The sequence below is a fragment of the Syngnathus acus genome, chromosome 9 (genome assembly GCF_901709675.1).
Source record: "Syngnathus acus chromosome 9, fSynAcu1.2, whole genome shotgun sequence".
NCBI lineage: Eukaryota > Metazoa > Chordata > Actinopteri > Syngnathiformes > Syngnathidae > Syngnathus > Syngnathus acus.
The window spans coordinates 8,324,087-8,794,794 of NC_051094.1; the positions used below are offsets into that span (position 1 = coordinate 8,324,087).

General features: G+C 41.8%; 39 protein-coding genes and 1 non-coding gene across 72 annotated transcripts; 15 read left to right on the forward strand and 25 right to left on the reverse strand.

Annotated features, from left to right (window-relative positions):
- The first annotated feature begins 350 nt into the window (after positions 1 to 350).
- pcsk5b (proprotein convertase subtilisin/kexin type 5b) lies at positions 351 to 45,826 on the forward strand. 3 transcript variants are annotated; one of them, XM_037259689.1, is made up of 37 exons: positions 351 to 906; positions 5,374 to 5,478; positions 9,925 to 10,080; positions 11,041 to 11,184; positions 12,123 to 12,199; positions 15,143 to 15,231; positions 15,806 to 15,978; positions 18,120 to 18,332; positions 19,758 to 19,858; positions 22,754 to 22,857; positions 23,925 to 24,057; positions 27,715 to 27,903; positions 28,130 to 28,266; positions 28,421 to 28,558; positions 28,622 to 28,724; positions 29,692 to 29,885; positions 31,020 to 31,104; positions 32,607 to 32,710; positions 32,779 to 32,917; positions 33,056 to 33,171; positions 37,695 to 37,797; positions 38,204 to 38,340; positions 38,988 to 39,188; positions 39,338 to 39,400; positions 40,296 to 40,356; positions 40,441 to 40,586; positions 40,656 to 40,862; positions 40,975 to 41,058; positions 41,277 to 41,463; positions 41,658 to 41,872; positions 42,204 to 42,446; positions 42,552 to 42,788; positions 42,858 to 43,038; positions 43,637 to 43,854; positions 44,492 to 44,595; positions 44,658 to 44,868; positions 44,982 to 45,826. In XM_037259689.1, the coding sequence occupies exons 1-37, from the start codon at positions 742 to 744 to the stop codon at positions 45,425 to 45,427; spliced, it is 5,709 nt and encodes a 1,902-aa protein (XP_037115584.1). In that variant the 5' UTR covers positions 351 to 741; the 3' UTR covers positions 45,428 to 45,826. The 3 variants fall into 3 exon arrangements, with proteins under 3 accessions (XP_037115584.1, XP_037115585.1, XP_037115586.1); XM_037259690.1 differs by lacking the exons at positions 37,695 to 37,797; positions 38,204 to 38,340; positions 38,988 to 39,188; ... (12 more) ...; positions 44,658 to 44,868; positions 44,982 to 45,826 and adding an exon at positions 34,887 to 36,635 and having other exon boundaries at positions 360 to 906; XM_037259691.1 differs by lacking the exons at positions 37,695 to 37,797; positions 38,204 to 38,340; positions 38,988 to 39,188; ... (12 more) ...; positions 44,658 to 44,868; positions 44,982 to 45,826 and adding an exon at positions 34,896 to 36,635 and having other exon boundaries at positions 360 to 906.
- Positions 45,827 to 46,085: 259 nt separating this feature from the next.
- On the reverse strand, positions 46,086 to 49,620 carry rfk (riboflavin kinase). Its single transcript, XM_037259696.1, has 5 exons — positions 49,399 to 49,620; positions 49,117 to 49,320; positions 48,014 to 48,165; positions 47,412 to 47,514; positions 46,086 to 47,274 (listed from the first exon to the last, which is right to left on the reverse strand). Exons 1-5 carry the CDS (start codon positions 49,424 to 49,426, stop codon positions 47,111 to 47,113), a joined length of 651 nt encoding a protein of 216 aa, XP_037115591.1. The 5' UTR covers positions 49,427 to 49,620; the 3' UTR covers positions 46,086 to 47,110.
- A 13,613-nt stretch (positions 49,621 to 63,233) lies between these two features.
- LOC119127673 lies at positions 63,234 to 67,207 on the forward strand. 4 transcript variants are annotated; one of them, XM_037259693.1, is made up of 6 exons: positions 63,234 to 63,499; positions 63,795 to 63,935; positions 65,479 to 65,573; positions 65,670 to 65,766; positions 65,897 to 66,153; positions 66,229 to 67,207. In XM_037259693.1, the coding sequence occupies exons 2-6, from the start codon at positions 63,905 to 63,907 to the stop codon at positions 66,439 to 66,441; spliced, it is 693 nt and encodes a 230-aa protein (XP_037115588.1). In that variant the 5' UTR covers positions 63,234 to 63,499; positions 63,795 to 63,904; the 3' UTR covers positions 66,442 to 67,207. The 4 variants fall into 4 exon arrangements, with proteins under 4 accessions (XP_037115588.1, XP_037115590.1, XP_037115587.1 ...); XM_037259695.1 differs by lacking the exon at positions 63,234 to 63,499 and adding an exon at positions 65,329 to 65,365 and having other exon boundaries at positions 63,705 to 63,893; XM_037259694.1 differs by lacking the exon at positions 63,234 to 63,499 and adding an exon at positions 65,230 to 65,365 and having other exon boundaries at positions 63,706 to 63,935.
- Positions 67,208 to 69,179: 1,972 nt separating this feature from the next.
- LOC119127806 (arrestin domain-containing protein 3-like) lies at positions 69,180 to 71,591 on the reverse strand. The gene is made up of 6 exons (XM_037259966.1): positions 70,924 to 71,591; positions 70,771 to 70,831; positions 70,394 to 70,565; positions 70,229 to 70,316; positions 69,902 to 70,158; positions 69,180 to 69,477 (listed from the first exon to the last, which is right to left on the reverse strand). Exons 1-6 carry the CDS (start codon positions 71,240 to 71,242, stop codon positions 69,397 to 69,399), a joined length of 978 nt encoding a protein of 325 aa, XP_037115861.1. The 5' UTR covers positions 71,243 to 71,591; the 3' UTR covers positions 69,180 to 69,396.
- Positions 71,592 to 72,590: 999 nt separating this feature from the next.
- LOC119127802 (arrestin domain-containing protein 3-like) lies at positions 72,591 to 74,623 on the reverse strand. Its single transcript, XM_037259961.1, has 6 exons — positions 74,263 to 74,623; positions 74,114 to 74,174; positions 73,891 to 74,038; positions 73,697 to 73,793; positions 73,205 to 73,461; positions 72,591 to 73,072 (listed from the first exon to the last, which is right to left on the reverse strand). Exons 1-6 carry the CDS (start codon positions 74,504 to 74,506, stop codon positions 72,830 to 72,832), a joined length of 1,050 nt encoding a protein of 349 aa, XP_037115856.1. The 5' UTR covers positions 74,507 to 74,623; the 3' UTR covers positions 72,591 to 72,829.
- A 1,563-nt stretch (positions 74,624 to 76,186) lies between these two features.
- On the reverse strand, positions 76,187 to 79,683 carry LOC119127803 (arrestin domain-containing protein 3-like). Its single transcript, XM_037259962.1, has 6 exons — positions 77,739 to 79,683; positions 77,598 to 77,658; positions 77,348 to 77,495; positions 77,177 to 77,273; positions 76,510 to 76,766; positions 76,187 to 76,430 (listed from the first exon to the last, which is right to left on the reverse strand). Exons 1-6 carry the CDS (start codon positions 77,983 to 77,985, stop codon positions 76,191 to 76,193), a joined length of 1,050 nt encoding a protein of 349 aa, XP_037115857.1. The 5' UTR covers positions 77,986 to 79,683; the 3' UTR covers positions 76,187 to 76,190.
- Positions 79,684 to 81,535: 1,852 nt separating this feature from the next.
- On the forward strand, positions 81,536 to 93,595 carry LOC119127814 (struthiocalcin-2-like). 3 transcript variants are annotated; one of them, XM_037259978.1, is made up of 7 exons: positions 81,536 to 81,669; positions 81,803 to 81,865; positions 81,965 to 81,998; positions 82,115 to 82,200; positions 82,403 to 82,540; positions 82,801 to 82,976; positions 93,575 to 93,595. In XM_037259978.1, exons 2-6 carry the CDS (start codon positions 81,803 to 81,805, stop codon positions 82,930 to 82,932), a joined length of 453 nt encoding a protein of 150 aa, XP_037115873.1. In that variant the 5' UTR covers positions 81,536 to 81,669; the 3' UTR covers positions 82,933 to 82,976; positions 93,575 to 93,595. The 3 variants fall into 3 exon arrangements, with proteins under 3 accessions (XP_037115873.1, XP_037115871.1, XP_037115872.1); XM_037259976.1 differs by lacking the exon at positions 93,575 to 93,595 and adding an exon at positions 83,053 to 83,319 and having other exon boundaries at positions 82,801 to 82,897; XM_037259977.1 differs by lacking the exon at positions 93,575 to 93,595 and adding an exon at positions 83,053 to 83,319 and having other exon boundaries at positions 81,968 to 81,998; positions 82,801 to 82,897.
- LOC119127805 (arrestin domain-containing protein 3-like) lies at positions 83,206 to 86,178 on the reverse strand. 2 transcript variants are annotated; one of them, XM_037259964.1, is made up of 6 exons: positions 85,840 to 86,176; positions 85,674 to 85,749; positions 85,443 to 85,590; positions 85,254 to 85,350; positions 84,414 to 84,670; positions 83,206 to 83,875 (listed from the first exon to the last, which is right to left on the reverse strand). In XM_037259964.1, exons 1-6 carry the CDS (start codon positions 86,081 to 86,083, stop codon positions 83,702 to 83,704), a joined length of 996 nt encoding a protein of 331 aa, XP_037115859.1. In that variant the 5' UTR covers positions 86,084 to 86,176; the 3' UTR covers positions 83,206 to 83,701. The 2 variants fall into 2 exon arrangements, with proteins under 2 accessions (XP_037115859.1, XP_037115860.1); XM_037259965.1 differs by lacking the exon at positions 85,254 to 85,350 and having other exon boundaries at positions 84,414 to 84,536; positions 85,840 to 86,178.
- LOC119127800 (arrestin domain-containing protein 3-like) lies at positions 86,914 to 89,847 on the reverse strand. Its single transcript, XM_037259958.1, has 7 exons — positions 89,521 to 89,847; positions 88,939 to 88,980; positions 88,805 to 88,865; positions 88,515 to 88,665; positions 87,813 to 87,909; positions 87,482 to 87,738; positions 86,914 to 87,326 (listed from the first exon to the last, which is right to left on the reverse strand). The coding sequence occupies exons 1-7, from the start codon at positions 89,780 to 89,782 to the stop codon at positions 87,081 to 87,083; spliced, it is 1,116 nt and encodes a 371-aa protein (XP_037115853.1). The 5' UTR covers positions 89,783 to 89,847; the 3' UTR covers positions 86,914 to 87,080.
- Positions 90,302 to 93,767, reverse strand: LOC119127807 (arrestin domain-containing protein 3-like). Its single transcript, XM_037259967.1, has 6 exons — positions 93,360 to 93,767; positions 92,600 to 92,669; positions 92,159 to 92,306; positions 91,918 to 92,020; positions 91,576 to 91,841; positions 90,302 to 91,506 (listed from the first exon to the last, which is right to left on the reverse strand). The coding sequence occupies exons 1-6, from the start codon at positions 93,613 to 93,615 to the stop codon at positions 91,414 to 91,416; spliced, it is 936 nt and encodes a 311-aa protein (XP_037115862.1). The 5' UTR covers positions 93,616 to 93,767; the 3' UTR covers positions 90,302 to 91,413.
- A 9,814-nt stretch (positions 93,768 to 103,581) lies between these two features.
- si:ch211-130m23.3 (uncharacterized protein LOC558547 homolog) lies at positions 103,582 to 134,021 on the forward strand. Its single transcript, XM_037259959.1, has 17 exons — positions 103,582 to 103,637; positions 118,061 to 118,133; positions 120,172 to 120,233; positions 120,328 to 120,412; positions 130,037 to 130,126; positions 131,332 to 131,391; positions 131,484 to 131,538; positions 131,601 to 131,671; positions 131,745 to 131,812; positions 131,956 to 132,004; positions 132,075 to 132,110; positions 132,207 to 132,261; positions 132,330 to 132,400; positions 132,469 to 132,547; positions 132,628 to 132,656; positions 132,721 to 132,819; positions 133,542 to 134,021. The coding sequence occupies exons 1-17, from the start codon at positions 103,582 to 103,584 to the stop codon at positions 133,569 to 133,571; spliced, it is 1,068 nt and encodes a 355-aa protein (XP_037115854.1). The 3' UTR covers positions 133,572 to 134,021.
- A 6,164-nt stretch (positions 134,022 to 140,185) lies between these two features.
- On the forward strand, positions 140,186 to 142,643 carry LOC119127813. The gene is made up of 6 exons (XM_037259975.1): positions 140,186 to 140,386; positions 140,916 to 141,058; positions 141,143 to 141,210; positions 141,499 to 141,627; positions 142,228 to 142,323; positions 142,399 to 142,643. The coding sequence occupies exons 1-6, from the start codon at positions 140,276 to 140,278 to the stop codon at positions 142,458 to 142,460; spliced, it is 609 nt and encodes a 202-aa protein (XP_037115870.1). The 5' UTR covers positions 140,186 to 140,275; the 3' UTR covers positions 142,461 to 142,643.
- Positions 142,644 to 144,898: 2,255 nt separating this feature from the next.
- Positions 144,899 to 146,809, reverse strand: f2r (coagulation factor II (thrombin) receptor). Of its 2 annotated transcripts, none has more exons than XM_037259951.1 (2): positions 146,687 to 146,809; positions 144,899 to 146,183 (listed from the first exon to the last, which is right to left on the reverse strand). In XM_037259951.1, the coding sequence occupies exons 1-2, from the start codon at positions 146,775 to 146,777 to the stop codon at positions 144,970 to 144,972; spliced, it is 1,305 nt and encodes a 434-aa protein (XP_037115846.1). In that variant the 5' UTR covers positions 146,778 to 146,809; the 3' UTR covers positions 144,899 to 144,969. The 2 variants fall into 2 exon arrangements, with proteins under 2 accessions (XP_037115846.1, XP_037115847.1); XM_037259952.1 differs by having other exon boundaries at positions 144,899 to 146,177; positions 146,687 to 146,796.
- Positions 146,810 to 147,071: 262 nt separating this feature from the next.
- Positions 147,072 to 166,456, reverse strand: iqgap2 (IQ motif containing GTPase activating protein 2). 2 transcript variants are annotated; one of them, XM_037259912.1, is made up of 38 exons: positions 166,130 to 166,456; positions 163,628 to 163,727; positions 161,425 to 161,581; positions 161,228 to 161,305; positions 160,657 to 160,733; positions 159,541 to 159,608; positions 159,321 to 159,434; positions 159,040 to 159,218; positions 158,587 to 158,674; positions 158,341 to 158,504; positions 158,089 to 158,176; positions 157,835 to 157,998; positions 157,584 to 157,744; positions 157,309 to 157,433; positions 157,007 to 157,170; positions 154,037 to 154,127; positions 153,599 to 153,766; positions 153,398 to 153,540; positions 153,153 to 153,323; positions 152,989 to 153,072; positions 152,833 to 152,904; positions 152,696 to 152,765; positions 152,321 to 152,529; positions 152,084 to 152,236; positions 151,827 to 151,990; positions 151,509 to 151,733; positions 151,095 to 151,235; positions 150,598 to 150,682; positions 150,298 to 150,530; positions 150,044 to 150,176; positions 149,868 to 149,970; positions 149,642 to 149,783; positions 148,742 to 148,829; positions 148,417 to 148,629; positions 148,182 to 148,342; positions 147,963 to 148,100; positions 147,668 to 147,776; positions 147,072 to 147,540 (listed from the first exon to the last, which is right to left on the reverse strand). In XM_037259912.1, the coding sequence occupies exons 1-38, from the start codon at positions 166,173 to 166,175 to the stop codon at positions 147,427 to 147,429; spliced, it is 4,983 nt and encodes a 1,660-aa protein (XP_037115807.1). In that variant the 5' UTR covers positions 166,176 to 166,456; the 3' UTR covers positions 147,072 to 147,426. The 2 variants fall into 2 exon arrangements, with proteins under 2 accessions (XP_037115807.1, XP_037115809.1); XM_037259914.1 differs by lacking the exons at positions 163,628 to 163,727; positions 166,130 to 166,456 and adding an exon at positions 161,693 to 161,806.
- Positions 154,723 to 156,611, forward strand: f2rl2 (coagulation factor II (thrombin) receptor-like 2). Of its 2 annotated transcripts, none has more exons than XM_037259957.1 (2): positions 154,723 to 155,109; positions 155,362 to 156,611. In XM_037259957.1, the coding sequence occupies exons 1-2, from the start codon at positions 155,107 to 155,109 to the stop codon at positions 156,373 to 156,375; spliced, it is 1,017 nt and encodes a 338-aa protein (XP_037115852.1). In that variant the 5' UTR covers positions 154,723 to 155,106; the 3' UTR covers positions 156,376 to 156,611. The 2 variants fall into 2 exon arrangements, with proteins under 2 accessions (XP_037115852.1, XP_037115851.1); XM_037259956.1 differs by having other exon boundaries at positions 154,726 to 155,109; positions 155,303 to 156,611.
- A 605-nt stretch (positions 166,457 to 167,061) lies between the features above and the next one.
- On the reverse strand, positions 167,062 to 186,125 carry sv2ca (synaptic vesicle glycoprotein 2Ca). The gene is made up of 13 exons (XM_037259929.1): positions 185,953 to 186,125; positions 180,414 to 181,086; positions 175,193 to 175,373; positions 174,086 to 174,237; positions 172,071 to 172,204; positions 171,785 to 171,874; positions 171,258 to 171,368; positions 171,082 to 171,170; positions 170,719 to 170,883; positions 170,395 to 170,528; positions 170,108 to 170,314; positions 169,815 to 169,974; positions 167,062 to 169,591 (listed from the first exon to the last, which is right to left on the reverse strand). The coding sequence occupies exons 2-13, from the start codon at positions 181,012 to 181,014 to the stop codon at positions 169,408 to 169,410; spliced, it is 2,208 nt and encodes a 735-aa protein (XP_037115824.1). The 5' UTR covers positions 181,015 to 181,086; positions 185,953 to 186,125; the 3' UTR covers positions 167,062 to 169,407.
- Positions 186,126 to 190,500: 4,375 nt separating this feature from the next.
- Positions 190,501 to 195,190, forward strand: poc5 (POC5 centriolar protein homolog (Chlamydomonas)). Of its 3 annotated transcripts, XM_037259937.1 has the most exons (15): positions 190,526 to 190,589; positions 190,866 to 190,886; positions 190,979 to 191,089; positions 191,179 to 191,360; positions 191,889 to 192,065; positions 192,153 to 192,257; positions 192,405 to 192,584; positions 192,817 to 193,003; positions 193,151 to 193,224; positions 193,309 to 193,476; positions 193,605 to 193,701; positions 193,898 to 194,013; positions 194,108 to 194,200; positions 194,360 to 194,530; positions 194,603 to 195,190. In XM_037259937.1, the coding sequence occupies exons 3-15, from the start codon at positions 190,996 to 190,998 to the stop codon at positions 194,726 to 194,728; spliced, it is 1,770 nt and encodes a 589-aa protein (XP_037115832.1). In that variant the 5' UTR covers positions 190,526 to 190,589; positions 190,866 to 190,886; positions 190,979 to 190,995; the 3' UTR covers positions 194,729 to 195,190. The 3 variants fall into 3 exon arrangements, with proteins under 3 accessions (XP_037115831.1, XP_037115833.1, XP_037115832.1); XM_037259936.1 differs by lacking the exon at positions 190,866 to 190,886 and having other exon boundaries at positions 190,501 to 190,589; XM_037259938.1 differs by lacking the exons at positions 190,866 to 190,886; positions 192,153 to 192,257 and having other exon boundaries at positions 190,501 to 190,589.
- On the reverse strand, positions 194,940 to 200,106 carry ankdd1b (ankyrin repeat and death domain containing 1B). 2 transcript variants are annotated; one of them, XM_037259933.1, is made up of 15 exons: positions 199,644 to 199,956; positions 198,893 to 198,993; positions 198,725 to 198,823; positions 198,549 to 198,647; positions 198,319 to 198,423; positions 197,967 to 198,071; positions 197,749 to 197,847; positions 196,926 to 197,024; positions 196,723 to 196,821; positions 196,556 to 196,654; positions 196,385 to 196,483; positions 196,177 to 196,272; positions 195,768 to 195,966; positions 195,290 to 195,421; positions 194,940 to 195,179 (listed from the first exon to the last, which is right to left on the reverse strand). In XM_037259933.1, the coding sequence occupies exons 1-15, from the start codon at positions 199,939 to 199,941 to the stop codon at positions 195,124 to 195,126; spliced, it is 1,785 nt and encodes a 594-aa protein (XP_037115828.1). In that variant the 5' UTR covers positions 199,942 to 199,956; the 3' UTR covers positions 194,940 to 195,123. The 2 variants fall into 2 exon arrangements, with proteins under 2 accessions (XP_037115828.1, XP_037115830.1); XM_037259935.1 differs by lacking the exons at positions 194,940 to 195,179; positions 195,290 to 195,421 and having other exon boundaries at positions 195,818 to 195,985; positions 199,644 to 200,106.
- A 479-nt stretch (positions 200,107 to 200,585) lies between these two features.
- Positions 200,586 to 206,503, reverse strand: polk (polymerase (DNA directed) kappa). 2 transcript variants are annotated; one of them, XM_037259940.1, is made up of 14 exons: positions 206,117 to 206,503; positions 205,760 to 205,879; positions 205,548 to 205,700; positions 204,947 to 205,078; positions 204,719 to 204,869; positions 204,436 to 204,645; positions 204,007 to 204,131; positions 203,725 to 203,891; positions 203,619 to 203,651; positions 203,435 to 203,531; positions 203,149 to 203,320; positions 201,488 to 202,396; positions 200,929 to 200,971; positions 200,586 to 200,699 (listed from the first exon to the last, which is right to left on the reverse strand). In XM_037259940.1, the coding sequence occupies exons 1-12, from the start codon at positions 206,243 to 206,245 to the stop codon at positions 202,287 to 202,289; spliced, it is 1,599 nt and encodes a 532-aa protein (XP_037115835.1). In that variant the 5' UTR covers positions 206,246 to 206,503; the 3' UTR covers positions 200,586 to 200,699; positions 200,929 to 200,971; positions 201,488 to 202,286. The 2 variants fall into 2 exon arrangements, with proteins under 2 accessions (XP_037115835.1, XP_037115834.1); XM_037259939.1 differs by having other exon boundaries at positions 204,436 to 204,651.
- A 585-nt stretch (positions 206,504 to 207,088) lies between these two features.
- Positions 207,089 to 222,305, forward strand: LOC119127786 (ceramide transfer protein-like). 3 transcript variants are annotated; one of them, XM_037259930.1, is made up of 18 exons: positions 207,089 to 207,769; positions 207,872 to 208,006; positions 210,461 to 210,577; positions 214,558 to 214,665; positions 214,733 to 214,871; positions 214,969 to 215,052; positions 215,156 to 215,313; positions 217,076 to 217,168; positions 217,270 to 217,356; positions 217,465 to 217,557; positions 217,769 to 217,846; positions 218,584 to 218,679; positions 219,815 to 219,947; positions 220,024 to 220,094; positions 220,179 to 220,307; positions 220,571 to 220,700; positions 220,776 to 220,906; positions 221,028 to 222,305. In XM_037259930.1, exons 1-17 carry the CDS (start codon positions 207,680 to 207,682, stop codon positions 220,901 to 220,903), a joined length of 1,869 nt encoding a protein of 622 aa, XP_037115825.1. In that variant the 5' UTR covers positions 207,089 to 207,679; the 3' UTR covers positions 220,904 to 220,906; positions 221,028 to 222,305. The 3 variants fall into 3 exon arrangements, with proteins under 3 accessions (XP_037115825.1, XP_037115826.1, XP_037115827.1); XM_037259931.1 differs by lacking the exon at positions 217,769 to 217,846 and having other exon boundaries at positions 207,091 to 207,769; XM_037259932.1 differs by lacking the exons at positions 207,089 to 207,769; positions 207,872 to 208,006; positions 210,461 to 210,577 and adding an exon at positions 212,679 to 212,798.
- An 85-nt stretch (positions 222,306 to 222,390) lies between these two features.
- On the reverse strand, positions 222,391 to 245,332 carry pip5k1bb (phosphatidylinositol-4-phosphate 5-kinase, type I, beta b). Its single transcript, XM_037259941.1, has 15 exons — positions 245,111 to 245,332; positions 236,985 to 237,085; positions 236,534 to 236,602; positions 235,307 to 235,437; positions 233,302 to 233,419; positions 232,719 to 232,871; positions 232,290 to 232,586; positions 228,573 to 228,775; positions 228,322 to 228,405; positions 227,473 to 227,521; positions 227,286 to 227,370; positions 226,283 to 226,444; positions 225,626 to 225,725; positions 223,735 to 223,858; positions 222,391 to 223,216 (listed from the first exon to the last, which is right to left on the reverse strand). The coding sequence occupies exons 3-15, from the start codon at positions 236,600 to 236,602 to the stop codon at positions 223,214 to 223,216; spliced, it is 1,578 nt and encodes a 525-aa protein (XP_037115836.1). The 5' UTR covers positions 236,985 to 237,085; positions 245,111 to 245,332; the 3' UTR covers positions 222,391 to 223,213.
- Positions 245,333 to 245,679: 347 nt separating this feature from the next.
- unc45b (unc-45 myosin chaperone B) lies at positions 245,680 to 251,235 on the reverse strand. 2 transcript variants are annotated; one of them, XM_037259924.1, is made up of 20 exons: positions 251,036 to 251,235; positions 250,500 to 250,661; positions 250,393 to 250,429; positions 250,137 to 250,312; positions 249,866 to 249,955; positions 249,583 to 249,750; positions 249,326 to 249,491; positions 249,060 to 249,230; positions 248,817 to 248,988; positions 248,426 to 248,726; positions 248,151 to 248,245; positions 247,892 to 248,033; positions 247,687 to 247,827; positions 247,491 to 247,618; positions 247,260 to 247,326; positions 247,056 to 247,169; positions 246,856 to 246,971; positions 246,638 to 246,755; positions 246,404 to 246,559; positions 245,680 to 246,310 (listed from the first exon to the last, which is right to left on the reverse strand). In XM_037259924.1, the coding sequence occupies exons 2-20, from the start codon at positions 250,659 to 250,661 to the stop codon at positions 246,038 to 246,040; spliced, it is 2,793 nt and encodes a 930-aa protein (XP_037115819.1). In that variant the 5' UTR covers positions 251,036 to 251,235; the 3' UTR covers positions 245,680 to 246,037. The 2 variants fall into 2 exon arrangements, with proteins under 2 accessions (XP_037115819.1, XP_037115818.1); XM_037259923.1 differs by lacking the exon at positions 251,036 to 251,235 and adding an exon at positions 250,799 to 250,976.
- A 1,366-nt stretch (positions 251,236 to 252,601) lies between these two features.
- LOC119127783 (kinesin-like protein KIF2A) lies at positions 252,602 to 264,500 on the forward strand. 3 transcript variants are annotated; one of them, XM_037259926.1, is made up of 22 exons: positions 252,602 to 252,815; positions 255,466 to 255,560; positions 255,782 to 255,898; positions 256,402 to 256,456; positions 256,901 to 257,014; positions 257,184 to 257,228; positions 258,217 to 258,317; positions 258,396 to 258,491; positions 258,591 to 258,645; positions 258,710 to 258,872; positions 258,969 to 259,059; positions 259,148 to 259,211; positions 259,290 to 259,381; positions 259,470 to 259,612; positions 259,695 to 259,899; positions 259,983 to 260,093; positions 260,180 to 260,247; positions 260,448 to 260,573; positions 261,563 to 261,710; positions 261,933 to 262,034; positions 262,119 to 262,254; positions 262,338 to 264,500. In XM_037259926.1, the coding sequence occupies exons 1-22, from the start codon at positions 252,755 to 252,757 to the stop codon at positions 262,421 to 262,423; spliced, it is 2,274 nt and encodes a 757-aa protein (XP_037115821.1). In that variant the 5' UTR covers positions 252,602 to 252,754; the 3' UTR covers positions 262,424 to 264,500. The 3 variants fall into 3 exon arrangements, with proteins under 3 accessions (XP_037115821.1, XP_037115822.1, XP_037115823.1); XM_037259927.1 differs by lacking the exon at positions 257,184 to 257,228; XM_037259928.1 differs by lacking the exon at positions 260,448 to 260,573 and having other exon boundaries at positions 252,603 to 252,815.
- On the reverse strand, positions 263,151 to 266,467 carry dimt1l (DIM1 dimethyladenosine transferase 1-like (S. cerevisiae)). The gene is made up of 12 exons (XM_037259971.1): positions 266,302 to 266,467; positions 265,857 to 265,930; positions 265,526 to 265,612; positions 265,360 to 265,421; positions 265,192 to 265,285; positions 265,073 to 265,122; positions 264,879 to 265,002; positions 264,718 to 264,810; positions 264,241 to 264,305; positions 264,034 to 264,097; positions 263,834 to 263,940; positions 263,151 to 263,317 (listed from the first exon to the last, which is right to left on the reverse strand). The coding sequence occupies exons 1-12, from the start codon at positions 266,357 to 266,359 to the stop codon at positions 263,275 to 263,277; spliced, it is 921 nt and encodes a 306-aa protein (XP_037115866.1). The 5' UTR covers positions 266,360 to 266,467; the 3' UTR covers positions 263,151 to 263,274.
- Positions 266,468 to 266,539: 72 nt separating this feature from the next.
- On the reverse strand, positions 266,540 to 268,713 carry cenph (centromere protein H). Its single transcript, XM_037259973.1, has 10 exons — positions 268,494 to 268,713; positions 268,142 to 268,246; positions 268,015 to 268,070; positions 267,897 to 267,942; positions 267,766 to 267,834; positions 267,351 to 267,407; positions 267,202 to 267,265; positions 267,021 to 267,072; positions 266,788 to 266,948; positions 266,540 to 266,704 (listed from the first exon to the last, which is right to left on the reverse strand). Exons 2-10 carry the CDS (start codon positions 268,234 to 268,236, stop codon positions 266,612 to 266,614), a joined length of 693 nt encoding a protein of 230 aa, XP_037115868.1. The 5' UTR covers positions 268,237 to 268,246; positions 268,494 to 268,713; the 3' UTR covers positions 266,540 to 266,611.
- A 393-nt stretch (positions 268,714 to 269,106) lies between these two features.
- Positions 269,107 to 276,309, forward strand: LOC119127782 (junction-mediating and -regulatory protein-like). The gene is made up of 10 exons (XM_037259925.1): positions 269,107 to 270,359; positions 270,900 to 271,073; positions 271,777 to 271,927; positions 272,643 to 272,812; positions 272,878 to 273,043; positions 273,205 to 273,374; positions 273,474 to 273,557; positions 273,638 to 273,730; positions 273,794 to 274,307; positions 274,407 to 276,309. The coding sequence occupies exons 1-10, from the start codon at positions 269,520 to 269,522 to the stop codon at positions 274,715 to 274,717; spliced, it is 2,673 nt and encodes an 890-aa protein (XP_037115820.1). The 5' UTR covers positions 269,107 to 269,519; the 3' UTR covers positions 274,718 to 276,309.
- A 121-nt stretch (positions 276,310 to 276,430) lies between these two features.
- On the reverse strand, positions 276,431 to 296,154 carry homer1b (homer scaffold protein 1b). Of its 3 annotated transcripts, XM_037259954.1 has the most exons (9): positions 295,745 to 296,154; positions 289,710 to 289,866; positions 288,004 to 288,135; positions 286,908 to 287,000; positions 284,620 to 284,768; positions 280,213 to 280,369; positions 279,928 to 280,038; positions 279,775 to 279,855; positions 276,435 to 279,697 (listed from the first exon to the last, which is right to left on the reverse strand). In XM_037259954.1, the coding sequence occupies exons 1-9, from the start codon at positions 295,747 to 295,749 to the stop codon at positions 279,506 to 279,508; spliced, it is 1,077 nt and encodes a 358-aa protein (XP_037115849.1). In that variant the 5' UTR covers positions 295,750 to 296,154; the 3' UTR covers positions 276,435 to 279,505. The 3 variants fall into 3 exon arrangements, with proteins under 3 accessions (XP_037115848.1, XP_037115849.1, XP_037115850.1); XM_037259953.1 differs by lacking the exon at positions 295,745 to 296,154 and having other exon boundaries at positions 276,431 to 279,697; positions 289,710 to 290,240; XM_037259955.1 differs by lacking the exons at positions 276,435 to 279,697; positions 279,775 to 279,855; positions 279,928 to 280,038; positions 280,213 to 280,369; positions 295,745 to 296,154 and adding an exon at positions 283,679 to 284,401 and having other exon boundaries at positions 289,710 to 290,245.
- A 510-nt stretch (positions 296,155 to 296,664) lies between these two features.
- LOC119127812 lies at positions 296,665 to 301,998 on the reverse strand. Of its 2 annotated transcripts, XM_037259974.1 has the most exons (6): positions 301,793 to 301,998; positions 301,584 to 301,678; positions 301,401 to 301,497; positions 300,955 to 301,211; positions 300,736 to 300,879; positions 296,665 to 297,182 (listed from the first exon to the last, which is right to left on the reverse strand). In XM_037259974.1, exons 2-6 carry the CDS (start codon positions 301,656 to 301,658, stop codon positions 297,114 to 297,116), a joined length of 642 nt encoding a protein of 213 aa, XP_037115869.1. In that variant the 5' UTR covers positions 301,659 to 301,678; positions 301,793 to 301,998; the 3' UTR covers positions 296,665 to 297,113. The 2 variants fall into 2 exon arrangements, 1 of the variants encoding a protein (XP_037115869.1); XR_005098910.1 differs by lacking the exons at positions 296,665 to 297,182; positions 300,736 to 300,879; positions 300,955 to 301,211 and adding an exon at positions 297,504 to 297,626.
- A 1,565-nt stretch (positions 301,999 to 303,563) lies between these two features.
- On the forward strand, positions 303,564 to 308,920 carry tent2 (terminal nucleotidyltransferase 2). Of its 5 annotated transcripts, none has more exons than XM_037259945.1 (15): positions 303,564 to 303,649; positions 303,936 to 304,050; positions 304,725 to 304,823; positions 304,899 to 305,139; positions 305,211 to 305,322; positions 305,388 to 305,476; positions 305,555 to 305,612; positions 305,970 to 306,036; positions 306,122 to 306,198; positions 306,280 to 306,408; positions 306,498 to 306,541; positions 306,812 to 306,948; positions 307,381 to 307,472; positions 307,756 to 307,835; positions 307,946 to 308,920. In XM_037259945.1, the coding sequence occupies exons 2-15, from the start codon at positions 303,953 to 303,955 to the stop codon at positions 308,030 to 308,032; spliced, it is 1,410 nt and encodes a 469-aa protein (XP_037115840.1). In that variant the 5' UTR covers positions 303,564 to 303,649; positions 303,936 to 303,952; the 3' UTR covers positions 308,033 to 308,920. The 5 variants fall into 5 exon arrangements, 4 of the variants coding, with proteins under 4 accessions (XP_037115840.1, XP_037115839.1, XP_037115837.1 ...); XM_037259944.1 differs by having other exon boundaries at positions 303,565 to 303,649; positions 304,710 to 304,823; XM_037259942.1 differs by having other exon boundaries at positions 303,632 to 303,659; positions 304,710 to 304,823.
- Positions 308,921 to 309,134: 214 nt separating this feature from the next.
- cmya5 (cardiomyopathy associated 5) lies at positions 309,135 to 317,693 on the forward strand. Its single transcript, XM_037259915.1, has 14 exons — positions 309,135 to 309,284; positions 309,692 to 310,331; positions 310,426 to 312,924; positions 313,673 to 313,768; positions 313,900 to 314,118; positions 314,205 to 314,227; positions 314,385 to 314,509; positions 314,576 to 314,710; positions 315,223 to 315,369; positions 315,440 to 315,587; positions 315,746 to 315,879; positions 315,985 to 316,102; positions 316,458 to 316,634; positions 316,714 to 317,693. The coding sequence occupies exons 1-14, from the start codon at positions 309,169 to 309,171 to the stop codon at positions 316,961 to 316,963; spliced, it is 4,827 nt and encodes a 1,608-aa protein (XP_037115810.1). The 5' UTR covers positions 309,135 to 309,168; the 3' UTR covers positions 316,964 to 317,693.
- A 1,201-nt stretch (positions 317,694 to 318,894) lies between these two features.
- On the reverse strand, positions 318,895 to 321,732 carry mtx3 (metaxin 3). Of its 3 annotated transcripts, none has more exons than XM_037259968.1 (9): positions 321,609 to 321,732; positions 320,665 to 320,734; positions 320,514 to 320,590; positions 320,347 to 320,439; positions 320,102 to 320,284; positions 319,948 to 320,024; positions 319,681 to 319,838; positions 319,383 to 319,471; positions 318,895 to 319,224 (listed from the first exon to the last, which is right to left on the reverse strand). In XM_037259968.1, exons 1-9 carry the CDS (start codon positions 321,687 to 321,689, stop codon positions 319,129 to 319,131), a joined length of 924 nt encoding a protein of 307 aa, XP_037115863.1. In that variant the 5' UTR covers positions 321,690 to 321,732; the 3' UTR covers positions 318,895 to 319,128. The 3 variants fall into 3 exon arrangements, with proteins under 3 accessions (XP_037115863.1, XP_037115864.1, XP_037115865.1); XM_037259969.1 differs by lacking the exon at positions 321,609 to 321,732 and adding an exon at positions 320,825 to 320,882; XM_037259970.1 differs by lacking the exon at positions 319,383 to 319,471.
- A 1,604-nt stretch (positions 321,733 to 323,336) lies between these two features.
- On the forward strand, positions 323,337 to 332,013 carry thbs4a (thrombospondin 4a). Its single transcript, XM_037259922.1, has 23 exons — positions 323,337 to 323,551; positions 325,218 to 325,415; positions 325,491 to 325,726; positions 325,806 to 325,908; positions 326,222 to 326,313; positions 326,871 to 326,922; positions 326,997 to 327,187; positions 327,256 to 327,393; positions 327,493 to 327,573; positions 327,652 to 327,804; positions 327,892 to 327,996; positions 328,178 to 328,285; positions 328,383 to 328,542; positions 329,846 to 329,964; positions 330,041 to 330,093; positions 330,214 to 330,298; positions 330,436 to 330,532; positions 330,610 to 330,788; positions 330,941 to 330,989; positions 331,064 to 331,260; positions 331,329 to 331,501; positions 331,563 to 331,702; positions 331,768 to 332,013. The coding sequence occupies exons 1-23, from the start codon at positions 323,473 to 323,475 to the stop codon at positions 331,815 to 331,817; spliced, it is 2,838 nt and encodes a 945-aa protein (XP_037115817.1). The 5' UTR covers positions 323,337 to 323,472; the 3' UTR covers positions 331,818 to 332,013.
- A 309-nt stretch (positions 332,014 to 332,322) lies between these two features.
- Positions 332,323 to 345,301, reverse strand: serinc5 (serine incorporator 5). The gene is made up of 12 exons (XM_037259950.1): positions 345,070 to 345,301; positions 340,366 to 340,530; positions 336,760 to 336,938; positions 336,573 to 336,655; positions 336,234 to 336,327; positions 335,682 to 335,893; positions 335,453 to 335,545; positions 334,896 to 335,022; positions 334,685 to 334,754; positions 334,503 to 334,539; positions 333,740 to 333,884; positions 332,323 to 333,630 (listed from the first exon to the last, which is right to left on the reverse strand). Exons 1-12 carry the CDS (start codon positions 345,094 to 345,096, stop codon positions 333,486 to 333,488), a joined length of 1,377 nt encoding a protein of 458 aa, XP_037115845.1. The 5' UTR covers positions 345,097 to 345,301; the 3' UTR covers positions 332,323 to 333,485.
- A 758-nt stretch (positions 345,302 to 346,059) lies between these two features.
- cdk7 (cyclin-dependent kinase 7) lies at positions 346,060 to 350,491 on the reverse strand. Its single transcript, XM_037259963.1, has 12 exons — positions 350,348 to 350,491; positions 349,713 to 349,772; positions 349,591 to 349,624; positions 349,438 to 349,505; positions 349,294 to 349,362; positions 348,525 to 348,635; positions 348,227 to 348,345; positions 347,871 to 347,970; positions 347,704 to 347,790; positions 347,478 to 347,627; positions 347,224 to 347,362; positions 346,060 to 346,703 (listed from the first exon to the last, which is right to left on the reverse strand). Exons 1-12 carry the CDS (start codon positions 350,411 to 350,413, stop codon positions 346,678 to 346,680), a joined length of 1,029 nt encoding a protein of 342 aa, XP_037115858.1. The 5' UTR covers positions 350,414 to 350,491; the 3' UTR covers positions 346,060 to 346,677.
- Positions 350,492 to 357,530: 7,039 nt separating this feature from the next.
- setbp1 (SET binding protein 1) lies at positions 357,531 to 392,182 on the forward strand. Of its 2 annotated transcripts, none has more exons than XM_037259916.1 (7): positions 357,531 to 358,324; positions 364,511 to 365,090; positions 379,903 to 380,324; positions 380,691 to 382,628; positions 382,708 to 382,912; positions 383,012 to 384,068; positions 387,121 to 392,182. In XM_037259916.1, exons 2-7 carry the CDS (start codon positions 364,668 to 364,670, stop codon positions 387,612 to 387,614), a joined length of 4,539 nt encoding a protein of 1,512 aa, XP_037115811.1. In that variant the 5' UTR covers positions 357,531 to 358,324; positions 364,511 to 364,667; the 3' UTR covers positions 387,615 to 392,182. The 2 variants fall into 2 exon arrangements, with proteins under 2 accessions (XP_037115811.1, XP_037115812.1); XM_037259917.1 differs by lacking the exon at positions 357,531 to 358,324 and adding an exon at positions 361,576 to 361,817.
- An 8,166-nt stretch (positions 392,183 to 400,348) lies between these two features.
- On the reverse strand, positions 400,349 to 400,420 carry trnae-cuc. Its single transcript has one exon. It is a non-coding gene; the product is annotated as a tRNA-Glu (tRNA).
- A 7,254-nt stretch (positions 400,421 to 407,674) lies between these two features.
- Positions 407,675 to 412,722, forward strand: slc14a2 (solute carrier family 14 member 2). Of its 2 annotated transcripts, XM_037259948.1 has the most exons (10): positions 407,676 to 407,810; positions 408,246 to 408,280; positions 408,335 to 408,411; positions 408,795 to 408,984; positions 409,137 to 409,265; positions 410,520 to 410,712; positions 410,881 to 411,028; positions 411,148 to 411,282; positions 411,360 to 411,409; positions 411,498 to 412,722. In XM_037259948.1, exons 1-10 carry the CDS (start codon positions 407,787 to 407,789, stop codon positions 411,888 to 411,890), a joined length of 1,374 nt encoding a protein of 457 aa, XP_037115843.1. In that variant the 5' UTR covers positions 407,676 to 407,786; the 3' UTR covers positions 411,891 to 412,722. The 2 variants fall into 2 exon arrangements, with proteins under 2 accessions (XP_037115841.1, XP_037115843.1); XM_037259946.1 differs by having other exon boundaries at positions 407,675 to 407,810; positions 408,246 to 408,411.
- A 2,185-nt stretch (positions 412,723 to 414,907) lies between these two features.
- On the reverse strand, positions 414,908 to 425,453 carry LOC119127778 (leucyl/cystinyl aminopeptidase). Of its 2 annotated transcripts, none has more exons than XM_037259919.1 (22): positions 425,064 to 425,453; positions 422,932 to 423,026; positions 421,818 to 422,020; positions 421,620 to 421,731; positions 421,252 to 421,491; positions 420,646 to 420,836; positions 420,395 to 420,533; positions 420,079 to 420,213; positions 419,854 to 419,974; positions 419,630 to 419,781; positions 419,435 to 419,548; positions 419,157 to 419,288; positions 418,927 to 419,061; positions 418,683 to 418,843; positions 418,478 to 418,566; positions 418,199 to 418,382; positions 417,962 to 418,118; positions 417,612 to 417,796; positions 417,360 to 417,521; positions 417,142 to 417,282; positions 416,981 to 417,062; positions 414,908 to 416,904 (listed from the first exon to the last, which is right to left on the reverse strand). In XM_037259919.1, exons 1-22 carry the CDS (start codon positions 425,089 to 425,091, stop codon positions 416,776 to 416,778), a joined length of 3,087 nt encoding a protein of 1,028 aa, XP_037115814.1. In that variant the 5' UTR covers positions 425,092 to 425,453; the 3' UTR covers positions 414,908 to 416,775. The 2 variants fall into 2 exon arrangements, with proteins under 2 accessions (XP_037115814.1, XP_037115813.1); XM_037259918.1 differs by having other exon boundaries at positions 422,911 to 423,026.
- A 630-nt stretch (positions 425,454 to 426,083) lies between these two features.
- On the reverse strand, positions 426,084 to 432,413 carry erap2 (endoplasmic reticulum aminopeptidase 2). Its single transcript, XM_037259920.1, has 21 exons — positions 432,265 to 432,413; positions 431,077 to 431,403; positions 430,816 to 431,002; positions 430,571 to 430,740; positions 430,363 to 430,501; positions 430,153 to 430,287; positions 429,951 to 430,071; positions 429,720 to 429,874; positions 429,506 to 429,619; positions 429,294 to 429,425; positions 429,012 to 429,143; positions 428,827 to 428,895; positions 428,574 to 428,749; positions 428,420 to 428,499; positions 427,936 to 428,116; positions 427,636 to 427,792; positions 427,379 to 427,563; positions 427,122 to 427,283; positions 426,789 to 426,929; positions 426,625 to 426,706; positions 426,084 to 426,476 (listed from the first exon to the last, which is right to left on the reverse strand). Exons 2-21 carry the CDS (start codon positions 431,244 to 431,246, stop codon positions 426,315 to 426,317), a joined length of 2,850 nt encoding a protein of 949 aa, XP_037115815.1. The 5' UTR covers positions 431,247 to 431,403; positions 432,265 to 432,413; the 3' UTR covers positions 426,084 to 426,314.
- Positions 432,414 to 434,132: 1,719 nt separating this feature from the next.
- rgmb (repulsive guidance molecule BMP co-receptor b) lies at positions 434,133 to 443,262 on the reverse strand. Its single transcript, XM_037259949.1, has 3 exons — positions 442,718 to 443,262; positions 438,371 to 438,906; positions 434,133 to 436,064 (listed from the first exon to the last, which is right to left on the reverse strand). The coding sequence occupies exons 1-3, from the start codon at positions 442,833 to 442,835 to the stop codon at positions 435,321 to 435,323; spliced, it is 1,398 nt and encodes a 465-aa protein (XP_037115844.1). The 5' UTR covers positions 442,836 to 443,262; the 3' UTR covers positions 434,133 to 435,320.
- Between the last annotated feature and the right edge of the window lie 27,446 nt (positions 443,263 to 470,708).

The following is a 470,708-nucleotide window of genomic DNA, read 5'->3' on the forward strand; positions in this document are numbered from 1 at the left end:
TGGGTATTGTACAAACCACAATTCCAGTTGGGTTGCGATGTGTAAAACAAAAACAGAATACAATGCTTTAAAAATCCTTTTCAACCTAAGCTCATTGTCTCCGTACTGTAGTTTTTTTTACCTAAGTATTTTTTACACATCTGCTTCTCAAGTACAGAGTACTTAGGTGACTTTTTAAAAATTATTATTATTATTATTATTATTATTATTATTAAAGACCTTCCAATACAAGTGTCCAGGGTGACGGATGACTCCCAATCCCGCATGTGTCTTTCTTTAACCCAACTCTCTTTAAGACCCAGCGTCGCCGTGGTAGGGATACCCCCCTCCCCACATACACACGCATCTCCACCCCCCCAGTTGGCTTGGACTGTCCTCTCCAGTCTGGTGTTCCGCCGACCAGGCTGCTCCAGCTAGTGAGTGAGTCGTTACGTGAGTGAGGAGTCGTAGTGTGGACACTTTTCTCCGTGGAGTGCTCGCTTGGCCAACCGCTTCGGAGGAGCCTCCGTGAACTTCCAACTCTCCCATGTGGACATTATTAGAGCTTTGAGGTGAAAGGGGAACTTCCCACTACCATCACTACCCTCCGTCCCTTCCTCGGTCCTCCTCATTCGTTCTCCAGCTTCGGGCGTCCATGAGATCCGTGCTCGACCGAAGTTAGCTGATTTTGGGGGGGCGGGGGGGTGAAAAAGAAGAGGAGGCTGAGGAGGAGAAGAAAAGAAAAAAGTTAGCGGGGGGAAGATGGTCCGCCTGCTGTGCGTCCTGGCGGTCAGCCTCGGCTTCTTCACGCCGCCACCGCCGTGCCACGCTCGGATTTACACCAACCACTGGGCGGTCAGGATAGCCGGCGGGGCCGCGGTGGCGGAGCGGATAGCGGAGAAGTATGGTTACAGGAACATGGGACAGGTAGGCGACATTCCTCTTCATTTCTTCTGTCGTACCAAGTTTGGCAAGGGTCGCCGACATTAAGCCGAGCCGAAACTATTTCCAATGTTATTGAAAGTCCGCGTTACGACGAGGAAAGCCACGGCAGGACTGAGCCGGACCACACAACAGGTGCTTCAGCCTCGGGCCGGCAGAATTCTCAAGTGCTTGGCCCTTTTCACAAACTAGTGAAGACGCTCATATTGGCCAAAACTTCATGAATCACATCAAAGGAAAACACAAACATTATATTCCTAAACATTGGATATCGCACACGTATCAGTGCTTGAAACAGAGAGCAGAATATTCCATTTCAGTTGGCAATTTGAGGCTTTATGGGTCCACTAGCTGGCTGTGACCTGCAGAGGCGCTGCTGAGTCACTCACAACAGATGATGAAGAAGAACAACATAAGGCAATTGAGCAATGGGCGTCATAAAATAACCCAGGACACATTTGGTAATTCACTCAGACACCTGTGCATTAGTCTAAGTGTGGGTGTTTTTGGTGCATTCCATTTTTGGTGCACTCTGAGTAATCAAGCGGGAAATTTGAGCAACGCTCCGAGTTCCCGAAAAAGTTGGAGTGATGCAATGCATCTTCAGAGCACATTTTGTGCTTCTCCTTACATTCTGGAGACATTGTTAAAGGCAGGCGTAATCTTGCCAAAGATGAACTAATTTCTCCTCCAAGAGAACCTCTGAAATGCACTGACAGGGCGCCGCCATATTTGGTGTATGATGAGTACATGCACGGTGGATAATAAAATGATGAATAAAATAAAATGCGAGTAAAATTGAGTTCCGTCATGGAAAAGGAAATAATCCAAAGTTTGAGCCTCCTTCATAGTTTGGTTTTAGACAAGGACAAACCTTAGCCGGGTGTTGACTGCACATCTGTTTTTCCCACAGATGACATCTCAATTTTCTTCTTTATACAGGAAACTATTTGATATTGGATGTTTACAGCTGTGCAGTGCTTTTCATTTTGCTTCAATCTCTTCAACAACCAAGTGATGCAACCGACCGATAACAAATGATAGCTTCGGTGAATTTGTTTGCCAGCCTCAATTTTGGCCTTTGTGAGCTTTTGCGACATGCAGACTGTTAGTTTCCTCAATTGGCTTCAAAATGTGGGCTAAAAAGTCTCAAATGTGAATTCTTTCACCCTGTTTGAGCTGGCCTCAAATGCAGAGTTTGCTCTCATTCCCAAGTGGGTCATTATTACCAAAGAGATGGTCACGTTCACACTTTTCAAGGTTAATTTAGAAAGAGTCCTGCAGTGCACTCCCTCCTCTATGTCGACTATAAAGACCACAATGAGGCATACATCCATAAACAAGAGCCTGGCATCGACAGTGGAGGCGGTGTTGAGTTGGGGTGGGGTGACGTGTTTGGACACAGTTAAAGAGCCTTTCGTTGGGGGTGGGGAAAAGGATACATGCCCCTCCAGCGTGGACCTCACACGTATTCCTCACACCAAAATATAGTTCAAGCCCGCACTTGCCGGCACGGGGGTGCGGGGCATTCTGACAGGTTGTTGTGGGGTAGCCTAGTCAACAGCTATTGAACCCCCACTCATTGCCTCCCTCCGCTCTTCCTCAATCCCCGCCCACCCACTCCACTCCCCAGAGAGAAGAGCCTTAATGGCCTCGTTTATCCTCTCTCTTTGATGGGAACTAAAACGTGTGGAGCCCCCACCGCCACTTACTCACCCATACCCTCGTTCATTTTCTATCCCAACACACCATAGAAATTCCCCTGTGGAGTGTACCGCCACCCCCCAATCCATTCACCCTCATTTCCATGTCAATAAGGTGTGTTCATAGGACGTTGACGCCTCTTAGATGAGCGTTTTACTTCACTTCCTGGTGTGGGACTCTGTGGGGGTGGGGGTGCTCTAAGGGCTCTAACTCCAAGTTGTGTTTTGACTCCCATCCGCAGGGAATCCTCCACTGTTGGGGGCGCTACTAATGGATCACAACTTTAGATGAATCAATCAAGGTTGTCAGCCATGCTTTTTTTTTGGGGTGACGTTCAAGTGGGGAACTTTCTTCTTGCCAGCAGTTTGGAATGTAGCATTAAGAGGCCCTGCCACAAAAAGTGTAAAAAAAATTGACAGGTTACAGAGGAACGACAGTAAATGCTGTAAAGAAAAGAAATATCCCATGACAATTGTTTTTTTTTTTTTTTAACATACAAGACTACATTTACAGTTTTTCCAAGGTAAAGTTTTTTTAATTTCAAGATAAACACATATGTAATGTTTTCTATAAAGTTTTTTTAAAGATTTTTTTAAAGGAAAATCTGTAATCTTACATGAATTGAATTTTTTTATGTTTAAAAACAACTCTTTTTTTTTTTTTACAATAAAAATGTACAAGTATTTAAGAAGTTTTTCAAGAATAATCATATTTTCTCAAGTGTAATAAAGAATCATTTTATGAGGATCATAGTACGTCATATTGTCCTACAAGTAGTTTTGGGAGAGACGTGTATCAGCCATGTACATATCTACCAATCTCTATAATGTTACTAGTACATTAAAAAGTTTTGTTTTGTCCAGAAAAAAGCCCAAAATTGTTCTAACAAAAAAGAAATTGAGTCAAACCTAATCTGTGAAAACTGTAATCCTCCACCCATTGTCCATGTCACTGTTCTGTAGAAACAGCCCTAACACGGAACAGTAGTCATCTTGCAAATATTCTGCCTTTGGAGGCAGTATGAAAAAGCTGCAGTAGGTGCGGGAATTGCTCATTGGGCTGTAAGATTTATCACTCGGTAGTCACTACAGTTAACTGAAGTCTCGATGAATAGTCCTTGAAGTTGTGTCGGGAAGCAAGGTGGTGCTTGCTCGTATGGTCTGGATGGGAAATGGTGACAGAAGGACAATATGGCCTCCATGACAGGACTGTAAGGGAGGCAGCACACAACAATCTGGCGGCTAAAGAATAAGGGATGACTGCTAGATGCATGGACGGATGGATGATGGATGAAAGGAGTTGGCATCTAGAGAGTGAGCACCTTGTTGGGGAATTCTGGGTAATCCTCTTAAGCGTGGAACCCCCTTCCCAGACTAAGACAGTGGCTCAGTCTGAATCAGCTGACAAGGTCACAGGCACAAATGTCTCTTCAAAGTGCCTGGAGGGTAGGTTGGGGGTTTTGGAGAATGGTGGATTGAGGGTTCACAGACAACTAAACCACGCTAGCTGTTGTTCCAAACCTTTTTAACGATTCGATTTGGTGTTTTGTCATGCCTGTTTTCCATTACTTTGTTACTGTTAGTATAATATTGCGAGCATTCCAGATGAAAGGACCTCTGAAAGTTCCTTCAGAACATGGTTCGCTCGGTGGGCAGTCCCGATCAATCATCCAATCCAGTGAGTGAGGGCATAGGAGTCGGTAACTATCGTCCCATCGGTGAGAGTCAATGTTTTAAAATGAGATTTACCATCAATTGTTCACTCAAATGACTGTTTTTCACGTCCATGTCGTATGCACACAATATAGACAATGTAGCTGTGAGTTTTTTGAAATCCACACACATCGGCATGTAAAGGCAGCGTGTTCAAAGCATCAGCGCACCAGTTCAGGCAAATCCCCAACTTGTTGCTCATTCAAATACACCCAGCAGGAGGTAAGACAAAAACGAGGGATCTTTTTTTTTTTTTGCAATTATGGGATGATGATCAGAGTGACGCATAATCCAGTATCAGCACGACAGCACGTGATTGACTTCACAGCGGTGATAGTTGCGACACGGTTCCAAGTAAGCAAAAAGTCAGGCTTTGCCTCGTTGGCTCAGTGCAAAAACACTGGAGAGATATACTGCTCCAAACAGCTTCAACTTGAAACTATTCTTAGAGAACTTGAAGAAGACTTTTTTTAGTTTGGGATCCACGAGTTCCTTGAACACGAATTACGACAACATTAGTAATTCCAAGGTTTGTTTCGGCGCCTATTTGATTGAAAAACTCATGTGTAGCATGACCCGAAAGCTGCTCAAATGGACTGTGTGGGGTTGGCCATAGATCAGTGACACACCACGGGACACTTGGCAGCCATGACGTTCTGATCATGTGAGGGATTGTATGGTCTTTATCAATTATTAAAACTAATCGCCTTTTGAGCAGCTGGCCTTCTCTTCATGACCTCCTACTTGCTCTCACTTAGTATTATTAGTGATGAGCTAAAACATTGTCTAAGCAAGAGTCTGTTTAGTAAAAGGCTCAAGATGATATTTTAAATAGGTACAGGGATGAAGGTACAGATTGGTTGCACAGTAAATATCATAGTGTGTGTCTGTGTGTTACCAAAAGTACACAACAGTGTGCATCTGTGCGCACACGTGTCCATGTTGGTATTGCAGGACTTGTTCTTGTTCTTGCTGATCTCAGCATTTCTCTAAAACAGTATTTTTTTATTTTAAGCGTTATTTTCTGCTTTTACAGATTGGGGACTTGAAAGACCACTACCACTTCTTCCACAGTCGGACCATTAAGAGGTCCACTTTGTCAAGTCGCGGTCGCCACAGTTTCATCTCAATGGAGCCCAAGGTAAGCACGTCGTCTCTCTCCGAAGGCGCTCACTGGCTTTTTCCACACCTGTGTGGTGTTGATGCAGGTGAGGGTTTTGCCGTGGCGCGTTTGCTGTACCTTACTTGATCTTTCCATGGCTACTTTCGACTTAGGGACTGTCAAGTGATGGCTTCGATTTGGTCTGAAGAATTGAATAATTGCCAATCAATTAATCCATTACAATGTCTGTCTCTTGCAAAGATTGCACACACATTTGTAAGTTAGCTGTATCAACAATATTGACCTCGAAAGTGAGTTATGTAGGGTTGACATTTTAATAACAAAATGTAGACAAAAATACAACAGTTGGAAAATAGATGGTTTTGGAAAAAATACAGAACTACCAACACCCCCCCAAATATTATTTAAAAAAAAAAAAAAATTATAAACAAAACTATTTGGAAAAAAGATGTTCAGGTCTTTTAAACATCTCAACAAAGCAAGTCCCAAGTCCTAAAGTTGGTGAGTTTAAGAGTGACTCAAGAGAAGCCATATGACTTGAGTTCATCACCACCTCCATAAATCCTTTAAAAGTTTCAATTGAGATAAACCCTCAGAGTGTGCTGCAGCGGGTCATGCGGCAGGCCATGACTTCATTATTGGCGGAGCCCGAATGGCGTACTGCTCCCGTGCCCAGCGCCTTTGTCAACGACAATGCATTCTACAAGGCTGATTAACCAGAGAGTCCACTATTGACTTCATTGAAATGCACAGTGACCACCTAAAAGTGTTTCAGGAGACCGCTAAACTTTTTATTTTTGTCCCAACGTCCTCTGTATCCAGAAATGCTATCGTCATGAGTGTGGCTGTTATTTTATTTAGCTTCTGTGGATTATTTATTGGAGAATACATATGTAGAAACCATTCTTCATTTATTTGCACTTTTCTGACTTCCCTATCTGAAATAGTTCGATTTATTTCCACTATACCAAATAATCTTCAATAATTGGCATGGGAAATGATCAAAGTATTACCTAAGATTTCTATCTTGAATGTCTTAATCGTGCACATGTTCAGCATTTCACAACGACACATTACCATGAATTTCTTGAGATAATGGCTGATTTCAAGTTGTTGAAGAAAGTGGTTGCCGAAATTGGCGAGACGAATAACAGCTTAGTGATCAAAACCGCATGCATTACCGCAGCTTTGTGGCTCATTTCCAGCTATTCTGTTCATTTTCATTGGGGCAAGGTGGTGGCTGCGAGGGCTGGAGTAATCCAAATAAAGGGAAGGTGGCGTGCCGAGGGGTTAGCCGGGTGATGTCTGGCTAATCTGCAGGATCAGGGCGAGGGCTAGTCTGCCGCCCTGTCACTCTGTGTGTGAATGAGTCAGATGGGGCGTAGCGCCGCCATCAACTTGTTGCAGCACATATAAAGCGGTGTTCCCCGGTTACTTTGACAACGTGACACTTTATGACACGGGCCTACTGCCGACGTTACCTGCCGCTGTCGGGTCAAAGAGCATTTTTTTTGCGATTTGTGGAGATTGTTACCTTTGTTTATTGACACTGAGGAATTTATGGTTGGGATAAATAACACAATGTGACATGCAGTAGGCTCTTAACCCCCCATGTTATTTGTAATGGTACCAATACAAAATACGTAAATTGATTGAAGTTGACCTCGCTATCCACACCATTTGTTTTCCTTGTCGTGGCTACAGGTCGACTGTCCAATGCGCAAGCGAACCTAACTTGTGCATTTGACAAAACAAGTTAAAGCCCTTCCTTCCGGCAAGTGTAAATAGCAGAACCCTATAGAGGAGAACTGGGACAAAGAACCCGTAGGAATTTGAAATGTCTGGACTGCCTTTTGTTTTACACAGCATGTAATCAAGAACTACAAAAGATGATCAAATTCCAATCTAGATTTTGTTTTTTGTGAATGCATTTTTTTTTTTCAACAAGCAGGAGCAATTCACATTTATTACAATAAACAGTTTTGGATCCATACATATATTACATATATTACATTTTGGTTTGTTTAATCACATTTCTTGAAGTTACAATGTATCATCAGATGAATTTTTGTTGGGGTCATTACGTCTTGGTGGCACTACCCCCATTTTAGGCTCCATGCACATTCAGGTTTGTGGAGGGTAAAATAAAAATCCATGGTGTTTGTTTGTTGCTGGAGGACAAATGCATCTCAGAGGGTTTGACTCGATGAGACAGAAAGCCATGTCTCACCGCACTACGTGGTCTGCACTTGAATCCCCACCGCCCCCTTCCGTCTTAACGCAAGCACCGAATGCAAACTACTTTGAATTCATTTTTAATCAAACTAAATGCAATGATCAAATGTGAAAAGATTGCTCATTAGGAATCATGAGCAGACGAATGACAGGCAACCGAAAGATTGTAGTGGCTAAAATAATCAAAACTCCATTTTATCCTTATTTGCTCTACTCAAGTGAACTCTTCCCCACTTTCCCCCCTGGTTATTGACCCAGGCGAACCACCTGCAATTGTATAGTCAGAGCGGTAGATTGTGGTACTATGTGTGTGTGTGTGTGTGTGTGTGTGTGTGTTTGTGTGTGAGAGGGTCCTTTGAGACTACACAGACAAGCTTCCAAACAAATTAAAGATGAGAAAATTGGAGGGAATGTGAGCTGGCCCAGCACAAAGTCATAGCTGGACTAAAACTAAAACAAAATGGAGTGTGTCCAAAGCCTGTGGCTCGCATTCTGGCGAGCCATCAAAGAGGTGCTGATACCCGGGTAGAAGCGAAGCATGCTATTTTCTTTGCCTTTGAGTATGGATTGGGTAACGCGGCGTATCCAAAGTACTGGACGTGCCGACTCTTATCGGGGGGGAACGAAGCGTGTCATCGCCATCCCTATACTTTAGGGAAACAGCAGAAGTTTTTTTTTGTCTGCGACAGGTCACCCCGAAAATGGATTCAACTTTGCTTGGGTCTAAAAGTGCCCAGAGAGCAGCAATGCAAGTGAGCAACACGAGTAAGTCTTATTGATGTGGATTGATCATCCTAAAATAGGGAATCTGCAGTTTTCAAGAACACACTTTTTGTCGTGCTTGTTTTTATGACCTGACAGCAAAATACGGTGGAACCTCGATTTAACTAATTAGAGGTAGGGGTTGTCTGCTCTAGTCTTGTCAACTATAAATCTGTTTATCTATGATGAGAGCAACACGTGACCAGTTTCTGACCAGTTGATGGCGGATTTCTGACCCTACCTTGTACCAAAACATAACAGAGATTGTAGAGAGGGAAAGTATGACCGAGGGGTGTCAGTCAATCATGCGTTATCTTGCCACCATTTGTAACGGCACTGGGTAGCTGATCTTTGCCTTCAAAGGATTTCGAGCCCAAAACAAATTGTTGTACTCACGGTTGTGTGTGTGTATACAAGTTAATGTGTCTTTGCCAAGTCTCAGGAGGCACTGCAAAGTAAACAAACACGACAGTATTCGCTCAAATAAAAACTACTGGCTATAGACTTGAGGGGCTGTCGAGTCACTTTGTGGAAGTCGCAGCTGACTTCACTGCGCTGAAAAGCAGCGATGCCTTCACCGTCTCCTCAGATTTATGGTACGGATGGAATTGAAATGCTAATGTATGCAAATTGCAATCATACACCAGTGGTTTTAATAGACAAGCGGATTTCAATGAACACCATTGTGTTTTTCAAGCCGATGTAGTGAAGCAGCATTAGGCTAATACGAGTCGTTATTTAACTCTTGTTGTCTCCCAGGTGGCTTCGTCTCCATCTTTACCCCACATAGAGGAAAGCTGAACACTCTAAAGAGATACCCAATCGAGTTATTGTTCAGTCGCCATTATGTATGAAATCAATTCTCTTTCTCCAGCTATTTTGTTTTCACTCCAATGGAGACTTTTCACTTCTTCTCTTGGACTCTCCAGGGAGTCATTCTCCTCAACCCTCCTCTTTTCCCAGCTTTATCTCATCTCGCCACCTCCCAACCCTCCAGAGAAGCCGGCAAATTGTTTCTGCGCATGAAAGCGGATAATCACGCCGCAGTAATTATGTCAGTCTCGCTCTCAAGTCATATCGACGCGTTGAAAAACGCTCCCGCACGTGGACATTGCTTGGCAAGAAGAAAATTGCTTGTGCTGCCTGGAAATTATTCTCTTTGTTGTCTAAAGTTTTTTGTCAGCTTCATCATTAGATGTGGCATAGTTCCAGAGTGAGAATAGAGATGTAGAAAAATTTAAGAAAGAAAGAAAGAAAGAAAGAAAGAAAGAAAGACCAAGACCAAGATTTCTTTCCGAGTCTGTTGTTATGACGGGTTTCTATTTTTGATCAAGTTTTCCCATCGGAAATAATGAATGTCTGTTGCCGTCAGTGAAACTAGCCTTGAGTAACATTTTAGATACCCAAACAGATTAATTTCTTGAACTGAGTTCTATTCAATGATGTTGTCCAAATGGAATGTTTCAGGTGGAGTGGATCCAGCAGCAGGTGGTGAAGAGGAGGATCAAGAGGGATTACAAGCAGGCTCCGCCCCTTTCTCTGTCTAGCCACACCCACAGCATCCCAGCCTTCCTCAGCAACATCTTCTACAATGATGCCAAATGGAGCAGTATGTGGTACATTGTGAGTACGCCACGCCAACCAAATGTTTTTTTCCCTTTGTCAGCCGTCAAGCTAGTTTGTAGGTCAAAGTTCATCCGAGGTCATTTCTCTGTCTCTGATTAGTGCCGGGTCGGAGGAGCTGAGGGATTTATTTGTTTTTTTTTGTGAATGAAAGACAAGTAAAGCCAAAGTATGACGACAGTGGAACGGATGGTGGCGGTGGACCTTCTCCTAGGCCCCACTAAAACTGAAAAAAATAAATAAACATACAAAAATATTAGAAGAAAAAATGGAATAAAATAGATAAAAAGCAGACCATTATTCAAAATACATGAAAAGCACTATGCTGTAGTCTTTTCTTCTTTAAACAGATATTTGAGCGGCTTATCGCAAGTTGTTTGCGCACCCCTTCTGATCATTACTCTTTCTCTGCTGGTCGTAGTCTCAGCTCTGTCAATGGTTAATGTTGTGTAGATAAGTGCGAATACTTTGACCACCAGTTGTAATATTTTTCTGGCTTTTGAACGGAACTCTCTGAATTGAGTTGTGCGGGGGTAGGAAAAGTTTCATACACATTTTGATGCTGATTTTGAAGGGGGTGGTTTATGTTTGAGGGTCATTCAAAATGATTTTTTCTTTCACTATGTGTCACTAAAAAACTACAAAATACAAAAATTTTAAATCCAATGACCTTGTAAATATGTGGAATTTCTTGCATTTATCTTCTAAATCCATACCTTCATTGCATTGCGTCTGTGCATACATTTAAAACAGAAATACGTAAGCATCTCCCCTATCGCTTCACTATAGTTGTTTTATCTTTGAATCACGGGCTTGCTTCACACACAACCTGGTGCATTCAGGGTGCTTTCACAACGTCGGGATCTTGCAAACACACTGCCCCGTTCAGCACATTAATCGTTTCTCTTGGATTATAGACATGAACAGGGAATAATCTTTGATGTATTTTGGCCGCGACAGCACTGCAGTGATGATGTTCACAACTGCCAGTCGGACATGAACATCATGGGAGCGTGGAAGCGGGGTTATACGGGAAAAGGCGTGGTTGTGACCATCCTGGACGACGGCATCGAGCGCAACCACCCGGACCTCGCTCAGAACTACGTGAGTGTGTATGTGTGCCATTGTGTGCGTGTGAGTGTGTGTCTTTTTGTGTGTGTGAGTTCTTACAGAAAGTGAGCAAGTGTGCTTCACTCCTTTTACGTCATCCATTTCAGAAGAATAAATATACTATACGCAAACATATGAGTTTTTCCAAGTTATGAGTTGTCAATTTTGTTTTATACTCTGCCTCTCAGTTTGAAGTTTGCTTTATTTTGTTAGCACGCCCGCCTCACAGTTCAGAGGTGCAGGGTTTGATTCCGGCTCCGGCCATGTTTTCTCCATACCTGCGCAGGTTTCCTCCTGGTACTCCGGTTTCCTCTCACATTCCAAAAACATGCATGGTGGGCCGATTGAACACTTCAAATTTTCCACAGGCGTGAGTGTGAATGGTCTATGTGTGCCCTGTGATTGGCTGGCGACCAGTTCAGGGTGTCCCCCGCCTACTGGTATAGGAACCCCTCCGACCCTCATGAGGATGAGCGGTTCATAAGATGAATGAATGAATGAATGAATTACAGTGAGTGCCAGCTTACATTGCATTCCTCATACTTGTGGGTGTGCAGGTACTATGTGGCATGTGCCTCCTCGTGTGCGTCTGCAATTAAACTGTACGTGCATGTTGAGGTATGTCTAGTACACTCACATCCTAACAATGGATTGAAAGTTGTTAGCCTGAGGCTGCAGGTGAGGCTAAAATGACTCACACTCTCCCTTTGCGTCATCTGTTGATGCAAAAGGTTGAGCTTTAGTTTGATGCTGACGTAAGCACATCTTTCTTCTCCGACAGCACACATGCAAATGATTGTCAAAGGGAGGCACAGTTATATCTCATCTCTTCTTTTTTATTTTTATTCCTGCTCTCCTTCTTCTCCTATTCCTTCTCATTCCTGTTTTTCTTTTCCTCCTGCTCATTCTTACCACTGTATGTCCTTCTCCAGGACCACCAAGCCAGCTTTGACGTGAACGGCAATGACCTGGATCCTATGCCACGCTATGACGCAACCAACGAGAACAAGTAAGAAAAGGGAAAAAAAAAAAAATTCTATCCCAATTTGAAATCAATATGTATTCTATATTCCACTCACATAATTCCACTTGTGTATTACTCGCCTGCAAAAAGTGAGTTATTGGCTTGCCTCCCGAGTACCGTAATTTTCGGACTATAAGTCGCGGTTTTTTTTCATAGTTTGGTGGGGGGGGCGACTTATACTCAGGAGCGATTTATATACATATATATGGGTTTTTTTCACTTTTTTGGGCATTTTATGGCTGGTGCGACTTATACTCCGGTGCGATTTATAGTCTGAAAATTACGGTAATCTAGTAGTGCCTAGATAAATACCATAATTTCTCGAGAATAACACACAGTTTTGCAAAAAAAATCATCCAAAATCAAAAAGGAGTGTTTTTCGAGTACACGCAAAATTACGAAAAGCTGCAACATTGAAGACGTTTAGCGGTATCCAGGGGTTTTGAGAAAGGTGTATTTTCATTTCAATATGATATGAACTGTTTCAATTCTCAAATCCATATATTATAACATAATTGTCACTGCTCACTAAGAATCATGACGGCTCGCGGGTGGATTTGATTTTCACCCATAACTGGTTGGGACGAAGAGCAAGAAAATGGCAGTTACTGTCTTTACTTGATGTCGTGTTATGTGTAAGTTAGTTCCCCACACAGCAAAAAGTTTTTCTCCCCCAAAAAAAGAAAGTCTTTTTCGCCACATCACAACACTCATCTTCAGAGACACTCGGCACATATCCGTTTTTTTTTCTTCTTCGTTTTTGTGACGTCATGCCAGAGGGCTTCGTCCCACACCAGGAAAGGGTGACAGCTCCGAGGAAGACTCGAGTGTTGACAGTCGATACTGTTAGCAAGGTAAGAGAACTTCTCTTTACACAAAAAATACATGAACACAAGAAATCCCAATTTAACAAATTACGACATGGAAAAACAGCCTTGGAATGGCGATATTGGGTGGACGTATAATAGTGCGATTGTGTTATTCTCGAGTAATTACCGTAATGAAAACTAGATCAGGATTTTTTTGGGCCAATCATCGATCACCGATCATTGAGTTTAAAATAAATAAATAAATAAATAAATAACTGACCTCTGATTACAAGATGGAGCAATACAACTGTATAGTGTGTGTGTATACTATTTACTGTATATGTGTGTGTGTATGTGTGTGTGTGTCTATTTGTGTATTTTATATGTTCCTGCCAATAACAAGGCAGGTTTCATCCAACCTAGTGCAAGACCAGATATTGTTTTTAATGATGCCAAAGGTTTTAAAATTGGATGCGGCCAGCAATTAGGCCGGCGCTTCCAAATTTCATAGGTGGGTAAAAAAAAAAAAAAACTGTAGTATATAGCAAGCCAGTCGTTGGCCAACATGAGAAGTTAACCCAGCAGTCTAAAGCTCTACTGTGCATAAACTTGTTTTTAGAGACATGCATCATGTAGCTGTGGTGATAAATGTGCCTGGACAAGAAAAAAAAACTTTTTTACTGTGGTCGTCGAATGTGGCCCCCCCCCCCACACACACACTCACACACACGCCATCTCTTTTACGCGCTCAAGACACTGTAAGATGAAACAGCAAAGTATGGTAGCCTGGTGCAAAGGGAGCGTGCCTGTTGTTCCACTAACTGCAAATATATTGCAGCCCCAACTCCACTCTGGCCTCATCCCTCGAAACAAGTGAGACGCAGATGTGTGGAAAATGGAAAATACGAGCAAAGTACAAAGAGCGGAACGACGGCCAGACTGAAGATTTTATGGATTAGTAAAGTGAAACGAAGTGAGGGAAGACGACTGAAGCCAGTTTGGCTCATTAAGAACCGCCAAGGGGACTGCGAGTGATTTAAATTTGTTACAAATCTGCTAAACCTTCATTCAGAATAGGCCTTGTGTTCATTTTTCCCTACACGGACACGAGTGAGTCAACGCGAGGCTTCCCAGCGCGATCAAAGCGACGTCTGCTCGGCGAGCGTCATCCTCGCTTGGGTGCAGCGTCACGTCGTCCATCCCAGATGCTCAGATGGGAAAAAATCAGTGCAGACATGGGGAAAGCCTTAAATATTGAGGCCACACATGCAGAAAAGATGGAGGACAGTGTTTTTCAGGGTCAGTGGTTTCTTTCTTAAAAACAAGTATGGTAACTCCGGTCAGTGTGTGTGTGGATATGTGACTGAACATTTACTTTACAAGGCGATTTTCAGTGTGCACCCCTGAAGGTTGTGCTTGCGCCCCAAAACTTTTAACTTGGGGGTAAAAAATAAGCCGTGATACAGGTAAGAAAATAAAAAGGTAGTTAAGTATCATTGTAAAATACAATATACATCATTTGTGTACTATACTGTGTTTGGTACTACTTGACGGCAGCCGACTGGATCTCAATTGGTACCTGGAAATGTAATTTTTGTTAAGGATCTTGTGATATACTTTGCACTGTGATACACTGTATGCCCAAACTGCAAATCTAGTAGCTGATGGTCAGCCAATGATGAAAACTAGTTGCAGCACACCGCAAACCAATTGAATGGTGTTTAGCCGTGTTGCTCTATGTTCCATGGACTTTACAGTCATTTTGCCAAAATGTTTGTCAAAGTCATAGATTTACACATTAAGGAACTTTGCTTTAAGAGACCTTTGCTGAAAAGAACTTCCATTTAATGACCTTTGAGGTGGTAGTGTAAAAACACACAGTTCCGCAATATTTCCCCGACCCTTGAAGCACCCTGGTCTATTATTCCCTAAAGCCTGTGGGGAATAGACAGGGGGGGATGCAGATGTTCTCTGCGTGTGTGCGTGCACTTGTGTCTGCGTGTGTGTTGACATGTTGGTGTGTAAGTGTCTCTAGGAGTGTATTTGCGTACACACAGTTGCCCTCGTGTGACTTGCTGTGTTAGATGGTGTAATAACTTGTATGTGGTCTCTTCCTCAGACACGGGACGCGGTGTGCAGGAGAAGTGGCTGCGTCCGCAAACAACTCACACTGCATTGTGGGAATTGCCTACAACGCCAGAATAGGAGGTGGGCTTATCAGGTTTTTGTCTATTTATATCTCATATTTTGTTTATTCAGCAGAAGTATGTCAGCAGTTTAATTTGAGATAGGATGAATGTTTCATATCACGGTTTGAGTGAGCAAAATGAGGATTTTGTTATCATTAGAAGGTTGCGTCGGTCGTATAATGTAGTACAGGCATGCGTAAGCCTCAAATCTTAACTTTCAAGTTTCAAGCAAGTCGCAAGTTACTTTGGCAGCTTGCAATGTGCAAACATGAAAAGGTTTTACAAAAAAATGTCAAACAAATCTAGAAATTAAAGATAAGAATATATAAAGAAAAATAGTATTCAGAAATATGAGGAAATTGCATAAATGTAAAAAATGAACGAAATATTTACACGCACGCATGCACACACACAAATTTGATGTAAAATAGACAATCAAGAAAAATATATAATATAAAATCAAATAACTTACACCAGGTAGGAGAAGGTAAAAGGAAAATCAAAAATTGTAAAACGTAATACAAACGGTCTAGAATGTTCTGGTTTATCGATAACCCGTTTCATCCCTTGCAATGTGTTCTTTTGTGCCTCAGGCGTGCGCATGCTGGACGGGGATGTGACTGACATGGTGGAGGCCAAGTCTCTGAGCTTGCAGCCTCAACATATTGACATCTACAGCGCCAGCTGGGGACCCGACGATGATGGCAAGACGGTGGATGGACCAGCGGCTCTGGCCAGGCAGGCCTTTGAGAATGGCATTCGCATGGTGAGGAGCTTTTTTTCCCCTTTCCAAACATAAAAAATATTATAGAAAAAGACAAAAAGTGGACCGATATTAAAAAAAAGTTTTTAACCACATGTAAGTTGTTTTTATCAAGCTGTTGCTTTAATAAAAGTGCTAAAATAATTACAACTACTGTGTTAAATCGACAAACTAAATTATATTGATCTCTGCGTGTCAAATAGCTAACTGCAAAATGACCAAAGTGGCGTATGTAAATGGAAGAATGAAATAGATCACGTCACATGTAAGCAAGTGATCAGTTGGAATGATTTCATTTGGAATGAGAAAAAAAGTCTCCATGTAGTAACGTTTTCTACAGCGCTTTTCTGTAGACAGTCTTCTAGTGGAGAATTTGGTGAGCGAGTGACAAAGTTGGCGAGTGGAAGTTTGAGATTGGAAGAATGTGTCAAAGGTCATTGTTGGATGTCTTAGGCCTTTATGTCTTGCTGTTAACTTGACTCTAAGCGGACATGGCTTTTTGAGCCTAGCATGGACCCGTGTGACACTTTACTGGACAAAGCTGTCGTGTCATTTGAGACGTGCCTGACAAGGGCCACGGCCTTTGGACTTTGCAGCTGCACGTGTGACTCAAACAGAAGTTTCAGTTGTCTGATTGTCAAAGCCATAAAAGGCAGCAACTCTTCACCTTTATCTTGCGCCAGTACAGCTAAGATGTTGACAGACAAAAACAAAAAAGTTGAAAATGTCAAAAATGTTGGATGCAAAAAAACAAACATAATACAAAATAGTCACTGTACAACAAAACAGCAACCTGAAAAAAGAAAATGGAAGAAAAATGCCAGCAATGTAAAAGGACTACATTTCATACTTTCATAAAGATTTTCTGTGGCAATTTTGCAGCTTTGTTGATAATACTAGAGCCGTGTGTCCAGTTATCCGATTGAAGGATTCACTGTGTGAATCCAACACTCGCTGTGCAAAACAAAAAAAAAGTATTTAGAAATGCCAGATCTTCTTCCATGGCTCTGAGGCAGCTTTGGTAAATCCCTTGAGTAAAAGTTGAAAAGAGAATTTCCAATGAATCATGGAGACGATCTTGAATATTGTTTGCATTATAAATAATGCAAAAGATTGTCGTTAGGATTCATGTATTATTCACAGGGAAATTAAGGAGAATGTTGAAAATGGCCCGCAGTGTTAACAAAAGTGTGTGTGGGGTGTCATTAGTCAAGTATTTCTTGCCAAATTCTACAAACAATCCTTAAAGGGGAGATATTAGCTCTGTGGTTGAGAGTTGGAGCCTGGGATCTGGCCTTTCCGCATGGAGTTTGCATGTTCTCCCCATGCTTTCGTGGGTTTTGTACAGATTTACAAATCAGCACATTGGTTATAGAGGGTGCTTCCTCCATATGTGAAAGTAAATCCTTGCGTTTACTTTCGTTTTCACACTGGAGAGGCTTAAAAAAAATCCTTATCATAAAACAATTCTCTGTTTTGACAGACAAGTGATGTTATCCAAGAAATAATCCAAGCAGCACAGATTGCACAGAATAGATACTTGCGCACAGAATGACTGGTAAAAGTAGAGGCACTCATTTATAACGTATGTAAGCAAAAAGGTAAACTCTCTGGAATTCCATCTCTTGATGCTACTTTCGTGTCTGTTTTTCTTCTTTATAGAACATAAAAATCTCATTCAATCAAGATATCCACCATGGTTGACTTTACCATCGCAATGTACGTTTTTTTGTTGCGTCATGTCAAAAAGTAAAGAGCCAGTTTTCAAAAAGTAAGGAGTGCAAAGATACAGTACCCGTTTTCAAATGGAGGATGTAAAAATAAAGTTGTCAGAAAATCAAACACTCAAGTAAGATTCCTGAAGATTTTACACAAGCACTGTAACCGGGTATTGATTTGTTACTTCCCACCACTGCACACTCATTTTGTCATGTAAAAACTTAATCTGAGCAGCAGTTCTTCCAGAGTGACTCAATGAAATGATTTGTTGAGTCTTAAGTTTCTATTTGTTAAAGCTACAATACGTCTTGCCAGTGGCAGTTGTGGACCACATGAAAAATGCAACTCAAAAGAATCCCTTGAAAGCAAATGATGACTAAGGAAGCAATTATCTTGTGTGTTTTTTTTCTCCTCCCCCTTCACAGGGGAGGAAGGGTCGGGGCTCAATCTTTGTGTGGGCTTCGGGCAACGGCGGCAGAAGCCGCGACCACTGTTCCTGCGATGGCTACACCAACTCCATCTACACCATCTCCATTTCTAGCACGGCCGAGAGTGGGCGCAAACCCTGGTACCTGGAGGAGTGCTCATCCACGCTCACTACCACCTACAGCAGCGGCGAGAACTACGACCGGAAAATTGTAAGTCGGAGCTGAGAGCTTTTATGTATAAAATGGAATGGTGGGCGGACCCGCAAATTTTGGTTAAATGTGAAAATCTTTTCGTCTTTTGTGTGGTAAAAAAATACATCAACACTAAAACTTCACTGACAAAAATTCAGCTTGGGCATTATTACACTAGGAATCGTACTGAATTCCCCGCCCTACTCGCTATTGAAGTAGCGCAATGATGGTGGCTCGGGCATCTCATCAGGATGCCTCCTGGATGCCTCCCTGGGGAGGTGTTTCGGGCATGCCCCACCGGTAGGAGGCCCCGGGGACGACCCAGGACGCGCTGGAGAGACTATGTCTCTCAGCTGGCCTGGGAACGCCTTGGGATCCCCCGGGATGAACTGGATGAAGTGGCTGGGGAGAGGGAAGTCTGGGAGTCCCTCCTAAAGCTGCTGCCCCTGCGACCCGACCCTGGATAAGCGGAAGAAGATGGATGGATGGATGGATGGATGGATGGATGGATGGATGGATGGATGGATGGATGGATGGATGGATGGATGGATGGATGGATGGATGGATGGATGGATGGATGGATGGATGGAATTCCCTGAATTGCAGCTAAAAGTTTTGGACAGAAAAGCTTTGGACCAAATATTTCTTTTGTAGCCATCTTGGTTTGACCCACTTCCACCGCATCGTAACCACGGTCCACTGGGATGAAAAGTACCAGTTAGCCAATGTTAGCTACCTTGTCTGGCACCATCTCGCTACATTCCTCAGACCGACGTTAGCAGTGGACACGCATAGTAACCCGGTTGCTTTGTACAAATGAGCCATTTTTACGTGTCACTCTAATCTACTTGAACACATTCTGTGCTGCAGCACATTTTTTACTGCTTGTGTGTTTGTGTTGGATAATCCCTCCAACTTTTCAGTCCAGCAAAGGTCTTTTGATGGGGGCTCAGACGAGGAGCTAGCCAAACTATCTCTTGGCTCGCAGACTGCCATACTCTAGAAGCCCATATGATTTAGCCAAAGCACGGCATGAGCCGACTACAATGCACCCTCACTTTTTGCAGGCGTTAGGGAGCAAGACCTGACATGAATTGTAACATCCCCACACAGCACTGTGCAGACAAGAAAAAAAAACTACAAAATGAAGAGTTGCCTGCTTGGTATACAGGATGACTCAAAATGATTGCAACCTACATATAGTTCTACACCTGATGATGAAATTGCTTTGTTTGTTGAACCAATTCATTTGATTTAATCTAGATTTGATTGCTTTTCCAAAGTATGCTCCAAATGTACAACTTGGCGCCTGAGACAATGAATGTTTGAATTCTTTGGAGGATTTTGGTTTACTCTGAGTCTGTCTCTGATTCTGACTCGCTGTATCAAGGATGAAATAAGCCAGTTCAGGTGCATCACTTTTGTTTGTCCCTCACCACGCAGATTACAACAGACCTGAGGCACCGCTGCACGGACAGTCATACCGGGACATCGGCCTCAGCTCCCATGGCTGCCGCCATTATCGCTCTGGCTTTGGAGGCAAAGTAAGATCCACTAAACTGCATCCCTTCCCCTTCATTCCTTTCGCTCAAGGCTTATGCGATGGAGTTAGGGAGTTCACACGCAAACGTTTGATAACGGCAACAAGGTATTCCAACCATGCTTGGTCCAATTGACACCTAAAGTCTTGGCTAACCTGATCGCTCAAGCTCGCACAATTCAACGAAGGGCAGCGAGTTTTTCTTAGCAGGCTATGTTCCTCAAGAAATTCGCCTCCATTGTTGCTGTTTGTGTTTCTTGTTCCGATTTATGCATTTCACATATTAATAATTGACAGAAACCGATCATAGAATGCGACTTTCGCCCGTCGTCACGTGCCTATTTGCTCAATTAGCTTGAGGTCATTTCGTTTTAACACGGATAATCCAGTTTAAATCTCCAACGGTAGAAAATACTCCGGCTTTTCCTAGCATGGCCAGCGAGGCACGTAAGCTTGTTTCCTCAATAAGATTGTTTACACGCCAACTCTATGCTCGCCTGCCTTTCTGCTTCCTCTTCTTTTCTCATAATCCACGTGGATAAACTTGCGTGCACATGCAGACAAGGAAGCCTCAATCGCTTTTTGACAGTTTCTCTGATGCTATCAGTCTGAATCAATGCCAGTGAGGTGAACCAGCTGTTGTGTGGTTTTCTTTTGTTGTAGTGTGAAAGACCTTTGCAAAGTTTTAGGTAACAGGAAACGGCCTCGGGCAAAGAGATGAGCTGATTACAAGGTGGAAGTGACCTCACAAAAAATGTGGCTTTGAACGTTAATGGTATACGTCATAGGTGTCAAACTCCAGGCTCGGGAACCAAATCTGGCCCGCCATGTCATTCTATATGGCCCGCGAGATCAAATCATGTCAACTCCATGATTCTAGCTAAAATCTGTACCGTAATTTTTTATTTTAATGTTAAGATTTTGTATTCATTTTTTTTAAAACCTTTTTACAGTAATTTGAACAATAACTGAAGAAAATATTTAACATAAAATACGGCCCTCTGAGGGATACTGTAACGACGAAGTGGCTCGTGATAAAAATGAGTTTGACACCCCTGGTATACGTAGGTTTGAAAGTCTGTTTTTTGTAAACAGAACAGTGGTGCGGTGCAACGTCTACATAATGACCTACAGTGTCAAGACTTTAATTGAGTTAGCTTCAGAGGAAGGTAGTAAGAAAAAACTACAACAATGGAGGAAGACGAAGAAACCGACGACACCAAGTACCGCAAGCTGACAAACTTGAGTTTTCTCCAAATTTATCCACATTGCTGTACCGATGAGACCTAACTTCAGGTAGCATCAGAAGGAGATTCCTTTTTTTGCTACAACTAGAATGCAAGTAGGCAACTATGATGATGATGAAGAAGAAGTTTTTTTTTTTCAAGCTTAATTACTCGTCGCTGGAGCTTTGAGGAAGCTGCTTTAAGACCTTCAGATTTGCTGCAGCTGCCACACGCCGCCAGTGGTTTTGTGCAAGTTGATGCGCTTGCTTCGTTAATTAGTATTGGGTTGTTTATGAGAGGAAGGCTGTTGTGACCTAGATAACGATGCCATTCCACTCTTAATTAATGACCATAAAACATTTATGGGGCCATGATTTCTCATTGCCAGCTACTCCGCCCCCATTACCCCATTAACATTGATCTTTCGCGCCCAAATTTATTTGGCTTTCATGACATGTATTTGTGTTTAGGTATTTAGTTGGAGTATTTAAAATCAAATTTATGAAAAGTACATTCAGAACTATTTGGAACTGTTCCATGAATGACATCATATCGTAAATCTATTTACTCGACACTCGAAAGGAAAACCGGTTCAGAAAATGGATAGACTTTCAAGTTATTTGAGTGACGGTCGTGTTTATTATTATTTTTTTAAATTATGATTTTGCCTATTTATGTATGTACTACAGGAAGACTCCTTTGGTGTAGTTTTGTCTTGTCATGATAGTTGGGGATTTGATGTCTAAACACTATCGCATCTTTTATTTTGCCAGGTTTCTTTTTCTACTCCTTTTTTTCCATTCCTGTTCCAGTTGACTTGATAGGACTCTCAGCTGGAGCCTATTGTGAACAAAGGAGTTGATTTGGACCTTCTGATCCCAGTCCCCCCATCCCCACCATTTGTGAATGGTCTACTTTGTAATCCTGTCCAAGTGCTGTATTATGAGGTCCAATGTCCTCAGGTGTCAGCCCTTTTGTCTCAACTGTCACGCAATTACGCTTCATCCTCATGAAACACAATGGTTGGCAGATAATTGCACACTCTCGGATGGCGTGGAAGCATCTGGCTGACATACGGACATGGAAGGGAATCCCAGGAAACACGGTGACCCACTTCCCGGCCCCCCTCACTCTTTAATGTAGCGTTGGGGACATGAAAGGAGCTGTGACACATGGTTGCCTGTCCTGTAATGGATCTCACGTGAGAACAGAGAGGCTGGCGGGTGGGTGGGGGTGGCGCAGATGAATGAGCCTCAACAAGCTCCAGCCAACTCTGCCTGTAATTTCCACCTCCATTTTGCGGTTACAACGTTTCCATTTCATCCTCTTTTCTCATTCATATCAACCATCTTTCTTTCCAGTGCTTTGCGAGTCTTGTTTTTCTGGCACCCGTAAGGCTGAATTTATGCTGAAGTTTGAAAAGAGAGAGAACATTCTGAAATAAAAGCTGCTAAATATTTGGAAATTGACTCCAAAAAGACTTGTGGTGTAGTGTATTTTACGGCGTTTCATTAACTGGCAGATATTCACCACCTAAATTTCAATCGTGTCATGTGGAGATGGTAACTTATACAAAGAAATTAAATCAGACCTGGCCACCGGTCGCTCCACAATGTTGTGTCTGTTTCCATTTTATGTTCACAGTTCATGTGTCTGTGTTTACTTTCTTCTAGTCCTCTTCTAACTTGGCGAGATGTTCAGCACATCATCGTGAAGACGTCCCGAGCTGGACACCTCAGCGCTCCCGACTGGAAGACCAATGCAGCTGGTTATAACGGTATGTTCAAAGTCTATTATACACTTCAATGTCCACTTTTTGTTGCCGCGTCCCTCATATAACAATATGGGGACGTATGTAGTCTCCACTTTGCTGCACTGGAGCACAACCTCATCTTTGAACAAAATTAGTCTCCATAGAGTGCAGAAATAATGGAATGGCTCAATTTGTTTTTTTTTGTTACACCTTTCGCATTAGCATCTGCGCTAACCTTGACACATGGAGTTGTCCACCGCGCTTCTAGTAACGCACCAAAATGATCATACAATCGTGGAATAAACTTCTTATAACCTGCTGACACTTATGTCTGCTTTATGTCAGTGAAAAATAGACGCAAGTATATTTCATTTGAAAAGAAGTACACAATGTTAGGATATGCCGTATGGTATTTATATACAATACCTTGTGTGAGAGACGCCAGGGTCAGTCTAAGTGGGCCAAGTGACTGGGAGAACTATGGAAAGAATTCATATTTGAGACATTACGTGCCTGAAGTGTTTTTCATATTGCGCTGGCGCTCATATCCTCAGTATGATCCGAACTTTGAACATTTTGTCTTTTATGAACATTTCTTGGCACTCAGCCCTCGTTCCAACTTGTTTCTGGATCAAGTGTGCATCAGCAATGACAGTCTGCATGGAAAAGTGGTCATTAATCTAAGCAGGCCACATAATGCACTTGATAGGAATTAAACAAGGGTTCATGGAACAGATTCTGCTTCAACGGTTTTGTCACTACACAAGTTACTCAATAAAGCCTCGTTTCCACCGACAAATCTGCTCTGCTCTACTCTACTCTACTCTACTCTACTCTACTCTACATTTAATTATTTAACCACAAACAAAAAAAGTAAGTGTATATGTAAGTAGTTAACTGCAAACCTGTGGGGATTACTACCTAGTTGTATAATTTTACACTTGATGGGTTGGAGAAACAGCTACGTATTTACTATATACAAACCATAAAAAGTACTGTTTCTATAATGACTCCCTTTTGAATGCAACTTTAATGACACACAAATGGTGCGTGCGTGTGTTTGTGTGCTTGTGTGTGTCTCTCGATTGCAGTCAGCCACCTGTACGGCTTTGGCCTGATGGATGCAGAGGCCATGGTGAAGGAGGCAGAGCGATGGAAGCAGCTCCCCTCGCAGCATGTTCCACCTCAACACATCTGTGTGGAAAGTGCCGACCGACAAATCAGGTACATGGTCAAAGATGGACAAAAGGTTGCTTTTTTGGAAGTGTAGGAATGGATTTACTTGTTTTGAGGATTTTTTTTGGGTGCACTTATTATATGGGAATAGCCAAACCTCAAAGAGGGCAGTTAAGAGAGGGATAGTGTATAGTATAGTATAGTATAGTATAGTATAGTATAGTATAGTATAGTATAGTATAGTATAGTATAGTATAGTATAGTATAGTATAGTATAGTATAGTGGTACTTTGACTTAGGAGTGCTTCTTCTTGCAAGTGCTTCTGATTATTAGCTGCCATCTGGTCTTTTATTTGTTGTGAAACAAACTGAGCTACGGCCGAGCTTCAGTTATGCTGTCTCTTGAGTGAAAACACCTTTTTATTTCTTTACATTTTCTCTTGCTATATTTTATTGCGTTAATGTACAACACGGTGCTATTTTTCTCTATTAAAAACACATAAGACATCTTGCCATTTGGTCTGGAACAGATTAATGCCATTTTAATTGATCTATTAGTCATGTAAAGTGAGTTACGAAATTGACCACAGAACATATTATTGTATACAACAGCTTAAAACTTTTCTATTCAGAAAAGTACAACATTGAAAATGTGTCTTCTTTTGGGGAAAGTGAAGGGCACAGACAATCATAACAGTATGAATTGTCATCGCTCCATGTGTACTGCAGTGGTTTACAAAGTAAGAGTACAAAGGTTGTACTACACTTTGTATGCAGCGGTGGCTCCTTCAAAGTGCTCAATAAATGCCGTTGAGTTGAGTAAATGTGTGACTGGAGCCTGGCGACGCTGTTCCACTTCCTCTACTTTAACTTGTAATTTACGTGTCGACTCTGTACATGCCGTGTCATACCCAAAAATCTGAATTTGGAAAATCTCCGATTTACAATGGCTCGGATGGAAGCTAAAAATGTTCAAATGTTGCTTCTGTTGTAATTTGAGTTCCTTTCTTTTCTTTCGGAGTTCCTTTCTTCTCTCTCTTTTTCTTTCTCTCTCTCTCTCTTTCTCGCTCTCAATACGATTGTGCAAGCTAGTACATTGATAGGGGCCAAGCATTAGTTATGGCGGGGTGGTTCTCACATAAGAACACACACACACACACACACACATGCGGGCACATGTACACCCACACGGGCGCACGCACGCACACAATGCAAGGCAAGGCAGGGCAGGGCAGGGCTTCAAAGCTTGTTATCCTTGATGCAGCTGGAAGCCCGAGCACTGTTCGGTGCAAGGCTCAACTCGAGCCAAGCGCTAGATTGTGAGGGGCTTGCTGGTCAGCTCCCTCCTCCTCCTCCTCCTCCTCCTCCTCCTCCTCCTCCTCCTCCTCCTCATCATTTCCTGGGATCAAATTATAATGTGCCCTATAACACCAATAAAACCTAAACCTGTGTATCCCTGAATGCTATATGAATTCAACAACAGTCTATTTTAATTTTCACATTTTTGAGGAAAACTACATTTGTAATATTATTAGAATAAAGTTGAATTTTATTTTTATATGAAATGAAAAGCAAAGATGGATTTCGGCATAAAAAGTCATTAATTTATGGAAATAACACGTTTCCATGACTGTTGTATTACGATACTAAAGTCAAAGTTCAAAGTTAAAGAGGATAAGGTGGTACTGTGTTTTGTCAGCACCATGTTCGCTCATAGCCTCTTGGACTGCATTTGCTAACGTCTGTCTGCCGCCATACTAGCAAAATGGAGCTTATGTACACGTTTGTATACACAAACGCACTTAACGTTTTTGTCCAGTCAGGCTGCCAGTAATCAGCTGTGTGTCCGCTGGGGGTTCTGTTGTCTGTGTTCCGTCACGGCCCAGCCAGCCAGCCAGCCAGCCAGCCAGCAGCATTGCGATATCAGCACGAGACTCCACCGGCTAGCCGCCGCTTACGCAACCCTCATTGTTTTCCACACACTTTTTTTTTTACTCACATCAACACATTTAATTTTTTTAACTGGCTCTCCTCTTGCTGCTTCATTAATTACCTCTATTAACTTGTTTATCCCCTTCTCTGGAAGCAGCCCAGCCTGCTGTCGCCATTAACTGTACAGACAATTCTTGTCTCAATTTTAGTGGCAGGCAATGAATGTATTTTGTACCCGGCGATTTACCTGACTTAATCCACCTTTTAACACCACCACTTTTTCTTCACAACCCGTCAATACTGCATAGGCAATATGCAAGAAATGAATGAAAAGGATTGATTAGTGGTGATTGATGAGACTGGAGGAGCTTTAGAATGAAAATTCACTCCTCTGGCTGTTTTACACTTCAGTCCCCAAAGGTAGTTTCACTTAGTAACAAGAAATGTAGTAGGCTAGTCCTATTATGTATATAACCCCAATAAGGGCTCAAGAACCAAAGTCGGCCATTTTCGGGTAATTCTTCTTGATTTTATTTTTTTCAAAGACATACTTGAGTTGTTCAAACGATTTTGTCTGATTGCTACAACAAACAACATGATTATGATTGTTTAAATAAAAACATAATGTTGGGCATTCGTTTGAACCAAGCATGTCCTCTTACGACAGAAACTTTGAAGGAAGCAGGAAATCACATTGGAAATTGAGTCTTGCGAGCCAATCTGGAGGCTGAGAATCCGGCAATCGAGGACTACCAGTACATGTGTTAAAGTCATTAATCGCAACAATCATATGAACATCTGGTATTGTAATGCAATATGTATGTGACAAGCAAAACAGAGCAGGTTCACCCCTTTTTTCTCCCAGACTCTTCCGATGCAAAAGAATTATTTGGTCTTATACTCAGCTAAAATCTTCCTTGGAATCGCCCTTAGCATTTTTCCCTTCAATGGTAAACATCTGCATTGGCTCGAGTTCCTCAAAAGGAGCTGGTGCTTTCATGGAGGCGGGGAAAAATGGGTTACGATAAAGCACATCAGACCATAAGTTTCTTTTTTCCAATAGCCCTGACGCACGCACGCACGCACACACGCACACACGCACACACACACCCCAAGTATTTTCCAGCAAGTGTAACTCAGCGGCTTTTCTGTGAAGATATGCTAAATTGGCTCAGCTGTTACTCCGACGCCGACAAGATGGTCTTGATTATCGCAGCCTTCCATGAGCGGGTGGACGCCCGCCAAACAGACGTTGGCTTCATGGCCTCTTCTCTGACAGCTTCGCCTCTGACGCTGTTTGACGTGCGATGGAACTGCGCGCCTGCCCAACGTCACATGTTGCAATTAAAATGCGCTCACGCTTCCAAGACACACTTGCAAAAACTGATAGGCATATGAATTGCCCAACTTAAAATTTTATCGGGTTGTTACCTTGAAATTTTGAGTTCAACCATTTTTTTCCCCATTTAAATTTTAGTCATTCTAACTATGAAATTAATTTCATACAGTGAGCTAAAGTACTGAAATTGTATTAATTGATGACAACAAAGCAAGTTTAGTTATAAATATGTCAAGGCCCCACTCAATGCTGGTCAAAATTAGTCGGTCGCTCTGCACAAGCAGAGGTAATCCTTTATTGCAGACTGAAATGAGTCTACCGAGGTGCGCTGACATTCTTCATTATGACATTTCTATAGTTTCTGAAGTCTGTGCCACATTTATTTCCTTTGTACATCAGTATAATCTAACAAGCTAATGATCCTTGTCTTCCAGGACAATTCGCCCGGAGCATGTGGTGCGTTCAGTGTACAAGGCGACAGGCTGCACTGACAACTCCAACCATCACGTAATTTACCTCGAGCATGTGGTGGTACGCATCACCATCACTCACCCTCGCCGGGGAGATCTGTCAATCAACCTGACATCACCATCAGGGACCAAATCTCAGTTGCTGGCCAACAGGTACAGAAGGATGTTTTGAAGAAAATATCCAGTTCATGAGAATTATTTGTATCAGTATTTAAATGACAAATAACACATTTTATATCTTTTCATTTGTATGCTCCCCGCTCTTTTTGCATCATATGCATGTGAAAACAACAGGTGGCACGATGAGATAGGGGACAATTTAGCCAATCACAAAACTGAAGAAAGTAATTTACTACCTTTGTGTGTTGTTGACATTCAGGTTGTTTGATCACTCAATGGAGGGCTTCAAAAACTGGGAGTTCATGACCACCCACTGCTGGGGAGAGAAGGCAGCGGGCGACTGGGTGCTGGAGATTTATGATTCGCCGTCCCAGCTGCGCAGCCAAAAAGTGCCTGGTATGGAAACACCGTTGTAGAGGAGACAGGAGAATATTTTACTGTATATTATTAATGCATATGCTTGTGGATCTTGCTCATATGTTCCAAATTATTTTAGACTTTTCTAGCTTTCTTATCAGCAACATTAAGAAGATTTTTTTTGTGTTGTCAGGCAAGCTAAAGGAGTGGTCCCTGGTTCTGTACGGGACCTCGGTGCACCCGTACTCCTCCCTGCGCAGCATGTCTGTCGAGACCAGATCCACCGACGCCGTGGCCCCCACCGATGAAGAGTTCACCGAGGAGTACAGCGGTAGGTTAACTGTGAATATTCATCATCTTGCATTGCGTTACAATTGGCTGTGTTTCTCGGCAGGTCCTTGTGATTCCGAATGCAATGAGCATGGCTGCGAAGGGCCTGGCCCACATCACTGCATCAACTGCCTGCACTACTTCCTCAAGTTCAAGAACAACACCAGGTCTGAAAACGTACTCGCCTCACTATTACCCCCCCAAAAATGGTTGCCTTGTTAAGATGGAAATAACAGAGCAACCCGCAACAGCATACTGTCATGTTGTGGCACTATGCAACGAATGCCTGATAATTCAGGAAACTATGCAAAAATGAGCAATTATGTTAGTTTGGAGAGCCACAGTTGATGATGCACTTTTAACTGTTTATTGCATTGCACAAAGAGTCCAACCCCAAATGCAAAATGAGAACACTCAGAAGGAGCAGCTGTAGGCTGCAAATCAGACTAACTGGCCAACTCAATGCCACCTTCAGATGCAGTCAAACTTTATTTCTTTACATTGTCTTTTATTGTTTTAGGTTTTTATAATAATTGTATTTACCATGATTAAAATCATGTTACAAAACCATTTTGGTGGGCAGAATGTATTAATGGCATTCCGGTTGATTTCAATGGGAACATTGATTTGATATAAATAATTGAGGTACGACCTAGGTCACAGAACAAATTCAACTCAGGGCACCACTACAAGTGTGAGGGTACATTCGTGTCACTTTTGTCCAGTGTGCATATTTCGGCTTTTTTAACCTCCGTTCTGGATGAAAATGTGAACTAATTGCCATTGCGTCAGCTGGGCTCTGCTCTCATAAAAGACAGCTAAGCGGGAATGTGGGGGATGGCGCGCCGCCCCGTCGTCAGCCTGCTCTAGGGGGGCGCTGCCCTTTTGCACCGCCGCAGGGAGCGCTTGATGAGCGCTGATTAGTCGAGGTGTATGTCAGAGAGTGAGTTTGTATAATGTATTTTTTTCTCCGCCTGAATGGAAAATTAATCTCTACTCGCTATCATGGACTAGATAAGCGGTGGTCCATTTTAGGGAAAAACTACAATTTAAAAAAGAAGAATGTGTGAAAAAGGCTGCTGTCATACTAGTTCTAGTATGAACAAATGTTTCTGTAATGTGACTTTTTTTCAGGATGTGCGTGTCGGAGTGTCCTAGCGGCTTCTTTCGTGATGATAGGAAGCGTTGCAAGAAGTGTTCGTCATTGTGTGAAAGCTGCATGGGCAGCCGTAGCGACCAGTGCACTACCTGTAGACCCGGATTCCACCTCAATGAGGGCTCCCACACGTGCGTGGCTACCTGCGGCGACGCCTTCTACCTCGACCAAGGTAACCTTCGGTTTGATTTTGTCGTGTATAAATTGGCCGGATTTGCCCATATCGAGACAAAACGAGATGCCGAGATAAAAGTGGGGCATCGAGATCCAAAGAGGATCACGTAATCATTTGATCCATTTTTTGGTCTGCTGCCGATCCAGCATCCTGGCAACAGATGGGCCAATTTCCTCATCCAACTTCAATCATAACATTTCTTTGGGCCAAAGATGTTGTCAATACTTTCCCCCCTTTTTCCTTTTGAAACGCTGGCAATGCCGTATGTTGTGTTGCGGTAAATGATTTGCTTTGTCAAGCTGACAACAACCTGAAAGAAATCTTACTGGACCCACATAGTTAGACAAGACCTTGCTTGACGAAGGCTGTTCAAACAGATGTGGCGTTCATTTCAAATATCCACTGCTGAAATTAATCGTTATTTTGTATTTTCTTCGTGGACACACTTCTTATGCCAGCCAATCATTTTCTGCTCAGCATATCTACAATGAAGTCATACGGCAGAAACTCAGAGGTGTCCTCCAAGTGGACTCCTTAAAATTATGATGATTGTTCAAGCTGTGCCACTTGCCCTAAAACCTTGATGGAAATTGCACAAATGATACATTATTAGTGAAAACAGCAGTGTGGGCTGTAGAATAGATTGTGGGCTTGAGTCAACTATTGTTTATCCCTGAATATAGTATTATGGTGCATTCTAGAGGCATTTGAAGTGCTTGTTCCATCATTTGTATGAATTTTTTTGCCATATTTTATAACTCAAAAAGTTTGGATGAACTTTCAGGGCAGTTTAATATTCTTGCCCCCACTGTTGGGTTAGCAGAGCAGCTGTAATGTTTTATGAAGGTGTCTTGGAGGAGAGTGAGCGGGAGTCCATGTGTAGTATGACAAAGTACGTCCATGCCGTTTTATTCTTTCCTCGGCTGCGTTCCCATCTCCCCAATGCTGCAGTGGTCGTCTTTGTTCCCCAGCTGTTGAGTCTCTTCGCTTTCCACCCCCCAAATCCCGACCCTTCCTGCTGTTTTGCTCATTTGCTGCTTCCTTCACTCCGCTCCTGTCATATTATTTATTTGTGAGTGTGCGTGTGTGTCTGTGTGTATCTGTGTGACCTTCTTATCTGGTGTCTTGTAGATTCCAACATTTGCAGGAGATGTCCAGAGAACTGCAAGAAATGCACCACCTCCAATTTCTGCACAGAGTGTAAACAGGGAACCAGGTGAGTACACTAGCTTAACTATAAAGGAATCAATCCGACAAATTACAATTCCAGCAAAGTTGGGACATTGTGTAATACATAAATATAAAGAGAATACAATTATAAACTTGCACGTTCCGAAAAGAGAGAAAGCTGGCAACAGACGTTCATTTAGCAAGAATCATCTTTCCGTTTGTTTTGACAAGCAGCGTTTTGTTTTCGTTTAGTTTGCAAGAAAAAAACAAAAATTCCTCTTATCTCTGTGGAGGTTAATGCTTGTGAAAACTGTTCAAATGTATTCTTATTCATTTGAAGGCCATGTCGCCCAGCCCCGTGTTATTAGGACACCAGGGAGCTGTTTAAAATTGGGAAAAAGAAAGCAGCAGCTGGGGTGTCTTTCACCCTATGACCCAGGGCGTATTAAAAGCCACAACAACCCCGGCCGGACCCACACATGAAGCTGAAGCATTTTGTGTTTTGCTCACTTCTTTTGAAAAAGCTCTCATCTCCTAAGCGGTTTAACTACGCGGACTCAGGAACCGTCATTTGTTCAGTCCACATGCATGCACACTGACGGAAAGTAGCGGTGAAGGGGGCGAAGAGGGGTCCAGACGATTTCTTGGAATTCCCGGCTAATGCAGAGCAGCTGTTTTTCAGCTCAGCACTGCGCTGAAAGATGTCCTCACTGTAAACTCACACAGGGCAACGTTTGCTGGACCTGCCTCCAAAGGCAGACCCACGTGATGATCCATTTGAAGCAAATTTAAAGTGGGAAACAGAGCTGTAATTGCAAAGTTAAATGTCACCCGGGCCAGCACAAGCTGTTTTACAAGTTCTCTTAACCTTCCGGGGTTTTTTTTTTTTTTTTTTTGGTACACTGCAAATGTTCGTGGGTCAACATGACCTGCTTGTTCAAAAAAATAAATAGATAAATAACATTGACCACATGAAATTACTCTCATTAATGTATCAAGACAGTACATGCAGGGTAGGCCAGAATTCATGACTCACTTGTTAAGAGTCCTATTTCAAGATATTGTATAGCTGCAGTGTCCCTAAGTCTCCTCTTGAATCCAACTAAACACACACACATTAGGCGACACACCCGCGTTCAAGGACCACAGCTCCCAGATTGTTCGACCTTCCGTCCTGTGGCGAACAGCTGTGCGCTAGTATCGAAATAAATACATTTAAAATCATCCCCACAAGTTCATGTACAAAAGAAAAGAAAGACAAAAACAGACAATTGTAGTTTTCGTTAGTTCTGTAAAAATAAAATGTAATTTAGGTTAGGTATCGTTTTTAAAATCACTCATTTTATTTTGGTAGCAAAAATGATCTTTGTGGTGCTCTGCACTTTGCAGCAGGCTCTGTCCTGGAACTTTTCTCATACCTCGCAAATACCGGTAACATGATTTAGAATGCTAACTAAAATGCATTTTGTCCAAAAAACCTGCAGTTAACGAAAAAGCCCAGAGACGCACCCAATTATGAATGAGCATCCCCTTCTGTTTTGTGTCCAGTTTACAAGGCAACAAATGTCAGATGACGTGTGAGGCGGGTTCCTACTACAATGGCCACCGGAGGACTTGTGAGCCTTGCCACCGTGCTTGTGCCACCTGCGCAGGTAAGGCTCCAAGAGGTGCACCTCAGTGGAAGTTGTAAAAAAAAAAACATCCTGATTTGTTTTTGCAGGCACGGGTATCGAGGCATGCACAAAGTGCGCTGACGACTACCTGCTGGAGGAATGGCGCTGCGTATCCACGTGCAGCAGCGGCTATTACCTGTCCGAGCAGACGGCCGATGGAAACCAGGTGCAGCGGTCCTGTAAGAAGTGAGTTGGAATCTATAATAGGACTTTGCCCTGGATGCTGCAGTATTACACTCTTTGAAGTCAATTAGAGTTGGAGTCCTGGAGCGAAAAGTTTAAAGATGCTATGGTGTCAAATGAGCACGTGTTGGCTGTGGACAGGTGTGACCATAGCTGCTACGAGTGCCTGGGGCCTGGTGAGAGGAACTGCAGCAGCTGCGTCAGCGGTTACAATCTGGAGGTGGGAGCCTGTGTGGTCAGCACCATTTGCAAAGATGGTGAGTTTTCAGCTCTTTTTCCTATGCAAAGCTTCTGCTTGCGCCGTCCAACGGTGCTTAACAAACTCGCTCAAGTGCATGCTTCGAACAGTAAACAGTGGACCCTTGAAACTCCAAGACTCATTTCTAAGATTTTTTTGTACAATTCAAATAGTTTCTACGTTTTTCATTTGGAGCAAACATCATGTAAATTAGGCCCCCAGAGTTCCGATCATAATCGGGTGAAATTCTGAATGGTGTTTGGAGACACATTTTGGGAAATTGACAGTTTGCAAGCGGTTTTCTTAATTTTGTCAATTGTTAGTGGACAAAAAGTCACTTTTACATATCAAAATATTAGTTATTTGATTAACGTATGTCCTAATGAATATTCTTTTCTTTTCTTTTTAAAGTATTAATAATTAATATACAGATTTACTCATTAAAATGTGTCAATATTTTAATTGCCCAGGGTCTTTGGTTTGTAAGTGCTATAGTGATAATGTTTGAATTAGACTTTTTACTTGGTTAGAATGAAGCGAACAGAAACATTTCAAACGATAAAATTTGCACATCTTACCGTTGCGATTCCCTTTTCAGTTTGCTAGCATCGGAGGTTGAGTTTTTTTCCCCTTTTTTTTGTAGTTGTAGTTCCGAGGGTCTTCAACTCACAAAACGCTAACATTTAGTTGAAGTGCTAACAGCCATTTTCTGTGGGCAGGGGTATACTAACATCTTGCGTTCCAGTGGCTGGCTATCTAGCATCTCCTACAGTGCTTGCGTGCTGACCAATGTAGCCTGCGTCACTGACACGTGTTGTGTATTTATTATTTCAAACACATCATGGTGTGCTCTGTGATGGTGTCAAGACTCATTTTGCATCCCTCAAATATTCTTCATCTATTTATTTCTGCTTCGGACTTCCTTAGTATTCACAGTTCCACCAAGTAGTTCAGTTTTTCTGTGAGTTGTCATTATCAAAAGACACTTTTGGGATGGAAACACAAAGCAAAACTGGTTAGCTTTACCAAATCGAGGCAAAGTACTTTGTACTGTACCGTTTGGTGGAAGCATGTCTTCACTTTCTCTTGCATGGTGTTTCTTTTAGGCTGTTAACACTCTCCCCTTGCTTTTTTCTTTCTTTTTTAGTTCAAATCAATCTAAGGCTGGTTTTACACAACACTCTCATTTAAAGGATGCTAAATTTGCACCCTTAGGCTCCAATGGCTTGTCACATAAATGATAATGATGGGTGACTTTATGGTGGAGAATAGTTACTGTATATTTTCCCCAGCATACATACAGTACACTCGGCTGCAACAATTGTTGAAATGTTTAGCTTGTTGGGGCCCTCAATATAAAACAAGTGAAAAGCTGACTGAACGGGAGCCTTAAATGGAAACGTAAGATGTGTCAATCCAGCCTCAGGTCTTGTGTGACTTCTCTTTTGATGATCTTTAAAGTATTTGATGCCCAAAGTTGTCAATTTTCTAATTGTGTGACTTTCTTGTTTGTTTGTTTGTTTGTTTGTTCTCTCCCTCTCTCAAATCTTTTTCTCTTTTCCTCCTCCTGGCATGGATCCAATCACCCCACTGGACCTCAACTTCCCATCTCCTGACCAATCACACTTGGCGTGTTTTATTTCTGTGTATTTGTGCACGTGTGCGTGTGTGTGTGTGTGCAAATGTGTCCTTTCTATTTTTTCTTCTTCTCTCTCCTTCCTGGTCTGTGGAAAGCAAATGAAGAATCTTGGGCGGAAGGCAGTTTCTGCGTGCTGGTTAAAAAGAACAATCTCTGTCAGAGGAAAGTTCTGCAGCAACTGTGCTGCAGAACATGTTCTCAGAAGGGCTGACGGGCCCACCAGCCAACACCCCCTCGCTCATGCCCCCCCCAACTCATTCACAGTCACATAATTTATAAAGGAGTCTGTGCCTCTTAAAGGGATTGCATGGGAGGAGGTGCAAAGACGGGACTACAACACACCTACCTTTTTTTTTTTTTTGTTGCTCTGTACTCGGATGGTCGGGGTGTACAATGACTGGGAATTTCCTCAACAACAAAAAAGTGCAAACAAAACAAAAAGTGTCAGTATTTTGTGACCAAAGCATCAATGCCAAAATAATTGAACATTTTTTTTTGTTGTAGTAGTTTTTTTGTTGCCAGTGTACCGTACATCGCTAAAACCTGTGAATCTCTGAATGCGTCTGTGTGCATTGTTTCCTCTCCTTTTTTCCAGTGTTAATAATAATAATAATGATAATGAACAGATGGAACTAGGAGAGCTTCTGTAAATACAGTGTAATACGTCAAAGAAAACAAATGATAAACATAACATAACAAAGTGAAAATCTTGTCCGTCTGGGCCCACGAGGGAACATATACAAGCAACATACACGCACACTTAAAGAAATGAAGTCGACATGGCGATTATTATTATTATATTTTTTACTTTCAGCAAAATTAACTTCAAAGCTCTGCTTTCACTAGGGCTGGGCATTAAACTGCATTCAATGAAAAAAAGCAATATAAAATGTTGAATGTTCTAAGGTCCAGGCTCCAAGCCAGCGTGTGGAAGTAGCTCAACTTCCAACGTCTGTCGTCACATTTGTAAGTAGCTTAATCCCGAACGCACTTGTGCTCTGTTTTGCCTCCGTCGCTTCCAAGACAATAATTAAGAAATTTATGTAACATTCCAAAAAACACGTTGCAAAACAAATCCACCAAGTGACGGCATATTCCAACGTATATTTACCCTAAAAATATTTAAATTCCTTGTATTTCTTTCTTCCCTGTGTTCCTCATACATTTTTGTTAATTTCCATGGAAAGTTTACAACTTAAAAAATTTGACAACCCCACAACAATCAGTCCAAATTGATTAGGCCCATCCCTAACTTGATCTAAAGGCGATATATTCTTTATGTCAAGCCAGGCAGTATTCAAGTCCTCGTCCAATCGTCTTGCGGGATTGATTGCTTTCCCTGTTCAGCAAAGAATGTGGAATCTGTTACAATTCCCCAAAATGTTTGTGAAAAATATTTCCCTCTGCTGCCAAGCAGTGGTTGATTCTTCCACCTGCGTCCCTTCCAGTGACACAAATGCAGATGAGAATCCCATTTTAATGAGCACACAATTTGTATTAGTGGTCACAAGATTCCATCTTCTCGTTGCGCAATGGCCGGCGGACGTTCCTGATTGTGGTGCTGGCGTCTAACAAAGAACAGTGTGTGTGTATGAGTGTGTGTGCGTGTGTCTGTTTACAGTATTAGATTGTTGTCCTGGTTCTTGTTGATTTGTAATAAAGACTGATAAATTCCCCTTTGGTTCTGCTTCACATAAAGTTGTCATTGTTTATGATGACTTTAGGCACACAAAACATGCACGCACACACAACCCTGGTATGAAAGCTGTTTCTTTTGTGTACCTGTGACATCTGCAACAATGCATTATTGGTATTCAGAGTCCTCGAATTATTATTTTTTTTTTACATAAACGTTCTTATTAAAATGTTTACTCGACTCCATTTTTTTTGTTTTCTGATCATTTTTATGTTGATTTAGTTTGTGTTTGGTGGTAAATAAACACTGTTGACATCTGCATGCTTTAAAAAGGCTAGAGTAGAGGACAAATGTATGGCTCTTCCTAAAAACAGCCACTCAGTATCTCAGTTTTTATTTGCTTGTTGTCAATCATGGATAAGTCAGCAAAAGTGGCCAAATCTAAATGAGATGTCTTTGAAGGACATTTAAAATGGCAGACTTCCTGTTGTCTTTTTTGCCAGCCATGAGTTCTTGAGACTTTTTTGTGGGTCTATTTATGGTACACATTTCACATCACAAACAATGTGAGTTTTTTGGGGAAAGGGTTGGGTGGGTTGACTTAAAAAAAAAAAAGAAAGTGGACAAAGACAGTTAAAGTTTCTCTTCCCAAAATTGTTTCCTCTTTTTTTTTTTGTGCTTATTTTACTTCCTCCGTCTGCCTGGCTGTAGGTCCAAAATGTCTGTATGTATATATACACACATGCACGCACACATGCACGCACACATTACTCCATGCATATACAACACACAAGTGAACCAAATGTGTTGTAGAAGTATACGACATTCATAGGTCAACTGTAAGATGTAACGAGGAGGAAATGTTTATTTACTTAATAGGGCTAAACCCACATTTAAATGAATTTCTTAGTCTCACATTGTTTTAGCGTGTAATTTTTTTGTCTCCAAATTTCAAAAATTACTTTTTTATTTGAGCCAAGGCATTTCTCTGTCACCTCCCTCTTGACTTCTGTTTAGATGTTATAGAATGCAGAACAGTGCGCGTGTATGTGTGTGGTTTTGGTACTTTGGAATGTTCAAGCAAAGGTCTTGGGGTAGGCAAAAAAGGAGGAAACAGTTGTCATTGAGAATAATGCCGTGGTCTTAGTGAGGAATGTCAACAGCGCAGCATCGAGGGACCTGACTGGTGGACAATGAGGCGTAAACCTGTGTGAGTGATGAAATCTCTGTAAGGCTCTTTTTATGCGCTGTGGTGTTCACGTTGCAGGTCAGTACATGGGCGGACATGGCAAGTGTCACCTGTGTGATGCCACTTGTCAGGAGTGCACGGGGCCTGAGAGGGAGGACTGCACCAGCTGCCCCTCCACGCGGTGAGAGACCCCCCCGATACAAGCAATACAAGAATTTGTTTTAGCTTTTCTTGAAGGATCTTTCCAATATTTTTCGAATCACATCTTACAGCCCAAGCCATAGTCTGCAGAGAACTTCCACAGCATCATTGTTCAAAGGTGTCTGTCAGGAGAAGGGTATAAAAGAATTCCCAAAGGATTTTATATATACTATGGAAACCAGAGACGTGCTGGTCAAGGTGGATAGAATTATGAACAGTTCCAAATACCAGTCAGTGTTTATATAAAACTGTCAGAAAAAGCCCAATAGAACAGCTGAACTTGAGTTTGAATGTGATCGGTTAATTCCTAGCCATGTTAGAGTCTGTCTTCATTGAAATAAATGCTCTTGTCATTGTTGAGTTTCAATTTGCATTGTTCCACACAGGCTTTTCGATGAGGGCGCTTGTGTGATCCGCTGCCAAAGGGGGCGCTACGCTACGGGCAGAGAGTGTCACAGGTGCCACTACACCTGCCACGAGTGCACTGGCGGGGGCCCTCACAACTGCACCAGCTGTGACACAGGTACAAACTCAGCCCTCAAAAAAACTGTTATTACCTTATTTAGACATTGTTTGATGACTTATGAGCTGTATGATAAAGTCCTTCATTCATTTAGTGCTAAACCACTTTTTTTTTTTTTAAGTGTTATCTGACCTTGAATAAGAATGGGGGGGCGGGGGTCATTAGGGACAGGCAGTCGCAGTCCTAGCTGTGCAAGATCGCAGAGATCTTCAAACAATGAAGATGTCACACTTCCTTGACACTGATAACATCTCAGGTCAACATTTTGCAACAAAATCCTTAAAATAACCACACAAAGAGGTGAAAATTCCTCAAACACCTGCCCAGTTTTACATGTCGTGACGCCAGTAGAAAACCTTTTCATTAAGCATTTTTTGGGAGGGCGTGTTGCCCCCAAACAACATCTTGGACCGGAGTTGACAAATCCAGGTCCAGAAAGTAAAAATCCTTTAGCCACTGGTGCTTCTACTCAACCGGCAGGTAAAGAGCTACCGGAAACTAGTTAATTTGTTTACCTGCCGGCTCATTTACTTGCAACACACAGAAACACTTGTCTATTCAATGCTGCAGTTTTATGCTCCACTCTTAGCTTTTCCACAAATTTGTGCAGTCTCAACTTAGTTGCTTCCTTGTCTCACCCCCTCCAGATATGTTCGATGTGTCCCGCTACCTGTTTGAGAAGGAATGTCGAGACGTCTGCCCTGAGGGCTTCTTCCATTCTGAGCGCAAACGCTGCGAGCCGTGTGCATCCGACTGTCTTGTGTGCACGTCGGCCAGCCGCTGCCTCGGCTGCAGCCCAGGACACAAACTAAAACAGGGACAATGTTTTCCGCTGGAGTGCAGCACAGGTGAATTTAGGCCCCTCATGAAGGATGGTGTCTGCGATTATATTTTTAGAGCCTTATATGTGTTGTCATGTAAATCAAATGAGTAAATCAGTCACTGTGCAACAAACATCCTTTCATGTATCAAGTGTTTTTCATCTTGTGCTCTTTAGGTGAGCTTGCAGAGGGCGAAGCCTGTCTATCCTGCGACGACGGCTGCAAACAGTGTGAGCACAGTGAGTTCATCAAAAAACAACACACACATGCAAACACACACGAACCAAGACACAACCTGAAGGCAGGATTTACGGCTTGTGAGTGCCCCTCTTCCTTTTTCGTCCACGTGTGTGAATGACTGTTTGGCTTGCACACGTAGCAACATGTCTTTGCATTCATTTTTCACTTTGTGTGTAAGGGGGTAGGATCGAACAATCGCTCTATACGGGCTGCATATTGCCCAAACCACCTTTAAAGACACGCCATTTGATGAATTTAAATTCGTTTAAAAATTGTCCCTTGGAAAATTTTGTTTTTGTTTTGGTCACTTGAACTGCCGTTTTATGTTGTCTTCTACTACCCCCACTTGGTGACAAACAGCATAACAATCTGTGAGCCGGGCTTAGAAATCTAGCATGGGAAAAATAAAAATAAAATACATACTGTTTGCTGTGACAAATTTGCGGCATGCAACATTTTCCAGTTAAATCTGGTTATTTTTTTATTCATGCTGTACATTTTTTTATTTATTTTTTAGGTTTGTTGGATCTCTTTTAGTTTAAAATTAGTTACATTTTTATTTGTATTCATTTTTCAATTTTAATGTTTTTATTTCAATTTTCTGTTCAGCATTTTTTTATTCCATGCATTTTTAATATAATGACAAACAATTGTCTACGCATTTTTTTTTGACAATATGACATGATGACAGCCCCAACATAAGTGGGCGTGCACACAATGAGCAACCACATTATCTAATTAGTTTGTTTCTACTTAGCATTAGCAGTTCTTTTTCCGTAGAGTTTATAGGTCACAATATTGGATAAGGTTTATCTTGGTCTCATTTTTTCACAGAACAAAAAAACTTTTTTTCTAGCCACTATACAAACATGCTAACCATGGTATTACTCACAGAGGACTCCGGACACCCGGACCAGGGAACAATCTGCCTCAAATGTGAAGATGATTTCTATCAGTAAGTTAAGGAACTTGCTTTGTGTACATTTGATTATGTTACGGTGTAATATGTTTTAATTGTGTGCGTGCGTGCGTGTGGCAGGCTTGTTTCTGACTGCTACAAGTCTTGCCCTGATGGCACTATTGGTGTCCCCGAAAATATGACATGCGTCCCGTGTGAAGACCGGCGCTGTTCCATTTGCGATGAATCACAGTGCTACTGGTGCCAGCGGGGATTCTACTTATTTGGTAGCACTCCCCACCATTTTCAGAGGCCACTTTCAAAGAAAGGTGTGACAAGTGTGTTTGTGCGTATAGATGGTAGCTGTGTGGAAAAGTGCCAGGTGGGCTTCTTTGTGGATGTGGAGAATCAGGAGTGCGAGGCGTGTCACAGAGCGTGCAAGACGTGCGGCGGGCCGAAGTTTGACGACTGCGACTCGTGCCAGGATGAGCTGGTACTGAAAGACGGCGAGTGTATGCAGGGAACTCAGCTGGGCGTCTGCCCTAGCGGACGCTTCAGGAACGGTAGGACAAACATACGCTGTTATCTGGCACCTTGACTTCTGTGCGCTCCAACAAGTTTTTCAACCCGGTGCTTAGTCGATGTTATTGTCTTGTTTTGTTGTGTCTGTTTCAGAACAAGGAGAGTGTGAGCTTTGTCATCGTTCTTGTGAGACCTGCTTTGGTGCACGTAAAGATGACTGCATCACTTGTCACAAAGGTCTGGCTATATGTTTTGTAGGACTCGATGCGTGCTGTGTGATGTGAATTTTTGTGTGCCCAAGCACATTATGACATTTCTCTCATACAGTAGACTGCTGAAAGTTTCTCACACATCCTACTGAGGACATTACATGTCATGGTTGTCATTAAAATTCCATGATTAGCATTAACACCAAGGTGTCCATTTAAGTAGTTATTGTTATTCTTTTTTTGTAGGAGCCTTCCTGACGTCCGATCAGACGTGCGTTATTCGCTGCCCCGTGTCCACATTTGTCAACGTCACGTCCGGGCGCTGCGACGCCTGTGCGGAGGGTTGCGTCGCATGTCGCGATGCCGACGCGTGCCAGCGGTGTCAGACCGGACTCTATCTGCAACAGGGAGCCTGTGTGCAACAGTGTGACAGGTCAGCTCGCTCATCAACTGCAGTTCATATTGTTTTACTTTTTAACTTTGTGTTACAAGCCAATATTTGAGCTGAGGTTTGAGTGAGCTCAAGTGACATGCAATAAAAATGGACTTTTATTCCAATTCATTTCATTGTGGAAAACTGATTTGAGTATATGTGTCGTTTCCCCTCATACTTATTTTCATTTGCAGAGGTTTCCCCGAGGGTGGTACATGCCGCCCTTGTGCTCCCGAGTGCACGTCCTGCCACAACAACACTTCCTTTTGTCTTGGCTGTAAGGCCGACCACCTCCTGCTGGAGCACGTGTGCGTGCGTAGCTGTCCATCTGGCTACTACAGTAAAGATGCGCAGTGTCTCCGCTGTCCTCCCAACTGTAAACACTGCAACCAGGACGGACTCTGTCACAGTAAGTACACTGGTGGCGGGAGGTAACATTTAGAATAAGGGAAATTAGTTAGCCTTTATTTGTCCCACACCAGGACATTTGTAAAATAAGAGCAATAAATGGATCCAAATATTTACGAAAGGAGGCCCACCAAATCTGTTTTTTGTACTTGACACAACAAATAAAATGTGGCGGTAAAACTAAAAAATGAAAAAACACACAAACATCAAAACAATAACATTTAGTGCTTTTCAACACTCCAACATGAATCAATTGTGATAGCAGTGTCTCAACCATTTTCCAAGATAATTCAGCCCTACTCTTACGTGTTTCTTTGTGTTTTCTTTCCCAGAATGTGCAGATTCCTTCTTCCTCCACGCCGACAACTGTGCGGCCGATTGTCCTACCGGCTATTTCCCGAGCGAACAGCAGCGTGAGTGTGTTCGTTGCCACGCTGACTGCGCCTCGTGCGACGGGCCGGACCACGACGACTGCAACACGTGCCGCAACGCCAAAGCGCGCCGCTACAATGGAGAGTGTCTGCCCCAATGTCCCAGCGACACCTACTACGAGACGACTGATGACGAGTGCAGAGGTATCCGTACAATGCATTTGTTTTTTTATGTTGTACTTGGAGAGCCACAAATTATCATTTGAGCAAGCCTGCTTAATGTTGATTATGTTTGCCGTGTGCGTCCAGACTGCGACCGCTCCTGTCTGACGTGTTCGGGCAACAAGCCATCGGCGTGCCTCAGCTGCGGGTCGGAGCACCGCCTGGACGCAAAAGGCCACTGCGTGTGGTACAGCCAGTGTTCCCCGCACACCTACAAAGACGACAAGGGGCAGTGCCGGCCGTGCCACGCCTCCTGCCGCAGCTGCTCCGGTGGCCCCGGCCCGGACCGCTGCCTGGGCTGCGAGCCTCCACGTTTCCTGCTCAGTGAGCGCACCGGACGGCCTCCCTCCTCGTAAGGATTTTTGAGTTGATTTTTTTCTTTTTGTTTGTCAGATTCTACCTGCGTGCGTGAGTGTCCAGCCGGTTACTATGGCGATGACAAGGAAGAGCGTACTTGCGAGCGCTGCCACTTGAGTTGCGCCTCGTGTGCCGGACGCCACAGCGTGCAGTGCTTTGCTTGTGGGGCGACTTTCTTCAGGCAGGGCAGCAGCTGTGTGCAAACTTGCTCGGAGAGGTCAGTAAAATGTTCCCTTGTTATATCAACTTTCCTTTTTTGCGCTTTTTTGTTTTTGCGGAAGTTGGCTTCTTCTACTTAGGCCAAAGCATAAAAGACTCTGGTGCCATCTTGATTCGGTTTACTTCATTGCCGTTTTCCTTCTGTGTTTTATTTCTTGTTTTTGTTGTCACTTCTTGAACACCTTGAGTGGTGAAAGTGTAAGGATGTTTTTACTTCTTTCCCAATGCAGCTACTAATCGACAAGATCATCATTATTTCAGTTTTCATCAATTCTCTGGCATTTTTGTTTGGTCACGTGCCGTGTAAATTTTCTCATGTAGAAAGAGTGCTGTCGCTTATTAAATGTCGGAATGCGCTGTTAGCTAATAGTAATTGTTCTAATGTGAGAGTGGTCTGTTTGAATAGTGTTGAATAACCCTGTTGAATAGTCGACTTACTAATTATCAATGTTTATGTAACTGTAGATTGTATGACTTGATTTCTTACTTGCTTAATCCAAGTGATGACTTGATCACTTGATTCTTGCCAGAGTAATTTTGGATTTACCTTGAAAGTTAAAAGTTGAGACTTACGAATGTCATTTCTCCTTTTCCAGTCATTTTGGGAACAGCAGCAGCATGGCGTGCGAGCGCTGTGACCCCGCCTGCAGTCAGTGTCGGGGGCCCGCCGACACCGACTGCCTGAGCTGTCGGGACGGCTTCGTCTACATGAGGCAGCAAAGCCGCTGCCTGAAGAATTGCCCGCCGGGCTACTATCATCACCGCTGGACCCACACCTGCCTCAAGTGCCACCCCACGTGCAAGACGTGTACAGGTTTGCGATCTGCTCTTGTGACGATGACTCATCGCAAAAGTTGTTTTCCCTCTCCTACCCAGCGGGTATTTCCAGAGCTCAGTGCGGTTATGCTTATCAATAGGGATTGAAAGACCTCAACAAATTAGTGTGACAGCCATCATTAAATGAATCTCATTGATTCGTCACAAAAAATCAAATTTAGTCTTTTCCATGCAAAAGCTGTCCTAGATTTAGCTCTTGTAAAGATAATAATGCTCTCTCTTCATTGACATTGCCAGAGAGCTAGTCATTAATAGTTCTGCATATTACGACATAATAATTCATACTTATAACTTTGGGTAATATTGTAAATCATTTATCATAGAGGTATATATTTGGGACATACTGTAAGAAGTCAAAAAAAAATAAAAATGCCTGATATCGTTTGATCATTTGACATTAGGAGGCCATTAAGTCCAGTCCTAACCCATATTCCATTCTGTGATAATGAGGAGCCATAAATCATTCCCCCTTTTTTGGTGGAGGCGTCATTAATCAGTCACCACACTGACAATACATATGACGTATTAGTCTTCATTTTAGTGATTTATGTGTGAGTCTATCTAATTGATGACTGTGTGTGTGTGTGTGTGTGTGTGTGTGTCTGTGTGTCCAGGCGCTGGCGCTACCTCCTGCCAGTCTTGTTACCATGGGTACCAGCTAATTGGCTCCAGCATTTGTGAATCCCAGTGTCTGATTGGCTCCTATTTAGGCTCCCAGGTATTTGTCTTCTTCATATAATGCGACCTGCATCTTCATCTGAGCACTATTCTCTGTTCCAGGAGCGGTCATCGGACGTCAATGCGCTCGACTGCCGGCCTTGCGACCGGTCCTGCCTGGGTTGTCGCGGCGCGGGTGCTTGGAACTGCACCGAGTGTCCCGCCTCTCAGATCCTGAGCGACGACGGACGCTGCCTGAGCTGCTGCCACGACCGGATGCTGCCTGCCGATCGGCCCATAGACTGGCAGTGCTGCAACTGCCACGCCTCACTGGGTAAGACAAGCGGACTTTTTATTAAGTACACATGTGAAAATAGAAGAATTTGTTTAGGGTGATGCGCCATGACTGTACTAAGCATTGCGGGGTAAAGCAACTTTTCTTTCCAGTCGAGTGCATCCTCGACGTCAACTTTGTGCAGAGAGATGCTGGCGACTTGGACAGAGAAGGCGGAGGTAGGGCCAAACCGGTTACGACTATTTGCGCCCTCCTGATCCTGTCGGTCGGCGCTGGGGTTTTCGTCTTCCTCAGCGCTCGCTCCAAGTCGCTCGCCAAGGCTGCCGCCAGCAAACCCAAAACTACAAGTGGCGGCTACCAGAAGCTGGACACCAACGAAGACGCTAAAGACACGACGCAAGTTGTTGCATCCGCCTTTGGGGATTACAGTGACAGAATTGTCAGTGCGGAAGACGAAGATGATGAAGATGATGAAGACGACATCGTGTACATGGGAAAAGATGGTACCGTCTACAAGAAGTTCAAGTACGGCTTTTTGGGCGAGCAGGACGAAGACGTTGAGCTGGAGTATGATGATGAGAGCTACACCTACACGTGAGCATGCACACGCCAGTGGACATACCACACACATCAGATCTTACACAAAGGAAATTTTAGCTGCGTGTGGGGGGATGAAATTTTACGAGAAAGTATTGTATAAATGGTCGTAGTAATTTATGTGAAGTTACAATTTATGTGAAAAGGTAAATCAATATGATTAATTGGTTACATCTTTATGACTAAATGAAATTACCTTGAAGGCACAATGATCAAAAAATGTAAGTGATCTCACAATCAGTTTTATTACTGGGTACCAATGTGCAAATGTCTAATCATCATGTATTCTCGAAGCTTTGAAACAATGTGCACTGTACTGGAGGGGGGTAGTTATACTCACTGGCAATGTTTATGAAGAAAACTTTTGACCCCCCCTCTAAAAAATAAGTTATGTGAACATGTATTTCTCGTGATAAAAATTGCCTTCACAAAAAAAGAGAAAAGGTTTGTGGAAAATATTCTTCCCCCAAAAGGAATATGTACTTGAATATATTTTATAAATGTTACAAAAAGTTTAATGTCATTGAAATTAAAATTCCATATACATAATTTTAATGAATTTCCACTTTACAGGCCAGATAAATATATTTTCTTTAACATAAATTTTTATCTCAACTTTCTAAAGAAAGTTTAACACAAAGAATACACTTTTACACAAGTATAGTATAGCTGTGGATTTATTGGATGAAATGATCTGAAAGAAATGGACAGCATTTTAAGTTGAACATTTAATGCGGATGTCATAAGTATAAGAGTGAGCTTTTCCTTTCAGTTGTCTTTTATATACAAAATGAATCAAAAACAAAAACACAAGACAGCAAAAGCACAGAATCTGATCATTTTAGCGTCTGATCACAAGATGAATAACATTACATTCACAGGTCATTTACACATATAGATCTTTCATATATATTTGACTTCAGAGCAGTATTTAGACAAGAATGAGTTGAGTGCCAATGCTGAGTAAGTGGACTTTTGAGTTTCCAGCAATGTTTCACAATTATGTGCAAAGAAGGAAAGGCTAAACTTGAACTCTGCACTTTTACTTCAACTTATGTAATCGTGATCTTGGTAAGAGCTGTTATTTTTGCCCCAAATGGTTGAAATGAATAATTATACATAATAATAATTTTATGCTGATTTTAAAAAATGCGAAGAAAATAAAATTATTACATTTTTCTTTGCATTAAGCCATATCCCACTGAGAGGCAAACGTAAGGGAGTGTGTGTGAGGTTACAGAACATTGATTTTTTTTTGTCAATGTTTGTTCAAGTTCGCAAAGATGTTCACCAGACATTTTAATTGGTAAGCAACAGCTTTCCTTGTCAAGAAAAACATTCAAATGTTTGGTGAATGTCTGCGACAGTAAGCAAACTCTGACGAAAAATCAACATTTGTTACCTTCGCAAGCACTCGAAAAAGTTTGTCTTTCAGTGGGACAAGGGCTTAAGTTCATTATTCTGCATAGCATCACCTGACACACACACTAATGCCCCTACCCTGGCTCACTGAATGTGTGTGAGCATGTGCCCATGTATGTACGTACAGTATTTACGCATGTGTGTGTGTCTGTGTCCGTCTGTCGGAGACAGAAAGAGAGAAAGTAACGAGAGTCAATACGAAACAATTCAAATTATGAGGTTTCACCCAGGCCTCACCACGGCAACAGTTGTACCAACTCTGTCAGTGTCCGTTGATGAAAGTCTGTGAAGAGGAAGAGGAGGCTGCTGAAGTGGAAGTGGAATGGCTGGTGAAGAAATTGTCCTCCCGCAGCTTGACGTGTTCTGGCCTCTCTAGCTGGACCTTGGCCTCCAAGATGTCGCCGTTAATGGCAGCGATGAGCGCCTCTGACAACACACACACACATTGACATGTTTACATACATGTGCAAGTAGGCATGGGTTGTACAGCTACCATTTTAAAAACTGTTTTTGTTATTTTTTTGTTTATGCTCTTTGTGTGTCTGTGTGTGTGCTGGCTTTACCGAGTGAGTCGTAGCTTCTCTCCGGACGGATGTAACCCACCATGACGACACTGAGAGTCTCGCCGTAGAAATCCTCTTTGAACTGGTGGATCACATGAGTTTCCTGGGGTAAAAGAAGCACACACACACACACGCACACAGCTCTCAACACATTCCACTCTATCGCCGTGCTAATCGGCTATCTTAGCTCCAGGCCAAGCGTTACGTTAAAATTGATTCCAGCTAACGTTGATGCTTTATTCTACACCCAGAATGTCTTAAATAGAAAAAAAGCAAACATTTTCACAAAGCAGTTGTACAGGTTGTAATTTTAAGATAAGACACCTTAATTTTATATTTTTTTGTAACCTAACTAATTTTGGATGAAAATAAAATAGAGCAGTGATTGTTTTTATCGGATGCGAAGTTGCAACAAGCACACCAGCGTCCTGGCACTTCTGCTGCATTAGTTTTTTCAATTGGTAATTTTTTTAGGGAGTGACATCCGCTATTGGCAAATGTATGCTAATCATGGCAGGTCTTGGTCCTGAAGCTTCATTAGACAAACGGTGGTCATTAGGCTAACGATATGGGCAGCTAGTGTCCATTAATTTAGTACCCACCATGGACTTTTTGGTGTTCTTGTAATACGGGTTCCAGCCGATGCTCATCACCATCTTGTGCACGTCGCCGTTGCCCACGCAGGCCCAGCCGTAGTAGATGCCCGTGCCGATGTCAGCGGGCAGATGCTCCACCACACAGTCGGGGAAGTTAGCTAAAATTAACATTGGAGAAAGTCCGATGAGAAAACCACAAGGCCGGAAATTGAACAAATCGAATGTGCTGAGAACGATATGAGCAACACACCTAATGGAATAGGAATGTAAGAAATTGCTCAAATAAATGAATAATGAGGTACCAAAAGCGCTGTAAAATACATTCTGGTCGTGTTCCCTCCGAGTTACGTGTCTGTCAAAACGTTACAGAAAAGATTAAAGGACAGAATGGATATAAAGATAGCTAAGCCAGACAAACACATATACAAATGTGCACTTTGCTCAGAAAACGTTGTGGGTAGTTGTAGTCGTGATAATCATCCAGTAGGAATAGTGCCTACAGCCAAACCAAAGATGTACTGCACCTATCTAAGCCAAGACATACAGTACCGGTTTAGCGTGCCCAACCATGAAAGCCATATCTACACAAGCCAGACAAACAGCCAAAGTGGTGCTCGTGGGCTAAAGGTCGCCAGGAAGGCTTGCTGGCCTGTCAAAAACAGCTCACCGATAATGACATTGTGATTTCCGAGGAAGGCTGCAGAAGCGATTTGAAAATGGAAACACCTCCCAACATTGATAAACATATTTGGTTTTTTTCCCATCAATCACACTGATTGCGTAAATCATGATCATGTTCAGTGTCCTCACCAACACTATCAGTCTGAAGTACGGACACACAAACAAAAACAAACAATTTAAACCTTTGACTTCTTGTTTATTATTTAGTATCACACTGATTATTAATAACGTGATTAATAGTCATTTGAGCAATTTGCTTATTTCGGAAGTGTGTTTCAACCCTAACCCTAACCCAAGAAGTATCTGTCAGTTTCATAAAGGTTGGTGACCCCTGCCACAGAAGTCGTGACAGCGAAACCATACAAGCCCAAAACAAAAACATAACAATCGAGCGTGGCCAGTCAAAACCAAAAGATAAGGAGGCGTACCAGTCGGAATTCCCAGTTCTTTGCTTCCTCTCCCGAAGCCTCGAACGACCTCTCCCCGGCAGAAGTACGGCAGGCTCTTCATTCTTTGCGTGGGCTTTGATAAAGAGCTGGACTGCGCGGATGACCTCGAACGCCACGAGCCAGGTACAAGTCCAGACGAAGCCCCGACACGGCAAAAACTAGCCGAGGTCGAGCGAATGGCCACTAAAAGAGTTCAAATGTAGTTTGTTATCAAAAGATGGCGAGAATTAATTTGGTTACAGCCGAATGGGACAAGTTCACCTGCTATGCTAGCTAGGGTGGTTAGCATTAGCGCGTAAACACTCAAATAAGAAAAATATAAAATATAATTTCAACCGAAAGTTCCAGTCAGTTCCCGGAGTTAAGACGGTTCTGTTGAGTTAATTCAGCGAGGTCCACTCTGACGGCACCACTGCGATTTGAGCGGAGAACCCCGGAACATGTTCACGTCAAACGTTGGTCCGATTTCTTTTTTTTTTTGTCTTGCGTGTGACGTAACGAATCCCGTGCCCTAGGAAGGTGTCACATGGTGCCTTCATGTGATGTAGGAAAAATGATAATCGACCACAACGACAAAAAATTTGCGATGAGTCACAAAAAATTTGCGATGAGTCACAAAAAAATTGCGATGAGTCAGAGAACCAACTAATTTAACAGTAGATGTTAATAGCCGTAAAACGTTGCCTGGGGGGCATATCTACAACAAATACGTCACACATACAGCTTTCACAAACCATTCATAGTCCATTGTGGTGCCCAAAGACACAAAAAGTTGACCATGTTGCACTTCTCCAATAGCACCGCAAGAGGCCGCTGCCTGCAAAGATTGTGCAAACCGTTTTATGACCGACCAACCGTCCGTCCGTCCATCCATCCATCCATCCATTTTATGAATTATGCATGAATCCAAATAATATAATGACAGCAATTTTGGGATATAACGATAGCAATACATAGACAGCCGTTGAGACGACCTTTCCACACCATTAAGGTAACATTTATTCAATTTAATGCTGACTTTTATTGTAAGGGAATATTCAAAGATTTGGCTTGAATGTTAAATGATTCAATTATTTTTTTTTCTTCACCTTTCTATAGTTCAAATCACATGAGGGAGGAAATCAGTGCTGGAAGAAAAGACCAGCTAGAAAAAAAGTCCTACACACAATATATTCATGGAAGTGACAGAAGGAAGGGCTGGTCCATCTTGTGGGCTGTACACACACACACGCATGCACACACACACACACACACGCGTGCACACACACACACACACACACATGCACTGAATTCATCCATGAGGGAGCAGAGTTAGTTGCAGCAACACACACATCAACACGCTAAGAGAAAGTCTGAGCCCCAATTGGTCAGCATCTCTCCACCCCACCGTGGGACTCTCTGTGGGGTCTGCTGCAGCACTCTGCTCCAGGGGCCTGGAAATGCTGGGAGCGAGCCTTTTCCCCCTTATTTCTATTTTTGGCCCAAACATTGGAGGACTTTAGCCTCTCACGTTTCCCACTGTTTTCAAACACACTGGATCACAGTGCAGTGAAGCGCTCATGTCCACTGTGTGCAGATACAAACAAGATGAGGGCCTGTAGGTCACAGGGGCAATTTGATCCTAATACTCGACAAGAATCTTGTGATAAGCGAGTGAGCAAGGATGCAGAAAGGTTGCCTGCTTTCTCTGCTAGGCCCGGTGCTTAGCCAGCCATGTAGACGCAGGCCACGGCTAAAGGAATTTGGACCGACTCTTCCGGCAGCCCATCCCCCACTCCCCAAACAGGAAGACATGATTTAACTGGTCAACTCCCAAGTGAGCAAGAAATGCACATCCAGAGTTTTGCTGTTTTTGGTCAAATCCAAAGACAGTGACGCGACAAAATTAGCTTGGAAGGGAACATTTGACATTCAAGCTCCTCATAATACTGTTGTGAAAATAATCTAGTTTTGCTTTTGTTATGGCTGTTGTATCTTACACTTGTATGACATTGGCAACGATTAATATAAAAAAAGAAGAGTTGTGTGAGTCCCATCTATGACATTATACACTCTTAATCACCGTGGCATTACATTGCATGTTTTTATTCTTTATACATCTTAATATCAACAGCGTGAAACTTAAGTGATAAACTACATTTGGTGACACACTCTCACATCAAGCGATTGAAGACTGCAATGATTGTTGACGGAATCCAAATTTGCGCACGTTGTCAAGCCAAATTAAAATATCATATTAGTTATGTTTTTGGCATGTCATTTCAAAGCAAAATGTCCTGCTCAACTTATAATATAAAGTGCTGATGGTAGCCTATTGAGAAACGTTGATGTTCTCTTTGTTTAAATCAATACAATGATTAAGAGTCAGCCCAGGTTCACTAGATACATATTACATATTTGTATTATTCACATATTATTGCTCATTTCAGACCAGTGTAAATGCCGTGCAGATAAATAACCTTGTTAATTTGGTGTAGTGAGAAACAAAAATGAATAAAAAAGTGAATAAATACGCCTTAGCTATCAATGTTATACCCAGATGAAAATTGATATTTTTTGAACTGGTACTATTAAGGATGCCAAGAACCATTCATGAAACCATTGACAATCAACTCTCTTAAATTAGGCCATGGATGTGGAATATTTGACTTCTCCTAATCTGTCGCCATAGTTGTAAATGCGCCCCTGGTTTGTGATTCTCCAGGTTGCTGCAGCATTGTCCCTGTTTTTCTGCCCGATGAGACCACAAGATCACAATCGATAAAGCTCTCGAGCGGTTGACCTTTATTTGCCTTTCTTACAGTGTTGTCATCCACGAATGTTATAAAAAGTATCCATTCTATTTTGATGCATTAGAAGCTAGGGACAATTATTCTCGAATGTGGAGAGTAAAAATGGACAAAAACTGAAAAATACATTTTCAAGATTTGTTAAGCCAGTGCTGCAGTGTGTGTAGAACCAGATGTTTGGCGCAGAGCAAAAAGGTCATGTGATTATTGCTCTTTTATTATTTATCTAATTTCACAGAGTATAAACATGCCAGTGTGCGATTTTGCGTCGTGTACCTTGTGAGTAACTTGGAGGGGAGCTCTCAATCTCATCAGGGGGAGCTGTTCACCCTCAACCCGAGAGTAAAACACACGAGTGTATCTGCCCACATTCATAAATGCGAGGGAGGTCCCTAATTCCACAATAGCCTATAGGGCTTCAGGTTCATGTAGGAACCTGTCAGAGGGAAGACACATGTTTATGAATGAACACGCTGCCTCACTGCTCACTCCATTGACGACCACTCCACGCTGCTGTTTGATGTGCATCACTGCATTGTTGTCGGGATGCATACGTGTGTGGATGCATCTCCCCAAACTGGAAACGTGTCCTTATCTTTGAATCGTATTTATTCATCTTTGTGTGCTGTCTGTCGACGAGCCCGCTTGTTGTGACTATGACAAAAGTGTGTCCCGTGAGACTGCTCCGTGTGAATGTAATGTTTTGGTGCAAACTGCTCCGAGATGACGGCTCCGCCGAATGCCAGCGGGCATTAGAAGAGCGAGCGGCCATCTGCCAGCCTTGCGAACTCGCAACCCCACCAGCTGCAGTCGCAAAACGCCCTAGCAAGCAGGACATGCATGCAGCTTCTGACGTCTGCGGCCACACTGCGTTGCGAAGCCCACAAAGAACCGGGAGCGGAAACAATGCGAATGGAGCCCACAAACGCCGCATAGGCTCAACGTTTGCCCGAGACGCTGCTTTCCACAGCACATCGACTCACTTCGGATGACTGCTTTGTGCGTCTATTTCCCTACCGCGTGGAAAAAAACACGCCGAAAAGGGACTCATGCAGGGGCACTTTAATACCCCGACATGGCGACGGAAAGAAACGGAAGGGAGCTTTTTACCATTTTGGAAACGAGCGCGGATACAGAAAGTAGTGCGGCGAGCGACGGGCAAGAGTACCCACTAAATCTTTCTGCCGATGTGAAGTGGTTTGAAATTCCGTACAAAAAGCCAGACTCGGACGAGGAAGACGGAGCGCGGGAGGAGGAGGAGGACGACGAAGACGAGGAGGAAGAGGAGGACGGTGTCAGCGGCGGCGTGGGGGAGAATGGCTCCGCGAATGCGGCGGCGGCGGCTAGCAGCCTTGTGGCCGGGGCAGGCTGCAACATCATTTTAGTGACTGGGAGCAATGGACTCAAGCATGACGAGGAGGACAACTCGGAGGAGTGCTACTATTCCACCTCCACTAACTGCTCCGATGCCGCCTCGAACGACTCTGACCTCGATTTCTCCGATTTGGAGGAAGAGGAGGAGGAGCGAGCGAGCTTTCTCGGCTACGATGAAGACTTGTTCGAGGAGTGCACGTCTCCAGACTTCTGGGGCGAACCGGACCAGGTGATTTCTACCGAGACTTTCAGTGCTTCCAGCGGCCCTCAGCACTCGCTGGGGGACGACGCCGAGCCCCGTGACTATTTCCGGATACTCTTCCCAGATTCGCTTTTTGAACACATGGTGGAACAAACAAACAACTACGCCCTCTATCGGCAAAGAAGGAGCGGCAAAACAGACCCACACTGGCACCCGACCCACGCCAGGGAGATGAGAGCCTACGTGGGCCTCAACATCCTCATGGGCATCAATTGGCTGCCAGAAAGTGGCATGTACTGGGCCAGTGACATTTTCATAGGCAACGCTGGCTTTAAAAAAACCATGACCGCGAGGCGCTTCGAGAAGCTCACCCAGTACCTCCAGCTTTGCGACAGGGAGGCCGAGCCCGTGCGAGGCGAGCGTGGCTACGACGGCCTTTTCAAAATCCGGCCTCTCCTGGATGTGCTGGACAACACCATGTGGGATGCGTACACGCCCAACCGCTGTCTGACCATAGACAAGAGCACCCTTGTCACCAAGGGGCGTTCTTCGCCCACGCACTCCATGCCCTCTAAGCCTTTGCGGAAAGGCTTGAGCGTGTGGATGCTGTGTGACTCACGCTCGGGCTACTGCCACCGGGCCAAGATTCACGTCGGCCGGCCCAGTGAGGACCGTGCGCTGGTGCTGCAGGGCTACCGGGTGGTCACCTCCCTCGTGCGTGGTCTGGAGGGTCAATACCACCACCTCTTCTTGGACAGCTTGTTCAACTCGGTGCCCCTCCTCCAGAGACTGCTGAAGGACGGACTGTACGCCTGCGGGCCCACCCATTCGGAGCGCAAAGGATTCCCTGAGGTCCTCCGCCCTCAAAATGTGGGCAAGCTGTCACAGGGGGAGTTCTATCAGTGCCAGCGTGGCAACCTGGTTGCGACGGTGACACGAGACGTCAAAGTCGTCAGCTGCTTGTCCACAAACTCCGCGCCAGGGATTGTGGGTATCAGCCCAGGGGAGCAGCGTGACGGCGAGATGGACGGTGAGGGGGACAGCGACAGCATGGAGAGCTCAGGTTTGTCTTTCGGCCTCCCAAGGCCACTCCCCTTGTTGCTGTACCAGGAGAACATGAGGGGAGTGGACTTGTGCGACCAGCTGAGGGAGTGCTACCAGGTGGGCCGGCCGTGCTGGAAGTGGTGGCGCTACTTCCTGTGGTTCTACGTCAACGTGTGCATCGTCAACGCCTACGTCCTCCTGAGAGAAAGCAGAGGGGCCACGCCGCCGGCCGGCCTCAACGGGAAGCAGCACACCCAGCGCCACTTCCGGGTGCGGCTGGCCCAGCAGCTCATCGGAGACTACCAGGGTGCGAGGGGCATGGAGCGGGCGGCCCGCAAGAGGCACGCTGACTCGCCCATCGAGTACGGACACCGCCTGGAGCGCATGTCGGAACGCTCACGGCGCTGCAGGAACTGCACCAACAAGGGACTACGGCATGAGAGCGTGTTTGGATGCAAGATATGCAATGTCCATCTATGCAGAGGAGGCTGCTTCTCTGAGTTTCATAAATGAACTATTTTGGAAAAGATCTTTTCTCTATAATCATCTCATGTCAAGGGATTTTTTTCATAATCAACCCATTTTTAATTCCAAAGGCCACCACTACAAGTCATTCACTTTTGAGGTAGTTAGAAGTATTATTGCACGCATAACTAGAGACAATAAACAAAGTACTGTATTTGAATTAGTGTAGAATGTTTGGGGGCATTGCCTTCTTGTAACACTGACTGAATTGCCTTGTCACCCTTTTTATATGTTTAAGGATTTTATATGAAAAAGTAGAACTTTTTTCTGCACCTACATTAGCTCAATGAGCGTTAACATGGAACGCTTAACTCTCGTTTTACAATAAATGCTCATTATGATGTACACCTGATTGAACTAGTGTCTTTTGTGTGCCACACTTTTTAATGCCTGCTTAAGAAGTCAATGAATCCTTGCTCTTTCCAGTATGGAGCTGATGTGTTGTCACACTCACATCTTGGAGCAATTAATGACTGAAAAAAAAGCCTCAAGCATCTCCTGCCAGAGGATCGAGTAAGGCCATTTCTTACACACAAGGTCCAAAAGTGTTTCGTAGTGGCAATGACTGTGAGAACAGCAAATACATAATAGAGTTTAAGTCGAGAGTTTGTGTGTGAAATAGGGCATGAATGAGATCAGCATTTACATTTAGTTGAGATTCTTTTGAGTGACACATTTTTATTGTGCTTGTAGTTTGCATTGGTTTAAAACAGCTCTGCACCATACTGAAAGCTGTTTGATGTTTTATTCCACGAGGGTCATGTGTATATTATAAGTGTCATTCAAATCAAATAGATGATGTAATGCAGTTTTACGCCACTCGATGTCATTAAAGAGGTGATAATGTTGTAGCTGGTAGTGCAAGACTTTGAGAAGTTAGATTTATTGCACCAAATAATGATTGACCTGGAGAATGGTATATTCGTCAAAAAATTATAATTAAAGCAGCAAGATGTCTGATATTTTATGTTAATATCACACTGTTAATACAATGTTTTGCAATTTCTTTCCATCATTGTTTTTTTTCTTCCAACTAAACATACCCATTCAACAACTATTTGCCAGACCAGAATTTGTATTACTGCATCTGAGCCACGTTGCCAGAAATACAAATTTTAACTATGAGAAATGCATTCAACGCATCAGATATGTCATATATTACTCTTTTACTTCAAGTGTAACTCCTCCTTTTACTAAATGATTTCAAAGAGGGCAAACGTTTAAGCCCTAACCCTAACCCACTCTTGCTTTTGAGCTCTTTCAGACAAAAGCAGACTTTAAATGCTACAAGCAGGAAAAGATGGGCACTGCGAGGTCCTGTTGCACACAACCTCGACTGCGCGACGCCCTCTCCTTCCTCCCTTGGCTATTATAAGGCCGGGAGAGCGTTAGTCAACTGGACGCCCATCCCGCTGATCTGCGGGAGCCCCATGGGGAGTTACCATGGCAACGGCGGCTGGTGAAGACAGGGAGACGCCAGCAGGCCCACATGGTTGTCATGGTACTAACTCTGGATGTGGGAGGTGCCAGAAGCTGCACCGCCTTCCCTATTTTCCCAAAGTAGCCGCTGTGTGCGTCCCTGCGTGTGCGCAAAAGAGAGCGAAGGAGCCAGAGAAGGAGCCAGAGTTACCGGGCAGGCTCTACATACTGCTGCCCACGCAATACTCCCTCCCATCGTACTTCCAAAGACGTTATCATGCATTTGTAGAATTTAGGGATGTAGTATTAGTAAGATGTCACATTACCCAAGATGCTGCTATGGAAACAAAAGTCAAGGGTTACCCAAATTTATGAATATTAACGAAGACAATGAGGCGTGTCGGAGGTTTCCCAAAGTATTTGTTTGTTTGGGGCGGAGGGCTCTGGCATGATGACCAATTTAAACTAGAGCCTGACCGATTATACCGATTAAATCGGCCAAATAAAGATCTTTTCAAATTGATCAACACTGGCCCAAATTAGGCCGATTATTCTATCGGTCTCTCGTAAAACGGTATATTCATGGTGCAGTACTTACACTGTTTGTCCGCTAGGTAGAGCTGTTACTTCATTTAAGCCTCAATTCCTCTCAGTAACCCAACCAGTTTGTCCGGCTTTTGTTTCCGCCGCATTGCTAAGGTTCTAAAGCGGTTCAACCTGAACGGCGTGTCCAATCTTAAGTACAAGATCAGCGGTGTTTCTAAACTCATTTATAAACGGATTCATTTTATTGAATTAATTAATATCCCAAGGTTTAAGGCTTATTTCTTTGTTATTTCTGGATGTTTTTGTCCCTAAATTTTTCTCAGTTTCAAAATTCAAAAGAATATTAAAGGCCAAAAGTATTGTAAAACAAAATGAAAACAAAAGACTCTCTTCTGATTAATTCCCTCCCTGCTTGTCTTGCATGAGCCGCTTTTTCAAAAAAAAAAAAAAAAAAAAAAATGCAGCAAATTGTGTTACGGCAGAGATTTTTTTTTTTTGTCAGAGAGGTAGCTTGGGGGGGAAAACCCAATTGCAACAATCATTACAATTTTGTATTTTGAAGTATACCAAACCCAAATTTTACAGCTCAATGTGGCCACCACCTCACTAGGACTGATTTCCAATCTAACCGTTTATGTATGATAGTAGGTCAACCAAACATGCCTGTTTTTATTATTTATTACGTTTTGTTTTTAGTCAACAAAACATTGCATTCATACAAACATCCTCAGAATAACTTCCTAAAGTGATTCGTTCTTTTTTCAGTTCATATAACTTCAACCAGTAGGTGTCGGTGATGCGCATTGAAGCTGGTGCCACCTCGCCGTAAAACAAAACGAAGAAGAACATGACGTAACTTCCTGTTCACGAACGAGTCTTGAATTGTATTTCCCGTTCACCGACTGAACGGATTTGTGAGTGAACGAGTCAGTGAGTGAGTGATTTGCATTTCCAGTTCATCGCGAGAACGGATCAGTGAGGCAACGAATCCTCACTTTCCCGTTCGCGAACGAGTTAATGGGTGAACTTTCTTCCCGTGCATCAACGGATCAGTCAGTGAACGTGTTGCGTCTCCTGGCGTGAACTATGTAAACCAGAATGTAGATTTACGATTTGCCAAGAAAGAAAGAACCATTCACTGAATCACCACTTCTTTTATGCACGTTTTCTCCAAGCTAACGGATAACTTTATTGCATGAAGGGATGCGCCGTTATGCAAAAACGGGGAGATTATGCTTCTCTTTGGGTAATCTTGATTTTATAACACTTGTAGTAGTTTTTAAATAACGTGTATGCATATATACGCCTAAATATTGTTATCCAATATAATCTACTGCAATTTCACATTAGATTGCTGGTTTGAAATTTACTTTTATTATTATTTTCAAATAAATATTTGTTAAAACTTGTCTGGTGTTTTATTCCTTGTTTTATTTTATTTATTATATTTTATTGTTTTTTTATTTTATTTTTTATTTGTTTTTTATTTTATTTTTTATACACCTCATGGACACTTCAATAGGTACACTACACAAGGTAAAAAAAAAAAAGAGTAAATAAATAAAGGGTTAATTGCACAATAAAAACACATTTACACCTGGGATCGAACCAAGGTCTTACCGAGCTAGAGCCCGTGTCATTATCCAGTCAGCTATTTCGGCCGAGAAGCCTGTGGTCGACTGCACTGTTTTATACTAGTGATGTGCATTCCCGTTCTCGAACTGAGGTGGCCTGTTATTAGGTACACTTGAAAATGGCGGTGTACCTATTGGAGTGTCCGTGTGATTTCCTCGTTAAGTGCACCTGCGTGAAAAGGTTTAGCTCCTGCGGAACGTGAAAGTGACCAAAAACTTTTCACGCAGGTGCGCTTAACGAGGGTCACTTGGAAAACATGTTGGAACGCAGCCCCAAGGACTAGAGCTTGACACCTGTGACCTTTGACCATGATATTTCCCTAATAAAGTGGCCTGTTATTAGGTACACTTGAAAATGGCGGTGTACCTAATGGAGTGTCCGTGTGATTCCCTCGTTAAGCGCACCTGCGTGAAAACTTTTAGCTCCTGCGGAACGTGAAAGTGACCAAAAACTTTTCACGCAGGTGCGCTTAACGAGGGTCACTTGGAAAACATGTTGGAACGCGGCCCCAAGGACTAGAGCTTGACACTGTGACCTTTGACCATGATATTTCCCTAATAAAGTGGCCTGTTATTAGGTACACTTGAAGATGGCGGTGTACCTAATGGAGTGTCCGTGTGATTCCCTCGTTAAGCGCACCTGCGTGAAAACTTTTAGCTCCTGCGGAATGTGAAAGTGACCAAAAACTTTTCACGCAGGTGCGCTTAACGAGGGTCACTTGGAAAACATGTTGGAACGCGGCCCGAGGACTCGAGCTTGACACCTGTGACCTTTGGCCATGATATTTCCCTAATAAAGTGGCCTGTTATTAGGTACACTTGAAAATGGCGGTGTACCTAATGGAGTGTCCGTGTGATTCCCTCGTTAAGCGCACCTGCGTGAAAACTTTTAGCTCCTGCGGAACGTGAAAGTGACCAAAACTTTTCACGCAGGTGCGCTTAACGAGGGTCACTTGGAAAACATGTTGGAACGCGGCCCCAAGGACTAGAGCTTGACACCTGTGACCTTTGACCATGATATTTCCCGAATAAAGTGGCCTGTTATTAGGTACACTTGAAAATGATGGTGTACCTAATGGAGTGTCCGTGTGATTCCCTCGTTAAGCGCACCTGCGTGAAAACTTTTAGCTCCTGCGGAACGTGAAAGTGACCAAAAACTTTTCACGCAGGTGCGCTTAACGAGGGTCACTTGGAAAACATGTTGGAACGCGGCCCCAAGGACTAGAGCTTGACACCTGTGACCTTTGACCATGATATTTCCCTAATAAAGTGGCCTGTTATTAGGTACACTTGAAAATGGCGGTGTACCTAATGGAGTGTCCGTGTGATTCCCTCGTTAAGCGCACCTGCGTGAAAACTTTTAGCTCCTGCGGAACGTGAAAGTGACCAAAACTTTTCACGCAGGTGCGCTTAACGAGGGTCACTTGGAAAACATGTTGGAACGCGGCCCCAAGGACTAGAGCTTGACACCTGTGACCTTTGACCATGATATTTCCCTAATAAAGTGGCCTGTTATTAGGTACACTTGAAAATGGCGGTGTACCTAATGGAGTGTCCGTGTGATTCCCTCGTTAAGCGCACCTGCGTGAAAACTTTTAGCTCCTGCGGAACGTGAAAGTGACCAAAACTTTTCACGCAGGTGCGCTTAACGAGGGTCACTTGGAAAACATGTTGGAACGCGGCCCCAAGGACTAGAGCTTGACACCTGTGACCTTTGACCATGATATTTCCCTAATAAAGTGGCCTGTTATTAGGTACACTTGAAAATGGCGGTGTACCTAATGGAGTGTCCGTGTGATTCCCTCGTTAAGCGCACCTGCGTGAAAACTTTCAGCTCCTGCGGAACGTGAAAGTGACCAAAAACTTTTCACGCAGGTGCGCTTAACGAGGGTCACTTGGAAAACATGTTGGAACGCGGCCCGAGGACTCGAGCTTGACACCTGTGACCTTTGACCATGATATTTCCCTAATAAAGTGGCCTGTTATTAGGTACACTTGAAAATGGCGGTGTACCTAATGGAGTGTCCGTGTGATTCCCTCGTTAAGCGCACCTGTGTGAAAACTTTTAGCTCCTGCGGAACGTGAAAGTGACCAAAACTTTTCACGCAGGTGCGCTTAACGAGGGTCACTTGGAAAACATGTTGGAACGCGGCCCGAGGACTCGAGCTTGACACCTGTGACCTTTGACCATGATATTTCCCTAATAAAGTGGCCTGTTATTAGGTACACTTGAAAATGGCGGTGTACCTAATGGAGTGTCCGTGTGATTCCCTCGTTAAGCGCACCTGCGTGAAAACTTTTAGCTCCTGCGGAACGTGAAAGTGACCAAAACTTTTCACGCAGGTGCGCTTAACGAGGGTCACTTGGAAAACATGTTGGAACGCGGCCCGAGGACTCGAGCTTGACACCTGTGACCTTTGACCATGATATTTCCCTAATAAAGTGGCCTGGTATTAGGTACACTTGAAAATGGCGGTGTACCTAATGGAGTGTCCAAGTGACGTCACAGCTCAACCAGCCAATCACAAAGTGGGGGTGAGGGCGGGTGTGGCACTTTTCACTTTCACTTAAGCTTTTTCCTTAATGAAGTGGCCTGTGATTAGGTTCACCTCATGCACACTTCAATAGGTACACTACACGTGGTAAAAAAAAAAAAAGAATAAATAATTCGGTGAACGATTCTTTTGAACAAATCTTTTGAGTGAACCAATTCTAAGGATTCAGTTAACTGGAATGCACATCACTAGTACAAATCAGTGCAGACGGGCCATGGAATGCCAGGTCGAAATAGCCGACTGGTTAGTGACACTGGCTCTTGCTCGGAAGAAACTTGGTTCGATCCCAGGTTTGATCGCAATGTGCGGACATTGGTGCTTTAATTTTGTAGTTGTTGGACTGTAGATGGTGTTATACCGAATGTGTTTGAATAAAAGGTTGGAAAAAAAAAATCATTATGCCGACATTTGTTATTTTGGGGGACACCAACTCATATAACGTAAAACACATCATATACAGCAGTTAACATGTCAGATTTTTATATTTTAATTGGCGAATATAAAAACAAGGAATAAAACACCAGACAAGTTTTAACATAATGTTTATTTAAAAAAAAAAAAAAAGTAAATTTCAAACCAGCAATCTAATGTGAAATAACAGTAGATATATTGGCTAACAACATTTAGGCGTATCTATGCATACACGTTATTGAAAAACTACTACAAGTGTCATAAAATCAAGATGACCCAAAGAGTAGCATAATCTCCCCGTTGTTGCACAACAGCGCATCCCTTCATCCTTAAAGTTAGCCGTTAGCTTGGCGAAAACGTGCATAAAAGAAGTGGTGCTTCAGTGAGTGGTTCTTTCTTTCCTTGGCAAATCGTAAATCGACATTCTGGCTTCCATAGTTCACGCCAGGAGGGAGACGCAACACGTTCACTGACTGATCCGTTGAGGCACGGGAAGGCAGTTCACCCGTTAACTCGTTCGCGAACGGGAAAGTCAGGATTCCTTCCCTCACTGATCCGTTCTTGCGATGAACTGGAAATGCAAATCACACACTCACTGACACGTTCACTCACAGATCCGTTCTTTGGTGAACGGGAAATGCAATTCAAGACTCGTACGTGACCAGGAAATTACGTCATTTTCTTCTTCGTTTTGTATTACGGCGAGGTGGCACCAGCTTCAATGCGCATTACCGACACCTACTGGTTGAAGTTATGTGAACTGAAAAAAGGACGAATCACTTTAGGAAGTGATTCGTTCACTCTCATTCACTGAAAAAAATCGTTCTTTCGAAGTAACAAAAGTTGCTTTTTTTTTTTTTTTTTTTTACAGGTCTGTCTGAAAGCTTACAGAAGCCACTTCACAAAGCAGAGAATAGTTGTTCTAAATGACAATTCACTTTCTGTCACACAGATGCAATTACAAATGACAAATGTAATCCGTAGGTATGCAAATACGTATTAATGGCGGTGTTTGTCCGTAGATGTGAGTGTGAGTGCGAACGATTGCAGGTCTGTGTGGTCTGCAACTGGCTGGTGATCCCTTCAGGGTTTCCCGCCTACTGCTGGGAGTCAGTTGGGATATGTGTTAGGGTTGACAATTTATTTTGATCATGATTATCTCGAAATGTTAATCAGAATCTCCGGTCTTTTTTTTTTTAAACGTTTTTGTTTTTCTTTTAATTGTGTATGCTATTTTATGTTTGTACGGCGACCTTGAGTGCCTTGAAAGGCGCCTGATAAATAAAATGTATTATTATTATTAGAATCGTTTAACTTTCCACTATCCCCTGACTCGTTGAAACTTTCCACATTCCCTTGAGTTGTTAAAACTTTGTGCAAACGTTCTTGCTTGGCTCATTGTCTAAAGATGCTCCACCAATTATCTGTTTACACAACTTTGTACAACAAAGAGATAAAACACTCTGCATTGACTAAACCAGTTTGGACCCCAAAACCTGTTCACCCTCACCACTACCCTGTTTTTTTTCTCAATAAATAGTCTCTTGCAAGAGGCGAAAGTCACACTGCTTTCAGTTGCTCTTGTGTGATGGCTTTCTCCGCTTGCAAGCGTAAAATAGGCAAATTGTCTCACGTGTGGTTCTTGCTGAAAAGGTAGCGTGAGGAAACCTTTATCAATCGGTTCCCACATGCCCGTGACCCTCGTGAGGTTAAGCGATTCAGATAATTGACGTATGGATTTGTTCTTTCTCTTCTGTATTGTACGTATAAGCCTAACCAGGGAGATTTTGACCTTTCCAACTTCCTAAAATGTTTACCGAGTAGAGAAATACTTTGGATGCGAATGGCACACATGATGAAAAGGTCAGTGGAATTTTCCCGGTAAGACCTATATCACATCCTAAATAATTACATCGTTCATTCGCTAACAGTTTTACTTTTCCTTCGTTTTTAAATGAGTGTTTTGTTGACTTTTCCAAATTGCCAAAATGACATTCCTTGATGTTTTTACTTTGAACAAACAAAGTTAATGGAAATGTACCTGAGACTTGTGGGACTTGTTCTATGAACTTGAATTGGAGACTCCACCCTCTACAAAATTTTCCACTCCAAATAGACTCTCATGAAAAGTGAGCTTCAGTCATTTCCCGTTTGACAGGTTTAGGTCCTGCTCCAGCTCTGTAGGGACACATTGTGCTTTTGCCTCACAATTGGAAGCACGCTCAGCGGTGCATTTTTGAGAAAAAATATTAAGGAGATGTTTTTTAGATGACCAACGAAGATTTCTTTGCAAAAAAAGGTAATGCATTTTCATCTACTCTAAGATTTGAAAGTTTTCCAACATTATTTCTTCTTGTGATTTTTAGGGCACACAGACATACATGACTAAAAAAAAAAAAAAGGTGATGCATTTTCATCTATTCTAAGATTTGGAAGTTTTCCAAAAAGTGCATCTGGACTGAATGCTACAATTAACAAAACAGCTCAGAGTAAATCAAAATTCCAAAGTCTTTCTTTTGTGTTACTGTAAGATGCTGAAGCCGCAAAGCAGTGTGGGCTTTATAACATGGAAGTGAAATGTGAATTGTTAGCTGTGAAATATCAGCCGTCTGTCATGTGAGGCACTGTGAATAAAAAAAAAAAAGAAATACAGATCAGCTTTGTGTTGTGCTATGATCGCGAGTCTACTTCGACGTTAGATGTTTGTCCAATGCCTTTCTTTCACTTTAAGTTAGCCAAAACAGTCCACCATTTATTTAGCTGTGAGGGTGTGGTTGCAAAGTAATTTGCTTAACCTCATAGAATGAGTGAAATGCAGAACAGCTTGTCTATATAACTTCGAAACAACCAAGTCCTTGTAGGTGAACGTCATTTTTAAATAATACCTTCTCACCTCGTGACGTGTGTAAAAGAATTGTTACGAATGGGTCATGAACATTTTCATCTGGTTTTACAAGTGCATTTAAAAGGAAAATGGAAGACACTGCTTGCATCAAATGGGAACATGGAGCATTGCTCGCATTTGACTGGATCATGCATCCAGTCCAGTGACTACCTCAAGAACAAATTTGCATTGGCTCTAATAAGACTCTCTTAAATCATAGATATTATTGAGAAAATTACTGCAGATGCAAACACAGTCAGAGGAATTTTTCAGATGAAACCCATATCACATCCTGATAATTACACTGATAGAATAGAATAGAATAGAATAGAATAGATCTTTATTGTCATTGTCACATGTACAACGAAATTGAAAAAGTCTGATGATTCTTCGACAATTTTACTTTTCCTTAGTCTTTAAATGAGTGTTTTGTTGAGTTTTCCAAATTGCCAAAATGACATTCCTGGATGTTTCTACTTTGAATAAAGAAAATTCATGGAAATGCACCTGAGAATTCGGGGACATGTTCTCTAAGCTTTAATGGGACAAAATCCTTTGCATAGGTGCTGCTATTTTTAAAACACATTCATGGAATTGTACAAGAGTGCTAATCTTACAATCCCCAAATTTTGACTCCACCCTCTACAGAATATTCCACTCAAAATAGACTCTCATAAAAAGTAAGCTTCAGTCATTTCCCGTTTGACAGGTTTAGGTTCTGCTCCAGCTCTGTAGGGACACGTTGTGCTTTTGCCTCACAATTGGAAACACGCTCAACGGTGCATTTTTGAGAGAAAATACCAAGAACACCTTTTAGATGACCAATGAAGATATTCTGCATAAAGGTAATGCATTTCTATCTATTCTAAGATTTGAAAGTTTTCTAACATTGTTCCTACTTGTGATTTTTTAGGGCACACCTACATGCATAACTAATAAAGAGATTTTTTTTTGCTAGGTTTGGACATTAAACACGCAATGAATATAGAAGGAAATATTGAAAATGGATTCCCTTTCCATCCAGACGGTGACATAGATGTGGCTCCAGTTATGGTGATTTTTTTTTCTTTTTACTTTTATACAAATGACAATCACAAAAGTGTCCATGTAGGAGAAAAGTGGTTTCAAAAATGAATTTGTTTGTTTCAGGAACCTCGGCAAGCTTGGATTAAGACATTTGTCAAACGCCTTGGCTCTGGAACAGTAACAATTGTTATTTACACCGAAAAGAAGGCCTACAAACCAGGTGACGTGCAGTACTTATACATGTAGACAGTGTGAACTTGTACACTGTCTCAAAGCCCTCAACGCTCACCACAGCATATTTTCGTTCTTCAATTCTCTACTCTTAAGCAAATAATTTTCTCATCCTGCAGGCGAAGGCATCCAAGTCATTGTTGAAGCCATCAACCGGTCGACTTGCTCGTTGATGCTCAAGTACATATTACAACGGACGCAAAGTCGGATTTCCCCGGGTAAAAGGATAACTGCCGTGTGTCCTATCGCTGAGAAAGATGCCAAGCATGTTCGCGCCTACAGCAGAAAGATGATGCTCGATGTGATCACCGTCCCGAGAGGGAGCCCTCCCACCATCTCCATGGGTTCACCCATTGAACTACACTACGAGTTGAAGGTAAACCAGACCAGACAATGTCAGAATACACTTTTGTCAATGTCATTGTAGTAAATTGTGAAAAATGTTCTACAGGTCTGTGTGGATATGACTGGCTCAAACTCCGCTTACCTCAGCTGGCCAATAGTTGTGCGCCCCAGCAGTCTACATTCCGCCAAACGACATCAACAGTCACTCAAAGCTTTAACTTTGAGAGATGTTCTTCATCCAAATCCAAACCAGCAAATGCAGAGGCCAAGAAAACGACCACGAAAAGCCAACTCTATAGACTCGCCTCCTCGATTTTGAAATTTTTAACTACAAAACTAATGAAGGTGGGAAACTATCCATCCATCCATTTTCTGTACCGCTTTGTCCCCACGGGGGTTGCGGGCATGCTGGAGCCTATCTCAGCGGCTATCGGGCAGTAGGTAGGGGACACCCTGAACCGGTTGCCAGCCAATCGCAGGGCACACAGAGACGACACACCTAGGAGCAATTTGGAGTGCTCAATCGGCCTACCAAGCATGTTTTTGGGATGTGGGAGGAAACCGGAGTACCCGGAGAAAACCCACGCTGTCATGGGGAGAACATGCGAACTCCACACAGGCAGGGTCAAAGGTGGAATAGAACCCCCACCCTCCTAACTGTGAGGCGGATTTGCTAACCAGTGGTAAACTATTTCTCTACAATATTTATCTTTTGCATGAAATTCATATATTGGATGGGAATTTAATCCAAGGATGTAAAAGGTTAAATGCTCATAGATGGCAATTGCTCGTAAGTGTAGGTGATTTAATTAAGTGTAAGCAAACAAATTGCAACCTAATGGCTGTATGTATTTATGTACATTATATTTATATTTTATATTTATTTTCATGTGTGTGAGTGTATCTATATGTGTATATATTTCATACATTTTTATTCATGTATTTTTATTTTTTAATGTATTTTCAAAATTGAGCTCTATGTTATGATTATGTTAATTGTACTTATTGTTGAGGCCACTGTAAAGGAGTTGTACATACAGCTGTATAAATTTAAACTGAAATAAATTGTTACTCTTCAAACTCTCTTTGCTGGACTTGATGTGGTTGTTTTTTTTAACAAAAAGGTAAGATAATCCGACACATACGCACGCATGCACGGACGCACGCACGCACGCACGCACACACACACACACACACACACACACACACACACACACACACACACACACACACACACACACACACACACACTCAATGAGCATCAATTCACATCAGCATCAACTTTTTTCTGACTACTGCAACATGTATCTATTTTTTTTTAAGAATTCAACCCAAGGAAAGGAGGGAGCTTAGCTAAATGCTAACACACAATGCAGAAAGCCATGCATGCGCTAACATAGTCTGTGTTGCTGTGTTACAATTCTGGACACAAATGGTGAGGCAACACATAATACATACAATATAATAATACTCACTGGCATGTATTCTTTATCCTCTGCGGAAAATACCTAATATTACTGGAGCTTGCTGAGGAGCTGTACTTGGTATCATGTACACTTCATATCCATGTCTGTGATATACTGCCCTCTGGTGGCCAATGTGCACGCACCAGAAGTAAGAACACATTATCCATTATAGTGAAGGGTAAAAACTGTCAAAAATATTTAAATTTTATTTAATTACGTAATAAGTATGTTTTCACAAAATTCTATACGTACGTAAAATACAATATGTGCCTGAGCTCACTAAAATTGCCGAAATACATATTTTTGAGCGTGTATGTAAAATACCTTCAGCTGATGTAAACATGCCGGCGTGCAGCAAGGCAGAGGCCAAGGCGGACCCTGCTTTATCCAGGCGCATCGAAGGCGCATTCAAGGCGCATTCAAGGCGCATCCATGGCGGTCCAAGCGGCGTCCAGGCGCATCGAAGGCAATACTGATGTCGTCCAGACGCACCCAAGGCGGTCCCGAGGTCATCCAGGAGCATCCGAGGCGGTCCCGGCGTCGTCCAGGCGCATCTGAGGCAGTCTCGGCGTCGTCCAAGGCGCATCCAAAGTGGTCCCGGCGTCGTCCAGGCGCATCCAAGGCGCATCCAAGGCGCATCCAAGGCGTATCCAAGGCATAGCAAAGGCAGTCCCGGTGTCGTCCAGGCGCATCCAAGGCGCATCCAAGGCGCATCCAAGGCGCATCCAAGGCGCATCCAAGGCACATCCAAGGCGCATCCAAGGCAGTCCCGGCGTCGTACAGGTGCATGCAAGGTGATCCCGGCGTCGTCCAGGCGCATGCAAGGCGGTACCGTCGTCATCCAAGGCGCATCCAAGGCGCATCCAAGGCGCATCCAAGGCGGTCCCGGCGTCGTCCAGGCGCATTCAAGGCGGTCTTGGCGTCGTCTAGGCGCATCCAAGGCTCAACCAACTTTTACTAGAATACTACCAATATTAGTTCGACAATAGTTTATCGTATCATTGAATAAAGCTGTTTATTATTACACACATATTATTACGATATTTGGTTGTAGTTAACTCATAATACAACTCATAATTTGACCTCATGCGTTCCAACGCTATTTAAAATGAAGACAGCCGGCATTTGATTCCACACACCTGCGCATTACGATAGAACCAAAACCTAGTATTCACAGTTAAACTCGGCCACAATATGGCAATATTAATATTCCAGCTGGTTATCAACACTTTGGGGCAAAGACACTAAAATGCTGTATGACTATCAACCACATCATATTTTCAAATATATATATATATAATGAAATTAAACCTACAAAATTCAAATAATTTTTTACTGGGGTGATTCTGTGTTGCCACTGCCCAATTTGGATGTGATCACCACTTACAATCTATTAGGTGGAGAAAATCAATCAGTGTCACACACAGAAACATAAAATGATGTTTGGCATTTACCAATGCTTGGCTGAAAGCCCCGCCATCATCAGTGGAAGTTTTTCCTCATGTTTTTCATGCCAGTAACTTTCCTCACTCAGGAATGGCAAAATAATGGTCTTTATTCCTTGATAGAGATTAAACACCAACAAGAAAAATTGAATTCTGCAATACACGTTTATTTAGATTTGCACCAAAACGTGTCAGTCATCATGCGCCTTAACAATTTTTTTGTTTTGTATTTTTTGCACAAAATTGGTGCCCTGACAAAGAGGGAGGGGCCAAACCATGTTCACATTCCCTTTACAAACTGGTTGAAACTACTTTGGCAATTTCAGCACTCTACATTACACGGGATCTTTTAGATTTTTGATGCTATGGTTGGGTTGAACCCCGTAGAATAACCAGAGGAAGTCTGATATCTGGATCTCTTGCCAATGGGTCACCAAGCGTGACCTGCAACAAAATATACCTTTAGTTAGTTCTGTTCTTGCCTCACTAATGCAAATATATTATAATTTCTTTTTCAATTAAAAAGACAATAATATTGGCATGGATTAGCACCAGATCAATGTGATTTCTTTGGTTAAATGGCAGTTTTTCACTCTGCACACTTGTCTGAGGCCACCGGATCAGTTTACACAGTGAAAGAGACTCTGACTGATTAGTTGAAGAGTAGCTCAAATTTCCAATGACCTAGATTTTCTTTGGTTGATAGCATGCAATGGGAAATTCTGGTCATTGCATTGTGGAAATTGCAAATGTGCACCAACCTTCTTTGGGTTTTGAGGTGAAATTAAAAACTAAGATAAATTTTGTCTTTCATTCTCCAAAATAATTAGAAAACAAAATGAAATGTAGTTTAGAAAGACTTGATTACCTTGAGCGTGTATTCGAGCTTGATTATGGAGCAGTTGAAGAATGTGGGGTAGAGCTGTGGAGGGATACTTAGAACATTTTTTATGGTACGACTGCTCCGAGCTGAAACTGATTCTCCAGTGCCAAAGAGGATCTCATTTGTGTGCACAATTGTCTCCAATTGGGCGACAAACATTTGCTTCTCGCACAGGAAGAATTTGGGCGTTACTGCACGATTTGAGCTGTTAATTACGTCAACAGACACTTCCATCGTTTCACCTGTGAGAAGGAACAAATGTATGTCCTGTAATCATATGTTCACATCAGACATGACTAACAAAATGTTTACCTTGTGTCAGTCCCAATTTCTCCGAAGTCACATTCAAGGTAACTTTTCCAGCGCCGTAAAATGAAATTTTGGTTGCGCTTTGCCGCTCCTATGCAAAAACAATGCAAAGTCAGAAAGCAAATCTCAAACAGGAATATTCTGGTGATTCGTTCAATCAATGCATACTTGAAATCCGATGATCAACATTTCTGATTTGGAAGCGAAGGGAAACTCGGACTTGGTAAGAAATGGGAACTCAATCCGAGTTTTGTGGATGCTCCAGATTGACCGAGTCAGTTGAGCTTGTAAACTGTACGTGATTCTGCCCCATTTTCCTTCGTACGAGGAAGGCATGTCTCTGCAAAGAAATGATCACTACATAAGTGGCATGATCTTTATTTGGTGTGGAAAAGTACAAAAGTATTGGGACACCTGGCCACATATCTCAGTCCCCCAGAATTGTTTTTTTTAATCATTGATGTTTGGTTTTATTAAAATTGTAATTTCAGGAGGTACTAAGCAATGTAATCCAAAATCAGGGAGTGGATACGAGGAGTACTCACATATTTGGAATCGCAAAGGTGAAAGGATACACACTCCTCCCTTGATGAATGATTTCTGTTCCTTGTGGGAAAAAAGTGCAAGTTGAATAGAATAGAAAAAATAAGTACCATGCCATTACCTACAGATTATATTTGGAAATTAAAACTACTAACCATCTCTTTTATTTTTATCCTGAAGAATAATGTGTTCCAAAAAGAAATATTTCTCCTCATCTTGGTGGAGCGCTTTGGTCTGTCCATCTTGATCGCACCATTTGACCTCAGCCTTTCCTTTCGCAGTGACCGTCAAAGACTGCACTTTGGTCTCCTTGCTGGCCACCACAGTCACTCTTCCAGCGAGGACATCGCCAGGAGAGAAAGTTCCTCTTTCATTCACCTGATCGTATTCCACAGAGAAAATCTTGATAGACATGATAAAGTCACATTTGTCATAGCTTTGGGTGCTGCATTCAGTCAGGCAGCATACTTCCATTAAAACTGTACAGTATCCGTGTCAAATGGTCATGTGATCAAGCTTGGAGGTGTCACGTTCATAAAGGTAACCCTAGCTGGAGCCTTAGTTCGGCTAATTACAATGAAATACAACATTGAAGAAAAAGTCCAGCAACGAGAGTTTGAAGAGTAACAATTGATTTATGACTACCTTTGAATGTGGTGTGTTTGACGTACGCGGCGTGTGGGCATGGCCTGCCTCTGGCTCGGAGCAGGCGCACCAAACGTCCATTTTTCTCTTGATTAGAATCCACTGGCTATTCTCAGTGAGGCGACTTATCATTTCTTTTCTCCCGACTGCAATCGTTGCGACCCTCAGTGAGAGGGGGGATTTTCCTCCAACATGTGGAAAGCTGGACGAGTCGATCTTTGTCCTTTATGTAAACAACCGTCGCGTTGCTGACGCGCGACCGCGACGTCGCGTCGCGCTGCTGACGTCAGCCGCGCGACGTCGCGCGTCACTCGTCCAGCTTTCTTTCACTTTCGTGGATTGAAGTCGGGCGCCGGCGCTCGGCCGGGTGGCTGTCCAGGGACGGTGGATGGTGCTCGGACAATGCTTTTACGCACGCCCGGTCCTACTCTACCGAGCTGCCTTTCAGCTCCGTGGATGGAAGTCGAGGGCCGGCGCTCAGCCGGGTGGCTGTCCGAGGACGGTGCATGGATCTCGGTCATGGCTTCTACGCACGCCCGGTCCTATCGTATGGAGCTCTCGTCCCCTTTCGTGGCTGGACGTCCACGCCGCCACACGCCTGTAAGTTTGTTTTGTTAAATAAAGAGCCGTTTACCAAACCCACGTCTTTCCTTGAACTTTGTTAACGCTACAATATATATTATCTATATATAGTAGATCTGTGGAATAACGACGAGGCTGACGTCAGGGCGCACGCGCGGCGATGTTGACAAAGGACGAGGAATTTGATCGATGGATTTAATGATTTAGAGTGCACAGATGGTTTGATAACATTATTGCTTATATAATAGTTATTTGATATATAATTTATATATCGTTATATGGGCCTGTGGAATATTTTTAAGTGCAAAAGCCGTCAGCGGCGCGCACGCATTGTTGACAAAGGACGATTGATGGATTTAATGAATTGGAGTGACGCAGATGGTTTCGCGCTGCTGTCGTCACTTGAAATTCAAATTACAGTAATCCCTTGCTACATTGCGGTTCGTTTATCGCGGTTTCATTTTTTTTTTTGAAATTTTTTTTTTGAAATTTTTTGAAAAAAAAACCACATATAAGTCGCTCCTGAGTATAAGTCGCCCCCCCACCCAAACTATGAAAAAAACCGCGACTTATAGTCCGAAAATTACGGTAATCGGCATAATCAATCATAGAGTCAGCAAATTGTCAGCTAACTAGCAGAGGGATAACACAATGGCTAACATGCTAAGAAAAAACAGGAGTTTCTTCATGTCAATTATTAGTATGCTACTAAACTCAAAAATATGTTTTCAGTTGTTGAAAAAACGATGTCCTCAAAATTATCCTTTTGTTCCGGACAAAGTTTTGAAAAATGGTTAAAAAAGACAGCCAAATGAAGCAATGAAGGCAACAAAGTCAATTCCCATATTCGTGAGAATTACTCGTGGTGGGATACAAAGTGTGTGCTCCATATGGCGGAGGGACATCAGAAAATTGGGGTGCTACGCTCCAGCTTTGTTGGTTTGAGTTCCCAAATTCCTCAAATCCATAAGCAGCGGGACCTGGAGGTTGTTTTGCTGAAGGAACCTCAAATGTTGGTAGGACAACTATTGGAAGTTTGATTTCCGGGTCTGCTGCATACTTGACATCCAGATAGATCTGTGAAAACACTACTTGGTAAGTTTCTGAAATGTGTTTCCGGCTTGATTCTTTTTTTTTAATTTCTGTGACTATTTTCATTGCCAGTTAGAGTATCAAATGAAATAAAGTACAACAGAACCTTCAGCCTACCTTCAGCCTGTATTCCAGCTTGATGATGGAGGAATTCAAAATGGAGGGAGGTATGTTCCTGGGGATGGTGATGACCTTCTTCAAGACCTCTTTGCTACGGGCATTAACACTCTCAAGTTTGTCCTTAACAATCTCCTGTGTGTGAAGTCTTCTGTGACCTTGAGCAAAGAAACTCTGCTTTCTGTACAATTCAAATTTGGGCTTCAAGTCCCGGGATGATTGGTTATGAATTTCAACTTTGACGTGAACATCTTCGCCTGCAAAGAAATCACGTGTTTAGTTGTACAGATGTTCATTTCCGTTGTCGGTAGACTTTGTCAGTCGTAGACTTCCTGGAATTATCAGCATGTTCCCATGAAGTCCAGCATCAGATATATAATCTCTTTTGTCTGTCCATAGTTAACACCATGACTCACCAACCTTTTTGAAACTGAGATCTACTTTTTTGGTAGCAAATAATGGAAGAATGGAACTCTATGTATATTTGATTACCTGGTTGGTATCCCATTTTGGGGGTGTAAACATCCATTGCAATGGTTCCAGAACCAAAGACTGTGAGTTTTTTATCAGTGCAATCATGCTGAGGTTCCTAAAAGAAAAAGCAGAGCCATCTCGTCGATGAATGTGCACCCCCCCCCCCCCCCAAAAAAAAACCTGTTGTAATGAATTTGTTCCAAACTTCTCACCATAAGTCCAGGTATATCCATATCTGCTTTGGAGACAAATGTGAAGTGGGCTTTTGCTTTTTTGGTCAACTTCATTGATTGTTTAAGCTCCGCTTTAAGCTTATGAACAATTCTACCAATTGAGGACTTGAACGTTGATGGCATTTTACTGCAAAGTACAATTCCGGGTCACTTAATTGGTTGGCCTGGAAGCAAATAAGCTCAAGAATACACACTATTTTACCTGTTAGGGACATTGAAGGAAAAGGGGAACACATGTCTTCCTTTGGCAATAAATTCAGTACCTGGAGCAGTGAAGCATAATTTGTGCTTTAATTTTAAGGCTCATCCCCAACATTGTCTATTAAGATGACGGTGAAAGCGATACGTTACCAGCTCTCAAGATATGTTGTTTGATCTCATAATATTTCTCATCAGACCAGTAGTGACGAGTATGTTGGCCGTGATGTTCTTGCCAGCGAACCCTTGCACTTCCTTTTCCAATAAAGGTTAGTGATTGGATTGGCGTTTCTTTCGAGACCTCCACGATGATCCTTCCATTGATTGTATCTCCGTTTGTGAAGATGTTTTGGCTATTGATGGAGTCATATGCAATTGAGAAATTTTTGATAGTCATTTCACGGAAATAAATACAAATTACAAAATCACAAAGAAATAGAAGCACAAATTATGTGAGCCTCAGATAAAGCCAAGCAGAAACAAAGTGTGTGGTTGCGCTAACAGAGCTACTATGAACAGGTGGTGGGGGAGGATGCAGCTCATAGAAAACCTGTTTTTCTTGCTTGGCACACCTAGAAAAAAAACCCCGAACAGGGCTGTATTCGCATGCTTAACAATAACATTTGGGTGGCTGGTTTATATAACCCCCCAATATAATATAATATAATATAATATAATATAATATAATATAATATAATATAATATAATATAAAATGTAGTATCCATTGTTACAATCCCAGAACCAAAGCATTTGCCATTTTTTGGGAGTGATCATGCTGAGGTTCCTAAAACACCAAATCATTCTTCTTTTGTGGCCTTCTGCTAAAACCAAGTACGCAAATGAAGACAATCGTTTTTGTCCAAGAGGAAGGCCCTATTTGACACCGCTGGCATAGGGCATCAACACACCCTTGCACGCCATTAAAAATGATGACAAAACAAGCGGATGGCATTTTGGGGTTGCTGCAGGTGGCTCATTTAAGTTTCACTAATATGAGGAGGACTCAAATGGACATTGACTGTTTTATTTGAGAGTACGATTCAATCAAGTGTCTTTTTACAGAATTCAAAATATTTTCACATATAGAAAGAAAATTTCACATTTTGTGTAGCAGCTTGTTGATTTCATAAATGCGACACTTTTTTTGTATACATACAAGATAAAAAAAAGATATACCGTATGCAGTGTTATCTGTATCAAAAGGGTTTTGTGGCGGTGTGACGGTCAATAACTGTCTTTAAATATTAAAATGAGTCTTTCACATCGATAGCAGTCAATGACAGTGAATGAGTTTGTCTTCTTGATCTACGATTAATTAAATCCTTGATTACCCCCCCCCCAAAAGAAAAACCATAAGTACCAACATTTTGACATATTGTCTAAATTTTTTGATGAAGACATTCATTGAACTTGTTATTTTTCTCACTATTTAGAGCATACAATTGTAAAAGCAACTCGGGTAAGAATCTGTGCATTTGCCAATGTCTACCACATCGCTGGGATGTTTCAGTCTGTCATTTGCAATGTTTGTGAAAAGAGGTGGAAAGAGGCAAAGCCAAATGTAAAACTGAAGGTAGTTAAAAATAATAGAATAGAATGCCCTTTATTGTCATTTTACAACTTAGTTGTACAACGAAATTCGGATAGCTGCTCCCTTCCTAGTGCAAACGTACACAATTTTAAAAAGTATAAAAGGAAGTCTATTAGTCTAAGAATGAAGGTTAAAAAATCTTTTTTACAGTATGTTCATTGTGGGTATATGTATTAACATGAATGAGGTTTGTACAGAAAGTAAATAATAAATAGTAAATAGTTATTGCACGTAGGAGTGTCGGTGTTGTATTATAGCTGGTGTTGTTTTCTCTCAGAGTTCAGAGCGGTGATGGCTCTTGGGAAGAAACTGTATTTCAGTCTGGTAGCCCTTGTTCGAATGCCTCTGTAGCGCCTCCCAGAAGGAAGCAGTTCAAACAGCTGGGAGGCGGGATGTGTGTTGTCTGATGATGTTGTGAGCTCTAAGTCACCACATAGCAACTGCTTATGATGAATGAGAAAAGTAGAACATTATCGTTTTGGTTCTAATTTATGGTCGATAATTCTGAGAACTCAAGGCGGGATAGTCGGCATGCGCTTCATATGGTGGAGGGAGATCCGAAGACTGCGATGCTTTGCGTGAGCTCTGTTTTTTTGATTTCCCAAAATCCTCAAATGTATATGTAGCGGGACCTGGAGGTTGTTGTCCTGCAGGACCCTCAAGAGCAGGTAGGACAACTATTGGAAGTTTGATTTCTGGGTTTATTGCATATTTGACATCCAGAAAGATCTGTGACAATTGTACAGTGTTATTTTCCGCTATCAGTCTTCAATTTCAAGTTCAAAGTACGATTGAACCTTCGTCCTACCTTCAGCCTGTATTCCAGCTTGATGATGGAGGAATTCAAAATGGAGGGAGATATGTTCCTGGGGATTGTGATCACCTTCTTTACGACCTTTTTGCTATGGGCATCGATACGCTCGAGTTTCTCCTTGAGGATGTTCTGCATGCAAAGTTTCCTCTTTCCTTGAGCAAAGAAACTCAGCTTTTCGTACAATACAAATTTAGGTTTCAAGTCACGGGATGATTGGTTATGAATTTTGACTTTGACTTGGAGATCTTCACCTGCAGGGGAACACAAAATCATGTTTGTAATTGCACTGGTGAGAAAATGTGAGCTTGACGAGAAAATTGATGAAAACATGCAAAATATGAGAATTTTGTAGTCATGAATTGTGGAGATAAAACTCTTAACTGTTTGTCTCCATTTCCGTTTACTTGATGTTTTCTGGGCAATGCTAAGAACATCCAGTAGCACGAGTCACCCCTCCCCTTATTTATAGAACATGAGCACCTTTGTTAATGGAAGAAAAATTAATACTAAAAAAAAAAGTAATTGTAAAAATAAGTAAAAATGAAATAGAAAATTAACCAATGCGAATCAAATATTGCTTTTGAATTGTGGTCCCCCTCAAAATAAAAAAAATTAAATAGGCCTGGACAAAAACGACAATACCACACACAAAAATGCTTACCAGGTTGATATCCCATCCTTTTTGTGTAAACATCCATTGCAATGGTTCCAGAACCAAAGACGGTTATTTTTTTATCCGTGGAACCAAACTGAGGTTCCTGAAAAAAAAAGGATAATTTTCTTCAAATCAAGTCCTTTAAACTGTGATCAATTCCTGTTCCAAACTTCTCACCATAAGTCCAGGTATATCCATGTCTGCTTTGGAGACAAATGTGAAGTGGGCTTTTACTTTTTTGGTCAACTTCATTGATTGTTTAAGTTCAGCTTTAAGCTTATGAACAATTTTACCAACAGACGACTTGAACGAGGATGGCATGGTCCTACAAAGTACAATTACAGGCAACTTAATTGGCTTGAAAGAAAATGAGCTAGATATGAATCAAAACAGAAATAACCACAGAACAATATATTATAAATGGTACCTGTTAGGGACCTTGAAGGAAAAGGGGAACACATGTCTTCCTTTGCTAATAAAATCAATATCTGGAGGAGTGACACACAAACTGTCTGGTAAGTAATTAGTGCTTTATAATAAGGTTGTTACAGACAAAGCGGTGCTTTACCAGGTTGCAAGATACGTTGTTTGATTTCGTAATATTTTTCATCCGACCAGTAGTAGTAGCTGCTATATTGCCCGTAGTACTCATGCCAGCACACCCTTGCGTTTCCTTTTCCAATAAAGGTTAGCGATTGGATTGGCGTTTCTTTTGAGACCTCCACGATAATCCTTCCATTGATTGTATCTCCGTTTGTGAAGATGTTTTGACTATTGATGGAGTCATATTCAATTGAGAAATGTTTAATAGTCATTTTCTAGAAATAAATACAAATGACAAAATAACACCAAGCATAAATTATCGAGAGCGTCAGGTAAATCCAGAGACAAAGTTTGTGGTTTAGTTGACAGGTGGTGGCGGAGGATACAGCTCATAGAAAACTTGTTTTTCTTGTTTGGCACAACCGGTTTTAGAATACACAATGACTCGGGGAAAAATGCAGCAGGCACATGGAGGAAACGGCGTGTAAATAATAATGGCACAGTGGATTAGAAGAAACAACAGTTTCCTTATTCACGGCCTTATTAAAGCGTTTGAGCTTGTCCGAATGATTTGCTAATGGATAAAGGTAAATTCGACACAATCTTTACTTCACAATAATTTTTTCAGGAAAACTATACCTTGCTTTGAAATCCAACCTTCAGTTTTTTTTCTAGAGGCGAGGGAGGATTTGATTTGCCCAATCTCTAAACATGATGGCTGATGACGATTGACCCTGTCGTTGTTGACCCCTGACAATATGCCTCTGCCATTGCACCAGGTGCTTTTGGATTACTTAGATCTTACTCGCAGGGGCAGCATTTCTCCTCCCATACCTGTACAAGTAACAACTGAGAACATTTTCTCACGATCTTGGCAGGATTAGTCATGGGTGTGGTGACGTTCTTCTTGAAAGGGTACATCAGCAGCACTACTGAATGAAAATGTTTGGCAGTGACTCGGATGTTGGATGTTTTAAACAAAAGAACTTTCAAAGGAACTTTTCTTGCCGCTGTAACTTCTTCAAATCTTACTTCGATTAGTTTCATAATGTCTTCTGAATGCTATTATTCGAATCTTATTTTCAGACAAATGATAGAAATTTGTTTTCTTTACTTCAAATCTTGCTTTTGTGTTTCAATTTGTCACACATATTGAGCTCTCCATTAAAGTGAAAAACACACACAACAATACTCTAATATTCATTCTGATCCGAACAGGAAAATTATGATTCACTGTTCGCTTTTAATCGCCAACTCAAACCCCGTTGAAACCACATGATTTTCATATTGATGCATGATGTGACTATTTTATGTAGCTACATTTGCATGCTTATACTCGGATTAAACTTCCTGGTATAAAAAGGTTAAAAAGACATTTCTTGTGAGTTTCCCCATGTATATTATGTTTTAAATAAACAGTTGAGGCATTAAACTTTTGTGGACACTAAGTTTCTTCCTGGGCAGTGATTCTCCAATAAACGGACATGGTCTCAACATGGCCGTCAGCTGCTATCAACCCCAATTTACAACCTTTTTCTTCATGGATAATTGAACTCCCGTAGAATTGAACAAGTTTTATCCTCGAGTAACATCTCCTGAATAGATAACATCCATGAATTCTGTGCTAAGCTAGCTAAGCTAATTCAGTGCCCAGCTAGGGCTCATTATGTCATCACTATTTAAACTGTCAAAAGATTGAGCTAAATGATCACTTGATTATTAAATAGTTGTGAATTAATTTGATAAGCAATCCTCTGTTACTTTATCAATTCATTTAGTTAGACAACCTCTTATTTTTTCACGTCAAACTTAATAAGTCACTAAAATTCAAAACTACACTTGAAAGAATCTGAAAGTGCCATCAAAGGAGTGGCAACTAATGCTGCCTGGGCTTGGTTGTTGCCAATTCATTAAAATATCAAAGCAGTTGGTATGCGTGCCACTGCCAACCAGGTGTGTCCCGAGGATCCACCCATCGTTTATTTATATGTTCCTTCAAAAACAAAAAAAAAAAACATTCTGGGTACACGATCCCGGATGCCCTTCTGACAATAACAATTTCCATCTTGTATTTACTCATTTCTTTTGTACATGTAATAATAATAATTCATTCAATTTATATAGCGCTTTTCAATAACCCAAAGACGCTTTACAGATAACAAAATAAAGGGGGGGGGTACGTATGGGGGGGGGGTGAGACAATAGGATACAGTTAATAGGACATCGGTCAGCAGTGCAAAGCAGATGGATGGAGGAGCAGGAGGGGCGGAAGCGGAGGTTGTTGAAGTTGGCAGTACGGGAGGTGGGGGTGACGGGGGGTTGGTAGTCCAAAAAGAGGAGATGGGTGAGCCATCGGGGAAGTGTCGGTCCAGATGTTGGACCAGATGGACCAGATGGTGATGCCGGTCGACCTCGACTGCACCCGCTCGAACGGCAGGCCCCAACGCACCACGGCGGCACACAGCAAAGCCACGGTTGGCAAGCCTGCAGGGAGTGGAGCCCGCAGGGAGTGGAGCCCGCAGGGAGTGGAGCCCGCAGGGAGTGGAGCCCGTCGCCCGAGAACGCCGGACGGAAGGCCAGAGAGCCAGGCCAGAGCTGCCGTAGAGTCCACAGCAGGCGGCCACAGGCTCAGAGTCGGGAGGCAGGAGGGTCCGGTGGTGGTTTTGGCCAGTTGGCTGTTGGCTAGCTGGCTAACGTAGCTGGTAGTCCGAGGGAGAGGAAACAGATAGGTGAGAGCGGAGCTGCGGGAATGCGAAGTGGACGGAGGACAACACGAGAAAAATAAAAAAAGAGACGGGTGCACTGAAAACAGGAAAACAAAAAACAAGTAACGGACACGGTCCGGGACAGAAGGGGCAGTCAACAAGTTTGACGCCAGCGTGCTCTAACCCGGAAGACAACAGACGGTGGGGGGACAACGTACGAGTTGGCACTTAGGCCTCACTCACACACGTGTGAAGCCCTTTGAGACTTGCCTGTGATTTAGGGCTGTATAAATAAACTTGACTTGAAATTACACAACTTGTTGGCAGCAGTCCACAGGATCATGACTGACCCATTTGTATTTTTTGGTTAAATGCCTTTTAAGATAACATGTCTGTTCTTGGTGTTGGATTTGATCAAATACATTTTCCCCAAAAAATGTGACGGATACTCTTATGCGACTTACATATATGTCTTTCTTCTTTGTTATGCATTTTATGGCTGGTGCGACGAATACTCCGGAGCGACTTATAGTCAGGAAAATACGGTAATTAGATATTTATGCCGTTCACCCTTGGTGAAATTTTAATTCTTGGTTATTTTCATATGTATATAGCATTTATTTTAAAATGAGAATTCCTGTTTTTTTTTTAAGTCTCATGTGGCACTGACAACTGTTTGCAGTAGTAGTAGTATAGTAGTAGTAGTGTAATAGAAATACATATGTTTTCCCCATCATGAGGAATAACTCAAAAGTCATGATCACACTGTTTTTGTGGTTTTTATTTTGGCCGTAATCATGCAACCCCACTTATTTCTAGTGAACTTCTAACACGAGTCAACCCCAAAGGACTAGCTGGTGCTCTCGATGAGAAAAGTTGATCAGCACTCTCACTTATATTGCGAGGTTCCTGCAAAAAGTCTCCAAAGACTAGGTGACAATGATACGCTTCAGAAAATGAATGGATGGAAAAATAATAGAAACTAAAAATAAAACCATCTTCCTTCGTGGTAATGCTTGCCAAAAACGTAATTGCAGTCTCTTGATTATGTTGGTATGGTTGGGTGTGTGCTGACGTCAAAAGAAAAACCTGTAAGTGAAGGATGAAACGAGGATATGTCCTTGCTTATTTGATTGGTTAATGTGACTATTCTGGTCACCACTGTACAATTTTGAGCTGACACAAGCTGATATAAAAGCACCCACCGCGCTTCGTGTCTTAGGCTCAGCATCAAACGTCTCGACAGCAAAGGTAACACGGCACACCTTGCCGTCCTGCTTTTCAAAACCAACGACAACTTTTGTGCCTTTTTTGAGGTTTTCATTTGACTAGGAGTGCAAACTGTACAGTAACTAATAGCGACGGTACTTTTCTGTTGTTGCAGATGGCATTTGATCTTCGCTCAGTTTTCCTCTTTTGTGCCATCAGCGGACTGGTGTCTGTCGGTGTAAGTCAAACAGAACGCATGTTTACAATGGTGTTTTGATTTCTTGCTGTATTCATATTCTGGAGCGTGATTTTGACAATAAGCTTTCCTTACTCACAGTGGAATAAAAGGACTAGGGAAGAAAAAGACAAAGGTTGGTAGCTGCTTCTCAATGATACTTAAAAACAACAATTTTTTACTTTATTTTGGCATTTGCTACCAGATTCAACATCATATCTCGTTTTCTTCCCAACATCAATTGTGTTTCAGACAAGTACTGCCCTAAAGGCTGGACTCAATTGGACAAACGTTGTTTCGTCTTCCAAGATATCCAAAGAGTGTTTCCAGACGCAGAGGTATAACAAAGTCTTTCACAGGGTCGGTTTACTAAATCAGCAATACGGTATCACAAAGCAGTGATTTATCGATTTGTCTATGAAATGTCATGGATGCGTCTGAATGCAGTTTGTGCTATCATGACCAGTATGAAAGCTTTAGCTTTTTTGTGCTGAATGGAACGTTTTCTCACTTCCATTGATGAGTTGTTTCATCTTGCAGAGTGTCTGCAACATTTTTGGTGGGAATTTGGCCTCAATCCGTAGTAGTTTGGAATATGCCCTAGTTCTACAACTGATTGCGGAATGCACTTCTGACCCTGGTGACGACGTCTGGATTGGACTTCACGAAGCATTGGGGGTGAAACTTCTTGATTCTTAAAAGAACACACGCACGCACACCATTTCCTTTACTTTAGTATACAATACGTGCAATGATCCGTATATTTTAAAAGCTAAACCAATAGAACAAATGAAGCATACAACAAAATAAATACAAATAAACCTGCTCACAAGAGCACAGGAGATACGTTTTTTTTTTTTGGCCATAATCAAAATGTCAAACTTTAAGAATCATAGACATAATGTCTTATGCTGACACGGGTTTCTTTTGTCTTCCAGGATGGCAGTTTTGTCTGGACCGACGGCACAAAAGTGGGTTTCACTGCCTTCAACACTAACAACAATACCGGAAACTGCATTGAGATTGAAACTAATGGTAAATTCCGTATTACTACTTGCAATTTTTATTAATAGCTGCATGTTTGATTCAAATTTACTACTGCTTGTTGCATGGATTGATCGAATAATTGAGTGAAATCACGAACATTGATTCGATTTTCTTAGTTGTCACTGTTTTGTGTTCACTTCTAGATAACCTCTGGGACAACGACTCTTGCATGGACGAAAACAGATTTGTTTGTGCCAAAGATGTTGACAAATGCGACCAATGCGAACACTGAGTCACCCTACAAGCAGTCACATATGATTTACAACAATGCCATTTTGGATTCCACTATTCTTTACTTTTTCAACTCAAATTGACTTCTTCTCATTTATTAATTGCTGTCAGTCAAGTATATATGGCAAAGTGGGCTAACAAATCAGTTCTGGAATAAAGCATTTTGGTGTGGGATTGTATTTGATTCATGTCATTCAGGACGGAATTTTTGAAGCGCTTTTCAAAGTGCGATTTGTCATAGGGAATTGAGGTCATTGATGTATGTCATCAATAAAGCCTGGCTGCGTCAAGAAGTGGTTCACGTGTCAGTACCAGTAAGGAACTGATTATTGTCTGCTCATTTGTAGAAATATGGTGATATGTCCTGTTGGAATTTGGACAGTTTCCCATGAAAAATATGCCTTACTTTGGTTTTGCTCACACGTAGTTGCTGCCATCTTTGGTTTGGTTTGAATTGTTTATTTCGGCAAGTACACGACACATTTGTTCCAGTTCCAGTTCACTTGCAGCTGTTAATTGGTGTTCTAATGGTCAACTTCCTTGTAGTATGTCATAACCACACTAAGAAGGGAACAAGGTTTCATAGGCAGGAGGAGAGTCCAAAGGTTGGAGTGTTGCCTGTTGTTGGGGTGTGACGTCAAACGCTACTGGGCTTGGCTGTTGTCGCATGTCAGGAAGGACAACAATTGGAATCGTGACACCCTCATCGATTGTGTACTTGATATCCAGATAAACCTGTCAAAATGGTGCTTATTTGTTTTCAGACAGCATCATATAATTTCATACACAGATTGTCAGTCTATCATTGTAATTTAAAAACTAGTTTTGATCAATCTAATTTGCAGATTTTTTTTTTTTTATGCTTAGCTTTTACCAAACAATTTGGAGTTCAGTTTTACTTTGACAGTGGTAGTGCTCTGTACTGTCAAATTTGAAGCAATGCCCTGGTAATACAACTCCAAGCAATAATATCAAACACTGCCTCCTCTGGCTGATTTGCAGACACAAATTCATTACTGTGACGCCAGAAAACTGTAAAAAAAGTTTAAAAAAAACACAGCTGTCCAGAGTAAAGTGGAAAAATGAAATGTCAACTTGTTGCTGCTCTTGTCAAAATGGAAGTCGCAACAAGTCACTCGCAAGATTTGTGTGACGGTAACGGAACAGTCATGAAACAATAGAACAATATGTTCCATTTTATATTTTAAATTTAAATGTTATCTTATATACCAAAGGCAATGGAAGGAAAAGTCGTTGAATTTGTGTGATTTACCTTCAGCTCGTACTCCAACCTGAAGATGCTGCAGTTCAAGATGGAGGGTGGCAGTCGTCTGGGGATGGCAATCGCTTTCATCACCGTGCCTTTGCTACTGGACGAGACAGCCTTGCCCTCCATCTGAAGGATCTTTTTTACAACTATACTTTGCAGGCCATTTCCATTGGAATTTTCCTTCAGGTAGAACTTTAATATTGGTGTCACTGAACGAGTTGAATGGTTTAGGATTTCAACTCGGATTTGGAGCGTTTCGCCTATGATGAGACAAAGCAAAGGTTTAGTCGGTTAAAAAGACGGCTTCCTTTGAATTAACTGGCGCTTTACAGGGAGGGACATAGCTATAACAACTTCAGCCTTCATATCTGATTCTACATGGCTAAAATACACAACAAGTTGTACTTTTATAAGGAAGCTACAAAGTTAATACAGTTACATGCGTGCAAGGTTTATTTAGTCAAACTCAATTATAATCAATTTAAGGAACCGCTGCATTCAGTAGAAATATTTGTGGGAATGAGGTGAGGCTTTTGGATGTCTTCGTTTCATGGAGACGCTATTAAAGATTACATCAGATTATTGCCTCGTGTAATAAATGAAACTTCTGTGTGACATCACAGTTGTTCCTTGGCTAGTCAACGTCACATGACCGCATGTTAATGATTCAGCTTTGTGACTGCCGACTTACTGAACTCGTTTCCTTATAACACGGAAAGTTATTTGTGTCTGCAGGTGTGTGTGTGTGTGAGTGTGTGAGAGAGAGAGAGAGAAATCCCATGTGCACATTTTCATTGCCTTTTGCGTCAAATGAGTTTACATAGATAATATAAACATGACTACCTTGCTTGCATCCTATTCTGTCACTATAAACGTCCATTGTAACTGCTCCGGAACCAAAGAATTTGACACTTGTATAATTGCTACCATGCCAAGGCACCTGACAAAACAACTTCCTGTTAGGTATTTTCAGTGTTTATTACAAATAGTTAACTTTTATTGCATACATGAAAATAAAAAAATGTTCCTTACCATCAGTCCAGTTATATCCATAGTTGGTTTGGAGACAAATTTGAAGTAGGTTTCAGCCTTTCTTGGCAACTTCATTGGTTGTTTGAGCTCTGCCTTGATCTTATGAACAATTTCACATAAAGCGCATTTGAACGACGAGGGGATTTCTCTGTGAAGGAAAATAAAAGAACACAAAAAGTGCCTGAAAAAATAGTTGAGTCATGACATGGCAAAACACGAATAATCAAATACCTGTCAGGAATCTTGAAGGAAAAAGGAAATACATGTCTTCCTTGAGAAATAACTTTGGTACTCTCAAAAGTTTCACCTGTATAACATTCAGTCAATTTCATTAAGGTTTATATACCAGAGTGAAGTAATTGTCTCTCGGAGGAAAACAATTAAAACTATACATTACCGTCTTGCCTTGCTTCTGCCAAGATTTGACGTTTGAAGGTGTAGTATTTGTCATAAACACTAAAAGTGCTGTCTTCATTAGATGAATGGGCCTCTCCTTTTCCTTTTGCTATCAAAGTCAGTGATTTGATTCGAGTCTCTTTTAACACCTCCACAATGATTCTTCCTCTGACAGTATCGCCGTTGGTGAAGATGTTTTGTTGATTGACAGCATCATATTCAATTGCGAAATTAGTAATGGGCATTTTTCAGAAAGATACAAAATGTTGTCGGCGTTTACAAAGAAAGCTGTGGCTTTGCCTCATCTGCCAACCGCACCCTCTATATATGTGTTTGTTTTTTTTTTTTTATCTCTTCATCAGCTGAGGTGTATGACATGCTGTGGTTAGTCAGGTTTTTTCACATTTTAAACTAAATGTATTGGGCTTGGTCAGGTTGAAACAAAAGTTCCAAAAAAAAAAAAAAACACCAACACAATTGGATATTAATAGTAATAATAGTGTACTGTTGATTTTATTTTGAGACAACAGGTAAAAACAATAATAGTAATAATAATAATCTTTAATGTAGACTGTATATAGACTATCAGCTCTCATATAGACTCTACTGTATAAGAAGAGACGTGCATTTATAATACACGTACAACACAAATAATTTAAAAAAAATGTCAAAGCGTGTCAGTTTGATGACAAATAGCTTTCAGTATCAACAACTGCATTTCACTTATGAATCTTTACTGACAATGTTTACAGTATCATGATATAAACCCGTATAGTAGGAGAAATGTTTATACCGTTACACAAAATGTACGTATTAGGTTTGAAGGAGAAAGAACATAAGTGCTTTCAAGGGTATAGAGGATTAAAAGAGCTACACTCAAAGTAAAATACAAGATTTTAGATTAGTACTAAAAAATTTAAAACATGATATTATAGTATTTAATTTGATTTTGCACACTGGTGGCACATGATTCAAATGTGGTATATTGATGCCACCTGCCCCATCTTGAAAATAACACATTGTAATCTTGTGCAACAATGTACGTACATGTTTGAATCAAATAGATTCAAATTCATTTTTTTTCCTACGCACCGCCAAACATTGATGACAAAACTTTTTTTTTTTTTACTGGACTATCACTTTCAGAAAATGTCAAAGGTTAACGTTTGAGATAAACAATAAGGAGCTGTAGTGCGTATTGTGGTCTGTGCAGCACACTCATTTTGAGAATGTCATTACTTATCAGGGTTTACCACCATTATCCATCAAGGAAGGGTACATTCCATAAGCTTCATAAGGAGGAGGGGGATCATAAGATTGTGGTTGTGAAAACGTGCCCCAGGCTGCTGGGTTTTGGTATCCAAATGGTCCAAATTCAGATTCAGTAGAAGGCAAACTTGCTGCCACAGTGGGTGCTGTTAAGGCTCCAAGGATGAGAATGGGAAATTTGATCTCTGGGTCTGAAGCGTACTTTACATCCAAATAAACCTGTGGAAAAGCGAGTTACTGTGAGAAATGTGAACATAGCCTCTTTGGACTAGCTAGCTTTTCCATCAGTCTGGTTTTGGACATATTGTTGTTGTTGCTGCCTTGTTTTGTTAAATATTTTAATTCTTTATTTCTTATTTATTTAAATCACTTACCCTAACCCTGTACTCTGCTTTGAGGATGCTACAGTTGAGGATGGAAGGTTCCAAATCATGGGGGATTGTGATGACCCTTACGACTGTTTGGCTGGCTGATGGAGGAATGGGCTCTCCCACGTCCTTTAAGAGGTCTTTAGTATCAAGCCTCCTCTTTCCCCTTGCAAAGAAGCTGTGCTTTCTGTAGATGCAATACTTGGGTTTGATCTCACGAGTGGAGTTGTTCTGAATGGTGGCTACAACCTTTAAGCCTTCTCCTGAAACACAAAGCAGCATAGATTCAGCCTTTATGCAGAGGTTAACACTAATCCATGCCACTGAGGACTCTTACCTTGGATGAAACCGGATTTTTCAATCTTGACATCCATCGCTACAGTTCCCGAGTTCAACAAATGCAATTTTTTATCCTTAGAATCATGTTGAGGAGTCTGAGGGAAAACGCATACAAGGGAGAAACTGATCACTACCTGGTGGTGGGTATGCTGGGAACATCTAGCAGAATTTCCTGTCAGAAAAAACTTCAACACTCTCCCTCGGGCAGAGCTTTTCCCACATCCCGAGGGAATCTTTTGTTTTTAACGTTGCTTACAGAACGCCTTGCTGTATGGTTTTCAAGTTGACAGGAGAGGGCAGTGTTTCAAACCTCAGACAGTTCACTCAATTTTTAGGAGACACTGGCGTGGTCTGATACAGAACTTTCGAGAGCATTGTTGAGAATTTTGAAATATTTACGCTGTTAAATCCCGAGAAGTAATGCATTTGTATTTTGCACATAAACAAGAAAGACTAAAGTGTGTCTTTTGCTTCCTAAATGAAAACGTAAATTGAGTGTCAAGACTATCTGCATAAAGTGCAGGAGTGTAACTGCTTATTTAAACCAGATGTAATACATCAGAATTTTGTTAGCGCATGACAAACAAACACCACCAAAGTCATTTTCTTTTCCTAGGATTGTCAGTAACCTTAGTAACTTGTACAAAGCATGTAAAACTTCAAACATTAGCACAGACGTGTGATCCAAGGGTGCACTTACCATGATTTCCTGCAACATGGTGGGGACTACTTGTGTCACGAAGGGAATCTTGATGGTATCTTTTGTACGTATCCTCATGGACCTATTCAGCCTGGTTTCCAGTAGGTACACAATTTTACCAACAGAACCAGTGAAGGAGGATGGCATTTCCCTTTTGCAGAACATCAGACAACAATAATTTCTCTTAAAGCGTAGTCTCGTAATATTAAATTTATGAGAATTTTATTTATTTTTTGGCATGTTCAATTATTTTGGTGATAAACATCAAACACCGTCAAAGGATGACCTACTGTAAAGGGAACTGAAAGGTGAATGGGAAAACATGAGTTCCTGTTGCAAGTAAATTACCGTCTGAAAAACAACGCAGAAAATGATTAAAACATCTAGCTACCTGAAATGCTGAAGTAATGTGTTGGATACATACAGGTTTGTCCATGCTGAGTGGTCAGTAGTGATTGATCGTCAACTGATAAGAAAAACACAATTTGAAATTTTCAACATAAAAAGCCTTTATGGTTTAAAACAAAATGGATATTGCAATGCAATATAATACATTCTGAAAAAGTAGTTTGCATATAGAATCTATTTTTCACCATCATAATGTGACTTTACTTATACTAGCTTTTTTTTTTTTTGCCTACTAAGCTTACGTTTAAAACATACACAACTTACGTACTTAAACCAATTATCCCATTCGGGTACGCAAAACCGCTACAAGGAAAACGTATGTGCAGAAAGAAGGCGTACTCGAATGTCGTTTTGTAAGATATGAACTAATGTGGACAAATAAAAGTACAAATTATTTTCAGACTTTGTGAGCTTTGCTGACATATTTGTTTTCCGATGAGAACAAAGCAAATAACGGTGAATTGGTCCTCCATACCAAACAAACAAGAATTTCCGCTAGCGCAGTACAAATTGTTGCTCTGGGCAATCTCAAATGATACAAGCTCGGACCTGCACAGCAATGCAACTTTGGCCTCCACAAATAGCAAATCATACTTACCGGTGGCGGATTCATCTCGAATAAAGTAATGTGTGATGCTGAAATACTTGTCCTTAGAGTGGTAAGTGGTAGTAGTTTGGCCGTGCCTCTCGGTCCACAACACCTCAGCCTTTCCCTTAAACTTTACGTAAAGCGAGTCGGCTTTGCAATCTTTGGTCACTTCCAAAGTGACTTGTCCGGTCACGGTGTCCCCATTTGTAAACGCATTTCTTTCGCTGTCGTTGTTGTAAGTTACCTTCAGGCGCTGCACTGTGCTCGGCATGATTTTAAAAAGGTTCTCTCGCTTATCTCCCACTCCCAAACTACAGCAATGGAAACCTCTTCCGCAATGGGAGAGCGCGTCTCCTGGATATTTACAACGCCACGCCCCCCATTAATAAGTTTACACCAGCCACTCTGACTTCCCCAAACATTCCAAAAAGTCTAATTATCCACAGATGGGAACGTCAATGTGGAAGAGAGAGTTTGCTTTTTAAAAAAATCACTTCTTGCCTGTCAGTACAGTGTGACAGTAATCCTGGAGTGAAACGATCTTTGAGAGTATCATTTGAGTTTTAAAAAACCACCATGCCAGAGGGAAAACAACCAATCATAGAGGCCACACATTGACTTGTGTGGCTTCTGGAGGTTTGCTGAAAATATGGTTGAAGGTCCACCTCAGAAAATTAAAGATGCCTCCCTCATCTGGGCAAACAGAAACGAAGTGAAAGGTGGACAGATGAGAGGCTTGCAAAGCATCACAGAATAGCAACACGCATATTTATCACACAAACATCAAGACTTGATGTAATAAAATGTTTTTAATACTGCAAAGTACAAAATTCCTACAGTACAGTATTGTCGGAGTAATATTTTATTACGATTTATTTATGTATTATACATTTGTGATCGCTGTGGAAAGAGGAGCCGAAACTTGTTGCCTCTGCTGATCTCAAGCCGGCGATAAGAGGAAACCACCGGAGAAGACCTTTCTGCGGTTAGATGATATGATGAAAGGACATGCAAAATAGCTTATCTGCTAATGTCTGCTTGCAAAGACTCTGCAAGAAAAACATGTAAACAAGTGCTGATTTCCACACCCCTTAGTTATGTAACTTAGGGACCTCAAACCAAATAAAAGTGAGGTTGATGGGAGAGCTGATTGGAGTAGTTGAGAGACCAGCATACAGCTCTCCTAATTCTCCTTGCAAGTAACTAGAAGCGTCTTCTCTCCTCATTGTTTGTGAGATATTTAGGAAATAAACCTAACATAAATAGTTGAAGGCATGTATTGTGGGTTATCCCTGGGTAAAACGATATAACATTTACATAGAAATTCCCTGCCGCAGCGATACGAGTGAGAGTAACGAGTGCAAAAGTATTAAGATAAAACTTCGTATGGATTTGCATATTAATAGTATGCAAATCAATAAAGATACAAATCTGTAAAAGTGGCAGTTAAATGCATCATGTTCATGAATAAGCTCCATATTAAGGCTGAGGATAGATAGTATTTCTTCATTTATGCTAAATAATCGATTCATGCAGGGTCTGCCTTGTATATCAAACAGCCGAAATTGCATACAAAGGTTTGACACGTTAACATTGTTATTGAAATAAAAGAACATAGGATGAAGCACAATTTTTTTTCTTTCTTTGACTCATTCTATGAGATACATACCTCACATTTTGGCTGTACAAATACAAATGTGAAAAGTGTTACAGTATATATGTAAACAAAATATTGAAAAACAAACACTCGAGGTGGTCCCAAAGCACTCTTTGTTCAATAAAACTGCATAGTTTATAACCAAGAAGAAGAAGTATCGATTCGTGAGAGAGAGCATTGAGGCAGACTGTGTGTGACTATACCGCAAAATCACTCTACGATGAACTCAAAAGCACTTCCAAAGGTTAGCCTAAATAATGTGGATGTAAAGGGAGGTCACAAAGGACGATGGGAAACAGCATGATGAGGTTCGGGGAAGCTCTTAGACAAAGGCTCAGCTGCAAGACACAAAATAGTCAAAAGACTACTCAAGAGGAGATGAAGTTGTGCCAGTTGGAAGTTCTTACCTCAATTTCGTAGTGAACCTGCAGGAGGCTGCAGTTGGAGATGGTGAGAGTCGAATCAGCCGGAATGTTGAGCAGCATCTCAGCGTTTGTTTCTGAGGAGTGAGCACTGATGGGCAGCCCAGTCACAGAGTTCAAGTTTTTCACAAATAATCTTCTTTGGATCCCTTCGCGCGAGAAGTATTTCTGCTTTTGCTTCAGCTTGGCCTTAGGAGTCACCGTACGAGATGAAGCGTTGCCAAAGTCGCAAAAGATCCGGATGGTTTCACCTGCAAAAAGTGTGGAAACACAAATTAACGAGTGGAAATTTCAGACACATGAACGGTGGGACGGTTTGAAGATTACCTCGCAAAAAGCCTTTTTTCTCAATGCTGGCAGTCATTGTGATTTGACCGGAGGTACAACTAAGGGAGCACACGCTCATGCTGTTCGAGCCTGAGAGTGAAGCCTGGAGAAAAAAAACAGGCTCAAATTTGGGTGAAGAATAAGTTTGCACCAAAAACATGAGAAACGTCAGCAAATCGCAAAGGCTGTCATCACACCGATCTGCTAGCATCAGATGGTAACCATGTAAACAATAACTTACCATTAGCTCTGGCTGGTTGGAAGCGACATGGTGCACAAAGTTCATCTGTGTCACAAAATCCTTTGTTATATGCCATGGTCTGTCAATAGCCACTGTCAGGTTGTAGAGCACTTGTCCATGTGGCCCACGGAAGCTGGATGGAAAGTTTCTGCAATGATGACCAATACATGTTACATGACATAAGACATCCGGTTTTCTAGATTTTACCTAATTTTCAGGTCCGCTGAACTGCCATCTTATCAGGTATTATTATTTAATCAGATGGCTATTCTTTACATTGTGGGTGTGCAGGACACAAATCTGTGGAATTGATGTATGCCTAATTCACCTCTACAATATCTATATACCGATATATCATTAATTCAAAACTTTGGTCTATTTTAGTGGGTTACAGGAGTAGGTACAACATAAATGATGACAACATATTTTAGAAGCTCTTACCCGTGTGGCAGCTGACATGAAAATGGATACACATGCCTGCCAGGAGGAACAATGGTCTCTCTCCCAACAGCTGCAAAGGGAAGGAGCGTTACACTCATTAAATGCGTTAGCTCTATTTTAAGCTTTCCAGAGCAAATTTTCGGCATGCATATGATTAGATATTATCGTAGGCACAATGGCACTTTCTAATGAAATATGAGTTATTGTGGTGGCTATTTTTCTCATTTAATGAAAGTACTTGAGCACATTGCAGAACATATTGAGGACCTTCTAAAATTGATTCAATGCACCAACATCAGAGCAGCCGCATGTCGACTCTACTTGCAGGGACAGCTGCTCTGAGAAACTGGGCGTGCCTAGGCGGTACCGAATGGGTCCTCACTTTGTGATGTCACAATGTGAGGACCTGGTTGTTTTCTTTGAGCGGGAGGGGCTGGTGCTGAGAGTGGACTGAGCAGAAATGCTCCAAAATGAGTGAAACACTACTTTCGTTTTCATAGAATGAGATGCTTGATCATAACATACATTTTGGTTAACACATACTAGATAGGGTGTTGCACATAAGAAACATTTCCCTCTGTATTGATGCAGAGCAGTTTGCGATAATTTATGCATTCATTAAATGTAGTTAATCGAGTGTTATAGCCTTAGTAAATGCACATTTGTTTCTTGCAGTTGTATTTGATCGCATTATGCGGTTAGCTTAGCGTGAGTGCAGTAGCTTGCAATGTGGTGCAGAGTGGAAAAGGCATGTACGTACCTCCTTCTTGCAAAATCACGCTTTTTAGATTAAGCAAGTCAATCTTTGCATAGTATGTCCTTTTCTTTTTCCCACTTCCGGAAGACCAGTGGACGTCTGCCTTTCCTTTCAAACATATTGTGATTGCTCTAATCTTTGTCAACTTGGAGAGCTCGAAGGAAACCTGTCCCGTCACCAACTCTCCACTGGAAAAAGTGTTGCTCTCATTCAGAGCGTTAAAATTAATGTTAAAGTCCTTAAATGTTTTCTCGAACATCGTTGAACCCCAGTTCAAAAATTGCAACTGTACAAGAAATGAACCGCTTCGTGTCGATTTTGCGTCATCCGTGTCATTTGTTGATAGCGACTGCACGCATCTGGCAAAACACAAAAGGAAACAATCGGAGCAGTGACGGACTCAACCACACCCCGCTCGGAAATTGCGCCTACTGCGCAGATGCAGAATGAAGTGGGCGGGGGTGGTGTGGGGGAGCACAAGAACGAGATTGGGACACTTGCATCCTGACCCCTTCTGGCGAAACCACTTGTTGCGTTGTTTTATGGTCGCAATAATAAGTAAATCAACTGTTGGGGTGTATTGTACTAATTTGGGCACAAGGCGGTGCTGCTTGGATACCGGAGGTGCAGTCCTTCCAAAATAAAACAATTTGGTGCAAAATCTCACGGCACACCAACTAAACTTAACGACTGGTGACCTAAAATCTGTGCATTTTCAGTCAAACTGATGAATCTTGGTGAGCAATTGTCACGTTTAATCAAGAAAGAGAGAAAATGTATAGACAGGCAGGCAGACAGACAGATAGACATAATTTTTGCTGTTCAACAAATTATACAACTCGGTGAGTGTTATTTCATGAAAAAAAGTATTTCTTCTTATATGAAACTCCAAAGAAAAAACTTGAAGGCCACACACATGAGCATAAATTGTACAGTAGAATCTCAGGTGGGTCTCACAATAAAGTTGAAACAAAAACAAACATGCAATATTTTATAATCACAACAGTGAGTTCATAAAAATCTCCCAAGAGATGGCAACGAGGAGGGTGTTGAACTTCACCTCCTATGCAATTCTTTCTCTGTATAGAATATATTAGATGCTTGATTGATTTGTGAATAAGTTGAATATATATCTGTCCAAATTTCAACTCAGGCAACAAGGGACCTGCCGCTGGTGCCACGGAAAAATCTCGGTTAGGAAACCACGGGAAGAAAGCAACAGTCCTCCAATTGTGGCATCTTTAGACACTAGATGGCACTATATACTTTATTAAAACACGTCTTTGACAAAGTTGACTTTTTAGTATGAAACCAATGTGTGTGCGTGCGCGTGTGTTGAGGTATGAGGTGCACTCTACCAGGTTCCTTTTTAAAAGACATCACAGTGGAATTTATAACAAAAAATTACACTTTTATGAGTTTATGTTACACAACTGGGAGATAAAATGCTTATTTGCAGCCCATTGAATTTGACAACCCAGGAGATATACCTTGAACACTTTTCCTTGTCATTTGAAAGTAACAATCACCAGATGTGATGCCTTTGGCACTGGAGTAGTAAAGAAATGTTTTTTTCTGTTTTTGGTTCTAGTTCACTGATCCATGAAGACCCCTGCTTGCGTTATGATGGTCAGTCAAAAAGCACCCTGGCAGAATTACAAATCCGTGCAAGAATGAAGACATGTGGTTCAAGTATTTCCAAATGCAAAGTTTGCCAAATCTCCATCTGTTTAACATTTCTTTGGTGCCTTGTAAGCTTAAATGCAACTGACCTTATTTGGAGTGTTTACAGTGAAAAGAAGTTGGGATTAGTTCCAAGACCTGTGTAGCTGTCTCACAGTGTAAAATTCTGGGTTTGAATCTCAATTTAATCTTTTCTTTGTGGAGTTAACATGTTCTTCCAAAAATTGCTTTTTTTTTGGATCAGGTTATTTTGAGACTTCAATGTGTCCAAGGTCGGAATGTGGTTGTCTGTTTTTATGTCATCGACTGGCAACCACCCCATCGTGTCGTCCGCTTCTCATCCAAAGTGGGCTGTGAAATGCTCCAACTCACCTCTGACCTTGAAAAGCAGAGGGATCATGCATTGAAGAGTTTTGTGTAGGAGAATCATTCTGCTCTTTTTCAAATGTTTTTTTCTGCACAGCAGTTTGGATATTTCAGCGAGGCAGATCTAAATCCAAATTGAAGTAAAATAACCAGGAGAATAAGCTCTGTTATTGATCTGTAGTTTCTACACACCGTCTCTCTCCTGCAGTTAATCCACAGGGTCAGTTCTAATGACATTGAGAGGCTCCGCCGCCAGTCGGCTTTGCTGCCATTTGCAATTTAGATGCAGGGAACGAAGGCTGTGTCGCCTATGAGGGAGAAAATGTGGAGGGAAAGTCAAGTAGAAGGGAAATAAGAAACGTGTTTTGTGTTAAACAGAAACCCAAAATCAAAATCAAGATGTTATGGTTGTCTGCTTATGAAGTTGTCAATTTGCCCAGGCAATCTTTACGCTTGGCCAAGTTGAGAAGCAAAATAGTGAGGAAAGAGTTAACATTCCCAATTGTGCTGTTTTGCCGCTTTTTTGCACCCACCAAAAGGAATTCTTGTGGCAAAACAGGAAGCCGCGAAGGGAACAGTTGCCAGCCCTAATCTTGTGTAGATCCTCTGATAGCTTTCTCCACCACAAACAATGCGTGTCAGGGCCGAGGTGGATCAGAATAGTGCTGAAAGACTTGACAACCAACACGAGCTCTTTGTCAGCTCCGGACTGATTAATTCTCACTTTGTGGTCATGTGATAAGTATGATTAGCCGTGCACACATAATTACATACTGCGTATATCATTCCAAAGCAAAGCAACATAGATTTTATATTTCTGATGTTTTACTATCTGCACCCGCATCCAATCAGTGTCCTCTCAGTTTCTCCAAAGGAGAAAAAAAAAAATTCCTCCAAATTTGTATGTGTTGGGAACATGCCGAATACAGAAACAGTGAGCATCCATCCCCAACCATAATGACTGAAACAAGATCAAAAAAACTTTATGGGATTTCCTGAAAGTTCAACACAAAGTAAAGTCAGAGAAAGAAGAAAAAAATCCTTTGCAGAAGATCAGTTAGTCTGCTTTGCAACTAAAAAGCTAAAAGAGGTTTACGTGTGAGTTTCATGATTTAAGTGACAACGGTATTTGCCAAAAATTAAATTTTAGGTTTGCTTCTTTTCATTTCAAGTCTGAAATATTTTTGAATGAGCCCAATCAGCTCTCACCATCCACACCGCTTGTGTCTTGCCAAGGTGATCCTCGTGCGGAATAGAGAAAAAGTCTGTTTGAGGTGTGGCTTTTACTCAAAGTCAAGGTGCAAAATAATTGGGACATGGCATCTATTAGAATAGCGGTAACTACTTGAAGAATGTGGAACATACCTGCATCAGTTGTCTCTCAATAAAAACACCTGAACACAAACTACATGTTACATTCATATGTCAGATTAATTTCTATGGTGTGGTTCTCAAAGAATGGAGTTCCGTCTCATTAAAACAAAAGAGCTGCTTTGTTCCAACGTCAGGCTAAATCCTCCCTCAGCAATTACCGTTCACCTTCCAAAGACCTCGGCTTGGAACAGAGCAACTCCGCTTCTTTTAAAGCAGGCAGTGAAGCGTAAAAACATGACTGCATAGCTCGACAGGCAAAGAGAATGAACAGTCTTTTATTAGCTGACTAAAATTTGAGAATATGGGTGTGATTTTTTTGTTTTTTTTGTCTTGATGAAATGCACGTAAAAGGGCATATTCAACTATGTTTCACCAACGTTATTTTTGGAAGGTTAATTGTTCCCCATAAAATAAGATCAAATTACTTTGTAGTATTAAGGACACAATAAAGATTCCCACATGCAAGAAAAACAACGAATTTCCTCATGCTCAGCATTTTCTTACAGACGTGCATCGAGACGTTTTGGCAGCTAAGCTCCGTTCCATAAATCTTGTGCACGTTTTTGCAAATCATTTGTGTGGAAAAATGATTAATAAGCATCACAGCCTGAAATCACATTCCCGCTGCAAAGGTAGGTCAAATATTTGCCTTGAGCTGTTTAGCTTTTATAAAAACAAATCTGTCAGTCATCAAATCCACTTGATCTCCCATCTAAGAACTCTGTCACTCAAACCACCCTATCCTCTTTGTGTGCACTGCAGTTTTATTTCTCCAAGACAACCTGGAAAATTGACTCTCGAAAGTTGATCAGCCCTAAAGGATGTACATTTTGTCATTTGACCCTCATAAGAGAAAATGCACCTTTAAGTTGCACAAAATGCATGACGTGTTGACTAGTCAACGTAATAAAGCGTTTTAGTTCAGCGAGCGTCAAATGTTGACATTTTTTCTTTTTTGTGGTATTTTCAGTACAGTACTTACCCTAAAAGAAGCAAGCTCATCATGAACTGAAGAGGAACATAATAATAATAATAATATACAGACAACAGTTACGTGATATGGGTTGACATTCAAAAACAGCCTCAAATGTCACTAAACACATGTTGTGAAAATTCATAAATTTGAGCTGTTAAAATGAAAACAGCATTTTTTTGTATCCTTTTCGATTAAAAATCCATTTCGTCCATGATGACATTACATTGGTGCTACTATGCTGTTTGACCAGGTAACTTACCCTTCTTGAACAGTGGTTGACCTTTTTTTTTTTGTACACTTGACATTTAAGAATTTTAAGGGAGATTCTTGCGACACGAGCGCAACCTGACTCCTTCACACTATGACTTTGTTGTTTATCATTAAAGTTTATTTCAAACAGTTTGTTTGCAGCACACATTTGCGGTTTTTTTTTTTTTGCGGATCACTATCCTGATGTCCCAGTGCTTATAAATGCACTTATAGTGTGTGCATATTGCGTTCCCTGAAATGGATATAGTTGAGCATTGGGCAATTCAGCGGGTCGTACATACTGCGCAATGCATCCACTTGACATCTGCTTGGAATGAGACTCGCCTTTCATCCGTCACAACCATATAGTCACAGTCAGCTTGAGTTTACATCTGAGCCAATGGGAGCCCTCCAGACCCAAGAGTCTATCGAGGGCAGTTAATACGGGCACGGAACCTCTGTCCTGACCTTGATGCTGGATCATCTATCATTTAGGCTTATAGATGCAATCAGGGTGAAAGGTGTTTCCAAATGAAAGGCTCTTAAAAAGCCCTTGTGTCCAAGCTTGTATCGAGTCGGGTGAAAGCACAACAGAAGCTGCAATTGTTTGATTTTGTTTTGGCTATTTGACAAAAAAAATCTCACATGTACGAATTATTAAAACACCTTCATGTTGCCAATTAGAGGTGCATTATTTGAATGACATAGTGGAAAATCTTTATTTATCTAAAATAGTCACCTGATGAGCTAAGCATTAACAAAAGTCAGCTTTGAAAACAGGCAATTTGTTATGGGACAGTGGAGTACCTCTGGTTTAGGTAGATAGACTGTTGCTATCTTTTTATATACACATCAGCACTCTGCAGTCCGTTCACGTGCCTCCCAGCACAGATCATTGGGAATTTCACAGATGGGGAAACCTGCTTAGAATTAAACAAAAAGAAAAAAGAAGGGCAGCATGTACCTCCAGTTGTTAGAGGGTTTTCTGTTCTGCCTCACACACTGTCTTGTGTTTTAGGATGAGAAGGAAATAAGGCTGAGAAATGTTTTTTTTTAGCCATGATAGTTGACACAGAGCTCAAGAGCTGCAGCTCATCAAGCCTTATCAAGCACTTTTCACATGACAAAGTATATTTTAAAAATAAATTGATAGTAACACGCCAATGCAAACAATATTCATCATTATAGAAAATCATTAGCCAAAACATGCTAATAAAAAAAAATCCTCTTCTCACAGAATAATTGTTTTAATTCCGTAATGAGTTTTAGTAGTTTGTATTCAAATTTGCATCATAAACATGATTTGTATTTTCATTATATCGCTGCATATACCTTCAAAAGTACAATGATCTCACCTACATAATTATCAAACATCTGGTGAGGACAAACACTTTCATAACAAATCATTTACCGGCTGTTGAAATCAACATCATTGCCTATAAAAAAAGGTCTACGAGATACTTCTTATATTGGTATTGAGAGAGTTATTTGTGGACCATTAAAAATAATTTGATACTGTATGAGCTGTTATTACGACAAGGGCACAACATCTTACAAGAATGTCCTACGCTTAGAAGAAAGTCACAAAATTATAAACATTTACCAGCGTTCGGAAGGATCTTAAAAAATTAGAGCCATTTACATAAATATTTTTGTCAACGATGCGAGTAAATTGTCTCCTGTGAAACGTGTCAATATTTTCATGACTTCCGGATTTTTTTCGCTAATCATCTTTGGAGGGTCGATCACTTTTTCCACCATTAAGAAAAGCCACGGTTAGGGTTACATGTTTGTGAGCTTCATGTAGTGTTTAACTTGTCATGCTTTGCTTTTTTCTCTTGCAAGGCTTCTTAGGTGACTTGACTCATGTGAGCATCCCAAATAAGAAAATAAATTAAAAAAAAGTTCCTCCCACTTGGCCCGAAAGTTATACTGTGAATATAAAAATATTTTAAAAAAGTACTTTATTGGATCTCAATATCAGTCATTCCCAATCACTAATGTGCCACAAGATATTATCAGGTGGGCTGCAGGAAATTTAACTTGGTATGAAAATTAGTTATTTCAGAAGTCAAATTGGTGAGTGCAGGAAATTGAGACGAGATGATTGATTCAGTATATGTATTGTGTATATTTTTTCATGACTTTTTTTTATGAGACTTTTCCAATTCAAGGTTGTGTGCCCATAACCATAAGAAACCATAAGAATAACGGACGCAGAATAACGTTCTCTCAAATGAATCACAACCGTTGCTGAATTGTTTGGAAACAATATGACAAGGTGTATATTGTTCGTACAATAATTCACCGAGGCGCTCGATTTAGTCAACTTCAATGCCAATTAATCTCGTTGTGTGGCAACTTTAATCGGTTGCCAACGAGTGTCTTTGCAAAAAGACACTCTCAGTGGAAATAGACGATTACAGAGCTTTACCAGGCTCTGTAAACAAAGGCTGTTCCCAACATGCCAAAACACTTGCATAGTATTAAGAGAGTGGGAAATTGTTCTTTGTGTAGGATTATACGAGTATTGGTGGGACTGTATGACAGACAGATGGTAGACAGACACTATGGAGAAGAAAAAAAATAAATGACAATTTGCATTTTGTTATCCCCTATTCCACACACACATGCAACTTGCCATTGATGACCTCAGGCAGATGGCCCGCTGCTGTAAAACGGAGAAGAAGAAACTCGTGGGTAGACTCAGACAGAAAGAAAGGCAAGAGAAATTGGAAAATAGCAAACAAAATTGAAGGGTGCAAACTTTTGCCAAGGTTTTTAAATGTCTTAAATTATTCCGCGTGTCTTTCATTTGCCTTCAAATTTATTATTTTTTTGTATACGTTTTTAAATGTTATCGTTTTAATTCTGTGATGCTATTGTCAATGTGCTTTGGGTTTCTATATCTCCATCCAACCATGCAGTTATTTGAAAACTGTGTTAAAAACAGAAGTTGCTCACTCGGACACCCAGAGTATAATATTTGATCATGTGATCATAATTTATCTCATGGTATACAACCCCCCCTATCATACTTTCACCTCTCTTTGCCCACATCATCCTTATTTCCCCCCCCCCTGCTTTGCCTTCCTCCCCATCCTCTCAAACACGTGGCTGTTGCATGTGAGTGGTTGTCATGGTGATCAACCCAGAGGGACTCATCCCAAAACCAAAAGTTCTGATTGTCAGAAATAGAACGGTCTCTGGGGGAAAGAGGGTTAATTTGGTTCTGGGAGGAAGTGCGAATGGGGCGAGAGGGGCGTAGTGATAAAGAAGGGGGCAAAGTGTAGTTTGGGCGAGGGGGAGGGGGGGGGGGGGGGTCAGCGATAACAGAAGAGAACAAGGCAGCATCCTCTCCAAGTGGGTCACATCGCAGGAGCATTGCGTAAGCATAAACACTGCCGTCCCTGTGCTACGTCCTTACTTTGCACACACCTGCACACACACATGCACTCTTTGCAAAGAGCTTACTGTTCATGGATCAGCCTTTTTGAAACAGCCTGTTGTGTTTATTTCACAGGCTGAATGGTGCCATGCTGTTGTCCACCTTGCTCCTCTCATGTCCCTTCCTCTCAGTGGATTTGTTATATTGTGACAACCTGTGGAGTGGATCCGCCTCAATGTTGACTGCCAGGATGACATAGCAACTATTCCCTACTGCAAACCCTGAAAACACATAACAGCCTGTAAGAAGTACACAAAAGCACAGAATTCAACTTCAGTTCATTACATTATAGTGCAGAATCACAACAGAAGTTGTTTCAGAGTACTTTATACAAGGAGCAGGCCTTGAACCCCGTTTCTCACTTAATTGTGGATGAATAATATATCAAGAATTATACATATAAAATATAAATATATATATAATAATTATCATGAGAATGTTTGTGTTGTACTCATCATGCTCTCTTTCAATACCATACATTTGTTTAAATGTGTTTGTATTGTTCTGAAATTTTGTTTAAAGACCCTAAAACCATTTAAGTGCCGTAAATACTATAAAAAAACATGCATACGGTGTATTTAAATAGGATACTTCTATATCAGAGATTTTTAGTTATTGTGTGGGGGTTCTCCAACTCAATAAAGGGGGTGATTACTGTATAACGAGACTCACAAACATACATTCTTTATCCTCCGTGAAAAATGACTAATATTACCGCAACTTATTGAGGAGTTATGACCATCTCCCCCAGCTGCACGTATATCTGTATGTTTGTATTATACTGCTCCCTGGTGGCCAAGGTGAGCACATCAGAAGGAGCGGTCAATCATGCGCATACTGTTTTTTTTTTTTTACATTTTTATTCAATTGCGTTCCGTGGAAAGATAATTTGAGATATGATAAGATAATTTGATATCTGAGATAAGCAGGGTTATGGTATGAATCAAACCATGTCGTTTTTGTCTTAGTTGGTTCTTTTTCCAATCACTCACTGTGGCTGCTTTCTATTGATCTGCATTTTGTTTCGGTTTGTTGGTTGCTTTCCACTTTTGTGTGGTTCCGAGTTGAATGGTTAAGACAGTTGTAGTTAGACTATAAATCATTGCAGACCAGCTTTATTAAAGTCCAAATACCAATGATATTCAAACAACTACGATTTCTTTCGTTAAAATGTCACCAATGGGGGAGAACCACGGATATGTACATGGGTGAGAATCAAGCAATTATGAAGCTGAGCAAGGATGGAAAATCAATCAGTTGTTTCACTAACAGCGGCCATCGCAAAATAGCCATTTTGAATGCTCAGAATAAGCATCGACGGTCAAAACAACAAATGTCAAAGGTCAACCTGCAGACTTAAACCCTACAGAGGATGCATTTTACTTGCTTAAGAGGAGACTGCATCCTCTCAAAATATTCAACAATGGAGAGAGGTTGTGGTGAAAGCATCAAAAAAAGAATGCAAGTTTGGCGAGAAGTTACTGCTTGTCATTCATTGTAATGTAATACACAAACTAGGGAGTTTCCTCCAACAGGTGATTGTTTTGCTCGTCTCGCCTCCACCCTCCGTTTTTACCAGTGTTGTGACGCATTCATACACGTGTTTGCACACGTATGTAAATAAACACAGCTGCGACGCAGCCTGTATGTGTTTTATGCACAATCCACAGTATGCGCTTGTGTATGTGTGCATGTATAGGCGGAGGGTGTGATCATGAAAAAAAAAGGAGCAGCCAAGCCAGTTGTTGGACGGTTTCAAATTCCCCTTTGCACTGACAGAGGAGGGAGGATGTGAGTACGTGTGTGTACGTGTGCGTGTGTGTGTGAGTCAGGAGAGCAGTTCCAATCAGGGAAGAAATGACAGACAGATACACAGACAGACACACAGACCTCAGAAATGGAAAGCAGAGGGGAGAGACAGACAGGATAGGGTGAGCAGGGGGCGGGGCTATGTTGGATGGGCGTGGCTTTTACGGCGTCACCCGCCGTTGCCTCTGCGAGTGGGCGGTCCTGCGAGAGGCGGCATCCAATAGGAGCAGACGCGGGTCGTGTCGCCATGGTGACGGGGCTGTGCCCAAGGAGGTTGTGATGGGTTGACAGGTGCGTGACAATCGGAGCTCTCTGCAAGCATGTACGCCAAAGGCAAGAGCAGCAACGTGCCGTCCGACAGCCAAGCCAGAGAAAAGTAAGTTTTCTGAATGGAGGAGGAAACCGAGGGTGATGGAGGAGGTGGGCGGGGATGGTCTTGCGTGCAGCCGCGCTCAGGCTTGCAAACACGGAGTCGCGGGATTCAGCTCCCCTGCTCCGGCTTGGAAAGTTGACCCGCTTGCTTTATTCTAGGAAAGACGGACACTTTTTTTTAAATTGATTTTGTTCCTTGACAACATGGTTACAATACAATGCGCAGTTGTCTGTCTAATTTTATGTTTGGTGTGCGAAATATGAACTTGTGAATCGCTTTTGTACAAGCATTTCAAATACTGGCGGATAACAGTGTAATCCACATGCGAAAAAGAAACTACCGGTAGACAGTGCGTGGATGCACATGGAGGAAGTGCGCGCATTCGCCTGCTGCATGCATGTGTGCTCGGAATTCTCGAAAAATAATTCCTGTTGTGGAGATTTGCGTAGAGGATTTAACGCTAATCGGAAAGTGCTTGTCTTTTTTGTATTCACATGTAGCTAATCTAACAAATCAAGGTGCTTATGGACAAAAGCATGTTGTCTAACGCACTGTATACGTTTTCCTTTACCATTCGTAAATGTTTCTCTTCTATGTTCTCGTCCAATATTGGTTATTTGCACTGTATTACTGCATTATGTTGTCAGAAAAGCTTTACAATTTGTTCTTGAAAGTTTTGAAGAAGTGCTTGACTGTTGACAGATGACACTTTTCCAAGTGAAAACTTGGGTTTGAGTAAATTACCAATGGATGATGATATGCAACACATTCTGTCAGCCGGCATTATTACTTGACGTATTACGTATGACGTTGCTCTCCTTATAAATTGTATTTATTTCCTCATTTTAAAATGTTAATCCCGCTATTCAACTCGTCAGAGGAGAGACATCAGAATTTGGGTGCTTTGTTTACTTTCTCTACTTGTTTTTCTGGCTTACTCAGTAGAACAACTAAAACTGTTATCTCCCCTTTCCCCTGTGCTAATTTGATTGAACTGAGCACTACAATTGCTGTTAGGTCACATCATCAGTGTAAAACTAAAAAAAAATGGTGGATATAATCCATAATCATTTAAAATCTACCCGATTATTTTAGTCAGAAAGAAATGATAAAATAAAGCATAAATTCTACCTACACTTTAGTAACAACAAAGGTTACCCAGAAAAACACTGAAAAAAACCCAACCTATAGCAATGCTGCAATTAATCGACAAGAGCGATCAATTCAATCATTATTTTGAAAATCGATTATTGGTTATACTAATTTGATTAGCTCTCAAAACAACCTCCAAAACAAGTGGAATGGAGAAATATATTCAAATCATCTAAACAAACGCAACAATTTCCTAAAACAACTTTGTACTTTCTTTTATGAAATTAGGACTTTATCAACATGTCAAAGCAGTCTAATGACAAGTTAGTCCATGAACTATATACTGTCCATTCAGAAGGTCTTGAAGTTGCATCAATGCAGTTACCGAGATGCTAATTTCATCATCATAGGGAAACTCGCTCCATTCTGTTTTTGACACTCGAGTGTGGTTGAAAATTCTAAACTCTGTCCTTTTTTTATTTTTTATTATGATTTCTACTGCAGGCTGCACAGTAGACAAGTGGATAACACATCTTAACAGTTATGTGAGAGGGTTGTAATCTTTTGTCTTTTCTGAAGGGCGCTTTCAAGTTCTGCGTACTTCCTCCCACATTCCAAAATTATAGGTGTGAATGTTCATGTCTGTCTCGAAATGTGCCATGCTAATGACTGTCAACCAGTCCAGCGTGTAGCCTGCATCTCAGACAAAGTCAGCAAGGATAGGCTCCAGCTCACCCACAAGCCTAATGAGGACAAGAAAGGAAAGATGGATGATTGAAAAATTACCTTTCTCCTTAGATTGGTAGGAAAAAATACATGGCCCTTATGCCTGATCGGAAGGGGTGTTCCTTGAGAATGAACAAAGTTGGTTCCTTGCCCAATTTCTGTTTTCATAAAAGATTTGGTTCAGTATCAGTAAAATTAATATTAGTGTTACCTTTCTTGATTTCTTTTCAAATAGTTCTTCCTTTTGTGTTGCTTATTTTCAGTTTGTTGCGGTCTACACTGTTGCACCTATAAGATCTTACAAACTTCTTAATTTTACAATATGGGTTAAATACAATTTGCAGTTATCTGTGCACAAAAAGGAAGGTTAATCTTGTGCGCCAGTGCCAAGGCTGTGACAAAATACAGGACTGTCTGACAAGATGGAAACGCTGCAAAAGGCAGGCAAGGGCGAGATTAATTTCGTTCTTAACAAGCTGCCTTGTTTATCAGTGGCGTGTATCAGAGAGGCAGAGCGGGTCCGACTGCTGCTGCCGAGCCGTTGTTTCTCATTTCTGCTGCACAGCGGGCCATCAAAGAGCGAGCGAGGGCGACACCAGATTAGAGAGCGAGAGAGAGGGAATGAGCTGGGGTGATGGAATTTGCTGGATCATTAGTTCATTGGTTGTAGTGTTGACCTCAGGATGGACCCGTGCAGGCTCACATACATGCGTTTGAAATCTAAATGCATTTGACCTCCGTGTAACTGCTCATCTGATGTGTCCCGTGTGTCCTTGGTGCACATGCACATAAAATGTGCTTTTAAAATAACTCACAGTCTGCACAATGTGCCTGAGATTTGGGTATCGACAAAAGGAGACCGCATTTTCTCTTTCTCCGCAAATGTTGTCCACATTCGTCTTTTTAATAGGCACAAATGGTTTTAAATAGCAGCAAACCTCTTTGTTCTGGATAACAAAACAAAGACTTTACAAAAGAAAGACATCCACAGCTACAATCAAATCTACCGGTCGCAAATACCCCCAAATGACCTTTTTGTGAGTGATAGGTGCTCGTTAGTGAACCAAATAATTATAGCAACAACAAAGGCGGCAACAGATGACGTGCACATACTAGCTCTGATCAGCTACACCATTAAAAGTGGCCATAAATCCTCCATTTATGAGGATCATAATGTTCAATTTTATTTGGAGAGAGGTGTTGATTTATTTTAGTGCTCTTTTAGGATGTTGCGATTTGCTGTAGAACTGCGCACGGTGATACCGAAAGGTGTTCCTAATATTTTGTATGTGCCATAAAGCAGTGACCGGAGTGCAGCCATGAGAATCCACCCTTTCATAAACATGTAATGCAAAGGTTTTGCCTTAATTGACAGGTAAATGGCTGTCAAGTCCTCATTGGCCGCTATAGCAACCACAGGCTTTCCCTGTGATTACGCTCTTCCTCATACTCTCACTTGATACATAGGGCATTTCCAGAATCAGGCTTCGTGTGAGTGTCTGAGGGTGAGCTGTGGCTAATAGCAGCTCCCGCGTCAGTGTAGGGGTGGTTAGTATTCTGTAAAGTCCCACAATACTGGAAGGAGCAGCAATAGGTCGTAACAGTGAGAGCACGCGTTAACCAGAGGGCATATTCAGACAAAAGCGCTTTATCGTACCAAGTGCTGACACTGTTCCCCACTGCCCCTATCTGACCCTATGCTGCACTCATTCATCCTTCAACATGTTCGCCACCACTCTATGATGCAGCACTGCATAAGTACAACTCCCATGATTTTCACTCACACAATATTAAAATGAAATTTAATATGGTCTGTTTTGGAAATTATGGAATGGATTTCAAATGACGTTTGTTGATTTTCATTTTTTTCCCCAAGCAGTTAACACCACAGTTATTTAGGCAGGCCTTCCAGTCCGATTTAATGGGGTTTATTTTATTAGCTGTATGATGTTTGTCATTCTGTTTGTGTGAAATAGTTTTGGCGTGCCACAGAGCATAGGAGATTCTAGTCTATTTTGGGGGTGCTGAAATAAATCAAAGTACCCCCAAACTTATGAGAAATGTTCAAATCTACTGTCAGTCCTTCTTTTAAAAGATAAACCATGAAGTAATTGTACCACAACTGTTTTGTTTACTGGAGTTCGTTGTACCTTGAGGGACATCAATATTTGACTTCCAAGTGTGACACTGCGAAATCCGGGTTTACATAGTGTGTCACTGTATCATGTAAGGTGAAGATGTTTTGCTTGTTCAGTATGTTTTGCAGTTTGTTTGTTGCAACATGCATAGCTGATGACTTCTCTGTCTGTTCTGTCAATCAAGTGTATGTCAAGGCCTGCACTTGATTGCGATTAAGAGTGACAGGACATGGCCGCACGTTGTGTACGACAGTTGTTCAACAAGTTTAACAATACGTGTCACTGACAAAATCCACATACAAGAGGTCTGGCTTCGTGGCACAACGTTTTCATTACATTACAACGGTACAACTTGTGGGGCATGCTTGGCCAACTTAACATAACTACAATTAAATAATTAAAATCATATATGATAATAATAATGAAAATGTTTATTCTACTAGATTAACAGTAAAAGCAATCATCATACACGGCATTTGTATGCATTGTTGTTAAGTTTGAAATGCAGATGGTATACTGGTGGAGGCCTAGCTGTTCATGGAGCTGTGGCTCATCATCGCACACACGAACAAACCACCCACGCACGCACACACGCAATCACGCACGCAGACACACAGCCCACTTCTGAACCAAGACGCTTATAAACTCCACCAGGAGGCTGCCATTGTAGGCCGAGGCGCTGCATTGCATGCTGGGAGTGTTTCCTACAGAAAAAAATAGGTTGCCAGTCTGGCTCTGATGGAATGAGTTTCATTACAATGAAATCAGAGCAGCGCACACACAACACTTGCACACATGCACCCCCCCTTCACACACACGCTCATACACACACACATGCACTATTTAAAAAAAATCTGATTATTATTGTTGTTGTTGTTGTTGTTGCTAACAAGTTAACAAGTTACTTTTGTTACACCCTGTTAAAAAATAAATACATTGAAATGTCATTTTTTTAACTGCCCAAAGTTTGAAGTCGACTAGTTAGGAGAGCAACTTAACGAGTGCCTGTCAGCCTAGTGAGAGTGACAAGTGTAAACCATGTTTCAGGTGATATCAGGTGACACATGTTCTGTTGGTTTGACCCATCTGGCTAAAAAACAGAGAGACAGCATTCACATGAGTGTTGGATAACAGCGGTGAACACACGGTGTTTGCAACTCCGTAAACCCAGCGGAGTTGTCTGCTTTCTCCATATGTTTCATCCCTCATAATCAATCGCCATCTGTCCTCCATGCTGAATGGGAATGACAATTATTACTTACACAGCTATGACATGTGACAATCCACAACAATTTGAAAATCACAATTCCACTTCGTAATAGTTAAAGGCATCACTCCAAATGTTGGCTACTGAGTTATTGTCCATTTAATGTCTCTCATATGTCGTGGGCATGTCCTTGCTCAACGGTTGACTGCCACTCAAATATCACAACTGAAGACAGCAGTGTCTATGAAAACGAAGGTGATGACAAATCACGTTAGGAGGCTCGCCTTCAAAATTCTGTAGTTACCGTGGACAAATAATCACAACTTGCACACATTGGAAGCGACGCATGCACCCAAGTGTGGCAAAAAGATCAAGACAAGGGTGATGACAGCTTCTGAAATTGTCACTGAAGATGTATTTGATCCTGCTAAACACACCGGCGCTGCATGCTAAAAGTTGCCTTTTATCCGACCGAGCGCTTACGGAACTATCAAAGCCAGTCGCAACATCCTATTGAAGGTGGGTGTTTTCTTTGTGTGTTCCTCTGATGAACACAAAGAGACGTGGGACAGGGAGACGTGTCAGTCAAGAGACGGGAGCCTGTCGACGGGTACTGTAAGCCTCTGGGTCCTTGGGAATGGATCAAGGCTACAAAGGACCTCATTCGGCATCAGATGGCATGCGAAGGAAGAAAGATGGCGAGGGCAGAGCATCCCCACCGTCTTTTGTCACACCTTTGAAAAGGTGGCTGAGTGAATTTATCAATGTTTGTCCCTCGGGAGCTGGTGGGTGTTCTCAAGTGCTTCTGTTTTAATTAGAAACCCACCATTACTTCTCCCTTCCCTCCACTTTACCTCCTTTTTAATATATCTAATTGTCACTTGGCTCTGTAAAGGAACGCCTGCACTTTTCCAATAAGAAGACAGCACTCACTCTGGGTGAGACACTCATGATCTGTTTTGTTGCCATTGGCCGTGTTGTTAGCGGCCGCATTTGTGGTTTTCTCAGGAAGTTTTGTGTTGGATAGTGGAGACGACGCATGTGCTCAGCTCTACTGTTAACCGCAGCAGCACGCCAGAGATGCGCACGCCCTTGGAACACTTCCTGTAACTTGAGCTACAATTGTGGAAAGAACACTCACAAACACTTACACCATACAGGCTTCATAGGCCAACAGCAAATTTTGGTTGGATGAAAACGGAGCATTTGCTTGAGAAATTGCCAATATACAAGAATGGCAAAGTCTCGGATTAAAAATGTAACATTGATGTTGCAGCATAACAGGGTATTTGGAATAATTAGGAAAATGAAAAATACCATTATTCTGGTGGTTTGGAAAAATAAATGATATTTTATAATAATAATAATATTCAAAATAATATTAATAATAATAATAATGATGATAATAATAATTATAGACTGTTATGGAAATTATATAATTGTTAATAATCCCTAACTCATCCACTGTAAATTGCATTAGCTGTTTGAGAATCTGAACAAAAAGAGTATGTGCCGAATAATTGAACTATTACCAGTGTGTGTTTGCTAACATAGCTGCTGTGCTTCGTGTGACGACTGCTGCTGATATTCCACCGTCATTGATATGCAAGCAGCATAGCACCGACGCTAGTGCAAGGTTAAGCATGCATGACGGCCAGGTTTAGAAACTGCTTAAGACGTACAGACTCTTTTTTTTTTTTTTTTATCATCCTGAAATTACGTCTGCATATCCTTCCATTGGTGTTTTTACACCCCTCTCTCCTTTTATGTGTTTGGTTGAGCTGCAGAGTTCTTCAGCTTTACCATCCTCACTCGACTGCACAGAGGTGTCTGTCCTCCAGTCCCGATTAATTCCTTGATGACATTCGAGGAAAAAGCACCAAACATCACCTTGCTGAATTTTCAAGGTCCAGTTCAGTTTGTTACTCAGGTAGAAATGTAACAAAATGCTACCTGGAAAAAAAATCGGTCTCCTCCTTCATCCTAATTCTTCACTTTCCAAGACATATTATATATATTATTTGTAAGCCCACATCAAGAAAGCCCAAATCTTTTAGCCTTGATTATTTCCATGCTGTGTACAATGAACAACAGTGCAGATGTTTAACTAACAATGGGACGATTCTGGCACATCTTGTGGAAATGTCTGGTCTAAAAATGAGCAGGCCAATCAGCAGTATTTGAGGTTATTTGCTATTTGAGCATTTCAAGGGTGGCCTTTGAAGAGATGATGAGGATGGACTCTCCCATAACAGCCGTTTTAAATCGTAAAGTTTGGCGTCGTTTTATTTTTGACATCTCCCCATTATGTTGTCCAAAAGAAATAAGACTCAAAGACATTTCAACTCAAAGAGTTGAAAACATCTTTATTTCCCCCTAGCATGGTGTTGGTATTTCTTTTCTGCATGTTTCATTTGAACAACATGCAGACGGATGGGCAACGGAGCTAATGTGAGAAGAGAGCATCTCATAGCATCAGATTTCCCGTTAGGGTGGGGGAGGTGTGGTGCTTCAGTTTTACGACAGCCACGGAAGCAGATTCACTCTCACACTAGTGCAGATTGCTTGTGAATTTAAATGAAAGATTGTTCATACAAAAAGTAATTTACGGCATCAAAACATGATGTGGCATGTTGGAGCAAGTTAAAAAATGTCAGTCATTTTGGGTGTCGATTATATTTTGATTTTTAAACTTACTTCTTCTCATGTTTTGGAGGTTGCTCTTGTTGTTTTTGGAGCTCCAAAGGGCAAACATTTGAAGAGTACAATCATTCATCCGACATGATCCCTGACTAGAGTCTACTAAGTTCCCCAACGTCATGCTTGTGTTGAATTTAAGATTTACTGGAATATTGTGGAGACAAAGTTGAACAAGGAAATCACTCCAAAAATTCATTTGTATTCTTCCATGTGTGAAATTAAACAAATTTCCCACGAGAGGTGGCTCAATCTAAACAAATCAAACGCAATGAAATGGAACTAAAATCAAGGAAAGGATGCATTTACTTCCGCTTGTATTCCACTCAATCCCTTTTGAATCCCCTTCCTCGTGTACTTTTCTTCCCTTAGTTCAGAAAAAATGTTTACGTCACGAAGCCATGATTTGTTTGAAATATCATTGCGTTGGTCTCTTTAGCTGCTCAGCATTTGCGTCTGTTGCTCGTGCGCTACGATAAGCTGGCATTTCCTGTTATCTCAACCGTACGCATTGTTGTCTGCGCTGTGAGACAGTGGAGTCTCGCCGCTGCTGACAGAACAAGCGTTTGGCTGGGCCTCATTGTGTGAGGGTGATTGCTTAGAGGTGTCTTTCCTCATTGTGTTGTCTGCTCAAGTCTTAATTCCTGCCACAGTGATTTTCTGCTTCCTGCCAGTATTGCACTAAAGCCCACCGACCAATCAAGCGGCACTACTCAGCAGTCACAGAGATTCACTGGTGTGTTATTGGTCTCTGTTGAAGATAAATGGGAGTCTTTACTACAAGTACTTGTTGCAATTGATCTTGTCATTCATAGTGTTTTGTTGAATAACTACCAAGTAGTGCGGCCATTACAGATTTGGCACAAGTAAAGTTGATTTACATTCTGCTTGTGTTAGGGGAGACAAGATCTTCATTGATTCATCTGTCAAAATGTTTGCTTTAATCTGTTTGTCAAAATGGAAATACTTGTGTTCTTGCAGAGTTATGATTGAAGCATACAATCTGGTTTGATTGATTGACAAATTCCATTTGGAATGATTATTGACAAGCACAGTGATGAACAGAAGGCTCTCTATGCTGTTTTTTTTTTAGGGTGGGCATAGATTTATTTGATCAAGATGAGTTGATCAGTTAACTGATTAAATTGATTTTTTTTTTAAATTTCTTTAACAGGCAGGAAAATCTCTATGGTGTCAAGTCCCGTTTCTGTGTTCTTCTTTAGAAGACAAACTGAATCAACAGTGCCCCTGCTGGTTGCAATTGAACAGTGCGTTTTATTTTTGCCACACTCTTTTTGGGAGACAATTGCATGCAAATTAGCAAATTCTTAGCAATCAATTAATGAATAATGCAGATCCCTCTGTCATGTTTTGGCTGGATGGGAGGAGACTGTTTTTGGGTGTAGTCACTGTGCACCAAGGTTTGCAGCAACGGTTAAACTTGTGCTATCTAATCTTGACAAGGCTTGATATGAATACTGCTATCTGTGGGTGTTTTTTTCACTGGTCTTGCCGGGGAAAAGTCAGTTGAGGTCATCACTCCATGACAGCTGAGTTTATGACTATTCATGTGCTTGTATGTTGGACGCTACCGTCAGAACTCACAATGGATTCAATAGTTACAAACGTATTAACGTGCGCTTACGATCCCGAAGATTTTCTCCATACAAAAATTTGGTGTGCAGGCTTTGAAATACAACCGGAAAGCACACGTTACTTCTTCAAAGAAAAAAAAAAAAAAATGACGACATTCCAAAACCGTTTTGATCTTCCTTTTAAACTTGATTTTTCCGCATTTTCATTTTACATTCACTTGTGCCAAAGGTTAGTGCCAGAGGCAAATCCTGGGATATGAACTTAATGAAATGTAAACAAAAGGTGAGCCAAACAACACATGACTTGGTGACTATTCCTCCCATTCAGGATATGAACTTCATTCTTTGGATTTAAACTCTCATGTGTGACCTTTCCACTTGAGAATTCTTCTTTTTGCAGCGTGGGGCGTTTCACAGAGAGCTGCTTCTTTACTTTCAAGTCTACTGCTGATCACAAACATTTTCTCCTGCGTCAGCAACCAGTCTGATGTTGTGGTTGAGCTCCACCACCACAAGCTGGATCGAGCCAAACAGGAACAACTCTGTCCAAATCTCTAGAAGCGTCACTAAGTGCTGTGGAAGTGATGGGGATAAAGACTATGACAAACATTTGCTCAGCAAAGCTGTGCCTAAGACAATTTCAGTGCAGACAAAACATGGAACACCAGTAGATGAAACAAAGTATATTTGAGTACAAATGTCTTCCCTTCAGACTGCTTCCACGCGGGATTATGACGTGTCTCGCTAATCTTCAAAGCTGGAGTGAACTTTTCGCTGCTCCTCCCAACACTCAGCTACATCCCAAACCTGCTGTAGGAACGAACGTCTGAGAGAAAACACTTTATAGGAATCGCACTACAAGCGAGCTGCATTTAGCAGAAGCCATTAGAGAGACCTCGGGGGATTCCTTGGAAGCATAATGGAGACGATATAGATTCAATTTATGATCATCAGCAAAAATGCCAATTAGGGATGCATCCGTGATATATAGGCACAGCGCTCAGCCACTTGGAGATGAATCGAAAGCATCGGTTTGCTAGATAAAGCAAGGAGGAGAAGGGAGAGAGTGTGAAACAAACTTTATTTCGATTAAAAGTTCTTTAATAACCAAAACTGTATTCTTGAAAAGATTCAAAATGATTGAAAACAAACCAAAAATATTGACAGTTGATCTTTCCCCTAAGAAATAAAACTGCCCTAATAAATATTACATTAGACAAGATGTAAACACAAAAGGACTCTAGTAGCAATTATAATCAAATAATCATTTCACCAGAATTTTTTCCCCAGTATTTGTTCACCCATACAAAAGTGTAAGCTTGAATAATTGATATCTAGCCAAGAGTTGAAGGTAAATAAAGACCAAAGCAAGCCAGCAGACTTTCAACAGCCGTGTAACCTCCTTAACGGCATCCTTTCGGTTACACTCTTATCTGCATCAAGGTGAAATCAACATTCCCATTTGCTAAACGTGTACGCATGTTTACAATGTTGTGCTCCTTAGTTTTAGCTCCCAGGCAGCCGCATCGCTCCTCTCGTGCCCCGTTTTGACCTCCTCTTGCTACGCTCCCCTTCTCCTTTCATTAATCATTTACTCTCTCGCCACTCGCCTTTCTCCATCTTTCTGTTTTGTCTGACTTTTCGACACATTGCCGCTCACGTGTATCGATTTATCTATCGGTTTGTGACGGAGCGTTCCTTCGCACCAGACCTCCATTGACTCCAAATGGTCGGTATGCATCACTTTGTATACATTTTGTGCACATTTGCTCGGCTTGGGTAGTAAACACAGCGGCAGCTTCTGCGAATGCGCTTGCACCTCGTCGTCCCCTGCACAGATTCAATTATACTTTAGTGGAATGATAATGCCGCAGGGATTAATCAAATGCAGCCTGATTTTCCTCATCAAGTGTTTGGCCTGCAGAGTAGTAGAATTCCTAGACTGTTTGTTCATAAATATTCTGAAGATACTCTTTGCCGGAAAAAAAACCAAAACAGATAGCAAAGGTTGTTGTGTGTGTGTTTTTTTTTTCCCCGCTGATGTTTTCTTGAAGCACCGCATTTCAAATGAATTATTCAGCGTTTTAATGGGTCTATTGCTCATCTTGCCTCAGTGGCCCTGGCTTTCTGCTGCGCCGTGCCCCGGCGCCCTCTCATGTCCGTCTGCTTTCCCGGAGAGCCGCTCCGACCCGCAGAGGATGCTCCACTTTAATGAATGAAGTGGAGTCATTTAGCGTGGCTCTTAATGGCACATAAAGCCGTGCTGCGAGCCTTGATTAATCAGGGAAAGTGTTTGGCCCTCACTCGCCGGGTTGTCCTCGGCGGGCGCGCTGGCTTGATCACCGCAAACTCTTTTGTGAGGGTCCCTTGCTTTTTGAGTTTAAGAGCACAGGTGCAAAGCAGCTGGAACTCAGCTCATCCACAGGTGGCGTGTCTTTGATGCCGGGACCTCTGTATGTTTGAGGCTGGCACTTTTGAAAATCTCCAAATTTCTGTGTGGCAGACATAAAAAATGTTGATGACATGGAAAATTCTACTATGTCAGTATATGTGGATTTTGGCCAGCAAGGGTTAAAGTTGCTTGAAAGCTTGGCGCTTAAACTTTCTGACTGCGACTCAGTTCAATGTAGAATTACTGCTTCATTCTTACGATTGACGTAAAACTCTGGAAATTCACAAATAAAAAAACAATATGTGTGCATATTCCAAAGCATATATGTGTGTTCCATTTTTCTTTTAACAAATGTAGCCAAGTTAAGCCTTAATGTTGAAGCTGAGTCGAATTTTGTGTGAAGTGTAGAAGGAGGTCACAGCAGGGTGTTATGCTAAGTAAGCTGCTGCTGCTGCTGCTACAACATTTAGAATTGGAACATGCTTGGCTCTCACTCTCAAGTATTCATCTCATGGGCTAGATCTTTGTGCTCCCATATGGATTTCTTTTTTCAGGGTCTTTCTGATCTTCTCTCTCAGTGTGTCACATAACGGACCTGGGAGACTTTCATATTTACGGGATGGATCCTGAGGACAAATGCTTCTCATGATAGAACAGAATATGAGTTGAACTATGTTGGACTCATGCTCGTGTCCTGAACTTGATTAAAAATATAAAATCTGGAGATGAAAGAACAAAAAGGCAAGATTAGCGATTTTTATTATGATAAATATTATTGTTGACTCATCGACAAATCAATCGATTTAACCCAATTTAGTACTTGGAGATAAACCAAGCTTCAATTTCCTCCTACTCCTTTTCAGACCGGCCGTTAATAATATTAGATATTTAGATTGTAATATTTTCATTCCTTCGTTTTTTTGTACTACTTGTTCAAAATAAAAAGTTCAACCAATGTCAATCAAAAGTAAAATCAACAAGGCAGTGCTGGTCTTCATCTTTAATGTGAGATTGCAAATGAATTTTGCAAGATTATGTATTATTATATATTGATCATTTGACTATTGACCGCATCTGCTTGCTACCTTTATTTAAAAAAAGTCATTTCCCTTTATAGTTGCCTGTTTCTTTACCCAGCAGCGGCAGCAGCAGCCAGGATAAGTGTTGGTTCCAAATATGAATTTGATTAGATGTGAGTCAGAGGGTACACAAACACTTCAATATGAAGGAGAGAAAGGTCAGGCGGGGATCTTAGGGCTGGTTCACCCCCTCCACTTACTCACCTCATACTCATGACGACAAGGCAAACTGGAAACCTTGACCCTGGTTGAAGTTGTAATTAATGATAAGTGGTCATAACACGGATTACCGGGTTAGGCCATACGATTGTGTCGATTGTATCCAACAAAAAAAAGCCTGAATTTACAGTTTGTTTAATTGCAAGAAGCCATAATTCTCTCATTTTATTCTGTCAAATATGGAGGATTCTTAACCTTGAACAGTTCCCCCGCCTCTAATCCTTAAAGCTTATCTAGGCTCTGTATTTTGACTGTCTGTCAGTCCACTTCCACATAGCTGAGAGCTTTTTATCAAGTGGGAAAATTTCAAATTAACAACCAGGCAGCAGTGCGAGCTAGGCCAGTGTTTTCCAATCCTTTTTCTGGTGTCTTTTAAGGAAATTAGCAGCAATGGTGTTAACGTTTGGTCGATATTAAATTCGACAAGGTGCCTTCAAGTGTTACTTTGCATTCGGCTTATCAGTCCTCTTCCAGCTCTACCCAATGTTGCTGTGTGTTTAATAAAAAAAGAGATAGGACTCGGAGAGAGAGAGGAGCTTGATGCCTGATTTATGTCTGTATGGTTACTATGCATTTAAATCAAGTTTGGAGGCAGGGATGGAATTCACCCCTTCTTTGTTTTTCAAAAATACTTTGCCGTTACCTTTCTTCTCTGCCCCTTTATGTTCGATCTCACTGTTTCATGTGCTGATATGTCACTATGAATTTTTGGAAAATAAGTGTACGGTCAAAACTTACAATCTATCCATAATGCCATTTTTAAAATACATTTACTTCCATTATTTTGTTGTTGAGAAAAAGAGATGTATCATCTGCCAACAGATGTTTCCCAACATTGCAAAAGCCAATAAAAACGTTTTCCATTCTACCAGTATCAGGTAATTTAATTATTTCAAATGTATACAATTAATTAATTCGCATCTGCAATTGTTTTTTTTTTTCTTCCACCTGCAATAGTTTTACTTTTATGGGCATATTGAAATTTCGATTAGCTTGGAATTCAATTAAACTGCCAGACATGAAAGGTTCATTGTTGTAGATTCTCTCCCTACTGCGTATTTTATATTTGTTTCAAAGAAAGGCGAGTTTGATTTTGAACAGTGAATGACTCTTACATTGGTTTATTATTATTAGTATACCATTACGTGCACAAGGGACTAATGCACATTGCATCATGGAGCATCTTGTATGTTCTAATCTTGTATGTTCTAATTTATAAATATAATATATCCATCTGAGTATCATGCCAATTGACTTATCCTTCTTGTGCTTTTTGTGCAGGTTAGCATTATATGTGTACGAGTACCTGCTGCATGTAGGAGCCCAGAAGTCAGCACAGACTTTCCTCTCAGAGGTAAGTCATTAAGCATGACGTCTCGGAGCTGGCATCTCTTCTATGACATCACTCTCTAAGCTCTTCAAAAGTTCCATTTTGTCCTTTGTGGTTACCTTTCATCCTTCCCCCCGCTTCCTTGCATCCTTATCTCTTCTTCCATTACTCTTTCACGGATGCAAGTGTGTCCTTGCTGTAATTCAGTTGAGGTAAAAAGGTGATAAGGTGGAAAGGAGGTCAGTAGATTGCGGTGGCTCGGCCTAAATAACAGCAAATTACCATTTTAGAGGACACTGGATGGAGGCTTGCCGTAAGAGAACAAAGAGACGGAGCATGGAAACGGTTACATCATCCGCCGGCACCAATTCTCATCATTCTAACTTTGTGTGTGCACATGCGCAAAAACGAGGATGGAGGATGAAAAGGACATGCGGCATCAATTGTGGGAATACATTAGCTAAGAGTGCAACAAGTGTAAACACAACTAGCACACGAGCTCAGCCCAATGAGGTGACGCAAAACACAATTTTTAAGGACCGTAATCGTCATTTTTATCATCCAAAAAAATAGTAGATGGATAATTAGAATTTTCTAATTACACTGCACAATGACAAAGTCAGAGACGTATCTTAATTGTTGTGAGTATAATATAAATATATATATTTTTTGTCTAAACACATTTCTACTACAGTAGCTTTTTTACAGATGCATGATTTGCTTCCATTGTTTTCCACTTGAGTAACTATTTGTCACAGCGCATTCCACAATAATGTTGCGAATCAACAATCGTCTTTGCTGGAGTTGTTGAAACATGCAAGTACGAGAGACACTTCCTTCCTCACCCCCCCTCAAGCTTCAAAGCAAAGCATTCCTTTAAGAGTCTTGTCTGACCTGCAAGTGAGGTCAGGACACTCTAACTAAAATTGCAGTGTTCCACTCTTTCCTGTTATCTCTCTTGCTTCCATTAAAACAGATGACTCAGTCTTCTTTTATCCATATCAAATGTTTGGATCATTTCGAAATCACCAAGACAATTTAGGTTTTTCAGAAATAGACCGGCGACGATGATGATGATCATGTTGATGCAGACTTTTAGAGTGTCTGTGTCTTTAAATGCACGGTGTGTGGATATATATCACCTTCAAGTATACAGGTTGACGTCATTGCCGTGTTAGTCAATGACCTTCACTGAGTCGTTGCATAGAGGACTGTATATCCCAAGTGATTTGTGCGCCTGAACTCCCTCTGCACCTTTCTGGCGCGGCCACGGACTTTTCAAGAGACGACGATAAATCCTCCCTCTCGAATTTGTTAGTTACTTTTTCCGCACTTAAAAAGCAGGCACGGAGTAGGTTCTCGAAGTCCTTTTTTTTTTTTTTTAATTGGGCAAAGACAATACTACCTGATTGACACACAGGTATTTATTTTAAATAGGGAACATGAAAAGTATTTACACCAAAAATGCTAGGATGGCAGTAATTTGCTTTTTTTTTTTTTAACTAAATGGAGAGACGATTAAAACTAGAGATGGTTAAGTTTAAGAGAAAATGCGCAATATCATTGTATTTCATTCATCAACACAACAGTTCCTTTGAATCATTGTTGGAATAAATTCTATGAATCAATTATTATTATTCTCCTTCTTAATATAATTTAGAAAGCATACACACTAAGCACACACACGCACGATTGTAAAACCTCAAAAAGCAGCCATTTCTTGGAAATGTTTTTCACTATGAAGCGCTCCAAATAGAAAAGAAGACAAAGAGACTAAAGAGGGATCTATGAATAATAGGATGTGTGTTTAGGCTGTTTAAATGTGCTTCTCAGGCTGCTACATGTCTATTACCTCATCTTATCCCAACACACCCTCGGGTAGTTGTGACTAGACAGAGATCGCAGACAGACTGACCTATCCCCCCCCCCCCCCCCCCCCATCCACCCCGTCTCTCTCTGTCTCTTTCATAAAATAATGTAATGTAACAATATGTCTGGTGGACCCCCCCCCCCCCCCCCCATGTTAACTAAAGCAACTTGTTCTACTTCCCGCTTTGTCTAGATCCGATGGGAGAAGAACATCACGTTAGGAGAACCTCCAGGGTTTCTCCACTCTTGGTGGTGGTAAGTTATTGTCTATTAATTCAAATATAAACAATTCAATTGTATGAACTATTGTTGTCATCTGATGGATGTTCGACTGTGTTGCGTGTTGCAGTGTTTTCTGGGACCTGTACTGTGCAGCCCCAGAGAGAAGAGACACCTGTGAGCACTCCAGTGAGGCCAAGGCCTTCCACGACTACGTGAGTTAACAGTCTCTCGTTGTTTATTTACTACACATGATGCAAAGTTATTTGGGGGGCGGGAACGTTGATCGTGGCTTAACCTTGCACAAATTGGCGGGAAAAGCTCAACTTATTATGGCCATTCCACTTGCTGCAATGTTTGTCATCCAGCATCTGGAATAAAAGCGAGGAAGTGAATTTCAGATTCCAGAACCAATGTCAAAGAGAGCGCACACACTCTACGTGTGCTTTTTGCTCAAAGGAAGTTTTAGGAGGACAAATGCATCGATGGTATTCAGTGCCCTGTTCGTTTTGACTATTTTCCAGTCTGACTCATCACATTTGTCCAAACTGGGCTTTATTGAGATGTATAGTAGCAAGTGCACAGGTCAGGACTTTCTGCCTACCCCAGCGGGATCTTCCTGTTCTCCGCATCTCCTTCCTACTCTGCCTTATCCCTCCTTCTTTTACTCTTGCCATCCTGCAGAGCTGCAGCAGGCTCTCAACTTGCGCGATTATGTGTGTGCGCCTGCTCGGCTGCTTGTGTGCGCGCAGGCAGGTGATGCTTGCTGATGATCGGCGTGATGAATAGTCATTCCAAGGACGAGGCGGCTATGTGATAATGTCATCCTGTGGCTGCAGGGATGGAAGCTGGAGGGCAGCGTAACCTCCCTTCTCAGGAACAGGAAAGAAGATAGAATGGTGAAAAGATGGATAGAATGAGAGCGATGATGAGCATGAACACAGAAATATGATTCACCAAAACTCACAATGAAAAGAAAGATGCAGTCACGAAAAATGGCTCACACACTATAATCATGTATCGTCTTTGTCAACAACTTCGTTTTTCCATTTTCTTCAAGCACGTAACTAGAAAGGTACAATTGGACTGCGGTCACTTTCAATCAACACTGCCGCTGGGATCCGATGAGAGGTCCGACTCAGATACTGTAATCGCTATTGTGGCCACATTGTTTTGATGTCTTCTTTTCTGTCGTTTCTTTACTTTGACACTGATTTGAATCAGACCTTGCCAATGTAATTACCTGCAGCTAATTTGTGATTGAAGTTCTAATTAATATCGCTGTGAATGTTTTTGGAGTTTATCCGTGTTATCTTTTTCTTCTTTCCTAGGGCTCATTTTTGTCAGCATTTTGAATAAGAATATCAGTGTTTGGAAATGACATCATTAAGTGTTATAGAATACGTTGTACACCCGTGATGGCTTTACTTCCAGGGTAAGACAGAACAGTGAAAGTGAGTGAAATGAGATGCAATGTTATTGATTTTTAACTTCAGCGATGGCTTCTCAGGCATCAGATTTGCCGTTTGCAGTTCTGTTAAGTGCTTTGTAAATTGTATTCTCAAAAGTAAATGAATGGATTCCATTTGCGAGAGGCCATGATGTCATAAAAACAAGTTCTTTTTCAATGCTGTATCCACATGTGGCCTTATCGAAGAGGTCAGTCTCAGAGTTGGCATTTACAAATGTTGTCGTAGAGCTAGTTTGTAATGTAAACGTGAAGCAAGTTAGCAGGTTCTGCTGGAATGGAAAAATGAGAGTGATACCCAACTCCTGAATCGAGGAGATTATCAGAGTGTGACACTCGTACTGGTTGCGCCGTGCACCCCCTGATAAGAACGTCCTTCATAACGGATGTGTGCTGTTGGTTGAAAACATATACCCAAGAAAAAGGACATGTTTAAAAAGAAAAGAGTATGTCTTTGAGGAAGATAATAAATTAGAATTTGCAGATGGACGAGCATTTTTTCCATTCCTCTGAAACCATATGAATGTTAATTACTTCATTTTATGCGCAACAAACTTGTGAATAACTAATTTTGAAACTGGAACTCAAGGATGATAAGAAGTTTGGCTGTTGCGCAATGGTAAAAAAAAAGGGGCGCTCAAAACAATATTAACATTTCTAAATGTGAAGACAATTTATAATTTTGGTACAAAGTTGAACAAGAAACCTGAAGTACATAATTGCTTTAACGGGCCACATAAAATAATGTGGGGGCCAGATCGAGCCCCCGGTCCTTGGGTTTGACAAATTGAGAATTGACAAGTTAGCCCTTAAAAATTAAATTGCTGAATGAACTGTTAATTTCTCTTCTGAATTTTCAAAATTGTTGACGTAAAGTCAGCTGACGTACGGTATAGTTCACCTGCAACCTCGTTTAGGATAAGCAGTATAGAAATACATTGAGGTGGTAAATAGGCAGTAGTGGTCTGCTTGTTATCATTATACAACATCAGTGTGGGAGATGGCAGACACGCGGCAGTTAGAAACGACCAGAGGAGCTCACGAGGCAGAGAGCATCCCACTTTGATGAGAAAGCAATGGCTCACACTGCCCAGCCTTATATATATGTATTTTCTGGATGTGCATTCAAACTAAATAACAGGTTGGCTAGGTTATACATTGTGTATATTCTCTTATATGTGGCAAAGATGCTTTTTGTAATCTAAACCAAAATATTTTGGCACAATTTTGAATAAACTGTTCCCGTTAAATTGGTAACATTATTCCAGAATTTACCTAAAAAAAAAAAAAAAAATCACTTTCACAGCAGGATTCCATTGAAAAAAAAAAAGAGCATATCAAATTCAGTTGTTTTAAAATATTAATGCTTTCCACCAAGACAGCAGACCAGACTTTCCAACAGCTTCGTACTCCAGGCTGTTAGGATCCTGAACTCGCTCCCCCTTTCAGCGTAGCGTCCTGTTCTTGCTGTATGCTCACTGGCTCGGTTTTGCCCCTCATATTCAATGGGTTATTGGTCTGTTTTTATTCATCGCTCATTTTATTTTATTTATTATTTATTATTTATGGTTTGTGCCTACTTGTTTTTGTTTTGTGTCGCCTACTTGTATGTCTCGTCACCGTGGGATGGAGGAAACGGAATTTCGGTTTCTTTGTGTGTCTTGACGTATGAAGGGATTGACAATAAAGCTGACTTTGACTTTGACTTTTGACTTTGAAAGATGGTCAGACTTACAATTGTGTTGCTGTTTTGTGTGTCTGAAATTGCCACCGCTTCTTTGGAAATGTCAAAACATATTAGATGGTTTCCCATAACATTGACTTCTTAGAACGCACAAGCTAGTCAGTCAGTAGATAAACAATTTGAAGATAAATTCTTTTGTATTACCAATAAACCATAGCAGACACTTTGCAAAGGAATTAGATGATCCCGAAAATATTGCAGTCTTTAATCCAATTCAGAGCTTTTAAGGTCTCAATGTTTGTGCAGTTGTCAAACTAGACACATTGTATACATTGTATTGTATATTGATTTTTCTTTCTTTCTTTTCCGTCACTATTGTAATGATCAAGATCCTGTTTGGGAGCATAACAGAAAATATAGACCCTGAACATTGACCTGATTGTGTTTGTTGTGTTGTGAGAATTAGAGAACCTGATGTCTCAAAGTATTGTTGCGAGCAAACTGCTTCCAAGCAGTTGTGAAGCAAAAGGGGGGGGGGGTCGGAGACCCCCAGTCTGTTTCCAAGGAAACAGAGCCGTCTCTCCTCTTCTCTCCATCCTCCAGTGTTCCTTGGCACTGTTGAGAAAGAGGAGGAGGGAGATGTGCAGGTGACTCACTGTAGCATCATCGCCATGGCAATGAGTGAGGAGGGAGCGATGGGGCAAAAAATAACATGAAAAACTCCGTAGTTGGAGCTGAGGTGGAAATGGTTTTCACCATTTCTTTTTTCCAACTTCTTTTTTTACTGGTAGCCTTCCCTTCTTTTATGACCACTTGCATTTCTCCTTCCTGTTGCCTTGAGTCTTAACTAGTCTGCTAGTCACCGAGGGGCCCGGTTTTACACTGAGTCATATCGCATGCGTGTTTGAACATGTTGGGGATGGCTGTGTTTTTGGCTGCTTGCTGACGCCGTGCTCCCCCTCAACTGACACGTGGGCACGCCATACACTGGAGGAGAGAGCTTACTGGAACTGAAGGGAAACAAAAAGCTGTACCAATGACAAGACAGTTAGGCACAAAGAGTTGTCAACCAAAAATCAAAGATTAAAATATCCAGTGAAAACATAACTACCAAAAGTGTCTGTTAGAGCAATAAGAAATCAGTTTGTCTGGCCTTGCTGTCTGGATTTTGTTTATTCTGGCTACGCTAGCTTCATCCCACATTCTATAAACATACACGTAATAGTGTAATTTGTGCGTGTTATTTTGGTTATCGAAATGGGAGGGAGGACATTTTACAGTCGAAATGATGTAAGGATACTGTACAGTATTGTGTAAAAACACAATAATGAATAAATGAAATAAAGTGTAATGGGGTGAATTAAAATACATCATTTATTAACTAGATGAAAAAGAAGTTGAACTAAAATCTGTCCAAGGCAGAAATGAAACCAGCGCCTCCAAAGAACAGCTCATCTGCGCTAACCAAGGTCTTGCTGAAAAGGGCTTTGTATAGCAGAAACAATGTGTTAACCATCACGTTGAATGCGGACTGTATCATAAATTCAAAAGACTTTATTTGATGTGAAATGACACTGAAATATATTTAATCAAATGGGTAAAACCCATTTGCACTCAGAAGGTTGAAAATGACCATGACTAGTAAGGCTTTTATTTATTTGACTTTTTATTTGTTTCAAAGTAGGTTTTCAAACTTAGCGGTTAGAGTTAGGGTAGAGGTTTGGGTTAGTGTTAGGGTTAAATCAAGGTTAGGATTAGGGTTAGAGGTTGACAGCAACAATTATCACGACACAATCGTACTGTTATGACTACAATTTATTTTCATGACAGTGTATAACACAGCATGACACAGCATTCTCTTCATCCCAAAGTGTGTCTGTAATCTTCCTCCTCTCCGCTCTGTTGCGCCTCTCCCTCTTATCTCCCCCGTAGCGTGGTGAAACCAAGTGAGATAGAGACTTGTGCTGAAGTGTGACTCTCCAGCACCACACTGGCTATCATTTTCAGCCCGTTGCGTGTATCTGACAGCGCATCAGCCTGCAGCACCACCTCACATCTCACAATGGGCCGTCACTGGCCAGAGATGTTTACAAGGGTCGATAATGACATCAGTGATAAACAAGTGCTATACCCCCACCCCGGCCGGCTGAGTAGCTGATAGCGTCCTACCTGTAATCGCCTCGTGAACCCGTGTAGATTAGCATTGCATTGCCATTATAGGTTGATAATCAGCTATAATGGCAGCACAAGGGGATCATTTTCACCTCAAGGTGATAAAAAGGGAGAAAATGGGAGAACTGAAGAGACACAATTGCCAGGCCAGGATATATTTTGTGACTGAAATCAATTGAAATCTTATCCCGTCTGTTTTTCTTTCTAACTTTCTATTCACTATGAATTCAGGCTACCAAATGTCTACTAAATGTTTCTTGTTTGATCATTTTTTTTGGCACTGCTATGTTGAACAAAACTTTAAAGATGAATGCTGAAATATTTCATTATTCCATTGAACAATAAACAGACAAATGACAACCAGCCCAAGAGCTAAATGGTAGTATTACTATTGAATTTTTTGTTTTTTTTGCAAATGATAACTACATAAGCAAGCACTGTATTTAATAGTTATACATTGCTCACTAGAATAATTGGAACACCCCACTGTAACAGAGTATTTCAGTGAGAATAAAATAAAGATATGAACGATCAATGGAAACAAAAAGAATTAAACCACCGGGAACTGGATTCAGAATCCCATTCACTCACTCACAAGTGTAAAAATAGATTGCAGACTGTGAGTTTCCTCAATGCAACTCATAATCATTGGAAATGTGTTTGTCGGTGGATGTGACATAATTCACAGTTGTCCGATTAGATTCGGGTCTGAAGAACGAGTGGGTCAGTCAATCGTGCCGAAGCTGTCCTCATTCACAACTGTTGACACATTCTGGCCACGTGAGGCTAGGCATTGTCACTTTTATTTTCCATATTATATTTATTATATTAATTCATTCATTCATTTATTTTGCCATGTTGTATATAATAGCTCAAGAACTAAAATGCACCCCAAAAGTAAAACTAAAATTGAATGTTTTTCTTGTGTGGGTTATTGTTGTTATTGCCTGTAGCGTCTGACTTGTGTTGCTTACAAAAAAGATGTTTGACTGCCAGAGGGCAGTTTAATTCTAAAAAGGGAGTTTACTGTGGATTTGGGAGCATGGTGAAATATTTCTCATCACCACAGGAGATTGGGGAATTTATACAATTAATCTACAATGCATTCATCATCGTTCTCCTTTGAGTGTGTGTTTGTGCATGTGTTTGTTGGTGTGTCAAACTTGTAACATCTCCTCTTTCCATCCTACTCCCTCTCATGCTCAGGAAGTGGACTAATGGCATTTTAGAGGATGGTGGGAGCGGTAAAGAGGGAGGAGGGATGGAGTTCCTTCCTGTGTGGTGTGTTGTTTGGAGATCTTTTCTCTTGCAACCTTCACACTCAACCTTCCACAAGCAATGTTTTGTTGAAAGTGTTTGTATGGTTTTCTACCAAACACTGCACCGTCATGGGTGTCGCTTTGATTGAGGTGCTGCCCAAGACGATGCACTCACTTGCGACTTTGTGTCGTAATGCTGGAAAGGGTGCAACATCAAATCCACATTCATTTTCTGCTGACTTTAGATGTTGATAGGCTTTAATAATTCAAATGAAAGCACAAACTATCAGCAAACTCCAAACATGTTACAGCGCAGTAAACACAACGCTCTTTGAACTTTCCACCAACTTCCAATCAAATCAAAAGTGCCTGACAATTTATTTCAACAAATGTAGTTTCCACTTCTCCCCGACTTCTCTTGATGGACAAGGCAAATTGCTAGATGCGCCTGCCTCTCAATGAGCTGATGTTAATGCGGCTCTTGAATGTGGATGAGGCTCAGCCAGCAAATAACTGCCATTATTCTTATGTCATTTTATTTGGTTTCCTAATCAATTGAGCTGATTAAAATGTTTTTTTGTAACAGGAACAACACTTGAGCTTCATATAACTTACAGCTACAAACACTGATAAAATTGTGCATATGTACACATTAACGTTTCCCATTTAACAATACAATAGTAGAATTTGACAACAATGAAACGATTGGTAGGAAAACAAGACCACTTTTTGGAGAGGAGGGGGAAAAAAAGACAAAACGGAGACAGAGAGAGAGAGATGAGAATATTTGACATTCCACTCACGCAGTGTCTCATAGTGTTGCTCACTAAAGCAGAATGGAAATGATTCCGCATTTTCTCTCACGCACACACTAAATGTGTCAGCCATGCATATTAGTGAGGTACACGAGTGGTAAACATATAGCGTGTGTTATCTCATTGGGTATTACTGGGACATAGCACTGATTGGATTAGTGTAGTGTGAATGGAGTTTGTACTGTAGGGCTCGATTGTGTAATTGCACTGGCTTAAAACGTGTCTCATTCCCTGCTAACCAATGTTTGCATTCTCCACGGGGAAGCGCGGGATCAGCTTGACTTTAAGTGGATTCAATCTACTGCCAAGTTTGTTTGGAAATGTCCACAAGATTGTTTGTGCCACAAAATACAATTCTAATCAAGAGGACGGGATTAACACGCTCATTTCTCACAGCTGGGAAACAACAGTTGCTCAATCCTATAAAAATTGGTTGGCCATATTTTAATGTCAACGTATTTTGTACACTGTCAGAGAAAAAGTACAAAATCGTACAATTAGAGGTACGTTAAAAAAAATATTGCTTTAGTACCCTTTAGTGCTTTAGTGCTTTTTTACACATGTATCTGTACAAAAATAATTTCTGCCAGTGTTTGGTGTCTCGAGCACATCTCGTAGTTTGGCTCCGCATTAACTGATTGCAAATAAGCTAAGGTTCCCTCAGGCTGTTCTGAATTAGCTTGGCAAATAATTTGGAGGACTTGATTATGTTACACTAAAAAGTTACTTCAGACTTACTTTTTTATGGCTGTGCGACAAAAGTTACCTTTTAATGGACAATAAAGAAAGGGATCACTTGAGGAGACGGTTGAGAGAAACTCAGTAACACTCTCGTAATGAAGTGGATTTACCAAATGAATGTTTTTAACCTTTACTGCCCATAAGTGCAAACACAGTGACACACAATATAATGCAATGTGCAAGTTGTCATTGTATTCTTCTTTGAAATTATATTATCTTCCTACTAGGGCTCTAACAATACATTATTAAACCAAATATCGTGATGTTTTAACTTGTTTCATTTGCAATGGCAAAACTGCAGAACTCGCCCCTTTCAATGTGTGCCTCCAATCCAGGTAAACACATGTAAGCGCACACAGTGCTACATGCCAAATAAGTGCCAAAATAATAAAATTATAATGTTTAAAGCAAATTTGATCCAGGCTTCAACTGTCACCATCACAAACTAATGAATAACTGCATTTATAAAGGCAATATTTTAAGTAGTGTCAAGAGTAGTTAACCACCATATAATAAAACTAGAATAAGGCAAAACTACTAGCCATTGAAGATGCCAGACATGCAGTTGCACAGGTATTTTCAGAACCATACTGTCACCTAGTGGCATGTACAGCTACTGCTGGAATTACTCTATTCTTGCATATTATATTAGGGTTGTTATGTCTGTAGGGGGACAAGAGAAAAGGCACACTTGCGGCCTGAAATCTTTGGATACTCAATGAGCTCATGTCTTAGAGATGATGGCCTGAAAGCGAGTCAACCTCAAAGTTTTGTTGCCATTTCCCCCCAGGAATGTTTGGTTAAACTCTAAATGGTGCAACTTTTGAAGTCTCGCTGTATTGGATAAATTCTTGTTTGAAGATGAAGGTTGTTAGTCTCTGGGGCAGACAGACATCTTGGCTTGTTTTTGTTGTTCTTTTCTCTGTTCATCCATTTGAAGAAGAAAAATGCTGCTTTGTCAGCAGGTCAGGTAGATGTTCTCCTTCAGCAACCCCCCTCACACTCACACGCGAACAAACAAAAAGTGCACACTAACAAGCGCACACACACATAATCTCTGCTTTGTCCTCATTTTCCTCTCCCTCCTATTCTTGCTCTCTCTACCTCGCTCGCTCTCTGAGCATGAAGGCAAACTCAGCAAACCTCCAGGCTGCCAGACTGCTGCTGCATTCTGGGTAATCCACGGTGCAAGAAAAAGGAGAATAAAATGGGTGACAACCCCCAAAGTTACTCTCTTGATGCTGCTCTGTGGTGCACAACACTAGTCTGTATCCATACCAAATGTTTCCCCCAAAGCTCAGTTTGCATCAGCAGACACAAAGCGTGAACAGTGAGGAGATATAAAATAAAATGAGGAAAGATGAGGGTGGTGGGTGGAGGCGAGAAGACTCTAAGTGCCATCATTCTGCTTTTATCTTGGCCCTGATTAAACCTTGTTCCTTTGTGACCTAAAAAATCAGCTGGTGGAAACTTCAGAGAATCCAACTTTGTCCAATGCCTTCAGCAAGGGAGTGAAAGCAAGTGAAGGGATCAGAGGAACACAAAAAATAGAGTGAGCAGATAGCATAAAATACAGACATAAAAAAAGTTTAAAGAATAAAATAAAAAAAACATACTCACAAAAATAGCTGGTGTGCAAATGATGCAGACGATAAAATCAAATGCCGGACCGTAACAGGGTTTTTGTTCTCTTCTCTCAGAGTGCAGCAGCAGCTCCCAGCCCAGTCCTCGGGAACCTCACCCCAGGTGATGGCATGCCCGTGGGTCCGGTCCCACCAGGATTTTTCCAGGTGAGCGCTTTTTACAGTAAGCACATTAGGGCGACTCTGCTAGGTGCACATTGATTATCTGTCTTTATCAGACCATCTCAGACAACCGCATCTGACATCCAGCTCAATAACTATTATCAGCCTTTGGCAAGTTGCAGCTTTCAAAAAAGAGAGTTTAACATCTTTAGAAGAGCAGGTGAACTCTTTCTGTAGTAGAAAACACAAAACAGATGGTCACTCCCTGTAACAGAACAGACAGGACAGCCAAGTGCTGTACTGGAAGAGTAACTGGCAGCACGGACAGACGGACAAGACAGACAATTAGGCAGGTGTACCAAAATGGTAAGGTGAGTCAGGCTTACAGGGACAGGTGAGCAAAGCGGCATCACAAGACAGGCTGACCCGCGGGTTTGCGCTGGCTGCGCTGATATAGCGCCCTCAATGAGCCCACGACAGGTGCCGGCCATTCCGCTGATAGGAGGGGCGCGGTCGAGTAGCACGTGACACTTCCTAATCTAGATTTAGGGCCTTTTTATTTGCTTGTTGTCAAAATTCCAATAATAGGTGGGACAAGACGCCTTATGTTCTCTTAAACCTTCTTTCATTCTTTCAATTGAAGACATTTTGGAGAATTCCATGTTTCTAACTTCAGCAGTTTAGAGACGGCCTATTTTTCAGTTTGTTGGATGAGGTTGTCATGACAGAACGTTAAGCCCATCAAAAACATTGAACATGTACCTGAAGTTGTACTGATGACATCTTTTGTTATTTTCTTCACTTCCTATTAATGTCTCTATATTTAGATTTATTTGTTCATAGCATGCTAAGAGACTTGCTTTCGGGTGGTATCCTAAAAGGTCGAGTTGCTAGCCAGTCTCAGGACACATAAAGAGACAGACAACCAGTTACATTAAGATTCACACCGTCACCGAATGGGAACTAAAACTGCACAGCCTGCACTGAAGTCAGACAAATTCACTGCTCTGCCAGTGAATGGAGTGCGAGACCCCCAGGCGCAAACACAAGAGCTCTGTGGCCCTCTTGTGGTGTATTTCACACTACTTGCACTGCATTATGGCGCGAGGGGCATTCCTGTTATCGTAGTTCCCTTTGCTAAGAGAAATAAATGAACTACGACTTATCGCGACATGACACTCCAGTGTTCTCATTGTTTTGTACTCCCCATTTTGTTGTTTTTAACCTTTATTCATTTCTCCTTGTTACAGCCTTTTATGTCCCCTCGATACCCGGGAGGACCCAGACCGCCCCTCAGGTTACCCAATCAGGTAAGTGACACAGTGACCCCTGCGGCACGACACTGGCGAGGAGAAAAGGTCATCAGCCTTTGTGGTAATGATGGATCATGTGTCGTCTGCAGGGCCTTGGTGGCGTGCCAGGAAGTCAGCCTATGTTGGACCCCACGAGACAGCAAGGTGGGCTCACATAGATGAATGTTTGCACGGATAGGACATTTATGACTCTTTCCATGTTCTAGGACATCCAAATATGGGTGGACCAATGCAGCGGATGACGCCACCAAGGGGAATGGTGCCGCTCGGGCCCCAGGTGTGTACGTGTGTGTGTGATGTTTTTGCTAGCAACTCTCTTACATGTTATTTTGGTTGCTTTGCCTTTGTAGAGCTATGGAGGAGGGATGAGGCCGCCACTGAATGCATTAGTTGGGCCGGGCATGCCGAGCATCAACATGTAAGTGGGACAAATATAATATTTGAATTTGGTGAGTTTTCAAGTTTGACCTATAAAAGTTAGCGCAATACGGATATCACCATGTGTTGCAATGATATATTCCTATATTACATATAAAGTGTGTGTTTATGTGTTCTTTCCAGGGGTCCAGGAGGTGGAAGACCCTGGCCAAATCCTCCCAATTCAAATTCTGTGAGTAATTGCACTCATCTTTTAGGTATTCAATTTTGATGTAATGTGACTTTTGTTGCATTTCTTTCAGACTCCTTATTCGTCTGCATCTCCAGGCAGTTATGTGGTGTGTATAATTAATCTCTTACAGTTACAGAGCATTATAGGTACACTGGAATTTTATTAAAGTGATTCTTACGGCACTTTTTAATTCACATTTCAGGGACCTCCAGGAGGAGGGGGACCGCCCGGGACCCCAATCATGCCAAGTCCAGCAGGTAAGATTTGCAAGTGTGTCTGTGTAGATGTGTGCTCCTTTTATTCACTCCGCATGTTCCCTCAAAAGATTCAACCAATTCTGGAGACAACATGTATACCATGATCAACACAGGCCCCCCGGGTAGCAGTCGACCAAATGTGAGTTTTTGATCATTAACTATTATGGTCAGGTTGTAATCTTGGTGACTGACCATGTGTGTCCGTAGTTCCCAATGGGTTCAGGAGGTGACGGTCCATTGGGGGGGATGGCTGGAATGGAGCCTCATCACATGAATGGATCATTAGGTACAAGAACAATGGGATCGCATTCGTTAAATAATTAGAAGAGGAATATGTTAATGATGTATGTGATGTGCTTTACTCAGGCTCTGGCGACATGGACAGTCTCCCAAAGGTAAGATTATATTCTGAGTTTTATCTACAGTTTCTCTATTATCTGTCGCCTTTTGTGTGCTCAGAACTCTCCAGGGAATCTGAGTATGAGTAACCAGCCGGGAACTCCCAGAGAGGATGGAGAGATGACTGGAAACTTCCTCAACCCTTTTCAGAGTGAAAGTGTGAGTTGGTCAACTGCAAATGGCAGTTTAGTATACGTTGTGGCTAGCAAGCTAGTAAACATGTACTCTACTAATGTTAAGTTTGCGCTTGCTATGAATGGACTTTTGCTTTAGTTTTACATTTTGGGAGAAGTTTAGTTGACAATAGTTGAAAATGGTTGATCACATCAAATGAATGAGTCGAAAAATTTGCGAGCGATAAAACAAGTGTTGTAATCGTTCTCAGTGCATAAAGTCAAAGTTGACCCGATTAATCGACTTTGCTGCTCTGTCTATTAATGTCCTGGTTTAAGTACAACACTCTATGACAGGGGTGTTAAACTCATTTTTTCGCGGGCCGCATTGTAGTCATAGCTTCTTTTGGAGGGCCATTATGACCCAAACAAATGTATGAGTACCTCACATTATATACAGTAAAAGCTACAAAACAAACTGACAAATAACTCGTTTTCAAATCAGACGAGTAAAATATTTTTAAAAAATCAGACTGGTCAAATATTTAAAAAAAAATATATATATATTAAAAGTGAAGACAATTTGCAATTCTAGTAATGACACACAAATTTGATGCACAATTTGTCTTCGTGGGCCACATAAAATGATGTGGTGGGCCGTATCTGGCCCCCGGGCCTTGAGTTTGATACCTGTGTTTTAAAGAATGAAAACTGTCGCAATGTCAGCTGGAGGTTATTTGACCGGATGTCTCCCATGTCTCCGCACAGTATTCTCCAAACATGACCATGAGCGTGTGAAGACAAGGCCGGCAGTTGACTGCTGCCAACCTTCGACAAAAAGGATCACACCTGATGTCACGTTGAGCCGTGACTCCGCCTCCTCCTCCTCGCCCTTGACCTCCCCGATCGGGACAGCGACCCAGGACGTTGTCCTAACGCCACCCCACCATCCCCCGATGTTCGTCTCATCTAACTTGTCCCGTTCCAAATCACCACTCGGCCACACATCAATCCTTCTTCTGCAACTTTGCGACTGTAAAAAGGAACAATTCAAACACGGGGAGGAAAACCCGAGTGTGTTTGAGCGGGGACCTTTCATGCCGCAAAAGACAAGACGTATTTATTTTAAACATTAAAGACAATCTCGATGGTTAGCTATACTGTAACCGGTTGTCACCATTGTTTTTTTTTTTGTAACTTTCCTAACAAATTCTTTACAGAGGGGACACATTACAATTGCATTACCTTGAAAATGTATTTGATTTACCGCAGATTTGTAGGTTGCTGGCCTTTTCTACATTTGCTTGTCCTCCACTCACACTATGTAGGAAGAAACATGGCATCTAATAAATGTGTTTCTCTCAATTCTAATTCTAAAAAGAAGCCAATTTTCTAAGATAGACTAAATCAAATAATGACTTTTTTTTGTCTATTGTGGCCCATGTAATGTGTTTTCTGAACTTTGATGCCAAATAATCCACAATATTGCTCCATGACTGCAATCCAAGTTATTTACCTTTTTTTTTTTTTTTTTACAGTCGACATTTACAGTAAGACAACGCAAGAAGATTCATCTTCAAAAAATCCAACTCGTCATCCGATCAAACTGTGACATCAGTGTGGACAAACAGAGTGGTTGGTACAGAAAGTGAGATGGTTTCTAATTCCTGTTTTTTGATGTTTAATTTATGGTGTACAAAAGGTCCACGTGCCTGTGAACATCCGCATTCCTAGATGTACAGCCCACAAATGTAGCTCACAAAATGTCTTGTATGTGTATTTGATATTATGATTCATATTATTTAAGGAAACTTCTTATTGTTATTGGGAGGAATGGACTAACGATGACGACGCAATGCGACACATTTAACAGGAGATGGACTTTATTTGTGGTTCTTTTGTAAGTATGAAGCCATAGGTGCGGGTACAAGATGCATTTGTAAATTGGACCATGTTTGGTGGCAGTACGTTGAACTCCATTTGTGATGTGTTCACTTCTTTTTTTATTCTTGTATTCCGTTTTTGTAAATATACAGAGAAGTATTTCATGGTTTTGAATATGCTGTTATAAAGCTTCTCTTCCCTCAGCCAGTGTCTCATCTCTTGTCTCTTTTGTGTTTAGCAATGAAGCTGCTCATATTTTTCTCCTGAACTGTCATGTGGCCATTTGTACCATTTTTTATTCGATTGAATGTCTTTGTATATATGAATTTATAGCAAAGCTTTTGACACGTGTAATGTAAAAGTGATTTTTGATGTGTTTAAGTAACACAATGATGGGAAGATACCTAAACGGCTGAGAACATTTTAATACACTAAGAAACAGAGTTCGATCCGAAACAAACCAATCAGACTTCTCATGTAATGTGACATAGTCTCCCCATTAGATGTTCTCTTCTGGACACAGATCTGTAAAAAAGGAGAAGCCATGACAGTTGACTGTGATAACGTCACGGAGACAGAATGGGAAGCATTGTTCTTACCTGTGCCGTTTCCAAAATGCAACTCTTTGGTGAATTTGAGGCACGCTGCCTGTTTCTTGAAAACTTCGACTTGATCGTCAGTGACTTTTCCCGATTTTGCTGTTGCACATATCAACAAATTTCAGAGCTGGGAAAAACTTTGTCAAACACGTCGTATTTGGAGTGATGTTGGATGACTTTATTTTGTGTGGAGTAAGAGATACATCTATACTCACTTAGGAGGTAGAGGAATCTGCCGCTTAGGGGCATTGAGTTGGGGATCTTCAATACCATGTTGTCCACCAAGAGGAGGCAGTCAGGACATGTCTTCAAGTATCTCTCAACATGAATTTCCTTAGCGTCGCTAAAGTGAGCTATAAGATAAGAACAAAGGGGGGCGGGGTCGTACAGTGCCCTTCACTAAAGGAGTTGAATCCATCCATCCATCCATCCATCCATCCATCCATCCATCCATCCATCCATCCATCCATCCATCCATCCATCCATCCATCCATCCATCCAACCCACATTTTAAGCGGAACTTTGAATCCGCAATGGCTGCAATCACATTATTCCATCAATCAACCAATCAATCAACCAATCAATCAATCAGAATATACTGACCTTCCACAGTGTCAGAGCTGCTTGGATACACCGAAGTACCATTATCAAAAGTGCAGTTTCCATTTCTGGTAAAGAAATTTAAGCTGTTAGTGCTACTGTTATCCATTGTACCTTTTTGCTGAATATTCAAGAACAAGTGTGAGTGAAACAATAAAATTACATTTTTTCACTCCAGGTCACTGTGTAGTTGTCAGTGTCGGGCCCAGGTGAGACTTCCATCCAGTAGCTGGTAGTTTTATTAAGTTCGTCCAAGTATTGCTCAGTGTCTGACGTTCCGATATTATAGATCCATTTTCCGGGAATCTAGGGAAACATACACACAACCAAAAAGCGACCAACTTGTTGATTGGTTTTCTACCAAAATACAAATTATTTGCAAATTTTGCATTCACTATTATATAAAAAGAACATTTGAGCAAAAAAGAATAATAATCGCATGTTTTAATATCATAGGTAGGAATATATAAGTACCTAGACATACATAGCGGTATGGTTCTTTTTAACCAGTTTCAAGGAGATATTGCTTTTTTACAGCATACCTGAGTTCGGTCAGTCAGAGGGGCTACAAGCTCTTCACAGCTCGGATCAGACGAAGCAGCCAGAGAGGTGAGAGCCAGCAGAGCGAAACAATAGTGAGCAATCATGATGAGATAGATGTCTGATGGGTTGACACAAAGCTGTGAGAAGGGAAAATGCCAATGGTGGCCGCCGCCAAAAAAGAAGGATTTATGTAGTCGGGGAGAGAGAGAGAGAGAGAGAGAGAGAGAGAGAGAGAGAGAGAGAGAGAGAGAGAGAGAGAGAGAGAGAGAGAGAGAGAGAGATTGTGCAAGCAAGGACTTCTTGTGTGTGATCATTGATGGTGATATGTGAGTTTCTGAAGTCCTTAAAAGCTAAATGATTATAGTGACAATTTTTGATTGTATAAAATTTAAGTTCAGTGAAATCATGATGGCAAAAAATGGCAAATGAAATTACTCTAACTTGGGTGTAGCTTTGCGGACAGTGTTATGTAAGAATGATCAATAGCTGGTTCTGGTTGATGTAAACTTTGACCTTTGTTTTGTCTGGAGTTATACAAGCTTGCTCACGATCGGGGTTGTGCAAACAAATTGGACGTGGATAAGTATTGTGACTGTCATGAGACGATTGATTTATGACACTTGTCAATGACATGTCATCTTTCTGAAACTAAATGAGCGTGCTGCCATTAGAGTGATTGAAAAGTGCGCCTAATATAGAGATGGACCAAAATATTAACTATACCAAAAATATGTCAGTGAAGAGAGCACCGCCCCGCCCCGCCCCTTTAGTTCCATTTTTTTTCTCTGCTCCAGTGTGCCACATTTCCTTCTTGTCAGCTGACCTCAGGTGTTTTTTTTTCTCTGTCCTTTTTTTCCCCAACTGCATGGTTGTTGTGAGGTAAATGTCACTGTTTACACTTTGTCTTTAAACTCATGTACTAAATGCGCATGCTCTGCAGATCATGTGTATTGTGGTTTAATCTTAATTAACTTAATCATTTGAGGCCCAAGCTGGTGAGCCAATCACTGCAATTGGTCCGTTTATGTAATGAGCACATTTCACCTCCCCACGCCCCAAGAAAATATACTTAAGTGAATTCCACGTTCGTCTTGAGAACAAAGTTAACAAGCCTCCAAAACAGACACTTTTCACATTCTCCCAAATTTTGATATTTTCAACCATCCCGTTAAAGTCCATTGACCAAATCTCATTTTACTAATTTGTAGGAAAAATAATAAAACATGACTTTTAATGATAAAGCAAGAAACACAAAGATAACAAACTGATATCAAATGAGTATCATCTAACCAAAAGGTAGATCGGATGACTGTCTTTTTCCTCCCTTTTATAGATCCTCTTCCCAACACAGATCTGAAAAAGAGCAAAGCCTTAAGTCAGGTGTCAAAATCAGAACGGACCGAACGGGAAGCGTCGTTCTTACCGGTGCTGTTTCCAAAGTGCAAACTTTGGGTGAATTTGAGGCAAGCGGCCCGTTTCTTGAAAACCTCTAATTGATCGCCATCGAGTCTTCCCGATTTTGCTGTGGCACACACAGACAAAGTCATGATGTCAGATCTGTCATGAAGTGGATGGACCTGGGCAACCAAATGCAGCTTGGACCAGGGTTTATTGAAGGAACTCAAAAGACTAGAGACGAGAATAACTGAACAGAAAGACGAAACAAGACGAGACCAGACAAGCAACTACAAAAACAGGAAACAAGAAGACATGACACGCAAACAATCCGACGGGAGTGAGGGGCAGACAGGACTTAAATACAAGACAGCTAACGAGAGGCAAGTGAGGATGATCACGCTGATCAGGGCACGGGAGGGGCGAGCACACAGACACGTGAACCGAAACTATGACAACATTAAAACAAGGAAACTAACTGTGACAGATCTTGACAGGATCAGCTCTTTTTAAGTAGAGCATAAGCTAGAGACAGCTTCAGACTCACTAAAGAGTACAAGGAATCGGCCATTTTGCTGTGCCTCATTGGGGAGGTTCAATATCATGGTGTCAATCAAGAGGAGGCAGTCAGGACACGTCTTCAAGTATGACTCAGAATGTATTTCCTCAGAGGTTTTGTAGTGAGCTGTAAAAAAATAAAACATACATCATTAAGTGGCACTTGGTGCCACAACGGTTGCTTGGCAACAAGTAACATGGATCAGAACACTCTCAGGATGTACTTACATTGTACATTTGCAGAACTGCTTGAGAACGTGGAAGTAGCATTATCAAAAGTGCAATTTCTATCTCTGGTAAATACAAGTGAAGCTGTTAGTGCTACTGTCATCCATTTTGTTTAGAAAGAAAAAAAGGGGAATGAAAGTTACAAAGTTACATTTTGTCTTTCCAGGTCAGTGTGAAGTTATTAGTGTTGGCACAGGTGAGATTTCAATCCAGGAGTTGGTAACTGTTTTAAGTTCATTCAAGAAATCCTTATTGTCTGATGTTGGAACATTAAATTTCCATTTCCCAGAAATCTATGGAGACATACACACGTCCAAAAGACACCAACAAAATCTTGGCATGATTGTTTGGTTAGAAAAAATGGATCATTTACCTGTTTTTGGTTCAGTCTCTACAATGTCTTGTATATTTACTGTGTACATTAAGATTTTGTTCTTTTTAGGAAATTCCAAGCATATGATCCTTTGATATAACATACCAGGTTCCGATCATCGAGAGGTATGACGAGCTCTTCGCAGCTCAGATCAGACGTAGCGGTCAGGCAGGACAGAGCCAGCAGACCAAAACAATAGTGAGCAAACATCACGATGTGTTTTAAGACAACTGGACACGATGCTAAGAGAAGCATTTATATGGCATGAGAGAGAGAGAGAGAGAGAGAGAGAGAGAGAGAGAGAGAGAGAGAGAGAGAGAGAGAGAGAGAGAGAGAGAGAGAGAGAGAGAGAGAGAGAGAGAGAGAGAGAGAGATGATAAAAATTGGACAGATCCAGGAATTGGGTCAAATTGACCCAACTTCGTAGATATTTTGCACAGAACAATTTTTTTTTTTTTTTTTGCACAAAACAACCCAACAAATTGTTGGTCTAGAAATCTTTTGGAGCTTCAATCACACAGAAACCAGAAAAAAGAGACACGGCCAACCTAAACAAAAGTGAACAAACATGATGAGATGTCATGATGACAGTTGGACATGATGAGAACTAATGCAATCAAAAACAGCAAATGACTGTCTCGAAGTTTGAGTTTCACAGATATCTAAATGACAGAAAGCAAAATCCCCCAATTTTTTTTTTAATCGTTGAAGGTTCCCTCACCTTCACCTCGTTTGAATTGGGTGAGCCTAACTTAGACATAAAATATTGATTGGACTGACAAAATCAAATATTGACATGGAATACTTGAACGTTGAACTGGAAGTGATTTGACTTTCAAGTTTTTCTTTGACCCAACCTCATCATGAGCTCTCTAAACTTTAATGTCAAAATGGTACATTCAATCTAAATTCAGGATTTGGGAACCCCCTTATGGGACCCCCACCCTTATCCAACACTGACACACACAGAAAAACTAAATTAGGAGGAAAATGAGAAAGCGTGACGTCTGCTGTCAGTGTTGGTAAATTGTTTTTGGATTCAATAGGTCCGTTGTTTTTTTTGGGGTTGTTTTTTTTGGGGGGGGGCTGTATGGTTTCTCGCCTGGGACCCTTAGGGTGGGGGTCTATAAACACCCACTGTTGCACAACACATCTTAGTATGCTTGTTCCTTCCTATTCAAATACTGCCATTACGTAACAGGATGAATAGAACACAAGAGAGCCATGGGCTTTGCATCAGGGTGTTCCAGCCCACTGTTATACAACTTGCAGGCAGCCTCCCTGACATCCTCACACTACACGGTGGTCTCGCATCTTGAGCCATGTCTGCCCACTTGCTGGCCGTTCTGCTCGCCTTCACCTCCCTGTGTGCTGCGTCTGAACCGGACTGCAAGGAACTTGTTAAACCTCTGCAATTGGACAACCACAGCCCTGTGAGTATTTAGGATTTAAATTAGAGCTTAATAGAATTAAAAATGTATTTTTGCTAGAGTGGTGTTTCTATACCACTATAATAATGGGGTCAATAAAGGTCATTAGTAAGGAGAAACACTGTGGCTAATTAGTAAAACAATTTGCTTTAATGATCTTTGGAATGTAGGAACAATTTGAGAGAAACACCAAAAGTTAAAGTCAGTTGACTCAAAAAAATAACATTCCCATTGGAAATAATAAAAGGTGAATTAAATTGCTGCTAGCTCAAACTGTGCCCATTACATAATCCTTTTAAGTAACATTTGCCACACCAGTTATGCAAACTAAAACATAGTCAAACTACTCACCCTTCAAAGATGATCATGATGATGATGACAACGATGTTGATGGCAATAATAATGATGATCATGATGATGATGACCATGATGATGATGACATCACATTATTCAACCTGCACCCAAAAATACGTTTGGTAATAGCAATAAGCAATCGTTTGGCTCAGTATGCGGTCTTTATGTTGGGCATCAGATCTTCGGAAAATGGATTCTTCACGTGAGCTCATGGGATGAGCCAGGCCTAAAGAGTGACCTGACGGCAGCAAACAGCTCATGGATTGAATTGTCACCATCTTCCCAGAGTGGGACCATCTCCCTCTACTGGGCTGACCGTCTGTAAGGGGACGAGCACTCGTCTGAGCTTTTGCTTCCAAACTGAACAATCGTCACCACCTCTTCTTTGTATTTGGCCTTACACAGGAACGACAACAAATGTCTTCAGGGCTCCGCTGATGTCACCGTGTCCGGAATGACCAGCCACGCCACCTGTACGCATCCTTTCATATCTACTTGAATTTATCGTCTTTGCTGTTGCATCCAGTAGCATCGGGAGTATTCAAGTCATTGAATTAAAAAAAAAAAAGGTTTGCCTATGGAGGCCACAAGATGGTGGCAAATCATTATGTGAGGCTCGACCTCATTAAAACATAGGTCGTTGTCCCCAAGATGCCACAAGGTGGCAGCAAAATAATACTTTCTTTGATTTGTCCTGCAAAAACAGCAAATAGGTGAGTTAGAATAGGTTCCTGACTGTATTCTTTTTTATGTCTACACAGTAAACATCAACAACCATACTTCCTATCATGAGGCCAAATATTACGCAACCTGTTCCGACTGCCTCCTTTCCGAAGACACCACCCTCGTTCCAGATGGCAAATCTAAGGGCCGATACCTTTTCCTCTTCAGTACGTGTTTTACCAATGAATTATCACTTATTGCTGCAGAAAAGTGAATATGTAAACCCGATACAACATGTCTTTTATAAAATACTACAACCTCATGATTATTTTACCCTTTTAATACAATGTAAATTTTCATCTAAATGTCCTCTGTAAATATGTTTTTTTTTCTTATTTCTTTCTTATGTTTATATATTTAATAACGTTTTTTATGCTTACTTTTAAAGAACAGCACTTTTTTAAATGCAGTTTAGTTGTATTTAACTTTAAAGTTCAGCAAGATATATTTTCACATTTATTAAATATATATAATAAATGTGCAAATATATCTAAAAGTATACAAAAAAGTATCTATAAAAGTTAACATTTCAAAACTATTTGTTTTTAATCACGTGTACAATTTATGTTAATTTTTTATGTGCAATACATTTCAGTTGAATCTATTTTTAAGAACAGTTCAATTTTGTTATATTAATGGTCAAACTATGCATCATTTTAAAATAATGCAGATTATTTTTAGGAATGAAACATCTGCCTTGTTTTTGATGAATACCTTCTGTAACTGTGTTCTAACTCAAATTGTATTCGTCTTATTGCTTTTCAAAGCCCGAACCGGTAAACTGGAGCCAGCCGAGTTGGAGACCTTCAAGAAACAAGCCGTGTGTCTTAATTTCCCCCCAGAATACTACTTTCTGGACTCGGGTGAGTTTTTCACTTTCCCTTTTTATATACGTATATCTATATATCAGGCATCATTGCTCGCTGGTCTTGTTTCAGATGTGTGTCCAGATGAAAGGAAGACCAACGAGGAAGAAGAGCCAACTGGTTCCTCAAAGTAGATGGTGGCACATAGACAGCAAGACAAATATGCCCTGCAAAACCTACTAAATGTTCATATGTAACCTTGTGCAATGGAATAACCTTATAGACATGTAAAACTTGATGCAGGTCTGAAGTCTTAGTTTGTTCGAGAACACTGGTTAGCTGTAGGTGAATAAACTGCTGCAATTCTCCTCCTTGCAGTTCTGTCTCGAACCCTTTACATAGAAAAAATGACAGTTCTTTTCAAGGAATGGCGGCAAAAACAAAGTTGCCTGGTAACTTATTTGTACTGTCAAGGCAACATTGTCAATGCAATACAAATGCTCTGCGGGAAAACAACCTTCGTTGCACAAGAGGAACGATTTTTCCCGTTAATCCAAAAAGGAGTCGTGGCGCTTTGCCCAGAGGCCATTCAAGGCCGACAGAGGACCTTTGAAATGCTTATTCAGTGCTCGGTAAAAGCAGGTCTCAGCGTGATTATTCACAGGGTTTTTTGGGGGTGTGTGTGTGTGTGTGTGTGCGTTGAACGCATCCTTTGTTTCCTTCGTACGAAGTAAACGTTTGCAAACCATTTTTGACTCTTGGAGAGCCCAGAGTGATCAGCGTTAGGCCCGAACGCAGTTAGAGGACGACAGTGAGACCATGACTTGGCCTACGTTTCATTTTTTGTTAGCTCTCACCGCACTTTGTGGGGCTTCTGCACCGGACTGTCAGGACCTGGTCCAACCTTTCATCCCAGAGGACCCGCAACAGGTAAATTGGGCTTTATATTAATTTCAGTGGATTTTGTTTTGGTTAAAAGTACTTGGATCAAGTTAACGTTGAGAAACAAGGTAATAATATTATTTTGGTTTGACTGATATTTGTTTTTAAATGGGTTTACTACACTGCATTGTTTAAAAAAAAAAAGCAAACTTCAACAATTCTAATGAACAAACAGTATTGTTATAAACATAGTGTCAATTAATACTAGACCATAAAAAACAAGTGTTTTTGGGACTAGAACAATAATTGAAGTTAGACCAAGATTAGTTAACGCTACAAAGCAAGCAAGTTGCTTAAACGAGATAACTTCTGTGAAATACAGAAAAGCCAATTTTCACAACACCAAAACTTTAAAAAAAAAAAAATGGAATTGCTCAACTTCAAATGTTATCCAAGTTTGTTGCCTTGAAATTTTTTGTTCACCCAACATTGTTTTTACAATATAAGCAGTATTGTCTTGATATGTATCTCATATCTGAATGTGTACCAAATGCTACAGTATACATAGATTTGACTAGTTTATGTGCTGCAGGTTTTTGGCAAATGGGTGTATGCCATGGGAGCTGGTGACCCCCTGCCATACCACCTTGCGTTAGGGTCTTGGAAAAGCTCCTGGATAGATTTATCCCCAACGTCAGACAGTCACATTGTGACAATGCGATGGGGCGATCGCACTCTGTAAGTTGCTTGATGCAGTTGGACTACAATGGAATATAAACTGCAAGCTGGAATATAATGATGTTGTCTCACAGAAGCGGTTGCAGTTTTGGTGAAGTCAACATGACAGTTGCTGATCTCACCACCACATTTCGCAGTAAGTGTAGAAAATAAATACAGACATTACAAAATGAACACCTGCAATACATTCATATTGAATCATTTACTCCTGTATTTTTATCTTTGTATATATGAGACATTTTACATTCTATTTGTGTATACTGTGACCAAAATGTGCACATTTTCCAAAGAATACCTAGCCGACCACAAAGGTCACCTCGTGAGGACATGCTCCGACTGTCTCCTGTGGACAGACACCTTCCGAAATCGTGATGTCACTGGCAGATTCATTCTACAGTTCAGTAAGCGAGCAACTCTCTCTCTCTCTCTCTCTCTCTCTCTCTCTTTGCAAGTCAATGTGACTTTTAAAATAAATATTAATAACAATCAGCACGGAGTGGAGCAATTGATCCCAATGATGTCGAAGTGTTCAAAAAGCAACTTGGCTGTCTGAACTTCCCAGAGGACTACTATAAATATGACGGAATTTCAGGTGAGACTTTTAGTTGAGTTGAATACTGAATGAAGTTGCCACTCGCTTCAAAAGGGAATGTGCGTGGTGGTCATTGCTCCTATTTATTTTGTCTTTATCTGTCTTCCTTCTCCAGAGCTGTGTTCTGATGACAAGCCAAGTACAGAGTGAGACACTTTGAGAAGGAAAGAAACACATGCAGTATCGATAATTTAGTTGTAATTAATCTTTGTAGACCATAGGGCGTATTTTCTGCCAGGACAACCATGTGATTTTGCCCAGCCCAAAATGTATAGAAAATAGAAGAAAATAAATCATGTATTCCACCATTTAAAAGGTGATGGCAATTTTATTTTACATTGTACTTATATATACACTGTGGCAAACCACACTAATAAATGACCTGGCTGTCGATTCAAGATGAGCATGGTCAATAATTCATTTTTTTGTTTTCAATCAGAAATGCAAATACATTTTCTAGATTGATTTGTTGAACTGTGTAAATGACAGACCTAAATGCTATGCACCTTGTTGTCCAATTTACAATACTGGCCCGCTGACAAACTTTGAACAACCTCCATTTTGCATGACTTGCTGCTGTCCCTCTGCCCGCTGATTCTGGTGCTCTGCGTATGCGAGCTGCTCGGAGTCTGATGCGGACGCTGGCATCCAAACAGCGCCACCACCCGTTTCCTACACTGAGATGAGCCAAAGTAGTAGATGAGCGGGTCCAGGCAGCAGCTAAGGCTCCCTGCGCACATGGCGAGCAGGTAGGCCCGGTAGGAGGTGTCGCTGGACTTGTTGATTCCGATGTAGTGGACCATTAGAATGATGTTAGCTGGGGTGAAGCAGACCACAAAGACGACCAGCACAACCGCAGCCATCACCACCGCTCGAGTCTTTTTGGAACGGTTCTCCACGTTGGAGGCCGCCAAGGCCCGGATGATGCGCACGTAGCAAACCACCGTGAAGACGAGCGGGACAAAGAAGAACACGCAGCAGTAGATGGTGAAGAAGTAGCGATAATAGGATTTCAGTTTTTTAGAATCTTGCACGTCGTGGCAGGTGGTGATGTCCAGTTGGGGCAAGTATGCGGTCTGACCCAAGGCCAAGAGAGGCGCTACTCCCATGAGGGCCAGCAGCCACATGGCGGCGCACACGGCCCACGCGGTCCGACGGCTGCGCCAGGTCAGCGAGTTCATGGGGTAGACCACGGCCAGAAAGCGGTCAATGGCGATGCAAGCCATGAGCAGGACCGAGCAGTACATGTTGCAGTAGAAGGCCGCCGTCACGATCCTGCACATCAACGGGCCGTAAATCCAGTTGTTGCCGTGGTAATGGTAGGCTATCTTGAAAGGGAGGAGCAGGCCAAAGAGCAGGTCAGCACATGCCAGATTCAGCATGTAGATGATGGCGGGCTTTCTAGGACGGACGGGGTGCACAAATATCACTGCGGCCACAAGGTTGAGTGGCACGCTGATGATGAAGACAAAGATGTAGACCGTCGGGACGAAGGTGGTGGCCAGGCAGCTGCGCAGGAACCGCTTGGCCTCCTCCGAGACAAGGTAGTGGCTGTGAGGATGACGATGTGAGCCACGGTATAGTCTCACATGCTCAGGCTGGGAACCAGAGCCGGAACCGGTGTCATCGCCGAGGCCGTCAAGCATGGACGGACCCATGTAGTCCTTAGCATCGCCAGAGAAGGTCCGCGGGTATAACCCTGAGGCTTCCATGACAGGAAAATGTTTTTACATTATACTATTTGGCAGCCTGTCACATCTTTTTTGTTTTATGCTAATATTTGGGTTTCAGATCAAATGAATACGAGACAAAAGCTCATAAATCTTAATGCTGGTGTTTACATCTAGATGCATTGAACAACTCGGGACGCAACACCTTTTTGAAGTCAAAAGATAATGTTCATTTTTAGTCCTGACCGCACTGAATACTCTATTTTAATTGTTGTTAATGGATAAGACTTGAAGACATCTAGTTCTCTTTGTAGCCAAATAAGGGGTAAAGAAAAGAAAACATTAAACAGCATTATCTTTGGTTAAGACAGATAAGTTGTTCAATTTGATGCAAGTGTAACTATTATTGTAGTCCGAAAATTATATGGTACATATGTACACAACATGGCATTGTAATATTTGCAGAAATCGTACACCAAGCAGGAATACAGACAGTCAGGTTCTTTCTGAAATAAAAAATAAAAAAATTCAAACTTACCATTGCGGGTGCTGAGTGCTGAGCTGTGAAGTGAAAACATCACCAACAGCCAAACAGATGTCTGACCTGTGGCTGTACTGCCTTGAAGCATTTTGAAGGTAACGTTACAAGTACAGTTTATCAGGACTGGTGACAAGTGTGTTTTAATATAGTTCAGTCAGGGGGCTGGCGTAGCTCTTTTGACTCCTCCCCAATAATCCCCTAGTAAGAAATTGAACACGACAATCTCACGTTGGCCTTTTTTTTTTAGGAATTATTTGAAATTTTATTTTAAATTAAAATTAATTTGATCTTAAATACAATTGTAGAATTGTGGGGAGAAAAATAATTTATTTCTCACTGAACATCAAAATCACAAAATTACATATTAAAAATACACTAGTTGCAGCATTTAAAATTTTTATTAATTAAAATATGCTTTGATGTTTTGATTAAAAAGGCACTGGTGAACTTCAACATTTCAACAAGCCAAGAGAGGGGCGACCTTTTGAGATAACTGCTTAAGCAGCATACAAGGGACAACAAAACAATAGTGTTTCTCTAACAAAGAAAATGAGAATACCTTTCTAATTAAAATACATTCAATCTTGCTCTCCCAAAAAAAGAAATAAACAGCTTCATTAAATTATTTGGAGAGAAAAAAAAAATAGTATTACTTGTACATTTTCTGACAACCTTGATTTTGATGAACAAACTGAATGCTGTCATAAGGCACAATTTCCTAGCTTCCCTATTTTCATTCATTTTCCATAGAACTTTTTATTTAGGAGGAAGATGAGCAAGTTCACGTTTACTTTAGCTTTGTCGAACATCTTCATAACAGCCACGCCTTCGTATTGTAGCTGCAGAAGGTCCTAGAGGCCGAATGACACCACAAAACAGAAATGACTGCATTAAAATACATAAAATGCAGATTCTTCCTCACACTATGCAAAGAACAACAAAAGTCATTGTGTGTGGTGGGAATATGACATCAATTACCTGGAAATGAAGCTGAACTTTTTCCATCTCCACACCCATAAACTTGGCTTTCACCTCAAAATTCCCAACTTCCTCAGTTGGTAAAATTTCAAACGTGACATTTTTGAACCTGGCACACAAAAGACAACAGATTAAAAAAGAATTGCAGGTAACGACTAATCTGCCATCTAGTGGTCTCTATGTCAATGGCATTGATAGTTGCATTATTTGTATTAATAAATAATTTTCAGCTAATTTATGTAACCTTGGATAATTACCCACAGTGCATTGGAAATCATTAAACGACTCCACTCACTGGTTGATCAGAAGCCCTTCGATCTCCAGAATGACTCCTTTCTCATGTAGCCTTGCGCCGGTGTACTTCAAGGATTGTGGCTTCCCTTTTTTGCTGCCCTTTTCGTCTTTGTCCACTTTGATGGATCTGCGTGAATTCCTAGCCACAGCCCACAGTGAAGCATGAGCAGTGTAACCCACCACAACCGTGCAGGACATACATGCAGATCGTCACACTCACTTGCGGTTCAGGTTGTCCAGGCATGTCTTGATGTAGGTGTCATAATAATTCATCTGCTCCTGGTAGAAGGTTGTTTTCGAATTGAGCGCCACGAGCGTCTGCTGGAGCTTACCGAGATCGGCCTTCCTCCTTTGTCGGTAGCGTCTTTGGCAGCATATATCCTGACAATCACAATTAGGTAGACAAGTTGAAAGGCCAAGTAACACTTGAGTGACTACAGCCTATGCTTACGCACCTTAGCAATGTCACTGATGATGTCTTGATATTTATTTGTGTCAGTGACAAGGTTGGCCTGCTCCAAGTTACGAAGATTCCGCAGGATCTTGCGCTTCTTCTGCTCAAGGGGGAGCTGGCTGTCCTCCAGGAGGGCAGGGCTGCTCTTTAGACCGTCGGGGGTCTGAGCGTCCTGGACCACCCGCCACACAGCTATCTTGGCATGCTCCGACTCCTGTGGATACAAAGTTCAAACATTACAGTATTAAAAAAAAAAAAAAACAGATGGGCAGACAAACAAAAATAATAGCACAAAAATAACATTTAGCAAAGTACGAAAATGTCACCTGAGGCACTGTGGCTGGGGTCTCTAAAATTTCAGACAATGTCTCTCCGGGTTGAATTCGGATCACATCTACTATTAGTTTCTTTGTCCTACAAAGACAAAAGCAGAGAATTATAACGTGCAAAAAAAAGCACATGCTTGAGGAAGCCAACAAATAATTTTTATACATATTAATTTGCCTTTTATAAGGTGTATGGTATTGTAGGATACTGAAATTCGTAGATGAAATACAATGTTTTTGAGTCCCTTGAAAAAGACTTGTGTGGAAAAAAAGTGTCAACCACTACATATGGATGCCACATATGGAAGCATACGTCTCAAGGTTGGGATGAAATCATCTTTCTAATTCAGCACGTTACACACAGAAGGATGCATGTTCATAGGGAAGATAACTGCCGCTGGCAAGCGTCTTCCTGTTTGGACAGGAAATGATTCAAGTGCAGGAAAGACAAAGTTGGGTCACGAGGCGATAACAGGACAGGGGCGGGGAAATAAATAAATAAATAAATAAAAATTCTGTATATGCGGAATAAGGGTCAAAGATAGCACAACACTACGTTGTAGCTTCATTCTGTCCATGGAGTATCAAAAGAGTCATCTAGAGCCACAGTTTCAGGCACACAAGTATTGGGACACTTGGCCAGTAAGGGTACAAAGAAGAACAAATGAAAGGAAATATGGGCTTGGTCCCTGCTTTCAGTTTTAACAGCCTTCAGTCTTCTTTGAAGGCTTTCTACAAGATGTTGGCGTGAGTGCGTATGTGGCTCTCAAGTTGTTCTGTGACATCATCATTCTACTACATGCTTTTCTTTGTGCAATGGCAAATAGTCATACTTGAACAGAAAAGGATTTGCCTCACCCCAAAAATCAACCCACAAAGAGCAAAAAAAAAAAAACTCACTTTGTCATAAGAGTCTTCAAGTCTTTGTCATCCCCTTCAAGTAGCTCAAACTTGCTGGTCAGGGTGAGGGAGATCTCGGTCTTGGCCAGCTGGTTGAGGACACTATCCCTGTTGGTGTCATTGCTATGAACGGCTCCCTCACCTCATTTGAACAAGAACATGGAAAATAATTGACATTGATATCTTTTAAAAGGAACCAAATGTATAGCATAAACATGGGCGGTACCAAGTAATGTCTCAACGTCAGGGACATCTCCCAAATCCTGCAGGAGCTCATGCAACAGGTCGTTGAGGTCTGGTGAGATGGCGTCCAGATGTTCCAAGAGGAGCTGCGATGATACAGATGTGAAAATGAGTTTAAGATCTCGACGCCAACAAAACGTCAACCTCAGTTTGACTTACTGAGTGCGTATTGATTATCTCCTCTATTGAGATATAGATAACAGGCTTGCTCAGGGTCACCATGTCTGAGTATTCATCAATGTTGAACTTCTCCTCGGGTTCGGGGACATCGCAGGCCGACTGGAAAAACACCCTTAACGGAATTCAGAAATTATTTTATTTTAAGAACAGATAAGGAGGATACATGTTGTGGATGCAAAATTGGTGCCAATCTGCCCAGATGAGTTCAGCATTAGCTAATTGCGCATCCTCACCGGAACTTCTCGTATGTCTGCGAGATGAAGTCGTTCATAGGAGTCATGTGCGCATTCTCGCCCTCAAACAGCTTGTTGGCGGCCGCATGCTGGAGCATCTTGGCCACAGATCCCAGGTTGCGTCGCTGATCCACATGGAGCTGCCCTCCCGCCGACAGGTCAATAATGTCGAATCCATCGGGAGCTACGATGGCAGGATTCATGTAACGGTAGTAAAGCAAGTTGCCAACTACCTGCAATGGAAAAGAAAGGCGACGTCACAGAAGTAACGTTTCACAGGAAATAAAGTGCACAACCTACCTTTAGCAGCTCATCTTCTGATGCATCCGGAAACTTTTCGTGGAGGCAGTTCCTCAGAACCTTGGCGACGTATCGCATGCCATAACTGCACGCAAAACAACAAGCGATGATGAGGACTCAAAATTGTCCGCAGAAATAGAAATATTACAAATGGGTATCAATGAACTTGACAATGTTCTACCAAGGCCGTTTAAACATCAGCACCATCTAGTGGTACACTTGGACCTGTGTTTAGTACCGTACTTTGTACTGAAGGCAAAAAAGAAATAAAGTGTTTTCTGAATATTCGTAAGATTACTTCTCTCATATGAACATGAGAAAGTGAATAATCGACAATACCGTAACATGTACCTATTACTGTGTCCAAAGAATAAAGTGGGCAACAATAATAAACAGATAACATTCATCCAACAATGTAGTAACTGCAAAGGTTGTTTTGGCAAGTGAACATTGTCACGGAGGGCACAGACTGGACATTTCCCCGTGTCCAAACTTACGGAATATTATCCAGAGAGGACACAATGGAGTTGAGGACTTTATCTGTTGCAGAGCGAAGTGCCAGACTGGAAGCCTCCAGCCTTTTGCGGACTTCCTCATGTGACATGGCCTGCTCCGGAGTCACTTCATAAGGCAATTTACTGAGACACAACAACATCAATACAGGCAGCAGTTAACATTTTATTGCATATTATGTTGTTTTGAATGGCTATCTGGTTTGTTCATGGACATCTGGCTAATCAGGGAAACTAATTTGCTTTCAATGATACAAGTTGGCAGTGCTTTCAACCAAAACGGTATGAAAGAGGCAAATTCCTGAAGGCCCATCGAATATTTCATATTTTGAGCAGACCCAGTATATTTCTGATTGATCCCATCAAAGCCATTCTGGGATAAATTTAGAATGTTGTTACCTGGCTTCTCCAGTGGCCGTCTCCAGCTGGTTGACCCAAGCTTTGTAAACATCTACCGGGTTGGTGTTGATGCCGAGATTTTTGTCATCAATGATGTCTTTGACCACAGGAGCCAAAAGCTGCCGCAGAGAGTTGTGGCCCCGTGCTCCTCGGTTGAAGCTCACCACCATCTTGATGACTGTGGGATTTCCTGTCACAATGTCCTGAATTTGGTCAACCTTCGACCTGCGACACAGCAAGAAGAAAATCACAGTGGACCTGAACCATCTCTCAAGGCAACGACCTGAATTCAAAAGCGACTATCACTTGAGTTGATACCCGATTTCTTCTTCAAGAGCAGTTTTGAAGAGTTTAAGCAGCAAATATTCTTCTCGCTGGTTGGAGGCATAGTTGTACAAGGTGAAGATGACAGTGTCCATAAACTTTGTAGACTTGTTTTGGGGCATTTGGAAGATGAGCTTAGCCAAGTAGGACGGATTGGTCTGCAAGAAAAATAAAAAGCAGAGACGTCGGACACGGTTGTCGTGTTTGGAGAATTGAGACGATGCTCAAATAAGAAAAGGTCGACCCGTTACCTGAAGGAGGTAAAAAAGATGTTGATAGGCCTCCAGTTTCTTCCGTTTTCCTTTACTTAGGCCTTTTATTCCCAGTTTGTCTGCTGTGGCCAGGTCATCATTACTTGCTTGATTTTTCATATTCTTCATTGTCTTATTATGAGTCACGACATCCTTTCAGCAGAAACGGAGACACGGTTGGTGAACGATCCACATAGGCCAAACCTGCACATACGTATAGAAGAGAGCTTTTGCCACCTGCAGCGTGATTCTGTTCTTCACCAGCAGTCCAATCTTGATGTCCATCAGGTTCAAATCTTGCTCCATCTGCTGGTTTGAGCGAATCCTGGTGACCACTTCCTCCTTGAGCCGCGTCACTTCCTGTTCCTCCTGCAAATCCAAAGCGCTCTGCTGGAGCAAGTGGACAAACTTGCGCACGACTGATAGAGGCGGGTCTGTTCCCCCGGCTGTATTATTGTAAACAAGAGGGAGAGAAAGAAAAGCAATGAAATATCATAATATACAATATGTCAATATATATATATATATATATATATATATATATATATATATATATATAATAATAATACCCAAAACGTAAATGTCTATTGAATGAGATATTATGTCACTTACTCAGGGTTCTATAGTCATTTCTTGCTTTATTGGCCTTTACAAAAGCCTGGATGGTGACAACTTCCTTCTCCTATTTGCAAAAATATCAGTTAATGCCTTGCGTAATCAAACCAAAACCATGTTGGAGTGTTACTCACGTGATCTTTAAAGTATTGCAAACGCTCATTGTATGCACGCTTGGCTTTCCACATTTTAACAAATGACTGAATCTAGAAGCAATCAAAAACAATAGTGTTTTCAAATGGATTACAGTGGAACGTAACTTTTACGACAAACCGGAATCAACACCTCACCTTGACAATTGAGCTAACATTTCGATGAAGCATTTTTATTCTGTTCCTGTATATTTTCCTCTGTTTGTAACCTCTCCAGCATGCCTGGAAAAAAACCCAAAAAGGATTTGAACTAAAAATCAATATAAATGAAAATTAATTGCAGAGAGGGGAGGGGGGAGGACCTGCAGTCGAATGATGTGCGGTTCTTGTTGCCGCAGGTACTCCATCCTCTGAGCATGCCTTTGCCTCACCAGAAAACCTCGCATCCTCGCCTGCAGCTGCGCTACCAAGCATTGGTTGGCCAACCACAATTGTTCCCGGTTATATTCTGCAGTCACACAACTGACGACACTCTAAACGGGATAAACGACCATCAATATTGAATCAATCATTATCAGATGTGATGTACTGAAGGGTGGCGGGGTACCTGAATTTCCTCTTTACTGAGGTGGCCACTATTATGTTCAAAGTTTTCGGGCTCCTCCCAGGCACCGTGTCCAGTCTCCAGATTATAATAGTAATCATATCCGTCATTTACGCAATGTTTCACCCACACACTATCGATGCCACCTAAAAGAATTTGGAGAATTTAGTCACTCTTCGACCAAAGTTTGGTGAGTGGAACTACCTTCAGGTGTAATCGTTTGTTGCGTTTGCGCCAGTTCGGCCTGGCACGTTTCAGCACATTCTGCGAGCACGTCTCTCAGCCTTGCATTTGGGGATTGCAGAGCCAGCAGTGTATTCTGGGAATCGCCCTCTGCCACCATCTTGTTAATGTCAGCTACTGCTTCAGCCACTGTCAAAAGAAAGGATGACTGAGCCAAAGAAGTGTACGAAGTGGCAAATATGGCATCAGTCAAGTAACAGTGGGAGTAAACATTTATAGAATGGTGATTTGATACTCTGCGGGTTGGAAGTTGAAAAAGGACAGAACATCACAATGATGCTCACTAATCATCAAATCAACCAGTCAGAAAATCCATGCGTATAAAACTGGCTTAAAAAAAATTAAAAAATGCAAAACATAACATCCATAGAGCCAAAGTAAAAAAAATTGTGCACTGACTTGTGAGAGCTTCTTCTGCATCTTGGTTGGCTGCATGTATGACCTCTTGGATTTGGTCAAGCCACAGCACAGCGGATTCATCTCCCGAGGTCTGCAATTGAACAAAATGAGTTGCCACATTTTCAGACAAGTATGATCAAAGTATATTATTAACCACTGTTAGTGGATATTTAAAATCGATATACAGGAATTGTACAACCATTTAATTAACTTGATTCTTCATCCACAACAACACAGATCAATTTAAGATGGCTAGCCGAAACTTTCCCGTTATGATAACGTAAATTTAATGCCGCTCCATCTCCACTATCTCTGTAACAAGACTATAACAAATGTATCTTTCGCCTAACTTTGAAGGCTAATTTTAGTCAACTCTGGAGAGGGTTAAGGCAATCCCTGACCACTGGCAGGAAGGAAATCGTCATTAGGTTGGGTCCTAAAATAACCCTCTGCAGTGGCTGAAATTTCCCAGACTGTTTTTCTTGTGGAGTAGATTATATCTCAATTTATTTAACTATCAACAGAATACAAAAATAGCTAATTACTTTACATACTTGTAGCGGAGCAAACAGAATAATGAATGATTGCATAACTTTACAGGAGGATGACCCATATGTCGCAACACAATATTCAGCAATGACCTTCAATTGCTAAATCTGGCATTACTATAAAATAAACGCTTAACAACTATTTGATGACACTTTTGAATATCACAGCAAATTCTAAACCACGTTCTTTGTATCCTCCCACTTCAGTGAGTCAGTGGGCAGTGACTGATGCAGGCAACGGGGAATTTTGTTTTCAAGGCTAGACAGGAAACGTGCATGCAGGAGCGCACAAACAGGCAAGCTTTCCTTGTCCTTTGAGCTAGCAAAGTTTGAGTACGCATCGTCGGCAGTTGTAGCGCTGCTGCGATGCCCGAAACAAAATTCATAGGCGGATAACTGCTATTCGTGCTAAAATAAATACTAAAACCCAACGAAATTGAATTTTTCTGTATTCGGTAGACATGGCAGACATTTTAGCCGGACTTCTCATTTGTCTAATGGCTGTGCAGACTATCCAGGCTGATGGTAAGTGACTTTCATCATCTATTTCCCCTGTTAAATTTGATTTCTTCGTGTCAATCCTGAACTGCAATTATATCAACTAAATGGTTTAAGACAAGAGCTTCTGGTCATTTTGTTATTATCCCTTGAGAACTATAAATCTGGTTTAAAAAAAAGTTACATCCCTCAATAAAACATACATTTTGTCCCCATATAGGCAATAAAACTCGGACTGCAAACAGTACACAATCTGAAGTGTCTCCAAAATCTTTCAAGGGCAAGATATATCAACACAACTGGACAAAGCAGCTGTCAGCCGATCTTCATGACATTGGAGACCCGTGGCTGGATGTGGACCCAGACGCCGCGGCGACAACCTACGCCACGGGGCTCTTAAGCACCTGGATCCTTCCTTTATCGTACATCTTGGCTATGATTGTGGGCATTCCCTCCAATGCCTACATTCTGGCCTTCCTCAGACTGAGACTTCGAGCAAAGTCCTTGTCCACAGTTGTCCTTTATCTGAATCTGGCCTTGTCAGACCTGCTGCTTCTGTTTTCCCTGGCATTGCGCGTCCACTACCACTTCAGTGGAAACAACTGGGTATTTGGAGAATTCTCCTGCCGGCTGATGACGGCCTTGTTTTATGGCAACGTCTACTGCGCAGCGCAGACGATAGCGTGCATCAGTCTGAAGCGCTACCTGGCTGTGGTTAAGCCCTTCCTGTACAGAAGGCTGGCCAAGACCGCGCTAGCAGTCTGGGCATGCTTCATCGTGTGGTTCCTATTTGCGGCGACTATTATACCAGAGCTACTCGTCAGGCAAAGCTATTGGCTCGCCGAGCTGGAAGTCACCACCTGCCACGATGTGCTTCCCCTTGACCAAAAATCACATTCACTGCTTGTGCCCTACAGACTGACACTGGTTTTCCTGGGCTTTGTAGTCCCCTTTATGATTTCCATCTATGCACACGTGTCAGTGGTACACCATCTTGGACAATCGGGGTGTAACTGGAGACCGTTTATCAAGATCAGTACTGTGGTTTTCATCATCTTTGTGGTGTGTTTCTTGCCCAGCGGGATCTTGCACATTGCACACTACGCACGTCTGTTTTCCAGCGGGGATGACAAACTGTACGGATACTACAGATGTGCTGTGTGTCTCTGCTGCTTCCACAGTTGTTTGGATCCCTTCCTGTGTTTGCTCATTTCTAAATCGGCTGCACCAGAGATACAATTCCTCTCCATCCGCAGGATCCCAGAGAGGCTGGCTGTTAGGATATGCGAGTAGCGAAATGGCACCGCTTTAGAAGACTATTGTTGGGACACAGCAGGGAAACACAATCTCGGAAACATCCGTAAAAAAAAGTTTCTTATGTACACATCGACTGTATGTGCAGCACTAGGACAGGAATGTTGCAATTCTGTTGATTTTGTGACATAATCGAACAAAAATGATGAATCGGTCGACATCAGAAATGCAAAATATTACTCTGTTTAAAAAATAAAATACATATCCTAAATATACTTGTAGTGTGTCACAGATTTAAAGATTTCACAATTGATAAACTAAACGATGGGAAGTTTATTTTGCGGTGTGGCAATGAAACTAGCTGATTTGGGTTCGATCGTCTTCATTATTAAAAGGCAATTGTCGTGGGTGACAATGTTATTGATGAAAACATTATGGATTTTATGTAATAGAATTGTGTAATTGGGAGTTAAGAAAACTTTTATAGAAACTCTACCATCCATTTGAGAACAAAATCAAAAATGTCAAACCTAAACTAGGAGATATTTGATTTGCCCATGATGAGAGCCGCTCCAATTTATGACCTGACACGTTTCTGAGGTTGAAAAACAACTATGAATCTGTTGTTAGAAGCACAAATTTATACATACACATTTAAAAAGCATCGTACCTGGCAGAGGCATTGTTTGGTACAGAGTAGAACATCGTGGTAGTGTTTGGCTGCGACGGGGTTCACCGCTGTCAACTTGGCAGTAGGGAGGAGCAAGGCTGCAAGTGTCTGCTGATGATCACCAGAGTTCAATGCCTCATTGATCTCTGCTATTGCTATGATTCCTAGAAGAAGTATAGCGGGATACCATTTTTTTTGTTTATTTAATTATGAATAAATAAATAGAAATCGACGATATTTACGACTACTAACTGCAACATACAAATTGGTGCTACAATCAGAAACTTGTGCGACGTTCTTACGTTCGTGCTCTTCAGCGACCTGAACGTTGACAGCGTCAATGCATTTTTGAACATCATTCCAAGTGAGGAACTCTTGGCCAGTCGCAAGAGACTCCACCCGCTGCTCGGTTAGGGTGTCAGCATACCTGACCAAAGACCATTGTAATATTTTAACACAATTTCATCAAACCTACCAAGAACTTAAGATGATCTGCTACAGTGCCATTTATTATATGGCGGCCATTTACTGTTACTTGTCATTATTCTAACTACCAAAAGTCCAACAGTTGACATACCTAATTAGGTTGTCTTGGTCCATGTTTGTGAAACCCAGAGGTGAGTCTGTTAGCTGCTCGATGACAGCCTGTGAATCTTTGGTGTCCAGAACCTCATTGAGCACAGCTACAGCTGACAGCATTTCCACAGCCACGCTCAATTCCTCATGGCTCAGGCCAGACTGAATGCAACACAAATTTTGGACTCATGACACCACTGCATATCTCATAGAGAGAAACATAATACGAGTAAGAATGATGCCAGGTCGTACCTTCCCACTTTGCAGTTGCAAACTAAAAAGCTCATTCTGATAGAGCGTGGCAGCTGTCGAGTAGACAATAGACAGTTGAGCCTCGGGGTTCATGAGCTCCTCGGCCGTCGCCGCTGCGTCGCCAAGACGAATGGCAGTGTTGATGGCTGAAACTGCCTCAAGTTCTGCTCGGAAAAACAATGAGATGAAATGATGGGAATTGAACATACTTCTTCAGAAAGAGGTGAAAATTAGGAGCATGTAATTGTGCTTACTTCGTCTTTCAGCCTCTGCAAAGTCATTGCAAGAGGTGACAACTCTTTGAATCTCATTCTTATCCACCAGAACTCCTTTGTCTTCATCCTGCGGTTAAAAAAAATGCTTGAAGTTGATAATATGAAACTTATAGCAACATGACATACCCTTCATATCAGTATTTATCAGTGTGTATGGACTAAACATTTACATACTATATACGAGGTTGCATACTAGGTGGCAAAGGCCATAAAAAGTCAACATTGGGTTACCTTGGATTTGTGCAGACAATAGGTGGTAAATTGCTCCAGGTACCAGCCATGGTTCACATTCTGCACACCACGCAGGGACAGCGCTGGAAGCCTGAGTGCAGCCAAAAGAGAAGCTTCATCCTGGGTGCGCACTGCATGATTCACCTGCCTTACTGCTGCTTGGACTGCAAACAGAAAAAAACAACAGAAGCGGGTCATTCTATCGTCCAGCAACGTTGACGATGATGGAGGAAGGTTAGTCCTTACTGTTGACAAAGTCTATGCAGCTCTGGATCTCCTGCTGTGTCAGCAGCTCCTCATAAACATCTCGTTCCTGACTGCGTAATGTGGAGTACTAGGAAAAATAGAACATTATTCATGTAGCTTAGAGTGGCATGTTTGTTTAACAAAAGTTTCAAGTGATGTTTGCGGTGCAAGTGTTAGCGTTTGGTGAAGTACAGCTGACACTGCAGCAGCTGGAATGTTCTGGCAAGGCTCGGCACGAGTCATTGCGGGCAAGCGTTTTCAGTGGAGTCCATTAGACACTGCAATTGGAACCATCTGCTCAGGCAACAACTTTAAAGGACTGATGCCTAAACTCTCAAACAGAGTAAGCCAAATCAAATGACACGACCGATACTTTCAACAAACGTTTCATTTTAACAGCTGGATGCGTGTCCACCAAATCAGGGGGATGGAGTAACTTTATAGAACTCTTACACTCGCCGAGGACCGATCTTGTTTACTGGTCTTGGCCTGGCTCAACGTGTCCTGGTAGTCTTGTGCCATGGCTTCCTGGGTGTTCCTCAGCACAGCGTTTGGATTTGTCAGGGCTGACATGGTCACAGATGCCTGCCCCCTGTCTATTGCCTCATTGATTGCAAATACAGCCGCGTGCACTAAGGGCAAGAGCAACACAACAATATTCAGTGCTGCAGTGATTTCAAAAAAAAAAAAAAAGTCCACCTTCTGAAATGTAGATAGGAGGTTAAATGACTTACATGCTGCTTCATCCACTGAGAGCTCATTGGCCAGGATTCCTCCAATTTTACTAAAAGCTGGCATTTGAATACCATACTTGTCCAGTTCACTCCTCATGTTATTGATCTCTTCCTCTGGGATACACACACAGCACACAAAATATAGCACAACAGCAAGACTATGACTGGCGTTAAAAACAAGCAATAGATCAAGTCTTTTTTTTTTTTTTTATGTTGTTACCTGTAAAGGCCACCTTCCCTAATAGGTCCTGGATCTGGGGTGCAATGCCTAGTTTGTACAAGTACAAGCTGAAAAAAACAACAGTGTGCCTAAGATTAGCAATAAAACTTGAGCAAGCACTCAAAGCCTGACAATCCGCAGCTACAAACAGCAACTGCAAGATTTGCCCGAATTTTCTTGAATAACAGAGATTAAGCCCGGCTTTTCTTTTTTTTTTTGCAATTCCCACCAATAACACATCAACACCACAGGGAGGTAGTGTTGGCTCAGGATTCAAAACTGAATTGACACCAGCCACATGAGCCTGTCCTCTCGTCTACTGGTCAATTATTTCAACAGGTAGTTGCTTGGAGACGTCATCAAACTTTCATCAGTCTGCAGGTATCTGATAAGTCATAATGAATTATAGATAGTAAAGATAGAGCTGCCATTAGGGCAACTCAAAAAATAGCTGCAGAGGCAGATTAGTTGGTCACTGAGTGTGTGCAAACATGAAACGGCCTCGGTTTCATTCATTCTGAGAGACAAACACAGAAACAGCTGACCAACAATAACAACACTGACTGGGGAGATTTTAACGTCATGAGCTGATCAATTGCTTGCCTCAAAAGATGACTCCATGTATTTTTTTTCCCCCCCGGCATCTATCTGTCCTATTATAAATCTTTTCCATCCATATTATATTGCTGTTGTTTGACATTTTTTCCACTATACTATGTGCCTACAACAACATCTGCTGCTTTGACTCCATGTGCGTACATTTGCGCACAGGGGCAGCCGCGTGGGTCTCCTGCTGGACTCGCAGGAAGGAAGAAGTCATGTGTGCCGGAGTTGGGAAGGAAACCAACTCTCAAGGGACCTGACACAACACAACAACAGAGAAACAATCCAAGCAGCTCGCGTAATCTCTCCCTAAATCGCTCTTGTTGACCAGACGGTCAGGCGGAGAAAATTTGTTCATTCAAGTCACGAATCTGGAGATGATCAATATATCAGTTGTGACGAAGTAGGGCTATTGACGGGCATATGAGGTGTTATGTATGAAGTACTGCCGTAGTTTGAGAATCTAATAAAGCAGTTAAAATACAACAACTGTACACAAGGAATTCTTCTTACCTTAGTGCATGTATGCAGTATACCACCTTGGGCATGTTTTTGCGATCGTACACATCTGTCGTTTCTGGGTAGAATATCTGGACAAAACAAGAATTACGTGCATTATTGTTATTTTAAAATTTGTTTCACTATCCTGCAGCAACCAAACATTTATTTATTATTTGGCTTTGAGGCACTAATTACCAAAGTAAATAATTATTAGGAGCTCATTCTCTTAAAATACGAGTGACCCAACATCACATTGCTACACTCATTATGGACTTTGTTTGTTTATTATTTGTCTTTGAGCCACTAATTATCGAAGTAAACAATTATTAGGATCTCATTCGCTTAAAATATGAGTGACCCAACATCACATGGCGCTGCACGGATCAGGGACTTTTCCATCCTGTCATGGCGATTACCCGCTAGTCACCTCATCCCCATTTATTCAACTACAAAACACTCAACTGGTCATAACAAACATAAAGCTGTGACGGCTTAAGTCAGGCGGAACCATTGTCTATACTGGACACGCATATGAGTGATTGCGAGACAAGACAGCAACCGTTGAGCTTTGCACACTCCTTACCTTAGGTAGACCCACCGACTCCATGGCCCTGAGCCACTGGACTGTGTTGTCAGTGTGCCTGAAGTGCAGTCCTTTACTCTAAAAGACAAAAAAAGAAGATGGACCTTCTAAATTGGCTGAAATGGAATTCCTAAAAGTGACGTAGGTGGTCAAGTATTCGACAAAAGTGGCAGAGCCAACATCAAAAACAAACCTACCTTGTACCGAGATTGATCCCTGTCGTAGATTCTTTTTACGGTCACCATTTTGGGGGCAAAGAAGTTGGCAAGTTTGCCAAGGTAGACACCATTCCTCAGGCCCTCCTCCAGTTCTGTGGTGTTGGGCAGCTCTTCTTCCAGGCAGGCTTCCATCCATCTAACAACAAATTGCAAATAGGAAGATCCTTCTCTATAGTGTTCTAAATGTTCATTAATTTAGCCAAACTGTGATAAAAGCCAAGTGTTTACAAACATTCGGATAACTTACACATGCTTAAAATCCAAAATGATAAAACATTCAGTTCAGTATTGCTGGAGCGGTAATCTATCCAATATGGAGGCAAGAGTTATTGCTGAATTGAAAGGTTGCGTCATTTCTTGGGATCCTCCCCATGTTTCCAACCGTGGTCCCCACCCGAGGAGAAATATCGAAGGAAGAGATTTGTGAACTGTGTTTAACCCGAGATGTGAACAGCAGCTTTTGCCTGGCGCTGGGGACTATTTTCTTCTAAAGAGTTTGGTCAATGATTTGTCAGGTTGTGAATTATGTTGGTTCGAGAATCTGTTACACATTATCAGGCAGGCTTGGAGTGACGCCATATTTAAAGTTGGAGCGCCACCCCTGCCCTAAATGTTTCTCTGCTGCGAGAAACATTTAGTTGTGAGCATTTTCTAGCCCCATCACAACAACAGAAGAATAGTCAGTCATCTCCACTTGATCCGAGACAATGTTTCTACGCAGACACAAATATGTGGAATCATAAAAAGAAAAATGAGACACTTGTGATTTCTGGGGGCAAATTGTTTGGCGGCAAAACAGTCAAAAAGGGACATCCTGCTTGTGAGACATCACTTCCTGTATTTAGAACAATACAGAGGAGCATGTCTCCTGAGGAGGACGGACTCGATGTAAGTTTACAGCTATCAGACAAGATCTTCCTGTCATTGTCCAATCTGTGGCCAACCAGGAGAAACCGAGCAACTGTGTTGCCACATGACTTTCCCTCTCAGCTTCAAAACCACAATTGATGACGCTGCACTGAAAACATGCTTTTCACACTTTTGCCATGGCTTAGTTGATTGTGTTATGAGATGTAGAAGAGAATCCGTGAGAGGATCCGTTTTGATGCAAAACAAACTTTGACAAATGTAAACAATCGGCGTTTTACTCTTGGGTAAAAGTTCAAAGTCTACCAGAAGAAGCTCATGTGCAAGTGAGTGGTGACCCAAAAAAAACAGGAATACCATTAACTGATATCCACCCAAAAAAAAAAAAAAAAAAAGCACAGTTTAATTAAGTTCAGTAAATTGTATTTTCAGTGATACTGTACACTAGACCGGAGATAAGTGGATTCAATCCTTGTTCAGAGAACATCGACGGCTGACCCCCGAGCGTAAAGCCCTAATCCCTTGCTCTCCCTGCTTCATTAGAAACCCTAATCCTAATCCAATTTGACACTTTTTCCAGAATAGAAGACCAAATGACAAGAGTATAGCAGAGGAAGTCAGAGTATGAAACTGTTGAGTTGGAAGGAAGCAGCTGTTTGGGTTAAGACCTCTCGGGACAGCGACGCAAGACTTCTACAATCTCGGTAATGAGATCTGTTCTCACTGCTTCGTCTAGCCTGCATAAATTGACCGTCTGATGACAAAGCAAATAATAAAGGCAAAGTCCAAGAGCATGTTCGACTGCTGAAACAAATGAATAATTGATGCGCCGTACAACGACAAACGTCAAGAATGGAAAGTTATTGCCCTGCAAAGGAGAGCGTTGAAAGGAAGTGGTTTGTCTCAGCACGTGTCACAGCCAATGTTCTTTCATTTTCACATCCGAAAACAGCCCGACACAATTGTAAACACGTTGCATATGTGAAGTGCTGGATTTGTTTTTTCTCATGGATCATTAAGAGGTTAGAGATTAAGTCAGAGGGATTGTTTCCACGAAGTCAGCAGAATTGATCTGCAGTTGCGTGTAATTGTCTCCTGCGCGTGCTAATTCGGTCTTTACCTGTTCTGACAGCTTCACGCAAGCATCACCAATTAAGCACTCGCAGTTTTCCTCAGCTCATGCTGTTGTTCTTCTTCAAACTTCATAACCATAACTAATTCAATTCTAAGTATTCTTTCGATAGAGAACCCTTTTCGCCTGATGGCTCCAAGAAAGCCTTGGGGCTCGTCTGGGGATGCGCTTTTGTTATTTTACCGTTTGGCCTCCTCCAGATGACACAGGTACTCGTAGGCGATGTTCTGCCGCCTCCTCTCATCCATCTCCTCCGCTGACAGTCTCTCATCGTCCTGAATGGCTGCAAAAATGAATTGCAAAGCTGTTACTGCTTATTTTTAAAAAACAAATCTGACTAATATTATGCTGATCCATAAATGTAGCTCATCAAATAAAACATCCAACTCATCATGTATATAGGTAGGAGGTAGTTTATATCATCATGACCCAAAATGAAAAACAGGTCAATATTGACAGAAGTGCTGCTGTCATGTGCATGTTTACTAAACATAAGCACAGTAAAATCCACTACTTGAAGCACCAAAGTGTAAATCTAGCCAAGTGACTTCTGCTGGGAGTTGACCTTTACCCGCATGTGTCTTACATCAGCCTAATCCAATCACTTCATTACTTCTGGTGGAGTGAAGGCCTATTCGTATGGCTTGACCAATACCAGAATTCTTGGACTCTAATTATATTCAGAATTTTCACATGAAAGATCAAGAACATTACATCACCGTGATTGGATCTGCTTTGAATGTTTTGGCAGCTCAGTGTAAAGGACACCTAATTTCACATGGGATGTATCGTCATACACGGGTTGTGTGCTCACCGCTGCCTGCCGCAAGAAAGGTGGTTAAACCAGTTGACTGATTAGCCTAAGCTCCAGAGAAGTCAAATTAACATGGATTCATTTAATGTTTACAGTAAAAACTAAAAGATTATTCTCTGAACTTGGGAGTTCGACTGGAAGTTTGACACTACTCCATCATGCTACAGACAGCAACACCCTTGATGTTAACAATCTCAGTCTTCCCATTCATTTCTTGTTATATCCGGATAAGAAGTTGTGCAAACCAGGGAGACCTTTCCCCACGTCACAGAAGTTTCATTTCCAGTTCTATGGTCATCGTATTTCTACTCTTGGTCATCGCTGCTCCCATAGATATGAAGAATAGAAAGATATGACACAGCGCTTTGAGTTGGGTGCCTATGACAATGCTAAGCTAGTGGGGGCATCATGGTGTCAGATGATTGCTGATGGCATAAAAAAACTAACTAAAAAGGATGCCTTCACATTTTGATGCATAGACACCAAATCTGTATAATCACTTCAAGGGACCTTGGAATAACCATCCATTACACAAACATTTTTTGTCTCTTTTTTACAAATGTTTTATATTAAGAATAGCATATGCTTTCATGTTGACAAAAAAGGAAATTAAACAAAACTCAGTTGAGAACGAGCCGAAGAATGTGCACTGCAATATAGTGAAGGGTGACTATTCCAAATTCAAACGGCAAGTTATCCGTTTCGCAGTAATCCCGCTGGAGTTTAACACGGGCTTTTTCTGCCACACCTTTTTGCACCGTATTTGAGTCTGCCACCTGTGCTTCAAAAGTTCATTGAGTTTACGTTTCCCGAGAGACGATGTTGCCTGAACTTCATATTGTACCACTTTTAGAGGTGTTGTCAGATATCCCACTGTACACATCAGGGGCCAATTGAGAAGTGCAAATGTTTATTGATTGCATTTATATTTATACATGGAAGACTGGTCCAAGTGAAGCTACTAATCACAAGACATAATGACTAATGTGCACACTTCCTGCACTTTTGTACTAAGTGTTATATATTTAACCCACAGGATGAGGTTTGCTGCCTTTGTGTGCACATCATCATGAGACTACAGTTATTGGCTCTATGGTGTTGACTCATGCTGTTTTTCAGTGCAGTGTCGCTCGCTAGTAGCACTGGGGGAAAAAAGGGGACTTTTTGAGATAGATGCGATAAAAAGGGTTGATTGTTACATTTGTTTTGAGGGGCATTTTCTTACTTCCAGGTGCAACATGAATGAACCTTTGGAGAGGTTTGGGCTAGCCTTGTGTTAAACTAACATTTGTTCTGTTTCCCTGCAGGGACACCTCCCCTGGCGTGTATGCAAAGCATCACCACTGAGATGATCACACGATTGATTGGTCTTATCTCTTAAAATGTGCTCTTTGACCTCATGTTTACCCCAGCAAGATAACTACAGTAAGACCCGACCCGACGCCGAGGCGTTGTCATGTGCTGATTTTAATTTGAAAACATCACCAACAAAGCAATGTAGAACAGTTAATGTTTAAACTATGAGAACCGACCTTCTGTGCAGAATGGCTGATATGGGTAATACATTGATGAAATACATTGAGGGGAAATCATTTAAATCAAAATTTAGTGCAGTCGCCGCAGCACTTGTAACCTTTGCGGTTTAGACAGCATATCCTGAGTATGCATGAAGCAACAGATAAATTCGTCTCACTTGAAACTTTCTGGATTGTTTTATAAGCGATATTTAATTTTTTTTATGGCCAAGACACACCTCCTGGGTGCAGAAGTCAGGTGCTGCTCAACCACCTGCTGCTCATCAAACATGTAGTCGACGTCGATCCCTCACCAAAGTTACAAAAAAAGTACTTTGAATACAAAGACCCACTTACTTCCATAGCGTGGCTTATGTCGAGAAACCGTCTCTTCATGATTCATCCTGCCTCGTTTCCCTCCAGCAGTAGTCAACGCGACTGAGCCGCCAACAACTTTTCTTAAGCAAACGACCAAACGCACGATGAGGCGTGCCAGAAAGAATTGAACTGAAATCAACCTAACCTAGAAGTACTTATGGGAAAAAAGGGGTAAAAAAAATAAAATAAAATCTAAGAATAGGCCCAAAAGTCGTTAGAACCTTCCCTTGTGACCACCAATCCCCATGGTGTGCGCTCTTTTATGTGACTCCTCCACAAAGTGGTTATGATGTTGAAAGTAACGTAAGGGTCACACATATGGACTTGACAGGAGGTGAAGCGACAGCTTCTTTATGCCATCTGCTGGCCAACATGTGACATTGTGTGACATTCAGGGCCTGGGCAAAAAATCGGAAACATTGCAACTCAAGCTTTCAATTTGACAATCCCCCAATGTAGTCGGTAGATGGCAGCCTTTGTTAATCAAAATCAAAATCGTATTTTGGAGCTACCTAACGGCACTCACTGCCTGCTGCAAAATATGAACCTTATTATGAAATCAGGTAAATATGTGCCGTAACTCTATAAGTATATAAATATTGTAATTAGGTGCGGGCTAGGCGGTTGTAATGCAAATGTTTTTTTTTTTTTAATATTCTGTTTATTATTGAATATTCTGTCAATATGGAACGGTATACTAAAGTCAAATACAGAAGGCCTCCTGCATTTAAAAATAAATCAGCTATTGAACATGAAAGAAAAACAAAATTAATCAATTTCACTTCTTTTCATAGTAGATCATTCAATTCAACTATACTGTTTACATACAGGAAATAATTATTTGGAAAATTCAGCAATGAAAACTTTGTGTGGTTCTACAAAACACTTTCGGGAGGAAAATATACAAAGACTCATTTGCAAGAAAACATAATTTTTATTTTATATATTTTTGAAAGCAACACAGACTGCAATTCCACCCTTTTGACTTCTTAACATATTTTCACACTTGGACCTCAGAACAGCTACTTGCAGCAATAACAGGCAGGCCCAATACTCACAATGACACAACTTCATTGTCCATATACGATTTGATTGCCTCCATAAAATGGACAGACAGAACTTACAAGACTGATACATTCACATTTTTCTTCAACAAACATCTGAATATTGCTATCGTTTTCAGGTAAAAGGATTAAAACAAAACAAAAGAAATCACATAATAGATTTTCTACATGCAACACAAGCACACAGAGTACAGGAGAAGGAGAGTGGCATTTGGATAGGGATTTGAAGCCAAGGACTCACAGTGATGCACATCATGGACATAGCAGCTGGCACACGACACAATCAAAATTGCTTTTCCACATTAATCCCACACCTCCTCTAATATCAGCTTTTATTATGTACACTATTTACACTCTGGAATGCACACAATTATATGTACACACATGCATGCTTACATACCCACGTGCGCACACACTCTCACACAGTACATTTAACGAATGCCCCGATACCTCAAACAAAATAAATGTCAGAAAATTATTCTCTCTCCAACAGGTTGCAACTAGCCATGGCATGAATATTTCTGCTTCATCAACACTGGAAGAAATACTACAGCTTTTATATCACTGCATTTGTATGGGTATCACATTTTATCTTTAGTAATACTTAAAACACATGACGACAAATCAGAGCACACATTGTGTGTGAGCCATGTATAAGCTTAGCTTGGATTTCGACGAAAGGATCAAAAATTTGTTTTTGCCGGTTATCAAGTATCATTCATTAAGCTGCAATGTATCATATCCATAAATTAAACAATGCATTTTATTTTGAAATATTAATAGTATCACACAAATAAATAGAAATATATTAATTGATATTACTGTATTTTGTTAAAAGTGTTATTAAAATACATCTATATGTTTGGGTTAACGTCTAAAGAACAAGATGGTACTGGACTATATATGATTCAGATTCTGTCCTACAACCTCAAGATACCACGTGACTATGGGTAGACTGCTCCAACTCAGGAGAGGCACAGTTAAAAAGGCATTGAGTATTTGTTTTTTGTCATGATGGTAGGTTACTGCCACAAAATCAGAGGAAGAGAACTGAGAGGAATTCAATATAGACCATCATCATTCCAATGACAAAGATGGTCAATTAAATTGTGAGTCAAAGGGCTAAGGTTATTAGTGCAAGAAAAAAATAGTATATATTTCCAAGTATTATTATTTAATTCTACATTGGCAGGTAATGCAACGGGCTTGCTATCCTACATCTACTTTGGAGAACTTTTAGATTGAGTAATGCAAATGTTGAGTAGAGTCCAAGCTGAAAGTGTGTCTATATGTGAGCTTTCATGTCTTTTTAAGCTGCACCTGTTTGTCCTCTGCCTGACCATCTGCAATATGTTTGCGAGAATAGCAGCTGCTGTGCATCTGCGTAGTGTGTCCGCTCTGTCTGATCATCTATTCCCTCCGTTATCACACAGCAGGTTGGCTGAGCTCATTATAGCTTGTTTTGCACTTTTCTCCCCATCTGGCTCCTCTTAATAAGACTATTAATATTAAAAGCCTCGAGTTTAAGCGATGCGATCACACCGTAGAAGATGCCGGCGGGAACGGGGATCCCTTCTTAGATCAAATAAAACCAAAATTTAAGCAGGAAATAGTATGTGCAATTGTCAGCCTTAATTTGCAAAAATGTCTATACAGAACATGCACAAAATTACTTAAATTGCGAGGAATTTTGTACTGCCGACTGGTAAATTGCTGCATTGCTTTACTTACTGTATCAGCTAGATATGATTAAAACAGTTAAGCTACAGTGGGTATAAAAAGTACTTCTTTTAAATGACCAGGATTTTGTGATGGACCATCAATCATTTCAAAATACAATATGTTGCACAACTCCCCAAAAATATTTTAGAGAAGGGAGGTACAAATAAACAAGTAAAATAATGAAGTTGCACAAGTGTGCACACCCTCTTAGAAGTGGGGATGTGGTTGTTTTCAGAATTAGCCAATTACGTTAAAACTCATGTTTGATAGAAGTCCGCAGCCAAATGACAACATTTAAAGCGCCTCTGATTATTAAATCTTGTTTTTGTTTCAAATGGAGTCGTGCAGGAGATTCACGTTAGTGGTGGAACACGGGTGTGTCAACTTTTTATACCCACTGCATGTATGATGCAAGCCACTTGCACTCCTTACGCTATGATCTCTCAGCCCCCTTAAGCTCCAGGACTGGCGTTACATAAGGACATTGGCCCTGGTGTCAGGCAATCGGAGGCTAACCAGACCTCCCCCCACTAGAACTGAAGATGCCATTAGGATGGGGATGGCCTTTGTGATGCCAACCAGAGAACCGAAAATCAGGTTCCCCAATACTGCGGCCATCTTGCACAGGGCGTTGCAGAATCCAAATCCTGTTCCTCTGCAAAGAGATTTTGGGGAGACAGGTAAAAAAATAGAGATTTACAAAGCCATCAAGTATTAAACAGTGTGTCATCTGCGTGATCACTGACGATAAGGCCCTTTTTTGGGTTCACTGGGGCGTAATTTCATTTTCGCAAGTCCAGTCTGTCATTTTTGGGCCATGTTGTGCCCATCTGGGCATTAAAAACTATGCCCAAGATGGCAAATAACCATACCCTTACCTCCTGGCAGTTGGAAAAGATTCCGTTGTAACCACGTCTAGAGAGTTCCAGGCAGAGATACTCAGGCCGTTGTAAAGGCACAGCATGAAAATCATCATGGACTCACTGGTGCCAAACCACAAAAAGAAGCAGCTGATGCCTGACAACACCATGGAGCCACCTAATGCATAAAGACACAAATCCCAGCCAAAAGAACAGTGAGTAACTTTCATGAAGGCGCTTGTGGTCAACATTACACATCCCTCACTCATCATGATGGATGTTCATAGTTTGAAAACAAATGGCTATCTTACCTAACATGGACAAACGGCCTGTTTTATCCATAAGAAGTGCAGACACGATGTTCCCGGGTAAAACGGCCAAGGTTCCCAAGAAGTTGATAAAGTAAACCCAGTAGGCGCTATAATCGTCATCAAACGTCATCTGACATCCCGTTTTATTGTGGGTGAACGTGCTGTTGACCACCTCGGTGCCATCAATCAGCTTTGAGTCGTCAATGTCTGCACACAAAAATAAAAGCTTGTCAAATCCAAAATTTGCCCAAAAATGAGAGAGTAAGAATTACTAAAAATCATCTCACCTGTATTAAAGAAGAATGCGTCAATGAAAGTACAATTATGGAAATAGGATCCCACCGATGTGACGTCATCAAAGTGGCAGTTACGAAAAGTTGAGTCAACAAAGGTGACGGATTTGAGTTTCATGTTGATGAATCTGAGGAGGGAACAATCATGTACTAAAATCAGTCCTTTAGTTTGTGGAGCTGCAACTCTCCTTTCTCTTGTACAGAACTGTGCAAAAATAACCGTGGGGGGATGTGACCAAGATTATTTCTTTTCATTTCAATACAACCGGCAAACACCAAAAACAAAGAAAAAATAGCTGATGCAAAAATATGGCCTACCGATCATTGATGAAAAGTCCATTTTTGTGTATTTGGTTCTCGAGGGTAAAGTTGAAGGTGAAGTCTTCGATGCGTTCGTTGTTGTGAATTTGCACTTTGGAGGCATATTCGTCCGCCTGGAGATGTTTGATGACATCGGGGAACCAGACAGACAGACCGTAATACCTGCAATCAGAATAATATTTACCGTCTAAAGATACTGCCAATTTTCAGGATGTTTTTTACTCCTCAACAACCGTCATCTGTCTCGGCGCCAACGGAGGAGTATTGATCGCAAGACTGTGATTGATTTGGCCGACATGCATCTTGGAATTGCTATTATGTGACTGAGGAAACTGCACTTGATGGTTCTCCGACACTCACCCGAAAGACAACGTGAACCACACTATGGAGAGTCGTATCATATTTTCTCGCATTGGGTAGTTGAAGCACTTCATGAGATTCAGGTAAATCTGAAATGACACAAGAAATTCAGTGAGCCTAAATACAAATCTGCTAGGAGGAAAATGGACAGAAAATAGACTGGTGAAAGAACACACCCCATGGATTTCAGCCTTCATCCGGAAAATCGCCTTGGAAACTGGATTTCCTGATTCAGACTCCAATTCAACCAATTCATCGAGCTGCTTTGGGATCTTTATCCTGTTAACCTGTGAAATATTCACAACAAGCAATCAATGTGCGAATTCAAATTCAATACAGATTATTGAAGATGCCCAATTAATTTACGAGGGAATGAAAAATCTAAAATAAGAATGCCATATCTCATTTAATTGGGTTCGAATTTGTCAATGTATGTAGGTCTAATTTTTGGATGATGATTTTCTCATGTACAAAATGAAAATGACGCTACAGCAGCTGATAGCATCAATGCATCATCTACTTAACATCCAATTCAGACTGCAAATAAGCCTGAATGACACAGAACAGCTTTGAGAAATGTCATCATGCAGATGTGATCCCAAGAGAGAGTTAAAACCTGTCCCAGCTGTGGCAGAAAATAAGCCTCTTTGCTTCCTTTCAAGAAAACCAAAGCGGAGCAGCAGCAGGGAGAAATAAAACTCACGCTGAAGACTTTCTCCGGCTGCCCACGCGCTCTCATGTTGGTGTCGTGGATTTGTTTGAGGATCATCCAGGCTTCGTCGTGCTTCCCCACCTGTCAGCAGGCAACGCGTCCGAGAAAGAAAAACGCATTTGTAGCATCAGCAACAGCTTACTAAGCAACAGTTTGAAGTACAACTCCAGTGAGATTGCATCGGATGAAAACCTTGAAGCATAATGCCGAGTCGGCAAAATTTGTATTTCAAGCGTCAACATTTGTAACTATTTTGTGGAAATAAATAGCTTTGTACCTCCAGGTAAAATCTGGGGCTTTCAGGCATGAAGGTAAGTGCTACCACAGCACACACACAAGGGAGGGCACAGACGACCACAAACACTCGCCAGCTGTGGAACTGGTAGGCCGAGCCCATGCTGAAACTCCATCCTACAAACAGAACACATCGGTGGCATTCAGGTTAAAGAGGAATCATGAAAAATTCATACAGTATCTGGAAAAAAAAGTATTTAGCCTCTTATTTTCGGGAGGCAAATTTGTAATGTGGTTGGCTCCCGGGGAAGAAAAAAAATATATCAGTAACAACTTAAAAGTGCTGTCACTGATTTTGGGTTTGTGAGGAAGCCAGGAAATAAAATCATGCAGAATTGCCAGTCGTGACCTCCCACGTCTCTCGACAGATCGTGCTTCATGGAGATGCTTCTCCGCGGGAAGCTGTGCCATTATCCATTAGCAGGCGTAGGTGGGAGTCAGGAAATGTGGAAGGGGGGGGGGGGGGGAGTTAATGTTGGTGTTTATGCCAGAACATGTCTTTTGAGGATTAATCTCAAAATATAATCTGATTAATAGCACCATACTCACTGCTAGCTTTCTAACCAGGGGGTCGATTTTTCTTAGGGATTTAAAAAATCAAATATACCAAAATTGCCCTCATCTCACTTTCAGTTCTTATGCACTAATGTTGGAATTATTTATTTTATCTCCAACTGTTAGTTTTAAAACAATGACCAAGGTTTTGGCTCAACAAAGTAGATTGGCCTTTTGTAAAACTGCTTTCATTTCTTGTTTATCTTCTTCTGCGTGCACCGGGTGAGTGATAGGAGGAGATCGAGAAAGGATGGAGTTGTTCAGCACTGATTGCCTTTTCTACAGAAATGGAGCTTAGCTTCTTTCCCCCTCAGGGTTTGTGTTTCACTCACGCTATTGGAAATCTCATTACAGAGATTATGTACACAATTGACTATGTCTGGTGGACCAATTCAGCACTCCTTCACAACTACAACTCCTACTACAACCTAGATAGATAGATTACTATTTAGCGCTATTTACATAGCTAGATGAGCCTTGACCAGCATTCACAGTACAACCAAGATTCTAAATATGTTCCGTGAAATTACATAGATTAATTTATTCCCAACAGGCTATTGTCTTCATTATATTGCATTTCTCTGCACTATTTTCGGTATGTGTACATATGTGGATGTCCAATCAGCGTTTACACAGCCAGTGTAATTTAAAAACAACATTAACAACCTGACTGTTTTTTATACACACACACACACACACACACACACGCACTCGCACTCGCACACAAGCGCTATCACAGTCACTGACGTCAGAAGTTGGCCAAAGCATTGTCTGGCCATAAATCACTTTCAGCACAAGCTTTGTCCTGGTCAAGCAAGGAGAAAAACCTAATTATGCTTGATCAAGAAGAACACTTTGTCAAGATGGGGAGTAAAGAGAGAGATGAGAGAGGAGGGAGAGGTAATAAAAGGAAGGACAGAGTTAGAGAGAGCCAACAAAACAAGGAAAGGAGGGGCTGGGTGGAACATGTAAGGTTAAAAAAGGTATGGGAAAGAAAATAGGGGGGGAATGATTTCGAAAGCTCTTTTCATTGTTTTACGTATTAGCATGGGTGATGTGAAATGCAACACATCTTCCACTGTGTCAGAGTATCTGCTCCGAGGCATCCATGTATAATGTTAATCTTTTGAATGTCTCTACTTGTCCTGGGAGCAAATCACTGCTATTAGGTGATTGTTTTTGCGGAGAGAACAGTGCTGTGCAACATCTCCTCAAGTATCTGTCTAACTTGATGCTTTAAGGCAGTGTTTCACTAGTGTGCCATCAGAGATCTTACTAAAATGATCAAAATTATTAGACCGTACTTTTTGTTCATTTTAATGCATTTGTGTATCTCGAAAGAAATTTGGTCGCTGGTAAACAGGATCCAGGCGGACATGCACCAATGCTGTAAATCTCCAATCTGTCTCATTCAAGCGAGATCGATCCAGCTGGTAAACTCACCATAATGCGGGATAATGGCCCACGCCATGGCGGATGCGTAGATCTCGCCAATCATCCAAAACATACACAGCCAGCTCAAGTGTTCTCCTCTTTTCTCCCTCGATAAAACCTCTGCAAAGAAAGAGAAAACAATGGGCACTGCACCTCCTATCCTGCAAGAAGCACAGAAAAGTGTCAATTAGACATTTTCCACTAAGACATACAGTAGTTACATGTTTTTCAATCTTAATCTTCTGATGTGATTACCGGTACCTTGGGTTCCTTAATTATAAAACTGGGCTTTAAAGGCTTTTGGATCACATTCCTTGGATTACACAACATGACACACACTATACAGCCTAGCTTGACTTAAAGGTTGAAATGACAGTTTTTAATTACTCCAAGCTACAGATGCAATTACTCCAGTAATTCCCATAGGAACAGTTGCAACATGACAACATTAGTACACACAACATGCTACTATTGAGTAGGATTTCTCAAAACATTTAGTATGCTTAGGAGGCACATGGATTTTATTATTATTATTACTATTATTATTATTATTATTATTATTATAAATACATAAATAAATAACTACTAAATAAATAAATAAATAGCACAGAGAAAACGGGAAAATTCCAAACAGAGATGTTCCAACAGGGATTCAAACCCAGATCTCGCGACAACGGGGCAGATGTGCAAACCACAATAACATACATATTGCAGAGAAATGAATATGTTTCTGATAGCTGCAAAAGCAGGACACAATTTACAGTAATTGCAATTGTGTATATTATGTTGGCAAATGTACATTTTAGCAAAATTAACTTTATAATCTGAATCGCATCGGAAGAGCAGTTAAAGTGAATATCTCGGGGCGCAACCAGCCTATATATTTAAAGTGTTTTAAAGTCCCTGTGCTGTGCTGGCAGAGTGAATTAGGCTGTAAGCGATCATTAAATGAAATTGATTCCAGCTTTTTCTCAGCAAAGGGAATAATAATGAGGATGGAGACAGCCACACTTACAAAGGGATGCCAAGTAAACACATCAACGGACACATTCCTGGCTTGACCTTCACAAATCATTTTGGCAAACAAATTGGCCCTCGCGTCACTTCCGTTCTTACCCGAACCCTGCGGCCAGGCGACAAACAAGGAAGACGCCGTATCCCTGGACAAAAGACGACAGGAAGGCGAAGAAGCCGTTTGTGGACATGCAAATGAGGAGACACTGCTTGCGGCCCACTTTGTCAGACATTCCTCCCCAAAAGAAGGCTCCCAGCATCATGCCCAGGTAAACAATGCTACCTGCAAAGAGACGCAGAGAGACAGAGCTTGACGTTTGGGTGTGCATGTTAAAGGCCATCTTCAACAACAATTCAACTTCAGATATATGTTTAAATTATAAATTATATTAAGATTCATATTTATATTATATCTTAATTTATATTATATTAGTATTATTAATTATAAAAATATACATATAAAAATATAAAAAATATTCTTGTATATTAGAACATTTTTTTATTCCAATTTCACAGACACTGAGTGAAGAAACGTTAAGAATGTCTTCAAAAACACACACAAACATACACACAAAATTCTGCAGGCAAAGTGTGAAAAATTAGAAGATGGAGCAACATTTGTCTTGTGCCTTCATTCGTGCCGAATGTTCTTTTCAATGGCTGAGTCCATATGGAGGTTGTTTTCACATCTAAACAACGGAATGCAAACTTTGCAACACTACAATGCTACTTTACTTTCTAGATTTTGAGTTTGTATATTTTTTGTGCCGAATTTGTGCATCATAATGCAGAGAAAACACACTACATCCTGCATCTCTTTGACTTTCTCCAAGCTTTACTGGTATACAGACAGACAGGCACCAAATAGAACAAGAAAGCACCTGCACTCCCTCCGACGTGCGGTGCATTAAAAACAGTTGACAAATGAATCTACCCAACACAGGACAGTCAATTACACAATGAATTTATCGATGTTCCGCCCAGCTTGCTGCACGCCATCTCGGCGCATGATGTCAGCAATGCTGGCCCCAATAAAGAGCAGGGCAGTACACTGCAGTGTCACATATACTCTAACTCAAAAATAACGTCGTGGAACAAAGAGAGGTCTGTCGCTAAATGCTAAACTGCCAAAAGAAAGGTTGGGAGTCATCTCAGGGCAATGTAATATTGTTTTCTGTGGCCACAAGCAATGGTTCGTCGTGAGTCTTGGAACTTGTCACACTGCCATTATAAAGATAATACTATGCACAGTATATAAACTGATATTTGTACAACACGAGAAAAGAAATACAAACAATAAAACACCAATATGTGTACAATCTTCTTAATACTTCATTGCACATGCGTGAAATAATCCAGCATTGTGTCACACTGACATTCAGTCGATAGTCAGCTAATCAATAGAGAGAGAACATATTTGAAATGATAGAGCAGGACGGGCAGGCATTTTAATTAATGAAACTTCAGCACTCAGTATGGTTACACACCGCTGCTCCGCCATTGATTTAGATGAGAACAAATCCCAGACCTCTTATGTGTCTGCAGACAAAGAGGAGGAGCAAAATCGATACATGTCAGCTCAGTTGAGCGTAGTTTAAAGACAAATTGCAGCTGACTGAGAAACCACAGAGAGAAGAAAAGTATCATTTCTGATACATTACACAGAAAACTGTGTGAATGAAAGCCAGCGAGTACACAAGTATCACTGACGTGAGTAGAATTTTTTCATGTGGTGACCCACATGGACTTGGTCAAATGATGACGGCGTGTCAGATGACTCGTCAGACTGAGCCAAAAGGTTTTGGCCGATGTTGGCGTGTCAAAACACATCACTCACAAGATGAAACCAATCCGTGGATGTGATGGAAAACACATACTGTGGAAAACACAACAAAAACGATGCTCATTTATTATTTATTCATAAAATAGAAGAATTTTGTAATCGCTAAACAAGGCATCGTGTTATAAATCAACGAATATCTGAGAGCACGTTTGTGAGCTTAAAAACAATGCAAGGTAACAAAAGAAATAATGAATCCATTCCTAATGTTTGGCGTCCTATTAGACGCTGAGAGAGAGCTGGTCTGCATTCAAGACCTCTTCTTTGATTTCATGCTTTGATGCTCAATGCTCACAGCATCGAGAACTACTTCAGCACCATGCATCTTAATAAACCATCCAATGCAGTGCCACCTCTCACTTCCCTTTTCTCTCCAAATGTCTCCTTTCAGAGTTCCTCTTACTGGTAATTCCTTCTTTCAGCTTGTATCCTTACTTTTAGAAAGTGAGAATTTTTATCTTCACTCATACATGCAAACTTGGATGTTGGACAGCTTTTGAGTTGATCAAATCAGTTAATACTTTTCGAGTTTTTTTGTTGTTGTTGTTTTTTTTAAACATTCTAGACAATTGGGATTGTAAAATTGAATTTTGAAAATTTCACTTCAGGAGAAATTTTCAAAAACTTTTTCAGTGTATGAAAGTTTGATTATGGACGAATTATAATTGTATTTATTTCCTCTTGAGTTTCCACCCTACTTTTTCTGTCCTATTTATGTTAGATCTTCTCTTTAGAACTGAGTCATCACGTTCGCACTACATTGTGTGTCGTCTTGATCGGATTCCAAGCTTCTGCAAGCACTGCAAAAAAAAGTCGGACTGGTAGGGCCTCAAGTGCAGGGTTAAAAAAAATGACCCATCGGCAACACCCATGATCCAATCTCCATTACAGTAATAAGTGAGAATAATTCCCATAAAATCAAATGGTGCCCTAATGGGAGCGAGTCGTTAGAAATGGTTTACTACCGGCTGACATTGCTGGCAAAGCCCCTCTGGCCCCACCACAATGACGTCTCCCGCGCCCACACATGTCGAAGCGTTCCCACCCATCGACGGAGCTGCACTGCAAAAGTGCTGCTAATCTCTGCAGTGATGCTGTCATCTTACCGCAGTTTAGCTATGCTCAGCTGCTCTTGGACCCCGGAGCCCCACACAGAGGGATACAAAAGAAAGGGGGTTGCGGGGGCTGCAGATGGAGTTTAATAAAGAGCAGGGAGTAAAAAGCTACAATTGATACTGAGATGGGTGAAAAGACCATGTCCTGAGCGTGAGGAGGGAGAGGCAGCTCTTAAGTGACAATGAAGAGCGAGGGGGGTGTATCATGATGAAAAATATAGCCCGTGAGAACAAACAAGTAATGATAGGGTGCTGGGTTCTTATTGTCTTTTGCGCGTGAGATGATGGCAAAGCCTCGCGCTGTCAACGTTGGCGTGCTGAATAGCACCAGAGTGCCAGCATCCCGCGCTGATCCTCCCACTCCTCCCTCCACGTTACTCCTCTTAACTCGGTCATCTTTCTACCTCAAAGCCATCCCTCCTCTTTGCCGGTCCACTGTTCACCACACAACATGTTTAGTTCTCTGTTCATACTCGTATTGAAAGTGTGAACTGCATTTGCCACCAAACACACACACACACACACATAAGATGCTCATCTTTCTTCCTCGTGTTACAGTCAACATTATTGTTTTCACATGTCAAAGGAGAGTTTCATCCAATCTCACTCACCCTGGCATACAGAAATAATATTCTTGTCAAACACTTTATTTGTATGCACCTGCACCATTGTATAAGATGCAATGTAAAAGCTCCATCAAAAACTAAAACTTCACAAAGATAAAAAAATTATACATATATTCTGACCTGTTCCATACTCAAGAAAAGATGCATTTAATTCTAATCCAAAACAAAATATTTAATTTGAGTGATTTGAATAAACCTGAGATTGGACCTCGGCAACATTTTTTGTTGCTCGTGATTAAGTGTAATTACACTGAAGCTCCCAACGGGTGCCAACAAGGTGCTAGTAATCATGTAATCCATGCAAAACACACCACACTCACACTCAAATACACCAATCATGTTCACTTCAACAGGGAGGAGCCTGCGGGCAATCAGTGGGCATAACAAAGAGAGGAGAATGGGGGAAGACCACCAAGTCAAAGAGAAGCATTAGGAAAGGAGGCCGAGAGGGAGAGACGGACGGTGAGGGACGGAGTCACGAACAACGACGAGCTGAGCGTATCCGGCGTGAATGCCTACGAGACCTCGCTTGACTAGAGAGAAAGAAAAGCGCTTGGAAAGGGACGGGGGGAAAAAAACCTACCATTGGGGATCAAATGAAAGCCAGAAAAACATCGAGTATTTTGAATATTTGATACTTCTGCAATGTCATCATTCTAATGTCATTGCATGGTGTGACATTGAGGTCAGAGATTTTTAGAAAGGAAGCCTCTATGTGATTGTGAGCCAAACGACAGCAATGTACAGTATATCAAATTCTTTTCTGCGCCACTCTGGTACGCTGACACAGTGAGTGAGCGAGTGAGTCATTCCCAGTGCACAACATTGGGATGATGGATTATACACCTCCAGCCATCAGGACTGCCGGCGCTGCTGCTCAACAGACTAGGAAGGCAATACTCGCTACCCTCTTAATCCTAATACAAGACTTGATGTGACACACAAATGTAGACTGAAGCATGACATGCTTGCATACAGAACATGCAAATGGCTGTAATCCTTTAGATTTTTTTTAAATGGGCAGTTATTCAAATGGATTAGAAACTGCAGAGCTGCAAGTTCCGAACCAGCTCTGAACGAAAATGGTCTTGGTTGCTGTTAAATTACATACAACACCAAACTGGATTCATCCATCCTTCCATTTTTAATACTGCTTACCTTTATTAGTTTCACGGGTGAGCTGGAGTCTACCCCAAATGACTTGGGTGAGGGGTGGAGAATAGTTGCCAGCCAGCAAAACAACTCCAGACTTTGCTAAATTAATTTGTAATCATTTTTATCTATTTAATGATTTCTTTTAAATTTAAATTAATACTAAATTAATTGCCAAAGACAACAAAATGAAGGACCTTTACGCAATAATTATAGTTAGTTTTAGTTAGATTTGTAAACGTTTTTGTTTTTTCATAAATGAAATTGATTTTTTTCAATTTCAGTAAAAAAAAAAAAAAAAGAAGAAGAAGATATCATAGAGTAACGCATTACCAGCATCCCTACTCAGAGGAAGCAAAACACAATCAAGAGGACAACATACAAACTCCAGACAGGAACTCCAGATTCCAACCCCCAACCTCAGAATAGTGTGGTGGCTATATGCCAATCCGGTTTACGATTCGATATGGTACGATATGGCAATCATTTTTTTTAACGATTCCATATGTAATGCAATACATTTTAAAATGGAACAATTGGATTCATTCATGTACACACACACACACACACACACACACAGGTTTACTCACCTAACCATCCTGAGCTGGAGTCAGGTACACACATGTCTGTTTCAGCACTTGGAAGCACAAAGCCCACCACAAACACCTCGACGCCATCTGACATGAGCGCCAGTCCCAGAACCAGGAACAGCTGCCACTGGAACCTCCCGTGGCCGCACTCTTGGATGATGAGCTCGTACTGCTGTGCCAGCTCCTCCTCATCAGCCTGTCGCTCCTGCTCCAGCTCCTTCCTGTCCCTCGTTGCGTCCGACACGGGTTGCCCGAGGGCCACTTGGCCCTCCTTATGCTTCCTGTCGCCCGTGGAAGGAACCCCCTGGTACTCGCCCTCGTAGATCTCGTCCTCATCGTCGTGGCCCTCGGTGGCATCGCTGGAGCCCTCGTCATTGTCACGGTAACCCTCTCCATCTTGCCGAGGTGGATTCCTGTAGAAATCCTCGTCATCGTCGTCCGCATCGTCCTGGAATCGTGAGTAGTTGTGGTGGGATGAATACTCATCTGCTGCACGGTCCACCACCTTGTTGACCTTTTTTGCTGTCTGCCGCTTTGCCTCCTTGACTATATCCTTGGCCCCTTTAACCAGGGAAGTCCTGTTATTGTAAGTGTCCTCCATTCTGGTGAAATCAGCCGGTGAAGACGAGCGAGAAGGGCGGGTTTTACGCTGGGAATGGTCAGCTCAGTGGGTCTGAAAAAGCAGCAAGGAACACGAGTCATTAGTGCGCTGTCACCACAGGAGAACAAACACAATGTTTGTGGTCAAGCTCAGAGAGATGGGCAAGTATAAAAGAAACGATAAAAAAGCAGTGAAAGCGAGTTTAGCACAAGCACAATTTCCTAACGTTCCCCAAACCTTATTGATAATCATTCTTGTTATTTATATATTCACAAAAACATGCAACGTGATTCGAGAGGTCCTTTCCCAGTCTAACGAGAGGGAGACCCCAGTTTAATCTCAGTTTACGCTCAAACGATGACTCACAGTTCAACATGTTTGGCCTGCTGTCTCCTTCTTATTAACTTACAGCAGATGAGTGAACATTAAAACACAAATTGCAATTCACTCTGAAATTGCATGTGGCTGCTGGAAATACCTCTGCCACAGAAAGGAAGGGAGACCCGTAAAGCTAGTTATAGTATAATTCACCCTGGCACACTGGTGTGCTGTGAGATAGGTGATGATAATCCACTCATGGAGCTAAATCGCCGTTAAGGAAGTCGCAGAAGGAGCAGTACGAGGAGCTTCACATTTGTTCTGCTAGATTTTCCACTGTGTCACACTTGCGCTGTCAAAGAGAAGAAAACTACTTTTTGTGGTTTTGTATTGACTCGATTAACTTTTGTTGACCATATTTGAACCAAATATATTGTTTCCATAGGGTTGTTTCATTCAAATTTGCAGGTCTGGGTATCTTTTTCCATCAAATGAATTTATAGCGTTTTGGAAAAGCTCTCGTCACTTATTTTCTTTGAATGAATTGACGTAAGACAAAATTATCTCTAGACTGACTTAAGAGAAGGGCAGAGAGATCAGAGCTGTCCAGAGTGCACCCTCCACATGCGACTCAGGGGCTGTTCACCACATCCTCTAATGAACACTGAAGCCTTGTCAGGAGAACACAAATCACAGGGCCAGCTCCAGCTCCCATAATGCAATTTTACTGGACAAAATGACACCGCTGATTCAAGGTGACTCCACTAATCTCCTTTGCTCATTGGATGACTTCTGTGGTTATGAGCAAGGAGCTTTTTTTTAATGCCGCCACTGGCATCGCCGATGGTTTGGCTTGCCATAAGAATTAATCAAATGACAGATTTTTGGGCAATTGCTACGGTGTCATTTATCAAGCAAAGAAGCATTATGGTGATTTAAGCGGGTGTTTAAAATGGATACAACATGCCTCGCACTGTGAGGCAGAAAACTTTCTCCCAGATACAATAGTTGGGAGAAAAGAAAAAGAATTTGTAAAATGTATTTAAAAAAATCTACCGTCATTTCTGGACTATAAATCGCACTTGAATAAAAACCGCACCAGCTAAAATTAGGGGCAAATCTTTTTTTTTTTTTTCTCCCCCTCATATATAAGCCGCACTGTACGATAAGACGCAGGTGTTTTAAATGAAATGTCCTCAATTCTATTTCCTGCATTACCATAACAAATCATTTTACAATATCATAAAAATCATCAAAAATCCACAAATAAGCGGACAATAAGCCGCAGGGTTCAAAGCTTGTAAAAAAAGTAACTGAAATTACGGTAATTATAGACCATTTTCAAGAAATGTTCAACAGTGTTTGTATAGACAAACAAACCATTCTCTGCAGTTTTATAAATTCAAAACAGAAAAGGAAATGGCCTTTCGTTTATGATGAAATGTCAGCTTCTGGCAAAATAGCAACTGAATTGTTCCCGGAAATACAAGACTGCGTAAATAAGCCATATTCTTTGTTAAACTAACAGCCAGAGGTGTGTCAAAGGTCACGGCCATGACTGCCAACTCGCAGACTGCTGCTGCAGGATTAGACCACGGTGCTTAAACAAACTGCTCTTTTTTTCCCCCCTTGAGTCTATGAACATTGACACGCATGCTCACACAGCTCCGGGGGGTGTCTTCCTGTCAGAAAATCAATGGAGTGCACGGTGAGGTGTGCTGTCAGGTGTGATGAAGCTCAGAAGACACCGGAGCTCACATGAGACCACCTGACCGCAGTAGAAGAGGCACCCCGACTGCGCACGCAGCAACAGGAGCAATCACAATCAAACCAACACTTGCAAACAAGACAGCAGTGGGGCGGCTTTGCCATCTTTCATGTTCTCACCTATTATTCCCACCACCGGGTCCTTTGTTTGGATTTTCACAAAAACATTTTAAAGAAGAACCCATTACTGTACATACTGTACAAGTCATTAACTATTATAGTTGACATCACTTGCTGGTTGCCATTTAATAAATTAATGATCCCTTACATATTTCTCCATTAAATGTACACGGTTGTAGATGTTGGATAATTATATGCAGCACAATCAGATTTGTAAAATGCTAGATTTATTTTGTTAACTACAGATATCTGTTGTTTGATTGTCTGTGGGTTTACAAATCCATACCAGATTTCGATATTTTGTATAATGCATCAGTTGTGTTCTGGAGCATTATGTAGTCAACCTGGACAGGTCAAGCATCTGAATAAAAGAAAATCCACTTTAAACCTCAATTCGAATACTGTTCGATTCATAAATTTTGGTTTTTTTAATATAAAAATCAGAATACAGTTTTTTTTTACAGGTGAGGCAACAAGGCTAGCAACTGAAGACCAAATCTTAGAAGAGAGAGGAATGGGATTTCCTTTTCACTTGAAGCACACGCTGTGTATGGGAGCATCAAATTTGAGGTGTTTTTAATTTTTTTTCAAGATCAAATAAATATAGTATAGTACAATTGTTCATTTCTCAGTGGGCAATCTCAAATGGGTTTTTTTCTTGTTCTGATTTTGCCCTCTAAAAGACATTCACCAGCAGGAACACCTAGCCAACGGCTGTTTTGTTCAATTGGCATTAGGTCCAATCTCTAAATGGGCAAGACTGAAAGTAATCCCATCAAAATGGAGAAGTCACGGCCTCATCTGGAGGAGGTGCTTCCAGAATGGGACGCCTTCCATTAGGAGATTCCATCAAATAGTGATTGCATCACAGCCTACGCATACGCTTGTGTGTTGAAGTTGGGGTGTTGGGGGTTGACAACGCAGAAAGAAACGAGACAGCTACAAGTCACATGACGCTCAATTACAATTGGTGAAAACAATCTCCGAAATAAATTATTGCCAATCTGAGAAAATAGAAGCGTTAAATAAAATTTATCGTAAATAAATCTCATTACATGCAGGTTTATCCGGAAGATATGTCAAAAAGTAATGAGTGGGGAAGAAAATGCCCAAATGAACTAAAAAGCTGAAAAATCCAAAAGCCTGAACCTGATTGGATACTTGGATGGTCTATGACCTTGCAGTTCTTGACGGTAATAAGATCACCAGGAAAAACCACATGACCACCGACCTCCCTAATGAAACTATTCCTACGTAAAACTGATTTAGCCCTTGCCGAGTTCAGACTGGAACTTCTTGCCTATCCGTTTCACTTTAGTGTGTTACACATTTTCAGATAAATGCAAGAATTCTTCAGGCCATTTGATGACAGGGGTCATTAACCATGATCTAAACAAAATAATGAAACATCTGCTGAATCTCCTGATTGTTTGTCAAGATAATGGAGAGAAACAATCTTTTTTTTCTGGTGCTTTTGTTCCTGCTTCGTTGCCTCTGGCATTACAGGCAGTGTACTTTTACCATGAGTGGAATACAAAGGGAGTCTCTTGTGAGCTTCTATTATGTTGCTTAAAGTTAATGGGGGGCGGGGAATAAACGACAGAATATTAAAATATGTGTGACACTGGCTGAATTGCTGATTATTGTTTATAGAATGTAGTATTGGTAGAAAAATGTCTCAGCTATCCACCAGGGTTGAACTGTAAACAATTTTAACAAGCTTCTTTCTGGTTATATGATGGGGTTGCACCATTTTGGTTTGTATGGGGGGGTGAATAAAGCAGGAAATACAGAAATATCAATTCATTCAACAAAAGTTTGGTGTGGTTAGTGTTGGTTAATTAGTCATTTCTAATTTCTTGTTCAATGAACGGACAGGACTCTACCATTTTCATTATGAGGAGGGGTGATGCTATCTGTATCTTCTTCTGGACTTACACCACAATTTAATGGATTTGTTTCTGCAATCCTTAAATAAAGTTGAAATCTGGCAATGTTTGCCTGATTTTGAGAACACAACAATACCACTTAAATAAATATAATAACTGTGACTAGAACAGGACCACAATATTGCTTAATATTGCTCACTCACAAAGCACTTTGCCAAAGGTTTCCAGTTCAGCGCTCGCAAACCCGTCAATCGTTCATTGCCTCGCGAGGTGCAATTCACGGATGAGTCAGTTGCCTGCTCCCACATCCTTTCCTCTTTTTGGCAGAGTGCTCCAACTGCCCCAGGGCAGGTGGATGCATTGCTCTACACAGCCTCCAAGTCCACGACATGAAAAACTCTACTCCAATCAAGGGGAAGAAACTCAATCTCACCCAAATTGGGGAATGAACAGATTCACAGTAAAAACTATTTCCAATTACAGTCAGTCTTAAACTTTTACACCATGGCGCAGACAAGCAATTCGAGTCGCCATGAATTGGAGCAATCATTTTAACTATGAAGGAAAATTGTAAAGAAACAAAAATTCTTGATGATCAAATGAAATTAATTCTCAACAGTTGCCCACATTCATAAATGATGCCACTAACCATCATGCAACTTTAAAGAAATGATCCACAAAAATATTCATCATTGCTTTTGTTAAACACAAAAGCATTCACATATATTGGTATGAAAATAAATGGATGTTATTCACTTTAACCATTTTGGCTAAAATGAACCAAATATTCACGCAAGACTAATGGGTTCACCAACTTGAAGATGTTGAGAAAAAAACGACTTACCTTCATTTATGGCAACAAAAGTAGCTAGAGCTTCTTAAAACCCATTGTTGGTTGTATGTTGAATAAATCTCGTGGGTATTTCTTTAACAAAGAAGTGGATCCGACGTAAATGAAGTGCACAACGTGAATTCCCCCCCCCCTCCCCGACGCAGTGTTCTCTCGCTGCAGTACTTCAGAAGAGGAGACGGAGGCAGAGCGATGGAGGATGGTGGGAGGGAGGGAGGGAGGGAGGGAGGGAGGCTTGGGATGCAGGGATGGATGCGGGGAGGAGAGCAGCGTAATCAATAATTGCATTTCATTGAGTGATGCGGGTAATTCTGTCTGATGGAACAATCTAGTTAGGTGGCTAGATGACGTGCGCAGATGCATGGCACACAAAAATAGGTCTAATTCAAACTGGTTGCAACTGGCAAGGCATTGCTTTCTAGTCATGACTATAAAACATCACAAATAGTTTCTAACATCCAATTCATTTTGGAGTGCAAAGTTAGTCAAGAGTTTTTTTCTCCTTTTACATTTTTTTCTGTTCCTGGAGGTTATAATTAGATAAGCGGGTATGTTTGAGGATATTGTATGTAAAATTTAAGAAGCATTCTCAAAATAATAAATATTGTGTGTAAATCCAAGAAAGCTGTAAATTTAATAATAAATAATAAAAATAAATATAATAAATATAATAATAAATAAATGGAAACATTAAATAAATAAACAAATAAATAAATAGATAAATAAATAAATGTGTGGATTGAGCTATAGTATAGAATTGTGACCAAAGAAAATGATCAAATTGAGAGTCAGATTCCGTCTGGCACCATCAACATGACAAGTGCACTGATAAATGGATTATTTGGAACAATTTGCACTGTGAATCCAATAAAAATGTATATCCAACTGAACCAAACCACAGTGCGAGATAAGTACAAGGTTTCTCATCCAATCAGACGTGATCTTGTTCCAGATTATCTTTCTCAAATACTTGATTTCTTTTCAAGGTGAGATTGTTTTGCAAATCAGAGCACTTACTGATCAGATCCAATTGCTCAAATAACCCCCCCCCACCACCACAATACTGCTCCAAGCCCCAAGGGAGCCTCTTGGGATTGCTATAATAGGCATGATATATATCACCTCATTGGTTCATTTAATTTCTTGGGTGTTTTAGTGATGTTGGGTAGGTTCTGCTCTACTCTCAACAAGTATTTTATTACGCAGTGGACCGCAGGCGATCCACGAGTGACTGACACCCCCAATGAAAATTGTTTTGTGTCTATGTGACCCTGCAAGATGGTGGCAAAGCATAACTTCAGTCTAAATGAAGCTCCTCAACGAGCACCCTCCAACCATTCGTGTGTGTGCCTTGTTGTCTTGTCTGATTTCTTGTATTTAGCTCCCTGTTTCCATCCAGATTCCTCCTGCTCTTGGGTTCACATTTTTTTGCCACCACTGTGATAATCCACACCGCGTGACAGTTAAAAATGAAATCCCCCCTGCACCTGTCCTTCCATTTACTATCTTAACACACCTCATTCTGGCTCTGCCATTGACTTGATACTACCTTCAGAATGTGAAATATTGGAGGAATAACTAAGTCCCCACATTCCTTGACTGTGTCATTTATATAGAAGAGCAACATGAGGGTGGACGGTTTGAATAGGTCAAGCGGTCTTTTGGTAAAAATTTTTAACAACCCTTAATGTCCAAAACTGTATAATTCTATACATATGATCAGATCTTGTGGTCAAAGAACAGAACCCGCATACCCAGGAGGAGAATTTGAACTCATTAAAGGATTTTCTAATGTGACACTTGGGAGGTGTAAGCCCCCTGAACAGCCCTTTGTGACAGCACAGCAGTGAGTTAAAGAGAAAAGATAATTGATCGCTTCCTGTTGTGATTTCTGATGACGCGCTACATTTTGTTGGCTCAATGTCACGTTATTATTAGTAGCCAACCAATATAATATTGTGTGGAGGCATCTTACCCGAGGAAAATAAATCTTCTGCATCATCATCACGAGCACCTGCTCACTAGCCTCGGACGCCATCAACTTGATTGCACATGGGCCAGCGTTCTATTTCAATTACTTAACTCATTTATTTGCTACATGTTTTTTTTTTTGCTTGAAATAGGTAACATGATTGATTGGGGACCTATTTTGAACTCCTGCTTCCACAGGCTAAATTGTCCTTAAGTGTGAATGTGAGTGATTGGTTGGCTCGATGTGGTGGTTCGGCAACCAACTTTCGCCCAAAGTCCAAGATGGTGGTAAGCAAAATAAGGATTTGTAAAGTCAAAGAAGGAAAGCGATAAGAGACTGTGGCTAGCAAAACGAATCAGCTTTGCAGCATCTACATCACTTGAGCAGTGTCGCTGGCTTCACCACAAAAATGACTCGCTTTTTTGATGTATCGCACCACCTATTTATTTCCTCATGGTAACTTATAGAAATATCAATAGTTAAAGAAAAAAATAAAATAATATAAATAATTCAGAGTAGGTCTGGATTTGGATACTCAATTTAAATGCTACTCGGCTCTGGCTTGCACCATATGCGGCATACCGGAGAGGATTATAAACATCACACAGACTAAACAAAAAGATGCACACAGTACAAAAGGACAAAAAGGATCCTTTTTTTTCTCCTCTGAATATGATGATTCACAGATGCAGTGACCCAGGATTGGGACACCCGGCCCACTCCCCCAACCCCCTAAGCCAAAAGGCTCCATTTAGTACTGCTGGAGAGCAGAGGAGCACTTAGCCTAATGTACAGGACAGTAGAATGACCCTCAGACACACACACACACACACACGCATGCATGCAGGCAATTTCCCTTCCTTCAAGGCTTCAATAAGTATACAAGAGATGATTGTGTCTTTTCATTTTTTTATTTTATAGATTGGCTACTTTGCAGTGTCATTTCTTCAGTGGTGAACAAACGATGTAATAAAGTATTTACAAAACTATAAAGGCTGTATTCACTTTTGTGAGATATTGTATGTGGAGACCCTCCACAACGCCATGTGAGACAATCTGGTTCCCTTGCAGACGCAGAACACTGCAGCTCACAACTCACGGAGAGATGATAAAGGTAATTAATATACAGCAGCCAGCAGGTTTTGTAGGGGTTCACAAATACGCTGCCCATTTCACTAAGCCTTTCTGTCAGAAACATGACATGTGCCCTGCCAAACTTTGACCTCATCCCTGGATCCGCTGTCAAAAGGGATTTAGCTTTAGAACATTAAAAAAAAATGCGAGCCAGTTTCTTCCGAATGCATATGACATCATTTTGTCAGTTCGTACCACCTTACTGTTTCCCCACTGATACCCGTATGGTAAAGCAGAACCCCCAGGCCCCGGCTCCATCTGCAGCTCTCATTTGAGCTTTAGTGCTTTAACTGTCATGGAGTGGTGCACAGGGATGTAAAATCCACACGGGCTGATTGGTAATGATCTCCCTGGCTCGTTTCCCGTATTGCTTTTTAGTACTCGCCACCGCCTACTCCCCGCAGAATTTAATTAAGATATTGACATAAATGTATTCTCGGATGAAGAGCTTCACTTGTCTGATTCAGTATTCTCAGCATTCTATTTTTGTTCTTGAACAATAATCTATATGTATATCTGTATCTACATCCATACATATCTATATCCATATGTACCATGGCAGCATCCTATGTAGTATGTGTATGAGCTAAAGTCCAGAGGGGAAAAGCAAATTGGGCCTATGATTATTGTCCTGGAACAGATTGAACACGCTGAGATCGTGTGTTGAGAGAAGGGTGAGAGAGTTTGAAAAAGAAAACAAGAGGGGTAGTTTAAGTAGTTTTAAGCACTCGTGTTGCTAAAATGGACACTATTTGGTTTAATTTAACATTGATTGATTTAATGATTGTAGTCGATCAAATTAATTCATCACGTTATCGTCACATTCCTAAAATGAATTAGGGATATATCGTTGGAAACGGAACAAAAAGAGAGAAGACGGCTCTATTCACAAAATACATTTGAGCGTCAAACTCATTTTTTTCGCGGGCCGCATTGTAGTCATAGCTTCTTTCGGAGGGCCATTATGACTGTCAACCCAAATAAATGTATGAGCACCTCATATTATACACAGTAAAAGCTACAAAACAAACTGACAAATAACTCGTTTTTAAATCAGTTGAGTAAAAACTGGTCAAATATTAAAAAAAAAAAGATATTAAAAGTGGAGACAATTTGCAATTCTAGTAATGACACGAATTTGATGCACAATTTGTCTTCACGGGCCACATAAAATGATGTGGCGGGCCCTATCTGGCCCCCGGGCCTTGAGTTTGACACCTGTCAACTAGAGTGTATATGGTGATAAAAATAAATAAATGGGGAAAAAAACACTTGTGACGCGTCTCCATCCTGTTATCCTACTCTAGCTGCTCGACACCTGGAACACACATAAGAGGCTTTATAAGGCGATTTGAGCTCCGCCTGCCTCTTTCAATGTAGCGTTACCAGGAAACAATATAACCAATCAGAGTTGCGTGTATTTGGCTGTGCTCTCTGAGTATCCAATCACATACTCTGTTGTTGACTTGCTGCTGGATTTCAAACGATTTAGCAAGCTTCTCCCAACCGACGAGTTACCAGGAAGGTAAAGCTAAGATATATTCTCTTTTGTAATATAAATATTATTTCCCCATATTTAAATCACAAATCACCTTTACTCTTTTACCCTTTTAATTACAGCGAATCTGAAAAGGAACAATTGCAAATTTGGTCATTTTACTGTGTTACGTTTTAGCACCTTTAGTCGTGTTATTTTGTCGGTACTTTTTCGTATTACTTTTATACATCAAAGCTATTTTGATCCTAACTTGCTGAATTTTTCTTTTCTTTCTTTTTTATAAATTGGTTCGGCACCATTTAGATCGAAAACTTTAAATCTAAGGTAGAATTGTAATTGTTATTTCCCCTCATATTAAGCTAGATTGTGATTCATGTCCTAAGCATCAGTATAACGCCGCGATGTTCTTTCTGCAGCTCACATCCCTGTCTAGATGTCTTCAGATGATGAGGCCTATGTCCCAGTATTGCCTACGGAATCATTGTCTACAAGACGTCCTAATCCACAGGAAAATTCACAAATAGCAGGTATTGCAGAGTTCTGAGTTTCTCCCTGACCAACACCTGTTTCACTATTTGGGTTGTTAAGTCTCTGTTCTGTTTGTGTTTGCTACTAGAGAGGACGGAGAACACTACTCGCAGAAATTTGAGAAACAGAGACACTTCACAAGATGCAGCTGAGAGTGCACAGCCAGATTTTCAAGGCTACATTGACTACACTGAAATGGATCTCTTCACCTCTGAGGAGAATATTACCAGGATGGAAACATTTCTTGACACATGGAGCCAAAACCTGAAGGTCAGTTTTGTGACATGGTTTTTCTTAAATGTCTTTCAGACGTTTCAAAATGAGCCCAAAAATGGAATTGCAATCATGAATGCCAGTTTTGTTGTGTATTGGTGCAATATGTGATGTAATTTCACAAATGATTGTTATTCTAACAATAAAGCCTTCATGATCAAACATATTTTAAAGCTATATTTCCCCATACAAAGTTATGTAAAGTATTATTTATTTTAGGCTTTAACATCATAAAGCCTGTGATAGCTGTTTAATAACCGTTGCCTCATATTAAATGTCATAGCAAGAGGAGTTAAATGCTGCATAGTTTAAAAAAAAAAAAAATTGCTAATTTAAAATGTTAAAAAAAAAAAAAAAAAGCAATTCAAATGTATAAATTAAAGTATGGTTTTCTTGTATAAAAAAACAGTCATAAGAATATTTTTTTAACGATTATGGCGATTTGTAATTATGGAGTGTAATAATTGAGGCTGTGACTGAATTTTGATTAATAACACAGCTCATGTCCCCCTCTCTGCCAATCAGACCAATGTGCTGAGGGAGCTGATGGACTGGAGGCTGGCCTTGATAAATCAACTCAGGCGAGAGTTGCAAAAGGAAAGGGACTGCCGTTCAGGCGAAACCGAGGCCTACATGGCAGAGCTGGAACGTCTGAAAAATCGGCTACACACCTCTGAGACTAACAACAAGCGAAAGGACGAGGTGCACACATTAAGCATTGTGTATGATAACCATCTAGCGTAATGAGATTTGCATGGGCTGATCGTCAAGTACTGTCCCCTCCTTCAGATGATTAGAAATTTGAATGTGGTGTTGAACAAACAAAAACAGAAGCTTGAAAAGATGAGCGCCTTCACCAAATGGAAACTTCAGTATAGCAAAGCCAAAGAGGAGGTAGAGTGATTCAGTCTGTGCCCCCATGATTTAGAATTTCTAGATTGTCCACAGCATTCACCAATAGACACATTTGGAGTGTGTGGCAGAATCGTTTTCATCGTATTTATTTCAGTGGCTTAATGCACATTGTCTTTTCCTTTTCAGGCCTTTACTAGCAAGATGGCGCAGCAGCACTATGATTTGCGTCTGAAAAGGAAAGCGTGGTTGATATGGCACTCTGCCTACCTGAAGGAGTGGAAGGCCAGGATGGAACAGGCATGTCGCGCAAAAGCAGAAGAAGTGTGCAACCGGCTGGCGGAAAATTACGAGGCACGGATTCAAATGGTGGGTATGGTCCCCACATAGAAAGCCTATGTTACTGTTTTCAAAGTTTTGTTAGTACAATGTTTAGAATCTTGTTTCTATTTACTGCTATAGATTGTCTATGAGTAAATTGTATCTGACTCCTGTAGGAGTCGACCTAGAGCAAAAAAAACCAAACAATTTATGCCGTTCTGCTACTTCATCACGGTCAGTAGATAATTAATAACGTTTGTGTTTTCTTTGTCCATTTCAGATGACTAAGGAACACAATGAGGCTTTAACGAAGGCACACGCAGAGATCGAGAGACTGCAACTTGAGCAAGAACAAAAAGAAGTGTGTATGAAGAAAGCTCTGATGAGGGGTGTGTGTGCTCTCAACATGGAGACCCTCCACTTGTTTAATCCCATGGATGGAGAACCCCAAAACCATGATGGGTATGGTATGTAATGATGCGCACCTTTTGAGTTCTGAAGGTATTGGGGGCACTTTTCAATGAAGGAGAAAAACCAGATTGGTTCCATGCATTTCAGTCTATAATTCCCACTGAGCAATTCTGTTTATGAAAAGACTACTTTGCTCACTACAGATCCCAATTTTCCTCCTGATGACCCTCCACCTAGCTCATTCCCACACGGGCCAGGCCCTGGCTTGCACGATCAGGTGAGTAACAGAGTCACTATGTTTCCAAGTCAACCTTGTAACAGTGTAAGTACACTTAAAATGTACTACCAATCGTTTCAACAGGGAGGTGCGGGTGCGGGGATAAGCAGCCAACAAAAACCTACAAAAAGTGGAACGGCTCGCACTTCCACCCAGCATGTCGGCAAGAGTATGCGAAGCAATCTGGAGATGGCGAGTATGGCTCCACCGATGAGCTCCGCTCCTGTAGACTACCATCATCTGGTGACACAGGTACATTTAGAACGTGAAGTAGGCTACAATAGTTCTCTTGGTGTGTTTGTTGTTCTTTACAAAGGATAGTAATATTTTTTCCAGTGTGTATAAAATGTAATGTTTTTTTCCTCTACGTTTTTTCCAAGCAAACTCTTGGTCAGGCTACCGCCTCCAAATATCCTCACTCCTCTCAACACGGCGCCACTGGAGGCTGGTCTTCGTCCAGAATGCACACCAGCACCTGTAATGTCCACTCTATTCTACATTCAAAAGAAATCACAAATGCAAACTCCCACACATGACTAAATGTGATATCAAAGAGCCACCAGCAATTTGACACCATTTTGCTATTACATCTCATATATGCAATGCCATAAAAATATTGATGTATTTTTTCAAGTGGCCGTTTTGGTTTTTCAGTGAATATTTTACTCCGCAGACCCTCCACCACCTTGGGATGAGCCTGATTCTGCAGTCATGGCTCAACGTCCCGGTAGCAGCCCGGTTCACTTTGACCACCCAAAGTCTCCTACCCAACATGAAGACAACAGCATGGTATGGCAGAACTGTCGTCTTGATTGAATCTCTTCTGTAATCCCATAACATCCCCTTCCATGTAAACATCATCCCTTGCATTGCTTTTCTTCAGATGGGCGTGTGGTACACCAGAGAAGTCTTTCCGTCCCAATCACCTGCTCGCGGTTCTTTGCCACAAGGGGCCACCATAAGTTTCCACAAACAGGTGTGCTGCGTCATTTTCTTACGAATAACTTTTCACCAGGTGGCAGAAGACAATCATTTGGTAGTAGCAAATCGTTACACGATTTTAGTCATCTTAACGGACTTGTTTTGCCTTTCCTCAAATGTGCGTGGCCTCACTAAATGCTAATCGTTTCCATAGAGCTCTGCGCGGATAATCACGGCTGGCCATCAGAAATCGGCAAAAACGATAACAGCCCGCATTACAGGGCAACCTTTTGCCACGAAGAGAGTACGCAGCAGCTGCCAAGCGATGGGGGTATCACCGTCCATGACCTCCATTGTTGTCGAACGCCATCAACCTATTGCACAGGTATGGAAGGATAAAGTATTTCTACAAACGTGTTGGAATCTAATCTACCACCGCCTCTTTCTTTCCTCCAAGCACACGATTGCTGTTACTGCCAAAAGTGTTCGCCCTTCCCAACAGGGTACCCGCACATCCACTGTTGTGAAGGCATCCTCCAGAACAAACCTTTTTAATGGACACTCTATCAGAGTAGTTGATTAATAAAATTGCACACACGTCTCATACAAACCAGCGTTTTCTAGATGAAGGATTTTACCGACTATGCAACAACTCTGTGATTATTACTGTGGGTGTAGCTTTACAATTTCTTTTTTTCTTTTATTGGGGTAAAGAGGAATTGAACAATTATTCTTCACAACCTCACTGACGTTCATGGTGGGATCCACCCATGTAAATATTTGAACAGTGCAGCTTTAATTTAACGTTAATATTCAGGAAAATGTGCATGTATAATAGACATATTGTATTTTTAGTGCATTTTAGAATGTCAAACCTCAGGTGCTTTTTCTTAAATGCATAATAAATTATTTTTAGAGTCTCCTTTCTATGTAAGTGTTATATTAAAAAAATTAAAAAATGTCGCATGTCACACTCAATCATGAAACTCTGCAGCTCTTACTGCTGACACGCTGTGATTGCGTCCGTATCTTTTCTGTAAGAAAGGAAAAAGTGGAAAAAATTACAACATTCAAACCGACACAAATTGTACATTTAAGGACTTTTCTCTGTAAACCCACTAAAAATATTTCAAAAATGAAATACCTGCAACTCTGCTATGTCCTGTGTGGACAAGGGCCTGATAGAGTTCTATGAGAAGACTTTCCCCCGCCAGCTCAGCTCCGTGGAGCCAGATCAGAAACATCCTGTTGCCGTGTTCTTTATAGCTATGCTGACCTATGAACAAATACATAGCACATAAACAAAATAACCTTTTCATCTTAGTTTAGTAATCAATTGAATCAGCCACATTTCTTAACTATAAGCCACGGTACAAAATCTAAGGTACAACACAAATCTTGTCACTGTACTGGTCAAACGTCCAATTTGGCCTTTCCAAATTTTCTGTTCATGGATGTTTTTGAGGTCATTAATGTAAATTTTCAAATCACCAATTTCTAAAACCCCAATTGTATATGTTTGCAGTATTAACCTTCTTTTACACAATTGTAAAAATAAACCAAATTCTTAACTTGCATAATGTGTAAGGTGACACTGGCCAAAAGTAATTGGACACATTTACCCGTCCACTGGCTTTCGATGGCTGACACTTGCTCCAGAGTGAAACCCCAGTGTTCAGCCAGACGCTTCCAGTTTCCTGCCTTCAGAAGCTCGTAGGCCAGGCGCCAGGTAATCGAGCGGATCTGCTTGGTCTCATTGCGGTGGTCCAGTTTGAATGTTAGCGGATACTCGCTGTGAACATTCTCATAACCTGGGTTGGCCTGAAGGGGGTATTAAATCCTGTCAGTGGGTTGATAAATATGACCAGCTTTGGAAGATACATGAAAAGGCTTATTGGTCCCCTCAACATTTGCAATATGAATGTCACATTTGAGCATATTGAAAATCAATCACGAAATTAAATAGGAATTAAATGGTCACTTTTGATGAATATGACTGACAATGCAACATGCGTTGAAAAAGTGTCTCACTTTCTTCAATGCGTTGTATCGTTCTGCCTTGATGATCATGTCCACGATGATCACCTCATCCGCTCTGGCGGCCACACCCAGCGCCGTCTTTCCCTGCTACAAGTGCGCCAAATAATATGCATTCAAAGAATGTATTAAAATACAACACGAAGAGGATTTTCATCAATAACGAACATCTGAATGTGTCAAAGTTGAGGTCATTCCTTACCCGGTCTTGGAGCGTCAAATCAACTTCAGTTTTCAGTAGCATTTCCACCACATCGATTCTCGTCAGCTCAGCAGCAAGATGCATAGCAGACTGAAACCTCTTAACACAAAGCATGTTCATCACGTGTCTTTCGAGTTCTTTTACTATTGATTGTCAATCTATACATTTTACCTTATTGGTGATATTTAAGTTGCATCCTGCCTCCAATAGATAATGGATGACGGGGATGTGGCTGTTCTTAACTGCCAGGTGGAGAGGAACTTCCAAGTCCTTGAGCATGTATGAAGTGTCGGTTGATAATGCCGTTCCTTCGCTTACGATGGATGGAGAAGGCATACCTCATTCTGAAAATCTGTGTGGGCTTTATATTGTAGGAGAAGTCGGACAAGGGATGCGTCTCCTTGCTCTGAAACTGGGTGAAGGGCGCTGCATTTTCTCTGTAAAAAAAAATAAAAAATTGGAGTTACCACAAACAGACATGTAGCACAAAGGTTTAAGCTATTAAAATTGTGCCACGTGTCTTGAGTGTGTGTAGCTGTACTTTTGTTTGGATGTTGGGGTTGCAGCCGGCTTCCAGCAAAGCCAGGACACATTGTTCCTGAGCGTTAGCGGCAGCCTGGTACAAAGCAGTCTCATTGTCCTAAGACACACACAGCTCGTCAGGGGCAACGATCAATGGCTGAATACCAAGAATACTGCGTTTAAAAATAAAACTGACCTTGCGTTAAAAAAAAAAAAAAAAAATTATTTCTTGAAATGATGTGGACATTTCTATCTATCAGGTAAAAAAAAAATATTTGTCAAGTATAGACAAAATTAAAACCAAAATTGTGAGGTTTTTGAAAACTGAATACTTTTTTTTTTTTAACCATCACTGATGCTGATTATTATGTGATTTGCATGCTGTTCTTCATGTGGAATTATTGTGCTGCTGTCTTTTAGCCAGAACAGCTTTGAAATTGAGTTTCTCAATGTCAATTGTCTCATTCCTAGATAAATAGAGAAGGGCTGAACCGTTGATCAAATTCAAACTGTGAGGCGGATGTGCTTCATTATTATACATCAGTATGAAAACACAAAGTTAGAAAACAACTGTGGTTACATAACCAGGCACCTCCTTAAACCAATATTTTTCAGAACATTTCAGAACTCTGGTTTTATACACACTATCCACAAAAGACATGCCATTACAATTGCATGTTTGGTCACAAACATCAAGTTATTTGACTGCGCAAAACAGTCTGAATTCAAATCACTGCACAAATTAATCATTCAATAGATTTGGACCTCCAATACATTGTCCAGTGAGACCACACGCTAGTCGCTACTTTGTGATAGTGAAGGTGTTTCATATGATTGTCTACCATATTAACTTCATCCCGAACATCGAAGCTGAGCAGCAGCAGATGGACAGCGTCCAAGTGGCCGTTCCTGGCAGCTAAGTGCAGGGGCGTGTCTCCTCCCTGGCAAGAAGGGAGGGAGGAGAGCCGATTGCATCAAAGTGGCTTTGACTTTGAGCTTTGATGCAGCAATGACCCACACAGACTGGAAAGCAGCAATGACTCATACACACACTACGAACCTTGTTGGGCTTCATGGTGGCCATGTTGTAATACGGCTCCATCAGCATCTCCAACATTTGCATGCAGCCATGCTCTGCCGCCATAGCAAATGCACGGTGGCCTGACTGAAAGGCAACGATTGAGACACAAATGCATTTCATCTGAATCTACTTTTACCAATATGGATTCGAAGGCTTTTTTAGAATCTTCTCGGACTACTAATATACACATACTAAATTTGTATACAAAAAACCCTATCCTCCATTGTCTATATCCTCAATAGCGTTACATTGTTGCTGAGTATTCAGATTACAAATATCTCCTTTGTATTAATGGCACTATTAAAAGGCTACAACTTCTCAAATGGAATACATGATCATCTTTGTCCAGTTCTTTCATTTGGAGGTCGTTGATAATGTATTCCACGATGTCAATATGATTGTTGATAGCAGCACAGTGCAGGATGTTCAGTCCTTCCTGCAGGGGGAAATCAAAAGCTCGATTTAGAAAGCCGATCTTTATTAAAATGTTATAACATACATGAGTGAAGATATATTTGTAAAATATGGCCCATATGGCTTGGACAGCACAGTTCAAATCACCTCATTTTCCACATTCTGTTCTGCTCCAGCCCATACTAATGATTTCAGGATGTCCAAGCTGCCAAACCAGGCCGCTAAATGAATGGGTGCCACACCAAACTGGAACACACGTTGGGATTAGGAGGAACTATTGCATTTGTGATCTTTTGTTGTTACACTTCACAGCTTCTGTTTACCTTGTCTCGCTGATCCACTTGCACCCTGCGTCGTAGAAGCAGCTCAACCGCTTCCTTGTTTTTCCCAGCCACTGCATAGTGAAGAGCTGTTCTATTGTGCTGGATGGCACATAAAAAAACGAAATTACGATGGACTCAAGGCGTAATGACTTGGTAGAGGAGACTCACCGCATTCTTTGCATTGGCATTCAACCCCTTTCCGAGTGTCCTCATTGCAGCCACATCATTGCTCTTAGCTGCTTCAATAAACAACTTCTCTGTTTGCAGTACTATTGCGCAACACACAACAGGTAGATTACACAAATATCGACAAGTGTATACCGCAATTTACAATATATCTTTGAAAGTTTTTGCTAAAATTGGTTAAAGTCTTAAGAAATATCTTCCATGTGTCACTTGCTTCTTATTTGTGGGCATTGTTGCCTTCATTTTTCCAGAATGTTTATTTGTGCTGTATTTTACAGTAAGTCAACTTAACAGGAAGATGGCAGACTGATTCCCTTGTTGAAGAAAAGAAAAAGGGTTCAACTTTCTGCTTGTGCACAGCCAATAAGGACAAAACTGACATTGCGGCACTTCTCAGTGCAGATGAATAATGACCCTAAATATAATGTGAAAGCAATCCAATACTTTTTGAAGGCCTGGAAATTGTATACAAGTCAGTGGCATTATTTTTGACCCAATAGACTCAAGGATGCTTAGCACTTGCCCGAGATGCAAATGAAGGCACACAAGTAAGGGCGTTGCAGTAAAAGCCTGGCAACACATCTACAGGAAGGAAATAGAATTTACTTACCTGCTTGCCTCAGTGCTTTTTTTTTTTTAATTAAAAACATTAAACGCCACTACTCAAGGTCGATGACAATTATCTTAACCATAATTTACTCTGCGCACTTCTTAGCATTTCTTATGTACTCACGCATCTCTTTGTTGTCAAAGCTGTTTTCCATCTTGTCTTCTGTGTTCTTGTTCAAAACTGTATCAACAAACGCCTTGACTGGTTCCTGTTTCATCCACTTCCAAGAATCCAAATTCTCTCGCTTGGGAACATGTCTCCTTATCATTTCCTTCAAAGCCAAAGCTTTCTTCTCCATTGTTACGTTCTTGAGTTGCAACCGCCTAATGGATAAGCAACGGAGGATTCTACTTTTGTGTGTCCCAGCAGCGCTAAACCAAATACCTGAAGAACCTGATGGGAAGATCAACCCGAGACTCATTGCTCAACACTGAAGGGCTGATCCGTATTTGCTTAGCAAGATCGCACGCATCAGACATCATCCAACTGTTTGGAAAAGGTCAACAATAATCCCTACATGTTTTCAGCTGGTCCAACTAGTCATCAGATGTTTTTGGCCCCTAAATAAAAATGTATACGTAAAACTAACATTTAATTCTTTGGTAGAAACAGTACACTGACTGAATGTTTTTTATTGTAAAATTTGTCTGTATGGGGCCCATGGAAGAAAAAGTCTGAACACCCTTGCTCCAACTGCTTCAAACCAGTTCTGTTATATTGTTATTTTACGTTATATTTTCCGTAGAGCGCTTTGGTAAGGCGCCAAAACAGATATCAACATAAGACGAAGCATGGCTTATTGCAACTGCATTTATTGCAACCGGTTTATGCAATGGAACCCTTCATTTATTGTTAAATGTTACATAGAACATTTTAAAAAATGTAATAAATATTACTATGATCAATTTTAAAATATTTTCAGTAATTTAAAGAAAATGTATTAGCGCTGACATACAACGTGATTTTTAAATATTCTCAATAAATAAATAACAACTCTTGATTCATTGTGTGGCTATGATATAGGTCAACAAGGTCTTACATCTCAATATGGATTTAAGTGCAATCTTTTTTTTCAGCTTTTCTAACTTCCTGTGCCGTCACCTGAAGAACTTGTCAATGGTGTTGTGAGCGCTCAAACCTTTGGCCTTTTTAGAGGGTTGATACGAGGGTGGGTCTCGTCTGTTAAGTGATAAGAGCAAACACAGAAATATTTCACCATGTTACACACATTGGATGAACAAAAACAAACCGTAAAAAATTTAATTTGCGTTCCGTGGACTGTAACTTTGGCAGAGAAGAATCAAATGGATGGATGTTTCTTACAAATGCGGTGCCACTTAACAGCGTAAAAACACAATTTAGCTTTTTTTGGTGCCACAATAATGTATTTGGTTTAATGCCGTCTTACCTTTTGCTTTTACCTCTACCTGCATGCCTCGTCGGGGGGATATCTGTAAACACAAGCCATTCAAAACCTTATTTTCTCATCTTGGTGGAAGGGGGGATAAAAATGACACAAGACCTACCACATGACCTCGTTAGAAACATAAAGACTCCAATTTGTTAGATAGGATGGTTTAAAAGGAAGCTGTAGTGCCCAGACTTGGTTCATTATATAAAAAATAAAGAAAGGTAAGAAAGTGATTTGGACAATTCCGAGGCTGGGACACAAGAATGGCCACAGGGTGAAATAAGAGGTCTTTTCTTTGTGGAAATCAATACAAAAGCCTCACATGAATGTGTCTGGCTGTAAACAAGAAGGTCAGAGGCCACAGTATCCTTTCAAAGAGACATGTGGAGTTCCTACGTCAACAGGACATAGTATATGTTCTTTACACATTTTACCTGTAAGACGTTCACAGAAAAATAGAGTAGAACTTATTCGTAATTCCAACATAAACTGGATGTGAGAACCATACGTTTGACATTCCATCGTATTTCAATTCAATGACCAAGAAAGAACTCACCTATTGCATTGCTCTTTGCGATTTCAACTGAGGGTGATGTCCCCATCTCCTCCAGCACTTCCTGGTTCAGGCAGAGGTCAACATGGCGATTAAAGACAGTGAGGTCATTTGTGTCCTGGGTCAGCTGACACACCGGGCAGACGAGGAGGGGACCTTTGTCGTGACACGACCGAGGCCGATGTGTAGTCATGCTGTCGCCGTTGATCAACGTGGTGTTGTGAACACAATCATTTATCAAGTGATTCGGCTTGACTTGTTCATTATTCTTGACTTGGTCTTTGTGTGTTTCAGTCCTTGGCACCTCAATTCCTTCATGGTCCTTGTTTAAATCTGGTACATGGAACTCTTGTTTGGTGAGACACCAGTCTATATGGCTGTTGAATACTTTCAAATCGTCTGTGCTAACATGGCCGAAACACACAGGACAGGTGAGGCAGTTCAATGATGAGCTTGATGTAGACGGATGAGCCTCAATGCCATCAATTTCTGAAAGCTTCAAGGTTGCACCTTTTGGCCTCATGTCCTTTTTGGGCGACTCTGCTCTTTTATGTGCGTCATCATCCCTGAGTTTAACAACAGATATGCTCTGCTCATTTTCTCGCTCTTGTGGACAAACTTGAAGCTGAAGTCTCTTGGCGTGGGCTCTTTGAAAGAAAGACAGCTGAGATCTAGCAGCAGGCTGGTCCTCGAGTAAGTTCTTTTTCTTCATCTGCCAAGTAACCTCCTCTTTAGTCTGACATGTTTGTGCTGTGAGAGGAGGACAAGAGGAGAGATGATTCCCTTCAAATTGTTGGCGCACTTATTGGGTGGAGCCTCGGACGTCTGCCTTTCCCAATTGGAGGAAACCAACGATGCTCTTCTGCAGAGGCTTTTTATCATCCGGGCTGACAAAGGAAGAGATACGGACACCTACACAAGATGATAATATACGTGTGAATAGCAATGTATGATTCCCATGTGCACAATTAATTCAAAATTTCTTCTCCATTATAAAAATATGCCATGTATTACCTCCACCAAGGTGTTTTCATCAACAATGCATCTGATTTGATCAAGACGGAGCACTTGGTAACAAAATCATTATAACAAATATAACATGAAAAATTGAATTCACCCCATACAGATGGCCATAAATTGCATTTTCAAAAACAGATTTAATTAATTCAGACGTGATCCAGATCACACATCAATTAAAATGTGACTTCCTCTTATCCCCTTTAATCCTTTTATTGTGTATGTGTTCTATCATATGAGCTCCTGACAGAATTTCCATGGTGGAATTACCAGAAACTGTATTGTCAAGTCAGATATAATCCAGGTGTGATTCAGGTGGCATGTAAAGCAGTAATTTAAGGTGGAAAAAAATGAAATCATGCCAATTTGCTGTGAATGCATGACTAAAAGCGTATTTTCCAAGCCAGAGGTGATCTAAGTACATTGCAAATGTGACAGCAATTAACCATTAAAAATCGAATTTATCATGTTATATTTTTACATATATCTCCACATTTGGAAGTAGCTTCACTCTAAATAATTGCAAAAAAAATTAATCTAACAGTTCCCTTCGATCCGGAAGATTCTGACTGTCAAACTATTTTAATCCTAGAAAGGCATTCATTTAAATGTTTCAACCGCTTATTGTATTGTAATGTGTAATTTACCCATGAGTCTCAGTCTGAGTGGCTGTGGACTTTCGTTCTCAATTTCCATCTTAAGAAGGTCTTTGGCCACAGCAAAGATCTCATCGGCGGTGGCGATGGCACACGGTAGCGTCAGTGCTCTGGTTTTCACCTCAAAGTTGACATTCTTCACTTTTAGTGTGATGTTTTTACCCTTAAAGTTAGGAGATGGGAATACAGCCACACATATCATTCATGTTGACTTTGGTGCTACTAATGTCAGTGCCACGAAATAAAACCCATGTGCAATCAATGCCATGAACTTTACCTTGAGATCTTCTTTCTTTAGGTCTTGTGCTAGGTCTTCACAAAGCTCTCTCAATAAAGACAGCTGTTCATCAGGCTTGTTTAATTCTTTAAATGTTCTGTACAGAAGCGCAAAGGATGGGAACGGAATGACAACAAGTAGATAAGTGGGTTATTAAATGATTCATTCATCATGAAGAATATACCTCTCTGTGCTCATGCTTTTTCTTTCTTCGTTCCTAAAATGAAAGCAAAGCAGGTCCGTTTGTCTCCAAGCCACTTATGTTGACTTTCAATGTGCTGGTAGTTTACCTCATGATATATGTGGACCCCAGACCCAAGGAAACCTGCATAAAGTGATGCCAGGCTGTCTCTGAAAACAACAATGACAACAGCGCCATCTGTTGTCCCAGATGAGCACAGCTACTGATGTCCAGAGCATTCAGCATCTTTTCGCTCACCTTCCCGATGCCTGAAACCTGTTTCAAACAAACACACTCTGAATTTAAACATTGTTGCAACACAATTACGCATGTTGCAATAATGACAAATACGCAACATATTATGTTTTATCTGAACTAAAACGCAGTGTACTTTGCGAACTGGGAGGTTCTGGATGAAGTCCATGACAGCCTCTCTGGTGGATGCAAGTCTGTACTGTCCGTTCGGCTTGTTCTTGTCACTGCATACCTTGGCCAGCATCATGTTTGGAGCAATGCCTGGAGAAGGACATGAATTAATACCAGATAAGTAAATGGACAGCTGGTAAAACCCAAAGTATGAACATAAGATGTCAAATGTGAGCAAATGAACTATCACCATGAATAATGGCAACTCCACATGCAATTGTTTTTTTAGGGTGCCGTATAATGTGGACTGAACTTGATGTCATCAAGGATCAGTATATCATGCGCAGCACAATTATTTTTTGAATTTCATATTATCATTCACTGTAACTTCAAAGATAAAGACCAAACGTTTTAAGAGGCTCCACTGTATGTTTAAGGGTTAATTTCTTCTCACCTGCGCTGGCAGTCAGCATGGTCTTCTGCTCAATGCGGAAACGCATCTCCTTCACAGCCTCCTCAACAGAGGTACCAAAAAGCTCAGCAGTTTTACCCGTGGCATCGGCAGCTTCAGGACTTGACAAGGACTGAGAGGAATTTGGGCTATCTTCAAATAGCACAGGGGAGAAGCCTTTCACCTCGGATTCCTGTTGATGCTCAGGTTGTTCTATACCTTTAAAGAAAATATATATTTCAGATGATTTTGTCAAATTGGATATATTTTTTTAATTCAGTCATGCCTATATCAGTGCCGCTGGAGCTGTAGCGATGTGTTCGTGAGGCCTCTGGCCAGTTCTTCCTCAGTTCCAGGTGCTCTGTAAAATCCAGATAGGCTTCATCCAGACTCATTGGCTGGAAATGAGGATCATAGTCTGCAAATATCTCCCTGATCTAAAAAAGACGCACAAAAACTCATGAGCCAGTGGTTTGCACAGGCCTATAAATATGACACTGTGTGACATTCTCACCTCATTGCTCACTGATTTGTATTTATCAAAGTTGCATGGAACGATGACTAAGTGAGGGCAAAGTTTTTTGGCTATGAACCCTGGCATAGCGGCCCGAACACCATATTTCCTGGCATGGTAGTTGGACGTGGACTGTAAAAGCACAGGTGAGGAGGAAAGTTAGCAATCTTCATACAGTATTGCATCTCATTTTAATGTCCTATTAATATTTAGCAATATTTCAATACGTGCCATATGTAAGCTATACAACTTATGCACAATAAATGTGTCGTGGATAAGACTCACCAGCCACAACATGCATATTTCGAGATGAGGTACAATAAAGCTCAATCAAAACATTTGCCTATGTAAAGATAATGAGATTTTGTTTTGATGTAATCATTTAGCAATACAGTTGAAGTTTATTGCTGTGTAGCTCTGGATCAGACGAATAGCTATAATTTGTCATCAATTAACATGCTGTTAAATTATTGTCCCACGCAGTGTTAGTCAATCATTTATCTTTGGAAAGGGAGTTTGTTTTGGATTTGGATTGTGTAGGAGTACTACAATGGGATGGCCAATGTGTTGAAATGACGACATAAATATTTTTTTGACTGACCAGCATGCTCATGGACCCAACAGCCATGGGCTTGTCCTTGAGGTCAGGACAGTCTCTCATCTCCACTGCAGCGTAGAAAGCATCCATGTCCACATGCACAATCACGCGGCTTAGGTCACGACTCTTCTCCAACTCAGAGGCCATCCTCTCCACCTATAATGAGAGCATTGATGAAAACTAGCTCCAAATCTTGAATGTTTGCATTACATTACCTGAGCTTGGGCTTTCTTTAACTGTTGTTCTGTGATCTGTGCTTTTTGCAGCATCATTTTCTCAATGCGCTGGTTCACCTGATGCTCCCTCTTGAGTTCATTCTCATAAAACTTGGATCCCTTCGAGTGAAGAGCAAGGACAGCATTAGCGAGATCTATCATGACAACTTACAATCGTACACCTTTTGGGGCTATATATATCAGCGTATTGAGGATGGGAGATTTTTACACAAGGCTGTACACAGTCTTTTAAACTCAGCCACAGCACCATTATAAAATATTTGCACTTTTCTACAGTAGATATTGGTGGATGTAATAGATCTTAACAGTTTCACAGCAAACTGAATGAGTAACTACCTTCGATGACTCCATGATGATCTTATTGATTTTGTCTCTGTCAAGACCCTCCATACCAGCTTTGTTGTCGTTGAGGGCCATTCTGGAGAGGAATCCCTCTCCTTTAGAGGCTGCGGTACCATTTTCCATCCTGATGATCCGATTCGTGAAGTGGAAATGCTATTTCTTTTGCTCCAATAACAAGAACAAGAACTTTCAGTCTTGTAGCGTGCTAAGTGTACCATTATACAATTAGTATTATGGGTGTGTATGAGTTATACGCAAGCAAAGTGTCATTTTAAACCCAAGGACTACGATTATTACAAATCGCGGAAATATAGTACGGCTGTAAAAACGTCAAACATTTTGTCAGTTTTGTTTTCGTTGGCACTTCCGCGTCTGCTATACATTAGCGGAAGTACGAAAATTCTTGTTCCGGTGGAAATTTTAAAATAATCATTATTTTTTTTCCAAATAGATTAAAAATAGAATATCTTATGGCTTGTGTTCAATTCGGCAAATTCAACTTTTGTTTTAAATGTCCTGGGTTTTATGGTGGGAGGCAATTTTCATTTTAAAAAAGAAAAGGGGAAAAAAACGTAATTTTGAACAGTTGTGGGCATTTTCTAATTATGACACTTGACGTCACATTCAGGTGGACCTTTAAGAGGTCAGTTGACGTGAGTTTATTTTATTTTTTACTAGACCACAGACTGAGTACAATGCATCTGTGGACAACAGGATGAAATAATTTAGCAAGGTGTGTCTCAAATAGTAATAATCGGGATTTATTTGGAGAACATGTTTATACATTGGCCAAATCAAAATACTTCGATATTTTATTTTCAAAATATACTTATGTTCTCATTCAATTTAAAGTACGGAAATTGTAGTAGGACATTGTTTTGAAAGAAACGGTATTTGTACTTCCGCTGCATAGCCACGCTAACTCGACGCTTGTCTTTTTCAAGTACACAGTAAAGCGTGGCTGCAGCTCCTCCCCCTCGACCCAAATGACAAGCTCTTGGAGTCGTTCGTTCGCTGTTGCTAACAAAACCACGGAAATAAAGCTGCAATGCGGCCACTTTCATCGTCATTTGTAGCTTCTTAGTTGAGGTAACGCAGCGTCTGTAACGAGTCGGCCTTCATCGACCATTCTTTCGCTAGCAAGTCATCTGCAGGGGGCGCGCACTGGAACAGTCAGAAGTTAGGTGCCAAGTTAACATTATAGCTGGTTTGCTTTGACAGCTAACCGTTGACGCTAACTAGCTTCTCTCGGGGCTGGTCGACGTCATTTTCAAAACAAATCCCGCAAAATCGAGCGGTCGAGGCTGGACTGGACTCTCACCATTCTACACAAGTGCTTTTTTTTTTTTTTTTTTTTTTTTTCCTGCTTCGCTTAACGTTAACAGGCAGATAACACCATACTGCTGACGGCGAGGCTAACTTTGTGTTTATTTCTAAGAGCAAGCAGGTTCTGTTTTGGTTCTGCTGCGATCGTGAGATTTCAATTAAGTTGGTGTTGAGCTAGAGTGCTCTGTTGATTTAAAAAGCCACTTAAGTTCTTTTGAATCTTGGATTTAAATGTCCGAAAAGAGCTCAGCGTCCGGTTCAGACGAAGATGTGGAACCAGAATCCGTACAACCTGTGGAGTTCGGGGGCGTGTTGAGCAAGGTAATATAATGTCTTTATTTTCTGTCTATTCATTTTACACGCACGTTCATCATGCCCGCAGACTGTAAAGTTTAGTTGCGGTGCTTGCTTGTTTGTTTATAGTGGACCAATTACATCCACGGATGGCAGGACCGATGGGTCGTGTTGAAGAACAACACTTTGAGCTACTACAAGTCAGAAGATGAACGGGAATATGGCTGCAGGGGCTCTTTGTGCCTCAGTAAGGCTGTCATCACAGTAAGTATGTTTTTTTTCTCTCTTAAAAAAAGGAACTTAGTGGAGTGTGTGGTCAACCTAGAAAGCAGAATAAACAAAAGTGCATTGTCTTTGCTCATGAGGGAATAAATGAACACAATGTTCTAGTGCTCCAGGTGGTGCCTTTGTTTTGGTCCAGTTATTCCTTGAACCATTTGTAAAGATATAGAGGTAAATATTAACTTGTTCAGATTTGATTAAGATAACAGGCAGGGTAGCGACATGGAGTTGGGTCCACCACAGGCACTCAAGTCACATGCTTCTTATTGTCATGTAAGCCTTGCTTGCATACTCTTTAGAATCAGCCTGTATTCTTTCCCTACATGGACCTCACAATTGTTTTTGCCAGATAAAAACTACAATTCAACACCATGGTTAAATGTTTACTTTTTTCCCCCCCCCTTTAACATGCCACCACCCTGCACCAAACAATTTGCTTTACTGTGATTTGTGCTATATTGTTGAATGGACACAATGTGAAAATGCTTTAATACTCACATAAGCTCTGCACTATGGCACGCTTTGTCAATACCAGTCTTCTTAAGCATCCAATGTCACTCCTGTTTAGGTTACTGTCACATGTGCCCGCAGCAACAAGCCTCAGGCTTCTCTCACGGTTCAAATCAGACTCATTAGGCTCATAACACATCAAACGTAGCATTCCCCCCCCCCCACACACACACTGTAAACACTCCTTCAAATCCTCTCACATGAGGGTCATGTTTTCATTTCTGCTTGTTTTCATTGAGCAGCATTATGCCAAAGCTACTCAGCCAATTGAAATGAAACTGTGTTGAGATAGGATTTTGTTCGGGAGAGGTTGGGACTCATTCTGTCTGGTTCAACGGAGTCGCGTAGTATCATGAATCCTGCAAAATCGAATGCCGCCAAGCGTTAGCTCACAAGTGCCCTAAAAGTCAGGCAATCTTCATGTGTGATGTTGCACTCGATTTCAACTCGGTGAGCATCTATCATACCTATTTTTTTTTTTCCTCTTTGGGAAAGATGATGACCATTGAACTGGACATACACTTTATGGCAGCATAACAGTTGTCATGGTGACAAAAGTAGTGATGCATTAAGTAGAGCTCAATCTATGTATTTTACCTTTTGTCATAAATTAGTTACTGCAAACTTTGCCTGTACAGTTAAAGGTTCATCCATGTTCATTCCAGCCGCATGAGAAAGCGCAATGCTTGCCGAAGGGCCAAGCAATCAATTCATTTGTGATTTTTTTCTTTTCATTTACTGAGAAAGAACACGTTGTCTTGCTTCAATTGTGGATATTGCAATGTGTGGATATTGTTAGAATTAGGAAATACAAATTTTAAACTGAATTAAAAGCAGTCATTAAATCCGACCTATAGATAAGTATAAAGTATAATATTGGTGGCGATGTATGATGATACAGTGATAATGCACTTCTATTTTTGTCAGTTACTAAATGTATTTGAATCCTTTTCTTGTGACCACTCCACTAACTGCAACAATGCTGCAGTTTAGTGTACTTGAGTACAGTGGAGCTTTCAAAAGGGGAATGAGAATGCCCAGGCAGATTAAAAGATGTATAAAGCAAACTATAAAAGCAGCATTTTATGAGCTGTGTCGGATCAAACTCAGTTAGAGAACCTGAAATGGTCTCATGGCTGGATACACTAGAGGTTACTACTTTTCCCCTTCCAGCGGACAGATCGTATATTTCGACCTGCTGCTAATGGATATTTATGGGTTCCAGTAACAGAGCAGGATTAGATTAAGAAATATCCTGGTCTAGGGTTTCTGGTTTGTGTGCAAATGCAACGTTGCTGTTGTCAGCCAGCAAAAAAAAAAAAAAAGCACGAGTGCAATATGAGCAAATCTAGTTAAACGTGGACAGCGTGAGGTGGTGTCAGCTGACAGCCGAGGAGAATCCAGTCAACTGTGTCTGATTTTTGCTTTAGGAGCCGTCGTGGAACGCATCTCGCTCCTGCCGAGTGCAACGGTCAAATTCCAATCTCAGAGGAAACGCTGGAATCGTGCTCACGTGTTTAGCTGGGTGCCTTGTGTGCTTGGTGTCTGGAGGTGGGTGGGGCACATTGCAGGAAAAAGGGGAATGAAATACTTGAAGGATTTTGGGCTGCTGAATGTAGGAGGTGAGGTTGTGACAACCCCTCGGTCAAGCGAAGGCAAGCTGCAAGATTTTCTTGAGTTGTTATTTCAAGTTGTGTTCACTGAAGAAGACATCAGGTTCTCATTAACATTCTTGTTTATTGCGTGGTAAAAGTCAGAAAACAATTGGAACCATATGTCATTGCTAGGCAGCCATTGTCATAACAGACAACTTTGCATACATCATAACGCGGCCTTTGTGATGATTCTTCAACTTGCCACATTTGTTGCAATTTTAAACATTTTCTGGCACCACAAAATATTTCCTCTTTGCGTCTCTCCCCGCAGCCCCATGAGTTTGACGAGTGTCGTTTTGACATCAGCGTCAACGACAGCGTGTGGTACCTCCGAGCTGAAGATCCCAAGCACAGACTCCAGTGGATCGAGTCCATTGAGTTACACAAGGTGAGTGGAAAGAGGCAAACTCTCTGCACATTTTGTTTTTCTTTTCAGCTATGCAGCTGTATTTTGTTGTCTTGAACTTCAGTTCATATTTCCTCTTGCCAGGTGCACCATAAGTCAGATGCAGAATAAATGAACAGGTTCAAGTCACAGGATTCTGTTTTATGTGCAGCAACATGTTCCCCACTGAGTTTCAAGCATTATGATTGTGATGCACTGCTTAATCAATTCAAATGCTACAAATTGTCATTGCATTTTGAGGGCGCCCGGGGGTGGGGGGTGTTCATCATCATGTCAGAAGCATTGATGGGAAAACAAAGGAGTCATCTCCCCAGTCCATTAGCATTACAAATATATTGAATATATTGGTGGTTCTCTACAGCTGCGTTAGTCATATTCTTCTAGTATCCTTCGTCATTGTAGGCCCTGGCTGGCTGTCCGATTAGTTACTGAGATGGGCGTGGCAGGACTGAGACAAATGCTTGCCACTCCCTTTCCCCGTCTGTCCTTGGGAATGTGAGCAATCCGAACATGTGTAAAATGGGGATCTCCTCAGTCATTGGAGTCTTATCAGCTGCTCACTAACAGTTACTTGGCCAACATTTATGTTGCCGAAGCCATGTTTAACGTTCCTTAAAAGTCACATTATGAATCCTAACCTTTTAATATGTCGTGTGTCTTTGTTGGTGTGGGTGTGCCTATGGTTATGTTTAATTTTGTGTGTTCAGTACAGTAATTAAATGGTGTTCACACAGGCTGAGAATTCTCAAGCCGCTCTTAGCTACCTTTGTTATTGCACGTACAGTATAATTCTGTTTTTTTACAATGTATTTCATTTTTATTTATATGGTGCCTTCACAACAGCTTTTGCCGTAAAACAACACATCACATAAAACATTGGCAATAATACAAACATAACTCCTCTCTGTATTCATTGTTGTTTGAAATGGTTATAGATGAAAGAGGAGAGAGTCAAACTCTCCTTTAAACAGTGAATCAAAGCGTCATGATCACAGTGGTTGTTTTTTTTAATAATGGACTTGTTACAATCTTTCTCAGCCAAATGACAGACTAGTTTCTAAACCGAGCCGTTCTAGTACTAGAACTTATTTTGTTGACAGTTTCATTTATATTTGGAGATTAGAGGGTACTTTTTTCCAACATTTGACCTGCCATGACTGTTGAAATCTAGATTCAACAGTTGCGTTGGGTTTACAGCGTGTGCGCATATTCATACACGTGGACGTATGAATAATATGGTATTCTCTTTTGCACACATCACCAACTCATTTGAGACAAAAGGTCAAAGTGATCACTAGTTTGTGAATTCTCATCAGGTCAGCTTCACTGGTTGGTGATGGTGGTGTGTGTGGCTGACATTGACATGTCGGCTGCGTGTGAGTGACCGCGGGTCTCGGGTCCATTAGTGGCACTGTGTGAGCATCCCTGGGTCATGCTTGAACTGTGCCCAGCAATAACCCCGGTACGCCATTACATGCAGGTTATGATTGGTGAGCCTCTCTGCACTGCCCCTCGCTGGATAAAAAAAGACTCGCATCATGCTTCACTGTGGTAGACGGTTGCAATTCTCAGTCTGCTTAAAAATACAATCGCATTCCATTTCTTAGCAGCATAATTTAACATGGAAATGTATATATTTTTTTAACACATACATACATGTCAAAATCAGCCAAGCATTTGTCTTGATAGTGGTGCTCTAGATGTACCGACTTCAAGTGCACCCCTCGTTGAATAATACATTTTTAAGCTCTTGCTCTCACAGAAACCCAAATCAAGAGGGACACATAAAACTCTCCATCCGACTGTTCCATTTTCTCATGATCCAAGGGGCGGGCAGAAGTGTTTTTTAATTTTTTTCAAATATCACTTGTTAAGGGTGCTGGGTGGCAACTATTGCAAGTTGGATTTGAGCTAATCAGAACAAATATAAATGAAAAGAGTCAAATAAGTAAAGCAAAAGAAGCTCGTAAATGTGGTCATTCCTGGCTTCCCGCTCTCTCTCTCTGCTGAGGCTGCATCCATCGCCCACCCATGTTACATTTAACTATCCAAACAACGACAGACGGCTCTCATCTTCCTAATACATACATGCTTGCAAATGGAGTTGGTCCCTGGCTCGCACTCGTACACTCGCACGCTCGCTAGGCGAGCTGTGGATGCTCAACATCCAGCTGGGCTGGATGGAAAGGTTTCCAACATCAGGGTGTGTGGTCTGGTTTGATGAATTTATGCAGCCAGAGTGGAGTGAGTTGCATGCGCGTGTGGCTGGATTGGAGCCGACTAAAAGCTGGGCTGCTTCACTCTCCCGAGGAATTCTGCATTTCAGCTTCATCCATGTCTCTGCTGCCGCTACAAAACATTTCTCTCCCGCCCCTGCTGCGTTGACGCTGTCTCAGCTGATTCTATTGCTTTTCTTCGTCGCCGCAGCTTCCTCTTGCTTCTTGAGGTGTGGCCGGGGAAACCGGAGTACTGGACTGGAGCATCTAAACTGTCAGAACAAACAAGGGTGTGTGTCAGGAGGAAGAATCTGGGCCATGTTGGGGCCAGCAAGCCGTCAGAACTGCAGCAGTGTCCTGCTCTGCTTTGGCTGCTGGAATGGTCGAATGGTGGGCTCATTTCATGCTGGCATGCCGCCCTTTAACTGCTGCTATTTTATTCTGCATGTCCTCTTCCTTAAAGTTATGGAACAATTATCTATAGAATTGCATCCGTAGTTCATTAAGGAAGTAGCGTTGACGTTTTCCCTCAGTTTTATTTCAAGTGTTTCATGTGTAAATTGACATTAATTTGGCATATTGTCAAAGGTAATGCTACCGTGGAGGGGAAAGAATTGGGCAGTTTTCTGTACGTTCTTCTCGCAATATATTTTGGATTGCAGTTATTTTTTCACGATGTAACTAAAAAAAAAGGGAATGATCTGATCAGTAATATGGAGACATATTCTGCCATTAAACCTAATTGATACATTTGCAGCAGATTAAAGTTTGTCCCAAGAAAGTTTGAGGCGATCACAAGTCGTATTTATGAATCGCATCTTTTAATGTCCATCACTGCAGAAACCAGAAAATGAAATCAATAACAAAGGAATATTTTTGCTTCTCGGCTGCACCAGGTGTAAATAAGTGAGCGGATCTCTATGGCAACTCTGTGGTGTGTTTTCATTTTGGTGTCATTGCTCCTCATTCAATGGATGCTTGTGCAAGTAGTGTCACGACTTTCCTATCGGCGCACTGTATTGGATCACTGTGGGCTGATTCCACATTTCCACAGAGACATTTTTTTTTTTTCACCATTTAAAATATTTTTCAGGTGTTCTGATGTCCGTGACATGCATTTGTCCGTATTACGCAATGACACTCTATTTTCTATTTTTTTATTTATTTTTTGTCTTGCAGAAATCAGCCTTTTTTTTTTTTTTTTTTTTTTTTTAATGCAAGTGGGCAACTGTTCCACCAGGGGTAGAGCTATCGGGTGGTATGCAAAGGGGAGCCAAAAGTTCAAATTGAATATGAAATGCAAAGTTCAAAGTCTGCTTAAACATATTTTTTTGGTTAAGGAATCTAAGGAGCATTTTTATTTCATGTGGTAGAGTGGAGCAGTTTTTCCATGCAAAAAGAGAGACTGCTCACTATGTCCTTTTTTTCTGTGGTAATTTAAGATGGGATGTCTTCTTTTTGGACAGAGTAGGCTTTATTTTCAGAGACTGGTGCTGCTAGGTTTGTTGCATATTTGTCATTCCCATTGTTTCTCTAGTGTTTGGCTGTGTAGGTGGAGGTCCAGCTCAGCATTGCTCAGTGCTGCTGACTGCTGAAACTGTTTCACCCTCGCTCTGTCTTCTTTGTGTGAGCTGCAGACTTTTTCCAGCACATCTCCTGAAATGTGTCTCCTTTTCCCAGTGGTCTTACTATTTATCCTCTATTTGTAATAATTGCTTTTTTGTTGCCGTCTCTTCCTTTCCACAGGCGGAGTCCGGGTATGGGTCAGAATCTAGTCTGAGGCGTCATGGTTCCATGTTGTCTCTCACCTCAGCAGCCAGCGCCTTGTCTGCCACGTCCACATCCTCTTTCAAGGTAAGCAATTAGAAATAATGATCCAATTCTCCAAGTCTGAATCATAAAATGGCGTCTTCTTGTGCAGAAGGGACACAGGCTATGTGAGAAATTAGCCGAAATGGAGACCTTCCGGGACATCCTTTGCAGACAAGTGGACACGTTGCAGAAATATTTTGACTCTTGCGCTGATGCTGTCTCCAAAGATGAGTTTCACAGAGACAGAGGTAACTTATCCTATTTCTGTTGAAACTGGACCTTATTTATCGACGTCTGCATTTTTTAAAATTTATTTTTTACTAATTGACTTGTTGTTCTCCATAGTGGAAGAGGATGAAGATGACTTCCCTGCTGCCTCAAGGCCAGACGGTGAATGTTGCTACAACAATAACGGCAGCAAAGAGAAACGTTAGTGTCCTTCCGATAAATAACTGTCGGACTTAAGCTCATCAAATGTCATCTTATCACGTTGGCTTATTTATTTTTTATTTTTTTTGCCTGCCTGTACCAGTGTTTGCCCCCGCTAGTCCCAAAGGCATCAATGGTATTGACTTCAAGGGAGAGGCCATCACCTTCAAGGCCACCACAGCGGGCATCCTGTCCACTTTGTCACACTGCATTGAGCTGATGGTCAAACGTGAGGACAGCTGGCAGAAAAGGCTGGACAAGGTACTGATGCACAGCACAAAATTCCAGAGTCAATGAATGATTTCGTGCTGAGTTTATTAAAGCACAGTATTTGGTAACGCTTTGGGGAAGTCCGCTTTCTGCAATGTCCATAAAGGCATGCTAGAACGACAACAGAAATTGTGTGCCCAACCCTCTCCGGTCTGACAGCAGTGACTGCTGACTTCACACAAATTCTCACACTCTTAAGTCATGTAAGCAGGTGTTGAGTAGAGGTGTGTAACACTTGTCGCCTGTCTTTGGCCTTTGTGTTCAGGTGATAAAACACCGACGTAACAATTTGGGCTTTGACATGATTCTAAGACACAGAGCTGGAAAATTTCCATGTTGGAAAGTAGGAAGTAGCAGGCCATTTTCAGAGACTCCTACATTTCCGCACAAATGCACACGTTGCCCTCAGTAAGCATCGAGCTAGCGGCGTGACCGGTGTGCCGATAAGACACACATTTATTGGTTTTGGCTTGAACTTTAGAAACCTGTGTGCGCATGTGTGTATTTGTGTGTCGCTAGAAGGAATGCTCTTTGCTCTTGATCGACGCTGCTCATGTTGTCAAACCAGTTCCCGTGCAATGGCTTGCCGCCCAACCCCTACAGAGCACAAGAGCCGGAAAGATATCGGAGCGTCTTCGACTGCTCAAGTGAAACTAATTCTTACCTAAATGTTGTTTCAAGTGGGAGATTTAGCTGCCGTCGAGGAGTAAGGGAAGAGAGTAAGTTAGAAAAGTGCGGCCGCACGAGAAACTGAATCGGAAAAATGACTGCCCGGACATCTTGGTTAAGTTTGAGGAAAACATCGCGGCGGTCAGAGGTGCTCAAATACCAGTCGCAACACTGGATACCTCTACAGACCTGCAGCCTCTTCTTCAAAGTAGGTCTCCTAAGATGACTGAAGTAAAGAGCTGATCGCAAAACTTGCATGTTTGTTTTGTTGTGTGACACCTTACACCAAACATACTTAAGACGGGCTCAGTCTGGTTTGTGAATTGCTTGATGGCGGCTGCAGCTGCTTGTGTTTTTATTTTTGTCTCAATAGTGATCACATTTTTAGTTCCGTTTGTGGTATTACATTACGAACAGTACAATCCTCTTTTGTTGCTTTCGTCAGTGTAAAAGCAGAAGAAATCCTTTGACTGGTTTGTCAGGTTCCTGTGTTTTGAAAGCGCCAACCCGTTTTTAGCAGGTCATTGTAGTGTGATATTGTCCTCACACGTTTGCCCAAAGTCTCTTGGGTTGCTTCTGACAGACTTAAACATGAGCTTTATAGCTTTGGTGTGAAGCTGCCGCCATGATGATGTTTAGATCAAACTGTGCTTTCTGTGCACTTCATTTAGTTAGAGCAGATTAATCAAATGGGAAAATTGAAGCTCACATACACAGGTAGTGTATGAGTGTCAAATCAAACAGCGACATCTGGCTGTGAGCAATTGCGTCATAATCATGCAGATCTCAATTCAGCTAATTTACAAAATACCTGCCCGAAGATCCAAAGCCGTTTTCAAGCAATGGCCATGCACAGATTAGTATCAATTTTGAATTCTCTGTGATGGTGTCGATGTGGCGAGGATGGGGACGTATTTGTTTGCTGCATCACATACACACACAGGTTGGCACTTTAAAGCTAAGCGTCATCGAGCAGTTGGCCTTCAAGTGCTGCCTCCACAAAGGGCTTATGAAGTTTGCAGTCACTTTTTTTCCGTACCTAATTAAAAAACACCTTTTGTTGTTTTGTTGTTGTTGTTTTCAGGAGCTAGAGAAGAGGAGAAGGGTAGAAGATGCCTATAAGTCTACTGTCCACGAACTGAAGAAAAAGTCACACTATGGAGGCCCGGACTACGAGGCGAGATAGAATTACATTGATGATAAACCTTTTGTTGCACCTGATTGTTGTCGCTTCCTTTTCGAATTGCCACATTAATGATTGTTAGCCTGCGTTTCCAGGAGGGGCCCAACAGTTTGATCAACGAGGATGAGTTCTTCGATGCGGTGGAAGCTGCGCTCGACAGACAAGACAAGATCGAAGAGCAGGTGAGTTGTTGCTCCGCGTCACCATTTTAGATGACATATTAACAACAGTATGATGGGCAAGGAAAGAGAATCGTACTATCTTTCATGAAACTCGTGTGTGTCGTTCAGTGCCAGTCGGAGAAGGTCAGGATCCCTCGACTGACTCCCGTTCCGCCCGGCGACGTCTACTCAAGCATCGGCACACACAGATTCACTACCAAGGTTCTACACCATTTATCCTCATCTCCTCCCAAGTCTTTAAAGCTCGTCCATCACTTATGCTCTCGTCTTGATGTGGCCACCATTTAACCTAAATAATCGTAACTATTCGATGATTGATTCCTTTGGCTTTCTGCTTTTGGTGCTTCGCTCTCTCGCTTTCCACTTTGTCATTCCTATCTCTCTCTTTCTCTAATATCTCCTTGCTGCACAGGCACGTAGTCATTGCTCTTCCCTGTCCTCTGTCGAGCTAGTCAGTGCTTCAGATGACATTCACAGATTCAGCACTCAGGTAATTTGAAAGATGCTTGTATGTGCAAGGGCAGGTACACTTTATAATCCAAGAGAGCATGAGTGGAAAGAGGGGGGGTCACTTGCTACTTAAAACGGGAATAATAAATCTATGTTAACAACATGACCTCATTCCACTCAGTTTAGAATTCTCGACTGACGGTCTGATCGAGTAAAATGTAGTTCCTTTGCACTTCCTGCTTAACTTGTGTGCGACTGCATTAGCAAGCATGCCCTGTGGACTTTATGAATTGTTGAACTTTGAACGAGTTCAAGTGTTGAGTCATTATTTCAATAACTCACTTTGTACAATATTGTGTCTATTTGGTCACTGCCCACTGACTCTGTTTGCTCGACAAATTCCCAACACCTCTGCGATAACATTCCAGCTACTGGGTGCCAGTTAACACTGTTTATTGAATGAACACGGCTGCAAACTTGAAACGTATCACTGGAACAAAAGAAACAAGACTATGACTGAGGACATACAATATTGTTTTTTGAGTTTATATTTAAACTGCGATGTGACAAGAAGAAAAATGTGGCATTTAAATCTGAGTAACTGAGAAAAGAAATTGTCAAAATTAAACCCAACATATTTTATGGTCCACAATCTCACGGACAATATTAGTTCTAATGAAAGTCATTTTTGTTTCTGGAAAATAAGCACTTCACTTTCAGACTCGCATGAAATGTAAATCACAACGATAGGAATTCAGAAAGCCTTTTGTACCCTAGGTGGAGGAAATGGTTCAGAATCATATGACGTACTCGCTTCAGGACGTGGGCGGTGACGCCAACTGGCAGCTGGTCATCGAGGAAGGAGAGATGAAGGTGAGAAACTGCGTAGGAGTCGACTCGTTTGTTTGTTTACCTGAGAAGTCAGGCTCAGCCAGTTCTTTTATAAATATACACAATAATGTCTAGACTTGCACAATATGAAACAAAAGTTTTCTTTCTTTGCAAAGCTTGTTTTTTGATGCAACTTTTGTATTGGATCTTTTTTTTTTTTTTTTGTATAAAATATACCGGGTGGACCAAAAAATATAAAAACTAAGGGAAGGAAAGGGCTCACCACCATTTATGGTTTTCACACACACAACCCTGTAAGGACCTGAAACCCAAACACTTGCTTTGAGACCCTATTTTGGGAATCTCCAACAATTGCCTTAACTTAGTTAATCTTGAAATGTTTGAAATTAATGCACGTGGGAAACATCATGTGTACCACAGTGCTTCCGTAGGACATTTCAAGCATTTCCAAGATCAAATTATTGCGATCCGCTCTTCACAAATTCACTTCAGGTTTTTTATCTGTGGAATGAACCCATTCCAGCGCTTTCTACAAAGCTCTAAGATGCCACAAGGTGGCGCCAAAGCCCTAGCTAATAGGCAAGTCGCAAATGTGCACTGTTGATGCTTTTCATATTTTTCAAAATCATCTGGAAGAAGTACATCTTTAACGCTTTTCTCTCTTCAAAATAATCTGGAAGAAATACATTTTTAAGGGTGGAATCTTGCAAGATGACCATAAATAATGAGGGACAGCGTTGTGGCTTTACTCCGTTTGACACATTGACGAGTCATCCTATGCGTCAGAAAGACAGAAAGCTCTGTTCGCTACCATCTGCCATTTTGTTGATTGAAATTTTATCGATCAAAAGTACTAGTAGTTGTATTGTTGAGTCCTCAACAGTAAATATGCATACTCGGTCTGCAAAAATAATGGTATCAAACAGCCTTTTGGGGTCATAGTTTGTGTAGTATATAGTTATGTTTAAACTATTAATAGAGACTCTTATTGGCTGGTGACCCGTCTTGGGTGTACCCTACTTATCATCCAAAGTCATTTGAGCACACGCAGCCCGAGTGAGGATAAATGTCATTTTTGGGGCTCATCAGTATATGCTGCACCTATTTTTGCCCCTTCCTTTATGATGCTTGACATGAGTGGCGCAATATTTCCCAGGTGTACAGAAGAGAAGTGGAAGAGAACGGGATCGTGTTGGATCCCCTCAAAGCGACGCACGCTGTCAAAGGGGTGACGGGACACGAGGTGTGCCACTACTTCTGGGACACCGCCGTACGCTTGGACTGGGAGAGTAAGTTCAAATCAACAGTCTTCGGTCTGTTCTAGTCATCCCATGCTTGATGCTCAAGTGTCTGTTTCTTCCTTAGCCACCATTGAAAACTTCAACGTGGTGGAAACGCTCTCCGACAACGCCATTATCGTTTATCAGACACACAAGGTAAACCCGTTCCCGTACGTAGGACCTTGCATTATCTGCGCTTCACGCTCATTCTGATGCTGACTGCATGCGCTGGCGTCGTAGAGGGTGTGGCCAGCCACTCAGAGAGACGTGCTCTATCTGTCAGCCATAAGGAAGATTCTGGCAACCAATGAAAATGATCCCGACACCTGGTTGGTGTGCAACTTCTCTGTGGACCACGAAAATGCGGCTGTAAGTTGAGAGTGCAACTGTTCCCAATATCAAATAGAATAAAAGTGTAAAAGCTATGCTGGATGTGAAGTTAATTGACAACTATGAAAACAATGGACCTTTGTTTTATAAACGCAAACTGTCGTTTGGCAGCTTTAGTTGTTTGTTTTTCAAAGTTCTTTACTTTGAATTTAATTGAACAAAAAAAATGTTTAACGTTTTTTTTTTTTTTTTTGTTTGGTGACCATGTAAATACAAGGACAGATTTTTTTTTGTCTTTTCAGCCTTCCAATCGCTGCATTCGAGCCAAAATCAACGTTGCCATGATCTGTCAAACTCTGGTCAGTCCACCAGAGGGCGACAAAGAGATCAGCAGGAACAACATCTTGTGTAAAATTACTTATGTGGCCAATGGTGAGAGCCTGTCTGTATGTATTTGTTAGTTGAGGAGAATTAACTGAGGTTCGGTTTTTTTCTGCATGGCCACAGTAAATCCTGGCGGTTGGGCGCCGGCCTCGGTGCTCAGAGCCGTCGCCAAGAGAGAGTATCCCAAGTTCCTCAAACGTTTCACCTCCTACGTTCAGGAGAAGACTTCGGGCAAAGCCATCCTGTTTTGAGAGGTAACACCCCGTTTACATTAAATAATGCACAACTGTGTAAACTTCCTTATATGGTGGCCAACGTTTATCCAGATATCCAGCGCTTTTCTTCATTGCTGTGTTGAATTTGATCTTCCTTTAGGACGTGAAGGCTCATCCCCCGAAAAACGAAAGCGTGCAACATGTGTCATGCCCCAGGACAACCAAGGACCCCCTTGAACACAAGAAACTGCTCGAGTCCATCAGTATTTGTCCTTTCAGCTTAACATCTGTGGGTCCTTTTATACATAAGGTTTCCTCCTCAGTGGTTTTCAAATGATTGTTATTCGCTTTTGTGTTTATTTTGTAGATTATTTTGTACATTTTTTATGATCACAATACTTGTTGTCTTTTGGGGCTAACCGATAGCATCGATGCTACTTGTTTGCTGCTGCTAAAGAGAGAAAAGTGTGAGTGAGTGAGTGTTTCTCGCCTCCCGCCCCTCTTGTGACGACCGAGCCCGCGGTCCGTGGAGGCCGAGCACCCGAAGCATTTTTTGACCGTGTTTCTCTCCGCAAACTTTATATTTGTACGGCTTCTCCGGAGAGCGACCGTGGGACACGACGTATTGTACAGACAAACCACACTTAGTTTACCAAAGTGACAAATGTGAATTGACTGTTAAAACGCTTGAATTAGATGCCGGTAGATGTCTCATTGACAACAGATGCTATGTCGCAGCTTATCTGCTTGCACCAGGTGGCCATTTTGGTTGCCGTTGTGGCTCCTGGTATAAAAGATTCCTCTCTTTAATCGAGAGTTAAGTATGTTTCTTGATTTTTAATGCGTCCGCCCCCCTGACCTTGACTAAGCTTGTCTTGACTCTGTTATTTTTGTCTACGTGCACATTGAGTAATATCACCTTCACACAAAATTTAGCATTCCAGCGCTACTATTACATTTCACGTGGCACACTCCAGTGCACAGTGACTGATAATGATTAACTACGCCCCGGGGATGCCTTAGACACCAGCATGAGTCTGGTCATTGTTACTATACAACCACCACATGTGCAATTTATCAACAGTGACGGAAAGTGTGGTTGGGGGCGAGGGTGGGAGGTTCAGCATTTCACATCATGATCATACCTCAACATTCAAAAGAACTCTAGGTTGTTATCAAATTTTTTTTTTTTTTTTTTTGTGTGTTTGTGTTGGAGCACTCGTCCTCCAGCTGGCAGAGTTCAAGAAGGATTTTGGATGATTAATTTATAAGATCTGCGCATCATGTCCGCTGAAGAATATAGCTATTGTTTTTAATTTTGATATCGTGTCACTAATCTGCACACTTTGTACGTGTGTGAGTTGTACATCAGAAGTGTTATTTGCACTAAATGTAACGCAAGTTGACAATGTCATGTAAATTAAAATTGCTACACAACGGAATTGTGCTGCACCGTGTAATTCTTCAATTGTGATATTACACTTTGGTAACTGTCAAGGGGAAATGAGCAAAAGGTTGCACACTGATCGTTGATGTCATTTTATTCAGAGCGGTCTCCTTTATAAATAGGCATTGTCTTAATGTGATTTATTCTTCTCAGCAAATGGTAAAATGTTGATTCATATAATAAATTATGGCATCGACTCACAAGATCCAGGGATTCAACATTTATAGTTGGAAATAAATCAGGGTGAGTTATTGGACAGCATCGTGATGTAAGATTTGTAAGAGGATGCATTGCAGTATGAAATGACCTTCAATGATACAAACAAAACTATTAAAATGACCTACAAGGTCACTGAGCACAATCGGGCGTCCAGAGGGAAAGTGCATGATTTTGCGCTTCCGAGTTTGCGCTCATGTGAGCCACTCCGCCCTGCTTATGAATCATCTCTTATTACAGGAGTCCAAACATAATTGGGTTTTTTTTTTCTTCAGGAGAGGGAGCAGCCTTCCTCATTTTCCACGCCTTGGCTTTCATGGGCTGCTTTCGCCTCAGACCTTCTGAGCATCTCTCCTGCCACCATGGCTCCACTGTAAACATTTCTCATCAGATCAGAAACTAGCGGAACTGGAAAAAAAGGCTTTCTATTCAGCAGAATAAAATATATAGTAGATAAATATACTGTAGAGCAGATTGCTGTGGAGGCCATGGTAAGATACATGAAACGTAACGGCGTAAAGTGTCTTCATCACTCGGTGTGATGTCACACATGTCCATTCAGGTGATGTCGCTTTGCTGTCAACCTCTCGTGTTGGAGATAAAAGTGGCAACATGACTGCAGCAGCAGCATAACAAAATGGAGGTTGAGATTGTAGCATGTGGCAGGTCCAAATATTCTTGGATCACTGCAAGAGATGAAAAATTTGTCAATATTGGAGCCAATGATAGACTGAAGATGAAGAACAATGACAACTGTAATGTCATTCATTAACAATGCAAAATTATCCATGGGCAAAACCATATTTTTTTGTCATTAAAATAAAAAATATATAATCAATTAAATTGTAATTATGAATATCATAATATACAAAACTAATTTATTTAATAACACCATTAATAAATTAAATGTATATACAATATTAAACGATTATAGAATATATATTCCTTGTTTTATTTACAGTAGATTGGATAGTTGATTTCTTATAGTGATGTTAAAAAACTTGAAAATAAAATTTATTAAAAATCAAGAGACTTAGGTAAATAAATCAAATAAAATTACAATTGTATTTTTACAATTGACCATTTGTGTAATTTAATAATTGGTTGAGTTGGCATGATTTTAACAATTTGACATTTAATTGATAATTGGTTAAGTCCACATAACTCAAAAAATAACATGTATTGATGTATTATTTTAACTGACCAAATAGACATCAAGAACCGATCCGTCATCACGGTCCATATCCACGTCCATGGTGCTATGCTCAGAGGTCAGGCATATGGCACTGTCCTCCAAGGTGAAGGTGGAGCTGGACCCAGCGTCCTCTCTGAAACCCAAGAAATGGTCACGTTTCATATCTTGAAGTGCATAGCAAGCAGTTTAATCTACAGCTGTGTCAACACATCTGATCAACAAGACTGCAGCGCACCTCGGTCAACCTGTCTGCATAGGAAAGAAAAGCCTCATGATTTACATATTTGGACGAAGCCGCAAGCATGGCATTGCGAGTTTTTCTTTTACTTTCATCCACAAGGGGGCAGCAGAAGACTTGTTTTCTTTGCGTGAGGTAAGGCGACTTCCTGAACACGCCAGTTTTGTAGTTTGCTCTTTTGACACGTCATTCACGTGTTTCACCAAAAAAGTCACAATACCAACTTAGATCAATACATATCTTGTCTTACACGCAATTATATTGCATCAGTATTCCTTGCTGTCTCATTGCATGATAATGCCTTCCAATAAGCTTATATTTCTTTTCAAAAAGACTTTTTGGTGATGGTGTCATGGATCGGAATGGAGCAGGGCGACCAAATGCAGCTTGGACCAGGGTTTTTGAAGGGAAAAGGGAGTTGGAAGGGAGGACAAGGGAGGACAAGGGGAACAAGCCAACAGAACCCGCAAACTAACGTAACTTAACGGCCTAACAAATATCAACGGAACCGACTGACAGAGCTGGCAAACAAAAAACGAACTAACAGAGACATGAGACAAGAACCGAGCGACGACAAACAACCCGACAGGAGTGAGGGGCAGACAGGACTTAAATACACGTCAGCTAACAAGACGTAGGTGAGAGTGATCACACTGATCCTGGGCACACAGGAGGGGAGGGGCGAGCACACAGAAATTATGACAAAATCTATACACAATGGACTGACCGGGGACGAGTCGTGACAGACGGCACATTGTAGCCTCCGCAAGAAAAGAGGTGAACTTAACACAAAGCAGTTCGTAGCCTCTGATGTAACCCAAGCATAAATATTTCACGATGTACACTAAAGCCGAGTGAGGTAATCCTAACCCTCTAAAAGAGCAGCGACACCTTCACGGATGCTTGAAGACCTGAAACATATATGAGCATACAGTGCTCATGCATTCTGGAAGCACTGAGTCACCTCTTCTGTGACTCATCGAATGCCAATTAGACGTGTGCAACGCAAAGGTACGGACGGAAATAGCGTGGGAGTGTGGCATGTGTGTGTACGGCCACGCCTGTTAAAACACCCACTCCCACGCATACAGGCTCGCATAAACATGACCTCCTTCTGGTCCCCACGGCCAGGGCCTGGCCGTGTTGTGTTTTTAAGTGCTGAACTACACTCACACAGAGCAGCCAGCCATGACACAATTAAAGCAACAGAGAGGAATAACGACATTGTTTTTGCTCCCGGGGCTCGTAAAGCCACTTTGCAAATACTGATGGAGAGACAAATACATAACTAAAGAAGCTAAGCCCGTTGGCCTATCTGAAAATAAACATGGAAGGTGTCCAGACTGGTCAATGGGCACAATTTTTCTATTAGGTCTACAGGGGAGCCAATTAAGACCACACACTTAACCGTTTTAAAAATGGACAATATACGTGCCCATGTCTATCACTATCATGTCATTCGAAATCTGAAAATATATATTAGTTCTGAAGATGAATGAAGGTTGTAGTATTGGCCAATATAAGACCCAGTGTAAATGTAACTAAGCAATGCCTGCCATCTAGTGGTGAGTGGTGATATTAAAACTCAAACCTATACAGTGGAACCGCAGAAAAAAATACATTGCCTCCGCAAAGACAAAAAAGAAAATATTGATGCCGCACCTTTCATCTGTTTGGTTGTCCACCCCGACCATGGAGGAGTCCTTGAAGTAAGACGAGTTAGCGGGGACCAGCTCAGGATGCAGGTATGAACCAAACACAGCTGAGGACACAAAAGTCACAAGATGGAGGAGGTTGTCACGTGACAGGGGACAGAAAATGCAAAAGTTCACAGATTCAAATAGAAGTATTATTTGATGATTGTATTTACTGAAGTCTTAAATTATTTTCTATTTTAAATGATCATTTCACTTTTAGCACTTATGTGGAATTTCCTTTGACATTCCAACAGAAAGCACGTTAGGGTCATTGTAGACTCCAAATCGTCCAAAAGTCAGACTGTCAGAGTTTGTCTATATTTGGCTGCAGGGTTTGTTTAATGCTCCCTAATTTCTCCACTTGAAAAGTGTCTTCAAATGACTTTGGTCGGGATTTAGTGTTACATAATCCAGCTCCTTACACTCTTTTTACAAACTGCACAAAGTTTTTACAGGCCAATTAAGCGACGGCTGATGGGCCACCAAATCCTTGTCATGGTCCATTAAAGTCACCCTGAGGGTGCACCGATGATAAAACAACCAACAGGAGACTCCTCTACGAGTATCATTCAAGATAACCTTTGCACAGATCAGGAAGGTTCACGGCGCAGTTTTTACGTACCTTGTCCATCCAGACTCGCCAGACTGCGAGCCCCCCACCGCCGCTCCCCCGTGCTCTTGTCCTCGTCCCTCTCATCCACCTGCGATGAAAGGATCTCCTGAGAGGACGACTTCAGAGCGTGGATTGATGTGCGAGTCCTCTTTGAAGGGGAAAATCGAATCTCTGCACATAAGCAAAAAAATAAATAAATAGAGGGTGGAGGTGGGGGGGGGGGCTGTCAGACTGAAGTGCAGACTAATAGCTTTGCCAAATCCTCACATCACCGCTTCGGCCGCATTCAGTCCCACAGGGAGTCCCGCACGGTTGCATAACGTGGTTATATTTAATATCGACGGGAAGTTCCAAAACAACGGTGTGAAAGCAAAACTCATGCTTGTCGGATCATTGCATGAGAGTGGCTCAATCGATCAGCTCGAAAAGCTCTCATCGAGGTCGAAATTAGAAACGTTATTTTTACTTCCTGTGTTCAGTTGCTTTATTGACGGGCGTACTTTTGAAGGAAGGTGGGAAAACACCTTTTTGTGACGTGGTGCAAAAGCGTCAACAATGTGTTCTTTTCAATTATAAAACACAAATCAAATATTTCTTTTTTTTTGCATATGAAGATATATAATTTCAAATGTTTTCTACTCTGTCATTTTCATTTAGTTGAATGAGATAACTAAAATACTAAAACATCTCTCATGTTCACAGAAACTGCAAACCACAACGACGATAACAAACGTGACACTATGATGAATATCTTTCTCACAATCCACTAATTTGATAAAACACAAGATTATTACTGTAATAAAATGCCAATATAAAGACTCACAGTCACAGTTGGCCACGCGCCTCACATTTTTATGAGTACTTCCAGGCAAACGATGAGGAAAACAATGCAAGGAATTCTCCCCCCCCCGGTTAATTTCACAATGGTCTTCCGGCACACCCGTCAATCATATGATGAAATTCAAAAAGAAAATGCATCTTCCCTATTTTGTGTCAAGAAAGGCAAACTTACGCTGAGTCTTCCTGAAGACCCGAGTGCTCATGAACTTGAGAAAGCGGCTGGCATAGAAACCGGGCCGGTGCACTGACACGGAATCCTGAGGACAAAATACGTATAATGTAAATGTGTGTATATATATTTATATGTGTGTGTGTGTGTGTGTGTGTGCACAAAGAAGAAAGAGGCTCTGTAGACTTACGCCATCATACACCAGAGCTTTCCATGAGTGTTCCAACTTCTTTATGAATCTACAGAGAGAAAGCACAAAACAGCTTGTTAGAAATATAAAAAAATATATATTTTCTTTAATGCGTCATCAAACCGTAGATGGTTGCCCCTTTGGCACCACTTACAATCGTTTATTATTTTTGCTACAGTACACCCCTGTTTGGGATGATGTAATTCACATTTAAGGGGCTGTCTCAAAAAATTAATTGGCTCTTCAGTATTTATCCCGCTGGACCTCACCTTAGCTCACCTCAACCAGCCAGCAACACTACAAGTGACATTTTTATATCCACAGACATCCTATGAGCTGAAGGTCTCACTCTCCATGATTGCATCATCGTCCTCCATCCAAAATATAACACAAAACAGTGTGTGTTGAGGGGGTAGCAAAAGATTTCAAAAGAGTTTGGTGGCTCCAGGTTATAATAAAATGAAATGTTCAGAGGGCACACATTTAAAAATGGAATGAGCGCCACCACAGGAGCTCAATTTGAAAATGACTCTTGTCAGAAACGTCTTAATTTAACACTGTGTTTATTGTTGTGGTATTTTAATGGCAAAGAAGTTAAGAAGTTAGCTAGATCAGCCTATAAACTAGTAACCACGAAAATAAACATACTCTTGGTAGCGTCAATCAAAAGTGAGCATAATTATTTCCACCGAGGAGGTTTGGTTTTAAACATTTGTTTTAGAACATCATAAAACATGGCTCTTTTATGGACCTCAGTAGATTCTACAGCTGTTGTGACTTGACAGTGAGGCGGCTTACGACCTGATTCTGGATTTTCATGCAGCGCAATATATTCCATAAACACTGTACCTATATGACTGCAGAATGTCTATGATGCCAAGGAAGATGAGCAGCTTGTCTTCTTTGTGTGTTTTGGCGGGGATGCCACCCATGCTGTTGACATAGAACAGTGTTAGACAGCACTTTTTTTTGCATTGATCAAACAAAGACATATAAGGGCGATGATAGCAAATAAATCCTGAAAGGGTGGACTACTGTTGCATAACTGGAGATGAAGACATAACCAGTATGTCCGTGTTCCCCATCTGAGCCCCACTCACGTGTCATCTGTGGTAAGGACTTCGGCCGCCTTGCCGTCTCCTTGGATGGACTCCAAGGCGGTGGAGTAGAGAACCCTTTGGCCCACAGGCCTGGATCGGTCGCCCCCCGCCTGGCCTTGCTCAAGCCCTTCTCTCTGGTTCTGGTCCAGGATGTGGACACCCAGTAGCAAGCTGTAGTCCATGATCTTAAAACTCTCCAGCACCTGAAATGACAAAAGGTTGCATGGTAGAAACTCATTGTTGCTGACCACATCAGCGTCACGCGTCATCCACCTCAAAGCGACAGGAGGAAATTTCTGCTCAAAACCGGATTCAAGCCAAATAAACATTTTTTTCTCCACAAAGTGGTACACATTGACCCGTGTGAGGAGCCTTTCACCCAGTTCCCAAAGTCTCCCGACATCTCGTCTCCTGCTGGCTTGGCTTTGAGGAGCTAAAATAGAGCACGCATTGAGCCAACCGTGAGTGAGGTGAGAGGTGGGAGTTAAATCAGCAAACTGCGATAAGAGTGACCAAGTATGTCCTCGTCGTCGCAGTCAGTCGCTTGACCCACTTTAAGGTATTATAAGGGTTAATAATCACTGAAGTAGCAAAATAAAGGTTGTTATGGAGGGGGTTCCTTGTGTGCAACCTTTTTCTTATAAGTGTAAATAAGGAAGTTTATGCAGGGGGAAATCTCAATTTAATTTCATGAGCAAACAACACGTATGCAGATGCAAACTTTACTGTGGTCACTCACACACTGCAAACCAAATATAGGGCAAATGAGTTAAAAACAAACACTAGGGCTTTTGTCTCAGCTTTGAACTTTTCCATATCAAGGATTTGCATCCCTTCGCCCCCAGTCTATTCAAACTGCAGCCCTGCTTGAAACACACACACACACCGCAATATACACACGTACTGTACACACTCGTCTGCCTACGAAAGGGCATCGAGTTGCCCCGGACTTGGCTTTCCCAGGCCCACAATCAAGATGGAATGGCAGAAAGAAAACGACTGAGCTTGTCTAGTTATTTTTGCCAAGATTTTTAATAAATGATGTTTATATGCAAGGGAGGGAAAAAAAGCAATTTTTGATTCTGGGAAATAAAACTGATTTAAGTCAGTGATCCTTAACCAGGGTCCCTTGGCACACTCTGACAGCTCATCAAGTGTGCCACGGAGAATTATCTCCTTTCCATTAATTAGTCTAACAAGCAGTTTTTATTCTTTAAAAAATATGTCTTGGTTTAATCGATGCCAGTGAGTGTTTAGCATGTAAATCTGTCATTTAGCTTTGGACCATGGAGTTTTTAACAGCCGAAGGAGGATGGCTAATGGTAACAATAAGGAGCTGTGCTGCTTGGTGTGGCCTGCTTCGCATGGCCATGAATACATTGCTCACATTCCTAAAATCCCTGGAGCAAATTTTGCTGTCTAAAGCCACAAAAATGAGAATGTGCTAACACGGTGTGCCGTTGCAGGAAAGTGTCTGAAAAGTATTCATTATTCATCAGATTTGGATGAGCCTCTTGTTCGGGGAAGCACGGAATTTAATATCCATGACTGGGTGTTTTCAAATAATAAATGAAACTGCCCTTTTCTTTCTTGGATCAGATATTATTACTCTCTCTGTGCGAAGAAACTGTAACATACGATATACATACAATCATTGCAGATATTTTAAGATATTATTAAGGGATCCATTCTTCCAAAGGAGAGGTAAGAAAGCATTTTTAGGAGCAAAATGTTAATTGCCTATTTATCCTATTTCTGCACAAATGGCTATCAGTAATATTCACTTTCATGGACAATAGAGTCTGCCCTCCCTTCTCGTTCCTTGCACTCCCCTCACCCCCTGTTGCTAGGCGGCCGCTGACCTCCCCTCTGTGTTTTGGTCGAGCAGCCTCTCCAGGGCTGACGGGCTGAGCTGCTTACTCATGGAAATGAACACACGCATTCTGCTTAGAGGGCATTTTGCTTCCCGCTCAGGAGGCGGGAACAGGAAGAGGTGAAAATAACAAAATGTGGTTAGCCTCTAAGAGCTGCTGGCTGGCCTCGTGTATTGTAGACACCACGGCAATGGATATGCAGTGGTCCCTGTCCACTGCTTCGCAACTTAGCTGCATGGTACGGGCCCACGCAGAAATAAAATAAATCCAAATTATTCGTAGTGTTCTATATATGCCTCAAATATTTTTGCTTCTGTTTATGGGTCTTTTGACACAAGAAATATGCTGTTATTTTTTGAAAACAGTAAATTAAAAAATTCATGGGTAATAATAAAAAAATATGCTCATCAGTAAAGCACATTTACCATTACACGGGCAAAAACAGCTAATTATTAATGCGTGTGTGTGCGTGCGTGTGTGTGTGAGGGTAGTTTCGTGTCAGGTTGAACTTTAAGAAAACACTGACTGAGCAAAATGGGAGGATGCCATCCAGTCTCGAAAACAGTGAAAGGAAAATAAAGAATGTGGACAAAGTCAGCATGATAGCTAATGATTTATAAGAAGCCTCATAAGCTCAGAAGATCTCTCACGATCATCTCCAGAATTTCTGTTCATTTGACTTTAAAAGTGGGAAGGCAATGAGAAATGCACACCTTATTTGCACACTTTTCCAAACATGATCGAGGTTATCTGTTACGTAAGATTGCAAGTCAACATGCCTGCAGCATCCCTCTGCTCATTAACTGTTAATATTGACAGTGTGACCGCGTCATTTTTGTTCGTCTAATTAATGCCCTCGTATTTAATAAACAAGTAATCATTTATGTAGAATTCCTTTGAACTAAAGAATGTCCAACTCTTCTGATTTCAGGCTCTCAAAAGTAATAAAATTTTATAAGCGCTTCATAGAAGAAGACTGGTTTATCTTTTGTGTTTAATCAAAACAGGACAGTTACAAACATCTGGTTTCACTTTGAAAAACAATGACCATCAATCCTCGTGTGATATTGCTTAGTCAATAAATAATACAAAATAAACAAGAATTATTGGTTAATAAATAGTGATCTCGGAAAAAATGTTTTTTCAATACACTTTAATACAAATAAAATTGTAGCCGATTAATCGCTGCAATAATCCATTTTATAATTCTTCCATAGTGATAGAAATAAAGTAGTAGATATTATTTTATAGAATAGCAGACCTGCTTTAAAAAAAAAATGAAGCTCTAAAACCTTGTCAGCAAATCATTATTATAATCGTTATTATTACTACTGCTAAGTCTCTTTGCCACTGCATAAAGGCACAGCTTGAAAGTCAGCTCCAAGTATCTCACGCTAGCAGGATCATGTCTTAATCTCATTCCGTGTTTGCCCAGATGTCATTTAGTGAAACACAAGAGACAAGAGCAGAGGGCCTAGGGACGACCCGGAGCTTAGAAAGAACACACAGTTATTTCCCAAGCACATGGAGTTCTCGTAATACTACATTTGTACCATCTACAATCTTGTTTTCAAAAAAATGTACAATATATTTGTCTTTTAGTGTCACTATCACTCGTGTATATGGCTATATTTGATTTATTGCTACCATGTTTAATTTAACCTTGATACATCCTGAGGGTGTTGTGAAATTTCGATGGATAAAGGAATGGCATTTTTCCAGAAAATGACTTGCCTCGTGAAGGTATTCTGATCATGGTGCTGATTAAAAATCACCTGATGTCAATGTCAGCATTCTTTTCACTGGGGAAAAGCGTTGGCATGTAAAAAGGATTTCCACTTACCCGGCAGTCTCTTTGCAGAGTCTTCATCAGATTGGCGTAGGTCTCCGCGTCAAAGTAAAGGCCTTCGTGCATGTCCTGGAAGTCCAGGTCTTTGAAGGTCGGGCTGGCTTTCTCTCTCTCCTTCCTGGACGCTCGTCTTTTGTACGTCGATCCTTTCAGATCGTACTTGTAGTGCATTTTAACCGAGCGAGGCAGCACGTTGTTCATGACCACCAGGCGGATGTTGATGCCTCCCGACTGGATACAGTACAGTCCGTAAAATTTGGGGAGTAAGGTGCGTGGGTTCTGGTTCAGGTTCTGTGAGGTGACAGAAAACAAAAAGTACTTTAAGCAATGCCTTGAGGACAACTCGAATAAGTACATCTATCTACATTTGATGATTTTTATTTTGTACAGAAGGTACTGTAGAAGTACTTTGATGTGACCTACCATATAGTAACCAGGAAGTAACCTCTGGAGGAATTTTGCCTCTTTGTGCTGGACTGTTTTAATGATGAACTCATCATCACTGGTTAAGTAGAAGAGAGATCCACTGGCTCCGGGGTTGGTCAGCTCAATTAGAGGCTCATTGACTAATGAGTACTAAAATGGGAAAAACATCAACAAAGTCCATTATTTGCCAAATGTGAAAAAATATTTGAAACTGTTAAAAATAAATATTCTGTGCATTCTGCTTTTGCCAAATTGGATCTTTGAGCTCCTCATGAATGTCAATCATGAGCAGCTTTGCTCCCGACGATGCATTGGCGTCATCTCTTTTTCCCTTACGCAGTCTTTTGTTTACACAAAAACATATCTGCCGTTCTCAAACAAAATAATTGTAAAATAAACACAAGTTGGGAGAGGTTGTATGACATGTAACAGGTAGAATCCAAAAAAAATGGTGAATCTCTTGGAATATTTGCTACTATGGACACAAGGTGTTTAAAAATGTATTTTAAGCTCAAGTATGAAATTTGCTGAGTGACAATGTAACGAGCTAACCGTTTCAGTTCATCCAGCAAAGCCTTACCAGGTAGTCGTCGGGTTTGATGCCGAACAGGTCCCTAAAGTAGCGGAAGGCCAGTGGTGCATAAGTCTTGAAGCGAAAGTCAGGATAATGATGTGCTGGGGTCAAGTTGCTTCCTTCACTGGAATGCAGAGAAACAGTCGAGACCCCGGAGAGAAGAAAAACAAAAAACAAAAACACACTGTTAATTTGCATGAGTCAAGATACATAAAAAGAATCCGAAAAGCATTCAAAGAATTTTTGACTACAACATGTTGGCACGGTTTGCCTTTTGATCAAAAGTAAATGAGCGGAAGTTATGTCAATTATGACGAAACAGGATTCATTCATAATGAGCACGTGTTCTCCAATTACACCATCAAGTGTATCAGCTCAATATATCTGAGCCTTGTGTCTGTCTCTGCAGGGATGACAAAACACAACACAAAAACATGATAACCTATTCTTGTATTGTCTCAAATGTAATACTAGAGCTGACATTTCTCAGAAATGTCGCCCGGTCCTGTTTGGTAACTAACCTAAGCTGAATGTCAAGGAAACACATCCGATAAGTGTGTCAAGTCTTGTGAAAAATCTTTCCTTTTTGGTACTATTGTGGTGCCCCGAGGCTAAAATGGCTGACAGAGGAAATTTATTTGTCTTCCACAGTGGTTTTAAAGCTGCTAAATGTTGTGCTCAATTGGATCAACTCCTTGGCTGTTGTGTCCTGGTGTTAGATTCTGTAAGAGGACAAATAGGGCACCGCTGTGTAATTCTACACCTGACTCCAAAGTGTTGTATGACTGCTCTGTTCAGTGTGTAATGACAAGAAAAAAAAAAAAAAAAAAAAAAAAAAAAGCAGCAAACGCCTCTCATGGGAACAATTTCGGAACACACACCTTGAAATGCTTCACTCTAATTATTGAGTCGTGTGTGTGTGCGTGTGTATCCTGGTTGTGATCACTGAGGATAAGGACACAATGTGAGTGATCCAGTGAGACTGACGGGGCCAAAACGACAAGAACCTCAAGATAGTGTTGGAAGAAAAAAAAAAAAAAGAAATAAAAGCATCTCAAACAGTCGGCTCTCTCTTGAGACGCTCTCCTGTTGTGAAGTGAAAGCGTTTTTTGTTGCTCTATGGCTGCTGTATTTGGCTTTCCCACTGCAAAGCTTACAGGTTTGCCTCAAACAAGCTGTGTTTTGTAACAAACCTCAAACTGTCTGTGTTTTGTAACAAATGAGCTCCAAGGATTAGTGACAGTAAGGCAGGAAATCAATGTCAATATTTAAAAGGACATCAGGTGACAGGACGTTTGCATGGAGTTTGCATATGCTGGTGCACCATAAAAAAAAAAAGGAAACATTTCCAGGTAGACTGTGTTTCTGCAAACTCAAACCAATGTATGACTAAATAAACGAATGAATTAATTATATTCAAATTTGAATGACCAGTGTGCATCCGAGTTGTAACTCAGAAACAAAAAAACATTACAGTCGTCTATTTATAATAAATACATTGTTCACGGCAATCAACCAACTTACATGCATGTAACTTAAAAAAGTACTGTAGTTTCATGGATATGGGTAAAAAAAAAAAAAAGAAAAAATAGGTTTTTTCAACTAAAATGCAGTATCTTGTAAATTGGCAGGATAATATACATACTAGAACATTTTGGCATTAGTTACATTTGTGTGTCACTTCAGCTATTAGTGAACATAATTATTAGTCATTTTAGAATTGGTTGAAAAAAAAAAAAAGAACCAGGCGGAGAATACCAGTTTCCCCGCTTCTATTCTTTGGCTTTGCAACAGAAACTCGTTGCACCCAAAGCGTAGCCACCTCCACATAATTCATTTTAATGTTGCTGTGTGATTCACAGACTTTTTAACCTTGGTTTCATACAATCGTCTGGCTGTTACGTAGGAATCTTTTCATGATAAAATAGAAAAAGCGTTTGAGAAAATTGCACACATCGAGGAAGGACATTTTAGTGTCTGCATGATGTGTTGATGAGAAACAAGCACCGACCTGGGCAGAAAGACACTCTCCACCACATAGAAGTCTTGCATAAGCACATCTCTGTCAGGTTTTGAGGTGAGGTTTCCAACCGTGTAGCCGATGCCCAGCTGAATGGCTCCCTTTAAGGCCGATGACGTCGTCTTGCGAGAGAAAACAAGCGTGTTGTTATTGCACTCTGTCGCCGGTGTCCCCGTTGCACGCAGAACTACAAATTGCACTTCCCTCAAAAATTGATCGAACTGATAAACGATGCTGTCGCAAAGTTCAAACAGAAAATAAAGTAACTATGGGTAGTAAGTCATGCATGGTGGATGGAAGCGGTGATGTACAAAGAGGAATTCAAACATCATTTGGGGGAAGTTAAGCCTCGAAAGAAACAAAACCTGTTTCACATCTTTACAGTATATTAATTATGGATCATTAAAAAATCAAATTTGGCAATAGTATCTCAACTTCCCATTGCTGACATCATGTTTTTCTTCGTTAGAAATTAGAAACTAGCGCTGCGCTCCATTTTACCTCAAGACACAACTCCAACAATCACTTCTGCACAATTGACACAATGAATGAATCGACAAATTAACTGAAAATGATTATTATTTCTGTAATTGGTAATGTGAAAATATTATGATGGTGTCATTTTCACCCTGGCATATACTGGTTAAATTGTATTATTATTATTTTCATCATCATCATTATTATTATTATTTTTATTTTTATCGTTATTGTTATTGCTATTGTTATTATTATTATTATTATTATTAACAGACTTGAATCGGGCATCAAAATGGCCTTGTACAAAGACATTTAGCAAATAATCTGGCACAGAATATCAACAACTGCTCAAGAGAATGTTGCATAAACAAATAAAATCTTGTTGCCTGGGTAGCAACAAGATGACCTTTGACTTCTTTTTACAGTCTGTGCAATGTGAACAGTGGTAGCCACTGTGAGAAGCCTTGCAACAGTGGCATCTTGGAATAATAATAAAAAAAAAAATGGTTGACGTAGGTAGTGATGTCAAAAGTGTGACCAGCACTTGACTGATCTCTAGCGTGAGAGCGGTCCAAAGTTCGAGACATTACGTGTTGTAAATGCATTTGTACAAAGTAATGTGAAACACGGGATCATAGGGGGAAGTTCTCTTGGACTTGTTTAGCCAAAATAAATATCAGAGCTACAAGTTCACATGCGTTGTAAAAAAAAACACATGCGTGAGAAGACAACATTTATTACCTTTTTGTATGTTTTCTCTCTGTTAGAACTCCAAGCTCCCCCGATCCCATTTTCCGTAGTGGTTGACATCTGAAAGAAAAGGTCACTCATCATAAATCCAATTATTAGACTACTGTATTATATATCACAATCAATTGTTAATATATGAGACTGTATTTGGATGAGCTGCTGGAACCGGAAGAAAGTCATGGGAAGCTCTGATTGACGCAAGACAAGGTTGCCGTGGCAACATCTTAATCACATGGTAGACAATATCCAGAAGCCCACCTCCCTTGATTGTGCCTCTAAATAACTTGAAACGAGCAATTTGAGACCAAATCACATGTCCCCAATAAAGTCCCACCACCTTTGAATAAATCACATCTTCGTCCTTTTTAAGCCAACATGTTCACTTTTATTTAAATAATGCATTTTGGTGTGAAATGTTCATAACGTTTCATCTGTAGTTTACCTTGCTTAAAGAAAAGCCTCCATTAAACAGACATTACGGCAACATCTCTTGATTGCCGGCTTGAATGATTATCCACTGTTGAGATGTAGTATGTCAGGAACCTGAATAAGAGCAGAATTCACAAACTGTTACGCAGAATAGAAAACAGAAGACAACTGTGCTCATAGACCCTTTAAATGGTAACGTGAGGGTGGGGAGAAATGTTTCCACTAATTAACAGTTCATAAGTAGCAGCAAATGTCTACAGTACAACAAAAACCTTATTGAGCTGCACAACACAAGCACACATCGGTTTCTTCATGTTTTCCATACATTTTACGAGCTGAAAATGTAAAGCTCAATTGGACTTATTTCCCACGCCAACTAGGACTGGACAGGATTCTTATGACTGATGTGTGTTTTTGCCATTTGTGGTTGGGCAATTTTACATGAATGTGTGAGGTTCAGGAGTGACTCCGTTTCACAATCGGTTCCCCCGTTTGTCGATTCACTGTTGCTCTTCATGTGGAAAATGCAACACAGATAAGAACAATAACCTTTTTGAAGTTTCTGATTAGGCCCTCACAGTTAGGGCTGATAGTGGCGACAATTTTGGCATGCACGTAATGAAGCCTCCAATATGATTTTGGAACAATCGTCTGACCAATGTCGATTGTGTTTGACCTCAGAGGTTCTCGCAGACAAAGCGCTGGATAAATGCTCATCGGTGTTATCTGAGCGGGTGAGGACTGCAGTTGCAGAGGCATAAGGGGAGGTGTTAAAAAAAAAAACAATAGCAATGTTTAGCCTTGGTCTGATAAGGCAAGTCTGCAGTGGGCTCACCACCTGCATATAAATGCTGGAAAGCTGCTGGCAGGGTTAAGAGCACTTTTCCAGTCTTGGGGGTGGCAGGGCTCAGTGGTAGAGGGGTCATTGCTAAAAATGTTGAGGACTACTTTCAGTCTTCCATATTTGGTTAAACACACTTGCAGAAATAATAGATTGCAGCTCCTGTCAGTTGCTACGAGCACACCTTAATTACAAACACACTCAAAGCACTTCTCTTTATATACTATTCAAATGATCCATGACGATTGTGGATGTTCATTATTCATTTAATTTTTTCTCGATCGCTCCCAAGAAACTTTGCTAAGACTTTATGAGGACACTATTCAATGCTGAGAAGCTGATGATCCTTTGAACCAAGCATATGACTATGAGGAATGTTAGTAAGCCTGAAAGGCCTGTTTGACTCTCTGGCCCGATTGAAAAGGCAGCTCTATAGCGCCGTTCAGCCGATAGCTCCCGCTCACCTGACCTCTCCACCCAACCGGTGGGGGCTCCAAAAGATTTTTCCAGAACAATCCACGAAGAGGCCCGTGGCTATAGTAAACAACAGATTGCTGCTGTGCGCCGCAACAAAAGGAAGGGCAGACCGAGGGCCATATCATCTCATCATTTCTTCAAGGCATCCTAATAATGCCTGCCTTGGACAGAAACTCGAAGTAAATCCATAGTATGCTGCAGATCAAACAGATGTTTGCTATATCCTCACAGACAGTGCCACTGCTTCCAGTCAGTCTACATTGAAGTCAAACAACCAGTCTTTCCCCAAAACAGTTTTGCCAAGGAAAACATGCTCTCTGGTATGAGAAAAATGCAATGTTTTGGAATTGGCTGAAAGTCAACGTACTAGATTCTTGCCAGACAGCTGATCGTTGGTATTGACAATAAAAAGAAGGAATTTGTTTGAGCAAACATGCCAGGACGTGCTCCACCCGAGTTGAATTGATTTCACTTTGGCTACAGAATTTACTGTATGTTTTCAATGTTGATTTTTTGGGTTATGAAAGAATGACGTCATGATTTCTGCTCACCAAGTTTATTTAGCTTTATTTCTCAGAGAACAATGAACGAAAAGTGAATGTCATAGCATACTATTCCTGGTAGCGATGTTAGCATTACTAACAAGTGATCTTGACAGTAGGTCTATAAGACATGTTCTGTCACTAAAACTCAACAGAACACAGATTTTACAAATGGGTTCAGTTTTTCTTCAGTCCCTAGATCCTCTTGGATTACTGGATCAAAATACAGAATCAATAGTAGACCGGCAACCAAAACGTGGCTTTGGACTAAGCACATGTGACCTTCACCATCCAAAAAAACGGGATGCTGGATAAGATCTCTGGACAGCAGTAGATACAATCAAGAAAAAATATAGGAAATATCCTTTGCTTGGCAATCGAATGGAACTGCTCTGATCACTTGATTCTCAAGTTCTTTGGAAATTAACCTCATTTACATTATCGCTCCAACTATCCATGTTCAACCCTCATTCAAGATCATAATAACAAATAAACAGTCTAGTTCCAGCAGCACAAACTGCACAGCTAAATTAAATGTGTAAATTAAGCAAGTGCAACCTATTTAAACAAAGTGTACCTCTTGAGGGAGCAGGGGTGTTTACGCTACGAGTAGCAATACTATGTATTCCTGTCACCTTGGGTAAACACTTGTCAGTGTTTGGTGTGTCAGTGGCTTAGTTACTCTTCTGTGGAAAATGCAGTCGTCACTTCTGTAAGGGCTCACGCAGCAAAGCGACAACGTGCTGTGTGGGCCCCACTGCACGAGCTGGAAATAAATCCCGAAACAATTTGAAATGATATCAAGTCTCTTGGATTAAATGCTGTTTTTCCACAGAGATTAACTCTCAGTGCCACAAGATTGGGCACATTCTACTTGTAATGCGATAAAACACCAAATGTTGCTTTGCTAAGGATAACAATGATTGGTTTTGGTGACGAATAGTTGTTTCACAAAATTGTTATTATTCTCGTTGTTGCTTGCAGAACACTGAATCATGCTGAGCTTTTTTTTTTTTTTTTTAAATATATATGTATTTACATATAAAGGTGCAGATACGTGATTTATTTTGCTTGTTTGAGTTCACAGCAGGACTTTTGTGCTCAACTTTAAATTTTTGCCATGTCATTGTGGCCATTTATTGACCAGATTATGGAGATGAGGAAGATAAATTAAAAACAGAAGGAAGTGCAAGAAGAATTATTTCAGGAGATAAGAGTGCGACTTTTGTGTTTGTCCTTGAAACTAATTTCCTGTAAGCAAACATCTTTCTTGAATGCTGATCATCCATCTATTTGTTCCTTTTCGCATTGAGGATTTGTTGTCACGCTGTCTTGAAAGTGACACAAAGTTAATTTGTTGTTATAGTCCATCAGGTGTAGAATACAGAACGTATAAAGGTGTGGCACACTTTTATAACCAATACTCCCGAGTGCATTGTGATATGACAGAATGAGTGCATACTTAGCAATAGCAAAAGACCTGAACTCTGACCTCTACAGAGTTAGTCTTTCACAAATAACGACAACAGATAGGTGAGCTGAAGTAAGACAGAAACGAATGCTTCTTCCATTTGTATTGTTTAACTGCCTGCTTACCTCCCACAAAGACAAATTAGAATGAGCTATATCAAATTATATTCATAGCAAAGCCACTGCAGTGGACAAGCTCTGCTGTGTCGTCTACACCGCTAACAAAGAAGTCTATTTTAACAAGCACAATCGCGCACAGTAGATCCATTGACTGCACTCATTCTGTTGCTGTAAAGCATAAAAAACACACAACAAACCCTAGGAGAGGCCTCCGGGTATGCTATTCCGAGTTCTTCTCTCTGGCTCCATTCTGCTTGAGAAGCAGTGAGGAAGAAGTATGTGAGGAAAGTCACATGAATCCAACCAAGCTGCCGACTTGCGGCGGGGAATTAGAGACGATTATTTGGCCAGAAAACAGAGATGTCGAAAGGGACAAGTGACGCAAAAGAAAATTGAAGACTAACTCTGTACAATGACATCAGTGACATACCGTTTACAACTTTGTCTCAGTTGCTAACATGACATGAAAAACATCATACCAACATCATATACTAACTAATGATATGAAAGAGGAAGAAAGAAGCTTTATTAAGTAACGTGGTAACGTTCTTACCTTTGGCCATGTGTTCCTTAGCAAGGCGCTTCACGTCATGTTTTATTTCTTAATTCTTTTTGATTTTGTTTGAAGTGGGTCACATTTCCGCTTCTATGATTGGAATGACACTTTTCGTTGTTGCCATTACTGAAATTCTCCAAGACACTCCAAAAAAACAAAGACTCCGAGAACACTCGGGGAAGTACATTTTGTAGATGCGCAATCACATATTACAAGATGACATCATGCATGATGACGTTTGGGAAGCTTTTATTTCCGGAAAATGTGATCAAATTCCAATCTTGGCAGTTTTGACTTTTATTTGCCATTCATACATTTTGGACCCATCATTTCCATGTCATGTGGGCTCAGCAGGACCAGAACAACGAGCAGGAAAACAAAACCGCAACAACAAACAACACCACCACTGAATAATCGGGATACTTGCTAGGCGGCCAACTGCTCCCCATGCCAGCAAACCACCAGCGGTCTAATAAGCCGCCCAATTATACGACAATCAGGACTGCGAGCTCTTTGAAGAGCATGCAGCGAGGCCATGAAGGGGAAGTCATTATGAATGAGATGAATTTTACATCCAAATTGAGCCTGCTCCAAAGATCTTGACACTATTTGTTGACAACACGCCAGTCCCTCGGTTCTCACGTCCATGCCATACCATAACACCGCTCCACGAAGCAGAAAAACTCCTTCACGTGGAGCAGGCCACTTTGACAAGTTACATAATGTGAGTTGTTGTTGACGTCTGTAGACTTCACTTGAATCGCCTGACTGCTCAAATCACTTTCCGCATGACAGGACGAGCTATTAGGAAAAGCATGAAAGCTTAGAAAAAATTTTAGTTTTGTCATGGGTTGCCAGTGTTCTTTCTATATACCGCATACAAATGATTACATGAATGTATCTGAACTGTAAGTGTATGTTGTGATGTTAAAAACAATCTACCAAAGTCATCATTGTAAATTTTTTAATCATTTGCTTATATTGTACAGAAGATCACACAAAGTCACAAGATGGAAAGTTTATTACTGGAGGTGACTTCACATTTTTAATATCTGCTGAAGTTTGTGATCTTTCCTATCTTATGATGTGACGTTTGGCCGGTGTTGTCAAGAGTGAATGAACATAATAACAGGAGATAACGGAGAACAAACTATGCCCTTCTTGCAGAAGTGAAAAGGAAGCTGTCTAGGTCTCGTGGCCCTGTTTGACCTGTCTAGAGTAGACCACATAGCGTCTTCGTCACGATTCACCCGGGGCCTTGATTATTTGTATTTTTGGTGAGATGTTAAAAATTCACGAGCTTAGAAACAGTCAGTCTGCTTTGTCAATGTCCCCATAAAACAAACGTTAGGATAGTTTCCGTTTGACGACTTAGGTCTTCCTTTGTGAAAGCAGTACACGATTAACCAGTTGGAGAGTAATGATTAAGAAGCGACGCTCGAGGGCCTGCCACCACCTTGAGAGCGTACCCATTAACCAATCACAAACTGCTGACAGCACCTCCACCAGTTAATTACAGCCAAATACCGCAATTTGCGTGGAGGCCAGTTTGTCCTGTTTTGAATGCCAATCGTGTTAGAAAAACTTCTTAACCCAGTCCCTTGTTTGTAGCTAAAATTTGTATGCGGGCACCAATCGCATTTTATCTGCTCGGAAAGATTTGTTGTCACAACAAAGAAAAGAGAAGAAACAAAGTGAGCAGGTTTAGGCGTTGATAGTAAATGCAATACCGGGAAATTCTTTTTGTAGTAAAAACATGAACGTGAATAAGAGCGATGGAGTGACCTACGTGTCACTATCACAGTACAGTGAGGCATTTTTATCTGAGTTGTAAGCAAAAACCCGCCGAGGGGGCACACACATGGTACGTAACACCATTATCAGGATTGCGAGTAATCGCTAGGACCGGGAACTAGCATCCACTTATGCAACTGTCTTAAATGATGGCCATATGCTTGTTATGCTGCAATCACCGTTGAATCTGTGCACACAGAGCGTTCTTTGACCGACTATCACAAGACTGCACTCACATCCTTACAGCTTGTCATAGATGGGTTGCCATACAATAAGATGATACAGAGCAATACGGTATTTATTATTGAACTAAATAGAAATTCCATTCATCCATTCGCGCTCATGAAAAAACCAAACTTTTTAAAAAAAATTTTTTACATTGGAACAAACCCAACTGTGTGTTCATGAAGGTTAGGGTTAGGCGTGTGCCTTTAAAGGGGGCGTGGCCTAATAAGAAACATTAGGAACACTGTCGGTGAGGAACATCTGGAAGTGGGTTTTGGCCTACTCGTGATATAATTTTGGCTGCAAGTGCATCGCAATTGTTTTTGCCTTGTAAAAAATCTAAAATCAGATGCAGTTCTATAATTGAAGCTTTACTACTGTATACATTGTTCAGTGACCTGGAGCAGCTAATAATTGGCTAATATGGGGCAGCTAATAAGCAAGCAAACACATTTATTCCTTATAACTACTTCAAAGCAACTGAAAGGGAATGTCTTTTGATGTGTCTGAGACACAATTTAATCAGATAATCTGATTAATACTGACAAAAAAATCAGCCTTGTAATGTGGTGGCACATCTTGCTGTTGGGAAGATTACATAAGGCACAGATGCCGCTCACTAGGACTGCATTTGCGTTTCAAGAGTAACAAACTGGGCGCAGGAGGGCCGATGTTACCCCTAAAGACACAGCAGAGCATTTGCATGAGCAATTTCCTTTTCAAATAGTTTCAGCCAGTGCGGAATAACTCTGCTGTCTCCCAGGCAAATTCAGGATGAACACAGGAACTTCCTAAAGGAAACCACAGACCTATCGCCTCTAATTTGGATGACTGCTCATCTTTCAGGCTATTTTTTTTTCCTGTTTTAATAAATCAGCATTAAAAAACAATACAACAAAGAAATAAAATCAAACTTTTTTTTTGGAGGAGGGAAGCTTTCATACCAAGGATCAACATACATACATTATATTTTTCATGGAGATATTAAACAATGTCTTTTAAAACAGTGCAAAAGATTCTAATTGTTAGATGACTTACTAAAAGAAAAAGTTGAATCAATATTTGTCTTTTTTTTCTTCCTGGGGAAAAAAAGTCACAACCCATTGGCGGTGTCGCAGTACCAAATGATCCACTTGTCAGAAGCTAAGAACACACAAGGGGCTCTTATGTGATCCCTTAAAAAGCACTAGACCATATAAATAATTATTTTGGTTATTTAGTACAGTAAAGGCTCAAAACAACGGCTATACTGCATTTCAATGGTGTTAGAAATTGCTGCATGACTTCCTCTATGACAAAAACAATTGCCCAATCATCACTATGTATTTCCTATCAGGGTGGACATACTGTACTTGCAGTTTCTCACAAATCATACGGCTAACCTCTTCATCCATTCCATGGAAATCAAATGAGAGTGAACAACAAATACTCGTGAGCTGGCAGAGCTGCTGTTGTATCCTATGAAGTGAACTAAGACATTTCATTTGCTGACGAATGCAATTCAAAAGACTCTATTGTTCCTTTTACTGACTGTTCATTACAATTACTGTACATAGGCAGAACAATTACTGTGCAGTACGTGCACATCGCAATAAGAGATAATGCACTCAGCCGCCCCTTTATTAGATACACTTGCAAACTCTAATGATAACGCGCACAGTTGGAACTGGAATTGTGAAGAGCAGATATGTTTGTGTGACTTCTAAATTGTTGTTGGTATAAAACTGCAAATCATTGTAGTGCGGTGTGGTTTTAATATTTTAGTGCTGACCCAGTGCACAGACAATAATAAACATTCCATGATCAGTGTCAATCACTATTTTGGAGAGAACACTTTTCTATATATGTACCTTAATGGAATTGACAGTGTTGGTACAATTCGAAAAGGAAAAGGTTAATGAAATGAGGTTTGTTTCATGAACAATATTAATGCGTTTTTGAGTTGATGCCGTATAAAGAATAAATTCACCTGCTCCTCTTTTGCTCACCTGTCGCGATATTGACCAAAGACACGAACAAGAAATGAGACATGTAACATAAAGACGTGCGTGTCCTGTTTGTCAACTCTGATAAAGATATTTGCGTGGTTTATTAGGAATACAAGCTAAGCTTACCTGCTAGTCGACCTCTTTCCGGAGCAGACGAGTCGGGGGAAAAAATGTTTTCTTTTTTGCTCGGCGGTGCAGCTACGTTTTGCTGCAGTCAAGTCCGCAAAAATATCAATAAACTCAAATGCGGCGTGCGTCCAACGCGTCTGACTCAACTACTACTGGGCACAAACTACTCCTGCGATAACAGCAGGCAGGATGACCACTGTGCGTGTGTGCGTGCGTGCGTGCGCTTGTGCCCTGGCTGTCACACAGCGAGCCATTCAGTGCAACACAACTTTGAAAACAGACTCAAACACGCCATCTGCTGGCTGGGAAAAGAAAATTTCAACCAGAATAAATGGCAAATCCGTTTGAAAAGTTGAAAGCAATTAGACGAAAATGAGTAAATTCCATAGTACCACCGTAATGGCCAGCAGATGCGCAATGGTTCATAAAAAATGAGGCAAAGGTTTTAATCCTCTTTTTCCTTCAATAAAATGAACACTGTAGGGAGAGGTATCTTACAATGCATGAAAAGTTTAAAAAATGCACTCTACTCTAGATGTCGTCACATGTATGAGTAAGTCAAATGAGAAAAGTTAATAGTTTAATCGAATACGATTCAAACACAATAAAACAAATTGTTGGGATTGTCATGTCCTGTTGATATTTTGTGTGTGGACCATGCAATCAGAAGTTGAACAAGTTTAACTCTACCTGTATCCTGAATTTCTCCTGGGATCTACAAGAACGAAAATGTCAAATAAAAAGAAAAATCAAATGCCAGTATGATTTGGAAGGTTATAAAGTTTAAACATCAGCAAATCTGTGTATTAATAATTTATGCATTATTTTTCCGGTAATCATCCAGTGATAACTTCTATGTGGAAAAGGCTCGTCAAAACAAACACAGGAGAGAAAGAAAACATCTATTGTGTTTATGACCAGTGTTTAAGAAGGGGTGGCGAAGGGTTTGATTAGACCCAGGTCCATAGCTTTGACCAGACATTCCCGTGCGACATCGATCACATCCTGCCTTTTGGGATTGTCTTCTGCCTTGCCGATCACCGACATAATTTCCAGCAGCTCGCTCTCGATCAGTTTCTTGCCCAGGTCGCTGTCGTCCGAGTTGAGCATGTTGTACACTGTCACGAGGCCTCGGTGCTGGACCATTGGGTTGTTGTGTAGACACAATCTCTGGAGGATCTCAAGCCACTGGGCGGTCTGTTGACAAAACATTTGTTTCGTGGTAGTGCAGAAATGGTGTGACATGTACACTATGTCTCTGATGAACTAAAGACTACTTGGGATACGTACCACGAGGGTCATCTTGGTGCAGAGCTTCTTCTGAGCAGCAGTTAGCATAGCCAGGGCTCCGGCTGCGGCGATCTGCAGCTTGTCGTCATCTTCCCCACAAAGTAGTACCAGCAACTTCAGCTTATCATTTCCATCTTCCAAGTAGCGCTCTTGGACCTACAATATGAATATGTATTACTTGTACGGTAAATGTGCAAATGTCACATGTTTGTTATTATCTCCTTGTGTTCTTACAGCTTTACATGTCACCAGGTTGCACATGCATTCAGTGGCAGCTTGTCTGATCTCCTCGTGTTCTTCAAACATATAGCTCTCAATATTGGGTAGCGCGTTCTCTTTCACGATCTTTGTCCTGAAAATGTCATAATAAAAACAAAGGTAAGATATATGAAAACTAAAATCAGGTCATGTGTGCAATAATATGACATAATGGTGGTGGTTAAGGGCAATACCTTAGTTTATCACTGAAACCTGCAAAATTAGTGAGGCCTCGTAGAGCCTCGAAATTTTGGATTCCCTCTCTGTCTGTGTGAAGAAGGTTGACTAAAGGCCTCACCACCTCATACACCTGAGCGGAATGACAGAAAGGAAGACTGGTTAAGATCATGTGAAAAGACTTCACAAAGAGTTATTGTCTTAATCTCTTCCTTACTCTTTCACCGGGAAAGGCGATCTCTGGGTTTGAAATGGCTGCAATTCTGGCGAGCGCGTGACCGGCTTTTACTTTTCCAGCATCTGTCCCTTCCAGAGCCAGAGGGATCAAAGCCTGAGGGCAGAGCCAAAACCGTGTGTGTTCTTTAGTAGCATTAACACAATGCTGAATTTTCGACATTGACCAGACAAAAATTAAACTCACCTTTCCTCCGCCCTGGGCAACAATGATACCACGATCTTTGGGGTCGTCAGACAATGCCAAGAAAACTCTTAAGACAAAAGAAAAAGAAAATCTGAAATGCTGATACCTCTTTTGTTGTTAGGTAGTCATTTTCTCATGATGTTTAATGTCTTTATAGCCACACAACACCAGAGTCATATGAAATTCAAATTAGTAGCGCACCTCGCTTTCGAGTATTTTTTCGTTTCATACCTTGAGAGCATCTCCTTGGTCTGGTCTGTCAGAATGGAATTGTCTGCTTTGACCATTACAGCAAGAGCAGATGTGACTCCAGCCTTGAGAAGCCTCTTCACTCGCTTGTCAATAAAGTCCTTCTTGTCCTGTAATCAGTTGCGAGTTTGAATATAACGAGTGTGTGCAGGTATTGTGGTCCACCAGATTGTTGTACCTTGGGGTGCTGCTCAGGCACGTGCTGTTTTGAGAACTTTGCCAACTGTACCAGCTCGGGGATGATTTCTTTCTTCTCATAGGTGTTGGTGCAGTTAACCAAAGTGCAAGCCACTGCGTATATGATGGTCTTATCTTTCGACTGAAATGAAAAGAAAGCAAGTTATCGCGAGTTAACATTGTCATCTAATTTGTCATTTTTCAACCTTGGCCAGTTCAAACATGGCTTTTAATGCCTGCTCGTCCTCAACAAAGTCATCTTTGACATCGGCATCATTCGTTAGGTAAGCCAAACCCTCGATGGCCCATTTCCTTGTTTTGGCATCGATCATAGGATTGCAGAGCCACCTAGCAGAGACAACAATGACTGTGTGATCTGAATTCAACTTTAGTGGAAAAAGAAAAAAAAATTAAACTTTTAACATTCTTTACTTTCATAACTCGGATATGTGTGTAAAATCTCACTTTCTGCACTGCTTAGCTAACTTCTCTGTGGAGCCCTCAGCAAACTGTCTTAAACTGTAGTCATCACCTCCTGCAGAGCCAAGTTTGCAGAGACCCTGTGGAGGAGATGGAAATTAGTACGAATAAGTACTGGAACAAAAAATACAAAAGTAATGAATTCGTATTCATTCAATTTAATTCTCACTTATTAGTTTCAAATTTTAACATTTCTGCAGAAATTGCACAATTTCTAGTAATGGTGTTTCTCTACAGCGCTCAAGCTAGGATACACTCACCACCAGCGAGCGTATTTTAATCTTCTCATTTTTGGTCTTCTTATAGATGTCCTTAAGCAGTGACACGCCATTTGTTATGATAAAGCTAGCGCGGCTCATCTTCGTCGAGGCGTGGATGAGAGCCTCCACGGCGACCATCTGGTCCACCTCACGTTCAGAACCGCACAGCGCCACCATCATCTCCATGATGCCTTGACTTCCGACCAAGGCGTTCCCTACTTCAAAAGGACCTTGCAGCAGCCCGGAAATCACGTTGATGGCGTGAATTGTTTTGTCCATGTCGTTAGGGTCAATTTTGGATCTGTGGAAGAAGGGAGGAGATGTCAGTAGAGGCTAAAAAAAAGTCACCTTGTTGGTGTTTGAAATGATGAGAGGGATTTAATGGGCATACTTTATGTACTCATCACAAACGTCCCTGAAGTTGTTTCTCTCTGGGTCACACGTGAGGTCATCATAAACCCGGTTGAGGAGTACACTGGCAATCAGCTGTGTGTTATCAGTCAAGGGCAACTGGTCGGGCAGTTCAGAAACCTGACCGCACACCTTCAGGATCTTCTTCAGACCTGACAAAAATAAAACAATGAAAGAAATAGATGTCACGTTTTGTTTATCTCAAAGATTTCTTCTGGCTCACCGTGATCGATAGTGAAGAGGGTCCTTGAGTTGTCAGGCTCTTTTTTTCCTTTGCGAGGGACGTTCTTGCTCAGGAGGTTCAGCGCCTGGTCTCTGCCGTGGCCAGACACCTTTTTACTGCTCACCATCTCCAGCAAAGACAGGAGGATGGTCTTCAGGTCCTTGGCGGCATCTGGGAAGAAAACCAAAGATCGAGATGCCAATCCAATTGTATTAGCAGTCATCAACAACACCATCTATAGATAAAAGTTATGAATGCAATCTCACCCAAAACCAAGGACTCTTCTTTCCCATATTCTCTTTTATCCCCGCCTGTGAGGGAGTCGTTGATGCATTGGAAAAGATTGCATGTTGCCAGAGCAATCTCCTCATTGTCAAGTGCCATAATGCTGCACAATTTATCAATGCCCACCATGTGAATAATGGCCATTGCCTGTTAAGTGAAGACAATAATCTTATTTCCAAACTGTCAGCAAAGTATGCATGTGCACATGTACACTATCCATCTAATATGTAATCCTAACCCGAGCTTTATGTCCTGTGCACATTCCCGAAAGAGTACGAATAGCAGCCAGGATCATCTCTGGTTTTCCTGTCTCGATCATGTTGAGGAGCAGAGGCACGCCATTGTTCTGGAAGATTCTCTCTGCTCCTGCATCCTCTCTGGATAGTACAATCAGGTTGTTGGCAGCCTTCACATAAAAAAAATACATATACAGTACAATAAAAGTGTAATGTGATGCAATCTAAAGATAGAATCTTATGTTTATGGGTTGTATTTTTGGCTAACAGCAAAAAAAAATCCACCTTTTCCTTCTTGTCCTTTTCCATTTCTTCATCAAGTAGAATATCAAACATGTTCTGTACCCTTGAATCGGTGGAGAATGTTGTTTTGAGCTGTGAATATGAACCACAGATAGAAATTAATCTTTGATTGTGTCTGTTTGGACAATGGATGTACACACACTACTAAAAATGCACGATTCAAATAATGAACCGTTTGCAGTTATATCTTTATCTAACAGTGAGTTTACATTTCTACATGCGTATGTTCCATTGTGCTCCATTCAAATCTGACCTTTGTCTGGATTTCAGCCCCCAACCGGCGGAGAGTCTCCAGGAAAGTTTTGTTCTTGGGTTCAATGGTCGCACATCTCTGTACATCTTTAAAGGCCATGTCGAGTTTTCCAAGCTTCTCCAGAGCTTGGCAGCGCCTGTACAAGGCTTTGATATCAGCTGCATCAACATCAATAGCTGGATAAAATTAACACGGGACAAAGTTTCAATGGGTTTGGGTCATTTTTTTGGGCTGATTACTTGTTACGATTCGATACCTTTGGATGCGTCAGTGGCTGCGCCGGAATAGTTTTCCTGTTAAAACAATCACGTTGGTAAGATTGATTTGCAAATACTTTATAGCTGTTACACTTAAGGTCCTTACCTTTTTTAGATAGCAGGCAGATCTGTTTCTGTGAATAACAGCCAGCAAGTTTTTGTCCTTAGACAAATTGATTGCTTTGGTGTAACACTCGATAGCCTTGTCAATATCTCCTGCTTGGAAATGTTTGTTTCCCTCATCTTTTAACTGGATTGGATCTCCCATCTATGAGAAAAAACAACCCACCGGGGATACAATTAGATCATCAAGCATTCCATAATTCAGTTCAATAGTCAGCAATCAATTGCATATGTACGAAAATTGACCAATTTAATCTATTAATTGAATGTGTTGATTCTCACCATCGTTTGCAATCAGTGGCCTGCTGACCTGGGTCTTGGGTAGTAATGGCTAAGCACATGTTATCTCATGCACATGCTATCTGTAACTTTAAATGGCCTCCCCTCAGGCCTTTTTTGGGCACGGTGCCGTGAGCAGTGCAACAAATGCTGCTTTGCTAATGGACAGACACTCACACCTCTTGCACTCCTGTTCTGCCTTTACAACACACACGAGAGCAAACAAAACATATACAATACCCTTTATGTTGTTCCTCTTTAAAGTCAATATTTCCTCCAATTGCCGTTCTCAGAACTTCAGTCGGATGAGATTGACACCGTATATTTGTAACCGCCTCCACTGAGAGGCCCATTTATATTTGTCAACACAGTGAGGCGGGACAACTCACGGTGGCCCATTCATGAATGATGTAGGGTGGTGGGGGGAGAGACCAAGACACAAGCTCCCCTAAGAAAAAAAACCAAATCAACAAAAATGACAGGATTCTCTTAAACTTTTAAGATTACTTGTGCTGCAGAAAATAATACTGAAGGGATTTTAAAGGAAAGCAAATAATTAAATGTATATGTGACAAATTCAACCCTGCTCTCAAAAGTGGTCTCCTCCTGATAAGGTTTATTTAGGGCACAGACAGCTGAGAACTTTGTAGCAAAGCCTGATGCAAGTGTGTTGGGGTGGGGGGGTGACAGCTGGAGGACCCCCAGAGTAACCTGGTAGCTTCTAGAAAAAGAAGAATCTCGAGCCTCTGAAAGTGGAGGGGGGAGTCAGCTATGAGGGTGATAAGGGTTAATGTGTTGATATTTTTTCTGTAGTAACTTATTTAGGATGTATGTCTTTGCATTTGGGAAATTTCATTGAGTAAGATTTCAGTGTGAGCCATTGTGATAACAGTGTATTAACTTAGACATTAGCTCTGCAATTTATCCTTATTCAAAGTTGAGTTTGCAGAGATTTTAACAAGAATCATATCATAACTGGCACATTTGTGAGTAAATAATTAGTGGCCCTGAAATGTGTGTTTATTTTATAATGAAGACCCAAATATTCAGTAATTTTCTGCTTATCCTCAAGGAGTAGCTAGAGAAAACCCATGCAGGCATGGGGTGCACATGCAAACTCCTCACAGGAAGGCTGGAATCGAACCCGGCACCTCCGAACTGCGAGGCCGAATGTGCTCCAAACCCAAATATTAAACGGTTACTACTTTTGTTAAAATAATGTGTCTGGATTTTGTTCATCACATTTTTTTCATACTGCATTCTATATACCGTAAGGCTGGCATTCTAGTCCATGACATACTAGTTGTCCTTCTTCCCCTATTTTACCCCGTTTTTATTATGATTATTGTAATTGTTTTGGATATTTCTATTTGTGTTATCTGTTTTATTATTGGTTGTAATCTGAAAAAAATGACCACGTGACGGGAAATAAAATTCAATTCGACTATTAAACATTGTAAACAAGTCATGGATACAGACCAATGCTCTTTCTCGCACAAAATGAAATTAGGTCAGTTCAGAAACAGAGACGCAGTACATGATGACGGGTGGCTTTTACCGCCCCATAAACGCTAACTAGAATAAAAAAATAAAATAAAACCAGCTTGTGACGCTTGTCAAAATTCGTAACTCGCTCTGAAGAGTGTATCAAAGTGATGAAACAATCAATCACTTCACGTCATTTCACAAAGTACGCCACTTTAGAAAAATCACATCAGTCACTTAGTGCGTCGTCGTGCCGAAACTAGCGCGAGCAAACCCCGACAGCCGATTCTTTGTTTACTTCCGGTTTGTGACAGGAAGTAGATCGACGCTGCACCGGAACTGGCCTGTGAGCTGGAGCTTCTGCGGGCAGTCTCCTCGTTATTCGCCTCCTCTCTTTCCCTTCGGCTGCTTCTCCGACCTCGCTTAGGAGCTTTTTACCCGTTTATTTTTTTTATTTAGTACAGGGAATGTAGAATGGCTGTGGCGTTTGGGAAGCTTGTCGTCGGCACGTATGTGGAAATAAAGCGCAGTGATGGTAAGTCTGAGGCGAGTTGCTCTTTTCTTCGTCGCAGTGTCGAGCCCAAGTTGTTAGGGGAGCTTTGTTGCTGTGGTGCTGCTCTTTCGGGTTCTTTCTGATGAAAAACGTTCGCTGGCGAGGAAATGCCAACGTGCTTGGATGTGACATGCCCCCCCCTCCCCTCCCAAGTCTCATTCATTTGCGATTTTGATTCATTTTTCTTGATCAGCACGGCGTTCTCATTTTGATTCGTTCCATCAACACGTTAATATAAGGATATTGCACCATGTGAATATCAACCACCATATACTTGCGTTTTCAACGTGTTTTATTAAAAACACCTTTCCAACCTAACTCGGGAGCGCTTCATTGCGCAGCATTAACAGGGGATTAGCTTAATGGCTAATGCTAACGTGACCAGCTTCCTTACTGGAGATCCCAAACGGGATGTCAATGTTGTGTCAAGTATTAACCGCGCGAGTCTCCTTGAAAATGTATTTTTCCAATTCGGTTTACTTGGCTCGAGCGTTAATGGCGGATCTCGACCTTGTAAATGGCAGTTGCTATGGAAACCCAGTGCCCAAATACAACATCAAAGTCGTACTGTTTTCTTAAAATCGTGGTCCATAGATTATAATCATTTGTTTATTTACTACAGATGCCACTGGCTGAGGCTGGGCACCTACGGCGCAGAGCCCATGTTGGCCCACAAGAAGAGCATTTTATCTTTACCCCCTATGTAATTCTTAAACAGAAAAATGTCAGAGGGGCTGTTATTAAAACCCCCGAAACATTGTTGCATTATACTGGGTCTCTGTGTGTGACTTTCTGTGATTGAGATGTGGCGGAAAATATGAAGAAACAGAAAGGTTTTGTTAAAAACTAGAAATGTGTCATCAGCACTTTTAGTGGCACTGATATGTTGGCACATCTCAGTTGGCTGGTTTTGCATCCAGAATAGGGATTTTCCTCTCAGCAGGGGGGTGATGTGAGACTCGTGCAGATTCTCACCAGATTCAGGCCACCACCCCATCTGTTGCAGTCAGCATCCTTAATTCTGACACCAGCTCCTGGGCTTTTTAAAAATACATATTTCCTCTTGACAACTACAATTTAACTTCTTATAACAGCATAAAACGAAACATGTTGGTGATTCACTAGTTTCCCTCGTTCTATTGATAGACACTTAAATTGATGAGCTTTTTGTCGTAACAGAGGTGGGTACATCCCCTTCAACGACTGGGAAGTATCAGCCTGTTTTTTATATTAAAGTGGGACACAGTGGACACAATGGGTTCTTTCAGATTATCTGCTGTGACAGAACCAAGTGTGTGATGTAGCAGTGTAGCTCATGGCGGTATGAATGGAAGAAAATGTACATTTTTCTCGAGATTTTTTATATAACCCCTTCGACTTTCTCTTTTCTGACAAGACTTTTGGAGTACAATGTGTGACCAAAGGTCACCATTCTGAAAAATGTGGAAATTTATAGTATGCTTGCCCATGCGTAGTGAAGAACAGTAGTAGCTGGCGTGACCTATATTTGCATTTACATAAACACCTGCAGAGGAATTTTCTGAAGGTATCACCCCCCCATCCTAAAATCAATCTCGTGATGACCGACTTTTGAAAGAATGCCGTCAGTGGAATTACAAAGACTGCATGCCAAAGTTAATTGAAGCAGGAGCAACCGTAGTTGTGCGTGTTACATACGTAAGCGTCATGATTACGATGAGACACAGCCTAACTGACGTGTTCCATGTCAAACTCGCAGGCCGCGGGCCACATCTGGCCTGGTTCGCAATTACATCCGGTTCTCATGCGGATTTATGTGTGGTTTGGCCCGCGCAGCAAGTTGGAGCAAATAACAGCTGACTCTTTTGTTCTCAGTGAGACCTACTTTTTGTGTATCTTCCGTAACACATGTTGTACTCCGAGTGAACACTAGTACTGGTATTCGTTTGGGGGGGGAAAAAGTGGTATTAAACATCCCAACCGAGGATAGAAAACTTCAGAAATGTTTTATTTATTTTCCGTCTTTACTGAAAATCACTTTTTTGGAGCATGTTTATATTTTGAATTGAGATTCGTTTTGAAATTATATTCTGCACTGTTTTGATTCACATTTATGTTCAATAAAGGTTTAGTTTTGTACTTATTGGTTCAATAAATCTTTATTCATGCGTTGAATACACCCCCCCCCCCCCCTTTGTGTGACACCACTGGTTTAACCAGTTGAGTAACTTCTGTACTGTACAGTATAAAATCAATCATACAACAGGTACACACCTACATTAAGTCCTTTATTGTAGTTTTTAATTTGAAAGAAGATTTAGGGCGTGCTCACAATGTCTTCTATTAAGCATTCAGCCGTTTGAGATCTTATCGTGTGTCGTGTTCTCATGAATGCAGCATTCCTGCAACTGTGGTTTATTCCTAGGCCAGTTTTTTTCAATGGTGAAAAGTCATGGTTATGAAAAAATGGCAAGAGGACAACTCCCATTAATTATAACATGTCCAATCTGTCTAAAAATAGCAATAAAATATCATATTGGGAGTCTTTGTCACATTTGGTTGTTTCTTGTTTAAAACAGTGTTTAAAAAAATCTTTCAACTTCTGCAAATTGGTGCCATCTTTCTGACGTTTTTATCCGTAACGCTTGGGCAGGACGCATACACGAGGCGATGGTGACGTCCCTGAACGAGGACAACGAGAGCGTCACGGTGGAGTGGATAGAGCACGGAGACACAAAAGGGAAAGAGGTAAACCACCATTCATTACTGCTCAAGGCTCCAGCAGCGACATAGGCCCTGGTTTCTAAAGCTCTGAATATTTCATTAAAGGATGTCAAGAGTGTTGATGATTACGCAACTAAACCGCATGAACTAAATCCAGAAAGAGACACTTATTGTCGAGCCAAGGTTGGCTTTCGAAGCCTCGGCGTAATTGACTCGTAATTGTCCTCTGTTCTGTTACCGGGCAGATTGATTTGGAGAGTATATTTACACTTAACCCAGATGTGGGTCCAGACGAAGAGATTGTCCCAAGTCCAGAGACTCCTCCTCCGATAACCGGTGTGAAGGTCAATAAAATAGCAAAGGTGAGTTTCCGTGCTGGTCTTACTTTGCTCTGCATATTGATTTATATAAAAACATTGAAGACAGCTTAATGGCACAACGTACTCTTTGTCCCAGTGATTACAGTCGAGTCCTACTTTGAATGGATTTGAATTATTAATATGTCTGATTACCAGAATGTATTTATCATCTTGGGTTATACACAGCTTTAATTAAACATCAGAGCAAAGTCATGGGCATCTCATGATCACGTAAACGTACACTACATCTTGCTTCACTGTCTGATTTGAACAAAAGATGCACAGCTTGACAAAGCATTTAGTTAAACTGACAGTCACTAACACCAACGTGATTAAAAGAGGCCTGTGCTCTCTAATCAGCACTAATCTTGTCTCACTGGTTGTAACTACAGTTGACTAGCTTTGTAATTAGGGTAGTAAACGAGGAATACAGAAGAGGATACAAATAGTTTAGATTAGACAAACAATGTGATAGCTCACTGATGAGGGTTGCTTTCGTTTTGCAGAATCGTGGGACGATAGCACCTTCGAAGATTGACACTCCATCCAGGGACAGTAGAGGTTTGTTTCAGACGGGGGAAAAACTGCCAAGACAAATTCAACAGTTATTTTGTAGTTGGAGTTGATAATGTGAGTTTCATATTTTGCTATTCTCAAATAAAGTTAATGATATGATGGGGGCACTAATAACTACATATTGGTGAGACCTTCTGCAATCTAAACCAAAAGAATTGAGAAAAACAGCACTATTAATATTCGAGTAGGTTAGATAGCCATCAAACATCTGCAAGAACCTCCTTTTTTTTTTAAATCAGGGAATCTACAACATGTGCAATAGGGTTGCAGATTGAAAAGAAAAAAAAAAACTTTTCCAATACATTAGTATAATTGTTGTCAAATGTTTGAGTCCCAAAAAAAAAAATATACTAGCAAAAAACAAATAGCGGTATCCTTTGTTGGCTGAACAGTTTTGTATGTTTGATTTTTCTTTTTGTCGGTTTGCAGTAATTCCGACTCAGGCCCGACTCCATCCGTCTCAACATGCTGAGTCAGCAGTGGTCCCTCTATCGCAGCAGGTGCAGCCCCCCCAGGCTCCCACACAGCAGCAGCTGCAGAATGGTAACGTTCACGTTCTCACCTTACCGTTCACTACCATGTATGGCTTTTCAGGCAGCTTACTTTGTTCGAAACACCTGCACGTTTACCCCGACCGGTGTTTTTGTTGTCGAAAAGTAAGCCCCATGGTGCACTTTGAATATGTTATCTTTGTTGACCACGTTTATTCCAGAATCTTTACACCCGCCGCTAACCAGAAAGGAGATTGGACAACTTTGTATGTATCACCTATTTATTGCCCTCAGTGCCTTTTGGTTGTTGTATGATAGTTCCCAATAGAAGTTGACCGTTTGGAGCCGTGTGTTGGTGATGTAGCTCAGATACAAATCAACCTTGCAGGGAGGAATTGTGGCCACACAGTTTAAAAAGCATTTTGCTTCTTCATTGATCCATCTTTTTGCCTCTAGCACAGAATCTTCTGGGCACATGAAGCAAACAGATATTTTTTTCTGCAGCTTGGTGTTCATCTTTTCGGAAAGCTCCCTTTTCCGCCACCTACTGCCTCAGTGACAGCCTCTGATTATGGTGCCGCTTCCCCGATTGACTTCTTTGTCTTGGTGCTGACCTGGCTCATTAATTCCTCCTAGATTAGAGGGAGATTATTCATCCCTCTGATCTGGTAGTCTCTCTTCTTTGGAACTGGAGATAGCAGGAGGCCAGGCCTACGTTATTACAGTGCTTTCTTTGGAGGGGCAAGGTGTGCTTTGCAGCAGAACCGGGGCCATCGCTTTCATTTTACCTCTTCAAATTGTCAGGTTTAAATTACTAGTTTATTCATTTGTAACCTTAATCACACTAAGTACAGCAAGTAGAGTCAGATGAGCTGAATTTTGAGGAAAAGTGTAGAGTGAGATGGCCTGAAACACAGATGGAGGTTTTAACATCGCCTAATTACGCAGCAATCGAAAATCATCGCTTTGTGCTCTCCGTCATATTGGAACAGACTGTTGACAGTTGGAAACAGAAAATGTCATCCAACAAGACCAGCCTGTGAGGAGGGACTGTTTGGTCCGTTTCGTGTACAGCACACATATTTCAATGCAAAGGAGCAAGGTGGCCATCTTGAATACATGAAAACATGAATGCATACACCGAGCAAAGAGGAAGTGGCAAATTTTGACTGAGGGCGGTGCTAAGAGAGCGCTGCTTGACCAATATTACTATTGTCACGAGAAACCTAAAGGTTTTCGTTCCTCTCTTGGCAGCTCGTAGGAAGTCAAACTGTGTGAAGGAGGTGGAGAAACTGCAGGAGAAAAGGGAGAAGCGTCGGCTTCAGCAGCAGGAGCTGCGGGAAAAGAGGGCTCAGGTATACGGATGGCGACAAAGTCATGTCAACAATCACGTAAGGTACGACCTCATCTTGTCTCTCCAAATCTTCTCGCAGGAGGTGGACACCACCATTCCTAATTATGAGATCATGTGCATGATTCGAGATTTCCGTGCAAGTCTAGACTACCGACCTCTGACCTCAGCCGATCTGGTGAGGAGAAAGCATTACTTCTTGACTTAATGTAGAGTACTTGACCCCCCCCCCCCTCCCCCACTCATCAACGTAACATTTTAACATTGCGGCACTCAGATCGAAGAACATCGAATATGCGTATGTGTGAGGAAACGTCCGCTGAATAGAAAAGGTGCGTTGATTCAAATCTTAGCTGCTGTGTTGATTGGGTGACTAATTCTTGGTTTCTGTTTCAGAGCTCACCATGAAGGATTTGGATGTGATAACCGTCCCCAGTAAGGACGTGGTGATGGTCCACGAACCTAAACAGAAGGTAGACCTGACTCGCTTCCTGGAGAACCAAACCTTCCGCTTCGACTACGCCTTTGACGATGCCACCGCCAATGAGATGGTTTACAGGTTGGTTGAGTTTCTTTGCCGCTGCTTGTCCTGCGTCTAAATTTCAATTGATGAAAATTATTATGAAGCGGCTGTATGATGTTCTCTTCTCTGAAGGTTCACTGCCAGACCGTTAGTGGAGACCATCTTTGAGAGGGGCATGGCCACGTGCTTTGCCTATGGGCAAACAGGAAGTGGTAAAACTCATGTGAGTAGCTTTTCACGGAGATGGCAAGTTCAAATATAAATCCTTTTTTTTTTTTTTTTTTTTAAATCCTAAAACTTTTATATTTTAGACAATGGGTGGCGATTTTTCTGGGAAGAACCAAGACTGCTCTAAAGGAATTTATGCATTGGCTGGTAAGACAAAGGCCACGGGTTAACGTTTAAAAAGCATCTACAGGTACTTTGGCTTTCAACAAAAGTTTTTATGTCCAGCCCGGGATGTATTTCTCATGTTGAAGAAACCCAATTACAAGAAATTAGAGCTACAAGTGTATGCAACCTTTTTTGAAATCTACAGTGGAAAGGTGAGGATAAAACAACGTTGGTTTGTCTTTTTTCTTTTTTTTTTTTTTGAGCTCATCACTGTCGACTCCACTGTGTATGTTTTGTAAGGTGTTTGACCTCCTGAATCGCAAAACTAAACTGAGGGTACTGGAAGACCGAAAACAGCAAGTGCAGGTTGTGGGGCTTCAGGAGAAGGAGGTCAAGTGCACAGATGATGTCCTGAAACTCATAGAAGTGGGCAACAGCTGCAGGTACGCAAGTTGAAACCGTTCGTTGGTTCGTGTGATAGACTTCATCAAACCCACGTACATAATCGTTTTCTTCTTTCCCCAGGACATCGGGGCAGACATCAGCCAACGCCCACTCGTCTCGCAGCCACGCCGTGTTCCAGATCATTCTTCGGAGGAAGGGCAAGCTTCACGGCAAGTTCTCCCTCATCGACCTGGCCGGGAACGAGAGGGGCGCCGATACTTCAAGTTCTGACCGCCAGACTCGCCTGGAGGGTGCCGAGATCAACAAAAGCCTGCTGGCCCTCAAGGTTTGCGCAAAGTCAAATGAGCGTCTTGTCTGTATGTATGGTTACAACATAAAATAATCTTTGTTCCCTCCATCGTCTTACAGGAGTGCATCAGGGCTCTTGGCCGCAACAAGCCACACACTCCATTCCGAGCTAGTAAACTCACCCAGGTCCTGCGGGACTCCTTCATTGGTGAAAATTCCCGTACGTGCATGGTGAGTCCATTAGCTCTGCATCCAGATGGCTCCATGTATCCCTCGCACAGTCTGTATCTGACTTTTTTTTGTCTTTGTTTGGGCAGATTGCAACAATCTCTCCTGGTATGACATCCTGCGAGAATACACTCAACACGCTCCGCTACGCCAACAGGTGCTCATCTTCACCTTCCACAGTTTAATTGTTGTCCTATAAGGCCACATCCCTTGTTGCCTTAACAAAGATGGTCGCTGAGCTTTACTCGTGATGCGGGTGAAAGTGCTTCCTAATTCTTGGCGGTTCTTGTCTGACTCTTTCCCTTTATTCTTCTTGCCTCTCCCTTTCCCACGCTGCCCCTCTATGCCCTGGCGTAGAGTAAAGGAGTTTGGGATTAGTCCGTCAGACATCCCCTTCTCTCAGGGTGGTCAGGGGAGTCGCACTGAGCACTCTCCCACCAATACCTTTGAGTACGATGACTTTGCTGCTACTCCCCCCGGCAGGTCAAGCGCTTGCACCGCACTACACAAACACAAGCGCATGAGCTTTTGTCAGGTATGCACGAGGTAGCACAATGAGATCAAATACGAGTTGGATCAAAAAATCCGTACCGTAGTTTGTCACTTAGGGGCGGCATGAAAGCTAAATTAATTTTTAAAATGCCTCGCTCGCTTCCTTAGACAATCAAGTAAACAAAATTAAGAGCATGCCTGCGCAGCAGTATGTAGTTTGGCAGTTAAATAAAGTAAAGCTGACATAATATAGTGCAGCTTTGAGTGGTGCACCTCAGTCTTCCTCCCAATCAACTCAATGCATACACTGCCTGCTTCATTCTCACCACCATAAATTGGCTCATGAAAACGTCTTCCTCTTGTATTTGTGCCTCTCATCAAATCAATGTTTGATTGATTTAGTGTAAAATAGAATTAAAAAAAGAAATCCAATGAAAGTTTTATGACTACTCACTACAGAGCTGCAGGGCTTGTATTGGATCCCATTGTGCAAGAGTACCTAATGCAGTGGCCACTTAGTGTGTTACAGACACGATTTATATTCCGTTTCGGCAGCAACCCTTTACTGCTGGACACATCTTTCAGCCTTTTTCCACTTTCATCTGCACGTGACTCAATTTTATTCATTGTCTGACTTTTTTTTGCCTGCAATGGCAACATTTTCTTTTCATTCTCCTTTACGTTATCATTCTTACATCTTTGAGTGGACGTATGACCAACGTTGGCCTTACATAAGAACCTCGTAAGTTTGGTGCGAATTTCTGTCACAAATAGTGAAAATGTATAGATGAGTGACTGAGGGAGAAGCTCCCAGCAAGATAATTGACTTTTGCACAAGCCACTCCTCTCCATGCATGACATCACTGCTCCTACGATGTCGCCATCCTGTCCCCATCAAACAACCACCAGCATTTCTCTAAGTGGGACTGCTCAGTAAATATGATCAATACTGATGAGATCAATGTTCCTTTGGTGTTCAGGGTGAAGGAACTTACCGTGGACCACAACCAGGTGATGGAGGGAGGCCGTGCCAACATCCACACAGTCAACCAGCTGGACTTTATAGACGAGGAATGGCAGAACAGTTCGCCGCAGAGAGATGACCTCAAGCTGCTCTGTGAGCAGAACGTAAGTCGTGTGCAGTTCGCGCTTCACATTTACCTCTGATTACCAACCAAGGCGCCATAAAGATTAGCACCTAATTTACTTTAACTTAATTCGTTGGTTAGATATTTATCTTAGTTCATCTATCAATCAAATTAAATAATCAACCAAGATACTATTAAAAAAGGTTTCAGGATGATCCAAATGAAGCTCATCAGTCTGAGTATGTTTTGCCATGTCTCCCAGGAGGAGGAAGTGTCTCCTCAGCTCTTCTCCTTCCACGAGGCTGTCTCTCAGTTGGTGGAAATGGAGGAGCAGGTCCTTGAGGACCACCGGGCTGTTTTTCAGGTTAGACCATTGAAGAAATTTGAAGTACTTTTAAATTGCTTCATTTTATGATAGAAATAAATAATTTTTTCCCCCTATTCTCAGGAGTCCATCAGGTGGCTGGAGGACGAGAAGGACCTCTTGAAGATGACAGAAGAGGTGGATTACGATGTAGAATCATATGCCACTCAGCTGGAGAAGATCCTGGACCAGAAGATAGACATCCTCACTGAGCTCCGAGGTTTGACTGAAGCAGATTCACATCCAAGCTGTTTCCATCATATCTCTTCACACCGATCTCTTATTCTCCTTTGTTTCATCTAGATAAAGTGAAATCATTCCGCTGTGCTCTTCAAGAGGAGGAGAAGGCCAGCAAGCAGATCAACCCTAAGAGGCCACGTGCTCTTTAGTGAGACTGAAGAGGTGGAAAGAGAACCACTAGACGGATGTTTGTCTGTCGAAGCACAAACAAAAGGACTGGCCTTCCCAACAGGCTTAAACATTTGCAACTGTTATGATGACTCTTCATAGAAATTGACTGTGTTGCTATGGTTATTTAGGAAGAACACATGGGAAAGGAAATAGTTCATTTCGTTTTTTCATGGAGAATGTTTAGTTGTTTAACTATTCTCCTTAAATTATTTTCTTTAATACTTGTTTGTACTTTTCGAACTGTTTTTTGACATGGTTTGTCACACAAAACCAGCGTTTGATTTACGGTTGCCCCGGCTAACGTGTACAGTCTGCATGTGCACTAATGTTATGGCATCATTGTTTTTGTCACTATATAGTCACGTCTGAAATGCAGTCTCCATAATTCCACTTCATGAGGAAGAAGCAGCAGTGTCGCTCACTTTGATTTGTGCCATTAGTTTCTAAACTTAGTCAGCATTTTTTCCATCCCTGTTACAATTTGTTCTAAAAACAACTGGAAAGGAAAAACAACAATAAATGTGAATAGTGAAAAACACTAAAGTTGAGTTTTGTGGCATAGTGGAAAGGAAGGCCCCAAGGAGCTTCAGGGAGCTAGCTAGCTAAGCCAGATTGTGGCAGCGTTTCTACTTTCAGAACCTGGATTTGATACCTCTAATCTTTACAACCAAGTCCATTATGCTCTGTGACATTAGAATCTCAATATGAGTTCTTGACGTATCTTTTATTTACAATAAGACATTTCTAAAAGGGCTCTAGATGAAAGAAATACTTTAGTCTTTGACTTGTGGAATACCAATCACTGGTGTCTCTTCCTGGCTGTGTGCCTTTAGGAAAAGTGGATCCCTGCTGCATTGAACGCATGAAGCAATCTGAGGAGTAGAAATATGTGCAATGGGTAAGAAATCTATTCATGGATTAAACTCAGTGAAAGAATGCTCTTGGATGTACAGGGGATCCTCAGTTTACGACGTCAATTCATTCCTACGTGGCGATGTAAAGGAATAAAATGAAACAGTAATAAACGAAAGAAAACAATTCCTTACCTTTATTCCTGTGGTTGGCTTGCACACTGGAAGGAGCATTGCAAGAGAGACGACCCAACAGTCCAAAAGAGCGTATTTTAGGACGCCTTTACGGTGCTTACGACCCAAAACCGCTTAGGTCGAAAAAAAGGCTTTAAATATATTAGACGTGTGTCGTAAACACAAAACAGCATAACTCGAGGATGTCGTAAACCGAGGACCCCTTATGTAATTAAAATAGTTGTCGCTCCTATTTCCTGAGCGATGTCATTTTAACATGATTGTCAGACAGTAGCTCAGATTTGCAGGAATGCCATTTAGCAGATTATCTGAAATATTAAAATGAGGGAGTATTCAACTTACACCATGAAGTCATCTATGTCCATGGACCTTGCTCTCTTGTCACTGAAATTAGCCTCTTGTAAGATGCTTTCTACTTTTTTGCTGATGCTAAAGTTTGCTGGCACCTCCTGTCAAAACGAAGCGTGCAATGTGTCGTCATTGCAGCCAGCGTGTCACAAAAGTATAAAAACATGTTGGTGTTTCAATTTCATTAAACTCACCACATTGGACACAGAGCAGTGGATTCTATAGTTCTTCTCCAGGAGCTGCTCCACTGCAGTCGACCTGGACATTCATTCCAGAATTCAATGTGACTTGATCCACTTTACACAACATTGTGTGCAATCCTCTTTACTGTACACTGAGCAAAAATCTACATCCAGCATTTTTGTTTACTTGGTAGTTTTGCAATGTAAAACCATACTCACTTGAATGCAGCGTTGAGGGTTTTATTCTTTCTTACGAAGGCTATTCTGACCAGGCCATCCCACTCCTGAACAGAAGCCATGCATTGTTAAAATATCCACTTTTGTCTCGTAAAACACAGGTGTCAAACTCAAGGCCCAGATCCGGCCCACCATATCATTTTATGTGGCCCGTGAAAGCAAACCATATCTGTGAACTTCCATGACCCTTGCTAAAATCTGTACCAAAATGTTTGTCATGTGTAATAAATAACATTTTGCAAGAATTATGGGGTTTTTTTTTCACTTTTTACAGCAACTATCTTTCCAAGCTGGTAATTATCATTTTTGTGTAATATATGCTAATATGATGAGACGATGAAACGTTTATTTGGTTTCACTGTAATAACGGCCCTCTGAGGGAAACCGAATCTACAAAATGTCCCGAGACAGAAACAAGTTTGACACCCATGTTGTAAGAGTTCCAAAACAAAACTTGACCTGGAAGTTGACTGGAGGAGGAGGATTTTTGGGCTCTATCCTCACAACACTGGACTCAACTTTTGGAGGAGGACGGAAATTATTCTTCCCAACCTGTTTGGGGAAAAATAAAATCAACAACAGTTTCTTCTTGGTCAAATATTGACTAGAATTGCACATACTTTCATGAGATGGTCCACACGAGCCAGAAGCTGAGTGTTGATGGACAGCCTGCAGTAGAGTTTATCTCCAGGTGGGGCCACCAGACGCATGGCGAACTCTCTTTGGAACATTAACACGGCACACCTGAAAAAGACACACACACACATGAGCTGCAAAACGTGACTAGAAAGTACTTGAAAATGAGGTTTTATACCTGAAGAAAGGTCGGTGAAGCAACAGTTTGAAGACAAACGGCGATGAAATCTGTCAGTTAAAAAAATAAACATGTTTATTGGAGAAGGTAGTTAGAATTGATGCAAGAAAAATGTTTACCTGGTACGGTAAATTGGCCACACACACGTCAAAGAAGGGCAGGTCTGTTTTCAAAACATCCCCAACTAAAATCTGAAGTTTAGCTTGCATGGGTCTGTCGGAGGACGTGACATTTTTATTACACCACACGTTGACTTTTTGAGGATTTACAGCTAATCAATGACTCACGTGCATTGTACTCGTTTCTGCAGTTCCGCCACCAATCTGCAATCCAACTCACACGCCACCACCTGCAACACACCAAAGTCTTGTGCTTATTTGTTCAATCCAACTTCAGGACTAAACAGCAATGCACAATTTGTAGAAGCTTTGAGTTCAAATCAATCTTTCTTACCTTCTTCGCTTTTTCTAGTAGTTTCACCGTCATGTTACCAGTTCCGGGTCCCACCTCCAAAACCACATCTGTTGGCCTAAGTGCAGCCTGAAAATGAGGAGGGACACTCATTTCATGGATTTTAATGCATTAAATTACACGAGTCTGGATTTTTTTCTCTTTAGCTTTATTATTACCAGATCAAGCCACATTAGTCATGAATTAATTAATGCGCATGTTCATCAGAGCATTCCCTCAAAGGTAAGTTGTCAAAGAAATCCGGCAGATTTCACTCTTCAAAGTTTAGGGCAGTCGTGTTGAAGTGATTCATTGAAATTGCCATCAGGCTAACCTTCTCAATGACGCTGTTAACAACAAGAGGATTCTTCAAGATGTGCTGACCAATTCCTGTGTTGAACATAATACCTGCAACACACAAATTAACCATTATTCTGTTGTTTCATGACAGTGATTCTCAAAAGGAGGATTAAACATTTTTTTAACACATCACAAGAAGACGTGATTGGTTAATATTAATATTTTATGAATTGTCTTATCGTTTCACAAGATCACTTTTTTCATACGCTTTCGTGACGTACTCCGAAATTTGTTTGCGACATGACAGTTCATTAAAATTGTGTTCTTCTTTATCACGCGCATGATCCCTACGAGGATTGCTGAAGTTTGCTTAAAATCAGTCATGTTAATCAATTTGCAAGCCCATGATTATCCACTTCGTATTGTTACTAGCATTAGGAAATATGCTAGCGCTAACTTCTCCCGTAAGGAAACCGTACCTTGGTTTTTAACCTCTTGATGCTGCCTGCTTTTCTTCTCCGCTTTAACCTTCGGCATTTTGCTAAATTTGTGGCTTAACACTACAGAAACGGACAAAAGTGGTCAATATCTCCAAGTGATGTGGTAAACACGTGTGACGAGCCTACGCTCTTCTTCTCTAGCTAAAGCTCCAATCTTGTAAGACATAGGTCGCCCCCTTGTGGCCTCTCTCGGTATGACAGTAACAACTATACCAGGGCTATAGATTGTATTTATTTAATCTTCGAAACATAAAACAGACACATACACACAACAGACAGGTGGGTTTTTTTAGTCGGTGATGGGAAATTCCTCCAGAGTCAGGGCTATGTCTCGTAGCTCTCGATCGTCCATCCAGTTTACTTTGTACGCCAATAGAAGTCCCTGCACATGGAAAAAAAAATCTTACAAATTTAAAATGAGTTCCCTGAAATTTAGTATTGCAGGGAGTTTTTTTTATTTTTTACCCTCAATATATTCTGTCCCATGATGACCATCTTTTTTAATTCTTCCAAGTTTGTGCGGCCTCTCTCCAAAACAGTTTTGTACTTTTCTGCATCTGGGTGCGGTTTCTTCACCTTCAAGTCTTCAATCTCTTTCATTTTCTCATGCAAGAGGCACTTCAGCTCTAAACACAATACAAACGTTTTATCAAACATATCAAACAACAAAAGGTTTATTGTAAACCACGTCTACGAACTAAGCCTGTTTTTCTGGAGTTGTGTGATTTCATCTTGAAGAGCCCTTGATTCCTTTAAGTACAAGAAGGAAAAATGAGAAAACTTTTATTAGTATTTCAGCATATCACAGCCCAGGGTCTAGGATAAATCATTATTCCCACTCACTTATGGTACCTAAAACAAACACTGAAAGTTGTTTACCTGCTGAGCTGTTTTTATCTGTGAGCAAAGCATCGTGCAGCGATCACTGATGGCTTTCAGCGCACTGAAAACGACATAACAAGTGTATCAAACTGACATCTTTCTTTTTTCATAAAATAATTCTACTTTAATTGTTTCTGTGAACTTACTCAGTCTCAGAGTTATTTTCTTTCATCTTTTCTTCAATGGCATGCCACATCTGCATTCTAAAACACGAGGTCAAGTCACTAACCTGTTCAGGCCAGTTTATTTGGTAGAGCTGTACTATCTTATGGAATCCAGTACAAATTACAACTTCAAAGTTAACTTTACTTTGGCAATGATTTTTTTTGGATCACAGCTCTAGATGAAAAATAATGCCATGTGATCATTGCTGTGTCTTCTTTTAATCATTAGGTGATTATTGTTGTTTCATTTGATCATATTTTTGTAATCTGTGCATCTTTTATTGTCATGTTATGAATGCAAAGTTAAGCCGTCTTGCACCATGTCATTTACCACAATAATAAAGATACTGTTAGACCTAATATCAGTTTGACAAGTAAATATTAGCCCATGGTTTACCTGTGCAAAGCCAGTGTGCTGTTAAAATGAAGGGCCTTGATTCTTTCCAGCTCGCTGACATTGCCTGCTCTGTAAAGACAAACATCTGTCATTCGGGAATCGGATGACTGGGTGACAAATCAAGCACTCACAAGCGTTCCTCTGCTTCAGCGCTAGAGCACGGGCTCAGGTTTGTTCCTGCAAGAGAAGAGCTGACATTCACTTTTGTCCTCAGGACAGAAATTTGTCAGAAAGGGCTGAAAATTTGACCTGTATTAAGTTGCACTTCCATCTCAAAGCACTGGTTAAAGAGCTGCTCTTTTATTCTGAAAGAGACAACAGTAAATACAATAATAAAATATGAAGTAGGATACTTGTGATCATGAAAGAAGCGCACTTGAGTATGTCTGGTGAGATGTCAGATTGGCCATTGGATCCATCGTTGAGGGGCACGTCCTCCTCCTGGTTTCCCGTATCATCAGATGGCTCCATGATGCCACAACTTGGCAGAAACAAATACAAATCCTTTTTCTCTTCTTTTTTACAGACATCACTTTCACCAATGTACTCGTGTAGCTATGCTTTTAAATATGCTACCTGTTTTCAAAATATTTTTTTTGCTGTTCTAAATTTGCATTACGACTTGACGACGACAGATGAGAAGCACTGCTTTAGCGATTAAATACATTTAAGCTTTAAATGAATGCTGGAAGTGCATAATTGAACGAAGAACAGAAAATTAAAGTTACCTTGGTAAATGGAGTCCGATCAAATCTTTAAACGAAATATTACAGTCAAGTGATAATGATACAACAGTCACTGATAACTAACAAATAGCTTTAGAACCCACAAAACAAGTGATAGGGTTTATTTTCGATCGCTAACCCATTAAAGTCGATTTTCACAAAACAAACTTTAGCATTCGTTGGTTCTATTGAATTGACCCGCCCGGAAGTTACGTTTCTTTTGTCGTCACCCTTTTCCGCCGTCTCCTCCCCTTTGCTGCCTTCACGGCCTCCCTAGGCAATCGGAAACTACAGCGCTCTAACCTTATACAAAGTTGCTACAGTACTGTATAATGAGTCAATAAAATAAATAAGTGCATACACCTCTGCATCACGTTGTATGCATATTAACATTAAACAGATCGAAAAAGAAATAAATACAAAATTACAGCAATAATAATAATAACAAAATATTTTTGTATGGATGAGTCTAAAGATTATTGCTCTTAAAATTGTTATATAGCAATAATTACAACGCCTCCACTATGTGGGGGAAAATAAGCAATTACAACTAAATGAAAAGCTAAATTATCTTGACGCATTTTTCATTTGTTCGGTTCTGCACGTTTCACACTGCCTTTGAAGGCATCATCATTTTCGGTCTGTGTGGTCTAGTGGTCAGCTGTGTAGGTAAACATGTCAACATTATTGCATCGGAGGCAACACTAATCTCACAGATTGCTTGCTGCGGGACTGATTGACTCTTTTTTAAAATTGCATCCTTCCTTTGCGTTGCAAAGATTTATGGTGAGCATGTTTGCATCCGTTTACGATGCGAAGGGTGAGGATCATTGCTTGAAATGCGGTCCGCGGTGGTTCGACGATGCGCACTTGCCGTGGTGTGATGCTTCTTCAATGCTATGCTATTGATGTAGCTCGGACACTGGCTGCCTGACATCCAAGTGGATGGAAATGACACCGCGCTATTCTCAAAGCGACGGACGAGCTCGTCAGCTGAGTAAATGGTTATAACTCCGCGTTGATGCCTTCATGCGCATAGCGGTGTGGTTTCATTACTTTGCAGGGATGTCATTCACAATGGAGGATAATTTTGAATCGGGCTGGGTTGCAGTTCGCCCAAATGCGTTCGAAGACAAGGAGAAGAACAAATTTGTCTTTATCGTAGCCTGGAACGAAGTGGAAGGCAAATTTGCCATAACGTGTCATAACCGGACTGCGCAAAGGAGAAGCTTTGGCGCCAGCAGCAGAGACCCTCCGTCTGAGGATGGAGACAAAACAAGATGGGCCGGAAGTCCCGTCGGGGACAAAGTGTCCAGGAGCCCTGGCTTAGGAGCCAGGGAGGCTGCGGTAAAGGGCCTTAAAAGCAAGCACCCAGTTTCCAAATTAAGCCCTGTCAGGATTAAAACTGTGGTCAACTATGTGTCATCTCACGTCGGTTCTGATACAGAGTCACAGAAAGAGGAGCAGTTGCCCCCTGTGGACTCTTTGGACCTGGAGGATGTTCTGAACCGGGAAGACTGCAGCTGGGCAGGCCTCTTTTCCTTCCAGGACCTCCGGGCGGTCCATCAGCAACTGTGTTCTGTCAATTCAGAACTGGAGGATTGCCTCCCCGTCTTTCCGGAAGAACCAAGCGGGATGTGGACGGTGCTGTTTGGACCGGCTGAGGTCTCCGAGACTGAGATGGATGGGCTGTGTTCCAAGTTGCAGCTCTACCTTGGCCATGCGCTTGATATATGCGGCTGGAAGATCCTCTCGCAGGTTCTATTCACAGAAAACGATGACCCGGACGAGTATTACGAGAGCCTGAGCGAGCTGAGGCAGTGTGGATACGAGGAGGCGCTTCTCCGTGAAAGTAAACACCTGCAAGAAGTGAGTTAGCTTCTTTTCACTCTTTTACAAGAATAATAACATACCACAACAGTTGCAAACACAAGGTTTGGTTCTAATTTAATATGACCTGCTCCCACTAGTAATTAGTCCATATTGTAATAAAGGAAAATAAAAGAAACAAATGGAGGGTCACTTTGAATTGCCGTACTAACAAAAATTTAACACATATGCTGGCTAACCAGCTCCTATCTGAGCTCACAATATTCATCTGTTTTCTGGCCAAATTATAGTACTAAAATGAGGCCACCAGAAGACACACACACACATCGATCCTCTGTGATGGTTGACGTATTTCAGAGCTGCATTTAGCCTGTTCAGTCTGGCAACAAAACGTGTGACTATTGATCTTATTCCCTAGAAGTAGATCACATTCAGCACCAAGTGCACTTTATTGTGCTGTCAGTATTTACAGTTCCACAAAGCATCCTTTCTTTTTAGCCAGTGGAGTGTGAGTGAAAACTGATATAGCTCAAATAAGTAGACCGACTCACATATGTTTCTCTTCTCTTGTTTGTGCAGCTTCTGGACAAACACAGAAGCATGGAAAGCATGGTTGACTTGTTGGCGCTTTATGAGGAGGAGGACCAGGCTTATGGATTTTTGCTGGAGGCCTCCACACAATTGTACCAGTATCTGCTGCAACCATTTCGAGACATGAGAGAGCTAGCCATGCTGCGCAGACAACAGATCAAGGTAACTAACCCGCCAGACAAGCGATTACACTTCACAAATGCTTTCGAAAGCATAATAGAGCCATCTCACGTCCAATCGATGCTTAACCACCACATGTGGTGAGCTGGCAACTTGAGTATGTTTTGAATGTGACGCACTAGGCAAAGCGATGAATGGATTGATTATAATGCCCTAACCTACTTTACCACTCCAACCGCTATTAAGATGAATACCTCGCTGACGAGGTCAATCAACTAAGCGCAGTTACTTTTATGAAAGGAAACGTGATTACATTGTGCAGGCGTACCTAGTGACGCTTTTAAAGAGTATTTGAATGGAAAAGTGGGCAGTGAGTGGCATTCAGTGGATCTCCAATTACCTGCCGACTCAGACACATGAATAAATCAAGGTTTGTGTGCTGCTATTGGATCACCCAACACGTTCATTTCATTTTCATTTATGAAGTCACTGTATGAAAAACCTTGAAAATGATCCGTGGTAAAATGCTCAGGTTCCACCAAGACTTGAACTTGGATGGCCTTATTCAGAGTCCAGAGTGCTGCGAGGAATGTCACATCATCTTTCAGCATTGACAGTTTTTACTCCATGCAATTAAATCCTATTAAATACATGTATTATCACTTTTGTAAAAAACTGTACCTCAAGTGTCAAAGTGGTTTATTGTTGAATGGAAAATGTACTAAGCTTAACCCTCTCTCACTAGATCTCTATGGAGAATGACTACCTGGGCCCGAGGCGTATTTACGCTCTCCAGAAGGAGGACTCTGATTGGCAGAGAAAAGCTCAAGAAGCTGTCCTTATTATCCAGGATTTTACAGTAAAATACTTTGAGACAACAGCGAGAGCACAGAAAGGTAATGAAAGATGATTGCTAAAGTCAGTGTCAAGTTGTTAAAGCAGTGGAACAACTCAGAATAACACGCACACGCAGTGAGGTTATCATTCAGAAAAAACACTGAAATAAATACAAGTAAAATGAAAAAAACATTTTCATTAATAAAGGTAAATAAAAGGATTTTAAGAAAATATTTGTGGAAAAACAAAAGCCAACGGAAACGAAATTTTACGTTCACAAAACGAACGATAAGTAAAGCAAAAATGACACAGACACACACGTAGAATGCAAGCCTTGCTCTTTGACTGACCCCTGCATGTTTTCGACCACCAATGTGTGTTTTTGAAGCAGTGCAGACAGCAGCTATGTTTTGACATGGAGAGGTGAGAACAACGTTAGCTAATTGATCACAAAGCAGATTGTTGACCTTACAATGCCACCCTTCCCCTCAGATTGATCAAGTTATTACTCTACCGAGAAGGTGTTATGTCAGCGTGTGTGTGTGTTCAAGATTGATGGATAGATAGTTGGATGATGGACGGATGGACGGATGGACGGATGGACGGATGGATGGATGGATGGATGGATGGAGTTATGTGCAGTTTTCAACCACCAACTGAAGTAACCCAAAATGACCACTAGATGTCTCACTCTGAGCATTATCTGACTAAATCCAGCCAACACAATGTTTATGTATTCAATCCCATTTTTTTTTCGTGTTTCTATGTTTGCAGGAGTATATGATCGTATGAAGGTGGACCAGCGCAAGTTTGGTAAGGCCTCATGGACAGTGGCGATGGAGCGCATGGAGAGAATGCGCTACTCCGTCGCCAAGGAAACCCTGCAGCTCCAAAGAGCCCGGGAGATAAGCCTGGAGCAGAGGAAGCACACCCTTCGAGAGGAGGTATGCAAGGGAACAAACGTGTCCATAATATTTAACAGTGCATGAGTAACAGGCCCTCCCATCAGATGCAGAGCCTGTGTAGTGGTGAGGACGCGATGACCCTACTGGACCACATGGAGTCACGGTACTATGAGCTCCAGCTGCAACTGTATGACATCCAGGCTGAGATCCTTCAGTGTGAGGAGCTACTTCTCACTGCTCAGCTTGACAGCATTCGAAGACAGATGACAGGTAGTATGTCTTCATTCCAAAATGCACACAGCTGCTTTGGTGCATCATCACTTTGTAACTTGGCCAATAAAGCGGATTCTGATTCTATAAAAAGAGAAATTGAAACATGAAACAAAAATACTTTCCTGTGAAATGGGGTATAAATCTCGACTCGTTTGCAGAGCACCAGAATGAGGTGGTGTACTATGACACGTTTGAAAGCGCTGATGATATAACAGAGGAGGACACTGCTGAGAAGGAAGAACTGCAGAGGCTTCAGGTCAGCGCGCGGCAACTGGAAGCACGAAGGGGCCGCATCACTGCCAAGCGCTCCTATCTGAAGAGCAAGAGGGTGTGTATGCCTGTGTCACACACATTCCAAGTGCATTGACATTTGCATTTTAGAATTCCTCTAGGCAGTCCCTAATAATGTCCTCTTGTCCTTCTGCAGGAGATCTGCGTATCGAACCACGTTAAGAAACAGCTGATGCGCCAAAGCACCCAGAATGAGTCCTTATCTCCGCAGATCTTACTGGTAGACCTTTCTTCACTTTTTAACCACCTAGCTAAACACATGACATGCGTAGCTTTATATCTCCACACTGAATTTTACAGCCAAAATACGAAGAAGAGGAAGATGAGAGAAAAAATAGCAGAGTCCGTCAAGAGAGACAGAAGACTCTTGATAGACTTCGCACCTTCAAGCAGGTATGCCGGGAGCTGGAATCCTGCCTATCTTTTGCCGGCTGATCTTCATATCTGTGTGTCCAGCGCTACCCGGGTCAGGTGATCCTCAAGTCGGCGCGTTTGCGTGCGGCCCACAGCAGAAGGAGAGAGCGCGGCAGGATTATGCAAACGGACGGCGAGGATGGAAGGGAGGAGCGTTCCGCCCTTGCCGACGCACAAGGGCCGTTGCGCCTCAGCATCAGCGTGCAGACGGACCCCAGCTCGGCGCTCACCACCCAGCCTGTCACAGGCCTGGCAGCCCACTCGCTTCCTCCTTTGCCCGTGCCCAGCCCCGCAGATTCCTTCTGCTCTCCTTGCTCCCTGTCGTCACTGCTGGCGTCTCCGGCCTCACCTCCGCCTCCACCCCCTCCTCTGCCCGTCCTGCCAATACGAGAACAGGTGTCCCCCTCTGAGAGCCTGAAGGCTGAGGCGCAGTCAGGGGAGCGCCCTTACTCCCCGCTTGGCCCTTTCCATCCTCGCTTCTTTGACAGCAGCCAGCTGCTGAGCGCCCGCAAAAAGCTGAGGAAGACTCCTGGCTTCGACGACCACAGCAGACGAGGTACTGCCACCGTATTTGCTGTTCAACCGTTTGCACTTGTCAGTTGCAGTATGCATATGTAAATAATACATTTCATTCTGTCTTTTCCTGTCCACGCAGGGAGCTGCCCCATGGACGAAGTCCTGGCCTCCCTGAAAAGAGGCAGTTTCCACCTGAAGAAGGTCGACCAGAGGGCCCTCCCCCCCGCTGGCCAGAATGACGACGACTCCAACAACATTTTAGCTCAGATTCGCAAAGGGGTCAAACTGAGGCAAGTCCCCCCTGAAGAAAGGAAAGGCCAGGAGCAGACCACCGCCTCCAAGGACCCTCTGACCAGGAGCATCTATGAGGCGCTTCGACGAATAAAGGAGGCCTCGCCGGAGTCGGACTCTGAGGATGATGGTCTGGGTGGGCCGGACTGGGAAAGCTAGGACTTGAGACTCAAGACACCACACAGTCACAAATTCTATTCCGCTGTATCTTACCGGGATCATGATTTGACTCTGTAAAATGGTGCAAGCATGTTCCCAATAGCACAACACAGAGTGAGGATGAGTCGTACGAAATCACCAAATATAGGTCACCCTGTTCATTTTATATTCTAATTTTCCCCACTGCTTTCAATTATTGTACTGTCACGTTGTAACAACGCCATATTTATTTACACTTATTCACTCACGGCTTGTAGCCGCAAATCTTTTACGAATCAGTACAAAAATGAAACGCAGATTCTGTCTCGACACGGTAACAAAAACGTTCATGGGCACGATTTGTAAATTGGGGTCATATGGATTATATGAATACAAATCCTTCTGAGATTTCAAATGAGATCACATGGCCAACCATTGCCACGGAACATTACAATTATCACCATCTTTAAAATGTTCTCGTACCTGCCATGGGCAGGCACTGCATGTGGATATCACTTTACGTATTGGAAACATAGCAGAGGCACACTTCTTGTCAGATGTGAAATTGCAGTCAATCCTTTAGTATGTCACACTAGATTCATCCCCCCCTCCCCCTCCCATCCTCTTCTGGCTTCATCACCCCCATGTTCCTCATCCAACGAGGATGACCGTCTGCTTAACCGCGGCATGCTACGTGATCGAGATATGGAGCGTCAATTCACGAGTTAATGCCACGCGGAAGGAGCGGAATGTCTTGTGTGAAGGCTTTGCAAAGAGCGTGAGGAGATTTCTGAGCGGGAGGTCCTCCATCCCTCGCTGGTGACTGGTGCTCACTCGCTGCTTTCCCCACACACACTTGAGTAGGCAGCCACGCTCAGTTGGAAGTCAGTTACTCACAAGCTACCCACACGCTAAGATGTCAGCCAATGAGTGCAGAAATATTCCTGACCCTGTTATGTAACTATTTGACTTAGAAGTGGCAGCTCTTGCATCATGTACTTGTGCAAAGATCTACTACATATTATGGACAAAAGTATTGGGACACCTTCTTGTTACACCCACAGCGTCACAAAATGGGGGATCCGTTTTCAGCTGGAGCAGCTGAAAAGTCTTTGGAGTAAATCTGAAACTGGAGCCATAAGCATCATCCAGCCATTCATTTTCTTTATCGCTTCGCCTCCTTAGAGCACATATAGACGAAGAAAAAAATACCACGCTGCCCGCCCTAAGATTTATCGATACTTAAGCAGCTGAGAGCAAGATGGCATGGACAGATCATGCGCCAATCACAATTGCAAGCCTAAAAAAATTATAATAATAATGACATTTTGTGTCTCTCTATTAAAGTTGTGTAGAGATTTCATTACCTCACCTTTATCCTTTTGCTTTCTCAGCATTTCCGGCCAAATGTAAACATTTGATGTCAACTCGAGTTGCCTGATTACACATCCCCCATCTGAGATGTTATATCTGTACAAAAACAGGAACATTTAAATGCTTTGACACATTGCCCCAAATCCTCTTTTTCTGCTGTAGTAAAAAAAATGATTTAGTCTGGTTTTGTTTTAACAACCTTGTCCTGCATTTAAATAAACCCTTGCCATGCAAATATATTCCGAATGCCTCTTTAACAGATTCTTCCGTTTGATTGATGTGTTTTGAAAAACATCTCATTCCATGTTAATCCACAGAGTTGCATTAAATCCTGGAACAGGTCTGACCAGTCCACAAACATCAGTATCCTGAGGTACGTCTTTAATATCATGAGTTCAAAATTACTTTAAATAGTCAAAAATATTGCCGGTCCTCTCATACCTCTAAATACAATAATGTTACCTACATTAAATACCATACATTACAAAACAAGAAAACAAAAAGCTTTTTATATCCACCGCTGTACAAAGGCATTCGTCAGCAATCAAGCATGTTATAATTAAGGTGTTCCACCTCCAAAGTCTACATTTGAGTAACGTTTCGGTACATGGGCCTTATTCCAGTGTATTAACCTGTGCAATTTATAGAGTATTACCGCGTGAAAGTCAAATCTAAATATATCGGGGTGGTTAAAAATTGTGGTTACACAGTGAAAACAAGGTGCTCAATTCATAATGTGACTTAGGACTGTTGAAGTCGCGTGAGGTTTTTAAAATAAATGAGAGACCTTGAAAGTCAAAGGCAAAGATTTCCCAAAGATAATAATAATCGACCCGGTACATATCGGAGTATTGCACTGTTATGCATTTTCAGAATCAATATAGACAAAAGGTTGCCATCTTTTGCTTACAAAGTCCCCTGTACTGTACAGTACCACTTTTCCATGGGTTAATACACAACAATAAGTCGTTGCACAGCGTTACTGCATTTGCTTTCCATCCATTTACATGAGTACAAAGTTGTCGTATATGGTTCTCTAATTAAAACACAATTATATCCAGTGTAAAAAAAAAAAAAAATGTTCTGTGTTCACCCATAGGAGGGAAAAGCTGTGGCCAGTTTTACTCAGGGTGCAAAGTCACACACAAGAAGTGAATAGAACACTCTAGAAGCCCTTCGTGATGCACCGCTTTGACCAGCAGGGCTGCCACACAGGTTAGCGGTCAAGAGCAATTCACTTCCTGTTGGTCGGGGGGGGCGGAGGGGGGGGGGGTCAGCTGCATTGATGCGTGTGCAGTCCACTTGAAGAAAAAGTACCTGATAGAATGACAGAGAGGTGTTGTACAGAGCCTGCCTGGTATTGCTCAGTGTGAGTGCGCAGGTGTCGACCATCCGTGTCCCCAAAACAGGCACAACACACACATTTTACTATGTACAAAGAATCGGTATGTCCGCTGGCGTGTGCTCGGAAGGCACACTTTGAAGCTGAAGGTCAGAAGCTCCACACTCACATACACACGCACGCCACACTGAGTTTGGCAGGAAGACGGCTCAGTTGCCTGCGATGGTGGAAGCAGTCTGGATGCGAGACACTCTCATGCCCCATCCGACCAGGTCACACGGCCTTCTGACGTTTCCGTGTGGCATGATAACGCCCATAGAAGGTTTCCATCTTCCATTAAGCAGTGGGGATTTTACATGAAGGGCAAATGGCTAGCCAGATACAGCAGATGGGAAAAAGTCATGATTCAAAAATGGATGTACACAAGGGTGTCTTCAATTTAAAAAAAAATTCAACTGCAGGTAGCACTGCATTTAGTACTGTCAATAAACTTTGATTTTAGTTTAAAATTGCCACAAGATGATAAAAAATCAATACAAGGAACTCCTCAACTCACTTAAACATAGTTCATTGGCAACAAGACGCAGCAAGATGGTGCCAAAGCAACATTTTTAAAGAAAATGCAAATGGATGAAAATCATGAGGAGAAATCCATATATGCAGACAATCACTGCAAATAGGAATTTGGTAATGCCAAAGAACTAAAACAACACCTAGCTAAGATAAAATGTTAAGTAAAACATCGTGTGTATTGTATTGAAGATCTTTATGATCTTATGGAGATAAAAATAGAAATTAATGGACTCTTCGGATGGATGGTCAAGGGCTTTGTCTTGGTATGTGGTCCATCTGCTGTAAAAGGTCAATGATTGCTTTTTTTCTAATTCATATAAAAAGTCCACTGCTATCAAGGAAGGTTTTGAAGTGTAACATATTGTAATGCGGTTTGGTGACAGCTCTGTGCGTCCAGACATTGGGTGCATCTGCAATGTTCCTTTGTGTTTTGGTGGAAAGTCGTCCATTAATTCTCCGGAACTGTGACACTTAGTTGCTTCTCTGTACAGTCGAGTCACTTTGAATCAGCGTAGCGTGAGGACAATGTTTGAAAAGATCTGGCAGCTTTGGCGACGTTTTTTTCTTTACTGTCTTCAGAGCCATTATTTCCACATGACTTTCCACGTTTGTCAGGGGAGAGTGAAGTGGGGTTGGGGGTTAGGGGGGGTTAGGGGGGGCGCTGCTACAAGCTGTGATGATGTAGTGTAGTTTTCGCAGTGAAACAACAGATGGCACTGAGGCACAGTTAAGTGGGAGTGTGCACGTGGGCATCTGAGAGGGGCTTGGAGTCCCATCACTTCAACAAGCAGCCAATTTGGGTATAATAATAATAATAATAATATCAGTTGTTCTTTCCCTTTTCAATTGAAAATTATCCAATTAATTGTTAATAGCCAATTAACTGATTGGTTTGGTGTTTTTTTTTGGTTTAAATTGATATTAATTGGTCGTGTTTCTCGTTTGTTCTCTGGAGCAAGAGAGTCAATGTCTAATATCAGCTTGGTTATCAATTTTAATTTATAAAACACAAGTAAAATATAGCACAAGACACAAATTGAAAAATTGTCTATGTATTGGTTTTGGAATATTAGAATTAGAATTAGAATTGTTACTAACAATATTTCTCATACTGACCAATGGGTGGCGAGAGCTTGGCGCCTATACATTAATTACAATTAATTAGTGGGATTCAGGTGAAGAGGAATCAAATTAGTGGTACAAAATTCACAGTTGTGGAATTTTGGATGGAGAAGCAACATATCTTCTGGCGCCACACCATCGCCATCTACTGGTTAGTATGAGAAATGTTAGTGACAAATTCTAGCTATCTAAAACAAATACACAGGCAATTATTTTGATTGTGTCAAACTGAAAATGGAAAGAAGGAATGATACATAGATTCAATGAGGCAAAGATGAGTCTCGTTATCTGAGCCACAAAGGGGGAAGATCGCAATCAGATGTTTGAGGGCTCTCAACTTCATCATGGGGAAGGTGGTTGTATGGCTCTGTAATGAAGACGTGTGGCAGCTCCTTTTCTTAGCTGGCCTCCTCTATGAGTCGGGCCAGGGTGTCTCTGAGCTCGGTCAGCTCAAAGATCTTGCCGTCCAGCAGCTCCAGCAGCGTTCGCAGGCTCTTCCTGAAGTTCTCCTGTTCCTCCTGAGTCTCCTCCAGCCGCTGCTCGGCCCCCGCCAGCTGCTGCTCCAGCACCCGACTGCGGAGCTCCGTTTCCTTTTGAGGGAGAAGCAAAAGGCACATTTGGGACATGACGGTGCCATCTATAATTCAGCAGAGGGACGAGGGCTGACCTCGAGTTTCTGGGAGAGAGTGTCTTTCTGCTCCATGAGGTCATTCATGTTTTCCAATTCTTCTTTTAGTTTTTCCATTTCCTGGAAAATGACAGCATAGAGTCAAATGGTGTAAAACAAGAGTGTCAAGTGGTGTTTTGGACACAAACTCACCTCTTCTTTGTCCCTCAGGGTTGCCTCCAGTTCCTCGATGGTTTGGTTGAGTTCTGTCTTCTGAGATTTGATGGCCGGGCTTTGGTTGCTCTGGCATTCGAGCTCTGTCACCTAAAAGGAGTTGAATGACATTGATCATGATCACAACTAGCTTCTCTTCATCTGAATGCCAAAACCTTTCCCTCCAAGCCTTACATGATGAGCGCTTCATTTTGCACCAAATGTATTTTGGGTATCAAAAAGAACACGTCACCTCGCGGTGCACGAAACGAAGCCCCCGCTTACTCGTTTGTGTAGTCTCTCGGCTTCCTCCTGGTAGGCAGCCAGTTGTTGTTTCCACTGTTTGACGTTGGCAGTAGACTCCAGCAGAGCCGCTGTTAGCTTGGCATTGTTCCCCTTTAGTGCCTCCAACTCGGCTTCCCAGTGTTTTGTCATTGCCGGGCTGCGGGACACAATCATACGCGGTGATCATATAGTGACTTGAAAACACCGGACAGTTACAATTGAACATGACACAGTCAAAGCTTGCACAGGGTGTAATCTATCGGCCTTGAATCAATCCACTTATCTGCCAATTTTCTTTCATTCCATTGTCCAGCTGTCGTTTGTTAATCCATCCGCCGGCTCGCCATGCATCCATTTAGCAACCTACAGACCAATCTCGCCATCATCACTCATCATCCATACGCAGATCTACCGCTCCGTTAGCCATCAATGCATCCATCCATCCATCAATCATACATAGTACATCTTAACCTAAAGACCTTTATATCCATCCATTCTTCCGTTTATCATCTCGCCATCCATTAACCAGCCATCATCTGTTCGTCCGTCCACCGTTCAATCAGTACGCCATAAACATTTAACGCACCTATCCATCTGACACATCTAGTATTGCAGTCGACATCAAGACCAGAAGCCATCTCCCTATCAAGTCTCACCAATCGACTGCAGTCTGAGATTATAGCCCCAGACTGTCCGAGGCCTAATCTAATCCAGATCCACCAGAAGATGAGAAGTGTGACCGAGGGAGAAAGCGAATAAATTGCGAATGAGCGTTATGACAGAGAGAAAAAGATGTACCTGCCGTTGAGGTTTGATTTAAATAATAAAACTTTACCTCCACATCACGTTTGATCTGTTGGTCTAGCGACAATCACTGCAGATGTTTAGATAATGCTCACTAGCTGCTTTTCAAAAACTAGTTGTTGGGTACCAACGTCAACAAAAGTCAGGTGTCTTTGAAAAGGCCGGTCCTTAACATGCCCAACAATATTCAGGTTCTCTTCTGTTCTCCTCCCTTGTCATCACAAACACACATACATGGAGATACAGAATTCCACTTTTTCCAATAGCAGCCACTCTGTGTGCACTCAGGGAGAAAAATCCCTGATCTAATTCACTCGACACTCCTACGGCGCCTTCACTTCTTACACAACAGCCGCCCCCTTCTTGGAGTGCAAATGTGTGTGTGCGTGTGACGCATAGGAGGGAGACGACACGCCATCCTACACATGTGAACTGACAGACACACACACACACACATACACATACACACACGCTGTCACCAAAGCACGTCAATGTATAAACCCCACACGGGCGCTCAGAGAGCAGGAGAGCCGTCAAGAAGTGAAGACGTACACGGACGGGAAAGGCAAAAGCTAGCAATGGAGCAATAAATGGAGAAAAATGGCGGTGATTGTCGTTCAATGAGTGACCGGAGGCTGAATTAGGGCTCGGGACAACGCGGACTGTGTGTGGGTCACACGGACGGTAAGTTAACTGATGTCTCGGAAATCTTAAACGACATTTTGCATTTGCTGAGTTGTTTTACTGGTATTGCTCGACAACTCAGTTGTACTATTTTCAATTTGTTTGTAACAGAGTATTTGTTCAAAGTAGTTGATGAAGTGTACACAAAACTTTGAAAACTTTTTGTGAGCAGTTACTTCTGCACAATTTTTGGTTGTTGTGAATTTTGACTCGAATGGTTTGTACCCACTTCTGCCATCTCATAACTCCTGAATAAACAATTTGTCGATTTGTCCTTGACTCTTCCCCAGTTAATCGAAAACCCCTCAAAGGATCAACTAAACGTGTGTGATTCCCTCGGTTTGTCTGCATCACACGTGCGCTGACGTTGCAGCATCGTCAGGTTACTTCTTCCCCCTCACTGAACACCTTCAAGAAGCAGTTGCCATGGCAGCAGCGGAGGAAGGCGCTCACGGCGCCGTGACGTTTGGCATACGCCCCCGTTCACTCAAGACCACCGCCGAAAAAAAATGAAATAAAACTCCTCACAGGCCAACACATCAAGCGATGTATAAAAGCTGTCTGTCATCCTCCGCTTGCTGCCTCTGCTTCTGGCACCCACACATGAGGGCCTACGCTTGCAAAATTATCTGGGCTCAGCACACTCAAGCACCCAGTGAGTGCCGGTTTACGCACCAAAGTTAAAAAAAGTACACCTACGAAATTTGTCTCTTTAGCTATCATTTCATTAACAGATAATATGTGATTAGCAATAGCAGCAGGCAACTACTATGTATATTATATTTAACACAAAGTAGTGAGTGAATTACAAATTGTGTTCTAATAAAATGGTCTTACAATATAATCGTGGCTGTGTTGGTTCACAATTATTTTAATGGAAAACAAAATCGAATTAATTCTTACTTGTTGATTGCTAGTTTTAAAATGAGAAGCCAGGAAAAAAATGTTCAATTATTTTTCTATTTATTTTTAAAAGGGGGTTTGGGAACATAATATCTGCATTATCTTGCAATATCTCAACACTACTAAAAGTAAAGACAGCTTGAAAATTTGTACTTAGCAAGAAACATGACGTCAACGCACATTATTTGCTTACAGTTAATCTACTATCCAAAGTTCAAAATTAATAATTGATTGCAAAGCTCAAAATGATGCCACAAATCACCAACATCTTTAAAAAATACTTATTTTCAAAGGGTATAATGAAATTTTTTTTTTCCTTTAATATTTAACAACTTTTTAAAGTTTTCCGTCTCTCAAAATGAACCAATTCAACAAACATTTCGACCAATTCATTATTAATTCTATTCGTAACTAGATAATAATTCGAAAATGGATCAAAAAGGATTTGTGTGTCCCCGGCCATTTACATTAAAGCATATCACACATTCAAGTGGTATTGGACCACGAATAATTTATTCAAAATGCTCCTGACACATTGGGAAAAAAGTGTGTGGGATTTACATGGGAAAAAAATAAATATGAAAATTGGTTGCACACAATAAAATCAAGTTTCACCATTGCACAAAATAAAATCATATTCATGTTGTTGAAACATGACAGTAATGCATGCAAACAACGTCCATACTTTTTTCAATGTAAATCCAACAGACTTTTTTTCAGGGCAGCGCATAATAATGGCAAAACAAGGATGGAATGCTGCAGCCATCCTCTTTGCATATACCTCTAAAATGAGAAAAGACAGAGGTTTGCTTGTTATGTCCAAGCTTGCAGTGGCAAGTTCCCGAGTGGAGCCTGTCTCCCACGCACACAGCATTAAGAGACACACACACACCTCGCTACAAGCTGCTCTCACTGCACACAGCTTCTCCTGAGCCATCAAGAATTCATGATGGAACATTGGGAATTCCAAAGCATTCATGCTTAAGATTTTAAACCCATTTGGAAACATATGATTAAATTCCCACCAAAGGCCTCCAACATGGACTTTCATTTGGAACTAATGAATGATAATACATTCCTTGATTGATGTCTTTAATTCAGACGATTGAGGAAAATTGAAATGATTGGTACAAGATTACAGAGACGTGACAGTAAATGATACATTCCTCGGAACATAGCAGCTCAATTTTGAAAAGAGAGAGAGAGAGCACGAGAGAGAGCGAGAGCAAGAGAGCGAGAGAGAGAGAGAGCAGAGCCTTTGTACACTCTTTTTTTCATTTCGTCTTTTTCCACCGCCCACTCCACACATTGTGTAAGTCTTATAGAACAAGTCATTGACACCTTTTTGGGCATAAATTGGAAAAACTGCCCATGTGCTGCACCTCCATCAAATATTCGAGATCTGATCTCACAACAGTGCATATGGATCAGATAAGGAACATAATCCACTGCTAAGAAGAGCAATAATACAGTAGCATGCACTGTCAGATACACACATTATTAGATTGCAGTTACATGTAAAAAGAAAGCATAAAGTTGGCTAGCATACTAATTTGATCAACAAGCATGTTTAAAATGGCCCCATAAAACTATTCCTGAGAACCAATTGGTCCAATAGTACACAATCACTGCACCAAAATATCACCATGTCCAAGTCATGGCATGCATATTTATAAGCTTTGAGCCTGATCTTTTTTTTTTTTTTTACTTTTTTTTGGCGTATTGTAAACAGCAGTAGTCAGCCATGTCATGACAGCCCTATCAGAAAGAGCAGACCCGACAAGTCTTAAACTGCTCCCTAGAGAGGAGAGACATGAGAAAGCAGTGATGAATAGTGGGAGAACACCTCACCATGCTGACATGGCAACAGCCACTAAAATAAAAAAAATATTGGCTCACACAAGCAAAAAAAAAAAAAAAGAGCAAGGTGCTAACTGTGTGCTTCAAAGTGACAAGACAGGAAGTAGGGCACCTGAGGCGGGTGCGACATGGCGGACGCCAGCGTGGGCGACGTACCTATGAGCGAAGGCCAGTGCGTTTTGTGACGGTTCTGGTCTGGAGTCTGAGTTGGGGGTCGTGTCACAGATTTCATCTGTGCCGTTGATATTTTCCATGGGTGGAGTCACAGGGGTCAAAGGTGACGAAAAATCCCCAGCTGGAGACTCCTTCGGGTGAAAGAAAAATTTGCAGCTTAGGTCATTTTTCTCATCACTCTGCAAAAATGTGACTTTTTGATCAGCCGCAGTTTGATTACACTGTGTGAATCACGGCAAACCCAAAAGGTAAGCAAAGCTGCTTTTGAAGTCTAACCCAAATATGTTCAGCCTAAAAAAAAATGCCTCACTGTTCAACTCACTGTCGCAATATTTTTGAAAGTGCGCGCATACACAATTCATGGCTACATTTCATCAAGGCTTTGCGCAACAACAGAAAAATCTAGAACGACAAAGTCAATCTCCAGGGTCTTTTATTATAGCAAGCAGAGAACCTCATAAATGAATCATCTTTCCCATATACATAAATAGTTCACTGGGGAAATGATGGAGGTGTGTTTGTATGCGCTTGCTCGGCCGCTTCCAACACTGATGAACTCTTTATGAGCACTCGCACGTGCTGATAGGTTGTTAAATAGCTCGCTGAGTAAATTGAACGAGTGCAGCTTATCTTTATGTCCCATACAAGCCGAGACAAATCATTTCAATGTTCCACATACATGAAACAAAGCTATTAGGATTTAGGGCTGGGTGCACAGTGCACAAACACAACGGCCCGGTTTGTATAAATTCCTAATGGACGAGAAGGAAGTCAGAGATAAGGGACAGATTATGTCTCTTGTTACACTTCCCGTTTCTCATTCAAAGTGGTCAAGTCCGATTGGGATTCGGCTTAATGGGAGAAGCATGTCGCGCTCTGCTTTAGTTTCCCTGTCCTCTTTTTTTAAAGGAACAATTCCTTCCAAAAGGGAGGCTTCGTTATGAAAATGCAAACTTTGAATAGAGGGAGATTTCCTCTCGTTTGTGATGGCGGCCCGATGATGCTAGCTTTCGTAACAAAGTTCCGTAAAGGCCTGTTAACAATATTTAAACGACAGCACATATGTCTCCTTTAAAATACACTCATTTCCTCCCACAAACTTCTATTATGTAACATTCCATAGAAAAGCCTCACATGCAGACGACTTGTCATCCAGAAGAGCTTTGTTTATTTCAGTTCATGAATATAAAGTTGCCCATTATACAGAGTTAAGAGGCAAACACTCCCATGGGACAAAAGGGTTAGGGAAGCAAGGTAAAAGGGAGGCAACCATCTTGAGTAACATCAAAATGAATGCTAAACACTTCATTAGAAGGCAGAGGAGCCGCTCGGCCAGCCTTCCGTTTTTTACCGCTTCTTCCGTTCAGAATTGCGGGATTGTGAGCTGGAGCCTATCCCAGCTGACTTTGGGAACATCCAGGACTGGTCGCCAGTCATTCCCGGGGCGTATATAGAAACACATTTATGACTGTGGACTGTCAGTCTTCAATGAACTTAATTTGCGTGTTTGAGGAACAATTCCATTTCAAATCAAATAATATATTCCTCGTAGGACAATATTTAGGGTTCTGTTTTCATTAGCGGTGTAATTCTTGACGATGTCCGCAGGCAGGCGGATTTGCAGGAGGGGAGGACTGTGCCTCTGTGGTCACAGTTGACTTCATTCATTGCCAATCAAAGCGGCCTTCTTTCATTTGCTTTAAACCTCAGCAAAAATGGGAGAAGGAGAAACATTTTTGCATGCTAATACGCAACAGCATCTTACTACTGGTATGCTCTGGCCAAAATATTAGGTACGCCTAAACAATCTAAAAACGAGACCGAATACAATAGCGGTGTCCGATATTGTTCTTTTAGAAATATAATAATGCAAATGATCGGAGATGATTTGAATTCATGTTTATCATTGTGGACTGCATCATATAAAGTGCATTTTAGATATTTTGCCAACTTTGATGTACCTAAACACCTTGCTCTCACTCCTGCAAAATAACATCATGGTAAAACCATTGTTAAATTTATGTTATCATTTAAAAAATATAGATGTAATTCTTCATAAAAAAAATAAAAATAAATGATTTTGAATCACATAAATTAGTTATAGTTTAAATATAAATATACGCATAGTACGAATAAAAGAAAACGCTTTCATATTTTTATATAGCAGTATAATAAACTTAGATGTTGTTATTGATCCATCTGTTTTCTCTAACAGTTTTTTTATTTGAATATAAAGGTTGGGGATGCTTTTTGGTTCTGACTTGACATACCTGAGATGGCGAGGTGGCCATTTCCATCTTCTCTTGGCTTTTCTCTTTAGCAAGCCGCGCTGCTTCTTTATACTCTGCAAACTTCTCTGCAAACTGCACACACATGCACACACACGCAAACATTAGTCACTGTGACGTGCAACATTACGATATTTCAAATGTTCCTTTAAATTCAAGTCTACAGTTGAGTGGAGGAGTGTCTAGTTGGAAACTTGAGTCACTCTCAGGTCTGCCATTTGTAGATAGGCAGCCGGTAACTCAATAGCATTCCACTTTGGTGCAATAGGATAGCTCCCGTCTCATCAAAGCAAATCCAATAGATGTCAGTGTGCGACGTGAAGACATTGGATGTGCCATACCACAAGATGTAGGGAACATATAATGAATCTTTATGAGTATTTTTTTGAAGAATTTTGGGAGGGTAATAAAAGTCAATTAGTGTGTAAAAGTCACATCCACGAGTAGAAAAATGTTGAAGGCCATGATTAGTGTTTGAAGGCTGCTTACTAATAACGGCCCCATGAACATAAAAGTAGTAATTTATTGCTAATATAAACGGCTTTATTCCCTATTTTATTGAGATCGCGGCGTATGTCTGGTGTAAGGGTTACTCACACGACACAATTATTGTATTTGAAAATAATAGACTTGTCAGATACATGGAGAATTATCAATTACTGCTTTACAGCGGAAGAAAGCCGAGCGTAAATACTATCCTGTACTAAATGTCTACCTTACATTAAAATTGAGGGCCTGGCAGCTGACCAAATCACATCAGCGTGTATAAAATCATGCACTCACATTTACGAGTGAACCATTGGATATAAATAACTTAAAGGAAAAAGGTGAAGGGATTTATGGGTATTATTAAGAGCAGCTATTGAGGGAAGGGGGAGAGGCCCAGCGTCGTACCTGATATTAATATCCAAGATAAAATGTGAAACAGGAAATACACGCTATATCAGCTTTGGTTATAAGCATCTTTATCTTTGCTTGGCTTGCCTGACACATTCGATGCGGCCATACTTTTGAGTTTGTTCTGGTTCTGTTGTGCCACAGCTTAATCATGCTAGAGAAAGGGGGGGGTCGGTGTTACCTTGGACAGATGATGTTCAGTGGAGAATCCCAGGCCGTAGACAGTGTTAGCGCGACTGTCCGCCCACTGGCCAAACTTCTGTGAGGTCTTTGTGAACGTCATGTTGGGACTGATGGTGCTGTTAATTATTGCCTGCGGCGCAGAGGAGACCCACTTAATACATTTTAAATGAACTTACTACAGTGTGTTTAATGTATCTGAGTGCATGTGCAGGTCAAATGGAGATGCAGAGAAAGGGACTATTTTGGGTTCGGGTTAGTTGGGTTAACTCAAGTTTAGGAATCAAAATGTCAATGGAAATGCCTTTTTTTATTTGTTATATTTTATTTTAATATATTTCATTTACAATTTATTTATTAATTTATTCAAAATGTATTTGGTAACAAAAATAAGCTTGCAATAGCTGCAATGCATTTACTGGATTACATATCAGTCCAAAAAAAAAATCTCAAGGAATGTTTCTAATACCGGGGCAACAAAATGAAGCTTCGTGAGGACAAAATACTAGAAACACCTCTAGTATAAGCGCAATTCAATTGTTCAATATTATAGCTGATAAGTGGACAGTGAACCCCTCATTTTACCATCAACAAATCAATCAACTTTCCAGACCAACTAATCTTGAAACAACACAGTTTTTTTTCCCATAAATTCTAGTTATAACAGACTCAAGCAATGGAAAGTGATTCCTCATAAATATCTCCAGACGTAGCAGAGCGCTCGAGACAGTGTTAAAAGGTCATGAATTATGTAGAGACTTTACTCAGCACACTTTGGTCAGTTAATGAGAATTGTTGGCAGCGACAAAAAAATCTTTTAAGTCTTCCATACTGTAATCCAACATCTCTAAAGCAGAGCTAATTAACAGCTAATCGATCAGTGGTGATGCTGTGGAACATTCTGATTAACTGACATCAATAAGAGTATGGCAAGGGTTATGTTCGGCATGCATGAGTGCTACATAATCAATTAATTTGCTCGTGTTAATGTGATGTGAGGTGCTGGAGGAAATGTTAAAGTTACATTATTATCATTACAGCATGTTCACCGTGGCTTTTCTTATTTACCATCTCGACTCTTATTCGCAACCCTCGACTTGATCATGAATGAATTATAACAATTATCTGAATATCTTGATGCATATTGCGCAATTGCGATTAAAGACAATGTCGAGGGAATTCAGAGACAATATATGTATTTGAAGATAATTCCTGAAAACGGAAAAATACTGGGATCTACGTAGTACTGAATTGTGGAAATCTAGTCTCAGGGGTTTTTTTGTGTGTGGGGGGGAAACTACTTACTATCTTCAAATCCCACTTATCACAAGACCAATTAAAGATAACATAGTAACATCCATTTGGAAGATTTTGAAGCCACATTCAATATAATTGGTGATTTTTTTAATCATTCAAATTTGGCAGGCTTTTGAAGAAAACTCTGTCGTCTGTCAGATTAAGGCTGTACATTAGACAGACTTGCAGATACAGCACATGTGCAAATAGTATTTATATGCATAGTCTCAGCACACACATTGAAACATGAGCTACAAGTCCTATGACAGTGTGCAATGCTTTCACAGTGCTGAGCAGAAGCACCTCTTGCAAAGTTGTGTGAAAGCAGGACACCTTGATAAAACCAAGCCAGTGAGCAGGAGTTGAAGAAAGTGCATAATGCAAAGGCTGCAGGAAAGGACTTAAGCTCACCTTGGTACCATCCAGGCTGATGATGCGGTAGACATTGCGAGTACTGTCGTAAAAGTAGGACACGGTGACGGCATGCTTGCTGGTGGGCAGCCAGTTCTTCTTGGTGTTGGGGTCAATTTGGAAGACGTGGGCCCGCGTGCTGTAAATGGGCTGCTCCCTGAAGGGGACGAAAAAAAAGTTATGAACTTCTTTGTGCCGCAGTACCAAAGTCTCTCCGAAGCCAACGCCGCCGCTGAAACTCCTGTTGTCCGCCGGAGAGCCGGACCTCCCGGGCAACTGAAAAACGAGCTCGCCATCCCCCATCGTTACCAAAAAATAAAGTCCAAACCAAAGCGACTATGAATGTGCATCGTCCAGTATGCGCAGGTGTATTCTTGACTATAAACGCGCGTATTAAATAGAGAGTAATTGTGTCATCATCATTGCCAGCCAACTGCAGTCATGCAGTCTTTGCCCTCTTTTGCAGTCAGTGGCGTCTCTCTATGCGCCGATATGGGAATGTCTGCAGCAACGAGCGAGGGTCACACAGGCGAGAAAAGAAAGCGTTTAGGGCTAAATATAGACAGTAGGCCACGCTTTGCTGCCAAAGACACACCCCGCTGGGCACCACTTTCCACATGGACTAACTTTCCTGCATGTGTGTATATAGAAACAGACCCTGTGGAACACTCTCAAAGGAACAAGTGCACCTGTCAAAGAATCCAAATAGTTTGGTTAATTCATCTAAAGGCTGAATACATTTTTTGTCCAACTCTTCTATTATGGCAAAATATATTTGGAACTACTTTTATTTTGTGCAAAACTTTATAGAAAGTCTTTACAGGGGGGTGGAGGTTGTCTGTGAGTAAAAGTATAAGATGATAATTAGTTCAATGAATTGATTGATACAATAATTCAGAGGGATTGACGCAGGCTGTTCTCATATTTATCAATGAAACACGATGACATTCACCACATGTCGGTGGAGCTCAGAATCTGGCCGCCTGCATGCCTTGACCAAATCCACCAAAATCGTGTTACGCCTGCGCCACAACTTAGACCTGCTTTTATCCGGTCTAAATTCTGTTTTCTTTCACGACGGACCACATTCTCTTTGTAAAATATTGTTGTTGGATTTATATCAGTGTAGCTTATACGCGTGATATAAAGCTCCATGATGGGTTCATCTGATTTGACTTAATTCCTTATTGACCTTTGTATGACACCCAAAGAAGAGTCTGGATTGACCCCTGCCAGTGGAGGACACTCAAGTCTTTGGATTCTCCATTCATCCATCTGTCTCCATTGCTTCATTGCTTTTTTTAACCATTGACATTGCCCTCATCCTTGACAGCATTGAGTCGGCTTTTCGGGTACAATCTACATTCAGTACACACTCACTCATGCACGCACACACCCAGTCAAAGCACAGGGTGCAGGGGGGAGACATTCTGAGCTGGCAGTGCTGGCAGAGCGGGAGATAGAGAAGTGCTTACACTGCACTGAGGGGGTGATGAGGGACATCAAAGGCTTGGTGTATAAATGAATATTAAAATTCATCAGCAGTACCCCTCCTGTGTGTGATGAGCCCAGACTGGATAAGACAGAACAACACAGAAACAGGGGGAAGTTGGTCGGGAGGAGCCTGATGGGGGAACGGGGAGCGCATAGGAAGTGCGAGAGTGAATTTGGGCTGATTACTGCTCCTCCAAAAAGCTGCTTGTGGAGTGCAAATTATCATAATCATGGACAGCAGTGCAAGTGGCGGAACTGTGAGTCATTGCAACTGTGCACACATCACACAAGCACGGCCTGTCTGTGTGATCTGTGCAATAGCTGCTTGGCAACTGGCGTCCTATCGCATTGCATAATTCGACAAAGCTGCTGCGGCTAATTTGGCTTGTCGCTCACTTGGGCGCGCATCAAACACCACAACATTCCTGCGCTTTGATTCTCACGTGAATGCCCGAGCGTTTTGTTACAATATGTGACACCCACCGGTTGGCGGGAGAAAAAAAGGGCCGACCTACTTCTACATTCATATGTTTTTTTTCCTTCACGTGTCCTTGAAACAGTTTTTCATTCATTTTAATCAGCAGCTAAATTACATCGTAGTTATTTCCTGGAGGTCTGTTGCAATCATAACTGACCCCGTTTGCTCTCATAATTTATTAAAAGGGATGTCAACCCCAAATTTTTCTTTAGAATAATATGTTGTGTTTGCTTTCATTAGAGTAAACACATAATTCTGATTCATATTGCTTTTGTGGAATACAAATTCACCTGTTTTTAAGCATCTTAGGTGGCTGCCATCTTGCCACTTGCTGATGACTGATTATGACATCACAATTGCTCATGGCTCAAGTAATAACCAATCACGGCTCAGATGATGGTCACCAGTCAAATGAGTAAAAATAGGTGCATTTTGGTGTTAAATTCATATTCCACAAAATCAGTATTATCCAGAATACTATTTTTAAGACTGGAACATAGAGTAAAGAATTTTGGGGAGGTTGACTTCCCTTTCAAAAATACATGGGAAGAATCGTATATGATATGAAAATCGCAATACTGAGGAAAAAGAATCACATTTGGAATATTTTTTTCCAAATGATTCACACCTCCAACAGATGAAGTACGTCTGTTGTCTGGTTGGGAGTCAGTCGCCTGTGAGGCATGACAGAAAGACACGCGCACACATGCACACACACTTCTTCAGTTTGAGCAGGAGTGACAAGTGTTGTCTATACGATGCACCGCAGGGGCTTGTTGCACAGATGTGAACAACTTCAAGCTGCTTTCACTTGTGTCACTTCATCATGCAAAAAGGCTGCATGTTATTTTCTACTTCGGTCTGTGCCCCTTTAACTATGCAGCTGCCTCTGTTTTGTGCAGGAAAAACAAACATTGCATAATAGTTGTCCATCCCAGGAGGGCTCACTTTCCTTAGACACCTTGACCCCCACGCAGTACCCAAGAGGCTTTTCTTCTTGAGAATTTTTTTTAATTCCACAGAGAAGCGCTTGAAAGAGAGTTGAGCTCACATTAGGCTGAGTGCTTATTAATGAGTGCGCTTCAAGCTGCTCTATTTACTGAACGTGCCTTAGATGACCCCGTTTGTAACTTTCCCCTACAGTACACACTCCTGATAACATGGGGGGGGGCAAGAATTGATAGTATTTTCCTATTGAAAGTTGATAGACATCTCTAATTGTTGTCCACATTCCCCAACGTGTCATAAAAGCAAGCAGAAAGAAGCTTGGTATTGAACCAAGGGTGACGAGGGACAGGTAAGAAAAATCACACTACACTTCAAAAAATTGGGAAAAGAGAAGAATGGCCCAGCTTAGTCATTCTTGTGGAAAGCAGGACATACTATCAGTCAGTGATCACGTAGGCTATAGTGCCTCTTTAAGGTACATGACGGAGACTCCGCATTGTAGTAGTCAGTGCCTTTTGCATGCTTTTGCAATTAAAAAGTAGAAATCGAAGAACTGGTGCTAATTCTTCTGGCTGTAGCTCCAAACTGGCAACAGCTCAGTGTTGTGACAGTGCCAGCAGTTGTTACAGTAGTGATCCTCAAAGTGTGGTACTTGTAGTACCACTAGTGGCAGGTAGGGCTCACTCTAGTGTTATGCAAAAGAATCACTGCCCAACACACGTTGTAATTAACTTTTTGCTACAACATATTTTCATTTAATCTAGAAGTCAGTCATGTACGGTAAGTACAATTTGCATTTGTTCAAATTGAAGTGAAGTATTTTTACAATAATATCAAATGTAGTTTTTAGGAATAAAATATAAAACTCCTGTTTTTATGAGCATTCTCCCTAATGTATGTATTTGGTCACGTACATTTGTATGAAGTTGTTGTTAAATGAACATTGCAGCAATAATAAAAGTAGAAGCAAAACCAAAAAAAAATAAAAAGTACAAAGTGTTCTAATGGGAATAAAGTGCCTGGGGTTAAACAGTCAGGCTAATAATTTTGTACAAATGTTGCCAATTTATTTAATTAATCAATTAATTTTATTTATGTATATTTATTTATTTATTTACTGCAAAAAATATAATAACAAAATTGTTTCACAAAAAGTTTGTTTTTCCTGGGGATTTTTTTTGGTCCAAAATCAGTGATTTGGGTAAAACCAATTTATGTTTAACTGCTGTTTACTAAAAAACGAATGAGGTAGAAACAAACATTTCTTGTGTGATGGAATAAGAGAGTCTAATCTTTCATTTAATATTCTGTGAGCTAGAAAGATCAGTCAAAATGCTCTAAATTGGCTAGCACTCAAGAGATTGTCTTTCTTTTTTAAAAGGCTTGCATTAAATGAATCTGATTGTGAGTGATTGGTTGTCCCTTGATGCCCTGTGATTGGCTGCGGACTAGTCCAATCCTGCTAGTCTAATGAGGACAAGAACTGTTTAAAAAAAATTGGATTGATGGTAGGAGTTTAGCTGATACAGTAGGGCAAACATCAATACTTACATGTTGCCATGACAACAAACATTTTTCTTTCCATTGGTTTACATGAAAGCATTGACGTTATCAGTCCAACTAGAAAGTGTAATAGGCATAGACTTGAACCAGGAGTTTGAAATGTAAAAGACGATTGTAATTAGGTGCCAGAACTACACTTTCAGACATCCTCGAAGAATCTGTGCAGGTACATACCAACACATGGAGCCCTGCTGTGCTCTCAATCGCATTTGACATGTTCCATTGTGGATCAATTGACTCACTGTGTCGGTTGCATAAGAGTACCTTAGTCACCAGCGTGGCAGAACTCGGCAAGAGCTGCCGCTAGGTGGGAGACCGTTGGATGGATGGATGGATGGACGGATGATGTGCTGCTGCCCACACAGTGGGAGGTGTGAATGCGCTCCGGAGAAGCCTTCTGTGCATTATAACTAATGCAGGAGTTTTTGGCTGGAATTGCATCATGCCTCGCACCATATTATCAACCTCCTGGTGGGTCATTAATCCCACTAAACTGTGGGAGACATCTGTTAATGAAAGCAAGGCCTGGTGGGGGTTAGGGACCACTGGGCTCAAGATGGGCGGGTGGGAGGCATGAAAATGAGCGCTGTTGCACACCAAGCAGGTACATCGCGCTGGTGGGCGCATGTTGGAGGAGATATTTAAGGTCACAGCTGCTGCCATGGAGACAAGATGCCACTCTCAGTCACACAAATAGCGTTCAGCATTGTCAAGACTTCCATCGAAAGACCCGGAACAGGATGTACAGAGCGTGGCAAAATAGATGTCTGATGACACATTGGAGGAAAGAAAATCACATATTTATGCCCATGTTCAAAACTTACATAACTGTCTATATTGTAGGCTGGGAGCACACAGTGTGATGGCGAGGTGGGATTGTTTCATTCGCCAAGGAGTTTTCACATTTGCTTGTGCAGCTTCCCATCTTCCATGAATCACTTAACAAGAAATATGGCATGAAATTAAATACGGTTTTAAAAAAAGGGGTGGCGAGGGGCTATATTTGATCTTATTGAAGCTGAATGAAATGGTGTTCATCAAGATTGCTCATTTGACAGTAGTTAAAATTAACATTCGGGCCAGGTCAGGGGGTTCGGACATTTTAGTAATACACCTTTGAATACCTCTCAGACGGTTCATATCAAAATCAAGAAGTGATATATTTATTTCAGCTTTGTAGCTCGGACCTCAATACACTGGGTAACTTGACACAATGTACTGGAATTTATATGGAATATAATTGGGGAAGGAACTTTTGGACTTCCGTTTTGCCTTACTTTGGGAACAAACTATCCCTTAGGAATCTCAAAGTTAGGGGATGAATGCAACTTTCCACGTTGGGCCTTAAGTCCGGCTTATTAACAGACTTAATTAAGAACAACGTTCATTTGAAGAGCATTTTATGATCAAGCGCATCACTCGAATATGAATCATTAAAAAGGTGCATTTAAGTATTGTGTCTGTAACATAAAACGCTTTGCATCTTTGCTGTGTTTTGCATGTCCATAGAGGGTAGTGTGAGGCGAGCTGTGATAATAACCTAATCACTTACCCCATTGTTGAGGCTGAAACGCAAGGCGACACCTCTGGTAACAAGAAGCAATCTCGCTCGGATAAGACGCTGCGTCTGTATGATGGTGTTGTGTCCACACTGCAGCCTCCCCTGCTCGATCACCGTCGGTTGCGTCTGCAGGAATGTGATGACAAGCGCTCCATCCCCCGCGGCTGGCTGTCACTGCGCGGACCCACGCAGAAACGTTGCCGTGCGCATGGCTCCAAATCCGAGGCTCGTCCTCCCTCCCGGCGCCGGAGATCCGACGAGGTGCCGCGAGGCGTCAATGACCGATTCCAAGCTGGAGGAGGAAGAGGACGAGGAGGAGGCAGAGGAGGATGGAGAAGTCCCGCTTCGTGGAATGGGAAAGACAAACCAGAGGCGGTTGATAACACACAACAGCAGCAGCAGGAGCAGCAACAACGGCAGCAGCAGCACAGTGTCCACCCGCCTCCCTCTCCCTTATTACCATTGGCTCACAGGCTACACCCCCACATTTCTATGAGTGCATCATTTCTGCGCTGCTCTTGTGCGCCTGACTGCAGTCGATGTATATTGTTTATAATGACAATGTATAAATCAAAAACGATACGTTTGTAAATGTATCATACAGGTTTGATTAGGTTTCCACATCTGGTTGCGAGTGATGATGCACCGTCCGCCTTCCACCCACGGAGCAGCGTGTCACTATCGAACTTCCGACGTCACCGCATCTTCCTCCGCAGTGACGTCACTGGCTTCTCAAGAGACTCGTTTCTTTTTGAGGCATTGTTGACCAAGTTTCTTGGGAAGTAAAGCTGCATCGAACACACAATGTAGATCAATACTTTACTTGATTATTTTTCTGACTACGTTTACTGACTACTAACTTTCTGATTAGGATTTCCGTGATTGGTCAAAACAAACGTATTGCTCAGGGATCATGGCTTGATAATGCATTCATTCTTCATGACTATTCACATTTTCTTTTTGGTTTTCATGCAAAATAGTCATTCATTTTTTTATTTCTGATAGTTCTTTTTCAGTAATTTCTTTCATTTGTCATTAGTGCTTTGTGATGGTGCAAATCTATAAATAAGATTTTTTTATTATTATTAATTTTTACAGTTTCTATAGTATTTGTCTAATCTTACAAGATAGCAAGAACATTTTAATTTTAGTTTACTATGACAAAATTAGACATAGTATATGAATTCCTTCGAAAAGATGAGAGAGCAAGAGCTTCACACAATTACAAAACTTGGGTTTACATACTACATGCTTGGATTCAAATTTCATCCATTAGGACTACTATATGAATTCCATCCTAAAGATAAGAGAGCAAGAGCTTCCCATAATTAGCTAGCAGTTAGCTGTGCAGTTAGGAATTTCAAAATCGAGGAGGCTGGTCCATAGAGTTGGCTTTTCGTGGTCGTTTTCCAGGTCTCGGCTTTTGCTGGTTTGGGTTTGGAGTATTGAGTGACTGTTGATGTCGTTTGGCGGAATGTAGACTGCTGGGGAGCACAACTATTGGCCAGCTGAGATAAGCTGAGTTTGAGCCAGTCATATCCACACAGACCTGTAGAACATTTTTCACAATTTACTACAATGACATTGACAAAAGTGTATTGTCTGGTCTGGTTTACCTTCAACTCGTAGTGAAGTTCAATGGGTGAACCCATGGAGATGGTAGGAGGGCTCCCTCTCGGGACGGTGATCACATCGAGGATCGTCTTTCTGCTGTAGGCGTGAACACGCTTGGCATCTTTGTCAGCGATAGGACACACGGCAGTTATCCTTTTACCCGGGGAAATCCGACTTTGCTTCCGTTGCAATATGTACTTGAGCATCAACGAGCAAGTCGACCGGTTGACGGCTTCAACAATGACTTGGATGCCTTCGCCTGCAGGATGAGAAAATTATTTGCCTAAGAGTGGAGAATGGGGCGTGGTGTCATTGAAGAACGAAAATATGTGGTGGCTAGAGTGGAAACATGACTGATCAGGCAGACACCACAGAGTTGAGCACAAACAGACACGACAATGTAAAAGTTCACACTGTCTACATGCGTGTATAAATACTGCACATCACCTGGTTCGTAGGCCTTCTTTTCGGTGTAAATAACAATTGTTACTGTTCCAGAGACAAGGCGTTTGACAAATGTCTTCATCCAAGCATGCCGAGGTTCCTGAAACAAACAAATTCTTCTTTCAAACCACTTTTCATGGACACTTTTGTGATTGTCATTTGTATAAAAGTTAAAAAAAAAATCACCATAACTGGAGCCACATCTATGTCACTTTTTGGATGGAATGGCAATCCATTTTCAACAATTCCTTCCATATTCATTGGGTGTTTAATGTTCAAACCTATAGAAAAAAGAATCTCCTTATTAGTCATGCATGTAGGTGTGCCCTAAAATATCACAAGTAGGAAAAATGTTAGAAAACTTTCAAATCTTAGAATAGATGAAAATGCATTACCTTTTTTGCAGAATATCTTCGTTGGTCATCTAAAAGTCAAAGTCAAAGTCAAAGTCAGCTTTATTGTCAATCCCTTCATATGTCAAGACACACAAAGAAACCGAAATTCCGTTTCCACCATCCCACGGTGACGAGACATACAAGTAGGCGACACAAAACAAAAACAAGAATGCCCAAACCATAAATAACAAATAATAAATAAAATAAAATAAAATAAAAGGTCTGCTTACTATTTTCTCTCAATAATGCACTGTTGAGTGTGTTTCCACTTGTGAGGCAAAAGCACAATTTGTCCAAACAGAGCTGGAGCAGAACCTCTGAAACATCCTGAAGGTTATTTTCGTCTGTCGTCGTCTGTCGTCGTCTGTCGTCGTCTGTACGTCGTCGTGTTTTCGCCGTGGGTGTGTCTGGGCGGGAGGTGCGGGAGGGAGTGTACAGTTGTTTTTGACAACATTCGACTATGTGTCTGTGCGGGAAGTGTGTGAGGCAGTGTACAGTTTCTGGAAACATTTTCCTTGTGGGCTAAACAGGTTCTCTCCATTTGTGTGTGTGTGTGTGAGGTGCCAATGAGTTAAGACATTTTTCGTCCAGTTGTTTTATACTTGTCTTTGCTTTGTTTTCTTGCTTTTACATGCCATGTAGCACTTTGAGATTCCTCCGAATGTAAAGTGTGTTACAAATATAATTTATTATTATTATTATTATTATTATAATTATTATTAAATGTTTTAAAAAAAATGTTCCTTGTGGGGGGAAAAGTGCAAGTTGAATAGAATAGAAAAAAGTACCATGCGTATAAACACACATGCGTATTTATACACGTATAAATTATATTTGAAAATTTAAACTACAAACCATCTCCATTATTTTTATCCTGAATAATAATGTGTTCCAAAAAGAAATATTTCTCCTCATTTTGGTGGAGCGCTTTGGTTTGTCCATCTAGATTGCACCATTTGACCTCAGCCTTTCCTTTCGCAGTGACCGTCAAAGACTGCATTTTGGTCTCCTTGCTGGCCACCACAGTCACTCTTCTAGCAAGAACATCGCCAGAAGAGAAAGTTCATCTTTCATTCACCTGATCATATTCCACAGAGAAAAGCTCGATAGACATGATAAGGTCACATTTGTCATAGCTTTGGATGCTGCATTCAGTCAAGCAGCATACCTCGATAAAAACTGTACAGTATCCGTCTGTGTCAAATGGTCATGTGATCAAGCCTGGAGGTGTTACCTTCATAAAGGTAACCCTCGCTGGAGCCTTAGTTCGGCGAATTGCAATGAAATACAACATTGAAGAAAAAGTCCAGCAACGAGAGTTTGAAGAGTAACAATTTATTTATTTCACACACATTATGTAGCTTTATGTACAATTTCTTTACAATGGCCTCAACAATATATGTATTGGGGTCACTGTCAATGAGTTGTGAGAGAGTGGGTGAGTGCTTAAACAATTGACATGTATTGGTAACATAATTAGTTAAAAAGTACAACATTTTTTAAAAACATATTACAAATGTAATAAAAAGTGTAAAACATCAGTTTTGAAAATATACATACATATATGTATATACGCACACAAAAATACAAATATATATACTATACATATAATATTCAGCCCGTATTGCTCGTATTTACATAATAAAAGAGTATAAAAGATCTAATAATAATAAAAGAGTTATTTTGAAACCCTCTGTAGTAAAGTACTTTACAATACTTTAAGGAAGAACTGAACTGAACTATTTGCTTTCATTGCCAATGCTGAAAGATTGCCTGCATGTTTGATTTGCAATGAGAAGTTGTCCAATAACAAGAAGAGCAATTTGGAGGGACATTTCCAGCTAAAGCATGCTGAAGTTGCTGCCGATCACCCAGTTGGAACTGAGAGGAAAGGTGCAATTGCAGTGCTGGTGGAGAAATCTGAGGACCAAAAAAACAGTTTCAAGAAGTGGATTGCATCTCTAAACTCTACTACTGCTGCAAATTTTGCTGCAGCCCGGAGGTAATAAAGCGTGGAAAACCATTCAGCGATGGCGAGTACATAAAGGATCAATTCATTAAAATATCAGAGTGCCTATTTTCAGGCTTCAAAAACAAAACTGAGATCATCCAGAAAATAAAAGACACGCGTCATGCGGAAGGGCATTCCGTATCGTTAACTGGCAGTCAAAAAGGCTGGCAGTTAACACTTCTGGAACTGGTTTTCTCCGGCTGCTCTGGTTATATGATGTACTGAAGCCGCGATAAATGAACCATAAAGTAGCGAAGGATGACTTGTATTCATTCCATCTAAAGGATAAGAGAGCAAGAACTTCAAAAAAACTTTGAAAGCATTTACTAGCATTTATTATTAGATTAATATTATATTATCCATCCAAAAGATAAGAGCGCAATAGCTTCCCACAATTAGCTTTTAGCTGAGCAGTTTGGAATTTCAAAAAACAAGAATTAAATCTATATTTAAAAATCTAATAGGAAGTCCATAGAGTTGGCTTTTCGTGGTCGTTTTCCAGGTCTCGGCTTTTGCTGGTTTGGGATTGGATGTAGAACATCTCCCAGAGTTAAAGCATTGAGTGACTGTTGATGTCGTTTGGCGGAATGTAGACTGCTGGGGAGCACAACTATTAGCAGTCTGAGGTCAGCGGAGTTTGAGCCAGTCATATCCACACAGACCTGTAGAACATGTTTCACAATTTACTACAATGACATTGACAAAAGTGTATTCCGACATTGTCTGGTCTGGTTTACCTTCAACTCGTAGTGAAGTTCAATGGGTGAATCCATGGAGATGGTGGGAGGGCTCCCTCTCGGGACGGTGATCACATCGAGCATCGTCTTTCTGCTGTAGGCGCGAACACGCTTGGCATCTTTCTCAGCGATAGGACACACGCCAGTTATCCTTTTACCCGGGGAAATCCGACTTTGCTTCCGTTGCAATATGTACTTGAGCATCAACGAGTAAGTCGACCGGTTGACGGCTTGAACAATGACTTGGATGCCTTCGCCTGCAGGATGAGAAAATTATTTGCTTAAGAATAGAGAATGGGGCGTGGTGTCATTGAAGAACGAAAATATGTGGTGGTTAGAGTGGAAACATACCGGACCGACACCACAGAGTTGAGCACATGCACAAACAGACATGACAATGTACAAGTTAACACTGTCTACATGCGTGTATAAATACTGCACATCACCTGGTTTGTAGGCCTTCTTTTCGGTGTAAATAACAATTGTTACTGTTCCAGAGCCAAGGCGTTTGACAAATGTCTTCATCCAAGCATGCCGAGGTTCCTGAAACAAACAAATTCTTCTTTGAAACCACTTTTCATGGACACTTTTGTGATTGTCATTTGTATAAAAGTAAAAAAAAAAATCACCATAACTGGAGCCACATCTATGTCACTTTTTGGATGGAATGGGAATCCATTTTCAACAATTCCTTCCATATTCATTGGGTGTTTAATGTTCAAACCTATAGGAAAAAAAATCTCATTATTAGTCATGCATGTAGGTGTGCCCTAAAAAATCACAAGTAGGAAAAATGTTAGAAAACTTTCAAATCTTAGAATAGATGGAAATGTATTACCTTTTTTGCAAAATATCTTCGTTGGTCATCTAAAAGGTCTCCTTACTATTTTCTCTCAAAAATGCACCGTTGAGTCTGTTTCCACTTGTGAGGCAAAAGCACAATGTGTCCATACAGAGCTGGAGCAGAACCTTTTAAACAACATCCGGAAGGTTAATCTGTGTTCTGTCAGTCACAGAAACCGTGTCCTCTGTACTATGTCGGTGAGTCGTCGGTGAGTCTTACGTGTTTTCATGTGTCAAAGTTGTCTCAAGATTGCGTCTGTGCGGGAGGTGTGTGAGGGAGTGTACAGTTATTTTTCCTTGTGGGGAAAACAAGTTCTCTCCATGTGTGTGTGTTCGTGAGATGCCATTGAGTGAAAACATTTTTCTCACATCCTGGCTGTCGTCCAGTTGTTTTATACTTGTCTTTGCTTTGTTTTCTTGTTTTTACATGCCATGTAGCACTTTGAGATTCCTCCGAATGTAAAGTGTTACAAATATAATTTATTATTAATATTATTAATGATTATTATTATTATTATTATTATTAAATGTTTTGAAAAAAATGTTCCTTGTGGGGGGAAAAGTGCAAGTTGAATAGAATAGAAAAAAAAAGTACCATGCCATTACCTACAGATTATATTTGGAAATTAAAACTACAAACCATCTCCATTATTTTTATCCTGAATAATAATGTGTTCCAAAAAGAAATATTTCTCCTCATCTTGGTGGAGCACTTTGGTCTGTCCATCTTGATCGCACCATTTGACCTCAGCCTTTCCTTTCGCAGTGACCGTCAAAGACTGCATTTTGGTCTCCTTGCTGGCCACCACAGTCACTCGTCTAGCGAGAACATTGCCAGAAGAGAAAGTTCATCTTTCATTCACCTGATCATATTCCACAGAGAAAAGCTCGATAGACATGATAAGGTCACATTTGTCATAGCTTTGGATGCTGCATTCAGTCAAGCAGCATACCTCAATAAAAACTGTACAGTATCTGTCTGTGTCAAATGGTCATGTGATCAAGCCTGGAGGTGTCACCTTCATAAAGGTACCTCGATAAAAACTGTACAGTATCTGTCTGTGTCAAATGGTCATGTGATCAAGCCTGTAGGTGTCACCTTCATAAAGGTAACCCTCGCTGGAGCCTTAGTTCGGCGAATTGCAATGGAATACAACATTGAAGAAAAAGTCCAGCAACGAGAGTTTGAAGAGTAACGATTGATTTATTTCACACACATTATGTAGCTGTATGTACAATTTCTTTACAATGGCCTCAACAATATATGTATTGGGGTCACTGTCAATGAGTTGTGAGAGAGTGGGGGAGTGCTTAAACAATTGACATGTATTGGTAACATAATTTGTTAAAAAGTATAACATTTTTTAAAAACATATTAAAAATGTAATAAAAAGTGTAAAACATCAGTTTTAAAAAATATACGCACACAAAAATACAAATATATATACATATAGTATTCAGCTTGTATTGCTCGTATTTACATTTAATTAAATCACTTAGCAATTACCACATATGAGAAATTTTGAAAGCGTTTAAATACTACTACACTACGACTACTACGACACTGTTTATTGTTTATCCATTAATTGTTGATCTATTTATTCATTTATTTTTTTATTTTATTTTTTTATTATGGATTTGTTGTTTATTACTACTAATTATATTGTCTATCTTCTATCTGTGTGTTTGTGTATCTACCTGGTGGCTCCTGAATTTCCCCCAGGGATCAATAAAGTGTACTTATTTCGTAGCGACGTCAAAAAAAACCTGTAACGTTCCCCTTAAATAAAAAATAATGACGTCACTGCAACGCGAGATCAAGCGATCAGGAAGTAGCTCACGGTGATAAATGGTAGGTTTTGGTACGTGTAATCTTGAATTAAATTGTTAAAAACAAAAAAACGACTCACTTCTGGGATATCTCGCCAGGGTTCCTGTCTAAATAGTCGATCGATTGGGTTGAAGCCCTAGCTGGTAGTAAGCAGCTAGCTTACTGCAGCACGAGTTACTAATTTGAAAGCGACGCGCATGTTCAATTTTCATAATCCCCGCACGAGTGACCTCTTAGTTATCATAATAGTTACTGTACTATTTTAACGTCCTGCTTCTTTACTTCTTGTTTCATGTATCTTCGATAGCAGTGGCTTCGCGAGACATGTTCCCACGTGATTCGTCATCGGGGAGGCGACCAGCCTACAGCCCACGGCCCGCTTGCATGGATCCCCACTTTTATGAGCACAGAGCAGTTGACAAGTCAGTCTGACTGAGTCCTTTATTGTGGGCTATTTGTCACAGTAATGGTATCCAATAAAAGTTAGGGATAAACATCTTTTGGGTGAAGTTTCGGATTCCCTAAAATGCTTCTCAACAACTGAACTTTCGAATCTAGTCTGACATATTTGTAAAAAATGCAACGGGAGTTTTAGAACTTGTACGACAGGTTATATTAGAGTTGCATGGCAAAAAAGCAGGTTTGCGAAAGAAAAAGAAAACTTTGCGTCGGTTATTTTGACATATATTGTGTGTTAAACGGCAAGAAAATTTGATATTGATAGAAAGTTAAATTCACCTGAGAAGGTTAAAATGCATTTTAGGTTAATCCAGAAATTTCACCTGAAAGCCAAACAGATGTCATGTTTTTGTGAGATTTGATTAGTGCTTTGCAAAACTCTTCATTCCCTTCAAACGTTTCAAAAAATGTTTACCTTACAATCACAAACATTTTGTTGAGAAATGTTGTAGACCAACACAAAGATGGATATATCACTGAATTGGAACAAAAATAATATGCAGTTTTAAACATTTAAAATCTGAAATGTGTGATGTGCATTTGTGTATAGTCCTCTGTAATTTGACATCTTAATCAACAATTCTGTGCTAAATGTGAATTTTTAATAAATAATTAGTAATAGTATGTGTCTCAATAGCTATGATGGCCCACCACGTGACAGCTTGCCTCCTCATGATTGGAGGCCTTGCCCATTGCCTCCCTTTCCACCTTCTCAAACTAGGAGTGACTGGCGCAAGTATGTCACTTATCTAACTTTTTCTCAGTGTTAATTGTGAACATCCAGGCTTTAAAATCTTGCATCCTTTTACAGGAGAAAACACGAGGACGATGACTTCCCGCTTGAGAAGCGCCGACGTGGCGACGACTCATCCCTCCCCCCTTCAGGAAATCCTCACATTTGGCACGATCGGCCCTGTTTCAGATCTGACCATGCATTGCCAGGCTCCTCGAGATCATCCTCAGATTTTGATCACCCTCATTCCCATGTGCACTGTAACGCTCCCACAACCCCGTGTGGCTCCATGAACCTGAACGTCCGTGATGACGACAAGGTACCCAAAAATAACGCTGCTTATCACTCGGAGTATGTTTTCATGTTGTCTGCCTCTTTTTGTGTCCTCAGCTAAGCTTTCAGGTGGCCAATCTGTTTGAGATATGCCAGCAGCAGCCTTCGGATTTATGTCGGAAAGAGACGTGCAGAAGTTTGCTGCAACGAGACATGCGTGTCTCCACAAGTATGTATTAATTACTCTTGCACCGTGTTGTCTTTGCATTATCACTTCTTTGTTTTTTCTCACAGTGGGGCAGCTGTATTTGACGGGATCCACCATGAGCGGATTAGCCTGCCGGAGCAGCGATGCCGATTTGTGTTACGTCCTCCATGAAAATGTAAAACTATTTCCTCTACCCTTTGGCGTTTGTGCCATGGCATTTTTTCTTTCCTAATCACATTTCTTTTTGTTTCAGACAAAAACAGATCCAATTACAGTGCTCTCTGCCCTCCAAAGGATTATGAGGTCAATGAGTGAGTACACTTTTTTTTTTTTAAATCATTAACATATTATTATTGATATTATTGTATAATAATAACCATCCTATTATATCCTATATATATTATAACCATCCTACTCATTTAATGCCTTTAAATTCTGATTAAATAATCATCCTTTAGTTCAAAGGGTGTTACCAATTACAATAATACAATTTAACATTTGGAAAAAAAAACATTTGTTTCATGGTCAAACAAAACCATCACAACACAAGTACTGTGTTGTGTGATATTTTACAAGTTCCCACACCACAAGGTGGTGCTATTTACTCAGTGAGAGAAACTGTTTCAGTCGAGGACTCATCCAAATTCTCTGCTTTATTTTCTTGCTAGATTTAGTAGAGCGGCTCCATCTGATCAGAGCCAAAGTGCCCATCCTCAGGTTCCAAGAGAGAGGCAGGTAAGGTAGGAGCAACACTTGTTAGTGACTTTGGGTTTTACATTGTGTTCCAATCTAAGATTGAACTGTGTTGTTCTCACTTAAGCAATCTGACTTTTGACCTGAACGTGAACAACATAGTGGGCATCCGAAACACATTCCTTCTGAAGAGTTATGCTTACGGTAAATTGTTCTCCTAATTTAGAAGTCACTCCCATTAGTTTGCAGAAGGTTAAATGTATGTGCGTGCCTCTCTGTGTTCAGTTGAGCCCAGGATACGACCACTCATCCTTGTTGTCAAGAAGTGGGCACAGCATCGTCAAATCAATGATGCCAGTCAAGGAACGTTAAGCAGCTACACGTTGGCGCTGATGGTGCTGCACTACCTTCAGAGTCAGTACACACACACACACACACACATACGCACACAATCGACCCATTTAAACTCTCGCTCCTGGCTAAATTATGATTTCTCATTTTAGCCCTTCAAACACCAGTGCTCCCTTCACTGCAGATGGATTTTCCAGTAAGTTTCCCCACTTTTTGGCAACTCCGTTTTGTATAGGTTGACTGTTCAGTTGCATCTAAAATATGAATCTGTACAATATGCTTCAGAAGGAATTCAAATTGATCACCTTTAGAGATTGATTTTCTTTATAGGCGTCATACAGAAAGTTGGGTCTCTGGAGAGATTGTATCTTCTGCCATCTAGTGGAAGAGCATGTCATTGTTCTGTCTGTCATGAGCGATACAATATCATATGAGAGTTGTCAATAGCTTGTGTCTTGATGTTTAGGAGTGTTTTGATCCCTCTTTGGAGATTGACATGATCCCCGAGGGAGCCGAACACATCCCCCGCTTCAATTCACGAAACCAGTCGTCTCTGGGAATGCTGCTTCTGGGCTTTCTCAGATATTATGCGACCGAATTCAGGTGTTCAACATAACACATGGTCCAGACTTGTGCGTCATACGCTTCTGTTTTGCTTTCCCCCCACCTGTTGTGTGTTCCAGTCCCCTTGCCAACTGCCTCTCTTTCTCGCTCTTCCTCTGTCGTCCTTTCTCTTCGCTGCTCTCGTGTGTCTGGTTGAGTGCCAGGGGCAGGTGTGACCTTTGGCTTCACACACCACTAACCCGACGTCCTATGATGTGGGCTCTTAGTAATATGGTGCATTGTAGAGGTCCCCGAGCACCCAAACACATTCCATCCCTATATGTTGATGTTTTTTTGTGTGTTTTATTCCAAAACCAAAGACAAAATCATAACAAGGCCACGACATTAGACTGGGCAGCTGATGAGACATTCAAATTGAGGATATTGCTTCCAATTACAAGTGAATAACGTTGAATCTTTTCCGTAATGCAGCTGGAAGAAAACCGTGATTTCTGTCCGAGTTGGCAAAGCGCTGCCCAGGCACAATCATCCAAAGTGGAAAGACACACTCCTATGTGTAGAAGGTAAACATGTTGGCAATGATGTAACTACAATGCATTTAAGAAAAAAATCTATGGGAGGTAGTAATTAAGGCAAGAGGATTGGGCAGACTGTAAAGAATACCATTGTATTTCTGAAATGCTAATTTTTGAATTGATCTATTTTCCTTACAATAACAAAGACAAGACAATAAGGAACTTTCAAAACGACTTTTTCCAGTCATGCATCAAGGAGATTTTTTTTTTCTTAAAAAGACACATTGTCACTGCTTTTAATATGACGTTTTTTCATGGTAATCTTTTTCAGAGCCGTTTGAGAGAAAAAATGTTGCCCGGGCAGTCAACAAGCAGGCCAAATTTGATTACATTAAATCTCAGTTTCTTGAGGTATGTGAAAGGGGGAAACATTTTATGCATTTTTATTTTTTTATTTTAAATCTTGTAATCTTATGTTCCTATTTTTTTACCCTTCTTCCATGTGTCGTCTCTTTGCACAGTCCTGGCTAATGCTACGGAAGGAAATGGACCTAAACTCCATTCTTCCTATGCAAGAGATCATTGATGAGGAAACATCCTGGAAATAAATAAGGAGTTCTTTGAGCTCAGCTTTTCGCAGGCCGTCTCTGGATCCCCATTGTTCAAAATGTCCCGGTCCACTGGAAATTTGTAGGATTTGCTTATACTGACTTCAGCGTCCTCTTGTCAATGTGCCCAAATGTCTTTCTTTTGTACAAGTTTGTATGATTTTTTTATGTTAAGAAATTAAATCTACAGAGCCCACAAGATGTCAAAGGAGAAAAAAAAAAAAAAAAAAAAGCCTTTGCATTCCCTCGCAATCTTTTTGGTCCCGCTCAAATAGTTGACTTCCCTCAAAAAGATTTGTATTCACAATGATTACGAGGGAAGTCAAATATTTGGGAGGGAATCTTTGCGAGCAAGTATAATTTTTTTTCGGGGCACAGTTCTGGTTTCTTTTTTTTTTTTTTTTTTTTTTTTTTTTTTTTTTTTTTTCTTCCACGTCATCTCAGGGGCTCCTTATAAATCAGTATTGGTGATTTATTTTAATTTATTGTGAAGTATGATGGATTTTATACCTTTAATGAAAAGCAAAAATGTATATTTCTTTATCCCACCACTGAGTTCCAATCCAGACTGAAAATGGACAAATTTAACGGATTTAATTCAGAGTACAGTTTATTTAGATCAGATGGTAGTTCATGGACAAAATACCAACTTTTGTTTTCTTTTCATACGAGTGAAGCTTTTAAGCTGTGTGTCTGTGTTTCTCAAGCATTGCCAAGAACAGCAGGGTAGACCAGGGGGTTCTGTTTCAGCACATGGCCTATATTTAACTTAGCAACAGGGATTTTGATCTTAAAGCTACACGAGTCCAGTTGCATTTTGTTAGTACAGATTGATGTTCACAACATGTATGTTTGCCAACATTACCAATAACATTTTGTAAGAATGTAGTCCATGCCCTCAAATCTTTGCACACGACTCGAGACCTAGTGAGATCGAGCGGTGTCCTTCCATATGTACTCTGCGTACCCCTCTTTGCATTCCCCACTTAGTCTATTTCTGTCCTGCGCTGAGTCAGATGGGCCCCTCCTAACTTAGAATGGCACAAACGGAACACACTGACGCTCCTGGACTCAAAAAGTGGCTGAAAACAAGAAGACCTTTTTAAAAAAATAAAAACACGGACGTACAAGGAATAATGGAGGAATGTGGAAGTTTGGACTCGGAGATGACGGAGCTGACAGAGTTCCAGTGTGAGACTTCAGATGTCATGAGCCAGGATGATGAGGACGAGGTGGAGGAATTGCGAAACAGGTGCTTGAAACATCTAACTGGACCTAATCTGAAAAATGTCTGTCAATTCAATCTGCAAAATATATTGATACTTATCAATGCCCTTTGTTTTGTGGTTTTACTGCTATTGTTAAAATTCAGTAAGCTCTTTAGCTATATTGTGAGGAATGAAGGCACTGGGGGAAGCCCCATTCTGCCAGTGCATTCTCATAAATTTCATGCTGATTGCTACACACATCCTCGCTCATCATAAACGGTTAAGGAAACTGATATAGTCTGTTTGGAAGGCCTGCTCGTATTACAAGATTGATGTTTTGAAGTTGTTGCACATTTTGCCCTGAACATTAGTGGTCAGGAGTGGTAAACCTTGCTAAACCAAGTTTTGCTTAAATGTACCCTCTCTGAAGCTACTTGTTTTCTCTTTCCAGTCTACGGGAGGTTGTCCAGGATCAGTCTGTGAAGCCCAAACTCCAGTGCCTTATGGTGGATCCGTCGTTCTCGATGGTGACTGTCCAGAGCGAGGACAGTGGCATTGTTTGGGAGACAGCCTCCAGTCGCTGCTCTACTCCTTGGGCCTCTGAGACCAGCTCTATCTCTGAAGCTTGCAGCATGGAAGGGTCTGGAGTCGCCGGGAAAGTCACAATCATCTTTGATGAGGACAAAATAGTCCGTAGGAGAACAAAGTCAGGAAGGAACAGCAGATTGAGGGACAGGTTAAGCAGATCTGGCGGTTCAAGGTCAGCCTCGGCTCTGGGAGTGGAGAGACCCGAGATGGCAGAGGTGTCTCTCCCCAATGTCAAAGAGCAACAGAGCGGAACAGGGAAAGATTTGGAAGAAATCAAAACCAAAGATCAGCAGTTGTTTAGTTTGATTTCAGAGGGTTATGAGATTCTCAACATCAGGGTCCCATCCAAGCTTCCCACAGTGGATGAAGAGGAGAGCACGGAACTGAAGGACAACATGTCGTATCTTGACCAAACTTCTAAGATCAGATCTCGAAACCCCCTCCTGGAAACCGCACAGAACCGTGGCTCGCCTCAAGATGTGGAAATACTGGAATGCAATGAGGTATTTATGATTAAAAATTTTCAGTTGTCTATTTTTTTTTAAATTATATTCTTATCCTCTCTGAATTGATTTAATGATTGTGTTCAATCAACAGCCCTTAAATTATGATGACACTGGTCCTCCGATGGACACTCAATTGAGACAAACATCCATTCCAAAAGATGGCTCCAAAGACATTGACTACTTTGAGAAGTTTACCCTGGTGGATGAGGTGATTCCTGGACAAAAAGCTCAAGATCTTAAAACTGAGGTGGAAGAACCTGTGAGGGAAAGCGGCAAAGTGGAATCAATTCCTACAAAGGTAGTCAGAGACAGCCCGTCAAAGTCAGAAGACTCGTTCGTCTTTGTGACAGACACGGAGATAGTTGGAGAACACCTGGATGAGGTTTTCTATGGAGAAGGAGCTCCTGTAAATGAAATGCAGCAAAATGCAGATGAGGGGGTGGAAAGTTCAAGAGTGAGAAGAGAGAGCGGCTCGGTATTGTTTGCGAGTGAAGAAACCACCCTCACCCCTATTTATATCTCCCCTGGACCCCCTAAGATCATTGACCCCATGCTACTAGAAGAACCCACCGCCATGTCGTTCATGTACTCTGACCTTTATGAGGATGCTGTGGGTGAGAGGAAAAAGAGTGACGAGGAATACTCAGAGGCAGAGAGCGTGACATCTGAAAAATCATTTAGGCAATGTTTGTCCGATTCAGAAGAGGCAGCCGGGTACCTGGAAAAGTTCACTTTGAAAGATGACACCCCCACAGTGGACCTTCCAGTTGACTCCATGGAGGACAAGAAGGATAAGAGGATGTTGTGGTCACTGAGTGAGTTTGAAATGACAGGATGTCTAACAAGAGCCGTGGAAGAGGAAGAAGATGAAATCAAGACTGGGGATACGGAACAAGCGGTTACCATTGAACTAGTTGAAGATTCAGCAGCAACAAAGTCTGAAGAGCAAGTTCCAGAATTGGAAAGGATCGAAGATAATGAAGAGCCAGCCCTTACTGTAGATTTAGTTTATGAGGACATCCCAAAGAAAGAAAGGGTGCAAGCACAAGATGGAACTCCTGAGGGCTTCACTCACACGCCTCAAAAGATCTTAACAGAAGAGGAAGACCGGAGAAATGAGCAAGTTAGCAGAAGTAAAACTCAAGAACTATCCCGAACACATGACCTACTTGATCAGGAATGTGTGATGCCACCTACTGTTATTGTTGACGTTCCTCAAACGGTCATACAACTTCAAGAAGAAGACACAGCAAGGGAAATTTGTGAGAATCCCACAGCTGAGATTGTGACAGTTGTTAGTATGAACATCCAGGATGAGATCCCAACAACAGAGGCACAGAAAAACGAGGAGGCTTCTGAAACCTTCGTTGAAATGGAGATACTAGAAGAGAAGTTGCCATGTAAGAAAAAGGAGCTGGATCCTGAGCAACCTGCTGCAGTTGAGATCTTTACTGATTTTGAGCCAACGGTGCACGCAGTCGTGAAGGTAACCGAGAAAACGGCGGATGAAGAAGCGACACAGACTAAGGTTCACATTGATCTTCAGGAGGTGGCAAGTATTCCTCAAGCAGGAACAACCACGGAAGTGTTGCCATACAATGTTGCCGTAGATGAGTCGCCATGTTTTGTATCTGATCAGGGGTTGAAGGTCAAAACCAAAATGAAAGAACAGGAGACACATTCAGGTCAGACACAGCAGGAGATGATTGAACATAAGAACCAGACACCTTCGAAAAGCAGCAAGGCTGACACGGACGACATGATTGTCTTTGTCCCCAAAGGCCAAGCTGTTGAGATGGACATAAACACCAGCCCATGCTCAGAGGAGATTACAAAAAGTAATGCAGTGACTCTAGCTGATCTCGACGCAGAATATGTACACGTTACTATATCTGATAAGGACACCATGGAAACAATAGCAACGCCTCAGTTGGAAGAAGCAACTGGACAGTTGGAAACTTTGAACAGGGCGTCCTCACCGACACCTTCAATGGAAAAGGCAGAGAAGGAAGAGACAGAGAGTAACAAAGATGAGATCTTTTTTCCTCCTCTGAGGAGCTTTGCCCCACAAGAGGATTTATCTCTGCCTCAGGAGGAGGACCTACAACCAGATACAGAAAAATTAGAAGGCGGCCCAGAAAATGACTATGTGAACACGTACACATGCTTGGAGATTGGTCTTCACGTAGAGAATGAGGACGGACACAAAGCTCAAGATGAGACACTTGAAGATATTCCAGAGGTGACATGTGATGATTATGAGATGATTGATGAACAGTACATCAGAGAGCTTGTAGAACCTGAAGTACTGGAAGAAGTAGAGGGACCAGCGCTGGTGTCTGTTCAAACGACTGAGGTGGTGGAAGAAGGAGCTGATGTGGATGTGTTTGAAGACAAAGATCTCAATGAGGCTGATTACGACATCATTGATGCTGAGGAGCAGCGTCGGGCCCAATTAGCTGCTGAACTTGAGGGGATGGATTGGTTCTGTCTCACCTGTCAGTGTTTGCTGGCGAAGGACGACTGTGATTCTGGGGACCATGATGGACACGAGGTGCTTGAAGTGGACAAAGCCTTTGAGGACATCAGGGTAAGAAATTATCTGTAATTATTTGACATTGAGATAAGTGGCTGGATGTCAGGATTGTTAAGGATGAACACTAAACCAAAATACTTCACTATAGTGATAAAATTATTGGGCAACGTGGATTACAGACACAGTAAGCGAAAATGGAAGAAGTCAGGGCTTGCTTGTTAAATTCATTTGAGCATGTTTAAAATTGTGTAAAGATTAAGAATTTTATGTAAAAAATAAGAATCAGTTGGTAACAAAGGATATTAATCCCTGACTGATTTATAATATCCCATTACTTTGGTAAATAATATACTTAACTGTATATGAAACATTGACCATTGTTGCTATGCTATGCTGTGCTATGCTACAAAATTATTTTCTTTGCAACACTGTACAGTAGGACCAGCCTCGACGTTATGATATAGTAAAATGCATTATTGCTGCATGAAGGTACAAATGTCTGTTGACCATTTGGGTCATTGAGACGCAGATGGCAGGATGCACATGTTCTTATTGTTTTTTTGTGTGACATAATACTCATCTGTTGACACAGGCAGGGTCAGCAATGTTTTTGATGTCTTTCTCTTTGAATGTCTCCATCTGTATCACATCAGCACCTTCATCACCAACAATAACAACCAAGGTGTTTCTTGACCCAATCACTGTACAAAAAAATCCAAAATGGATGGCCGAATCTACTGCTCGAGATAATGAATGTATGTACAAACGTGTGACTAATTGTCAAACGTCTGCTATGTAACAGGAGCGACTGAGTGAGTGGATCTCCGAGCTGCAGGAAAGATCTGAGAACATCGAGGACTTGGTCTCTGAGCTGGAGTTGGCCTACCACTCTGTGGAGGTATACATTTATTTTAAATTACCGTATGAGTGGGCAAAGTATGCCGCTTTGTTCTTTAATCCGGACCACTGAGTGGGTTGAGAATTATGTATTTGCCGATCATGAGTTTGTGCGCTGCTCTCGTCATCCAGCACCAGTGTGTTGAGAGCGAGGCAGCCATGCAGACGCAGAACGACGAGACCATGGCTTTGGTGATGGAGCAGTACAACGAGATGTCCGTCAACATGGAGGAAGAGAAGAAGACCAAGCTGGAGCAGCTCTACGACCAGATTGTCTGCTTCCAGGAGAGCATCGACACGGCCAAGGTCACCCTGGAGACCACGGCCAGAGAAGCTGAGACGGACGCTCGGGTAAATCCTCCCAAGGCTTCTGACTTTGTTTTTCACTATTTATGTTACGATGATTTGAAAGTATCATCCATGTATTTTTCTTTCAGACCCCTGAGGACATTCATGCAAGGTAAAATGCCCTCACTGAAATGTGCATAGAGTGTGTTGTGCTAGAAAATATATTGGCTGGTCACAAAATTAGGAACATCTTCGTAAAATGCGAGATGACAACAACACATCATTGGATGATAATACAGATATAATGTAGATGTTCTTTGTGTGGTCAGTCTTAAAGCAGCTTTGGACTTGACCATGTCACTGGAGTTGGGTTCCAAGGGATTGCTGGTGTTTGAGGATTACGCCAAAGGCAACACCTCCAGCCCACAGCTCACGCATCGAAAGGGAATTCCAGGTGTGCAGATCCCTGTGTGGGCCGCAGTGGCTCAACATGATAAATGTTTCCTACTCTGCACCACAGTCCCTCAGAGGCCCACGTTGGAGCCCCAGAAGGCAGGATCGGCCACCGGTGTCAGTGTCACCGTTTACTGGCGGGTCAACCCCGGGGACATCATTGACTGCTTCCAGGTCTACTGCATGGAGGAGCCACAAGGAGGTACATAATACAATCCTTCTAAAAGATTGCCAAATGGTGTATGATCAGTTTTAGTAACTTTGTAGTACTGTAAAATGGCCACTTCTAAGGCAGTGTCCACACTAACAGGTATTTTAAAGAAACTCACCTTTTTCTGATGAGGTCTTCACTAATAACATAAAAAAAAAGGACATTACTACCTTAAGTGACCTGAAAACATTTCATAATTCTGCCTTTAGTGTATTCCTTTCAAGAAGGGTCCCACATAATTTTACGAGAGGTCAACATGGTCCAAAAATGACATCGCTTTCTTTTTTCCTAAATGTATTTAATCAATGCAATCATCAGAAATCAGGTGACACAATGAAATTTCATAAATCATTCTGGATCATATTGTAGATACATAAAGGAAATTACGTGCAGTGTTGCTGTACAAAAGAAAGGAATTCATGAATATGAAAGAAACATGCATGAATTAAAAAAAAGACATTATTGTTTTTTTTTTAATTGAACTGGAGTTGTGTTATCCTCAGCTGTGTCCGAGGAGTACCGCGTGACGGTGAAGGAGAGTTATTGCATCCTGGAGGAGCTGGAGCCTGACAAGTCTTACAAAGTGTGGGTGATGGCTGTGAACTACACAGGCTGCTCTCTGCCCAGCGAGAGGCTCGTCTTCAGCACCGGTCAGCGCGCAACTCCATGCAGGAACTTCCCTCGAAAGCATACATTAAATAGAAGAACGACTTTTTACAGCTCCATCTGTGCCAGTAATGGATAGCGAGCACTGCAGCGTCACGTGGGATTCGGCCACGCTGAGATGGAGCCCGGCCAAACAGAATCCTGCACAGACTTTCATCCTGGAATACTGCCGCCAGTACGAGCTGGAAGGAGATGGGCTTAGGTGGGTCGTGTTGGATTTCAGATTTGTTTACCAAATTACATTGAAGTCTTAGGCCGCCGTTATGATTTCATTTTGCGAGGAATATCCTCCCTATGACCTAAATGGAATAAAATGTCTTTTTGGCGGGGTATTTGTACAGTATCTTTTGCTTCTTCTAGATCAATTGCTGGCATAAAAAGCTGTGAACACAAAGTTCTACTGCAGCCAAATGAGAATTATCTGTTTTACATCAAAGCTGTAAATGAAGCTGGAGCCAGTGAACAAAGCGAGGCTGCTCTCATTTCAACCAAAGGTTTTCCAAAACATGTCTGAGTACTTTGGATGATTGGATTATGCAATGCAGGTGTCCTAACCATGAATTCCATTTTTAATATGTAACAATTTTCACTGTTTTCAGGAACAAGGTTTCACTTGCTGAAAGCTTCAGCTCACCCTGCTCTGGAGCTGTCAGAAGACCAAACCACAGTTTACCTGTCCCAAGATGCTCAAGAACACACATCATCCACAGAAAACCAGTTAGTACGCTACTGTGTATGTTGACAGTGCAACACTCAAAAGATGGTCAATTTGGTGTTTATGTTTCCTGGAAAGATTGTCAAAATCATCCAGAACAAAACATTTATGATATCCTGCAAGATCAGAGTTCATGAGGCTTCACCTCATTCACCATCTTAAGGAGTAACGCCACGAGCTTGTTATGCTTTTTATTTAGGCAAAACCAGGGGTCCACAAAATAAACCCTCCAAAATTTACAAACCCCTAAAAATCATTAGAAAACACTGATAAACATTCACTTTCTCTTTCCTACCGGGGACGAGGAAATGTTGTCACTTCCTGCTTGTGCATATTATATATATTTCTATTTTCCAGATCCCCATCCATCCTCGGTGAGTTATTACCAGCCAAGGGTCACCACTACTGGGAGACCACGGTGTCTGGATGTGCAGCTTACAGGCTCGGAGTCGCGTACAGCTCAGCACGGAGAAAGTGGCTGCTGGGGGAAAACAAGCTTTCCTGGTGTTTACAGTGCATCCCGTCGCCATGTGGGTACGTTGAAACACAAACATTTTCCCTTATTGCGCATGGAAATTGTCTAAAGAGTCAGTTTGCGGTTGTGTTGGTGTAGTTGCCAGTACCAGATGCTCCACGGTGCCTCTCAGTCCAGCGTCTTTGTGATCGAGTCGCCCCAGCGGGTGGGTACGCTCCTGGACTACCAGCGAGGTCAGTTGGGCTTCTACAACGCCCAAACGGGTCAGTTATTGGGGTCTTTCAAACACAACTTTACCGCGCCGTGCCACCCTGTTCTGGCCCTGGACTCGCCGGGTCGACTGGAGGTCGGCATGGTGCCGGAGGTGCCGGAGTTTGCCAATGATTGATGAATGATTTTGATAAAGCTTGCTGTCATGAAAAAAAAAGACAAAAGACACACAGAATTGGATTGACTCGATCCTCATTGTAAAAAAAATATGAAATTGTAAATATCAGATATCTAGATGATATATTAGTTAGGAGATGAAATGCAGTTAGACTGACATGAGCATGACATTTTGGAATAGTGTCTCCCAACACCTTCACAACAAACCCCCAACTTCTAATGTCAGAAAATTAATTTCAAGCCTCTGAGTTTAATCTTTCAATGAATTCTACTGCAGCACTTTGCTTCCTATTGTGAATATGCCTGTTTTTGTACGGAGATTTTTTTTTTTTTTGTAAACAGATGTGATTGTGTGTTTTTGTTTCTGTGTTCTGTTTCTATTTTCTTTTCTTTCTTTATTGGAAACAGTTCTTTGTGAGATCAGTGACCATGATTATTTTTCCATTTACTCTGCTGGTGTTTTGATTCAGCGTGCCAAGTTTCATCACTAGATGGCCCCAGTGCATCCTGGAATTTTAGTTCTTAAACTGCTGGGTTAAAAATTGGACCATGCCAATGTTTTGAGTTGTTTTGTGCAAAACAACCCAGGACTTCCTGGGTCAAATTGACCCAACTTCCTGGGTCAGTCCAATTTTTAACCCAATTTGGGTTGTTTTTGACCCAGCAGTTTTAAGAGTCTGTTGATGCAAGAGTAATTCTGCATCATCATGCAATACAACACAAATGCTTAACTGGGGGATTTGTTTTGGGTCATGTATTGTTAACGCACTCCCTAACAAAGCAGCCAAGACTCAGCAGGAGTCTTTCTCTAATGTCAACAATAACTGGGACACTATCTGATGTCGGCCTGGCACGATTTTCTTTCAATTAGTCGCTCTTGTTTTCCATAGCCAAAGGCCAGGGGCAAACAAAGCGAGCTTTATGCTCCAAACAAGTAAATAAATTATCACACTATCAAAGCCAAGGCGAGCCAGCATAAGCTATCACGTAAACGTTTGAAAGCAAGGATTAGTAGTCATGAGTGGAAAGAAAAACCCACGTAGTTTTTGTACTATATTCCTCTTTTATTTGAAGCTGTTACCTTCCATTCAAAGTGCATTAGCAACATCTGCAGATGTCATTTAAGACCTCAAAGAAAAATGAAAGGAGCAGTGAAGGCACACAAACAAGCATTGAGTACAGTATAGTCCTCACAAGTCTGCACACAGGATGAAAAAAAAAAATCTATTAAAATACCTTGCATTGAAAGGAATGCATCATTTTTAATTGGATACTTTTTCAATACACAATAACACAGATTTTAGTAGCACATCAATCCATATTTGATAATGAAACCCAATCTGATACACTTGGTAAACAAAAAATAAATAGAAGGAAAATAATTTGAAGGCAAACAACAAATGACACATTTCAAGTTGGACTTGAGTTCAGAAACAATGTCAGTTACATAATGTAGCAAACAGGAAGAGCATGATTGACATTAAAACGTACAGAAGCGTAGTTAGCGCTGCTGCTTCACAGCGAAACGGTTCCGGGTTTGATTCCAGCATGACTGTTCTTAACTGACTTTGGGGCCCTTCGGTGTGAAGTTTGCCCTTTAGCCCAGATGAGGGACATGGGTGAAACGAACAAAACGCATTTCCCTGTACGGATAATGTGTTTTAGATACAAGGCAAAAACTATGAATGAACTCCACAAAGCACTTTAGTCCCAACCAAGTTACAGTGATATAGGTTTATCACAGGATTTGTGATTATCTAAATGCCCCCCCCATCTAAAGCCTTTAATGAAACGACACTTGCTCTATTATTAGCTCAAAAAAATAAAATCCATTTCCATTATGGAAAAAATTACATGTTAAAGTAGCACTACTTATATTGCAGGACTTTTCATTTTCTTTTGCCTTTCTGAAAGTTCTGTCGTTCCCATATAGTGCTCGTTCATTATTCCATTCCCTCATTAACGACTTTTCATTCAGGAAGTTATTTTTTTTTTATACTTTATGCCGTAATTCCCTCTCATTCCCACAGACATCCTTGAAAGCAATTCCCTTTCAACTTGGCTATTTGTATTCATAGACACGATCGGTTACACTGCGGTTAACGCTGACGACGGTCAAGGAGTCTCATCTACAGAGGTGGTTTTTCCTCCTGCATCCCTAAAGTGTTAGGCGGGTGTTGAGCTCATTTCCATGACCAGACTGGGTTTGGGCTGCGGCCGATGAGGTTTGTGCTGAGGGCTGCTGCGGAGGTTGTCATCCATCTGGGACAAAAGGAGCAATACGTGAAAACGATCATGAGACAACTCCTGCACTGCTCATCATTCCGTTACTCTGGTGGATCTAAAGTTGTGGCCATCGTGCAAGTTAAGTGCCGACAGCCATCGGCCATGCAAAGAAGAGAAAAGAAAAGCAGAAGCACCTTCTCTATCAAGTTGGACTCTTTGTTTACAAGCTGTGTTAGTTTCTGGAGGTTGGCATCCATTGTTTCCTGAACAGAGGGTGGCAGACCTGGAAAAAGAGGCACACCCGTGGAAAAAGAGCAGAGCTGCGCAAGCTTTAGTGGAACGGGACAAAAGCCGTGAGCCCTAAAAAGCCATCAAGCACAAAGCAAAACAAACCGATCAGAAACGGCAAAAGATGTTAGTTGTGCTTAGAAAGAAATATTTTAGCGTTCAAGCGGTACTTCTTCCATCCGTTTGTCCGTGTGCTCAACTTACTCGGGTGTGCAGAGTTGAAGTAGTCTGCCAGAATGTTGTCGCAGAAGTGTGTCAGGTTCTCCAGCTTTCTGAGGTGGCTCTGCAGGGGGCTGTTGGGCAGGTGGGCCTTGTGGAGCGGAGCCACAAAGCCAAACACAAAAGCATCCAGGCTGGTGGGTCTAAAAATGACAAAGTTACAAATACACTCAACTGCACATGTTGCGGTTTCAATTTCTAAAGGTGCTTTCAAACTACACAGTCAGTTCACCGCTCTACGTTTGTACGTACAAGTTGCCAAAGAAGTAGTTTGCCGCTCCCAGTCGGTAGGAGAGAAGATTCAGACACTCCTTGGCATCGCTATACAGCTAACACAGTGAGAAAGAACAGTAAGAAAACAATGACAACAAGCCCAGTTTTTTTCCCCTCCAAGCCACGTGTTTACCTTTCCTTCCACCTCTGTGATTCTGCATAACGGCGCGTCTCCTTTGGTCAGCAGGATGCGAGAGCGAGCGCTGTTGGCATGACGACCGGGCACGAGGAAATTAAGGGGGAACGGCGACCGGGAGGCAAACCACGGGCGGGTCAGATTGGAGTAGTTTTCAGCATCCAACCAGAAAGTGTGTAACTACGACGCAAAGGGTAAAAGTCACACCTTAAACTTTTCTGAGTAAAGAGGGGTCTCATTACCAATGCAGGTTGGAGTTTCTCCTCAAGGAGAGCAATGTAAGCCATGGTGTCAGCCCCTTGGCGGGCGCTCAGTTCGTAGTCTGCATTAAACCTCTGAAAACAACACAAATTAATTTGATTCTTTTCAAATTAATGTGCTTGAGCACATGCAAGGCATCCACTAGTACCTGCTTTCTCAGGAAGTTCAGAATCTGTGAGGGCTCTTTCACTGAAGTATCACCACAAACTAACTCAGGCACTGTTGCTATACAATAGTGAGGTGGGTGGGAAATAAATCAGGCACTTTTCAACACAAATTATATTCCTGCCTCAGCTCACCTGTCAAAGTTTTCCAAGTCCAGTCTATAGGAGAAATATTCACTTTGGCCCCAGAAAATTTGGCATACGCCTGAAAGCACAAACAATGGCTGAATTAACACAGACGGAAAAAAAACACAGACAGGCAAGAACTGGGTTGAGAATTTGAATAAAACCCCACATAAGTCTCCATGACGATAGAGGCGTTTTTGAATCTCATCGCCAGGACTCAGGATGGTGAGCAGGCATCCTTTGCAAATTTCTCATGAGTCAAAAAACCCTTTTGTGCATCTGTTTTGATGGCAGAATAAAACTTGGCTTATTCGCCACAAATGAAATCTTTAAATAGTTCGACATAATAGTTATGTATTTAAAACACTATAGTACCTTTTAAAAAAAAGTTTGAGTCTAATAATAATTAAATAGGTAAAGTTAAAAAATAATAAATATATGCATTCGCATATAAAATAGCATGTGACAAAATTTCCAAGAACACTAATTGTGGCAAATATGAGACAGGCAGGTTAAGGAATCAACCTTGTTTAGAAATTGCAATACATAATTTACAACTAGTCAATTACAACAACAAAAGTGCTTCACAGGTTTACATTATATTTAAGTGTACTGTTGATAACAAACAGCAAGAAAAAGTTCATCTAAGGAATATTACTCTATATTGACCTTGAACGAACACATTTTGTTCGGCCATGGCTGACAAACAGCCAGAGCTCGGACAAAGTTAACATTAACTCGGTAACATTATGCATTTGCATGCATATTTGTCAAGACATGTTTATAACAACGCTCTGGTCTATGCACGATTTGTACATACAAACACCGAGTGCATCGAACAGGTTAGCATGGGAAGCTAATCGGAGTGGAGACAGCGAACGGACAAAACAGGACAAACCGGAAAAAGTGACGTTTGTAACGGCCTTGTTCATGCAAACAAACGTGAGGATTACCAGGACTACGAGTGACTCGTTGTGGACCGACGGCAGACCCCAGTCGCCTCCCCAGCATCGCAGCTCCATGGCGGCTGCCATGTTTGCGCCGAGGAAGGTGCTCGCTCCCTGACGTCATGTTGTGGCAAAATGTTAGTGCGCTCGGCTGACGTCATCTTCCTGTATCCACCTGTGTGGAACGCTCTCTTCATGACCTTATTTACTATTATTATATGAGTATGCAATATGCGTATTCTCTTCACTTAAAAAAACAGACAGCTTTTTAAACAGGCTTTTAATTTTTTTCATTGATTTGATTTATTTCGGCAAGTACATCATCAACATTCATTACAACTTCATGTACTGTTTCCACATGACGGGTTGATGAAGCAATTCTGTTTATCTAGTCCCGTCCCAATTCTAACCAGGGATGTACATTGCTTGACACAAAAATTAAACTTCCAGGATGTTGCTTATGATACCACAGAACCAGAATGAGAGGAAGAGGAAACATTTTTGACTGAATGCCACAACATATCTCATTTTGGGTAGATTTGGAGTCACAGTCTGCAGGCACCCAGGTCACCGGTCGGCAGCACAGATAGCTCCAGCCCCGATTGATCACACCTCATCATCTCCTATGCTGGCCTCATGTTTGTCGATTTTCTTTTGGAATTCAGACATCTCCTGATGAAGCGTGGTCATCAATTCTCTAGTCTCTCCATTGTCAGCCTTAAGCCGCAAGGCCGGAAGTACCTCGTTGTCAAGAAACATCTTAGTCAGCTTTCGGTACCCTAGCACCATCATGAGGATCAGAGAGAGCCATCCGAGAAGGAAGAAGACCAAGATGTACATATCTTCCACATCTTCTGTTTCCAGCACGCCAAGGCACAAGACGCGCCAATTGCTCCTTTCGTCCATAATGTAGCCCGCTGGGAAGGTACCGTTGGGGCATGGCGGCTCGTCAGTTCCGGTGCGTCGTGTGGGGATAGTCCGATCGATTGCGTTGAAGGTCCAACTTAGGTGATCCATAGTTAGTTTTTCAGCAGGGTTAGTGCCTGTTTCCGCACTCACAGACCAGTTTTCAGTGTGCCTGCGGGGCTGTGACTCCATCTCTCATTTAAGTGTTCTTCTATCAATAACACAGGCCTGCCTGCGAGTGGAGACATAATACAAGGAGATTGAAGCCAAAATAACTCACAAGACCTTCCATCATGATGTTATGTCATGTTGACTTCACTGTTTTTCGAAGGTCTTCAGATTTGTAGACATCTTGATTTGACCTTATTCCGGTGTCTAACACCTGCCATTGATAACGTGTTTATCTGTAACTGCTCAAACATCCACAGTCCTCCGAGACCAAGTTTTTTTTTACCTTAGTTTAAATAACTTCAAATCTGGAGTTATGTGTGACCCCAGACTTTGACACAAGTGTGGTTCTTTTAGCGCCGAATAGACTATTTTCAGAGTTGACAGGTTTGCTTTGTTTTGTAGCCTCCGTGGTACAAATATGCTTTTTGTTTTAAACAAAATATGGTTTTCACCCCAAGAGGTAATCTATAGTGACATCCAACATATTATAGTTATCCACTCTGTCAATGATTGAGCCGTTAACCGATAGTTGTAACTTCTCATTTGTATTCGTTCCCCAAAACACCATGAATTTTGTTTTTGCAAGGTTTGAGTCCATAACCGCCACCATTTTTTTTTTTTTGCAAAATAAGGGTGGACACTCCCCTCTGCTTTTAAAGCTGCGCCTGTGGCCAAATAGCCACCTCACCTCTGCTACGTATTTGCCTCAACATCTGGATGCTCAGCTTTGTCAAGCAAAGGCGATTCAAACGCGATTCAGTTCCAAGGCCAGATCCTCTTTTGACTGGAGACAATGAGTGTGTGGCCTGGAGTCTTGGCTCTGTCTCTGGTGCTGCATCAGCTTTTGATCACTGCTACAGCTCAAGGCATTGGTGAGTGCTTGCTACCTCACCGACTCTTCTACACATGAAAACAAAAACAGCGTTCGTTGCAGGATTGTGTTGTGATGCATTTTGAACCTCCAGAGTGTGCTTGTCCTTTTTGGGGGAAAGGAATTTAGTTGACATGAAGTCTGTAAACAATGGATAGTATGTTTTAAATTTTGCCAGTTGTTGTGTTTTACAGAAGATATTTAGAATTTTCAAGTGCTGACCAGGATAGATTATTATTTTAACTCATTTTTTGCCAGTCCAGTTCAAATGGATCTTTGACGTCTATAGCAGTCAATGGCACTGAATGAGTAAATGGAATTAGAGAGTCTCTGAATGTTCCCGTTTTGATGCCTAAACTCCTTTAAGCAGAATTCTAGCAGCGATTGAATGAACGGTGCCTGTCACGACTCGTCCCCGGTTGTTTTATTATGTGTAGGTTGTCATGATTTCTATCCGCCCCTCCCTTCCTGTGTCTACTCACAACCAATGTCACCTGCCTCTCGTTACCTGTCTCGTATTTAAGTCCTGTTACGTGTCACTTCCTGTCGGGTCGTTGATGTCTTGATGTCTTTTTGTCTCACGTCTTTGTCGGTCAGTTCCGTTTGTTATCCAGTCTGTCGGGCAGTCCTGTTGTTGGTTTTGTTGGGAAGTTATGTTAGTTTGCCGGTTCTGTTGGTTTGTCCCCTCATCCTCACTTCCAACTACCTTTTCCCTCAATCAACCCTGGTCCAAGCTGCATTTGGTCACCCTGCTCCATTCCGATCCGTGACAGGTGCCCTTATTGTTTGGAGTGCACTAAATCTGTCAATTCCATTAAATTCTTAACATTAACTTAAGATCGAGATCTATAAGAGCAATTCAGCAATTGAGTTCGGATTGTCTAGCCTTGACGTAGGCCTGTGCAACTCCACTTGTTTTTGGGACATTTTGAGGTTGGACGAATTACGTCAAATAGGCAAATCTTGATTGGTAAAGCAGCTCTACCTGACATCTGAAAATGTGCATGTGCAAAAAAAAAAAAAAAAGATTTGCTTGGAAACAACCCAGCATTTTTTCCACCTCATTTTCCTGTCACTTCATGTTATTCTTGAGAAATGGCCACATGTGAATGTGAAACGAGTGGGTTGGCTGCTGTGGAAAGAGTGTGCGCCGTTACTCTGGCTCCTTTCGGCAGCTCCGTTCTGTCACTCTAATAGACACAAGTGTTCCTCACATGTTCACGTAGGTCACATGCACACGTGGACACCATGTCACACTTCCGAAAGGGATTCAGCAAAGCCAATTCGCAGTACACTGGCAACTATTGCCATTTGGATGTAGACCTTCCACGAGAAAAAAAAGTAGGCCTTTAAAGCCATCAAACAACTGACACTGGATGTTTGCTTTGGCTTTTTTGAAACACTCGTTACAGAAAAAAATGTGTTGTGAGCTATCACTATCATGCAAGCTTACTTGGCGTCCTTCCCAAGAGTTTAGTGTGTACCAAAGGATTATCTCTGTTTGCTTCTGAAATGCGGAAAAAAATGTCTTTAATTCTCTCTAATACTTTTGAATTTCTTAACACTCGTGTGAATAAACTCATTTGAAAATGCCTGTGCAGAATGAAGTCATGTAATAATTTGACATCCAAAACAAACATTTTAACACGCTGACTCATGTGTATTAGTGTATGACCTTCTGGTGTCACCGGACTGCCTGCCAGACTTGCTCCAAGGAAACTTGAAAAAAAATGGGCGGGATGAGGCCTTCTTGCTGTCCTCCTTCAAACTCCAAAACAAGGCCCCCTCATCCCTTTACAGCATCATTAACCCCAAAGACAACAGCAAGTACCTGGAACTCACTGTGCAAGCCAAACTGAGCAAAGGTAAATCGCGCAATGACTTAATTCCCGGCCGCTAGTGACGTCAATGCTCTATTTCAACATGCTCTCCTTCTCAAGTCACCCTGCGCTACCAGAAGACAGACGGCAGATACGACACCACCAGTTTTAACCACGGCTCCCTGGCCGACGGAAAAGAGCATCACGTGCTGTTGCATGCTCGCGGGCTCCAACGCGGCCCACCTCGCCTCAACATCTACGTAGACTGCAAGCTGGTGCACATTCTCAATGACCTGCCAGCTGCCTTTGGATCCATCCCTCGTGGTCCCAACACAGTCGCCCTTCGGATGCTGCAGGTACAAGTCATAAAAATGTACATAGAGTGCACATCAAGTGGTATCATTTACTTGTCTTTGTTTTTCATTTATGATCAAGGGTGGCATGACTGACATGAAGCTGGTGCTTGATGACACTGTGGACAATGTGGCAACACTGCAGGACTGCAGCCTGGATCAGAATGAACCTCTGAAGCTGCTGAGTGAGAGAACAATGACACACTTAGCAATCGTTAGATATTCCGGATATCTATTTCAGGTTGCCTCAATAAAAAGAGGCTTATGAGTTTCGAAGCAGATATCCTACCAAATATACCAAACGTTTATTGGATTTGCTCAGTTCCATGAATGAATCATTTTAACTTTGAGGTGATTCTTAGATTCTTACAGCGAAATACAACGTGGTCACTCATCTTTTAATTCAACAAATGTCCAAAATGTGTTAAGTCTACAGTGGTAAGATCACAGTATAGTTCAAAGTACGGCAGTGTGACCGCTTTTGTGACTTGCGTTCAGGTTTCCAAGCAAGCACAGGTGTTGAGGAGCAGACCACGATGCAGGAATTAAGGAGCATGCTGGTTGAGCTGAAGGAGATGCTCAATCAGCAGGTAACTTGTTTGTGGATGTGTCTTAAGAAAAGCTTGTTTACACTGTTGTATTTCAAAATACTGTACGATAAAGATCATGTGAGCGCAAATATTAGTCACAAGGCAATGTTTTGATAGGAACAAGCAATCAAGCTCTTGTCATGATATCAATGGGTTAAAAAGGCTGACAAAAGGCAAAACTCAAGTTTTATGTGGACTGAGACTTAGTGGTACAAGGTGAAGAATGGGCCCTGAGTTGCAATTACGCTTCATGTGCTTTTACTTCCAGGCAAGAACGATTTCGTAATAAAATCAGCTTCTCGTAAAAAAAAGAAAAAACTGACCGTCTGGGAATTTGGAGCGGTTTTATTTTTAAGGGATTGTGAAACCACTGATGCAAATGTTCATAAAGTTTAAATCTGATATTTGCAGGATGTTTACTGGTTACATGCCAGGCAATACAAAGCAGGAAGCTCAGAATAGATGAGAGGAGACAGCTACAGAAGCTTGTCCCACTGACATACATGTCATTTTGAACAAGTAGACCAGTTTCCCTATATTTCTGATTTCTCTCCAAGATAAAGGAGACCAACTTCTTGAGGAACACTATCACAGAGTGTCTTTCTTGTGGTAAGTAGAACAGAACAACAGTTAACCGACCCCTCCTCTCTTAAAAAAAAAAAAAAGACAAATATTGTCTGCAGGTCCCGATGGAAAGCCAACCGATCCACGTCCATATCCAGGCCCAGGCCAGTACCAAATGCCTCCTGCTTGTCCACCCGGAACGTGTTTCCAACAGGACATGTGCTTTCCCTCTCCAACGGGAGGTTACCAGTGTGCTCCCTGTCCTGATGGATATACGGGGGATGGGATTCATTGCGATGACATAGACGAGGTACTGAGCTCTGCACATTTGGACAAAAAGACAACGTGACACTAATTCATTGTTATATTGTGTTTTAGTGCCAATTCAATCCATGTTTTCCTGGAGTAAGGTGCGAGAACACAGCGCCTGGGTTTCGATGTGACAAATGTCCTTTGGGATACAGTGGGCCAGAACTAAATGGAGCTGGAGTATCCTATGCACAATCTAACAAGCAGGTATTGGACATTATTGTTGGTAAATAGAAAAAAGTGAATACAAATGCTGCCAACAGAAAATCTGCAACCAATGCTTTTCGCCATTCACGTTTCTTCAAGGTGTGTGAGGATATAGACGAGTGCCTGAACCCGCCTGAACACGGAGGCTGCACTGACAACTCCCACTGCTACAATACTATTGTAAGACCACAAATGCAGAGTTATTCCCCAAAGCTAAAAAACAAAAAACGCCTGGTGACCACCCACTGTTCTCTCCAGGGCTCCTTCAACTGTGGAGACTGTAAAACTGGCTTCACAGGTGACCAGGCGAGCGGCTGCCAGGGCACCAGACTCTGTCCCAACGGGCAACCCAACCCATGTGACGTCAACGCCGAGTGTGTTGTGCAGAGAGACGGCAGTATTAGCTGTGTGGTGAGCTCAATAAAATAACGCCTGCATGTATTGCATTTGTGAAACTTTGACATTGCTCGGAAACAAAAACAAACTTGTGTGTGTTAGTGTGGTGTTGGTTGGGCAGGCAATGGCTATAAGTGCGGAAAGGACACCGATATTGATGCCTATCCTGACGATACTCTTGACTGCACAGGAAACAACTGTAAAAAGGTTATGCATAAATCTCTTTCACTCTTGCTTTTCCAATTAATCTCCTAGAATCTACACTCTACCATCCCACCCAAACTACCTATCCCATCCACTTACCTACCTTAACTTCCTACCAACCTAATGCATGTAATCGATCATATAAAGATTAAAAAAAAAATGTGTGTTTCAATGTTGGCTCCAGGACAACTGTGTGTTTGTTCCAAATTCTGGCCAAGAGGATGCTGACAGAGACGGGATGGGGGATGCCTGTGATGAGGACGCAGACAGCGATGGAATCATTAACGCAAAGGTAAGTAATAGATTCCTACGTGCAATTATTTCTACATATAATACCTTGGTTATTTTATTTTATTTTTTAATGCAACTATTTGTTTTTAACATTCCAGGACAACTGCTGGCTGGTTCCTAATGTGGACCAGAAGAACAGCGATAAGGATCTCCATGGCGATGCCTGTGACAACTGCAGAACAGTGGAAAATCCATCCCAAAAAGATACAGACAAAGATGGGCTGGGAGATGAGTGTGACGACGACATGGACGGGGATAGTAAGTTTGTGCTCTTACACAAACCTATTGTTAAGATTCAAGATTCAAGATTCAAGAGTTTTTATTCGCCATGTTTGAGCGTGCCAAACAAGGAATTTGACTTCGGTAAAACACACCCTCTGTTCAACATATAGGTGACTAACAACACTCAGGACATGTGAATAATGGCAAAAACAGTGTAGACAAATTCAAAAGGTGTGAAGAGCAGGATGTTATTGCACAGTAATGCCTCTGAGACTCTATGAGTGGTGTGAGTTCATCAGAGCAACAGCTTAAGGTGGTATTATGCAAGTTATCAAGATTATTACATCACAGTCTGGCAAAATTCAGAATGTCTGTGGCAGCTCACAAGAAATGTAATTTTAGTAGTTGTGTAATTTCACACTTGAAGAGTGGGCAGCAACTTCAGAAAGCCAACCATTTGGTTTCAAGCAATGAAAAGTTCATTTTCCATCAAATGTTCCCTATAAGTGGCTGTAATTACAGGGTGCTGTTTTTGTTCAAGTCAAAGCCGAAGTCGAAATTTGGATGTTTAAGTAGTTATTACTATTTTCATTGCATCAAATGGCATTTAAAAGAACTAAATGTCCTCTTGAGGGATTGAAAGGCACTTTGTAAATTTAAACCGTCACCATCCTGTTTTGAATGTCGATTCATACAACAACTGTATTCAAGCGTACACACCACATGCTAAAGTATAAAAACTGTGATGTAAGGTGAGGATAGACGTGACTCACACTCCTATGCTGTTCTGGTCATTTTTAGTGCTCTCCCTCCCGCTGCCTGGAAAAGTGTTATCTGGCCAACAACATTTCTCTGCCCGCTTGCAATTCTCACCTCCTTTTGTTAGGCCATTTACGCTCAAGTTAATTGCTAAGGCGTCTCCAGTTCTGCTGAAAACAATGTAAAATGTCTAAATGTCTGAGAACAATTGTAGTTTTCATAGCCCACCCCCCTTAAATGCTGAATTTTCCACTGGCGACTTCATCTCCTTGTGTGTATTGTAGTTTCCCGGACATGTTGCGACTCAGCAGTCATCATAGCCAAGATCCAACCTCCTAATCGTTAGATCTGAGGTTGGATTGATTTTAATAATGCTTAGTCAGGTCTGGCTTGTCCCTAAAAGATTTTCCACGCAGCCGTCTGCCAAAGGGCTCTGGAAATTATTAGACCTTTGTCTCAGTAACCCATGGACATTTGGCCATCTACTTTTGTCAACTTTGTTGTCCATAATTCAGCCCACACTTTCACACACCTCGCAGCCCTTGTAAAAAAAAAAATGAAAAAAAATCTTTGTTTTCAGATTTGAAGAATAATGTGGACAATTGCCCAGGCGTGGCCAACCCGGACCAGAAGGACAAAGATAATGATGGCGTGGGAGATGCTTGTGACAGCTGTCCCGACATAGCCAACCCTAACCAGGTAACTAACCAAACCAACCTCTCCAGAAAGATTTACCCAAATCTTTAAAAATCCTTTTTGTTTTTCCCGATCGCAGTCGGACTCGGATGATGACCTTGTAGGAGATACCTGTGATGACAACATAGACACGTAGGCACTCATCTGTCACCTCTATAATGGAGTCCATTTATGTGGACTGTAATTTCAAACATGTTTACAAATGATTGCTATCCAATGAAAAACTTGTCCGAATGTTCTTTTGTTGTTCAGAGATGGAGACGGTCATCAGGACAGCAAAGATAACTGTCCCAATGTTATCAACTCCTCTCAGTTGGACACAGACAAGGATGGCATGGTGACAAATGACTCATTTGTGGCTAACTGCATTTTTTTTTTTTTATTAAGTGCAGCAATGAATAGAGAAGATGCATCTTTCAGATAGATGAATGCGAGTCTAAATCACTCATTGTAAATTTCCCACGTTGTTATCAGGGAGATGAATGTGACGATGACGATGACAACGACGGTGTCAAGGACGATGAGGATAACTGTAGAATGGTGGCCAACCCAGACCAAAAGGATTCAGATAGTGAGGACACTGACATTTCAGTGACTGTTATTGGAGTTTGTGAAAAGGGCGCTTCACAGTGTGTGTTTGTGTTTCAGACGACAACGTGGGCGACGCGTGCCAAGGCGACTTTGACAAAGATAACGTCATTGACATCGTCGACCACTGTCCAGAGAACGCCGAGGTCACGCTGACCGATTTCAGAGCCTATCAAACCGTGGTGCTGGATCCAGAAGGGGACTCGCAAATTGATCCCAATTGGGTGGTTCTTAATCAGGTGACCAATGTAGCATTTCTTCTGCTACTGTCTGGCCAAAAAGACAAACACTCAAAATAATGAGATATGACATTCGGAAGGAGTTAAAACATATTACATAAGAACATCTTACATAACCCAGGGATGAGATCATTCTGATTTATTTACACTAGGGGATGGAGATAGTCCAGACCATGAACTCTGACCCTGGCCTGGCTGTAGGTGAGTAGCCCTTCCTGCATGTTTCTTTTCTGCTCGAGTGATCTTCTCCTAGAAGCCGCCTTGGTCCTGCGCAGGTTACACAGCATTCAGCGGCGTGGACTTTGAAGGAACGTTCCACGTCAACACTGTGACGGACGACGACTACGCCGGCTTCATTTTCGGTTACCAGGACTCTTCTTCATTCTACGTGGTCATGTGGAAACAGACGGAGCAGACCTACTGGCAAGCCGCGCCCTTCCGAGCCGTAGCCGAGCCAGGAATACAACTGAAGGTACGTGCTTGCCGTCTTCAACAATTTGACCATTCCTTTCTCACATTCTGCGCATTCCTCCCCACCAGGCGGTGAAATCCAAAACGGGACCTGGTGAGTATCTGAGGAACTCCCTGTGGCACACCGGAGATACTCCAGAGCAAGTGCGTCTCCTTTGGAAAGATCCCCGGAATGTGGGCTGGAAGGACAAGGTGTCCTACCGCTGGTTTCTCCAGCATAGACCTCAAGTTGGATACATCAGGTAGAGACAGACATACTTCTATGCCACCACAGCACAAACTAACTATTGTCTCGTAAACCAGGGCTCGATTCTTTGAGGGCTCTGCCCTGGTGGCGGACACGGGTGTGATCCTTGACACCAGCATGAGAGGAGGCCGGCTAGGTGTCTTCTGCTTCTCCCAGGAAAACATCATCTGGTCCAATCTGAAGTATAGATGCAATGGTGAGTGTTATTAGTCCAATCAGGAAGTGCAAGTGGTTTACAACAACATTCCTCTATTCCTGCAGACACCATCCCCGATGACTATGAGCAGTTCAGCGCCCAGAACATCAATTAAAGGCTGAGATAAATCCAAATCTCACTCGTGAGCTTTATATACTTTTTACACAAGCTAATAGAAATGTCTATCAGCAAATACCAAAAGTGTTCGCATTATCAAGCACAGTGTTTATCATCTGAATGTTATTTACTGTTAAAGATTTAATAAAATAAAATAAAATAAGAACTCGACTTCAAGCACACAAGACATTTAACGAAATCTGTCTTTGAAGTAATTGCTTGTAGGCACAAACAAATTGAATTTGTATAAAAATCACAGTGCTCAAAAGGGACACTGGACTGTCACTTTGAGATTGGCGCCTGCCTGTCTGATCTAATTTCTGCTCTTCAGGTGACAGAACATCCTCAAGACATTTGTCAGCCATTGTGCAAGTTCCGCTGCATTTGTGTACAATATTCTTTCCGAAAGGAAGGAAAGTACTTGAATAGGAAGCAGATTCATTTGTGCTGTTAAACCAATACTTTTAAGACTACTTATAGAGTTTAACCAAGAATGAAACAGGTTGAGGTCTGGAAGAAATGTTCACTTTAATGACTAATACTTCAACAACACAATGTCAGCAAAAGTGTACATAAAATATGTGTTAGGAAAACAATGGGGTTATTGGCAGTGTATGAGAAACAATTTACTGTTAGTATTTAATTATGTGAGTAATTTTATTGTAAACTCAACATTCAGTGTTGAGTAACTTGAGATTTTTTTTTTTTTTAGTATAAGCTGATGCATAAAATTGATAAAAGTTTATTTGAATGTCTTAAACATGCTGGAAACAAAAACCGCGTGGAACAAACATATTTTCCATGTAGGGTTCAGTAGTTGTTTTCCAATCATCAAACTTTGGTGAACAGCTGCACACACACTTTAGTGGGAACATCATCTACGACTGTCAGTTAAATAAGATAAGTTGATTGACAGAGTCTACACAACAATGAGTGGTTGAGTAAACGATGTACAGTACACGATTTTCTTTTTCTACCCAAAAAGGTTTTGCTCAAAGGGAGCACTGAGATTGACCAAACTTGAAAGACTTAAGAAAAGCAACAAACGTTTTTGCTCGAATAAAAAAACATCTACAAAAAGTCACACATTACTACAACAAAGCATACTTGAATGTTAGCCTGAGAGATGAATTTTTAAAATGGACTGTAATTCAGTTTTTACAAACTCCCTTACAAAGGGACTCAGAACAAAGATAAATTTTAGTATAGCAAAAACAAACACGCTAAACAGATTTGTTCAATTATTCTGCTACAAATTTTGGTACAACTGTATAAAGTTTGGGGGAAAAAATTCAAGACTCACAAAAAGGACAACAACCGAATGTTGTATAAAGTCTGAAATAGTGAGGGAATATAATAAGTCTGGACACATGGGTCACAACTAATCGATCTTCCATAACCGTTAAATAAGTCAAATGTCCAGCGATAGTAAAAAAAAAAAAAAAATACTATCAAGGTTTGGATGACGTAACAATCTTTTGCACATTGTGTAATAAAAGGCATCAGATGTTCCTCCAGTTCCACAGCTGAAGATAGTAGAGGACATTGTTTAAAGGTAGGGGAAAGAAAAGGTCACTGGTCCCTTTGCTCAGGCTCAAAGCTTCATGGCGACATCTCAACACTGGAAGACACCTGACCAGAGCGTGAGTGCTGTGTGTCTTGTGTCCTAGGCCTCAAAACGCTTGGGGCAGATGATGGGAGCAATCAGAGTCCCCATGTAGAGCAGGAGACAGACCCATGACGAGGAGATCTTGATCCAGAACACCGACAAGCTCCCATCCAACAGCTTCTCAATCCTGTAGTTGTCGTAGCTGAAAAGGATACGTCAAAGTGAGTCGACATGGCACAAGACAAAAAGTAAAAGCCCGGCAGGCCACATCCAATCTGCTCTGCTCAAACTGTTCAAGAGTGGTGACTTACTGAAACCAGTTTGTTATGGTCATCATGACATAAAGGGAACCCAGAAAAAAGACAAAGTGGAAGCATTTGTAGCTGTAGTTGGTGGCTTCGCTCTCGTCATACACCACGTTTTGACCCGCTCCCGTCTTCTCGTCATCGTAATCATCTGAAAGTGGAACAACTTTGGTTACATTCATCACCTTTTAAAATAAAAACAATTTGGGATGGACATATTTTGACATTTCATATCATTAAAATGTAGGTGGGGAATTTGCCATGGGGTTGTTTTATCTGGGTCTTCCATCAAGTGCACAATTGGCAGGAATTTAATTCAATACTAAAAATCCCATTTAATGTGTTCGGGTCATTTATCGTCTCTTAGCAGTTAGGACGTTAATATGTAAGCAATTCCCTTACTGCATGCAAACGTGATGAATATTAATTAACACCTAGGAAAAGTCTGCGTTTTATGAACGCTCGTTTGGATTTTTTTGCCATCCCCTCAATCACCTGCAGGGGACGGTAGTAGCCTATAAACGGCTCCGTACTTGTCACGCCAACAACCTCCTAGTAACAGTGACATCATCTGAGTTTGCTGACCAATACTTTCTCACCATTCCACCTCAGTGTGACGAATAACAATGAGCACAGGCTCTGTGTTTGCACGCTGCCTACCGCTGGGAACATATTCACACACTCAACAGGCTGGAGGGACAAGGGGAGGTGGGAAGCCACGCAGGAAATGAAAAGGTGTGAAATTCGAGGAGGAGAAAAATGTTCCTACCTGTGTCATCTCCGAAGCAGAAGCAGCAACGGGCTCTCTGTGGGATAAAGACAAACAGATTAAACCCAATATCTTGAAAAAACAACATCCCTGCTGTCTAATATTCCGTTAATTAAGCCCATTAACAAATGTTATCAAACCCAACACTCAAACTGAGTTAAATCAAATATTAGAGCGTTTACTTCGGTCTCTGGTTCACTGTTTCTGATCACTCGGAGGGCTGCGGATCTTCGCTTGATCGTGGAGGTCAAGCTGATGAAGGGAGTGGAAAAACACAGAGGCTGTTATTTTCCATCACAAATCTTTGTTGTCGTTTTTTTAAATCATGTGCCATTCCAGACAGCTATTGAGTCTAATTTGCTCCCACACTTGAATCTCAGTGAGAGTTGTTACCAGGAGTAAAGGATGCAGCCAAACAGGATAACAGCTCCCAAAGCTGTGACAATCTTCTTGTCACTTTCCTTCCCAGATTTGAAGGGAAAGACACACACGGTTGTGTTCACGCCATCTATCTCCACCACTACAAGCACAAAATGCACCAGCAGCTTTCAGTAGCAGAATGTAGAGCAATATCATGCATATGTATTAGTACAAGGATGATCAATTATTTACTGTTGACGATTGAGGCTGGATACACTGTAAGTGGTGGGGAAATGTGGGGCACATGGAGGGAGGGGGGAGTAGGAGCTAAGTCTATTAAACATCACTTTTTTTTTTTTTTTCTTCTTGGAGTATGTATGCTGTTTGGCTTAAAAGCAAACTGAGTCTACATTGATCATATTTTTTTGTGGTTCACTTAAGTGGGTTCTCTATGTGGTGCCGAAAACTTTGTTTCCTGATATGACCACCAGGGGTGTTTAATTATGAGCGACCAACTGTAATTTGTTCATGATGCCTGAATACTATTCTTGATTGACATGGGTTAAAAAAAAAAAAGAATTTATACTCACTTTCTGTTGGTTTGCTGGAGAAAGCTGAGAAGGTGAGGTACATGACATACACACTGATAACGCCCGGTTGAAGCAGACCAGATGTCGGCTGGACTGAGGGAACACAAAGGTAAACACAATTGGGAGATTAAACCCCAAAACAAAACATGAGATTTTCACCCAACTAGAACAAAGCCAATATTTAAAGAAGCTTTGATTTCTATTCGCATTTATGAGTCGAGTTTCCTACGTTTCTGAATGAGGGGGGAGATGGCAAGCAGAGAAACAATCAGGCAGAGGCTGCCGTTGATGCCCAAGAAGATTCTGTTGAGGCGACATGCCATGGGGTGGGTGTAGTACAGACCCATGAAGACCACAGCTCCCACCGCAATGCTGAACAGCACCAGAGTCACTAAGGCAAGTGCTGCATACCACAAGCGGTTATACTTCACTCCTGAGCTCCTGCGTAGGCAAGTAGATAGCACAAAGACAAAGGGATAAAAAAAAGAGGATAAAAAAGCAATGTGGGTGGGTAAAACAAACTCAAATATAAAAAGAGGGAGGAAAAGCTGAGAAAACCAACTGGGTCCTAAAGAAATAAATCAAAGGTAGAAAAGTTTAGTGAGAGATTCTTGAAGGAGAGTCGGTTCAAGACATTCATTGAATTTGGATAGTGGCTCTCGCCCAATCTTTTTCTTCACGTAACTCAACAGAACGAGTATGTACCACCCGCTCTATTTCTCATGAACACTGTTTGCACTGACGGAGCTTTGTGTGCTTCCAAACGGCCGGACTGACTAACCAGTTTGTGTTCCACCGGTGGGCAAACTCCACCAGCAGCATGAGCTGGATCAGCAGGAAGAGGAAGCCGCCAGCAGCTCCGATATAGCGCCACACTAGGCAAAAGGTGGAAAAGATTCAGTTAACACTTTATGCGAATACAAACCGTGTGCCAGGGGTTACGTACAATGTTCTACTGGACCACCAAAGAGTTTGAACTAATGGTAGCTGCTTGTGGAAAACTTGGGTACTGTACCCAATTTATTTTGTAATCTAAGAAAATGCCAGCTACTACCGTTCTTGTAGCATACCTTTAAAAGGTGGTCAAAGTCAATATCAGTATCTAATATACAGTATTTACCTTCCAGAAAAGTTTTCTCTTGTGGAATGAAAAAGCCTCCTGCACAGCTAGCCACAAGCAAAATGAATTTTGGCAACCAAAACCTGAAACAATGACATAAATATGAATACAAATACAGAAAGAAAACAAATCCCAGCTTTTTGTGCATCTCACATTCACACCTATGGATCATTTTAGAGTCAATTACCCATTATGTATGGCCGCCCTCCAGCCAGTACTGTTATTGACGCCGATGGTGAAGATGGTGAAGATGAAGAAGAAACAGGCCATGCCAAAGCACACCTTGTAGACGGCAGAGTAACCAACCAAGGTCTTGCAGTTCGTGCCTGCATTCATCTTCTCACACAGTTCACTGTAAAAGGGGATCTAAGTGACAACATACACACAAAGCCAAAGTGGATTAGCTCACTGCTGTATGGAACGCCATTGAGACCCTCCGGCCACCCACCCACCTCCACTCAATGTTTATCTAGGCCTCAGTGAAAAGCACCAATAGCGTCTATTCTGTACGTCACGCCTCTTAAGGGGCAAAAAGAGCCAACAGGCAGGAACAACAACTCTGATTCAAGTCTTTCATGAAATGATGGCCGTAGGCTGTTAGAGGAGAATTACGCTTCGGATTCCGTGTCTACAAACAGGGGACACGGATGAATACATGAACAGCTTTTTAGCTGCAAGTTGAGGGGACTGAATCGAGAAGGAGGAACACAACCGGAATTTGTTGATACTGCTGTCATAAAAAAAGATGACCTAAAAGAGGCCTTAAATGATTGGAGCTGATAAAAGAGCCAAGATGTATGTAACCAAATCTGATAAACAAATAGAAGTCATAGCAGACAGCTGATGTCGTAGTAACTGCAGAATTTAGCTAGTCATCATGAGACACCAACAGTGACGGAAGTAGGCGGAAGTAGTCTCTTCGCTGTCAGAAATTGGTAATCACTTCCGCTTTGACGACCCCAAATATTGCGTAATACTGAGCTAAAATTACACAATTTTTTCCCCTGTACCCAAAAACATTATTATTATTATTATTATTACTATTATTATTATTATTATTATTATTATTATCAAGCCAACTTTCAGCCTACTCCTTGCTCATTTCACCATTATTCAAATCTTTCAAACTGAACATCTTGGGAACTATTTCTATTTCCCGAATCCTTTTTTTTTTTTAACAGTAAAACTCCCATGCGTTGACAGTAGTTACCTCGGCCCACTCATACAAGTCATTCCAACTTCAAACGGTCATATAGAGCGTCTTGGGAACAGTTTACATATTTCAATTAATCCCATATTCCGCAAAATCCACACAGTACAGTAAAATTCCCAAATTAATTTTACCTCCGCCATTCACATTTTCTTGAACAATTCAAAACATCCTGACTTTAAACTGTTCAGCTCATTAAGCACATAAACATCATTATTTTTTCACATCCCATTAAAAACATAAATAGTGAAACAGCATATGTACTTATGTATATGTAACAGTATGTATATGCAAATTATATTTTGTACTGATAAAAAGCAAATGTGATCATCAGCAAAAAGGACAGATAAAGCCGTTTACAGACATTTGACTCATTTTGAATCAAAGCTGATCCACTCTGGAAGTGGACCATTCATCTGGCACAATAGTGAAAATGTCAAAACACTTTCATTAACATTTTATTGTTTATGCACATCAGCAATTGATTCACAGCAAATCAAAATCACCTCCCATGTCATCCTAGAGTCTCGTTCTCCATATGCAGTGTGGTAGTGATGAACCTGATAGAAAGTGATTACAATTACAGTGATTGGTGGAAGGAGAAGAGCTCTCAACACCAGCACACATATTCACATTAGCATAAGAATTTGACTTTGTATTACAACTAACAGCCTTGACTGATTTTTTACAAAGGCCTACCAGAACTGAAATGGATTTGGAGTTAATCAGAAGCACTTTAAATGATGACAGGGGTCTGCTGGCTCCAATTTGCCATGTTTGAATGAGATTTGTTAATTATGAACGCAGCCACGTTAACAGGTATGAGGGTGTGCACATTTGCATCATTCTCTAGTTTTACTTGCCCTCTTTGAAAGCTTTTGTTTTTCTTTTCACTAGAGTTGAAAAAACTATAGGTCACATGTATAAGGAAAGAATTTTGAAATTATATACTTTTATTTTATTTTTTTTCTGTATCACAAAACGCTGCCATTTGAACAACATTTTATATCCACTGTAAAATGATACACAAATATTTCCTTTGACTGTCCATTTCACATGAATGGACAGGAAATTGAAATGCTTCAACCAGTGTAAACAAGAAACGAACTGAAAAATGTGATTTATTTCATTTCACGTTGATGACATGTTTTATGGGCAGGGGTCGCCAACTAGCACCACATAAGAAGCCTGCGGGCCTGTTCCAAAAATACCTCAACATCATTGGGGGCATTGTGTGTGTGTGTGTGTGTTTTTTTAAATATATATTTATATAAAATGTAAATAATGGAAGAGATGTGTAGGAATAAAGTGTTGCATATTTTCAACTCAACTTAATTCGTACAGTACTTTCACAACAACCACAGCTACAACAAAGTGTTGGACATAAAACATAAAATATAATGATTTATTATAAACTAACGTAATAATAATAATATCATACGAATAAACATGAGTTGAAAATTTTTGTTAATTTCAGAAGTGTGCATCTGACAAGTAGCCATTTGCACTAAGCCAAAAAGTAGCTTTCAACTTGAAAAATGTTGGTGGCCCCAATTTTTACGGTATTCAATGACGTGTGTCATTTTGCATCACAAATAGTTCTGTGTCCATCCCAAGGACACAGACGCCATCAAGGAACCAGACAAATGTCTCGTGCTACTGAGATTAATACTGATTTAGTCCTTCAAATCTAATTTGTCCACATTGATAAGCACGCAATAGATGAAACATTTTCAAATGTGTATCTGTAATCAATCGACTTGGATGTCTCGTTTCATCATCTGAGCTGCAATCATCTCGGCCATTATGCTTTTGTTGCAATTACTTATCACATGTTTTGAAATGGTCCTTTCATGTCCAACAGGACGGCTGATGAGACTGTGTGCAATCAACAGTGCCACGCGCTCGAGGACGTATGTTAGCTTGTCAAGGTGCCCTCGTCTTGGCTTGTTCTAAGGAACAACAGCCAAAGCCGACAGGAAGTATCAATCCATTGATTTTGTGTCTTGCCAACAATTTCAGAGAGGGTTTCTGGCCTTAATCCAGGGATATTCCTAAGGAGTGTCTTAGCATCCATGATTTAAGTGGACGCAGTGCAAAGGTGATCTACCAGTCTAAATGCGATACTTGCTTGGTCTGCAGGATCAGACATGAGACTTCCGTATGAGCACATCCATTTGAATCTAATCCATACAAAAGCCTCATGTTCACTTTACGCTTCGGATTCCGTGTCTACAAACAGGGGACACGGATGAATACATGAACAGCTTTTTAGCTGCAAGTTGAGGGGACTGAATCGAGAAGGAGGAACACAACCGGAATTTGTTGATACTGCTGTCATAAAAAAAGATGACCTAAAAGAGGCCTTAAATGATTGGAGCTGATAAAAGAGCCAAGATGTATGTAACCAAATCTGATAAACAAATAGAAGTCATAGCAGACAGCTGATGTCGTAGTAACTGCAGAATTTAGCTAGTCATCATGAGACACCAACAGCATCTCTGTCTCTGTCGGAGGTATCACATTATATAGTATTCTCCATTTTTTGTGTTTTCCTTAAATGTGTATTATGCTCAGACTTACATTTTTCATCTCTTCCTCAACAGTGGGGGACATCATGATGACGCACACAATGGTGACCAGAAGAAAGAAGAGCGTATACATGATTCTGGTAGCTGTGGACTGCTTGATCTTAGGGCACCACTGACAGCAGCACGAGCAGGCTGCTGAGCCACAGCAGCAAGCCAGCTGCATTGTGGAGGAAAGAAGAGAAGATGAGATTAGATACTTTTAAGTCAGCTGTACAAACAGTCTGGCAATTCAGGTCAAACTGAGCAACCGGAGCATTGAAAGGCAACTGTGGAGTAGGAATGTACGATGCCACTTTTTTTTCACACCGATACCAGTAGGAGGATCAGTTCTTGAGTAGTGACCGATACCGATACCAAGTACCAATACCACTTGTACTTTTATCTGGGCTGGCAGTGAATGAGTTAACTGATAATGATGTGAAACTTGAAACATTGTCGAGTCTGGTGTTCAAAAATATCATTTCTAAATGCAACCAAGAGCAACTCCTATTGTAACTCTTTGTCGCTCACAATGATTATGACCTACATTTTTAACCTACTCATTTGGCTGTCTTGTGGCATTTAAATATTCATTTTAGCAGGTGTGGTTCAGGCCACAGGGCAGGCAAGCCTTGGCAATGTTCCTGGCTTGATCCTCGGCTCCTCCCAAGGCTGTGTCAACACACTTGAGCTCCCGTGGCCAGTATTTTCCTCCATGCTGCCTAACAAGATAATGGCTGCGCACCCACGTCCTGCTCAATGGCCGATTAATTAGGCATTGCAGAGGGAAATTAACCAGGAAACAAAAGGGCATTTCACAGAGAGGGTGTTTGGATTTCATTAGATAGGGGGTGTTCCACCAGTGAACTCCACGCTGCGTGTGGGCAAGTGACTCTGCAAAGAGTGAGCAAGCGAGAGGGGGCAGAACTAGTCTGAAGAAATTCTTTTCAACACCGATACAAAAAGGAGTATCCATGGTAACCCACGCTGGCCTAATCCACTCCACGGCCCCTCTTCAAATGCGTGTCTGCTTATGGACAGGTGGTCAGCGTATCTCTGACATATGTCCCTACTTCAATGTTCATAGCAACCCCCCGCTTAGTTGTCATGTTGCTCCGGCTGTCCCACAAAAAGATCTTTCTCCTTCCTCAAAATAACTCCCTCTTTGGCCCAGTTGCCGTCATCGACAGAAAACGAGCCTGCAAAATGTCCCAATTGACAGTTACCCGGAATGATTTTTCATACTTCCTTCATTCCCCACCCAGAAGAAACTTACTGTTATCAGTGTTGCCATTTTCTATGACTGTTCACCCTGTTTTTGCGATATTCATCTGCCCTTTGATTCCATCTCAAATTCTCTGATGTGAACTGCCCGCTTAGCAACAGAGATCCTCAATTCAGTCTTTGATACATTACATAGAAAAAAAGAGGGGAAGGAATTTGCTCCAAGGTCTTAATGAGAGTGGCCTTGGAATAACGCTGACTAGGTTGAAGCGCCAGACAGAAAGAGTTCAGACGAAACTCTCGACACACCCCGCTGTCTCAAATTACAGCGTAGCAGCGAGGAGAAAACCTTTGAGGGGAAGGAGGAAAATGGAAAGACATCAACGACAATAGAAAACGATTCATGCATGGCACAGCCTCCCTCCCACTGTGAGAGTTACCCCCGAGGTCACCTTACGTTGTGACACCACCATTGTTTCCATGTCTAGGCAGCTGTGTACACACAGCAAAAATGTATCACTGCTCTGTTTTCTATACAAACCGAGTCTTTGCTTCTTTCTTGGCAAACACGGCCCATAGCTACAAGTAAAATACAAATTACAAATGTGATGGGGGTGGCAAGCAGCAGAGGCTCAATAAAGAAAAAGGTCACACCATATGACATGCTAAGAGATTGGCCAGTCATGCGTAAAAATTAATTTCTTAGTCTCTAAAGAAAATAGCGCTACAATTTTCTTATTTTTGAGAGGGGGGGGGGGGGGCAAAAACATCCAACAACTACCGGAAATATTATGCAAATGTTTTCACCGTTTAAAAACAGTCAAATTGTGACTTCCCTATTTGTGAATTTAGAAGTTTTACTCAACAGCCATTTTCTGAAACGGGCAGTAAAATGAATTTTCGATAATACGCCATCTTTTAGTCAACCTGCAATGACATGAACGTATAGCTTGAGTCTAGTCAAGGCTCTCAATCAATCCATATTGTGAGCGCTTCAGTTTTTTTACAGGTTATTAACGTAACTTACTTCAGTCGAGTATGAGTTGTGATTTATGTTAACGCCTCTCAAATCTTATAATCTATGCGATCCATTCTACGCCAGAATCACATGGTCAACATGGACTGCAGCCAAACTCTTAAATTGGGGTGATAATTTCACAAGACCAGTGACTTTTACAGCTCATCAACACAGACTTTGCGGATTAGCTGTCACACTTCTGCCGCTGCAGCAGCTGTGCTGTTCAATTGCAACACTTGGCAACATTAGAACCATTAGTTTAAAAAAAAGGTGAACTATTTCACTTTCCTTGTACTTGTGGAGCAGCAGAGTTTTAAACGAGTGTTGACTGTGCTTAACGTGTTTTGCGAGCCCAATATCTTCTGTGTGGTCACGTACTGTGCCAGAGGGTCGTGTCGCCTCGCTGTGAGGCTTACATGCTTCCACATGGTTTCATTGCTGTCCTACAGTCACGGCCAATGCTCACAGCTCTTTGGAGCAAACTCAGCATTGGTCAAAAGCCTACCCCCTACCTCACTGCAACATGGTGGACATCTCCGATCCCCACTGAGATGTTATGAGCCGCTTGCTCCCACACTATGAGCGCTCCTTTTTCCAAATCAAACAGCGCTCACCCACTTCTTAACTTCCATTTGCAGGCCAAGGAGGAAATGAAACAGCCCCATGTTAATTTAGGCCCCTTGATCTGAATGAGTTAACAGCACGCAAAGATAGACAAAATGGTTGTCTGGGATAAAGATTAGAAAAGCAACAGGACAGACAATTGAAACGGAGCTCCCTTTTTGCCCCCTCTTTTCAGTTTTCCACATCGCCCTGGCGCTGAAGTAAGCAGGAAATAGAACTGAGTTTTCCTGAGATGAGAGATGTGCTTGTGTGATTGAATTCCGGAACAGAGCAACTCAGCAGTGGGCAAAATCTCCTAGCTGGGGCAAGGGATGGTCAGTATTGTGTGTGTTTGTGTTTGAATGTCTACATGATCATGTAGATTAAAATAAATTCACTCGTATTTATATGTTTATTCATATGTAGAATTTTAATTAGAAGCAGACTATGAATCACTCGGAATTGGAATTACAGCGCCTCGTAAATGCTTTGAGAATATTTCAATATCTTGACTTTATGAAAAGCAGCATGTGGAATGACGGAAAGAAAAAACAGCATCTGATTGACGTGGCACCTGATGGAGCAGATGTGAATCCCACAGAACGAAGCATGCGACCTTTAATTTCAGCAACATGACTTATACTATAGTGTTGCCACACAAAAATAACACAAATCAACAAAAGTTTTGGCCGTGACATTTCTTTAAGGAGTTTTCTTTTCATGCTGGCGTTTGATCAGTAAAGTGAGGAGGATCAAATTGGAACTGGATAATTGAAACTTTCCGTGTCATCAACAGATGCTACAGTTGGTTGTTTACTTTCATGCTTACCTTGTAGGAGGCACGAGTGACATCATGCCTGGTAAGATCACGACATTTCATATCGGCTGGTGAAAGAGGCTTTTGAATTGCTCCTCTTTCATCCAAAACCGTGCTGTATTGTTTCGTATTGTATTGTAAAACTGCTCCGAACAACAAAGCGTATGTAGGAATAGAGAAAACGATTTTGTTGGCCTGACATGTTAGTATTATGGTCAATGATGTATTTCATGAGTCCTGACAGTGCTTTATGGCAGCTGCAATAAAAGCGCTATATAAATAAAGTTGAGTTGAGCTGGGTTTTTGGAATGTTGGAGAAAGCCAGAGCACTCCGAGGAAAAACCCAATTGAGATCAGAGAAATTCCACACAGGAAGATGTAACTGCGCTCCCACATACTGCACAAAGGAATAAAAATATGAAGTGACACACATGCAAGTACTTTGAGGCAACTCGGTGACATCTCCACAAAATTGATTTTTTGCTCGTAACCCAATTTGTTCAAACCGACAACAATACAACAAATGCAAACACTGCCACGCGTTGAGGCGCATAATATGTTGCGCTGACAGACAGCAAAAATGTCAGCGGCTGGAAAAGTTGACCGGGTATAGTAACAACAAAACGGAGAATGCAAACCACGTGAAATCATTCGTGTGATACAGCGATGAAGAAGAAAAACAAAATCCCCAATTTCCTGTGTCTATTCAACATCTGCTCAGACGATCCATGACGACATGTTTTTTAACAGCAGTCCCTGCTAACTGATGTTTAGCTAGCCCACTTAAGCCCTGCTTCTTTGTTGTCTATCAGTGTGCCAAAAAAAAAAAAAAAAAACAGTCAACGATGACTCATGCAAATGATACATTTTTATCAGATTGATTATTGATAGTAACTGACATTTTTGACCTCAAAAAATGGTAATTGGCGGACGCTCTGGGAACATCAGGCGGAAACCACAAAGCGACGCTCGCCGCTTGTGTCACACCACTGCTCTAAAACAGCACCGAGAAAAAACATCAGAAACGACAATCGGAGAAAATCGTTATTCCTCACCTGCGAGATACAACACGGCGTGCACATCCTATGGAGCCGCGACAACCAGCTTCAGAGAACGTTAGGGAAACGCATGAAAACGCCAAACGCGATGGAAGAGCTGACTGTTGTCCTCCTGCAATACTCCGAGCTCCCATACGACCGCCTCTTCTCCTTTCCTCTCCTACACTATACCGCCACTGTACTACTGTCCTTCCCCCCACAAACACCCTCTTCCCTGTCACCGACAGTGCGCATTACGGAAGGACAACTACCGCCGTTACTATACTTGATAAAAGTACATATTTAAGTAGAAGCTACGAGATCACAAATTGATTGCTTAACACAGGGGCGCAGATGGGATTTTAGAGCTGGGTGGGGGTGGGATTGTGGAAATAACAACCCGCAGACATAAATTGGGACCAGAGAGCCCAGAAACCTTCCTCACAAACATCAGGATGCCTGGTGTGCTTCAAAAATAGGAAAATAATATGCACTTTCACAGGGATGCCTCCAGAGTGTGAGTAGCTTAGCTATTATGTAGTCTACTAAATTTCCATGTGCTGCTGGAATCCCTGGACTATCACTGTCTGGAATTGCAGGCAACTGAACCACGACTCACAGGTAGGTCCTCAGCAAGCTGCCATCTGCACCATCAACTTTCCCGATGGGCCGCTGCATTCTCGGAAGATTGTGATCGATAATCATGACAACGGTTTTCGGGAAAATGTCATCAGCTGACGTGGGAAGGATCGAAATGTGGAAGGAGTTGAGCTCAGAAGTGGCCCACTATCATCTGACAGTGGCTCCAGTGTCTTCTTGTGATGGTGAGGGTGGCAGCATCGGACACTTGAGGTAAGGGGGGCATCCTACCGTCCCATCAATAACAGGTGAGGTGTCATTGGATTTGGGTCAGCTATGAACTGAGCCACAGCTGCCCAACAGGTGCATGTTAGCAAGGTCTTTTTTCCCACCAAGCGCAATAAATGGTAATAAACTACATGTCGAGAGTTGTAATCATGCTATTACCATTTATTTCATGCGTAATAGCTCCAGAGAAATCAGGTCATACATTTGCACCATTTATTAGTTTTATGTACAAAAATAATATAGTTAAATATGGACAAAAGTACTGAGACATACTCCTTGGTCAAAGAGACAATCGGAGCTTGGACAACACTGCTGAGTTCATTCTGAATATCAATTCCTATACAGCACATATAGTCTGCGTTTCCAAGGTCATTCCAGTCTGACGGAGGCTCACTTAAAAAAAACATGGTCAATCGATAAAGGCGGAGTTTGGTGTGCAAGAACTAGACTGACCTACTACCAACAGAGACGGTGAGGCCCATCTGTCACCTTACAGATGTTTTATTTGGGGGGAATGAATCTGTGGTTCTTGTGGGTCTAATGACTACGTACCAATACTTTTGTCCATATTGTAAACAGTCTACCATAGGTTTGCTAGTGTGGTCGTTCTCTTTTTCAGTCACAGATGGATGGATAAAGAATCCAGCAGGTTGGAAGCTGGAGTTCAGGCATCACAGAAGTGCGTGCCGACCACATGTCGAACCGTTCATCCTCTGCAGGATTCAGCAGTACTTTTGACATCACAGCACATATCAGTCCTTAGAATATCAACTTCTTCATGGTAGCTGAAAATGAAAGACAGAAAACTCAGAGAATGAGTGTAAACAACAATAACCAAACACACCACAAACTTGTAATGTGCATTTTACACACCATCTGTGTCCTTAAATTCTCTGTCTGTCATAAACTAGGAGCTTCCACCATAAGGAATAGCCAACCCCCAAATTTTCCAAACCACAGAAGGAGCCGGAAAAGCTTTGAAACTCCCACAGACACCAAATGAAAACATGCCCTCCCACAATCCACTTAAACTGCAGAAATGCGCATGTTCGCCTCCACTGTGTGATGTATCGTGCAGCCAACACCCTTTGGAATTGCTACTTTCAATGAAGCCATTTATATGCCTGGTATAAATAGGCATTGCTGCAAAGATCCTCCAGGCTTGGTCCTCCTTGTTGTGAGTTGGATGATGTAAAATATACAATTGTAAATCTCTTGAAAGTGCTGAATTATAGAAGCCAAATAATCATGGTGGTGGTTGTGTTAAAGGTAAAAATATCAGATAAAAGTCTGTCTTTTTATTACTTGTTTCCAGGCCTTCTATTTTTCTCTTGAGACCGACGGTTTCCTTCTCTCGCAGAATTTCGGCTGAACAGTTGGGTCGGGGAAGTTGGGGGCCGGGTGTGGGAGCGGGCCGATTACTGAAGTATTTCATCTTCAGAGCCTGATGTGTATAAACATTACAGTGTCACTGTTAAAATAATAACCTTGCAAGTTGCACCACATTTGGAAAACTAAAACTGTGCTTTTTTTTTTTTTAAGACGGACTCCAAGATCACCTGAGTGGCCGTGGTCCTGGTTGAGGGGTTAAATGTGAAGAGGCCATGAAGCAACTCCAGCAAATCATCTGTCGCTGCACTAAATATGTGCTCAAGAGGTGTGCCAGGAAATATTTTGAATGGCATATAATCTGGTAGACTGCTTACTCCCTGTAAAGGAAAACAAATGCAGGGTTATTTTGGAAGAAAAAAAAAGAAAGAAATGAAGGGGGGGGGGGGTGCATACCGGCCACGTCTCTTCAGTAGGTGTCCCAAGAGTCTCAAAGATCTTGGTCAGTTGGTCAAGATCAGAGTCGCCAACAAGAAATGGTATCTACATTAAAAGCAACACATATTTGCATTATTAACACAGATAAAACGTTTCACATGCTCGTTTATAAACTATTTGGGTACCCGGAGGAGTAACTCGGCCAAGATGCATCCCACCGCCCACATGTCGACACCTACTCCATACATCCGGGCACCGAAAAGAAGCTCGGGAGAGCGGTACCACCTAGAAAGGATAGAAAATAGTTTACCAACACGCACTTGGCCACTGCATTAGGTACAAGATGCTGGTGGATTGTTTTGTTCAAGTATTCAATCTGTCACAATTGTTAAATATAGGCTTCCAAGTTGGGTTGACACCTAGAATGCAACTGAAAATATTTGTTTATTTTCCTTTGGGAGAATTTTAAAAAATATATTTTTTTTTTCATGATTCTCCCCCTTGGCCCTGCCCGCATTAGTTTACATACAACAGCACAGACCTGGTCACAACTTGATGGGTGTAGACCCTGTTCGGACTGCCAAAGGCTTTGGCCAAACCAAAATCAGCCAACTTCAACACTCCATTATCATCAAGCAGCAAATTATTGGGCTTCAAATCCTGGAAATTCAAAAGAGCAAATGTCAAGTATAGTCTGTATGACTATGTTCCTCCTCCCTGACATACTGTGACCTTCTCTTGACCAACTGTCATTCAATACAACATTTAATGGTATCTGTAATTTCTCCGTTTCACATTAGAAACATAACATGTGCATAGATGTTATATTTTGTCTTTACCCTGTGTAAAACCCAATGTTGATGCATGTATTCTAATCCCTGTAGAGTCATGAGGATGTACGCTTTGATGTGGGCTGGAGTCAAAACCAGGCTGGTGTCCTTGATGATCACCTTAAAAAACAGAGCGAGGAAGAGAGGAAAATAAGACCATAAGGTAAATGCAGTCTGGTAGCGCTCACTCTTACTCCTACAGTATGGTTACCTCCAGGCAATGAATACAATGCCAAAGAATATGCTTTTAGCACTGCCCTTGAGTACAGCATCATATTTCAGGCAAGCGGATAATGGCACCAATTGACTGTTAGCACCAAGAGTGGAGTGTTATTGATTTTTTTTAAAGTACTGTAATCTTGATTATAATTTACAAGTGGTGTGCATTTATCAAGGGCAGCGTATGCTAACCGTAAAGGGAAAACATACTGTACTGCTTTCATGGTTGTACTGGTTTTCTTTTGATTCCATTGTCCTCTGTCAATCATGTGAACCTTTAAAAATAATGTTGAGCCTCTAAAAATCTCTTGATTTTCTCTGACGTGTGACATTAAGGTGTAAAAAGAAAAAGTTGAAACCAATCGTGAAAGCAAATTTCTGTAGGCCAACAGCTAATCTTTGGATTTTATGAAGAATTTATAAACAGCATATGCAATACAATGGCAGATGGTAGAGATGGTGTTTTTTAACTAGGAGACATAACAGTGCTAATTACAGACATTTGAAATTGATGAATGAGTGACACCATACACTGTATTAAAAATAGCTAAAGTTGTACCTCCAGATCAGTTTCCATGAAATCAAAAACCAGACTGATGTTTGATTTGTGCCCAAATGCATCCAGCAGCTAAAAAACAAAGTTATACAGCTCTATGAGTAAAAAAACATGTGATTACAAGACTATAAATATTAATGTATTTACCCCAATAATATTTGGATGGTGGAGCTCCTGCAGTAGTTTGATTTCTCGTAGAGCAGTCCTGTTGATACCTTTAAACATAAACAGGCATAGATGCATTTACAGAATTGCCTTGTCACATATTGTACACAACCTGGCAGTTGAGTCCAAACTCACCATCTTTAGCTTCAGTTCTATGGCCAACTTTAATCTAATATGGGGGAGGGGGCACAAAAACATTTAATATACAGTACAGAACAGCCCAAAGTGCTTGACAATGCGAGAGCTCAATGTTTTACCTTTTTAATGGCAACTATTGTGTCAGTTGTTTTGTCTCTTGCTTTGTACACCGTGGCAAACTAGAGGAGAGACGGATAAATGGTTTGATTTAATAATACAGAGGGCAATTTTTAATACTCATGATCCCTAAAATTCCACTCATACTATGAATATAGAGATGCCACGCACATACTATGGGCTGTAAGCAGCACACCAATGATAATAAAGCAATTTGATTGGACGTGGTGATACATTACGGCACGCCATTGCCAGAAAGTTGATCATCTCTCATGTGTCCACGAGAAATTACAGACAGTATTTAGATTTTGGAAATAATAAGAGGGTGGTGAGTAAAAGAACTCATCGTCCCGTGTAAACTGTAAACCATACTAGTATCACGTAATCAGTCATAACACACAACTTTTACGTTAAATAAGGATTGTTGGAAAGGCGGTCTCTTTTGGCAGTGACATAATTTCAAACACACAAATATTGATCATCAGTGAGTCCCAGTGTGCAGCACAGATGCTTTGTTGACATTAACAACCGGGTTGCTATAATGCTACGAGCGTGGTGCCATGCAAGCAGAAAGCCACAGCCTGGAAAATAAACAGACATTAAGAGTGAAAAACGGACACAGATCAAGACCACTCACCTGGCCCTCTCCAAGGAAATCCAATTTTTCATATCGCTTGGCTCTGGACTTTACGTCAAGCGCCATCACGGTAAAATATTACTGATGGTTCCATGAATGTCAACTTCCGCCTTGTTAAAAGTCCATAAATAGTGTTTCCGGGTTAAAAAAAAAAGTCTTATTTGATCCAGCACCGCCATCTACTGGCTTGCCATGACAGTGCGTGAAGGTGACGTAAGCATCAACTTGGATATTAGAAAAAAAAAAAAAAAAAAAGTGTAATTTCCTGTTTTTTTTTGTTTTGTTTTTTTTGGTAGTAGTGTAAGACTTAAATGTTTCTTACTGTTGAACTTCAATACAATCTTTTGTTAAATTGTTCATCAACACTACAATCTGTAAAATAAACATACATGTCTGTATACCAATTACAATCCCAAAACTTACCCCCCTTTCCCCAAGCAGCTCCGAAATATTAGAACCGTTTCCTGTATGATACAATGCAGTTTCTCGAATGCAAAGTAAAACCAAACCACAACCAATAAATGTCCAAGTGTGTCGATCAAAATTGACAAACATAACAATTATCCTAGTGAAGGACTAGAATTTTCGGTATTTGCAAATAATTTATCAGCTAATGTAAAACACTGCTAAATTGCTCACATTTCATCCTAAAAAAAATGTAAATGTATTTTTTCTTTAGCAGCTTGACATGGCTCTCTTGGGAGTATCTTCTGTCAGTGAGAGAGTTTTTGTGATCCATGCACCACTGAACACATCTCAACATGCCATCTCCATACACAGTAGATGCCCTCACATCCCACAGGATTAGGCAGGGTTCCTCTCTTATGACCCTCCCTGCTTCTTTCTTTTGCACACAAACACCGCCCCCCCCCTCACCCCCACAGCTTTCATTTTCATGTTACATTTGACAAGAGAAGTGTGAAGGATAAGCAGGCCTAATACACCCCTCACTCTACTGCAGGCACATTCTGCCAGCTCACACACGTGACTGACAGCACAGTATGTGCTCATGGAAGCATTTCTTCTTCAGACATTTGCAGCAGCCTTTCCTGGCATCCCATTATCAACCTCTAGAGACACTTAGGCGGACCTTTATGTGGAACATAACTGTCCAGTAGTAGACATAACTCTAAAACACTTAGATCACTGACTCTTAAAACAAATGTGACATGTTGATACCCTTGTCTAATTCGGCTATGATTTGAGCACGCTCGTATGCTCATTCCTCTCATGTCTTTCTCTGTGATTGCCGCGTATGTGAGGAGAGGTGGCTGAGTTATAGAGGCCTAAGTGCTTCTGCTGGCGTTTATATAGTTTGTCACAGTAAATCTCATGATAGCAACGGTAACGTTATGCACACTAACTCACTCTGGTTATGTGTCACTTTAGCAGATGGTGATGCAGCGTGTGTGAGTGCGTGTGTGTGTGTGCATGCATACCAGGCAGGGGGGTGAAACCACAAGGCTGTTTATCAAATCCGTAGGAAGTGGGTGTTGTTGAGCGAGTACTTGCCGTCGCACCACATCCTGTTTCAGGGAGGCTGAGAATGTTCACATGAGGTACTGTTGACAGTATACAATGTGGCCACAACACAGAAACCCATGCACACACAAAAAAAGATTTGAGCATCTTCGATCAGGCTTCAGTTCAGTTTCCCGACTTTTATTGAGACGACAAAAAATCTCGCAGAACACTACCAAATAAAAACGTCACCAAAAGTAGATATTTTCGATCACCCAGTGCTCCACAGCGTAAGCAAATGTTTTTATTCATGTCAGGGGCGGACAAACTATATCACAAGTGCCACATGCGGCCCACTCTGTTTTTCAAACCGGCAGTTACGTGATCAAGAGACCTGCAGGGGTGTTTAGAGGGTGGGGTCAAAGGGTTGGCAGCCCCAGGCATCCACCTGAGCAGGGGCACACCCAGCATCCACTGTTAACAAAAAAAACCCCCAACAACTGAGCAACATCCGTCAGGGGTCGGAGGTGAAGGGGTATGTTAAAGGCGCATCCTGCTGGTATCGAAGGGCATCGATTTGGGATTCAAAATAGCATTCAAAATATGCATTCAATAAGATTTTTAAATCATTAATGAAATAATTAAATTTAAATGATTTATAAATAAAATCTTAAAAAGAGCACATATCACTAAGATAAACCTTTTACCACATATTTTACATACACGTTTTAAACTTTTTTGTCTACCACATTCTGTCTGTTATGTGATCATATTTTTATTTATATATATATTTTTTGCTCACATCATATTAATCCTGAGTTTGCTCAAAACTGAGCATTCATTATTCTTCATTTGTTGTGTAGCTCTCATTGCTAATCAGTGTGCTGAAATTATTTATAGCAAACAATACAACTTTGTTCATCTTGCCACGCTTCCGGCAACATATCTATTAAAACAACAATATTCTCGTCCACTGGATGTAAGAAGGTGCATTAAGGGGATGGATGGATAAAGGTTCTGTTCAAGAGAACACATTTTCTTTCCATTGTTTGTTTTCAATCATCAGCCACAATCCACTGTGTGCTTGTCACACATTAGCGTGTCATGTTGATAGAAACATTTTCAAAAGCGCTTTCAAGCTCGGACTGAATGTTTCAACGGCGATGAGTGAGTCATTGCAATCCGGCCCAGCAGTGTGTTTTTCATACACCTGCTGTGTGTGTTTCTCAAAGTAGATGCTCCCACAGTGCAGCTGCTTCTGTCCACGTGCACTTCAAATGCAACAGGATGTTTCGTGTTGAATGTCACGGGTGTGAAAGTTCGCACATGCTACGGCAAACCCAAAATTAAATTAAATTAAATTAAATTATATTAAATTAAATTAATGAACTGATTTGTACAATCATTGAAAAGAGGGTTTGATGGCCACTTTTAACATATCAATGAATAAAATACGAGTATTTTTGAGCACTGATTAGTTACTAATTAAATTAGCGTGATCCTATTGAGGACAAGCGCTATATCAGTACCAATGATTAGAGCGGCTCACAACAATTTTAGCAACTGTTTTAGGCAGAAGAGGGATAGGGAGAGCCACAGAATATCATTTGTAGACAAGTATGTTGACAAGTTTGGTTTGCCATCTTCTTTGTCCAGTATCTGCGCATCAGCACACATGATTGTGCAGGACTTCAAAATGAGGCCGTTTGAGAGCTTGGCGTACAGAGAGACAGCAAAATTATAATAATGTCCTGGTGAGTGCTGGGGGGATGGGAGCAGTGTCATCTCTTCAGATTGACAGAGAAAGCATGGAATCCACAGTTAGAAGTATTTAAGGTGGTGTTTACCGTTGTCTTGGTTACCACCTGCATTGCTTTTTTTGGTTCTGGTCTGTAGCTCCTGTCAGACATGGTTATCACTCTTATTAGAGGGATTTATACCTTTGAGTCCAATAGAATGCCTTACAACATCCCACTCTCTCTCTCTCTCTCTCTCTGTGATTATGATATTTAACGAAAACTAAAATTAGGGGGGGGAAGTGTTAATGAGATAAAAAAAAATACGAGTGCTTGTAAAAAAAATTACTCACGGAAACTACATTTTATTATTCCTTTTAAAGTAAATTACTGTAAATAGCAAAAATGTCTTCTTTGTCAGTTAATTCCATACATGAGCTTTTAGAGTGATATTACGATTCGGTCGTATAAAGAAGGAGAAGGAAGGTCAACCTTTACTTCATTACACGTACTTATTGTGACTTTTTTGTTCTTGCCCTCAAACACCCCACAGCTTCGTAAAAAAACTAACACTAATACTTCAACTGATAAAAACTAAAGCAAAGATAAAAAAATAATAAAACTGCTCTAAAAAGTCATTATAACAAACACAAGTCAAAATGAAAACTAACTATCATGAAAAATTAAAAACTATCTTAAAAACGCCAATCTAGCACCACCTTGCATTGGAGCAACCTTCCATTGGTATATAAAAGCGGCTTTGTAAAGCACTTCAGCTAAATTAACCTTTTAGGTCTAATTGTAGACTAAAAGGGAAATTAGTGTGAAGGTCCACAAGAAGTGAGAGAAAACGCCTGACTTGAAAGAACGCTATCAATGTATTCTCGTCAATTGTCTGTATAGAAGGTCATATCGAAGGTAGTTTGATACGGGTTTATGTCAGCGTATCAGGGACAAGCGATTGTGTTACCAAGGAGTCATTTATTTCATTAACCCAGCTAGATCGCTGAGGCCTTGCTAATCAACCTTGTCACACGTCCCATTAATTCATCACTCTGTCAGCATCCTCTGACTTGCATACACACAAGCACAAATCGCAATGTTATGCTCCCAACACACAAACACACAGAATCACTGACTGTGCCAGACCTTTTTTTTTTTTTTTAATGCATTGACACTCATGCTTCTGTCTGGGCCAACCCCATTAACTCGGTCAGTCCCATGGGTTTCCCGGCGCTGATGAACCCTCTGCTGCCCTTTCAGATTAGTGGACTCCCTGAGAAAAGCCCTTCATTGATGGGATCCTTTTCCACTCTCACAATGTCATCTCAAGGTTAGCATAATGACTCTCACTGCTCTCTTTCCAGACACACTCATGCGCACATGAACATCCAGGTGGCGTTAGTGTTTTCATTATGAGCTTTCCTGACTGTTTTATTCATAGTAATTTATCTCTTGATGCTTCTCATTTCAAATATTTGCCAAGGTGTTAAATAATTGTTAAATCATCTCCCCAGCTCCACGCATCTTCTCTTCTCGCTCGCTACTTCTAAAACCGATGACAAAACTACTGCCACGTTACGCTGCATGATTGGGGCTAAGTGAGCGTGAGGGCTTTTTACTTTTATGCATTGCAAATCAGTTAGGAGGAATTAGTTACTTGCAGTCCCACTTGATGCAATGAAGGCAGAGAAAGATGAAGGAATTAGACAAGTGTGTAGTATGCAGTCCGACAAATGACTGGCTCGGAAAGACACATCCATCTTGATATGTTCAACTTAATGTGCATGAGTGATTTCTTGTAGCTGTGAATAAAGACGAAAGGATTATCTTGATCATTCAAGCACAAATGTTGGCCGCGTCTTTTTCGACGCCATCATAATTCAATATTTACAATTTTAAGCAGGGAAACTGCTCCCTCTTGGCTGCCTGTATCCGGTTTCCATGGCAACACATTTGAGAAGGAAGAGGGCCATCTGTATGTGTCCGCGTATCTGTGTGTTGTGTTTTTCTGATACACAGCAATTGATTGGTTGTTGAGGAGCAGCTGTTGACCTCTCGAGTCTCGGTGGTCTCTTTGTATTCTTGCACATATCCCAAATCAATACACACACATACACGGGAACACTGGCACACACGTACACACTGACAGACGGGTGACAAATGAATAATTAATGGTTGGAGAAACATTACAAATGCAGATGTGTCTTGGCCAGAGGGATGACTGAATAGTTTATTGAGTCTGGTAGTGAATTACAACAGTCAGCGTGTCTAAGCTCTAACACACTCCTATTGCACTGAGAGCGAAATTATTCCTATCTTGGCTAAATATTGATTTCAAATGTTTAATTTTTTGTAAGTGATAAAACTGTGTCTACTAGGTGCAAATAAATAGATGTAAAAATGTGAGTGGGTGTGTGACACAAAAGGTCACCTAATATAATTTGCATTGTTTGTTAATGTTAAAGGGATGTTTTTCACACATGAAAGGTCAAGTTTAGCATTCAACCACAAACGGAATGAAACGCTTGAGCATGATGAATTGATGGAACCATCAAAGGCCGAATGCGTTTTCACTGGGCTGTCGCTGGAAATTAGAAGTCAAAACCACCAGAATGAGAACACCTTGTTGTATAGTCTCACTGAACACATGTTCAATTACGCCATGCTTATCAGCATCATCTATAGTCATTTTAGTCGTGGTTAATGAGCCAAACATGTCCTGTGGAGACAAAGACAATAAAACATGTTTATTGGTTCACCCAAGGGTTTGCATAGTGTATCTCATAAAAAAATACACAATAAAACAGCATATGATGAGATTTATACGTTTAGTTAGAACCCAAAGAGACTACAAAGGAGAGTGCATCTAAATGGAGGTCCCTCTTTTTGTGAGGGATTCAAAAAAAGTAATATATTTCAGATCTGGAAATATAAATCTCATAATGCCAATAAAATGTGCTATATACGTATCTCTAACTCAGAGGCGTAGCCAAGCCGGGGCGAGCCGGGGCGGCGCCCTGGTTAGGACTCCCTGCGCCCCGGTTGAAAAAAATCGAGCTTTTTCGATTCTTCATTTTCATGCCGTTTTTTTCTTTCGGTCTTGCGCGAATGTGCTTGCGCTATTCTATGTGCGCGATGTTATCCATTCACCGTTTGCCTCCCGGACCCGGATGTTGTTTTAGCGATCAGCGAACGGCGCGGGTGATGTTCGATTTTCTTTCCTGCGGGCGTGCGCCCCTACTGGAAAAATTCCTGGCTACGCCTCTGCTCTAACTTATGATCATTATCAGGGGGAAATTCAGTATTCCGTATAATACAGTATTCCTGTTTGCAACTAACCACCCATTTCTTTCCTGCTTATGCTGTTGTCAAAGATTTCAGACGATTTATTTATTTATTTGTTTAATTTATTTATTTGGCAGTGGGCTACCCACCACCAGGGATGGCGCTACACCGGTGCTTGGGGGGGCCCCATCAGAAATCGGTGTAGCCCCAGTTGAGACCCTACAGCATTTTATTGGACATCCTTAGAAATTAAATTCTCAGCCCCCCTATTTATCAGTCTAGCCCACCCTTCAGCGGGGCTTTAACGTTCAATTTCAAATACATGTAGGTGGCTTTTTTCCATGATTACCAGCGGGTAGGTTCCAAAATAAATGAACAAATACGCAGGGTTCCGCTGTATTTCTATTTTATGGTAGAGTGTTGTTGTTTTTTATTAAAAACATAAAATGGTGGGGATTTTAGAGGACATTTCAAATCATTTCATGGGGAATATTGATCTGAAAGCAAACCGAGTTGAGTTAGTCATGGAGCGTGGCCTGTTTTAATGACTCTTTACAGGGAGCTCAGTGACCACTTCAGGTGGTGGTCACCGGGAAGAAAAAAAAAAAAAAAACATCAGGGAAAGGAGGATCTTTTTCTGATCTTGAAAAGACGCGCAGGGCGAGTTTCATCCAGGTGGAGGCGATGTCGCTCCTTCGGTCCGTGCTGTTCTGCTCTCCTCTGCTCGACCACAGCGCAGCTCACTCGGCTGGGTGAGATCATTACCAGACAGCAGGCTCCAGGCTCTAACATTCACCGATCGGGAAAGCAGAGCGAGGGATCGCAGAGAGCCTGAGCCTTGATCCTATGCAAGCGGCTGGAGGGAAAGCCACCTTCGACCATACCGACTCCTCCGTACTGTCGCTTGGGCTTGAAAACTCGGTCTTGTTGCTGACAGCTGACATTTGTCTTCTTTGAGCCGGTTCCTTGAAGCTCGAAGACGGATGCGGGCTTGTTTTGACTGCGGTAATAGCCTTCGCACCTCTCCTTCTCGCGTGCGTAGTGGAACGGATTTGTGAGGGATCTTAACTTGACGAAGCTTCACGAGTGGCCGGCGGTCCTGCAAGGGGCCCCGGGGACGCTTTTTGTCCGGCCGCCAGGCAAGCCGCACAGGGCCCCGGAGAGAGCTTCTTTCAGCTTGGAGTTGGACATAAACGTCTCTAATTGGATTCCTCCTCCCATGGTGGCTTCTTTTTTTTCTGTCATCACATCGGCTGCATAACCCCATTTCGCTTTTTTTTTTCTTTTTCTTTTTGCAAAGCAACATTGACGCCATTTTCCTCGGGGTTTTGTGTCAAAAAGCATCCAAGTATATTCCAGGAGCGTGTGACAGCTCCCCGGGAGGCTGTCATCTCATCCGTCGCTTGTGTAAAAATGTGTCTAAATGGATTGTAAATGATCTTGATAAATAATTTACACGTCAGAGCTGAGTGTGTGACAACATTAGACATGGGTAAGTGGCCTCCTCCTGCACCTGAAAACACCTCTCCTGCAAATTTTGAACACAATAATCTGCGTTGTTTCTGTATTTGTTGTTGTTGCCTTAATTGTATATTTAATGTGATATCGTGACCGGCAACCGCAACGATGGGGATTTGGACGCTGACTTTTACAGTTTTTTGAACATACCTATGCTTGTTTGCGATTGGAAATGCTGCAGTTCCTTTGGAAGCCAGTAGTTTAACCTATGGAGTATATTAGTGTTAATTGTACCTTGGGGGAAGAAAATACACTGTTGCGCTCAGAGTGAAGTAGTAGGTACTAATGATGGATGGATTTCAAGTTGCAAGAAATACAGTGTGAGATTCTGAATTGATCGAAAGTCTCTGGTCAAAAATATGCCTCTAAAGTTGCACAAACTCGGCAGAATCACCGACGTGCTTGATATGATGTTAGATCTCAGCTTATTGCGTGAGATATCAGCAAATGCAAAACCAAGGGTTGTATCTCATTTTCATTTGCCTTTTTTTCCATGATACTCATTCCTACAGAAGGGACATAAAATGAGAAGAACATTTACTGGATGTCACATGACGTAAACTCACTCACATTCAACATTATGACACCTGCATCAATATCCGCATTGTCAAAGTTAAGACGGAGCAATTTACAAAGGTATGCATTTAAAAATGATAAAAATTGAGTTTTAACATCTGTGCAGCTCGTTTTGGATTAATGCGGTTAATGACAGTCAACAGAAAATATTAAGGGAATTGGGTAAGGTGTTGGTGACAAGGTAGTTCAGCCCCTGATGTTCACCTGTTTCTTCCAATCTTTTGCCACTCGAGTGGATGAAGGAACTCACAGTGGGAGCCCACTTCCACCTCACGAGGTACTTTGTACAGTGTACACTAATGTAGCCCTAATTATTGGCCTCCAAGGCACCGTATACCACGGGTGTTTTGTTTTCATTCGTCATTCTTCAGCATCTCTGAAGGGTTTCATGTGGCCTCTCTGGCTTGTGACACACTGCAGCCCAGAAATATTTTGCAGGTGAGGCCTGAAAGGGAAAGGCAAGTAAGCAGTGGCTGTCAGCATCCCCCACAAACCTCAGCTCTGGAAGATAAATAGACACGCATGAATTATCCGGGGAAAGTATGGAAAATCGGTCAGGTCTGTGGGATATACGGTGTGTGAGGTCTAGAAAAATAAAGATGACAAGCATATGAAGAAAGGTGCTTGTAAAGAGGTGGAACTAATGAGATACAGGTAAAACTATAGTGGCGTTTAGTCGTGTTAAAGAATGCTCGACAACAAATCCCTTATTAGGTGAAGGGTTGCTCGTGCAATCTTTAAATTAACGCATGACTAATCAATGAAATGCATCCCCATCTGAGTTGGATACCTCGGCTGGAAATAGGATAATAGGAAAAGTGTGTTGGGGGGATATGAACAGCATTCAAGGGCAAACCTGAGTGTTGACAGGCTCACTTAGCGGAATATCAGTGCTAGATCACCTTTTGGGAGGAGGCAGAAGGGGTGAAGGTAGCACTGAGATGAGGCAAACCAACACAGGTTGCTGGGAGAGAGGTGAGGAGGAGGAGGAGGAGGAGGAGGGAGTAGCAGAGGTGTTTTGCTGACAGCCATTTTGTGGCTTGTGCTGCTGTTAAATGTTAACATTCATCTGCTGGTGTCGTGAGCATGTTGTGTTTCATAACAGACTCAATTCCATTCTAAAGAGAGCTGTACATTTTGGCCAACAGTTAGTAACTCCCAGTTAATCCGATTATAGATTATGCCTATATTCCGAATTTCAGACAGACCGTTTTACTATCATGTACATGCATTTTATTCATTTTCCTCCACATTTGATCATAGTAGTGAGCACAGCAAGTACACAGTGTCACAGTGGGGACTTTTCCAGCGCAGAGGGGTGCAATTAGGGGTCTTGATCAAGGGCAAATCAGATGTGAGTGCTTGCTTGGAACAGAGGTGGAGGATTTGGGTACTGATAAGTGACAGATTTTTCTGATTGCCAGCCAGGGGAATCAAACTGGCAACCATGCAGACAGGCATGCACAGGCTGCATTTTCAACCACTCAGGCAGACTGTTTTGGTTCTCAAGCCCGCAACCCAGTCTAAGGGTTCTATTTTTGCGTCCATTGCAAGTCTAGTGCAAAGTGTGGTCTAATTGTGCACATGGCTGGAGTTGTCTTTATGTATTTATTGGTATTTTCACAACCAAGGACAGTTAGAGATGGTTGTTTGCGCCATAGTGGGTGTGAACAAACTAGCTTCCAGGCCAATGGAAGCGGCTGGTCTCATTCGCTATCAAAGCAGTGTCGAGGACGCATAGTCTTTTATATTGTGGGAACAGAAATAGACATGGTGGACTTCATGCAGCAGTTTGAAGCGTGCAAAGTATATCTATAAGCAGACCTCCACGGGTGGGTGGTGTAAAGTTGGCAAGGGCAATCACAGGTCATCGCTGTGAAGTGGCCACTTGCAGATTGCCTTCCGACCTTGTTGTCATATTTATGAATGAAATAGGATGACATCCACCACGTACCGTCTATCCATGGCACTCAGAATCAGTCTCCCTGCACTTTGATCAGATCCGCACAAATTGAGCAACTAGCTGAAGAAATATATTTCAAATCAAATAAAAAAATAAACGATGCATGTCAACCCTAGATTTCGGGGTATGAAACCCCCTTTCGATTAGATTGGAACTGTCTACTAGAAAAATTGGTTTTGTGATTAGGTGGGAATGAAAACGCGAGCGCAATAGGAAAAATGAAAATGGCAGACAAGCACTGTTCTCGATTGCAACTGAAATGGTCGAAGCTCAGCTCGTCAAAGAAAAAAAAAGTAATTCACATTTTACAACCATACAGGTGTGTGTGTGTGTGTGTGTTTGTGAGTGAGTGAGTGAGTGAGTGAGTGAAAGAGAGAGAGAGAGAGAGAGAGAGAGAGAGAGAGAGAGAGAGAGAGGGGGAAAGAGAGGGAAAGAGAATGTGAGTAAGAGAGCAAGAGGGAGGGAGAGAGAGCTATTTGTGAGTCCACCTCAAGCGCTGAGCTGCTGGGTATGCAGCCTTAAAAGGTTGTGTTTCTGCTGCCATCTCTCGCTCCTCATCTCTCTCTCTCGCCCTGTTCTCTCCTGTGCACGCACACACACATGCGTACACACACACATGCACATGCACACACACGCACTCATGCACACGCACGGTTTTTTTCCCCCCTGTGTGTCTGTACCATTCACCCCCTCAGTTCTGCCCATCTGCATTTCATCATGGCTGTTTTATCATAATGGTCTCCAGAGCGAGAAGGAGACAAAATGATGTGTCCCTGTTCGCAGCCTTTTAGATCCAACTCACTGAGTGACCTGGTGTAGTGCCGGCAGTTGGGAGAACATAATAAAGCTAGTATTTATGCAGCAAGTCCGACCTCTCACAATCCCTCTGCTGTCCGAGGCAAGCCGAGGTGCTTACGCATATGTGGAGGTGAGTGTTTGCGTACGAGAGAGAGCAATCGAGAGGAGACGGCGTGGCTTGGACTAGGTGAGGGAGGCCCGTGGAGGGGTCACACTTACATAAACTCCATGCTTGCCTGCCAGTAACAGAGAGCTAACACAGCTTAGGGCAGCTACATGGGGGAGGAGGCACAGTCATGACCCAGCTAAGTAGTTTACGCAGTTATGACCCAGAATGAAGATCGTCATAATTCATGTGGACATTTTGCTGTCACGCCGCAGTAGTAGAAATGGGTCGATTCCACTTTGATGCCTGTGCATAAATGTCTCCGTGTGGGATGTTGTGGTTGGCAGCTGTCTCTTTTTCCTGTCATTGTGCTCAGTCATATGACAATCAGGGCGGCTTTCACACATGCCACGAGGGCGAGTCACCAAACTGACATTCGGGACGGGGCGGTTCCCGAGGAACACACAGCGTCATGCGGGTTTTAACCCACTATGGATGTGTTGACTTTTGAAGTCCACCCATGGACCAACTATGCTTGCGTCTGATCTTATGCCACTGAATTTAATAGAGACAAACAACCAAGTAAATCTTTAGCTGTCTGCGTAATTAACATCAAAACCACAAAGTTTCTCAATAAATGACATAAGTAGCTAGGCTGGCTCAAGTGAACAAACAACTTTGAAGTGGCCAGCTAGTAACAGCATTAGATGCTAGTTATAATATGTTACATTCAGTCGACGTATAGGTTGAAGGTACAGTATTTGCGTTTGGTGATGTCATGGACCACATCGATACGCAAACTGACAAGTGTATCCTAAATGTTTTTGGGACGGATGGACACGTCACAAAAGAAGAATTCAAGTCTTAGCGACTTTATATTTTCCACCAGGTGTCCCAATCTGTTTTAAACTTTGCATTTAACCGAGTCTATCTATTTGACTGATGGATCTAACTGATGGATAAAATGGTGGGGCCATACACACGGCCCAGCTCGGCTCCCTTGTGGAGCAAGTGTTGACATCTGAGATTACAGACAGCCAAAAAAAGCAGCACAAATCCAACTGCAACGACAAACAAAATACGCTCGGCTGTGACACTGCATTGCTTTCAACATCAACAACCGGCTACCAGGAAGACAGCAAATCAATCCTAAAATGTATTATTCCATGCGTAAAGTAAATGGATGTCAGTAGTGTTCAAGTTCAGAAGGTTAAACGTGCAAAACGGCCGCAAGGGTTCTTTACAGCTTCTTAATACCACACAGGGGTGTTCTGAAACTTTACGAAGAATGTTTTATGCATCGGAAAACGCAACGGCTCAACAGGCTTTATTTTTTGGGTGATGCAGAATAAAATATTCACTTAATACTCCGCCTGTGTGTGGATTACACACAGTTTGAAGTACTGCTGTGGATTATGATTATTCAATCACACTGTAAGCATGTGGTGTGAGGCCTGTAGGGTATTATCAGCTGTTAGTACGGAGAGAACAGACCAGGAAGGAGCAGGTAATTATTCCATCTCACATTTTTGTCCTGAGATCATTCACAATGTATATGCTAGCTGGACAAAGGTCTTTGGAAACACCTTTTCATGAGTCATTATATCCCGATATGGAATCGAAAATGTGCCCAGAAGAGTGGGGCAGTTGTACTGCAAAAGTGGGACCAACTCCCATGTTTTTTCCGTCTATTTCCTGTCTATGATGTCATAGTCAGTTTATAAGTGTACTTGGGTAAGTTGTACTTGAAAAACTGAAGTCAGAGTAATTAAGTGCTTAACTAGTAATTAAATATGGGAAAATTACAATGTGTCAATGTGTGACACAGCATTGTGTGTATCTATGTCAGGCGTGCTTTGCGGTGACTGATGGGATTCCCCAAAGCGAAAGACGTGTAGGCCAGTGTTTATTTGGATTCCTTTCTGTGTTAAAAAAAAAAAATGCACGCTTGCATGCACACCAAGCTGAAGGAAGGAAACCCAGTTACCTCAGCAAAATGGCTTCCGCCAACCTTTCTCCAGAGCCTCGGACATGCCAGTTTATTTTGTCCTTGGCACGTTTATTTATTTGCCATGGTGTGCATCGTACGATTTTCTGTCCATGCAAACGTGTCGATATGCCACTGCATGCATGTGTAAAAAAGTTCAGACTGTTTTTTTTTTTTTTTTTCCAGGCCAGCTCGTAAACCACATCTGGGGAAGGAATTTAGATTCCTTCCCTTCGTCTTTCTGTGTTGCCTTCTCATTCCCCCAGTGTAATTCCCTCCCTCCTCGCCTGCTCTGGTGAAAAGAAGAAAAAAAACAGAAGTCAGCTTCTTTCATTTTTCCTCCTTTGTGTCCTCAGGGTAACTTCAGCCTTGTTTTGGAGCAGAGAAGAGGAATGTCTTATTTTGAACTGATCACTAGTGTCTGCATAGCTTTGCTTCACATATGCGAGACGGCGCAAATGAGGGAAGGAGCAAGGGAGGGAAGATTAGCAAGAAGCGATGAAAGATGAGAGAGGGGGGGAGAGGATGTCAAGTGAGGCAAAAAGTTTGTTTTTCCTCAGGGGAGAAAATCTAAATGAGAGCGTTTCAGCATACTGTGGCGAGTTTGTGTGTTTTTCTAAACATATCATACAACAAGCTGCTAACGCTAATAAGGGTCTGAGTTGCGAAGGCAGCCTCAGGGAGTTGTCATTCTTTTGCTGATCGTATCTTTCACCTGCTCTCTCCTCAGATTGTCCGTGGCTTCCCAGCGTGTCAGTGGGCCAACCGAGCCGACCCCAATAGCTGATTGACAACAACCCGGCCGCCGACAGACCTCCATCCTCTTCTTTCCGATTGGCTGGCCGCCACAGCTTCCCCCATCCTGACTGGCTCTGGCGGGAGAGTGGATGGAGCCACGGGATCCGGTTGGCTCGGCCCGACCCAAAGAGGCGGAGTTACAGGGAGGCGGGGCGGCGCGAAATGAAGGAGCGGGAGGTATCGGCTTGGCACGTAGCGATGATGTGATTCACGGTGGCGTCAGTGAAGGGGAGGGGCTTGAAGAACACGGGGAGGGGCTTCTGGAAGAGCAGGAGTTTTCCATCAAGGAAGCGAGTTTCCAGGAAGGAAGTCTAAAGCTGAAGATCCAGACCACCAAACGTACTAAGAAGCCCCCGAAGAACCTCGAGAACTATATTTGCCCACCGGAGATCAGGATGACCATCAGACCTCCGGCTGGAGAGGGCAAAGGGGGCCGGCAAGGGCGAGCTGGAGGCGTGGCCATATCGGGGCGGGTTCAAAAGGATGAAGACAGAGGACCGCCCAGAAAAAGAGTAAGTCTGCTGTCGCCGCGATTAGCTTAATGCACTTAGGAGCAGAATGCAGCTCACGTTTTTTGGCTTCCACGACTGCCTCCGTACACGAATGAACGGACCACTCCCTTCCGAGCTCCAGTAGTTCCTCTTCCTGCTTAGTTACAAAGGGTCAAAGTTTGCTGTGTAATTGAAACCAGTCATGGCTAGCTGAGATCACAGTGGCACACACACACAGGAGCTGAGAATAGGGCTGACATAAGCAGGTGACAGCTGGTGTCTGCTCTCTCCATTTGTGGTCACATGCAGACCCCTCCTGACTCCTCTCCCTTCCTCCCTCCTACTCCATCACACCCGTTACACATGCAATGGTGTTTGGTGCGTGTGACACTGTGTACGTACAGGTCCTTGGGGGAATCTAGTGTTTGCGGAGTCTGTTGACCTACACTGTGGAGTGCCTGTGCGTGTGCGTAGGTGTGTGTCCAAACGTGATAGCCATCACTGTGAGCTCGACAGGCTCAGCAGGAGCGAAGGTGTCATGTAGTCATCACCATGCTGGACACAGCTCTCTTGTACTTCCATTTAGTGGATCATCAAGTTCATTTTACTGAGCTTGTGATTGAGGCGTTTCGGAACTCCGTTTGCACTAGTGGAAACATTAGGAAGACAAATGTCTTCAAATTAATTAATCAGGCGTTGGTCTGGACTGCTTGAATACCGATCTTCTTCAGCTTACCATGATGTACAATTCTATGCTTCCAACTTTGTGGGGGGGAAAAGAAAACTGTTGCGCCACGACTGTGCCATAGCACACAAAGTTAGGTCAACAGATTTGGGTGAAGTTGGTGGGGAAAAACATGAGGTCCCTGACCAAGACCACATCAAAGACGTTTCTGATGAGCCACAACAGTGAACAATCCCTCCATTCCACAGCCGCCATTATGAAGTGTTACTACAACATTAAGCCAACATTATACGTCTTATTTTTTGGGAATATACAATCAATTACAAATCTAAAAAAAGGCAATAATCGTACCTGTTGAGCAGAAATGTTGCGAAATTCTCTGTGCTTGCTCTTTTTCTAAACGACACCTTGAATGACACCTCTTTCGTCACACGTCCTGTTTCCGATTGGTTGTTTTTCCTACTGCGCGATGGTTTCTTAAGCATCAAATCAGAGTTACGAGATGGGGCTAGAGAAGGCTTAATTTTTTTCCACTGACAATTTCCTTCACGTGCTCCTGCTAGGTCATACTGCCATTTTAGCCAAAACAGAAAAAAATATAAACTCACCCTTTTAGTGTAAGTGCGCAAATATGGTCCCTGGTACAATCATAGAATGGATAATAAAAATCCTTGCTGAAGTGTGGATCATATTATTGACAATGTAGTTATAACACATGGTGCAAAGCTGGAAAGAATTTAGTCAGTAACTACCGCTGTGGTGGTTAGCTGTTTGTCTGCTGCTATCTGCTCATACACTGTCACATTATTCCATTGCTATTTGCGTAATTGAATCTTGTTTGCTTTATCTTTTATATTATGCACTGTTCTATTCATTTTGTTCAATCTTGAAATACAAACATGAATTCACAAGGACAATAAAGTCTTTCTAGTCTAGTAGTGGATTCACAATGCAGATAATTATCGTTTGAGATCTTCAGTGGGTTATGGGGGGGTTAGACAATGTCTGATGCTATTAAAGTCAGACCAGAAATACTATTTAGTGTTTGTTTCAATTTTTGTATCAACGAACAAGCCGAGGGACGTGAACCCTGCCCACGGACGTCTGGGCTGCCAAATCTAATCTGGCAGCGCCGCCTCTCGTTTGATTGACAGAGGTTGTCATAGTGACAGTGTGATGGGGGGGCTTCAAGCTGGTCCCAATTGAGGTTTGAGATTGAGGGAGGGGCGGAGCTTGTAGGATATGATGGTGTTGATTCAGATCAGTTTCAAGACTTCATCACTGGTCTGTCGCTCCAGCCTACACCCCCAGTGCCCCCCCCCCCCACTCCTCGACATGCTTTCCCTACATCCACTCATCACCTGCCAGCCCAAGGGTGTATTACAGGCAGGCTCAGTGGAGAGGAACGGGTTAAGGAGAGATCCCTGGCTGCCTCATGCCCCACCACCCCACACATCACACATCCACACACTTCCATCCACTTCCATGTGTGTGTGCGTGTGCGTGTTGAGGTTAAATACTCTCTTTGTTGTGTGTGTGGCTGCGTGTCAGGAGCGATGGGGGGTGTTGAGGAGGGGGAGCAGATGGACGGCCTCTCTGCTTTCTATTGTATGGCGTCCATGTCGATTCTCCCGCTCTCTATCACTTTATCTCCCTTCATGTCTCCTCTTTTTCCACCGCTCTCTCTTTCCGGCTCTTCCCGCTCTCACTCACTGTTGTCTTGTAGCAGATGGCAGCATGGGGCAGCAACAACAGAGCACAAGGCAGAGTGTGAGCAGGAGATGGAGAGAGAGAAGAAGGGGGCTTTGGAAAGAGGAGGAGGGGGTCAGGCATATGGAGAGCCTGGTTAAGGGGCCCCTCTCACAGGGAGTAGTGTGCATGTGCGTATGCTAGCACGGTGAATAGAAGAGGGGGAGAGGACAATAGATGCACATTAATATAGAGATTTGACTCTAATAGACAGGCAGGAGGATATTCATGTAGAGTGGCTATCTGTGTGGCAGAAAAAAATATTTGGAGTGCACATCGGACTTTGACCACATTTGTATTAAAAAAACTGGATTTTGGTGTGTTTTTTTTTTTTTTTAAATAGATAACTGTTCCGTTTAAGTATTTTCAACAGCAACAGGTGACCCGAAATGTTTAGGAAAGCCTGCTCGATGTGGGGTCAAGGATAGACAACTTTGATGACCGCGCATTTCGTAATCAGATGTATGCCGTTCTAAATATGGACATGCAAAATATGTGCACTTAACGTATTTCATGTTTGATAATACATTTTTAGTGCATGAATAAAAGATCCACTATCATATAACGCGACAAGCATTAAAGGGTTAGAAGCAAACAACAAAATTACTATAACACTACACAGAAACTGAGTAATGACAGAAAGGATCAATCACAGGCAAACGGGGACAAATCATCATGAAAAAAAATAATATAGCAAAAATTCTGCTCAACATAAAGACCTCAAACATATGGAATAAAGGCTAAAATGAAAGAAAAAGTCTGAATATTTTTTCTAGTTAAGCATTTTCTGAATTCATAGAATGCTTCAAATGACATTCCTGAGTGTTTGCAAACACCAATGAACACTTTTGCCGCAGGACTAAGGGTACGTTTAGGAAATAGAGGAAAGCAAATTTGCACTTGGCAAGTGCATGATATTTCACGGTGGACATTTATAACGATGCGCAGGCGCCTCGTGTCAGGGGACAAACCCACACGCAGGCATAAATGGGATATGATGCTCTTCCCTTCTCTGTCTCCAGCTGACATCGCACACATGCTGGACGTCCTCTCACACACAGCTCTTTGTCCGGGCATGCTGTGTGTGTTTTCAAGATGAATGCGTGCGTTCTAACGGATTGGGTCCTGGGTCAACCACTGCATCAGTCTTCCAGACACACATGCCCGCGCACACATCCGTCGCTCCAGCGCCTACGCGCAGACAACCGACCGCACGCGCACACGTGCATCATGTTGAGGCCAGATTGCTGTTAGAGTGAGTGTTTTCCCGGTTATCTGTCCAATTCTCAGGACGCACCAAATGTGGCTCTTAATCCATTTCACTATCTGGGGAGAGCGATAAGCCAGGGCTTTTTTTTTTTTCCAGGAGTGCAGCCCAGTCAGTGTGTTGTTGTTATTGTCGTGGATGTACATTCGTGTGTGTGTGTGCAAGTGTAGTGGTAGTGTATGTGACCATAGACACACACTTATCTTGTCTTGACAGGTCCCTCTGCTCGGCGGTCTATGTGTGTGTGTGTGTGTGTGTTGCAGCTTGGTGGTCTTTTAGCATTGTTTAGGATTATTATGTGTTAGTCAAGTGTGCATTCACGAGGAAATGAATGCAGCACACGTGGCTGTGGCCAGTGTGTGTGTGTGTACGCAAAATGGTTAGCATTTTGATGTCGGCGCTTTATCTCTGACTGGGATGGCGGTTGGTGACCTGAGGGACTTGATGATCTCACAAAATAGCCGCGTGTGTGTCCGATTTGTGCTTTTGCGAATCGTTCTGCTTGCAAAGAGCAACTCTCAAGTGATTTATGAATGTTTATGCTCATGAAATGATCGCCTCTAATATAGCCTGACCAAACGCTCACATTTTTGGTGTCTGGTGTCATCCCAGGGAAAAGGGCCAGCCTCTTTATTGTGTCGTCCATCAGTTTGAACTCTTTGAGAAAGCAAGAGCTGGGAATGTTTTAAGGGGCGTTTCTCTGTGGTTGAAGGGGGAAGGGATGTATGTATCGTGTGTGCCTGTGTGTGTGTGTGTGTGTGTGTGTGTGTGTGTGTGTGTGTGTGTGTGTGTGTGCGTGCGTGCGTGCGTGTGTGTGCGTGCAAACTGGGGAGGGGTAAGTGATTTAGCACCGCTGAAACACCAGCTGTCCATCTGCTCCTGACCCCCATACACATTTGAAACACACACCGACACTCAAACTGACACACACACACACATGCACACACACACACCTCATGTCTAACCTCTGATCTGCTTTTGGCCGACTCTCAAACCTGAAGAACCGTCCAGACAAAACACATTCTGTTCAGTCTCTCCCACCAAATGCACACACACCAAGATGCACACACATAGACACACACACACACACACGCATGGAGCTTCCGCAGTCTTCATGAAGCTAAGCAAGACTGCTCACTAATCAGCTCTGCTACTGCTGGGGGTCTACATGAATGACTCTGCAAGGTCAGTCCCAGTGAGCACTCACACACTCACTTGCACGTTCACACAAACTCACAGATGCATGCACAAATACACGTGCACACAAACGCAAGCGCACTCATTTGGGAGACACAAAGGAATGCAAAAGAAGAGCTGAACTGTGACCCTAATGGACATTCAAAAGTCGAGGTGATAGCTGGGGATTCCACATTTGTGAATGTGTGGGTGTATGTGCATGTGTGTGTGTGCATTGTTTGTTTGTGTGAGTGAGTCGGGGTTGAGACAACTGGAGTCTGGCCTTTGCTTTCTTTCCCTCGGGGCTAGATTTGCTTTTTGCCTGTGGGTTTCTGTGAGTTTGTGTGCGCTTGCGTGCGTGTGTATGTGCGCACTGACCATTTGGTTGGGACTGTAGCTAATTTCTCAATCGGACACACGCACAAACCGTCGTCTCTATTTATCGTAGAGGTCAAGCCCCATTCATTCACCATTGTGCCCTGCCCCAGCAGGTCGTTGTTGCTCTTCAGGCAGATGTAGACAGACTATAATAAGCAGTCCAGCTCAGCGTTCATCCTAATGAAGGCCTAATCTTAATAAAATTACGTAAATGCCAACAACTTCAGTGACGGTAAATCATCCACTAATGTTTGAGTGGCAAACATATTGCTTCGTCAAAGCCTCATGTTTTTCAAAGGGTAGCATTATGTGTGTGTGTGTATGTGTGTGCATATTGAAGCGGAGTGTATTTAGTGGTTCAGAGACATAGTCCATTAAGGATTTAGATGGGTATGGGTCAAGGTTGATGGAGAGTCAGGTGCAGTATTGACTTTCGTTATGTCTCACTTGAAATGTAAGTGTGTTTGTCAGTGAAATCTGATGGCCCCATCAGCTGCCTGGGACGTGTATGTGTGTGTGCGTGTGCTTGTGTGTGTGTGTTGCGAGGTGTGGGGATGGGGTGAGGGTTTAAACATGAAACCATGAGAGGACAGTGACAATGTGTCGTCCAAAGCGATCTCGGTAACATTATACGTTCCATCTGTGGTCAATACCTTAAACCATAGGTGTCAAACTCAAGGCCCCGGGACCAGATACGGCCCGTCACGTCATTTTATGTGGCCCGCCAAGACAAATTGTGCATCGAGTATTGTCTTCACTTTAAAAAATAGATAAATATTGCTAGCAATTTTTATTATCATTCACCTTTTTCACCAATTTTTACTAGTCTCTGATTTCAAAACTAGTTATTCATCAGTTTGTTGTGTAGCCCATACTGTGCATAATATAAGGCGTTGACAGTCATAATGGCCCTCCAATGAAAACTATGGCTACGATGCAGCCCGCGACAAAAATAAGTTTGACACCCCTTCCTTAGATGATGTTAAATCAAAAGTCAAAGTGGCCAAACATGGTTCCTTGCCCTATAAAAGCTTGCAGCTAGTTTGAAGTGATTGTATAAACTCTGACGATAGATAGATAGATAGATAGATAGATAGATAGATAGATAGATAGATAGATAGATAGATAGATAGATAGATAGATAGATAGATAGATAGATAGATAGATAGATAGATAGATAGATAGATAGATAGATAGATAGATAGATAGATAGATATGCATATTTATTTATTTATTTATTTTTAACTTTCCCAATCTTTTTACATGCTTTTGTCTTATCCCCTCATAAAGTTTTGTGGGATCCCCATCCAAAAGGCCCCGTGTAATCCTGCTAAACACAAAGCTTGACAGTATATGCCCCAACAAGTAGAATTGACATTTATGAGTCAATCCTCCCTCCTACTTTCCTGCTGTTTTAGTACAAGACTTTGTAAAGTAATCCCTCTGTAGTGCACTCTTTATTTATGCTAGTTGTCTCCTTAGGATGAATTTGGACATGAATAAATGATTGCAATTGTGTACGTCTGTCTGTCCCTCTGTCTGCGTGTTCGTCCCTTGAGGCAGCTCAGACTAAACAAACAGCTGTTTCTATGAGGCCGCGAAGAGCCACTAGAGTCTTCTGTTTAGTGGTCCGTTTCAGTGCACGCACACACACATGCACCCCAGACACACACGCAAACCCATTCCCAAATTCCCCGTGCTACTCGTCTTTTACCTGCTTTGCTCAGTTTTTTTTTTTTTTGTCCCCTTGTGTTTTTGACCCTCTCCATCCCTCTAAATTTCCCTGGGCTCGCTGCAATACGCGCTTGCTCTCAGACTGAGAGGAATGTCACTCCATGTGACCTCTCACCTACAACTAGGAGGGGAGCCGTTCTAAAGGAGGGAACGAGGGGGCAGCTGCAGTCATGTGCCCAGCCCCGGAGGCAAATGCACACATTGCACACAGGGCCAGGTTGTTAGCAAAGCGCGCACGTTTCAGTTCTTGTGTAAATGCACAGATGTTGCTTGAGTTGGGAGTTAAAATGTTCTAGATGATGCTGTTCATGCGTGCGTGTGTGTGGAGAAGCAAGTGGAGTGCAGCCCAACACAAAGCCGTTTATTGTTTGTATGAGGGGAGCCTGAGGGGAGGCGGGCAGCATGATTGGTTAAGACTATTGTGTCTCACTTTGCCCATTCTTGCTGTCACAGAGGATGTCATTACATTGGCTCTCTAACCCGCCGCCATTCCTACTGACAAGCCGGGGATCATCTAAGGACTTTTCAGAGAGGAATTATCCATGGCAGAATCAATTATAGCTCTTTTTTAATTCAATCTTGAGCTCTGCCAGTGTTGCTCCGACCATGATGTCAGCTTTACATTGACACGGCTCTTTGAAAAAGGAAAGAAAACGTTTCAAACAGAAGCAAAAAAGTTTTTTCAAACTCTTTTTCTGCCGTTCTAAACACAAGTCAAGATACCTCTTCACCATATTGTAAATATTGACAAATGTTGCCCCATTATTTTTTTTCTCTAAATGGTCAAACGGCATGCTCGGATCGAAACGTCTCTAACGAGACAATGATGCATTGCATGAGAAGAAGTAATCAGTCAGCTCATTTTTGCCTTGTAGAGCCCTGTGTCAGAGAGGACGCGTTTAATCTCGGCACAGCTTCTGCCTTGAATTACCCGTCATTCCACACAGGAAGTCATCCTTTAGGATTGAGGGCAGCTCATGGCTCTTAATTGTTTCCGCTTGTACAAAAGCCATCCGATTGCTTGTACACATTCTCTGCGTGTGAAATTCTCTGAGTTCACTTTGCTAAACTAGTGCATTGATGATGCTTCTACGTGAAAGGCGTGCATGTACGTGTGCATGCGTGTGAGTGGCACCGCATGTCTACTTGTCCTTTGGGATGAACAAGTGCATGAATAATTCTCTATACTGGATGTCAGCATTGACTATGAAAGAAGTAAATGGCTATCCATTGTAGTGCTATTCACAAACCCCACATGTATATGGCTGCACGCACACACACACTTGCGCACACACACACCATTAAAGCTAATATCAGGGATTAGACGTATACTTTGTGTAGCATGTCAATGTGTGTGTGATTACTGCGCACAAAATTGGGGCTTAATGACATGCTGCAGTTCTGCCAATCGAAGGCTTTTCTTCCGATTGATTCATTTCAGTGTGACAAGACTCGGGTGCTTTGTTTCTATCTTTAGGAGCACTTCAATCTGCAGTATAACCGCTGTAAATGTGGGAGGGAATATTTTATTGCAGACCCGCCGCCGTGCATTAAATCTGGCTTCCGCTTTGTTGTCGGCTACGGGACAGATTTACTCCAGATTGAATGTTGAAAAATATGCAGGAAACAACAAAACACGCAACAAGTATTTTCTGCCGCAGGATGAATCGAGAGGCATTTTCCAAACTTTCCCACCCAACTTTCCCAGAAGATGCTTTGGCTGGCGCACATGTCACTAGATCGAAGATAGTGAAGCTTTGTCTCGGGGCAGAGTGCAAACACACGTGCACGCGCACCCACACAATTTTATGGCACTGTGCCCTGATCCCAGTGATACGCTGTGTCCCACCTTGACACCACCAATCCCTCCCCCCAAACCTCTTTTCCTTCTCCTCCCTCTTTTCTCTCCCCTACTGTGGGTCTCCTCGGGTGCATGAATGGAAGTCTTTATTCCCGGGAGAACTGGTGGGAAGAACGAGAGCGGGAAAAAGGGATGTGGAAGGGGGGAGAGATTGTGTGTGTGTGTGTGGGGGGGGGGGGGGGTTGTCTGTGAAAATGACCATAAGATCAACACGGTGCTATGGCTCTCTTTCTCTCTCTATCAAATTTCCCTCCTATTCTGTGCTTGCCCCTCCTGCCCTCCCCCTTTTTCTTGCCAGTTTTTAAGTGCTGCAGATACAAAGCTGTGTTAGAATTCATGGTGTTTGTTTGCAGAAGGGCTCTGTGTGTGTGTGCGCGCGTGTGTGTGTAGCTGTCAGAAACACAGATCACAGGGAAACAGCACTCTGAATGGAGTTTGAGAGAGGCGGGGGGGGGGGGGGGGCTATAGACGGGGAGGGGTGTAGTTCCCACAGGAGACGAGTGGTCAGGTTCAGAAAGGAGAAAAGCGGGTGAGAAAAGAAGCGATGAGACATGGGGAGGGGGGCTCGAGGCCGCTGTGGCGGTGGGAGACAACGGTGTGTCGTCTTTGTATGGGGGGGTAGATAATATCATGATAAGGTGTCAGAGGGAACAAATTGCAAATGTTCAGGCAAACTCACTCCTTGTTTTTCTGCTGGTCCTTTTCCTCCCTCCCTTACTGCTGCTCTCATTCTTTCACTAACCCCCACCCCTCCTCTATTCTACCCCTCTCTCTTTTTTGTGCCCCCCCCCCCACTCTCTCTCTGTCTCTCTCTTTCTCTCTCTGTCCCTCTCCTCCTCTTTGTGTATCTGTCTGGACAGCTGCCCAGTTCCATACACAGGGAAAAATGAAACACTCTAACCACCGGGCATGCTGCCAAATAAAGGGCTGCGAAAAACTATTTGAAGGGCAGCATGTGTGTGTGCGTGCGTGTGTGTGTGTGTCTTGCCCCTGTGTATACGTGCGCCTATGTGTGTGCCTCGTCGTGAGACCTGGGCGTGCCCGTGTACTGGGGTGTTCTTTCCCAGTATGCACTAGTGCAGCCAGTGTTGCTCCGTGTGAGGGAAAAGTTCCACTAGTGAGTTTATACAAGAGCGGAAAACAAAAAGGCTGCGGGAGAGCAACGCTGTAGGAAGGCAAACACATTGCAAAATGGAGGTGAGGGGAGTGGAGCCCCTTTGTTCATTTGAACATCCATAATTGTGTTTACCTGCTGTGTTGCCCTCTCACATTTGTCAAGAGCATATATGCTGACTCAAGCAATTTGTCGCCTCTCCTTCGGGTGATTGCAGCTCTTAGTCACTTATTATCCATGACCTCCTCCACTGTGTTCTGATGGTTACATCACCAGTGGGAGGGAATTTGCACACGTCCATATCTGCCTTTGCCATTTGGGTGGTAAACTGCCTTTGTAAGACCAGTGCATGTTATTACTGTGCTGACCCAGAGGAAGACATGCAAGGAAAAAGGTTGTTGACCTAGCTGAGGAGTATGACCCTTAACCCCTCAACACGGGCCTTAAAGCCTCGAGGGAGAGTTCTGTGAAATGCAAGATTACATCAAATAGGCATGTTTTAGGTGTGTTCTTAGCGGTATAGTCAATACATATGAGCTCAGAGCTGTGTAGAAGGGGACCGGATTGCTGCGCTGTTGTCTAAATCGCTGCCCCCTGCTGGAGGTCAGCGGTATCACCGTTGCCTCACAAACCACATTTCAAAACAAGAGCGTGCAGAGAGGGCAGACCTCTGCCAAGGCTTGAACACAATAAATGAATGAGCGTGATTTAGGACCCTGAAAGATAAAAGGGGGTTAGAGGATTCAAAGGAACAAGAAGTCCAAAGAGCCTACACAAGAGCTCGATCGACACCTTCTTGGCCTGATGTAGGACACGTTTCATTTTCCAGCTTACTATTTCTAGTACCTTGTTCATTTAATGCATGGGTGATGTAAACCATCGTTGGCTGCTGATTGCTTGAGCAGATCTGTTTGACAAATGCCCAAAATACACACATGAACATGAGCTTCTTCTGTCGCTGTGCCTTAGTGCTGATTGCTGCATTATTATAGCCATTCCACTTTAGTGCAGTGTAATTTGTTCTTGTTGCCTTGGTCCCCTCTAGCCAAGAGCCACAAACCAACAAGTAGTGGAAAGCTGGCCACCCTCTGTATTAGTACTTGATGTACAAAATGTGTTCACCTTTTTTGTGTACATCTTCCTTTGGCTGTCTATATTGTAGGTTAGGGGAATACTGGCAAGTTTTTTTTTTCAATTTTGCCCTAGTGTAATCAAAACATGACAAATTAGAGTAAGCCTGGACATGAATAATAGACAGGACCCCCCTAAAAAAAAAAAAAAATGCCAATAAAAAGCAACATCACATAACTACCGTAAATTCCAGGAATTTGCAAGGGTCAGGGCACGAGCTCTGCAACAAATAGTGAAAATCTGCAAGTAACCCAAACTAGTTTTAGGGTTCCAAAACGGCTTTGTGACGGTTCACAGTACAGAGCACAGGCTGCATTCAATCTGCGGAACCTTCCGAACAAATCATCACTGTGACGTTACAACATGGCCTGCAATATACTGACATGAGGCCTTTGTGATATGTCTCAGTAGAAACATGTGGTCAGACATTTCTATTCATTTCATCATTTGAGATACACGGCAGCGAGTTGCTCACATGGCAACAGCCCTTGCAGCCGCCTGACTCATAAGACTATTCATAGTTGTTTGTGTCTCTGAGAGTGTTTTCTCTGGAAATGAATCATGGATTGTTTGCAGCATAGAGGAAAGGGTAGAAGCGAGGAAGCTACGAACAAAAAGCTGAACTGGTGCCAATAAATCTACCTCAACTCGGAAAGGGGGTGGGGGGGGGTCTGTTTTCTTCTTCTTGTATTTCTCCCTCCTCTCACTGGTAAGCACAAGATCTATGTGTGTTGTCTTTATTATCAGTCTGTGGCCACTTTGTGGTTAGTGGGGGAGAATACATTTTGTTAGCATGTTTGTGTGTGTGTGGGTGTGCTCGTATCTTTTTAACCAAAGCCATTTTATTGTCTGTCTGTATCTCTTGGTCTATATTAACCTGCAGCCAAAAGTCAAATGAAATTGTGGATGTGTATCAGATTCTTGTCACGGAGCCCAAAAGTATTAATTCTTTCTTTTTGTTGCTCTGGACTGAATACGTTTGGGTTTGACAGCAAAAGATGGCTAACTGAAAATAAAAATGATCTCATTACCATTTTTCTAAATGTGAAAACTTCGATTCGTTAGACGTGTAACTAACAATAAAACCAGAAAGCTTTCAGGGTGAAAAGCAAGCGTGTGAAAGAGAGGATGGAAAATCCATTAAAGCCATTAGACAAACATTGCCCATAGCCAATACAACCATTTGGAACGTCCTAAAGAATCAAGAAACCACCGTTTTCCCAAGTAATAGACACCGAATGACTAGCTGAAGGAAAACGCTAACACTTGATGACAGAAACATGATGAAGACGCTGTAAAGAAGTCCAAAACCGAGTGTCAGTGACAGCAGCAGCATGGAAGGTATCAAACGCTACAACGGAAAATCCAACCACTCGTTCGGAAGAGGCATAAGAAAGCCAGGCTGGAATTCCATGCAAAATACTGCCCAAAACGACATTTGATGAAAAGATGCGACACAAAGCGGAATCTGAAAGGATCCTCCGAGCTCATCTGTGAATGACGGTGGAGGTAATGTCACGGTTGGCCTTGCTTAGGACGAACTCACTGGTCTTCATTAATGACATAGCACACGATGACAGCAGCAATAAGAAAGCATTAACTTTTCATGTCAAACCAAAATATTTTCCGTCTACAGCTAAAATTGACCACATGCTCCAATAGTTGGATTAGATGCGTCTGTGTCAAACAGTTGCAGCACAAAACTGAGTGTGTATGCAGACCCGAACACTCGAGCATTATTAATCATTCATGCTGCTTGCGTGAGTGTGTGTTCTCAAACGTCCATGTTGTGTTAATCAGGTTTCTCATGCTCATGAGAACGTGCCATAATAAACAGTCTTTGCTGCAAGCGTGCAAGGACAAACCCAGTGTCATTGCCTGCTTGCCTAAGGGAGAGGCAAACAGGGGAAAACCAGACATTGGCAAGCTCAAATATAGAAAATAAGCACTTTCTCTTCCAGTAAGTACTTTGTGATGACTATATTATATATTCCGAGCTGGCTGTGTGTGCATATCTGTCTGCAAGAAGCTAATTGTCGAGCAAGATGCTGCTAAAGCATCTTGATTAAAATTGGCGCCCTGGCTGCGCACGTTTAGGTGTTTGTAAGTAATCGGGCAAAGGATACAGGAAAAATGACGACAGTGTGTGCGCATCTATCGCGCTTGCGAGCCAATGTGTACATGCTGAGAGGCTCGCCTGTGGTTAGGTTACATCTCCCTGCAGCGCAGCAGAGCAGTGTTTTGTTGCGTCATACTGAGTCTGTTAATAACAGGCTAAACCACAAAGGCCGTCCGCCGCTCCATTTCTCATCTTCCAGCAGACGCTGATTATGCGGCCATGACACGTTAAGCGGTGTATTGTTGTATAACACGGCGTGTCAAGCCTTTTCATTCCCAGTGGTTGAAAGTGAACTAGTTGTGGATTTAAAGCTGGCTGAAACTTCTAAGGAGGTTGAGCACCTTCTCTTCCAAGATGCTGCTTGGGTTTCATTTCAAAACGTCTTTCCCGTTTCAAATAAGCTGCCCAGGGGTGGACTGTTGCGATGGTAAAAGCAACGTATGCATGAACAGATGTAAAAACAATCAACTAGTATTGATGCTGCAGGTAGGAACTGGGGATGGTTTTAATCGTTACGAATGGTTAGTATTACCGTGTGAAATGTTTGTATTTCAGCATTCACATGCAATTTCTGCAGAAGTTGCACATTTCCTCGTTATAAATAATTTTCTCGGTCGTGTACAAATGCACATGTACACTAATACGTGGAAAGACAGGACAGGTGAGCTTTCATTTCCTATTCCTCAGTTGATGTCAAACTCAAATGTTGTTTAAAAAATATCAAGGTCATTTTTGTGAAACTCGAAAAATACATTTTAATTTTGAATGTTTGGCTGACAGTAATTATTTATTATTATTTGGGTGTCATAGACACATTTAAAATGTTTTTTTGTTTTATAATTGGTAAGGGCTCTACAATAAACTCATCCTCAATTTATATAAAATTTTCCTTCCATGCATGTCGAACACATTAGCACAATCAATACAATGTGGTTGAAAACACACAGCGCACTGTAGAGAGCGGACCTAATTTGGATCGGTGCCAAATTACACACTTTTATCAATCCTCACTTCTTGGATATGCCTGAAATTTGTCATTAGGATTTGTTCCTAATTCACAGAGAAATGAGGGGAATGGCATGAAAGTCCTATCTTGCAAAATGAATGAACATGAGCTTTAACAAAAATGGATGGAAACAGGACTCCGTCAGTGGAGGTAGTAATGACGAGAATAAAATAACAATAGATGTTACGACCGTGCATAGGGCAGTCAAGGACACAGCTCAGTTCCACAACTGTGTTTTATACACTGTGTGCTGTCAGACTCCCCTACCTCCCTCCCTCCCTCCCAGCTCTCGCAGCATGCAACATCCTTGCCACAGGAATTTAATTGCTCTGTAAACAAGCCTTTTGTTTGGTCTGCTCATGCACACAAGCTGTATTTAAGGCATCAGTCAGCCAGCCCCAGTAGTAAAAAAAGAAGAATCTCAGAGCACAACAAGTCACTGCCAAAATATGTAATATGTGAACTCTATCTCATTGTGAGCCTAATCAGGAAATTGTTATTGTTAAATGGTCACTAAGCGTTATCATATCCTTTCCTTTCGCCTCTCCTCTGCGCTTTGTGGTGTTATGATGAATGTTGCAAGCACTCATTGTTTCTTTTCTGTCTTTCACAGACATATGAGCGCCAGTCCAGAATACCTGAGCAGGGAGAAGGAGGCCTATTGCAACTACTAGGAGACCCCTCTCCACCCAAACACCAGCCCCGCAACGTTCTTCTTCCCGCATCCACTCTCTCTCCTGTCCAACCATTGCAACACGTCCCCACGCAACAGTTCCAGCACATTCAGCAGCACCAAGTCAGCCCAGACTGGATCACGTTTAGAGCACCTTCGGTTTCTCCGGCCAATCCTGCAGATTGCGAGCCAGCCGTAGAGTTAATGGCAGCCGGTAGGAGTGCAAATGCTCTAATGGATTCAAATGCACCTTTCCTACGAACTGTTACTCAAAGCCACTCACCTCAGAGATCTTTGACGCCAGACCTTCAGTTGCCAGTTGTTACAGATGCCAGTATTCTCAACCTTACCTCTCTCAGCAGGTATTTGCACTTAAATTAATTTTCATTCCATAGAAACGGCAAAGTCCTCTTGAAGAAAAATGTATTCGTGAGCCATGTACTTAAAGCAAAAGTTTCAACCCGAGTTTAAATTGGAAACTTGCGGTGATACGTCTATTAGACAGGATCAAGTGGATACATGATAGCTTGACTCTAAATGTTTGACTCACACGATTCAAAAATAACGAGAGCAGGGTTTATGCAATGTCATTTTGTTTGCATGACTGATGTCATGGCAACCCTATTCTCTGCTCTAATCCAATTCACGGTACAGCTTTTGTGAAACATGAAACAGTATTTCCACGACAATTGGTTTTTCATCAGTATTGTTCTGTGTTCTTTATTCAGGGGGAAAGGTTTGCAGGAAGCTAATGATCAGCTCTTTGGGAACATCAAGAGGAAGTATGGCAGGAAGGAGTCCCAGAAGATGCTTTCTAATCCTCACAGTGCTGACACGCTGTGGGGAAGACAGTCCGAAAAAGAAACAGGAAGCCCATCTAATTCAGAAGACAGGCAGCGCTACAGACAAGAAGAGACGACTGAGCAGTTTCATGAAGAAAGAGAGCATAGAAGAAAAGATGAAAGAGAGCGAACAATTACTGGTAGGAGAGCGGATGACGAGGACAGAGGGATGCCCATGCTGACAGAGGAAGGAAAAGGAAGAAAGAGGCGGAGAAAGCCTTCTTTAGATGAGTCCTTTTCTATTGAAGAGCAATCCTTACGACGACAGGACTCTAATACCACTGAGAAGTACCCGCATAAGCCTCCAGAACACAAAGTAGCTCATAAGTTGGACATTCACAAAAATGATTCCAGACTCCCAAGTCAGGGTGAGATCGGTGGAGAGAAGACGGAGAAAAGCGAAAGACTGGACAGAGGTGAGAAAAGAGAAAGAGTAGACAGGCCAGAAAAGGATCATTCAACTCGGAGTGGGACTGATCCAGAATCAACTTTTAGTATGAACAGAATGAAAAAGATCCCAGTGAGTCGTCCCAAGAGCAGTACTGATTCTCATAAACACAGAGATCTTTCCCTAAACATCAGCAAACCAAGCTTCTCCACAAGTCCCAGACTCCCCAGTCCAAACCCCAGCCCTAGCCCTAAGGGAAGTATGAGTCCGAGCCTAAGCCCTAAACCCAGGGCGAACTTTAGCCCTAGCCCCAGACCGAGGGCCACCCTGAGTCCGAGTCCAAGCCACAGCACCATCTCTACAGTCAGCTCCAGGTCAGGCAAGACTAAAGACAGATGGTCATACCTGAAAGCAAGAAGTCAGAACTGCATCACCTCACCACAGAGAGACAGCTGCAGTAGTCCATCGATGGTATTTGACCCACCCTCGGCCTTCCCTATAACCCCCTCTAGTCCACTCTACACAAATACTGACAGCCTGACCGTCCACATGCCCCTCAAAAGAAAACGAGGACGCCCCAAGAAACAGCCCCTTCTAACTGTAGAAACCATCCATGAGGGGACATCCACTTCACCCCTAAGCCCCCTAGCACAAGAAACCCCTGCCGGACTAAACCGCAGGAGGAAGACCAATCCACCAAACACAGCAATTAATACAACATTAGTCCAAATGGTGTCAACAATTACCAGTTCCAAGTCCAGTGGTCCGAAAGTAAAACGTGGCAGAAACAACTCAAACCCAATAAATAAAGTAAAGCTTGGCAAGATGCAAAGCATCCTGAATGAAATCCTCTCAAGCTCCAGTAGGAACAACACTCTGAAGTCTCCTTCCGCGCCTGTTACCTCTGCTATGAATGTCATGGCGTCGACCATCGAGGCTCGGCTGGGCAAACAGATAAACGTGAGCAAGAGAGGCACCATCTACATCGGGAAAAAGAGAGGCCGTAAACCCCGAGCTGAAACGCAAGGCTCGATCCCTCCCAAAAGTGTTAAGGACAAGCCCTCCATGACAGCATCCTCGTCCAGTCTGTACGAGAGCTCGATTCTAACCGCCACCACTTCCTCTCCCAGCTCCAGTGCCCCATCGATGAGAACCAGCCACTCTGATGCCACGATGCCTAGTCTGCAGCCCATCTCAGCCCTGCCCCCCAAACCTTTAGCCAGAGGATTTCTCTCTGGGGGATGGAAACTGTCACCCCCACGTCTTTTAGCGAATTCACCCTCACAGCTTTCTGAAGGTGCATCAGTGAAGGAGGTCACCTTGTCTCCCATCAGCGAGTCCCACAGTGAGGAGACTATTCCCAGTGACAGCGGGATCGGGACTGACAACAACAGCACTTCGGATCAAACCGAGAAAGGCCCCGCCTCTCGGCGCAGGTGCAGTACTGTTTTGTACGTCGCTAAGAAACTCACAGTGGCGCTGTTGTTACATAAACGTTGTGCTGTGTTGCGGCAGGTATTCTTTTGATCTATGCGGGTTTGAGGCCGCAGAGGCTGCTGCTCTTGAAGCGACTGCCAGAGGAAACAGAGCTCGAATTGAACGACAAGCTGCTGCGGACAACTTCCTTTCTCAGCAGGAGAAGAAGCAAAAACATAATCGGCGTAAGAGGAAGTGCCTTCAGAGCCGGGATCAGCTTCACTTTCTCTCTGAACTCGAGGAGGTTGGCCACTCATTTGATTATTTGTACAGTACTATTTCAGTGATGTGATATGCAGTCGAATTGATATTTTCCTAATCCTCTGCAACTCCCCACCTATAGGTCGTGTCGAAGCTCCAGCAGCTACGAGTGTCTCACCGAAGATATACCTGCTACCCTCAGAATCCCTACCCCTCTATTTTCCGCCTCAACTTTCACCATTACTACCCGATCACCTATGACACGTACCCCTGCGACTCCAGTCCGTATATTCGCAGGAGTGCTGATCTGAAGGCCAAGAGGAGGCGGGGTCGTCCAGCCAAAGCCAGTGAGCCAATCGCCTCGAAAATACCTTTTGTTCAAGGATACGGCTATCCACTGGAAGGGGGGAATTACTATGCAGCACCGTATGCTGTGCCTTACACACCCCATCTCAGCTTAGGCTATTTCCCCCCCGCACCTCCGTACTACCTGCCTCACCACTCCCTTGGTCATATTCCAATATCACCCTTCATGAGACCCGCGGTCCCCCCACCCAAGGCTTTTCACTCCAGTGGACACGCAAAACTTCAACCAGGGGTCAAGCATCGCAGCATCTCTGGTCAACTTCAGGGCCCCTCCGCAAGAGGGGAGGCATTGGGATCCATCGGCAGTAGTAGCGCAGGTGGTCTCGGGGGTGGTGTTCGCCTCCATAAGAGGAAGCACAAGCACAAACATAAGCACAAAGAGGAACCCTTACTTTCTCCACGGGACCGGCAAGAGTTGGGCGGGCTCTTCAGTGGAGCCAAGGCCAGTTCTCATCGCAACCTGCTTGGTGACTCATCCAGTCAGGGCCCTTCCAAGCATCAGGAGAAGAGGCCCAACGGTCTAGGCTCAAGCCTGGGCTCCACTCTAGGGATGTTCGAGTCGGAAAAGGCGTCCTCGCACTCTCTTACCGATGGCCACTTCCACTTGCGTCCGACGGGACAGCCAATGAACAGCTTCATGAGCAGCTACAGTAGCCAATCACAGCAACAAGAATCATCGTCCTTCCTCTTCATGGGGTCAGCGGAGAATGAGTGTGGTTCAAGGAGTAGGAAGATGAGGCCGACTGTGTTTGGAGATCAAGGCCTGATGTCACTGCAAACTGCCAGGCAGGAGCCAGTACAAATGAACGAGCGCTCCAGTCCCTCGCTCTCTGGTAAGAACCACTTACTGTGCATTAAAATAATGGGAACGTGAGCACTTACATTCCACTACATGCTTTATCACTTCATGATACTTCACAGCCATGTCGGTACTCAGTTTCCAAAGCTGCTTCTTTGGGTTGAATGCAGTCGGTGCTAGTCATTGAAGATTGTTGTTGTTGTTGAGTTGGTTTCAGATGGAAATGACAAAGAAGTTGAGATTGGAATTTCTAAACCGATATTAAAGTAATTACGAAAACAAGAGTCTATATATGTTTAGTGTCATTGCCAGAATATCATTGACAAATGATCTGTCATTAGCCAGAATATGAATTATTTGGGGTTTAACTGTACTGAAGACCACTGATTTAATGGACGTGTATTCATTAGTCATGATGTGAATTATGAGGGATGGTGACATTGGTGGTTTTCTTCTCTGTTGGTGAGATTGCAGAAGTTTTCTTACGGGCAACACCAAACCAGCTGAAAAGCGCCTGTTAAGCGCATGTGTAACCTGTCAAGACTTTCAATTTGGCCAAACGGGGACTATGTTTGCCAATAAAATTGCTATCTAATGAATTATTCTGTTCTGTTTAAGTCCCTGCTGGGACACCAATTTCATCCCCCCGATTTTTATTTATTTTTTTAGTTCACAGGGTGTACCTAATTTTGAATGAATACAAAAGCATAAAATACATAAATATAAACAGATTTTAAAACATTGAAAGTGGCGGTCTAGTCTGGAATTACCACAACCAAATGTGCTTGATTTGTTTTTTTTTAAACTTTCTGAATTCTGCTGCTTTTAAGCACATCTGGCTTGGGATCGAGAGAACGTAATGCATGGATGGAGACAACTATAATTCACCAATCTCTCCCCCCCCCCCCCCTTCCTCCGCTCCTGCCAATGCCTTTGCCAGAGATATATTATTCACACAGTGTGATTTATTTTCTACAGACACGCCGTAAAAAGCCCTTGCCTGTGTTAAAAGAGCTGGCTGGCAGCCAGGGGTTTAATGACTGGGGCCTAGTCCAGTGGCGGGGAGGAGAAGGCAAGGGCTCAGTTAAAATACACCCACCCCCCACTACCACCCCCAGGGTATCCAGGACGGATGACTCATATATACATTACCCCCCCCCCCCCCCCCAAACCGGCACGTCTCCTTGTCCATGTTTCCCTTCCAGTTTATGTCTTCCATCCTCCTTTTACACATTTTTTCCCTTATTTTCCTTGGATGGTTTGGAATCCATATGCAGACTTCTCCTTCCACATCATCCTCCCCCCTCACTTCCCTCTTTTTTCCAGGTCTCCCCTCCCCCTTGCTCCTCCATTACCCTCTCCTTTTCCTATTCCCTCTGCCCCTCCTCTAGCATGACTTACTGCTTCACTTCACAGCTTTAGTCCAATTAAAATACAGGCACATGTGCACATATGTACAAGAACACACACATGCATGTATATGCAAGCACAAAAAGTCGCATTAAACACTGCAATGGATGTAGCGAGGGTATTTTTACACATTAGCTCCACTATCTACTCAATTATGTTTTACTAATATTTCTTCATTACATCTCATTGACGGTTTTCATCCATACTTGCACTAACACTGTTCCTCGACTGAATTAATGAGGGCAATTTCCTTTGAGTCACATGCTCGCACCTCTTCGTGACGCCAAGAAAGATCTTATAAAACAACAGTCGTCAAAGATCAAACCTGCAATGTGTGTGTAGCAAGGGTTTCCCATTGCGCAGAGAAACTGGTCGTCAGCGCTATATGGACCCTCGCGCTGCTGAAGGTCATCCGTTTTATGTTCCGTGTATGCAGCTCATAAATTTCATCTACTTGGTCTGCGCGTGTGTGTGTGTGTGTGCATCCTTTATGTGTGAAAGACAGAGCTCAGTTGAGCTGATAACGTGCACAGCTCATAAACTCTTGATACTTATTGCTTTCTGCATTAGACTAATTTCATTGTCTGCCCCGAATTCTCAAGTAACAATAGAATGTGATGTTCCTCTGAGATGTAAATGGGGGGTGGTCAGGCCTCACTTTATCTCAATTCATTAGTAAATACCTTAGAATGGAACTCGGGATCCTCACGGTTATGTACCAGGCTTGGTATCAAGATTGAGGTCTTAAAGCTTAAGTGAGATAAGTGGAATGCAATTCTTGAGCTACCATTTTGTGGCCTTTTTTGCAAGCATTATTTTGATACACTCTGGTAAACAATACATAGCTAACTGGATTACACACAAAAATAAAAAATGATCATTTCACCTAACTTTATACATTGGCCAAGAAAGAACCCTTTACATTTTAGTGAGGATCCAGATAAAGGAGGAATTTTCTCGAATCATCCATCCACCAGAATCATAATGATGGTGCTTTTCTGTTTGTCATCCTCTATGAATAACGAAATATTCTGCCGATTAACAAATGACATGTCTTCGTAGGAGCAAGAGTAAGTCGGGGAAAAATAGCAAACAGCATTTTGTCTGCATGCTGCTTGGGGACTGGCGGCTGATTGCGCTTTTCTTCCTCGTTGGTGGTGGTTCATTTTGAATCACGGACTCAATGCCCAGACAGAGGGGGAGGGTGACAGGCCTTAGAGAAGCAAAACAAAAAGAATGACAGAGCGGGACCGAGCTCAGAAAGAGGTTACTGAAATCAAGAAGGAAATTAAAAATTGCAGCGTTAATTATAGCGTGTGTGTGTTTGGATGGCTTTTGGCAGCCTTTGCTCCAGATGCACAAGGTTGTGATTGTGTGGAAACATTTGAAATGCTGGAAGGAGACATTTCTGTGGCTTTCCTCCTCTCTGCTCCCGAGCAGACAATTACAGGATAGGATACGCTCTCCTGGCTCAGCTGGGCTTTCAAAGGCTTGCATGAATATGTCAAAATTAGCAGGAAGCTCTTCAAATCAAAGACAAAAAAAAGATGTTCCCTCCATGAGCAAAATTGGCATCATGTCTTTCTTGGCCATGGAGAGGATGTTCATTTTAATTAGGAGTAGAAAACTCTTTTGCCAGTTCTCTTTATTCACCTTCCTTGCTTTGACTCTTGCAGGTGCTCCCGGTAAGCGACGGTACAAGCGCAGAGAGGTGGAACAGATCCAGAAGGAAGTGAGAAGGATGCATTCTTTGAACCTCGATCATGTGCAGAAGATCCTCCGTGCCAAGCGCCTGCAGCGACAAGCCAAAACCGGAAACAACATTATCAAAAGACGACCCGGACGGCCCCGAAAACAACCGCTGGATGATGAATCCGCTCCGACCGTGAGGAGGGAGGAGGACCGGGCCGGCGGTCGCGGGTTGGACGTGTTGGCCGGAAGGACTCAGGGGATGCCCGTTCTGGAGCGCTGTGATGAACCCGCTGGTAGACAGAGCCTCAGGCCCACTTTGACGCCGGAGCCTCTGGAGTTTCCCAATCACGATTCCATTTTGGCTACCATTGAGAAAGTGGTTCACAGAGCCCGGGCTCTGCCTCCGCCGGCCAAAGGGGGCAAACGCAGGGGCAGGGGCAACAGCAGGGACAACCTATGGGTTCCCTCCAATCAATAGACTCGCTGGAGAAAGCAACTCTGTAAATGAACATCCTTATCAGACCCAGTGCCCTTAATCCGGTGACTCCGTGGTGCACTTTGATTTCGGGGGAATGACACAGGTCAGAACACTTGCGGTGCCAGCTCTCAGTTTGAACGTGAGCCTTTTAAGGCTTCCTTGGACCTGCATTTAATAGGGCACTATCTGGATTCATTTAATCCTGAAGAATTGTGTGGTACTAATGAAATTGTAGGACATCGTGTGACTCTTTATGTATCTCATACAGTCATGTGTATGGTACTTCATGATACTGTATCAAAACGTGGCGTGAGCCATATATTACCAGCAATGGGAGGGTGGGAGGGATATACGGGGGGGTATGATTCATATAAAACTGTGCAGCTCAGCTTTCTTTCTGCCTTTCTGAAGGAGCCTGTCAAAGAGAATACAGCAGTAATTAAGCCACCTTACCCTTGTACTTTTCCTGGTGTTTGCTCTTACCGTCTGTGGCGTCTGTGTGAGGATTTCTATCAGTCCACCCCTGCAGCTTAATCCCATATCCTTTTTGCCCCTTCTCCCAATCTAGAGATTTTATCACCAATACAGGAGAGGTTGACAACCTCTCCTGGACGCTGACCTAAAGGCAATACGGTGGACGAGAGCGTCCTAGACTGTACATAGACAAAACTTCAACTCTCGCTTGCCTTGTCCGACAGGAAACCAGCTCACAGACACGTACTGGAATTCAGTATATCCGATTTCGTTGCTGTACTATAGACAATGAACGTTGCATATTGTTTCTCTAACCAAAAACAGACATGGATGCGACGCAAGACGAGTTTGTTTTCAGATAGAAACCACATGTATTCAGTCATACACTCATAATTGTGTTTATATCTTGGGCGGGAGGGGGAGGGGCGTTGTATACAGTGGGAATATCAGGTGTGTTTGTGTTTTTTTTGTTGTTGTTGTAAACCTTAAAAGTTGGTTTAATGCACTATATAAAAAAAAAAAACTGTACACTTGCATCAATCAAATGCAGCACTTAAATGCTTGTTCCAGCCTTATGGTTTTTGGCCTTGGATGGTGTGGATATCCATTCCGGAGAGCATGCATTACTTTTAATCAATTTGTATATGCAGGCTGCGCAGCCAAAAGCGTCAAATCGAATCCCGGCTAGGAATTTAATGGAGAGGGCTCACTCCAATCTAGTGTTTGGAAAAGCTGACCCCACTCTTTATGCTTTCATTTCAAAAGAACTATTTTTGGGACAGAAAATCAAGAATCCAGTATTTTGAAGCCAAAGTCTCAGTATTAATTGTGAGGGCGTTTTCATTCAACAAAATTTAAATCAGCGTCTTTATCCTGTTGGAACCCATGTAAATCACCCCGTTGTGCACTCTAGAATGTAGCCAGGATTGCTTTCATGTCAACGTGTACTGTGTCTTTTTACCAATCTAGTGTTTATTCCGTATATAAAGAAATATTATTCAGTGTTCTATTTCAGGAGATTCCGTTTTCTTTGGACAGGGTGGGATTCTCAGTTGCAGCAGCTCAACTTGTGCCTTATGATTTCTGTTGTTCTCTTATAGGAAATGACATTTGACCTGAGAAATACAGTAGCGAGCGGAAAATAGTCATGATTGTGCACAGAGTATCACATGGATCTTGGATATCGGAACCACAGCACCATTTGACACAAATTGTCCGAAGCCAGCGAGAACGTGGCGACTGGTAAATATCGCGTACTTTCCTGAACACTGCGTTGTTTGACTTTTTGCCACCACTCTGCTAGATGACTTTCAAATTGAAGATATTTCGTTACAGTTCACTTACATAACGGTACCGCTTAAGTATAATAAGGCTTTTCAAACTGGTTATCAATTAGGCTTCATGAAACCTTGATAAACTGCTCGCGGTAATTAAAAACAGCGAGAGCAAAGGACTACCTGCCAAATTGTTAGCACCTACTTAGCACTATTGCTTCAGCCATCTGCCAAACAGGTCATTCATTGTTAAATTATGATTTGTATAAACCTCCATTTTGTTTGCAGTTACGTGGAGATTACAAAATCAGAAATGTAAAACTACATAAAGTATGGTAGTATTTTTTACCAAACAATGACCCCAGTTGGCTGAAGGTGCTGTGTGTATTAATGATTCACAATAATTTCCCAACAGAATTATTAGCATCATTTACAAAGTATAACGATATTGTAAAGTGGAACTCACATCTGCGTTGTGAATTACGAGTAACAAACAGCTGTATAATTAACAAAGGAGGCTGACACGTTCACAAATCCTTGTTAGCTATGCACTTAAAATGCATTTCAACAAACAAAGAGAACCAAGTGGTCTTGTGTATTCAACAAAATGATCTCATGTCACAAAAATTGTGACAAACACCGGGATTATTTTGTAAAACAAGTTGTGCATAACGCAACTAACATTCAATGTATAGCGCGTTTTCTTCAGAAACATTCACCTACTGGTGAGGCGGGAAATGTGGAAAGAAATTCCCTGAAAAATTCAAAATGAACCAAAAGTCAATTATCTGGCCAAGCATATTTCAGGGGGGGGGCCAGTGCCCCCGTGTCCCATCACCAGCTCTGCCAGTGACTGTAGTAATGGTGTCCATGGATGGTTGAAATTGTGTCATAAAACCACAGTATTGAAGCAGCAGTCTTTCTATTCAGAATGCTCCAAAACCGACACACAATTAATTTGGGAAAAAGCCATTTTGGTGGCGATCCTACACATGGATCTCCATCGAACAAGGGTAATTCATAGCCTGGCAAGTCAGACCATTGCATAGTGTGGCGTCGCAGTGATGCGCATTTCTGAGCAAACAGTTGAAAATAACCGAACCATCAAACAGCACACGTGACGTGTAGGAAAAAATCTACATCTTTCGAAATAAATACTTTCACTTCCGTCGGCTGACTCTATGTCTTTCCAGTAATTTAATGCTGAATTAAAGGGCAAGTCAACCCCGAAATCTTCATTACAATATGTTATATGTCCCCCGCTAATTTAAACACGGCATTCTGCTTATTATTGTGTTTACAGAATATAAGTTAAGCAGCAAAATTCACCCATTTTTATCTATCTCAGGGGGCGGCCATTTTGCCACTTGCTGTCGACTGAAATTGACATCACAGTTTCCCGATTCTCAGATCGCAACCAATCACGGCTCGGTTTCAGAAAAACTGGTGAGCCGTGACTGGTTGTAAATAGCCAGACCTAATCCCTGGTACGGTATTGGGCCTGGCTTGCTTGGCTAAGTAATTCAAACATGCCTTATCTAACCCCCCCCTCCTTCCCACTTTTCGACCTGAATTGAGAGTCCCTGCAGAACAACAACCATTTTGCCCGCAGCCTGTTGAGGAAGTACAGTTTGTTTGTTTGTTTGTCGGGTAGTTCTCTGAGCACCCCTCCCTAATACACAACCCCTAAAAATCAACTCATCCCAGTCGCTGTGTGTTTGACCTTGCCCTGCGTGAAGACTCCCAGCGCTCTGCAGTGTGTTGTGGATCGTGCACTGTGGTATGGCAGTAGTGTGTTGCTTGTCGAGTTGAACATCCCAGATGTTGTCTGTCTTTTTGTCTATTATCTGCTACCAGCCAATGCTCCGGTGCCTTCTAACACTGACAAGTATTGTCCTAAACCTGAGCTTTCCCATCGACCTGGCCACGGGTTGTGATCATGACGAGGGTTCGTGATATCGTTGACCAGTGGCTCTGATTTTGACATTGTGCTATGTTGCGTTCGCTGCAGCTCGTTCATGCCAGTAATCTATTAGCGGCTAAGCAGGGATACGCTGTAATGGTCCCTTCAAATTTGAGCATTCTGTCAGGCAGAGCCTCTTACTGTATGTAGTCATCCTCGCAGGTTGTAGAGTCACATTTGTAAGCGAATATTACAAGCAGATGAATCGGTGAGAAAAAACAATAAATGTACTTCTTTAGAGCACAAAGTGAGGGCATATTTTAGTTTGTATACATAGTGAATTTGAGCCTTTTTCTAGAGTGGCTTTCCTTTCTTCGCATGCTCAACTTGATTGTATGCATAAGTATTTTAGACGAGCCGAAAGTTGAATTTGGAGCAACACTTGTACATTGTTTGATATTTTTCTTTTTGTAAGGAATTTTTTAATTCACGAAGCATTTTTTGTACATTGTATGAATATGGAAAAAAAAACCTGCAAATATTTGACATATAGATGAAATACTAGATGCGCATGCGTATGCATATATTCTTCACCGTATGTATGTGCGCATCTACACATATATTTTGTATTTGCATTTGCTAGCATACAGATATATGTCTTTAAGCACATATATACATGCAATGTATATGTATATCCATGTCTGTCGGCATGCTTTTGGTCATGTTGCTCTTTCATGATCTTGTAGGTATTTTTTTGTTTTGTTTTGTTTAACTTGGTTTTGCTGAAAAAGAAAAGCTCATTCTTTTGCTATCCTTCCGTTGGCTGGCTGCATTGAGCACTTATTAAGAAGAACTACAGTTGAAGTTGTTCATGTTATCCATTGTGTGAAATAATAAATGACTTTATTGACATCTTATCATCGTGCGTATGCTTTTTTTTTTTTTTTTTTATCCCAGTCAGGGCCGCGTTGGTGCTCTCTGCTGTGCTGTGGTTGTTTATATGAGTGCTCTTTACACTTGACTTTAAATGTCAGATGGTTGGAGTGAATGGAGCTTTACTAGAGAGAATCCTCTCACCAGATTATGGCGCAGTCGCTCACTGATACGCACACGCATACCACACACACTTACTTACCCTTATTTGCGCAACGGTCATGCCTCCATCTCTAAATCCTTAGTGCACTAGCCCATCGCTGTTACTTCTAAGTGGACCGGGCTGCAGGCTTCTTTCCTATTGGACCCGGTGCAGTGGGAAATGCAGCACTATTGGCTGTAGCCCACTAGTAAAATTCTTCTTGTTACCATGGTTGCAGGGTGAGCTGCCCAAATGTGTTTCTGTGGTGTTGATGGAACCGTTGGCATTGCTGGTGAAGGAAAAAAAAAAAAGAAAAATCCCCCCTCTGATGGAAGTCGGGGCTGCGCCTGAAATTCTGCTCTCCTCTCCTGCACGAGACAAGCAACACAAGCAGACACATGAAAGGAGGAAGAGAGCAACAACATGCAGTGTTTGTGAGTTTAATATGTCTCATTTGTTTTGAAACAAGGTGATGTTCACCTAACACTCCTACGCAGCAACTGCATAGAGATGAGATGTGCTACACAATCAACAGGGAAGGTGGTTCTGAATCAAGCACTCACAGCAGGACGTTAATCGAAAAATGGAAACCTGGAATTCAGGTAAAATTTCATGTTCAGCAAAGTGTGATTGCTGCGCTTTGATCCACTTTTTCAACCCAATGGGCATAAAACTGACTTTGCCCTTGTTCAATGAGTCCTAAACCAACTCAAATGAAGCAGCTTTAAATGTGCATTGAATATATTATATACATTTTCTGAGTGGTAATTATTCATCTTACCAAGATATTTTGGACAATTGTGTTCTTCCAAAGTTGTGGGAAGAGTTTTAAGTTCCTGCAAGATGAAGCAAGATCTCGAAAATCAACCTTGGATGAGTTTGCTGTGGAAGAACTTGAGAGCTTTCTATCCAATTTGAATAATTAGTGAATTTAGTAAAATGGTACTTCCCAGATGAGATTAAGTTGAGTTGATGCAAACTCCATCTTTTCTCGTCCTGTAATTTTCAGCATCCAGATATCCTAATAGCTTTGCCCAAATTGGGAAAAATTGACGAGAAGGACGCTGGTTATGATGTGGAATTGGCCGTAGTGACTATATCGTATGTATATCGCCCACCCGTATGCATGAGCCTACAAATGACATAATCTGCCTATTTTGCATGTTTCAAGCAGTTACCAAACAAATATGCAAGAGGTGCCAGCAGGCCTTAACACTGACTAAGTCAGGATGCAAAATGAGGAGCCATAAATTCAGCACAGATAATGTTGCATTTCAAGCCAACTAAGCAAGACGCTGCCGTGTCACCATGCAGCGCCTCCATTCATCTCTGTTGCTTGCGCTTCCAAAGATGGATCGAGCTGGCAACACCGCTCCCCCCTGCCCCCCTTAACGCCCCCCCCCTTCTCTTCCCTCTGCACAACTCAAGCAGTGATTGTAGACACCACCTGGTGGACAAGTGCGTCAGCCCAACTCAGGTTCTATTAGACCTGCAAGCAGCCAGAGTTCTTTATAAGAGGTACTGGAAGTGTAGTTCAGCTCATGCACAGTAAAATCATTTCCAATATCAAAGATTAGCAGCACCAAGAACTTGAGCATCCACAATGAAATGTTCTGCTTTACAAATTCAAAAGTGACAGTGTATTTATAACAAGCTACTTTAATACAAAAGGACAAAAATATCCCAAGGTGTGGTATACATAGTTTAGTTTCATTTTGTTTTAAAATGACTTGGGATACGAGTGACCCAACTTTGGAGCGTATTGAAATAAGATTTTAATCGAAGATAAATCATGAATGAACATGATGTTGGTGGAGAGATCATTGCTTTTTCATGTGCCCCAAAACTACTGGCTTCTGTTGCCATGGTGACAGCAAATCTTTGCAGGCGGATTTGTGTACACTACAAATAGCAAAACTGTGCAAATCTAGAAGTATTATGAATACTTTTGTTCATTTTATAATTTTCAGTCCCCAGCCACCACTGTGGCATCCTCGAGGAAGCTAAAGGTCCCGACGCCGTGCATCGTCCCCACTGTAGCACAAGAAGGGCTTCGCATGATTCTTTTTGATGAGAAGAAGCCACCAAATCTTTTCACTTTAGTCTCCCTCATCCACAGTAGCGCATTCCCCCTTTTCGCACTCCCTCGCAAATCTCCTAATAAGCCGTCGCTCTGTCTCCTGTAATTTGCCAGACAAGTCTATTATATGATACACTCATATTTTATTAATGGACCCCTGTAGTGAACACACACCTCTTTGTGAATGAGATGATGTGACACACAGGGAGCCCTCTTCTGTTAAAAATGATTTCAAGTCCCAGGTTAGTTCTCATTGTGTGTGTCCCACACACACTTGGACACCGCTACACACTTCATTACACCACCATCAAAACAATGATTGCATGGAAGCAGGCTAGCTTTGGAAGGAAAACATCAGGAAAATAAAATCTAACCGTTATTTAAACATTTCTCTTTCCTCTGGAAACCTAATAAAAAAAAAAAAAGAGTTGCTTTTGTACCACGTTGGAGCATGCTGATTCACTGATGTGTTTATTGCAGGTGATAAAATGTGACGTGCAATGCATATAAAAATGGGTTAATGACAATAAAAGTAAGCAAGTAAGTAAAACCTATAGCACTTTTTACAGAGCGGACTCACAAAGTCCTTTACATGGAAGCTGTGATGGGGAATTATTAAAGAAACGGTTCATCCTCACTCAAACACTTTCAATTCATTAATTTATGACCACGTTTAAATCTTTATGATGAATGCCTAAAATATTAGGCATGGTTAATACATTTCTATCCCATCGGCAGAAATAATTAGTCATCTGAAGCTGACTGATGAAGGTGAAATTATGAATTAGCATCTGTTTATTTGGTCGCGTTCCTTTTTGCAGAAATGGGTCACATTTCTTGTTTGAGTTGCTCGTCCAAAAATGCTTGAAAGAACGTTTGTAGAAAACGGTCGGCATGATTATATAAGCTCTGCTGCTCTTCTGTGGGGATTTTTTTTTTTGTTATTTGTATATATATGACATGATCCTTTCTATCCCTACAAGCCACATTACATAACTCTCCTATTATTTTACTAGCCAACAAAGCAGAGGCTTGATTCAAACAAGGTCATGAGAATCATTTAGTGTCTCTTTTGATCAATTGATTTGTGACACGTTCTGCTTTTCGCAGCCTTTGTTGTACACTGGCTTTTCTTGAGTGTGTTTCTTTTCCTGCTTTGTGTCATTTGATGCATGTGCATGCTGTGTGTGCATGTGTGCATACATGTGCACTAGTGCGTGCGTCTCATGAGTGTCAGAACAGTATTATTGTAAACATGTCATTTGATGGCGAAGACTGGTTCAGGTTGTTGGCTGACTGCCTCTCTTTCATTTGGAACATAGCTGCCAACATCTGGACTATGTCAACACTCTCCGTCTGTATGTGTGTGTGTGCGTGTGTGTGCGTGCGCATGTGTGACGGTCCCCCTGGCTCGGCAACTGTCAACGATTAAATCGAGAACAGATTTGCTCAGATCAATGACAGGTTTGGTGTTAATAATTGGAGCTACAGTATATTCTGTCTCGAGTCCAGATTGCCAGTAGAGGAATCACTGAAAGAGCGCTTACAATCACTTTGCAGGCCCTGCAAAGACCCTCAACCTCAAGTATTCAATTCATGTTGTGCTTTGAAAAAAAGATCATTGAAAAGGTAATCGGGTTGCATTTCTATAGCTTTCTATTTGAAGTAGTATCCGGTGTGATCAAAGGTTTTGGATTTTTTTTTTTAGCACCAGACAGACAAGCCACAAAATGATTTTGGGGTTTTGTGCCCCCTAATTCAAGTACACTAAGTGCTCCCTGAATCTTATTAACTAGTTCAAGATTGAGTCCGGATCTCGATCCTATTCGTCCATCCTGATTGAAAGTCGTAGGTTTCTGGAGCCTATCCCAGCTAACTTCCACCAAAGGCAAACTACACCCTGGACAGATCTCCAGCTAATCTCAAGGCATATAGAGATTTTTCACACTCACTCACTGAGTGGCAACAGAACCACCACTGCCTGCACCAAGTCAGATAAGTGTGTAACCAGCACTGAAAACGATTTGATTATTATGTCAAAAACAAAGAATTCAAATTGTTCTGTGTTATGCAAGAAGGAATTTTCATGCTTTGCAAACATACTTTAATGCAGTTTGAAGAGTGTGAGAAACAGGGCAGCAAACAACGGAAAGTAAGACCCAGGCCGACATTGTTATTTACTTTAGACAGGGCAGGCAAGTTGTTGGCGTGGTGAGATGTTAGAATTACAAAACTCGTCAGAGCTAGTATGTGGAATTTGAATCTGATCTCATTTATTTCTTTAAAGTGGAAGCAGATGCTTTAGTGTGTGAGTGGTGTTGTGTGCATGTATGTGTGTGTGTGTGTGTGTGTGTGTGTGTGTGTGTGTGTGTGTGTGTGTGTGTGTGTGTGTGTGTGTGTGTGTGTGTGTGTGTGTGTGTGTGTGTGTGTGTGTGTGAGAGCGCGCGAGAGAGAGCGAGTGAGAGCGCGCGAGAGAGAGAGAGCGCGAGAGAGAGCGAGCGCGAAGAGAGAGCGAGCGAGAGCGAGAGAGAACGCGCAACCGTAGCGCGCCGCCGACCGCCCAACTGCACCGCGCTGGTCGCATTATTGCGACAGAGCCGTCGCTGAAATTTAGAAAATATATATAGAAATAATATAAGTCCTGATGTACTTTCTAAAATTTAAGTGGACCTCAGTGCGCAGGGAGCTTAATTTGATCCGGTCGCGCAACCGCAGCGCGCCGGGCGCTCACTGTCGCGTTCCTAACCCTAACCCTAGCTCTTACCCTAGCTCTAACCCTAACCCTTGCCCCTAACCCTAGCTCTAACCCTAACCCTAGCTCTAACCCTAACCCCTAACCCCTAACCCTAACCCCTAGCTCTAACCCTAACACTAACCCTAGCTTTACCCCTAACCCTAGCCCTAACCCTAGCTCTAGCTCTAACCCTAACCCTAACCCTAGCTCTAACCCTAACCCTAGCTTTAACCCTAACCCTAGCTCTTACCCTAGCTCTAACCCTAACCCTTGCCCCTAACCCTAGCTCTAACCCTAACCCCTAGCTCTAACCCTAACACTAACCCTAGCTCTACCCCTAACCCTAGCCCTAACCCTAGCTCTAACCCTAACTCTAACCCTAACCCCTAACCCCTAGCTCTAACCCTAACACTAACCCTAGCTCTACCCCTAACCCTAGCTCTAACCCTAACCCTAGCTTTAACCCTAGCTCTAACCCTAACCCTTGCCCCTAACCCTAGCTCTAACCCTAACCCTAGCTTTAACCCTAACCCTAGCTCTTACCCTAGCTCTAACCCTAACCCTTGCCCCTAACCCTATCTCTAACCCTAACCCCTAGCTCTAACCCTAACACTAACCCTAGCTCTACCCCTAACCCTAGCCCTAACCCTAGCTCTAACCCTAACTCTAACCCTAACCCCTAACCCTAACCCCTAGCTCTAACCCTAACACTAACCCTAGCTCTACCCCTAACCCTAACCCTAGCTCTAACCCTAACCCTAACCCTAGCTTTAACCCTAGCTCTAACCCTAACCCTTGCCCCTAACCCTAGCTCTAACCCTAGCTCTAACCCTAACCCCTAGCTCTAACCCTAACCCCTAGCTCTAACCCTAACACTAACCCTAGCTCGACCCCTAACCCTAACCCTAACCACTAACCCTAACCCCTAGCTCTAACCCTAACACTAACCCTAGCTCTACCCCTAACCCTAACCCTAGCTCTAACCCTAACCCTAACCCTAGCTTTAACCCTAACCCTAGCTCTAACCCTAACCCTAGCTCTAACCCTAACCCCTAGCTCTAACCCTAACACTAACCCTAGCTCTACCCCTAACCCTAGCTCTAACCCTAACTCTAACCCTAACCACTAACCCTAACCACTAACCCTAACCCCTAGCTCTAACCCTAACACTAACCCTAGCTCTACCCCTAACCCTAACCCTAACCCTAACCCTAGCTCTAACCCTAACCCTTGCCCCTAACCCCTAGCTCTAACCCTAACACTAACCCTAGCTCTACCCCTAACCCTAACCCTAGCTCTAACCCTAACCCTAGCTTTAACCCTAGCTCTAACCCTAACCCTTGCCCCTAACCCTAGCTCTAACCCTAACCCTAGCTCTAACCCTAACCCCTAGCTCTAACCCTAACCCCTAGCTCTAACCCTAACACTAACCCTAGCTCTACCCCTAACCCTAACCCTAACCACTAACCCTAACCCCTAGCTCTAACCCTAACACTAACCCTAGCTCTACCCCTAACCCTAACCCTAGCTCTAACCCTAACCCTAACCCTAGCTTTAACCCTAACCCTAGCTCTAACCCTAACCCTAGCTCTAACCCCTAGCTCTAACCCTAACCCTAGCTCTAACCCTAACCCCTAGCTCTAACCCTAACACTAACCCTAGCTCTACCCCTAACCCTAGCTCTAACCCTAACCCTAGCTCTAACCCTAACCCCTAGCTCTAACCCTAACACTAACCCTAGCTCTACCCCTAACCCTAGCTCTAACCCTAACTCTAACCCTAACCACTAACCCTAACCACTAACCCTAACCCCTAGCTCTAACCCTAACACTAACCCTAGCTCTACCCCTAACCCTAACCCTAACCCTAACCCTAACCCTAGCTCTAACCCTAACCCTTGCCCCTAACCCCTAGCTCTAACCCTAACACTAACCCTAGCTCTACCCCTAACCCTAACCCTAGCTCTAACCCTAACCCTAGCTTTAACCCTAGCTCTAACCCTAACCCTTGCCCCTAACCCTAGCTCTAACCCTAACCCTAGCTCTAACCCTAACCCCTAGCTCTAACCCTAACCCCTAGCTCTAACCCTAACACTAACCCTAGCTCTACCCCTAACCCTAACCCTAACCACTAACCCTAACCCCTAGCTCTAACCCTAACACTAACCCTAGCTCTACCCCTAACCCTAACCCTAGCTCTAACCCTAACCCTAACCCTAGCTTTAACCCTAACCCTAGCTCTAACCCTAACCCTAGCTCTAACCCCTAGCTCTAACCCTAACCCTAACCCTAACACTAACCCTAGCTCTACCCCTAACCCTAGCTCTAACCCTAACTCTAACCCTAACCACTAACCCTAGCTCTTACCCTATTCCTAACCGTAACCCTAGCTCTAACCCTAACCCTAGCTCTTACCCTAACCCTAACCCTAACCCTAACCCTAGCTCTAACCCTAACCCCTAGCTCTAACCCTAACCCCTAGCTCTAACCCTAACACTAACCCTAGCTCTACCCCTAACCCTAACCCTAACCCTAGCTCTAACCCTAACCCTAGCTCTAACCCTAACCCTAGCTCTAACCCTAACCCCTAGCTCTAACCCTAACACTAACCCTAGCTCTACCCCTAACCCTAGCTCGACCCCTAACCCTAACTCTAACCCTAACCACTAACCCTAACCCCTAGCTCTAACCCTAACACTAACCCTAGCTCTACCCCTAACCCTAACCCTAACCCTAGCTCTAACCCCTAACCCTAGCTCTTACCCTATTCCTAACCGTAACCCTAGCTCTAACCCTAACCCTAGCTCTTACCCTAGCTCTAACCCTAACTCTAAGCCTTGCCTCTAACCCTAACCGTAGCTCTAACCCTAACCCCTAGCTCTAACCCCAACCCTAAACTCTAACCCCTAACCCTAGCTCTAACACCAACCCCAACCCGAGCTCTAACCCCAGGCCTAAGGAGGTATATGGTTTTATGGGGGAGCACACGAGCAACTCTGTTGCAAATTTTTCAAGGATAAAATATTTTTGGTCCCACTGGGATTTGAACTCAGGTCGCTGGGGTGAGAGTACAGAGCACTAACCACTACACTATGGAACCCACGCCTATATTGCATTGAAGTTACCTATATGGTTTTATGGCGCAGCTCACAAGCAAACAGTAAAGATAGGAACAGGTAAATGCCAAAATAGTTGAGGTTCCACCGAGACTTGAACTCGGATCGCTGAATTGAGAGTCCAGAGCACTAACCACTACACTACGGAACCCAGGCCTATATTGCATGGAAGTTACGTTTATGGTTTTATGGAGCAGCTCACAAGCAAATAGTAAAGATAGGAACAGGTAAATGCCAAAATAGGTAAGGTTCCACTGAGACTTGAACTCGGATCACTGAGGTGAGAGTCCAGCGCACTAACCACTACAGTATGGAACCCACGCCATTAAATGATGGAAGTTACCTATATGGTTTTATGGAGCAGCTCACAAGCAAAGTATAGATAGGAATAGGTAAATGCCAAAATAGTCAAGGTTCCACTGAGACTTGAACTCAGGTCGCTGGGATGAGAGTCCAGAGCACTAACCACTACAGTATGGAACCCACACCATTACTTCATGGAAGTTACGTATATGGTTTTATGGAGCAGCTCACAAGCAGTATAGATAGGAATAGGTAAATGCCAAAAAAGGTGAGGTTTCACTGAGACTTGAACTCGGATCAGTAGATTCAGAGTCCAGTGTGCTAACCACTACACCAGGGGTGGCCAACCGGTCCGAGACTAAGAGCCACATTTTTTTACTGTGTACTGCAAAGAGCCACGTATCCATTATTTGTAATGAGAAAAATAGATTCGGAATTCGACCGATTCACTTTTCGAACTGCCTTCTGGAACGGATTGTGGTCAAAAACCGAGGTTTGACTGTACTTGATATTTAAGGGTTAGGGTGAGGGTTAGGTCTCGGTGGGACCACTGTTACTCACAGCTTGGGTTTAGAAACATTGTAACTCAACGAGTTTGACTTAAAAAAAAATGCCATCAGAAGAAGATGCAAAGCAACAGGTTTGGGGGGAATGGAGGAATATCATGGTGGTTATCGTGTGCATGTGTATTTGGATCCAGTTGGAGTGAGCTCAGCATATTTTGGGTATGTAGACACTCATGTTATGACTGAGCTCTGTCAAGTGCTGGACTGAGATGTGTTTGTGTTGGCTGGAAGAGGGATGGAGTCCGCTCACCTACTGCGGGCCCAAGAACTCCACAGGGGGCCAACCTAATCCGTAGCTTCGTCTGACAGCTTAATCGGAATTTAACTTCTACCATGGACAAAAGTATTGAGACACCTGGTTATGACTTTGTCAGGTGGTGACAAAGGAAGAAAGTTTGATGTTTGTCTACCTTTGCTGTATTTGTTTTTGTCCATTCATGTAGAAGGAAATTGGTGAGGTCAAAGTTGGGGATTCGACGAGAGGCCGTACTTATACATTTTAATTAAAAAAAAAGGACGTAAACAATTGTCCATTAGAGGAAGTGAACATTCAGGCAGGACTGAAGTATCATGCAAATGATGAATTAACTGATAGCGTGTTTGCTTCCACAAGGACATTCTGAGCTCGATAAAGAGGTGAAGGTAAAGATCACTCATTAATTAAGTGAGTCATCATGGCTGACTAGACTCAGTTTGATGGTCACAGTCAGCTCGTACGATGTTAATTTAGTGTCCCTCGCTTGGGGATTTGGCCCGTCTCCCACTGCGAGCTAAGCGCACTAGGAAAAAGGATACAGTCACTTCAAGTGAGTGTCTGAGGGCTTAATTGTCATTACACCCCGGTGTCTTTTCGACGGTGGAAAGACTGCTCCACTGTACATTGTTTGAGTTGATTTTGACGAGCAGTGATCCAGGGAGCTTATAAAAGAGGGGGGGGGTAAGCCCTGTGAAGGAGGCTCTCCATTAGATTGAATGGAGCGAGAGGCCTTTGCGGAAGTTTGGACTAAAGGCTGTATTGAAATGTCACAGATAATCATTTGCTCAGATGTGAAGATGGCTCTTCCAAAGCCTCCATGGGCCATCTGCCTCACAACAAAATGTTGCTAGCACGAGGGTGGCGGGGGCGGTGGTGGTGGTGGGGGGTTCATTTGGCGCCACCACCGCAAGCTTCATCTGATCCATGTTTTTCTTTTTTCGTCTTTACTTTGCCCCTAATAACATTATTCTCCGGTCACGGTCACATGGAAAGCAGATGATCTTCAGTCGTAAAAGAAAGGGGGGAAAAAACAGTTTTGAGAAAGGAATTAAAATATCGGAGCTGCCAATGTTTTGACTTAGTGGACAAAGCCTCGAGGCGAGAAGGAGGCTCGGAGTGAGCGAGAGCAGGAAGCTGCGAGAATGTCAAACATCAGTCGGCTTTACTGACTCATGACAGGGATTAAGCTTCTCCAGCATTGTTGGAGATGTTAAGGAATTATCAAACTGCCTGGGAGTGACCTACAGAGGAACTTCAAGTGTTAGCGGCATATCAATTAGCCAGACATTAGAAAGTGAAAATGACACCATGCATTTGCAAATCTCAAGTCTCTGATAAATGGCCGAAGTTGCAAACTGCAATTATCAAATAAATGAATGTCACCGTGAATTCAACAGCTCTTAAAATTGGCTTTGCTTGTATTTCTAGAGACATTTTAAATTAGGACAATTTCTAATGATGGTATTTTATGTGCTGTGTTCACTTAATAATCGATGTAATGACATTTTAATGCTCTTTTTTTTTTAAAAACAAGACAGTGACAAGTGATCCATTCATTCATGCGATAAAACACGCGTGCCATATACAGTATTCCTACCATTTATCTCCATGTTTTATTTGTTGTCAGTGTTTGTGTGCTGTAAAATTCCGAACACCAGCATTAATCTGTCATGTGCTGCACAGGCTGCAACTCGTCTCAGAGTAATTTACGCCGATTTTGACTATTTAATGTTCATGTCAGCTTGCGCGATGGCTGTGCGGTTATGTTTCACCGTGGGTGAGCAGTTTATTTTCAAGTAGAGCAGGGAAACCTGCTAATTTACTATCTTTCAAACAGATGTCACACGCACACAAGCATGCACCATACAGGCCCGGAGAGTTGGCCAACGCGTCTCAGTTCAGAAGTTGAACAAATATTAAATTGTATATTTTTATGTGGGCATTTTTAAAATACTGTAGAGAACTGACTTAAGGCAAAAATCCAAGACTAGCTGCCAATTATGGATGAGCTGGCGTATCATGTCAATCATTTTAGTAGCTAATCATTCCCCCAATATGCCTTAATGTTTAAAATGATGACTCTTTTGGTGGAGTAGCGAACAGTATACTGTTACAAAAACTAAAAACGAGTAATAGTAAATGTATTACATTGGGCAATAAAGTTCCCCATGGCTACCATGAACAAGCCAATTGGTTTCCTTCCAGCAACCAAAGCTAAGTTTATACAGTCAACCAAATCTTCTCAACATTTTATAGTCACAAAAGTTGTCGTATTTTGCAAGTAGGCATGTCACAGTTGCTAACATGGACTGTCAGAGACTCACGTTATCTGATGCTTCTCTACTGACTTCAAGTGCGTGTGCGTGTGTGTGTGTGTGTGTGTGTGTGTGTGTGCGTGTCGCCTTGGAGGAATGCCATGCAGCTGGAAGCCATCATCCAACCACTTTCTGTCTTCTTCTCTCCCTCCTTCTTATTTCTCCTTCTCTTCATCTCTGCTGTCTGCTCTCAATTTCTCTGTCTGATTTTCATTCTCCACGTTTCTGTGTGAGCTCAGAGTTGACTTCACCGTTTTTTTTTGTTCGCCTCCCGTTTGCGTTGCCTTTCTCGCTCTTTGCAGTTCAAAGACGGATTTTCCACCAGACCTTAATCATCCAGTCTTGTCTTTCATCCAGACTGTTTCCCCATCAGCGTGCTGTTATAATATATGTTTACTTGGCCTCTGAAGTTCTCCTCATCTTGTTTGGGGCCCAGCGCACGTCATAAGTGATGGATGGCAAGCGTGTAAACATTGATTACATACTGTGCACTGAATGAAAATGTCACCACAAAGCCAGAGAGGTGAGGAAGAACGTTTAACAACACAAACAAGTGAAAAGTGCAACGAGGATGAAACAAGACTGTGAACAATTCAGCCTTTGTCCTCGCATGCACACACATGCACGCACACGCATGCATGCTCATACATAATCTGTTGTGTTGGCTATGAGGGAAGTGAAAGTTTATTGGAAGTTAAAGAGGAGAAACAACCAGGCAGTTAATTTAAGAAGGGCGAGACTCCTCATTCTCCCCTGCAGTCTTGCCATAGTTCCCTTTTCTCTGCCAATCCATCTTTTGCAAGATTGATAGCACAACAGAATGTGCAAAAAATTATTTTATGAACACCGGAAGCCTTAAAATGAAGTTTGTTTTATTGACACCCCCCCCCCCCCCCCCCTGCAGTTACATTTTAATGCAGAAACCCCGTCATGGTGTCAAGAGAGGTCCACTACTTCTGGCTAAGGATAAACATGATTCAACGTAATTGTTTTATAATATTCATCATCAGTCGTGAACTGGAAGTGGACCCATCAGGTTCAATGAAAGACACAATTTCCCTACTCCCGACTATAAAAAAATATCTAGTTGGATATTCCTCGGGCATCAGTCAATTATTTCCTGCAAATTCACGTGCGCTGAAACATTTTCTAAACATGACCATTTGGTTCCAACGATGAGATCATATGAACTGAAATTGCTAACTTTGTTTAGAATGACATTGAATCCACCATTTCTATACAGGCCGGACTGAGCAGTCGTCAATATTTAAGCTGACACTTTAACGCAAACATTCATTCATTTTGCATTGCTTCTTCTGTGAAAACCCAAAACTACTAAATATTTGTCAGATTGTTCAGTCTCCGTTCGAAATATGTTAAATTGTAAAAACACAGGGGGCCCGAGGCTGTTGTTTCCTGCACTTTATCTTCAAGTCTTCACTTCATGGGTTTGCACTACACACAAACACACACACGCACACACACACACTAAAAAAAAAAAAAACTCAGTTCCATGAGGTTATAATGTGCTCCAATTGTGGCACAGTATTGCCATTGCCGTTTTCTCACATGAAAGTGATTTTGTTCTCTGCCTGCAACATCGGCAGTGCTTGCCAGGTTTGTAGGTGGAACGTTACTGCCCTCTGTGGTGAAAGTGTGGGATTGCACCCATAAAGACGTCCAGCAGGAGTTGGCTAAAGACAGATCACATTCTGTACTGTTACTGACTTCAGACAAAATGACAGACTACACACTGGCCTGGTTCCCAGTCAATCACAGGGCTTACATAGACAAACAGCCAGGCACACTCATAAAATGTAAATGCAGTACGAGTAGTTAAAAAGCTGTTTAAATGATCTTTATCACAAAATAAAATATCACAATTTACTTTGACTAATTTTCCTAATTTTCCTCAAAATCGCATCTATGCAATGTGTAACAACAAAATATGGCAACCTGAGTGAATCTGGCCCCAACCCCATGCGAAATATTGAGAAAAGTCTGCTGCGTTTCTGCTGTAATAAATAAAAAAAATCTGAAAAATTGTGCTGCTACTCTTTTACAGGTATTAGAGATGCGTTTTTAGGTGATCTAGAATTCCCCCAGCCTCCCAAATGGACCTGAAACGGTACCATTCGTTTGTCATTCTTTTGTGATGGTTCAAAACATTGTGCTACTAGTTTTATAGGTATTATGTGTTTTAATTTCTAGCGATGACATCACCCAACCCCAATCGAAAAGCTCTTTTGAATATTTTTACGACACAAACCAACAGAAATTAAGCACAACCACAACAATTTCCCTCGAATTTTGCACGGGTTGGAGGAGCAGCTTCACGCAAGTAACATAGCAACAGTGAGGTTATGCCAATCAGTTTGTGTAGTTGGCCCAAGATAGAGAGAGTCACTTGCACATTCTTCTGCTCCATCCTTGTTTTGGCTGTATAACAAGCATAAAGGTTGGAAACTAAATTGACATTTGATTAGAAAAAGTCCAGAAAGCCCAAGTGCAAATGCATCAAGAATTTCTCAGTGTTCAGAAAGAGGCTCAGAAAAAGGGGCAAATTGTACAAGTTGCACACAAACACACACAGATGGAGATGTGGCCGGGCGTCCAGCCAGAGAGAAGGAAACTCACATTCTTGTGATGGGGAGTCATCCAGTATCAGGTTCCATAGACTCTGACTGAAGCTGGAACACACACACACGCACATAAGCTCATGGCTCTCGCACACACACTGAAAAGAATCACAGGGCACACATTTTTGTGGTCCTTTCAAAGTAAGCTGTCTGCAAGAAAAAAAAAATCGTGCCTCCAGTCCACTAATCTTGTCAGGTATTTTCTTAAGTGTCTGTTATTTGCACGGCTTCACTGATTTTATTTGCAATATTGAGAAACGGGCATAGATGAAAGTGTTAAAGTATGAGGTCATCGGCCCAGGTAAAGAGATGAGAAGGTGAAATAAACATGACACTTACTGTTTTGTTCACCAGATGTCAGCATCAGCCAAGACTGATGCTACCCGTGATTTTGTTTATGAGACAGGTTTTTTTTTTTCTGGTAGCATGACGTTATGTTACAATGCTGGAGAAAATTCATTCCTATTTTGTTGTTGATTTCAGTGTTTGATAATGCAAGACTTTTTTGACGTAACCTTTTAAGGCAGTTGTGGGGGAAATGAAAATAAAAACAATTTAATAATAAAAGGTGACCAAGGCTTAGGTGTGAGTCTTCAACTAAATCATTTTCAGAATCTCAAAAAGGACACCCGTTTCTAAAAAAGAAAAAAAAAAAGCATGCCCAAGAGCAACCCTCATGAGGATAAGCGGTTCGGAAGATGAATAAATACACAGCAATAAAACCATTTACAAAGTTTGAGTTATCAGAAGGTAAAAGTGGACAAAAAGTCAACACAGCCTGTTTGTTTTTTATCATTTAATAAGAAAAATGAGACCTGGATAAAAACGTTTTTCATACAAATGCAAACTGAAAAACAAGTAATTTGCCATCCTTTGCACTGCCTACGATCAAACCCCAAATAAAGTTCCGTATTTTGCGTTGACCTTTCTTCACAGTAACACAGTCAAACTTTACAAGTCAGAGTCCGCAAAGAGGTTCCAAAGGACTACTAAGACTGAAAGAACATGGGTTGGAATCCCACTATGAACAAAAATGTGGTAGAAATAAAAAGGTAATCATTTGTGGAGATGCCCTTGACCAAAGTTTTTCTCTCTCGCACGTGACTGCACGTGTGATGTGGTTCGTTTGCATGCATGCAACGCAAAATTTGCATAGATCAGAACGGGAGTTGAAATGCCACCGATGAGTATAATTCATTCCATTTCAATCATCCCTTGTCAGAAGAAAGACTTCGAGGAAAACACCAACGTAATTGCAGTTTACGCTTGTATAAACATGGGTGGGGCAGAGATAATAAATTATTGTATTGCAGAGGCAGCAAAAAGAGGTTGTGCAAGATTGGTAGGAGTTGGTTTGATGCAACGCTTTAAAAACCGTTGACATTTTTACAGACGGACATTTGGCAAGCCATGTCAAGCCAGCTCGTAACCTGAACATATGCCGAGGTCACTTTTTACAAAGGTAAGAGGATCATGCATATTTATTCATATATATATTCATATCATATATACACACACACACATATATATATATATACACACACACATAGATATATATATATCAAATGTCAGCCTTGCCAGAATATTTACCAGGGATATATTTTTTTACCTTTGATGTGGCAAATTAGGCAACAGAATATTCTCAATACACACAAGTTATAATTATTAAAGCCATCCTTTCTGACAGTGGCAAAAAAAAAAAAACATTCTCGAATTATGGATAGTGCATGCGTATGAGATTGAGTATTTGTAAAAACAAATTATACTGATCTGTTTCCTGAGGATATTGATGGGATTATCAAGATCTTTGTACGAGTCGTGCACTGCCACATGTGCGTGTACCCAAATCCTTAGTGATGAGAATTGAGCAAAGTCTAATTATGAATTGTTGCTGCAGGAATTGCAACCCTTGATGGCACAACTTGACCTGAAGTGTGAGAATGACAAGCAGGCCGTCCAGCCAGCGGCACAAGTCACGTGCCTAAGGCGGGCCAAGGCTCGCTTCTTGAAGGGGGTCTCCTATTTCTCCGGAGATATGGCGATTTTTGCAAAGTGGATGGAAAGTAAGTTCTCATTAATAGCCGACACCTACATAGTTATTTTGATGCCCTCGCAGGGTGCCGTCTATAGCTGGGACATGTTCCAGCTCCCTGCTAGACGCACAATTTCTCCTGCTTCTGTTAGAATTTTGCTGACTTTGCATTTAGATGTTTATCAACATCAATAAATTCCTTGCCTGTTTTCAGTGCTTGCTTAAATTGTCTATTAGTTTCAATGAGAAAATAAAAGATATTCGAAAAGGTGCGCTGCAACTGAGTATCAACCAGGATACGCTCAAGCTCACCCGTGACACTCGCACTGGGACAGGAGTGTTCCATGGAGCATTAAAATGTTGAGGCAGAAAGAGGATAACATTGACACGCTATCTTCTTTATTTTTCTTCTAGAACAGTTTTTCTTGCTCCAGTTGCTGGACTGGGTCCTGCGTGGGGCCGCCCAGGTAATGTTTGTTAACAACCCATTGAGTGGCCTCATTATCTTTGCGGGCCTCATCCTGCAGAACTACTGGTGGGCATTGAACGGCTTTGTGGGGACTCTCTTTGCCACCATTTCAGCCCTCATTCTGCGGCAGAACAGGTTAGTGAGCTCATTCATTTTTTTGTTATTAAAATAGTGGTGTGGGCTCTTGGTTTCTTAACAGCAAGTAAAGGCATGTAGATACAAACTCCCATTGGGAGCAGTGGTTAAAAAATATTCTGAATCGTTTGGGCTGTCATGATTTTTTTCAGAGGTGCAATTGCTGCGGGACTGTATGGCTACAATGGTATCCTCGTGGGCTTGTTGATGGCTGTCTTCTCCAATGCTGGAAACTGGTACTGGTGGCTCTTGCTGCCCAACATCTTCTTGTCCATGATGTGGTAAGATGTTACGATTGGAGTCATATTTAACAAATTTGTCCAAATAAAATCAATAATATTAACAATGTTAATTAAAAACAAAAAACAAAGACATGAATATCTCATGAGAATAATGTATCTTAATCAGCCACCTGTCATGGAATGAAGCAGGGCAACCAAATGCAGCTTGAACCAAGGTTTATTGAAGGGAAAGGGGAACAGGAGAACAGGGACCAACACGGGCAACAGACAGGTAGTATAGCGGACAGCAACGGGGCAAGACGACAGGAGCAAAAACAGATGTGAACTTAGAGTATCCATCCATCCATCCATCCATCCATCCATCCATCCATCCATCCATCCCCAACAACTTGGATCCTAGGATCATTAGGACACGCAAACCCCTCCATCACGATAAAGTGACGACTCACGGAGGGGGAACTCAGAGTAACCAGAGTAAACAGAGACAGCGTGAACAGAGACAGTGTAAACAACGTGAACAGAGACAGCGTAAACAGGCTAAACAGAGACAGAGTAAACAAGTCATCACATAGGGTCGCACGGGCAAGGCTTAATTAAATACACGAGGGATAATGAAGAGCGGGGGACAGTAATTGCGTGCTTAATGGAGACGCACAAGCAAGAAGGGGTGAGAACAAAGACGTGGGACAGAGACGTGAACAGATAAACACAGAATGTGTGCGGCAGAAACGCCCATTCCCTGGGTGATTGGCGTGACCGGGAGCACAGATGTGGCCTCACCAAATAATAGTCAAACCAGTTGTGGCAAGGTGTGGAGAAATGGGGTGGTAATGGTCAGCTCGTTGAAGTCACTAAATTGCCCATAGGTGTTTAATTGTCAGAGTGACAATTATCTTTATGGCTAAGTACGCAAAAACAGACGAGGAATTTTGAAGTTTGAGTTATTCTAATACTGGAGCAACAACTAGAACCAAAGGAACATAGAAGGAGAGTCATATAATATCATAATGCGGAAGTACCGAAAAGGGACAGCTGTCTAGAGTCTAGAGCAAAATAAAGCCAGCAGTATCGTAGTCGATATAGCCACAGCATGTGCCATGCAATGAAATGGCTGACGGCTCACACAAAGCCAGCTGGAACAGGCTATGGTGCCTGAATCCTAATGAGGACAAATACTATAGCGAACGGATTTGTAGCTCGGTAAGTCTTGGTACATGTCAACCAAATAGTTAGCCAGATCCCATAATTGATTATTACATCTATCAGAGGTTTACAAATTTGGATTTGTTTCAGCCCGGTCGTGTCCAGTGCCTTGGCATCCATTAACAGTCGTTGGGATCTGCCAGTCTTCACGCTGCCATTCAACATTCTGGTGTGCCTCCACATAGTGGCCACAGGTCACTACAACCACCACTTTCCTCAAGTCCTCATCCAACCACGCACCGAGCTGCCTAATATCACCTGGGAGGAAATCGACGTTGCCAAGGTCAGACGCTTGCATGTGTTGAACACAACCAATTCATGGCAATGTAAGAAATCAACCATCCTTGGTAGGCTCTTAAGCACATCGATTCAAAGAGGTCCAAAGTTTTCCTTCCAGGCTTCCGAGGTCCAGGTTGTTTTTGTTAACATGCGGGTATCAATGTCCCCTCAGCTGTTCATGTCGGTGCCTGTGGGAGTTGGCCAGGTCTATGGCTGTGACAACCCTTGGACAGGAGGCATCTTCATCATCTCACTCTTTATCTCCTCCCCCATCACGTGCGCTCACGCTGTCCTCGGATCGACAATTGGCATGCTTACAGGTAGGGCCATTAAATAAAGGTCATGTTTTAAAACCCCATCTCCCAAGATGATTTTGAGCTAGCTGTTGTGAGTGACCCAAATATATGTTGTTGATCTCTATTTGTATTTTGCGGCGCAGGCCTGGCTTTGGCAGCTCCGTTTGGCGCAATTTATTTTGGACTGTGGGGATACAACTGCGTGCTGGCATGCATTGCCATTGGCGGAATGTTTTATGCGCTCACTTGGCAAGTGCATCTGCTGGCTATCACTTGCGGTGAGTTGGCATCGCAATCATTGTTTGAGGTTTTAATGAACGTCATTATTCATCATCTTTTCTTTTCTGCTCTGTAGGGTTTTTCTGTGCATACATGGGCTCTGCCATCGCCAACATCATGTCAGTGGTATGTTTTCCAAACCATAAATCAGTATTAGGTTAACCCCATCCACATTGCATTGGTATGAACTGCAAGTTTATATTTTTCTTTACAGTTTGGTCTCCCAGCCTGCACGTGGCCCTTCTGTCTCTCTGCGCTTACATTTTTGCTCATCACCACAGAAACCAATAAGATCTTTAAGCTGCCACTAGCCAAAGTCACCTACCCAGAGAAAAATCTGTGCTATTTCTGGAAAATGAAGAAGCAGGAGAAGCAGGAGAAGATAGAGGAAGAGCAGAAGAAAAAGGAGGAGCAGCAGAGAGCTAATATTGATGAGATAATATTGAATGAGAAAGAAGAGCTGAGGCTCAACCTCAGTGCCATGGAGGAAGCCAACATGACACAAATTGTCATAGGGCCCCAAACAGAGACAGAGCCAAGTGACACTGGAGAGGAAACAACTACAGAGGACAACCAGACACATGAAATGCTTACAGATTATGTATGAAAGAGAAATAGAGTAGCAGAGAAAAAATGAAACTTTGACAAATTTGATATATTTTTTTATTCTACCATGTTGTATTCCAAAATCCTCACCAAATTTGAGCCTAACAACTCACTCTTTAGCAATGTTGCCAATTCCCTTATTGGTGCCAAAAACAACAAGTTTTGTTAAATATCACTCTTACAATCTCATACTCATCACTAGGAGTTCTGGTTTGACAAGCCTCACCATGGTCGACCAAAGAAATTGCGTGCAGACAGGACAAGTCTGAGTGTCGTCACCGTATCACCAGCATTGCCGCAAGGGTTGGAATGGTTGCGGGGTCAGCCCAACAGTGCACAGTCGTTACATTGCACACTGCATGAAATTAGTCTGCATGGTTATCATCCCAGAAGGAAACCACCCGTAAAGACAATGCAAGGCAATGCAGGTTGCTGAAGATAAGCAGACTAAGGAGTCAGACATGTATTACTGGAATCATGTCTCGTGGTTTGATGAGATAAACTTATTTGGTCACGATGCGGTACAGACGCAGCAACTGTGTTTAGCGGGTGGCGTGATTATTTGGCATTGGAGTGGGGGCTACAGTAGAGCATTGAAAGAACCAACCTGTGAAGTTCTCGCCCAAGACGGTTAAAGCGGACCTACGGAAATCCCACATTAGGCCTTGATGGGGACAGGGAGCTACATGGTAAAGTTTGATGAATAGCGGGTGTTCCCATTTTTGTGTCTGTGACATTTGATTATGAGTGAAGTAGGATGTCATTATTAGACTCTCATATTGTCCTAGTTAACATTGTAGAGAATCACATTTTGTGATAAATGTTGCCTACTCAGCATCAGCAAGATAATTGGAATCAACCTCCCATCTATCCAAGACTTGTACCTCTCCAGGACCAGGAAACGTGCAAGGAACATCTCTACGGACCCTTCTCACCCAGGTTGCAGTCTGTTCGAACTACTCCCCTCCGGACAGCGTTATAGAGCTCGGTACGCCAAAACCAGCAGACACAGAGACAGCTTCTTCCCCCAGGCTGTTGCTCTGATGAACTCACACCACTCTTAGAGTCTCAGAGTCATTACTGTGCAATAACATCCTGCTCGCCACACCTTTTTTGAATTTGTCTACACTGTTGTACTCTCTGCATCCATTGCAGCCTGGTCATCCTGGATAAGGGACCTTCCCATTTGTGGTCTCTTCTCAAGGTTTCTCAGTTCCCCTAGCTGGAGTTTTGAGTTCTTCCTTGCCCTCTTGGGAGTTTAAGAACAGGGAATGTTTGAGAATATTTGCCATTTTTCACATGTCCTGAGTGTTGTTACTCACCTAAATGTTGAACAGAGGCTGTGATTTACCGAAGTCGAATTCCTTGTTTGGCACGCTCAAACATAGCGAATAAAAAACTCTTGAATCTTGAATCTTGAATATGAAGTAAGATACTATTACATATACTAAGCTGCAGGGAAGCTCGTCACACGTGGAGCGCTGCAGGTAGTCACGTGACATGCCTTTTGGATAACATGGTTGGAATATTTGTCAACTAACAAATTGTGTCGGCAATGATAAAGTGAAGAGCTGAACCGTGGCTTCAAAGGATTTCTTGGCACAGAGATTTTCCTCTGAGAAAGAGAGATATGAAGAATGGTCACATTATGACACAAAATGACTTCACTGGTTCTTTTATATCAAACAAATTATTTTAGGTGCATTACCTGACATGTTTCGGCGGTTTCTTCCGCCTTCATAATTTGTTTGATATAAAAGAACCAGTGAAGTGATTAAAAAGAAAAAACAAGATGAACTTAGTACAACTATGACACAAAATGAGTTTGTGATGCTACAAAGGGAATGATGAGTGCCAACAGACAACTTCAATTTAGTACCGCATCATTACAAATTCAAGTTTTGATTTGATTGCTTCATTCGCACATACTGCATTACAGAATTTATTGCACTACACTATTTAATGTATTTGACATGATCTAAATTGCATGTGTGTAAGCTGTACAATATATTTAATGTACAGTAGCCTATTTGTGGAAAAATAATACTCAATAACATGTGCCAGGGACCTTTATTTACTGTACTAGTCTGAAACTTCTCATTTGAGTAACATGACTTAAGTAACTAAAGTGAATTTATAGCATATAATTAGCAACTACATGAAATATAGACACATGGCATTTAGGTAATAGCGTGTTGGCACTTGACCTGAACTTCTCATTGTAAAGAAGCATTTTACAGTATATGTAAGAGGTACATCTTATCATGTAAACTCATGTGTAACTAGATTGTCATGATAGCTTTGACACAGTCAACATTCTATCAGAATTTGCTTATGACATTGTTCTTCATTATACTCACAGCTCTTCCACTGTACGTGTTGCCAGGTTTGCTTTGGTAGTTAAAAGGGCAACTGGATATTTTCTGCTGTCTAAACGTGTAGGGAAATAGGTGGGACACATGTTAAACTGTTGTGGTTTTCACAGAAGAAAAAATTTACTCTTCAATTTCAAAGAATACTTCAGGTTTCAATGATAAAATAAAAATCAAAGTTTACAGTTTTAGTCTTTCAGTTTTGTAACATTGGACTTTGCCCACAGATGTGGTAACACTGCTTGAAAAATGAAATTGATCTCTCCACTTCAGCATCCTTGAGTTGTTTGGACTACAAAAGTCTCTCAAGTGACAGTTAATTATTTAGTTAACCGACGTCTGATTCTTTGAGGTTGAGCCCTGTGGTAATTGGCCAATTAAGAAAAAAAACAAAAATCGAGTCTGCTACGCCCACTCAATGTAAGACAGCTTTATGCAAATTACTGTCACCTGCATGGAAACCTCCTTGGATCAAGATAAGAGTCTTCTGACCCAGTCACCAGTCATGTTTAGAAAACATGTCAAAATAGTAGATAGCACCCCCACGTGTATTTGCACAGTGACAAGAGTATACATTAGTACATTTAGACTGAAAATACAGCAGACAAAATGTGCTTGCATGTTGACTTTCATTCAATTGAAGAGGTTACACAAATGTGGCATTTATTGTTTATAAAGCACGGCACGTCATCATCAACAATTAAAAACAGTGAGCATCTTAACATTTTTCCAAGTTGTTATAAATCTTTTGTATGACAAAATCATAAGTGTCCCAGATGTAGATTTTGACAAGGACAGACCTACCTTGAGTTGAGAGGATTTCTGTTGAAGTTGTGAAATGCACACCCTTAAAAATGCTGAGTTAATAACAACCCAACTTAGGTGAAAAAGTGGACTGACCCAGGACATTCAAATTGAAATTGACATTATTGACAATTAATATTTTCATAATACAGAGTATAGTTTAACAGTCCACAGACGTTGAACTTCAATAAGTGCAATGCATAAGAAAGTTTAGATACATGCATGCTATAATTATAGTTAGTTTTGGAAGAGTACAACACAGTTTCGTTAACTTAAATAACCTCGGTCAACACTTATGCAAGGCTATGCCTCATGACGGTATCTCATCTCTTGTCTCATAACAAATTGTTAGACTGAGTTGCTGCTGGCGCCCAAAATGGAGATGAAATAAACAGACACAGACAGACAGACGCATGCACACGCACGCAACCACCCACCCACCCACGCACGCACGGCATCGTAAAAGGGTAAAGCTTTGTTAACTGAGAAGATACTGTGTACAAATAATAGGGATCTAAATAATTAATAGGAATCTAAATATGTAAGGTGTGCAAGGTGTGAGATGGGGTGAAGTGAACATAATAAATAGTTTGACAGGTATTTATTCTGGAAATGGAGTAACTTTAAACCATTGTATCAGGCTGATGTGGACAGATACCCAAAATAAACATTCTTCTATACACGAGAGCCCTTATACAAACAACATGTCCACAAATGACCCCCCCCGGCAGTGTTATACAACCAAAAGATACAATAAAAAGTGTTTGGACAAGAGTCTTGATCAAACTTTATCAAGAAATGTCCTCTATACATTTCTATGTACACAAGAAAAAGCTAAAAATCAAATGGAGCAAAGTCATGCCAAAATAAATAAAAACGGTACATCCAAAACAGCTGCTGTGCTGTCGTAGGGCCGAACACACTGTATTTACATCATAAATCTAGAATTTTATAAGAACAGCGGATGACTGCTGGGAAATCAAAGAGAACAGGGTTCTGAACTGAAATCCAAACTTAATGTGTATCCAGTGTGCTGTTTGCTTCATTTAAGACACGTTGGTTGCTTTAAACCAGCACAGTGGTGCACTGCGCCATCTACTGTACATAGTCGGAAGAAGTTTTTTTTTTTTTTTAGTCGACTTCCTCATCCTCTCTAATATATTGGATGTGCCAGGATGAATAATTACAGGCTGCTATTGTTTCTGTATTCTGTATGTACATTTAAACACGAGGAACAAATGCAAATTTACATGCCCGCGTCTCTAAATGTGCAGCAAAGTCTATATAATAAACCATAAAGACTGTTCCAGGACTTATGGACAAGAAACCCTGTCGTGTTAACACACAGGTACTTTCTTTAAGGAGCAGCTCACACAGTTGTTGATTGAAAGGGTCTGTAAAGCAAAGTGGATCGTATGATTGTCTGATGTGAGGTTTGGTCGACAGCTTCAAGTGTGAGGAGTGTTTATGTCTGACATGTTGCTGTCAGATACAATCAGAGACGCCCTGAGCTAGCTAAAAATCTCACAGGAGCCATACATGAGAGGTTACCCGGTCCATCTCAACTCAAACCTGGTATAAACAGAGCTAAAAGACAAAAGTGCAATCTTTGCGGTTGTCTTGACAACATACTGTATATCCCAGTCGGACAGCTAAACCTATACAGGGGGAAAAAAGGAAGGCAGAAATGGAAAGACTGCCTGGCCTGCATTAAATGTTTTGAAGAGCGGGAAGACTCCTCTCCATCCAGCGCTGGTTCAGTCGGATTTTTTCCAGCGCTTCCTGCACGCTTCGCGACTGGGAACCGCGCTCACTTAGGCTGGAGAAGAAATACTGCACCTGCACAACACACACACGCACGGCAGAGCATAAGACAACACCCAACGAAGTTTGATTCTTAGAAGAAAGTCCATACCTGATTAAGATGCGACTGTGTCGACAACTGAAAGGTGACAGACTTAACGATTGATTGGATGGGAAATGAACCTAGTGGGAACCTACAAGAATAAAACACTGATTAGATTGCGTTTTGTCCTCATGCATGAACCAACGTTTTTCTGAAAATGGGCCACACACGTTTGTATGAGCTGGTTCCAGTTGTCTTGAAAAAAGTCCCAAGTAATCAAGTTGCCGGCAAAACTCTGGCAGATTGTTTTGAAGACCAAGGGAATGTTCTGTACCTTGATGATATCATTGTTTAAAGCTCCATTGAGAAGCCTGGAAGGAACAACATGAGCGCAATGATAAACAACTTATTAGCAAGTATACTTTGTTATGATGAAAATGTTGCGTACCAGACGATTTTCTGCGTGTCCTGCGTGGAAGCTAAGCCCCTTAACATATTTTGCTTCTCTGAGTCATAAGTGGCATAATGATACAACGTGAGCAAAGTTTCCCAGTCTTCACTGGACTGGGCTGCCACACTGAACACAACTCTCTGGAGATCACCCGGAATCCTACCAAAAAAAATAATCACATTTTAGGTTAAACCCATCTCTATTTTCATTCACTTGATTTGTTTTCTCAGTATAATATGTTAGACTCACTGGAAGGTTCCATTCGAGTCGACATACTGCTTAAAAATGTCTTTTGCTTTCTGCTTGCATTTTTCCTGTCCCAGGTCACAGGCTGTCTCTAACAGAGCAGATCGCAGGTTCATTTTGGACATACTCTCCTCCTTGGTCCATGTTTGCTTATCCATCAGTGCACCAAAGTGTTTCAAAATATATGCCTGCAAATATTTCAAGGACAATTCAAACTTTAAATATTTCAAAAGATAAATAAACAATTGGTGTTGTAAGATGTATCAAAAGGTAATTATGTGACTTTTTTTGCATGTCACCACTTAAGTGTCTTTTTGATTCATGTCAATATCATTCCTACTGTGCGCGTGCACCTTCAAGCGGGCGGCGAGGTCTTGCTCGTATCTTTTGTTCAGCATCTGGTACATGTGGTTAAGGTGCAGCAGGGCTTCACTCACGGGACTCATCTCCGTTTCATTTGACATGTATTTTAGGAGGTTGAAGACTTGGCGGAGGGACACGCGTCCCAGACTAAGATGAAGTGAAACACAGTAAAAAACTTACAGAGTGATGAACATAAAGGGGGGTTGGGGGGTGATTTGTAAACCTACCTGGAGAGAGCAAAGATGTTGTGAATCAGCGAGGCACGGTCCTCTGCTGAGAGAACTTGAGAATTGTTGAACAAAGCGTCTGTTAGAGCAGCCCAGCCGTCGTCTCCATAGTCAACGATGTAGAAGCCTGTGCTCCTGTAGTTCAACTTCAGCCACTTCACAGTTTCTGGCACCTTCAGAGTCTCTATGAAGAAAGCATGCAAAAGTGTTTCGCCAAATTAGCACATAACATGCGCAAAGCGATAAATCATTGTTGGTTATTGGATAATTGTCATTTACCTGACTTGGTCTTCAGCATGAACACCTGTCTGCACTCGGGGGCCAAACTACAGCTGTCATTCACATACGTCAGCGGAATAGTCCACAAGCTAGGAGAGTGCAAAATACAATGTAGCGTCGTGTAGGTTTGGTGACTTTCCATGACCACATTACACGAGGGAGAGAGAAGAAGGAGGAGGAGGAGGACGAGGGGGATGTAGCCCACCTGGAGGAATGCCTAGTGTCGTTTGAGGTGAGCTGGAAAATCTCCTGTTTTAAGGTGACTTCATCCCCCTGACGGGATACAGTCACCAAAGGGAAGCCTTTCTGGGATGTCCATGACCTCATCATCTCTGACACATTTGGATGCTGACTTGAGACCTCTACCTAAGGAGAGAGAAAACGAATGGCATTTTAATTGTATTCAATTGTCACTCTATTTTCATCCCAACTAAAGACAATACGCCTACCTCAGTGAGACTGTTCCACAGATCGTCAGTGTCAGTGTTTAAACCGGAGAACTGTTTCAGATACTGAATGATCCCTTTTCTGAACTGCTGGTCACCAGGCAAAGAGGCGTTCAACATCAAAAGAATGGAAGCCCCCTGGAAGACCAAAGCACAACACTGTTTTGTGACTACCTTTGTTCTGCGTACAATGAGCCAGGAACCATCCTAAAAAAATATATCTAGACGTGCACCTTCAGATAGGACACAGAGTCGAACATCTCGTGCACCTGCTCCTCTGTATTGACTTCGGTAGACACCGCATGGGAGGAGTTCAGTGCATCTATGTCCAATGCTCTGAATCGAACATTTAAGAACAAGCTGCCCTGTAGACACAAACAGATCACACATGCAGCACCTGATGATCAACCAAAATTCAATTAATCACCAATGCTGCTCATATGAGGCATTTATCTTAAAATGTCCATTGGATAAATTTTCTCAATACTTTGTGGAATTGAAGACCGCTTACCATGTCAAGCTGCGGCATGACTATCTGCAGTGACGTGAACTGCATATAAGAGGCAAAGCCTTCGTTGAGCCACAGGTCACTCCACCAGCTCATTGTGACTAAGTTTCCAAACCACTGGAACACATCAGTGCAACATGATTGCGCCGACATCCTCATATTTCAGTACATGGAGGCAAAAAAAAAACGAATAAGTACCTGATGAGCCAGCTCATGAGCAATGACGGAGGCAACATCCTGTTTTTCCATAAGAGAAGCGTCTCTCCCCACCAATAGGGTGCTTTCTCTGAAGGTGATCAGACCCCAGTTCTCCATGGCTCCCGCCAAGAAGTCTGGAATGCCGACCAAGTCTGACACAAAAATGAGATGACAGTGAAGCTACTAATGCTGAGGGGAAAACAAATACTGGTAATGATGTTTACCAAGTTTCTGAAGCGGATAGTTAATTTCAAAGAAGTCATTGTAAAATTCCAGCAATTTGGATGCTGTGTCCAGCGCATAGTCAGTATGCTCTTTCTTCTGTGGTACGCTGTACACGGACAACTAAAAAAAAAAATGTAATCACATGATACAAATGCAGATTGTCAGTCTGAATGATATGAAAACAGATCATCCAAATGGAAAAGTGCTGAAGAAATCAACCCTACCAAAGTGTCAGAAACGTTTTTGCTGACGGCGGTGAAGTTACCGACGACGAATGCCACCAAGTAAGTGCTCATGTTGACACTGGTCTTTGCAAACTCATCCTGCACGAGGCCATTGACAAGGGGCGTGCTCTTTGCCTGAGACAAGAAAACACATCAGAGGGATGGGTACTTCAACTAAAATATTTGCATGCCCAGAACTTAAACTTGCAAGAAGGCAAGACAAAAAGAGCACTTCAAATACAATCACTAAAATAAAGTCATACTTCATCATCATCATGTTCATTCAATTCATGACGATAATAACATGTGATACTACCTTAGGCATGTTGGAGAGTGTCATGTGCTCAGGTTTCCTGTTGATTTTAATCAGAAAGGTGGCTTTAAATGATGGCTCATCAAAGCAGGGGAAGGCCTTTCGTGCATATAATGGCTCAAACTGGGTGGCAGCTAGGACCCTGAGGGAAATAGTAGATGTGAATACCTCATATACTGGATTGGAATATTAGCACACATTCACGTAGGTTTAATTATCCGGAATTAACACTCTCCTGCTGTAGTTCGATGTACCTTTTGTTTCCATTGAGATCTGTGTAGGAACTATTGTAGAAACCATTATAGGTGTGTGACAGACTAGCAGTGTAATCCAAGATCAACACACAGTGCTGGCCTGCCTTCAGCTCTTTGGAGAACTTAACAGCTATCTGCTCCCTTGGCTTGTTCTCAAGTATGGTGACATCACTTGCCTCCCCATCACCAAGCTGTAAGAGAGTAAATTAACAACTTCGTTAACAGCTAGCACGCCATTCTTTTCTCCTGAGCGACAAATGACTTGTTCTCATTAAACTGGTGAGAATTGAGTAAGAAAGAGAATATTCATTTTTTTCTCAGCAAAATGAGTTCTGTGCATATTCCGAAATCCCCATAGCACAAACAGTTGATAATTTTCCGCTTCTCTTAGCGGTCGCCCAACTGTAAGTCATGATTTTGCAAATCACAGGATTTGCCCGGATTAGTTTTTACACCACATTTATTTATCCAGTACCAGTCTTAGCTTTGGATAGCCCCAGCGATTCAGTTTCCCATAGCACATGTGGTACAGAAATTACAGACTGTATCTTGCTATTCTTTCAAAGCCAGTTATTTAGTCCCATAGACTAAAAAACACAATCTCACCTTGAATGTAGCTTTGGTAATATTGAGATAAGCGCTGTGCAGGACAATGCGCTTGGTGTTGTGAAGTACCAACATGTTGATGACAGTGTGGCCGCTGAAATCCATGGTGCTCAAATCAGGGTTCAAGGTGAGATCATAGCTGAGAGGACGGATGCTACGAGGGAGTTGGAATTGTGCCCATGGGAAGAGCTCATCATCAGTGCTGTTAGATGTCCTGTTCTCTTGTTTGGGGCATCCCATCTGCAAAAATCAAAGATTTTCACTAAGTGTCCATCCATTCATTTCCTACTACCTCCACTACGCTGAGAAAATTGAGAGTTGGGGAAGCTAAAATGCTAAAACATACAAGATCACTGTATTTTTCTTACCTTTGTAAAGTTGCACCCAGGCAAAAAGTACAATACCATGATCATGGAAGCCACTATGACCAAAAATAGCACACAAACAACCAAGGTGCGGGCTGAGCATGGCGAACACGACCTGGGACACAGTAAAAGTAACCTATTTATTGACAGTACCGGTACATCCAAATAGTAGTGTAATTAAAGATAGCAAACGCCTGCTACCTAGGTGGAGGTTGTCGAACATAAGGAGAGACGTTAGATCTCTGGGTAGCGCTGCGGTTCATGAATGACATGCCCAGAAGTCGGGCTGAAGACTCGCAGTCCTCTTCATCATCATCCACGTCGTTCTCCCCCAGACCTCGCACCAGTAGCCGGGAACTGCGAGGCTCATACACAGTATCATCTGGATCTAGGGCTGGAAAGGTCTAAAAGAAAAGTGTATCAACGTTGGCTCCATGGACACATCATTAAGAAAGCATGAGTCAACTCGAATGTAAGCAATTATTTAAAGGTTTGGGCTTTATCATTTTGTTTTTCAATGATGAAAAATAACATTTGGGCTATAATAATGTAGTCTATAAAAACACACAGAGTAATACCATCATTAAAAAGAATGTAAAGACAGTTTGTTTATCATGTAATGCTGCAATCCATTTTAATGTGCTGTGCCCAATCTGCCCACGAGGAGGCAGTGCAGTATAATACAGTCATCCACACAAACAAAGAAGAATGGTCTTTTTCGAAAACTACTGAATGAATTATTACAACGCTGTAGTATTACTATTTCTTTTACTCAAGATATACCTGTAATAAATAAAATCGTCCGAACCACATCTCACGTTTCGAAAAAAACGTTAGTCATGCCACTCACATGTACATCACGGCACCACTGTTTGGTATATAGGTTTGAGAGTCAGCTCAAGCAGGCAATTGTATTTTCCCTTCAATTCTATTTTAGTTGGAAATATGTTATGCTTGTTATCAGCACAACTCATGATTTTATTTACTTTATATGTATCCTAATTATATGTTAGGGCAGAGTCTACCATTGATTTGAATTAAATGTGCAGATGTACCGTAATTTTCGGACTATAAGTCGCGGGTTTTTTTCATAGTTTGGGTGGGCGGGCGACTTATACTCAGGAGCGACTTATATACATATATATGTTTTTTTTTCACTTTTTTGGGCATTTTATGGCTGGTGCGACTTATACTCCGGTGCGACTTATACTCCGAAAATTACGGTACTTCATAATGCATGCAATGAGTGTAGAACTGAAAGAGTGTTTTAAAGTGTGAATGAGGCATAGCGTACAGTAAAATGACTTGAGTGTACCGGATATGCTGCAGAGTCTCTGGCCAGATCCACAACGTCGGGCTCTTCTTCAAACATGCTGTTCTCAATCATGTTCCTTGGTAGGCTGGCTCGCTCTATGACAGGAAGAAACAAGGCATATAAACAAAACATGACTCCTAGGAGAAAATTCGTGATGTTGTGAAAGAGAGTGTCTGAACATTTTTCACCTCTTGCCCTGCAATAACTCTGAATGAGGTGTCACGGGATTCCATCCTTGTCTAATTGTTATTTGCCCTTCCTTAGTTCCTTGAAGGAAACCTCCATTATGCAAATGACACTGTATTGTTCTGTACCTGTCAAGCAAACTGTCACATCCTGCTTAATTATCCTCACGTGCACAGAGCTGCACGTGCTAATGAGTTATTTTAAACCTTTCGAGTGAGGAGTCAATAGTCAGTCATGACAGTTTGTGTTTTTTTGTTGACATCCTCTGCATTTTCTTTGAGGGGGGGGGGGTCATACAAATGACTGTCAAAGAGTCTCATTAGATAAATCGCTATTTCAGTTTCCTGGTATCTACCCTCTTGCAGCACTTCCTGCTATTGAACCTTACACATAGGTTTACAACTACATTTATATTTAACATATTTACCATATGCTGCTGATGGAATGACTTGAATATTATATGACTTTTGTGAATGAGACATACTCCAAGTTTTGTCATTACAGTGGATCAACGAGTTCCAAATCATCAATGACAATGTATTGTCTGCTCTTGTCACATGCTTGCACAGATTACACAAGAATGCATTTCCGCAACCTGCGCTACACTGTGAGCTGTGGCACAAACGTGCCTTGTCTACATCAAATTCTCTCGAAGGGAATTCCAACCTCTGCTCATTCCACAAACAATAAATGTCATGTTTAGCTTCCTAATTCAATATTAGTCAATGTAGTAAAACATTGTCACTTGCAAATTGCCGACATTGCTTCATATTAAGTTGGGTAAAGATGATGTCTAGCCACTGGGCAATGGATTTGAAGGAGAAATGTGACTTGAAACTGTGATATTAAAAAGAGGTCATAATATTAACCCTAAATGCAAGGGTGGCACACAAGCGTCTGCTTGTCGGCTTCACACAGACTGCACAAATGCCTATTAATAGGAAAGGAACTCTGTACCGGGTAATCTACAATAGCCAAAGAAGGAGACGATAAAAATATAACCTGAAATATACCAGAACTTGTGGCCTGATTACAAAACTGTCGTATGACGTAAGTCTATATGAAAAAAGTTGAAAATTAAGATTTGAACCATCAAGAGTAGTTAAGCTGTTTTGGAGTTTTTCGGGTTTACAGTGGTTAACTTCCTTTCACACTTGGGACAAAAACAGGTTCAGAAGTGGCGTCATCATGGCGACACTATCCTCATATCACACTTGAAATTTAAATTAGATAGTAAACTGACAAGTTTTACAGCTTACCTTTAAGAGTGGTTTAACTGTGTAAAAAAATAGTTTAATAAAACTAAAATACTGTTTGTGGGGGTACATCTTTTGAACATTTTGCATTGTATAAAAAGTGATTGAGAGACAAACTTTCACTTTCTTAATCACTTCAGCACTTTGTTCAGTTCCAGTTAGGTAATTGTATTTGAGTTTTATCTTATAGGCGTTATGGAAGATAAAAAGCGAACTCGTAAAGGTGATTTATTTACCTGAATGACAACTACAATGAAGTGCTTTTGTGACCTCTTGGTACAACTCCCATTTTTTGTGACATATCTGACTTACAGTATGCGTGTTTGTTTGGTCAATAACGTCCTGGATATATTAGGACGCCAGCAGAGGTTATTGATCAGCTGTCTGCTGGTAGGCAAAGCAGAGTTGAGCACGACTTATCTGCTCAACACGCCATGCAATGCGGCTAATAATATCATACCTAAATAGAAACGTGGAGCACGACCACGTGATTGGCTGCTTAGTCACAAAACTGTGTGTAAAGTTTTTTTGCAGGCTCTTAAAAAGAGTTAAATAGATATTTCACTACATGTGTACGCGGCTCAAAGTCACTGACAATGAATGGTTGGTTATTATTAGCGAGCTTGCTTGCTGTTAGCATGCTGTTACGTACTGTATACAGCTCGTACAGTAACCTTCGTCATTCCTTACCTGTACTGTTATGGTCAAAAGGATCCATAGCAGGGTATTGGGAGGAGGTTCTTACGTCCCAGAAGCAGGATATTTGCACACGTTTGGATCAGACGTGTGGTTTTAATGGCTGGTCACGCCACCAAAGTGCCTGCCCGCTTGTCTACAGCCCGTCCTCACAACACCAGCTACGTAGTCGCTAACAGGGAACTAGCCAACTTCTCATTCTCAATTGTACGTGCTAACTCACTTCAATAGACTGGTTTGTCTAACGCAGTCTCGTTTCACTAACAAAAAGACCCACCAATATTTGTTCAGAAACGAAATTTGTATTTAGTAATAGACGAGGACAAATGACACTTTGACTCCTCGCCCGACCAGTTGTTGACAACGGACAATTCTTGCATCCTATTGGCCAGGAACTGTTAGGAGGAGGGGCTAGAAAATGACGCTATATATACGGAAGCAGAAATTCAGACGTCATGACTTGTACAGATAATGTACTTCACACGCACTTTTTTAATCAGTTAAAAAATAATTTTGGTTGGCAGTCTGTTTGGAATTGATTTACTTGACTTATTCCTCCACTTGCATCAACTGTATTTGTATATAAATGTATCCTAAAATAACGGCCTGACATGTTTTTCCTGACCTTTTCAGAAACTGAACCAAATATTAATATTATATTTCTAATAATTTTATTTCAGGGCGAAAATTTACTGATCTGCTTAACTAGGGAAGCTGATTATGGAAGATGTTAGCAGCATCGTGAAATGGATTTTTGTCAAAATATGACTTAGACCAGGGGTGTTTTATTGAACTGTGCATTGGACTGAGATAATGGGAAATAACAAAAATTAAAGGATGGATTACAATTCAATCTACAAATAGGTATTTTTGCAAGCATCGGATTGGGGATATGAATGCTGTTCATATGAACTTTGAAATGTTTGTGTGTATATTAGCAGTGTAAAGCACTTTATGAATTCTCCGTGTGATAAGTGCTCAAAATAAAATATATTAGGTTATCGCAACACAAAGAAAGTAGTCAATCCTTTTATTGTCCTCTGATGAATGAATTATTTGAGCTATATAATTTTGTAATGTTTATCTCTTCTGCATTAAGCAACTCACACACTACATACACACCCACGAACACACTCTCACAAATAACCCGGCAGAATAATTTCATTATGAAAAAAATGGTTTTACACACACCACGAATTATCATTCTCAAATGAAGAAATGTAATTAAACATCAACTGTGAAAAGTCAATCTTTTGTCACGAGTATTTTTTTTTCATTCAGACAGTTTTTTAACGTCTCTAAGTTTCGCTGCATCCAGAGAACATTTTTCTGCAAATTGTCCAGTGCAAGTTGGGGACTTTTGACCTGAGATGCATCTTCTCTGATGGACTCAAAGAACAACTTCACCTGGATGGTTAACAAATGATAACAATGAATTAGCACAACTATCATTACTCATCAAAAGTTATCACTCCTACGTGAATTGCCAGTACAATGAGAATGTTGGACATACAGTAATACTATCTTGACACACTGCAAAAATGGAAACATGTACCTCAGTGTATTCCTCCGGGTATGAAAACTGCCCTGTGGTTCCTATGAGGATGTACTTAATAGATGATGAGCCCAACTCAAATCTGGAGAAGTTACAGAGCAGACAGTTAGACCAAATGTCGACCAGGTCTACAAAAAAAAAACACCATCCTGATCGACACAGACTTCTGAACCAGCGTGCTCCAGTTTTTCTTGACAAAGTTCCACGCGATGTGATGTCCCCGAGGGTTTTGCGCCACACGTAAGATAAGCGTGGGCAGGTCCTGCGGTCGTATCACCTGACCTTCCAGACCCATGTCCAACAGGCTAGAAGAGTAAATGAATAATAATAATAATAGTTTCCACATGGTGGCAGTATAAACCATGAGAAAACTACGTAGGTCTCTATCGTTGCAATTATAAATTAAATTAATAAAAAGGATAAATATTAATATCATTCTGATGCTGTTATTCAATTACACTAGTGTGCATAATAAAGTAGCCGAAAGGGGAATGTACCTGTGTAATTTATTTGTGTCTCGACTGTTGGTTAAGGCAAACAAAATTTTGTCTTTCTGTGCCGCCGAGCTTGATGTCTTGTACATGTGCATGAGTGAGGCCCATCCATGATCATCCTGGGCACCAACTGCGTACACAGTTGGGGCCACATCAGTGGGAAGTCTACAGTTAACACAATTACAGGAAATATTTGTTCGGGCATCATCAAGTATCGACAGAAATTATGACAATGAAGTGAAACTGATAGATGGACCGACTTGAGAGTTCCGTTTGACTGAAGCAAGTCTTTGAAACGCCGGCGTGCCTCATTCAGGCAGGGAGTGTCATTCAGATGGCATGCCAAGGAGAGGACCTCTGACCTCAGTCGTCGGGTCGACACGGAGCCCTCATCATTCCATGTCTGTTGGTCAATGACGCTACGGAAAAACTGAAGGATGTACATCTATGCCAAAGGAAACAGAGAAACAAATTTATATTTCAGGGACGTCTTGCAATAATATCTTTATCATCTTACCCTGAAATTTTGCACCAGATCCTCATCTCTCCGTTTCTCAATCATATGGAAAACGGCTTCAAGGTAACCCAATCCTTGGAGCAGAGGTACGGTATGTTTCTCCAGATGCAGATAACCAATCAAATCCAATGCTTTGTTGAGCGGAAGGTAACCTGCCCTTTAAATACACACGACAATACAGTATTTGAAGGGTACTGTATAATTCCAATGCGTTCAAAACTAACAATCAAATGAGTTTATTTGCTACGATGTATTTGAGCAAAGCATACAGGACACATAGAGCGCAGTATGCAGTCTTACGTGACCAGTTGAAACGCATTGTGTATCAAGTGGGTCCTGTCTTTGTAGCTCAAGGCCGTGTGGTTCTCTCTCAGGAGCTTTGTTATCTCCTCCCATCCACCATCCTCATAATGAACCACGTAGTAGCCAGTCATGTCCACATTGACCTTCACCCAGTTGACATCTCCAACGTCGACGCTGTCTGGAAGACACACAGACACTGACAACAGTAGAAAGGCACTCGGGAGAAAATGAGCCTCCACTATGGTACAAAAATTGTGGCCTGGATGGCAACATAAAGGATGAAATGAAAATAGTCGCAAAAAGTACATTCCTTTTATAAATGATGTGAAAGTGTTCTGCAAAATGTCCAAGATGTTATGAAACAAGCATATAATGTTCTCACCAAAAGCACAAAAATAGAGCAACAAATGTGATGTGGGATAAGCTCTATCTCAACTATAACCATAAACATAGTAAAAAATAGTAAACCTTTGCAGCTTACCTGTATGAGTTGTCATCAAATGTCTGTGGATGGTGCCGGAACTATCGGTCTTGTATGTGAGAGGGATATTCCATAAGTAACTAGAGAAAAAGATTCCTAAATCATGGAATGCAAAAGTGACAGATGAAGGAACCAACTTTTCCTGCATCCTCACCCTTGTTGCAATGTGGACCAGAGGGGGTCAGAGGGCAGCTGTGTCCTCAGGAACCTGACCTGTCTGAGCATCAGCCGTGGCCCCGCCCTTTTCACAATGACCAGAGGAACACCTTTCTGCAGGGTCCAAGTGTTCATCACGGCTGTCAAGTTCAAGTGTTCCCCGGCCAACAAGTACTGAATAAAACAATAGGCAAGTTTCCCTATTCAAATTTTTTAAAATGGAGGTCAGCAGTTTCAATATATTTACTTACTGAATTTTTATGAGCCTGTTCTTTGCTGTAACAATACTCCCCTGAGATGAAATCTTCCTCTGAGCAAGTCTGGAAAAAGATGATATATCGGTATCGCTCTCTCTCGCTCTCAATTGCATATTTCTAAAGTCTATCCTCAAAAATGTGTTGGAAACAAGTGCTTGTCATCATATTTGTGTTCATACATTGGCCAAACTGTCCCACAGATCTTGGTTTTGAGCATTTCGGTAGCTATATTTGCGCAGGTATCGAACTAACCCACTCTGGAACACATCTTCGGACAGAAAATGGCGCAGCATGTGCAGGATACACGCCCCCTAGAGGTATAGAGAGCAAAACAAATGTGTTGTCAGGAGATATATGACAGGACAAGCCGCAAGTCACAAGTCGAAATGGATAGCTATTTTTCCACAAGCTCTTTCTGATGTTATAAAAAGCACTGCACTCATAAAAGGCAGAAAGCATACTTTTTCATATGAGATGGTGTCGAACATCTCACGAATGTGAGTTGGATTCTCTGCCGGACTGGATATTGGCCGAGAAGAATTCAATGAATCGTGACCAACTGCTGCAAAACAAGTGCTCAACATATATTCCTCCTGTAAGAATGCGAACATTATTTTAGGTTGCGCAGTCTCACATTGGCCTTCACCTACATCTGATTATGTTAATCACATACCGCTTTTAAGTCAGGATAGGTAGCCTCAACTGAAATGGACTCCATGTATCTGGCAAACCCTTCATTCAGCCAGGTATCATTCCACCACTTCATCGTTACCAAATTACCAAACCACTGCAAGTGAGAAACAAATAGGAATAAGTGTGTCCATAAAATCTATTCTTTCCTGAGCCCAACTGTACCGCTTGGTGGAAAAAAGGCTATACACACACACCTGATGAGCAAGCTCATGCCCGATCACCATGGTAACCCAGACTTGATCAGATACAGATGATGTGTGAGGGTCAAAGAGCAGGCTCTGCTCTCTGTAAGTGGTCAGGCCCCAGTTTTCCATTGCACCCATCTCAAAGTCAGGGATGGCGATCAGATCTGAAAGGAGATGGAGAAAATGCGGAATAATATTTGGCTTTATGGTTAGAAACTGAAAAAAAAAAAAAAGATTTACCGCATTTGGGTAGGGGATAAGGAATGTTGAAATACTCCTCGTAGAAGTCAAGCATTTTGACGGCGACTTCAAGGGCATAGTGGGTCTGAGACCATTTCGCCGGATCAGCATAAATGGACACCTATCACCATGTTGCAGAAGCCTTAAGTGATTATGATTGTCATCAATAAACAAGAAAAAAGAAAATTCTCAGAGACCACACCTGCACTCCAGATGATGTTGTTGCCGTAACAGATTTAAAATCACAAACGACAAAAGCTACAAGGTAGGTGCTCATCTTCACACTTGCAGCATACTGATCCTCCAGCAGGCCATCATCTACTTCAACTGATTCAACCTGAAATAAACAAACACCATTTTTTTTTTGTGACGCAGAAGACCACATCAGGAATCAAACATCTACTATACTTACTATCGGCATGTTGGACAAAGAAATGTAGTCCGAGCTCCGTCTGATCCGTACTGAGAAGTTGGCTTTAAAGCTCGGCTCGTCAAAACAAGGGAATGCCGTGCGAGCGCTCGTAGGCTCAAAGTGAGTGGAAGCTAACGTTCTGTAAAGAACCACAAAGGAACTATATTATTCTACACACTATACCAATATCAAAAACTCGCTCATTTACCTGATCTCTCCCGAACTGGCTGTGTAGGTGCTTTTATAGAAGCCCTGGAAGCCCTCTGCCAACTCCGCCTCAAACTCAATATATAAGAAATACTTTTGCCCATTGCTGAGCACCCTGGGAGAGAAGATGGCAATCTGCTCGTGGGCGGGATAATGAAGACAAGGTAGAACCTAGAACATGAGGAGAAGTCTGTCAGTCCGGTCGATATCTACGTGCTAATCTGACTGCTTTGTTTTAATGACTACCTGGTCTGAGAGATGAGCAAGGTTCTTGTCCAGAATGGTTGCCTTGGAGATTTGCAGACCCTTGCTATGTAACACAACCCAATTTGTGTTGTTCTGGACGTCAATTTGGATGGTGACTGAGCCGGTGAAATGGAGACTAGTGAGGTTGGGGTGCACCAAGATGTGGTAGTGAAGAGGAATTATATACCTAAGGAGAAAAGGACTCCTTGCGATCAATTCCTACAGTTTGGATTTTTGCAGTAAAGACAGCAGGGAGATTACCTTGGCAGACGAAGGCGGCTCCAAGGGAAGGACAGATTGTCTTTCTCTAAAGGCGTTTGCTCTCCGGGAGGATGAGGAGGGCTTGATGCCTGCTGTGAAATTCGGGTGGGCTGCATTCCAACCACATATGAATGGAGAAGAAACAGCACTAACGGCCTCACCGAGAGCATTTTGGATGAAATGTCCCTGATTGAACAAAAAGCCAAATCCGTGCAGCGGGCTAACAACTGCTGATGAAAGCTGTTTTTAAAGGCCTGTAAAGGTGATGTGTCCACTGCCAAAACGTACAGGCATGGCCATGGTTTCCCTTCTCTTTGATTCCTAAACCTAAAAAAGAATTAAAAATCAATAAATAAATAAAAACAGCATTCTAGAAGTTTTTGTAGCATTTGAAGTCTATCCTAAAAGAGTGAGAGGATGTGATTGCATCATTGCACATAGCGTAGCAATTTACATTTAAGGGATTTACATTTATGCTAACCATAAGTAATTTTTGAAAACAGTGCAACTGTTGATTTATGGTGAGCATAAATGTAAATCCCTTAAATGTAAATTATGTAAATTCCTACAATAGTAAATGGATGGTACTATGTTACTAACGCTGGGCCATTTTAATAGTAATTCGTTTGGTATTATTTCTAAAGGTACTGTCAAGCTTGGTGATGCAAATGGTGACAGAAATTCCAATAATGCAAACAAAAAACGAGCAAGCACAACAACCACAATAATGAGTATTCATATAGAGCAATGATGACAACAGCAAGGATCTGACGAAGCCTGAATAGAGACTGACTCTAAATATACTCAAATTTCTGACACATGAGCCATTGCAGGTAGAACACAAGGGCAGGCGGATTATAAAATTGGCACATGAAAAGATCAGTACAAGGAAATGGTTACCAAGAAGCATACAACCAAATCAAAAGTAAATAAATCTAAAAAGGTTAATAATAATCATAAAAATACGAAGTGATCTAGGCGACACCGTGGCAGCTCCAAAGACAAGCCACGTTCTTGCTAGTGTGGACAAAAGCAGATCAGGCCACAGCTAAAAGTGTGAGGTGACAACAGCTGCAGCAGTACAAAGGCAGCCAGGTCCAATACCGAGCTTGCATGGTAGTGCCAGTCAACATCCCTCTTGAAAATGTGCTAATTATAAGGAAAGATACTAAATAAAGAAAGATTTACCTTGGTCATTCTAGCTTCATCGCGCTTGCGCAATCACTGGAAACTTTCACTTTCTCTTTAAACAACCCTTGTACTGTAGTAACTCGACCCGCCACTTGGAGGCACACCAGAGCCGGAAAATGACTTCGTGAATGCTTGAGAGCGAAGCCTTCAGAAAGTCAGTTTCTTACCTCAGATGTAACGGTCTTGGCCAGGTGTGTTCCTATCAGTTCTTGTGCGTGGTTGGAGTAGGGTCCATTGTTCGTGGAAAGTTACAACAGGAGTCAATAACCCACAATGCACTGCTCCTGAGAAATGGTATTCAACCAATGCACGCAAGTATGATCACGCGCACACTACAATGATGCGCACGCGTACAGTGAGGTGAACAGTATCGAACAAAGTTAGCGTATGCACACATGGCAGAAACACACAGAGCAATTTTATACCTTATCTTCATCAGCTTACGGACAGGTGAGAATTTCTCCATTCCTACATTGTTTTAAAAATAATATCATGGATGGTAAATGGTGAATATTTTTTGGTTTAAAACATAATAATAAATAAAATAATCATAATAATAATAATAATATTGATAATGGAAAAATGTAAATAAACTGTCTACTCCTTTCATACTTTTTTTTTCTTTTTCACCTGTTTCACCTTCCCCTTCTCTATTATGAGGAGTTAAATGTAACATGCTGGCATCACTGGCTCCTCCTGTTCACCTATCGGGGGAAAGACTAGGCTGGACACTTTTGTTTTGCATGGTGAGGAATTCCAGGAGAGGTCATCTGGAGGTCAGCTGGAGATCGTCATCAGAAGGACACTCGTCAAACGGCCTTGTCCGCTTTGCTCCAACAAGCAAGCATCTCTACCACAGTGCCGTGGCAGGAATCAAAGTGGCCACCAAAGAGTGGACGTCATACAGCTGCTCTGTGAGTCGACGTCACCGAGCAAGCAAGAGACACCACAACACCTTCACAGGTTGGACACTTTAGAGTCACTTATTTTACCATCCTAAAGATTTTGCATTAATGACATTAATCCCTTTGTAATCTCTCCAGATGACCAAAACAGCATCTGTAATGAAAACGAGAGTAAAGGTACATTTTCTTTGTTATTGCTATCTACCTAATCTCAACTTCTACCTGATCTGACATAATTAAGACATTTCCTAAACATATTGTTTTTTAATCTTATCTCCATGTTTTTAAAATGGAATAACTATTTATCCTACATTATATGTATCAGTACCATTATTGGTGTTGTTTATGACATTAGGGGTGGTTTCGTCTTCAGAAGCTGCAAAATGGACCAATACAGTAATCGTCTTCATCATGAAGCTGCTTCTTTTGAAGATTCTTGTTTTTAACTCCATGATGACAATACACGCTGTTACAACATGGTAAGGGACTGTGCGACACACAAATATGTAAATCGCCTGTACATAACTTAAGTGGCGTAAAAGCTTGGGATGGTGAGCTCAAAATTGCTTGTGCCTGCTTGGACACATTACTTTGACTGTTTGGGAATATCCTTTTTGCTGACAAAACAAAAGGGAGACTTTTTCCTTTTTTAATTCTGCACTACAAATTAAAGAGTGTCACTTGTATGGTAGGGAGTTAAAGCATTAGTATTTTTTTGAAAAATTTGCATCCCAGGTGTTGACAGTTGAGGTTGTGTCAAAGCCAAACCTCACATCTTATCAGGACATTACCTAACCTCACACAGACATTATAGCATTCAAAGAGTGCGATCCCGATGTTCTTTCCCATATCATAGCTTGGAAAGGTGTTTTAAATGTTGCAATTAATTAGTTAGCCACAAACTATGCCGGAACTGTTATGATTTTGTTTGTTAAAATAAAAACACATAAGACATGTTTATTTGCTCCATGTTTTTAAGTGCCTCCAATAACACACTGACATAGCAACAGAGCACCACTGGGTGACAGCACAACCACAACTTCCATTTTTTAAATTATTCACAGGGCAAGTGAATGTAGCTATCTAGACAGGAATCTACAGTTCTTAAATAAGTTAAGTATGTCAGCCTTGCCTCACAAAACATTCACACATGATAAACACAAACACGATTGCAATATGACTGAATGGCTCATAGTCCAGAGTTGACACATTTATCAGATAATTAAAAAAGAAAACAAACATTTTCCACAACTGCTGCAATGTCCAAAAATGGACATGGTGGTGAAATGTTGGTTTGCAGGGATTAGTCCAATATTCAGTCCTTCAACCGAGATCCAACAAGAGAAAGAGTTTACTAATTTACAGTAGCATATTAAAAAACAGGTGGGGGTGGGGTGCTGGTTTGAATTGCTTCTAATCTATAAAGAGAAATGGCCATTTGTCTTTGGCTTAAATCAACCCAACAAAGATTACAATGAGCAACAAATACAAGGCCCTTTACTGCACTTGCGGTAAATTGGCAAAGACGTCAGAATCCTCTAAAATGACTCCCAAAGGAATTAGAAACACATCCAGGCAAGTCGGCAGTTGGATCAAAAAACACTGACACGCACACATGGACTGGAGAAGAAAAACATGTCCACACAAATGTTTTTAGTACATTCAAAAAATAGCAAAGGACATAATACTTAAAGCACTATGCTGAGTACAATTAGCTAGTTTGAGATTGATGTATTTTCATAAAAATTTACCGACGTTAGTGTGAGTAAGAAACACTGATGTGGATTTGAATGAGCAAGAAAATAAAGTGCTTCTATGAAGACAAAAATCCTCTTTCTGAAGTCCGGGGGAAAAAAATCACACCAAATATTAACAAAACAAACAAAACAAAAAAACACTACACGATTACGCTGTGCTAGAAAGACCAAAACATTATTTACATTTTGGGTAATGCATCGCTTATCACCTACAGAGCAACATTTAAGTCACTGTCATTGGCTTTCGATCCAAACATGACGAAAAGTGATACCGCTATGACGCGTGTCACATCTGCTTAAGTAAATCCTTCCTGTGAAGAGAGGAACCAGTATCAGTGCTCCGGCAAGAACTCTCTCTGGTGCACTTCATGTACATGCAGGACAATCACTTTTACACAAAGCTGAGTGTACAAAGCAGAAGCAGAGTGAGCAGTTGCAAAGGTTGGGGGTAGTAGAAGGTGGAGGGGGCGGAGCCTCGGGGGTAGATCCTCCATCTGTCTCTGTGCGGATGAAGACTCTCCATGTCTTTCTGGGCGCTGTATGCTGCCACGGTAAAGTTAGCGTCCCCTGTGGTAAGGAGGTCAAACACACAGGAGTGGAAGTAAATGTCCTGAACCTCCAGCTGCTCCCGGCAGCGCTCCTTAGCAGCTTCCACAGTGAACGCCTGCCTGTCGCTTTGAGAGTATAACTGTATCTGTGAGGAGTATCTGGGCTTGTGCAGATGCTGGAGCTGAAGGCCCACCGAAGGCGGCGATAGAGGCAGATGGCCGCTCTGATCGATGCGCTCCACTCTGGGGCAGCCGTTCAGACATAGCTGCAGGTCCTGAGTGGCATCGTAGGCCTGAGCCAGCTCTTCGGGGATCCGAACGGCCAGGGTCAGATAGCGACCAAGCTGTCGGACGATAACCGTGACGCCGATGTAGCCCGCGTGCAGTTCGATGTGGTGGCCCGGGCTGCGCTCTGAGATCCAAAGGGCCCTCACTTTCCCGGCGGCGCCGTCGGCCCCCATGGAGATGTGGATGGGGTCTCCGCTGCTGACCGTACCATCGTCGAAGGCGGCGGGTAGGTTGTCTGTGACCGCCTGGTAGACCCTTTGGTCGGTGCAACCCTCGTAGGGCTTGAAGATAACCGTGATCTATAAGGACACAAAGAGACCCGCATTAATCAAGTAAACTATAGTGACGGGTGCTGGAAAAATTATATTACACATTTATAATGAATAATATAATGAAAACACTTGGAAGTCAAAAATATTCTTTACCGTTAGGGATACCACTTGATGTCAATTTTTTCAGACCAAAATCAGTCCATCCATCCATCCATTTTCTGAACCGCTTAGTCCCCACGGGGGTCGCGGGAGTGCTGGAGCCTATCCCAGCCGTCATCGGGCAGTAGGCGGGGGACACCCTGAACCGGTTGCCAGCCAATCGCAGGGCACACAGAGACAAACAACCATTTGCACTCGCACTCACACCTAGGGACAATTTGGAGTCTTCAATCGGCCTACCAAGCATGTTTATGGGATGTGGGAGGAAACCGGAGTGCCCGGAGAAAACCCACGCGGGCCCGGGGAGAACATGCAAACTCCACACAGGGAGGGCCGGAGGTGGAATCGAACCCGCACCCTCCTAACTGTGAGGCGGACGTGCTACCCAGTGCGCCACCGAGCCGCCCCAAAATCAGTCCAAGTACTCAATTCTTAAGTAGACACCGAAACCGAGCACCGATACCACTAATTATTTTGACACAAAATGTTCCCCAAAACAATGATAGATATCCTAATATAGCGAAATACCTATCTCATACTATTTAACTTGTTTCAATAAGTTCAATTATAGCTCTCTTAGCAACACATGCAGAGCTCAGATATCAACACACTTTATTGACAGTGCAACATTTAAGAAATGTCTAAATGAGTTTTTAACAAGTTGCAATTTGACACAGCTATGCAAACATGCTGGCGCAAGCATGCATGCACACACTCCAACCCCCCCCCACACACACACACACTCACTCAGGACAGTGGAAGCAGCGGTGTGTGTACAAGGGTGTGGTGTGAGCACTGCAGCGAGCGCGAGTCCAGCATCGTAGTTCCGGTGAATGGCGGCTTTGTTCACATGACAGCCATGAGGCATGAGCCCAGTCAGGCCATTAAGGCTGTGTGTTTGTGTGTGCGTGCAAGTGTGCGTGTGCGTATGTGCATTCACGTGTGTGTGTGTTTCTAATAATTGTGACTAATAACATGCCCCACCTCTGACACAAGGTCAGACCTTCATCTCCACAGTGCAGCAAGCATACTATTTGCTTTGTGTGTGGGTGGGTGTGCAACTCTATTTGCTTGTGTGGGTGTGTATGTGTTTGAATAACCAAAAATGTGCACGGACTAAAATAAAGAGGACAGAAAAATCAACATATCCTGTTAAAATCTCGACTGCTTAATTTGTGGATTTTAGTTATCATACGGGGGATAAAGGGCCGCAACTACACACTAAGTGCAAGGAGATGACGCACGGCAATAAACAGTGGATCCTTTCACACATATCATTCCATGCTATTAGAGGTCAGGCTATGCAGAGCCATTAACCACGTTAGGTTTCACAACAGTGCTTCAGTCACAAGAGACGGTCACAAGACTGAGCTGTTGGTCGTACACTTGTGAGGTTGATCGGCCGAGACCCAGAGAGAGATACATTAAAGTAGAACAGAGTGATAAGTTGAGAGATGGTAAAAATTTTTTACCTATGACTACCATTTTCAATGTCAACAGGGGAGGAGGGGAGGGGCGGCAAAATAACACAAACATAAGATTTTTTGCCACCCTGAAGCGGTGGAGAGCTTGGAAAGGATTGGAGTTTTACACACTGCAGTCCACTGAAAATTCTATCATTGCATGTTTATGGATTTCACTGGCGAGTAACATTGCACAGTGCAACTGCTAAGGTCAAACAGAACCAGGTCAAGGTCAAATTGTTACCACAAAGCTCTTATCAACTGTACAAAGTTTATTTTTATTGTTTTTATAACGTTTCTTTTTATTTGAGATATGAATGATTAACTGTCCTAAGTATAGTTAAAACCAAAAAATAAAATACCAACCTTGATGATGACTGATAAGAACTCCAGACAGTCGGCTTAGAGATGCTTGTTAGTGTTTACAGTACGATACGAATAGCTTAACATGAAGAGTAGTCAAAGTTCCCTTTCAATAGTAAATTTCATTCATATTGTTGACTTGAGAAGTATGTCCTACATATAGTTAAAAAATCCTATGGTCATTATGTCCAACCAGTCAGTCGAACCGTGTCAGTGTGCTCCTAATGGAATGCAAGCTAGATGAAATTCAACAAGCAGTCAAGATCAAATGAACTGTAGTGGTTGCTTGAAACACCGACTTTCATCTCTTAAAACCCGTCAATGATTAACAAATTGCTTGTTTCTTACCTTATTGGTGGCTGTGGCAGAGGAGCCCGTGACCACTGGAACATTGGTGACCTGAACCGACAGATAGTCATTATCGATGAGAGGCCACGCCCCCTCCACCTTGCAAGTCTGGAAGCTGTCCTTGAATGTCCTCAAGTGGGGGTCCCCGAACAGCCCGCAGAACAGGAATCCGGGCCTTGCGTGAGTGTGGCTGTGAGTGTGCGCGTGCGCATGGGCGTGTGTGTGCGCATGCTGAATGCGACTGTAGTAGTTGCACGGCTCGTGGTGGACCTCGGGTTGCGTCGAGGAAGTGGGGCCATCTCGGGAGCAGTTCCTCTGGCTCATTAAGTCCGAGATGCCCAGCACGGCCGAGTGGAAGACCAGGTTGCCCCTGCAGGACTTTGCCGTCCTTTGCGTGCAGGCCTTGTAAGACCGCAAAGCTTTGCAAAATTCGACGTGAAAGTCATCCACAGCCGGTGTGAGGTGAGAGGTCAGGGACACAAAGTCGGTGGTGCACTTCTGGATGCGACACTGAGGGCTGATCACCTGGCAATGACCTACAGATGAAGGAGAGAAATATTATCAGTTATCAAGCTCCGGAAAAGCCGGCAGGTTGGTTTTAAGCCGAAATGGAAAGTTTAGGACACAACTAAGATGAGCGTTTGGAGCTGGCTTTGATCTTAAACTCACAAACTTCCCGGCTGGTTGCAATCTAATAAAAGAAAAGAACGAGCCGCCAACCGACTGCTCAGAACACTTGGATCAATCAAGCCGAACCGCTTTGCAAGTGTAATAAAGACAAAGTGTAATAAAGCAAAGAGCAGCAAAAAGAAAAGATAAAGAATTGTTAAGACTACTTAAGACTGTAAAAGATAAGGCCACGTTTATCAGGAACCATAAAAAGCTACCACAAGTCCTCACCACATTGTGTGTGAAATACACAAGGCCTTGTGGCCTTCCATTAGCAGTAAGCACATTTTGATCAATTGAGATCTCGGGACTATATTTTACTTGCCAAATGGAAAATTTAGCCACACACACATTGGCGGGGGGATAACGACAGTGTGTGTCTGTGTGTGGCAGCGTGCGGTGTTCGAAGGGTGAAAAGGGGAGGGGGGAGGGGTCATATGGGATGAGAGAGGCATATTAATATCTGACTTTTATCACCAAGAAATGCACAGGATTTTCTCTGAATTGTTGCTGTTCCCATTGTTTCATTTTGGATTGCGACACAAGTAAAACGGACGCTTTTGTAACGTTGGAGGGCGGATAGAGAGCAGATCTAATGCATCAGCCAAGGCATGCCTCGATTAGATTAGGCCAGAGAGGAGTGCAGTGGATGAGCAGCTGCGTGCACACATTTAGAGGCAAAAGAAAGAATGCACTCATTTAAACCTCATATGATAAGGCCAATAAGGAAAAATCTAAAATTGTTTCAGCTCAAGTCAACAAATTCCTCTGATGTCACACCATCACTTATCAATATTAGATCTGGCTTGGACAAAAACAGGCACACAAGCGTGCCTTTGTACACGTTTGTTTTTGGGGGGCATGAAGGAGCCTGGACCACCATTTGGGGGCAGTAGTGCTCTGAATTTACAAAACGCTACGAGGGGACCCCATACTACTCACAACCCTTGGCTGTTCCATACCGACACCAGACCAGACACACAAACTGTATGGTGGCTGTCGGACACAGAGGACACATTGACCCTGACCGAATTAAGCTGACTTCTGTCCCCCGTGCGCAGGCGGTACTAAAATACAGCTTGATATCTTATCAGCGCAGTTTTATTCTCTTTCACAAGGTATCATTATCAGTAGCAGTTGTAACACTAACAAAAGCACCCTTTCATCACCAGACCTGAGCAGAGTGATGGAGCAACACAAGAATCGAGTCCAATAAGAACAGAGTTCAAACCAGATGTAAATAAATGCTCAAATGTTTTTGCTATGATGAGTAACAACTGTTCTGCTGCACTTGGAATGTAAACTGTGCTCTGGTTTGTGCTTCTACATTGGTCGTGCTCCAGAAAACTGGCATGCCTGAAACACTCGTCCTCAAATTTGCCCCCTTGTCTGACTGGTATAGGAATGTTTTGTGTGTGTGTGTGTTAGGATTGATGTCGATGATTTCCGGCAAACGAGCGACCAATCAAATGTGTGACGTCATCGGATAGTGTTGATATGCATTGACTGATCTGGATTGATTTAGGTTCTGTTTAAGCCTTTCAAAAAAATAAGTAAATAAAAATTCCACTAATTCCACAGCAACTGTGAGTAATCTGATGCTATTTATAAAAAAAAATGAAAACGACACGCAACATAAACTGACAATGGAATATTTTATTTTTTTCCTCTGGGCATGTGACTTTTAATTCTGAGAAGATGAGATTTGTTTATGAGAAGGTCCGTTATGTGCTCTCCCTATTTTATCACAAGAGTGAAGCCATCAACAGACCACAGTGTGCATCTTCGCCCTCAGTGCAATTCCACTATGCTTGAGGGGAAAACTGTCTTTTTGTGGTACTGTGTGTCAGGGTGAATAAAAAAAAATAAAGTTACTATCTCCTAAAATAATAGAGAGAAGTTTATGAGGACTATTCGCACAAGTGTAAGCCTGGTGTGCTGTACGCCCAAGGGTGAGTAGAAACAATAAAACAATATAATAGCAATATTTTGCTTTCTTGTTTACTCCATTGCCTCTCCAGGCTGCTGCTATCATCTCAGAGCTTCAACGCCTTTTGCTCAATCACCGCCACTCTCTGCTGTTGTTGGTGTTCCCACCCCAAGTAATTAGCCGCCCTCAGCAATATTTCAGCCGGCAGCCGGGCCTCCCGCATTCCCCACATGGCTTCTCTGCAAACACACCGGGGTCAAAAGATCCATGATGTGAATCTCCGCGGCTTGGTTTTAAGCTTTCTTTTGTCTCCCGATATGGAAGCCTCCAACCACTTTGATCCCTGGAGATCCGACAGGGATCTTCAGGCATGATCTCGCAGCCCAAGTGCTTATTGATCACCTTGTTGTGCACGCTCTCTCTCTCTCCCTCTCTCACCCTGAGCTCGGATCACACAAACAGCCCTCGGAGCAGAAGCTGCAACACTTTACAGAAACTCACAACAGCATGCACCCTCCTTGACAAGAAAGTCAGGAGTGCGAACACAAGATTCCGACATTCCTGTCCGCCTGTCCAAACAAACACATGGCAATGTCGTTCGCAAGACTAGCGGTGAGAAGTGTGTCTCAGGAACGACTCGTACAAGTTAATACAAATCAGTGCTCTGTTTGCCAAATGAATGATAGGTATTCTTTCGAGGTGAGACTGAGGGGTGCCTGGAAGGTTAGTTTTAATGGCAAGTGTGTCTGTTTTTTTCCCACCAAGTTGTGTGCAGAGGTGCTTTTGTGCCGCTGCCTTGGTTGTGTTAAACTAATTACTGAAGGTGTGACAGCTTCACAGACATCCAACCCCCTGCGCACGCACAATAACATACACAGACAGACACACTTTTGAACAGTGGCTCCATAAAGAGAGTCTGCTTTTTGTACCAAATAAATATAGATTTGTTCTCCAGGATAAAACAATCCAGATATGTGACACTTTATGAACCGTTATCTTTCAGTGAGCACACCTCATTTACATTCAGTGATGTGTTTCTCTTGCTGCTCAATTTAAAAGACAGTTATGTTAATTACATGCATTTGACATTAGCTGAAATATTAAATTGAGGCTAACGTGAACTGCACTCAACTTTTACTGTGAAGATATCCCCACTAGAGATGTCTATTATGGAATGCAGTATTGTTGTCTATATAGAAGTGCAAATATTTGTTCATGTTTATATTAACTGTAATTATTATTGTAATGTTATTCTAAAGACAGCGATAGATGCCATTTGTTAGTAAGGTACTGATAAAGGCTGGATCTATGCTTTTCAACTCCATTATATGGATTTAACTTTTATTATGAGCAGTCCAGCGTAGAGGCTTTGCTATTCATTAAGCTGCAGTAAACACCATAAAACAAGGTTTTACTTGTATAAAGAGACTCATAACTGCTTACATTCTTATTGATAGCAGCTATATGCACATGTGCAGAAGCAATGAGCCTCCCCTACTCTCGCAGCCATAGACAGGAGGAGAATGACGACCCCAGAGAGAGGAGCATGCAGAAACTCGATCCGGGCTGGGGCTGCCGCACTGCCGCTATAAACAGAGCCAATGTCAAGCAGGCGTGGGCCCAACACAAAGAAGAATAAAAGGGTCTAAAACGCGATAACAGCACGTATGGTCATTGTAATATGCGTTCTGTAAGCTGAGAGTGATTTAAAAAAAAAAAAAAAAAAAAAGTGCCAGCGGTGTATCTACCTATGCGCGAAGCGGAGGTCAGAGCGATGATCAGCAGCAGCAGTGGCCGGAAGCGGCGCACCAGAGACGGGGTGGCGAGGCGCTCAGCCCCGCTGCAGCAGCATCCAGCTCTCCCCATCCCCGTCCATGCAGGGCAAGGAAGGGGGAGAGGACAGAGCTCCAAAAGGCGAGGGAAAGTGATGGTCAGGCCTTGGGACGACTACTTCTTCTTCCTCCTCTTCTTCTTCTTCTTCTTCTTCTTCCCCACTCTTCTCTCCTTGTTCTCCTCCACGGGTGAGCAGGGGCATTAAAGCACTTCCACTCCACGGAATAAAGGGCGGAGGTGCACAAGGAGAGCCGAGAAGAGGAGAAAGTATGTCTGTCAGCGAGAGTGGGCACACTTTCACTTGTTCCCGCATCCACACTTGCAGTGACACGTGTGATTTCAGCGCACCACTGGAACTGCTTCCTTTTCGCGATCGTTCGCTACTTGACGGACTCCAAACCCGCACAATCTCATCTCAGTTTCTCTCTGCATGATCTCTCCTCCTCCTCCTCCACTCCTCCCCCTTCACTTTCTCCTCCTCCTCCCAAAAAATCAATAGAGCCTCAAGTGAGCCCTGCTGGCGGGAATCAGAGCGAGGGAGAGGTAGAGAGAGGGTGGGGGGGGCAGAGAGAGAGAGAGACCTTTGAACTTTACAAATATTTATCAGCTCAAGGTATGCAAAATTAAAAACAATGATTTTCTTGAAGACAGCTTCTTTATTTCAGCTTTATTCGCAAAAAGAGCAATAAACGCATTTAAGAATCTGTGCATTGGGGGTTTTGCAAATTCAACAGATTATCAACTAATTATATAGATTCCATAAACCTCAACTAAAGGAGAACTAACCGCTTTGGGTCATAAACGAATGGCTTAACAGTGGCGTTCATTGTGAGTCTGAGCCAACTTCCTTTTTTACTTTCTCGTCAACAAATGGTTGGCGGTACACAAAAAATCTGAACAACCATGAAACGGTCCCTGGCAGGGAAAAGGTTGGGTACCACGGATTTATGTCACAGCTGAGATCTTTTCAAAATATAAAAATTACACATCGGATATTGCAGAAAGTAAAAAGCAATGGCTTAACAACGCTCACACAATTTCATTAACAAAGACTATCAACCTAAAGCATGTGCACACAACGTCAACACAACTATAGTAGTGTACTTACCTCAAACTCTCTCCAACCACTAAACACTGTCAAAACAACTTATATAAAATTACATGATAGGTCTATGTGCTATGAGTTTTTATAAAATGTAATAAATGAGATCATTTAATAAATAAGAAAATGACTGACTCCCAACAATATGATACAACGTCAACATACAAACGCTTACAAGTACAACATAGCTCACACTCAGAGCACCTGGCACAAAGACAGTTTGTTTCTGAACGTCCAACTTGTCTACACCTCCACACCTCTGCTTCCCCTCTCCACTTCAACCTCTCAACACCCCTCCTCACTGCAGAACCACAAACAAGCCATCATTCAACAAGCTCTGTTCTCCACATCTGTGTGCGCACGTGCATGTGTGTGTGTGTGTGTGTGTGTGTGTGTGTGTGTGTGTGTGTGTGTGTGTGTGTGTGTGTGTGTGTGTGTGTGTGTGTGTGTGTGTGTGTGTGTGCGTGTGCGTGTGTGTGTGCGTGGCTACAGCAATGCGGGGAATCTGTTCTTCTCCCCCCTCAAACAAACCAGCCATGATGCGGCATGATGACACGTGACTGATTGATTGACGATTTTGAAATACATTAGGGGTGTAACAAAAAAAATTGAATCGAAAAATCGGTTTTGATTTAAAAGATATGACTTCATCGAATCAAGCGGAGTTGAACCATTATGCGTTTTGAGATACATATCGAATCATTTTTAATTGGAAAGCTTTACACTGAGGTTATTTTAGTTAACAAAACCCAACAAAATGAGTACAACTGAAATTGAAAAAAATATTTTGTTGATGAAATAATAATAAAATATTAAAATAATAAAGAAAAAATTAACTCGATAAAACTAACTGAAAGATTTGACAAAACAATTTCTATGTGGTGTGAATTGTTGGTTATCATAGATCTACTGGGTCCTAATTTTTGCGACAGCTTGACAGAGGGTAAGTATCTCCTTGTTCCGCCTTATTATCCAAACAAAGGCTCTTCACATCTTGAGCAAGATTATTCTTTGAAACACTTACTGATAGACTAAGTAGTTATTACTTTGACTCGAGAAAGTGTTTCTTGGAATGACCATGACAGCATTTATCCACTTAAGATGTGTTACCTGAGGGAAGATGAGCTCAGAGATCATCACCAAATTCAAAGTGAATAAAAGTATTATTTGTCTGTCTCGGTAATCCTCAATGGCTTTAAATTAGACTTGGCCACCATAGTCGTTTTGTTTTTTAAATCTAGAGAGGCTATGGTTGAGTCATGAGGACACTAGCTTGGAATTGTCCCTTTAGAATAGAATAGAATAGAATAGAATAGAATAGAATAGAATGCCCTTTATTGTCATTTTACAACTTAGTTGTACAACGAAATTCAGACAGCTGCTCCCTTCCTAGTGCAAACGTACAAAATTTACAAAAGTATAAAAGTGAAAGATCTTATTTACAGTATAGCTATTAGTCTAAGAATGAAGGTTAAAAAATCTTATTTACAGTATGTTCAATGTGGGTATATGTATTAACATGAATGAGGTTTGTACAGAAAGTAAAAAATAAATAGTTATTGCACATAGTTTTTAAAGGAGTGTCGGTGTTGTATTATAGCTGGTGTTGCAGCTGCAATCGAATGGCAAGAAGACAAACTCCACAAAACTACATTCAAAGCCAGAATAAAATGATGTATGTGCATTTTTGTATATAGTTTTGGAATTCATCTATTTGATGACGTAGCTATGGCTACGGCTTCAACCAACCACCAAATGCTTCGCTTCATGCTTCTGACAGCAGATAACCAAAAGGAGCACCACATTCCCTCAAAGCTTGGACAAACTAGCCACAAAACAGGATAAAGATCAACGTACAAGTGTTCTAAACTCTCGCACTAGTCCAACTACCCTTTCCTCCATTATCCGCAAATTAACTTCTCCCGTCATCTTTTCTTCCTTTGTGTGAAATCTGAAACATTCACAGCCCTCCATGATGGCCTAACAAGAAAGCTTGTGTTTCCTCTCACACGCACACACAGAGCAGAGCAGTGAGCCGGAAACAGCTGAAGGGTAGATGAGGATCATGAGGTTGCCGTTTGGTTTGGGTCAGTGTTTTGCAGCTGCAAGACAAAGATGCCATTAAAACCATCCCTTGAGGCCCTCGGCGTGTTGAACAAACATTACATTTGATAAGCCGATGCCTTGTGATTCCATCAGTTCCCACTTTGGAATATAGGAGCACTCTTGTATGACTTTTGTCGTGATGTTCCCAAGACTGGGACCATTTTTTTGAGTGTGTACAGTCAATATGATAATGAAATAATTGTCAAGCGTTCATACAGTGTCCCTCTTTGTGTGTGACATGACACACATCCAATTCATCCATTTTAAATAGTGCCTGTTGTCAATGATCCATATTTTCCATATGAGTTTGATCAATGGTGTGGTATGTATGATATCATAAAATTGCGGGTTTCTTTTTTTCTTCAGGACAGGCCATGTGGAATTATCCAATCCATTCCACTCAATCATATTGACAGTGTCCTTATTACTAAAATTCACAAGATTAAATCTTTTCTAAAAACGTACAAATTCAATACAATTGATAAATTACAATTCAGGAATATGCACTGTTATAGTCAATGTTTTTGTTTCTTTCTTTTTTTACAAACCCAAGATATTCTTCAGAAAACATGGACATGCAAATTCCTGCCTTATACATACACACATGCACACAAATACACGTGTCTCTGTTGATCCCTGCTCCACACATGCGTTCACTTTTAAGCTTTACACATTGTTTATGCTACAGCTGGTCCATTTCCTGCGGTGCCACCCTCATCTTCTGTTTGGAATCACAACCACTTGAATACGCACAGCAGAGGTACAACAAAATGACAGATGCTGACACTTGTGTGTGTGTTTGTGTGTGTCAGTGTGGAAGATGCCAAACCCAGGTGAGTCCCCCTCCTACCCCCAAACATTCCAGCATCCCACACAGTGACAGATAGAGCGAAAAAGTGAGTGAGATCTTTCTCGCCTACATCCAGCTGTGAGAGCTTCCCTCTCTCCTCCTCCCCCCCTCCCTCCCCCTTGGGATAGAGAGCTCACACGACGGCAGATGGGCGGAATGCATAATGCATAGACTATTTGGGGGGGGGCTGGGAGGGTGTGTACAGTCTTTGGGGAGTGGGCTGTGCAATGGTTATAGATCTAATGGGCGTGCGCTCTTCCATTCCCATTTGAAGTGCAAAAAGCCAAATGAGTGTGAAGTGTTTCATTACTCATGCTCGGCGCGCTCCATGCACAACATCTCACTGCAGTCACAACTTTTGAAGGACATTTAAGGCGGGCGCTTATAGGAATCTTTTGTTGTCGACAGACGTGCTCCTTCTGCCTCCCTGCTCGTGTAAAGCCGCTTTATTTCCCTAATTGCTCTGATTACTGCAAGATGAGGCCTATGTATCATAATGCCGTGTAATTAGTACTCAGTTGTGAACTAACAAGGCTTCCTCAGGCATTGGTAATGGATTTAAGATAGACAAGCTGAGCTGAGGCATGACTAATACAGCAGGGTCGTATAATTAATACCTCCGCCTCTGCCCATGGAGTTCCCAGACACATTCAGATGCAATACTTCACTTCTGGGTTTTTGTGAATTGTTAAAATCACACAGTCGATAGAAATGTGCGCGTCAGATAATGAGGATACAATTGACAAATCCACACGTTGGCTTATACAAACGTCAATACAGGAAGAATAAGGAGAGAGGGGAAAATAATAAAAGAACAATGAAGACAAGACAGAACAAGAGAGAGCTGGCAGGTAGCGCTTCTCTGGAGATTCATTAGGCTTGACAGAAATGCCGGCTGTGAATATGCCGGCATAGCAAGAAACACAAGCACACACACACACACACACGTGCATGATGGCAGCTCGGTGCAGGTGTACGAAGCTCTCATCTGTTGACAGGTTGGAATAGAAGCGCCAAGAAGATAGTATGGGCGGATTTGGAGTCCCGCTGAGAAGACAGCTCGCTGTGCGTCTCCAAATAGCTACGGTGGGAATTAACATATTCTGAGTGGCATTAAGTTCTGCCTGTCATGGCACACAAGCCTCTCAAATGATGACTGAAATATTTATTTAGTGTTGGAAAAATGTTTCCAAACGGCTTAAATATTAAACCAGCTTGCCCGACTTCAAGAAATAATGACGTGGCCGTGCGTCTTTGTGCTATAAACGATTTGTGTATCTCGTAAAACTGGAACATGTATGTATGTGTGTGTGTCTGTGTGTGTGTGTGTGTGTGTGTGTGTGTGTGTGTGTGTGTGCGCGCGCGTGTGCACGCGTGTGTGTGTAAATATACGTATATATATACGTATATATATATATATATATAGAGAGAGAGAGAGAGAGAGAGAGAGAGAGAGAGAGAGAGAGAGAGAATTGCATGCATTCATTCATCAGTTCAAGCCTTGTATTATACTCTACACTCGACTGGCATCATACACTTCATAACCTTTTATATTGCTTTTTTTTTTTTGGGACTCCCGCTGAATAATGTCTCTTGTGGTCTTTCTCGCTTCGGCACATTTTGACACGGTGTGATGGTACATATTGCCACCTCATTTTCTGTCAAAATCACCAGGATGGTGAAGTTCATTTTCTGTGTCTATCCAGAGGGGACCCCAGGTGTGGGTTGGAGATCATGGGACCATGTTTCCGTGACAACCAGACATCGTCACTGACACTACAATAACAGACTGAATAATTGAGGCGGATCCATTTTTAAACAGCATGTCAATTCACAATGAAACATCCCAGAAAAAGGACACACCCAGACTATGTAAAGAATATTCTACAAAGACGACAGACTATTCACAAATGAAGTGAAATTTTTGTAAGTGGGCTGTAGAGTAAGAAAAACAAATGAAAGTTATGCTGAGATACATTTGAAATACTGTATGTAGCTTTTCATACTCTGGACCATACGGTATGTGTTGTTTTCAGCATTGATATATTTTTTAAAAGAACTACTTATGTGTTTTTACAATGAAGGAAAATCTCACATATCTGTAATTGTTTCAGATCTAGATAGTGGATTAATTGTGAAAACGTTTGGCCTTGAGTTGCCTGCCACGTCTTCAGCTTGGCAGTTGTCCAACACTGGAAAATTACGCATTAGGCTTTTATGACTGTTTTAATCTGCAACTGGAGTCCTGCACATTTTCAGTTTTTTCAATATCGGATCAAGTTGACAGTCGTCGTTTTCCTGAGATTTTATTCTACTCTCTTCCATTTTGTGTTGCATTACAGCAGTTTCTATGAGCATTTAAAAGATTATATTACTATCTGGTCACTTTATTGGGCCATAGCAAAGGTCATCTCTCTATGCAGTGCTCTTCGTAACTCGATAAAATTTGTGGTATATCATTTTGTATTACAGCTCATTTACTACATGTTGTGGCATTTTAGTTTTTGTATTACTTGTACATTTGCATGTGGTAGGGCTGCACTAATACAGCAAAGATTTGATTTGTATCTTCATTTCTGACCCACCATTCAATACATAATTACATTACAAGTAGTACCTGTATATTGAATACACTAATTATTCAATAAATGTAATACACAGTATGTTTATGCTATATTCAAATAAAATGGATATTATATGATACATTTGATATGATAACATTCGGTCTGCTCATCTCATGTAGTTGAACAGAACTCGCATTAGTGCAGGAGTGACTGATGTTTTTAAACCTGAGAGGTTCTTCATGGCTACTAACTAATGCGGAAGGACTACCAATTTGGTATACATCTCTGAATTAAAAAACATCCCAAATTACCTTTATGCCATTATTAATAATTCACGTATTGTATTTATGTGGACACCGATTCGGTAAATGATTTTTCACAACAATTATGAAATATGAATATCAGTATGCACACACAAAACAGCACACCCATGACTGTTTTTCCTCTGAGACTCATAAATGACAGTTATGTGAGCTTAGTCATAAAACTTTAACCTTACGTCTTGGATAGTCACCCGCTAAATAAAAAATGTCTGTTTGCTATTTATGTTAGCATGATTAAAACAGTCTCGTTTGATGAGAGTAGCGAGCAAACTACTGTTGATTGAAAATGATCAAATGGCATCATCCATCGGCGCTAATATTCCTGTCAAATTTCATCATCTGTTTAAATCAAGATGGTAGGCATGGATGGATGATCGTTCAACATTGTGAAGTATTGCCGCAATATGAGGATAAATGGGCCAAATTAATTGAGACGGATATACAATGCATGTTTTATCAGGGTGTTAAATTGGACTTTCACAGTTGAGGTCAACTAACAAGGATAACACAGTCTTAACAGTCAGTGTGAATTTGATCCCTCTGGCAGATTTCTTGCTCTGTTTCACATTTCAATGTATTCCAGCACTGACAACACACTCTCTCGCCTTTCATCCCCCTCGACTCTCTGCAACGTTTTGAAGTTTCTTTGTTTTACAACATGGGGGGGGGGGGGAAATAAACAGTTCACAAAGGAATATCTAAAAGCAGACACACGCATTCAAATATCACACTTGAAGAATTAGCAACTGATGGCATATTCAGATGGAACCTAGGGCTGCGATCCAAATATTTGCACTCATGATTTATTCCTTTCTCCTCAAGGCCAAAGGGGTTGGGAAATATCTATTGTGTCTGCACATGTTTGCGTATGTGGTTACTTCACAAGCATTCACACCCTCACATGCTCAGACAACAGACAACACAACATGAAACCGGATCAGGGCCAATTTTGTTTTTCTATTCATTGTTTATCCAGTGATTGTAAAATCTCTATATTGTGTCAGCAGCCAGGATGAGAGTTTGTAATGAATGAAAATGTATTGAATTTGTGTATGTATTGCTCATATTGTATAATCAGAACTGTTTTAGGATAATACTAATTCAACTTTTATGTACAATTTGAAAGTACCATCATTGAGCATTCAAGGCGAAAAAAATCTCAATTTGCATAAAAATACCTTCCAGCGTTTTTCCTTCCTGACGTTATTTCTCCGTTTGGGATTTGGGGAGAAGATCCTCCCCTGTCGTCTCCTGCGTATCATACACACAAGCAGATCCCCACAAAGACACGCACTCCTCTCAGCTCACCAACCTCCAGGCGGTGCACCTGGGTACAGCACACATCTTCATGCATGCATACAGTATGAGGTTACAGCTGCACAAAGAACATCAAAACAAATTGCAGGACTTGTCACCTGGCCGTCATCAGGAGGCCTCACGAGATGTCACATGATCATCCGGGAGATGATACATGCACATCCACGCGCACAGTGTAAAAAAGCGAGAAGGATTGATCTCCCGCTACGGTATTGATTAGCCAACCCCCCAACCTAGAGGATGCCAGCTGTGTCAAGCCATCTACTTCCTGAAGCACTCCTGCAAGGAGGCCGAAAATAACAAGCATCTAAGAGACATCTTGAAGGGGAATTCTGCCGGCTGCAAAAGGCCAGGATGTCCACAGGGAAATAATTGAGTTTCATGACGGGTGCTCCGAGACATTTGTTTTAACCTTTGCCCCAGGTTCGACTCAAAATGTGTCTGTTTATTTGTGCAAAATGCAGTTGTGTAACCACTTTTTGCCCTTACCTCGCCCTTGGTTAGTGTCTTATATAAGGGGCCAGTTTTGTGTTTTATTGTAACTTCTTTTTAGACTTGAATCACAGTTGAACATGTTATATTGAAATTGAAATTGCTTGCGAAATTTGTATTTATTATTTATTTATTATTTACTTTTATTTTAAGATTTTCCAATGGTGATGTTTGACCATAGAATAATTTTCGTTTTATTATTTCCAGTGGGAATTTTATTTTTCCAATCATTTCACAGTTCCACAGAGCTAACCTCAACAGGTTTCACGACGTTACATTGTTTTTTTTAGGGAGCCAGATGAATATTTTACTCAAGTAGTAAATGTTTACCCCCCTCCCAATAAAATTAAATGGAAAGACAACCATTCTGATTAAATGTATTATAGTCGCGTTTGGCAAAATAATCATAATGTAACCATAAAGTAAAAACTTGCACCCAACACCACTGTGTTAAGACTTCAGATTTATTTTGTCTTTGACCTCACTGATATCCCACTTAAACTCCCCTGGTCTCCCCTCACTCAGTATTTTGACAAGTTGTCATCCTCCAAGAGCACTGTCAAAATGTAGAAAACATATAAAAGAGATGACAAGTCGGAATTTAAGACGAAAAGATTTTTTTTTTTCCAAGCAGAGGTGAGACAGTGAAAATAGATCTGAGCTCGCTGCGATAAAAGACAATAAAGTGTGGAAGCTTTTTCCCTTTGTTTGATGTCCTCCCCTTGAGGGTTCGGTGACAGAAAGCGCAGCACCGACCCGGTTAAAAGAGAAAAAAAATGACAGCAGCCATTTCTCTCCATGGCCCTTCACGATGGCAGAGAAGAAAACGAGCAAAAAAGAGGGGAAAAAAGAGAGAGAGAGAGACAAAACACCAAAGAGGAGCCTTTGGGGTCTCATAAATCAAGACCTGCACTGAAAGGGAGGATCCTGGAGGTCCTTGTCTGAGAAGACAGGTGTCCATAGCATTCTGGGTCAGAAGGTTACGCTCCACCACATCCATAACCACCAAAAAAGTCCCACACACCCATTCAGATATTACCTTGAGACCACATTCAAGTTTTGCAATCCTGATTACATTTTGAAATTTTGTTTTACATGTCATCAAATATGAAAGCCTGAACAAGTAATTCAACGTTGATTATTCCAGAGATTATCGAGGTTTTATTTCCATATATGAATAAAAGCGAAAACACCTCAGCTCACAGGGGCTGCTGACAATATTAGCATAGTAATAATGCACATGCTGTAGTTATGGAAATCGAATAGCATTGAATTACCATGCAGCACAATATGTCATGGTTATTAAATGCATGTTTTTCTGGGTTTGGACTTTCGGTGAATTGTTATTCTTTTTCCTTTTCCTGAGAGAAGATGAATACATACCAGAAAGCAAATCTGTGGCACATTATATAAGAAATAATGAGTGCCTTGTTTTTAAGTTTCAATAACCGCAACGTGTCTAAAACTAATCTTTTACACTATGACTGCATGACAGTTAAGACTTCAACATTGCAACAAAACTGCTTGAGTTTGTACAGTTGAACGCTGGTTAGATTTGGTGATAAAAACGGATATCATTAATCTCATTTGCATTCAATTTATGGGTTTAAAACTTGATGGTTCCCCTTTATAACAGCAATTACACTGACATTTGAGCATTCAATGATGTCATAAGGATAATTGGACAACCATTTGGTGTCACATTTGGAATATAAAATACAACGATTGCGTTTGCAGAATTTAGTCGTAGTATCCAAATTGTTTGGAGCATGCTGCTACGTTGGTGGCATGACCTATTTGTCATGGAGTTTTTCCTTTTACAATGAATGTTTTATGTTTTGGGAATGTACAGGCAATTCAAACTCTTAAAAGAGCAGTTAAACCAATCCTCTCAGCTGCCTCAGCTTGCCAGTTTTATGGGCAGATGTTTGCAAAAGAGAAATGGCTTTGTCTGTTTTTTCAGAGGTGGATATTCCGCCATATTTTCAGCAAGGCCTCTGGGTTGTGCCACAATGTATGTATGCCTGTTATTGCACAAAAGTATTTGCATCTAGTCATGTAACTTGTTGTTTTTCCTCGGGCACGGTGGTTTTGTTGCAAATCAAATGGATGGAGCCATAAAGCGCTGATTTCTGTTTTTACTGGTGTACTACTGACATTTTTTTTTTTTTTTACAAAAATGATAAAAACAGATGTTTTTTTAATTTGCCAATCACCTTAAAACTCAAACAGTTTTAAGCATGGCTACACAACATGCTGTTAGACCATATAACACTCAGACACTCAAGTGAAGCAATTTTTTGGAATGTTCTTTCCACTCTGCCATGACTCCGTTATTGCTTCCAGGAGTCTGACACGATCATTGTGCAATTACAAACTGCTTGCAAACATGCACATGAGGACAATTGCAATGGAATCAAATCTGAGGCCCTTTTACGTCAAGCTGTATTCTTAACCACAGCTGCTTTTTGTTAGACACTTTTGGAACCATCTCCAGTCCTGACTCTCATCCTTACCCAGAGTGAAAAAAAAGAAATCTAAATCGACTGTTATGATTTAATGATGTAAATTCTTAAAGGTAGTACTACCCTATTTCATTTGTGAGGATTAAAATGAAGCTCTGCAAACCACATGCACACACAAAAAAAAGAGACACGTGCAGAGAGTCAAAAAGTGAAGGGTTCCACGGAGTTCATGAGCTAGTGAATAATACAAGCCCCCACATTGGACCTTGTAAAAATGCCCTGTGTGTGACATGCATACGATGTTGGCCGCGTGCATGTGCACGCATATGTGTGTGCATGTGAGTGTATTTGCGGTCGTAACAAAATGAATTATTCACTGTTTACTGATGAGGACGCATTTTAGGCTCCCAGGAGTGGCGTGCAGACACAGGCCTCACCTCTCCTCTCTTACGTTGTCATCTCTTATTCACCTCATTCTTCCTTCATCACCACTCAGACCGCTTTGGCTCCAATCGTTCTAATCAGCTGCCTTTGTGGATGAATAAAAGAAAAACAACAAAATAATGGTTCAAAAGGTGCGGTTGAAATCAAAAGCTGTCTAATCCTGCTGAACGAGTTAAGAAACATGCCTCTGATGATGATGTTTTATTGTACTCAGAAAGAATACATTTGCATGTTTTGCGTCAAGGACGCTCTTTGGAGCTGGCTGGTCGCCTCACCTTTATTTTATGGTGGACACTGATAAATGTCTTTTAATACTTGTGTGATGTATATGTTTGCCCATAAAGGCAATTATGTTTTTCTATTTCTTGTGGGAAGTATTGATTCAATATCTGAACAAATCAGAGGTCAACCAGCGTCCTGGGAACGGATTGTGCCAGACCTTAATGGTTCCACTGTACACTACAAGCAAGTATCCAGCTCCTCGTCGTATGCTGGCGCGTACACAAACAAACTTGACTCTGATTGAGCCTATCAGTGCAGACCTCTTTTATTCCCTGGTTCATCCCTCACTTTCAGGTCCATTGGTCCCAATTACCAGAGCCAAAAAAGCCAGTCAAACGCGCATGGTCCACTTAGCCTCTATGCTCAGCCCAGCTTGCACGTTTGTGCGTGCACGTTTGTGTGTTAGTGTGTTTTTGGAGTTTCCCATCCGGTGCAGCCGCTGTGGTGCTTATTAAATAAAGCCTGTCTAAAGCTGCCCTAATCCTTTCCCATAGCTTTCCCTTAACGCACAGAGAGACACATGTGCATTTCTTCACGGTTGCAGAGGCTGAAGGCTCAGCAATACGTTTTTTGTGTGATTTGTCAACATGAGCAAATAGAAAGTGAAAGAAAGTAGAAGCACATTGTTATGTTGATTGCATATGTTGTATCCAACCCTGTAGATTTGGCTTTGTTGTACAGAAAGTCCGTTATATGAAGTTCATCTGATTTATACACCTCAGTTGTGATATCAACCTGGTATAATGCCTTCTACCAATAGTGATGTTAATAATCCATTTTAGATCACCAGTGCAATTTAAATAGCTTTGTAAGAAAATTGTAAAAAAAACAAAAAACTTTGCATTTGTTCAAGACCCTATTAGAAAGTCCTCCCATTAAATTTGCAAAAACTGCATTTTTATTATTATTACAATTATTATTATTATTTTTATTATTATTATTATTATTATTTTGCTTCATTCTTATTGTGTGTTGTTAAAATTAATGAAAATAATGAACAATTGTGACCAGAAGGTGTTTGTGTGTGTTTGGGTAACAAGTGAAATTTTTTTTATAATTACATCTAACACACACACACACACACACACACACACACACACACACACACACACACACACACACACACTAAACTAGGCAATTAGAGGATAGGGTGGTGGTGTGAAGAGCCGCATGGGACACACTTCAGAAAGAAATTCAACGCATCTCAATGAAGGGTCCTCAAAACGGATGCAGCTTGCAGAGATGTGCACATCTCACTCACATCCACTCAGACACACATCTCAATTGTATATGCGTGACAAAGAAGAGCGTGGCCACGTCTTTCTTTGTTTCAGGAAAAAAAAAAAAAACGGGTCAAACATATCATTAGTATTGTCCATGTCTGCAAGATACACACTACCACCCCCCACCACCACCACGACCAACTCACTCACACACAGAGACACACACACACAGATGCTAACAGATTTGCTCATAGGGTGTGGGAGGCCCCGGTGAGACTCTGCAGACAATCACCGCTACGAGTACAATCTGGTCTCTCTTGGCTCTCGGGCTTCAGCATATGAAAGTGCAACACATTACACCCCCCGGTGACAAAAAAAAGCAGCAACTATGGGGGTGTAATGGGAGGATGTAATACAAGCAATTTGTCTACAAAGGAGAAAGATTAGATTCTTTTGTTGGCATGTAAATATGCTCATGCGCATCTATGCGTCCATAATATGATCATTTTGATTTTAGAAAACAGATTGACTTTCATCAAATTATCAAAGCCTAAAAAAACCATCTTTAATTATTCCACTCCTAATTGCAAATCAGACACACAAGCCCACAAGGCATGATCGTTTTCTGCCTTATTTCCATGTCACTATTCTCACTGTTATCCATCTTTCGTCGGAAGTGTCACAAAATCTTAACGGAGGTAGGATGGCGCCTGTGTAAAAGGGGCTCACATGTCCATCCTGTCAGCAATTCCTGCTGTCCGCCAAATATTTTCTGTCACACTATCCACAGGCGCTGACATTGTCCGACTCCTGCATGGAGAATGATCTGACTGGGATAGCATTTTGCGGTGCAAACACACTGAAAGTTGCAGAGACATACTCTCTTCACTTGGTTTGGTTAAAAAAACGTTACAGAGGCTTATTGTCGTTTTGGCGTTTTGTGCAGCCAGGGCCAAACACTATCGGAAGCTATAGTTACAATTTACATCAAATAATTATCGTCCATTTCCGTCTTTTGTCTTTATTTTATAGCATTTTGTATTGTTGTAGTTATTTTGCATTTTATTTTCTGCGGCATGATGCTCCGACTAATTATGTCACTCGCCTCCTAATGACTGTTCTTTTAGAGCTCTAATGGTGCAGTTTTACCAGATCACATGAATTTAAAATAAAAGTGACTTCATTCTATCCAAATAATTAGTCCCTCCAACTTGGTAGACGTTCCTCTCATTTTACCATGGCGATTACGACCTCAGCCTCTCTGCATGACTGCGTGGTGTAACTGGGGTCAGACGAGAGGAATGTTCTGATGTTGTTCTGCTGTCTGAGTCTGGACAAAGCAAAGAACAGGGGCTCAGAACACACAAACACACACAGCACAATGTTGTGTTACTACAAGTCCCACGGAACAGTGCGTCAAGCCAAATCAGACTGGGTTACAAATGGAAGATTTCTCTGATCGACTTCTATCTACTCCCCATACAAACACACTTGGTTGATTGAGAGCCAATACCATAATAATAAGCTTTTGCTGCAGCTCGATTAATATGACAGACTGTCCACAGTCACATCACTAATAAGAGTCAGGGTGCTGATTTCCCCCCAAAAATGAAAGGTTGACATGCTGTTGTGACGGATGTGTGCATGTGTACGATCAGGAAAATAACCTTGCAATGACACTTGGGACATATCGTGACAGAGCACAAGGAAATTTCAACCAAAACACCCCATCCCGCCTTTACTTTTAGGAATTACTGTCCCACATTGTGACATCCGCATCATTCGCAACAATACAGGCAGTAGCACCCACAAATACACGCAATATGTCAGCTTCCCGGGTGATGGCACACGCTGAGTGGAAGATGGATTCTGAATAATTAGAGAGATAATTGTGAACACTCTGGAGAAAGGGCAGATCAATGGCTGATCATTTGTTTGTGAGCGTGGGCCGGAGAGGGGGGGGTGCACAAAAGTAAGAGAGGAAATACATGTATCGACTGCCTGTGCGCTCAATATCATTAATATTTCGGGTGTTTGGTCGGACTGACGGATGTGCAAAGACATTGTATTAATTGTTTTTAAACAAGGGGCAAAGGTGAAGCTTCAATAAATACATGCACAGCTCCAATGTATAATATTTACATTTACTGCAGTGCAACATAACATGTCAGCTAAGCTTATCACTCAACAACATACATTCACAAGTCACTAATTTCTGCATCTAATTAGAATCTCATTAGATCAACTTGAGACCTGTATGACAAATGACGCCTTTGCAAAGATAACTGAAGTGTATCTATAAGGAAAAAGCTAATTAGGTTAGGCATAATTAACTAGGCAGCACAGTGTGACAGTGATTACAAATGTCAACCATTTCTGGTTAGGTCTGGGTTTCGAATCTCAGCTCTGGTATTTAGATGGGCAAAATATTACAAACACCACTTGAAATGATGATGATGTCATGCCACATACACTGATAGAAACCAGAGTCAATAAAAAAAAGATCATCTTTGCCATCAGTGAAGAGACACTGCATGTTGTCTTTGTAGGATTGTGCAAAACCTTTTCTGTGAGGGAAGAGGGTTGGCATGCGCATGCAAGCAAGAACAAAAAAAAATACGATTCAAATTGAGCAAAGTATTTTCTCTTTTCGCCTTTTCAGTCACAAGTCCTGTCTGTCTTTTCCTAACACCTTTCTCAATGAACCAGAAAGCACCTTCAGCAGGGATCAGGTGAAGGATAATAACCATAATAAAACGACAAGAAGAATTTACACAGATGGTGGGGTGACTCACACACTGACAGAGTGGAATTCACATTGAATGTAAATGTGAAGGACTGCCTGGCTTTTTGTGCCCTGTGAAAGACTGGCAACCAGTCCAGGTTGGACTTTTGCCTTTTGCTCAAAGCAAGGCTGGACTGGCAACCGGACATACCTATGAATAACCCAGTGGGCCGACAGTCTTAATTGAGCCAGCCTTATAAATTAATTTAATAGAGCTGATTTTTTTTATCCCAGTTCTGCTCTGGCCCATAGTCAGTAGAAAATGGATGAAGAGAATCAAAAATTTGATTCCACCGTTCTGTGAGTACTTTAATAGCGGTGTACCTAATCAAAAGTCCAGTGAATGTTTCCAGAGACTGTTGAAACAATGGTGGTGATGTCATAGAAATAAAAGTGAAATGTGACTGTTTTGAAGTCATGCGCACATAAAAGGCAATGCCTGAACCTGAGGAACATTTCATCCTGTGCCTTGCGTCAGTCTGACATCAGCAGTAGTTCACTTGCTTGCCTTTGTTTGGTCGAGCAGAGGGGGAAGCTAAAAGAAAGAATGGACGCGTGGGGGTGTGGGGCATGCTAGGTCAGATTGCACCTGCAGCGCTGCCAATATTTCCGTTTGGCACCCATGCGTGAACACAAAACTCTTGCAAATGCTTTCTCTTTTTAAAAAAATTCTATTATAATTCAACTCATTGTCTCGCACGCGCACCCGGCGAGATACGAGATGAGTTGTCCACACCTGGCCCGGCAGCCAAACAATGAGCTCCGCTGACATTCATTGCACATCATACTTATCTGTCAGCAGACGGGCAAAACACTGCTATCTGGAAGCCCTTTTATGCTTATTTTATCTGCATCATGCATTTACATTTCAGGCTTGTCGCCTCATGCCCTTTTCGCACTCCTTGGACTGTTAATAATTAGTATCTAGGCTACCAACAAAGGTAAACTGTGTCAATACCACTGCTATCATAAAGAAATGAAAAGGCTAAGCATATAAATCCTTTATGAATTGGGTAGGAATGATGTAAAACACTTATTATCCCTCCTTATTAATTGGTACCACAGACACAGCGAGTTGCATTTTCTAAAGGTTATCATGAGGGCTCGTCTGTTCTTGCATCGACGTCGGATTGTTTAAGCAGGTGTTCACGGGATAAATAGTCATCAATACGAATTCAACTTGCTCTGATACCGCCTGGCACTCATCAAAAAAGGGATCATCCCCAAGGAGGATGACGGATCATCGCAATCTTGGGAGGCGAGGGGGGCACTCATCAAGCTGGATGATACGATGTGAGATAATTGCTATGTGTCAACCCTTTCAATTCCAGCACCTAAACGAATGTTAAGCAGCGACATTGTGGTGTCTGAATTAACTTTTCTCAGCGTGCCATGTCCCCTGTGTGAATAATATAAGAGCTCGTCTCCTGCAGTGTGAGCCTGGCTGACATTTTATCAACCATGTCAGAGTGGAACATGAAAGACTACACTAAAACTGGCAGATGATTGGCAGCTGAGGCTAAAATGATGGAATATTTCATGTTTTGCTATGTCCTGACAAACAACACCAAGCATGATGAAATAGAATTCTAATCCTTTCGCTCGTGTGTGCGTGTGTGTGTGTGTGTGTATGCGTGCGTGGTTAGAATTGTACTAGTATAATGTGGCTGACTTTATGCACAGTCAGGGGCAAACCACGTGATGGCTACCCCCCCACCGATTGACGACTAATTGTCACATTACGTTCAGTTGACGTTTACGTCGTGTTGCATGATGGCCAAGATCCCCCCCCCCCCTCACCCACACACACACTTACATGACTGACGGCTGTTCCACCCCCGACCCCCCCAAAATTGTATTCCGTACGTGATGGCTGCTGCCAGAAAATTTCCACGACTGGTGTCACAAAGGATCAATTTCAAATCGAAACTGCAGGTTTTCCCCTTTAACGAGGGCCAGACGATCAACCAGTACTCCTTCGACATTTGCTTCATTTAGTGTGCAAGAAGAGGTGAGAGCTGGCAGGAGAACTTACTGCTTCACAATGACATAGCGCCTGTTCACAATGCCCTGAGCATCTGACAGTTCCTAGTTGCGAAGAACATCGCTATACTGCTCACCTAATTTTTTTTCTTCCCGATTTTCCAAGATCAAGGGGGTATCAAGAATCAAATGCATGGACATCAAGATTATCGACATTAGATGAAAAGGGTTCTTAAAGAATTTACCAGGAAGAAGTCTGGAAAGATGGAGAATTACATCAAAGAGGAAAACTTTTGATTTGAAATATTTCTTTTGTTACAACTGTCTTTCTGGAAAACCTTTCATAAAAGTATAAATATGCGCATGCTCAAGCTGGCAAATATCAGGGTTCAACAGACATAAATGGCTTACTTCAAAGTGTCAGGAATTGTGTTAGCATACAGTTGCAAACTTCCTTCTGGGCGATTCATTTCTTCAATACATTTCTATTTATTTTCCAGTCATCCATTTTCTGCAGATATGGGTATTAAAGCACCACAGCCACTTTCACCAGAGCCTCGCTTGTCTTACCCGTCGGAGAAAATAACATTTACAGCAGAGTAATGTGTATCATGCACACAAGTGACTGCACATAAGTAGGAAAGATGGTGACCACACACAGTGACAAAAAAAGAACGACTCTGACACAATTATGTATTCTCTGCAAAACCCAGACCGCCATAATAGAATCAACAGCCAGACATATTTACTTCATTCGACATAAAGTACACATTTTACAATCACAGAGATGGGGATATCCAAGCAGTGTCAGTTCTACCTACAGTAATTTCCATGCACGCATGGACTTGATTGCATTTTTACATTTTTATGTAGGCCTACTCTTCTGGAATACATCTGTCAAAACAACTGAGCACAACAGGCTACTAAATCCAGTTATTTTCCATCCAAACAGGAAATAACCTGCACCAGGTCATATGCAAGTTAAGTGTGTGTACATGTGTGTGTGTGTGTGTGTGTGCGAGAACAGAATAGGGTGGGGTTGAAGCGAACAGAGACCTCACTGATCATGCATTATTCACGAGAATGAATAAAAGCTTGTTCAAACATTTAGGAAAAGGTGGCCCACAACAACCAGTCAAGTATGACTTCACCGAGGTGGTTTGAACCATTTTGGTTTGGCCGTTTTGGTTTTTACACATTTGTTTTCACTCTGCTCTCATGGTTTCAGTAATGTTATTGACAACAAAAGGGAATAAGAGAAAGAAGCACTAAATTGGCTTGTTGTGTACAAAATAGCAAAACGCCGCCTCTCACGCAAAGACCACCCGCGACCAAATGAGAACATGTGAAATAGAAAATGAACGTCATTGTCCTTCACAGCACACTAAAATGATCCGACAATGTTTGCAATGTTTTTAATGATGAGTATTTTCAAATAGAAAATACTGTTCCTTCCCATTCATCTAAAGAGAACAAGATCAAACGTGCTGAAAAGAAGCACGCCAGGCTTTGTAGCGCCTCTCTCCATCTCGGCACAATTAACAAAGAGAGCGTACCCGACACCCAGCAAGAGTGTACTTGTAAGGTCAACCTGCAAAAAGTGGATCAGCAGGTGCCCGCAAAGCACATCATGCAGATTTACACACATTCAGCCATGCACACAGCTACTAATACATACACCAAATCACGCACGGTTGATCTGATACAGCCAGACATCAGCAATCATTGCCTGTAAGTGATATTCGTCTTCCTAAATCACTTGTGATAGCGAAAAAAGAAAATTGGCACTTCAGATGAAGTATCATGTTGTGTCTGGCATGAATAAGAAAACAGAAGAGATATTTACAGCATTCATAAACCCACCGAGGTAGGATCTCCAGACTCCAGATGTCTGTCTGATTAAGATGATACTTTGTTATGCTACTTAACTCTGCCAGGGGGATCTGGTGAGGACTCGTCTTCTCCAATCTCATTGGTTGGCCTCTGGGTGACCCGTCTCAGATGGGAGACTTGAGATGTCACACCGGTTGAAATGCAGAGTGACTGGTTGAAGAAAGTGTGTTTGGAAAGGACTTTTATGTCGTGGCTAGAAAAGTAGGTCAAGTGTCTTCACGCTCATAGTCACGGTTCCTTCAATATTCTCACGTCATTCAGGTGGGCCAGACAAAAAAAAAAAAAACAACTAGCTATTTCAACCGCACTTTATTTATTCCCCAAAAGCACCATGTCTGGTCAATTTCAAATCCGAGCAGGAAGCTCTCGAGTGTCTCTGCGGAGCCGGAAGCAATCAGTAAATCACAACAGAGAATACATCAGCGGCGATCCGACAACAGAGACACGGATGTCAAACAGTGAGAGGGGGTGGCGGTTAATGGCATCAATATGTCACTACGGACAACATCATAATCTGTGCCAATACGAGCGGTGGGCTGTGGGTGAATGATTGGCTTAGTGGATTTCTGGAATACGGCTGGAAAGACAAACCTCACAATCCAAGCACATGTTGACTTTTTTCAGTATACACCAGGTGATTAATGAACAAGCACGCCCTAAAGGTGAACCCAGACAACCAACGGCGACTTAAAACTAGAGATTAATCACAGACGTGGCCTACAATCACTCTGGAAACGTCGGTGCCGCCACACAGTCTCAATACAAAGCTCCACGTCAACATCGTGTTCCTCGGCTGTGATACATCCTGGTCTCCAGTACAGCACTACAAGAATGATCTGAACAAGCCTCTTGTCTCTGCATCTGACAGGTACAAGCACAACACAAATAATCACCACTGTGTACGTAAATCTTTTACATCCATGGAAATATTCATGAAAAGCTTACTGTCGATTTGCCCTCAACACGTTCACTGCCATTGACGGATATAGACGTCAAAGAGCCATTTTAACTGAGCGGACAGGGAATGAGTTCAGCAGGGCTTTCCAGCTCAAGAGGTACATTTTGATACCTCTCCTTGCGTCCTTTTTATACAGCAGAGTGTGACATTGTATTTTTTCTTTCAATCCAGAAAAGACTTTTTGATTTTATTTTCTGCAACACTGCCAAAACAAAGCATCGCTTCATTCTTTGCTTTCCCCTCTTCTGATGTTTCTTCATTAGGTTTCCCTCCTTTTTCTGCTCAAGGCCCCTTTGGTTCTCGTTGGACTCTATCAATTCTCATTCTCTGTGTCAGGCTGATCTGTAGCCACCGCGTGATCGTGTCTGACTGCGATTCTGTCCGACACAGAGCACAACAGGGAACAGTCGGCTCTGATCAGCACAGATGGAAAGACACCTGCTCCGTAATGGGCTTTTCAAATCCTTTGTCCGTCTCTTTCGTTTTCTAATAGAAGCTTGTACAAATGCACACACACACGCGTGTGTTTTGTTCAGAGGCAAACTTGGGCATGACATGAAGGGACATCCTCCTCCTCCCATTGTCCACTGTAGCTGCTGGGTGATGGATGAGATGAGTAGAAATGGGCCACAGATAAAACGACTCGACAATATGGAGCCACGATGATGGGTCCAAATACGGGCAGAAGGGAGTCAGCAACGGAGAGAATCCGGGTGGATTTACAGGGAGTGGCTCACATCACACAATTCCTGTCTGAAACCCGATGAGATCAATCCAGTTGGGTGGCCAGTTGGGGATCTGCCTCTGATGAGTTTTCATTTTCTGGGTGTGGGCAACCAAACTATTTCAGTGTACATTATTCCAACGGTGACAGACACAGATGATTTGAATAAAAGCTTGTTACGTTCCTCTATAGCTCTCATCGGACGTAAATAACCCCTCTTTTAAACCTGTATTGTTTTTGGAATGTGTTTTAATGTGTTCCTGATGCCCCTTTCTGTCCTTTGTATGCTGTGTGATGCCACACAGTACTCGTAACAGCGTTTCCAAGGTAACGGCATTGCGACAGGTTTATGCAGAATTTTTAATTGTGTTTTAGAGCAAAAATGATTGGGCCCCATGAGGTTAATTGTGATGTATTCTCATAAATCACCGTGAGTATTTGCGATCTGATTTGTTTTTTTTATATTGCAGTTAGGAAATTAAAATTCATACAAAAACACCAGCAGTATGTAGTACAAATAAATGTTTGATTTTTTGTTTTTTTACCCTTTAATCATAAAAAAACACAATTAAAAAAAAACGTGCAAGACCAAGAGAAGGCTGTAAACTGAGTTTGCAAGCAAAATTTTGTTCCATCCCATGAAGCCTGGCACATCCTGGCAGACAAAGACAGCAAAGCCATTAGGACTAGTTGAAATTAAGTTTCTGAAACTGTGCATGGCGTTGTCGGAAAGCAACAGACTGCACACTCCAGGACAGCGTTAAAAGGGAAAAAAGGAAAAGAAAAAAAAACACGGACTGCAGATACGTGCATAGCACACTGCCATTAAGTCACTCACTGGGCAAATGCAATATGGCCTACAGGTGTCATTAAAAATAATACCCCACTTCCATGCTGTGCTGGTTCCAAGCAACATTTTGCTATCATACTTTACATTTACTTCAGCATCCACAGAGAAAACAACAACAATCAAGGAGAAGTGATTTCATTCAAACACACATGATGAAAGATAACAGATGCCATCAATGAAAATGTTCATCTCCCATCATCTTTTCTGACTGGCCTACCACAAAGGCAATCGGCTCTTATATCATCAGAATCAATTCTTTGGGATGACGTAACCATAACGCGTGCATGTTTGTGTGGAAGCAAGTGTGCCCATAACAGCCAGAGGAGATCTACGTGCAGAGGGAATATGAGCTAATCAATCACATCACGCTTGAAATTAGGGGCACATTGATCTGATCTCAGCTTTGACAAACATTCTTAACCTGAATAAATCCACCCGGACACACACACGTATGTATGAATATTGTATAACCTGCCACCGTGCATGCTCGCCCAGAAGTATGCACCACAGACACTATGACTATTTACCGAGTAACCACGCTGACACAGAGGGGCCCCTGTGTAGCCTACTTTCAAGGTGGGATGATTTTCCAAGTGGGTGGCTGATCATTTGGATGCTTCGTGCATTCGCCACACTGTGCTGTCAAAATCGGAAGTCGAGAGGCAAGCACAACATACTCGGGAGAATATTTAAGTTATCTATATATAGTTTTTTTCAAATGTGTTTTTTTTTCTTCTGAATATATATGTATGCATGATCTATTGATCGTGTATCAAGAAAATCATAAAAAAAGATAGTAAATGTTTTGTTTTGCTTTGTTTTATTTTTACATTTAGTGTTGCAATTCAAGTGTTTTTTATTTTTTTATTATTGATTGTTATACTTGGCAGGGATGAAGGTCTGGTAGCTCCTCAGTCACCACCCAAAACCAATTGGCCCAGAAACTATTAACCTTCTTTTCCACGAACGTGGACGCAATTGGATCCAAATTACACCCCACTTGTACAGGTGAGTACAGGTCAGAATGACGGAAGCTTATGAGTGTTTCTCTTACCAAGTAATCATTAGCACTCCTCTCAAAGTGTTAGTGTTATTGAGGGTATGTTTGAAGAACTCTTGCCGTGTAATGTACTGTAGGAGGTAAGATTGAAGAGCCAGAACAGCCCGGGCTCTATTTCTGTGATCGGCGTAAATCTTTCGTGGCATAAATATGAACGGAGGCGGGTTACACCCGAGCTTGGTGATATTGTAGACGAGTCCAGGCACATTCAATATGCATTCATTATTCCATACACTTATTTTTAATTAGCGCCAACAAAGGTGTCATATCAAATGTTTTTCCTCTAATGATCAGTTTTCATTAATACTCCCAGAGAAGGAGGATTTTAATATTCATAGTTGCATGGCACTACAGTGCATCATATGGAAATTTTCTAAGCCAAGTGAGGGAAATATTAGAAAAACTCCTTATTAACAGTCCTGCAGAGGCAATCAGGAGGATAAGGAAGTATTGAAGTACTTCTGTAGCAGGACAACGAAGCAATGAAAAAGCAGGGCTGATGGAAGGTGATTTACGCTCCTGACATTTTTAACTGAATTACCCAGGATCCCTTGCGGTGTGATTACCGTGATACAGTCTTGGTGCATGGGTGTATCATTTCTCTTCCCTCCCTGCCTACTCAGGGCTAAAAGAAGGATTTAAACCCAATAAGAATGATATAAAAATACCAGACAGGAAAATGTTGTGCAAGCCACTCACTATGCTGGCTGCAGGTGAACCTTCAACAACATGTTGTGTCTGTTGTTCTTGCCAGTGCAAACATGCCTAATATAAATTTTCATGTTGATTCAGATCAATCTAAACCAGCTGCTCGAGGAAAATGTTTTATATGTGTGCAAGCATGCAAGTTTCACTGACTTCTCCGGTGCCAGAACAAAAGTTCTGAATTATCAAACTAGCTCCCTGAAAACGAAATGAAATACAACGCAATATTTTTTTTTTTTTTGCGCAAAGGGTATTTTTGCTAATACGACTTATATCAGAGTCAAACATGTAAACTGTTAGACCAGCTCAGTGTCAAGCTGTGCGGAAGGCTTAAAACCACCCATTGGTTTGTTTCAGTCAGCTCGTCTGCTCCTAAAAACAGATAGAGGGAGACGCTCTCATTTCACGCTAGCAGGAGTTAATGATATTGAAGCAGACATACTCACATGTGCTGCGATTCCAACACACACAAGCACATAGGCACCAATGGGCGTACACACGCAGACACACAATGTAGTTCCTATCTGATGGCCTGAACAACAGCAACCTCTGAGATAAAGAGCAGCTTTCCTCTTCATGTGATACACATCCATGTTCAGCCTCGAGATGATGTGTGCATGCGTGTGCGCGTGTGTGTTTAGCTGGTTGTGCACAGTTGCAGCTGCACTGTGACCGATGCAGGACCAATCACTCAGTGATCCCATTACAAGGGTCTAACAATGTACAGTGTGTGTGTGTGTGTGTGTGTGTGTGTGTGTGTGTGTGTGTGTGTGTGTGTGTGTGTGTGTGTGTGTGTGTGTGTGTGTGTGTGTGTGTGTGTGTGCGTGTGTGTGTGTGTGCGTGTGTGTGCGTGTGTGTGCGTGTGTGTGCGTGTGTGTGTATGCTCTGTTCATTGCGTTCTCAATCACTCTGGCATGCTATTATCTATCTAAGGACAAAGCTACATCACTCACACTTAAACACATGGGAACATTTTTTTTTTTTTCGAGGACCTCCCCTTGCCCGCATCTATTCCCTAATTTTTATTCATTGGGTCATTTTTGTCAACAGTCAAGGACATGGGGGGATAATAGTGGTACAGAAATATTTTGAACAATTCGGTAGAACATCAGTAAAACGTGAGCTAAAATAAGTGGGGAGTTGGATCAATCGAAACTTCATACTCCGTCCATCCTTCTATTATCAGAAGCGCTTTATCCTCACAAGGGCCACGAGTGTGCTGGAGCCTACATTCACTTGAATTAAAAGTGCATACAAATTACGTCATTTTGTGTAGAGCCTAATATGAAAATATCCTCCTTGTCGTGACCAAGGGAAACTTCAGATGTCTTATTGACTGAGTTTTGTCAATATACTCACAAAATCAACAAAACTGTATTATACACTGTTCGGCTACGGATTTTAGTTATTGATCTGACTCCAAATTACGATCAACACTTAACACATGAGTCGTTATGTCCTAATCCACACACTGGTACACCTAACAATTTTGCGAGTTCGTTCTGTCAAAGAGAAGACCAGTAGATCAATTAGGCCGAATTTACCAATTGTTTAATCCTGACAAAGCAAGCTAATACAGGCGCCTGGGTCTGGGGTCCTTAACACCAAAAAACTCGTGTGCCTTCGTGACCATCAAAGACAACACATTCTTCCGGGTTGCCCAGTTTTAAGTAAACACAATATGAATATTCAAGCATGCAAAATATTGTGTGGTGATTGGTCGATGGTCATCTCCTCCTCGTTCGGGTGTTTTTCCGCTGCTCAGCGCAGGTGTCTGGACCACCAAGACGAGTTGTTATTCGCGTTCCTCACCGGCCTTGGGATGTCCTCCCTGTCTGGACATCCTGTTCCACAATACTTTGTAGAAAATAAGTTCATGCAGTTGCCTGCACATTCCTTTTCACTTATTATGCGAGCACACGAGTACACGACTACTGAAAATTATGTTGATATGATTATAAGTCTAGCGCCGCCTTAATAAAATATGTTTGCAAACTGCCGAAAGCACATTTCCCTTTAACACACATTGATAGCTGAAATAAGCTCGTTTTGAATGGGCAGTCCCATTTTGTGCAAATGAGCCGCTGCATCCCCCCTCCCAAGATGTGCCAACATATAAAGCCTTTCATGACCATGCTGATGATGAACTAAAGCGAGGCTGGCAACTGGGGTCCCAAGTCTAAAAAAGGCAAGTGCAAACTGCAAAGTGCATGTGAAGTCACCCGCCAGTAGGTTATGCCCTCCCTTCTCATATTACTCATCATACCCCTCATTAACTAGCTTCTGTGTTGTCACACATAACGGGGTTTCCATCAGGACAAAAAAAGCGTAAGTAGATCTGCTATCCTGAGCTCTGATCTAATCATATGCAATGTTTCCAAACACACACACACACCACAGCCACTGGATGAAGGTAAAAGTGGTGATACCAGTAAGAAACAAAGCCTGCTCTTGTTGTTGAAGACTTACCTGAGCTTCTCCAATATCCTCCATTTTGTATTCTCCCAGCACTTCTCACTGCTGGAAGACAACAAGACAAGGAATTGAATGGATCCTCCCCACAGAGTGTGAGTTGAGGTGTGTATATTAGCCTTTAAAATGCTCATATTTGTAAATAGAGCAAACATCCTGTGAGAAAACGTTGGGGGCCAGACGCTCAAAGATACAGTGTTTATAGAAGCAACGTTATTTTCTAATGTAAAAAAAAAAGAGACCTCCAGTAAGTATGTTTTAGTTTCTTATAGTCATCCTCTAGCAGTTGTTTCTTTTCTCAAATCAAGTGCACATGTTATGTAATTGTGTTTCATGGGGTTGCAATGATTTATCATGATCACATTTTTATATCAGAGAACAGTAGCAGATGATAGTACTAAATAACCCAGACTTTGGCTCTCGAGGCACATTAAGATGAAGCGCTGCGTGCATTAAACTACTGATAATAATCTAAAGCACATATTTGCAACTCCAAATTAAGATCGTGTATTATGTATTCCTTTCATGGTTTCTATGAAATAACACGGGTAAGGGTCGATCGTTCGTCTACATCAAACATTGTGACCACTTGACTTCAGTTAGATCTCCAAAGGCTCTTTCATCACTTTGACCTATCTAGCTCACACTTTCATCCACAGCTAACGAGGGGCTCATTAAATTCTCATCAAAGAGCACCGGAGGTGCACGGTGGATATTCATCCCCCCTACGGATCAGAAATGGATAGGGGTCAATCATATTTTAAACAATAAACGTGAGGTACAAAGGGCATACACGAGTGCATAAATACATAAAAAGAGGTGAATATATCTCAGGCTGCTCTACAATCAGATGAATTTCATTTTATATATCAGAGACAAAAGGAAACACAGGCAACTGCTTATGTGCATGATGGATGTTCCACCATGTTCACTTAATTCCCTATTTGGCCTTAAACCTTGATCACACAAAACACTATACTTCATAGGCCAAGATTATCTTTTTATATTTATTATAGATAGCCAAACTATTTTAAAAATCCTATAATTGTGTATTGTAAAAATCTGATGAAAATCTGAAATCATATATGGAATGCCAGATTTAGTGCATTCAAGATGTTTTAGGAATAGGCGGAAGGATTTTTGTTGATCCCTCCAAAACAAAATATTAAATTACCAAATGGTTCCAGGATTTAATCTTTTTTATTATTATTTTTATAGGCAGTTTTGGGAGAAGCGTCACTGCCAAATATCAGAAAGACCATCTGGGGTATTCATCAAATAAAAAGCCAGCAGGTGGATGAAAACAAC

Bases quoted from the DNA above. Each gene is read 5' to 3' on its own strand.
- serinc5 (XM_037259950.1), bottom strand. From the start codon at position 345,096: ATGTGCACGCCGTGTTGTATCTCGCAG. The intron at 334,540-334,684 runs GTAAACGCTCTA...TTTATCCCACAG, and splicing joins ACAGTGAACCAGAGACCGAA to AGAGCCCGTTGCTGCTTCTG. The intron at 333,631-333,739 runs GTAAGTCACCAC...TATCCTTTTCAG, and splicing joins ACCATAACAAACTGGTTTCA to CTACGACAACTACAGGATTG.
- LOC119127805 (XM_037259964.1), bottom strand. From the start codon at position 86,083: ATGCCCATTACTAATTTCGCAATTGAATATGATGCTGTCAATCAACAA. The intron at 85,750-85,839 runs GTAATGTATAGT...AATGTTATACAG, and splicing joins GGCAGAAGCAAGGCAAGACG to GTGAAACTTTTGAGAGTACC. The intron at 84,671-85,253 runs GTAGTCATGTTT...GTCTCATCATAG, and splicing joins CAGAATAGGATGCAAGCAAG to GCGAAACGCTCCAAATCCGA.
- cdk7 (XM_037259963.1), bottom strand. From the start codon at position 350,413: ATGGCGCTTGACGTAAAGTCCAGAGCCAAGCGATATGAAAAATTGGAT. The intron at 347,628-347,703 runs GTATGCACCCCC...TTTCCTTTACAG, and splicing joins CTACTGAAGAGACGTGGCCG to GGAGTAAGCAGTCTACCAGA. The intron at 346,704-347,223 runs GTAATAAAAAGA...TTTCATTTTCAG, and splicing joins AATAGAAGGCCTGGAAACAA to CTACCATGAAGAAGTTGATA.
- iqgap2 (XM_037259912.1), bottom strand. From the start codon at position 166,175: ATGAATCATGAAGAGACGGTTTCTCGACATAAGCCACGCTATGGAA. The intron at 161,582-163,627 runs GTAAAATAACAA...ATTTGTTGTTAG, and splicing joins CATCTGGAGGAGGCCAAACG to ATGGATGGAAGCCTGCCTGG. The intron at 153,767-154,036 runs GTCAGTGCACAA...TTCTTTTGACAG, and splicing joins TGCAGAAGAAGCTCTCACAA to TGGCTGAAGCAGTAGCTGAC.
- tent2 (XM_037259942.1), top strand. The intron at 304,824-304,898 runs GTATGTCACTTA...ATCCTTTTACAG, and splicing joins ACTAGGAGTGACTGGCGCAA to GAGAAAACACGAGGACGATG. The intron at 306,037-306,121 runs GTAAGGTAGGAG...TTCTCACTTAAG, and splicing joins AGGTTCCAAGAGAGAGGCAG to CAATCTGACTTTTGACCTGA.
- LOC119127813 (XM_037259975.1), top strand. From the start codon at position 140,276: ATGTCTGCCCACTTGCTGGCCGTTCTGCTCGCCTTCACCTCCCTGTGT. The intron at 141,059-141,142 runs GTAAGGGGACGA...GGCCTTACACAG, and splicing joins CTCTACTGGGCTGACCGTCT to GAACGACAACAAATGTCTTC. The intron at 142,324-142,398 runs GTGAGTTTTTCA...GTCTTGTTTCAG, and splicing joins ATACTACTTTCTGGACTCGG to ATGTGTGTCCAGATGAAAGG.
- rgmb (XM_037259949.1), bottom strand. From the start codon at position 442,835: ATGGGGAGAGCTGGATGCTGCTGCAGCGGGGCTGAGCGCCTCGCCACC. The intron at 438,907-442,717 runs GTAGATACACCG...CTTCATCTGTAG, and splicing joins GACCTCCGCTTCGCGCATAG to GTCATTGCCAGGTGATCAGC. The intron at 436,065-438,370 runs GTAAGAAACAAG...GTGTCCTTATAG, and splicing joins CTGCCACAGCCACCAATAAG to ATCACGGTTATCTTCAAGCC.
- LOC119127786 (XM_037259930.1), top strand. From the start codon at position 207,680: ATGTCCGAAAAGAGCTCAGCGTCCGGTTCAGACGAAGATGTGGAACCA. The intron at 219,948-220,023 runs GTAAGTTCAAAT...TTTCTTCCTTAG, and splicing joins CGTACGCTTGGACTGGGAGA to CCACCATTGAAAACTTCAAC. The intron at 220,308-220,570 runs GTAAGTTGAGAG...TTGTCTTTTCAG, and splicing joins TGGACCACGAAAATGCGGCT to CCTTCCAATCGCTGCATTCG.
- polk (XM_037259939.1), bottom strand. From the start codon at position 206,245: ATGGAAAATGGTACCGCAGCCTCTAAAGGAGAGGGATTCCTCTCCAGA. The intron at 205,079-205,547 runs GTCAGTCAAAAA...GTGCTTTTACAG, and splicing joins TTGGGTCCATGAGCATGCTG to TCCACGTCCAACTACCATGC. The intron at 203,892-204,006 runs GTACACTGCGTT...TGTTTGAAACAG, and splicing joins AGAACCTCCCAGTTCGCAAA to GTTTCAGGCATCGGGAAGGT.
- LOC119127802 (XM_037259961.1), bottom strand. From the start codon at position 74,506: ATGACTATCAAAAATTTCTCAATTGCATATGACTCCATCAATAGCCAA. The intron at 73,794-73,890 runs GTGAGAAGTTTG...TTTTTCTTTTAG, and splicing joins TGGATATACCTGGACTTATG to GAACCTCAGCATGATTGCAC. The intron at 73,073-73,204 runs GTAGGCTGAAGG...GTGTTTTCACAG, and splicing joins AGCTGGAATACAGGCTGAAG to ATCTATCTGGATGTCAAGTA.
- homer1b (XM_037259953.1), bottom strand. From the start codon at position 290,012: ATGGGGGATGGCGAGCTCGTTTTTCAGTTGCCCGGGAGGTCCGGCTCT. The intron at 284,769-286,907 runs GTATGTCAAGTC...TTTCACCCGAAG, and splicing joins TGGCCACCTCGCCATCTCAG to GAGTCTCCAGCTGGGGATTT. The intron at 279,856-279,927 runs GTGAGTTTGTGT...GTCATTTTCCAG, and splicing joins CCCTGAGGGACAAAGAAGAG to GAAATGGAAAAACTAAAAGA.
- ankdd1b (XM_037259933.1), bottom strand. From the start codon at position 199,941: ATGAGTCTCGGGTTGATCTTCCCATCAGGTTCTTCAGGTATTTGGTTT. The intron at 195,967-196,176 runs GTGAGACACTTT...TACCCCCTTCAG, and splicing joins GATACAACGCATTGAAGAAA to GCCAACCCAGGTTATGAGAA. The intron at 195,422-195,767 runs GTAAATGTGTCC...ATTTGTTCATAG, and splicing joins CATCGAAAGCCAGTGGACGG to GTCAGCATAGCTATAAAGAA.
- cmya5 (XM_037259915.1), top strand. From the start codon at position 309,169: ATGGAGGAATGTGGAAGTTTGGACTCGGAGATGACGGAGCTGACAGAG. The intron at 312,925-313,672 runs GTAAGAAATTAT...GCTATGTAACAG, and splicing joins AAGCCTTTGAGGACATCAGG to GAGCGACTGAGTGAGTGGAT. The intron at 313,769-313,899 runs GTATACATTTAT...CTCGTCATCCAG, and splicing joins TGGCCTACCACTCTGTGGAG to CACCAGTGTGTTGAGAGCGA.
- LOC119127803 (XM_037259962.1), bottom strand. From the start codon at position 77,985: ATGACTATTAAACATTTCTCAATTGAATATGACTCCATCAATAGTCAA. The intron at 77,659-77,738 runs GTAAAGCACCGC...TCACTCCTCCAG, and splicing joins ACAACGTATCTTGCAACCTG to ATATTGATTTTATTAGCAAA. The intron at 76,431-76,509 runs GTAGGACGAAGG...CAATTGTCACAG, and splicing joins AGCTGGAATACAGGCTGAAG to ATCTTTCTGGATGTCAAATA.
- LOC119127807 (XM_037259967.1), bottom strand. From the start codon at position 93,615: ATGTTCGAGAAAACATTTAAGGACTTTAACATTAATTTTAACGCTCTG. The intron at 92,670-93,359 runs GTACGTACATGC...TTCCCTTTGCAG, and splicing joins CGTGATTTTGCAAGAAGGAG to CTGTTGGGAGAGAGACCATT. The intron at 92,021-92,158 runs GTAAGTTATTGT...TTTTTTCTCCAG, and splicing joins CCAACCAGCCAGAGCTAATG to GCTTCACTCTCAGGCTCGAA.
- LOC119127800 (XM_037259958.1), bottom strand. From the start codon at position 89,782: ATGCCGAGCACAGTGCAGCGCCTGAAGGTAACTTACAACAACGACAGC. The intron at 88,866-88,938 runs GTATGTATCCAA...GTTGTTTTTCAG, and splicing joins CACTCAGCATGGACAAACCT to ACGGTAATTTACTTGCAACA. The intron at 88,666-88,804 runs GTAGGTCATCCT...GTTCTGCAAAAG, and splicing joins ACCTTTCAGTTCCCTTTACA to GGAAATGCCATCCTCCTTCA.
- slc14a2 (XM_037259946.1), top strand. From the start codon at position 407,787: ATGCCGAGGTCACTTTTTACAAAG. The intron at 407,811-408,245 runs GTAAGAGGATCA...TTGTTGCTGCAG, and splicing joins CGAGGTCACTTTTTACAAAG to GAATTGCAACCCTTGATGGC. The intron at 409,266-410,519 runs GTAAGATGTTAC...GATTTGTTTCAG, and splicing joins ATCTTCTTGTCCATGATGTG to CCCGGTCGTGTCCAGTGCCT.
- LOC119127812 (XM_037259974.1), bottom strand. From the start codon at position 301,658: ATGAATATGGAAGGAATTGTTGAAAATGGATTCCCATTCCATCCAAAA. The intron at 301,212-301,400 runs GTGATGTGCAGT...CTCATCCTGCAG, and splicing joins AAAGAAGGCCTACAAACCAG to GCGAAGGCATCCAAGTCATT. The intron at 297,183-300,735 runs CAGCAAAAGCCG...CCAAACCCAAAC, and splicing joins TTCTACATCCAATCCCAAAC to CAGCAAAAGCCGAGACCTGG.
- poc5 (XM_037259936.1), top strand. From the start codon at position 190,996: ATGTCTTCAGATGATGAGGCCTATGTCCCAGTATTGCCTACGGAATCA. The intron at 191,361-191,888 runs GTCAGTTTTGTG...TCTGCCAATCAG, and splicing joins CATGGAGCCAAAACCTGAAG to ACCAATGTGCTGAGGGAGCT. The intron at 193,702-193,897 runs GTAATGTCCACT...TTTACTCCGCAG, and splicing joins CAGAATGCACACCAGCACCT to ACCCTCCACCACCTTGGGAT.
- LOC119127814 (XM_037259976.1), top strand. From the start codon at position 81,803: ATGGCATTTGATCTTCGCTCAGTTTTCCTCTTTTGTGCCATCAGCGGA. The intron at 81,999-82,114 runs GTTGGTAGCTGC...ATTGTGTTTCAG, and splicing joins TAGGGAAGAAAAAGACAAAG to ACAAGTACTGCCCTAAAGGC. The intron at 82,201-82,402 runs GTATAACAAAGT...TTCATCTTGCAG, and splicing joins GAGTGTTTCCAGACGCAGAG to AGTGTCTGCAACATTTTTGG.
- rfk (XM_037259696.1), bottom strand. From the start codon at position 49,426: ATGCTAACCACCCTAGCTAGCATAGCAG. The intron at 49,321-49,398 runs GTGAACTTGTCC...GAACTCTTTTAG, and splicing joins CACCCTAGCTAGCATAGCAG to TGGCCATTCGCTCGACCTCG. The intron at 48,166-49,116 runs GTACGCCTCCTT...TGTTAATTTTAG, and splicing joins AGAACTGGGAATTCCGACTG to CTAACTTCCCCGACTGTGTG.
- LOC119127782 (XM_037259925.1), top strand. From the start codon at position 269,520: ATGCGCATAGCGGTGTGGTTTCATTACTTTGCAGGGATGTCATTCACA. The intron at 273,375-273,473 runs GTGTGTATGCCT...GTCCTTCTGCAG, and splicing joins CCTATCTGAAGAGCAAGAGG to GAGATCTGCGTATCGAACCA. The intron at 274,308-274,406 runs GTACTGCCACCG...CTGTCCACGCAG, and splicing joins CGACGACCACAGCAGACGAG to GGAGCTGCCCCATGGACGAA.
- dimt1l (XM_037259971.1), bottom strand. From the start codon at position 266,359: ATGCCGAAGGTTAAAGCGGAGAAGAAAAGCAGGCAGCATCAAGAGGTT. The intron at 265,286-265,359 runs GTGAGTCATTGA...GTCCTCCGACAG, and splicing joins CAGAAACGAGTACAATGCAC to ACCCATGCAAGCTAAACTTC. The intron at 265,003-265,072 runs GTATAAAACCTC...TGTCTTTTTCAG, and splicing joins CTTCACCGACCTTTCTTCAG to GTGTGCCGTGTTAATGTTCC.
- cenph (XM_037259973.1), bottom strand. From the start codon at position 268,236: ATGGAGCCATCTGATGATACGGGAAACCAGGAGGAGGACGTGCCCCTC. The intron at 267,943-268,014 runs GTCAAATTTTCA...CTTCTCTTGCAG, and splicing joins GGAAGTGCAACTTAATACAG to GAACAAACCTGAGCCCGTGC. The intron at 267,408-267,765 runs GTAAACCATGGG...CTCGTGTTTTAG, and splicing joins AGCACACTGGCTTTGCACAG to AATGCAGATGTGGCATGCCA.
- setbp1 (XM_037259916.1), top strand. From the start codon at position 364,668: ATGGAGCCACGGGATCCGGTTGGCTCGGCCCGACCCAAAGAGGCGGAG. The intron at 382,629-382,707 runs GTGCAGTACTGT...GTGTTGCGGCAG, and splicing joins GGCCCCGCCTCTCGGCGCAG to GTATTCTTTTGATCTATGCG. The intron at 382,913-383,011 runs GTTGGCCACTCA...CCCCACCTATAG, and splicing joins TTCTCTCTGAACTCGAGGAG to GTCGTGTCGAAGCTCCAGCA.
- LOC119127806 (XM_037259966.1), bottom strand. From the start codon at position 71,242: ATGGAAGTATGCTGCCTGACTGAATGCAGCACCCAAAGCTATGACAAA. The intron at 70,832-70,923 runs GTTAGTAGTTTT...TTTTCCCACAAG, and splicing joins GGATAAAAATAAAAGAGATG to GAACAGAAATCATTCATCAA. The intron at 70,159-70,228 runs GTAAACATTTTG...TCCTTCTCACAG, and splicing joins GAAATTGGGACTGACACAAG to GTGAAACGATGGAAGTGTCT.
- si:ch211-130m23.3 (XM_037259959.1), top strand. From the start codon at position 103,582: ATGTACGCCAAAGGCAAGAGCAGCAACGTGCCGTCCGACAGCCAAGCC. The intron at 120,234-120,327 runs GTAAGTTATTGT...TGCGTGTTGCAG, and splicing joins TTTCTCCACTCTTGGTGGTG to TGTTTTCTGGGACCTGTACT. The intron at 132,548-132,627 runs GTACAAGAACAA...TGCTTTACTCAG, and splicing joins TCACATGAATGGATCATTAG to GCTCTGGCGACATGGACAGT.
- thbs4a (XM_037259922.1), top strand. From the start codon at position 323,473: ATGAGTGTGTGGCCTGGAGTCTTGGCTCTGTCTCTGGTGCTGCATCAG. The intron at 327,574-327,651 runs GTAAGACCACAA...TGTTCTCTCCAG, and splicing joins CCCACTGCTACAATACTATT to GGCTCCTTCAACTGTGGAGA. The intron at 327,997-328,177 runs GTTATGCATAAA...TGTTGGCTCCAG, and splicing joins CAGGAAACAACTGTAAAAAG to GACAACTGTGTGTTTGTTCC.
- LOC119127673 (XM_037259693.1), top strand. From the start codon at position 63,905: ATGACCAACGAAGATTTCTTTGCAAAAAAAG. The intron at 63,936-65,478 runs GTAATGCATTTT...TTTTTTTGCTAG, and splicing joins AGATTTCTTTGCAAAAAAAG to GTTTGGACATTAAACACGCA. The intron at 65,574-65,669 runs GTGATTTTTTTT...TGTTTGTTTCAG, and splicing joins TAGATGTGGCTCCAGTTATG to GAACCTCGGCAAGCTTGGAT.
- pcsk5b (XM_037259689.1), top strand. From the start codon at position 742: ATGGTCCGCCTGCTGTGCGTCCTGGCGGTCAGCCTCGGCTTCTTCACG. The intron at 5,479-9,924 runs GTAAGCACGTCG...GGAATGTTTCAG, and splicing joins TCATCTCAATGGAGCCCAAG to GTGGAGTGGATCCAGCAGCA. The intron at 40,863-40,974 runs GTAGGACAAACA...TGTCTGTTTCAG, and splicing joins TAGCGGACGCTTCAGGAACG to AACAAGGAGAGTGTGAGCTT.
- sv2ca (XM_037259929.1), bottom strand. From the start codon at position 181,014: ATGGAGGACACTTACAATAACAGGACTTCCCTGGTTAAAGGGGCCAAG. The intron at 171,171-171,257 runs GTGTGTTCTTTC...GTGTCATTTCAG, and splicing joins TGAAGGCTGAAATCCATGGG to ATTTACCTGAATCTCATGAA. The intron at 170,529-170,718 runs GTAGGCCATATT...TTCCCTCCTCAG, and splicing joins GGACTTTTCATCAATGATCG to ATTCATCAACATGAAACTCA.
- unc45b (XM_037259923.1), bottom strand. The intron at 248,727-248,816 runs GTATGCCCATTA...CTTCTTCCACAG, and splicing joins GTTTGTGATGAGTACATAAA to ATCCAAAATTGACCCTAACG. The intron at 247,170-247,259 runs GTGAGTTTAATT...CTCTGCCCTCAG, and splicing joins TTGCCCAGGGCGGAGGAAAG to GCTTTGATCCCTCTGGCTCT.
- f2r (XM_037259951.1), bottom strand. From the start codon at position 146,777: ATGCTTCAAGGCAGTACAGCCACAGGTCAGACATCTGTTTGGCTGTTG. The intron at 146,184-146,686 runs GTAAGTTTGAAT...CTGTCATGGAAG, and splicing joins AGCACTCAGCACCCGCAATG to CCTCAGGGTTATACCCGCGG.
- mtx3 (XM_037259968.1), bottom strand. From the start codon at position 321,689: ATGGCAGCCGCCATGGAGCTGCGATGCTGGGGAGGCGACTGGGGTCTG. The intron at 320,591-320,664 runs GTGAGCTGAGGC...ACTATTGTATAG, and splicing joins GACTTGGAAAACTTTGACAG to CAACAGTGCCTGAGTTAGTT. The intron at 320,440-320,513 runs GTACTAGTGGAT...TGTTGTTTTCAG, and splicing joins TGAACTTCCTGAGAAAGCAG to AGGTTTAATGCAGACTACGA.
- LOC119127778 (XM_037259918.1), bottom strand. From the start codon at position 425,091: ATGGATCCTTTTGACCATAACAGTACAG. The intron at 419,062-419,156 runs GTGCACGTCTAG...TTGGTCTTCCAG, and splicing joins ACTCTGTGTCCTATCTGAAG to GGGGCTTCCATTCTTTTGAT. The intron at 418,567-418,682 runs GTGGGCTACATC...GCACTCTCCTAG, and splicing joins GACACTAGGCATTCCTCCAG to CTTGTGGACTATTCCGCTGA.
- pip5k1bb (XM_037259941.1), bottom strand. From the start codon at position 236,602: ATGTCAACCACTACGGAAAATGGGATCGGGGGAGCTTGGAGTTCTAAC. The intron at 232,872-233,301 runs GTAAGGCTTTGC...TTCCCATTTTAG, and splicing joins TCAAACCCGACGACTACCTG to TACTCATTAGTCAATGAGCC. The intron at 228,776-232,289 runs GTAAGTGGAAAT...TTGTCATTTCAG, and splicing joins CTCTGCAAAGAGACTGCCGG to GTGCTGGAGAGTTTTAAGAT.
- LOC119127783 (XM_037259926.1), top strand. From the start codon at position 252,755: ATGGCTGTGGCGTTTGGGAAGCTTGTCGTCGGCACGTATGTGGAAATA. The intron at 258,646-258,709 runs GTGCGTTGATTC...TTTCTGTTTCAG, and splicing joins ACGTCCGCTGAATAGAAAAG to AGCTCACCATGAAGGATTTG. The intron at 259,212-259,289 runs GTAAGACAAAGG...TTTTATGTCCAG, and splicing joins AGGAATTTATGCATTGGCTG to CCCGGGATGTATTTCTCATG.
- f2rl2 (XM_037259956.1), top strand. From the start codon at position 155,046: ATGGCAGACATTTTAGCCGGACTTCTCATTTGTCTAATGGCTGTGCAG. The intron at 155,110-155,302 runs GTAAGTGACTTT...GTCCCCATATAG, and splicing joins GCAGACTATCCAGGCTGATG to GCAATAAAACTCGGACTGCA.
- erap2 (XM_037259920.1), bottom strand. From the start codon at position 431,246: ATGCTCTCGGTGAGGCCGTTAGTGCTGTTTCTTCTCCATTCATATGTG. The intron at 429,144-429,293 runs GTATGCTTTCTG...CTATACCTCTAG, and splicing joins ACACCATCTCATATGAAAAA to GGGGCGTGTATCCTGCACAT. The intron at 426,477-426,624 runs GTACATGTTTCC...TTAACCATCCAG, and splicing joins ACCCGGAGGAATACACTGAG to GTGAAGTTGTTCTTTGAGTC.